This window comes from Hemicordylus capensis, chromosome 1, assembly GCF_027244095.1.
Source record: "Hemicordylus capensis ecotype Gifberg chromosome 1, rHemCap1.1.pri, whole genome shotgun sequence".
Classification (NCBI taxonomy): domain Eukaryota; kingdom Metazoa; phylum Chordata; class Lepidosauria; order Squamata; family Cordylidae; genus Hemicordylus; species Hemicordylus capensis.
The window spans coordinates 124935094-125467688 of record NC_069657.1 but is presented as its reverse complement, the minus strand read 5'-3'; the positions used below and the strand labels follow the sequence as shown (position 1 = coordinate 125467688).

General features: G+C 43.4%; 4 protein-coding genes and 1 long non-coding RNA gene across 36 annotated transcripts; 3 read left to right on the top strand and 2 right to left on the bottom strand.

Moving 5' to 3' along the window:
- Positions 1-32041: 32041 nt before the first annotated feature.
- SAAL1 (serum amyloid A like 1) lies at positions 32042-53787 on the top strand. 2 transcript variants are annotated; one of them, XM_053285167.1, is made up of 13 exons: positions 32042-32266; positions 34196-34360; positions 36142-36255; positions 37016-37099; positions 37932-38011; positions 38588-38647; positions 38861-38976; positions 40023-40206; positions 41848-41933; positions 42047-42235; positions 42959-43155; positions 45352-45444; positions 48312-53787. In XM_053285167.1, the coding sequence occupies exons 2-13, from the start codon at positions 34235-34237 to the stop codon at positions 48402-48404; spliced, it is 1422 nt and encodes a 473-aa protein (XP_053141142.1). In that variant the 5' UTR covers positions 32042-32266; positions 34196-34234; the 3' UTR covers positions 48405-53787. The 2 variants fall into 2 exon arrangements, with proteins under 2 accessions (XP_053141142.1, XP_053141143.1); XM_053285168.1 differs by lacking the exon at positions 32042-32266 and adding an exon at positions 32322-32470.
- Positions 53788-84418: 30631 nt separating this feature from the next.
- Positions 84419-121405, top strand: TPH1 (tryptophan hydroxylase 1). The gene is made up of 11 exons (XM_053291793.1): positions 84419-84641; positions 103655-103792; positions 104683-104866; positions 111265-111365; positions 112624-112691; positions 113815-114011; positions 117449-117584; positions 119278-119404; positions 119614-119709; positions 120351-120484; positions 121030-121405. Exons 1-11 carry the CDS (start codon positions 84546-84548, stop codon positions 121202-121204), a joined length of 1452 nt encoding a protein of 483 aa, XP_053147768.1. The 5' UTR covers positions 84419-84545; the 3' UTR covers positions 121205-121405.
- On the bottom strand, positions 104051-131548 carry LOC128343250 (uncharacterized). Of its 2 annotated transcripts, none has more exons than XR_008315415.1 (3): positions 131262-131548; positions 119243-119402; positions 104051-104851 (listed from the first exon to the last, which is right to left on the bottom strand). It is a non-coding gene; the product is annotated as an uncharacterized LOC128343250 (long non-coding RNA). The 2 variants fall into 2 exon arrangements; XR_008315416.1 differs by lacking the exon at positions 131262-131548 and adding an exon at positions 120271-120336.
- On the top strand, positions 130617-318708 carry SERGEF (secretion regulating guanine nucleotide exchange factor). Of its 24 annotated transcripts, XM_053291869.1 has the most exons (16): positions 132384-132573; positions 134026-134164; positions 137407-137562; positions 138677-138771; positions 139294-139354; positions 141494-141607; positions 142178-142240; positions 144608-144766; positions 157468-157637; positions 164791-164940; positions 166192-166403; positions 169787-169883; positions 170635-170754; positions 182465-182552; positions 183264-183331; positions 186302-186358. In XM_053291869.1, exons 1-10 carry the CDS (start codon positions 132412-132414, stop codon positions 164902-164904), a joined length of 1233 nt encoding a protein of 410 aa, XP_053147844.1. In that variant the 5' UTR covers positions 132384-132411; the 3' UTR covers positions 164905-164940; positions 166192-166403; positions 169787-169883; positions 170635-170754; positions 182465-182552; positions 183264-183331; positions 186302-186358. The 24 variants fall into 24 exon arrangements, with proteins under 24 accessions (XP_053147872.1, XP_053147810.1, XP_053147827.1 ...); XM_053292005.1 differs by lacking the exons at positions 132384-132573; positions 164791-164940; positions 166192-166403; ... (3 more) ...; positions 183264-183331; positions 186302-186358 and adding exons at positions 130870-131104; positions 136238-136377; positions 224491-224527; ... (1 more) ...; positions 311953-311986; positions 317162-318708; XM_053291995.1 differs by lacking the exons at positions 164791-164940; positions 166192-166403; positions 169787-169883; ... (2 more) ...; positions 183264-183331; positions 186302-186358 and adding exons at positions 136238-136377; positions 224491-224527; positions 302230-302441; positions 311953-311986; positions 317162-318708.
- Positions 317711-506317, bottom strand: KCNC1 (potassium voltage-gated channel subfamily C member 1). 7 transcript variants are annotated; one of them, XR_008315365.1, is made up of 4 exons: positions 503717-506317; positions 338465-339398; positions 330636-330827; positions 317711-319014 (listed from the first exon to the last, which is right to left on the bottom strand). XR_008315365.1 is itself a non-coding variant. In XM_053291750.1 (4 exons), exons 1-4 carry the CDS (start codon positions 504284-504286, stop codon positions 319729-319731), a joined length of 1830 nt encoding a protein of 609 aa, XP_053147725.1. In that variant the 5' UTR covers positions 504287-506314; the 3' UTR covers positions 317711-319728. The 7 variants fall into 7 exon arrangements, 3 of the variants coding, with proteins under 3 accessions (XP_053147725.1, XP_053147735.1, XP_053147743.1); XR_008315372.1 differs by having other exon boundaries at positions 330636-330803; XM_053291750.1 differs by lacking the exon at positions 330636-330827 and adding an exon at positions 322276-322464 and having other exon boundaries at positions 317711-319865; positions 503717-506314.
- Between the last annotated feature and the right edge of the window lie 26278 nt (positions 506318-532595).

The window sequence follows — 532595 nt, the reverse complement described above, 5'->3', positions numbered from 1 at the left end:
TGTTTTGTAGGTGGCCCCATCTATCCTCCAAACTGCTAAGGCACTGATCAGCACCAATAATATTGAGGAAAAGGGCAATTGGGTTCATGGGGTCCCGTGGGGAAGCCTGCATTGCATTTGAGAGCTCTCAGGATGAGGGCTCATTCCGGTGTGAGGTTTTGGGAGGCTGGATGAGGGTGCTGCTACAGCGCCAGGGCTTGCAAGGCCGGTGTAGCAGTACTTTCCCCTGCCCGGTGCATCTGAGCATGCTCATAAGCATGCGAGTATGGTCAAACGAAGCTCCATTTCATTTTCTGCCCCAAACCCCTCTCAGATTTTCAATCTTGTTTAAAATGTGAATTTCTGTGAAATTCCTGGAGAACAGGCAAGAAGAGAGCATGCTCAGTCTCTCCAGTTGAAGCCAGTGCCCTTACCCTGAAGGTCAATCTAACAGAAACTCTTACATCTTGAGTGCTGGCAAGAATGCTCATTCTCTCTGAAACCTGTCAGAAGCTCTTACCCTTGTTCAGAACTTCAGAACTAGTAAAGAGACTTGTGTGCACCACAGTCTTGCAATTAGTTATCAGCATTAGTAAATAGACTTGTCCCAAGCAGAACATCTTAAACATAATTTTCAAAAATGTAATTTTTAATGTTTTGAAGATTACGTTGCTCATAAGAGGACGTGACAGATGCAGTTAGCAGAGCTCCACCATTGATTAGTCTTGCCCATGTTCCCAAAGCACCAAAATATTTTAATGCTTTGTTCAGAAAAACATTTAAAACATCTTAAACATAATTTTTAACAATCTAAAACATCAGTTTTTAAAAAGATAATGCATTGTCCCTAAGCACCAAAGTATTTTAATGTTTTGTTCAGAATCATTTAAAACATCTTAAACATTAAACATTGCTGCAAAAGTCTCTTCAAGGTATGGGCTACATATGGGGACTGAGCATGAGCAACGACACGGAAGTAGTAGCAAAATATGAGTGGCAGTGGATAAGAACGCACTAGCGTGTTATAAAACCCTGCCGGTCAGGGCTCGTTGAGGGGCAGGGGAAAGTACTGCTACACCAGCTTCGGAGGCGAGCCATGTCTGCCAATGCCGTCTACGTGCTGGACCTGAAGGAAAAGGTACTGCTGGCGGGTGGGCGGCCAAGATGTGTGTATGCGTACATTTGGGGCAGGGGATGGCAGCCGCGGGCCGCTTCCTTCCCCCTCCCCCTCCCCCTTGGTGGTGGCAGCTAGACTGGAAGGAGTGGCTGTTTCTTCATGGATCCTCCAGGTGCAGAGGCAGTCTCTCTGAAAAGCCTGTTGCTACGGGGGAGGGCTGTGGCATTTCTGCCCTGCCAGGGCCCAGCTGCCAATGATGCCCGGGGCGTGTGTCTGCCTTCATGGCACTCTTCGGAATCCTTTGCCGGGCCGGCCAGGTCTGCAGCCTCCCGTGGGCCGCCGCCGCCTGGCTGGGCTCTGGGCGTGCTTTTGGGAGGATGACGCAGTCAAAAGCTCTGGGCATCCCCGGGCAGAGCCTCCAGGCTGCTGCCGGTCCTGCCCAGGCTGCCGCCACATTTCCAGGGAGTAGGGCTGGGAAAGACACCTGGCCTGGCCTCGGGAGAGCCCTTGCTGGCCAGAGCAGCAGCAGCAGCAGGCCCTGCTGAGCGGAGAACGACGAGGAGGAGCTCAACGGTCCTCCTCCTCCTGTTGGGGGAGGTCACGGTGGTGGGCAAAGGACTGTCAGACGAGGAGGAGGCAGCAGCAGCGACTTCCCATGGGGGGTGGGGGGGACTAGTCAGTCTCTGGCTCGGCGGAGTTTGTGTGCCTAAAGTCTGCCTCCTCCACATGCACACGTGCATGAGCAAATTTATACAAACGCACACGCGCAAGCACAGATTTATACACACAAAGTGCACATGCAAGCACAAATTTATACACAAGCACTCGCATGAACACATTTATACACATGCACACGCATATGCATATGCACACATTTTAATGTACATGCACAAGTATATGCACACGCAATGTGTGCGCGCTTGCGTACGTGCGTGCCTGTGTGCGTGTGTATAAATATGTGCGGTTGCGTGTGTCTAAATGTGTGTGTGCTTGCGTACAAATGTGTGTATGCGCATGCACGTGTGCGTGTATAAATGTGTGTGAATGCGTGTATAAACGCGTGTGTGTGTAAATGTGTGCGTGCGCGTGCGTGGATATAAATTATGTGCATGCGTGTATGAATGTGTGCGTGTACGTGCACGTGTGCGTGCACATGTGCATAAAAGGTTTCGTGCGTGCCCGTGTGTGTGTGTAAATCTGTGAGTGTTCATACATGTGCATGTGTGTAAATGTGGTCATATGTATAAGTGTGCATGTGCATGTGTGTATAAATGCGTCTGTGCGCATGCGTGTGAGTGCGTGTGCTTTTTAAAAATGTGTGCATGTGTGTGCATTTGCGTCTGTATAAATTTGCGGTGCACATGTTTGTGTGTGCGTGCGTGTGCATGTGTGTATAAATGTATGTGTGTACGTGCACGTGTGTGTGCGTATGTATAAATGCATATTGTGCATGCACGTGAGCGTGTACGTGTGTATAAATGTGTGCATGCTCATGTGTTTGTGTGTGTGCATAAATGTGTGCGTGTGCATGTTTCTATAAATGTGTGTGCGCGCATGCTTTTGTGCATCTAGATAAATGTGTGCATGCATGTGTGCATGTGCGTGTATAAAAGTGTGTGTGTATAAATATGTGCGTGCGTTTGTGCGTGGGTATAAATGTCTGCGTCCATATGTGTGTGTGCCTGTGTATAAATGTGTGTGTGTGTGTAAATGTGTGCATGTGGGTGCACGTGCACATGTGTGTTTATAAATCTGTGTGTGCATGTGCACATGTGCCTGTGTATAAATGTGTGTGTGTACCTGCACATGTTCGTATATGTGTATAAATGTGTGCATGCGTGCACATTTGTGCATGGGCATAAGTGTGTGTGTCCACGTGCATGTGCAAGTGTGTATAAATGTGTGCATGTGCGTGTGTATGTGCGTGAGCATGTGTATAAATGTGTGTGCGCCTGAACGTGTGCATGCGTGTGAATTAGTATGTGCATGCACGTTCATTTGTGCTTGTGCATAAATGTTTATGTGCACATGCACCTGTGAGCATGTGCGAATAAATGTGTGTATGCTCATGCATTTGTGCGTGTGTATAAATATGTGCGTGTCTGCATGTGTTTGTGTGGGGGTATAAATGTCTGCATCCACATGCATGTGCTCCTTTGTATAAATGTGTGTGTGTAAATCTGTATGTGCATGTGCTCGTGCACCTATGTATAAATGTGTGGGTGCGTGTGCGTTTGTGTGTATTTATAAATGTGTGTGCGCACCTGCATGTGTGCGTATATTTGTATAAATGTGTGTTCGTGTGTATAGATGTGTGCATGTGTGCATGTGTGTATAAATGTGTGCATGCACGTGCGCATGCGACTGTGTATAACTATGTGCATGCGCATGCGTTTGTGCATGTGCATTAATGTGCCCGTGCCCGTGTGTTTACGTGTGGGTATAAATGTGTGTGTGCACATGCGTGTGCGCCTGTATTAAAATGTGTGCATGTATGTGTGCATGTTTGTATGAATGTGTTCATGTGCGTGTGTGTGTAAATGTGTGAGTGCGTGTGCACACGTCCGTGCATGTATTAATGTGTGTGCGCATATGCATTTGTGCATTTGTATAAATTTGTGCGTGCACAGGCGCATGCACCTATGTATGAATGTGTGCATGCACGTGCGTTTGTGCATGTGTATAAATGTGTGTGTGCATGTGCGTGTGCGCCTGTATATAAATGTGTGCATGCGCTGCATTTGTGCGTCTGTATAAATGTATATATGCGCGTGCATTTGTGCATCAATAGTTCAATAGTTCTAAAGTTTGAAGGTTCAAAGGTTCGAGCTTTCACACCTTTGACCCTGTGAGCTTTCGCACCTTTGACCCTGTGAACCTTCAAAGTATTGAACCTTCACACGCACACAAGCACAAGCACACATATAAACGTACACACAAGCGCACATATATGTGCATGCGCACACACGCTTTGATACACACACATGCACTGCACACATTTATAAACACATGCACATGTACACACACATTTATACACACACACACGCATACGCACGTGGACGCACACGCACAAACACTCACATTTATACACATGCACACTGGCATGCACAAAGAAGATTCATAATAAGAAATAAAGTATCCACAGGAGTTGAGCTGGAAGAACTGCAAAGAGCAACACAGGCTCAAGATATGGAAGAAGAATTACCACCAACTGAAGCAGTTGCTCAGGCGCAGGTGGAGGAGGTGGAGGAAATCGAGGATGCCACTGTTGCTGAACTGTTTCAAAATCAAAACCAGGCAACCTCCCCTTTGCCTTCACCTCAAAAACCCAAATGCCGTTTAACAGAAAAGCAACAAGAACTAAATCAAAAAATAAATGAGCACATGAACCAAACAACCACCAGGGTTTGACTCCCAGCTCTAAAAACAGTTGCCAAAAAACAACTTGCTCAGGCATTAAAAGATGTCAATGCTGCACTTGCAGAAATAACAACCAATAATTTGCAAGAAACAAACCAACTAATGTACAGTGCAGCAAAAACAACAACACAAGAGCTCGGATATAAGATCAATGGACCTGTAAAAATAGAAAGCAGTACATCACCTAAATGGTAGATTAGAAAATAAAATCTCCAGGCTTAGATCAGATGCTAGTAAATTGAAAGATATGAAAGACAAGAAGCTGAAGAATGAAAACACCAAACAGTATCTGATCCAAAAATACCACCTAGTAGGGGTGTGCATTTCGGGTTTTCGGTGATTCGGCTCGGGACCCGAGCTGAATCACCTTTGTTCTGTTCTGTGTCCGAATTTCGCTGACCCGAATCACCCCCGATTCGTTTCGGATTTGGATTTAATCCGAATCCGAATCCGAATCGATTCGGATCAGCAAAAAGGACCCTGGAGCCAAAAGAGTGGGGTGGGGTGGTAGTGCCTAATGGGTGTAGGCTACCACCCAAATTTCAGGGGGATGGGACAAAGGGCTGATTTTTTGAAGTTTTTGTGTCTTTGGGGCAGATGGGGGGGCAGAAAGTGGATCTGCCCCAAAAGAGTGGGGTGGAGTGGTAGTGCCTAATGGGTGTAGGCTGCCACCCCAATTTCAGGGGGATCAGACAGAGGGCTGATTTTTTGTGAATTTCTGAGGATTTTCTTGGGTGCAGCAGAGTGCTAGATTGATTCATTCATGCAACATATAGTACTCTCAACTCTAAATGACCCTAACACTCTCACTTTTCTCTCACTCTCTCCTTTATTACTATGATGAGTATGGGAATTAATCAATCTAGCACTCTGCTCTGCTGCACCCAAGAAAACCCTCAGAAATTCACAAAAAATCAGCCCTCTGTCCCACCCCCCTGAAATTGGGGTGGCAGCCTACACCCATTAGGCACCACCACCCCACCCCACTCTTTTGGGGCAGATACACTTTCTGCCCCCCCCATCTGCCCCAAAGACACAAAAACTTCAGAAATTAAAAAAAAAAATCAGCCCTCTGTCCCACCCCCCTGAAATTGGGGTGGCAGCCTACACCCATTAGGCACTACCACCCCACCCCACCCCACTCTGCTGCCCCATATCCCACTCCAAGTCCAGCAACAGTGCCCTGCCCTGAACCTCACCTCATCCAAACTTTTTTCGCCCACTACAGTAAACAGACAGGCACAGCCAGGAGGGAACACGCATAGCATGTGGAGGACGCATGCAAGACAACAACACTCCACAAGTGGAGCAGCAAGGCTTTGCATGTTGTTGTTGCCCCCTCCTCGCCCACACAGCTTTGAAGAGTAACGGATGATGATGGCAGATAAGAAGAGAATGGCAGCACGCACGTGTCTCTGGACATTTCTTTTCCTGTCTGACTCTGTGGCATGAGATCGCCGCATCTATGTATGGGCAAGCACAATCTTCAAATAAAATGCTGTCAATCAACTCGCAAACATGACCCGATCTTCACTTGGAAACATCATGCAATGATGCATCTCCCCACACACATGCACAGGCACAGTGAATTGCACCTGTCCTGTCCTTTACCGGGCCCCACACGGCCACACCACTCCACACAACAACACCACACACCATGAAGAGGTCTCTGCAACAAAGCAAGCTAGAATTTTTGCAGGCTTTTTCGGATTGCATCCCAATGCATGCCGCAGATACTGGGCAGAAAGACTGTGTGCAATCACATGATACGGCATTACCACTAGTTTGGAGTCTAGAAGATGCCTTTATTCCCCTGTGTGTGTTCACTGTGCGGGTGTGCTGCTCAAGTCACTCACTCTGCAAGAGGGTTAGGGCTGAAAAGGGCTGTGTCGCCTCAGGTTGCAATGTGTGCTCTCTCTGTCTGCGTGAGACAGACATTTGTGTGAGGGCTGCACCAGCATCAAGCTCATCATTGGCAACACAGCTTTTTGGGGGGAGGGGAGGGGAGGGGGGGTGCATGTGTGTGTGTGTGCCGCTTCAGGCACAGCAGTAGTACTACTCCCATTGTGGCCAGAAAAAGCAGGCAGCAGCAGAGCAGACCATCTCACTCAGCGGCGGCGGCGACAACCTAATAGCTCAGTAGACCAAGGCAAACCACATATTTGGATTTGAACAGAGGAGAGCATGAAGATTAAGAAAGAAGTAAAGAACATCACCTGACAAGCAAGCCAAAATCAGAAATAATTACATCACATTGAGAAACGCAGCAGACAGACCTTTTTTAGATTTCAGCTTCAATGCTATTGTTCATGGGAGGAAGAAGCAATGATGACAGTTTTAGCAGGCAAGCAGGCTAGCAATTAGCAGCAAGCCCACTCAGTGACAGTGTGTGTGCCCCCCTCGCCAGGAGGCACAGGCCCATTGCACAGAGCCACTACTCTCCCCCAGGGATGTCCCTTCCAATCCTGACTGTGCCCCCCCCCCCCCACACGCACACGCAGCAGCCTGTCTCTGAGGTTGTGGATGGATGGTGCGCTGCCCTACGGCCCAGCCTTCAGCACTGGGCAAGTGGGTGCTCCCAGCATCAGGGGGGGGGCCCACCACAGATTTCTTCTGCAGAGACAGTGACTACAGCTCCCATTGTCCCTAGTCTTGATGGTGGCCAGCCATCGGGACAGTGGGAAATGGGAGTTGTAGTCTCTCTCTGCCACATCTGTGGTAACCCCTCCCTCATGCTGGGAGCACTCACCTGGCAGTCCACCATCCCAGACTGACAGTGCAGCGGTGCCTGTGTATGCATGCGTGTCTGGATGTGCCAGCAGCACGTTGTTTTAGTGGCAGGGTGGGCTTAGAGGGATGGACTGTGACACATCTTCTGGCCGGGATGAACTGCCGTGTCGTGGGAGGCGCTGCATGGGGGGGTGATGCGAGTCACTCGCCCTCCACGGCCAGTTCAGGGTAGCCCAGCAGGGGGAGGTTGGCCTTCAAGAAGACGAGCTGCTCGACCAACTCAGCATCCAGGCGTGAGCGCAGAGGAGTCACCACGTCCCCGGCCATGGAGAACAACCTCTCGCTCGAGACGCTGGTTGGCGGGCAAGAGAGAAACCGGACAGCAACGGACGCCAAGTCCGGCCAGACTTTGCGACGCGTTGCCCAAAAGGGGAACAGCTCACTCTCCTCGTCTTCCGTCGCCTCCTCCAGGTACTGCAGAACAGTCTGCTCAGCACGGCTGGGGCGAGGGACAGGCTCCTCCCGTCTCCCCGGCATGAGACTAGCATAGCCCCTGAGCCACCGGGTGGTGGTTCGAGGTCGCACTGGCTGCTCTGCTGGTCCCACTGCTGGAGAAACCACGCCGCTGGACTGGGAAGAAGTGGGGGTGGTGGCAGTGCTGCTGCTGCTGCTGCTGGGGGTGGGATGCGAGTGCCAGCCTGCAACCAAGACCCCTCCTCCTGGTCGTCTGCTGCACCTATCCCTAGCCTCCTTTCCTCTTCACGCTTCACGTGTTCGACCAGGAGGCCCCTCCACCTGGGCAGCTCGCCAGGAGGCACAGCGCTACCCTTCATCCTTGGGTCACAAATGCATGCCAGGACATGCCATGCAGATGCGGCCCATGGTGTCTTGAGCCGCTCAACTACCCCAGTCCTCAACCGACCTGCCAGGGCAATCGCAACCCCAGTGGTCAGAGTGGTCTGGAGATCGCTCATTGCCTTCTCCAGGAGAATAGCAGTGGGCAAAGCCAGGCTCAGCGTGGCGGTCTGAGTACACAAGTCGTTCGTTGCAGAATAGAACGGCTCTAGTACTAAGACCAGCTCGCGGATCACCGGCCAGTCATCATAGAGAGACTTGCACAGATCCAAGCAACCACGCGTCCCCAGGCTGTTGAGTGCTCCCTCTTGCTCATGCATGCGCCGGAGCAAGAGAAAGGTGGAGTTCCACTGGGTAGGAACATCCTGGGGGATTTGGTGTTCGGGCAGGCCCAGCTCGATCTGTCTGGCCTTGAGCTGGCGCCTTGCCTTTTCACTCCGGTGGAAGTGGCCCGCTACCTGGCGGCAACGCTCCACCAGGGCAGCCATGGGAGCAGCAGGATCCTGACCTAAACTACTAGAAGAGCCCCGAACACGCTGGTGCTCCTTGGCCTTCTTCGGCGCCTCCTTGAGGCCAAGCGCACCCTTCACTACGAGGTTCAAGGTGTGCGCAGCGCAAGCGATGTTCACACCGTAAACCCGCCTAGCAGCCTTGGTGATGTTGGCTGCGTTGTCCGTCACCATGAAGCCCCGGCGGAGGGTTGGCTCCCCGGCCAGCCACGCCCCCACCTGCCGCTCCATGACGGCAGCCAACTCATCTGAAGTGTGGTCTGTGTCCATCGCCTCCACATGCAACACTGCCCAAGAAGGCGTGCATGCATGGGAGGAGCTGGATACAGCACCAGCAGCGCCAGATGTCCCCTCACCCCCATGCCCCCACCAATGGGCTGTCAGGGACATGAAGGCAGTGTGCAGCCCACTGCGGCTAGTCCAGATATCCGCAGTGAAATGCACACTGGTGTTTGGCCCAGCTGCACGCAGCTTGGCCAACACGGCCCCCCTGCACGCACGGTACAGGGAGGGGACCACCCTCCTGCTGAAAGTGGTCCTTGAGGGGATCTTGTACTCCGGAGAAAGCAGCTGGAGCAGACGCCGGAAGCCGACATTGTCGACAATGGAGAACGGTTGGTCATCAAGAGCGATCATCTCACCAATGGCCCGAGTCACGAGATGAGGCTTTGGACGATCAGACTGCTTCCCAAGAGATTGCACCCACTGATGATCGGTCAGCTTTTCCTGCCTGTGGGCAGGAGCCGCTGGCCGCTTGCTACTGCTGCCACTACTACTGCTTCTGCTACCAGGTGAGGCACCGGGCCTACTGCCAGTGCCAGCAGAGGTCTCCACACCTGGGTGCCGCCGACGCATGTGCGACCACAGCCCCGAGGTTGTGAAGTGCATAGGGTCCTTGCCTCTGCTGACCAGTGCCTTGCAGTGGGTGCACACAGCATGGGTGGGATCACCAGGGCTAAGCTCAAAGTGATCCCAGACCACACTGCCAGACTCCCCAGCAACACGAGGTCACTTTGTTGGTGGAACTTTTGCTGGTTCCTTCTCGGGCATACCACCACCGATGCCCTCAGCGCTGGCATGGGAAGGCCCAGGGGCAGGAGAAGATCTTCCCTCCTCCTGAGCCCCCTCAGATGCCAGACTGAGCCCCCCACCAACCCCCATAGTGACCGTTTGGGGGGTCTGCAAGGTGGATCTGGCTGGACTGCCAACCTCCTCCACCAGCACCACCTCCTCAGCTGCCACAGGAAGATCTTCTTCCCTGGCAATCTGGGAGGCCCCCCCCCCTAAATCCTGCCTGGCCGCAGGCCCTGGCATAGGGCCAGGCTGACCCGAGAAGAAGTCAAGCCTGCGCGCCGAAGCAGGGCCGGGGGTGACTTGGGGAGTAGGCCCATCTTGCCGCCCCCTGCCACGACCAGCTGTAGGGAAGACAAGCCTCCCACTTACTTGCGCCCTTCCTTTTCCTGCTGTCCTCCCAACCATTGCTTTTTAAAACTTTTTAAAAAATTTCAAAATGTGAAGAAGGGGTAGTTGTCTCAGGGGGCAGCAGGTACTAGAGGGCCAGAAAAACAGTGGATGTGCTGCGGTGCCGGTGACTGCCTCCTTGCTTAGGGCTTGTTGTTGTTGGCACAAATGCTGCTGCTGCAAGATCCCAGTCAGAAGTTGCTTACGCCGTGCAATAAATGTGTATCACATGACACAGTCAGTCAGTCACAGAGGGACTGGGAGACAGTGGGAGTTACTTGATGCGCGATACAACAGAAGCAGGCTGTGCAACAAAAAAATATAAAAATTAAAAATTAAGATACTAGCTCAGCTGCTGTGCTGTGCACAGGTGCAGGAGGAGTTATTTAAGGCTGGAGCCTTGCGCACACAGTGTGCAGTGCACTTAGTCAGTAGAAGTGAAAGTAAGTTTAGTTATATTATCTTTCTCTGACTGTTGGTCACTTTGAATGGAATAGACTGGAGAATTTATTTGTTGCAAGTAACTTGTGTTGTTGTTACTAATGTATTGAACGCACTCCACCACAGGGGAAAGTTACTCTCTCTGTGGTCTGAAAGTAGCACACAGTTACAAAAATGTTTCAAAAAATTATCTCTGTGTCAATTACACAGGCAAACAAGATGGAAAAGTAACTGTGGGCAGACTAGGCCCTTAAAAGATATTTCTGCAAAATACACAAAAGCAGCAACAGAAATATAAAGTTGCAGCACTACTAGGCCAGGCTACTCTTACAGTCTACTCTACAGTTGAACCTCCTAAAATTGCTAGCTACCGGGGAAGGTTACACACAAACCCTAGTTATTTAGAACCCTATTTATTCAAAACACTATTTAAAACCCAATCTTACAACTATCACAACACTTTAAAACCCTATTTATTTAAAACACTATTTATTTAAAACCCAATCCTACAACTATCACACAACACTTATAGAGAAAAGTGAAAACCCCAAAAACCTAAAAACAGGGAAAAATTAATAAACCCCAAACGCACAGTTAAAGAATGGAACACTACAGATTAGAACGCCGTGTGTGACGTGCGTGTGTCTGTGTGTTGTGTGCGTGTGTAAAATATAAAATGGCTGGGCCAATCTCACTCAGGTGTAGGCTTCTCCAACGCCGGGTCTCTGGCGTCCACCTCTGAGGGTCTGGTCTGGTGGCTGGTCACACAGGCGGGCCTGGAGTGCAGGCAGGCAGGCAGGCAGGCACAGGCGCAGTGACTCTCCGCAGAAAAAAATTGCCCAAAAAAGTGGTTTGGCAAAAAATAGGGTGGGGGGATTCAAAAGGAGAAAAAAAACCCTCCTTTCCCACCAAGGGCTGCAGGCTGGCAATGCTTGCAGGCAGTCAGTTGTTTAAAAAAAAAATCTAAAATCTATTCCTCTTCTCTTCACAAAAAAGGATTTTAAAAAATGGGAAGAGGAGGTTTGCTCTGCAAGGAAGAGGTTTCCAATCCTTTCCTTAAAAAAAATCTCCCCCTCTTCTAGCCCCAACAAGGATTAAAAAATGAGCAGAGGGTTTGCCTCTGCAAGGCAGAGGTTTCTTAAAAAAAAAATTCTCACCCTCTTTTAATCCAAAAATGGATTAAAAATTGAAAAGTGGTTTGCCCCTGAAAGGAAGAGGTTTCCTTAACAAAAAAAATTCTTCCCCTCTTCTAGCCCCAACAAGGATTTAAAAATGAGCAGTGGGAAACCTCTGCAAGGCAGAGGTTTCTTTAAAAAAAATTTCCACCCTCTTCTTTCTTTATTTTAAAAATTGCTTAAATAAAGCAGAAAACCGACCAACAAGGCAGAGCACTGGCGTAAATGCAGAAAAACAGCACCCACAAAAATCCAAAATCAAAATGGAGGCAAGACGTACTAAGCAAGGCAGCAGATCTCTCTCGTGTTTCTTCTCCCACGCAAGGCAGCAGAAAGGAAGAAAATGGCTACTGGTGGCCCCTTAAATACCCTCCTGCAAAGCCCTCCAAAAATCACCCCCACCCTTGACCCTACCTCCACCTGTACCTGGCCAATGGGAGGGTGTGATTTACTATCCAAACCTTATTTGGTCATTTTCCTCTGCAGGTAGGAACTTTTATTTTCAGTGGAGGTGAATGGGAAAATTTTTCTGCATTGAAGTCAATGGAGAAAAAAAGGCGGGAAATTCAAAGAGCTGTCAGAATTAAAATGGAGGAGGAAGAAGAAGGCAATTCTGCAGCCACAAAATGGAGACTGCAGACATGCCCACGGAGGTCTGAATCACCCGAATTTTTTTCCACGAAATCGGGGTGATTCGGATCGGGCACAGAAATTTTCGGAGGTCCGCAGGGGTGATTTGGATCAGCTCCGAATCACCCGAAATTCATTGTTTCGGGCACAGAACGATCTGTGCCCGAAACGAAATGCACATCCCTACCACCTAGATTCAAGGAAAATTAGAGAAGTCCTGGAAATAATAAAGCAGCAAATAACAGCAGTGTCAAAGAAGATTAGCAGATATGAAGCCAGAATTACACAACACAGGCAGAATCTCCAATTCCAGTCGAATCAGAGACCTTTCTACCAAAGCATAGAAGGAGAAACTGCAAGAAACGTAGAAACAACAAATAAAGAAGAAACAGTGCAATTCTGGGGGAAATTATGGGACAATCCAATAGATTATAATAAAAAGCAGGCTGGATGAAAGAGGTAAAAAAATGTAACCAACAAATGCAAGATCTAATAACACCACCAGAATTAATAAGTGAAAGAGCAAAGAAAATTAAAAATTGGACTGCTCCAGGCCACGATGAACTGCATGGCTTTTGGCTTAAACACCTAACAAGCCTTCATAAACAACTATCAAAACAGTTCAATCATATTTTGCAAGGCGGTTATGTTGAACAATGGCTAACAACTGGGAAAACCCATCTCATCATGAAAGACCCAGCAAAAGGTGCAGTTCCAAGTAATTATAGACCGATCTCCTGCCTGCCAACCATGTTCAAATTATTAACTGGAATAATGGCAGATGAAGTGATGCAACACTTATTAACTAACAAACAGCTTCCAGTTGAACAGAAAGGAAATTGCCTGAACACTAGAGGCACAAAAGACCAGCTGCTGATTGACAAAATGATTTTAGAAAATTGCAAGAGAAGAAAAACAAATCTAAGTGTTGCATGGATTGACTACAAGAAAGCCTTCGATTCATTGCCTCACACATGGATACTAAAATGTTTAGAAAAAACTGGTGTCAGCAAAAACATTCAGATATTTATTAAAAAAGCAATGAGCTTGTGGAGTACACAGTTAACAATCAATGGCGAGACACTTGGACAGGTTAGCATTAGAAGAGGCATTTTCCAAGGGGACTCACTATCCCCTCTGTTGTTTGTAATCGCCATGACCCCACTTTGACAAATACTAAACAAAACAGGCCTCGGATACCAAACATCTAAAACATCAAGTCAAATCAACCATCTGCTGTACATGGATGATCTGAAGTTGTATGGAAAGTCCCAGTCAGAAATTGAATCACTGCTAAACACTGTCCGTATATTCAGTAGCGGTATAGCAATGGAGTTTGGACTAGACAAGTGTGCTGCATTAATAATGAACAGAGGGAAAATAAGAAAAACAGAAGGAATATAACTGCCCAATGGAAACAAGATCAAGAACCTGGAAGAGAAAGAACATTACAAATACTTGGGCATTCTCCAGGCTGATAACATTGCACACACTGAAGTTAAAAGAAAAATTGGAAGTGAATACATCAGGAGAGTTAGAAAAATCCTCAGGTCCAAACTCAATGGCGGGAACACCATACAAGCCATAAACACCTGGGCTATACCTGTTATCAGATACACTGCAGGAATAAAAGACTGGACCCAGGCTGAGCTAGAGACGCTGGATCGTAAGTCCAGGAAAATCATGACCATCAATCATGCTCTGCACCCCCGCAGTGATGTACATAGGCTATACCTCCCTCGCAGCTCAGGTGGAAGAGGAATGCTACAAGTCCATCAAATAGTAGAGGAGGAGAAAAGAGGCCTTGAAGAATATATCAAGGACAGTGAAGAAGATGCACTTAAAATGGTCAATAACACAAAACTATTCAACATCAATGAAAGAAAGCAGGCCTACAAGAAAGAACAAGTCAAGAACCGATCAGAAAAATGGAAAAATTAGCCCCTGCATGGTCAATACTTGCACAATATAAGTGGAAAATCAGACATCACCAAGACCTGGCAATGGCTTAAGAATGGTTACTTGAAGAATGAAACAGAGGGTTTAATACTGGCTGCGCAAGAACAGGCACTAAGAACAAATACAATACGAGCAAAAGTCGAAAAATCCACAACAAACAGCAAGTGCCGCCTTTGTAAAGAAGCAGATGAAACAGTGGATCACCTAATCAGCTGTTGTAAAAAGATTGCACAGACTGACTACAAACAAAGGCATGACAAGGTAGCAGGGATGATACACTGGAACATCTGCAAAAAATACAAGCTACCTGTAGCCAAAAATTGGTGGGACCATAAAACTGAAAAAGTTGAAGAAAATGAAGATGTAAAAATATTATGGGACTTCCGACTCCAAACAGACAAACATCTGCCACACAATACACCAGATATAACTGTAGTCGAGAAGAAAGAAAAACAAGTCAAAATAATCGACATAGCAATACCAGGGGATAGCAGAATAGAAGAAAAAGAAATAGAAAAAATCACCAAATACAAAGATCTACAAATTGAAATTGAAAGGCTGTGGCAGAAAAAGACCAAAATAATCCCAGTGGTAACTGGCGCTCTGGGTGCAGTTCCAAAAGACCTTGAAGAGCACCTCAACACCATAGGGGCCACAGAAATCACCACCAGCCAATTACAAAAAGCAGCTTTACTGGGAACAGCCTATATTCTGCGACGATATCTATAATAACCAACAGTATTGATGATAAAATTCAGCCATTCCAGGTCCTTGGGAAGGACTCGATGTCTGGATAAAACAAACCAGTCAATAACACCTGTCTGACTGTGTAAACAAGAAATTAATAAATAATAAATAATAATAATAATAATAATTAATTTGGTGCTTTGGGAACATTGGCAGGAATGTAATTCATTATCTTCAAAACATTAAAAATTACATTTTTGAAAATTATGTTTAAGATGTTTTATCCCGGGTACAGATTCAGCTATTAGAGGTTTGGTTATTAAATGAGAAATTAAACTACATTTTTAAAAATTATGTACCAGATTTTTGCAAATTTTTTTGGTATAAGGTCATTCGTTATCTTCAAAACATTAAAATCATCTTGTGCTTTGGGAGCATGGGCAAGCCTAATGAATTGTGCAATTTTGATAGCTGCATCTGTCACATCCCCTATGAGCACGTGAGAAGCTCTCATTGCGTGGGGTTGCAGCAGAGTCACTGCTGTTTGCATGCACAGGTCCTGAGTTCCAGTCCTGAACACGAGTACGGATTGCACTGCCCCCAACATATTTTTTGGGGACACAGGTTTAGCTATTAAAGGTGTGGTTCCACCTACCCCACAGATTTCAACAGGCAGGCTTTTCTGACGAGTTCACATTTCTGATGCACTAGGCTGTCAGTTTTCCCTGTCAGATTGCACGAAACAGGCAGGCATTTGTGATGAGTTCACATTTCTGATGCAGTAGCCTGTGAGTTTTCCCTGTCCCTGTCAGATTGCCCCAACCGGGCAGGCTTTTCTGATGGGTTCCCATTTCTGATGCACTAGGCTGTCAGTTTTCCCTGTCCCGGTCAGATTGCCCCAACCGGGCAGGCTTTTCTGATGGGTCCGCATCTCTGATGCACTAGGCTGTCTTGAGTTTTAGTCCTCCACTGGGATCAAGTCAGTTTCCAAGGACCATGCTTCCACTCCAGGGCTGGGACCCACTAGATCCCACTATCCCTGTCCCTGTCAGATTGTACCACCCAGGTGCGCTTTTTAAAGGGGTCCACATCTCTGATGCACTAGGCTGTCAGTTTTCCCTGTACCTGTCAGTTTGCCCCAACCGGGCAAGCTTTTCTGATGGGTTCCCATTTCTGATGACGAGGCTGTCAGTTTTCCAGACAGGTTTTTCTGATGGGTCTGCATTTCTGATGCAGAAGGCCGTCAGTTTTCCCTGTCCCTGTCAGATTGCACCAACCAGGTGGGCTCTTCTGATGGGTCCACATCTCTGATGCAGTAGGCTGTCCTGAGTTCCAGTCCTCCACCGGGCTCCAATCAATTTCCAGGGACCATCCTTCCTCTCCTGGGCTGGGACCCAGCAGATCCCACTTCTCCTGTCCCTGTCAGATAGTACCACCCAGGCACGCTTTTTAAAGGGGTCCAGATCTCTGATGCACTAGCCTGTCAGTTTTCCCTGTCCCTGTGAGATTGCTCAAACTGGGCAGGCTTTTCTGATGGGTTCACATTTCTGATGCACTAGGCTGGCAGTTTTCCCTGTCCCTGTCAGATTGCCCCAACCAGGCAGGTTTTTTTGATGGGTCTGCATTTCTGATGCACTAGGTTGTCAGTTTTCCCTGTCCCAACCGGGCAGGCTTGCCCCAACCGGGCAGGCTTTTCTGATGGGTTCCCATTTCTGATGCACTAGGCTGTCAGTTTTCCATGTCCCTCTCAGATTGCACTCCCCCCCCCATCCCCTTTGGTACCAGGATGAGCATTAAGGAATGCATCACAAGAAAGATGGGTGAGAAGGTATGCATTGATGCCTTTTGATTTGAAAGTATGTCTCCTACCGCAGCAGCAGCATCTAGTGTATTTTTAACATGCATTATATGTGCTACATAAATAGATTTTGAGATCATATGCTAATGGAAATGTAACCAGTTTTGAACAGGGATGCACCATCATGCCCTGCCGAATTACACCTCTATAATATGACTGATACATCTCAAGAGTGATGATTGCAATGGTATGCTGTCTTCGACAGGTCTTGGCAGTGAATGCTTTGGCAGCAACAGCATGCCTGAATGGAGAAATCAGAAAATTCATTTTGGAGAAGGTAGTATCAGAAGATAAGGTAGTAACAGTTGATCTATCTCGCTTTCCCAATGTAACAATTCCGCAGCTGCTTTGAAGGAACAGTGTGCACAACATTCTGCCCATGCATCCAGCTGTGTTCATGGATCGATCAAATTATCCACTGTCGTAAATTTAAAGATGGACTACTTTGCTGCTCCATGTGGTCCACACAGGAACATAGGAAGCTGCCATATACCAAGTTAGACATACGTTCTGAACTTAGCAAAATGGGAAGCTGCCATATACTATGTTCCTATGGACCTGTCCTGCAGGGTGCCTAGAGAGTACGCTGTTGTTCCACTGGAGAACTTTATCTGGATGTTCCAGTTTTCTGATTGCTACTTATTTATGTATTTTAAGATTGGACTTCTAGAACGTGATAAGGTCGTGACGCCATATAACAGTGGAGGGCACTGGATCGTTTTGGTAAGAGGTGGATTATTCTCGGCAAGCTAACCCTAACCCTAACCCTAACCAGGTGCAAAGTGGCATTGGTTGCCATCCATGAGCAATGTGTTCATGAAGCTGCTGAACTCTTCTGTCTCATGACCATGTGTATATCAAGCCATTTTGTATGTATTCTTAGGTGGATTACGCAATTCTCATTCCTAAGGAGTTTTCTTTTCTGTTTTACTTGCAGATTATTCATTCTTGTCTTGGCAAAACAGTCATAACAGACCCACTTGGAAATGAAAAGAAATATGAGAAAAAAATTCTGAAGAATTGGAGGTGAGGATAAAGTTAAGCTTGCCAGATTACCGGTGAATATAAGTGGGATTTAGTCACAGAAACTCAACCTAATGCTTCTAAATCACCACTTTTTATCCATAGCCCTTCCACCAAACACTTCTTTAGCCCAAGAGCTTATCAAATGCTGCACAGATCCCCCCAAAATGCATTTTATTTATTTATTTAACATATATTCATACCGCCACAGACCTACGTCTCTAGGCAGTTGTATTCTGAATCACAGGCTGCATCCTTCCTCCAAGACCCCAATACCGCATCCTAGCTATGTGCAAGTAACTGACAAAGGCCAGATTGAAATACTACGTCCTAGGTATGTGCAAGGAACTGCCCTGGCCAGATGCTTTCAAATCAAAACAAGATCCAAACCAACATATCCTGGTTGGGGACCAAGCACAGCAGTCTGTGGAAGATTCAGGAGGGGTTTGAACACTTGATCACTCTTTATTTTTAATCTCCCATTAATCTCACAATAATTCCAGCTATGAATGGAAAAATGAAGCGGTGGGTGCGTTTGCCTAAATATGTTGACATCCACCCAAATGATAACTGGACAGTGCAAACTCTTGATCAGCAATGAGGGGGTGGGATGCCTTAAAAATGGTATCAATATCTCTAGACTTTTTTATGTGCAGAATCATCCTGAGGGCTGAGCAGATTGAAGAAACAGTAGGGTGGCAAACCACTTATTTTAGTCACACTGTTCAGAAGGATGATCACAACTGTGGTCCCTTGCTTCTAAAGGTAAACAAAACATGGCAGGAGAAATAGTATCCAAAGGACCCATAGTGAGTGTGCAAGACACTAACTTTTTCTCTGTCTAGAATATTTGCTTAGTTTGCAGAATCTTACCTGCAGAGTGAGGAAATATCATCTGTACAAACCGGTGTGGACAGCATGGTGCAGTTCAGGAAGGAAATAGCAATGAGGTTACTTCAAGATGCAGGTAAAAAGCATTTTTGAAGGAACATGCTATGGTCTCAAAGTGAACTACTATTTGCAACCTTGGAAATATATCTGAGTAAAATTGTTCACTGCTCCTGTTACCACAACGACTACTTCAACACTTCTCTTCAACCTGAGATCTGAAAGCAGACTGCACAGAAAAACAAATTATACATGAATAATAGAATCCACTGTTGCCAAAGGTCTCACAAGGATTTCGCAAAAGTTCTTCCACTGAGCAATTGCAAAAAACCCTCATACACATCCCAAGGAGGTCACACACACTAGAGAAAGTTCTGTGGTAGAGTTGGGACATTAAGGTGGTAGTATGAGGATGAGGAGAACAGCTCCAACACCAGAGCTGTACGCTTGCCCCGTAGGCAGCAATCTTGACCAGGCAGGTGTGGGCAGTGTCACAACTATCTAAGCACAGGGCAGATCTATGTGCACTGGAACCATGTCATTGTTATTAATGGGAGCAATCATTGCACCAGAGTTACTTAGACCACTTTTTCATGCAGATGATATGAGGAAATACTGCCACAAAAGCAATGAGGATGGCTCAAAGAAAAGAAGCACCTTGGTAAGACCAATGAACAGCAGTGTTATCAGAGCTCCTGAATGTAAATGCTGGCTGGCAGGGGCAGTTGTGTTATTGTCCTTGAAAACACAGGATACCAGCATTAGAGATATTAACTGACTTTCCTCCCCAAGGCAATACAATTCTTGCTAGCATTTAATAAAGGTCACTAGTGAATATAGGAATGGGCAGCACTACATCAGGGCCTCCAGTCATGCCCTCCTATGGACTTTCTATTGAGTGCATAGAAAGAAGGACTTCATAATCCAGTTTAAGACATTCAGGAGTGCAGGTCTGGTATGGTTTTGGACGATTATTTTGTGCAGACAATGTAGACTGTCCCACAATGAAAAATTCCTCTCCAAACTTGTCTGTTCATGAATCACATCTGAGGACTGTATCCTGGAGGCCTTATGCTTGCATGAGTGCAACAGATTAGAAGTGCTTGTAATCACGTCCCCTCGCCTTCACACCTTCTTTGCTCCAAGCATCGGCAATAGCACACACTACACAGAAAATATGAAACATTGAAGCATAGGTGCAGATAATACATATGCTATATCTTCTGTTTTGTAGCTGGAATGTCCATCGTGCAACCGCTATACACACAGTGGATGTGTGCCTGCAGGAGTGGCAGTCAATTTGAAAGATAAGAAGGCTGAGTGTGGAACATGCAGGTGACCCAGCTAATCTGCAAGCAGCTTCTGCACTGCTGATGCCTTGTTTCTGTGCTCTCTCTACCTAGTGCAATGGTGATGACAATCAAGAATAAAGAACTATGTGATTATTAAAAAACGTGATTGTGCATGTAACAAAAATTACTTGATTGCGTAGGCTGTATAACGGAAGAGTGGGACACAGGTGTCATCATCAATTTTATTACAGCCATTGGCCAGCAGAAATAGAAACAACATATCCAGTACAACAATACTAAAACACAATAAAACAAAATGCAGACATTCATAAAAATTAGTTTAAAAAGCATAAACAGCTCCCACAGTTAAGCACTTAATTGAGACCTTAAGCTAATGGCAATATAAAAAATTTTTGCTACAATTTTTGTAATCTCAGAGTTTACATCCGCGAGACAGTAATATGTCTAAAAACGCTCACACCTCCCAGGAAATTTGAGCAACTAAGGGGAAATAAGTTCTTCTCTAGCATCCCGATACAAAGAACAATATAGCAGAACATGGGTGACATTTCCAGGAGGCCAGCACCACAAGGGCAAAAAACTGTAGCAGATTGGTCTTTAGCAAACCTCTGTTCCAAAAGAGAAGAGGGCAACACGTTTAACCAAGCCCGAGCAAATGAGACCCGAAATTTAGAAAAGTGCAACATTGTTAAGTAATTGGCACCTCTATCTCCCCTAGGTGGCAAAATCCCAAAATGCAGAGGGGAGCAAGTCCTGTTGGCCAAAGACATTAGTTCCTGACATTCAGTGTCATGCAACCAGAAAAATAGTATTTCCTTCACCTTATTGCATTCCCAAGCGAGAAGTTCAAAAGGAGAAAGGCCCAGTTGCATTATTTTGTTATTTACATATGTTAGCCAAGGGTTGGGATAAGAATCCACCCATAAATATTGAAAAAAAGAAAATTCCTGAATCTCTGAGCAGAGTTTACACCATGTGGCAAAAGTAAGCTCCCAGGCTTTACAAGCTATGGAGAAAGACCCAGATTCCAAGCACAGAACAGAGTATGACACGCACCTAGGCACTGCGAGGATTGCTATTAAAAAAAATAGACTGTACTCTCTCCAGTTCAGATGACACTCCCTGGATCCATAGTGCGACTCCAAAAAGTAACTGGCCCACAATCTTAGCACGGAATACCTGAAGAGCCATGGGAACAAACTGACCCCCTTTAGAATAATAAAAACGCAAAAACGCACTGAGAGTATTATGGGCTATATGAATTGAAGACAGCCTATGGGTGTTCCAATTAAGATTATATTTAAATGTTATACCTTGATATTTATAGCTGTATACCTGCTCAATGCGATTCTGATTTATTACCCATTCGTATAATTTCCTTGATTTTGAAAAAACCAGGACCTTTGTTTTTTTATAATTAACTGTTAGTTTGTTATTATTACAGCAGCCGGCAAAAGCGTGCAACAGTCTTTGCAGACCTAATCTGGACTGAGATAGCACAGCTACATCATCGGCGTAGAGTAAGACGGGCACTCGTATATTAGCCAGTTTCGGAGCATGGGAATCCACGCTCTCCAGCAATGGTGCCAAATAATTAATAAAGAGATTAAACAGAGTCAGGGCCAAGTGTGGCCCCTCGAGTAGAGGGAATTGGCTCAGTTAGGTCCCCATTGGTAGCATATCTGACCCGCAATGAGGAATTAGAATATAGCTGCATCATCAAAAATAGCAATCTCTTATCTATGGTTGTTTTTGCAAGTTTGGACCACAATAAATATCTGGAGATAGAATCAAACGCAGATTTTAAGCCACAAAAAATTTGCAATTAGGGCCGCTAGAGTATTTCTTTGTTAGATGGTACAAGATCATGCAGTGATTGAGGGTAGAGCGACCTGCTCTAAAGCCCACTTGTTCAATCCTGAGAATTTGATTTTCTGAAATCCATGCCTCGAACTTATCCAAAAGGTACAATGCATATAATTTGCCAACCACTGACAGTAAACTAATGGGTTGATAATTAGATGGATCTAAATGGGAAACATTTTTAATATAGGAACAACTATTGCTGTTTTCCATTGTTCTAATACAACTCCTGTACTATTAATAGATGTAAATAAATTGGCTAGAACTAAGGCCCACCATTCTATATTAGCCTTTAATTGTTCAGGGAGAAGAAGGTCAGGGCCAGGGGCTTTTCCAATTTTAAGATGACCAACTAGGTCAATTATTTCTACAGGAGTAACTGGAGGCCAATGGGGCAACTCCTCAATCAAAGGTGGAACAAAGACCAGGCTAGGCTGCGCATCATTATAGACTGCAAAGAAATGGGTTTCCCATGAGCTAGAAGGAATTCTTCAGGGCATGGAAGCCCGGCCCGTTGCCGAACCCAGGGACACAGGTTTAATTGTCCCTGTGTATAAGAATGGTCAGCACTCCAATAAATCAGATTATCATCCAAAAAGATTGTTGAGCATAGTTAGCAAAGTGTATGCTAGGGCAGAGGAAGATAACATCCTTCAAGACTAACATGCTGTCCTTCGTGACTCAGCCTTCGCAGCTCACAAAGGTAAGGAGTTCAAAATGCTTAATTGACCGTGGTAGTGAAATCAGACACCACTGTCAGTGAAAACTGCAAGGCCTAGTGCATCCATCAGAAAAGGCCGCCTGGGTGGCACAATCTAAGAGGGACTGGGGGGGGGCAGGTAGTGGGGTCTGCTGGGTCCCAGCCCAGGAGTGCAATTCCAGGACTGAAACTCAGGACCTGTGCATTCAAACAGGAGTGACTCTGCCGCAACAGCACACAACAATAGCTCCTCACGTGCTCAGAGGAGGACATGACAAATGCAGCTAGCAAAGCTGCACAGGTAATTAGACTTGTGCATGTTCCCGCAGCACGAAAGATTTTCTGCCCCTGTCCATGTTAATAAACACCTGTACTGTGAGTAACCACACCTCTAATACCTGAACCTGTGTCCATGAAGTATGTTGGGGGTAGTGCAATCTGACAGGGACAGGGGAAACTGACAGCCTCGTGCATCAGAGATGTGGGCCCCTTTAAAAAGCGTGCCTGGGTGGTACAATTTGACCGGGACAGGAGTAGTGGGATCTGCTGGGTCACAGCCCAGAAGTGCAAGCATGGTCCCCGGAAACTGATTGGAGCCTAGTGGAGGACTGGAACTCAGAACAGCCTACTGCATCAGAGATGCGGACCCATCAGAAGAGCCCACCTGGTTGGTGCAATCTGACAGGGATAGGGAAAATCGACAAGCTAGTGCATCAGAAATGTGAACCCATTAGAAAAGCCTGCCCGGTTGCGGCAAACTCACAGCCTAGTGCATTAGAAATGCAGACCCATCAGAAAAGCCTGCTCGGTTGATGAAATCTGAAAGGGACAGGGACAACTGACAGTCAAGTGCATCAGAAATGTGAACCCATCAGAAAAGACTGCCGGGTTGGGGCAAACTGACAGGGAAAACTGACAGCCTAGTGCATCAGAGATGTGGACCCCTTTAAAAAGCACACCTGGGTGGTACTATCTGAAAGAGGCAGGGGTAGTGGGATCTGATTGGTCCCAGCCCAGGAGTGGAAGGATTGTCCCTGGAAACTGATTGGAGCCCAGTGGAGCACTGGAACTCAAGACAGCCTACTTCAGCAGAGATGCAGACACATCATCAGAGCCCACCTGGTTGGTGCAATCTGACTGGGAAAACTGACAGCCTAGTGCATCAGAAATGGGAACCCATCAGAAAAGCCTGCCCGGTTAGGGCAATCTGACAGGGACAGGGAAAACTGACAAACTAGTGCATCAGAAATGGGAACCAATCAGAAAAGCCTGCCCAGTTGGGGCAATCTGACGGGGACAGGAAAAACTGACAGCCTTCTGCATCAGAAATTCAGACCCATCAGAAAAGCATGCGCGCAGAGGCATATCTAGGGAAAATAGCGCCTAGGGCAAGCACTGAAATTGCGCCCCCCCCCCCCAATATCTGACACCCATCTTTCAGATAACTTCACCATAATATCAGCTCAAAAATAAAAGTCAAGCTTGTTAATCTTTTAATTAACCAATTATGGCACTAACTGAAAATTATAACTGCACCTTACGTGCTTTCACTGATGTAAGTTGCAGAGGCAGCACAGATACAGCCTTCTTCAGAAAGCAGGAATTACACCTATCAGCTATTCAGAGAGGTACTGGAGACTGGATGGAGTCCTTACATTCCCTGATCAGCATGTTCATTGCATTCCAAATCCAGCAGTGTGTATTAGCAACCCCCCTGCCCGCCCCCCGCCCCCACGCCAGCTGCTATCTGCCAGCAAGCAGCAGCATTCACATTTTTTCTATCCCGCTTTTCCTCCAAGGAGCCCAGAGCAGTGTACATACTTAAGTTTCTCCTCACAGCAACCCTGTGGAGTAGGTTAGGCTGAGAGAGAAGTGACTGGCCCAGAGTCACCCAGCAAGTCTCATGGCTGAATGGGGATTTGAACTCAGGTCTCCCCAGTCCTGGTCCAGCACTCTAACCACTATCAAGGCAGTGTGTGCACACCTGCATTCAGAGTGGGGCCTTACAGCCTCAGTGCCTCCTCCAAAACACGTCAGCCTACATGCACATACAGCTACAACATGCAGCAAAAACAAACAAAAAACCCACTCCATCTTAAGAGTAAGATACACAAAATGAGCAGGCAGGGCTATTGCTGGGGAATCTCAAGGTTAGGGCAAGGAAGAGAGAGAATCTAATAAATTAATTCATAAGGGATACACTTATGAACAATTCTGGAAGGTTAATCAAACTGTTCCCTCCTTTCCCCTTCCAATAAACAAACAGCATAGGAAGAGAGATTTTGTTTATCCATGTGCCCAATTTTTTAATTTATATTTACGCTTATATCCTGCTCTTCTTCCAAGGAGCTCAGAGTGGTGTACATGGGGTTTTTTATCCTTACAACAACCCGATGAGGTAGGTTAGGCTGAGAGATACACAACTGACCCAAAGTCACTCAGTGAGATTCATGGTTGAATGAGGATTCAAACTCAGGTCTTCCCGGTCCTAGTCCAACACTCTAACCACTACACTATGCTTGCTCTCAGGAAAAGTCACAAAGAAATCCACCAATTACACCTGTATTCATCTGCCTCATAGAAGAGGTCTCTGCATATTAAGCTTTTTAAGGTTTCTTTTGGTGACTGCATTGTTTATGCACATTAACATGTCTATTTCTACATTTGTGTGCATGCGTGGCAGTAAATGAAAAACTTATTGCAAATTCTAGAAAGTGTCTTCAACTTTCAGATGTAAAACAACCTTCTTCACTTACATTTACAACTACAACCCTTTTTCAGTTACACATGATTTACTGCACATTTTAATAGTCAACTCTTTTAAAAGACAAAACTTAAATCACAAAATCAATTTTTAACAAACTAAAAATGCTAACGTTAGCTTCCAGCATATTTCTTTTTTATGACCTTTATATTTCAATATATTTATTCTTCTCAGCTTAACCATATTTTGATTTTGCATTTATTTTCATAAACATGCACCACCACAGGCTATTGCCAATTACTGAATAAGCCTCCCCTCCTTGATGGAATGGGGACTACCTTAATGAAGCACATAAAGAAATGAAGTTGCTGACAAGGTGCAGAACCCCAGAAAGCCACCCGTAGTCCATATGCCCCCCTCATGATTTTACCTTGTAGGAGCCCTTTCTAATTGCCTCATAGATCTGGTGGAGTGGTAAACTACCCACTCAACACCCCCTGGAAGAAGCAGAACACAGTACTACAATCCAAAAGGAAAAAAGAAAGCACTGCAGAGCATCTGTAAGTGTCAAAAGTTGCACGCTGAGAACGGTTAGTTGCACTAACAGCACTGCAGTGAAACAGTGAGCCAAATCAACATTATGCAATAGATGCAGGTACCAGTCACCTCAACTGTTTTTCTTTTTTAATTAAAATCAGCTACTGAAAAACTATACGTCTGAGCAAAGGGACAAAAAGCAAAGGATCATGATATTTCCCCCCAGCAGTTATTTTTTTCCTCCTTAGTTTTGCCCTCTCAAGGCTCCTTTTCCATCCATGTGAGAAAAAAGCAGCCAGAGGTAAAAACACTCCACCCATTTCTCTGCTGAAATTCGCAACTTCCAGTGGCCATGTGTAATTCAAATCACAACCACCCACACCCAAGAGAGTATTACATGTGTCTGCTGTATAAGGCACATCTTAGCCCTGAGACTGCTTCTACAGCTAATATGTGGAATGAAGAAGAAAAAAAGCCCTCTAGCATTTCACCATCAACTGTTGACTGTCTGGACACACACAGCATACAACCCAGTGCAAACAACTAAATACAGTTTTATAATACATCAGCAAAGATGAACCATGACCACTACTCTCATAAGAGTTATATCTTCTACAAAATAATTAGAAGCAATTTCTTTTTGCAAATCCCTATTCCACGAAAGCAAACAGCAAAGCTATTACCCACCAGCTGCTGGAAGGGCAAATCAGCACAGCTAAGTACCTACTCTCTTCTCCACCACTCCCCTCTAACCCTCTCCAACAACAGAGCGCAGAAAAAAGCCCACCCAAAGAAATGAAGTTCGGATTTGAGCTGGATGGGGAGAGGGGCTGCCTGCAAAATTTTGTTTACTGAATGAACACACCTTGGAGTGAAAAGATACTTTCACATAGCAAGCCTGCCCTAAAATGAGACTGAAGAGCTGCTCTGGCTCTTTAGAGCTTGAGGCCACGCCCCCTCTACATGTGATGTCACCATGTGATATATCTCATGCAAGGGGGCGTGGCCTCAAGCTCTAAAGAGCCAGAGCGAGCTCTTCAGTTTCATTTCAGGGCAGGCTTGCTGTGTGAAAGCATCTATTTTCCCTTTCTCTTCCTCTCTGTTACCTGAGGGGCAACAAATTCCCCCTGAACCATAAACCAGATGGCAGAGATGGCTGAAAGAAGTAAAATCACCATTTATTTTAACCCAGTGCTGGTGGCTTCTCTCAGTACCTCACGGTAAACCTGAGAGTTGCGCGCAGCTGCCTTTGTTCTGGGTAATTATACTTTGGCATAATTACATAGCTGGGCGTCAACATTCAGCCCTGAGAGACCAATCGTTTCATTGGTTAACATCATTGTCCATCATATTACAAATATTATAATCATTGCTAATTTAGATGAACATTCTTCTTAGTACAATGAAGCATTTTATTCTATGTCTCTCTCTTCTCTAGCCAGATGTCCTTGAGGTGTTATTTTTTTGCTGGCTCTTGCTTTTCAGGAGATACAAGGAAAGGGGGGCTCTTCCCCCTCTAGCTTGTCAGCAAATTTATGGCTTTACAGCTCACAATTTGGCAAGGCAACTTGCAGATTCTATTAACCATTTCTTGACCAATGCAAACCTGCGTTCTGTCTCATACTTTTTGCAAAGACACTTTCCCATTCCATGAGAACAAAGTGATTACAAAGCAGCTTTCAGAAAAGGCATTTTCCCCTCATTCCACATTTCCCCCCTTAGAAACCATTTTATGGCTTCTCTTCCTGAGGTCCGCTCTGGGGGCCATTCATTGTCCTTAACTTTGCCTTGTTCACTAAAATTGAACTCACCAGCCACAGTCTTTAACACTTGCTGAGACTGATTCTGACTACTACATCAGTCAGGATTTAAGGACTAAATAGTACATAGTTGCTATGAAAGAAAAGTGGATCAAATCAACTCTCACCCCCCTTTTGTGTCCTTTTGTGTCCTTTAGGCAAATTGACAGGGACAAGGAAAACTGAAAGCCTCGTGCATCAGAGATGTGGACCCCTTTAAAAAGCACAGCTGGGTGGTACTATCTGACAGGGGCAGGGGTAGTGGAATCTAGTGGGTCCCAGCAAAGGAATGGAAGGATGGTCCCTGGAAACTGATTGGAGCCCAGTGGAGGACTGGAACTCAGGACAGCCTAATGCATCAGAGGTGCAGACACATCAGAAGACCCCACCTGGTTGGTGCAATCTGCCAGGGACAGGGAAAACTGAGAGCCTAGTGCATCATAAATGCAGACCCATCATAAAAGCCTGCCTGGTTGGGGCAATCTGCCAGGGACAGGAAAACTGAAAGCCTAGTGCGTAAGAAATGTGAACCCATCAGAAAAGCCTAGTGCATCAGAGATGTGGACCCCTTTAAAAAGCAGACAGAGGCAGGGGTAGTGGGATCTGCGGGGTCCCTGCCCAGGAGAAGAACGATGTTCCCTGGAAACTGATTGGAGTCCGGTGGTGGACTGGAACTCAGGACATTCTACTGCATCAGAGATGCAGACCCATCAGAAGAGCCCACCTGGTTGGTGCAATCTGACAGGGACAGGGAAAACTGACAGCCTAGTGCATCAGAAATGTGAACCCATCAGAAAAGCCTGCCCGGTTGGGCCAAACCTACAGGGAAAACTGACAGCCTAGTGCATCAGAGATGTGGACCCCTTTAAAAAGCGCACCTGGGTGGTACTATCTGACAGGGACAGGGGTAGTGGGATCTGCTGGGTCCCAGCCCAGCAGTGGAAGAATGGTCTCTGGAAAATGATTGGAGCCTGGTGGAGGACTGGAACTCAGGACAGCCTACTGCATCAGAGATGCAAATACATCAGAAGAGCCCACCTGGTTGGTGTAATCTGACAGGGACAGGGAAAACTGACAGCCTAGTGCATCAGAGATGTGGACCCCTTTAAAAAGCAGACAGAGGCAGGGGTAGTGGGATCTGCGGGGTCCCAGCCCAGGATTAGAACGATGTTCCCTGGAAACTGATTGGAGCCCGGTGGTGGACTGGAACTCAGGACAGCCCACTGCATCAGAGATGCAAACACATCAGAAGAGCCCACCTGGCTGGGGCAATCTGACAGGGACAGGGAAAATTGACCACCTAGTTAATCAGAAATGTGAACCCATCAGAAGAGCCTGCTTCGTTGGGGCAAACTGACAGGGACAGGGAAAATTGACAGCCTAGTGCATCAGAAATGTGAACCCATCAGAAAAGCCTGCCCGGTTGGGGTAAACCTACAGGGAAAACTGACAGCATAATGCATCAGAGATGTGGACCCCTTTAAAAAGCATGGCTGGGTGGTACTATCTGACAGGGGCAGGGGTAGTGGGATCTGCGGGGTCCCGGCCCAGGAGTGGAAGGATGGTCCCTGGAAACTGATTGGAGCCTGGTGGTGGACTGGAACTCAGGACAGCCTACTGCATCAGAGATGCAAACACATCAGAAGAGCCCACCTGGTTGGTGCAATCTCACAGGGACAGGGAAAACTTCCAGCCTAGTGCATCAGAAATGTGAACCCATCAGAAAAGCCTGCCCGGTTGGGGCAAACTTACAGGGAAAACTGCCAGCATAATGCATCACAGATGTGAACCCATCAGAAAAGCCTGCCCAGTTGTGGCAATCTCAATGGGACAGGGAAAACTGACAGCCTAGTGCATCAGAAATGCAGACCCATCAGAAAAGCATGCCTGGTTGGGGCAATCTCACAGGGACAGGGAAAACTGACAGCCTAGACGGGGTCACACTTCCCCAAAAGGAACAGGTTCGCAGTCTGGGAGTACTTCCGGATCAACGTCTCTCCTTGGTTTCTCAGGTTGAGGCGGTGGCCAGGGGTGCTTTCTATCAGCTCCGGCTGATACGCCAGCTGTGCCCGTTTCTCGAGATCAATGACCTCAAAACAGTGGTACATTTGTTGGTAACCTCCAGACTGGACTTCTGTAATGCGCTCTATGTGGGGCTGCCTTTGTACGTAGTCTGGAAGCTTCAGTTGGTTCAGAATGCGGCAGCCAGGTTGGTCTCTGGGTCATCTCGGAGAGACCACATTACTCCTTTGTTGATGGAGTTACACTGGCTGCCAATAGGTTTCCGGGCAAAATACAAAGTGCTAGTTATAACTTATAAAGCTCTAAACGGCTTAGGCCCTGGGTATTTAAGAAAGCGTCTTCTTCGCTATGAGCCCCGCCGGCCGTTGAGGTAACTTGAGGAGGTCCGTCTCCAGTTGCCACCAACTCGTTTGGTGGCTACACAGAGACAGGCCTTCTCGGCTGCTGCCCCGAGATTGTGGAATGCGCTCCCTGCTGAGATACGATCCTCCCCATCTCTTGCAATTATCAGAAAACACCTGAAAACACACCTCTTCAACCAGGCTTTTTCAGCTTTTAAAAACTTGTTTTTAAATAGTTCTGAATATTTAATGATGTTTAATGATGTTTTTAATTGCTAATTATTGTTTTATGTTTTATAATTTTTGTTTTAATGATTAATTGATTTTAATGGTGTTTTAATGTAAACCGCCCTGAGCCTTTTGGAAGGTGAGTATAAAAGTTTTAATAATAAATAAATAAATAATAAAAATAGTGCATCAGAAATGGGAACCGATCAGAAAAGCCTGCCTGGTTGGGGCAAACTGACAGGGACAGGGAAAACTGACAGCCTAGTGCATCAGAAATGCAGACCCATGAGAAAAGCCTCCCCGGTTGGGGCAATCTCACAGGGACAGGGAAAACTGACAGCCTAGTGCATCAGAAATGCAGACCCATCAGAAAAGCCTGCCCGGTTGGGCCAAACCTACAGGGAAAACTTACAGCCTAGTGCATCAGAGATGTGGACCCCTTTAAAAAGCACGCCTGGGTGGTACTCTCTGACAGGGACAGGGGTAGTGGGATCTGCTGGGTCCCAGTCCAGGAGTGGAAGGATGGTCCCTGGAAAATGATTGGAGCCCGGTGGAGGACTGGAACTCAGGACTGCATCAGAGGTGCAGAAACATCAGAAGAACCCACCCGGTTGTTGCAATCTGACAGGGACAGGGGAAACTGACAGCCTCGTGCATAAGAAATAGGAACTCATAAGAAAAGCCTGCCTGGTTGGGTAAACTGACAGGCGGAGTTAAAACTGACAGCCTAGTGCATCAGAAATACAGACCCATGACAAAAGCCTCCCCGGTTGGGGCAATCTCACAGGGACAGGGAAAACTGACAGCCTAGTGCATCAGAAATGGGAACCCATCAGAAAAGCCTGCCCGGTTGGGGCAAAGTGACAGGGACAGGGAAAACTGACAGCATAATGCATCAGAGATGCAGATCCATCAGAAAAGCCCACCTGGTTGAAATCTGTGGTGTAGTTAGAACTACACATCTAATAGCTAAACCTGTGTCCAAAAAATCTGTTGGGGTCAGTGCAATCTGCTGCAATCTGTGGTGTTGGTGGAATATGAGAGTGTGCTGGACACTGACAGTCCTTCAGAAAAGAACAACCATCGGAGATGTAAAGGGACGGGGAGAGTGCAATTTGAGAGGGACAAGGAAAACTGACAGCCCTGTGGATCAGAGATGTGGGCCCATCAGAAAAGCACGTTCCTGAAGCACGAAACGTTCTCAGATAATGTCCAGATTACTAAATGTTACCAGTGTTAATAACAAAACCTCCAATAGCTCAAAATGTGTCCAAGAAGTTCTGCTTGGTTCACAGGCAATCACTTGCAAGCTTGTGGAATATACAAGTCTATTTACTAATGCTGATGTTAACTAATTGCAAGACTGAGGTGCACACAAGTCTCTTTACTAGTTCTGAAGTTCTGAACAAGGGTAAGAGCTTCTGACAGGTTTCAGAGAGAATGAGCATTCTTGCCAGCACGCAAGATGTAAGAGTTTCCATTACATTGACCTACAGGGTAAGGGCACTGGCTTCAACTGGAGAGACTGAGCATGCTCTCTTCTTGCCAGTTCTCCAGGAATTTCACAGAAATTCACATTTGTCCTTTGGATGCACTCTTGGAGTCATTCTTTTTTAATGTTTCAGAACAATTTGTTACAAAATTACACATACAACCACATCTGATGTTTTCTGTAGAACCTGGGTTGCCTTTCTTTCATATTTTAAGCAGGATTGAAAATCTGAGAGGGGTTTGGGCCAGAAAATGAAAGGAGCTTCGTTTGGCCGTACTGAGCATGCTCGCGTGCTTATGAGCATGCTCAGATGCACCGGGCAGGGCTCGTCGAGGGGCAGGGCAAAGTGCTGCTACACCGGCCCCGTTCAGGGGCGGCTGCGCAGGAGGGGCGCTTTGCTTGCAGGGTGGATGGCTGAGGCAGGCGAAGCTGCTCTCGGCTCTGAGCGGAGAAAGGACTTTGTCGTGGAAGCGGGGCACGTCTGAGGCGCCTCATGGCATACGCTGAAGCTGCTTCCGCTCCCCGGCTGCTTAAGGTTTGTGCCCGCTTCCTCTCCCTCTTGTAACCGCGGCCCGACCGTGTGTATCGGCCGTTTTTGTTCCTGGGAACGGATTAGAAGCTGGAGACCGCCTGCAGTGTTGGGAAGCAAGAAACAAAACCCCCAGCGCCCCCGCCCCGCATCCCCGGGACTGCCGAGACTGAGATGGGGCGAGGACGCGTTAAGTCACGAGGGAAGGGGGTGTGTGTCTCTCTCGAGATCCTCCTCCTATGCTGAGTAGAAGCGAGGGATGCGAGTCTGTGTGGATGTTTGAGCCTGGGTGAATGCGGGTGGGGCACCTTTCTGACTGGCGGGGGTGTTGCCTGGGCTTAATTCGATCTAAGGCAAAAGTTGGTGTCCGTACTAGAGAGCTCAGGCATGGAAGCACCTGAAGAGCGCTTTCCTTTTGAGCACACGGAATGAGTTCATTTCGCTTGCTCTGGTTAGAAAGAAGGGCTCCTAAGGCAAAGAGAAAGGCATGATTTCGAGCATAACATAACAACAGCCCAGCTGGATCAGGCCCAAGGCCCATCTAGTCCAACATCCTGTTTCACTCAGTGACCCACATGTTGGACTAGATGGGCCTTGGGCCTGATCCAGCTGGGCTGTTGTTATGTTATGCTCGAAATCATGCCTTTCTCTTTGCCCTAGGAGCCCTTCTTTCTAACCAGAGCAAGTGAAATGAACTCATTCTGTGTGCTCAAAAGGAAAGCGCTCTTCAGGTGCTTCCATGCCTGAGCTGTCTAGTACTGACACCAACTTTTGCCTTAGATCGAATTATTTTATTTTATTTTTATTTTATACTGCCCTGTAAATGCACCTCTGGGAGGTCTACATAATACAAGCATTTAAAACAATTGAAACATTACAATAATAGTTTTAAGTGACTAAAGATATAAACTTTAAAACTGTTTAGCTAAAAGTCTGGTTGAACAGGTATGTCTTCAGCTGCTTCTTAAAAACATCCAGAGATGGGGAAGTTCTAATTCTATTTGGGAGAGCATTCCAAAGTCCCGAGGACAGCCCTAGAGAAGGCCTGGTTTGGGGTCACCATCAAATGAGCCAGTGGCAGCCACAACCAGACCTCTCCTGATGATCTTAATAGGCATTGGGGTTCATGCAGGAGGAGGTGCTCTTTTAAATACCCTTGATCCAAGGTGTTCAGGGCTTTATAGGTAATAACCAGCACTTTGGCCCGGAAGCTTATTGGAGGCCAGTGTAGTTCTTTTAAAATAAGAGTCATGTAGTCTCTTTGGCTAGTGCCTGAACCCCACAATGGGTTCTTACCAGGCTTATCAATGTCTGCACTGGCCCTACGTGCTGTTTTTAAATCAAGAGATTGATTGGTTTGGATGAAGGGTATGAGTACATACTGTTTAAGAGGACAGTATTACAAGTCTTTATAGATCTCTAAATCAAATCAAAGTCTTTGCTGTTAGGTTGAAAAGAAGCACAAATGGCATGTAGCTGTATGGTCCAATTTATCAGATGATATTTTGTCAACTGATTCAACCACAGGCAATTAAAATGTGAGCAAACCCATATTTCCCCCTTCCCATCGTGTCATGGCACCATTATTTAGTTGCACAGGGGACCAGTTTGTCTGAACCACTCGTTTACACATGTTACGGATACTAGTTTAAAATCGTATTTGTAGTGCATGTAGAGGAGTGGTTTGGATGGACTCCTCCCCCCCATTAGAGAGTGACACCCTGGAACACCAGGAGAGGGGAAAGATGGGTGTATTCACATCTTAATTCTATGTGGTCCAGTTGGTTGGCAAAGATTGTTGAAATTGGTCCTGTTGTGTTGACAAATGAAGTTTAATAATCTCGGTCATATTCATGGGCTTGGTGGAGGAAGAAGTAGAGATAGGACAAATCTTCTCTTCTAAAGTCTCTTGCTATTGTGTGTGTTTCTTTTTAGTGAACTTTTAGTCTGGCAACTGGATTGGGTTATTCCAGTATGGACCGGAATCCATCACCCCCCTCCAGTGATGCAGAGGAGGAGGCAGCAGTTGCTGGGGATTCTATTGGAAATACAGTTTATAGCAAGCACTGGCTCTTCAGCATCCTTACAAAGCTAATTGAGGTACACTACATGTGCTGGTTGTCTGTCTTATTTGAGCAAGTGAGCATTTCTTGACATGAAAACACTGAGGGACAAACCATATGTGAGGTTAGCACATGAAAGGAATGTCGCAATTGTTGGGAATTCTCTCTGGTAAGAGATACCCTTCTATTACAGCAGAGTGCACAGAGGCAAAACACAGCGGAGTCTGACCAGGCATGCATGTCAGCTAAGAGCAAAAGAAACTTGAAGCCAGTTCATAATTTCAAATCAATATAAGGAGTCTTTATTGGAGAACTCCATTTTAGATAGGAAAGTGGAGAGATAGTATCTCTAATCTAGCTAGCTAGCTGGATGCAGAGAGATGCTGTCTGCATCTCTGCACACATAGTGCAGAGAGAGATGCGAGCGTGTGTGATAGGGAGAAGAAGGGAGGCAGGCAGGCAGCCAGGCAGGAAGTCCCTGAGAGTAGCAATCTACATATCAAAGGGTTAGTGTCAGAGCAGTAGAGAGGAGGCATGACCAATGTCTTGACCCCTCTAGCCCTCTGACTCACTGGTCTGTCCCCCTCTGTCATTGAGGCATGAGGCAGCGGAGAGTCCTTCACTTCCAACAACAATTGGGTCCCAGCTGAATTCTAGCCCTACAAAGAGGGAAAAAGAGGAGAGCAAGTCTGGGAAGAGGAATTAAAGTGCAAGGTGAATTAGAGAATGATTTAGTTCTCCTTGTCTGTGCCCTCTCTGTTTTGCCATTTTTCTTTGGCCTCCATGACTGAAACTTACTCCTATCGGGGGTGGGGGGAATAAAGGTACAATCCTTCGTGATGATAGTGCTTGCGTTGGTGATAGAGCTTGTGTTCCCCAGAGCCCCATTTCTTCCTTTCATCCCTTGGCACCCAGTTTATGAAGCTTAACATTTCTTTTTCTTCAGTTGGTCTTTGACACAGTCTGAAGCCACCTACTCCTTCTTTTCACTATCAAATGAAGCCTGTGGTGTAGGGTGAGGGATAAAATGAACATGGAACTAAACATAAGTGGCAGAATCCAGACTTAAGTTAGTCATGACTAAGGCCCATTTCAATTAATGGGACTTAAGTTAGTCGTGTCTCATTAATGTCAATGGTGAAATAAATGAGACATGACTAACCTGCGTTCCATTAATTTCAACGGGTCTTGGTCATAACTAACAGTCCAAACCACCCTTACATGAAAGAAAGCGGTAATAATTATCAATCCAATTGCATGTTTTAGGTACATTTTAAATACAGTTTGAAAATAATAGATTCTTGCTTCTTGTATGTTACTTCTTTAGTTCAGGATATATTTTAAATGATAATACTAAGAATGGTATCTGAATTTTATGCATCCGTATATTGACTTAAAGACCATGGTAGCTCAAGACCTCATTTGCGCCTGAGGCAAGGTGTCCCCGCCCGCCATGAGCACCCTTCTTCCCAGCAGCGGGTAGAAGGTCATCTTGCTGGTTCTCCAACAGTCTGTCACCTGAGGCAACTTCCTCACCTCACCTCACGGAAGGGTCACCCCGCTTAAAGAGCAGCATTGATTGGAGCAGGAATTTGATTTTAAAATTGCACATAGTTATGACGTTGACTGGCAGCACCCAGCATTGAAGCATTGTAGTAGGCTTACAACCCAATCCTAGCAATGTCAGCTTGGTCCACTGAGTTCATATGAACTTGCTTCCTCATGAGTGCACATAAAATTGCAACTTTAGAGTCACTTCTGAAAATACTCTTTTTCGTGCTTCTTTGGTTCCTTTATCAGTATTTTCCCTTTTGAAAGGTTATTAGTTCTAAGAAGGATGGCTCTGAGTTGAATGATGTGGAAGAACAAATGGAGCTAGATGAAGATATGGAGAATGACATTTGCAAAGTATGGGACATGTCAATGGATAAGGTAGTAGTAATTTTGCTGTCTTGTGAAGAGTACTGAAATTATCTGAGAAGCTGAAAGTTTTTCTTACTCTGATAATTTAAGCCTTCTTTATATTTTTCTCAAAGAGAAGACTTGCTTGTAGTTAGTGTTAGTTTGGAAAAGAGTCAGAACCAAGATGTTTCAGCTGTGGCATTTTGCTTTTGTTTTGTGCTACTTGCTAGCACTATTTGGCTGCAAGTGATATTTTTTTCATGCCCTAAAGGCCAGGTAAAAAAAAGTATGGGCACCTTCTAAAAACATACATTCAATGTAAGAAGGCCTCAACTGAAACAGTTTGAAGGTAGGTTTGAAGGGCTGTTGGAATTATTTTTCAGAAATGCCAGGTTATATACCACTTGATAAAAGTATGTGAAAAACTACTGTCCATTGCAGCGTGGAATGTATGTAAGAGTATATGGAGTCATTGTTACTTTCTTGTTGACCTTTTTAATATCTTGTAACAATTTACTTTAATGAAGATGGAGTCCAATGTTTTGTATAATTATTAAAACTTGATAGGTTTAAAAGATATGTATCTTATACTCAAGGAATAAAGTTTTAGTGAACAAAGTTGGACAACGTGCTTTCAACTGTATTAGACAAATGAGAAGAACTGAGAAAATAGCAGAGTTTAAATAATGGACATTGAATTTGAACAAGAGAAGAACTTAATTTTCAAAGATATGTGATGTTTTTATTTCTCATGTCACCATTTTTAACATGTAATTTATCTTGTTTTCAGGATGTTGCTTTATTTCTGCAAGAGTTTAATGCCCCAGATATATTTATGGGTGTGTTTGCTAAGTCTAAGTGTCCTCGGCTTACTGTAAGTCCACTTATTATTTGGTATCATGATTATTAATGCTTCACATTTTGATCTTTTCCCTATGCTTTAGTCATTAGATTTTAAAGAAATAGAGTTTGCTCTTACCACACCATAGAAATGCAGGCATTAAATCTTAATATGCTTGGTTTCTATTAGCTTTTGTTAATAACCATAGTTTTTCGCAGGTTAGTTGTAAAATTTATTCCTTCTAACTAGCAGTCAGTCTAAATAAGCTCCTTCTAAAAGTATAACTTCTTAGTGTACTTAAATGTTTTTGAACTTTAGTAACTGGCAGAATAAGTCTTGGTTTTTTAAAAGTGTTTTCTTTAATTAGGAAACCACATCCTTGAAAAACCACAATAATTAGAACTTGTCTTCTGTCATACAAACATAGAGTTGTAAGAGTCCCAATGGATCATCTCGTCTAGTTTCCCCTCTCCACTCCTTAATGGGCTGTTTGTTTCAAGCAGCCTTGCCTCCCCAATTAAAAAAGACAAGACAACTTTTAAGGAAGTTTGACAGGATCCTTTGAAACTTATTTAAGTGCCAGACTGCCCAAATAGATCAGAAGTTGGGGGAAAAACCACAGCCAAATGTCTCTTTGATATGACCCTTATGGCTGTTGAAAGCCAACTAAGGTGTGTTCATTTCTGGTCAGAGATGGACAGTGAAGAGTGAGCTGTCTTTGAATAACACATCTTAGTTTTAGAATAACACTACCCCAGCAGAAATGGAGACTGTTGGACATCCGTTTCTTCTTTATCACGTAGTTGTATCCTAACTGGGTGAGCCCTACTGTATGTATTTAACCCTATGGTATTTGACATTTCAGGAAATCTGTGTGGGAATACTGGGTAATATGGCCTGTTGCCAAGACATAAGCATGGCCATTAGTAAAGATGAGAACCTTGGGTAAGTGGTATGTTTTGTGTTTGCTTTCTCAGTTCTAATGATCACACATGGATTAAACATTCTAGCTTCCTCAGATTCCAGTTTTAACTGTTATTGCTTTTACAGCATTATTGATGCATATGACCTCTTTATAGAGTGAAAGGGAACTTTCTGAAGTTTACATTCTAGAGCCAGCAAGAGGAAGAGTAATAGCAAGGGCAAGGGACATAAAGATTACTTCAGAAATGTAGTTTCCATGTGGAAGCCTGGAATAGAGGAGATCTTCCAAACAAGTTGTAATGTAAGCTAACAAATCATACTTGTTTTCAAATCCCAATGGAGTAAGTTTGTCCATCACTATTCCTCTGTCTACAACTTCTTCCTAAGTAGTTTGTAGATTCCAGCCTGATTGTGCTTGCTGAAGTTAACACAGGAAATTTGTGCAGAACCAAGATCTTGGATCCAGGATTATCGGCTGGGTGCTCTTAATAGTGGTGCTATCCCTGCTTTAAGGTTTTGTGGTAATGTGTTCCCACAGTACTGTACCAGCTTTTATAAGAAATGTTTAGCTGACATTTGCAATTGTTACTTTTTCAGACAGATGGTTCTGCAACGTTTATGTGATTCTGATTCTCCTACTCTGCTTGAAACAAGCAGGTAAGATATTTAACTAAAATATCTCACCATAAAGTATTGCTGCTGCGGAGTTCTAGCATGTGTAAAGAAGAGATTGTAGCTACTCGGAGTACAGTCTTTTTAATTTGAATTGTATTTTAACTATATGAGATTTATTCATCATTTAGACGTGTATAACTAAAATGAAATCTAGTTTAAAATTGCATGCTAATTAAGCTTGCATTTTCTCTTCAGGTTGTTGCTGACTTGCCTCTGCCAATCTGAGGTGGCCAATATTTGGGTGGAAAGAATCCGAGAAAGTCCATCTGTGTATGACTGCATCTGTTTTATCATGTCAAGCTCTACAAATGGTATGGGGATTTTTCTTGTCAGGCCAAAGGGTATAACTGCAAATGTATGCATCGGAGAGGGAGACTGAATACAGTCCTCCTTCACTGGGGCATAGAGCCTGCCTGTGGAGAGATTTCCATAATGCTTCCCAGAGCTCTGAGTCTTCCTTTCCATCCCTTGACGCCCAGCTTATGGGGCTCCCTTTGCATGCAACTGTTGTGCACATGTACGGAAGAATTATACCCTAAGTAAATTTCATAGTACAAAACATGCTTGGGATAACCTACTGTTATTTTTGAAGGGTTTACCTGCACTGTAGAAAATTACAAAAATAAAAAAATGCAGACCTGCTTTCACTTTGCGGCTTGACCAGATCAATTTTTTCCCCAATTAAAAAAAAGTGCATGCAGTTTCCAAGAACACTTAAGTCTTTTTTCAAAAATAGACTTTAAGTGTCCATGTCTTAATCATTTTCACTAAGACTTAGGGTGTAGGCCTCAGCTACCTTATGACAAAGTTAAGCAGAACTTCCGAATACCTAAATTTACCTAGGCCACATCCCACTGTACTTAGATAATGTGTTAAACCTCCCATTCTGGTCTCAATAGAATGCAGTGGGTCTGCTTCTGAAAATTATGGTCACAGTCTTGTTCTTGACCCTATTCTAAGTGTTTTGTGGTAAGCCCCCCTTCCTTTATCCTTTGCAAACCAGGAGGAAACCAGAAAAAGAAATACATGTTGTTTGGGGAGAAAGAGAAAGAGGCAGGCAGGCAGGCAGGCATGAACATTGTTTTTGGGAAATGTTCTTAGGGGCTAGGCTAGTGGCTGCCACTAGCAATTGAGCAGGGCTGTACAAAAGGTGTTGCTATATAAATAGGACAAAACTGGGAGATGCCACCTCCGTGCCGCTTCATCCAACTTGTTTTGTTACTTTCTTGGTCCCTGTGGTTAGAGTGATAAATATTGAACCTGTATCCTAGTTTCTAAGAAGTGAGTGAGCAGGGGTGAATTCTGTGTGGTATTTAACAGTATTTCAATTGTGGCATTTAACCTTCTTTTGGTACAGTGGAGTTGCTGGTGAAAGTAGGTGAGGTGGTTGATAAATTATTTGACTTGGATGAAGAATTAATGTTAAACTGGATTAAAAATGGTTCTCGACAATCAGTGGGACAAGCTACAGATGATTCTCCAGAAGAGCTTCCAGATTATAAGATTGTACCCTGTCTGCTTGAAGCTGCGAAACAAGTCTGGTATGTATATGTATCTGTTTGCACTCATGTTGCTCCTTCACTGTGCAGTCATTTTGAATAAAGTACATAGGAACATAGGAAACTGCCATATACTGAGTCAGACCATTGGTCTATCTACAGGTAGCTCAGTATTGTCTTCACAGACTGGCAGTGGCTTCTCCAAGGTTGCAGGCAGGAATCTCTCTCAGCCCTATCTTGGAGAAGTCAGGGAGGGAACTTGAAACCTTCTGCTCTTCCCAGAGCAGCTTCATCCCCTGAGGGGCATATCTTACAGTGCTCACACATCAAGTCTCCCATTCATATGCAACCAGGGCAGACCCTGCTTAGCTATGGGGACAAGTCATGCTTGCTACCACAAGACCAGCTCTCCTCAGTAAAAGTAAAACATTTAAAAACCATTTTAAAACAGTGTTTGAAAAATGACCCAGATACATCTAACTAATCCCTCCGTTTCTGTCCTACCCTTTATCCAAAGAGATCAGGGCAGTGTTACCCGATAGCACCCTCTAGGGTTGCTGTGAGGATAAAATGGAGAGAACCACATATACTGTCTGAATCCCTTGGAGAAGGGCTAGGATAAAAACTGGAGGATTGAACAGATGTAGCTGGGTCAGTTTTTAACATTATTGTGAAGGAGCTATGATTATTAATGTAATATAATGGAGGAGCTCCAATATAACCTCAAATGCATGCATACAGCAATCTCATAGATTAGGCTGAGACACAATAAACCACAACATCCTGTTGACTTTCATCTTTTGAGGTTTGAGAAGCTGATCTTTTGAAGCCACGGTAATGGATTAGTGCCTGTAATTAAGAAGGTACTTAATAAGAAAAAGTACCTGTAATTAAGCAAGCAGTTAATACTTTTTATGAAAAGAATTGTTTTGGTGTGCTTGTATCAACAAGGTATGGGTGTCCAAAGAACTCATGAAACCATGAATGAACCTTAAAAAAGGTTCATTGAAGGATCAGTCTTTGGAAACAGCTGACCCAGGCAGTTTGATACAAAAGACCCATCATCTTGCCTCTTTACATCTTTATTAACAAAGTAGCTGTCTTCTGTCTAGATAACTAGAGCAGTTGCAATGTGTGCCTGTCCATTTCAGGAACCAGTCACAGTCGAGCTTTCTTTTTGAAGGCAAATATGTGCTGATGCTTTGCTTGCTAGCTTGCCTCTTTCCTCTTCTGCTTACAACAAGGCTACTGATGTGTCAGACAGTACTCAAACTATAGTGCTCTTTTCCCCAGGCATAGAGGCTGGCATCTTATGTATGGCACAGTATGGCCTAGATGCCCCTGTGCCATAAAATACATGCTTCACCTACATACCCACCTGGCATAGAAATACTACTACTAGGTAGCATGGAAACTTGCATCTATAGTAGAAGTGTCCCTTCATTTGTCCTTAGACTTATACTCAGTGGGAGAAGAGGAGGTTTGTTCAGCTAAGAGGAAAACAAGGGTGCATGCCCAATAGCTCATTTCATTCTTTTATTACCAGAAAGAACTAAAAATTTAAGATTAGCTGCCTCAGGAGTCATTGACTGAGAGGTGGGGTAGAAATGTTTTAATTTCTCAAAGGCTACAGGCTTATTAGTGGCAGCAGTCCTAAACAGAATCTGTAATTATTTACTGCAGCTCAGATAACAATCCAGAAGGACTTGATGTTTATATGCATATCCTTCAGCTGCTCACCACAGTGGATGAAGGCATTCAAGCGATTGGTAAGACATTTGAATTGCACCATTGGGTCAATACAGTATATCTGTAAAGGCAAGTCATCATTTGGTAAAGACTTTCCTCCTGTCAAGTGAATGCTTTTTCTTTCTTTCTTAAGTGCAGTCTCCCGATGGAGGAAAAGAAACTTGGAGTTTGCTGTATGATCTCTTTTGCCATGAACTTTGCCAGCCAGATGATCCACCAATTATTGTGCAAGAGCAGAAGACAGTACTGGCTTCTATTTTGTCTGTGCTGTCGGCCATCTTTGCTTCACAGACTGAACAGGAATATGTCAAAATAGGAAAAAGCAAGTGCTGTTCTTATTTATATCACAGGAGCTAAACTTTTAGGGGATCTCATGCAAGGGTTTTAGAGGGTAAACCCCTAGTAAACCTAAAGGTTTGGGAGTTGGAAGGAGGCACCTCATTATTAAGTAGTGAGGAACTTTGGGGGCAGTTATGAGGGAAATTGCTCTTTAGGGGTGGGGAATAAGAAAAGCTATAGCTATATGTTCTTCTAGGCATAGCCAAGTTTCCACATGATTTCCCAGTGTGTGTGAACTTCTTGTAGCAGCTGATGTTCCTTTGTTGGGTACATAATTCTTTCAGTCCTGAGTATTCATTATTATTATTATTATCAGTTACAAAGACACTGGGCAGCATCCAAACTAGTGCAGTAGTTGCACTAACAGAAGATGTTCTGCTGGAGCAAAGGGGTTGGAATTCTGCTGGAGCAAAGGAGTTGGAATTTTTGCCAATCCCCCCTTCCCTCTTCAGCCACCTAAAAATATTCCCCTAAGGCTTAGGGGACTTTCAGGGACATTGTTTTGGGAGTGCAAGGGGCTGCAGAGGGAAGGGTGGGGTCAGCAAAAATTGCCCCTCCCTCATGTGAGCAGAATGCCTTCTGTTTAGATATACATTTGGATACTGGCCATTTAATTTTCTGTCAAAGTCTTATGATGTCAAATGATGTTAAATTGCCCCGAATATATCAATTAGTAGTTCATAAAATTTATTTTTTAATATGCCAGATATGCCACTGATCGATAGCTTGATTAGAGTCTTACAAAACATGGGTGAAAGTGGGAAGAGATCTGTAGACTGCTCAAAAGAATCCAAGTCAGAGGAAGCTCAGAAGTTTGGAGATGCTGAGGAAGACTTCCATTTGAAAATCTTAAAGGATATCTGTCGCGAGTTGTTGTCCAATATGCTTCAAAAATTGTCAAAGGTAAGAATAATACAATTTTAAGGAATTGCCTAAGGTAAAAATAATATAAGCTTGTGGGGATACAAACAACAAGCTGTTTGTTTCAATCCTGGTTTTGTCATTATAGTGCAGTGATCCTCATGATTGTTATTTGACATGGAAAATAAGTTTTGAAATATTTTCTGTGATAAATACATCTCATCATATGGAGTTGTCACATGTCTCATCACTTGGATTCATCACATGTTCTTGTTGAAGCAAACATGAATTGCCCCTTCTGCTAAGCAGTGTCCACCCTGGTTTGCATTTGAATGGGAGACTCCTTAGGGGAAGGGGCCACTTTGGGAAGAGCACCTGCATGCAGAAGATTCCAAGTTTCCTCCCTGGCAACTCCAAGTTAGGGCTGAAAGAGACTCCTGCCTGCTACCTTGGAGAAGCCGCTGCCACTCTGTATAAACAATATTGAGCTAGATGGACCAATCGTCTGACTTGGTAGAAGGCAGCTTCCTATATTTTCCTATTCTATGTGGTTTGCATTTAAAAGCAGTTGTGTGAGTTGAGCTTTTTCATTTGTGCAAAGGTCTGATTAGAAGATTATGTAATAGCAATTAGTAGAGATAAAGGAATTTTTAATATCTTTGAGATACATTCTTTGGTTCAGGTACTTTATTGTAGTGAAATGGTGCCATATGCCACCTCTCTACCATGTTATTCAAGGCAGCTTACAACCAAGTTAAAAAAACAAAACACAAAAACCAAACCAAAACACACAGCAGACTAAAACAATATGTGAAAATAGCAAATTATAAGCAGCCGCAAAGTTCTCATTTAAAATCAAAATTCTGGAAATGGCCACCTAAATAAAATAGTTATCACCTAAACAGAGGGAGTGATATGGGCCAGGTTTACCTCTCACAAGTCCATTCCAGATTCTGAGGACCACCACCAAAATGGCCGCCTCCTTCCTGTGCGTCCTGCTCACTGTGCCTCAAGCAGTGGGGGAACCCAAAGGAGGGCCTCTGAAGTGGATGGAGTTCTTAGGCATGTACAGGTGAAACTCGGAAAATTAGAATATCGTGCAAAAGTCCATTAATTTCAGTAATGCAAATTAAAAGGTGAAAATGATATATGAGACAGACGCATTACATGCAAAGCGAGATAAGTCAAGCCTTAATTTGTTATAATTGTGATGATCATGGCGTACAGCTCATGAAAACTCCAAATCCACAATCCCAGAAAATTAGAATATTACATGGAACCAAGAAGACAAGGATTGTAGAATAGAACAATATCGGACCTCTGAAAAGTATAAGCATGCATATGTATTCAGTACTTGGTTTGGGCCCCTTTTGCAGCAATTACTGCCTCAATGCGGCGTGGCATGGATGCTATCAGCCTGTGGCACTGATGAGGTGTTATGGAAGACCAGGATGCTTCATTAGCAGCCTTCAGCTCTTCTGCATTGTTTGGTCTCATGTCTCTCATCCTTCTCTTGGCAGTGCCCCATAGATTCTCTATGGGGTCAGGTCAGGCGAGTTTGCTGGCCAATCAAGCACAGTACACTGTATACTTTTCAGAGGTCCGATATTGTTCTATTCTTCAATCCTTGTCTTCTTGGTTCCATGTAATATTCTAATTTTCTGGGATTGTGGATTTGGGGTTTTCATGAGCTGTACGCCATGATCATCACAATTATAACAAATTAAGGCTTGACTTATCTCGCTTTGCATGTAATGCGTCTGTCTCATATATCAGTTTCACCTTTTTAATTTGCATTACTGAAATTAATGGACTTTTGCACGATATTCTAATTTTCCGAGTTTCAACTGTATGTTGGGAAGCAGTATGCTGGTTTTATGGGGACTCACTGCTGTTTGGCGACTCCTCTCTCAAAACTGTCTCTCATGCAGCTGCTGCATCGGAAGGAGAGACCCATTCCATTGGCTTGGCTGGAACCAACTGCCATTTGTTTCCTTTAGGGGCCATTGCATCTGTTCATGAGAACATTTCTGTAACTTTTGTGAAGAATTGGTCCCTAAATTGGCATCTTGCCTCTTGCCCCACCATCCCTTTTGTATCCTGTGTATTAGACTGTAAGTCTTCAGGCACAGTTTGTGCTGTGTATTTAATTTTTATAGAAAGGCTAGAAAATGTGTTTAATGTTTTGTACAGGACCTTGAAAATGTTCTAATAATAATCGTGATTTGGTCTTTTCAGGAAAACATACTGGAAGGACTCAAGCAAGGCCATCTAAGTGAACAGAAATGTTCCTGCATTTTTCAAAACCTTCTCCCTTTGTATTCATCTTCGGTATGTATGGTTTCTGAAATAGGCAAAGAACAGTATATTGCTGGTCAGAGACTGAAATAAAACTGAACTGTATTTTGCTTTGACTGTGTCAGGATAGGTTGAGGAGTATGTATGACTAGAAGCCCGCAGCCAAAGATTTGACTGGCAAATTACAATCAGTATGTGAAACCCAGCCACTCTACAACCTGCTCCTTTAGGCTCTCTGTCCAGTATCTCCCAGTTTCCAAAAATGTCTTCATGTGCCAAAGCTTTGGAATGCTACCGCCAACATGAGCGAATTTATTATTGGTGAAACAGTAAGTCCTATTGCAACAGACAGACTTTCCAGAACAAGCAAGGCAGGAATTGTGGGTCACTCCCCTACAGCCCCACCAGTGAACAGGCTGATCATATGCACATATTCTAGGAAGCAAGTTCCATTAAGTTCAAAGGAACTTACCATCCCATTAGTGACATAGTATTGTAGCTTAGTGGTGACCTCGTGGGTACAGTTAGGCTGCAATCCTGTGTCACTAACTGGACAATAAGTTCCTTTGAACTTCCGTTAAGTAACACAGATGGGTACAGTAGCTCCTTTGAATCTGAAAGGCAGGCAGAAGGGACTAAGGCAGTCTGGTGGTGGTGTTTGTGAGTATTGCATCTAACCCAAGGGGCTATCCAGCTCAGTTCTGCTGTGTCTGGAGCAAGTACTGCCCCAGGCTGCCTGAAATCCAGAAGTTCCCAAGTTCCAGAAAAACAGCAGTAAAAAACAGAGAGTAAGGCTTCTCTGCTCAGCTGTCCTGCAGTGCTTCTCGGGGAAGGGATAGGTCATGTACCAAGCACTCCCAAGCCCTGGCTATCATCACATATGTACTGTTCTAGGCAAGGCTTTACTCCAGCCAGATTCAGCTCCAATAAAATTTATTTATTTTAATACATTTGTATACCACTTACTACAAGTCTCAAGGTGGTTAACAAACAAGTCAGAACAGCCAATTTAAAAAAATCAAAATGTATGCAGAATCCACTTAAACCATTCAAAACAAATAAGCAGTAAACCTTCAACTAAAAGCCCGTTGAACAGGTGTGTCTTTTAGATCCCTAAATGCATTCAGAGATGGAGCAACTCTAATTTCAACATTAGAGCAACTCTAATGTTCCACAGCCTTGGGGCAACTAAGGTTCACTCCTGAGTTGCCACCAGACAGCTCCCTCAGACAAAGCTCCTTTGGCAATCTTGATAGGTAGTGGGGTTCATAACTAAGAAGGCATTATCTTAAATACCCTGGGCCCAAGGTGTTAAGGGCTTTATAGGTCATAACCAGCACTTTGTATTTTGCATGGAAACCTTTTGTTGCCAGTATAGTTCTTTTCAGTACAGGAATAATATGGTCTCTTTTGAGATATTCTAGGAACCAACCTGGCAGCAGCCTTCTGCACCAATTGCAGTTTCCAGATTACATATAAAGGCAACCTCACGTAGAGCGCATTGCAGTAGTCAAGCATGGAGGTGCACCATTGTTTTAAGCTCACGTTCTTCCAGAAAAGGGTGCAGTTGGTGTATCAGCCAAAGATGATAGAAGCACTCCTGGCCACCACCTCCACCTGGTAGAGGTATCAGAGAGAGGATTGGATCTAGTGTATCTGTCCTCTCACCACCCTAGACAATTCCTCTGGATTTGAGCTTGTGTACACAATATATGCAGCGAAGAACTGCTTCTTTGCTGCATGTATTGCCAGAGCATAGATCTCCATTTGTGCTCTCTGTTCTAATCTGTCGGATTCAAGTAGAGTCCTTCTCCACTTGCGTTCCAGTCATCTACTTAGCCACTTCAGCTTCCACAGTTCTTCTGTGTATCATTGAGCTAATTTAGAAGTGGGTTGGAGGGGATGCTTAGGAGTGATCCTATCTACTGCCCTAGTGAGTTTTTTAAAATTCCAACTCTCCACTCGCGTATTGACAGAATCACTGGCAGAGCCAACTCTAAAATTCTCCAAGTTTTCTTGAAATCCTATTGGATCCAATAGTCTTCTCAAGTGGACCATCCTAATAGGCCCTTCACCCCTGCAGAGGTTATTAGTGTCTGCAAATTGAACCTTAACCAGGTGATGGTCCATCCATGACAATGGGAAAATCATAGGAATCCCCACCCATGGAACACCTCCCTGTTCAGAATAAAAAACCAAATTGAGCGTGTGACTAGCAGCCTGTGTCTGTCCCGAGACCAGTTGGGAAAAGCCCATAGTTGTCATGGTCACCATGAACGCTGGATGGTTTACATTTCACCAATGAAGTGTGGTTACAGAAAACTTGTAGATTTTATGAATAGCGTCTGAAGTCATGTGGAGAGAGAGCAAATTAGACAGCTAGTATTCGGGTGAGCTTTATCAGGCTCCCAGTACCTGATATTTCAATTGTAGAGATATGGGAAACTCCTGTCACACCTGCCCTTCATGAGGTTGCTGACATCATAATGCGTGAATGCTATCATTCAAAGAGTTATTAGCACTGAAAACCCTTTATATCTGTCTTTTAATCCAAATATTTTATAATCATTTTACACTTTCTAATCCAAAGCAGTAATACTGTATCCTTTAACAACATGTTTTTAATTTTATGACCATTGCTCACAAGTTGTATTCACTGATACCAAATGAAGTCAGAAACCTAGGTAATTTTTACTTCGTAAGTAATTAGACATTTAAAGGGTATTAAACATAGTCTAACTGTAATACTGTTAACTAGTGCAAAACTAGAATTTTGGGAAGGATTTAAATAAACCATTTGGGTGGTTCATAAGTATTATTCAGAAAGCCCATCTGATCCTGCCTGGCAATTCCTGCATCTCATCTGATCTGGTTCAGTGACACTTGCATTTTATTTCCAGGTAGAGAGTTTTCTTGAAGTGCTACGTGAAGCTGATAAGGCACTAGCTGACAGCCTAGGCAAAAACTTCCCAAGTCTGATTCTCCAGACATAGGACCACACATACTGTATTGCCTTGCAGGAAGATTTTGATTCTTTCATTAAGAAAGTGATGTGTAAAGAATTCAGAAGTTGTTCAGCTCTCATTCCTTAAACATCTCTGCAAGGAAGGTCATACAGGCAACTTCATTAAATAAGGATGGATGTGATGGAGGATGACATGGAAGATCAGCTTTCTTCAAGTTTTTGTATTCATAACGTTACATTTTTAAGTGCTGTGTATGAGGTGGGAATACAAACATAGTTTTATATATTAGCAACTATTGAGGTTGTGTATTATGATCAACTTTGTTGATGAAACAACGCAATGGACTTCACCTGTTTTCGAAACAGATGAACACATTTTTAAAGCTAGCCATTAATTGTAATGTTAAGAAATCTTTAAATATAGAATGGTTAGATGGTTGCCGTGCTCTGCCCTCGGCTTGTTCCGATACAGTAGCTTTGATGCCTCTTTAAGGCATAATTCAATTTTCTTGTCATTAGGGTGCTAAAGCAATGTGTTGCTTTGAAAAAATTAGCACAACTAATTAGATGTTAGCATTGCTCCCAGTGTACATCATGTGCATGATCCAGCCCATCAAGAATTTATTTTCCTGCCACTAAGTACTGCTTATGGTGCCCCTCTGGGGAAGAAAAATAGTAGAGCAGCTCCAGGGAGCAGGAACCAAATGAAAATATGTGATCACCATCTTGAATTGTGACACTTTTGCTGGAGTCACATCCAGAAATGACATCCAGGTGATATTTTAGTGTCTGGAGTTACGTATAGGTATCCTAATTACAGTTTTCTGAAGAGGTAGAATTGTCTCTTGTCATAGTTGTTGCTTGCATCTTTTTGGAATTTTGAACAAGAAAAAGGTTGAATTAAATAGGACCGAATGAATGGTACTTTGTTTCTGGCATTATTTTTATACTAGTAACTCTCAATGAGACTGGTTTTTATATTTGTATTGGAAATTACAGCTTTATATAATAAATGTATTTTTATTAAATATTCGTACTAGAATAATCTTGTATAATTAGGGTGTGTGTGCACAAACATGTTTCTAGATGGCCCCTTGTTGAACAGCATTCTAGTGTTATGTATAGACTTTCAGTAGGTGCTCTTGTCAGCATAACATGAGTGCTTAGGGATGTGCACGAAATGTATTTTGCGTTTTTTTTCGAGCTCAAAACAAAATGTTTGCCCTATGAGGGTTTGGGGGAACGGTTAAAAACTTGTGTAAAATCTCCTGCTTGCCCATTTCTTTTGTAGGTTGGGTGGTAGGTAGCACTCATCATGTCCTACCACACAACCCACTTTGGTGTCTCTGACCTTTCCATGGGGAACAATGGGGTCTAGTTTCCCCATTGCTCCCTATGGCCAGAACAAGCTGCACTCAGTGTGCACACACAAGTTCTGCATTGCAATTTGCAATGCATTTTGCAACCTTGCCTTGAGAAACACTGCAGAACTGCCCACTAAAATTTCAAACACAGTCCAATTGGCCAAAAAAGAATAACTGATCCAGAATCCACTGCCAGCCACAGTGCCTGAGCTGCAGTAACATCATGGGCACAAGTTGCTATCTCTCACATAATTATGACTCCTTACTTCCTAGAATTACAACAGCTGCCACAGCAGCAACCTTAGCAGCAAGCATAGCCATAAAATTATTATTATTATTAATAATAATAATTTGATTTCTATATATATATAAAATCAGCTAGAGCAACTTCAAGATATACATTTTGACTAGTATATCTTGCAATGCAGATTGCAAAGCAGACCAGAAGAGTGAGTAAAGCACTTTAGTCTTAAGGCCAGACATGGAGCTCATCAAAGCAACCACCAAGAAGTATTACACACACAACTGCCACTGTCCATTTCTTGCCACAACACTATCTCACAAACAAACCAAATCACAATTCAAGGAAGGCAGGCACCCAAGTTCTGCCTTTGTCAGTCTGAGATCCAGTTAAACTAGATGGTTATAGCAGCAATAGCACTGCATTTTATTTATTTATTTAAAATATTTCTGTACCTCCCAAAACTTGTGCCTCAGTGTTCATTATACTCAGTGCTGAGAAAAGAAAAACACAGAATCAAACCTTCCTTGATTCCTTCCTCCTCTCCTGATGTATCCTCTTTAAGAGAGGTACAGGATAAGGGCCCTCTCTCCCTCCCAATCCCTTTGAATACATTTTTAAACTCCATCCTTTTTGAGCTCCCACCTCCCAACCACAGAGGGGCACCGTTGCCCATGACAACACTTGATTTATTTTATTTTATTTTCTTCATTCATTCGATTTATATACCGCCCTTCCAAAATGGCTTGGCGGTTTCCAACAGAATAAAACCAATTAAAACCAAAACTATAAAAATGGAATAAAACTAATTAAACATTCAAACAGTTACAAACCCTGGAAAGCCAAGCCAAACGGATAAGTTTTAAGGGCTCTCCTGAAAGACTCAAATTAACTCAAATTATGGATTTCTGCCCAGAGTACATTCCATAGCCCACAGAGCAATTATTTGAATAACAAGACAAGCAAGGAGATTACAATCCAATCGAAAGCCAGTGCCAGAAAACCAATCAGCAAGGGGAAAGCAGGCCTCCAAAATGGCACTCTACATGTCAAAACGTTTCAAATTACAGCTTGAAACAGCCCATTTTGAGTCAAAATGTTGACACCAAAACATTTGCGCATCCCTACTACTTAACATCTGAGCATATCATCCGAATGGGTGTGTAGACAATAGTTTTAGGAGGTGCAGGTGAATATTGTAGTGTTAGGTGGAGCTATAGCTATGCCAAACGACTTGGTATATAAAAAAGGTGCACTTGGGATACCCAAATGTTCACTCCCACTCACAGCAGCTGCTCTCTTTTTAAAGAGAGAGAGAAAGAGAGAGACATACACACCTTGCCCCGCTCTGTTGGCTGCATAATCCAGGCCAGAGACCATATAACTAGATTATTTTTCCTTTTCCTCTTATGACATGAATTGTGATAGGGGTTTTGTTTTTTAAAATGAGAAAATCAGTCAGATTTGACTATGTCGTTAACATCACTGAGGGCAAATGAAGCCTTTTGTTGCTGGATTGTGCTCGCTCTGGAGAGGGAAAGAGGAAACAGGTTGACCAATGCTGAGGCAACCAGCCAGATGTTCCCTGTCTTGCTGCCTAGTTCTGCAGGCATTGTGAGTGGGCAATATACATTTCCAAACACTTCCCACAGAGAGCAATGCAGCATGGATGCTCTTTTAATGTAAGTTGCAATTTCTAACCCTGGGTGTGTGACCTGTACTTCGAAGCTTCGTTCTGCATCTGCTTGGTTGGATTTGGGGTGCTTGTTCTGTCAGAGGAACATAGGAAGCTGCCATATACTGAGTCAGATCACTGGTCTATCTACCTCAGTACTGTCTATACAGACTGGCAGTGTCTTCTCCAAGGTTGCGGGCAGGAATCTCTCTCAGCCCTATTTTGGAGAAGCCGGGGAGGGAACTTGAAACCTTCTGCTCTTCCCAGAGTGGCTCCATCCCCTGAGGGGAATATCTTACAGAGCTCACACATCAAGTCTCCCATTCATATGCAACCAGGGCAGACCCTGCTTAGCTAAGGGACCAAGTCATGCTTGCTACCACAAGTGTGGCAAGCTTAAAGAGGCTCAGTCCCGAAGGAGTCCTAAATAGGCCTGCTCCAGGAACAGGAGTCCCTGCCTCTTCTAGGGGCGGCAGCTGGGCCCTGTTCCTTATATGCAGGTTTCTCTGGTGCGGTGTTGATTCCTTTTCTGTTTATTGTGGTTCCAAGGAATCCTCAGAGTCAGAAGACAGAGGCAAGGGAGTGTCTTCTGAGCAAGGTGGGGGTGGTGGTTTTTCTGGATCGAGGGTCTCTGGTGGCACCAGCTCTCCTGCATTCCAGTCCTCATACTATTACAAACATTACAAATATTTATATACTGCTTTTCAACAAAAGTTTCCAAAGTGGTTTACATAGAGAAATAATAAATAAATAAAGATGGATCCCTGACCCCAAAGGGCTCACAATCAAAGAAGCACAAGGCAAGTTTACCAGGCTGATAGCTCTGACTCACTGGGTGGGCCCTTGGGATTGTGGTGCAAGGGTACAGCAATTGTGTGTGTGGGGGGTGGTGGTGGTGTTGGCTTCCTCATCCCTTGCGCTCTCGTTGCCCAGGCCTGGTGGGTGGTCCAGGTGGCTTCAATTCATGACACTTGCGCTCTAGTCTACCTTGCCACTTCAGCTCCCTCAGTTCTTCCATATACCATGGAACTAGCAGGTCAGAGAGGATGCTTAGGTGTGATTGTGTCTACTGCCCTATTGGTAGCCTAGGTCTCAACCAGAGCATAAACAGAATCTCTGGTGGACCAACTATAAACCCAAAGCTTCTTGGAATCCAATTGCATCCAGTAGCCAATATGGGATCCTATTGGAATCCTATTGAATCCTATTTGATCTTGGGTGGGCCATCTTAATAGATCCTTCACCCCTGTAGAGGTGGATTGTGGTGGCAAGCCAGACCATAACCAGGTGGTGGTCCATCCATGACAATGGAGAGGTGACAGGAGTCCCCACCCACGGAACACCACCCTAATATTTTGTGATGGGGGGGACGGTCAGTTATGCACATTTTACTTAACTGCAGTAGAGCAGTACGTGAGCTGTTGTTTCGATCTCACCAGAACCTCGGGGACAAACACATTCTTCATATAGAATTCCATACTTCCAATTTTATCGAGACATCTGACGTAAACTTATTTTTCCTGATACAGTGGTCCCTTGACTTACGTAATTAATCCATTCCGAACGCACGTTCGGAGGTCGAAATTTTCGTATGTCGAAGAGCGCACCACGGAAGTCTGGAAACATTCGTAAGTCGAGGAAACCGCATCTAAAAATTCGTAGGTCGAGTAAGCTGAATCTAAACCGGCAACTACTTCCGGTCTTTTTTGTCGCTCCTAACTCGAAAACATCGGATGTCGAGTAGTTCTTAGGTCGAGGGATTACTGTATTAACTTACATCCAGGGTCTACTGACACTTTTTATTTGACCTTCCTTTTAGCAGATCAGAATGATGTTAGGTCCTACAATGTCACTAAGTTTTGTCTCATTGCTAATAAAATTCGGCTAGAGCTTGTCAATTAGTTGGTTACTTGAGAGTTCTGCCTTGTTGCAAATATCTTAGCTGTTTGTTATAGTTTATCTCATTCTGCTTCTATTTCTTTTAGTTTCTGTTATATTTAGTCTTATCTAATAAGTTTTAAATTTTAGTAGTTTTACTTACCTAATTATGCAAATCTAATTGTATCTGTTTGAATCTATTCATTGCTATACTGGTCAAAGACCAAAATAAAGATTGATTGATTGTTTGATACTTAATTGCATGTACACTGTGACGGCATACTGCATAGGTTCACGACTAATCACAGAATTCTACCATGTGCGTTTGAAGTGGGAGGAGAGCTGGTCTTGAGATAGCAAGCATGAATTGTCCCCTTTGCTAAGCAGAGTCCACCCTGATTTGCATTTGAATGGAAGACTAAATGTGAATACTATATGAAATTCCTCTTAGGGGATGGGGCTGCTTTGGGAAGAGCATCTGCATGTTTGCCTGCAGAAGGTTCCAACTTCCCTCCCTGGCATCTCCAGATAGGTCTGAGAGAGACTTTGGCCTGTAACCTTGGAGAAGCCACTGCCAGTCTGCATAGAAGACAATACTGAGCTAGATGGACCAGTGGTCTGACTAAGTAGAAGGCAGCTTCCCATGTTGCTATGTAAGTGTATACATGGTGTGAAAAACATGTTCCTCCCTCACATGTTGTGGGGTTCATGTGGGTTTGTTTGTTTATTACATTTCTAGACCGCCCCATCCAAAAGCTCTGGGCGGTGCACAACAGGTTTAAAAACATAAAAACAAACACCATTTAAAACACACAGCATAAAACATAACAACATAAAAACAATTTAAAAACAATTCAGAACCATTAAAAACCAATTAAAATACTTTAACACAACTTAAAATCCTTAGAAGGGCAAGCCAAACAAGTAAGTTTTTAGGGCTCTCTTTAAGGCTAATGAGCCTAAATTATGGATATCTGCTGGGAGCGTATTTCATAGGCCAGGAGCAGCTACAGAGAAGGCCCGGTTCTGAGTCGCCACCAGACGTACCAATGGTTACTGGAGATGGACCTCTCCAGATTACCTCAACATGCGATGGGGATCATACAGAAGAAGGCACTCTCTAAGGTAGGCCGGACCAAGGCATTCAGGGCTTTAAAGGTAATCACCACCACTTTATATTTTGCCTAAAAACATATTGGTAGCCAGTACAACTGTTTTAAAGCAGGCATAATATGGACCCTCTGGGTTACCCCAGGGACCAGTCTGGCTGCCGCATTTTGAACGAATGGAAGTTTCCAAACTACATACAAAGGTAGCCCCATGTAGTGCGCATTGCAGTAATCAAGCGTGGAGGTTACCAGCTGATGCACCTCTGTTTTGAGATCGTTCTCTTCAAGGAATGGATGCAGTTGTCGAATCATCCACAGTTGACAGAAAGCCATAGCCTCCACCTGAGATACCAGGGTGAGGCCTGGATCCAAGAGTACTTCCAAGCTGCATAACTGTTCCTTCTGGGGGGAGTGTAACCCCATCCAGCAGAGGAAGATCCCCCACAATGAACACCTCTGTCTTGCTTAGATTCAGCTTCAATTTGTTATCCCTCATCCAGTCCATTACTGCCAGTAGACACGCATTTAGGAAATGAATGCCATTTCCTGATGATGATGATGATGTCAAGGAGAATTAGATTTGAGTCTCATCAGCATACTGATAATAACCTGCACCAAATCTGATGAGAAGAGAGTTGGTCTTGTGGTAGCAAGCATGACTTGTCCCCTTAGCTAAGCAGGGTCTGCCCTGTTAGATGTGTGAACACTGTAAGCTATTCCCCTTAGGGGATGGGGCCACTGGGAAGAGCAGAAGGTTCCAAGTTCTCTTCCTGGCATCTCCAAGATAGGGCTGAGAGAGATTCCTGCCTGAAACCTTGGAGAAGCTGCTGCCAATCTGTGTAGAAAATATTGAGCTAGATGGACCTATGGTCTGACTCAGTATATGGCAGCTTCCTATGTTTCTGTGACCTCCCCCGGAGGTTTCATGTAGATACTAGCCAACCCTGCACAGAGCATCCGTGCCTGCCGCCGCCACCGCAACCAATCCTCCTGGGTGCGTCTCAGCCAATCTGGCGCGTCTACTGCCCAGCCAATCAGCTGGGCTCTTGGACACACATTCCAAGGCACACCCAGGAGAATTATATATAGAGAATTAAAAAGTTTTGGTGACAGAATGGAGCCCTGAGGGACTCCATATAACAGCTCCTGTTTTGAGGAGCAACTGTCACCAAGCTCCCTCATCTGGAATCTACCCAAGAGATAGGAGCAGAACCACTACAAAATAGTGCCTCCTATCCCCAGCTTCCCCAATCCAGAAGGATACCATGGTTGATGGTATCGAATGCCGCCAAGAGATCCAAAAGAACCAACAGAGTCACATTGCCTCCATCGATTCCCTGGTAAAGGACATCCATCTGGCCGACCAGTGCTGTCTCAACCCCATAGCCAGCTCTAAAGCCAGTTTGAAATGGGTCTAGATCATCAGTTTCCTCCAAAACTGCCTGGAGCTGGTCGACTATCAGTCTCTCAATCACCTTGCCCAACCATGGGAGATTGGAGACTGGTCTGTAACTATTCATCACCAAGGGAATCCAGGGAAGGCTTCTTAAGAAGTGGTCTACCCATTGCCTCCTTCCAACAAGGAGGCACCCTACTCTCCCTTAGTGATGCATTTATGATATTAACTAGGCCACCCCCAACAATCTCTCTGCTAGACAGAAGCAGCCAAGCTGGCCAAGGATCCAGAGAACATGTGGTAGGCCACACTGCCCCAAGCAGCTTGTCCACATCCTCAGGAATCACAGATTGAAACAGATCCAATCTAATACTGCAAGAGGGATTGCTGGTCACTCCCTCCATAGACTTTGCAGAAATAGTGGAGTCCAAGTTGGCCAGAATACAACATGTAATTTTGAAAGTCCAGACTTAACTGAGAGAGAAGGTTGCTTCCTTTACCTGAGGTCAGAATCATCCCTCAATGAACTGATACAATTTCTCAGAGAACATTTGACATACCAGAGAAGCAAGAGAAAGAGAAAAATCCTTTGCATCACAGATTACAACTATGCATACTAGTCATGTCAGGTAGAATTTTTGCTGGATCTGAACTAACAGGGTGTATGCTAAGTAAACCTGACATTGTATGATGATTGTATTTAGAAGGACGTTCTTCTCCTGTGAAGGGGATGCCTCTTGGGAAATCTGAGTTACTTTGCTCTTCTTATAAGGATGGTAGACTATCTATCTATCTATCTATCTATCTATCTATCTATCTATCTATCTATCTATCTATCTATCTATCTATCTATCATCTTATTTATATACCACCTGCTATGTGTTTATAATTTATAAGAGGAATGCATCCACTATTTGTATGCTTGCTTGCTTGCTTGCCTGCTTGCTTGCTTGCTTGCTTATGTTCTGGCTTCCCAAAATGCTCAAAACAGCATGCAATAATCACTAAAGCCAATTTGTCCCCCTCAAACCCAACAAAATGTGTGTGTTTGTTTTTAACATGTGAGCACTCAAATGTAAACCTAGACTCTGTTCTCAGGCTTTCTGTGATTTGTTGAGGAGCCTAGGGGGTGTGCTTTCTGTGGAGGGAGCACATTTGGGGGTGCACACTTTTAATGATGCCGCTCCAAGCAGTTGCCTAGTTTGCCTTTATAGCTGAGCTGAGCCTAGCTAATGCAGACACAGATGATGGTTTAGTGACGCAATACACTAAACATCACTAAATGGCTTCTGGATATGCATGACATCCAGAAGTCACAGAGCTGTTTTCAAGTATGACATTTCATCTTGCTGTGCTTCAAGTCATAGGAACATTTTTTATTTGGGATGGTTTCAAACAAGAACTAAGCTGAGCAGATTGCTCTTTGTTGTAGTAAAACTGACCTCGACAGGATGAAGGCAGCCCTTTAATTGAATACTGAGCTTGTATCAATATTATTTTTGTTGCCATGCAGGGCATTTTTAATGGCATGTGTAGAGAAGTTTAACAGGCCATCTGCTCCCCACTCCTTGAAGAGGGAAATGGTTTTTGTCAATTAATTAATTCACAAAAGCTATTTCCTGCTTTGCCATCCTAGCAAAATTTCCCTCCTTATTGTCAATAGAGTGGTTAACGATAGGCACAAGGAAGTGCACATATATGTTATCCTGCCCTACAACATAGATGCAGCCATGAAATCTTTAATAGCTGGTGATGTCAAAGAGATGGTGATGATAACCATCACGGCCGTCTCTTCAACATTTCTGTTTTCTTTCTTTCTTTTTTTCTTTTTAAAAAGAAAAGAACCTCCCACTCTACGGTTTGTTCAACGTCATGGGAGTGTTTAGGAATAATTGTATCAGTTATGATCCCTGGAGTCGTGGTCTCTGACGACAGGGAGGAAGTACGGCCAGCAACTTGAGAGTCACCCATTTCTAAGGAAGGGTGCACATACACAATGGATATCAACGTCATTTCTCATCCTTTGATTACTTTACAGTGGGTGATTTGCAACTGGATGTGTCAACTGAATCTATTGAATGAAAAGCGCGGTGCTTCAGTTGGCGTGAAATAATACCAATGTTCCATTTGGTGTGATCATGGTTCTATAATGGCTCATTCACACATGCAGATCACTACTTGGTGCTGCTGCAGTCACCACGGACTGGACATGTATGTGTAAACTAGCCCAGTGTACCACAAGAACAAAGCATGGTGCTGAAGCAAAGTACACAGTGTTGCCCGCTCTTCAGTTTGCATTGAAAGGCTTTGTTATCTCCTGGCCTCATGCTGAAGAGAAATAAAAGGAAGGCACTGCAGTATACATTGTTTGGGAGTTGCTAACTTCTGTATGTATTTGGCAGTCTCCAATAAAATCTGTTACCTTGAGAAACGAACAGTAAAAAAACAAACAAACTTCAGGTACACAAAATCCAGAAATATGATCGGGTTAGTATTCTCACGCTCTTAACTTATTTTCCACCAAATAGGTTTTTCATATGATATTTATTTACAACCTACACTGGTAATTTCCAAACGGTGTGCTATGAGATGACTGCTTATATAGTGATGAATAGGTGAATAAAACAACTGAGGGCTTCAATGAGCTCAGCATACTCACCGCCAGAGGAGGCTGGCAGCTTCATTTCTGCGTGGTTTCCTGCTCTGGACTTTTGTGAGCAGGTGTGTAATTCTCCGTCTCTGCATCATATGTGATTGGATCATCCAGTCACTCCCAATGTAGATATGTGACAGAATGAGTGGCTCTGATAATACCAGGCATGCACCTGTCTTCTTCTTGCTTTAGCTCCTGGGACATTAAAAGATCTCTAGCCCCAGGAGGAAGGGAGTAGAGAGTGAACTACTGAAGCAATTTCCGTTCCATACCAGTTCATAGATTACACCTCAAGCAGAACATCTCCTAGCTCCTCCCTGCCTTGGCACTTATAAGGTTATCTGGAGTTGGTGGGGGGGAGGGGGGAGGTCAAGGGACAGGCACTACAGGGGCCTCGTGCTGCAGCTCAGTGGCAGAGCCAGAACAATATGGATTCAGCACAGGGTGCCCACAAACTGGTTTTGCCCTAGGCCCTGCACAAGCTAGAGACAGCTTTTCATTGGGTGCTCAGTGGATGTCATGTCATGCAACTGTGGTTGTGCAACTTTCCGTTGGAGCGGAACTGCTCTGTTCCGCAACAGCCTCAATGGAGCATGGGCAAATGCATTTCACTGTGTGTCATGTAAGCCAGTGCTTTGGAAGTAGAGAGGATCATGATATGGGCTTTTTCTTTAATTGGTTACAAAATGGGGAACCATAGTGAGGACTAAGGTATTGGGAATAGGAAAGGGAAATATGTAAAAAGTGGCGAATATTGTATTTTACATTGTTGTAAGTTTCTTTGATTATTTGATAGCAGGCTATAAACAACATACACATGACATATATGCATATTCACTCTCTCTGAAGAAACTCAATATGTCTCCACCTGAGCTTCTGCTATGGGATATCTTCCTCCTAATAATGGGCATGCCCAGCTCAATAACTCATTCAGAAACACAGGGGTGAAAGTTACTCTGAGGAGAGGTAATCCATTCCTCACCCTTACAATTGAAAAATAGACCCATTCAGGCATGTTTCAATTATAATTTAGCAAAGTGTGCCTCAGAAATTTGGGAAACAATGAACAACAATGATTGCTGGGACTCTTTCTATAAATATGTGGAATCAACTTGAATTGGTCATTCATGTAAATGCCTATTTAAATTTAGGAAGCCAGCCTTAGACCATGAGGAAACATGTATGTAACTAGGAGTCTTCTACTGCTAGATGATATACTAGAACCAACCCATTATATGGGGAAAAGTCATGTAATAGCTATCATGCTGGATTGAGCTGTAGGAAACCCAGGCTCAAATTACTGCTCAGAGCAAAATGGCAGATTACATTACAGCAGATGTAAGGCTGCCACTGAAAACAGCATCCCTGTATCATGGTCTCCTCCCTCTTTCCCTATAATGTGTAGATTCATTTACATGGTGAAGCTACGGGGGGTGGGGCGGGGCGATCAGACAATGTGACAGCATCACATGCTACATGAAATTGTATGCGATGGGTAAAGGGGAAAGGATACAAGAAGGGAATGCCATTTTAGGAGGTATGTGCCAAAGTCCATGCCCCGACTGAAAATTGTCCCAGAGTTTGCATTGCTGTGAGGTAGATGTACTGGGGAGCTGCTTCTGTAGCAGCAGTAGGAGAATGTGGTCACTAGATTTATTTTCCCTACATTTCTTGGCTTTGCCACCTCTTTTGGGATCAATATAGACACCCATGATGTGCAAAACAATCAAAAGCTGATGCCAATGACAGAAGGAACTTTAATGTCACATATAGAACCATCTTGAAACAATGACCAAGTTATGGACACTATGCTGTGCTTTGGGGGTAACCCTTGAAGTGATGACACATTTGCTTTAGCTCAGAATGTAGACAGCTACCTCTCACCTTAGGAGAAACATATCAGGTGCTGCATAGCCCACTGTTAATTTCTCTATGGTTGCAGTGGGGAGGAAAGAGTGCTTTCATAATGTCATTAGCTCGGCTGCTCTGGCTCTGAGGTTTACTCAGATTTGAAAGAAGTAGAGTTAATTAAAATTAAACAAAGCCCTTCTGTCCCCTGCATGGCTGAGTCCCTTTCCTGCTTCTTTGAGATGACAAGCTATTAATAACAGGAACCCTGCTTTTTGTTGTCCTGTCAGACAAGAGTAATGATGGAAATATGACATCCAGGTGCAGCATGCTCAAAGGTTTAGGAGCTGGATGGCGGGGGAGAGGACTGAGGCAGAGGAACATGGTAACATGAGTGAAGTAAATCTCCAACCATACATGCCACAGAAGGAGGATACTGTATAAAGCTCAGGGAGGTGTACTAGTTTGTAAATATACACAGTTCACTTGATAACATTTTCCTATTGTAGAGGGTAAAGACAGCTAACTGGAGGTAGGCTGACAGGAACAAGTCAGGGTGGATTCATGTTTGTTACAGCAAAATCAATGAAGAGTCATGTGATACCTTGAACACTAACACATTTAGTTTAACCTCCTTCCAAAGGCCATACATGCACTGGAGTTCATTTCCTCAGATGCATGAAGTATTATATTCAGTTGGCAGGTCCACACATGAGCACAAAGAGAGAGACAGAGAGAGAGAACAAGAATTTAAATAGTGGGGTTAGAGGGCTGTGAAATGCAAGTGGTATAGTCTTCTCTCTCTCTCTCTCTCTCTCTCTCTCAAAATAAATGGGGACCTGGCAAAAGCTGGAATGGAATAGAATGGAATGGGCTGGAACAACCCCTTAAAAATCTAACTGGATACCCAAACCAGTGGGTTGTGTTAGAGACACTGAAGAATAATATTTTAGCACAAAAATATTTCAGATATTACACTTTTATTAACCCTTTAAAGGGCAAAAATGGAATGGAACACTTTTATTAACCCCTCCACAGCCGGACTGGTGTGAAAAAACCAGGGACAGTCCCCTAACAGTCAAACTGCATCCTAAAAACTGCAATGGCTACAGATACTGGAGAAGAGTATTGTAATACTGAAATAGTTCCAGTTTTACAGTTACAATAATTACAGTTTTATTAACCACTTCCATGCCAAAACCGTACTGCAATGGTGCAACCTGAAACAGTCCGGAACAGCCCCCATACTGTCACAATGCATCCCAAAAACAGTGGAACAGTGGCAGACACTGGACAAGAATATGGTAGCACTGAAATATTTCCAGTCTTGCACTTTTATGAACCCCTTCAGTGCCAAAAATGGACTGGAATGGTGCAACAGCCTGAAGCAGCCCGGAATGGCCACCTAACAGTCAAGTTGCATTTCAATATCAGTGGAATGGGTTGCAGACACTGGAGAAGAATAATGCAGCACTGAAATAGCTCCAATATTTCACTCTTATGAATCCCTTCAGTGCCAAAAATGGACCGGAAAGGCACCACAGACTAAAAGATCCCAGAACGGCCCCTAACCTCCAAGCTACATCCCCAAAACAGTGGAATGGACTTCAGACACTGGAGAAGACTATTGCAGTGCTGAAATATGTCCAAAATTGGAAATATTTTGGAAAATATTTAACGAATCCCATCAGCGCCAAATATAGACCAGAGCCGCACAATGGCCTGAAACAGCTAGGAACGGTCCCCAAAGTGTCAGGCTATATCAGCAAAACAGTGTAATAGGCTGCAGAAACTGGAAGAGAATATTGTAGCACTGAAATATTTCCAGTGATGCACTTTTATGAAGCCTTTCAGTGCCAAAAATTGACCGGAATGGTGCAACAGCATGAAGCAGCCCAGAATGGCCCCCTAACAGCCAAGTTGCATTTTGAATCCATATCAGTGGAATGGGCTCCAGATATTGGAGAAGAATTTGGTAGCTCCAATCTTGCATTTGAATGAAACCCTACCCTTCCATTCTAAAAAATGGACTAGAACTGCACAACTGCTTGAAACAGCCTTGAACGGTCCCCAAACTGTTTCCATCCATTCCGCTATTCCAGCTGTGAAGGGGTTAATAAATGTCCAATAGCCCAGGCTTTTGCAGGGTGTGCCAGGCTTTTCCAGTCCATTTTTAGCACTGAAGGGATTTCTGGTCCATTTTTAGCGCTGAAAAGGTTAATAAAAGTGTAATTTTGGAAATATTTCAGTGCTAAAATATTGTTACCCAGTGTCTCTAACACATCCCTCTGGTTTTGGGATCCAGTTTGATTTTTAAGGGGTCCCTGCAGCTTGTCCTGCCTCATTCTGGTGTATTCCAGATTTTACCCAGACCCAAAAAAATGATCCTTCCCTTCAAGGGATTGTCCCAGCAAACACCAGGGGCTCATGATATTTTCCTGCATGAAACCTGTATTTCAGAAATGTCTTGGGGAGTCAGAGTGGTATATGCTAGGAGAAATCTACTAAATGGTAAGTGAGGGAGGAAGCAAGCAAGCAAGCAACCAACCAACCAACCAACCACAGAAAAGGTGTGAATCCCTAGGGATTCTTACATAAATTGAAGGTGGTGGTATAGTCCTGGATGGAGCAGGTAGCTGGACAAAATGATGAAGCCCAAAATGATGAAGCCCTTTTCCTAGGGAGATGACTGCAGAGCAATTGCCTAAAGATGGAATCCCATGAAGACCTCCCCTACTTCCTATGAACCATGCATCTCATTCCTACATCCCCATGTGCTCTGCAAGCCTCAATGCCAAGCTTTGCCAGGCGCAGGGGATGGGATGGTCTTAAGCTCGTTTTTTTGGTAGCGATATAGATATGGGTGTTGCTTAAAGGAAGTAGAATCCAGAAGGGGGCTCCATGCATGCAGTGTTCCTACCCCATCTGGAAGAGGATCACTGGCTCAGTCAGGTTGAGTTAAAGAAGGCATAGGCCATGACTGAAATGAGTGTGCATTGAGAAATTCTGCAGAATTTCCTGTTCAACATTTACCTTCTATGCAAATCAGCTCTGTAAAACCCTCCCAAGTCTGAGGTTTGAGGATGTAGCACTAGTTTGACCCACAGGGTCCTCTTTGATCTCTAGTTTTCTGAGGCTGCCTCTATTGTTTGTCTTTTCAGAACAACACACAGGCTCTCTCTGACATCATATTTCCCCCATGCTCAAAGAAAAAGCAGAATCCCTCTAATTAGCTGCATGGATTATATTATGTGTCACAGTTGAGAAAGCTTTGCTTTGATGCTGACTAATTGTTTGTCCCTTTGCAAAGCTTGCCTGACTCTTATGACAAGTTAAATAAAACACAAAGAAATTAAAATCTGTTACTGGGAAGACTGTAAGGAGAACAGAACAAAACTAATGAGTTTTGCAAAATGGAAGGTTTGTAATAAAACTCTGCTTTGTCATTGTAGTGTAGGAATCTAGCTTCTTTTTTGTAGCATGATTATATTTAAAGCGGCATCTTAATATTGGCAGTAGGATCATTTTTTGGAGAAGCAGTCTTTGGTTTTCCATATCAACTGAATAGTTTATTGATATTACAGTGCATTGAGTAATATGAGCTAATTCGCACATGATGGCATTTCATAGGCTCTTATGAACTTGATTTCCCCCTAGTTTTATTTTGGATGTGTTCACTTGTGAAACATGGGAGTCTCTCTCATACTCTTTATGTTAACAGAGGATTGTTCGTTCTGGCGGGGGGCGGGAGTAGAAGAGATGCTTTTGTAATGAAAATGGCCTTTTTGGTCAATAGAGGATCTATCTATCTATCTATCTATCTATCTATCTATCTATCTATCTATCTATCTGTCTGGCTCAAGGCTACCCTAGGTTGCACATTATAGAGAGTTTTGTGTGGTTTTTCTTCTCTTTTTAAATTTAAAGGCAAATGCTTGTAGTTGCAATGAGGAGGAGGGAAAGAGGAAGAGGAGATGTATGATCTATTTGTACACCAGGAACATATCTCTCTGCAGGGGAAATGTTTGTGTTTCTCTTTATATTGTTACACTCCTCATCTCTGAGCTGTGAGAAGTCCCTCCCAGGGATGTAGCTCTGCCTGGGTACTGCCTTCTTTTGAGGTGATCACTGGAGGCTTACGGTGTTTTTAAAATATTTATTTATACGTAGTCTTCGATGGAGGTGGAATAGCACACCACTCTCCTACCAGTCAACAGCGGGCTACATCGGATCCCCAGAGAAAAAGCCTTGCACCCTAAGGTGCATTCGTTCTTTGCCCAGCTTCTCCATTCCAGCCTCTCTAAAACTCCATCTGTGCTTCTACCTCACACCTAGTCTGCCTGCTGTCCCCTTTCACTGCCTGTTCACAAGCCTCTGGCTGTGAGGGGAAGGAGGCTGAGTCAACTCTTACACCAACTCCCCCATGGACATGACTACTTGCCACCTTGCAACGCTCTTTAGCACTTAAGAGCTGTTTAAACCACTCAGAAACATCAAATGGCCGGTGATCTTTATAAGAAAAGATTTGGCCAGCTAGTATTCATAAACAAAGGCTCACTTCTTGATGATATATTTTTTATGAAAGTGCAGCTTGCTCATTCTCTATAGAAATGATGGGATACTTGATAGCATCCCACCATTTCACTATTTGAAACATAAACACAGTATTATCTTTATGCAGGTATAAGTACAATCAATCATATTATTGTACACATATAAGAATGAGTATTATACTCTATGATGGTGTTTGATTTATAATTTTCATATGGTATATATGGAAAAGAAAGGCAAAATAAGAATGTACTGTATGGCAGATTATGATCAATAAAAATCCATTACAATATGCTACTTCGGAAGCAACAAAAATAAATAAAAGGGAAAAGGGAAGAATGATTCACATGCAACAAATCCTTAAGTAAGAGTAACTTGTGAGAATGGATAAAATTTACAAATTATATATTCCAAATTAATCAATGTTTCTTTCATCATTTATTTATCCCTTTCTTTTTATATCTTGCCTTTTAACAGGCACCACAGATGCTTCAATTAAAGTAAAATTATTTTTAACATTTCACAGTTCTTTCCATTTGTTAGTGAATGTTCATTTAAGAAAACCTAGGTCTTTAACAATGTAATCCTATGCATATTTATTTAAAATCAGTCTCAAATGTGTTCAGTGGGACTGATTTGTGGGGTTTTTAAAAAGATATTCCAAGATCCTTTGAAATCTGTAGTTCAATTTTAATCCAGAATAATGATCATTAGATTGCAGCCTAAGTATTCTTAATATTCCCATCCTAAGCACACTGATTGTCCTTACTCATGAGTAGTCCCATTGAAATTAATGAGACAAGTTGATTGAGTGATTAAGTGCCATCAAGTCGGTGTCGACTCTTAGCGACCACATAGATAGATTCTCTTCAGGATGATCTATCTTCAACTTGACCTCTCAGGTTGAAGGTCTCTCAGTGGTGTATTCATTGCTGTTGTAATCAAGCCCATCCACTTTGCTGCTGGTCGTCCTCTTCTTCCCTTTCCTTCAACCTTTCCTAGCATTATGGACTTCTCAAGGGAGCTGGGTTTTTGCATAATGTGTCTGAAGTTTGATAGTCTGAGCCTGGTCATTTGTGCCTCAAGTGAAAATTCTGGATTGATTTGTTCTATGATAGAACAAATATACAGAACAAAGTATAGAACAAATATAGAACAAAGTATACAGCCTTGTCTTACTCCTTTGCTGATCCAGAACATGGTGAAACAGACTGGTTCCAGATCGGCAAAGGAGTAAGACAAGGCTGTATACTTTCTCCTTATGTGTTCAACTTATATGATAAACATATACTAAGGGAAGCTGGATTGGAAGAAGATGAGTGCAGTTTAAAAGTTGGAGGAAGAAACATCAATGCTGATGGCAAACATTATGCTGATGACACCGCTCTGATAGCTGAGAATGCAGATGATCTGCAAGCTCTAGTAGTGAAAGTCAATGAGCACAGTGGAAAAATGGGACTACAACTAAATGTAAAGAAGACTGAACTAATGATAACAGGTACAGCAACCAGCCTCCGAATTGATCATGAAGACATTGAAGTGGTGGATAGCTTCTGCCTCTTAAGATCGAAAATCAACAGTAAAGGATCCAGTAGTCAAGAAATGTGCTGCAGACTAGCACTTGGTAGGGCTGCAATGAAGGTCTTGGAAAGGATATTTAGATGCCATGACATGTCTATACCTACAAAGATTAGAATCGGCCTACAACTCCCATAATTCCTGGCTATTGGCTGCTATGGCTAGGGATTATGGGAGTTGTAGTCCAAAAACAGCTGGGGGGCCAAAGTTGAGCAGGCCTGGTCTAGACTGTGGCTTCCTGTCCTGTGTATGGGACAAGTTACTCCTGAGTAATTTAGACTGGCTGTAAGCCACTTTCTTGGGAGTAAGTGCAACTGGTTTCAAATGGTGGTAGTGATGATAGGAACATAGGAAACTGCCATATACTGAGTCTATCTAGCTCAGTATTGTCTTCACAGACTGGCAGTGGCTTCTCCAAGCTTGCAGGCAGGAATCTCTCTCAGCCCTATCTTGGAGAAGCCAGGGAGGGAACTTGAAACCTTCTGCTCTTCCCAGAGCAGCTTCATCTCCTGAGGGGAATATCTTGCAGTGCTCACACATCAAGTCTCCCATTCATATGCAACCAGGGCAGACCCTGCTTAGCTATGGGGACAAATAATGCTTGCTATCACAAGACCAGCTCTCCTCTCCATAGCAGCAGCAGTAGCAGCAGCAGCAGCAAAATACTTAGTATTTATATAGAACATTTGAGAGACAGTGACTTGCCTAAGTCTACACAAAGTTCATGTCCAAAGTAAGATTTGAATTGGACTCAGCTCAGAACTCATTCTTTTTAGAACTATGCTACATCGGTGTTAATTGGCCTCATTTAGATTGATGCTTCCACAGAAGGCAGTTTATTTTTCTTTCACGTTCTTGGAGCCGACTGTATCTTCAAGGTGTGCAAATGCACAGGAGACATGGACCTCTTTTCTAAATTTGCTCAAGACAAGGTGAATGCCAACAATCATTTTAACAGTCATTTTATCACACATTTGTAATTGATGGGTGATAAAATTCTTCTTACCGCCTGGCACAAGAGCTACCTTGGACGAAGGACTTCACCTTGGGGTCACTTGTTCATCTGTATGGGCAAAAATAGCAAGAAAAAACTTCCTGCTTCATTAAAATTCATTGAAGAGCTCTCACCTGCATTGCTGTTCAAACGTCAAACCTTCAAACTGTGCTCACTCATATCATTTAATGTACAAAGCCTGGTCAGTCACAATGGCTTAATATCTTTCCCTTGATGTTAAAATGTTGCTTTAAAGCTCTGCATTTTCTGCTTGGTTATTGCGTGAAACACTCAGCAGCACCTGTTATTTACTGTGTCTATGAATCTGATTGTTGAGCCCATGCAGAAGAGCTGAATAAATCACTGGCATGCTTAGTGGGACCTACAGGCACAATCCCAGGTCTTATGGAGTCAATCAATCAATCAGTCTTTATTACGGTCCCGGACCAGGACAAGGTCTTATGGAGTCTCTCTAGCCTTCTTCTCAAGCTACACTTCTGGTACAGTGATATTTTCTTTTTTTAAAGAAATGCAGGCACAAGGTTGGTGGGGCCTGCCATTTTCATAAAAGTAGCAGCAGTGCTTAACAACAGCAGCAACAACAATGTATATACCGCTTTTTGACAAAAGTTTCCAAAGCGGTTTACATAGCGAAACAAAGAGACGATTCTCACAATCGGCCAAAATTGGGCTAAGGGAACCTAACTCGATTTCAGCAGAGCATGAGAACCACCAGGCTCGCAGGTGAGCCCGGCTCCTCCAAAGCAGCCCTCTCCTTAAACGGGGTTAGTGGAGCGAGCGCTCCTCTAACCCCGTTTTTGTGATCGTGTGTTGCCACGGTGTGGCTCCACATTGCGGCAACACATGAGGAGACCCCCGCCGGGAGGCTGAAACAAGCCTCCCGGCCCTGGGGGTCTCTCCAGGATGACCTGCATGCTCCCATGGGGCATCCAGGATCTTCCGGGGGCCACGTGGCCCCCAATCTCCACAGCCCCCGCCGGCTCAGTGACAGAGCCAGCAGCCGTGTGGGCGGCCGATTCGGCTGCTCAGGGCAGACTGAATGATTGTCTGTGGGGAGAGCAGGCTAAGCCCGCTCTCCCCACAAACCCCCTTCCGGCGAGTCTCACTGATCATGAGACACCTCAATAACGGACTAACTAACCCTCCCCCATGCTGATTTCCCTCCAGCAAATACAAATTACACCCCAGGCCACTGCTACTTGTTCTAGGTGGGAAAATGCAGGTAATCTTGGTGCTCTAGTCTAGAGATTTTCAACGTAGGGTCCACAGATTTATTAGACTATCAGTCTATCACAATCCCCAACCAAATCATAACCCCCAACCAAAGTGCTGGGGATTATGGGAGATGAAGTCCAATAACATCTGGGGACCCAGTGTCTAGCCCACACTCTCCTCTCCTCCTTACTTCCTCTTTCACTTCCTTGGTCTCTCTTTACAATAGCAGGAAGAATAGAAGGAGTGGTGGTGGTGCTGCTTGCACACTGAGAGAGGAGGAAAGAAGAAGAGTGGTGGTGAGTAACAGAGGCAGTAAGAGGGGGCAGGAGGAGCAGAGGTGAGTAAGGGGGGGCATGCATATTGCTGGGTGGGGGCTAGTTGCCAGATTGGCTTTTTTAAAGCCAAATTTTGGGTTACGGCCCATTTGACTCACGAGTATACCCCTTAGGCTCTGGCCATGCACTGCAAGGGTGGAAGCACCTTGCTGCACTACCCCAAGCACGTGCCACTGGGAGGCTTGGACTGTCTCTCGCCATATGCTTCTAGCAGCACCTTGTGGCTCTCTCCTTCCTGTTTCCCTACCTGCACTGCTGCAGATAGTAGTGCTTGAAAGACCAGTGCTGGACATATAGTTCATATGACTGCCATCATGATTTGAACCTACTAAAAGTAAATGATGTGGTATTTTTTGACCTATTCCTTAATCGAGGCCAGCTTTTGTATGGGGCTTTAGTACTTGTATTCCAGTCCTGGAGTAGAGGTGGGGGCGGCAAACAGCCAGCAGCAAGAGCACTGAAGGCAGTGCCATTCTCTAAATCTATCTATCTATATAGAATTCGCTTATGGACAACCAAGTTGAGGACTAGCGCCGGAGGCCTCCGGAGCCGTGCGGATGCCTGAAGCCATTGCCTTGGGAAGGGAGGGGCAGCGAGCTGGGGAGGCAGGTGGAATCGGCAGACTCAGGAGACAGAAGAAGAAAGGAGGAAAGGCAGAGGGGAGAGGAGGAACCATTGCCTGGGGAGGGAGCAGCAGCGAGGGAGGTGGGAATCGGCAGACTCGGGATGGAACAGAAAAGAAAGGGAAAGGAAAGGAAGGGCAGAGGAAACCGACCACAGAGAGGGGGGCAGCTGGTGGGTAAATGACACAACGGACAGAACGTAGAACCAAATGAAGCCCAAAATCGCTGAGAGGTAAGGGGCCGTTAAAACCATTGGGACTGTGAGGACGCGCTGCTGACCTTCCTGCCCCAAAAGAAAAAACCCAAACCCATGCCATTTTTCCTCCCCCACAAAAAAAAAAAAAAAAAAAAAAACACCAGCCAGTCTTCCACACCCCACACCACCAAAAAACAAGAAAACAAAAACCCTTCAGCTCCCAGTCACCCCTTCAAAAACAAACAAACCAACAAACCATGAAGGGACAGCACGGGACAGCTGCTGGCAGCCCCCTCCAAACCCCATACAGACTTCCTGACCCCCCCATGCAAAAAAAAGGGAACTGTGAGGGGAGACAGAGCGAGCGAGAGGCATGGGAGGGGGAGAGACAGAGAGAGCGAGAGGGTGGTGAGGGGAGAGAGAGAGAGAGAGAGAGAGAGAGCAAGAGAGGCACGGAGGGAGAGACAGAGAGAGCGTGAGAGGCGCGGGGGGGAGAGCGAGAGAGGCACGGGGAGAGAGCAAGTGAGCGAGAGAGGCATGGGGGAGAGAGCAAGCGAACGAAAGAGGCATGAGGGGGAGAGACAGACAGAGCGAGAGAGGTGTGGGGGGAGAGACAGAGAGAGCGACAGAGGCCGGGAGGGGAGAGGCAGAGAGAGCGAGAGACAGAGAGAGAGAGGCACCGGGGGGAGAGACAGAGTGAGAGTGCTGTGGGGTGGCAGCAAGAGAGAGAGAGCTGTGGGGGGGGGGGAAACAGAGTGAGCGAGAGAGCGGTTGTGGGGGGGACAGAGCAAGTGAGAGAACTGTGGGAGGGAGAGCGGGGAACAGAGTGCAATGCACGGCTACAAAGGGAGGACGAGCCAAACGAATTCTCCCAACTAAGCCCAAAAAGGAAGTAAACTAATGCACAGATGCTCTGTGGGGGTTCAGCTAGTAAGATATATTTCATTAAACTGTCAATATTCCTGATTCTACTCCACTGCCTTGTCCTTGCATACCACAACTCTTTTTCTTGGATTCTATAAAAAGGTTGCCTGCTTTGTCTGGCTCCCTGTTGTTCCGACTTAGACTCAGCACAAACAACACCAAGCTAAGGACAAAGGAACTTCACAATCTGGATGAGCCCCAAGTTGCCTGTGGATGCAGGTGAAGTCTACCCAAATCCCGTTGCCATCAGTGGGACTTAAACTCCGCCCTGCTGGTCACCTTTTCAACTCCAGTCCTATGACCAGGAATGGAGGGACTAATAATGGTCCCAGCTGAGCTGCTGGAGTGGACTTTGCTGCCTCACCTCTCCGTCAATGCAGCCAGGTGGAATGAAAAAACCAAAACGAAAGTCTGTCTTTTGGATACTTGCTCTTTATGTTCACAGCACATACTTATTGTAAAGAGTGACATAAGACACTTTTGACAACATCCCTCATAGCAAGACTTACAATCAAAGTGCATTCATATGTTTGGTGCAAGAAATGTGCTCTTTTATGGCACTATTTGCAGTTAAATAGCAGATTTGGGGCGGCGAGGTGGGGGAGTCAGAACAGGCAAACCTGCTGTGTACAAATAAAATGTTTACAATAAATCAGATGACTAAGAACCATTATAAGCATGGCACAGAACGAGGAGGTAGAATTTTAGATTGTGTGAATCCAAATATGTGTAAATAATACTTTGAAATGCTCCCAAGGTAAAAAAGCTGCCTGCGTGTACTGTAGTAAATTAGCACACCACAGAGGGGGCTGTTTTAAACATTTCTCCTGTATTTTCTGTTTAGAAGCAGCTTTTCATGGTAGTGGTGGGGAAGCATCCAGAAATATGATTCCCTCCTTACAATCTGAAATGACACAGTTCAGGATGTACCACACCAGTCTATCATCCCATTCTGTGTACTGTGCAGAACAGCTTTCATTCAGCATGGCTATGATTCAGCTCTTCTTCCAGTGTGCAAGTATGGTGTGGCTAGCTTCCTTGCTGGCAGTGCTCTTATGGACATTTCACTTTCCCAGGCAATTAACAGAAATGCAGAGATTGTGGTTTAGACCTGGAGCACCACATTTTGGAGAATGTAATCAGGTCCTAAGTGGATGGAGGTATTAGGCTTGCTTAAATCTGTTTTGAGAAAGAGATTTAGCCCATCATGCCTTTCTCCCTAAAAGTGTCAAGTCGCCTGATTTAGTCCTCAATTATCCATGTGCCACTTCTCTAACTTAAAAAGGACAGGCATGTGAGGAGCTGGGAACTGAGACTTGAGCTCTGCTAAAGGAAATGGTGCCATGAATTTGCTCAGACCTTAAGAGCACTTTTTCTTAATAAAATGGAATAAAGCTTACTCAGCATGGTTGACCTTGAAAGGTTTGGAAAGGTTTTATCGCTGCCTGATAATCTTTCTTCATTACTGTAGCCCTCGGGTAATTAGCCTCACCTGCCAGTAAATAAAAGATAAATTCCTAGGTACTCTCAGGGACAGTGCTTTCTGGGGAATGCAGTACTGCACTGCATACACACTCTTGGAGAAACCTTAAGGCATCCCTGTTAGGTTGAGAGGCTGTAAGGTGCTGTCAACAAAATGTGTGGCTATGTAGACAGGCAGGTCCTTATCACAAATCAACATACACTGTTTGCAACCCAGCCACAGTTAAGCATTTTTAAATCTCACTGAAATCAATGAGAGAGCTAAGCATATACTTAGCAACCCACCTGAAACTAACAGGACTGTAGAGGGCTAAACTTGTGCATTGACACAATCAAAAACTGTGTTCTACCTGGGTTTGGGAGCTGTGTGTGCTCCCAATTGTGTGGAAGCAAGGTAGGAGGTACCCAGGTTTTCCTCCTATCTTGTTTCCACACAATCACTTTTACCCAGGTTTTCTTCCTACCTTGCTTCCATAGAACTGAAAATTGGGAGCACACACAGCTCCCAAACCTGGATAGAACACAGTTTTTGATTGTGTGAATGATCTCATTCTGACCAATATTATTGCCATAGAAATAAAAGGCAAATCTGGAAGGCATAGGGAGCAGCGCTGCCCGACCTGGCATCCCACATGGCAGAGTCCCCGCCTAAGGCACTCACCTGGCCTTCACATATGTGTGATGGCCAGGTGAGTGCTGTAGGTGGGGACTCCACTCCATGGGATGCCAGGTGGGGGCACTGCTGCTCCTAGCATCTTCCAGGTGCCAGCGGTATCATCGGTAATGACTTTTAAAGATACCTCTCACTGCCCCTTCCACTGCCTCACTGGCTGCCACTGCTAGATTGTATTGGCCGCCTTTGGATGTAATGCAGAACCATGGGTCCATTGGTTTCATGTCCCCCCCCCTCCACTTGCTCTCCCATCTGCATTTGGATGTACTGGAGAGTGCCTTCTCTGCAGTCAGCAAGACTGCAGAGAGGTGGGGGAGCTGGCTGTGCAGGATTCCTTCTTTCATGAAGCACAGCCCATGCAGCCAATAGCAGCTGGAGTGAGGGAGGAGCTTCCTCCCTCAATTCCAGTTTGGGAGAAAGCTAACAGCGGTGCCAGTGTTCAGATGTAACGCTGGCACTGCTAAACCAGAGGTAGGGGTGGCAAAACCAAAAGATAACCAAAGGTACAAAATAGAGTTTGTGGAGGGAAGGTCCATTTTTTTTACTGTAACTGTGATTGCCTGCATTCAGACATGCAGGTTGTGAAACCACGGTTTTGTGTTACATGTGAATGCGGCCAGAGTTTAATTCACATTCTGTGCTACTCCTGCAGTATTTTTGGTTTTTAAAAAAACAAAACAAAACAGTTTTTTCAACTCTATCTCAATTCCAAATCATTTTGTTGTTGTTTTACTTTCTGCTACGCTTCTTTTCCAGATTAGTTTGGCTCTGATGGGGTAGGCTTTTGCCTAGATTATGACAATAAATTATTAAATAAATTATTGGTGCTATAGGACTTACCACAGCTATAGGAGTCCTAACAAACAAGTGTGTGTGTGTATGCTATTTAGAACAATCACTGTCCAAGGTAGTGTAATATGTTGTCCTTCCTCAGAAGATTGGCAATCTACAGTGGGCATACATGATATATATGCACAGGGAGACTAAAAATACAGCCTTTTCCTTCATGCCTTGAAAAGAACCCACATAGACTGTTCCCATAAACATGCTGAGTACTAGGTTACAGGAACCTCTTGAACCAAAATAAAAAACAGTCCTTCTAGTGCTGATTCTTGCAGCTGCTATTGCAGAAATGAGGGGATTTTAATATACTCTTTCTATAGCTAAGCCATTTATCCTCTTCACATTGCTGTTAGCAATTTCAGCGAATTTCTTAGGCTGAAGTTCCATTCTCCCATGACCTGTATTCCGCTACTAAGGAGATGTAACATTCATTTTAGCAAGGAAAAAGGCAAGTGGTTTTGTAAGCTCCTTAGCCTCGCTCTAAGCAGAAGCAGCACTGGTGGGCTCTCGAAGTACAGAGCAATAAAACAGCCAGTGTTTACTACCAAATGGCACTAGGATCCCAAACAGTTTAGGAAATGCCTAAAAGGTGAGGCCAGATGAGAAAGCAGAACATTTCCCCTCATAAAAACAGCACTATGCTTTTAGTCATGTGATTCTCTTTGTCAACAGTACAAAGCTAGAAATGTTACTTCACTTTTGAGTCAAGCCCCCATTATTCACAGAGGCAAGAGGAAGGTGATCTGCCCGAAACTTGATTTGTTTTATTTTGCTGTGACGTCTGTTCTGCATTCAGATCATGCTCCCTTTTAATAGCTCCTGGTAAAAGGCTCTTCAGATACACAGGACCTTGAATTCCAGTGAGGGGAGTAAAGAATAGGGTAGACAGCAGTAAGCATCCACTGAATCAAAAACCCAAGCTTGATCAAATTTAGTTAATTCACGCTTTATGACTTCCCAAACCAGACTATGGGTCACTGGCTGCCATCTGTCTTTTTTATGAAACCAGTCAGTCAGGATGTTCAGTGACCAGTTAGTTCAGGTAATTAAATTTATTTTTGCTCTTTCTTTCTTCCCTAGAAACCAATGCTCAGTTTTAATTTGTTGTGGGGGTTTAATGTGTATGTGAAATGAAGATATACAGAAGCAAACCAAGTTTTTTCCCCCTTCCAAAAAGCCCACTGTCCTGTACACAATCTATGTATCTGATAATAGACAGTTCATGGTACAAAGAACTATCAAGAACTCAGTGGATTCTCAACTCTGACCACTTGCCCTAAAACAGGATAGGTCTGTTCACATGACCATTTGGTGGGTAGGTTGGAGGGTCAAGGTGCTCCTACTGTAGTTGTAGCAGATGATCCGAACCTCTGCTTGGGTCTGCAAACCCAAGGAACATACGAGTAAGCCAAGTGAGGCCTCCATTGTTGAAATTGGGAGCTGGAAGTATAGAAGAACCTTTGAGGGCCTTGCAGGCCTTCCTGGCATGCTATTTGCTGCCAGTAGCTTTATAAAAGCTTTATGACAGCAGCAGTTACCCTCTGAATGGCCACAAAGAGCAGAAGGTGGACCCAGTCCTGTTGAAGCCACTACATAGACTGGATCATAGAGTGTGCTTGGCAGAGTGGCACATCTATGGTTGGCAGCCATGAGTAACAGCTCTCTATTGTTTCCAGGGTAGAAAAGGTGAGTGAGTTTACATGATTAGAACAGCAAAGTGGGAGGGCTCTCTTTTTCTGCTACTTTGGTTAAGAGCAGGGTAGAGAATCTAGGTTACCCTGGTTTGAGAAACCTGAGATGGAGGGATTCTGGTGACTTCACACAAGCATCAAAATGTGGTTAACCCAGTTTTTAACCTGCTTTTGATACCTGTGTGAACCAGCCTGATATCTTTTACCTCAGACATTCCCAAAATGTCCTTTTGAACTTTTCTACTACCAGATACCCAGAGATGCCATTTCTGTTTTTTGGGTGAGAGGAAAGATTTTGAGTAAGACTGAAAGGTCTACCATTGAAGATAAAATAGCACAAAGCAGTGTATTTTAAGAATATGTGTAGCAATTCCTTTCTTATTCCTCATAATAACGGTGGACAGTTAAACAATCCTTACCACTACCACCTTTAAGTAGCAGACTTGCACCTTTGGCATGCACATTCAGTGTGTAGGCCATTCTAGTGGTATCTTTGCAACGATAGTTACCCAGTGAGTAGAATCAGTGAGCCAACCAGAAATACAGGTGCTTCTAAAGAATAATCACATGTGGTCTTAAATAGTACCTTTGAACTTACTCCAAGATCCCTTGAATTCTGTAGTTCAGTTTTAATCCAGAATAACGATCACCTTCCTAGTTACATGCATGCCATCACCGATGCCATTCAGAATACACACTCTACACCAAAGCAGACTGGAATGGTGGATATTAACAGAAATATTTGGCTATAGCCTAAGACCTATAAAATAGTGTTTTGGCTACTGCAATTCTGCATGTTGGCTGTGATTAGGGAAAGAAGCTGAGCCAAGGGTACCTTCATGGTGAAGCTGACAGTCGCCTCGTGCAGCCAAATCAATGGGACTACATGGTGAGAATTTTGCAAGAGCATCAGAAATGGAAGGCTGCCTTTTTAAAACAACAGCAAAGCTCACCAAGATAAATCAGGCATATGCCACACTTCTGTGAGATTTATATCTGAGAAATCCAGAAGGTGCTGCAGGAGTGAAAGAGCACCACAGGAGACATCACCTTTCAGAAGTGGATTGAACCATGTATATCAATCCGCTAACTGTGGCATATCTATCAAACGTGTGTATATACGTAAATGGATGCACGCACTCACGCATGCACACCCACACGCCCATGGAATAACTACTCCACAGAATGCAACGTTAATTGAATGAGTTCATTATCTTCACTACACTGGGCTTGAAAGCAAGTCAGCTTCCTGGAAAATTCTGCAGTAGTAGTAATAATACACCCTGTTCCTCAGACACTGTACTAATAAAGGAGTATGGGATTAGAAATAAACCAGTTAGGGTTTAAATATGTTTTAGTTGTATTTTGATTTTCTTTTAACTGTTTACTGTGTGTGCATGTATTTAACTCCTAGCTTTGTCTAGCGTGGGGGGGAAGCAGCTAACCCTAGCCTACAAAAACATTATTTTCATTACTATAAGTGCAAAGTATTTAAATGGGTTCATGCTGTCTAAAAGTGGTTTGCCTTATTACTGAGCTAATGTGAGTGAAGCATTTTGAACACTCTAAAAGCTCTAAATAGACAGAAAGTATTATTATCTAGGATCATATGCAGAGATGCAAAACGACCATGATTGTTGTAGATAACAGGAATGTCAGAAAGAAAGAAAAAGGTATTTAAATACACCTCATCCAATCATTTATTACAGCTACTATGTATCTTCCAGAAACCTTATTTTCTTAGAAAGTATGTTTATCAAAAACCAAGCAAGCACACACAATGACAACACAAAGAGGGGGCATTGCTCAGTGGCGGAGCACTTGCTTTGCATGCAGGTGGGCCCCAATTAATCTCCAGGTAAAGGGGCAGGTAGAAGGTGCCCCCAAGACCAACAGAAACCTGCTGCTAGTCAGAGAAGGCAGAGTAGAAAGTCTTGGCTTAACTGGACCAAGGTATAAGACAGCTTCATATCTATAACATCCCCCATTCTATCAGCTTCCGCTCACATCCATGGCCAAGATCTAAATAGTTAATAGTTAAGCGGATGGAGCCGCTCTGGGAAGAGCATCTAGGTTCCAAATTCCCTCCCTGGCTTCTCCAAGATAGGATAATTTTTTTTTAATAGGACAAGATTTTTTAATTGAACCAACAAACTACCAAAGCATACAGTTTGTTACAAAGCATACAGTATGTTACAATTATATACAAAGTGGTTGTTTGTACATCATATATCTACAAAGTTTTACAAACAAGGATTTGGTAACCCACAGCGTTATAAAGTATATGCAGGCAGTACTGTAACTCGGGGGGTAAGGGTGGATTTCAAGGCACATCAGGTAATCGGTGGGGGGGGGGCGGTGTGGGTTGTTGCGTCCAACATCCATTTCCACAATTTGTCCCATTACTGTTTAGAAGAGATACACTTCTCTTTTTACACATAACCATACAAACTTTTCCAGAAGAAATTTACTGTCTCATCCACGTGAACCTCTTGTCAGTCTGGGTAGACAATACTGAGCTAGATGGCCCTATGGTCTGACTCAGTATATGGCAGCAGCTTCCTGTGTTCCTTTGTTCTCCCAATGGCTTGCATGCACTCAACCTAATGTTTACCCACCCAACCCCTCCCACCCCTGAACTGATGTATTAGAATGAAATAAAGCTCTGCATATTTTACTGAGTCAGTAAATGTCTTCAAAGTGAATAAGTATTCATAAAAGATTTAGGTGGGTGATTCAGAGGTTAGATAATGTCTGGAAAAGTGTCTCCTATGATTTTGCAGTCCTGCAGTGAAACTGAGATAAAATGTGCGCCAGACAAGTGTTAATGTCTTGATAGGAAACAAAAGCCCCTCCTGATAGAAGCACAAAGATTTTTTTTTTTCTACCACAGATAGTGGCCAACTGGAAGAAGTAATCTTAATGTATACAAAGAGGTTCACACTCTCTTCTTCTAGTTCAAAAGATACAGAATAAATAGCAGTATTTCTCCCTTCTGTTCTCAGAAATTAGAATAACTGCAACACATTTGGGAAGCATCCCTCCCCTCACACACACACACATACATTTGATAGATAGATAGATAGATAGATAGATAGATAGATAGATAGATAGATAGATAGATAGATAGATATAAAAAATAATTCAGCACATGTATTACAGGTAGGTATGTGCTGGCACAACTATTTTTGCTTCATAATCAAATGTATTTGTCATATTCTGATAACACTTGTGATTGTTGTGAGGTAATAAAAGGGCACAGTCACATCCTGCTCTTAAAATATACCACCTTTGTGCAATTTATGCTTGAAGATGTCCTATGGAAGACCAGATATGCTAGTAAACACTCTTTGCCAGGAAAGCCCCTAAAAATGAATGTATTCATCTTTTGTAGATGGCATAAGACTTTTCTTCAGTTTAAACTGATGTTTAATGCTTGGAGATTAAGAAATCATAGGCTTTGAGTTTACTTTTTATATTATGTTTTTATATAAAATTTTGTGTTATTCTAGTTGTAAGTATGCTAGCAACCCTGAACCCTCTGGATGAGATGGGTCCAAATGTAAATAAAGAAATGTTTTCAGAACGTCTGAATTAACTTATTTTACTTAACTTTTGATTTTCATAATTACATATGCTGTGTGTTACATAAAGAACACAAGAAGGTCCTGCTGGTTCAGACCAAAGGTCCATCAAGTCCAACAGTCTGTCTTCCACCGTGGCCAACCAGACGCTTCTGGAAAGCTCACAAGCAGTCAGGGCAATAGTTCCCTCCTGTTGCCCCCAACAATTGCCATTCAGGGCTATGCTGCCCCTGAACATGAAAAATCCACATAGTCACCATGGCTAATACCATAGTCTGTGCTGTAGCTCTCCTCCATGCATTTGTCTAATACTTTAAAAACAATTTAAGCCAATAATGGCTATCACTATGTTTCCTGGCAGTGGATTCTTCTTTACATTAATTATGCATTGTGGGAAGAAGTATTTCCCCTTGCCTGTGATAATCTGAGTCTGGGCTTAAGTATGGCTCCCCATGAACATGCACCTTTAAGGTATTTGTTGCAAGGCTTGGGATGAATGATGGGGAAAGGTGTCCCACTTCATTTTCTACAACAGACTAGCCAAGACATCTGAGACTGCAGATGATGGCAAATAAACTGGAGGAGCTCTCTGTGCAGGATTTGACCATCAGCATTACTCTTGTTTGCTGTAATGTGTAACTATTGTACTTCATTTTCCTATCAATGTGCAAACATTGCATCTGACGGAGCTCTATTTGACAACAATTTGATGAAGCTCACTGTTGACAGTAGCATATATAAGGGAAAGGCCAGCAAAATTAATATTGAAAAGAAAAGCATATAAATTAAACAAGGGGAAAGCAGAACTAGAAATCTACAGTAATGATTTGCATGCACAGGAGACACCTAGTGATAACAATATTATTTTCCATACGTTTATTACCCTATATTCATGCTATGATCTCATAAATACATAAACTTTAGACTGAACAGCAGCCTTGATTATACTGGTAGCAACTAGTGACAACCAAGAATACATTTCAGAACCAAAAAGAAGGAACAGCTCCTGCCAGCCTATGTTGTTATAAAGAGTGCTTGCAGTTTCTCACAACCATGTACCTGAATAAAATTCAGATTATAAAAATAGTATTATAAAGCAGTGTCTTCAAACAAACAATGGAAACATCCTTTCATCTTTCCTCAGTCTTTTCTTTGTATACCATGCTGTGGTAGGAAACGTTTTGGAACAATCATTCTAAGACAATGTTCATAATTATGGACACTATAAAGTAAAGTTGTGCCATCGAGTCGGTGTCAACTCCTGGCAACCACAGAGCCCTGTGGTTTTCTTTGGAAGAATACAGGAGGGGCTTACCATTGCCATATCCCATGCAGTATGAGATAATGCCTCTCAGCATCTTCCTAAACCACTGCTGCCCAATATAGGTGTTTCCCATAGTCTGGGAAACGTACCAGTGGGGATTCAAACCAGCAATCTCTTGCTCCCTAGGCAAGTTAATTCCCCGCTGTGCCATTAGGTGGCTATGGACACAATAGAAGGTGCTAAACTTTGCTTGTAGATTTAATTTCCAAATAGCCAGCTGGTAGAGAATTGCTTTTATGGATATGATGTGTCAACCAAAACCATGTGGGATTTTTCTGGTTTAGACCATTTGAAGTCTGTTGTGAATCAGAGATGACAAAACAGTGCAAGTGCAATGAGAAAGGAGTTCTTGTTCTTCCAATCAACCCTAACCACACCTTAAACAAATCTCCCGTCAGAAAGCTTTATCCAAGGCCACTGGATAAATGCTTTCATGACCAGAAGTAGTGGGTGCCCCATGGCACTTTCTGCTTTGATAATGGTATTCTAATTCCCACAGTCAGCCATTCTAATTATTATTTTATTCAGTGCTGGTATTGTATTGGCCAGGGTCTACAAAGGCCTCCAAGTTTTTCCACATTCATGGCACTCAACTCTGCTCTTCTCAGTGATAGCTTTGGAGGAAGGACATTGTCACAGATCCTTTCCCCCTCAGCCTAATTTCTTCCACTTGTAAAATAATATAATGATGGTGATCTCCTTTTCATATGTGTGACATTTATTTAGAGGCAGAAAACAGCTGCCATTTTAGCAGGTATTGGCAAGGGGTGTCAAGGGGTGACAGAGTGGCAGGTTGGTAGGGGGCACCTACTTCAGCTGGCTGTCTTGCCTGTCTCAGCTCCCTCCCTCTGCCTCTACCCTACCTGGTGGCAGCCCTGCACTTTTCAAAAGGCAGAGGTGGAGGACAGAGCAGAAGTCTGGAGGAATAGCACGGTGGGCTAGATAACCACCATGCTGCTGTACTGGAAAAGGACGGGGGCAGGATGGGGTAAGCAGCAGCAGCAGCACCACCACCACCACCACCACCACTAGGCAGGAGAGGAGCAGGTGGTGAGGCAGCCAGCAGAGGCAGGTCAGTGCCAGGCACCCGCTACCAACCTGCCACCCGAGGCCAGCCCATGTATCTCATGGGGATAGAGTGGTAGTTCAGTGGAAGAGCATCTGATCCCCATGCAGAAACTCCTCGGTTCACTTGCTAGCATCTCCAGGTAGACTGAGCAAGACTCCTATCCAAAAGCTTGGAGAGCTGCTGCCAGTCATTGTAGACAATACTGAGCTAAATGGAGCCTGACTCAGTGTTAGGCAGCTTCCTATGTTCCGTTAGCAGGCCAACCTTGATCAGTTGTTTGTTTTAGGAAAGCACAATTCTTCACATCCTTACCTTCAAATAATGGTCTGTACTTGTTTGCAATTACAATGTGGTGTTTGTTTTTTTAATTCCTTCTCCACTATGTTTACTGAGATGCTCTGCACTTAGCATCTTATTTGCTCTCTTGCATTTCTGTGCAGGTGTCCACATATGTTTTTGCACATTATATCACTCCTTTTCTGTTGCATCTCTTCTCTTTGAACAAGTTAGATCCTTTGGTTGCTACATTCTGCATGTCTAAGCCATATGACATATGACCAAGTCTAAGCCATATGACATATGAAGCCATATATACCTTCCTATAAATATGACTCGAAAAGAAACAAGATGCATTAAAGTTCAGCTTGTTTATTTCCCACATGCTGTGAATTAGTCTATAGAGATCAGTGGCATCGCATCATAAGCCTTGAATATGATACAGTTTGCTGCTATTTTATTGTGGTGGAGTTTGCAAAGCAACATGGCAGCCCCCCCCCCCCAGTTTCTTAACTAAATGTCAATCTGTAGTACTTATCTTTGGGCTTTTTGTCTCTGTCTCGCAGAATTTAATTTAAAGGCCTCTTGATCAGGTTGACCAAACTTCTGCCACACACATTCATCCTAATCTTCATGATATTCTGTCAATAATCTTTTATTCAGGAAATGTATTCCATGGCCCCAGAAAGGATAATGCCAACACCTCTGGGAAGCCAGTTATTGACCTGATGTATTCTTCTCTCTCTGTGTGGTCCTCTCCCTGTCTTATAAAAATGTCTGCATCTCTGACTTTTCATTTTTCATTTTTCTGAAGATGCAAATTTTGCTCAGGGTCTTGTTGTGTTCCATTAAGCCCAGGGTCTTCCTGGTCCAAGATAGGGAGACATCTTCCCCAAAAACGTAGGCCAGACTTACATCCTTGCCTCTTAGTTTTTGGTGTGTGACCTCCTGTTCACTGTCAGGAAAAAAGAGAGGGAGAAAAGGTGGCCAAGAGTGACTGAGAAATAGACCTCATTGAGTGGAGGTTTAAGAGAGCTCACTCTGATACACATTCTGCCTTGATTTTACTGCAGGTACACTTTCAGACCTGGTATGTATTGGCAATTTGATAGCAAACAATTCTTGACAGATCAAAGAGGGGATGAAACAGGAAATATCTTATAGGGTTGCCGGGAATTCTGCACTTATAATAGCTGCATGCAAGGGAAAGATTCAAACATAAGAATAGCCCTGCTGAATCAGGCCCAAGGCCTATCTGGTCCAGCTTCCTGTTTCATACAGTGGCCCACCAGATGCCTTGGAAGCCCACAGGCAGGAGCTGAGGGCATGCCCTCTCTCCTGCTGTTACTCCCCTGCAACTGGTATCATCCCCTGCAACATTTCTGAGTTTCCTCAATACTGCATCTAATGTTACATTGTCACACCTGTCTCTACCTGTCATATATCTGCCCCCCCCACCAATACACACCCTTCATACAACCTCTCCAGTCGAAGATACGCAACAAGGAAATTCAACAGGCACCTTAGGGCGGAGTGGAAGAGAAAGGAGGACCACCGTTGGAAATGGCCTGGCTGGGTTGCAAGGGGAGAGAGATGTCTTCACAGGCTGGATATAATTTTAGGGACACACTCCCGATCCATTTCTGGAAAACCCCTCAGGCATAGTGATGATGGACCTGTCCACTTCTTTTGGATGGAGCGGGTGGGTTTATCTGTTCCTCGGAGGTGGAGAAAATGGGGAAATGCGGGTTCCTGCTGGAAAGCCTGATATAGCTGCGGTGTGGTCGTGACAAAGCTCTTTCTGGGGCATTCTTGTCAATGCTGCAATGCAGAGTGCTGACTTTGAGCATCTCCGGAAGGCTTTCTGTGCCCTAAATGGTAAAACCGTCATGCAGAGAGAGAGAGAGCTGGTCTTGTGGTAACAAGCATGACTTGTCCCCTTAGCTAAGCAGGGTCCTCCCTGGTTGCATATGAAAGTGAGACTAGACATGTGAGCACTGGAAGATATTCCCCTCAAGGGGTGGAGCTGCTCTGGGAAGAGCAGAAGGTTTCAAGTTCCTTCCCTGGTTTCTCCAAGATAGGGCTGAGAGAGATTCCTGCCTGCGACCTTGGAGAAGGCGCTGCCAGTCTGTGAAGACAATACTGAGCGAGATAGACCAATGGTCTGACTCAGTATATGGCAGTTTCCTAACGTTCCGAGAGAGAGTGCTTCCGGGCGTGCAGAGAGTTCTTCAAGTAAATTGCAAGTCAGCTTCCACTGGGCTCGCAGTCAATGGGGCTTCCTTGCAGCCGCAGGCATTTTAGAAAGGGGCTAACTAAGGACAGATCTGACCCTGACCCTGACCCTGACCCCTCACCTGCCTTGCTGGAGGGAAGGCTCTGCTGCCCCTGCAGTCGAATTAAGGCTGCCGGCCCTTTCCTTGAGCCTCCCCCTCCCTCTGCATTCACGTGAAGCGCGGGCGGGGCTCGCCTCCCGATTCGCTTCTTGGCAGGAGAGATTAGGCGAGCCCTCCGCCCTCCCCGCGCTCCACCTGCCCATAAATAGGCCAGGCGCAGGGGGCGCGCAGCCAGAGCGTCTCCAGAAGGCAGCACCGGGCAGATCTCTCGCTCCTGCGGCCGAGGCACCATGACCATGTACTCCAGCAGAATCGAGCTTCCCAGGAGGGGGCGATCCTTCGACTCCATGAACACCAGCTTCGACGAGAACCAGCTCAACAACGAGGTAGGGAAACTCACCTCTCGCCTCTGTCCGCCCTGGCAGCGGCTCCCTTTCCCTCCCTTCATTTCACGTGTCTGTATTGGAAGCATCAGATCCACGAGAGGCGGTGCGGGAAGGTTTTGAAAAGAAACATTTTCTTTTTAAACTTTCGGAGCATCACCCCTGCAGAGTCGCCAAAGGGGTTCTTTTTTTCCGTTTTTGGAAGTGGGAGCTTGATGATAGTGGTTGGTCCAGAGCCAGAGAGGCACACAACTCATGGTTCTGTTGCGTTCTTCATCTGTCCTGCAATGTAAGGTCAAGGCCACTTTGACTCCGATGCGCGAGTTCCGCTTACAAGTGGCAGCAAGCTTGTAACTTGCACAACCATCTGGGTTGACCTGGACACGAACTAAAGGGACAGCCAACTACCACCTTCCCAGACGACGCTAGAGCACCTAGCCAGGAGCATGATGGGGAGATATCCTGTGGGAAACCAGTGAGCGTTTCTTTTGTGAGGTCTCCCCGCAGAAAGTGAGCTGTACTAACCGATCTCATGGACATGTGGACTGTCAGAGAATTACAATCAGCGGAGGTTCTTTGTCCATGTCCACTTAGCAATCTAGGCATATAGGTATCTTTGCAGGGTGACACAGGTGGACTCTCTCACCTCAGAGTCCCTAAAAGATGCCTCACATTCCAATCCTACCCATGCTTACCTGCATTTTCATGGCCACCTGACTCTCCTTCACTAGCAATATTTATTTGTCGGCACCATGAGTCGATTTCCTGCGAATCGCTACCTTGTCCGTCTAACATAAACTGAGGGCTCTGAGCAGGGACTCTGTGCTTTTACATCATGCCATAAAGTAGATAGCCCATTGCTGGTGCTAGGCAGTATTCTGGGCCATAAGGATTTCTGGGGTGTTGGTTCACCAGATTACATTCTGTCAGTGCCTACCCCAAACAGGGAGACACATGAGCAAGGCATGTGTGTGGTACCTGTCCTCTCCTGGCAATGTCTTTGGCATCTGGTGACAAGAACTATTACATCTCTGAAAATGGAGGCTGCACTGTTGGGGACTATTATAGCTTGCAGCTCCCAATAGACACATCCTATGAGGATGTGTTTTCTGTTTGGAAAATGATTGTGCCAGTGCCCATTAATACTCTAGTAGCAACAAGTTTAATACATTAATAGTACACTGCATGGAGGAGGCATTCATTTTCTTTACCTTACATTCACTGCCTACCAGTTTCAGATTACCCAGTGTATGTATGAATTTATTTATTTATTCGATTTCTATACCACCCTTCCAAAAATGGCTCAGGGCGGTGTACACAGAGAAATAATAAATAGATAGGATGGATCCCTGTCCCCAAAGGGCTCACAGTCTAAAAATAAACATAAGATAGACGCCAGCAACAGTCACTGAAGGTACTGTGCTGGGGGTGGATAGGGCCAGTGACTCTCCCTCTGCTAAATAAAGAGAATCACCACGTTAAAAGGTGCCTCTTTGCCAAATTAGCAGGGTTTGTTCCAAGAGAGTATGAATAATCTCTCCCTCTCCACCCTCTCCACATCACTCATGATGTTACAAACCTCTGTTTTAAACCTGGCTTAGCTTAAATCCCAATAGTTCAAGCCTTTCTTCATCTGGAAGATGATCTCACATTCTTGAGCATTTTAGTTGACCTGTTTTTATCCAGCTTTGCTCTGTCACTGCCCTCTTGCCCCTGCTCCACCCCATCCAGAGAGCCCCCTGGGCTGGCTCTGCATACAAGGTCAAAACCACATTAGGTTGGCCAATTGGAGGAGAGAGAAAGAGGTGGTAGGCCAAATACCATAAGAATGGGAAGCTTCAAGCTCTAGGCCATCAAGTGGCCAGCCAGCACGTTTTGTAGCCACAAATGCCACTTTCTCCATCCCTGTTTTGTTTCTGCCTTGGCACCTGTGGCGTCAGCGCCTTTCTGAGGGCTATATGGAAAATGGCCCTTGAGCATCCTGTTACTGATCCCTGATGTTTGTTTCTGCTGCTTCTCCTGCATTCAGAGCAGCTCACAATGAAAAGACAACAATATAACATCGAAGTACACTAAAAACTGCTATCCAAAGCAGCAACTTTGAAACTCCCTGTCTAATTAAAAGTGGTAGCACTATTTATATGTCCATCCCCTGCTAGTAGTTGTCCTGGGAGTACCTCGAGTACCTGGGGTTGCTAAGATCTAACAGTGCCAGGGAGACTTGTAGGAGATCGTACTGGGGAGGCTGGCTTAGGAGGTAAGAGGAGATTTGCCTTTGCTGACCTTGCTGTTGATGTCAGCAGTTTGAATATCCCCTCCTTGAGATCTGGAGCAGATTAGGAGAGGTTGTGTCTACAGATTAGGCAATCCACTCTGTGCTTATAAGGTGTGAATTGTCTGTTGGTGACTTGTGTTGGGCATGTGTTACCTGCCAGGTACAGGAGCACTCCCTGATCCATTCAGGTCAATGGGAGTATTATCTTAAGTGCTAAGTAGGTGCAGCCCAATATGATATAACTGCCAAGACTGCTTGGAGATGATAAAACCAGCCTATATTTGCTTTCTTCCTTGCTTAAAACAAAATTATGCTTTCCTAGATTTACACAGAGCCAACTCAGTGGTGATCAAGGAGCAACAGGCATCCTGAAAGAGGAAGGGAGAAGCTGACTCTGTCATCTGAAAAAGTCTGACTTAGAGCATTCACACACACACACACACACACACACGACTTAAATTTATTTTTGCTTGGGTAGTCTGTAATGAAAACATAAATCTGGCATAGGCTAGAACACATGCTTGATTTAAAAATTAGTCTTGTGGCATCCTACCGACTAACAGATTTATTATGAATATACTGTGGTGGATTAATGCCATAAAGGAGTCCAGGGGTGCACCAAGGTTGGAGTGGGCCCAGAGACAAGATTTTAAAATGGGCCCCCTTCACTGAAGCTCAGCTCATGAAGTAAAGAAATCTTAAATGAGGCTGAATGGTGGTAACAAAAAGCAGAGTAAAATACATCTCTCTCTCTCTCTCTCTCTCCTATGTGCCACAATAGAACATCATCCTAAATTATTTTTTAAATGATTTTGTAAATTGTGGACAATGCAAGTCATTTAATGGTACTAGAGAAAGACATGCTGTTCTGGTAGCTCCAGGTCTTAACACTCACATCAATTTCGGAGGATGAATTCGGAGGAAGCTCGGGCAGGTGCGCAGCTGGGGGAGTCAGTCATATGACTTGCCTCTGCCCCCCCAAGGCAGTATGCCCCCAGACAACTGTCTCCCCTTGCCCTATTATAGTTACACCCCTGAAGGAGTCCTATTCACATGTTCAATGCTCATGATACATAGCCAGTCATAGTATACATGGCCAGTCATTCACACATTATGTTCAATGCATGTGCAGCAGTACCTTTCCTATCTGTTCTCTGCATTTGAGGGGGCCTATTCCCAAATTCACTTTTAAGATGAACGCATGTACACTCATTCACACATAAAAAATGTACATGTATAAGATGCATGTATAATATAATGTCTGAACAGGGCTTGAATCTGTTGGTCTTTAAGGTGTCACACAAGACCCTTTTCTGTGTTTGTTAACACAGTCTAACAAGGCTACCTCTCAGGAACTGATTTTAAATGGCTCTCTTCTGTGTTCTGTCCCTATTAACAACATTCTCAGCTGGCTCAAACAACCCATGAACAGGTTCTTTTTAGTACTGTATGTGGAAACAATAAGTGTTTATCTTATTGTAACTGCAATCAATCAACCAGTCTTTATTACAGGCATGGACCAGCATAAAATGTAGGGCATAAGAGGCATAAAAGTACACAAAAAGGCATACGTGATAGGAAGGTATAAAAGGCATAAAAAGGTATAAAAGGGCATATTATAAGGGATAAAAGGTGCAGAGAGGGATGCAGGGCATAAATGCATGAAAAGCCTAGGAACTAAAACTGTGATACAGCAGGATTCTAAAACTATATCAGGCAGTAAAACTATGGTGCTAAAGGGCTGGAGGAGCACAAGTCTATCAGATGGTGCGCTAAGTTGGATGAGAATTGTAACTGCAAGCTGATTGTCCCTAAGTTGATGGTTAGTTAAACTATAGGATCTATATATAGTTAAAGGTAATTTGTTTTTCTTGACCAAATAAAATGAATAAATGTTTTTGGGTGTGTGTGTGCCTGTGTATGTGTTGCAAATTGCCTTAAGTTCTGATTCTGTGAGCAGCTGAAATGAGAGAACAGCTAACATAATCTGCTATGAAACCCTAATGGTGATGCAAGGGGAGAATCGACTCCTTGCACTGTTTCTAGAAGTTAATCCTGGATGCTTTTCAGATAGCAGGCTTTACTGTGGGTTTACTGTGAGCCTTTCCTGCAAGTTTGGGGCATAATGGATACTCAGATGCAAAAAGAGGAATTTTTTTTTTTTTTTTAACCCCAGACATAAATCGGGCTAGGCTCCAATACAGAGGGAAAACCTCGAATTGTGTGTTTAGTGTTCTCTGAAATATAGCACAGACTTTGGGGTAAATCTGGCTGATATGTGAACACCCCCCCCTCCAAAAGTAAAGTAGAGTCACCATCTGAAAAAGCTCCTGGTGTAGCAGGGAGCAGGAGAAAAGCTCAGATACTCTTCAGATGCATTTGAAGCAAGTGTAAAGCCATGCCACCGTAAGTAAACATGGCTGGCTGTGGATATGCAGGAGAGATGCTATCCCTCTATGCTATATTCCCTTTAAGATGCCATATTCCCTTTAAGAGGGAAACTCTGAATAAGGTGTGCCACAGTGGTTCATCATACAGATTGGGTGCTTGTCTCTCTGCTACAACAAACATCCAAAAAGAAAATTGTACAATGGGATACACAGGAACATAGGAAGCTGCCATATACTGAGTCAGACCATTGGTCTATCTAGCTCAGTATTGTCTTCACAGACTGGCAGCGGCTTCTCCAAGGTTGCAGGAAGGAATCTCTCTCAGCCCTGTCCACTCAGAACCGCACTCTGAGTTTAGGGTAAAATTTGTAGCTCATGCCGATGATGTTACATTACTGTTATCGAATGAAAATGAAATCTCTGTAATACTAGACCTCTTCTGGGAATATGGCAAGATCTCGGGCTCAGAATTAAATGCTGACAAAAGTGTATTTGTTAAAATGGACCCTGGACGCCAGTAATTCTTGTGCCTACCCATCTCTGAATGTAAAAGCGAAGGGGCCCCAGAGTCCAAACTGAAGTGGGTAGATACAGTAAACATTTTGGAGATTGAATATGGGATTAAGGAAAAAGTATGGGGGGGAAATTGGACCGATTGGGAAGAAAAAGTAATGCTTAAAATCACCATGTGGAAAAAATGGAGCCTCGCCATGTACCAGAAAGCGGTTTACATCCGGACTTACCTGATACCCCCGGTGCATAACCTGGCGGTAGTCTATCCTCCCCCGCTCGATCTCCTTCGGAGAGTTGAAAGCCAGATCTTCCGTCTAGTATGGCACACAGCGTCCTTCCCTTTGGCCCGTGCAGTAGCATTTAAGGAGGTTGAGCGGGGAGGCCTAGCCCTACCTGCCCTGCAATCCTATTTTGTAACTGAATTCATGTCCTACAATTTTGGAAACTGGATTTTCGTGAATGTCCATAATATGTCCAACCTCTTGCAAAAAATCTGGGTCTCGCTTTTCGCTCTGCGTTGGCGCAAGTCAGCATGGGGCATAGCAGGGTGGGGGAAAGGATCTTTCAATGGTAATATCACACAAGTATTAAAAAGAGAACACCTGGACTACTTGAGAGATTTGTTATTCACACTTAAAAAATGGAAGGTTGAACCGGATCTATTTAAAAGATCCTCCTTAGTTAAGCAGCTAAGGAAAACAATTTATGGAGAGATTCTAGAAGTGGGTTTCTTAAAACCTGATTTAGAACGTAAACGCTACAAACACTGCACTTCACAGTACTTGTTGCAACCCGATCACCCTATCGCTCTCTTTAAGGAGAAAAAAAGTCCCTTTCCATTTATGGGAAACAAGGTGGCGCTTATACCATCAAGTACTACCACTTAATGTGGCTAAGCCATGGCTCCCAGAGGACCAGCAAGAGTGCCCTAAAATCACCTGCAAACAGAAAGCTAGTGAGCTAGGTAAAACATTCAGGGAAACCCACTCACATTTCTTAAAAGTGTGTGGTAGCCAAAAGAGTGTGGCAGGGTGTAAGCAAGCTGTTAGAGTGGCCTGATTTGGAAAAACAGACTTGGGAAGAACTAACCTCGGGTTTGAGCAATAGAACCTCCTTTCTAAGAGGTTCACGCAGATGAGACAGTAAATCTCTTCTGGAAAAGTTTGTATGGTTATGTGTAAAAAGACAAGAGTATCTCTTCTAAACAGTAATGGGACAAATTGTGGAAATGGACGTCGGACGTAACCACCCTGATTACCTGATGTGCCTTGAAATCCCCCACCCCTGAGTTCCAGTACTACCAGCATATACTTCATAACCTTGTGGGTTTCCAAATCCTTGTGTGTAAATCTTTGTAGATATATCATGTACAAACAACCACTTTGTATATAATTGTGCTTTGGCAACGTACTGTATGCTTTGGTAGTTTGTTGGTTCAATAAAAAAATCTTGTCCTATAAAAAAATAAAATCTTGTCCTATCTTGGAGAAGCCAGGGAGGGAACTTTAAACCTTCTGCTCTTCTCAGAGTGGCTGCATCCCCTGAGGGGAATATCTTCCAGTGCTGACACTTCTAGTCTCCCATTCATATGCAACCAGGGTGGCGCCTGCTTAGCTAATGGGACAAGTCCATGCTTGCTACCACAAGACCAGCTCTCCTCTCGTACAAATCCTCTCGGATTTACACTCTCCTCTTGGATAAAGTGTCTGGTGACTATGCTACAGTTCCAGCCAGCTTCCAAGTGATGTGATTTAAAATGGCCACCATGTAGCAGCAACAACAACATGTACATGGTTCTTCAGTCAGTTATACAGAAACTCTCAGTCAGGACTTCAAGTTCTACTTAAACAGAACATTCATTATCCCAATTCAGCAAGACCAAGCAAGATTCTAGTACTCTCCTGCCCTGAAACTTGCTTAAGATCTTGGAATTGGGGACACAGAGGGATAAAACAGTGTAAGGACAAGTTTCCATTCCCATGTACTCTAAAATGCACTCTCATTTATTCAAGTTGCCAGTGGTTGATTTCGGGGGCGGGGGGGGGAAGTGCCAGAGTTTGTGCCTTACTGGAGGCTGTGTTTTGTGACATGGATGTCCTGATCCCAGACATCTTGAGAGAGCCTATAGTTACTTAGTAGTGAGGGAGGTACACTGAGGGCTAAGATGGGCAAGATGTTGAAAATCCAAGATCCCCGTCTTAAACCTGCCGTGAAAGCATTTCAAACTGAAGTGGGACAATGGTAATGATGGAGTAGGAAGAAGTTAACCCTTTCCTCTCAAGCTATCTTTGCCTTTTAAATTGGCTTCCCCATGCAACAACTATTTGCTTTTTAAGGATCTTTTTAGGGCAATACTTCAATCCATTATTCGTGTTCATTTCACATGTTCCACAGCTGTCTTAAGTGATTTTGGTCTGTTTGCCAGGCTTTGAAAACAGGTTATTGGAATTAACCCTGGCTGGAGTTAATATAAATATAGAAGAAGGGATTTTTATTTTATTTTTTAAACCCAACTTTTCAATAGATGAGAACTATTCAGGCCTAATTTAAAGGCAGACAAATGATGCATTCGCAGAGAGCCTGCATTTGCATGGATTCCTGTGAAGTCTGGTGCTTATATTATAATGTGAAAGAAACAAAAAAGACCACAGAAGAAGTCAATTGCTCTTGCCAATTCACAGGGACTGTCTTGGTCAATATACATGGTAGGTGTGGTTGATCATTTACTTGTCAAATTTAAATAGAAAGAAAAAGACGCTCGATTCTTCTTACCCCAGGATTAAGAGGGGTGAAGTACTGCAAGTTATGGATATTTTGAATTTGCCTAACAAACCTATGCAAAATCTGGATTTTTTAAAAAAATCCTGGACGTAAATCGGGCTAAGCTCAAACAAGCAATGAAAACCCAAATCGTGTATGGAGTGCTCCCCGATTGCTTGCAGGGACTTTGACTTAAAGCTGGACGATATGTGAACGTGCACACTTGCTCTTCCATGGTTAATCAAAATAATTGCCATCTGGGAATGCTCCAGGCTTGCTCTCAGCAAGAATAGCTGCAGCTAGATACAGTTACTATCTACAGGTGAAACTCAGAAAATTAGAATATTGTGCAAAAGTCCATTAATTTCAGTAATGCAAATTAAAAGGTGAAACTGATATATGAGACAGATGCATTACATGCAAAGCGAGATAAGTCAAGCCTTAATTTGTTATAATTGTGATGATCATGGCGTACAGCTCATGAAAACCCCAAATCCACAATCTCAGAAAATTAGAATATTACATGGAACCAAGAAGACAAGGATTGAAGAATAGAACAATATTGGACCTCTGAAAAGTATAAGCATGCATATGTATCCAGTACTTGGTTTGGGCCCCTTTTGCAGCAATTACTGCCTCAATGCGGCGTGGCATGGATGCTATCAGCCTGTGGCACTGATGAGGTGTTATGGAAGACCAGGATGCTTCATTAGCGGCCTTCAGCAATTCTGCATTGTTTGGTCTCATGTCTCTCATCCTTCTCTTGGCAATGCCCCATAGATTCTCTATGGGGTCAGGTCAGGCGAGTTTGCTGGCCAATCAAGCACAGTGCACTGTATACTTTTCAGAGGTCCGATATTGTTCTATTCTTCAATCCTTGTCTTCTTGGTTCCATGTAATATTCTAACTTTCTGAGATTGTGGATTTGGGGTTTTCATGAGCTGTACACCATGATCATCACAATTATAACAAATTAAGGCTTGACTTATCTCGCTTTGCATGTAATGCGTCTGTCTCATATATCAGTTTCACCTTTTAATTTGCATTACTGAAATTAATGGACTTTTGCACGATATTCTAATTTTCTGAGTTTCACCTGTAAGTTTCTTGTAAGAAGTCATTTCCCCCGTAACTTTCTCTTGCCCATGCCATATCAGATTTAAGAGCATTCAATGTATGACTCTCTGTTAGACAGGTGGAAGATGACCCCAGAAGAAAACAATCAGATAAAGCATATGTTTAGATTCAGTTCAAGTCAGATGGCGTATTTGCTGCCGCACATCCATTTGCATGCACCAAGGGACCTAAAAAATGTGTGACGGTTTACAAGCTACAGTCTTCATCCCTATCCTGGGTGTGGGGGGTGCAGCCTGACTTGGAGACAATACCACAGCAGCTTAGCCCTACCGCAGCACCCCCAGTCTGACAAAGGAGCAGCTCACAGCTGGTGTGGAGGGAGGAGGAAGCACAGAATGAAGCCCCAAGCATCATAGCAGGGGTGGAGCCACCATCGCGTGGGGGTAGGTTCAAAGAACCTGGGCCACTGTGCTCAGGGGCCATGCCTGATACCCCAGTCACACACCCCTGCATCTGATGTCAGATGCAGGGGGTGTGGCCTCCTTAGCAAATGGGGCCATGTCCCCTGTTTCCAAGTAAACTTTAGCCAGTGTGCATCTGCAATACGGCCAGTAGCAACTCTCCCTGCTTACAGAAGCAGAGAGACCCATTCCCGGCTAGACTGGGAGTAGGGGTATGCATGGAACCGGCTGGACTGGTTCGGTTCGAGTCCAAACTGGACCCGAATCGGGCCAGTTCAGTCTCACACCCCCTCAAACACCACCGGCTTGGTAAGGTCCAGGCCCCCCCCCCCATTTTCAGCAGACCACGCAGAGGTCCATTGCGCAGGCGTGGCAGCCTCCAAAATGACCATCGTGCTGGAGGGGGAAGGCCCGAACAGGCCAAAGAGCCAGCCAAAAAGCCAGTTAGAGTGGCAAGGAGGCTGATGTGGGGAGGCGAAACCTCAACAGACACCCCCCCGCCACCTAGAGGAAGTTCCCTGAAGGGGTTAAGTGATAAAATATATATACTTTTTTTGAGGGGGGGGATCGCAAACCCCCAGTGGGGTTTGGCCTGAAGTTGGACCAAACAGGGGGTGGTTCAGTTCAAGCCCAAATGGTCAAACCGGACTGGTTCAATGTTGAACACGTTCGACATCGAACCTGTTTGCATACCACTAGCTGGGAAACCAGTGCTGGCTGAAGCTTTTCAAAAACAGATCCATTGAAAAGCTTCAGCCAGCACTGGGCTCCCAGCCTGGCTGGGAACACGGCTCTCTGCTTTGGCAAGTGGGGAGAGGTGCTACCAGCCGTGCTGCAAATGTGGCACCAGTCAAAGTTTACTTGCAAATGGGGTGCATGGCCCCATTTGCTAATGTGGCCACACACCCTGTGCCTGACATCATAGGCAGGAGGTATGGCTTGGGCCGCAGGGGCCGCTGGCAGCAGGCTGGACAGGGGCCGCTGGCATCCTCACTCTGTCACTGCATCATAGTAAGTGAGGAAGTTTATGAATTTACTCACTCTCCTTTTTCTCTCCTCATATTTTTCACCTGGTGTAGTGGTTAAATCAGGGCTGCACAACTTTGGCCCTCCAGCTATGTTTGGACTACAACTTCCATCATCTCCAGCCACAGTGGCCAGTAGTCAGGGGTGATGGCAGTTGTAGTACTCTTGCAGATGTCAGATTACAAATTGTAGTCCAACATCCGCAGGAAAGCTGAAGTTGTGCAGCCCTGGGTTGAAGTGTTGGACTAGAACTGGGCAGACCAGAGTTCAAATCCCTCTCCAGGCATAAAATTCACTTGGTGACTGTGCCAGTCTCTGATCTGTCAGGCTGGCTGAGAGAGAGACAGCCTAACAGGGCTGTTGTGAGAATAAGCATAACCATGGGCTCCTTGAAAGAAGAGCCTTCCTTCAGTGAGTACCTTCTGATCCTTGAGGCTTTTGATGTAATCTACCTGCGTCTCTTATTTTTATTAGGCAGCATTGTCCAGTCATGAGTGTTTGGGCTTTTGTAGGTATAATTTGACATCTATGATTTCTAATCTATGTAGTTTTTTTGAGAAACATGACAAGAGATAATTTCTATAAGATTTCCAGTTGTTGGAGTCCTTTATGATGTGCTGTGAAAAGGTACTTCTATTTCTTAATTTAGAATAATAAATAAGTAATAAATAATAATACATTTAACAAAGATGTGTGTTGACATGAATTTGACATTTCTGTTGACTCTGGTTAAAAGAAACTCAGGGGGCAAGGGTGGGAAAGGTCTAGTCTGGGTCTGAGATCGTAAGGGTGGAGCTTCATTTCCTGCTTGTGGTCTTCCCAGAGGTATTGTTGAATGAATCAGTGAGTGAGTGGAAGAAGGTGAATGAATGGACACCAGATTGTAGAGTGTTGACCATAATGTGTGAAGAGGGCATACATTTTTTTCTGGGCAGGGGGCAGCTGACTTTTGCTTGCAGTGGAATAAAACATCCACCTAGTTCCACTCTTTGCAAAGAGTTGCAGACTGCAATGCTGAAAATTAAACATCCCAAACTGCACCCCCATCCCCGTCTCACCCAAAAGACATGATTTTTTTGGTCTGATCTTATACTTGCATCAAAATAAGATTTTACAAAATGGATCATAGGGAATTGTTTTAAAACCTGCTCCCCCCACCCCCGGACCCAGTGGAAGAGCATCTGCATGCTTGCTTGCAGAAGGTCCCAGGTGTACTCCCTGGCAGCACCTGCAGGGAGGGGAGGGGAGGGAACCACTTCTGTCTGAAAAATCCTAGAGCAGTGGTTCTTAATGTGGGTTCATGTTAGCCAGATGTTGCTGAACTACAATTTCAGCAACATCTGACAGACACCACGATAAGAACCACAGCCCTAGAGAGTTGCTGCCAGTCAGAGTAGACACTACTGAGCTAGATGGACGAATGGTCTGACTCAGCATAAGGCAGCTTACTGTGTGTCTGTGGGGCAATGCTGTCAGGGTGAGTGTGGCTAGTGGGGCTAACGGCTGTCCCTGACTTTTTCTACAACCGTCCCAAGTTGTGGGGGGGGGAGAGAAAAGCCCCCTCCCTTTGCAGCAGTGTCTATGGTGCCACATACATTTCAGGAGGCCTCGAGCCTCACTTTGCATTAGGCCCCCAAATCCTTTTGTCAATCCCCAGAACTGCCTGTCCTGCTCAAAACATAAAAGTTTCTCTCCAAAATAACCCAGTTCTGCCCACTAACTCAATTACATGCCTTAAACATGCTTATACAGATTTATTTTTCTTTATACAGATTTGTTTTTCTTTATTCAGTTTAGTGTGTATTGCTATTAAAATGTAGGTTGTCAAAGAACTTGGAGACAGATAACAATGACTGAAGGGGCAGAGGACAAGGAAGGAGAAAAGGGATATAAAGATTAGGGATAGGAAGAGAAAATAGGGAATAGGGGCAGGAAGCTGAGTAAGTCACATAAAGCTTTGCCTACTGACCACTTCCTGGCCAGGTCTCTAGTTTCTCAACCTATAGACATTATATTGGCTGAGATGATGAGGAAAATTACTCAAAGTAGTCCCACTGAAATTAAAAGGACAGATTAGGCAATGCCTAATTTACTCGTTTAATTTCAATGGGACGACTTTGAATAATTTCCCTCATGTTCGCCATTTTTAAAAAGGTATTTGTTTAAAGATGTGGCTGTCTCAGGAGCATATAAACAATATAAACAACATTCAGCGTGGGATTCACTGTAAACAACTTTCAACGTAGGATGGGATGCACAATTTCTTTCAAAGATTAACTTCTTTTCTGCAAAATATCTCAAACTAGGAAAACTAAAGTGTGTGGCTCCAAAAAGGATACACAATATGTACAGATGACTCTGAGTCATCAGGAGGTTTGTTCTAATGAATTATCTAATAAAACGCAACATGCCATCTCAGTCCGTGCTTCAGAGAAAACAGTAGGGCATTGGGTTTTAATGTTCACAGCCAAACACCTTGTTGTATATCAAAATCCATCACCTTTTAAAAACAATTTCTTAGCTGTGTCCTTTGCTTTAAATGGCACCTGAAGCAGTGTCCAAACAAGTGAAAAATCCAAAACCCACCAAACCATAAAGGCATAAATCAGAAAAGCAATCATTAGAGATGTGCACAAAACCGGTTTGAGTTAGAATCAGACTCAAACTGGGTGCCCGAGCTTGAGTATCAGTTTGGTCGCGCTGACCTGTGATTCGGTTGAAACTCGAATCATGCTCAAACCGGTTCTAAAGCGTTTGCTATAAGGAATAATGGAGAGTTGAATTGCCCTATAATTCCCTGTAGGTAGCACCTAGGGGCACCAAAACACGTTGGGCAGAGTCTGTTCAATCTGGTTTGCATTTGAATGGGAGATGTGGGAGCACTGCAAGATATGCCGCTCTGGGAACCTTATGCATGCAGAAGGTTCCAAGTTCCCTCACTGGCATTTTCCAAGATTAGGAATGTGCATGGAACCGGCTGGCCCGGTTTGGTTCGAGTCCGGACTTGACTCAAACCAGACTGGGCCAGTTTGGTCTGGCACCCTTCCGAACCCACCCACCCCCAGTTTTTTGGGGGGTTCATGGACCACTTTTTCAAAAAAAAAAAAAAAAAAAAAAAGAGAGAGAGAGAGGCCATGCATTATGCAGAGGACATGTGCGCAGGCCTTTCGGGGGTGTTTGGTCCGGGGTCGGACCGAACAGGGGGTGGTTCGGTTTGACCCTGAACAGTCGAACCAAGCAGGTTTGACGTCAAACCTGTTTGACATCAAACCTGTTCACACACCCCTATCCAAGATAGGGCTGAGAGAGCCCTGACTGCAACCTTGGAGAAGCCGCTGCCAGTCTGTGCAGACAATACTGAGCTAGATGGAGAGGAGAGCTGGTCTTGTGGTAGCAAACATGACTTGTCCCCTTAGCTAAGCAGGGTCTGCCCTGGTTGCAGATGAAAGGGAGACTTGATGTGTGAGCACTGCAAGATATTCCCCCCAGGGGATGAAGCCACTCTGGGAAGAGCAGAAGGTTTCAAGTTTCCTCCCTGGCTTCTCCAAGATAGGGCTGAGAGAGATTCCTGCCTGCAACCTTGGAGAAGCCGCTGCCAGTCTGTGAAGACAATACTGAGCGAGATAGACCAATGGTCTGACTCAGTATATGGCAGCTTCCCATGTTCCTACATTTTTTCTGCTATTGGGAATAATGTGGATTTGATGTGGCCCCATTATTCCCCGTGGGCAGTACCTAGATGCTCCAAAGCGGGTTGGGGGGGTAGGGTGCCATGGGTGCCAACTACCACCCAGCCCACAAGGCAGTGGGGCACTCAGGTGTTAAGGAATATTTTAAAATGTATTTTAGATTCTATGTTGTTAACTAATTTTTTCTCATAGGGAATCCCTATGCAGAAGTTATGTAACATCCAAGAATCTATACACAGTGTAGCTTCTCAGTTGCTACAAAACTTCTTCATATGAAGAACTTACGTAGCAACCAAGAATCTATATTGTGTTTAGAATCTACCTTCTCCTTTCCCTCCCTTTCCTTTCTGACTCCCACATAGGATCCCCACAGAGAAAAACGTCTAATTAACAAAAGAATTTTTTTTTTGCTAGATCGACTACAACACTGGCTTCTATTGTTGTGGGTGCAGATACTGATGTTGGGTTGCATCAAGTGCTACTGAGACAAAGTGCTACTGTTTGTTCTTTTTGCAAACAGAAAATCTGTCAATTATTTGGTTCTGCCTCTAATGCGAAGTAGAACACCCAGGTCCCGAATGCAGAGGGAACAGTGTCTTCCCTCCTATCATACAGCTGTTAAAGACCTAGGAGCTATGTCAGAAAGAAAGGGGGGGGGGAGACATTATATGATGGCGGTTAATGTTCTTTCTATATCCTCTTTGAAGGTTGCTAATATTAATTATTTAGCATTAATTAAAAACATTCAAAGTGCTCTGGATACTCTAGTAATCCTTAGGGCATATCAGTGGGGTCTGTGTATTTGTTTTTTAAACTGTAAATAGCAACTGTGCGGGGCCTTGATCTAGACTGGGAGCATGCAGGGAAGATGGCTTTGCTCCAGATCCAGGTTGGGCCCCTCCCATGGCTGTAGAGAGAACACAGTGGAGAAAAGGGGCCGTTTAAACATCTGAACCACCAGCCTTTTCCCCCCTTCATAGCCCGTACACATGGTGCATATTTCAGATACTGGATGTGCTCATGATGTATGCACGTTCCTTGTGCATCTATCTCCATCCCAGATCGCTTTTAAAAGGATCCTCAAGATGCACATGTTTTCTCAGGATTTTAGTTAAAATTAATTGTAAACTGTCTAATTGTTTTTATTCTGTGGAATTGTTTACATTGTTTTTAATTATGTTTTTACATTAGTTATATTTTAAGTTATGAACACCGCCTAGGGATACACATATCAGGTGGTATACAAATATGATAAATAAGCCATGAGTGAATAAATGAATAAATGTGCTGGGTGACTCAGCATGTGCTGGTGTTCTGTCTGCCCACATGGCTGAGCGAGCAGATTACAGAATCATTGTGGACTGGGCAGTTTGCATGGCTGGTTTTCCACTATTGCCTGTGGCAGGAAGATGTCCTGGGGGCGGGTGTGGGGAGAGAAGCTTGCTGTTTTCAAAGCCACTTCCTGTGCTTCCATTTATGCAGTATAATGCTGAAACCACAACTGAAGGCAGCTGCGATATAAATGTATCATTGGTAGAGAAACCCATATATATCCAGGGTTAGGAACATAGGAAGCTGCCATATACTGAGTCAGACCATTGGTCTATCTAGCTCAGTATTACAGACTGGCAGCGACTTCTCCAAGGTTGTCAATTACCCAGAAAAAACAGCTTTGCCTGATCTTGTGTCGTTAACAGCAGTTTCATCTGCAGAAAACAGAAAGTGCAGATTTTCTCAATATTGTAATGAGCATTATTAGTGGCTGCTGGCTGCAGATCTAGTGCCTGTTAAAGGCTCAGGAGCACAGACTAGTGAAAAGCTGGCAGTCCTGTCTGTATTACATTTTACCTTGTATTTCTTTGTTTCTTTCTTTTTGTCTCTTTTGCCTCTTCTGTATACAAGGTATATTATATACAAGGTATTATCTGGCTTTTTAAATGGAAAAGATGCAGTATATGCAGGAACCTATATGCCTCAAGAACTGGATTTTTCGTGCATATTTGTAAATGATTAAAAACATATTAAATCTTTGACCTCAGCGAGTGCAGGATATTTATTTATTTAACATATTTGTATACCACCCAAAACACAAGTCTCTGGGTGGTTTACAACAATACAATAAAAACAACAAATAAGAAGGTTAAAACATTACAACAATTTAAAATTTAAAACAATGTTAAAACTATTAAAAACCATGAAACTATTAGAACATAGAGGGTAGTATAGGAGTTTCTATTTCTTCAAGTGCAAAAGAGACATCTCGGAGAGACCATATTACTCCTGTATTGAAAGAGCTACACTGGCTGCCAATAATTTTCTGGGCAAAATACAAGGTGTTATATATAACCCATTTAGGATTGGGCCCTGGGTATTTAAGACAACGTCTTCGTCATGAACCCCAGCACCAATTGAGATAATCAGGAGAGGTCTGTCTGCAGTTGCCACCAGCTCGTCTGGTGGCTACTTGGGGACAGGCCTTCTCCGCTGCTGTCCCGAAGCTTTGGAATGCATTCCCTGCTGAAATAAGAGCCTCCCCATCTCTGACATTTTAAAAAAATATTTAGACACACATCTGTTCACCCATGCTTTTAATTAAATACTATTTTAATAGTGTTAACATTGTTTTAAAATATTGTTTTAAGGTTTTAAATTGTTGTAATGTTTTAACTTTTTGTTGTGCCTTTAAGTCTTTGTCACAGAAGTCTTAACAGAAGAGTCTTTAAGTCTTCTTCACAGAATATGCAGCACATTTGTATAAATATCGCCAATGTGCCATTTATAAATCACATGTCTATAGCCAATGGAGAAATTCAAAAGCTGATTTAAGACATGTGCAAAATGATACAGAGTTTAAATGTAGCACAATTAGCATGATTCAGTCAGAGTGAAGTACTATTACATCCTGTTTATTTCATTGAGAGAGCTATGTGTGTGGTTAAATTATAGTGAACTAGATTAGCCATAGGCTGGTTTGGACAATACTTTTTGCCCCTAGGTCTGATTCATGAGATAAGTACATACGTGCACCATGAGAGGGGTGCAGTTCATGGCGGGGACAGGATGGGAGGTAGTCTGTCCAAACTTCTCCTCTGTATGCACTTCATGGATAACCACTTCTAATGTCATGTGATGTTTCATTTTTAAAAAGTCGAAACTTTTAAAAACTTTGCACTTTTAAAAAGTCATATGGGCCAGTTCAGGTGATACTTTGACATCCCCATCAAATGTGATTAAGACATATGTGCACCGCCAGTATGTACAGAATTCTCTCCTCTCACAGCAGGGCATCTTTCCCTTATCATATGTGGAGGGTGGTTCATCCAAACCACTCCTCTACTACTAAATACTAGTTGAACTCCCCCCATGTGATTATGGAAAGGTGCCTCTGCATGCCAGGAGTGGGAGAAGGACGTGTGTACATCGTGGTATGCACACATCCTTCTCATGTATGGTGGGACCAGCAGATAAAGTTTTGTTCAAATCAGCAATGTCAGAACCTGTCATAAGGTTGGGATCTTAAGCCTACATAACAATGATTGATTGAAAGCAAAAGTAAAGATTATATTTTGTATATTTATTTATTTATCATATTTGTATACCGACTGATTTGTGTATCTCTAGGTGGTATACAAAATTTATTTATTTATTTATTATTATTAATTACAAGTTATTAAAACAAATTATTTAAAATAAATTCCAGTTACAAGCCTGAGAGAACAGGTGTTTTTTGAGGGTCTTCCTAAAAGTAAATAGGGAAGGAGAAGCTTTTATTTTGACAAGGAGCATATTCCAAAACCCTGGGGCAGCCACAGAGAAAGCCTGGTCCTGAGTTGCCACCAAACAAGTTGGCGGCAACCATAACCGGACCTCTCCAGAAGATTGTAACAAGTAGCAGGGTACATGACAAAGGAGATGCTCTCTCAAATACCCTGGACTCAAGCTGTTAAGGGCTTTATAGGTAATAACCAGCACTTTGTATTTCACTCAGAAACATACTGGCAGCCAGTGCAGTTATTTTAAAATATGTGTTATGTGGTCCCTTTGTGTTGTCCCAGAGACCAATCTGACTGCTGCGTTCTGTACCAGTTGTAGATTCCGGCAGGCTTGGACTAGCCCACAGGGCAACAGGGCGTGATGCCAGTGTACCCTATCCACGAGGCACCCCTGCGCCCCAGCACACTCGGCACAAATGAATACCCCCACCCTTAAGTACCCATTCTGCTCAAAACCTGGCACCCTCCCCACGTACATTCCACTGCCCTCTCAGTGCCCCCAGTCCGGCCCTGGATTCTGGACTACATACAAAGGCAGCCCCACATAGAGTGTGTTACAGTAGTCAAGCCTAGAAGTTACCAGCATATGTACCACTGTTTTAAGGCCATTTACCTCCAGAAATGGACGTAGCTGATGTATGAGCCAAAGCTGATAAAAAGCACTCCTGGCCACTGCCTCAACCTGAGAAACCAGGGAGAGTTTGGGATCCAGGAGCACTGGACTTTGCTAAATGACTTTGATATTGAGATGCCAGGAAATCAAAGACAAATACTGTTGGGCACAGTCGACAGGGAAGTTCTCGAGTGCAGATAATTTTGATTGGAATGGAAGTTGCATAAGCTTGACATTATTCTGTTTAAAAACCATGGGTAACATCCAGACTCAAGACTAAATCCCATTGAAATTAATGCATCTTAAATTAGTCATGATTAACTTGTCTCATTGATTTCAGTGGTCCTTAGTCATGACAAACAAGGCTGGATATTGCCCAATTTCTTTTATAATTTTGACTTATTGAACAGTCATTGTCACACTTTCTAATTATGTTTAGCTCCACAAGTCAAACTATACCATGAATGAAGACAACAAAGAGAACAAAGACAATTCGTCTGAAAGGGGTCAAGCTGCTGTCATTTTTTCCTTAAAGAATGAAGTTGGAGGACTTGTCAAAGCCCTTAAACTCTTTCAGGTATGCAGTCTCTACTATGTATAGCAGGTACAGTACTGTCTATAGCTTGGTAACAGCAGAATGCATTTTGCTACTGTATTAAGACGTTATTAAAAAAAAAAATACTTCAGCCAATTAAGCATATGAAGATAAAACTATGTCCAAAAGATGCAAAACCAGAATCTAATCTGAATGACCAGACTTCAAGCAGAGACCCAGTTTTAGACATTTATTTATTTATTTATTTATTTATTTATTTATTTGAGATTTGGATCCATCAAGACTTTTAACTCAGGGCAACTTTGTACATTACGAAGTACTGAAGAAGGAAGCACAATTTCAGTGGTACTTTTTCTTTCCACATTTCCAGTGTAACATGTAAGGCTGAAATTGTATATTTCCCTCTCAGGAAGATGAATCAATAGTCTTTTCAGATGCTCCTGAAAAGAATGCACATAGAAAAAATGGCAATGGTAGCAAATGAATTATCTTATTGACTAGTAAATTAACCATCAGTATGATTGGCTTAATTTTACTCAAAGGGCATTGTTCAGTTCTTTACAGGAAAGTAAAGAAGCAGTGCATATGTACATCTAGAAGACAGGAGAGGGTATTACACATGAAGCATAATGTAAGCCATAGATGAACCATTCTAAGCCAATTGATATAAACAAATATTTGTTTATATCAATTGGCTTAGAATGATCATACTGGACAAGAGTAGCATTAACATAAAATGACAATTACTATGCTAGGAAGTGAATTCAATGACAGGCATTTCAAAAATCTAAATTCTTTTGTGTTGATTAGCAAACTCGTATAACTAAACGCTCTTCAGGAAATAACTGAATGGCAGATATTTTAGCTCTCAGAACTATTGACAATCTAACGAAAATGGTCTTATCCATCAGGAGAAACATGTGAACCTGGTACACATAGAATCTCGAAAATCCAGAAGAAGAAATTCTGAGTTTGAGATTTTTGTTGACTGTGACAGTAACAGGGAACAGCTCGATGAGATCTTCCATCTCTTGAAATCTCATGCCAATGTTGTATCTGTGAATCCAACGGATAATTTAACTGTACAGGAAGATGGTAAGTAGAAAAGAATAGGATTAATTAGATATGCCTGTGTATTACAAAGAAATGACCAAAGATATAATTTGGTGTGGGATACTAAAACACTGTGCTTTTCTCCCTTTTCTTTAAAGAAGCTTCAATTTCTCTCTCCCAGAGAGAACACTCTGGAGTTTGAATGTGAAGGGGAAATTATTGTTGGAGTTTTAGGCAAATAGAGTGATTGTTCAACATGATCTCCTTTGTTTTGAGATTATATTTTTGTTGGCAAACAGTATCATGCTTTGTGTTTCTTCAAGAAATTTGACTTCTGCAAGTCCTTGTTCTACCCCCAGACCTAAGTCACAATCCATCAGGAAGTTCTCCAACACAAACAGGAAATGACTGGAACCTGCTTTTCATTCTTTCCAATGGGATTTGTTCAGGAGAGCACCCTAGTGCAGGGAGGTAGCCAAGCAGAGACTCTTCAGCTTTGTTGGACTACAACTCCATCATCTCCAGATGCAACTGCAGCTGGGGTTGATGAGTGTTGTAATCCAACAACAACAGGAGAACCTTAGGTTGGCCTCCAATGTGCCTGATGAATTGATCTTAGGCAAAGATCTTACCCTCCCTCCCCCGATTGCTTAACTTGTAAACATAGAGCTCCTTCCTTTACATTTTTAATTAATTTCTGTGCCTTCATTTCCTCCACGTAAAACAAAACCAGGTGATACGGAAGTGAATTTAGATAAGGGCTTGTCTCTCAGGGAAACATGTACGGTTGCTAAAATTGGCAAAGGATATTCCTGGAGGTTTGTTTTCCTGATATTCCCCCAATATCTTTCACAATATCAAGCCATTAAAATGTTTAGGATTGCTTTCAATAGTCACCTGGAGATTGATGCCAGTTCCTGAAGACTTCAAGCCAACCTTGGACATTTGGCAACCTTAGAAACATGGATAGTGAGTCTCTTCTCATGTTTCATATATAGAGCCCTTTCTCGTGATCAGTGAGAAAGGACTCGAGGGAAAACCGGAAGGAAGGCTGCTAGCACTTACTTCTCCGCAGACAATCCCTCCTCTCTTCCTGGGCGGGCGGATTGCCTGCCCACACAGTTGCCAGTAGCTGCCGGCAGTGCAGACAGTTGGGGGATGGGAAGTGGTACCCCGACACCCAAAACTCCCAGAATGCACAGTGCAATTGTGGGGTGTGTTGTGGGGATTGCCCTGGTGCCGGCTGGGGACCCCACAGTCTCCCAGCCCCGGCTGCAGATGACCAAAAAAATGAGGTTAGGAGACCACTTGCTCTCTTAACCTCATTTTGCAGGAGGGCTCTTCAGGTGGGTTTGCTGCAGTGGTGGCGGCAGCTACTTGCCTCCCGCTGCTTCTCATGAGCAGCTAGGAGTGGGCTTGACTGCCTTAGCCCCCTCTTGGTTGCTCGTGAGAATAACCGTATTGACCAACTAAAACATCCTTGTGACTTAGAATCATGAACCAAAAGCATATCTAAAACAGTCCTTACAGTCCCTAGTAAAACACAACTGAAATCTGATGCATGCTTACTTGGAAATAAGCCCCATTAAATTCAGTGGGACTTACATCTGCACTGTAGTTTCTACCCATTCTCCGATTGCGGACATGTCAAACTGTCTATGCTCCTCCTGATCTGGCTCAGTGGCCCCTGCAGTGCAATGGCTGTTTGGCCAGGGAGAAATGCTCTCATCGGTACCAGTAGTCAAACATGAGAGTAAGAGCCCAGCTTAAATCTTCTACTCTAAATTCATGCAAGCTATAAGAGCCATAACAGTCCCACTTTACAGAGGTGTATCTAGGGAAAATAGCGCCTAGGGCAAACACTGAAATTGCGCCCCCTGTCCAAGCATCTGGCACCCATCTTTGAGATAACTTTACCATAATATCAGCTGAAAAATACAAGTCAGGCTCGTTAATCTTTTAATCTTTCAAAAACTATTTTAGCAGTTGACTTAGCCAGACCAAAAAATGCTGGAAAACTACAAATTTCAGTATGCTGGGGCTCATGAAATACCCAAATACTATGTGGAGGTGTACTTGGAAAACTAAACAGAAGTGCCTGTCTAATTCTCTACTTTGTATTGTAGCATCACCATTACATAAGTTTTAAAAATAAATGGAGAATTTGACTTTTCCCAGATACTCTGTAAATAATTAAAGGATATGCTGAGTAAACTGTGTCACTGCTTGGAATATATTCTAGTATTTCAGAAAGACAGCTAAAATGAGAGCAAGAGAGCAAGAAACTCCCAGTGGGCCTTAATATTAAGGATTTCACACTGATTCAAAGACAAATTCACCATTAATAGCCATATTATTAAGACATCACATTTAACTCACTTATCACAAGAAGCAAAGTAAGAGCAAATGAATACAATCCTAGCTCATAAGCTTCAGCTCAGTATTCACAAGCCCTGATTCTCTGTACATAGTGCCAATCTGAATATGTGTACAGTGACTTATATATTACTAGTTTTTTCAGGCCCGTTATAATAATGGGCGCTAGGGGAGTTGTGCGCTCCGGGCCCCGCGCCGCCATTCCCCCTCCCGCCGCCATCAGCCTCCATGCCGCGGCCAGTCTCCCCGGCCGGGCAAAGGCCCCCCACCACCGCCGGCCTCCCCTTTTCTGCTTCCCCTGCCGCCTCCTCTCCACGTCCGGCGGCGGCCGCCTCAACTGGCTTCTTCCTCTCCCTTCTTTTTTCGGCGGCCGGGCAGGACCCGCCGCCGCCTCTCCTCTCCCCGTGGCTGTTTCTGTGGCAGGGACGGTCCTGCCGCCACCCCCCCCCCGCAGTCAGGCCGGTCCGCCGTCCCCCCACCGCGGTCAGGCCGGTCCTGCCGCCACGGTCTTTCCCTGCCCCATCTTTCCCTGCTCCCTTCTCCCTTTTCCCTGCTCCCTCCGGGAGCCAACATGGCCGCCAGTGTCCCTGCGGCTGTATCTTTCTCGGGCGCTCTGAGCATGCGCTCCGCGCATGCCCAGAACGCCTGAGAAAGACATGGTCGCACACTTTAGCTCTTTATTATAATTTTTTTACCTGTAGCCCCTTCGGGAGGCTTCCTAAAGGCTGTTTTTTTTTTTGCAAAGGTTCCTCCTCCCCCCACTGGCCTCTAGGGCCTTGCAGGGACCATTTGAGCATGTGCAGTGGCCATTTTAAAAAATCTTTTTTAAAAAAATGGCTACTGAAAAAAAAATGGCCACCGCGCATGCTCAAATGGCCTCTGCAAGGCCTGACAAGACCTAGGGCCTCACAGAAGCCATTTGAGCATGTATGGTGGCCATTTTGTTTTTGGCAGCCATTTTTTTTTTAATTTTTACAAAATGGTGCCCCCCTTCAAGTGGCGCCCAGGGCACGTGCCCTGCCTGCCCTACCCCTAGATACGCCCCTGCCACTTTAACTAGAGATGCTGAGTTAAGTATCTCCCTCTCCTATTTGTAACAGCCCGAGATTCTTTTGTGCTATATGTACAGGGGCGGATCTAGGGGAAATAGAGCTTAGGGCACGCACTGAAATTGTGCCCCTGTCCAAACACCTGACACTCATCTTTCAGATAACTCTACCATAATATCAGCTCAAAAACACAAGTCAAGCTCGTTAATCTTTTAATTAACAAACTATGGCACTACATGAAAATTTATATAAGAGCATTTGTTTATTGTTACGTCAACATCCTGCTATCCCTCCAAGGAGCCCAGAACAGTGTGTTATGTTTATCCTCACCACAACCCTGTAGGGTAGGCTGAGAGGGAAGCGACTGGCCCAGAGTCACCGAGTTTCGTGGCTGAATGGGGATACGAACTCGGCTCTCCCCAGTCCTAGTCCAACACTCAAACCACTACACTATGCTCATGAAAGCGGGGAGGGGTGTTACTTCTTATGCAGGACCTTCAGTGAATTATGATAAGAACTGATTGTTGCAGTCATGCTCAAGACAATATCCTCTTGAAGTGACATAGATCAACTGCTTTAAAAAGACAAAAGCAGGAAATATATACAACCGATGATTTATAGAAATATTGGGCTTTCCCCCTCAAACAGTAAGCACAGCATTATAGAAATGCTATGCTGAACATGACCTGCTTCTAGCAGACATGACCATTTCTTTTTGTCATCGCCTCACCTACTTGCATGAAATGATCACATCATGGAGTGATGTGGACAAGAGAACTGCTAAGCCCTCATGATGCAATCTCAGGGACCTTCTGCTCCCACTTCATTGGTATCTTATGTTACTTGAGGATACAGAGAGGGAAAACTAAATTTCTCAAAAAATGAGAGAATATATTAAACAAAAACATTTTGTAGAGATGGTCAGCAACAGAACCATCCTTCTACAAGTACAATATTGATGAGACAAAAATACGGGCTTAAGCATGCACATATGCAACTTACATGCTGTGACAGAACTTTTGTGTTCACATGCCATGAAGTGTTAGTGAAGCTCATTACACATCTGAAAAAGGCTAAACTAATTTTAACAAGACAGAATCATGACTTCAAATTTTACACTGAACATTAAACAATAGCATTTACTCTTACATATTACATACTATGTAAGTGTTTTTGTTTAATGTTGAGTGATGTGATAAAATTTGAAGTCATGATTCTATCTTGTTAAAACTCAGGGGCGTTAACTATAATAGGGCAAGGGGAGACAGTTGTCTGGGGGCCCACTGCCTTGGGGGGCCCCCCAGAGGCAAGTCACATGACTGACTCCCCTAGCCACGCACCCGCCCGGGCTTCCTTCAGTTGTTTTCATCCTCTGAAATTGATGTGAGTGTTAAGACCTGGAGCTATCAGAACAGCATGTCTTTCTATAGTACCATTAAATGACTTGCATCATCCACAATTTACAAAACCTTAAAAAAAATAATTTAGGATGATGTTCTATTGTGGCACATATGTTTATATATATGCTTTATACGATGCTTTTTGTTACCACTATTCAGCCTCATTTAAGATTTCTTTATTTCATGAGCTAAGCTTCAGTGAGGGGGCCCCCATTTTAAAATCTTGTCTCTGGTCCCACTCCAACCTTGCTACGCCCCTATGCCTGTCCCTTTAAGGTTTCTGCTGCACTGAGAGAATTGCAGAGATAAAACTCTCTGCAGGATCACTTACTTCTGAGTTCCAAAGCCTGGAGGAGTTGGCTAGAGATTATTGCCCTTTGATAAGGTCCTGGCAGCTTAGTAGCAACTCAAGAAGTAAAAAAAAATCATCTAAAAGCTTCAGTGTTGTTTTTTAAACATCTATAAAGTGGTGGCGGGGGATAATTAAACCCTCCAACCCATGCTTTATGCCTGCATGTAATGCTGGCGCCTCGGCTAGGTTTGCAATACTAATAACGGGGCCTTTTAATTTTATTATTAAAGGAGGAAGGTGTTGCAGAAAAGAAGCTTATCTCCCTTACAGGACCATTCTCTCAGTTGTTCACTTTGTGCACAGTTAAACCCACAGCTCAGTGTTTGTTGGAATAGACCAGTGGGGGACATGCAAACACAGCCAGCCTCATCAGGATTGTTTACCTATTTCTCCTCCAGATGGCAAGGCAAGGCACGGCAGTTAAGGAGTCCTTCTTCCACCACCCCCTCCTGGCAGAAGCACGGGAGTCCTTCTTACTCCCCCTACCCCTGTCAGTGGCACGGGAGTCCTCCTTTCTTTCTCTCCCTCCCCGCAGCAGCACGAGAGTCCTCCTTTCTCCCCCCACCCTCACAGCATGGGATATCTCCTTTCTTTCTCCCCCCCCCCCCCGTGACACGGGAGTCCTCCTTTGACCCCTGCACATGACAATCACACACCCAGAGCAGGCAGGACCTGCCCTGCTGTTAGGCCACGGCCACGTCTTTTCCCAACTGCAAGGCACGCACCTGCACACCCCACCCACCGGCAATGGTGATCTCACTCCCAGAGCAGACCCTGCCCTGCCGTTTGGCCCCAGCCGTGTCTTTGCCCAACTGTGAGGCGTGCGCCTGCACAGTGGAAAGAGTGTCACAGTGACGCTCTTTCCACTGCGCAGGCGCATGCTTCGCATTTGGGAAGAGACATGGTGGCCGGGGCCAAATGGCAGGGCGAGCTCTGCTTTGAACCCCACCCCCACCCCCCAAAACCAGACTAAGTGGATGGGTGGCGGCAGCACCGTGGCACTGGCGTGGCTCCCCTCTCCAGATGGCGCCCAGGGCATGTGCCCTGGCTGCCCTACCCCAGATATGCCACTGCATATGTACCACAGAAGGAAGTGTTCAGTGTGCACATATGTCAGATAGGAAGATATCTGCTTGTCCTCTGCCACTAACTCCTTTGATTTCATTTATAGCTGTCATGTGTAGCTGGTCTTGTGTGCAGTGTTTCCTTTTCCTAACCAGCTTAATGTTATTAATAACCTTGTGAGTTTTCTCCATTCCCTAGATATGGAAAATATCCCCTGGTTCCCTAAGAAGATCTCAGATTTGGATAAATGTGCAAACCGTGTTTTGATGTACGGATCTGACCTGGATGCTGACCATCCAGTGAGTAGATTTTTATTACCATTTAATTCACAATATATATTAAACTTTTTGAAAGAGTTGCTTGAAGAATTTACTTTTGGAATTTTAACTCTGAATGTCTATTACTTTAGATTTCATTATCTAAGTAAGTTATACATCAAGCATACTGGCTTACATACTGTGTGGATATCTATGCATATAAGAGAGAGGGATGGGTGCTGCTTCAGAGCCACTATAAAGCATACCCACATTGCTTCCAAAGGCAGCTGGGTGCCTGCTAAGCATTGTGAAAATGCAATTCCAGTGCCGCTCTAATTGGGAATGATATTTAAATGGTGCATTTGCATTCTAAGTATGCTCACTTGAAACAAACATAAGATTGGGAGGGGGGAAGATGCTAGAGAATGGCAGTTGGGAAGGGAATTGATATTCTTTCCTGCACCATGGATTAACCGACACAATCCAAATCATAAACTGTGTGTGAGCAAAAAAGATGCCCCATTCTCTCCAAGGCACATAACAGTGGGTTATTCTAAGAGGGCTAAAGCAAGGAAGCTACGGGCAGCAGGCCCTACCTTGCTCATCGTGGAAGCTCCAGTTCATTTTCTGTAGGGCTTAAGCAGTTTTTGTAGGATTTGAAAATGGAGTCTACATGCACTAACTGTTCTCCCTGCTTTGAACTGGAGGAATGTATTTAGTGTCTTTCTTTCTCTTTTGATTTCCACGATATCTCCTTTCTTTCCTCACTTCCCCTCACCTGATGTTGGGGGAAGGCATGCTTGGGGAGTGGAGGGCTGGCTCAGGGTGGGCAGGGAGGATATTATTATTATTATCATTATTTATTTATTCGATTTCTATACCGCCCTTCCAAAAATGGCTCAGGGCGGTTTACACAGAGAAATAACAAACAAATAAGATGGAACCCTGTCCCCAAAGGGCTCACAATCTAAAAATAAACCTAAGATAGACACCAGCAACAGTCACTGGAGGTACTGTGCTGGGGGTGGATAGGGCCAGTTACTCTCCCCCCGCTAAATAAAGAGAATCACCACGTTAAAAGGTGCCTCTTTGCCAAGTTAGCAGGGGTGATATGGGGAGGGAAGGGGGAATACTGGGGGGAAATGTCTGTAAACCATATATTGATGCCAATAAAAGTTTATGCTTTTAGAAGCCCCTCTCTCCCATACCTCCTTTAACAGAACTAGGACATTTCATCTTTGGCACAAGCATGTTAATCACAAAGACCGACCTGGGCTTTATTTTTTTATTCCACTATTAGGGTTTCAAAGACAATGTCTATCGCAACAGACGGAAGTATTTTGCAGACCTGGCTATGAATTACAAACAGTATGTATCAATGTTTGTTCAAAAAGACTGCTTTCGTTATGAAAAGACAGGGCAGATCAGTTGAATTATGCCTCCCCCTTCTCTTAGGGATGGGCAGTTCAAGGCAACCTTTGGGGGTTCTCAGTAATTTGGAGGATTCCAGGGGACTTCTGATGTTATTTTTGTAATAATCAGTTGATTGTCCAATACAGAGGTTGAGAAGGCAGTAAGGAATGCAGGCCAGTTCCACAGCAAGATCAGTTTAGCATCCCAAGTTCAAGTCAGCATTTAGAATAGGAAATCTGAAACTGTTTCCCTCAAAATAAATCTTAGGAGGCCTGCCTGACTAGCAAAATTAGCCACCACTGACAGGTGGGTACTAGGGGTGTGCAGGAATGAGCTCAGAATGTTCTCACTCAAAATGGGCCGCTGTGAGGGTTTCATTCAGGAACAGAATACCCTTCAAATGAAGGGCTCATTCCATCAGAACAACCAACTCAGCAGAATGTTTCTGTTCTGTAGAATGCAAATGCCCAGAATGTTCCATGGGAACAAATTGGAACTGGTCAAGCTGGTTGTTCTAAGGGAATAAGCGCTTCATTTGAAGGGCATTCCATTTCGAGTAAGAACGTTTTGAGCTCAGAAAGTTCTGCACATCCCTAGTGGGTGCAACTCAAAGTACATTCTGTGTACCTTGTGACTATCAAAATAAATTGGGTTGATTCTGCTGTACTGATTAGCTTGTCCAAATTCAACTTGTGGAGCATGGAGCAGAATTCAGGACGTAGAAAATTTGGGTAACTGAATGTAGGATAGCTGGGTCCAGTGTTCCTGCTAATTTTTCCCATCTGTATGCAGAATGAGTTTTGTTCTGGGTGGAAGTATCAAGCCAGTGTGCATACATGTGCATTCAGAGTGAAGCTTTCCTGATTCAGCTTGAGTGGAATCTAAAATTAACTGAGCAAGTGGACATTAAAACAACTTGTGAGCATGCACACACAGGCATGCCTTAGAGGGAACACTGGTTGGGGCCCCTGTGCAGTATCTATATAAGTTGCTTTTTAAATAAGTTGTTCATTTCTGATTACGTTTAATTAATTAATTGTGTTAACTGTTTTAATCCTTTGCTCTGTTTTCTCATTAGTGGTGACCCAATTCCAAAAGTTGAATTTACCGAGGAGGAGATCAGGACTTGGGGCACTGTATTCCGAGAGCTCAATAAGCTCTACCCAACCCATGCTTGCAGAGAATATCTTAAAAACCTGCCTTTGCTAACCAAATACTGTGGGTACCGTGAAGACAACATACCCCAGCTGGAAGATGTATCACTGTTCCTAAAAGGTAATGTGGAGATGTCTGTCTGGTAAGATGTTATTGCTGAAGCAGTGCTACAGTATGAACAAGAGATGAGAGATATTCAATACATCTCTCCTGCTGCAACCTGCGTATCTTGTGAGGGAAATTGTCAGGATGCTACTGTCTAAATTGACCAATATCTGATAATAAAATGAAGACTCTGCCCTTGGCTCTAAAGATTTGTAACCAGCAGTTGACCATCAGATACCATTGGTTGTATTTACACAACACTCAACATGGTAGAGGTGTGCATGAATCAGATTCTGCAATTCAGTCTTGAATTGAACAGCAGAATCAACTGATTCATCGAAAACAGCCGGCTTAGCTGGCTGTCTCGATGAATCACCCTCGAATCACCCAAATCAATTTGTGTGATTCGAGTGCCATTTTGAGGCCCGTTTTGCTGGAAAAATTGCCCGTCTTCCTGGGGAGAGCAATTGGGGACGGCAGGTAGACCAGCCCTCCACTCCAGACTTAGCATGTCAGTCCACCTTGGAAACCCGATCTACTGGGGTAGAGACCTGAGGGCTATAGCTCTATGGTACAGAACATACTTCATTCTATAAAGCTGTAACTCCTAGCATCTCTGGTGATTTTAGGTCTGAGAAAGACTTTGTGAGATCTTGAAGCTGTTCTGACGATCACCAGAAAGCGGGCTAAGGGAGCCTAGCCCGCTTCCTGGTGATTGTTGGAACCACTGGGCTTGTGGGTGAGCCCAGTGGTTCCAAGGCGGCTAGCCCATCTAATTCCCCCTCCCCTTAAACGAGGTTAACAGAACCTCCACTGGCTCTGTGGGTGATCATCTGCGATCCACCTTGAGGTGCTTTACACTAATTGTGTGAAACGCCTCCTTGAAGGGCTGCTGTCAGTCAGAGCAGGCAGTACTGGGTTGGGCCAATACTGATGGACTCTGTATATTTATTTATTTATATTGTTAAATTTGTATACTGCCCTTCATTAAGACCACCTCAAGGCGATTCACACAGAAAAATTAAAACAAGTCTATAAAAATTACACAATTAAAATATTAAGCTAGAATATAAAAACATATATTTGACTAAAAAGATTTAAAATACAAGCACAATATAACCATACAAAATACAAAGCAGCAGCAGCAATAGAGACAATCATATGAAAGCCTGGGTAAAAAGCCAAGATTCTACATGCTTTCTAAAAACTGTGATGGAGACCGAGGAGCGAATATTTATTTATTATTTATTTAATTTATTTATTTGATTTGTATACCGCCCTTCCAAAATAGCCACCAGGAGAGCATCCCAGAGTCTAGGGGCAGCAGCAGAGAAGGCCCTGTCCCATGTGCACGACAGCTGAGCCTCCCTCATTGTCGGCACCCAGAGCAGAGCCCCCTCAGATGACTCATCAAGCGGGCAGCAACCCTTGGGAGCAGGCAGTCCCTCAAGTATCCAGGACCCAAACCGTCAAGGGCTTTAAAGGTCAAAACCAGCACCTTGAATTGGACTCAGAAACAAATTGGCAGCCAGTGCAGCTCTTTCAAAATGGGTGTGATGTGATTCCAGCGGGGAGCGCCAGATAAAATCATAGCTGCTGCATTTTGCACTAGCTGCAGTTTCCGAATAGTCTTCAAGGGCAGCCCCACGTAGAGCACATTACAGTAATCCAGCCATGACTTGACTAAGGCATGGGTAACTGTGGCCAAATCTGCCCTCTTGAGAAAGGGATGCAGCTGGAGCACTAGCCATGCAAAGGCACCCCTGGCCACCGCCTCCACCTGAGCTTCCAAAAGCAGAGCTAGGTCCAGCAATACCCCCAAGTTGCATACTTGCTCTTTCAAGGAGAGTGCAACCCCATCCAGAACTGGTAGACTCTCCTCATCCTGAATTGGTCTCCTACTGACCAACATAACTTCCATCAATCTCAGATGGTTAGCCCACATCCAACACATCGCTGCCTCCAGCCCCCGATTCAGAGCATCCACTGCCTCCCTAGGATCAAGTGACAAGGAGAGATAGAGTGGAGTGTAATCTGCATTTTGCTTACAACTCTGTTCAAGTCCCCAGATGACCGCTCCCAGCGGTTTCATGTAGATGTTAAACAGCATGAGGGACAAAACTGAACCCTGCAGTGGGATCCCACAGGCCAATGGCCACGGAGCCAAGCAGTAGTTCCCCAGCTCCACCTTCTGGACCCTTCCACTGAAAGGACCAGAGCCACTCCAAAGCAGTACCTCCAATTCCTATACTCATGTGGAAGTCCAGAAGGATGCAATGGTTGATGGTACTGAATGCCACTGAGAGGTCCAGCAGAACCAACAGGGACACACTCTCTCTGTCCAGTTCCCGGTGTAGGTTATTTTCTAGAGCGACCAGGGCAGTTTCATATGGTGGCTTGTAGGACTGTGCTTTGGCACAGCTGAAGCTGAATACTCTGCATCACCCTCTTGGAAGCATGCAGAGGCAGCTGCTTGCTGTGCATCTCTCTTTGAGCAGTACTGCATGCTTCCAGTGTGTGTGAGGGCTCCTTTTGGGAAGCAGAATCCTACTGCCCCAGAGATGCCTGGGCTGGAATGCTATGTGGAACATAGCAGGAGGTGTGTGTGGGAAATACTGGGAGACAGAGTCCTTTCAGAGCCCTCTCTTTACCTCTATAAAGCTCTACCTCTTTTGGATGCTTGCATGGTGGCATGTGTGTCTTTTGCTGTGATTCAGCCTTCCCCTGAGCAATCTTGCAAAGAGCCTGCAAGTCTTTTTCACTTTAGCAGTCTCAACTTTTTCCAGCAGGACCCTAGAAAGGATTCCTGCCCTGGCGTCCATGAAAACATCTGATACCTTGCACTTCTAGCCTTTTGTGTAGTTCCTCTGTGTGTTTGCTCAGAAATAGGCCCTACTAAGTTCAATGGGGCTCACTAGCAGAAGGAGACCAGCGGCGACCCGTGTACGGCCACAATGACCACCTTGCCCCATCCCTACATCTGACATCAGACGTGGGTGGTTAGCCATGCCACCCGCATCTGACCTCAAACGTGGGGGCATGATCTAGCTCCCAAACAGGGCTGTGCGGCCCCATTCTGGAGCTAGATCGAGGCCAGTGCTGCATTTGTAGCATGGCCAGGAGTGGCTCTTAAGGCAGGGAGAGCTGGTCCGAACTCCTGAATGGGGTTGCTTGGCCCTGTTCAGGAGCTAAACCACACCCACTTCATCTGACGCCAGCTGCGCGGGGCATGTCGGGGCCATGAGGCGCGGCGGGTTCTTTAAACCCAGTCACCCAATAGTAGCTACGCCCCTGATGGTGCTCACCCCCTAAGCAAATGTGCTTGGAAGGATTGCAGTCTTAGTGTCACCTCTATTGTTATATTCTTTACTGCCAAGTTCTATCTGGGATTTTGTTATCATAAAAACATCAATTAAGGTATACATCTTTGGTCTATTTTCTTTCTTTTCCAGAGCGCACTGGATTTACCATCCGCCCAGTTGCTGGATATCTATCACCCAGAGATTTCTTGGCAGGCTTAGCATTCAGAGTATTTCACTGCACTCAGTATGTTAGGCACAGCTCAGATCCCCTTTACACACCAGAACCGTAAGCAATGATTACTATGCTTATTCTAACTAATTTACACCACTTTATATGTTTGTAGGTAACTTTTAAAAACCTGGATATCTAAAGTTAGATTTAATAATCATACTGCAATAAGTATGGTAGTGTCCTGATTTCTAAAGGTGCAAATCAAATCCAGTTTCTCTTAACTCCCATGAAGAAAAAAAGGCTGGGGGTGGTGAGGATTGAGTATTCAGTACTTCTTCTAATTGAAGATTTTCATAAACTTAGTAGTGGCCTGGCTCTTATAATACTGATTATTCACACTTATTTCAGTGTGACTGAAGAAACTAAATGAGCCTATAGCTTTTCTGAGCTCTTTAATCTGAATAGAAGAGTATAAGTCTAAGCACTAGTGTATGAACATTTGGGCTCAAGATTAAAAAAAAAACACCATTGCCATAAACTCACTGAATTAAATAAAGTAGTGCCAGCTGCTTACAGATCCATTAGCTCATCTGTAGTTTGTATATAACAAGCAGGGGTACCTCTTTTAACATATTCATTGTTTTCATTTGCATTTTTTGGTCTTTTGACCACTCTATGGACCAGCTCACCTGCTTATCCAACCTGATAATTCTCTTCCTGTGATGTGCTGCGTCATGCACATAAAGAAACGTGTATTGTGAGCAATCCATATGGGGGTCCAATTCAGGCTGCCATGAGGACGACCCATGCTACTGTAAATCTATGAGACACCAGTCTAACCATAGGAAGAGGATTGTCAGGATGTGCAAGCATGTAAACCAACCCTCTGTAATACTGTGTCCCTTCTTCACATCTGCACTCAGCTATTTACATATACCTATCAACTTTCTAGATCATTTAATGCATGTGACAAAGTGGCATATATTTGATTTCACAAAACCTGTGCATACCTTCTGACATGCCACAGATGAAAATATGGACACATCTGTGAATGTGTTGAGGGTGTGGCCAATAATCTGGGAGGCATGGTGTACAGTGTGTAGGGGGCGTGGCCAAGCAACCTGGGAGGTGAGGCATACAATTCAGACTACAACCATGCCACAGATGGAAAGTATATGCGGAACGTATTCCAGCTTACCAAATCAGAGGAACCAAGTCCATACCTTCCAATGCTCCACAGATACAAATAGGAATACACTTGTAGCAACCAATTCCCATACCAATGATTACTGACTGCTCCCACCCGCAACACACACATTACACATTGCTGAAGACTGGATTCCACCCACTATATACTGTGTGCTGCTTAATGCCTTGGTGTGGTGTGCACCCATTTACGTGCAGGTGCACTAGAGATGTGATGCATTCACCTGTCCACTTGACGATGTATTTTTAAAGACTCTGACTGGGCAGCAGGGTGGCGGGGGAGGTGGAGATGAATCCTAAAGAATGACAACTCTAGCAACTCACATGAAAAAAATTGAAGGCGTCCCGGAGAGACAATCAATAGGAACAAAATAGGAATGGTGATTTATCAGGCACAAATTTTAGAAAATAGGGACAACTGGAGTCCAGGCATGTGTTAGTCTTTAAGATGCCACTGCATGCTTGGTGTTTATTTTATCATTTTCATGTTTCATACTATAGGCAGTTATTATGTAATTAGATTAGAGGGCATTGCTTTTACACACTAGCTGAAAGAGGCCAACTACCTGATTCAGCATCAGTTCTTCTTCCTCTTTTCCAGTGATACCTGTCATGAGCTTTTGGGCCATGTCCCTCTCCTGGCTGAACCCAGCTTTGCTCAATTCTCTCAGGAAATTGGCTTGGTGTCACTTGGAGCATCTGATGAAGCCGTTCAAAAGCTGGCAACTGTAAGTAGAAGATACAGCACTGAGCAGCCTGACCCTCCTCAGTTCCTATAAAATGAATGCATTTCCATGTTACATGTCTAAGCAACCTTAGACATTAAGAAAGATTGATGATACACAGCTTTAAATGTGTGAACATCATTGCTAATAAGCAAGGCTCTAGACTGTGCTGAGAGCACCGTTTCATTTCATTTTACTTTTCTTCTTTCCAGTGCTACTTTTTCACTGTGGAGTTTGGGTTGTGTAAACAGGAAGGCCGACTAAGAGCTTATGGAGCTGGCTTACTCTCTTCTATCAGTGAACTGAAGGTAAATCTTCTGATTGCAATCAGTGGCTTTAGGGGAATGGTTTGAAAATGTTCTGCATACAGGGAAAACTCTCAGTTCCAGTCGTCTGCTGGGGATTCCTTGAGCATTTGCCAGAGAAACTGATATACTTTACAGGGGATTCTGGAGCATATCCCAGAATGCACACTCGATTCACACAGGGCCCTTTACCAGGCCTGTTTACGAAGACCCTATTTAAGAGCAAATCCTGCTTAGGGTCTACTTGAAGAAACGATAGTTACCTCTGATTCAAAGGTATAGCCTTTCTTCAAGTAGTCCCTAGTTGGATTTGTTCTTAAACAGGATCTTCTCATCAGATCATTGCAGGTCTAGTTAGTTTATCATTACCCCAATCCTAAACACAATTACAATTTCATGAGACTCGAAAGTGACATTTGACATAATAAAGTATTACTTAGTTTGATTAAGAATGGCAGAAGGTGGCTCTTATAAGAGTATAGGACTTAACATAACTTGCAGAAATAATTCTTTACAGTTAGGGTGTAACTACAGCAGAATTCAGCCCTCTCAGCCACTTGTCACCTGTGAACATCCTTTGATGTTAATGTCCCTAAAATGTGCAAATATTAATCACTGCAATGTTGCTTTCATCTGTTGACCAGCATGCTCTTTCTGGAAATTCCAAAGTCAAGTCCTTTGATCCCAGTGTCACCTGCAAGCAAGAATGCATGATTACAACATTCCAGGAAGTTTATTTTGTTTCTGAAAGCTTTGAAGATGCAAAAGAAAAGATGAGGTAATTTGTTCAGTGCAGCTAGGGACAATGAAAGAGCTCTCCATTTAGTCCCACCCACTCTCTTCTTCTTCAAAAAAAGCCCAATTTTATAATTATTTTCCTCCCCACCTCCATGTAAGAAGTGGAGACTCAGTTTGATTATCACCTACGTTGTGAACTTCCTCGGTGGCTTTAAGCAAGCTGGCCTTTGGATCTCAGCCCTGTATTTGCCATATGGGGATAATGATATTTATTTATCTACCTTACTTATCCCCTTATACTCTATGTGAAGTGCTTCGAATACTTAAAAGCTAAGTATTATAAATGTGAAGTATTATTATTAAATAGATGTCGGGGTTGCCAATGGCCTTGCTTTTTCACCCTCCCCCCATCCTGAATAAGGTACACTCAGAGAGTTTGCAGAGTTTCTGGCTGAGTTGTAATACTTCTTGTGAGATATGGCGACAAACATATCCAAGAAATAGTCATTGGTTGCAAGATTCATTTAGGAAGGTTTAACCTGACTTTCATCAGAAATGTTTTTTTCTTTTTTTGCATCTGAACAGAGAGTTTGCCAAAACAATCAAGCGTCCCTTTGGAGTGAGTTATAACCCATATACACAAAGTGTCCATATCTTGAAAGACACAAGAAGCATTGCTAGTGTGGTGAATGACTTGCGCCATGAACTGGACATTGTCAGTGAAGCTCTCAACAAGATGGGCAAGCAGCTGGGAATTTAATCTCTCCAAATCATCAGCCACTTTCAACTCAGCAGTTATGGATTTTATCCCCACCAAGGCACAGAGAAGATACGCTTTTGTGCTTATGCAGAATGCCATTTTCTAAAACCAAAGGACAGACAAAGGAAAAATATTTTGTTTGTTTTAATTTATGGTGTCCTGAAAGCATTTTTAATCCATTTTAAAGCATTTTAAATTATACATGCCTTTCTCTTTTTCAGTCCCTCCCATCACTGATTTGAAAGAAAAGCACTTAATTTACTCTAGAGAAGTTGACAGAGGATTTAAGGAAGAATTGTGGCACTGAAAGGGGCTAGTGGTCCATGGGGTGCATTAATCTGTCACCAGTGAAGGCAAATACCAGCAGCTACAGAAGTAAAACCCTGACTGACGTATGTGTTGTGCTGTCTCTCAAGACAGCATCCTGCTTTATTTGCAATAATTTAAAGTTTTATTTGAAACACAAAGTGCCACTTCTAACATTGCATTGCCCCTAAATATGAATATATTTGCAAGCAGGGGAACAGAGTGCTCACACTGTAGGAAAGCTTAAGCATTAGGGATGGAAACAATGTTTAATAGAATAACCAGTTGAAATCCTTTCATTTAACTGTTTAACCATTAGTGCCTAATGTGCATGTTAAAAATATATATACATGTCAGGATTTGAATCCTGCCATAGGGGTTTGCCTCAGCAGAAATTCAGACCCCACCAATCACTTGGAATGCTTTTGTGGGAAAGAAGAAACTAGTTCTCTTGCAAGATTGGAAAGAATGCAAGAGGCTGTTGAAGGGAGGAAGATTGTTACCAAATATGTTACCATCCAGGCCTGATTTATATACCAAACATGCTCATTAGCTAGCATACAAAATTAGGCCTGTCCCATAGTGTCACCAAGTGACCAAGTTCTTTTATTTAGTGACCATGTAGGATCTGGGCGCAAGGAAGAAAGGAGATCAAACCATTCCTAAAAGGATTCAATGGGCTTTATTGAGTATAAAAGAATAACAACATCAATCAAGCTGAGCAGAAAGCAGAACACTCTATCAATATATTACTAAAAGCATTTAAACAGAACATCCTAGCCAGCACCAATATTTAACGTGTTCCTAACTAACGTGTGTGTGCATTAAATCTTCCTAGAGCCTAATACAATTCAGTTACAGACGGAAAAGGGGGGGGGGTAAGAAAGGCTGAGGGCTGGCATGGTTTGGAGAGGTCAGGAATTAGTAGAGGAAAAGGGGGGGGGGAGGAGAAGGAGGGGAAAAGATGAAGGGACCCAAGGCTTGTAAGGAGCAGCATATTACCAGGACCAGAGACTTGAGAGCGGTGGATCTCTTCCGCTGAAGGAGCAAGGTTCTTGGCTGGAGACAGGAATTTTTGCAGTTGCTCAGATCACGGCTGAGAGTCAGAGCGCCATGGCTGGGGAAGTCTTGGCTTCTCACTGCGCAGTAGAAGTCACAGACAGCCCCTGTCCATGGACAGAGTTCCTGCTTGTTGCCCCGTGGCTTAGCAGCAAACTCTGGGATGGCGTGTGAGCAGATCTTGCTTGGAGGCACAAGATTGCTAGTCTGCCATGTCCAGAGATGACTCCTTATAGTGGTTCCATCCTTTGATGTTCATCTGAGTCTTCTGGATCACAAAAGGCGTCTATTCCTGCTATCCTCTGAATATTGTCTTTTAATTACCAAAATTAGCTCAGGATATTTGGTCAGTCCAGAGAGATCTCAATCTCATCTTCTGTTAGCTGCTATCTTGAGGAGGGGACATTGCCCATAGCAAATCTGCATCTCTGAGTTGCTAGCCTGGTCCCAAAAGGTGTTAAAAGTCAGGAGTTAGTGAGAGAGTTAGTTCTATTTGTGTGAGACAGCAATTACATTATTTCTTGTGTACCTCTATCTAGTATGTAATTATAACAAGAGAATATATAAAGTAACATAAAAAGGGGTACATGTGTGAGACGAGTTAATCAACACATTTGACTAAGGCAGAAGCATCCTTGCTTCTGTGAGGTAAGTGGATTACTGGTCAGTGAAGTAAGGGGATTACTGGACAGCAGGTTAATCTCAGCAGTGTGAGACTGGTAATTAAGCCTGACCCATTGTGTCTCAGTGAGTTTCTACAAACACTGATAAACAATGCTAGATTACCCCTGCCTCTACAAATCATTTACCAGGCATTACCCAGGCAGACCTGGGTGTCATGTTCACCTCAAGTTCAGGCCTTTAATTGAACTCTTAATATAAAATGAAATCAGACATAGGCCTCAATTCCACATACTTCTGAGCTGGTACCTTTAAGTCTAAGGTTGGGGTACATAACAAGATGCCAGTTGAGGAGGAGAAAGCAACAGTTGAGAAGGAGAAAGCAAGTCTCTCCAGATCCCCGGGAGAGTGAAGGACCAGGGACATTCCAGCTGCAAACTTATTTTCCAGATATTTTAAAAATGTTTACAGCAATATCTTACTGGTAAGACTAATCTTAATAGTTAAACGGTGAACCATTCAGTCTTTCACATCCCTAGTAAGTGTTGGCCCATCCCATTATACTTTAATTTGGTTACCTGACCTGGCTGCATGCAATTATTATGGGGAAAGGTGGAGAGCTGACATGGACATGGCATCCTATAACATAGTGCACAATTTGTGTTTCTTACCAGCAGTTACATTTTTGGCGGCTTCACACACATGGATATTCTTCACTTGTAGCATCAAGTGATGACTTGCACGAGTGAATGAGCCATCACAGTATAATCACTACAGGTAGATCTTCCATATCACCTCCCGAGATCAATTTAAAAATCATGAGGGAAGCCCAGCCTGGCTTAGGTTGCATATGAGAACCACTGGGATTGAGCCCGATCTCAGCAGGGCAGCACCGCTTAGCCCAGCTCCTAGTCGGGTTTAAGAGAGCGAGCCTTCCCTTAACCTGGGCTTCCTGCTTGTGTGTTTCCTTGGGCTGCATTCAGCTCAAGGAGACACAGAGACGAGGGCCTAGAACACCCGTCCCCTGGGGAATCCCCCAATGCACCATGTGTGGTGCATTGTGGGATACCCAGAGGCTGGGGCATGTTGTTTCAGCTCTCTGGAGATGTGAGAGTGTGGATGGCGCTCCCAGCAACATTTTGGCAATTGTCTGGGGAACGGTGAGTGAAGTGAAAAAGCTTTCCCCCTGCCCGCCTGTGTGAATGACCACTATATTTTTCATTTGAGACAATTCACACATTTGCTTGAGAACTATCTAGAATTGCATAATTATGTAACGGGCACTCAAGTGATGTATTTGTGTTTGAGAACCAATCTTTAGGTGCAATGCTTTATGAGAATCATCCTAGAATTTTGAAAATCTGAGCTCAAGGTCAATACTAAACCTAGGTGCCTCAAATAACTGGAATGCTGAAACACTGCACCCAATCCCTTCAGATAAAACCTATCTAGATTTTCTTGTAGGTTTTTTATTCAATTTCTATACCACCCTTCCAAAAATGGCTCAGGACAGTTTACACAGATAAATAACAAATAAATAAGATGGATCCCTATCCCCAAAGGGTTCACAATCTAAAAAGAAACATGAGATAGACACCAGCAACAGTCACTGGAGGTACTGTGCTGGGGGTGGATAGGGCCAGTTACTCTCCCCCTGCTAAATAAAGAGAATCGCCACGTTAAAAGGTGCCTCTTTGCCCAGTTAGCAGTTTGCTGTTGAATTCATTGGTACTGCAGTTCTCAGATTTCACCACAGTGAGCCCTGTTCGATTTTGAAAACTGTTGAGACCTGCTCAAGGATAATTAAGAAGAAAGAGGATAGTGGGCTGGCAGCTCTCACGCTTGTTGAAGGTATAAGCATGCAGGCTCATGACTTCAGTTGAGTGTTGACTCCAGGAAATTACAATACGTATGACAAATAGGATGTTGATTCTATCCCTCTTGAAAACCTTTCCCAGTATAGGTATGTGAGCAAATAGCACTAGTTCAGAAGAGTTGCTTGGTTCTTCACATTATGGACACTCAAAACAACAAAACTTGGGGTGGGCAGAAAACAATTTGAACCTCCCCAAGCACTTTAGCATGAGAGTTATGGTATCTTGCGCTCAATACATTTTTAATACTGTATTAATAATAGCAGAAGTAGTAACAAAAGTTAATATTTCTGCACTGGAAAAACCCCCACTATGAACATTGTACACAGGAAAAAAGATAGTTCATAATTAGCAGCACACCAGAAATTTAATTCCACTTTCATTAGTGGATGAACATTTCCTGCCAACTGTTGGTGTAAAGGCGGATAATTTGCACTATTGATTAATGAAGTCATAGCTGCAATAAACAGAATAAAGTGCACAAATCAGAATACACCGTGAAAGATTCTAAGCCCTATTCATCAGATATCCAACTCCAAAATTAATTTACAAAAGAGGTTCCATTACTCTCATCTGAAAACATCCAGCACCACTATTCTCTTATTTTAATCAGCTGGACAGAGTCAGTGAAAAGACAAGGCCCCATAAAATTGTGAGGAGTTACAGCAGGGTACAGGGTAGAATAAGCTGTGTGAAGGTGATTGGGGATTGAGGTTTTGGTAGAGAAGTGTCTATACTCCTTGTCTGGCCCAAGATCCAAAACTGTTCTCAAGATGCCAGGAGATTGACTTCATTTTATCCCCTTGAAATTGCTTCTATAACTGACTTATCTTTCTTAAACAAACCTTATTCTTGGTCACAGTAGTTTTGTGTCTTAAATTACACTTTGAATTAGTATTTAGGAAGCTAAAAGTTTTAAAAAATCTCTGTTGAAACAAGTGGAAACCATGGATCTGATTTTTCCATGCTTCTACAGATAAATGCATTATTATGTTTCTTTTGTGGGCAAACTGGATTCTATTGTGTGTGTTTTCAAATTAGATATTATACTCGTCATTTTGGTCTGTATTGTGCATGTAATCCAAGAGAAAACATACTGTTAAATTAATATCTTAACATCTAGTTCTTTTAATTTTAATTTTATATTTTATGATGCCAATGAGATTTTGGCAATTGACCTTGATGGATCTAGGAATTCATTTGCAATATGAGATGTATTTTCAGGGTACTTAAAAACATTTTTATTCAGTTTTTAGGATGTGTAAACTTTACTATTCGGATTAATGATTTCATAGAGGCTGACATCCAGACTAGTCTTGTACATGTCCCTCTTCCTTCCTGAAAATATGTCCCTGAATGTAGTGGGACCCTCAGGGGCATATTTTCAGAAGGCACGGCTGCAGGAGGAAGGGAGGATTGCTCCTCCATGTTGTACATGTGGAGTGCTAGTCTGGAAGGCAGTCGGTGATTAACTATTATACTAGAATTTTTAATTGCTGGATGCTTAGACAATAACATTACCCAGTTTTTAGTGTCAATGCTATTTTGAAATACAAAATACAGAAAGTCAAACAATAAACTATGCTTTGTTTACTTTATTTGTGGCTGAAGTCTGGAAAAAACACAAGACCCAAGAACATATAGCCTTGGGGATGAGGTTATTCTACAGTGATCTTCACTATTTTTCAAGTTGGGACCACTTTGGCAAAAAAAACAACCCTTCAATGTGAGAACCATTTCCCACTGTGCTGACCTCCACACAGTAATGCACTTTTCTTAGTGCTGGGAGGGCCCTTTAAGAGAGATGCAGCCCTTTTTAACCTGTTCTATGGGGAAAGCACTGGGAAGGGTACAGTTCCCAGCATTCCATGCATAGCCTTCCAAAATGGTGCAGGGGCTCAAGAGGGCTTGGTTTCCTTTAAAGGCAGACCCCACCCCCCCGCCCCGGCAAAGTGCAGCACTACATAGTGGGAACAATCACTTCTACATGGTGCCAGAGGAATCTGTGGAGTACTCAGCTTCAGGCAAAGCTTCACACAGGCCCAATAAACAATTAGGGCACCACTAGGGGCCCTATCTCCAGATAGGGGCCGTCACTGCCCCCTGAGCCTTACAATGAAGAACACTGCTGTGGTAGCTCAGTGGCAGAGCATTTGCCTTACATGAGGAAGGTCCCAGGTAACTCCTGGCATCTCCAGCTAGGGCTGAAAAAGACTCCTGCCTGAAACCTTAGAGAGCTGCTGCCAGCTAGTGTAGACAATATTGAGTGAAATGGACCAATGATCTGACTCAGTATATGGCAGCCTATTATGTTGTGAACCCAGGCCCAAATAACTACAGGGCATGCGTAGTTGGAAAAAACTAGGGCCACTTTATTGAATATTTACAAAACCTGCAACGAGGAATCATAACTAAAGTGCAGGTATCCCCTATGTGGGTCAATTTCATAGGAGCTTTGCCCACAGGAGGGTAAAGGACTAGGCTTTGATTCAGCTCGCTACCAGTCTGAACCTTCTCTACCACAAGGTTACCCCATCCAGGGGATTCATGCCAGCCAAGCTCAACCCAGGTTGTGAGGCGTTCGCTGGCATGCATCTGAGCAGGAGCAGATCCAGCCCAAGAGTCGCGAGATCACCAAGCCTTTCTCCATATTCCCACTCACTGTAATGGCCCTCCAGCCCAACACCAATGCAAATTAACTTACCTCGACCTGCACTCACATGCAAAGTGTCCAATTAACCCCAGTGACTACCTCAACGAAATCAGTGAGAAGCAGGCAAAAATAACCCCCAACGCAAGTCAATCAGTTGAGACCCAAAAAATTCCTACTTGACCACAATGGCACCCAGAATATCCCTCACTGAGTCTAGGGACGGGCGGGAGTGTGTCTGCTTGCAGAGCAACTGAGAGAGAGAGCGAAGGAGCTGGCTGTTTATGCAACTGCTCCCTGCTCTTGATTGGTCCGCTGGCATCACATGCCGGGGGACCAAAAATGGTGGCCTGCATGCCTATTTCTTGGGCTGGGCCTGCAACTCCGTTCCCTGCTCACCCGATATCACCGCTAATGTGGCAAAAGGGGCAGGGAGCGGCATTCCCATGACATTAAAATTGTGAGAGATGGGAATAATGATATTGCCTGTTTTTGAAACATTTCTCAAGCTTGCCCTCTTACATAGCACTGTGGTCAACTTCAGCTTCCTGCCCCTGCTGGCTTGCAAACACAGGCCCCAATTGATGTTTTTGTACAGCAGAGGTTTTCATACCCACAGTGACATACAGTATGAGTGTCCCCATTCTCTTTTAATGAAAGCCTGCTAATTACAGTACAGTCATCCCATGCCAACCCCAGTTTTACAAACTGTGGTTTTGAGTATATGCAAATAGGAAACTGAGACAGGTCTTGCCAACTGCAACCTGAGTATCTGCTGTTGGTGAGGATTTTTTTAGTGATGGGGGTGGGTGGTGGGTTTCAGCGATTTTTTTGGGGGGGGTTCAGAGGTTTAATCTGCTCATTCCTCTTGGTGACCCTTGCCAATTTAAAATGCCTTTGAGTGATGGGGATGGGGTTTCAAAAAATTTCCAGAGGTTTGATCTGCTCATTCTTCTTGGTAACTCTTGGCGGTATTGCAGGATTGGGGTGGTGGTATTTTCCCCTTTATTTTTAGGTCTTTTTGTGGTCATGGTTCCCCTAAACCTGTTTCCCTTTAATGTCTTGCCAAGCACGGATTTGCCAACAGTGAGATTTTGCCAGAATGGAACCCTAGTGGTTGGCGAGGGATGACTGTACCTATTGGTGAGGGAGGCAGGAAGGAATGGGGAGTCTGAATGTATCCCTTCCCCAACTCATGATTAGAGCAGGCCACTCTTGGTCTACTACTAAAATAATAGCCTAATAAAACAAAACAATAGTAACTATTAATAGTACAGAAACTGTGGTCATAAAACCAGTAAACTCAAAAAAGGCACAAAAACATGAAAATCAGTTAAACACACATCAATTCACATTGAACAAGAAATTCACAGTACATTTAATTCATAGATGAACTAGCCAAATAAACAAGCTACTTTTAGAGTGGGATAGAATTTATTTATTTATTTAGCCAGCAAAGTTATTGACCGCCTGACTTCCTTAGACTCGAGGCAGTTTTCATAAATTAAAATGATGAAGACTAGGGGAAAAAAAACCCCAAACCCTAAAAACTAAATGCCCCGCAAAACAGATAATTAATAGATAAAATACAATCAATCACTGTAGCAAGCCAGCAGATTAACAAATGTCAAGCAATACCACAGATTTCTTTTTTGATAATGCTGATATTCTACATTTCACTTCAATTTAGGCTCAAATTTAAAAGTGACTCAATCAAAGCTGGAATAGAAGGCAACAGGTCAGAACTGGCCCTTTTAAATAAAACGGAAGTAAAAATCCTATGGGTTAGGAAACAATACTTGAGAATATTTTAGACCTAAAACCTTCCTGTTATTAAACTATTAGTACCCACTTCCCAGCCAGTACCCATTTGGAGTAGAAAGGGCTGGAAAGGATATTTAATAAATAAGTACTGTGTAAAAGCTAATTAGAGAACAATATTTTGGAAATGAAACCCAAATATTAACATTTTATTGAATGTTTCCCAGCCATTTTTAACAAAAAAGAAATTGTGACAATTGCTTCTACAGTAGGATTGTGTAGCGACACACACCCCACCTGTGTGGAGGTGGCTGCTCCCAACATGTCCATCTCCATGCAAAAGAACAGCCCTGCTGGATCAGGCCACTAATGAAAGGGATTACACATTTTATTGGAATTTTGGCGGTACAGAGATGAAAGGAGGTGAAGTGCTTGGCTTGTACTTTAAAAGATCGGGGGGCGGGGGGCATAAAAAAGCAGTCTAAACAGCTACTGGGAGCGCGTGAAAAGGGTCTATTCAGATAAAGAACCTCCTCACATGATTAAGGGCCGGGGCATCTCCCCAGAGTGCACTGTTAACCCATCCTAATCGCGTGTGCGAAGGTCGTCTTGGAAGGGCTGTATAGAAATCGAATAACGTCTCTTCTGAAGCAGTAGTCCGAAACAAGCAACAACCGAACCAGGGGGACTTGTCACACTTAACACGAGAGACAGATAAAATAATTATAATACACTTAGTAGAATACGGTCCGAAGAACCTGACCATCTTTTACTTTTACTCAGAAATAAATTCAATTGAGTTATCTCCTAGTAAGCATACTTTGTACAGAGAGCACATAGTGCAGGTTAGCCTTTTCTCGTACAAACAGCTGCTCCCGCACTACCCACACCACCTGTCCCTACACGGAGAACAGGGCGAGAAACTGCCCAAAACGTGCCAAGCTGAACTTTAGAATAAATCATGATATAGTGTAAAATATTGTGGACATAAATGCAGCAAAACGGTCCATAGTGCTGCTGACCGCGGGGAAAGAGCAGAGCGAGCAAAAGGCGTGCAGATCCCCGCCTAAAGAGCTGCATCCTCCCTTTCTCAGGTCAGCGTTTGAGTGGCATGCACCCGCTCGCTCACACCGGCTTCAGGCGCGCGAGGAAGGGAAGACACCTTCTTAGACCCGGATTCCGGAAGTGACTTCTCTATGGTTCTGCTCGGCCATGGACGTTGCGCGCCAGGACTGCTGTACAGAAGCGCTGTTCGCTTGGGTAGGTTCCTGTAGTGGCGCTAGAAAGGGCGGAAGCGGCTGTCATGTGGGCCAGGGCGAGGGCAGAAGAGAGGAGCGGGGCTATGTGCCGTGAGGGGACGCGCTTGTTCTTTGTAAATACATTTTTCTGCAGTGTTCTCCATGGCACTCCCTCGCCTTTCAAATTAGGATTTGTTGCATTATTTTCACAAACACAGTCCAGTATTGGAGACTGGAAATCGATAGCTTATTCCCCATCTCCCAGGCTAACTGGAATAAGCAGATAGGTGCTATTGTTGACAAACACCTACCTCTATAAGGATCATTTTCCTTGGTACTAATTTGTGGGCACAGATTCTACAGCTGTATGAGATAGGCAGAAAGTCAGTAGGTAAAGCTTTCCCTATTATTTCATTGCTGCGCTGGAGAAGACAGAATTTCATATTCTTTTGAAAAACAAAAACCTATTGACTTTCTATCTGTCGTGCTGTTCAAAGCGCCTGTAGAAAAGATGGCAACACTATTCAGAAGCGGGGACTACTACTCACCTAGTTTATATTGATTTAGATACTCCCGAGAAAGCTTCGAGTGTGGGGTAGGGCTTGTCCAAATACTATAGCTTCAATCTGGTCTGCAAAGCATTTCAACACTCTAAAAGTCGATTCTTTTTTAAAACTGTGCTGCTCTCTGCTGGCAACTAATGAAAGTGGTTATTGGAACTTCCGTCGTGGTGTGTTTGCCAGTACAGAGATGTGAATAGAAGAGAAGTGTTTGTACTTTTTACAAACTCGTAGCCAGCCAAAACGTTCAGAAGGGCGGGGGTCACCAAAAAAGTAGCAGGCCAGTTTATCTAGTATTTTTAAAATAACTTGTGGCTTGGGGCACTTATTCATTTGTAGCACTCAAGGGTTGACTGTGTGTTTATAGAAGTTCATTTTAGTAATTTCCAAAGTATTTCATTGTCTCTGTGCTGTGGTTACGTGAGGAAACAGTTAGGTCTGGCAGACTGTTTCATTTACACCACATCAGATGTGCATATTTTGAAGTAGTGCAAAAGGTTGCAGTTCTTTAAAACAATGTCTTTCATGAATTCAGTAAACATTCCCATTGTTAAAATTATTAACTCCTTTTATTTAGAATAGTTTACAATTTATGTACATTCAAAAATTGTTATTAAGCAACTTTAACAATAGTTACTTTACTTGCCACCAATTAAAAAAAGGTAAAATATATTTTTAAAAAGTAGAGAATAACCTACTAGTAGAAAATTAAGAATAAGCCACAACAGGAATATTCCTAGTTTAAAACAAAAGTGTTATTGTCTTAGATACTGCAAAATATAGAACAAGTGCATCCAAGTCCAGTGCTCTAGTAATCTAGTAGTCCATATTATAACTTAAAATAACAAGATCAAGTTTACATTCATTGACAATCTCTGTGGACATAAAAGTTGTGCTGTTGAGTCAGTGTCCACTCCTGGTGCCCACAGAGCCCTGTGGTTTTCTTTGGTAGTATAGAGGAGGGGTTTACCATTGCCATCTCCCGCACAGTATGAGATGATGCCTTTCAGCATCTTCCTATATCACTGCTGCCCGATATAGGTGTTTTGGAAACATACCAGCAGGAATTTGAACCAGCAACCTCTTGCTCCCTAGGCAAGTTACTTCCCCACTGCGCAATTAGGTGGACATAAAGCTGATGTTAAATGAGAGAGGTAAAAGCTTTCAGCTGTTGCAGTACTACTCAGAATGGTCAATGCAGCCTCAGCCATGTTGTTCCTATGTTCCTGGATGGGGTCACACCTCCCCAGAAGGAACAGGTATGCAGTCTGGTATGCGGTTCTGGATCCAGAAGGAACAGGTATGTAGTTCTGGATCCAAACCTCTCCCTGGTATTTCAGGTTGGAGTGATGGTCAGAGATGCTTCAGGAGAGTCATCAGGAGAGGTTTGTCTGCAGTTGCCACCAGCTCGTCTGGTGGCTACGTAGGGACAGGCCATCTCTGTTGCTGCCCTGAGACTCTGGAATGCTCTCTCTGCTGAAATAGCCTCCCCATCTCTGACAACTTTTTAAAAGTCCCTAAAGACTCATTTTTTCACCCAAGCTTTTTAATTTGACTGTGGTTTTAAATTGTTTTAAGGTTTTCATTTTTAATGTGTTTTATGTTGTTGTAAACTGCCCAGGTATAGAAGTTTTTTTTTTGGGGGGGGGTGTCTATAAATTTGACAGACAAACAAAAAACACACAAATGCATTTCTTAGGGTCAAATGTGATGCCCCGAGGTACTGGGATTTGTTTTGCTGGATAAAACATGATGACATTTTATTGTAAAAATAATGGATGTTTTCAAGTAGATATATCAATAAAAGTGATGTTCTTGGAAGAAGTGTGTTTTTAGGACCTCTTTACAAGTTCTGAAACTACTCAGCTTGATTTAGGTCCTAATCCTGAACTAATTTTGCAACAGTACATTTAATGAAGGTCAGTGACCCAGTTCAGACATCATATGGAGCCAGGACTGAATCCTGGTTTATTGCAATATCCTTTAGCAATATCCCTTAGTATCCCAGTTTATTTGCAAGCTTCTGGTTTATTTGCAAGATCCTGGTTTATTTGCAAGCTTTGGCTAGAATAAGTCAGGACCTCCTGATTCAGACATCACAACCATTTTTTACTTTTCTAAGCCGAGATTGGACATAGAATCTTTCCTCCCCTCACACATGAAGGGCTTTTAGAGTGCTTGGGTATCAGTACTTTCACTATTAATGTCATTAAGTTCTAAGGAGCTCCCTATGAGTGGCATCAGGATTCAAACCAAAGGGGTCCCAATTCCCAGTTAAAGGTCCATCTCATCGTAATGCATACATGGATTAAAAATCTGTTCCGCAATGACCTAGCCAACAAACTCAAAAAGAGCACCAGTGTGGTGTGTCTAATGGACAGATTGTTGTACTTGGAGTGGGAAGACTCCAAGCTTGGAGTCTGAACCCCTGCTCTTTGATGAAGCTCATGGGGTGACTTTGGGTCAGTCAGCCTAATCTTTTTTACAGGATCATTATAAGCAACAGCATGAGCGAGCTACCATGTATGCTATCCTGAGTTCTGCGGAGAAACTTATTGCGGAGAAATAAGTTTCGGGGAAATTTATGTTGATCATAAATGTGATAAATAATTTTAAGGGCCTAAGCAATATGGAATTCAAAATACCATTTGTCTGGTTGCTAAGTGTCACAGAATACACTCAAATGAAGACTTAAACATTTTGGAATTAATCAGGGGTTAAATCACTCACTGTGTTTCTCTTTCTGTATCAGGGAGCAAACAGCTATGGACAGCTTGGTCTTGGTCATAAGGAAGATGTGCTCCTCCCCCAGGTTTTGAAGGAGTTTCCTTATAATCAGAAGACCATCAGAAGCATTGTTGGAGGAGGGGGACATTCTGCTGTTGTCACTGGTAGTGTGAATGTTTTCTGTGTATTGCAAAGTCTAACATATGTGCAGATTTAATTTTGGTGTCTCATGGCCACCTATGTATGTCTTAATGGTTTCTTAACAATTGCAGACTTCAGTTTTCTTCAAAAGAAGTTGATGGAATGCTGTTTGCTCAATTAAGTAGTAGATAAGTTCTGAAGACCTATCTACACATTGTATTAAATGTGTAGTTTGCCCTTGTGTTTCTGTTTTTTTGGTGAGTGTGTATGTATGGTGGGAGGCTATCAGGACTGGATTTTGAGGTTGGGTGAGGGGCGGGTTCCTTGTAAATTCTTTGTTGCTGTGCTGTGGTTCTGACAAAAATCACCTCCTCTCAAAGCTATTTGCACTGAGAGAGAAGCTGCCATTGGTGCATGATGTAAGAGCTTTGGGAGGGAGGAGATTTTAATCAAGGCCACAGTGCAGGGGGGAAATGTTAACCTTCTATCCCCCCCCCCTGCAGTCTGGAATCTGGACAAGCCTCGCATGGATGCTATTTATGTCTCCCCAAAATGCAAGGGTAAACTGCAAGTTTACTATAATGTGTAGCTTGGCTGAGTAGGCAATGTAGCTGGAACATAAAAATAATCATAATTTATCTCATAAACAGTCCATTTAGTTTAATGTTCTGTTTCTGATATAACCAGATCTGAATGGCAGGGGAAGGTTGTCACAGCACAGGACACTAAGAGAGCGCTTTCCCATTATCCATTCCCAGCATTTAGCCATTTAATGTGTATTAAAAGCCTTTTTGAACTGTTTTTAAGTGCCTTAATTTAATCAGGAGCTCTCTAGTTTTAGTCTTATGTAAATGTATAAGCATTTTCCCATTGTAAATCCACTTTTACAACTCGCTTCTGTCTATGTCCTGCTGAATTTAATATGGCTTACTTCCTAATAAGTCTGTTCAGGATTGCGGCTTTAATTGTATATATTTTGGTATTAGGCCCTCTTTTTCTGAGCCTCTGCACAAATAGGAGTGAATTCCACTGAGTTCAGAGGAATTAGCTTACTAAGAAGTATGTTTAGGATTGTAGCAATAATTGGTGTTCTTCCCATGTAGACCTATTCACATGTTATGAGTGCCTGCCACGCTCACACTTACAACCGCGAAAGCAGAGAGGAAGTCCTGCCCTGCGCTGTTACTCCCTCCCTCCAGCCAGCCCATTCATACAGCCCCATTTGTCTGAAGGGGGAGGCACCGTAGGTGTGATGGCTGGCGCTTCCATGAGCTGCACTGGCCATCACGCGTACAGTGCTTCCCAGGCCATCACACTTACAACATTTGCCCCTTCAGACAAATGGGGCCATAAACTTGAATGGGCCGGTTGGAGGGGGTGAGTTGCAGCACGGGACAGGACTTCCTCCCCACTTTTGCAGTTGTGGGCGAGAGTGTGGCTGACGCTCATAATGTGTGAATAGGACTCGTATCTTTTCAAGACCTGTTTCACCAGTTGTTTATATTAGGGTGACAGGAGTTGCTGTAATAGTACTCTGATGCTCTAATGGCGTATACAGGGACTGTCTATGTCAGTGCATTCTCCAACAACAATTTAGCCTTTGCATAATATTCATGGTAAAGGGCCCTCCCCCCATCCCCCAAAGAAAATACTGGAACAATATATAGTTTACAAATAGGTGTAGAAGCTGTGTTGCTGTTCTCCACTTTTAAACCAACTTGATGAGGTGTGCATTCCTTCGCGGAGCAAGGGGAAATGGCTATCGCGTGTACATAGCCTAAGGGAAAAAAGTCTAAACAAAATAGTTCATAAAATAGAGGAGCATAGCTATGGTGGATATAATTGCTACTGTTTTTCACTTAAAATAAAACTAGGTGAGGAGTCATGCTCTGGTGTTGTGTGGGGCAAGAGGCAAAGGGAACAGAAAACAGATATTTTTAAAAGTCCTAAAATAATGTAGGCATGCAAAAAAAGATTCAGTTAACTTGTCATTAATTGCATCCAGTATGCGCCCTTGATAGCAGTGCAACCGTATTTTGCACAGCAATTCCAATAGTGTATTTCCATAAATAGGAAAAGGTTTTACATTTTTCCAGATACAAAATATGGAATGCTCAGAATTGGAATAGTGATGTCCTGGCAAGAGGAGCACAGTCTTGAAGGAGGATGTGGCAGCTGTGCATAACAAATAAGATCTCATGGAAAGGCTCAGAGAGATCAGAGAAGAGACTGCTGGGTTAGCATCTTCATTGTTATCTATCCCCTTCGTGTGCAACTCCTTCTGCCCCCTCCCTCAGTTAGGGAGCCTGGGTCATGGACTATATAACCAGCTGCTAGAGGCCAGAAGAGATTTCTACTCTACCACACAACAGCATAGCCCTAATTGTATATTTTAATTTTAAACTGCTTTGGGAGCCAATCTTGCTGAAAAGCAGGGTGTATATAAATGGAGAGGCATACTACTGCTGAGCTGATTGTTCCAAGCCTATTTTTGTTACTCCATTCTCAGGTGGTGAAAATGGGAGCCACTATGTCAGTCTTTGTGGGGTGTGGAGGGTGAAAGGGAGGGCCTTCTATGCATTGATGCTTTTCCAGGCACCTGCCATTTTTATTTTCCATAAATCTCCTGGGAATGGTTTTATGTCATCAACTGAGACTTCCAGTTCAACCTTAATTGTGGTATTCATTGTATTGCTCTTATGTTCCTCATCATTTCCTTCATCATTTTAAAATATGTCTGTCCTGAGCTGATGAATATGTCCTGAGCTGGTGAGCTATTCAGTGACACATAATACACCCGCTTATATTTATTTATTTATTTATTTATTTAACGTATTTTTATACCACCCAAAACTTACGTCTCTGGGAGGTTAAGATACATTCCCATGAGAGTTATTCTGGGATCATTTGTATGTATGTGGCACATACAGTCTCCATAGCTCACATGTCCTGGGATTTCACCCTGTGATAGTCCCCTTTAGATGTACAATGCAGTGCGAAAGTGGAGCTCAGATAGCTGAGGTATATGGTGTGTATGCATGATTGAAGCTTTCTCAATGTGCTTTATTTGGGCTTCAGGAGTTTCTGTAGTGTAATTTAATTTAAATGCTAGTGACAGAGAGAGGACTTTTCCATTATTAGTTGGAAAATTCTTCTAAATATTTTGGACAAATAGTAATTATTGGATCTGTGCAAGCATATATTGTATATGAATATATTTCATATATGTGGAATGTCTGCCTGATAGTTTTTGTTCATTTTGCAGACATTGGAGAAGTCTTTTTATGTGGCCAAAATAAAGATGGACAGCTGGGACTTAATCATACTGAAGATGTGACACATTTTATGTTATGCAGTTCTCTGTCTGGTTGCCCTGTTGTACAAGTTGCTTGTGGTTGGGATTTTACAATCATACTTGCAGGTAAATCCATTTTACTGGGGCTAAAATAAATATCCTATGCAGTGAAAGCATCCATGTCAAGACCTTTACAACACTATATGTAAAACCACAAGGATCTATATTGTTGGCTGTATTGAAATGGGAAACTCAATGGATTGATTTAGATGCACATGGAACCAGAGTTAACTCTTGGTTTCATATGATGGTCTTGAGCCTTGGAAACATGTGCTCCCCACTCCCTTGCTTGTGTGAGCCTCAAAAGAATTAAACTTCTGATTATGGCTGAAAACAAACCAAGATCAGCTGTGATATCCAAATAACCTGATTGAGGATGTGCAGAACCAGTTCGATCGCGAACTGGACTGCTGCAAACCAGACCAGGTTGAGTGAATTGATCACAAACCACTTTGAACTGATTTGAGCTGGTTTGTAGACCCAACTGGCTCAGCCAGTTGGTTTGACTGAACCAGTTTGTGTAGCTGCAGTTTGGTCTGAATTTGATTCGAATTCTAACCGAACTGTGGCAACCGGTCTATGCATACCTCTACACCTGATCTTGGTTTATTCTAACCAACCTCCCTGAAATACATTTTAGAGCTAAACCCAAGGTTTGAAGTGAGTCTCATATCTAAGTCTATCCTTATTTCAGATGGATGTTGCAAGTTTGGATGTTGCAAGTGATCTTGGCTTGCTTTTAATGGAAGTAGAATTCTTCCAAGGCTTGCATGGGCAGGGAAGTGGGGAGCTCATGCTTCTGAGTCTTTTGGAAATCATGCGGAATCAAGATTTAACCATGGCTTCATGTGATAGCTGAACTGGGATATGTGCGTGCATTTGAGGGCTGGTGTAGGTTTAGAAAATGAACTGAGAGCCAGGATTATCCTTATCATGGGGCATAATTTAACAAATGTTAGAAGTGATAAAGTCCTGACAAAAATTAGGATTTGAATTAATAGTTGTTCCATTCAGCAGCTTTTGATGGGATGTAGAAATAACTAATGTTTGTTGGGCTTTACCTACTGTTTATAATAGGGAAATGAATTACAATGTCCCGGATATCTGCTCAGAGTAGTCAGTAACGTTTCTAATTGGTGTATCCTGACATCACTCTTACAATGCACTGCTCCATTTACAGGAAATGGCCAAGTTTTATCTTGTGGATCAAATTCTTTTGGACAATTGGGAGTTCCTCATGCTTCAGGAGGATGTCCTATCCCACAGAAGATTGAGGTAAGGTGTTTGGAAAATTAGAAACATTAGCTATTAGAAAGTCAGTCAGTCTTGGGGTCTAGTTCAGATGTCATCCTGGTTTGATAGCCTGGTTTGTTAACTAACTTTGTACAAAGGAGGTGGCCAAATGTGGTTGTTTAAACTACGGTTTCCCATATTTGGACAAAACAAAAATTGCACTAGAAAGAGAAGGGAAGGTGAGGGGGCAGCATTCAAGCTTAAGGCTTGTGGCTGCTTATACACATAATGACAAACTATGGCTTTTATTATTGTTGAATTGAACCTTCACATTTAAAAATAAGATGGTTTCTTCCCCAAGCTGCATCACTGTAGATCAGTGCTGCAGATTTCTGTGTTGTATTCTATAATATTATATTTGTGCTATGTATTTATTAATCAATTTTGGAAATTATAGTATGGATTGAGGTACTTAAAAATACTATTCTGTTTCATAGTACTCATTTATCTAATGGTTAAATTATTATTAGATTTAAATATGGTATCTTTTTTCCTTGCCAATAGTCTTTAAAGGACAAAGTGGTGAATGTTGCTGCTGGACTCAGGCATGCACTTGCTGCCACTGGTGAGTTATGCCACTGTCCTCTCCCTCTCCCTCTCCCCACTTCCTTATTAAAATGAGGATTTAGTAGTAATAAATACTTTACAGGATCAAAGTATGGGCCTGTTTCCACAGCAGTCATTGCTACATGATTTAGAAGAAGCCACAACACAATTAAACAATAATTCATTCTCATCTGTTCATTATTTATTGCCAGGCTTCATTCTAATTCTTTTAAAAATTCACATATTATCCTTGATGAAAAGTGGTAAAGTGTTCCACATGTGGGTATGTGGACATTAAAGAGAATTTGTTTATTAATGTTATTTATATCAGCCTCTTATATTATACTTTTAAAATGCCAAAAGTAAATAACAATCTCCCTGCTCTCTGACATACATTCAGGGGGGAAAGTGTTCCAGTACTCTCTAAATCTGCTAACTGAGCAAAGAGACACCTGTTAAAGTGGTGATTCTCTTATATTTAGCACGGGGCGAGCAACTGGCCGTATCCAACCCCAGCACAGCATCCCTCCAGTAGCTGTCGCTGGTGTTTACCTAATGTTTCTTTTTAGATTGTGAGACCTTTGGGGTCAGGGGACTATCTTATTTAAGTGTTTGTTTTTTCTATGTAAACCGCTTGGAGAACTTTGGTTGAAGAGCGGTATATAAATAGCTGTCGTTGTAGTAGTAGTAGTGGTAGTAAATGGTGAATCAGATATGTCAGAATAATATATATAAAGTTGTGTCAACTATAGCTGCAGCTCTATCATGGCAGGGGATGGATAGAATAGTTGAAGTACATTTTATTTAAAATGACTTAAATTAGTGTCAAAGGGTCTGATGCCATGCGATTACTGATAGAGTGACTGAGCCAGTGTGCATATCTGACTACTCAGACACATAACTGATAAAAATTTATATTTGGTATTTTTTGCCTGTACAGAAACAGCTTGGTAGTTAATAGTGGGGCCTTTCCAGATCTGTGTTTTTGTTTTAAATTAGTAGTTGTACAGTTGCTCAGTTTTTCTGCACGTTTGAGACTTCTTTCTTCAAAGGTGTATGCCTGTTATGGGGATATCATATTTTACTAGAACTTAAACCACAATATTTTATCACTAGAAAATACAGTTTCCCACCCTCTACTTTTGTGCCCCAGATAGCATGATGATTACAATTGTGAGTGCTGTTTGGAATGTAATTGTATATCATTAGCATCTCTTGCCAAGTGGTTGTATGATCACAAGTGAAGAGAAGAGCAACGCAAAGTACTCAAGTATGGAACAGCAGGGAAAGTTTTTGTTTTTAAAGCAAGCTTACTTTCTCCCCCCTGCTGTAATAGCCCACCATTTTGTGAACCTTCTTGCTTTTTGAAGGCTGTGTATTTGAAGGCTGCGTATTCCCCATTTCTAGTGCTGGCATGCGCTACCCTAGTTTTTATTTTGTTTTAAAGAGCAACTAATTTTAGTATCATGCAGCAAGGCCACTTCCCCATTATTATCTGTATAGAAGGGATACTGTGTCAACAGCATACAGTGGATTTGGGTCTGCATGAATATATAACTAAAAGAAAATATCTGGGTCTTTTGATTGTCTGAGAGGCCTTTCTCAATTTTGTCCTCTGTCTCAAAGAAAGAAAAATATAAACGTGTTCTAAGAATTCAATCATGTTTACAGTTTGTAATGTATTGTATACCAGGGCTAGATTGCAAAAAGCAACATATTAGGAGAACCTGTGGTAGTTGCAGCCCATCTTGGTGCACAAAGCCTCTGTAAAATGTAAATTAGGCCCTACATTGTAGGGAATAATATGTATTTAAAATAAATAAATATTGGGATTGTATTAAGTGAGGAGCACTCATTTGCTGGGAACTGGCAGTTGATGGAATCTTCCTTGCTGCCCATAACATGTGAACCCGCCCATCTATGTATGGCTGCAAAATGTAATGTGGGATGTTGCCCTGAACTAGATGCAGGTGTACTATCTTTTAGATCTTTTACAACCACTTTTACAGTAGTTGAATCTTATAATTCTTGTGTTAACATCTCCAAATTTATGCTGGTGTTTAATGAAAATACAAGCATAGTCTGCTAGTCTATTAAGCAAGTGAATGGTCCCTAACATTAATATTTCAATTTTCTTTTACATGTACATGCTGAAAAGAAAATGGCTCAGTATTTCAGTGGGGAATTGGTATGGTATCTCTGGCAAAACGGGCATGCCAAGGAAAAATTATTCCATCTTTCCTGACTGCAAAAGAACCTTGCAAAGTAACAGGTATGTCTTCTAAAATATATTTTGCATTTGTGCATGTGGCGTTTTAGGTAGTGACATATTTAACTTATGAATGGATCTTGTATATATGCAGGTATCCACAGGTTTTTGCTTGGCTTAGTAGTCAGCCATTATTTGTGGCCTGCAACCTAGCTTGGGCTCATGCCAAGCTTAGTCAATTCACCACTGTGGGCCCTAAGCTGGGTAGGATATTAGCTCATTTCTCTATCTGTGCACTTCAGTATGTTCATCTCCTCACCTTGTGGCTATTTACTCTACTCTTGGAAGCTTTATTAGCCAACCCACAGTTATTAAAAGTTCCTCCATTTGTTAATGATTTTTGAAAATGGCTCAGCTGTACGTAGGTGACCTCTGAGCTTTAAAATTAGCTGATAAGATAGCAACCTAGCAGAACCCCCCCAATACTTCTTTTTATACATATCCTGCATTTGTGCCTCTTGATGGCTCTTTCTTATACAGCCTTGTATTGTGGTATTCTATACTGCAAAAGGCCTTTGTGAAAGGAAATATCGTCTTCTCAAAATGAAATATGATGATGGATTATTTTCCTAGGCCTAGAAAGCATCAAAGTGAAGAGTGTCACTTCCGGCTCGTACCATGCGGCATCACTCACAGGTAGGTTCCTACTATGTATTGTCACATTTTAAAAAGTTGGTTGTAGCAGGAGTACAAGTGATTAATAGCTGTTGAACTGAATAAAGCATTTTGTCTTTGAGACTAGCTCAGTTTTCCTATGAAAACCATGTGCATTTCAGTGTTCATATTTAATTCATGTGCCCTTTCCTTCCAAAAACAAAACAAGCAAAACCATAACAAGTTGGATATTCTTTTAATCTTGCCAAATCAAACATTAGAATATAAAGGAACTTCCACTGCCAACCCCCCAAATCTTGTTCCAAATCTGGGTGCATTATTTGAGCTCCGGGGGAGGGGGTGGGGTGACGTGTCCCGATGTATCCTGGCATCCCATCCCCCAGAGCTACCGGCAGGAGCCGGTGCTCATCTGGGAGAGCAATCCGCACGCCCAAGGAAGACAGCCTGCTCATGTGCAGGGAGGTAAGCGTTTTTGGGTTTCCTCCCTGCAGATCTCACTGGTTGTGAGAAAGGGCTCACTAAAGACTTACTGGCTTTGGTTTCTCTTTAAATTCTTTTTGCAATAATTTCCAAACTGCTTATTACACTAAGAGACATTTAAAACGCAGTTTGGGGATTCTGGGAAGGACAGGGAACTTCTGGAAACCCCTGAGTGGGATTCAGAAATATTAGGGTGTTACATACCCACTCATTTGGAATTTGACAATAATCTCTTTCAGTAATAGAAATCACCTAGACTTTTGTTACAGTATTTGTTAGCAGTATCTCCTTTCTCAAGGTTCATGTCTGCATTCAGAGACATGAGAGAGGCAAAATTTTCAGAAGTTGTAATGTGGTTTTGTAGGGTTTAGAGTTTGTGACTAGGATTGGAGAGACCCAGGTTCAAATGCTTTCTCAGCCTTAGAGCTCACTGAGTTACTTTGAGCAATTCATTGAGGTCATTCACACAATCACTGAAGCTATTCACACGCACGTGCAAAGCTGGGCTAAGGAAGCCCAACCCGGTTTTGCACGAGCATGTGTACTGCTGGGATCAGGACCAATCCTGGCAGCACTGTGGCGGCAAACCCACCTACGGAGCTCTCCTAACAGGGTTAGGAGAGCAACACAAACGCTCTCCTAATCCAGTTTTTTCGATTGTCTGCCAGCCGTGGTTCCTTCCAGCCATGCCTGGCTGACTGCAGGGCTCCCAATCAGTTCTGGGGAGGGGAGGGGGATCCCCATAATGCACTGCACACTTGCACTGTGCATTATGGGAGCTCCAGGAGGTCGGGCTGATGCGGTGCGACGCTTCCAGCACCTTGACCCTTGGAGCAACTGGCAGCAGCTGGTAATCATCTGGGCAGGCAATCCGCCCGCCCAGAGGGAAGGACCTGCTCATCTGTGGGGAGGTAAGCTTTTTGAGTACTGATGTGCACGAACCGGTTCGCAAGTAGCCCGGTCCGGCAGTCAGATGCCGGGGGGGGGGTCGGGTCGCTTTAAGGGCGGGGGTGTTGTACTTACCCCTCCCGCCGCTTTCCCCCCTCCAGCGCTCTAGTTTTGAGTAAAAATTTTGGGGCGGCAGCGGTCCTCCCTGCCGCCCCTGCCCCCTTGTTGTCTGCCCAAACTGGAAGTAACTGCTGCGCATGCGCGTGCCACCAACAGTGGTGTGCGCAGCGCGCGTGAGCGCATTGGTGACACGCGCCTGCACGTCGGCGGCATGCGCATGCGTGGCAGTTACTTCTGGTTTGAGCAGACAACAAGGGGGCAGGGGCGGCAGGGAGGACCGCTGCCGCCTTGAAATTATTACTCAAAACTGGAGTGCTGGAGGGGGAAAAGTGGCGGGAGGGGTAAGTACACCCTCCCGCCCTTAAAGTGACCCCCCTGGCGTTGGACTGTGCGTCCGCGGTCCATGCACATCACTATTTTTGATGTTTCCTCCCTGATAAACCTCTTGCCTTTATCACTGGTTTTGAGAAAGGGTCAAAAACTGTGTTCTACCTGGGTTTGGGAGCTGTGTGTGCTCCCAGTTTTCGGTTGTGTGGAAGCAAGATAAGAGGAAAACTTGGGTAAAAGTAATTGTGGAAGCAAAATAGAGGGGCAAAAAAGCTACCCAGGTTTTCCTCCTACCTTGCTTCCACACAATTGCTTCTTCCTTGGTTTTCCTCCTAACTTGCTTTCACACAACCAAAACCTGGGATCATACATAGCTCCCAAACCCAGGTAAAACACAGTTTTTGATTGTGCGAATGACCTCTTTCAGCCTCACTTACCTCACAGGGTTATTACCTCACAGTAAACTCGGAAAGGGAAGAACTCTGAGAAAGGGTGGGATAAAAATGTAATTAATAAAATATACACTTTTGGCTGCCTTCTATTTCCTTTCTTAAACTCTTTTTCTTTTTAAAGATGAAGGAGAGTTATATGTTTGGGGAAGCAACAAACACAAGCAGCTAGTGAGCAATGATGATTTTCTTTTGCAACCCCATAAGATAGAAAATCACTATTTCTTGGGTGAAAAGGTCAGAAGAGTATGGAGTGGATGGACACACCTGGTGGCGCAAACAGGTAGGATGTAATAAAGTAGACATATGTAAGTAAGTAAGTCATATGCAACATCTAGCTTTTTAAGAGGATTGCCTGGATGGCTGAGTTGTGTGGCAAATTGCTATATCACATTATATATTCCAACAGATCCTGCCCAAATTCTGTTTCTACCAATCTATAATCAACTAGTTCTTTTTTTCAACGAAACCTGGCTTCAGAGCCCTGACTGGTTGGCCTCTGTGATAACCACTAAGCCACCTTCTCCCTTGTGTTTTGTGTTTGGATTGTGCTCCCCATATCAAGTTTTACAATTTTGTCAGTGAATTAGTAGCAATCAGTTTGTCCAGCAATAGGGACAAATGAAGTCTCTATATGAAGATTGGGTGTACAGATTCGTTTAGCAATACTGATACAATGCTGGCATTGTATCACCATTCTAGCAATGCTGATACAAGGCAATAATAGTCCAGCTTTGTTTTTAAAGCAACAGAATACTGTTCAAGTTAGTCTTAAAGATGCAATAAGACTCCTTAGGCTATTGCAGGAAAACTACCTCTTTGTTGGAATATGTAGCCTCTTTCAGTGGTATCCCTGTCGGTTACATTATCGGAGGAACTACAGAATCCAAGCTGAAATTTGCTGCTTATGTTCGATATTTCTCGTGATGATGGAATTAGGTTTTGTAATGCTCCAGATGTAAATTAGGTTACATAAGGATAGCATAGAGCCTGTTTGACTGAAGGCATTCCTAAATATAGCAGAAGGGTGGTAAGGAAGAAATAGATTGTCTTAAGCTTTACAAAAGGTGAGTCATTCTTGATTCAGAGCAAGTGCCTTTCTTCTTTAACAAGTATGGCTGATAACAAAAGCAATCTTAATTAAGGAAGTTTGTTTATCTTGGTGTTCTTCTGAATAAATCTGCTAATCTGTTTGTCATATCAAATTACCATAAAATTAGCTAAATAAGTTCTCAGTAATACCAGAGATGCATAAGCTTCTTCCCCTGAAAAGCTGACAAACCGTTTTTTAAGCAAAACCAAAAAAATGCCATTCCTATCACCTTAAAATATCAATCTGCAGCTGTAATAAGTCTCAGAGCACCCATCTAGTCCCCGGGGGAGTCAGCGTTGCATAGAATTGTGTCCCCCAAATATGTTAGTAAATTTGAACTGACTTTCAAGTTCCTTAGCAGCAGTTCTTTGAGTGCCTCTTTTAAGTCTTCCCTTAGCAAAAAAATATTTTTTTTTAATATATAGCAGAATGACAGTGACAGGAAACTCTATGCTATGTGTTAAATAATAATAATAAGCAAGGAAGGGTTTTTCTTTTTAGGAATCACACATTTTGGTCTTTGTTGTTTTGTTTTTGTATGTAACTATCTTGGAGTACCTAAGTACCCCATTCAGGAACCAGAGCCCTGCTGCCTAGGCAATGTATGCAGGAAATAAATAGCAATAGTATGCTGGAGAACTTGAAATTAGGGATGTACGAATCAATTCAGGTACAAATCAATTTATACCTGAATCTAGCTGATTCAAGTGATTTCGAGACAGAACAAATCGCCCCTGTGGTCCATTGGCTAGATTCGGGTCCAAATGAATTGTGCCAGATTCTACTTGAATTGAATCGAAATTCAGATTCCTCCTATTAATTTCCCCAGATTCCCAGCTTTCATAAAAAAAAAAGAAAAGGAAAGCTAAGCTCTAGCCCTTGGAGAAGTGGAGTTATGGAGCATTTCATTGTGACTGTCTTTGGACAGTGCCAACTGTCAACTGCCGTGTGCCAACTACCCCTCCCTGCCACCTGCAAGCTGGGGATCCATGTTAGGGTTAGGATAGGGTGACTTTGAATCCTCATTATTTCCTTTGGCAGAAATATACAAAATCAGTAAAAACTAAAAAAAATCATTAAAAAACCAATCAAGTGCTCCATTGCCTTGAAACCTGGTGGTAGGTGGCACCAGTGGGGACCTACCCACAATCCAAGTGTGGTGCACCTATGACTTTTATAAGTGGTCCGAATAGATCCGAATCAAATCAAATCCCAATCAAATCTGGGGTGATTCAGAGGGACAGATTCGGACACAAAACAAATCAGGGGTGATTCGATTTGGGCACAAATCAAATTGAAAAAAATCAATTCGTGCACATCCCTACTTAACATATTTGAAAAGACTGCCAGTGAGCAAACCAAATATATTGAGGGGATGCAAGAGCTTACGAAGGTTTAATCAGGTATTCCGTGTTTAACATGTTAGAAATATTCCAGCAACGTACGTTATCCATATAGAGAACTAGTGTAGCATCATAATTAAGAGTGCAAATCAGGCAGATCTTATCTCAACTATAAATTAATTTGGTGGCCATTACTCTCTTGGCCTCAGCTGCAATATGAGGATAATAACATGTTTGTAAAGATTACCGAGGTACTATATAAGAAGTCATTTGAGCAATGAAAAAGGATGAAATAAATGCTAAGTATTATTATTAGTTCATTAAATGTAATGATATTTACACATTAATATGACGAAGTACCTTAATTTGCTGCCAGACTACAGCACAGCGATCTCCTGAGGAAGTAGAGCTTTTTCTTTTCTTTTATGGAACTTGCTGTGAGAGGGCAAGGGAGCAGTACAGATACCTTTGGGAGGTTTTCTTTTCTTTTCCTTGCCCTTGCTGAACGTCATACGTTTTATGCAGCAACAAGACTTCATTGTTGTTTTCAAGCTTAGCATTCTAAGATTTTCAACATCATTTTAATTTAATCCTGCCTCCTATGTGTGGTTCATCTTTCTCCACCTTCTGAAAATCATGGTATGCTCTCCACTCCCTTGTTCAACCGATGTACCAAGACCAGATCTCTGTGGGGGTCTTTGTAGGGAGATGCTGTTTGCTGACACCATACTTATTGACAATAAACCATAAATTACTATTCTTGAGTGTGGATGTTCAGCCAACTGAGTACTGATGTTAAGGTAACCATCTGTTTTAAAACTTTATATCTAAAAATGCCATTTAGAGCTAATGTAAAAGTCTAAGTTAAGATAGAATCACTAAAATTTAGACTCTGGAAGCCTAACAGGCACATTGCCTATCTTTATCAAACGTCTCATTGGTTGCCAATTGTTCTGCAATGGACACAAGAAGATAAACTACGGGGTGGACTACTCTTATGCTTTTTTCTGCAGTGACTTGGTGCTTAATTTCTTTCTGTTAATCTATCTACAAATTGATACTCTTAATACTGTCCTGTAGACTTGTACACCACCTGGAGATTTCTATATCAGGCGGTATAGAAGTTCAATAAATAAATAAATAGAATGAATACCATCTGGTCTAAGTCATCCATGTTCTTGTTGACTACTTATTTTAAGAATGTATAGCCTTTCAAATGGATTCAAAAAAGGATTTCAAAAGGTGGCTGACAATTAAAAACAACAACATGTGCCACATTTTGTCTTCCTTCATTTTTCTGAACTATGGACCATCTTCTCTGTGATTAACCTTAGTGGACTGGAGATTTCTTCTGTTCATTTCTCAAGCTTCTGAGGGACAATGTGGTATAGTGATCAGTACTGGAGGTTGCACATGTGACATCTAGATTCAAATTCCAGCTAATCTTTGAAGCTACTTGGGTGGTCTTGGGCAAATCATATTCTCTCAGGTCAACCTATTTTGCAAGCAAGTTTGCTGACAAAAAAGAGAGCATAAAGCAATTGGTTAACTTCCAAAGTAATATTCAGAAGTCATAATTTTTTGTTAGTTTCTGCTGACTTTGCTTAGACAAATGGATGACTTGAGAGAACAGGATGGTGTTGAGTAGCTGAGGCAGAAAAAGATGGGCAGCAAGACTCTTTCCCATCCTTTAGCTTTTGTGGTGCAGTCAGAAGATTGTACCACAATAGCAAGCATACTCTGTGCAAACCAACTGGACAAAGCTAGAGAAGTCTGGAAATGAGATGAAATGGAAATGGCCACTCCCCCCCCCCCCGAAATCTTTAGTAAATCATAGCCAGAAAGTTTATTTAATTGATAATTAATTGATACCAGTATACAGAGAAATATTAAGTATCAAAACGTCGGTGTTGCCACATGAGCATCCATTAAGTATGATTCATCCAAAGTGCAGTATAAGACAGCATACATTTCTTCTTGTGGTTTTAACACACTCAGCTTTCATTAGCCTCCTAAGAATATGAAAGGCTCCTTATATTTGTTTTACATACTCTTTTTCTAGTTTGCCTTGCCCTGTCAAAAACGTTGGAGCAACTTGGAGATTCATGTACTATTTCCACATGAATTTCTAGTGAATCATGCTATAGAGATATATATTGTAGAAAAGGGGCCTTAGTTGAAGGTATAAAGATGTCCTATTTAGAAGTGTTCTTTAGCTAATGATATTCTAATAGTTGTGAATGCATATGTACCATTATTCAGGTGTTTGACTTTTGGAATCCACTAGAAACTAATATTGCTAATCTAATAGATAGTATCCTATATTTGGAAATGTTCTTTGCCATGGATAGGTTAAACCCTGGTGCTAAATACATTCATTTAGGAGCCAATCCACTTAAATAAATAATTCTCAAGATGTTAGGGCTGCTTCAAATGATCAAATGCTCTGCATTTGTGTTTTTACAGAAGCTTTTAGACAGTTTTAGACAGAGCTGGTCTAATGTGTCACAATGGCATCCCCATTGTGAGTTCTCCAGTCTGCATGTATCATTAAGCACAGCTTGCAGTATGAGTTGGAGCTTGGGTTGTCAACTGATTTGGCGGACAAAATGGTCGAGACATTTTTTCCTTTCAGATACGCCAGCCAAGAAGCAAGGGCGAAAGCCATTTCCCCTCCATCTACTAGTTCTCCACACCCAGTAATTTTATTGTATTTATCATCTCTGTATTCCTTATCTGTCTATTTTTTGAGTATTTGAAAACATACCGTGCATGTAGACTAGGGCCCAGCTGTTTTGTGTGAGTGCAGGCCACTGGTGTGCAAAATTTAAAATAGTTGCTGTGTACTGCTGGAGACAGCAAGGAGGAGCTTGCTTGCTGGCTGGCTGGCTTGGGACCATTGGCAAACAGTGGCAAGGAGGAGGCGGCTCAGTTTCTGGGTCACGATGAGTGACTGAAGTGGCAGAATTGGCACAGGGTATCTTTAAAGATTCCTCCTAATCCACTCAGACAAGCCCAGTACCCACCTCCTTGCTTGTGGCACCTGTCCAGAGAAGAGGTCATGATGGGGATTGCTGCCCAATAGCAGTCTGCAGCCAGCACTAACCACTTCTGTCAAGGCCAATGTCCCCTGTCTTTGTGTGTCGAAGGAAGGAAGGAACTAACAGTGTGGATCTGGGTCTCTACAGTATAGGTCTCGGCCAGTCCTGTCCTGTGTGTGCATGCATCATGAGAAAGTTAGACCATTTGTGCTACTTACATGTTTAATTCTATACGCTTAACAGCTTCTGTACTGTTTTCAGTATGCTTAATTACTTTGATAATATGTGTGGATGGTATTGCTTGGTGGTGGGGGACTTGTAATTACAGGCAATAGCTGTACTCTGGATGAAGAGTATTTTCTGTAGGCTACAACTCTGGGTGCACCAAGCTCGACCCTAGGCCATATCCAGGTACCAGAATTTGTGTATTTTAAGTTGATAGCTCCGCTTGGAGCGATGGCAATGTGAATTTCCCCAGTCCCAAACCATGTGAATGGTGGTGAGACTGGGGGAACTCATTGCATGATGACTCTCATGAGGTGAGTTGTTCTAAATAATATGGCTAGGGATATGTCTGTGACAAACTCACTAGAGGAGTTTGAGTCCTGTGGGGAGATTAGTGCATAGTTTTCACACTCTATCTTGCCTAGAAATGTCATTTAGGAAATCCATCTAATTTGAGGGAGCCCTTAATTTCCCATGTTGCTGCTGTTTCTACATGACTTAGGTCACACTCTTAAAGTTGTTTCAGCAGATTAGGTCATGCTGAGTGGATGGAGTCTGATTTGTACAGGTACCCTCCATTTATTTTAAAAGCTTTCGTTAAGTATTTTGGAGTTGTCCATGCAGAGAGCTTTTTACCGTGGTGTGCTAACAACAGATGCAGTTTAATCCAGGTCAGTTTTATGGAACAGCTTTGTGGTGATTTATTATTTTAGGGGCACCTTTGAAAATGGCATGGCATTTCTATTTTAAATATAGGACAGAAAAGGTGTATGTGTAAATAGTTCTTTATTTCCAGCTTTTGCCACACACCCTAAATAGCTTTACCTGTCTGAGAAGTACCCATAAAATATACATTTTTAGTTATTAACGGGTCTATGACTGTAATAAACTTTATCTATCTACATTTTTAGTCAGTGACAGTAAGAAGGCTGTGACATATGACAGCACTTTTAGTTTGAAAAGAATTCCAGCATCTTCTGTATTTTGTCAGACTAGAAAATGATATTTGGCTTTAAAATAGAAGCTTTGAATAGATGTCTTAACTGATATTTAGTGTGTATTTTTAGCAAGTAATGCAACATAAGAGTTTTTGAATAATGGGTAGCATCCAGACTGACTCAAATGCCGTTAGGCTAGTGTAAGAATGTAGCACAGTCATTGCATGAAGGAATTCATCTCTGCTTTAAACTTTTCATGCAACCCATTGCCCAAGTCAGTATAAGGACAGATGGGGAATTCCTTGTGCAACATGCATTTGGGCAGTTGGTGGTGATGGCACAATTTTGCAGAGCAGCTGTGTCAGGATGCCATGTTACCTGGTCACTTGGTTAGCCCTGTGGAGGTTGGAGAAGGGCGTGGCATCCCTCCTCTGAGGCTTTCGTTCCATTTAGGGGAAGTGGGGATGAGAAGGGCCCAGTCTGGTTGGATCCCAGTGGGGTTGAGAGAGCAAGGCAGCAGGGAGAGCTGCAGGAAACAACTCTAGGGAGACAGCTAGGTTGGGTGTGGCAGGAAACAGGAAGCAAGGTCAGGATGGAGGCGGGGCTGTAAGTAGGCTTTAAGCCCTGTCAGCTCTGCACTGGGGTATTTAAAGACAAGGCTGCTGATGATGAGGGGCTGCTTCTGAGTATGGGAGCCAGGAGTTCTCCAGGAGAGGGAACTGGCTGAATGCAGCAAGGCAGGAGGAGGATTCGGGTGACAAGCTAACCACCTCCCCTGGCTGTTCCTGGGGCTGACCTTTTTGGGGTTGCTTCAGTCATTCTGGGGTTCAAGAAGGGCTAGAAGCCCACCTCATCTATCTCCTGGGAGTCTGACAAGCTGCAGAAGTCCTTCCTTGAGTGCTGCTTTGGATGGTACCCATTATTTTCGCATAGATATTTCTGTAGATGTTACTGTCTGAAATATAGTATTTGCATGCTTTCTTCCTTTCATAAGGAGTTCGGTTTTCTCTTGGCTATTTTCATTATAACTGAAGCAAAATACTTCCCTTGATTAAGCAATCATTTATTGTAAATTTGGACAAGGTTACTGCTGGTTAGGGATGTGCACAAAACACAAGCCAACCTGGCCTGGTTCAGTTTTGTGCCCGGATGAACCGGACCTGGCCCAAATTCGAACCGAGCCAGTTTGACCGGCTCAGAGTTTTACTGGTAAAGAGGTATCCAGTGAGGATTCCTCTTTACCAGTAAAGGGGCAGGGGGGCTTGCCTAAGCGTAGAGCAGGTGGGAGGGGAGTAAGTAAATACTTAGAAGTGCCAGTGAGGGCAGCGGGGCACCAAATCACCCCCATCCCTGCCAGCCTCCCCCTTCTCACCATATTCCCCTTTACCAGTAGAGCTCCGAGCTGGCTCAGTTCATAGGAACATAGGAAACTGCCATATACTGAATCAGACGATTGGTCTATCTACCTCAGTATTGTCTTCACAGACTGGCAGTGGCTTTTCCAAGGTTGCAGGCAGGAATCTCTCTCAGCTCTATCTTGGAGGTGCCAGGGAGGGAACTTGAAACCTTCTGCTCTTCCCAGAGTGGCTCCGTCCCCTGAGGGGAATATCTTACAGAGCTCACACTTCTAGTCTCCCATTGATATGCAACCAGGGCAGACCCTGCTTAGCTAAGTCATGCTTGTTACCACAAGACAGCTCTCCTCTTGGGCCTGGTTTGGTTCGATCCAGAACCTGTTGAGCTGAGGTGGGTTTGATACCCTTACTGCAAGTAAGCTGAATGTTCAGTGAAGTGCAGCACACTGTAATGTACAAGCCACTGCTCAGATTGTTGAGCTAGCTGAAGCTCAGCAGAGGGCTTCTGACAGAAAAGACATACTCCAGAGCAGTGTTCCCTCTAAGGCGTGCGCATGTGCACACTCACATGGTTTTTGATGTTTGCGCAGTTAATTTTAGATCCCGCTCAGGTTGAATCAGGAAGGTCCCACTCTGAATGCACGTGCGCACACACTGCCTTGATATTGCTGCCCAGAACAAAATGCATCCCTCACACAGATGAAAAAAATTAGAACACTGCTCCAGAGACTGAAATATATCAAGATTTGGCTCCTTATTTTTCAAGTTAATATTTAATCATTTCTGTAGAACTTTTTGATGTGCTTTTACCAGCTGTAGTAATCTTCACAACAGCCCTCTAAAGCAGGTCACTTGTATTGCATGTTATGGATGGTGAGCCAAACAAGAATGACTTGCTTAAAGCAACCCTGTGAATGTTCACTTCAGAGCAGTAATTTGAATCTTGACCTCCCTGATTCAAGTCTAGGACTCTCAACAGTGCACAACACATGGACAAGATATCTCCTTGTCTTATTCCTTGTTTGGGTTTTGGGGTGGATTTTTTTGTGCTTAGTTGGTAAACAGTTGCATTGGGAAACAAGTGGCCAGGATGACAGAACATAACGTTTGCATCTCATCCCAAAGTTTATCTCACATTGTGGCTGAGAGGTTGCTGCAGCAATACTGAAAGCAACGAGTTCTGAGGAAAGATCACTTGGCTTTCTGGACCCTGAAAATGTATTGTCCAAAAAACTGAGAGAGTACATTGCTGCTCTGCGTTTATGACAGTTGCTGCAGACCCAATAGGTCTTGTCAAACTTTGTTAACTTGAATAAGAATGTGTAGTGCATTATTCATCTTGATTTTCATTTGGCTCCCCCAGGATAAAACCTAGAAATTTAAATTGTAAATGTGACATCCCATTACATCACATTAAACCTTTGTGCATACATGAGGTACCGTGAGATTTGTTAACAAATTATTACTGTGGAAAACTTCAGCTGTGGGGAAGTACTGATCTTAAACAGCCCGAAGGAAAGGTTTTGTTATTGATTTGAAATATTTACAGCCTGCCTATCCGTTAATTGATCCTCAAGGTAGCTGCTGCGTTGTTGACAAAGGTAAAATTTGAATTGGGGACTTCTGGTTCATAGCTCAGTTTTTTAGCCACCACACTATTCACTATTATTCTTTAGAAATAGTTATAAAATACTACAATAAAGGTGTGTTTAATAAACAGCAGCAGCAGCAGCAACAGCAGAAAGCACAATTAATGTGCAAGGTACTTTATAGAGCAACAAAGAACTCTGCCCCAGGAGCTTACCATCTAAAATTTTCCCTCCCTATGTCAATAGTGGAAAGAGAGGAAGATGGAGGCAAGGATATACAGGGGAAGAATATTCATTCTGCTCAGTTACATGCACAAAATTATAGTTTCAGTAGGGGATGATTTAAGCCAGGGGTTCCCAACCTTGAGTCCCCACATGTTGCTGGACCACAACTTCTATCATCCCCAGACACAGTGGACATTGTAGCAGGGAATGATGGGAGCTGTAGTCCAAAATGATCTTTTAACCTTGTTTTCAGTCATCCAAAAGTTCATTTGATGGAACACAGGAGTGGGGAGTGGCATCATAATGGCAGACTCCATCCCCAGCCTAGATGTGTTAATTGAAAACTTGAACTGAGCCCCCATTCTTTCAGCTATATGTGCAAGGACTCTATTCAGGCATTCAATGAATGCATGTAGATTGGGAGGTGGAACCTGCCCCACATGCGTGTTCACTGAACACGTTTTTGAACAGCTGAACAGGACTATTGACTAATCTGTGTGTGTGTTTGTGTGTGTGTCTGGTGGGAGGAACCCCACAGGAATGAGAGCAAGGCAAAGGCCTAAAGGTATAAATAAATAAATATAGGATGTCTGGGAAAGTGCATGAGTCATCCTGCTCTAGTAGCTGTGTGCTGAATATATCTCCAGAAGCAGACTGTGAACAGTAAACCTTTGATCAGCCTGTGATGCATTTGCAGAAACAGCTAGCTGTAGCTGTTAATGTTTTTGGCATCCTTTCTTTCTAGAGATGTCACAGAGCAGCATGATCATTTGTTTCCTCCTTCACATGAACTGCTGAAGATAAGTCAAGTTTTTTCTTGAGCCTTGATAGCAACAGTTTTGTTTGCAAAGATGGCAATGAATTAGATTTGTTTTTAATTACATACCTACATTAGACCTCACTCTGCATTTAGATATTGCTAAGAAAAGTTGAAAGTGAGAGGTATCTCATAGCTTGAATTTTAAGCAAGGCAGAGTTGCAGCTGGTAAGTTAGGCTCATGACTTCCTGATGGAATAGGTAAAAATGTTACCAAATGTTTTTCAGATGTGCAAGTTCCCTGTTCAAATAACAACAGGATCTCCTGATCTGAACACTCACCTCTTCTTGTGGTGGAGAAATCAGGGGAAAGACAGAGGAAGGACTGTTCCTGATCTTTCTCGGGGGAACCCTTAGGAAGGGGAGAAAAACTGTGTTTGAATTCTAGAGAGTTAGATGGTGGTCTGGCCCCTCTATCTTTTGGGTCAGACCCCATAGCTATAGCTTTAGAGGGTTGTTGGGGGGGATCAAGGTGGTGGGGCTGATGGAGTTCATTAAGGCCCTCTTTCTTTTTTCCTCCATGATCTGAGCACTGGAAGGCTCAGTAACAGCTAGACATGTTCAGTGTACAGTAGTACTGAGTGTTTCTGAGGTGTACTGGAAAATATTTGTTTATACATGGCTCCACAAGTCTTTGGGTTGTGGTTTTTGTTTATAGAATTTGGAACTTTATTTTTTATTGGACAGGGGTGACCCAATTTTTTAATTTACTGTATATACAATTTTTCCACACAAGTATTCTCAGAGTGCTTTATGCAGAATTGCACAGAATGCTTTACATGTATTAAAACATCATTAGAAATGAAAACTCATACATGAATAAATAAAAAGCAGCAACAGTTTAAGGCTTAGTAGAATAAAGACTTTATCTGTTTCCAGTGAGGTATACCTCTGGTGGGAGGGCATTCCACAGCACTGGGGCTAACAGTGAGATAGCCTTGCTCCTTGTTGATGATAATCTAGCGCCCAGAAATATGGTGCTTGGAGCAGGGATTCACTGACTTAAATCTCAGGGTTGGTGTGAGGAGGAATCACATGGGAAAAGGTGCTCCCTGAGATATTTAGGATCCAGGCTAACAGGGTTAGGCAATCTTTGGCATGCCAGCTGTTGAACTACTACTAAATTGTGGCTGGGGATGATGGGGATTGTAGTTCAGCAACAGTTGGAGTGGCAAAGCTGGTTTAGGGCTTTAAAGGTCAAAACCAGCACCTTGAACTGTTTCCAGAAACACAATGAAATACAATGAAGTTGCTTCAAACTGGGTGCTATATTTCCACTTACACTTGTCAACAATTGGCAGCCTCATTCTGAACACACTGAGGTTTTCAAACTTTCAAACACAAAGTGAGCCTTTGGTCTGCTGGATCAGACCAAAGCTCTGAATTCTTCAGCATTTTGTTTGCATCAGTGGCCAACCAGATGCCTCCAAGAATTCCACCAGCAGGGCTTGAAGCCCTCTCCTAGCCATTCTTGCCAGCAGCTGGTATTCAAAAGCCCGTGAACTTGGAGGTTCCATATAAGCCCTCATGACGAATAGTTGTTGCTAGGCCTGTATTCCATGCATTTGTCTAACATGTGTTAAAGCCATCTAAACTAGTCACCATCACCCAGTCCAGTGAATTCAGTAGATTAATTGTGAATTGTGTGAAGATGTATTTCCTTTTGTCCTGTCTTCAAGGTCAGCCCACCAAAGAGCACATCGTAGTAATCCTACATTAGATTACAAGTCACCAAGTTAATAGCCAGGTTTCTCGTTTCCAGAAGCAGGCATAACTGGTGAACCAATCAAAATTGGTCAAAGGCACTCCAAGCCATGGCTGCTGTGTGGTCATCCAGGAACATTGCTGGGTTAGAGAGTACTCCCCAGACTATGAACCTGCCCTCACGTTCCTTGATAATGTGACTTCATCCAGGACCGGTATTTTCTCAGCTAGCCAGTCTCTAAGTCTTCCTCAGATCATTTCTGTCATACTTGGATTATGTTGTTCACCCTCATCCAGTCCACTTGTGATCTCAGATGCTCATTCAGGAAGCCACTACCACATCTGGAGATGGATTGCAGCAGAGAGAGAGAGAGAAAAGAAGGATGGAAGGGGAAGTATCTAAATGTAGAGAAATTTAAATTGGGGACTAAGTAGAAAGGCTGACAACCAAACTGAGTGAACTCCTCCGTCCCTTTAACACAGACATCAGAAGGGGAAGAAAAAGAAAGATAACAAAGCTGAGAGATTTTAAGGATTCTTCCCATATTGCTGATGCGATCACCATTGACAGAGGTTTCTAGAACCTCTGGCTGTAATTGTACACTTTTATACGGATAGAAGAACTAACACTGTATAACTATGTTTTATATTTAGATTTGGGAAAGATCTTTACATGGGGTAGAGGAGAGTATGGTCAACTTGGAAGGAATGCAATGCTTCTACATGATGGACTGGATCAGGATTTAAAGAGATCAACTGCACACTGTTTGCAAGAGCTGCTTAATGTTCCTGTTGCAGTGCCCAACCTCACTGGAGCATCCGAGGTAAGCAAATGCCATGCATTTTGTTTAGCTTTAGATCTCCAAATATTGTTTTGCTGTGTGTGGTTTAGTTTCTAACAAAACTGTATGCCAGATTTTGGAGACCAGATTTTGGAGACCAGATCTAGGGACATTGTTACCTTCAGGCTTTACACACTGGAAGTTGATGGTAGCAGCAGATTGGCATCTTGCACCTCTAATTTCCATTGTGGTGGTGTCCACAGAAACCATGTATTTATTACCTGGTAAAGAGCAATTATAGCAATGCAACGATGAAGAAAACAGAGTGCAAGTGCTCTGGGTATTTGAATGTTGTTTGAAGCAACCTAGTTATTCCTGGTTATGTCTGTGATGGTCTTTCTACTTAGTAACAGTACTATCAACGTCAAATCTAGCTTTCCTTCTTTAACTCCAAGTTTTATCATCATCTGCAGAAAGTCTGTGCTTTTTCTGGAGTTGATAGTTCGTTAAGACAGTTCAGTTGGTGGTGGTGGTAGTGGGGAACTTCCTTGAATGTAAACTTAAAATATATTGCCAAGAATTTGGCCAGTTAGAAAGGTTAGCTTTAGAAACGTTGCCTAGTTAAACTCATGGGCAGGAGGTGAATGTTTATTTTATTAAGCTCAGCAGTCCTTAAGCAGAACTGAGTTTCTGCTGATATGGATAGGAAGAGCTTACAGGGCTGAATTAGATAACGAAAGCCCTGAGATGCCAAATATAATCAGATCATGAAGAATCTAAGTGGTACAGTTAGTTTTAACCATTTTGACAGCTTGACATTAGCTAGTGGCCACAATCCAGGAATGTAACTAAAAATGGGACTCTCCCTTGCTGAAAATGCCCGACAAAAGTACCATCTGAATGCATGGATGTCAGAATCATCCATCCGCTACTGGCTCAAACTGTGACAAGCACCTTTCATGGCACAGAGACCTGTTCCTTGATTACAGGGAACATGAACTGCATCTGCAGCTATAAATTAAAAAGGGGCTTCTGTACATCAAAGCTGCTTTTAGATTGGTGCTTACTGTTACAAGTTATGACATGGCAGAAAATACTAAAAAGTCTACCCCCCCCCCCAATAGAAGCCCTCCTTCCTTCCCTACCCTCTGCAAATTGTGAATTTAAATATGTTTTTGGATAAATCCTATAAGAGTACCGTCCAATCTGCATGTAGCCTTTGAACGATGGTTGCTGCAAAACTGGTTTAATTTCTTACTATTCATAATGATTAGCTTTTGTATAGTGCTTTCGAGGATTCAAAGTGCTTGTTTTCCTTTCCACATTCCTGTGTGGTAAGTATTGTTATCACCATATCACAGATAGAGGTCTGAGAGGGTGTGGCTTTCCTAAGGCTCCCTAGAGAGTTTGTGGCAGAGGTGTGATTCGAACTGGGGAGTTTTTGATTCATAGCTCAGTTTCTTAGCTACTATGTTACATCAGCTCTTGTGGTCTATCCCTTTTGACATACACTTTGCATGGCTAGAATGCAAAACCATCAATGAGATGCGTAACCTGAATCAAGTGTGTACTTTTCTCTTCAGTAGAGGTGCAGCACTGATGTGGAAGTTACCTGTGCCATGCATGTGACTGGCACTTTTTATGTTATTCATATGGCATGGGAGCTGATAATGGGTAAGGAGATTTTGGACAGTAGCCACAGCACAAAAGTGACATGTATGTTGGGCCTTCACTTTCTGCATCAAAAAGACTTTAAAAGCAAGTTGTTCTAGTAAGCAATAATCAGCCTACTTTCCTTTCACTGCCTCTATAACTGGACTATATTTAGTTCAAATCGAGGTCCACAAGTTAGATCTCCTGCATCTCAAATGTTCATGCATCTGCCATCTTGGATTGGGGTGGATGACATCATTACAAACTACACCATTGAGGTGTCCCTGTGTGTCACTCACTACAACTGTACCAAATCTGGCTCAGCACAGTTAGACAATCCACAAGTTAGTGCACTTGTGCCTCAAAAGTTTACGTGTCCGCCATCTTGAACTGGAGTGGATCCCTATGTGTCCCTACAACTGTAGCCAATTTGGTTCACATTATTTCAGGTGTTGCATGTGGCTGCCATCTTGAAACAAAGTGGAAAACTGGCAATTGGGATCGCCTAGGACTGCCTCCCCATGTGCTGTGAATTTGAATTTAGAACATCACATAAGAATAGCCCTGCTGGATCCTATCTAGTCCAGCATTCTGTTTCACACAATGGCCCACCAGATGCCATTTGGAAGCCCACAGGCAGGAGCTAAGGGCATGCCCTCTCTTCTGCTGTTACTCCCCGGCAATAGGTATTCAGAGGCATCCTGCTTCTGAGGCTGGAGGTGGCCTATAGCCCTCAAAGTAGTAGCCATTGATAGACCTCTCCTCCACGAAGTTATCCAAACTCCTCTTAAAGCCATCCAGGTTGTTGTCTGTCACCACATCTTGTGGCAGAGAATTCCACAAGTTGATTGTGTGTTGTGTAAAATAGTACTTCCTTTTGTTGGTCTTAAATTTCTTGGCAATCAATTTCATGGGATGACCTCTGCAGTGTTCTTGTAACAGGAATTCCCAGATGTTGTAGACTGCAACTCCCATAATCCTCAGTCAAAGGCCATTGTAGCTGTGAATGCTGGAAGTTGTAGTCAGTGACATCTGGGAATCTCAGTTACAGGGAACAATGGATCTCTGGTTCTAGTGTTCTGTGAAAGGGAGAAGAATTTCTCTCTGTCCACTTTCTCCACACCATGCATGATTTTATAGACCTCTATCATGTTTCCCCGCAGTTGCCTTTTTTCCAGTCTAAGAAGCCCCAGGTGTTGTAGCCTTGCTTCATAAGGAAGGTGCTCTAGGCCCCTGATCATCTTGCTTTCCCTCTTCTGCACCTTTCCCAGTTCTACAATGTCCTCCTTTAGTTATGGTGACCAGAATTGTACGCAATACAAGTGTGGCCACACCACAAGTGTGGCCACACCATAGTTTTGTATAAGGGGCATTATAATATTTGCAGTTTTATTTTCAGTCCCCTTCCTAATGATCCCTAGCACGGAATTGGCCTTTTACACATCTGCTGCTCATTGAGTAGACACTTTCAACGAGTTGTCCACCACAACCCCAAGATCCCTCTCCTGGTCAATCACTGACAGCTCTGATCCCATCTGAATTTGCAAAGGTTATTATAGAGGAGTGTGCATACCTCCGCCCTCCTCTGCCCACACAGCTAAAAATGCTAGTTTGTTGTGGGATGAACTTTTGTAGGCCAGAATATTTTTCAGGTGCGTATCCTTCATGTTATTTTGTAAGGAAGAATTTTCCTGTTTCTCCTCTGTACTTCTACACAATGCTCCTATCTGCCAGTTATCTTGACAGACAGAAGTAGGAGGAGGTTAGAAAGAAAATACTGTAGAGAGAATTCTGAGCTCTTGAGCAGTTTATCAAATCTTTTAGCAACATGATCGTGACCACACGGCAGCTTTACGACTTAATCTTCTTTTACTGAAGGGCAGACAAAATAGAGTTGATACTAGGCTTGTCAATATTTGCAATTTCTACACTTCATGAAGCTATATTATTGTTCTGCAACCAAGCTGGTTCTTGGAAAGGAGTTTTCAGGCAAAGGCACTTGTTTGTTCGTGAAGTATGTTTTAAATGTGAGGTGTCCACAATTAGGTTAGTACCAATGTAAAGAGGTTATAACAGCTTCAAATGCTGGCTAAGAATCCTGTTTAAACAGGAAGGTTAACCTTAACTGCAGTGACAGTGAGAGGGTTGACCTGAGGAGGAAATATAGGGTTGGGAAGGGCCTGCAGCTCATTCCCACTCTTTTTAATTGCAGTTCAATGATCGACACTATTATCGCTGCATTTAAATTTAAATGCTGCTTTGAGCAATTACACTTTAAAAGTGTTAGAATCCCACTGTTGCTTCTGTTTACAAAGAATTAAAAGTATCTTGTTGGATTACCATGCTTCTAAGAGAGCGTGCCAATCTTATTGTGTGAGAGTGGATTTTTGAAAATTCACAGATATTCTTTTACTTAGCACATTGCGAAAACCTCCCCAGTGGGCAATATGCTGATTTGTCTAGGCCTGTGCTAGCAGAAGTCTGAACGTAGGTTTTATACTGGAAACTAGGGATGTGCACGAACCTGTTCGGCGCTCCTTTTCTGGAGTGCCGAACCGGTTTGGAATGCTGGCGTTCGAGCAGGTTCAGAGGCGGGGAGTTGTCCTTTAAGGGGCAGGGAGGATGCCCTTACCTGCCCCACCGCTTCCCCCCTGCCGGTGCTCTTCCCAAAAGCATTGGTGCGGGGCTAGAGTGTACCTCCCTGCAGTCCCGGTCAGCATCATACCAGAAGTGGTTGGGGTGTGTGTGTGTGTGTGCTGGCCACTTCTGGTATGATGCTGACCGGGACTGCAGGGAGGTACGCTCTAGCCCCGTCCGTGCCAATGCTTTTGGGGAGAGCGCCGGCGGGGGGAAAGCAGCGGGGCAGGTAAGGGCACCCTCCCTGCTCCCTTAAGGTCCCAGCCGCCTCCCAGGAGTGCATGAACTAGTTCATGCACATCCCTACTGGAAGCATATGAATGCATAGCTGGTGAGCACAATAATCCAGTTCAGGCATTACCAAAACCCGATGTTGTACCTGCATACAGTGTCCCTGAGAGTGTGCTTGCAAGCCTCACTTCCCCATTGACATGCTCAGAAGCCCCGCCCTCATGCTGTGCATGATTATAGCATTTGCCAGCAGAGACAAATGTACTCACGGAGAGATTCTTCCCATGATGTAGAACACAGGTGTTTTAGTCACAGGAAGAATATCTCCTTGTGCACAGTGTTTGTCTCTGCAGACAAATACTGTAACTGTGGACAGACACCAGGAGGTGGGGTTTCTGAGTGCAGAAGTGAGGCTAGGGCTTGTATACTAGTTTTGCTAACACTTGAACAGGACTAGTCTAGGACTAAATAACAGATGCTGTAATCATCGCTGTGTCCAGAGTGCATCACAAACTGGGTCAATGTTACTCCATGTTTCACAGTATGATGGGTGGTAAGGTCTGTATTGCAACTGGATCAGGGCCTGGGATAGTGAAATACAGAATTCCTGATAGTGATAGTCAGAGACATTCATCTCGTTTTCTTTTTTTTAAAGTCTCAGAATGGAGGCAGAGGGTGAAAGCCAGTTGAGCAGTCTACAAGGATAATAAGGATGAGAACAGAGGGCAGACAGACATCCATATACACTTAAAGAGAGAGTAGTAGCATAATTCTCACTAGAGGAGACAGGGTAATAATAATTTGTAGAGACTTCAAAGGCCTCTTAGTGAATTTGTGGCTAATGTGAAATTTGAACCAGGGACTTCATGGTGCCTAACCTAAAACTCTTTCACTACACCATACCCATTACTCAGAAGCAGCAACAGTTTATAGTATACAGTGAACAGTCAGTTCTCTGGAATGGATCATCCAGCAGGATTCTGGTTCAGCAGGATTAAATCTGGACATGGCAGACAGAAATTTACTATGGCCTATAAACCGAGGGTTTATAACAGTTGTCTCTATACAACTCCAACACAGCATCCATACAATCAGTGTTTGTTGCTGGTGTTTATCTTTTTTGTTTCTTTTTAGAATGTGAACCCTTTGGGGACAGAGAACCATCTTATTCATTCATTTATTTTTCTATGTAAAATGAACACTTTGAGAACATTTGTTAATAAGCGGTATATAAATATTTGTAGTAGTAGCAGGAACATAGGAAACTGCCATATACTGAGTCAGACCATTGGTCTTTCTAGCTCAGTATTGTCTTACATACTGGCAGCGTCTTCTCCAAGGTTGCAGGCAGGAATCTCTCTCAGCCCTATCTTGGAGAAGCCAAGGAGGGAACTTGAAACCTAGATGCTCTTCCCAGGGTGGCTTCACCCCCTGAGGGGAATATCTTCCAGTGCTCACACTTCTAGTCTCCCATTCATATGAAACCAGGGTGGACCCTGCTTAGCTAAGGGGACAAGTCATACTTGCTACCACAAGACCTGCTTGACTATGGTTTGCCTGATTCTGACCTAAGTGGAAAACTATATTCCCATAAAACAGGACTTGAGAAAGGAAAATAGATTTTGTGTTGGGTCAGGGGGAAGGGGAGAGCATGCAAGCCCAAGGCATAGCCTTGACATCTGAACTGGATCTATGTCTGTAGTTTCTTCAGCCAGCCAGATGCCTCCGTTGTGCTCTGGACTCACACTGGAAATCATTAAAGAGCTATCATTGTGCTGGAAGAGTTCCCATTCTCTCTTGGCAAACATGACTGCTTTGAAGTGGAGCTCCAATAGTCTAATCTTAGAAGAAGAAAATGTAGCTCTATAATAATGGAAATGTGTGAAGTCGAAGTTGGGTGCATTAAACCATGTGTTTGGTGAGAGGGATGACAAATCTAATGAATTGTGTCATGAATCTTCAGCCCACGTTCAAGTCTAGACAACAAATGGAATTCTGCACAATGGAATGTCAATGTTAGGGACCTGCCGGGGCTGCTGTGCAATGTAAGAAGCAGCCCTGATGGTGTAGCATGATGAGTCAGCTGCGGAACAACTTAAAACAATTCTGGGCAGTTTGAGCAGCACTACATACATCCTCTCCAATGGAAGTAGCAGTGCTCAACAGCCCAGAAGCTGATTCAAGTCATTCTGCAGCTGCCCTGTTGCTGTATCATCAAAGCTGCCTTTCATGTTCCACAGCAGTCCCAGCAGGTTCCTAACGCCAATGTTCTACTGTGCGGAATGTTGACTAGTTTTATCAGACTTGTTGCTGTTTGTCTACATAGAGTCATGAGTTTATTGGAACATGACTATTAGGAAGCAACGAAAATTTTATTTATTTATTTTAAATGTTTGTACACCGTACCTCCATTACGCTACTACTCGGGGTGGCTCACAGCATTAATAAGATAGATACAATATAAATTACATCTATCTTATATTATCTTAATATATATGGCGGTGGTGGGTGGTGGAGAAAAGCCAATATGGTGTCAGGTTTGGAAGTGTTTTCTTACTGCTCCTCCATTTAGTCAGTAATTATCCTTGTTTTTATGTTTGTTTATAGTTTCTATCAGGCCTTAGTTTGTGTATGTTTTGACTAATGTTTTAAAGGTGATTTCCCTTTGCATGAGGGGAATATTCATATTTTGTCTAGGGATATTAGAGGAAAACCTCCGACTAAGATGACTAAGAGAAACAAAAGGACATGTTCCAGCCCTGGAATTTCATCAGCAAAGGGGAAATAACTTAAAATGGATAGTTTTACTTCCTCCAAGGAGGCTGTGAGTACTTTGGACCCTATTAGAACTGAAAATAGATTTGATGTCTTAGAGGCTGAGTCTCTTTTATCTTTGGACATTGATAACATTGTGGCACTGAATCAGAAAGAACTCGGTTTGCCGAAGTCTGTAATAACTTAGGAAGAGAACTCTCAGGCACTGGGACTCAACAGAATGCATTACCCCCAGTGGAATCCCCCTTCAAATTATTATCAAAACAATGTTTACTATCAGCAAAAACAGTTATAAGTATTTATGAAAGATTACCTGAAATTTTTGTCAAAATAGATAAACTGAAGTCCTCAATCAGAGCTCTCACTGTAAAGTACTCAGAATTATCTCCCCAGGAATTGATTTTATCCCAGTTGAGAAGATCAAGGTTAATCTCGAGTGGTGGGCACAAGTGTTCGCAGTTTTATTTACCCATATAAACAATTTGGCCTGCATACCAGAAGACAGTGTGGCAGTTGTGGTACCTATCTTCAAAAAGGATAACAAAAATGTTCCATCCAATTACAGACCCATAAGCCTAATTAATATTAGTAGCAGAATGTATGCTAAGCTATTAAATCAGAAACTCATGGACTGGTTGGAGCTGGAGCAATTCCTGGAATATGAGCAGACAGGTTTCAGACCAGGGCATTCTATGATTGTCCATTGTCCATTGTACAACATTTAGTTGAGAAATACACAAGATCTTCCAAATCTACCTTATTTGCTGCATTCGTAGACTTTAAAGCTGTGTTTGATTCAGTTTCTAGAGTATGTCTGTGGTCCAGGCTCCGTAGCACCTCGATTGATAAGAGACTCTTGCTGCTACTGATCAAACTGTATGACAACACAAGTCTTAGAGTGAGATGCAACTGGCAGGGCCAGTTATCTAGGCCTATTAGGACATCTAGGGGGTCAAATAGGGGTGCATTCTGGCCTCTTCATTGTTTAATATCTATGTTAACTCTTTAATCAAGTGCCTGCAGGGCTTAGATATACACGCCCTGAAGTTGGCGGGCAGACAGCTTCCTGTTCTTTTATATGCAGATGACATGGTCATTTTGTCCCAATCACAAGTGGGGATGAGAAGAGCTCTTAAGGCCTTAGCCCTCTATTGAAAGGAAGAGCAATTGGACATTAATTATCAGAAAACTAAAATCTTGGCCTTCTCCAATAGGAGAAGAAAATATATAAATGGAGGATTGACAATCATGATATATAGAGCAGGTTAAATGTTTTAAGTATTTGTGGGTTGTATTTCAGGATTCTGGGAGGAAGACCACCCAAATTAGATATGCTGCTCCTCAGACATAGAGAAGTGCATCAGCAACTCTCAGCTTCCACAGGCAGCAAGGAGGGATGTTCATTCCAGCTGTCATCAACTTATTCAAGGCAAAGTAGATGGCTCAAATGTTATATGAGGCACATCTGGGACCCTATGTTAACTATCCCCACCTGGAGCGGGTACAAGCCAGGTGCTTAAGAATATTATTTCTGGCCTCCAAATCTATTTCTAATTCCACTCTGAGACTGGAAGCGGGTGTTATCTTAATAGAGGCCAGAGCTTGGTATCGAATACTAATAAACTGGTCAAGAATCAACTTAATGGTCTCTGGTCTCCTTCCCTTGTTGTTATTGGATAAGCACTGCTCGAGTTGGTGGGAGAACTGTGTTAGGAAACTCTGTACCTATGGTCTTTTGCCTGAGCAATCCTCTCTGTGGGATTTGTCAGGGCCAATGAACTTATTAAACAAAGGATCTGGGATATTGAGTTTCAGAATGACCTGTTGAGGACATCTAGGCCACCCACGGAACACCCCCCTGATCTGAACAGAAGACCAAATTGAGTGTGTGGCTGGCAACATGAGTTGGTTCAGATACTAGTTAGGATAGACCCATAGTTGTCATGGCCGCTATGAACTCCTGAGCCGCACCAGACAAGCCAGCTCCAAAGTGGATATTGAAATCCCCCAGAACCAAAAGCCTGGGACCCTCCAACACCAACTCCATGACCAGCTCGGACAGCTCAGTTAGGGAGTCAGTTGGGCAGCAGGGTGATCGGTACACCAACAGAATCCCCAATCTATCCCTAGTTGTCAGCTTCAAAAATACACACTCAATATAAGTCAGCTGCCTCACAGGGGCCCTGGTAAGGGAAATTGTATTCTAATGGACCACAGCCACTCCACCCCCCCATCTCCCCTAATCTGTTCCACAACAGAATAACCTGGAGGGAGACGCTGAGCCCACACTGGACGACTCGCCTCCCCCAACCAGGTCTCAGTTATACATGCCAGTTCAGCTCCCTTGTCCATGATCAAGTCATGGACAATTTCGATCTTTGCTGAACTGACCCGGCATTACACAGGAGCAAGGCCAGGATGGGAGAAACTCACCACAAATCTTAGGTTCAAATTGGAGTTTGGCGAGGCAAACCTCAGGTTGCTTTTGCCACCAAACCATGGTTGCACGCATTTGAACATTTACGAATTCCAACCTCTGCTCCATTTAATCAGTTTAACATTATGTGTGAATGTGGCCATAAGTAAATTTAGAGTTCAGAGTTTTAGAGTCTGTATTTTTGATTTTTATCTGCTCAGGACACCCATGTCTATGGTGCAGGGGCTTTGAGAGGCAGATCAAGAGCTATAAGCATGGTTTGTTAATTCAGACATCTGGCTAAGCATTAGAGAACAAAAGTCATAGTTTGTAAACCCATTTACAAACCATAAGCCATTAGCCACCTAATGGTGCAGCGGAGAAGTAACTTGCCTAGGGATCAAGAGGTTGCTGATTTGAATCCCTGCTGGTATGTTTCCCAGACTATGGGAAGCACCTATATTGGGCAGCAGTGATATAGGAAGATGCCGAAGGGCATCATCTCATACTGCATGGGAGACAGCAATGGGAAACTCCTCCTGTATTCTATCAAAGAAAACCACATGGCTCTGTGGTCGCCAGGAGTTGACACCAACTCAACAGCACACTTTACTTAAACCCATTTCGAACCATGGTTTCTGATTCTGGTTTGCTGGCTGTTCAGAAATCATAGTTTGTTAATTCAGACGTCATTCCAAACCATAGCAAAGCTTCCTTAACTTTCCTCAGTTTCTTTTCTCCTTAAGATGTTTTGAAGGTCACCATCCAATTCTGGGACCAGTGTACTGAATGACTTTTAGCTCTACAATAATGTGATTTGTCCAAAACACAAACGGGTTATCGCATAGCTGTCTTCTATATTTTCAAACAAGCGTTTAAAACCCACAATTAAGAGAAGTGTAGGGACTGAAAAGGTTATGTCTATGTGGTCTACATTGCAGTGTAAGTTGCTAACTAAAATTCTAAAAGCAAACCTTCAAAGTCTGTCTTTGTTTTGCTTTATGCTATTAAAAAGATGCCATTTCAGCTTCTCCCTATCTCTAGGAAGGAGCTCATAAAGGTGCCTTTAAAGGTGATAAATTATTTAAGCAGCAAGTCAAAAACTGCCCTAGGAACAGCTTTTTTGGAACACTGAGTCCCTGGAAATTAGGATAGCATTTAAAAAACCCAACAGCATAACCCTAGCCATTTAAAAGGGATAGCATATCTGCAGGTTGGTTCTGGTTTCTGTTTTTTGGTGACATGCTGTACCTGGGCATTTGAGTACCATGCTGAATCAGTATAAAATATCAATATTAACCAGATATCAGTTCATTAAATATTTATTTCCAGAAATCACTATAGATGTTTCTTTTTTTAACATGACATTGGCTAATTGCACAAAATACCTTATATCTCTGCATATTTCAAACAATGTCTTCTGGTATCATAGAGACACTGTTGAGGATTTACTTTGCTCATAACTAGAAGGCGAGCAAGGATGGCTACTTTCTATATTCTAAGATGCTGCTCAGTTCTCCAGGCAGAGAGTCACAATTTGTCGAGAGTCACAATTTGACTCTGTACCTAGGTTCTATAATAAAAGGCCTTCACTGGTGTGGCACATATGGAAGTTATTCTCACGGTCAGGTTTATGGAGAGAGCAGGCTTAGCCTGCTCTCCCTGCAGATGAGCATGCCTGCAATCCTGGGCAGCCGAATCGGCCTCCCACACAACTACTAGCTCCATCATGGAGCCGCTGGGGGCTGCAGGGATCAGGGGCCACGTGGCCCCCGGAAGTTCTAGGTTACGCTGCGCAAGTGTGCAGGGCATTCCGGAGAGACCCCTGAGGCCAGGAGGCTGGCTGCAGCCTCCCGGTCAGGGATCTACTCGTGTGTCATCGCATGCCATGGCGACGGCACATGAGCAAAAAAATGAGGTTAACAGAGTGCTTGTTCCATTAACTTCATTTAAAGGGAGGGGGAATTAGGTGGGCTAGCCGCCTTGGAACCACCAAGATAACTCACAAGCCCGGTGGTTCCCATGATCAGTAGAAAGCAGGCTAGGCTCCCTTAGCCTGCTTTCTACTGATCGTTGGAATAGCTTCATGCACTTGAGCATGGCCAGGGCGTTATATGCAAAACCCAAAGGTAGTTAAGTGACAACCATAATTTTTGGCAAAACCCCAAGCAAATTGCAGCTTTTGGGGGGCATTGCTTGACAGCTGGGGATGGACTGAGCATGGTAGGGCACTTTCCCATTGATTTTCAGACAGTTTAAACATTTTTGGCACCTTTTTTGACCTCTGGGAACCTAACACCCCCCCTCCCCGATCCAAATTTCAGAGAACGGAATCCTCATGAATACTGAGGTTCTCTTGTAAATTATATGTGAAGAGATCTATAGTTTGAGGAAAGCATGTTGTAGAAAGCACTCTAGAAGATGCAACTGTTCTCTCTTAGTGATGACGATGATGAGATTAACAAATCAATTGTCACAGCTTCTCAGGTGGCACAGGATGTGGAGTGGAGTCTTTAGGAGCACTGGTGGGAACTGAAGCAAGGTGCTGGGAATGAGCCAGGTCAAAGGAACTGCAGGTAAGATAGTCCATGAAGGGAACTGTAAGTTCAGGGAGTCTCAGAAAACAGATTTCTGGGGCCAGAGGCAGCAGCTGTAGTAATCTGTTGTTCTAGCAAGGTGTGAATGGCAGAAGGAACCTTATACAGACTGCTGCTATGGCACTGTGAGTCCCTTGATTAGCCCCAACAGCTGTGCATGGCCCCTCCTTTGATTATGATGAGCTTCTTCTCACAAGCAGACTTGCGATAGCCCTGGCCTGGCTGCAAGACGCATGCTCCTCCACCATTGTTGCAGTTCTGTCCAGGCTTTTCAGCACTGGCAGATGCTGGGCCCCTCTTTGGGATCAGAGTTTGGGGTCAGCCTCTCGGGGTCCTTCACTGGTAATGGTTGGGCTTCAGAGCCTCTGCTTTCATCCTGGGGTTCTTTGTGGGGTGTTGGGGCTGGGGATCCCACCCACCCCGGTCCTGGAGATACCACCCCCCCGGTCCTGGCGATACCAGATCTGCCTCTGGCAACATATTTTCCTGTTTGTCCAATGACATGTGCCCTTCGGGGGACTCTTTGGGCTTCCCTCATGGAGGGTAGCCAGGTCCTCTTCCAAGTCTGTCTTGGGTATGCCTGGGTGGATCATGACATCAATTCAGACTAAAATAAGACAAGTTCAACATAAAATAGCTTGGAACAAACTTTGAACTGTGAAAATAGCTCATGTAGGCTTTCTCCCCCCATTATTAATATTTATAGCGCTACATATTTTATTGCGTACAGCCAAAGGCCACCACAAAATAAAATCAAAGAAAAAAAGCAGAGCGTCTGTTATGAGGACAAGGGAACTCCAGTGACAAAGCATGAAGGAAAACAGGAAGCAGCCTGTTGCATTAAGCACTGGTAGGAGAAGGTTTTAGTACATTATTGTGTGGTTGCTTTTTAGGGAGAGGAGGTGTAATCCCAGCCCCTTAAACACATTTTAGGGGAAGTAATACTCCCCTTTTATTGCAAAGGAACTTTTTTCACCAATGTCTGTTTAGGATTGTTATATTCTTTCTTCATCTCATCTCGTGCAGTTATATGAGAGCCAAACTAGATGCAACAGGGCAGCCACGTTTGTTCATATGCCTTACCATTCAGGAGTGGGTCAGGGGTATGCGTATTAATTTTCATAACAAATATGTGCATGAATGAAGGAAACTGAGTCTTGCCTTTTCCTTTATCTCCTGGCACTCCATTGCTACAGGCACTTTTCTTTTCCTCAGTTCAATATTCTCACCCTTGCTTCAATGGAGCAGACTTGTGGACAAACAAATGTAGCTGCTCCTGTTCCATGGCTCTAAGGAAAGGACCTTCTTCCCCTTCTTAATGCCTGCCACTTACAACTTAGGCTTGTTCTCAGATTGAAGGAGTAGGGATGTGTAAATCGGCTTAAAATCGAGCCAACCAGCACTAGAACCAGTTTGGTTCGAAGGCTCGACCTCAGACTGAACCAGATCTGGTTTGGTCCGAGGTCAGCCCGAGCTGCTCGGCCCTGTTTGGGCCCGGTTCGGGGTGTGTGTGTGCTTCCCAAAGCTATAGATTAGAAAAATTGAAGTACTTATTCCTGCCTGTGGCTGTCGTGGCCATGGGGAGGGAGTTGGTGGGCTGCGGTGGCTCCTATCCTCGCCAGCCTCCCCCTGAGTCTCCTGGGCCTGTTTTGGCCCTCTGTGCATGCGTGGTGGCCGTGTTTTCGGCCTCCGTGCATGTGCATGGGCCATTTGCGTGACCACTATGAAGAACTCCTATGAAGGAGTGCTGCATCTGTAGAGGTGTCCTTTGTTTTGTGTGAAGTGTCAATGCAGAGCAAGCCAGCAAGGAAACAGACTCTTTACTCACGCTGTTTTCATGCTTATAGTATCATCCCAGGAGTCATTAGAATAAAGTAACTTTAGATGAAGACATTCTGACATATTTCATAATTATTCATGGCTTAAACTTTTAAGATTCTTTGATGTACATAAATATAGCGTGACTTTCAGCTCTTTGACTTAAGATTGTGACATAGATATTTCGTCTTTGTTCATTTCAGTCTTTCATCACTAACTTTGTCCATTGTTTATGCTCACTAGAAAGACAACCACTATACAAGAAAATTTAGAGCAAAGTAGATAATATAGAGTGAAAGCAGTTTGCTCCCGAACCCCCAATACTGCTTTGGAATTAATTAGAGCATAACAAGCAATTTAGATTTAACCCCATGTAATGTACATTTAAAAAAACAAAACTAAGTTCTGTTTTAAACTAATGGTCTTTGTTTAGTTTAGGAATAGGCTTAACATTTTGGAAAATCTGGCTAGTGTAATAGCTATGTAAAATCACAAATGTTTGTACTGTCAATGCAAATTTCTCAGAATCGATTGTGTGCACACACAAGACAGCACAGCCTGGTGGCTGTACCCATGTTGCAAATTGCTTACATGCGCACTCAGTATCACCACAACACTTTTAGGTGAAAGGTTTTTACAGTGGTAAGAAAAGAAATGTTCTAATTCACACAGTGGCTCAGTTATTTGCCATGTGGAAATAAGAAAACAATTTAAAGCAGCTTCTATATGGTGGCTCTTTTGAATGCATCAGCCTTAGAGCAAACTGCTCTCTTGAAAAGATTCCTATCTGACAAACAGTTCATTTTAATCACTCTTTCCAATCTAAAGCCTTGACTTCCTATTTGGCTATCTATTAAGATTTCAGAAACTGTTTATCGTTGTGACAATTAGCAAGTAAAACTAACTGTAGTTTAACAAGCATTACGAATCAGCCTTCAGAGTAAGTTCTGAAGAAATATGTAAGATCAAATGATAAGTATCTTTAAAATCAGTACAGGAAATCTTTAATGTTCTTTGTATAAAATCTTTGTAATTAAAACAAAATTATAAACAGTAAAAACAAGGTTTCACATCCAGAAGGAAAAAAATCCACAGTACAGAAGTTTGCATATAAATGATGAACAGGTTAATACTGAACACCGTAAATACTATATTGCAGAATGTTGACCAATAAGAAGCTATTTTAGGTGGTTGCATAACGTGAGATTAATTCTCACTTAAATGGACAAAAGAATACCAGTTAAGGTACTTGATGTTTAGCCGGTCCTTTTGAGAGTTACATTTGATAGGTGCATTTCCCCAAAGATCTGGCTAAATCTTTATTTAATAAACGTTGTAGTAAATCAGGAAAGAGATCTTCTATTTCAGGTATAGGATCAATAGAATAAATGGTGATTTTTCCTGCTTTCTGAAAAGCAATATCCCAGAAAACAGAGCACAAATCTTTATATTATCTGGCACTGTAATAAGAGTTGTGTTCTCTAGGTTTTACAACATGTTCTTCTCCTGGAGGAGGCCTATGAAGGTGCTTTTAAGAGCAGTGAATTATTTAAATAGTCAAAACAGTCAGCCCCGGGAGCAGTGTTTTGGAACAGTGATGTACCTGGAAATTAGGACAGTTTACAGTCCCCATCATTACTCATTCTGAAGAAAAGGTATAACATTAGAGCAGGCTCGGACTGGCCCACAGGGCAACAGGGCATATTCCCGGTGCACCCTACCTGTGCGGCGCCCCTGCACCCCAACTCCCACCTTTAAGTACCTATTCTGCTCAAAACCTGGCGCCCTCCCCACATACATTCCAGCGCCCTCTCAGTGCCCCCAGTCCGGCCCTGCATTAGAGGTTGTTTTGTTTTCTGGTTGTCGCATATAAAATGTGTGGGAACAATCCATCAGGAAGTCGTCCTGCAGGAACACTAACTCTCACTGATTTCCATGGACTTACAGAAAAGGAACTTCCCAATGGACCATGCTCTGTCTATTGAGATAGTTATTCAGTCCTATCCTGAATGCTGATGAAAGGTTAAAGCTAGAACTATAACATATCCAACCCACAGACAACTTAATAGAATGTAAACCTCACTCTTAGTTTAGCAGCTAGATTGAAGCCAAAAGTCAGCCCCTATATGATGATTTTAAAAGGATATTGAAAGATTCTCTGGTTTGGGGTGACTGGAGGGATTCTACTTGGAAGTATCCACTGGGTCATGCCTCTGTTGTTGGTCCAGGCCTGGAGTTCAGAGGCGATGCTCCAAAGGCTGCTCTTGTTCAGTTTTAGAGACTGTGATGTCATGATGTAAAAGGTTATCTTTATTTATAGCTGCTCTAACAATACTTGGGTGCAGTAATAAAAAGACAATGAAATAGCATTTTTTAGTGATGTGCACAACAAAAACAAAAACTATCAATAAACAACTTTGTTAGCCGTCCCATAACAAATTGTGGGCAGCTCTCAACACGGCATTAAAACATCAAATAAAAACACATAACACATTAAATCACAACAGACCAAAAGGGGAAAAATACAAAATACAATACAAAGCAATTTAAAAAATCAGTTTTAAAAAGCAAAATTTAAAAGGCTTGAGTGAACAAAAAGTTATTTACCTGGCATCTAAAATAACAAAGTGATGAAGCCAGGCATACTTCACTGGGGAGGCTATTCCATAAATGGGGTGCAACCCCTGAAAAGGCCCTCTCCCTAGTAGCCACCCGCCTCACCTCGTTTGGCAGGGGCACTCAGAGCAGGGCCTCCAAAGAAGATCTTAAGGTCTGAGTCGGGACATATGGGGCAAGGCGCTCTGCCAGGTAACCCAGTCCTAAGCAATTGAGGTTAAAATCAGCCCTTTGAATTGGGTCTGGAAGCAGACTGTGAGCCAGTGTAGCTGACGAAGCACTGGCGTAATAGGACCCCACCTGGGTGTGTCGATACATTTATTTATTATTTATTTTAAAAACATATTTCTATACCCCCAAACTCATGTCTCTGGGTGGTTTACAACATGGGTCCCTGGGTTCAGAGAGCGGAGGGAGGAAAAGCTTAGTTATCTGGTAGCCATGGGGAGGGGAATGGCAAGCAAGCATCCCTGGGCCCCCACCCAGTGTTCCCTCTAATTTTTATCGACAGTGAGCAGAAAGAATTTTGTTCTCGGCAGCAGTATGAAGGCAGCGTGTGCACATAACTCTCTCTCTCTCTCTCTCTCTCTCTCTCACACACACACACTCACACACTGTCTTAATGCTTTTTAATTTCCCCAGGCCCCTAGAAATAATTAATGTGCTGAGCAAAGTGCGGCGTGCAATTTTTTTTTACCTTTTCTTAATTATTATTATTTTAAACAAAATTTCCCAGACATTATTAACTCTGTCCAGGGCCTGCAAAATCCAATTCTATCTTGAACTGTGACTGGAGGCTTGGAGTCCTTGCTTATTTGCCAAAAATCCAGCCTCTGCTTACCCCAACCATGTTCACATACAAAAACAAAAGCCAAAATATCAGGGGAGCCTGGAGAGGATTTGGTTCCGTTTGTTCTCCGTGATGAATATATTAAAAAGCATGAATTGTCTCCTTTGCTAAGCAGGGTCTGCCCTGGTTGCATTTGAATGGGAGACTACACGTGAGCACTGTAAGATATTCCCCGCAGGGGATGGAGCCGCTCTGGGAAGAGCAGAAGGTTCCAAGCTCCCTCCCTGACATCTCCAAGATAGGGCTGAGAGAGACTCCTGTCTGCAACCTTGGAAAAGCCACTGCCAGTCTGTGTAGACAACTGTGAGTGAGATGGACCAATGGTTTGACTCAGTATATGGCAGCTGCCTATGTTCCATGTTATTCATTAGTTCATTGAAACTGGTGTCTAAAGAACTGTCAAGACACATAAGATCAGAGGAAGCTGCCTTATACCAAATCAGAGCCTTGGTCCTTCTAGCTCAGCATTGTCTACTCTGACTGGCAGCGTTTTTCCAGGGTTTCAGGCAATGTCTTTCCTTTGCTCTTTCTGAAGATTGAACCTGGGACCTTCTGCATGCAAAGCAGATGCTCTACCACTGAGCTGTCCCATCCCAAATTATCAGCATATGAAATTTCTGTCTACTGAGTCTGACAATTGGAATGAAGGAAGTTAGTTTACTTTAGGTTTAGGGTTAGTTTAGTGGGTGGCAGCATCACCAGGTAGGGCTGAAAGAGACTCCAGCCTGGAACCTGGGAGATCTGCTGCCAGTCAGTGTCCAGCGCTAGATGGATCAGTGGCCAGACTCCAAAGCAGCACTCTGTTTTCCCACTTTCAGTGTGGACATGCTTTGAGACACAAATATCTTCACTGTGATTTTACAGGAGGCAGGTCCAAAACTAATGAAAACAGCCAAACGAAAAATCATGACACTGAGGAGAGTTTCAGAGAGAAGATTTGGCAGAAAATGAAGCCTTGCCGATCCATCAGCTTTGGTGTGAGCTCTTTTGGGCTATGGGTGGCTTCAAAGTAGGTCCGTATCGCTGGGAAAGCCACTGGACTTGCGTCCAAGAGAACTGTGATGGGAAGCTGGGCACTAAAAGCCGCAGAGGCCTCGGCTGCTGGGAGCTCCCAGGCATTTCTCTTGAACTTGGTGGGGCCCACCCAGATGATCAGCATCTGCCAGCAGAGGACCCAGAGAGGGCCGGACAGGAGCTGAAATACTCAGCCTTGAGTGCCTGTTTCCTCCCGGGTCGGGTGTCTTGGTGTCCTTCCTTTGTAAGTTTCAGAGCAAAGACTGGGGGCCAGCGGGGAGGGGAGACTTAAAACGCCTTCCTAGTGCTGGCTTTGCCTCTGTCGCTCTTCTTTGGCACACAGGATGACTGGCACTGGGCTGGCCACCAGTTCCAACAGTGAGGAGTGTGTAGATTTGAAAAAGAAATGATGTGCGATGTGGCTGTGTGTTTGCTTTAAGAGACTTTCAGATCAGTGTCTCACAAGGGCGCCATGGAGCCATCAGATTAAAAGCTCCTTCTCCGGCACCCACTCCTAGCTATTACTTGGAAGCAGGACTCACTAGGGTTTGCCCAGAAAAATCGGAAGATTGCAGGCCTGGATTGTGGGGAGAGTCATCGCCAAGCAAAGGGCTTGGAATGCCTTAAGTGGAGCTCCATTGCATCCGGTTTCCCCTCCCGCTGTTACGCAGTTACTTAGAGTAAAAGGTCGTGGGATTTTTTGCAGTGGACTCGATTTCCACACCACGTGCTCCAGTGTTGAGGAGAAGTATAGGGAAGATTTTGATTTTGATTTCTGTTGTGAATACAATTTTTAAAACTCTTTTTAAACCCCACCTACAGTCTTTCTGGGCTGCTGGGGGGAGCCTGTGTGTGTGGGGAGAGCCGCCACCTGTCCTCCTCCCCAAGTCGTCCTCTGGCTTCCATTTTTCTCCCCCGCCCCCAGGCCCCCATCTCTAGTCTCTCTGGGCTGTCAGGGGGAGCTGTGGGGGAAAATGCCTCCCTCCCTCCCTCTGTCATCCTCTGCTGCAGCCGGACCTGGATGAGGCCTGGCTGGGGAGGGAGGAGGCGGTAGCAATGTGGCCGTGGCAGTGGTGGCCCGGCTGGGCAGTGCTTCCCCTCCTGGCCAGGGAAATGGGCAGCGATGGCGGGCACAGCAGAGACTGGCTGCTGTGGGGGCCTGGGGGTTGGTGCATGCACATGTGCACACCTTAGAGGGAAGCCTGTCCCCACCCCAACACCACATGCATTTAGTCGGATAACTAGGTGGTTAAAAAAATTAAGTGCCTTCTCCTTGATGAGTGGCTCCCTCAAGTCCCCCACATGTGGATGTGCCCCTGGGTAGTCCTGCTTATCAAGGAACTAGCTCACAATGCCATGTTCTGCTGCAGTTTTATTGGGAGCAGATAGCTTGGAGTACAGTGAGGGAGGGGTTAAACTGTCATTGGCACATGAGTCGAGCGTGATCAATTCCCCCCCCCCCCCGGGGATTGTGGCCTGATATACCATAGAGGCTTCATGTACTACCTGCAAATCACAGCAGCCACACAAGCAAACAGTGGTGTACAACTTTGTATTCCTGAAAAGCGTTCAGAGGCTTGTGTGCACACATGCTAAGTAAGATGCTTCGCCAAACCTCTTCACTTAAACGCCCCAGTTAGCTGAAGCTCTGAAACAGAATCTCAGAAAAAAGCAATCTGTTCTTATGTATGACAGTAGGTTGAGTTCAAAAACAAATAAAAATGTATTAAGAAACTAAACATCATCTACGGAGAGAGTGCCGTTGAACAACGCACTCAAGCAGGTACTAGCCTTCAACAAGAACTGAACAGTTCTGTATCTTAACTGACCAAGAGAGACCTATCAACATAACTTCTTATGTCTCTAGTGGCCAGAAGAAGTTATTGTGGGGCTAAGAGCAATGCTTTAGAATTCTCACTTCTAACAGCTATCTATATCATTCTCCTAAACTTATCTGTCGCTAATTCCATGTGTGGCAGCTCTTGTGAGAGTTTGTGAGCAGCTGCCTGGGGGATAGTGAGGGGAATGGGGAGACAATGGCAGTGGCAGCCGGTTGGCCGGAGGAAGTGGTGGCGGGCTAGCCCGACCGGTGGGAGGCGGTGGGGGGCCAGCCCAGCAGAAGCAGTAGGCAGCAGCGGGCCAGCCTGGCTACTGGGAGTGGGTGGGAGGAGGTGGCAGGCCGGCTTTCCGGCCGGCCTGTCAGCCAGAAAGCATGGGAGTGGGGCGGAGCGGCCCGCCAGCCAGCAATGGCCGGGGAGGGGGGAGAAGTGGGTGGAGGGGGAAAGCGACCAGTTGGCCAGAAAGCCAGGCACGGGGTGGGGGTGGGGCAGTAGTGGTGGGTGGTCGGCTGGAGGAGCAGATGCTCTGTGCCCGGCCCAGCTAGTTGTCTCCTGTCTCAGCTGGGCAATTTGTAACCATATTTAAGGATCACTGAAGGCTGAGAAAAATATCTCTGGAGGGGATTTTTTAAAAAAATCTAATGTTTATGTATATGACATCTTTAAATCCAAAAGTATTTTTTCACTTCATTTAGTTCTGACATGCTTACACTAAAAAAACTAAATATCCGTGTCCATATTTATCTCTCTTTTTTTAAAAAAGTAAATAAATCTTTTTCAGAGTCATCTTTTTATTTGAGGATAGGATAGTTAGTATTCCACATGTATTCTGATCTGCCAACCTGATATATCTGCAATTATTATTTTTTGAGTGCATCTAGTCCTGTAGTTCTCAATATACTTAAGTGGTTGAAATTTGTGTTCTACAGTTCAGTGGACATTAAATAAATCTTTATCACCAGTAGTAATAGTAATTATTTGGAATGGGTTGTATGCGTCTGAAAGCAAGTGTTAAGATACATAAGTAATTGAAATTGCACCACTATTGCAAGATGACTCTGCTTTCCTGTTCTGCACTTTTCATTATAAAAGAAGAAATAAAGTGAGAAAACTAGTCACTAAAGCTTCCCCTCCACCCTGGAACAGAAGCTGACTGAGTAGGAAGCATCCAACCATGTTGAACAGAAACTATAACATGGGTGGTAGCTGCAAATTAGGCAGCTTTTAATTAAAGGCACAGTACCCCTTTGTCTCAATAGTGTTTTGCCTGTCCATACCTAATAGTCTTGTGCTGCAATTTTGGTTGATTGAAAAAAAAAAAGTGTTTTTATTGCAAAAAAAGGGCCCTCTCAAATCCACCCCAGATCAAGTTTGAAAAAACATGGGAAGGCAACAAAGTGCAATCATTTGGCAATGGTATAGATCTGATTTTCTGTAATAAAAATGAGCAAGTGGAGAACAATTTTGAAAGCAACTTTGAGAGCTCATATGGTGCTGAAAAACATTCTGCTTCTAATGCAACATTCTGTGCTCATGGATAGACTTTTAAAGGCAGTTGTACAGTCTACAATTGCGATAGCTAGTCCTGGCCTTTCCCCCCTCTTGCTGCCCATAATGGTTTCATCAGACTAGACATCTTTGGTAAGTGAAAGTACAGATCAACCACTCTTAGGTTTGCATCACACTTTATAATTGTTATTTTTGAAAGCATGTCAAGAAGCAGCTGGATAATAGCTACAGACTGAGCTTTTGTAATATATAACTGCTCAGATTTGATTCTAACATGAGAATAATTGACAAGGTTATTTGTCCAAGTGTATGTCTTAGATTTACATCTGATCACACATCATAGAGATGTGTTATGTTTCTGGTCCCCTCCGCCCCGCTAATACTTTTAAAACATCATTAGGGAATGTGAAAGTAATATGGGAATTGGCTTCTATCTGCTCCATTTGAGATTATTTTATCTCTTGAGCACAATTATGAAGGCTTCTTGCCTGAAGTCAGAACTGTTTTGGAACATGGTATTGATGATGATAATAATAATATATGATATTATTATGATGTTAAGGACTTCGTACCCTGCCTTTCAGGTGCAATGTCCTACAATAGAATGATAGAATATATGTTTACATGGCATTTTAAAAAAATCCCTCGTGACAATTCTAATAAGTTAATTTTAAGAGCTACAATTATTCCTTATATGGAATAGTTGCTCTTGTGGATTTTTTTTTTTTAAATCCACATTCTCTTGTGGATAAGAAAAAAATGCTTCTACAAAGCATGTTCAAAAACATATTTACATAATACTTTACTGTATGTAGGAAGGTATTATTAATTCAAACCCCTCCTGTATCCTACCAAAGAAAACCACCGGGTTCTGTGGGTGCCAGGAGTCAAAATTGACTTGATAGCACACTTTACCTTTACCTTTAATGAATAACTGGATTCTCTGGTTATTGCATAGTCTGCTATGGAGATGTCTAGCTGCTCCCCTTGTATGGTTAAACTGAATCAGTTTCCATTTGTGATTCCTGAGGACTTGGACACATTGTTTGGGACAGTTGGCCAGACCACCTGTCCTCTTGATCCTTGCCTGACATTACTTATTTAATCTAGCAGGGAGATTATTGGAGAGAGTCTTGTTAATATCATTAATGCCTCTCTGAGGAGGCCTCTTTGTCTCAAGGAGGCAATTATTAGTCCACTTTTATTATTTTATTTAATTAATTTATTTATTTATTTAATCATAATTTTATACCGCCTGATATGTATATCTCCGGGTGGTGTGAAGAAAACTGCATTAAAGAAAACTGCATTGGATTCCTCAGAGTTAGGCAATTATAGGCCTGATTTCAACCTCCCATGGTTGGGCAAGGTGATTGTGAGGGTGGTGGCTTTTCAGCTCCAGGAAGTCTTGAAAGAAGCAGATTATCTGGTCCCATTTCAAACCGGTTTTTGGACAGGCTATGAGACTGAGATGGCCTTGGCTGGCCTGTTGAATGATCTCCAATTAAGATTTGAGGGGGGGAATGTGACTCTTTTTTAATCTCTTGGCGCTTTCAATACCATCAGCCGTGGTATCTTCTGGAGTGCTTGAAGCACTGCTTTGCAGTGGTTCCGCTCCCACCTCTCTGTTAGATTCCAGATGGCATTGCTTGGAGGTTACTGTTCTTCAAAACAAGAACTACTGTATGGGGTCCCACAGAGCTCCTTTCCATCTCCAATGCTTTTTAACATTTACTTGAAACTGCTGAGAGAGATCCTGAGAAGATTTGGTGCAGGGTTTTATCAATATGCTGATTACTACTACTACTGCTGCTATTACTGATATTTATATATCGCTTTTAATCAAAAGTTCCCAAAGCAGTTTACATAAAGAAATAAGAATAAATAAATAAAGATGGCTCCCTAACCTCACAATGTAAAAAGAAATATAAGATAGACACTAGCAACAGCCACTCTTATAATATAAATCTGGACAATACGCCAGGATGCACTTAAATAGGAAAGGAACATCCACTAAAATGCTAATGATAATAGTGTATTTTACACAAACAAAAGGAAAATGTAATATTTATTTTGGAAAGTATTTAATTGTCTCTGTGAGCTGTAGTGGTTATAATAGTATAGATATAATAATTGTATAAGGAAAATGTAATATTTATTTTGGAAAGCTTGTCTATGAGCTGTAGTGGCTATAATAGTATAGATATAATAATTGTATAATAGTATAGATACAATAATTGTTATATATCTCCCCTAAATGTACCCGCTGCTAATCCCATGTGTGGCAGCTATCGCGAGAGTTTGTGAGCAGCTGCCTGGATAGCAACAGGGAAAGAAACAGCGATGGTGGCTGGGTGGGTGGCCGGCGGCCGGGAGGAAGGGCGGTGGTGGGCTAGAAGAGGTGGTGGGCCAGCTGGCCACCATGAGGGAGCATGGTGGCGGGCCAGAGGAAGCGGCCGGCTGGTGAGAAAAAGTGGCAGCTGGCAGGAGGTGCCGGGCTGGACTGTGGGCCTGAGAAGGTGGTGGGCTAAGTAGGAGTGTGCATGGAACTGGTCCGGGGCCATGTAAGATGCCTCCCGCTGCTTTTCCTCCTCTGGCGCTCGACTAATTGGCAAAGTTTTGGGGGCGGCAGAGTTCCTTCCTGCTGCCCCTGCCCCCATCGTTGTCTTGAAGAAGAAGTTGGCACCATGCATTCGCCCATCACGCGCCGCGGGTGAATGCATGGCGCCAACTTCTCCTTCAAGACAATGATGCCAGGGGTAGGAGGGCCGGTTTGGGGGGAGGAAATGGGACAGGTGAGGGGGAGAACTAGAGGTTTAGCTGCTCTGCGCCTGGCTCAGCTAGTTGACTGTTGTTGCTCTTTTTCAAAATTTTAGTTGTTTCCCAGTCCAACAAATATCTTTGTTTTAAATTAGGAATGGCCAGTTGGTGGCCTATGGATCAGATCTAGGTCTTGAAGCAATTTTATTTGGCCACTGGTAACGCTCTTCAATTTTGATCAAGGTATGAAATGATTTGTTCAGTTTCACTTGTAATGAAAAGAAGCAACTTTTATCTCTGTTTAATAAACTTTGAGGCTATTGACAAGCAGCCAAGTCTGGGCTAAGCCTGGGCTTGGCTGCCAGTGAGAATCAGCGGGAGCAGAGAGGCCCCCACTGGTGTTGCAGCGGCAAACCAGCCTATGGAGCCCACTGGTTAACTGAGGTTAAGATTGCGAGTGTGGGCTTAATTTGGGCTAACTGCTTGTGTGTGAGCACTGGCTCCTCCCAGCCAATGTTGGCACAGGAGCGGGCTCCCAGCTGTCACTGGTGGGATCTGCAAAATGCACCTTGCGCTTGTGCAGTGCATTGCGGGATTTCCGGGGACCAGAACAAGTTATGGCCCTGGATCCCTCCACCCTGCTCTGTGCTTTATGGAGAAGGGCTGCTCCTGTGGGAGTGCGGAGCCTGTTTTTACCACCAAACCTTGGATCATCTGCAGGGAAGGTAAGCTCTTTGTAAGCTCTTCACCCCTCCCCACCCACTATCCTCTGCAATCACGAGAATCACCCCATTGTATTTTACAACTGTCCTATATACTTTCCATTATTCTGCTGCTTGAGGGAACCTTTCAGGAAGCAGATTCATTCCTCAGCTCCCATTCCATTTAATGACCACATACCACCAAAGTGAAGCTGAATCAATTTCTGCCATGTGAAGCCAATTTTTATTATAGACCCTGATGTCAGATACTTTCATCCACAAGACTGGTGGAGAATAGACTGGTCTTCTACATACAAAAAGGTTAGTTTTCCATTTCTTGAATACCTGTAATTTTGGGTAGAAATGCCACATCAGCATAAACACTATTGTAAGGGGAAAACACTGAAAAAATGCAGAAAGCCAGCAGAAATGCCGCATCGGTGTAAATGCCACAGTTAGAGGGGGACATCATGCTCCCCCCCCCCCAGTTGTGTTAAACGCTTAAAATTTTACTACAGCTAAGTTTTAATCTTATTACAGTTAAGCATTGCAATGTAAATCACTGGTAATCCATATCCTCGTCAGTCTTAACACAATGAAAGGAAATGTATGCAATGAAAGGAAATTAACACATAAATGCTCTCTCTCTCTCTCTCTCTCTCTCTCTCTCTCTCTCTCTCTCTCTATATATATATATATATATATAATTTTAACACGTCACGTTGCAGAAGTAATTTCCCATTACACTTCATAGGAAACCTTCTTTTATTTATTTTTAAGCACATCACATTATAAACTTGAAATTACAGTTCAAAGGCAACATTGGTTGGGTTTTTTGCACATCACATTCCAAAAATTATACACTTTAAATTGCACTTCAAAGGAAACCTTCAAAGTCTGAATGATCACAATTCAAAATAAAAAGGTTTAACAAGTTCTCATCTAATTTTTCAGGATTGTCTGCATCCTCGTCTTTTTCACCCTCTTGTGAAATGTTAATTGCATTGTTTTCAGCATTTCCAGATCGTATAATTCCAGCTTTGGTGAAACTAGAAATCACTGAAGAGCTTTTAATAGCTTTCCATGCTTCTGAAACCCTTTTTGTACATTTCCCCACCCTTTGTGAAGGTATGCAGGCTTTTCCTCATCTAGTTTTCCCAATGCTTTCGCATTTCACATTTAAATGCCTTGTACACGGATAAATCTAAGGGCTGCAAGATTTGGTCAAACCACCAGGAATCACAGCTAGTGTTGCTGATACCTTTTTGCATTCATTTTTAATTGAAACCAGTAAATGTGCATGCATTGAGTCCATTATTAAAATGCCACATGGCTGGAAGAAAAGCTCATTTTCTTTTTGCCAAATTTCATTTAGCCATTCAAACATTATGTCATCGCACATCCACCCTTCTCATTAGCACGAACAACATCTGAAAGAAAATCACTTTTTGGGGTAGATTTCCATTTAGAAATTAGCATTGGTTTTAGTTTGTTGCCATTTGCGGTGCAGGCTAATATGCATGTGAAAGATGTCTTCTCATTTTCAGTTGTAACTATGGAAACTGTTATTTCTCTTTTTTCATTCACAGTTCTATTCGGAGGACAGTCAAACGTCTGGAACGTCATATTTATTATTTGTGATTGCACAAATTTCCCCCGCACAATAGCATTTGGAAAAAACTTTTAAAATGCAGATTTCCACCACCCCCCGTCCACCAGCCCTTCTGCAGCTGCTGTCCCATTGTTTTAGTGTGCCCAGATAAATTATTTCACCTCATAAATTTGCTGCACCAACATGGGCTATCTTTTAAAGTCAGTTATCCGCATTTGTTGTGCCATTAATTTTGCCAGTAGGCAGATTTTCATAGTAGAGATTGGGGCTATTCTCATGGTCTGCAAAAATTGGGCTAGGAGAGCCTAGCCCAATTTTGGCAGATCATGAGAACCACCGGGCTTGGCTGCGAGCCCGGTGGTTCTAGAGCGGGTAACCCACTTCTGTAGCCCTCCCCATAGCCCGGGTTTGCAGAGCGAGCGCTCCGCAAAGTCGCGCTATCTCATCGTTTGTAGCCACAGCGCAGTTCTGCACTGTGGTTACTCATGAGTAGACCCCCGGAGGGGAGGCGAAAAGCCACCTCCCGGCTCCGTGGGTCTCCCCAGTATGCCCTGTGCACTCGTGCAGGGCATATTGGAGCTTCTGGGGGCCACACGGACTCCGGGCTCCCCAGCCCCCGCCGTCTCCATCACAGAGCTTGCAATCGTGTGGGCGGCTGATCCGGCCGCCCAAGGCTCCCACCCCTCTCATGTGTGGGGAGAGCCAACTTAGCCCGCTCTTCCTTCACACTCGAAGAAGTCGGGTCTCACTGATCATGAGACCTGGTCCATTGTCAGTCCTTTCCCCCCCTCTGCTCTTCAATCCGCTCCTCGAGGTTATTCTCCAAATCAGGCCAGGCTGCAACACCACTTCTCCTTGCACATTTTAATTTCGGCATTCTTGCCCGGTCATCTTTTTCTGATTTCGACCTACAAATGCAGCGTCCATCCACTTTAAATTCATGGACTGCAGCTCTGTTTCTGATCTGCTCTGCTCTTAGCACAACTCTTAGCTTGAAACTAGCAGTGTAGCTTTTATGCCGTTTGGGGCCATTCCCCCCCCATGAAATCAGTGGCAGAAATCCCGACCGGAAATCTCACATTAACACCGCATCGATGGAAGCTCTTTTCCAGCTTGCCCCCTGAATTTGCATGTAAACACTGCAGGCAGCTATAAACAACTTTTAAAAATATGGCATTTCTACCCACTGTGGCATTTCTACCCAGAATTATGGTAAATACATTCAGATAATAAAACCTTTCCAAAGTTAACTGTTAGTCCCAAATCTTCTGTTGCCGAGAGTTTTCAGAAACAATCCACTCTGCACATGAGCTGGTGCTGCCCAGTTTTGAACTCTCCACTGGTTGAATAGCACTGGCATAGTGGATATGCTAGTATATCTGTGACATAATGCCAGTGTCAAGATGGGGACATATCTCTGAGATATGCCAGCAGAAGGCAGCTTCACCAAATTCTACGCTGCTCAGACTGGTGTAGTTGGAGCATTGAATTGCACTCTTATAAGTCCTAAACTTTGGGTGGATTGTGCCCTATATTGTTAACTGCTCATTTAATCTGTTCATTATATCTATCTATCAAGTTTTAAAAATTATTAAAATTAATAATTCTAATTAAATGCCTGAGAGAACAGGAGACTTGAGGTTCTTCCTGAAAACAAACAGATGCTCTTATTTCAGCAGGAAGCTTATTCCAAAGCCCTGGGGCAGCCACAGAGAAAGCCCGGTCCTGGGTCACCACCAAACGAGCCGGAGGCAACCGTAACCACACCTCTCCAGATTTTTGTCCTCAAAAGCTGATTTTATAATAGACTGTTCCTCCTGTGATTTTATATGCAGTAGAACTCTAATCAGGATTTCAGTTTTACCGGAGTACTCTTCATTATTCAGGTTTACTATTTCTCCAGGTTTGGGAGTGTGATAACCTAGTGTGATAACCACTTATATTTTTCTGCATAACTGATTATCCAGATGTCTTATGTTTCTTAAGGCATATGGACATGCAAAACTGTACTCTGCTGTTGCTTTGCATGTCCGTAATATTTCTTTGCATACATACTTGTTGGATTTTAAAGTCATTGCCTCCTTTTGTCCTCCTTGTTTGTAGAAAGGTATTTGGCTGACACTTGATTCTACATATTCATCATGTCTGCATGTCTGCTTGGCCCTAGTCCGATATCCTCATCATAGTTCCTGTAGTGACTGTGTTTAGCAAAGCATGATGAAAGGAGAGAGCGAGAATAAGCTCTAGAGTTATATATTTACCCAAGTATGCTAGGCAAAACTCTGCCCTGAGTTGTACATGTAAGTTTTAGTAGTGTATTTATTGCTTGCTGTACATAATTTATGTTTTTGCTACCACTGTATTATAGTACTTGATTTTACAAGCTTCAAAGGGAATTAGAGTTCCAGACTTTATGTGGCAGGTTGTTTGAGTTTGTTTGTGGTGTCAAATAAATGAAAGAAAGAGAAATTGAATAAGATCTCTTTTGTAGAGTGTTATATACCTCATTAACTAAGAATGCCAAGACGTGCTTAGGTGTATAGATTTATTAGCTTTCTTTCCATGGTCAACGAGCAGAAGAGAATAATTTGAATTTTTTCCAGACACCCTAACAGAGAGGTTAGGGGGGAAAATGTAACTTTCTGCTTGCTGAGGATGTTATAGACAAGCACATACACATTTAATGTGCATAACTGTATCCAACAGATACATGAAAGTGGCTTCAGTTTAATTAGGCTTAGCTGGTATGGTACTCCACTGATTTTTTTTTTAAACTATGAATGTATTGTAATGAACTGCACTGCAGGGTGCAGTATCTGATTGGCATGCCAGGAGCATCACTAGCATACAGTTAAGTAGAGACTGGCGAGTAAACTGGGTCAGAAAACATGCCTCCTGTACCTGCAGAGACTGCAGAGTGTAACAGCAAAGAAACAGCACTGTCCACAGCATGGCACTGTCTTACAAAGTATAGATGAAGAAGGCTGCTGAGAGTGTGTCTTTAATGTACATCTTAGAGCTAATGATGTTTCATATTTTGCCAGGTGATTGTAAGAGGGGCTGTTTTTACCCCCTTTGAATCTAATGAAACCATACCATATTTGCCTGTGGCCTCAAAGGCTAGCAGAGGTTGATACACGTGTACCTTTATACATTTTGATAGGATAATGTTTTAAATTGGCATATTATTATTGGTAATGTATTTGTTTGAGAATGTAGAACAAATATAGGAACCCATCAAACCCATCTATGCTCCCATTTGCTGTATCCAGATATATTATGTAAATCTTTATCCAAATGGTCAACTAAGGAAATTCAAATTATGGTGAGAATGCATCATATATAGACATATATTCTTTTGGAATCCTAAGAAAATCTAAATAAAGTTATTAGTTGAGATTAGGTGGGGAGGAGCAAACATTAATTCAAGGTCCCTGATTAGGCACCAGCTTGCCATGAACTGTCATAGGGAGAAGACATATCATGGGAGCATGAATGTCAGAGTCAAACTGGCAAAAGCCAGAAAGCGGAGTCAGGGTCAAAAGCCAGAAAGCAGGCCTTTGGGGCAGGCAAGGCAAAGTCAATCAAGTAGGAGGTCAGCAACCAAAGATCAGTCCTTTAGGAGCAGGCAGGGACAAGGTCCAAAATCAAGCAAGGGGTCAAAAGTCATCAATCCAAGAACAAGGAGCAGGAGCAGAAACAAGGTAGTACATGTCCACAACGAAGTTGCTTCAGCAAACATTGGTGGCAAACTGAAGTCTTAAATTCAGAACCCGCACTGCAGCCCCGCCTAAGCCTCAAATTTCTTAAAGGGACTGCACCCTATTTCTTAAGCGCTGGCTGTGGCATAGCAGGGGGGATGCTGGTGGAGATTGGGGTGCTTCTGGATCACCTTCTGACTCAAATGTCACAGGTAAGTGTGTGTTGAGGGGGTCAGCAAGTGCTGGTGTAGGTGAGAGCCCCTCGAACCTTGCCTCATCTTGTGAGTCGGGCTCAGGGCTCACGGGCACTTCACCTTGAGAGCTTCTGGTGTCCAGCTCAGGGGTCCTGATCCCTTCATTGTGGGACTCCTCTGTGTCAGATCCAGGGTTCATGACAACACCAGAGCCAGACGATGGATGGACCTCCAACATGGGGGCAAGATGATCCCTCCTCCTCCTCCTCCTCCTGCTCTTGTTCCTGTTGGTCCACTGCTTGCCTGAGCCAGGTGACAAGCTTGCCTCGGACATCACAAGACATCACCAGTGACAAGCCTGTCCTCCGATGGAGCAGAGGCCCCTACATTTTGGGTCTGGTCTAGAGATGTAAAGGCCTGTGTGGGGGGAATGTAAAAAAAATTGGGGGGAGCCCCTCTTTTTTTCAAAGGACTTCTTTCCCCCCAAAAAAATTAAAAGAAAAAAGGTATTATGAAATATTTTCTTTCTGAATTTTGAATAAAATATTTAAGAAAAGATGTTCAAATATATTCATATAAGGAAAAGTGTTCTGCCCTTTACTATCTCAAGCTTCTTGCTTGCTTCAGTCTCTTCCATCTTCTACAGCATGTGAAAGAAATTGGTGTATGTTTGGAAATAGACCAGATCAATTAAAAACAAACATGTGAAAAATAGAGAGGCTTGTCTCAATCCAGGCAATTCAATTTTCATAGGTTATTAAGATGATAAAAATAAAGGATCAGAAGAAGATAAAACTGCTAATAGAGATAGCTCAGAAAATGAGATGGATTAGACAAAATATCTCGTGGACAAATTGTATTTAATAAGTCTCCCCACTGTCTCTTTCTGAAAGTGACGGGAAGCTCATCACTGCAGCAATGACACAATCATTAATAGTGATGGAGCCTCTGCAGGCTTGGTAGAAGCAAAGATGTGGCTTGGGGATGCACGGAATGAATGTGTCCACCTCACTCTTCAATGGCCAAGGTGCTGCACTGTATGTCCACTGCTAACTGAGCAAAGAGGCACCTTTTAAAAAGTGGTGATTCTCATATATTTAGCAAGGAGAGAGCAAGTGCCCCTATCTAACCCCAGCACAACACCCCCCGCCCCCAGTGGCTGTTGCTGATGTCTACCTTATGTTTCTTTTTAGGTTGTGAGCCTGTTGGAGACAGGGAACCATCTTATTTATTTACTTTATTTTCTATATGAAGTGCTTTGAGAACTCATGTTGAAAAGCAGTATATCAATAGTAGTAGTAGTAGTAGTAGTAAGCCAGGTTCCCCCCCCCCCCCCCCAGTTTTCAGTTTGCCTGCTCCTCTTATACAGTTTTTGACAGTTTCTGAGAAGCAGGCAAAAAGTTGATGTTGAAAATAGAAGATTCTGGCTTACAGAGATGCTGGATTCCTTGGAGTTCAGCAGATTGCAGTCCATCTGTCCAAATTAAATGGCATTTAAGAGTAAGTTACTACATCTGTATATTTATTTCTCTAAGACGTGTCCATGGCTAATCCCATGTGTGGCAGCTCTTGCTAGAGTTTGCGAGCAGCTGCCAATTAGCCACAGGGACAGGGGAGAAAGTGGCGGCAGTGCCAGCTGGCTGGGGAAAAAAAATGGTGGTGGAGGACGGCTGGCAGAGAAAACGGCAGCAGGCAGAAGGAGGAGGCAGAGGAGGGCAAGCAGCAGCCTGCCACGGAGGACAAGTGCCGGCCGCGCCGGCCGGCCCTGGAGGGAGAATGACCTTGTGGGGGAGAAGAACAAAATGGGGCGGGAGGGGAAGACAGGGAGATCTAGGGGAAGAGATGCTCTGCACCAGGTCAGCTAGTTTGGAATAATAGTATGACTAAACTATACCTCTAAATGTAATATACCAAACATGATCAATGTTATGAGCAAAGCAGGTTATACATCATAAATGTTCCTAAAGAAACAATGTGACTTTAGAACTGTGAAAAGTGCGGAAAAAAAGTATTTCATATATTTCAATTTCCCCCAATATTTCAATTTTTCTGAAAAAACTGTAGGGAACAGTTTTTTCCTGTAACTTCAAAATTTCTTGAAATTTTACACCTCTAGTCTGGCTTTTAGAAAATTGTACATCTCTATTCTATGTATCCTTCTGTCTCATTGGAAGAAATATATTGCCTACAGAATCTCTATATTTGTAGTGGCAGAATATAAAATTAGACACAAGTATGTGCAATCCAGTGTAGTTTCTTGTATTTGAAATATTTTTTTTGTAATTGTAGTATTGTACTTGTTTTCTTTTACTTAAATTAATAACACATTTTACCACTCATAAGACTAAATGCTGTTTGTTTAATTTGCTGTGCGATTGATTACCAATAGTTTTAAGCAACAGAATGTCCTTATAACTTTGCTATGTAAATCGCTTTGAGAATTTCTGAAAATTTTTGTTGAAAAGTAGTATATATTGTATTTTAAGATGTCAAGAAACTACTGTCTTCCCTGTCCCTAATATTTCTTCATCTCCCTCAGAACAATCCTGGGTGGCAGACCACTGTTATCACAATTTTACAGAAGGAACTCAAAAGCTAATAAACAACATTGTCCAACATTAACCAATTTGAGTTTAGCACTCTCCATTTGAACACACTGGCCATATATTTAACATAAGAGTGGAGGAAATTTAAGCAACATCTAAATTGGACACAAGAATCACATTGTAGTTTTTGCTCCATTTTTTGGAATAATTTACATTTCCCCTGAATGTTTCAGATGTTTTAAAATATCTGAGATGAATTCCCAGGCCAATTTGTTACAGAATGATCGACATCTACAAGTAATACCTTACTTGCCTTACTACTCCTACAATTTGCTCTGCATGAGAATGTTATACATAAACTATTTTTTCTTGAACCTATGAAGCTGCTTTGCACCAGATCTTTGGTACATCTTGCCCAGTACCATCTGCTCTGACATGCTATGGCCAGAGTTTCAGGCACAGGTCTTTCTTTAACTCTCTAACCCGTTAGCTAGAGATGCCACCTTCTTCATGTAAAGCATGTGGTCTATTACTGAGCTGTGACACCTTCCCTTCTCTTTTTATTACACAACAGAAGTCATTTCATTAAAGGCATAAGATAAAATAAGACAAGAAGTTCTGGTAAGAACTAATCTGCCTGCCTTCCTTTCATTATAATCTTAATTGATAATAACATCTTCAAAGGTTAGCCCACTTCTGTCTCAAATGTTCACACATTCACTATCTGGAATTGGGATGGATGACATCATCACAAATTATGCCATTGAGATGTCCATATGTGTTCCTACAGCTGATCAAATTTGGTTCAAATTGGTTCGGCAGTTCACAAGTTAGCCCACTTGCAGCTCAAATGTTCCTGTGTCCACCATCTTGAATTTGGGTGGATGACGTCATCACAAACTGAACCATTGAGGTGTCTCTGCAACTGCACCAAATGTCCAACACACACACACACACACACACACACAGAGCCCTGGGTGATCTTGTAAGCTTACTTTCCTTAAGGAAAGTAGGCTACCTTTTGCAAAAAGACCTAACAAAAATCCTATACAGAACACATGTTCGGGTGTATGGCCATATTTATTACTCTACATCAGTATACTCATATATATCACTCTACATCAGTATAGCTCTTCTTTTTCTAGAGTGTAGTCAATTTTTGTTGTATCCTGCAATTTTATGCCGCTTTACGTTTAATTTTTCTCCTGATAGTACTGTTCTTGGATTTAAAATTCTGTATAATCATCTCTCTCTCCCTCTCTCCTTCTCTTGTAAATGAAAACCTTGGAGCTATTACTATTTCCTTAACAAAACAAAACACCTCTCTGGAAATTATGGTAACTTTTGTATTTAATTTAAGCTGAAAGCTATAAAGTTTTGGGGTCTGATATGCTGTGTCAGTGCTTAGCTTTCCCCCTATTATCTGCTCTCGTCCCCCTCCTAGGGAGAAATGCTTATTTCATGCTTTTCTGCATTAATCTTGAGTGTATTGAACCACCATTCTTTCTTATCCTCTCCAGCTCCTCCATGTGCATAGCATCCTACAGTGCAGACTGAGGTCATTGAAGTCTCCTGTCTTGTACTGTTTCAAGCACAAAAGTTAGATATGAAATGACATGCCCGTGACAGATGATAGTAAATGTTCTTCCCAACTGTTTCTCTATTTCTCTATTTATCTTGTTCACGTACTGATTTTTATATAGGGGAGTGTTAAAAATTCATTGGCTTTTTGTTGCTGTTTTTTTCATTGCTACGCCAATATCTTTCTTTCTTTCTTTCTTTCTTTCTTTCTTTCTTTCTTTCTTTCTAATTCTCTAAGGCGTACCCATGGGTATTTTTTAAATTTTATTTTATTTATTGCTACATTTATATACCGCCTTTCATTAAAACAATCCCAAGGCAGTAGATCCTGTGTGTGGCAGATCTTGTGAGAGTTCATGAGCAGAATTTGTGTAGTGGAGATTCCATATGCAAATAGAGAGGAGGAACCTGTGAGAGCAGAAGCACCATAGTGAGTGGGCAGTGGGGATTCCATATGCAGATAGGGAGGAGGAGGAGCCTGTGATGGTTAAGGTGATTGGCATGCAACTGTTACTGGTTGGAAGATGTTCTTGATTGTAGAGGAGAGGAGGGAAAGATAGACAGATAGAGGGAAGGGGTCGGCAAAGAGAGGGGTTGTGAGGGAGGAAAGAGCCCCTTCAGGAGAAGGAGGTTGCTGTTCTGTAAATTAAATGAGGAAACAAGATGAACAAGACCTGTTAACTCAGGAAGTGTGTGTGTGAGAGAGAGTGAGAGAGAGAGAGAAAAGAGAGAGAGAAAAAAGAGAAAGAAGAAGCAGGGAGGGGAGAGAGAAAGAAGAAAGGGCGAGGGATGGGCCTGAGCCTGTCAGCGGCCTGAGGAGAATGAGTGGACATGGCAGCACCTATTGGCAGCAAGGAAGGGCCCGGTCAACCACTGCTGCTGTTTGGGGCTACTGAGACCATTGGCGGAGGAAGGCAGGCAGGCAAGGGACAGGCCCGGGCCTGTCAGTGGCCTGAGGGGAACAAGCAGCAAGGAAGGGCCTAGTTAACCATTACTGCTGCAGCTTCTGTGGGGAGGAGCAGGACTTGGGTGAGGGTGGGGAGGTCTCTGGGGGTAGGGGGCTGCAGCTTGGCCAATAGGCACCAGTAACTCTGCAGCCGCGACCAAGAGGGGTGAGGGGGGTGGAGTAAAGAGACGAAGAAATGACCAAGAGGGGTGAGGGGGATGGAAGCAACTGGATGGAACAGGAGGAGCAGGAGGGTGACGGTGGAGAAATCTCTGAGATGAGGTTGGAGAAATCTCTGAAATGAATGTGACCGTGGCAGGATAAATGCATGGGTTAAGCTAGTTCTTCATATTCCTTTTGGCTAGGGATGTGCATGGAAGTGTCTGGCCCGGTTCGGTTCGAGGCCAGACTGGCCTCGAATGGAACCGGGCCAGTTTGGTCCGGCCCCTTTCAAACCCACCCCTCTGGTCCGGTCTGCAAATTTTTTGATTTCTTTAAAAAAATTAAATTTGATAATAAGTACCTTTGGCCCTTTCGGGGGGCTTGCTGAGGCTGTGGGGGGGCGGGTTCCCTCTCCCCCCGCCGGCCTTCCTGATCACCACCTCGGCCAGGTAACTTGAGAATTTTTGGCCCTTTCAGACCTCCGTAAGAGTGCGAAGCCTCGCAGAGGTCACTGGCGCATGCACGGCGGCCGCCAAAATGGTGGCCGTGCACTCTTACGGAGGCCCGAAAGGGCCAAACATTCTCAAGTTACCTGGCCGTGGCAGGCTGCGGCGGTGATCAGGAAGGCTGGCAGGGGGAGAGGGAACCCGCGTGGACGCCCTCCCCCCCGCGGCCTCAGCAAGCCCCCTAAGGAGCTAAAGGTATTTATTATCAAATTTAATTTACAAAAAAAAACCCAAAAATTGTGCACCAGCCGGACCAGACCCAGCGGTCCGGTTCCAGCCATGTTACTGTGGGACAGTTCAAACGTCATGTGGAAATATGGTTAAACCGTGGTCCTACACAATGTTATTCACCCCCAGCACAGTACCTCCAGTGACTGTTGCTGGTGTCTAATGTTTCTTTCTAGATTGTGATCCCTTTGGGAACAGGGAGCCATCTTTCTTCCTTCCTTCCTTCCTTCCTTCCTTCCTTCCTTCCTTCCTTCCTTCCTTCCTTCCTTTCTTTCTTTCTTTCTTTCTTTCTTTCTTTCTTATTTATTTATTAATTATTTCTCTCTTTAAAACTGTATATAAATATTTTGTTGTTGTTGTCCTTGAGCCTCAGGAGTGTGTACTTCCTCTTACTGTGTCCACAAGAGTTAGAATAAACCAGGATAATTCGTGACATCCAATTAATCATGAATTGGTTTTTTTTTCTAACCTAGTTACTTGAAATAAATTGTAACCTGCAACAGTGAATTACAGATTAGGGTTTATTTCAAGGCGGTTAGAATAAACCAAGATGGGTTAGTTTGGACATCATGACTGATCTTGTTTATTCTAACCTAAGCCAGAAGTACATGCTCACATAGATAGGGGAACGGGGAGTGCTCCTGAAGCTCGGGGATGCCACGTCAGGGATGCTTAACTGTGATTCCACGTGATGCCTGAATTATTCCAGTCTCTGAGAACTGAATTCAGGTTGGCTAGGATTCAAGTTAGTACCTTTTATTTATTTTTATTGTTAGAGTTCTATATCACCTTTCATTAAAACAATCTCAAGGTGGTTAACTATAACCTTGCATTATTGCATTCTTTCTCCAGATTTTGATTGATTCCTTAACTCATGGATCATGATGTCTTACACTTTTTGTGTTCTAAGCTGAATATCATCCTGTATCTGCTGTTTCCAGCCCTTTGAACTGTAGCATCTCTATAACTACTCTTGGTACCTGTACTGCCTCCTGACTCATCATTCGGATTGCAACACTTTCATGATCTGCATACATAAAAGCTGGGTTTGTTTTGTCACTGTCAGAAATTCAGTGGGATATACAGATGCTTGCAGTCTTGTACCTTGCCTGAACTTCTGCTTATATTTATTTATTTATTTATTTACACAGTCAGACAGGTGTTATTGACTGGTTTGTTTTATCCAGACATCGAGTATGTCCAAAGGACCTGGGATGGCTGAATTTTATTATCAATGTTGTTGCTGTTATTATAGATATCGTCGCAAAATATAGGCTGTTCCCAGTAAAGTTGCCTTTTGTAATTGGCTGATGGTGATTTCTGTGGCCCCTATAGTGTTGAGGTGCTCTTCAAGGTCTTTTGGAACTGCACCTAGGGTGCCAGTTACTGCTGGGATTATTTGGGTCTTTTTCTGCCACAGCCTTTCAATTTCAGTTTGTAGATCTTTGTATTTTGTGATTTTTTCTGTTTCTTTTTCTTCTATTCTGCTATCCCCTGGTATTGCTATGTCGATTATTTTGACTTGTTTTTCTTTCTTCTCGACTACAGTTATATCTGGTGTATTGTGTGGCAGATGTTTGTCTGTTTGTAGTCGGAAGTCCCATAATATTTTTGCATATTCATTTTCTACCACTTTTTCAATTTTATGGTCCCACCAATTTTTGGCTACAGGTAGCTTGTATTTTTTGCAGATGTTCCAGTGTATCATCCCTGCTACCTTGTCATGCCTTTGTTTGTAGCCAGTCTGTGCGATCTTTTTGCAACAGCTGATTAGGTAGTCCACTGTTTCATCTGCTTCTTTACAAAGGCGACACTTGCTGTTTGTGGTGGATTTTTCGACTTTTGTTCTTATTGCATTTGTTCTTAGTGCCTGTTCTTGCGCAGCCAGTATTAAACCCTCTGTTTCTTTCCTCAAGTTGCCATTCTTAAGCCATTGCCAGGTCTTGGTGATGTTTGATTTTCCATTTATATTGTGCAAATATTGACCATGCAGTGGCTTATTTCTCCATTTTTCTGCTCGGTACTTGACTTGTTCTTTCTTGTAGGCCTGCTTTGTTTCATTGGTGTTGAATAGTTTCGCATTATTGACCATTGTAAGTGTATCTTCTTCACTGCCCTTGATATATTCTTCAAGGCCTCTTTTCTCCTCCTCTACTGTTTGTTGGACTTGAAGCATTCCTCTTCTACCTGAGCTGCGAGGGAGGTATAGCCTATCTACATCACTGCGGGGTGCAGAAAATGATTGATGGTCATTATTTTCCTGGTCTTATGATCTAGCATCTCTAGCTCTGCCTGGGTCCAGTCTATTATTCCTGCAGTGTATCTGATAACAGGTATAGCCCAGGCGTTTATGGCTTGTATGATGATGTTGTTGTTATTATTCATATTTTTATATTGCCCAAAACTTACATCTCTTGGCAGTTTACAACAAAATAAAAAACAGAAAGTAAAACATTAGTTAAAACAAAAACAAAAAGTTTAAAACATTACAACAATTTAATTTTTAAAAAACAATATTGTAAAGCAGCATTAAAACCATTAAAACAATATTAATTAAAAGCCTTATAGAGCCCCCCCCCGATTAATAGCAGGAACTTTTCCTTAAACCGAATTACCATAATTTTGGATAGAAAGGCCGTGGTGGGCATGTTATTAAAAGTTGTTTATTGCTACCTGCGTTGTTTATGCTAGAATCAGGATCAAGCTGTAGTAAAATTTTAACCATTCAACTCAGCTGAAAAAATAATGCATGATCTAGAAAGTGGGGACTCTATAGTTTGTCATATTCAATTAAAGCAAAAAATCCTTTATCTGTAGTTATGGGTATGGCAGCTCCAAAAAGTGAGGAAATTTGATGCCTCATGATGTTTACACCATGGGTTATGAGACCTGATGTCCAGTCTGAGATATAGTACTGGCCTACAAAATCATAACTGAGGAATTAGTGTTACAGCAATGGTTAAGAAGAATTTGGTAACAGGTGTCTCTGAACATATGGTGAGTATTGTTATCTTGGCAGCCAACAACTACGATCAGCACAATAAGTAAAAAAGGGGACACCACATCATATACTCAGAGGCACAAGCTATCAAATGATCCTGCACTTGCTGTTACCACTAGCCTACATAGGTAGTGGATTGGAGCATGGAGGACCTAGCCAAATTGTCTATTCATGGATATCACGGAAAGTGATACCTGTACACATACTGGTACAATACCTCAGACTGGAATGGACATCAGAACTCATGCTTCCATGGCATGAACATCATGGGCCATTGAATTTCCTTGCTTTTTGCAGTTCAGTCAAATCTGTCACACCCATAACTATTCCTGTAAACCAAAGCTGTTTGTTTTTTGTTGCTTTAATTGCATTTCCTCACTTTTAAAAATGAATGATTCCCTATGTGCCACACTTAATATAAGTGTGTTTAGTTCCGGGAAAGTGAAAATACTGCTTTAGCATTGCTAGGTGTAATAAAGAGGTATGCATGAGTGCTTGGATATTAAATAAGTCACAACTTTATTTGACAGACAAAGTTGTGGCTTCTTTTAAATAGGGTGTTAGGTTACAATGGTTGGCGCAGTTTGGTCTGAATTTGAACCAAATTCAGACTGAACAGTGAGTCTCCGAACTGGTTCGATTGAATCCATCGGTTGAGCTGGTTGGGTTAGGTTGACAAACTGCCTTGATCTGGTTCAAAGTGGTTCATGATTGAGCTGCTTGAACCAGCCCGGCTCATGGAGGACTGGTTCACCATCGAACCGGTTATGCACATCCCTTGTGTAAGATTACAATAACTATCGTTCTGTTTCATTGCATAACAAAAGTGACATATGCTTATACGTTTCTTATTGTATGGAGAATGTCCACTTGCTGCATTGTGTTCTGCTGTGTTCTGTGTTCTGCTTGTGTTCTTATTAAATATTTTTTATTGTCATCTTATTAAATATTACTGTGATAGCACTATAAGGACCTTAGGCAAATATTATGTTTCATTCCCTCCCCAATAAGCACAACTTCTTGCGAACACTTAAGCTATCACACACACCCGCAAAAACTATAACATATTCCCAATAATCCTCTGCACTAGCTTAGTCTGAGAGAGAAAATGCACTGCTTATGTGATTCCCTTCCACTTCCTGCTTTTCTACAACAACAACCCTGTGAGGTAGCTTAGGTGGTTCTTTATACTGCTGAGTCAAGAGACTTGTCCGCCATTCTCCACCTACCAAAAGGAAGTACTTTTTCACACAGTGCGTAATTAATGTATGGATTTCTCTGCCATGGGATGTGGTGATGTTCACTAGCTTGGATGGCTTTAAAAGGGGCTTTACAAATCCATGGAGGTCAGGTCTATCAATGGCCACCTCCAGCCTCAGAGACAAGATGCCTCTGAAAACCAGTTTCAGGAGAGCAACAGCGAGAGGGCATGCCCTCAGTTCTTGCTTGTGGGCTTCTCAGAGGCATCTGGTGGGCCACTGTGGGAAACAGGATGCTGGACTAGATAAGCCTTGGGCCTGATCCAGCAGGGCTGTTCTTGACTTTCCAATCGCCAACCCTGAGAGTTTCCTAAACTCTGAGAAAGTGTCATTCATCCATTTCCAGTTCATTAAACTAATAAAATTGGATGCCAGTGGCATATATAGTCATACACATACATAATAGCTTATATGTATCAGGGCTGAATGATTTGCCAGAGGTTTTAGAAGTCAGTGCTCCCTTTTCTCTAAGTGGAAAAGGTTTTACCTGCCCTTCTATAGTGTGCTCAGGAAATGATTGTATACAGGAGCATTCAGACCAGACACTAGGTGTCAGCTGATCCATGCAATCTTAGCCAGTAATTGGTAGAGGGTGAGGAGCTGTACTGATAAATTTCACTGCAGCTTGGTTGCTAGGGAAACTGCTTCTTTGGTGCATGTACTGTGTGTGCAGAGCCCCCCCTCCCCCTGTGTGTATCATATGGGTTCTGCTTCATAGGCACTGCAGCACTGCAGCCTCTGGAAAAGTGCTGCTGTAACTGCAGATGATCTATCTTTTTTTAACAGGAGGCCAGTGGGCATTGTAGATGCTTAAGTTAAGAAGGATCTTCTTTTATGATGCTGTCAGTTCTTCTGCTTTTGTTGTATTTGGGCAAATCACAGTGCTGAGAAATGAACTAGTCTTAAAAGCTTGTACCCTGGCTCAGTGGATAAATCCTGACTGACAAGCATGATTATTGTCAGAAGGCCCACAGTTTTATATGAAAAAGCAGATACTGTAGTTTTTGTTTTCTTTGAAAATTGGGGTGGTGGTGGGGAGAAGTATTTCTTGCAGCAGGTTCCCTTTGAAGGTGTATATGCTAAGAATTTGAGAAGACTTCAGTAGCAGCCTGCACTGTAGCTCAGTTCTCTTGGGTACAGTGGGGTATTTAAGCATGAAGTGTGTGCTTGAACATTTTTGTTACCCACATTTGTAATCTTCAAGCATAATATAGGGAATTGACCACAGAATTGACATTTGTAATTTTCAAACATTATGTAGGGAATTGACTATAGAAATATTGGCATGCATCTGTAAGAGAAGTCCTTCTATTTGAGCTCTTTTAAAGGTTCTGTGAATCACCTGATGTTGAAGAAAAAATCCTCTATTTTTGTTTGGGAGGAATTCTGAGTAATGTGATCAGTTCACGCTTTCTAAATGTTTGTCAGTAGTCCAGTATATGGGATCGTATACTAAGAAAGCTTTTTCCTCTGAGTAAGCTCCTTCTTCTGGAGGAAAGAAAACTCAGCACACAACCTATGAACTTTGTCTCCTTTACTGTGCCTGTAACAGTAAGGAGCCCTGTTTAAACTAAGAATAACTTTGTCTTCTTCAAAGCCACTAGATTTTGGCATAAATATTAGTTAATTTTAATATGTTACACCCCACCTTTTGATATTAAAATAAAGTCAAAATGGTTTATAACATTTGAAATAATAATACTCAACACAGATACTCAGTTTAAAATAGCAAATAATTACCTACACAGAAAATACAAAACACAACAGAGTAAAAAAAGCTCACTTGTCTCCAGTGCTCACCTAAAAGTGAGCAATGAGAGGGTCAGGCATAGGGCATTCCACATCTGAGGTGCCACAGCCAAAAAGGACTTGTCTTCCACGCCCATGTGCCACACATCCAATGGCAGAGGGATAGAGAGAAGCGCTTCAGAGTGAAGTTCTCAGGCAGGCATTTCCAAAGATACTTCTAGTTCTAGACCATTTTGGTGAAATTCATGCATGTTGTGTGTAGCAGGTTCTGTCTGCTAGTTATGGACAAAACCCTAGTGTCCATGTTTTGGGCCAATGGAAATTTTTTTACTGTTTGCAGGGCCAGTCCATGTAAAGCAATCCAACCTATAAGTGATTGCAGCATGCATGAGTGTGGCTATGTCTGATTTTTCTAGAAGGGATGCAGCTGGCATACTAGATGAAGTTGGTAAAAGGCACTCCTGTTATCAGTGTGGGGAGAAAGGAACCAATTTGTTTAAATCTGAAGACAAGCAAAAGAAACATTTATACAGTGGTGTAGTGAAGGGATTGGGTGTCTGTGTTCACCCTTGTCCCTAGTGGTGCTGTTGGGTGCATGCAGCACGTGCCCTTGTGCTTGATGTCACGTGCGAGGTGGGGGACATGGCCAGAGCCCTGGAGAGCACACACATGAGCCCTCTGGAGCTTATTCCCAGCTGTGTTAGTTGCTGGGTGCACTTTTTGTTCATTTTCTTCCCTGCATAGGGAATGAACACGATGTGCACCGAACAATGAACATGGCTAGGAAATTAGTACCGGCTGAAGCTCAGGGAGTGGGCTGATTCAGGCAGCCCCCAGGAGCTGGGCAGCCCGGATTCTCTGAATCCATCCGCCTCTCACAGCTCCTCCCCTGCATTTATACCACAAATCTAGAATGAGATTCATTTTCTTCTCAAAGAATGTAGCCATAGTTACATGCCTACTCAAATCTAAGGATACTGTCCATAAGGTAAATACGATTCATACTTCTCTTTTTTGTGATCAGCAAACACATTTCTGAACATTTACAGGCTATGAAATGAAGCAACACTAATTCTCTTCTCCTATCACATATAATCTATCTATCTATCTATCTATCTATCTAGTGAGAACAAACCCTGGTGGCCTTTCAGTTCCAGGCCGTCATGGAGGAAAAAGATTATCTATCTATCTAGACCCATTTTAAACTGACTTTTGGGCAGGCTATGGAGTTGAGACTGCCTTGGTCAGCCTGATGGATGATTTCCATTTGGGTATTGACAGAGGGAGTGTGACTCTATTGATCCTTTTGGATCTCTTGGTGGCTTTCAATACCATCGACCATGGTATCCTTCTGGGTTGCCTGAGATGGTTGGGATTGGGTGGCACTGTTTTACAGTGGTTCCGTTCCTACGTCTCTGGCAGATTCCAGATGGTGTCACTCCCCATTCAGCCATGATATTAGCTGGGTGACTCTGGGCCAGTCACTTCTCTCAGCCTAACTTACTTCACAGGGTTGTGGTGAGGAGAAACTTAAGTATGTAGTACACCGCTCTGGGCCAGTGTGGCCAGAACCTAAGGGGTATACTCGTGGTCAAATGGGCCGTAACCCAAAATTTGGCTTTTAAAAAGCCAAATCTGGCAACAGAGCTCTGGGATCCTTGGAGGAAGAACAGGATAGAAAATGTAAACAACACCACCAACAACAACACCAGAATTAATAAGTGAAAGAGCAAAGAAAATTAAAAATTGGACTGCTCCAGGCGACGATGAACTGCATGGCTTTTGGCTTAAACACCTAACAAGCCTTCATAAACAACTATCAAAACAGTTCAATCACATTTTTCAAGGAGGTGATATTGAACAATGGCTAACAACTGGGAAAACTCATCTCATCATGAAAGACCCAGCAAAAGGTGCAGTTCCAAGTAATTATAGACCGATAACCTGCCTGCCAACCATGTTCAAATTATTAACTGGAATAATAGCAGATGAAGTGATGCAACACTTATTAACTAACAAACAGCTTCCAGTTGAACAGAAAGGAAATTGCCCGAACACCAGAGGCACAAAAGACCAGCTGCTGATTGACAAAATGATTTTAGAAAATTGCAAGAGAAGAAAAACCAATCTAAGTGTTGCATGGATTGACTACAAGAAAGCCTTCAATTCATTGCCTCACACATGGATACTAAAATGTTTAGAAACAACTGGTGTCAGCAAAAACATTCAGATATTTATTAAAAAAGCAATGAGCATGTGGAGTACACAGTTAACAATCAATGGCGAGACACTTGGACAGGTTAGCATTAGAAGAGGCATTTTCCAAGGGGACTCACTGTCCCCTCTGTTGTTTGTAATCGCCATGACCCCACTTTCACAAATACTAAACAAAACAGGCCTCGGATACCAAACATCTAAAACATCCAGTAAAATCAACCATCTGCTGTACATGGACGATCTGAAGTTGTATGGAAAGTCCCAGTCAGAAATCGAATCACTGCTAAACACTGTCAGTATATTCAGTAGCAATATAGCAATGGAGTTTGGACTAGACAAGTGTGCTGCATTAATAATGAACAGAGGGGAAATAAGAAAAACAGAAGGAATAGAACTGCCCAATGGAAGCAAGATCAAGAACCTGGAAGAGAAAGAACATTACAAATACTTGGGCATTCTCCAGGTTGATAACATCGCACACACTGAAGTTAAAAGAAAAATGGGAAGTGAATACATCAGGAGAGTTAGAAAAATCCTAAAGTCCAAACTCAATGGCGGGAACACCATACAATAGCAATAGCAATAGCACTTACATTTATATACCGCTCTATAGCCGGAGCTCCCTAAGCGGTTTACAATGATGTAGCATATTGCCCCCAACATTCTGGGTACTCATTTTACCGACCTCGGAAGGATGGAAGGCTGAGTCAACCTTGAGCCCCTGGTCAGGATCGAACTTGTAACCTTCTGGTTACAGGGCGGCAGTTTTACCACTGCGCCACCAGGGGCTTATACAAGCCATAAACAGCTGGGCTATACCTGTTATCAGATACACTGCAGGAATAATAGACTGGACCCAAGCAGAGGTAGATCGTAAGACCAGGAAAATCATGACCATCAATCATGCTCTGCACCCCCGCAGTGATGTCAATAGGCTATACCTCCCTCGCAGCTCAGGTGGAAGAGGAATGCTGCAAGTCTATCAAACAGTAGAGGAGGAGAAAAGAGGCCTTGAAGAATATATCAAGGACAGTGAAGAAGATGCACTTCAAATGGTCAATAACGCGAAACTATTCAACACCAATGAAACAAAGCAGGTCTACAAGAAAGAACAAGTCAAGAACCGAGCAGAAAAATGGAAAAAAAAGCCCCTGCATGGTCAATATTTGCACAATATAACTGGAAAATCAGACATCACCAAGACCTGGCAATGGCTTAAGAATGGCAACTTGAAGAAAGAAACAGAGGGTTTAATACTGGCTGCGCAAGAACAGGCACTAAGAACAAATGCAATAAGAGCAAAAGTCAAAAAATCCACAACAAACAGCAAGTGCCGCCTTTGTAAAGAAGCAGATGAAACAGTGGACTACCTAATCAGCTGTTGTAAAAAGATCGCACAGACTGACTACAAACAAAGGCATAACAAGGTAGCAGGGATGATACACTGGAACATCTGCAAAAAAAAATACAAGCTACCTGTAGCCAAAAATTGGTGGGATCATAAAATTGAAAAAGTTGAAGAAAATGAAGATGTAAAAATATTATGGGACTTCTGACTACAAACAGACAAACATCTGCCACACAACACACCAGATATAACTGTAGTCGAGAAGAAAGAAAAACAAGTCAAAATAATCGACATAGCAATATCAGGGGATAGCAGAATAGAAGAAAAAGACATAGAAAAAAATCACCAAATACAAAGATCTACAAATTGAAATTGAAAGGCTGTGACAGAAAAAGACCAAAATAATCCCAGTGGTAATTGGCGCCCTAGGTGCAGTTCCAAAAGACCTTGAAGAGTACCTCAACACCATAGGGGTCCCAGAAATCACCATCAGCCAATTACAAAAAGCAGCTTTACTGGGAACAGCCTATATTCTGTGACGATATCTATAACAATTGACAATAAAATTCAGCCATCCCAGGTCCTTGGGAAGGACTCGATGTCTGGATAAAACAAACCAGTCAATAACACCTGTCTGACTGTGTAAACAAGATAATAATAATAATACATGAAACCGCTGGGAGAGATCATCAGGAGATTTGGTACAGAGTGTTATCACTATGCTGATGACCACAAAATCTATTTCTTCATATCAACTTCATCAGGTAATGGCATAACTTCCCTAAATGCCTGCCTGAAGGCGGTAATGGGCTGGATGTGAGATAAAAAACTGAAATTGAATCCAAATAAGATGGAAGTATTGACATTTGTGGTTAAGAACTTGAGAGATGGTTTAGATCTGCCTGTTCTGGATGGGGCTACACTACCCCAGAAAGAACAAGTAGGTAGCTTGGGAGAGCTCCTGGATCGAAAACTCTCTCTGATCTCTAAGGTTGAAGCAACGGCCAGGGCTGCTTTTTATCAGCTTTGGCTGATATATCAACTACACCCCTTTCTAATGGAAAATGACCTTAAAACAGTGGTACATATGCTGGTAACCCCCAGGCTTGACAACTGAAATGCTCTCTATGTGGGGCTGCCTTTGTATGTAGTTTGGAAACTACAATTGGTGCAGAATGCTACACTCAAACTGGTCTCTGGGATAATTTGAAGGGGCCATATAACACCAATCATAAAAGAACTGCACTGGCTGCCAATGTGTTTCCAAACGAAATAGAAATTATTGGTTATTACCTATAAAGCCCTTAACGGCTTGGGTCCAGGGTATTTAAGGGAGCACCTCCTTTGTCATGAATCCTCCCACCTATTAGGATAATCTAGGGAGGTCCGGTTATGGCTACCACTGGCTTGTTTGGTGGCTACTTGGGACCAGGCCTTCTCTGTGGCTGCTCCAGGGCTCTGGAATGCACTCCCTGTTAAAATCAGAAGTTAAGTTGCTTTATCTTACAAAATAATTATTAATGACAAACTGGGCTTCAAAACTCATTTTAAATTTCGCCTAGTGAATTGGCTGATTAGCTTTTAACTATTTTCATGAGAAAAAGGTTAACTAGTTTTTACTAACAAAAGTATGATCTGTCTGCCTGTAGACTTGACTAAGAGCCTAGCAATGGCTTTTTTCTCCAAAATGTTCTAATGTGTGAGTAGTGTATGCCTAGGATTGCATTTTTTGTAGACAAATTTGAGAAGATTGTCAGCCTCTACTATAAATTACTGGTTGAATGCCAACTACCTAAACAGCCTGTTAAAAAGCACATCTTTGTAACCCAGCATAGCAACCATGTATTACACTTTCCCAACTTCTCTTGTTTCACAGAAATGGGGAGAGACCACACCTTAGGGATAGAGTGCATGCTTTGCAAGCAGAAGGTCCCAGGTTCAATCCCTGGCATCTCCAGGTAGGGCTAAGAAATACTCCTGTCTAAAATGTTGGAGAACCACTGCCCTTAATGTAGACAATACTGAGCTAGATGGACCAGTGGTCTGGCTCAGTTTAAGGCAGCTTCCGGTGTACCTAAACCAGAACATTGTGCATGGCCACTGATACAAAATTGCCCAAAGTAACATTTGGATAATCCCTTGAATGGTGTTCAACCCTGTGAGTGAGCTATGCACTTCATGTTGAACACACTTAGTGATATTGGATTGCACCTTAAATTTTGATTTCTACTGGGGTTTTTTAAATGTCAGAATTATGTGTTGTATATTTTATGTGCAAAAGTCACTAGTGCTCAAGAATGTTGGAAAGGTTCGAGTTACTTGAGGACATTCTTTGTGTAACAATCAGTTTTAATCTAAATGAATTGCATTAGACTCTTTTTTTTTTCACTCTGAAAGAGCCTTTTTTGTTATCTATTTTAGTCCACATTGCATTTGTTCATTTGTGGGGGGCGGTTGCCACAAGTTCAGAATTTCTTGAGTGCACAGGACTAGTTATATAGTTTTTTGGAGACAGGGACTGGGGATCGGAAAAGCTTTGAGAGACACATTTTGGCAGAAGAGTGCTAGGTGCTTGCAAAGGAGAAGCAGGCAGTTATTACAACTGTAAATCCTACTCACCCACCATTCCTCCAGCCCCTTAGAAAACTGCCATATACTGAGTCAGACCATTGGTCTATCTAGCTCAGTATTGTCTTCACAGACTGGCAGCGGCTTCTCCAAGGTTGCAGCCAGGAATCTCTCTCAGCCCTATCTTGGAGAAGCCAGGGAGGGAACTTGAAACCTTCTGCTCTTCCCAGAGCGGCTTCATCCCCTGAGGGGAATATCTTGCAGTGCTCACACATCAAGTCTCCCATTCAGATGCAACCAGGGCAGACCCTTGGACAAGTCATGCTTGTTACCACAAGACCAGCTCTTCCCTTCCTTGTGCTGTCTTTTACAAAAACAAAAAAAGTCATAGGATTTGGCAGTATTGTCCCTCTTCTGCTCCTCTCTGTACCCTCAATCTCCTTCCATTATAATAAAGATTGTGCATGAATAGGAGCATTAAAAACTGCACCTTATGTTATGTTACTGAGGACCTTCCAAGAAATAAGAATATTGTGCATGGCAATGGAGATATGATTGCTCGCTTGTCTGGAGAACCTCTAGTATTTTGCTCCACCTGGTGCCAGTTCAGTATGTTCAGTGTTCTTCAGGCTGAACAGGGTTCGTTTGGACAGCTGGTTTATACAATGGGAGAAAAATCCTGGTTATTGTTGTGTTTGTGGGTCCAGCAGAATAGGAACAACCGAGGTAAATACAGCCACCTGCTATTTCATCTTTACTTCTTTAAAGAGATAGCCAGGAAATGGTAAATAGAATTCCGCAAAAGTAAAAGCAAAGTGTTAAAGATACATAGGCAGCAATGAATAAAGTTACTGCTTATATCATATTTCATATTTAAAGACAAATACCTGATTCAAAGGCAATAGATATTATTAACTGCCATTGACTCCCAGGTGAAATGAGTGTGTTTGGACATGCCCTGTATAAAAGATGTCATATCACTATCACAAGCTTGAAAATATTAGATTTTTTCTTCTTCTAATGATGTCTCTGTAATCTGACAGAAACAAACCATATGTTATTAGGATAGGCCATCATGTTATATAGAGAATGCAAAAGTACTTTTAATATTGATAGTGTGTGTGTGTGAATTGCACATATAGAACTTGAATTTATTTTCTTTCATCATCAGTTTTTCATAAACTCTCAGTGATTATGATTTTTAAAAAATCATTCATGCTTAATATAATTAGCATTGCTTCCTGCATAATAGTGTACACCTTACATTTTTAAGTGTTTACTTTAAGAATCTTATGTGAGAATGAGACTAGCATATATTTGGAAAAACATGTATGGAAAAACTTGGAGAAGATTGCTGGTCTTGTGTTAGCAAGCATGCGTTGTCCCCTTTACTAAGCAGGGTCCACCCTGGTTTGCATTTGAATGGGATGCTACATGTGAGCATTGTAAGATATTCCACTTAGGAGATGTGGCTGCTCTGGGAAGAGAAGGTTCCAAGTTCCCTCCTTGGCTCTACTGACTACTGATTCTAAGGGCTATCTAACACGTTCTTTTTTTGTACTACTTCCAAAGATTTGACTCTTCTCCCTGTGAAATCTTGCTTTTAATCTCACTTGCTGTTTGTTTTGGCACCCCAAGGATTGTAAAACTCAAATGTGTGGCAGGAGTGGTGTGCTGTTTTTTGGGGAAGGGCCACTTCCCTGATGCCCAGTCGCACCTTGCTCTTGTGCTCCCCAACTCAGAAATGAGTATGTGCATACTCCGTTGGGTTGCCTGACCACATCTGTGGATCTCATTAGGCTGGTGCTAACAATGCTGTTCTAATAGGTGCTTGAAACAATTGTGCAGATTTATAGCAAACTGCGACTGCTATTTTCCAGCAATATTCTGTATTATCATTAGAATATTGGGAAAATTTGAGATACCCCCAATGGGAGTAACAACTGTGCATTTGGTGCATTTTAAGTGGGTTAACCATAGAAGTTCAGAGGCACTTTTCTCCTCTCCTATTCAGAATACCAGGATCTTTAATGCTGAAGGATAAGACTTGCCATTGAATCAGAGCTGCTAGGCAGACAGGACAAAGACAAATATAGCTGTGCTCACAAGTGCATTTGAAGGGCAAAATAAGAAAAAAGAATGATAAGCAGTGACTAGAGGCAAGACTGAAGACCTGGCACAGGACTGAATGTCCACATGTAAGAGGGTGGGGGCCTGGAATACGGTTTCCAATTAAATGATGAAAATCATTTGTAAGGCTGAAACATAGCAGGCCGCAGACTGAGGTGTAGCTGAAAAGATAAAATCCAGAGGTTGAAGCATAGCTGACAGGTAAAATGGAGCAAAGCAAAGTAGACAGATACGGTTCCCATGGCAGAATCAAGGGCAGAAACCCATTCCATGTCTTTGCAAATGTGAGGGATATAGGACTAGAGTGCAGTTATACAATACTGTGTTTCCTTAAGAAATATATTTAATTGGGATCAGGAGTGTAACAAGGTTGGAGTGAGGCCTAGGACAAAAAGAGCAGATGGCCCTTGCCCCCTACCCTGCCTTCAGAGAGGAGTGAAAGGGAGAGAGCAAAGAGCAAGCTGCCACCCAGCCAATGAGCCCTCCTCCTTCAGGGGCCCAGGGACATTTGTTCAATTGTAGCTGCATCCCTGACTGGGGAATTTATTTATTTGATTTATATACTGCCCCTCCAAAAATGGCTCAGGGCGGTTTACAACAAATAAAAACAATTAAAATCAATTAACAGTTGGAATCAAAACTAAATCAATTAAACAATTAAAATCATTTAAACATTAAAAGCATTAACATTAAAATCATTTTAAACCAGCATTAAAAATTTAAACCATAAATCTAATTAAAAGCCTGGGTGAATAAATGCATCTTCAGTGCCTTTTTAAAAGTTGCCAGAGATGGGGAGGCTCTTATTTCAACTGGTAAATTAGGTAGTTATTGTAAAGTACTTTATTCACATAAATTTGCTATATAAATTTTCAAGCAATCATTCTACCTGGATTCATGGTCCTGGCTAAGTGTGCCATGTCTGTGCCGCTTACCAGCCATCTGGTAATAATAAGAGGCATCTTATTGCTAATTCATCTCTGTATATTGTATCAGAGGATGCTTCTAATTCCTGTGTGTTTAGCCCAAATTGCAGCATGCCCTCCTGCTGATTTTCCCCAATCAGCTTTGGACTTCAGATGTGTTTTAATTGGCCATGCTGAAAAAGCTTTCACAGAAGCATTGCTGTGTGGGATGAACAACACATATTTAGCCAACTGTGAAAGTAACCTAGACTGTTGTTGCCCACTGTCTGGTTCTCTCGACTGTGATAAATAGTGCCAAAACTGCTCTCTGAAAGGAGAAAAGGAGGGGAGAATATACCAGTAGACCTTCATATTGCAGGAACTCTGTGCACAGTGTGGTCACCATCTGTTCTGCTCTCTCTGTGGAATGACTCGTGAGAATTTCTCCAGCAGAGTTTCAATCACAGAGAAGCTGAATTTGTTCTTCACCCAGTGTCAAGCACAACAGCAACCTTTTTTAACTGATTCTTTTAGAGAAACTTTCCCTTCATGAATTCCACATGCTTCTGAGAAAAATCCATTCTGCACAGTGTGGAACTTGAAAGCCTCAGGTGATATTTCAAGGTTATTTTTATTAATCAGCTGGGATGCAGCAAAGTAAGCCCAGTAAATGAATTAACCCTGGGATCCCTGAAAAATATGCTGTAGTGCAATCTGTAGCAAGTAGATTGTCATTACTCTTGCATTTCTGGAGGTTTAATGAAGCACCCTTGCATGATGTAATTTCATCACAGTTGGTTGCAGCTATAAGTTCTCCATAATGAAGAAGCAAGTTGAACATTTAACTTCTAAAAATGATTTAAATGTTTAAATAACAATTAAAATTATTATGATTAGAGGCAATTATTAGACCTCAATTATTAGACCTAATTATTATTAGAGGCAATTATTAGACCTCTTCTAAAGAAGCCTGCGTTAGATCCCTTAGAGCTGAGCAATTATAGGCCTGTTTCCAATCTCCCATGGCTGGGCAAGGTAATTGAGAGGGTGGTGGCCTCTTGGCTCCAGGCGGTCTTGGAGGAAACTGATTATCTGGACCCATTTCAAACTGGCTTTCGAGCGGGCTATGGGGTGGAGACTGCCTTGGTCGGCCTGATGAATGATCTCCAGTTGGCAGTGGACAGAGGAAGTGTGACTCTATTGGTCCTCTTGGATCTCACAGCGGCTTTCGATACTATCGACCATAGTATCCTTCTGGAACATCTGAGGGAGTTGGGGGGTGGGAGGCACTGTTTTACAGTGGTTCCGCTCCTACCTCTCGGACAGATTCCAGATGGTGTCGATTGGAGATTGTTGCTTTTCAAAATCTGAGCTTAAGTATGGTGTCGCTCAAGGCTCCATACTTTCTCCAATGCTTTTTAACATCTACATGAAACCACTGGGAGAGATCATCAGGGGATTTGGAGCTGGGTGTTACCAGTATGCTGATGACACCCAGATCTATTTCTCTATGTCAACTTCTTCAGGAGTTGGCATATCCTCCCTAAATGCCTGCCTGGAAGCAGTAATGGGCTGGATGAGGGAGAATAAACTGAAGCTGAATCCAGATAAGACGGAGGTACTTATTGTGCAGGGTCGGAACTCTAGAGACGATTTTGATCTGCCTGTTCTAGATGGGGTCACACTTCCCCAAAAGGAACAGGTTCTTAGTCTGAAAGTACTTCTGGATCAATGTCTCTCCTTGGTTTCTCAGGTTGAGGCGGTGGCCAGGGGTGCTTTTTATCAGTTCCGGCTGATACGCCAGCTGCGCCCGTTTCTCAAGATCAATGACCTCAAAACAGTGGTACATTTGTTGGTAACCTCCAGACTTGACTTCTGTAATGCGCTCTACGTGGGGCTGCCTTTGTACATAGTCCGGAAACTTCAGTTGGTTCAGAATGCGGCAGCCAGGTTGGTCTCTGGGTCATCTGGGTCATCTCGGAGAGACCACATTACTCCTTGGTTGATGGAATTACACTGGCTGCCAATAGTTTTCCGGGCAAAATACAAAGTGCTAGTTAAAGCCCTAAACGGCTTAGGCCCTGGGTATTTAAGAGAGCGTCTTCTCCACTTTGAGCCTCACCGCCCATTGAGGTCACTTGAGGAGGTCCGTCTCCAGTTGTTGCCAACTCATTTGGTGGCTACACAGAGACGGGCCTTCTCGGCTGCTGCCCCAAGATTGTGGAATGCGCTCTCTGATGAGATACGATCCTCTCCATCTCTGGCGTTTTTCAAAAAACACCTGAAAACACATCTCTTCAACCAGGCTTTCTCAGCTTTTTAAAACTTGTTTTTAAATTCTTCTGATTATTTAATTGTTGTTTTACGATGTTTTTAATTGTTGTTTTTTTATGCTTTATAATTTTTGTTTTAATGATTAATTGATTTTAATGGTGTTTTAATGTAAACCGCCCTGAGCCTTTTGGAAGGGCAGTATAAAAGTTTTAATAATAAATAAATAATAATTAAATAAAATATGGAAATAGCACATACCAGGCCTTGACAATTTTTCTTTGAATCTAGGAGCCAGACAATGAACACTTGACAAAATTACAGGACTTTGTGATGGACATTGTGGGAGAAGAATGTAAATGGGCTTCTCTTTATCCCCTTTACAAGAAACATACTTAGAACAGAAACAGGGCTGCCTGGGATAAATACATATTTTATTTAATAACTCTGTCTCTCAATATCCTCGTCTAGATGCCATGGTTAAATTTCTATCTGCCATGGCTCCCTGGCATCTGGGATTTGTCAGGCCCCGGCATATACAGCTTATTGATGGGTTCCTTGAACATTGACAGTATTTTCATTCTGGTTCAATATATGTTGATGGAGCCATAACTTGGTGGTGGAACATCTTCTTTGCATTCAGAAGGTCCCAGGTTCAATCCCATCCTCTGGTGAGGCTGGGAAGGACTTCAGTCCAAAACCTGGAGAACTGCTACCAGTCAGAGTAGACAATACAGAGCTAGATAAACCAATGGTCCGACTGAATATAAGGCACTTCCTGTGTACTTATATCATCTCCTACACCGTATATTTTATGACATTCGAGTAATCAGTGAACACTGTCCAATACGTAAGCCACTTTGAAAATCTTTTTTGTTGAAAAGTTATATAAACATAATATATAAAGGTGGACTATCTAGACCCATTCCAAACTGGCTTTCGGGTCGGCTGTGGGGTTGAGACTGCCTTGTCAGCTTGATAGATGATCTCCAATTGGCTATTGACAGAGGGAGTGTGATTCTGCTGATCCTTTTGGATCTCTCGGTGGCTTTCTATACCATCGACCATGGTATCCTGCTGGGTTGCTTGAAGGAGGTGGGTTTGGGTGGCACTGTTCTACATTGGTTCCGTTCCTACCTCTCTGACAGATTCCAGATGGTGTTGCTTGGAGACTGTTATTCTGCAAAGCGAGAGCTAATGTGTGGAGTTCCACAAGGCTCCATACTATCTCCAGTGCTTTTTAACATCTACATGAAACCACTGGGAGAGATCATCAGGAGGTTTGGTCTGGGATGTTATCAATATGCTGATGACACCGAGATCTACTTCTCCATACCAACTTCATCAGGAAATAGCATGACCCCACTAAATGCCTCCCTGGAGGTGATAATGGGCTCAATGAGGGATAACAAGCTGAAGTTTAATCCAAATAAGACAGAGGTACTGTCTGTAGGGGGTTGGGACCCAAGAGATGGTTTATATCTGCCTGTTCTGGATGGGATTACACTCCCCCTAAAATATCAGGTCTGTAGTCTGGGAGTGCCGCTGGATACGAAAACCTCTCTGGTTTCTCAGGTTGAGGCAGTGGCCAGGAGTGATAAGCCAGATATGTCTATTTCTGGAGACAAATGACCTTGAAATAGGGATGCGCAAACAGGTTCGACGTTGAACCTGTTCGGTTCAACTGTTTGGGGTCGAACTGAACCATCCCCTGTTTGGTCTGGCCCCAGACTGAACACCCCCCCGACTGTTCAGAGGGTTCGTGGATTTTTTTTAAAAAAAAATATTTAACTTACCCTCTTTGGGGGAGTTGTTCGAGCCGGAGTGGGGGTGGGTGTATGTGGAGTTTTCTCCTCCCCCCACCAGCCTCCCTTTATGCTGCCGCAGAGTGTCGTGCAGTGTCACACAGAGGCCAATTGTGCAAGCGTGACAGTCTCCAAAATGGCCACCATGCTGGAGGGGGAAGGCCTGAATGGGCCAAAGAACCAGCCAAACGGCCAGTGGCGGCATAAAGGGAGCCCAGCGGGGGGAGGGAGAATCTCCGTGGACCCCCCTCTGCCTCCAACAACTCCCCCAAAGGGGGTAAATTAAAAAAACGTTCGCAAATGCCCCCAGAACGAACCAAACTAGGGGGTTCGAGGGGGTGCCGGAATGAACTGGTCTAGTTCGGGTCCGGTCCGGACTCGTACCAAACCAGACCAGCCATTTCCGTGCACACCCCTACCTTAAAACAGTGGTACATATGCTGGTAACCTCTAGGCTTGACTACTGTAATGCACTCCACATAGTTTTGTACATAGTTTGGAAACTACAAGTGGTATAGAATGCGGCAGCCAGATTGGTCTCTGGGTTTACCCAAAGGAACCATATAGCACCAATTTTGAAAGAACTGCACTGGCTGCCAATATATTTCTGAAAGAAATACAAAGGGCTGATGATTGCCTATAAAGCCCTTAATAGCTTGGGTCCAGGGTACTTAAGAGAGTGCCTTCTCTTTTGCTATTTAGATCACCTGGAGAGGTCTGGTTATGGCTGTCACTGACTTGTTTGGTGGAGATTCAGGACTTGGCCTTCTTCGTGGCTGCCCTGGGGCTTCGAGCTCCCTGCTGAAATAAGAGCATCTCCTTCTTTGTTTGCTTTTAGGAGGACCCTGAAGATCTACCTGTTTTCTGAGGCTTTTACTTGAAATCTAAATTTTAATGTTTTTATTTATTGAGATTTTATCTGTTTTATGAATCTTAGGAACATGGGAAACTGCCATATACTGGATCAGACCACTGGTCTATCTAGCTCAGTATTGTCTTCACAGACTGGCAGCGGCTTCTCCAAGGTTGCAGGCAGGAATCTCTCTCAGCCCTATCTTGGAGAAGCCAGGGAGGGAACTTGAAACCTTCTGCTCTTCCCACAGCGTCTTCATCCCCTGAGGGGAATATCTTGCAGTGCTCACACATGAAGTCTCCCATTCATATGCAACCAGGGCAGACCCTGCTTAGCTAAGGGGACAAGTCATGCTTGCTACCACAAGACCAGCTCTCCTCTCCTTTTAACTGTTTTATATTGTTTTATGTTTTAATTTATACACCACTTGGAGATTTCTATATCAGGCAGTAACGAAATGAAATGAATGAATAAATAAATAAATAAAAGTATATATAAAGGTGGTATACTATACTATACTATACTATACTATACTATACTATACTATACTATACTATACTATACTATACTGACAACAACAGTAATAAAATATATTGACATGGGTGGTTCTTGATGGCTGCTTTTCTAGAGCAAGAAGTAAAGGGGGGAACCCACTCCCTGAAGTTCCTTAATTCTCTGTTAGTTCTATTAGTACTTTTTAACTCTCTTTTAAACATTTCTATAGGTACCCACTAAAAGATCAGATGAGAGAACAGTAGCCACCTTTTTTATAGATGACAAGCACAGACTACTCTATACATTTCTCCACATCTTCACTTTTCCTGGAGAAGTGCAAGAACTTTCCTAAGATTGCTAGTCATTACTGATGCTTTGATATATACAAAAGTACAGCTGCTAAACCTTGGCCTTGAACTAGAAAAGCATTTTTGTACAGTTTCTGCAGCATATTAGTCCATTAATTATCTCCAGCAGAGTCACATATGTGACTCATGATTAAGTTGCAATTCTGAAATGGCTGAATGGAGTGGCCTGCTATAGACTAGAGGAACTATGGCATGTGAAGAGAAGGAGTGCAACATATCCACAAGCAGCTATCATTCAGGCTCTTTAATAACCAAACATAAGGATTTTGGATTATTGGTGGTGTTGATTATCTGGTAACATGTAACTATTTTTATATGCATCGAATATGTTTGGTATGCCTTACAAATGTCAAGTTGGTTTTGCTGATTCTGTACACGTTACCGGTGGACCTTTTTTTGGAACAGAGTGAAGGGTGCAGATTGTAGGGCTTAACTCTAGAAGAAATTAATGCCACAAGGTGCAGTGATGGCAGGTAGCCTGGATGGCTATCTAGGGGATTAGACAAATCCATGGAAGATAGATCTACCAGTTAACCTTATGGAGCCTCCATGTTCAGAAGCAGTACGTCACTAAATAGCACTGAATTGCTTTTCAGGCTAGCTTGTGGACTTCCTGCAAAGAGGCACCTGGTTGACCATTGTGGGAAGCAGGTTGCTGGACTACATGAACCTTTGGTCTGATCCTCCAGAGCTCTTCTGTTTGTGCAGCATCCACAAATCACAATTGAATCCTTCTTATTTTTTAGTATTGGAATAAGTATATTTATAATCATATTCATTAATTCCTCACAGACAATATATATTGGCCTCAAGGTGATACTATACACTGTCCTATAAACAACAGTCTTCTGAGCTAGTAACTGGCCCAAGCTCACCCAGTGAGCTTTATGGCCTAATTAGGATTCAAACCCAGGTCTCTCTAGTCCAAGTCCAACACTCTAACCACGAGGCCACATTAATTTTCTTATCAGACCTTCTGTGGGTGTTAAAAAAATCTCATTCTTCACGCCTCTCAAATCTTACAACAGAAAAAAAAATCCCATTGATTTATTTTTGAGCACATTAAATAAATATTAGCCTTTGTGTGACCACATGCATACCTTTTAAATATCCTATTGCCTTGAAATATCTTATGCCAGCTTATTGGTTGATACATCTTGACTGAGTAAAGTATTTGCGTACATAATTAAAAGCATGCATATGATAAAGTGAATTTGGCTTGATACTAACAATAGAGGATTAGGTATTTATGAGTGCCTTCTACTTGTCAATCAAGACTAATCCAAAAGGTTTCAAACCTTATATTTTTTGACGCTGACAGTTTTTCTAATTAAACTTGTGCTTCTTTTTCTATATCTGTGGAATTATGCACACCAAATGTAGCTTGGATATGTCACACAGTACAAATCAGTGGCACAATAGATTAATCAAGTGCATGTAGGAGCAGCCAGAGAAAAGAATGATTATGCGGTGTTACATAAGCGTTGATCTTGACTGATTTAGAGCCTTTGCTACTACTACTTACCATTCCTGTTTGACTTCTAATCCTTGAGAGAATAAAATTATATTTGTTCCCTGGCTTGTCTGGTTATGTTGACAAGAAAATAATTGCCAGTGGGATTGTTAAGAATCGTGTGATTAAATGTAAATCTCAAATGTTGATAAAAGAGTTCAGTCTAAGTAGTTTTTGGACAATCTTTTATCTCCCCTGTTACAGGTACTCTCTTTGCTATAGCCATGCATTAAAAAAAGAGTGGTTGCTCATCTTCAGGTCTTTGACACCAGGAGCTTGATGGTGTCATATCTACTCATCAAACAGTGGGGTTTTTTGGGTGTTTTTTAAGCATATGCTCCAGAGCAGGGGCGTAACTACCATTAGGCAAGGAGAGGCGGCTGCCTGGGGGCCCCCACGCCCCAAGGACCCCCCCAGAGGCAAGTCACATGTGAAGTGAGTGTGTGTGTATCAGCGAGGGGCCCATTTTAAAATTTTGTCTCTGGGCCCATTCCAGCCTCGTTATGCCCCTGCTCCAGAGGAGAGTGGAGTGGGTAAGACTGCTTTCCTTTCCAGCTGAAGAGCTGTGATTTGGTTTATGAAAGTGTTTAGGGATGCTTTTGGTGCATATATACCTTCAGGCAAAATTATTCATTTTATGTAACTTGGTTTATATCTCTGTATAAAACTCAATTCCCATTATACTCTTAGAATGACCAAGAAACAGTACCAAAGCTACAGGGATAAAAGTTGACTTGATTTTTCACTTGACCTTTCCTTGGGTATGTCTCCATACACAGAGTGAACAGACATAAACTGTGCCCTCAGTTTGTCCTAACAATATATAATCATGCCTGCCATTTTTATTCCCATTGTGCTTCCCAACAATTGCCTTATCTCTGGTTCTTGGGGCTTTGCCCATCTAAAGTGGGGCCTGTTTAATAAAATGTTGAAAGATACTTATCTAGGCTGGTTGATAACACACCCCATTAAACATCAATTTCTTTTCACCATTGTATTAATAATACAAGAAGTTGAAACATTATGGTCCAATCCATATGTTACCTGAATGGCATGGCTGCCATTGCCCTGTGGCTGAATTTCACACTCTCCGATAACATGTAAATGATGGAGGTAACTAGAATCATGTGGGTTTTACCCATGCTAGCACCAGCAGCTGACTTAATGAGGAACCAGGCATGGAATTACCTATGTGTTCCATGTAATTTTAGTAATACTACCCAAAGGATAATGGAACAGCCTGGAATTCATCCAGCTGCAAGAAAATAGTAGTAACCACACCATTCTAGTAACTCACAAATTGGATCTGTGTTCTCTTGAGACTGGAATAGTGATATTCTCTATTTCTTTTGTTCCTGAAGCATTGTTAGTTCTGAACTGTGAATTTCCTTTCCAGAACTGTCTGTGGTTCCCCCCCCTAAAATAGGGAACAAGATGAATTCCAGATTCCTCTTGCCCTGTCTGATTATGGTACTAGGACAGGAAGCTTCATTAGCTGGTGTTTGTGAATTACTTTGAGTCTTTGTTGGGAGAGTGCACAAAAATGGAAATTGTAATTCTAAAATATCAATTTATGTTGAGTATATGATCATCAATTACTACGATGCCTTAAATACTGTTTCTTCACTGTTGCCTTCACTGTTTCTGGAAGTGTCCTGTGCTTTCTGAAAATATGTCCCTGAGGGTTGCCCCCAGCGACATATTTTTGGAAGGCACAGAGCACTTCCCAAGGAAGTGAAGACTGCTCAAAATAACCCACCCACCCCTGTAATTTTAAAAATAACTTTAAAGAAGGAAATTTGCATCACTAAATATTCCAGAGAATGTATAAATTGTGGATGCTATGTGAACTACTGTTAAAATGAAATGGAAATGAAATTGGTCATTTATATAACATAATTTGCATGCTAAGGCAGGGATTCTCAACCTTGGGTCCCCAGATGTTACTGGACTTCAATTCCCATAATCCCCAACCCCAATGGCCTTTGGGTGGGGATTATGGGAGTTGAAGTCCAACAACATCTGGGGACCCAAGGTTGAGAACCCATGCGCTAAGGCTACAATCATGTGCAACATACTTGAGGAGCAAGCACTGATTATTCCTTGGGTCTGACTTCCAGTAACCATGCATTTGAAGCAGAGTTGTCATCAGGGGTGAAGATCCCCCCCACCCCAAGCATATGAGGATTCCCCCTGCCAGTCTCTCCTTGCCCCCAGTGTCTTTTCAAGGTGTTACAACTTAAAACACCCTATCCCTGGTCATTCACTCATTTTACTTCAGATGGTGGGGGAACCCAGAGGAGACACTCAAATTATGAGTGCAGTGTCTGGACAGGCCTGCATAATAGAGGGTGACTGACATTCAGAGCAATGCAGCCTGGATGCTCCAGGAAAATGTGTCCACTCTGTGAAAAGCTTCCTCACTACTGCTGCACTGTAGGGCGGGGATAATTTTGGTGACCTTCACTGTTTCTGGAAGTGTCCTGTGCTTTCTGAAAATATGTCCCTAGGGGTTGCCCCCAGGGACATATTTTTGGAAGGCACAGAGCACTTCCCGAGGAAGTGAAGACTGCTCAAAATAACTCCCCCCTGTGTGCCTGTTGGTGCAGTGGTATCAGAGAACCTCTCCGGCTGCATTATAGCAGCCTCTAGCTGTGAGGTTGCAGCACCCATTGTGTCCTTCCTAAGTTGCTCTGGGTGTTAGCTGTGGTATTCCTTTTCAAAGAACAACTAGAACTGGATTGAAGTGATCAACCTTAAAAAACCCAATGGGTTATCATCTGGATTCCACCCCCCCACCCCCAACTCCTTCTGCTAGATAGGAAGGAGGTATAGAGGATAGAAAACCAGGACTAAAGATGTGGATGGAGATGGAGGAAAAATGCTAGAATGGCAATGGAAATGACCAGTGAGGAAATTCCTTCCTCCTTCCTGGGATCAGCTGGGAGCATTATAGTTGCAGAGGAAGCTCTGTAGGTGTGAGTGACAAATAGGGTGGACCCGAGGCAGGGAGGAGGAAGCAGACATTTCCCCTGTTGGAAATCCTTTCCTTTTCCAGTGTTCTCCCTCATCGCCTCGGCCAAACCTTTGCTCTCAGCTTTCTGTCTGCTGTATGAATGGGCTGCCTTATAGAGAGTCTTTCTGTCTCTCAAATTGCAAGCAGTGTATAAGGCCAAGGAAGGGAGGAGGGGGAGAAGAGAGAATGAAAAGAGAAAAGAAAAGGCACCCTGTGACCAGAAGTTATGCCTCTGTGGTATACTTTAGTATGTACATTGCAAAATGGAGTTTGCCGTGGTTGTACAACCATGAGGACTTTAAAAAAACCAAACCTGAGATCTTCAGCATCCCCAGTGCTACTCTGCAGTTACTCTATGGCTGAAGTTGTAGATCCCTGATATAAAGCACTCATTGTGAATAGAGCAGTGCAAGTGGCCAGCACAAACACCAGAATAAATAAATATAAATAAGTGTATTGAAGAGGTTTTTTTTTACAAACAAAATACAACCACATTAAAAAACAAACAAGAAAATAAAGCACCTCATTGTTAACATCAGAGGTTAGACAGGTGGTGACAGGAGAGGGTTTTTTTTAAATAATGCAGATACCTCATATTTTGAATGCTAATCTTAGAGCAGCTAATGTGGTATCAAATTTGATATTTTTCTGGCACCAAGTCAAGATATTTTTTTAAAAAAATTGCCCAGGCATCCTGTCATCTTGTGTAGCTGCTTGTAATGGTTGTTATAGTATATCTGGTGTTTTTTTAAAAAAATTAGTGCTGGGTAAAAAGTTTGAAATTGTGAACTTCATGCAATCCTTTCCCTGAATGCCATCTCATCTGCTTCATAGTTGGTGGTGACAGCAGTCCTCTTCTCAGCCATCTTGCATTCCTCCCAGCACCTTCCAGCGAGTAACTGCCATTTTGTTTTCTCCAAAAGTGAGGGGAAGGAGTGGTCATTTTAGGGACAGCTCTGGTTTTTATTGATTGGTGTTACTGTCTCTCCATACTGTGGTTTTAATTATCTGTTTAATTCTTTTAATTGTATGCTGCCCTTCCTTCAGCTTATACTGAAGGAAAGTTTATAATTCTGTTGTTTCCTGCACATGGTAAAGTCAGAAGGAATTTTTAAAACCCACACTCTGATGTCTTTCCACATGAAAAGTTTGCTGCTGTTGCTTCAAATCTTAATCCCCGATTCTGTTATTGTAAGTCTTTATCCTTGGAAATCCATCTGAAAAATCTCAGGTTCGATCATGTAGGATGCTGTCATATGATGAGTATTGTATAGTTCTGCTTTGACATGGTCTACAAGTTTTAAAAATCCAGATTTTTGAAAATTGGGTAGATGGTTAAATTATGAACATTATAGTTTAATCCACAGGTAAAAATAATTGCATCTTTTAATTGTTTCCCTTTTACGATGTTGACAGCTTGCTCCAGATGCTTCCATTTTTTGTTTCCATGTAGTTGAACCAGAGGTGTTTCTTATCCATTAGAAATATCAGCATTGGACTGTATAAAAAGAGATTTCATCTCCTAGTTTTGGTATTTATGTCGTCAATAGTCTTGATTGCAGCACTTATTGCTTGATTGCTTGGGGCAATTATTGCTTATCAATACCCTTGATTGTGGCACTCCAGCTAGTTACAGGACCACTTTTTCAAATCATAGATTACAATTTGATTGCACTTATTTTTGATTAGCTCAGGTTTTCCATCTCAGTAACTAGCAGTAGGTTGCTGGCATTCTTCTGAGATGGACAGCCTTATGAGCATCATTTCCTAATGTTGACTTTTTGAAACTTCTCTGGCCTTGCAAAATTGATGCACAAGTTATTTATATGTGAATGCTTTTCATATGTGTGTGTAACATGCAAATACAAAGCTGCACATGATCTGTCTCATGGTAGGATGTAGGTGTTTCACATACATTTGAAACTCACACCTTATCATGGAAGAGTTGCCGAAGCTAGAGCCTTTCCCAGATGCACTTGGTTGGCCATTGTGTGAGGCAGGATGCTGGACTGGATGGACCTTTGGCCTGATCCAGAAGGGCTTTTTAATGTCCTTAAGTCCCCCCTATGCATTTTACTAGGAAGTGAGAGTCATTTTTTATAATAATAATAATAGTAGTAATAATAATAATAGTAGTAGTAGTAGTAATAATAATAATAATAATAATAATAATATTTTGATTTCTATACCGCCCTTCCAAAAATGGCTCAGGCTTTATTATAAATGGCTTTATTATAAATAAATAAGATGACTCCCTGTCCCCAAAGGGCTCACATTCTAAAAACTAAAAACAAGATAGACACCAGCAACAGTCACTGGAGGTACTGTGCTGGGGATGGATAGGGCCAGTTACTCTCCCCCTGCAAAATAAAGAAAATCACCATTTAACTGTTGTATAAATCACCATCATTTATACAACAGTTTCCCATTTTTTCCTCTGAAAGTAGAAAACAGCTCGTACAGAAAGAGTTTACATATGCAAAAGAGGAAACTAGCTTCTTGGCATTAGCTAGCTAGTTTCAGTACTTCTTGGAGTCTGTGTTTGAGAGGACTCCCCTACCACCACAACCAAGTATTATGTATTAATGATAACATAACAAAGTAATGAAAATGGAAATATTCAGAATTTTAATGGATGTGAATTCTATGAATAGAAGCAATCCTCAAGTTCTTAACAAAGGGAGTCCACTCTACTTAGACTCTGTGGTGTTGCATCCCACCACCCTTCTCTCCCAGCCACAAATTAATTGAGAGGCCTTTATAATAAAGATGCTCAGTGAGTTTGTTCAAGAGCTAAAACAACAATTCCCTTAGGAGAAGAGATCAAATTCGTTTGCAGTTTGGATTTCTGTAGAGCCTTGAACTAAGCTATTCAGTTAGCAATCTACCTGTGAAAGCATGGGTGAGAAGCTGTCTCCTCTAGTGAATTCAGGTTTATAGACTAGTCATTAAAATATGAACATGCATACAGGGGTGTAGCTAGGGGAGAAGGGGCCCATGTTCTCCCCTCTCCCCAGCAGCCCCTTGGAGTGAGGGAGATAATGCAGAAAATAGGGATGGAGCTGGGGGGGCCCTCAGGGGCTGGAGGGCCCAGGTTCTTTGAACCCTTACGCTCAATTATAGTTATACCCCTGCATACAAAGCTGCCTTGTACTGCTAGCCCTTTTGTCTATCTAGCACAGTACACTGACTGGAATCAGCTTTCCAGAGTTGCAGAAAGGAATCTTTCCCATTCCTTACTGGAGATATCAGGAATTGAACCTTGGGACCTTCTGCATGCAGGGCATATGCTGAACTGAAACACACTTCTTGTTCTTGGGTTTGGGATTATATGTATTGTTTTATCACTTCCTGCTCTCAGCTCTCTCCATAAGTTTTTTCAGATGGTGACTTTACCACAACTTTACTTTGAGAGGGTGGGTGTGCATTCACATATCGGCCAGATTTAGCCCAAAGTCCGTGCAATATTTCAGAGAGCAGTTCATATATGATTCAGATTTACCCCTCCATATTGGAACCCTAGCATGATTTATGTACAGGGTAAAAAAATCCTCTTTTTGCTTCAGAGTATCCGATATGCCCTGAACTCGCAGTAAAGCCTTGCATAAACCTGCAGTAAAGCCTGCTGTCTGAAAAAGCTCAATGTAATGCAAGTCAAATTTGTACCTCTAATGTGGATTGTGTTTTCTGTTTTTCCCTGGTTGAGCCTTCTAGTTGTTTACTTATTATCTGCCAAGCAGTTGTTAATGGCAACTCTAATGGTCTCTTGAGAGAAAAGTGGCACCATATTGGTTCCAGAAAATGAGACATATAATTAAAAGTGCCATTTATAGAAGGCAGGAAGGAGATGGTTGTCTTCTCTACTGCTGTGTATTTCAAGACACAACTGGTTATTCCTCAGGAGCACCTATATATCTCATCAGTTCACTGGCTCTACACCCTGACTGGCTATTGGTCTTAAGAACTGAATGGCTCAATGTACTACATGTACATGCCAGAGGCACAAATCCCTTTTCTGAAAGAAAACCTTCCTTTTAAAAAAAATGTTTGGATTGATAAGATTTCTGTAGTTTTTATGAGGTGTGACAATGACATTTAACCACAAGTAGTGCTCTTAAAATGTCTTTTTCCATTTTAATGTTCAGTGTATACAAAGAATGAGATTTGGGATTTTGCTGAACTTGTATCTCTTTGATCTTTTTGCTCCCAGCCAAAATGGCTACCCTTTATTCAAAGAGGTGAACTGCAGCCATTTGTTAGAATAAGCACCTCCTGAACAAAATAAATAGTGTATATTAATGATAGCATTAGTTCAGTTTAATATCATTGAAATATGACAGAGTTTCTTTCATCACACAGGAAGTGTGTGGCATTTGGACTCTGAAGTGTACATTTAGGTGTACATTCACCACTATAGTTAGCTGAATATTAAAAATCACGGCAGTAAGAACCTTGGTTACCTTGTTCATTTGCTTTGTTTACATTATATTCATATTTCTTTTACAGATTGCATGTGGCTCAGAGCACAATCTAGCAATATTTGGTAAGTAGCTTTATTTTATCAAATGCTTTGAACGCTTCCTTTTTCCACTTAGAGAAGAAAAGAGGATGTATGCAAAGCTTACAATTTAGATTGCACAGAATTGCCAGCTGTGGCAGAGGAAATGAATGCTCTACATCATGTATAAAATTTGAAATGTGAAAATGGAAATTGCCGATGAAATGCTGACTCTGATGAAATTAGGGGCAAAGGTGCCATTGACTAGCAATCAAGGACTTCTCTAAGAAGAGGCTGCAGAGTCTTCTGCTGCCAATTGACCCCACACAAGAATATTGATTGCAGCTGTAACCTTCAAAAAGATGCTTTGCAAACTGAAAATGCTCTCTCTCTCTTGGTAGAAGCAAAGTGCTAAAAAAAGTTAGCAGTTTTTGGCACTTTTAAGCCAGCATAGTGTAGTGGTTGGAGTGCTGGACTAGGACTGCGGAGACCAGAGTTCAAATCCCCATTCAGCCATGATACTTGCTGGGTGACTCTGGGCCAGTCAGTTCTCTCTCAGCCTAACCTACTTCAGAGGGTTGTTGTGAGGATAAATTTAAATATATAGTACAGCGCTCTGGGCTCCATGGAGGAAGAGCAGGATATAAAATGTAAATCATCATCATCACTAAACACTGTCCGTATATTCAGTAGCGATATAGCAATGGAGTTTGGACTAGACAAGTGTGCTGCATTAATAATGAACAGAGGAAAAATAAGAAAAACAGGAGGAATAGAACTGCCCAATGGAAGCAAGATCAAGAACCTGGAAGAGAAAGAACATTACAAATACTTGGGCATTCTCCAGGCTGATAACATTGCACACACTGAAGTTAAAAGAAAAATGGGAAGTGAATACATCAAGAGAGTTAGAAAAATCCTAAAGCCCAAACTCAATGGCGGGAACACAATACAAGCCACAAACACCTGGGCTATACCTGTTATCAGATACACTGCAGGAATAATAGACTGGACCCAGGCAGAGCTAGAGACGCTAGATCGTAAGACCAGGAAAATCATGACCATCAATCATGCTCTGCACCCCCACAGTGATGTAGATAGGCTATACATCCCTTGCAGCTCAGGTGGAAGAGGAATGCTGCAAGTCCATCAAACAGCAGAGGAGGAGAAAAGAGACCTTGAAGAATATATCAAGGACAGTGAAGAAGATGCACTTAAAATGGTCAGTAATACGAAACTATTCAACACCAATCAAACAAAGCAGGCCTACAAGAAAGAACAAGCCAAGAAACGAGCAGAAAAATGGAAAAATAAACCACTGCATGGTCAATATTTGCACAATATAACTAGAAAATCAAACATCACCAAGACCTGGCAGTGGCTTAAGAATGACAACTTGAAGAAAGAAACAGAGGGTTTAATACTGGCTGCACAAGAACAGGCACTAAGAACAAATGCAATAAGAGCAAATGTAGAAAAATCAACAACAAACAGCAAGTGCCGCCTTTGTAAAGAAGCAGATGAAACAGTGGACCACCTAATCAGCTGTTGTAAAAAGATCACACAGACTGACTACAAACAAAATGCATGACAAGGTAGCAGGGATGATACACTGGAACATCTGCAAAAAATACAAGCTACCTGTAGGGATGTGCGAACCGATTCGAATTTGAACCGGTTCAAATTTGAACCAGGGTGGTTTGAAGGTTCGAATTCGAACCAAACCAGCCATCAGGTTCGAGCTGCAGGTTCGAATTTGAACCGAACCAGGGGGTGGTTCGATTCGAACCAGTTAGAACTGGTTCGGACATCCAAAAATTGGTAGGATGGTAGCTGGCACCCAGGGGTACCTGCCACCCAAACCCCAAAGCAATCGGACACACGTACGATTTTTTAATGAATTTTTGTAAATTATTTCTATTTTTTTCTCATAGGATTTAATGGGACTCATTATACCTTATTGTGGAGCACCCATGGTTGCCAACAACCACCCAAACCCTGAAGCAATCGGAGAGTACTACAATTTTTTATGAATATTTGAAATATTTTCAATTATTTTTCTCATAGAGTATAATGGGACCCGAACCAGTCCATATTCCCTATTGTGGAGCACCTAGGAGCACAAAAGTGGGGTGGGTGGTAGACAGACAGGCGTGCCTACCACCCACAAAACCCCAAGGCAATTGGACTGATTATTGGTGAATTGTTAAAGTATTTTTGAATTCCTCATAGGGAATAATTAGGATTGCAGCAAATGTATAGCTTCACGTCGGGAGGAAAGGGGTGTCCTAGAGCAGAATGTGGTGGGTGGTAGTTCCCAAGGTGGGCAAGGAAGCTATCAGAATTATTTGAAAGGAATTGGGCAAAAGGCTGATTTTTTAGTGATTTTTGAAGTTTACGCGTCTTTAAGGTTTTTCTCCATAAAGAAGCATGGAGGTGTTAGCAAATTTATAACTTCACATCGGGGGCAAAGGGGTGTCCTAGAGCAGAGTGTGGTGGGTGGTAGTGCCCAAGGGGGGCAAGGAAGCTATCAGAATTATATGAAAGGAATTGGGCAAAGGGCTGGTTTTTAAGTGATTTTTGAAGTTTACGTGTCTTTAAGGTTAGCAAATGAGAGTGGATTCATGGTTTGTCATTGAAAATCTCACATGCTACCAAAGAATCTACACTCAGAACACCTCAGAAACAACAAAACCCAGTACCCCCATGGGTTAGCAACCCATGGGGGTGGTTGGCACCCTCTGTGCACTAGACCCTCTGTGCACCACTCACTCTGGTCCACCCCAGCACCCCATAAGTGGCTTTAAGGTTTTTCTCCATAGGGAAGAATGCAGGTTTCAGCAGCCCCATAATTGCACTTGGGGGGTGCTGGGGTGGCCCAGAGCAAGGGTGCCAACCAACTCCATGGGTTACTAACCCATGGGGTACTGGGTTTTGTTGTTTCTGAAGTGTTCTGAGTGTAGATTCTTTGGTAGCATATAAGGTTTTCAATGACAAACTGAATCCACTCTCATTGCTAACCTTAAAGAAACATAAACTTCAAAAATCACTTAAAAATCAGCCCTTTGCCCAATTCCTTTCAAATAATTCTGATAGCTACCTGGCCCCCCTTGGGCACTACCACCCACCGCACTCTGCTCTTGGACACCCCTTTTCCCCTGATGTGAAGCTATACATTTTCTGACACCTCCATGCTTCTTTATGGAGAAAAACCTTAAAGTCGCGTAAACGTCAAAAATCACTTAAAAATCAGCCTTTTGCCCAATTCCTTTCAAATAATTCTGATAGCTTCCTTGACCACCTTGGGAACTACCACCCACCACACTCCACTCTAGGACACCCCTTTGTCCCCGACCTGAAGCTATACATTTGCTGCAATCCTCATTATTCTCTATGAGGAATTCCAAAATAATTTTAAAATTCACCAATAATCAGAGGAGTGTCCGATTGCCTTGGAACTTTGTGGATAGTAGGCACCCCTGGTTGTCTACCACCTACCCCACTTTTGTGCCCCTAGGTGCTCCACAATAGGGGATATGGGCTGGTTCGGATCTTATTATACCCGATGAGAAAAATAATTAAAAATATTTCAAATATTCATAAAAAATCATAGGGGTGTCTGATTGCTTCAGGGTTTGCATGGTTGTTGGCACCCATGGGTGCTCCACAAGAAGGAATAATGGGCTGGTTGGAGTCCCATTATATCCTATGAGAACAAAATAGAAATAATTTTCAAAAATTCATAAAAAAATCGTACGAGTGTCCGATTGCTTTGGGGTTTGGGTGGCAGGTACCTCTGGGTGCCAGCTATCATCCTACCAATTTTTGGGTGTCTGAATCATTTCAAACCAGTTCGTACCGGTTCGAATTCGAACCGAACCAGGGGGAGGTTCGAGCAAAACCAAAACCGAACCACCCCCTCCTGGTTCAAACCTGGTTCGAATTCGAACCAAACCGGGCAAACCGGTTTTGTGCACATCCCTAGCTACCTGTAGCCAAAAATTGGTGGGACCATAAAACTGAAAAAGTTGTCGAAAATGAAGATGCAAAAATATGATGGGACTTCCGACTACAAACAGACAAACATCTGCCACACAACACACCAGATATAACTATAGTCGAGAAGAAAGAAAAACAAGTCAAAATAACTGACATAGCAATACCAGGGGATAGCAGAATAGAAGAAAAAGAAATAGAAAAAACCACAAAATACAAAGATCTGCAAATTGAAATGGAAAAGCTATGGCAGAAGAAGACCAAAATAATCCCAGTAGTAATTGGTGCCCTAGGTGCAATTCCAAAACACCTCGAAGAGCACCTCAGCACCACAGAGGCCACAGAATTCACCATCAGCCAATTACAAAAAGCAACTTTACTGGGAACAGCCTATATTCTATAACGATATCTATAATAATAACAACAACGATATTGATCATAAAATTCAGCCATCCCAGGTCCTTTGGACGTACTCGATGTCTGGATAAAACAAACCAGTCAATAATACCTGTCTGACTGTGTCAACAACAACAACACAGGGTAATTAAGAGAGCACCTTCTTTGTCATGTACCCTAACACCTATTAAGAGTATCTGGGGAGGCCCAGCAATGGTTGACTGGCAGTTTTAAAGTCCTGCCCCTCATTCATTGTAGTAGTAGTAGTAGTAGTAGTAGTAGTAGGTACTTAATCAATCAATCAATCTCCTGAAAACTGAGACTAAATTGTCAGGGGATCCTCCAGAGCAGCTTTTTGGGGAACTGTAGAGGTAGAAGGGGTTGCAGTCTTCCCCTACATGAGCAGAAGTGATTTCTTTGCTTATAGCAAGGGTCTTTGGAGCCGGGCCGTCATGTATGATTTATTATTATAAACTGAAAAACAATTTTAAGAAGACAGGATGTATTCTAGCACAACAGAAGAAGACCATCACCATCAACCAGTTACAAAAACCTGAATTTGTAATTCATAACAGAATTTTTATTTCTCTCCTTTCTGTTAAAGAAAGTAAGGGGAATCTTTGGCTCATGTTCTCCACAGTTTCCTCTTAATAAGCTCTAGGATTCCAGCTGCATTATGGTAAAAAGCATCAGCCCAGGAACTACTCCTAACAGATTATGAAAGGCCAATTTCCATGGCAGAATGAGCACCAATCAAGAAGCAAGGCCTGGGCTGCTTGACAGACAAATCCCTCCATTATGCTGACAGTGTTATTTAGATGTTCATGGTAGCCGTATAAAGCAACAAACGGGATCATGTGTCTGACATACAAACCCTGGGGACCCGGTGAACTGTCACGAGGAGATAATAAATTCTCTGCTTTTTCATACTGCTCTAATAGTTGGAGGAGTCTTTTAGTGCTGCATAGAGCATTAGTGTACAGCAAGAAAGCGCAGCATGCTGTTCTATTACTTTTATCTATTATACATGATAAATTCTGCTTCAACTAGTTCTGCATTGTAAGGGCTTCCTGGAGGACCAGCATGGAGGCATGTTAACAGCACCCTCTCTTTTTTCATTGATGTTCTAATCACATCCATTGCTTGTTAAAGGGCATCTGGCAGGGATTCTTCTAACAACGGAATATTATTTATTCTTTCTAGCATTTATATGAGTTGGCCATTGCCATATTTCTTTGTCACTGTCTTTGTGTACTATTTCATTGTTAAAATGGGCCTCTAAACAGTGGGAGGGATAATTGTAACAGCTCAACAACATGGGTTCAGAAGGCCTTCGACAACTGCATAACGTTAAGTATAATGAAAACTGATTGAGGTGACAGTGAGGTTTAAAAACTTTAATTAATACTAGGGGTGTGCAATTCGGATTTTCGGGTGATTCGGCTCGGACCCGAGCCGAATCACCCCCGTTCTGTTTTGTGCCCGAATCTGGGTCACCCGAATCACCCTTGATTCGGTTCGGATTCGGATTTAATCCGAATCCGAATCCGAATCGATTCGGGGGGGGTAAAAAGGGGCCCAGGGGCAAAATTTTGGGATGGGGTGGTAGTGCCCAATGGGTAGAGTCTACCACCCCAATTTCAGGGGGATTGGGCAAAGTCCTGATTTTTTGTGAATTTTTAAAGTTTTAGTGACTTTGGGGCAGTTTGGGGGCATAGCATGGGATTTGGGCAAAAGGAGTGGGGTGGGGTGGTAGCGCCTAATGAGTGCAGGCTACCACCCCAATTTCAGGGGGATTGGGCAAAGGGCTGATTTTTGGTAAATTTCTGAAAATTTCATGTCTTTGGGGCAGATTGGGGCATATTGGGGCAGAAAGTGGGGCCTGGGGCAGAATAGTGGGGTGGGGTGGTAGTGCCTAATGGGTGCAGGCTACCACCCCAATTTCAGGGGGTTTGGACAAAGGGGTGATTTTTTGAGAATTTTTGAAGTTTTGGTGACTTTGGGGCAGTTTGGGGGCAGAAAGTGGATCTGCCCCAAAAGAGTGGGGTGGGGTGGTAGTGCCTAATGGGTGGAGGCTACCACACCAATTTCAGGGGGATTGGGCAGAGGGCTGATTTTTTGAGAATTTTTGAAGTTTGGGTGTCTTTGGGGCAGATTGGGGGCAGAAAGTGGATCTGCCCCAAAGGAGTGGGGTGGGCTGCTAGATAGTGCCTGATGGCTGGAGGCTACCACCCATCCCCAATTTAAGAGTGATTGGGCAGAGGGGTGAATTATGGTGAATTTATTTGTATGAGGTTTGTCTTCATAAGGTGAAGTGTGCTAAAGTGATTACTTCCTCATATTATTCATAGTAAAGGAAAGTGTGAAAAAGTGAAAGTGGGGTCATGAGAGTTGTTTAATTGAAAAAAATCTCATTTGCTATGATAGAATGAGAATTCACACCTCAGAAAAAACTTCTGAGGTGTGAATTCTCATTCTATCATAGCAAATGAGATTTTTTTCAATTAAACAACTCTCATGACCCCACTTTCACTTTTTCACACTTTCCTTTACTATGAATAATATGAGGAAGTAATCAATTTAGCACACTTCACCTTATGAAGACAAACCTCATAAAAATAAATTCACCAAAATTCACCCCCTGCCCAATCACTCTTAAATTGGGGATGGGTGGTAGCCTCCACCCATTAGACACTATCTAGCAGCCCACCCCACTCCTTTGGGGCAGATCCACTTTCTGCCCCCAATCTGCCCCAAAGACACCCAAACTTCAAAAATTCTCAAAAAATCAGCCCTCTGCCCAATCCCCCTGAAATTGGTGTGGTAGCCTCCACCCATTAGGCACTACCACCCCACCCCACTCTTTTGGGGCAGATCCACTTTCTGCCCCCAAACTGCCCCAAAGTCACCAAAACTTCAAAAATTCTCAAAAAATCACCCCTTTGTCCAAACCCCCTGAAATTGGGGTGGTAGCCTGCACCCATTAGGCACTACCACCCCACCCCACTATTCTGCCCCAGGCCCCACTTTCTGCCCCAATATGCCCCAAAGACATGAAATTTTCAGAAATTTACCAAAAATCAGCCCTTTGCCCAATCCCCCTGAAATTGGGGTGGTAGCCTGCACTCATTAGGCGCTACCACCCCACCCCACTCCTTTTGCCCAAATCCCATGCTATGCCCCCAAACTGCCCCAAAGTCACTAAAACTTTAAAAAATCGCCAAAAATCAACCATGAACCGAATCACCCGAATTTTTTTTGCCCGAAATTCGGGTGATTCGGCTCATGTCCAAAAAAATTCGGGGGACATCGGGGGTGATTCGGTTCGGCCCCGAATCACCCGAAATTGTTCGTTTCGGGCACAGATCGTTCTGTGCCCGAAATTTTTTGCACATCCCTAATTAATACATGCAGGGGGGAAAAACCTGAGCAAAATGTAAGAGTAAATGGGTAGAAAATTTAAATACGGGAGAAATAACAGATTGCAACTTGCAAACAACAACAAAGAGCAAGAATTGGTACAGATAATAAAGGATGTCATGCAGAAATGGTCATGGAACAAATGTGACAAATGTAACTATTGACATTTATACTTAATAACTTCAATGACAGGGAAAAAGTTCTTCAAGCAGAAAAAGATGAATCTCACTGACACAGATCCAATATTTCTTAACAGATGCCAAGTCAACAAACTCTTCATTTTCAGATCAGTTTTAATTTATCCTCCTCACCAGCCTGCTCCTAGATACCATTTAATTTTAATGATATCAGTACTAAATACTGAATATTTTGAATATTCTGTATATTAATTATATTAATTATAATTATATACTGTATATTCTGAAAATTATATAATAGAATCACACAATTCATTTAACTCTATTATCTCCATTTTATTTTCATGAGATCCACAGATAAGTCAGAATTATAATTGGTGTGGCTCCTAATATTTTAAGGTAGCCAATATATGGGGGTGAGGGTGGGAGAAGAAGGAAAAACCTCGTTACCTGTTGAGTCTTCAAATCAAATGTACATTCAGGAGAATTGTCACATGTGAGCTTATCATACTATGGAATACATGCATTGTATGTCTTTTCTTAAAAACAGGAATTATAGGGAATCTTTTATTTCTGAAGTGTCTCTCTTACAGTAAGCTAGATTTTTAATAACAACAGGTTCAACAGGTTCAGGAAGACTCAGTAACACAATTAAGCACAGTAGGTTTCAGCCTTTATACATGCCTGTAAGACTTGCATGTATGACAATCACCAGCAAAACAAATTTGTGCATTTCAGTGAGTCATAGAATTAGCCTGCGAGGGGACCATCATAGCAATATAGCTCATGTCAGAGAAACTAATTCAGTGATTTTTTTTCATTGGGCCTGGAAGATGTTGCCCTGTTCCCATCACATTGTTGTTTGCCTGTGTTAGAATCTGTGTTGCCATGTTTCCTCTAGGCTTGAGGAAGCATAGTGCTGTTCCTTGCAGGAGTGAGATTGGAGGGGAGAGGAGAGGAGAGGAGAGGAGAGCTGGTCTTATGGTAGCAAGCATGACTTGTCCCCTTAGCTAAGCAGGGTCTACCCTTACATATGAATGAGAAACTTGATGTGTGAGCACTGTAAGATATTCCCCTCAGGGGATGGAGCCACTCTGGGAAGAGCAGAAGGTTCCAAGTTCCCTCCCTGGCATCTCCAAGATAGGGCTAAGAGAGATTCCTGCCTGCAACCTTGGAGAAGCCGCTGCCAGTCTGTGTAGACAATACTGAGCTAGATGGACCAATGGTCTGACTCAGTATATGGCAGCTTCCTATGTTCCTATATAGCTTTAAATAATAAATTGAAGGACAGGCTTCTCTCCAGTGATTCCTGACCTGAGAATGCAATTTTCTGCAGTCTATTGTAACTTAGTAAGAAGGTAAGGTAGGCTTTCTATTCAGGGCTCCAAAGCTATTTCTTGATGAGCCATAAGTCTTTGACTAATTCTGTGGATTTTTCAGAGATGTAGGGAGATATGCTCTAAGTTTCTTCCTTTGACACACGAAGAAATCCAGCAGCTCATGTTTTCAGTGTTACCTTTCCTTTGAGGTGTTTAGAATCAAATACTATTAAGGCAGTTGGGTAAGATGTAGGCATGTGCATAGCTTACAGACAGAAATCTCTCTTCAGTTCTGTTTTCAGAGTTAGCACATTTACATGGAAAATTGGTCTGTCTTTTCAGATTTGGAATATTTCGATTAGTGCTGCCATGTATTCAAGACCATCAATTGTTCACTTCCGTTAAAGGCACTCATGTTTCATGAATGTGAAAAGGTTGCCCCTTTTCATGTTTGTTTGATATTTTTGTCTTTGTTCTGTCAATCTTGTGTGTGTGTGTGTGTGTTTTGCTTGTGTGAGGGAAGCTGGTATACCAACAAAGAATTTCACTGTTGTGAAAGTATAGACTGTTTGTGTAAAAAGCGTCAAAGGAGAGAATGCAGATATTGCAAAGGCATTTTTGGTTTGTTGAAAGCATGGAATGGTAATGACCATTTTCAGACTAAGGCTGCAATCCTATGCCTGCTTTTCTGGGGGTATATCTCGTTGAATGTAATGAAGCTTGCTTCCAAAAACCATGCAAAGGACTGGGCTGGGGGATTTGGAAATGGTGGGACCACAACATTCCATTCAAATCCCACCCCCACTCTCTGTTAATTGCTCCCCTGATAGTACTTCACTTCAGTCTTGGTCTTGGCTTCATAACAAGTAGTTCTGATTAGTCTCCTTTCTCAGTGCTCCCACCTCTTTTACTGATGGGCTATTTGCAATCTTGTAGTTCCCAGCAATTCCTCCATCTCTTTCATGACCTTGGTGTGCGAGCAGCTTTATAGTAGTGAAGGGATTATTGTGTCAGGCTCTGCAACATACCTCACTTATCTCTTATTCTATCTGAGTTCATCTAAGTACCTTGATGCAGTCTGTCTGTGCACACATATAAGCTAAAAGGAATGCAACTAATTGTGCAGTTCTTCAAATCCTGACCTATTCCATCTCATATGGACCCACAAGGCAACTAACAGCATGCTAAAACAAGCAATAAGAAAGAGGCATAAAACATTTGCATGTAGCAGTAATCAATAAACAGTAAAGCCACAAATAAGCTCTAGAAAGTTTGGCAGATTCTACTATGTTAAATATATTATTGGGGGGGGGGGGAAGCTGGTCACATTTACACAAATTCATTATATCAGGCAGGTAAGATGATGTATTACAGAAGATAAAACTGTTAAGATCATAGTAGTTCTACACTGTGGCAGGAATATGGAATTCAAGAGCGCTTCCTCTTACATTTCTATTAACTAATTAGCTCAATGAAAAATACACACTAATTTATTTGTATTTTATATGGGTAAATATTCAAATGATTAAGATCTTTATTTTCTCCTGCTCACAATATGTGATCTCTGTGAGACCCCTTCTTTGAAACACATGGGTCTATTATGCCCCAATACTATCTCTAACCTAATATGATAGCCACCCATTAGTCTTACGTTCAACAACATAGGGAGATTGTGCACATGACCTCTGGCCACTGCTCCTGGGGGCTGCAGGGAGGGCAGAAGATCGACTGCCTTCTCTGGCAGATGAGCAGCAGCCATCTGTGCTTTCACTGTAAACCCACATGAGCAGCGGCACAGTGAAGGCTGAAGCCAGGAGTGGGAGGACTTTCCCCCTCCCACATCTCAGGGTGCACTGCACTATGAGAACGGCAGCTGCTCTCATTAGAGCAGCCGCTGCACTCAGTGCCGCTGCTCCCCACCCCACCCCACCCCGGCTCACTGCCGGAAATGGCAGCAGGCTGGTGGGAAACCTTTTAACCTGGTGGCAATTCTCCTGCCAAAGTTAAATGGACCTCAAGTTCGTTTAACCTTAGTGAAAGGCTGGGGTTAAAAGTTGGGTGGGGCAGAAGGGCAACTCTGGGATCAGGATTGATCCCGGCACTGCACATGAGCAGCCCAACCCAGGCTTGGCTGCCCTAGCTTGGGTTAGGCTGCTCATGAGAACAGGCTTCATATGTTGTAATTGTTGTGATCTGTGGAGAAAAAGTCCTGTTTCTTTAAGCACTCCTGGTCTGTTGCTCCATTTTAGCCACTAACTTACTTCTGCCATTAGCTGAGTGCCTACCTGGCAGTAACATGCATTACATGTATTCCTCAAAGAGGAAACGTCCTTGTAAATTGCAATAGTCTGTCAGGATGATATAAGGCATCCTCCCAATGTCATCCAGCCTCTTATGTGGGGCAGTCTTCCCATGGTCATCTTCCCACCTTATTGTGGGATGTTTTCCTTTAAGTTGGACAGGGGTTGGATGCTCCTGCCTGCCTACCCAGAGACGTAAGTTTTGGGTAGTATAAAAATATGTTCATTACATACATACATAAGTACATACATACATACCCATCCAATTTTCAGGAGAAAGACCTGTCTTTTTATTCTAGCTTTTAATGATATTTAATTTTAATTGCAGTTTTAATCTGCTTTTAATAGGTTTCCTATTTTAATTGTTATGTATTTCTGAGCCACATTAGGAAGGGTGGTATATAAATAAAATAAATAAATAAAAATATCGATGAACCAAACTCCCCGCTCTAGTAGTAGGTTCTTCCCTATCTAAACTGCCAGCTGTTGCAACTTAAGAACATAGGAATAGCCCTGCTGGATCAGGCCCAAGGCCCATCTAGTCCAGCATCCTGTTTCACGCAGTGGCCCACCAGATGCCTCTGGAAGCCACAGGCAGGGATTATGGGCATGCCCTTCCTCCTGTGTACCAGTTGCCAGCTATTGCAACTGGTACACAGAGGCATCCTGCCTTTGAGGCTGGAGGTGGCCCACAGCCCTCTGACTAGTAGCCATTGATAGACCTCCCCTCCATGAAGTTATCCAAACCCTTCTTAAAGCCATCCAGGTTGTTGGCTGTCACCACATCTTGTGGCAGAGAATTCCACAAGTGAATGATGTGTTGTGTGAAAAAGTACTTCCGTTTGTTGGTCCTAGATTTTCCGGCAATCAATTTCATGGGATGCCCCCTGGTTCTAGTGTTATGTGAGAAGCAGAAGATTTCTCTCTATCCCCTTTCTCCACATCATGCATGACCTCTATCATGTCTCCCCGCAGTCCCCTTTTTTCTAAACTAAAGAGCCCCAGGTGTTGTAGCCTTGCCTCATAAGAAAGGTGCTCTAGGCCCCTGACCATCTTGGTTGCCCTCTTCTGCACCTTTTCCAGTTCTGCAATGTCCTTTTTTGGATGCAGTGACCAGAATTGTACGCAGTACTCCAGGTATGGCCGCAACATAGTTTTGTATAAGAGCATTATAAAATTAGCAGTTTTATTTTCAATCCCTTTCCTAATGATCCCTAGCATGGAATTGGCCTTTTTCACAGCTGCCGCACATTGAGTCAACACTTTCAATGAACTGTCCAACATGACCCCAAGATCCCTCTCCTGGTCAGTCACCGACAGCTCAGATCCCATCAGTGTATACTTGAATTTGGGGTTTTTTGTCCCAATGTGCATCACTGTACACTTGCCAGCATTGAAGCGTATTTGCCATTTTGTCGCCCGCTCACCCAGTTTGAGGAGATCCTTTTGGAGTTCCTCACAATCCGTTTTGGATTTCACTACCCGAAAGAGTTTGGTATCATCTGCAAATTTGGCCACCTCGCGGCTTACCCCTACTTCTAGATCATTTATGAATAAATTAAGAAGCACCATTCCCAGTACAGATCCCTGGGGGACCCCACTTCTTACTTCCCTCCCTTGTGAAAGCTTTCCATTTATACCTACCCTCTGTTTCCTGTCTTTCAACCAGTTAGCAATCCACACGTGTACTTGTTCCCTTATCCCATGACTGCTAAATTTCCTCAGGAGTCTTGGATGAGGAACTTTGTCAAAAGCTTTTTGGAAGTCCAGGTATACTGTGTCAACTGGATCACCTTGATCCACACACTTGTTGACACTCTCAAAGAAGTCCAAAAGGTTTGTGAGGCAAGATTCCCCTTTGCAGAAGCCATGCTGGTTCTCTCCATGCAGGGCCTGCTCTTCTGTGTTTTACAATTTTATCCTCAGGATGCTTTCCATCAGTTTGCCTGGAACGGACGTTAAGCTAACCAACCTGTAATTTCCCAGATTGCCCCTGGATCCCTTCTTGAAAATTGGTGTTACAGTTGCTACTTTCCAGACCTCCGGTACGGAGCCTGATTGCAGGGATAAGTTACATATTTTATCAAGGTGGTTGGCAATTTCACATTTGAATTCTTTGAGGACTCTTGGATGGATGCCATCTGGCCCTGGGGATTTGTTAATTTTTAGTTTTTCCAGACAGTTTAGAACATCATCTCTTGTCACTTTGATCATACTGAGTTCTTTAGCCTCCATCATTTAAAATAGCCTGGTTCAGGAACAGGTATGCTCAGTATCCTCTGCCGTGAAGATGGACGTAAAGAACTCATTTAGCTTCTCTGCAACCTCCATATCCTCCTTAATAATCCCCCCTGATTGTCTAATGGTCCAACTTCCTCCCTGGAATGTTTCCTGCTTCTGATGTATTTAAGGAAGTTTTTGTTATTCCACTTGATACTTTTAGCTAAATGTTCCTCAAACTCTCTTTTTGCCTCCCTTATTTTCACGTTGCATTTCTTTTGCCAGAGTTTGTGTTCCTTTCTGTTCTCTTCATTTGGATAGGCCTTCCAATTTCAGAAGGAAGTCTTCTTCCCTTTTATGGCTTCCTTGATGGTACCTGTTATCCATGCTGGCATCCTCCTGGACTTAGTGGTACCTTTCCTCCTTTTGGGTATACAATCTAACTGGGCTTCTAGTATTGTGGTTTTGAGTAAACTCCATGCATTCTGGAGCAAAGTGACTCTCCCAATTTCCCCTTTCAGCTTTCTTTTCACCATACTCCTCATTTGTGAGAAGTTTCCTCTTCTGAAATTCAAAATGTCTGTGTTAGACTTGGTGGTTCTCTCCCCACATGTATGCTGAACTTGATCGTACTATGGTCACTGTTCCCTAAAGGGTCGATGACACTGACATAATGCACCAAGTCCTGGGTGCCACTCAGGATTAAGTCCAAGGTCGCCTTCTCTCTGGTTGGTTCAGCTGCCCTTGCATCATGGAGAGCAAGTATGAACCTTGGACTTAAGAGATGCTGCTTGTACTTTTGTCAAAGTACAACAAAAGTACAATACTATATTTTTGTACTTTTAAAAAGTGTAAAATAAAGTACAATACTCTAACTGTATTGATTTTCTTTGTTATGCTACTTGTCTGACTTTTCCTGTTCCCTAATGTGTTTTATGGAGCCTACTAAAGTTTTTTATTTGGATCAACTGGAGTTGACTGAATGCTTTGATAACCCAAGGATTTTTTTCTAAACGTGCCATACTACTTCTCCATGCTGTATGCTTAGACCATGGATAAGGAATGGGAAAGAGGACTCAGTTTGCCTTGTGGTGACAAGGGAATTGCTTGCTGGTAGTTTCTCCCACCCTGGTGAAAAGTTAAGTTTGAAGCCCTGTGCTGTCTCCAACCCTGGAGCAAGGGTTTTATAGGAGGGTGGGGAGACACTGTCAGAAGGTCGTGGCCCTCATTCTCAATGGTATCATAGTGGAAGAGTGTATCCCATAAAGGGAAGGCGGATACTTGATAAAAGAGATGGTAAAGATGTTGATTGTATGTGTTGATAAGCATTGTATCTGAAGCCATGATACAGAGCTGACTTTTGCTTTATAGCAGAAAATACTAGAGCGAATGACTGCAGCTGCCGATTTATCATTTCTGTAACACTTTTCAATGTGAGAAGTGCATTACAGCTCTTATCTGTATCTTCAGATAACCTTTGAGACACGTTAGGCCTCCCACTGAACATCATAGCTCAGCAGAGATTTAAATCTGGTTCTCTGACAAACTATGCATTGCAGTACATGGATCTCCTTTAAGAATAGCGCAGACCAGTACAAGTTCTTCCAGCTTTGGAGAGTCTGATCAGTTAGCTGTTACAGACATCCACACAGATTCTTCCAAGAAGAAACATAAAATAAAGCAAATAACATATGTAGATGACAAACTAGCATTCTGCCCAGTGCCCTCCGGTTTCTCTTCACTACCACACCCAATTTGTCAATGTTTTGACAGTTATGATATATCATTACCAGCTAGTTATAAAAGACAGATGTACCAGTGTTCTTTTTCCTTGTAGCAAAATCTTGTGGCGCCTGTCATTCATGAGTGGTATGATGGTCTTAGTGTCACTCACATTTCAGTTCTGATTTTCTAATTTTGATGGAAATTGCCGAGGAGCTGGGCCATTCTTGATAAAGCTTTTTCTGCATTGGCCTATTGTGTAACCCTTCCCCTCATCCTGAACTGACTAGTTGGTTTGGAAGAGGTTTATAAAATAATGCATGATGTGGAGAAAGACAGTAGAAGTGTTTTCTCCCTGTGTCACAATATTGTCATCCCACTGGATTGACAGGGTTCAATTCAAATTGATCAGCAGCAGATTCAGAACAGACAAAAATGACATACATCACACAGTGCATAATTAATGTATAGAATCCCCTGATGCAAGATACGGTGATCACTTGCTTAGATGGCTTTAAAAGGGAATTAGACAAATCCATGGGGAAGGAGAGGTCTATCAATGGCTATGGTGGCTATATAGCACTTCCAGGTTCAAAGGCCGCATAATCCTGAATACCATTGGCTTGAGAGCAACAGCAAGGGACAGCTTTTGCCTTCATGTACAGCTTGAGGGCTTTTCAGAAGCATCTGGCTGGCCATAGTGAAGCAGGATGCTTCTCGAAGACCTTTGGTTTGATCCAGGTGGGCTTTTACGTTCATATGATGCTCTGTAAAACAAACAAACTCAGCACGTGCTAAACTTCAAATCAATACAGGCTTTAACTTCAGCTACCAAAACAAAAAGTCATCACAATGCTTAAATAATGCATTCAAACTCCTGTTTTGGCATTCATACAAATCTGTTTTGCCATACTTGAAATGGTTAAAATGTTGCAGTAGCTGCAGCAACACGAGCTGCAGCTTTTGTCACTGTGGCTGGATGGGTTTGGTTGTTTAGCCCCTGTGATTAGAATACTCCTATCCCATTGTTGCTTCCCAGCAGCTAGTATTCAGAAACGTATTGCCTCTGTACCTGGTGGTCAGCAATCAAAACTAGTAGCTATTGATAGACTTGTCCTCTGCCAATACAAATGTAAGGAAAGTGGTAAATACTTGATGCAAGTCATGGAAAATTACTGCTTATTTAACTGAGAAAAACCCACCCTTTTCGCTTACACATTTTCATAATGACTATGTGTATGTTCTGCAACAAACTCAGATGCCAACTGGGTTCCCATATTCATATCTGTAGACATTCTAAGGAATTGCTTGGATTGAGAGACATCATCCATATTGTGGAGACAGACTTCTAATAAAGATGGAGAAGAAATTTACTAATTATGTTTAACTTGGGCTTACAGCATCAGCTTCTCTAATGAAGGAACCAGTCCTGTGAAAATGCTGTAATTTTGGATGTTAAATGAATCATACTCACACATTTTGAAACTGGGCTTTCCTTTTAGACACATTGTCTCATCAAATCTTCAGTGTTCCTTTTTTGAGTCCTGATTATTATTTTTTTTCCAGAGGGTAACTCTGATGTTAATTAAAACTGCTTTGATTTTCCCATCAGAGAATTAGGTCTTATGAGCCTCTCCACATCCTCCTCTGGTTTCCTGTTAGCACAGAAGAGTCAGCTGGATTATAATGTTCTAAAAATAGCCAGTTTGCAGATTGCGCTAGGTTTCTCTTAGAAAGTATTTCTTTGCCAGAAAATAGGAAGATTGTCTTCTGTTGCTTGGTCGGATAGATAAAAGCTTGAGGTCTATAAAAGTCCAGAGGAGTGGAAGTATATCTGGGGTACTCTAGGCTGGTGATACATAAAAGAGCCAGTGGCCCATGGATAATGCAACGTACTTGAACCTAAAGCATGCTCCAGTTCACCATAATCTGTGCTGGTTTGTTCTGAACAAAAGTAAGTTAAATATAGAAGGAATGAAAGGTAAAACAGTTACAAAGCCTGGACTGCAGTTCATTCTTCTGTCAAACTGGAAAACTACCTGGAATGTGATAATCACAATTATGGATAGCTTGACATGGCTCTCCCAACTTCGTGTTGTTCGGTGAAAGAAAAAACAACCTTCATAACCACTGCTGATCTTACCTTCCTGATATCTAATATGGTGTTCAGTTAGACCCATCAGGACAACTCATCTGCCAGTTCATCCCACAGGAATTGTAACTGCCCACATTGTGACAACACCAAGAGGCTGTTCTCACGAGCAGCCTAGCCCAACCTAGCCTGGGCTAGGCTGCCCATGTGGAGCATTGGGAGCCATATTGATCCCAGTACTCCTGCTCAGCCTAACTCCACTTAGAAGTTAACCTCTTTGCCAAAGTTAAGGGATTGCTGGCTGCCGGGATTGTGTGTCTCTTCAGGCTCTGAAGATTGAATCTCCCGAGTCGCCATGCTTGTTGCGTGGTGCCTTGTGGCATATCCAGAGGCCGGGGAAACAAATCCCGACCTCTGTTGCTCCATGTTGCTCCCAGGTCATGTGGGAACAGTGTGGGTCATATGGGGAGACAGAATTGGTAGAAAATACCGCCCCTGGATCCACCAGGAAGTAGGGGTGTGCACAAAACTGATTGACCTCTTTCAGTTCAGATCCGAGTTGGACCCGAACTGGACTGGGCCAGTACAATTCTACACCCCCTTGAACCCCCCCGGTTCAGTTCAGGGGGGTTATATATATATATATATACACACACACACACACACACACACACACACACACACACTAATCCCTTCCGGGGGGGCTTCTCCAAGGCCACAGGGTGTGTGTGTCTCCAGAGGTTCCCCCTGCACTGGCCTCCATTATGTGGTAAATCGCCCGTTTCAGGCGGACTTCAGCCCATTCCAGGCCTCATTCCCATGCTGGTGGCCATTTTGGAGGCCGCCGCACATGCCCAATGTGGTGGCCATTTTGGAGGCACACGCCGCACATGGTGGCCTGGGTCATGACTCGACCATGCAGAGGCCCATTGAGAGAAGCCTCTAAAATGGCCATCACTATGGGGGTGGGGCTTGGAATGGCCTCACCTGAACCTGTTTGACATCAAACCTGTTCGCACATCCCTAACAGGAAGTGTATTTTTAACCTGTTTTTTAGTTACTGGAGTAGTCGATGCCAGGCTGACATCCCCTAGGAATTAGACTGGCTGGAACAGCTTGATTTTCAGGCTGTTCCAGCCAATAAGACCAAGGAAGGAAGCAAAAGGTGAGAAGGGGCTGGAGGAAGCTCTATGCTTTGGAAGATTTGCTGGCTGCCTGGACTGGTAAGGTTGAGTTTCTCTGATAGCTTGTTTGTTTGCTGGGACAGGGAGCACAGCCCCTCCTGCCCTTACTGATGAGCAACCTCTGAAATCTACCTTGACAGATTTATGCTTTTTCACAAAGGTTGGTTGAAAGCTGGTTTAACAAATCCATTCTATTTCCTTTCATTGTTTTAGGTATTATTTCCTTTTAAAGATTGGTTCCAATTTCTTATCTACCATTGCAGGTAACAGGTCTGTTGTGACATTTTAATTCTCTTTTTGAATATAGGTACAATGTTTGTGTTTCTCTAGTCACCAGGTACTACCTTCCCAGGTCTGCTACATTGTGGTCACCTCTTTCAATATTCTTGGATCACGATTATGCATCTCCCTCATTTCCTTGATTTAAAAATATTAAGAGCTGTAAGGTTCTTCACTGTCTGAGACAGATTTGCTTCTGTCATCCAACACTATCCACTTCTATTTTCCTCTTAGCAGACTAAAAATTGAGGCAAAAATGTTTAAATATTTGGTACATACCTGTGAGGGCTGCAAGCCAAAAAAGCTGCTTTTTAAACCTGAATAGCAGCCTGTTTCTTTGGGAATGGAAAATTCTCGTTGGCAGCTCTTCTGGCAGGAGAAATGCTGCAACTGCTTGAGGCAAAGCATGAGCTGAAAGATTTTGGAATGCTACACCCACCATGCATGGGCATGGAAAAATATGGTTTGTCAGTCTCCCTATTTTAATGAGCCCCAGCATGATAACATCATTTGGGGATTTAAAACAGTGTGGCTACATTACAAAGTAGCTACAGGAAGCAGTATTTTAGTTATTATTATTCGGAGTCAGGGCCATATCTCAGCTCTCATAGTGTCTGGGAATGTAGGATAGAACTAATGGAACTGGACTGAGTGATCAACATAGGGGAGGGGAATTGTTGTTCCTAAAATCTCCCATCATGAACTTTGTAAATGAATGAAGCTAAGTTTCACCTTACATGCACATAAGCAAAATACTTGGTCTTAAAACGTGCTCTCCCTACTTTCGCATGCATGTATCTGTTTTTTCCTTATAAAGGGTTCCTTTTCAATGAACTGGAAGCATATTTTGTAAATGTTGGAAAGGGCTAGGCTGTTGTGAAAAGCACTGAGGTAAATTACACATTAGTATTTATTTCAGAATGAACTGGATCTTTTTTCAAGACTGTTATCTTTTATTCAGCAAAAAATTGGTTCACATGTTGGTAAAAGGAATGATGAAATGGTCTTATTTTAGCAAGGTAGAAAGCTAATTGGGTATATAAAATAGTGAGGCTTTCACACGAGCAGCCCTACCCAGGCTTGTGAAACGCCAGGATTGAGGACAAACCCCTGCACTGCCCTCTTGAGTAGCCCGGGATTTGTACCCAACCATTTACACCTGGTTAAAAGGGTGTGAGCATGTCCTTTAGCCCAGGTACAGGGTTGTGTGAATGCTCAAGCTGCACGCAACCCAAGCAGACAAAGCTCAAGCAGACACAGACAGAGTGCCCAACTCACGGTGGGATCCCTCAATGCACCGCACTCGTCATGCAGTGCACTGCGGGATATCTGAAGGTTGGGATACATTTCCCTGGCTTCCAGAATGTCGTATGTCTCGTAAAAGCACCGGTCACGTGGGCTCACAAGCTGTGTGGCTCAGGACCACGCCAGATTGTCTCGCGGGAAGGTAGGTGCTATCCTGCCTTCCCTTCTCCTGCCCTCCCTGGTGCGCTCAAAGGTTATGTGAATGACCTCAGTATGTAATAGCTTATATTCATTCTTTCTTTTAAAAAACCAATCCTCACTTTTCTTCTAAAAGGGAATCCAAAGTGCACAACAGTAAAAGTTTAAACAATCAAAACAACTGATAAAACAGTTAAGTTAAACTAAGTAAAACAAAACAGCAGCAACTCTATATCAATAATGTATATCAAAATATCAAAAATGTAAGTGCTAAAATGTAAGTGCTAATAAAAGCAACAGCAGTCAGCAACAATAAGGAATCTCCCCTATCATCATATTATGTCACAGCAGCAGCACAGCAGCAGAAAAAATTCTCCCCCTCTCCCATGGAAGTACTGCATTGGGATTGAATGGAAGTGGCTTAATGCAAACTGCTTTGGGTAAATGCATTTTTAAGAAAAGCAGTGTGGAAATGTTTTACATAAATTACATGTTGAATGGGGGAGTGGCTTTGAGAGTATTTCAGGATGGATTGTGCTCTTCTTTTCTTTCTGACTGAAGAAGCAGTAGGGCACTCGTTAGCTCCTGAAGCCAGATCAATGCTAGAAACAAATGCAGCCTTGGAGGTGGATTCATCCTGGAAATGGCTGACCATGTATTTCTAAGCTTTGTGGGAAGGTACTTCTGAAAAGTTGTTTGAAGATGGCACAGCAGATCATTTTGTGCAATGTGTCTTGCCCCCTCCTAAAGCCTTTGAAGTGGAAGGTGAGCTGTTTGTTGGCTGGAGTTTTTGGCTTGGCCTTTGCCAAGATGTATTGCGATCCCTGATGCCAGGCAGAACACTGCACGTGCCCATTGGACTGAAGTGATGCCCGAGAAAGGCTGTCAGCACATAAAATGGTCAGAATAAGGAACTGAGCTGTAATGGGGGTTGTGAACTGTGGGCCCCAGTTTTGGACAAACTGTTACGTATGTATTTTATTTTAAAAATCCCACCTAAGTGACCCCAAATGTGACTCGCAACAAAACATTTAAAACAATCTACAATAAACGAAAACAAGCAATGAACTATGAAGTAAATATACATAAGAACCTAAGAAAAGCCCTGCTGTATCAGGTCCAGGGCCTATCTAGTCCAGCATCCTGTTTCACACAGTGGCCTACCAGATGCCTCTGGGAAGCCCACAGGCAAGAGCTGAGGGCATGCCCTCTCTCCTACTGTTACTCCCCTGCAACTGGTATTTAGAGGCATCTTGCCTAGGGGAGTAACTATAATAGGGCAAGGGGAGACAGTTGTCTGGGGGCCCACTGCCTTGGGGGGGGGCAGAGGCAAGTCACATGACTGACTCCCCCAGCCACGCACCCGCCCGGGCTTCCTTCAGTTGTTTTCATCCTCTGAAATTGATGTGAGTGTTAAGACCTGGAGCTACCAGAACAGCATGTCTTTCTCTAGTACCATTAAATGACTTGTATTGTCCACAATTTACAAAACCTTTTCAAAAATAATCTAGGATGATGTTCTATTGTGGCACATAGGAGGGGGGGGAGAGAGAGAGAGAGAGAGAGAGAGAGAGAGATTTTTACTATGCTTTTTGTTGCCACTATTCAGCCTCATTTAAGATTTCTTTACTTCATGAGCTGAGCTTCAGTGAAGGGGGGTGGCATTTTAAAATCTTGTCTCTGGGCCCACTCCAACCTTGCTACACCCCTGGGGCTGGAGGTAGCCTACTTTAGACTAGTAAGTAGTCAATGATAGACCTGTCCTCCATGAATTTTGTTGTATTTGTATTCATCTTTAAATCCCTCTTAAAGCCTTCCAGGCTGTTGGCTGCCATCACACTTTGTGGCAGAGAATTCCATAGGTTGATTATGTGTTGTGTGAAAAAGTACTTCTGTTTGTTGGTCCTACATTTCTTGGCAATCAGTTTCATGGGATGACCCCTGGTTCTAGTGTTATGTGAGAGGAAGAAAATTTTCTATCAACTTTCTCCACACCATGCATGATTTAATAGACTTCTATCATGTCTCTGCTCAGTCATCTTTTTTCTAAGCAAAAAAGCCCCAGGTTTTACAGCCTTGCCTTGTAGGGAAGGTGCTCTAGCCCCCATATCATCTTGGTTGCCCTCTTCTGCACCTTTTCCAGTTCTAAAATGTCCTCCTTAAGGTAGGGTGACCAGAACTGCATGCAGTACTCCAAATGTGGCCACATCATAGTCTTGGCATACCAACCTTGTTGTTGGTATTTTCTGTTTGTTTGTAATGCAGTATCTCTTCTCAGCAATAATCTAGTGTCAGAAGGAAGAAGGAAACGGCTTGGGCGGGGCACTGACTGTCTTTTGCTTCTGCCCCACCTCTTCTCCAGGTGTGTAACATCTCCTGGGCTGTTGTTGAGCTGGGGCTTCTGCCACTATATAGGGCAGGCTGGCCCAGGGGCTTGGGGAAGAAGGAAGAAGGGAACAGCATGGGTGGGGCACTGACTGTCTTTTGCTTCTGCCCCACCTCTTCTCCAGGTGTGTAACATCTCCTGGGCTGTTGCTGAGCTGGGGCTTCTGCCACTATATAGGGCAGGCTGGCCCAGGGGCTTGGGGAGGAAGGAAGAAGGGAACAGCTTGGGTGGGGCACTGACTGTCTTTTGCTTCTGCCCCACCTCTTCTCCAGGTGTGTAACATCTCCTGGGCTGTTGCTGAGCTGGGGCTTCTGCCACTATATAGGGCAGGCTGGCCCAAGGGCTCTCGTCCTTGTGGCTCTCAGCCGTGGGGCGAGCTGCCTGGGGGCCCAGAAGATCTCTCTCCTTCTGCCTGAAGATCCGTCTTCCCTTAATCAAGAAGCTAGCAGGAGTTTACATAAGCCTGGTTCTGGTTTTTATTAAGCCAAGAGGCTGTGGTGGGTTGGTCTGGGGAGATGTGTCTGGGAGAGCGAAAAAGTGGGGATGGAGTGGGGGCGGCAATATCACGGGTAGCGGGCAGAGGGAGGTATGGCGGTGGGAGTTGGGCAGGCCGTTACAAGGGAAATCGGTCCAGGCAATTGAGGCCTGTTCCTTTTTCCGGCCCTTCTCCCAAACCTCTGACCCTAGGGAGTTCTGAGAACACTCCTTCGAGGATTAGGGTGCTGCTGCTGAATGCCAGGTCAGTTAACGCAAAAACATCTCTCATCCACGATCTGATTGTGGATGAGCGTGCTGACCTGGTATGTGTGACGGAGACCTGGTTGGATGCGCTGGGCGGGGTTGGTCTCTCTCAGCTTTGTCCTCCAGGTTTCCAGATCGTGCAGCAGCCCCACCTCGAGGGTTGGGGAGGAGGCGTTGCAGTCATCTTTCGAGAGACTCTCCCCGTTTCCAGGTGCCCGGTCAGGCACTCTCAGAATTTCGAGTGTTTGTCCTTGAGGGTGGGCCTCCGAGATAGGCTGGGGATTCTGCTGGTGTGCCGACCACCCCGCTGCACCTCAGTCTCCCTACCTGAGCTGGCAGGGGTGGTCTCGGAGGTGGCCTTGGGTTCCCCCAGGCTTATTGTTTGGGGGGATTTCAATGTCCACGCTGAGGCCCCCCTAGTGGGTGCAGCTCAGGATTTCATGGCCTCCATGGCAACCATGGGCCTGTCTCAATTGGTATCGGGCCCTACCCACGTGGCGGGACATACTCTGGATCTGGTTTTTGCCGACCAGGAAATAAATGATCTGGAGGTGGGGGAATTTGAGACCACTTCCTTGTCATGGACAGATCATCACCTGGTGGGGTTTAGTTTGACTACTCCGTCTGCCCTCTGCAGGGGTGGTGGGCCGATTAAGATGGTCCGCCCCCGGAGGCTTATGGATCCGCTTTGATTTCAGACAGCCGTCAGGGAGTTTCCAGTGTCCAGAGCTGGTGACCCTGTTGAGGCCTTGGTTGATCTCTGGAATGGAGTGATGGCCCGGGCTGTTGACACGGTTGCTCCTAAATGCTCTCTCCGGCTTGGTGGAGCCCATTCTGCTCCTTGGTTTTCCTTGGAGCTTAGGGCGATGAAGCAACTCGGGCGATGGCTGGAGCGATGCTGGAGGAAGAGTCACCACGAATCCGACCGAACACGGGCTAGAGCCCATTTTAGGGACTATGCTGTGGCGGTGGGGGCGGCAAAGAAATGCTTTTTCTCCGCCTCCATTGAGTCTGCTCAGTGCAGACAAACAGAGCTGTTTTGTGTGGTGAAAACCTTGCTCCACACATCCCCCAGACAATGGGGGAGGAGTCATCTACAGCTCTTTGTGATCGATTTGCCTGTCACTTTGCAGATAAAGTCGCTTGCATCCGTGCTGACCTGGACTCCAGAGTTTTGGCAGTTCTGGCAGACGTGCCTTTGGTACCATCTGGTCCCATTGTGTTGGATTCTTTTCGGTTGGTGCAGCCTGAGGATGTGGACAAGATCCTGGGCAGTGTGCGGGCGACTTCGTGCGCTCTTGACCCTTGCCCTTCATGGCTAATAAAAGCTGCCAGGGAGGGGACAGGCAGATGGATGGAGGTGATCATTAATGCTTCATTAAGGGAGGGCAGGATGCCATCGTGCCTCAAGGAGGCGGTGGTAAGACCTCTATTAAAAAAGTCCTCCCTTGATTCCTCCAACCTAGACAACTATAGACCTGTGTCTAACCTTCCCTTTTTGGGCAAGGTGATGGAGCGTGTGGTGGCGTCCCAGCTGCAGAGGGTCTTGGATGATACGGATTATCTGGACCCTTTTCAATCTGGCTTCTGCCCCGGGTATGGGACTGAGACTGCCTTGGTCGCTCTAGTGGATGACCTACGCCGGGAACTAGACAGGGGGAGTGCGTCCCTGTTGGTTCTGCTGGACCTCTCGGCGGTGTTCGATACCATCGACCATGGTATCCTCCTGGGCCGCCTCTCGAGTATGGGAATCAGAGGCACTGCGTTGCAGTGGTTCTGGTCCTTTCTTGAGGGGAGGGTCCAGAAGGTGGTGCTGGGGGACTACTGCTTGGCCCCATGGCCGTTGGCCTGTAGGGTCCCGCAGGGATCGGTCTTGTCCCCCATGCTGTTTAACATCTACATGAAGCCGCTGGGAGAGGTCATCCAGGGATTTGGACTGAGTTGTCAGCAATATGCGGATGACACTCAGCTCTATCTCTCCTTGTCATCTGATCCTAGGGAGGCGGTGGATGTCCTGAATCGGGGGCTGGAGGCCATGATGGTTTGGATGTGGGCTAACAAACTGAAATTGAATCCGGATAAGACGGAGGTACTGTTGGTCAGTAGGAGAGCCAATTGGGATGAGGAGATTTTACCGGTTCTGGATGGGGTTGCACTCCCCTTGAAGGAGCAAGTACGCAGCTTGGGAGTACTACTGGACCCGGCTCTGCTTTTGGAAGCTCAGGTGGAGGTGGTGGCCAGGGGTGCCTTTGCACGGCTTCGGCTGGTGTGCCAGCTGCGTCCCTTTCTCGAGAAGGCAGATTTGGCCACGGTTACCCACGCCTTAGTCACGTCGCAGCTGGATTACTGTAACGCGCTCTACGTGGGGCTGCCCTTGAAGAGTATCCCGAAACTGCAGCTAGTGCAAAACGCGGCAGCGAGGGTGTTATCCAGAGCTGCCCGTTGGGAACATATTACCCCCATTTTGAAAGAGCTGCACTGGCTGCCGGTTCGTTTCCGGGTCCAATTCAAGGTGCTGGTTTTGACCTTTAAAGCCCTTAACGGTTTGGGCCCGGGGTATTTGAGGGACCGCCTGCTCCCAAGGGTTGCTGCCCACCTGACGAGGACATCTGAGGGGGCCCTGCTCCGGGTGCCGACAATGAGGGAGGCCCGGCTGTCGTGCACTCGGGACAGGGCCTTCTCTGTTGCTGCTCCTAGACTCTGGAATGCTCTCCCTGTGGCCATTCGTTCCTCAGACTCCATCATGGCTTTTAGAAAGCTTTTAAAGACTTGGCTTTTTACCCAGGCTTTTACATAATTTTACTGCGGCTTCTGTGTGTTTTTATCTGTTGTATTGTTTTCATGGCTGTTTTTATATGTTTTTAGCTTGATGTTTTTTATTGCTTTCTTATTGTATGTTTTAATTTTTGTAAACCGCCTTGGGGTTGTGTTTTTAACGAAAGGCGGTATAGAAATGTAAAAATAAATAAATAAATAAATAAATAAATTCAATTTGTATGGATATTCAAGGTATGCTTAATCACAGTTCAGGTTCAAAAACTGACTTGTTCTACTCACTCATTAAAAAAAGGTGCAACTATGTTAAAAAAATGCATTCAGCTGTTCTCACGAGCAGCCAAGCTTAGGCTTAGGTAGCCAGGCCTGGGCTTGGCTGCCCAGAATAACCACTGGGATCCACGCAGATCCCGGCAGTCTTGTGGTGCAAAGCCCAGTGCTGAAGCTTGTCTCTTAGCTGAGGTGAAGGGTGTAAATCAGCCCTTAACCCGCCTGCTGTGGTGCACTGTGGGATATGCAGAGGCCAGGAAAATGAGTCCTGGCCTCTGTAGCCCTGGCAGCACAGGTTGTGTAGGCATGCGGCTTGTGAGCTGAAGGGATCAAGAGCGATCATCTGGGGGAAGATAGGCTGAGCCCTGCCTTGCTGCCTGCCTGTATGGTCATGTGAATGTTATCATTTTAAAACTGTTCTGCTCACGGGGAAAAGAGAGCAAGGCAGATAATAAAGGCTGTCCAATTGGAAAAGCAGGTTGAAACACACTGAAAACCAGTCAGCATTGGTATTGGATCTCACATAACATTTAGAACTTCACAGTTATAGTTTTAGTTATCTCACTTGTTTCTCACATTATAATGTTTTAACAAAATGGGATTTCCTGCAACTGACTCCTGTGCCTAAAGTGAAAGAGCCATCTTCAGGTGCAATGGACCAGTGGTCTCAGCCCCTTTTGGTTTTCTTTCTCTCCCACAGAATTCCTCATTCTGACTGGCTGGCAGCAGCTAACCCTGCAAGGGCCAGTTACACAATCTTGCTCCCTGATTTTCTCCTTTATTTTTTAAACTCTCTACTCCTTCCAGCCCACTTGCATTGTGATGCCATATAGATTTCCTCCCCCAGACCCTCTGTACTTTCTGCAACCTTTTCTGTTCCCATCTATTGCCTTCTCCATTGTGGGCTGCCTCCCTGGGCTCACGTGGCCCCCTGGATTTTACACAGTAAACTTTCCTTGTCCCCTTACTTGTTGTTTGCCCAACCCTGAAGAGCCTCCTGCAGACCCTGATCTTGCCAAACCATCATACTCTCATTTATGTCATCGGAGGCAATAGTGACTTTCATTAAAGGAAAAAAACAAGTTTAAGGCTGCAATCCTGTACACACTTATCTGGGAGCAAGTTGCATTAAACACAGTGGGATTTCCAAGAAAACAGGTTGTTGTATGCATAAAGTAAAAGTTAAGTGTGCCGTTGAGTTGGTGTCAACTCCTGGTGACCACAGAGCCCTGTGACTGTCTTTGATAGAATACAGGAGGGGTTTACCATTGCCTCCTCCCGTGCAGTATGAGATGATGCCTTTCAGCATCTTCCTATATCACTGCTGCCTGATATAGGTGTTTCCCATAGTCTGGGAAACACACCAGTGGGGATTTGAACGGGCAACCTCTAGCTTGGTAGTCAAGCCATTTCCCCGCTGTGCCAATTAATCTCAGTTTTGGGAACAAACATGAACCTTGTAATGTATTCATGGTAGCATGTGGTTTTTTTACATCCTATGGCCAGGTTCAGAAGTAGCACGGAACTGCAGGTCTCATGGACCCGTGGTTCTGTGCCCCCTCCCCTCGCTCTCCTGTCCACGTCCAGACATTGGGGAAAGGGCCCCTCTGCAGTCAGCAAGACTTCAGAGAGGCGGGGGAGCTTGCTGTGTGAGGTTCCTTCTTGACAGAAGGACAGCCCACACAGTCAATTGGGCAGAAGTGAGGGAGGAACTTCCTCTCTCAACCACAGTCCCGTCAAGCCGAAACTGCAGTGCAAGTGTTCAGTCGTAGTGTTGTCACTGCAGAAATGGAGTTTGCGGTGGTGAAACTCCACTCTGACCTAAGGTTCAGAGTGGAGTTTGATGAGGGAATCCATTGCTTTCCCCCACAAACTCCATTTCCCCGAGTTCACACATTCAGGGAATCTGGAAGTGAAGGGACCTCTGGTTTCCTCTTTCGTCTGAACTCCGCCTAAGTGTTCCTATCAGACACAAGATATGTTGTACCAGCTTGCCAATTGAAGGATTTAGGGGGGTGGGGGTGGGTGGAAATACACAAATACATCAGTGCATCCTTTTCAAGAGACCATTTTTAACCTGGTGATAATAAATGTGCGGGGGAAAAATATAATTCTCTCCACTTCACTATTCCTGTTTTTGACTTAGAATAGCATTTGGAAATGGCAACAGTGTAGCTTTTATTTCTGACTGATAGAAAATTGCAGCCATTGAAAGACTCGAAGAGCTTTTATCTTAATTGCATTTAAAGGACAATTTAGTTATGGCTTGGGAGATTGGACAGTTTCACAAGCCAGATGGCTACACAGTTATTAAGTGCTTGTGGTTTTGGACCTGTGCTTATTTAAAAGAATGCATGAAATGGAGAAAACATATGGGGGAATTGCAAGTACCTCTAAGTTTCTAAGCTACCAGTAGCAATCCTGCCGTGTCCTTCTGTTTCCATTGTTGAGGTGCTGGTTATTTGACTATGTTAAAAAGCACAGTAACTATCTTGATTTACACAGATTGTCTAGTGGAAGGCTGAGATGATGATAACAACAACAGCTTTGTTAGCCGCCCATAATAAATTGTTCTCTTGGCGGTTCACAATAGGACAACAATCGAATAAAATAAAATATGCAATTAAAACACATAGAGCAAAGCAAAAAATTAAAATAAAATACAAACGAAAAAGACAAACATTTAAAAATCATTTTAAAAACCTATTTTAAAAGACCTGAGTGTTTCACCTGGTGTCTAAAAGAACAAAGTGATGATGCCAAGTGATCCTCACTGGGGAGGCTATTCTAAACGGAGTGCCACCACGGGAAAGGCCCCCTCCTTTGTAGCCACCCACGTCACCTCCATGTGGTGGGGGAAGTCGAAGCAGGGCCTCTGAAGAAGATCTCAAGGTTGGGACATATGAAGCAGTGCCTGATGATAACTCAAAAGCCAGAATTTCGTAGGCTGAATCCATAATACCTAATCAAAACTTCTGCTTTAAACAAACAAACAAACAAACAAAAAAGCTCACTTGCAATATTTTCCTGGGAAGGCAATACCTTCTCACAGTTGGATTCCTGTGTCCATAAACCCCAAAGCTTAATTATAAGCTGTGAAGGACAAGGTTGACACATGGTGACCTGAACTACCTTCACCATGGCATGGAACTCAGTGCTGCTGGCTTGAACTCAAGAGGAGCAGATTGCTCATTTCCCCTTAAGACAGCCACCATTGCTGCATGATAAACAGCACAGCTGACCTTATTTTTACCGTAAGCAATTTCCCCCCTTCCATATATAACTTAACTCTGCAACCCGAAGTAAACAATCTGTATAAATCAATATAGTAATCACCTGAATAATTTTTCTAAATCTGATTTTGCTGAAAGTGCCCGCTTCCCATCAGGAGACGTAGGGCCTCTCTCTGAATTTCTGAGTTTCTGGAGGATAGAAGGGGGTGAAGGCTATTGCCTTCATGACTTGATGGTGGCTTTTCCAGAGGCATGTGGTGGTTTGTTATGTGAAACAAGATGCTAGACTAGATGGTTTCTTGGTATCTTGGCCTGCAGCACACATCTTATGGTTTTAAATGTCCTTGCATTAAAATCAAACGAAAACATAATACAATAAAAATAAATTCTAATAAAACTAAAATGATATACCGTCACTGCTACTGCTAGTACCTGTTCTGTAGAACAGTATCCAGAGCCAGCACACCTGCATGTGTGCTAACCTTAGTTTAAGATATTAAAAGGCTGTTCACATGAGCAGTCCTACTGGGGTAGGGCTGTTTGTGTGAAGTGCCGGGAATGTGTCAAAGTATCACTGCCAGGTAGCCCGAGCTTCCCTCCCCCCCCCCAGGTTTTTACCCAGGTAGGAGGGCCAAGTGTGCTCTTCCCCTTGCTTGCAGCTTGAGCAGACACAGAGTCAGTCAGCTAAAGCTCCTGGCTCTGGGGAAATCCCCCAGTGCACCACAGAACTCGCACTGTGGGATTTCTGGAGGCCAGGCTGCATTTGCCCAGCCTCCAGATGGTTGAATGGCTCACAGCCACGAGGTCACAAGAAGACACCAGATAAACTGGTAGGTGGTGGAAGTAGGTGCTATCCTGCCTTCTACCTGCCCCACCTAAAGGTAGTATGAATGGCCTTATAGCAGGGGCGTAACTATAATAGGGCAAGGGGAGACAGTTGTCTGGGGGCCCACTGCCTTGGGGGACCCCCCAGAGACAATTCACATGACTGACTCCCCCAGCCGCGCACCCACCTGGGCTTCCTTCAGTTGTATTCATCCTCTGAAATTGATGTGAGTGTTCAGACTTGGAGCTACCAGAACAGCATGTCTTTCTCTAGTACCATTAAATGACTTGCATTGTCCACAATTTACAAAACCTGTAAAAAAATAATCTAGGATGATGTTCTATTGTGTCACATAGGTTTATATATATGCTTTATACTATGCTTTCTGTTACCACTATTCAGCCTCATTTAAGATTTCTTTACTTCATGAGCTGAGCTTCAGTGAAGGGTGGGCATTTTAAAAGCTTGTATCTGGGCCCACTACAACCTTGCTACGCCCCTGCCTTATAGTGTGAACTTAAGCACGTTCACTTACAAGTAAATCCCATTGAGTTCAGTGCAATTGTATTTCTGGTAAGTGTAAATGAGATTGTAACCTCAGGCCAACTCCAGTGCAGAGTTAAACAAACTTAAGAGCATAAGAACAGTCCTGCTGGATCAGGCCCAAGGCCAATCTAGCCCAGCATCCTGTTTCACACAGTGGCCCACAAGATGCCACTGGAAGCCTACAGACAGGAGTTGAGGGCATGCCCTCCCTACTGCTGTTACTGCCCTGCAACTGATACTCAGAAGCATCCTGCCTTTGAGGCTGGAGGTGGCCCACAGCCCTCCGACTAGTAGCCGTTGATAGACCTCTCCTCCATGAAGTTATCCGAACCCTTCTTAAAGCCATCCAGGTTGCTGGCTGTCACCACATCTTGTGGCAGAGAATTCCACAAGTTGATTATGTGTTGTGTGAAAAAGTACTTCTGTTTGTTGGTCCTAGATTTCCTGGCAATCAATTTCATGGGATGACCCCTGGTTCTAGTGTTATATGTGTGTGAGAGAAGAATTTCTCTATCCGCCTTCTCCACACCATGCATGATTTTATAGACCTCTTTCATGTCTCCCTGCAGTCTCCTTTTTTCTAAACTAAAGAGCCCCATAAGAAAGGTGCTCTAGGCCTCTGATCAACTTGGTTGCCCTCTTCTGCACCTTTTCCAGTTCTACAATGTCCTTTTTTAGATGATGTGACCAGAATTGTATGCAGTACTCCAGAGCTGGTTGCACCATAGCTTTGTATAAGGGTATTATAATATTAGCCATTTTATTTTCAATCCCCTTCCTAATGATCCCTAGCATGGAATTGGCCTTTTTCACAGCTGCCGCGCATTGAGTCAACACTTTCAACGAACTGTCCAACATGACCCCAAGACCCCTCTCCTGATCAGTAATCAACAGCTCAGATCCCATCAGCGTATACTTGAAGTTGTGGGTTTTTTGTCCCAATGTGCATCACTTGCCAACATTGAAGCGCATTTGCCATTTTGTCGCCTACTCACCCATTTGGGAGAGATCCTTTTGGAGCTCCTCACAATCTGTTTTGGATTTCACTACCCGAAAGAGTTTGGTATCATCTGCAAATTTGGCCACCTCGCGGCTTACCCCTACTTCTGGATCGTTTATGAATAAATTAAGAAGCACCGTTCCCAGTACAGATCCCTGGGGGACCCCACTTCTTACTTCCCTCCCTTGTGAAAGCTTTCCATTTATACCTACCCTCTGTTTCCTGTCTTTCAGCCAGTTAGCAATCCTCACACGTACTTGTCGCCTTATCCCATTTCCTCAGGAGTCTTGGATGAGGAACTTTGTCAAAAGCTTTTTGGAAGTCCAGGTATACTATATCATCTGGATCACCTTGATCCACACACTTGTTGACACTCTCAAAGAAGTCCAAAAGGTTTGTGAGGCAAGATTCCCCTTTGCAGAAGCCACGCTGGTTCTCTCCCAGCAGGGCCTGTTCTTCTATGTGCTTTACAATTTTATCCTCAGGATGCTTTCCATCAGTTTGCCTGGAACAGACATTAAGCTAACTGGCCTGTAATTTCCTAGATCACCCCTGGATCCCTTTTTGAAAATCCGTGTTACATTTGCTAGTTTCCAGTCCTCCAGTACAGAGACTGATTGCAGGGATAAGTTATATATTTTAGCAAGGAGGTCGGCAATTTCACATTTGAGTTCTTTGAGGACTCTTGGATGGATGCTATCCGGCCCTGGTGATTTGTTCATTTTCAGTTTTTCCAGACAGTTTAGAACATCATCTCATTTCACTTCTATCTGACTCAGTTCTTTAGCCTCCATCTCTGAAAAGCCTGGTACAGGAACAGGTCACTATCCTCTGCCATGAAGATGGATGCAAAGAATTCATTTAGCTTCTCTGCAACCTCCATATCTTCTTTAATAATCCTTTTCACGCCCTCATTGTCTAATGGTCCAACCGCCTCCCTGGCTTCTGATATATTTAAAGGAGTTTTTGTTATTCCCCTTGACGTTTTTAGCTAAATGTTCCTCAAACTCTCTTTTTGCCTCCCTTATTTTCACGTTGCATTTCTTTTGCCAGAGTTTGCGTTCCTTTCTCTTCTCTTCATTTGGACAGGCCCTCCAATTTCAGAAGGAAGTCTTCTTCCCTTTTATGGCTTCCTTGACAGCACCTGTTATCCATGCTGGCATCCTCCTGGACTTAGTGGTACCTTTCCTCCTTTTGGGTATACAATCTAACTGGGCTTCTAGTATTGTGGTTTTGAGTAAACTCCATGCATTCTGGAGCAAAGTGATTCTACTGATTTCCCCTTTCAGCTTTCTTTTCACCATACTTCTCATTTGTGAGAAGTTTCCTCTTCTGAAATTCAAAATGTCTGTGTTAGACTTCCTTGGTGATTCTCTCCCTGCATGTATGCTGAATTTGAACTTCAGCCCATTGATGTCAGTAACTGACATTCTGACTAAGCAGCGACAGTCTGTGGGGAAGATATATCTGTGCTGAAGGGAGCTTTCTTAGCTCCAAGTGTGGAATGCGCAGGGTGGAAGGGCTGTTTTCATCAAACCTGGTCTGACCCAGAAGTTTCCTGCACCCTACAAAAATATATCTCCCAGAGTCACACAGCTCCTGAGAACATTTTATTCCATTCGTTTGTTTGTTTGTTAGACCGACCAACTGACCACCTGTTATATACATCTCTAGGCAGTGTACACAATCCAAACTGCAATAGAAAAACACTTTCACAGAATATCAAAACAATTAAAAACAATCCACAGAGTGAAACGGTTAAAATAATTTCACAGAATAAAAACAATTAAACAGTTTAAACTTAGTTTTAATTAAAAGCCTGAGAAAACAGGTGTGTCTTAAGGGTCTTTTAAAAAGAAACGGGAGATGAGGAAGCTCTTATTTTGACAGGGAGTGCATTCCAAAGCCCCGAAGGCAGCCACAGAGAAGGCCTGGCCCAGTGTCACCTCCAGACAAGTCGGTGGCAACTGTAACCGGACTTCCCCAGATGATCTTAATAAGTTTCAGGGTTCATGACAAAGAAGGTAGTCACTTAAGTATCCTGGACCTAATCCAGGGATCAAATACCCTGGACCTAAGGTAATGACCAGCACTTTATATTTTGCTCAGAAATAAATTGGCAGCCAGTGCAATTCTTTCAGAATTGGTGTTATATGGTCCTTTCATGTTGTCCCAGACACAAACTTGGCTGCTACATTCTGTACCAGTTGTAGTTTCTGAGCTATGTACAAAGGCAGCCCCATGTGAAGTGTATTACAATAGTCAAGCATGGAGGTGGCCAGCATATCCGCCATTGTTTTAAGGTCATTTACCTCCAGAAATGGGCGTAACTTACATATCAGCCGAAGCTGATAAATAGTGCTCCTGGCCACTGCCTCAACATGAGAAACCAGAGAGAGTTTGGGATCCAGGAGCATTCCCAATCTTTCAGGGGGAGTATAGCCTCATCCAGAACAGGCAGATCTAAACTGTCTCTTGGGTCTTGAGCCCCACAACCAGTACCTCAGTCTTATTTGGCTTCAACTTTAGTTTATTATCCCTCAATCAGCCCATTACCACTTCAGGCAGGCATTTAGGGAAGTTATGACATTTCCTGATGAAGCTGATAGGGAGAAATAGATTTGGGTGTCAGCATATTGATAACATCCTGCAGCAAATCTGGATGCAATCTCTCCCAATGATTTCATGTAGATGTTAAAGAGCATTGGAGACAGTATGGAGCCTTGTGGAACTCCATACAGCAACTCTCACTTTGCAGAGCAAGTCTCCAAGTGACACCTATGAAATCTGCTTGAGAGGTAGGAACAGAATCACTGTAAAATAGTGTCACCTAATCCCACGTCCCTCAAGCAACTCAGAAGGATACCATGGTTGATAGTACTGAAAGCTGCTGAGAGATCCAAAGGATCCATAGAGTAACAATCTTTGTCGCTACCTAATTGGAGATCATCCATCAGGCTAACCAGGATAGTCTTGATCCCCTAGCCTGCCGGAAAGCCAGTTTGAAATGGGTCTAAGTAATCAGTTTTCTCCAGGGCTGTCTGGAGCTGAGAGGCCACCATCCTCTCAGACACCTTGGTCAACCATGGGAGATTAGAGACAGGCCTATAGTTGCATAACTCTGAGGGGTCCAATGTAGTTTTTTTCAAGTGTGGTTTAATGATAACCTCCTTAAGACAAGGAGGCATCCTACCCTCCCTCAGAGAAGCATTTATGATGTTTACCAGACCCTCTCCAAAAATCTGATTGTTAGATAAAATGAGCTAAGTTGGGCAAAGGTCAAGAGAGCAAGTGGTTGGACAGCAACACCTAAGAGGACACTTAGGAGCAATTGTGTCTACTGCCCTAATGAGTTTGTTATTCCAAGTTTGTACCAGAACATTGACAGAATTATTGGCAAAGCCAACTCAAAACCCTTCCAAAGCTTCTTGAAATTCCACTGGATCCAATAACCTTCTTGAGCAGACCAACCTAATGGGTCCTTCATCCCTACAGAGGTGGATTGTGGTTGAAAGTCCTACCTTAACCAGATGGTGGTCCATCCATAACAATGGGGAGATGACAGGGGTCCCCACCCGTGGAACACCACCCTGATCAGAGTAAAAGGCCAAATCTAGCGTGTGACCAACAACATGCATCAGACAGAGGACCACCTGGAATAAGTCCATAGTTATCATGGTCACTAGGGGTGTGCACAAAACTGGCTGGCCTAGTTCAGTTTGAGACCTCGGACTGGATCAGGCTAGTTTGGTTTTGCCTCCCTCAGAGCCCTCTGGTTCAGTTTGGCTCTGGGGGGGCTTCATGATTTTTTTAAAAAAATATTTTATTTTATTTTTTGTACTTACCCCCTTAGTGGACTTCTCTGAGGCTGTGTGTGTGTGTGGGGGGGGGGTCAGTGGATGTCCCCTCTCCCCCCACCGGCCCTCCTTATGTATAAAAGCACCCAGTTTGGGCAATCTTTGGCCCTTTCTGGGCCTTGTCCCCATTGTGGCAGCCATTTTGGATGCTGCCACACATGTCCAATGGGCCCCTGTGTGACCTGAGTTATGACCCGGCCACACATGGCCCATTCAGAAAGGGCTGAAGATTGGCCAAACTAGGCGCTTTTATACATAAGGCAGGCTGGCGGCGGGAGGGGAAACATCCACGGATCCCCCCGTGGCCTCAGAGAAGCCCCCTGGAGGGGTTATGAACAAAAAATTAAATCAAAAATTAAATAATTCATGACACACACACACACCCGGAGTGGCTGTGTGTGTGTGTTTCAGTCCGATGTCAAACTGAACTGGTTCAACTTCGAACAGGTTTGGAATTGAACCTGTTCGCACATCCCTAATGGTTGCTATGAATTCTTCAGCTGCTCCTGATAACCCAGTCCCATAGTGAACATCGAATTCCACCATCAGCAACCGTCTTGACGACTCCAATGCTAACCCTGCAACCAGGTCCATAAACTCAGTTAGCAACTCTGCTGAACAACAGGGTGATCTGTACACCAGCAGTAGTCCCAATCTATCTGGTTCCTAGGCTTAGATACAGACCCTCAATATGGGCCAATTCTCTGACAAGGATGCTGGTAAGGAGACAGAATACCATAGCCACACCACCGCCCTGCCCAAATCCTCTCTTCTGCTCCACCACAGAGTATCCTGTTGGGAAAAGCTGGGGCCAGACTGGACCACTAGCCTCCCACCACCAAGGCCACCGTAATGCATAACAATCAACTCCTTCATTACAAACAAATCATGGATGATCTCTGGTGTGTTTTGGACTAACCTGGTATTACAAAGTAGCAAGGTGAGACTCTGGCACAGGGAGGAGGGCACAGGGCACTTCCAGGAAGAGCAGAGATCAGTGAAAATGCAATTGGATTATTCAACTATTTACTTGGATCTTCATGTTGGTGGACACTAATATGGCTGACTTTTAAAAAAGTTATTCCTTTTATGTTTGATTAATATATTTATTTCAATTGTTTCAAGGGTCAATATTGTTTCAATTGACTATTTTGAGTTAGTATCATTCAATACATGACCACAACTTCAATCAGATCATTTTTTTGGCTTTGGGATTCCAGTTGCATTTTGGGATGGTTATTTTGTTTTTTGGTGAACCCAACAGGTCTTTTCTGGGTGGTTTTTTTTTTTGGTTTTTTTTTTGAAGATTTATTTCCCACCAACACCTCCATAAAATCAGTCTAACTGCCAAACTCTAGGAACCAGATATTCAGCTTTTTTCATGTTGTGTGAAACCACCCTGAGTTAAATTCTGGTCTGAATGTGTGAGGAAGTTATAAAGATAAATGACAGCAGTTAAGATATGAAGAAGGGGCTGCATGAATATCCAGTACTGTAAAGTACTTAAGGTGATGCCTGTTCCCTGATTAGCTTTCCCATGCAGTCAGATCATTGGGTTTGCCAGTGGTGGCTGCTGCAAACAAGCTGGGGGGAAGGTTGAAAAATGAGCTGCAAGTATAGTGCTCAATGTTCCCATTTCGCCCCACCCCGGCAACCTCTCTCTCTCTTGTTTTGCCCTGCCCTGAGCCCAGTGGACTGGTAATTCATCTTGTCATGTATAGAACTTCCCAACTGCCCTGTTGGGGAGTTCAATCCCCAAACAGGCAAATCACCAGCCTGCTGGACTCGGGGTAGGATGAGAGAGCGAAAGACATAGTCGGGGCGTGTCAGAATGGAAGCATTGAGTATCACACCTGCAGATCATTTTCCACCACCCCCAGCTTGTTTGTAGTGGCTATTGCTGGGTTTGGCCTCTGGCTTTTGAGTTCCAGAAAACACATACTTTAAGCATAGTTTCTTCAGTAGTGATCCCATTACTGCAGACTAACTCCTTGGCCAACATTTGCCAAGCTACCACTTTCCTGGTTTAGGAGGCTAGGAAACCATTTTTATTTTGTAATGGCTTGGAGAGTGGGGCAGCTAACTGCTGTGTGTCTAATTAGTTTTATAGTTTCTTGGTTCTCTTACTAGTAATATCTTATGTTGATATTCTACAAGTGTTTTAATTAACAATTTTATTGCATTTTGTTGTATTAGGCAATGTGTTTTGGGGATCCTTTAGAACCAAAGATGGAATATAAATAAAATAAAAGAAACAGCCTTCTCAGTGAAGGTTTTCTAAGAGGCAAATCAGATTTAGATGTGAACATCCCATAATTTCACAATGATTTTTTTAAACCAAAACCTACACACACTAAAAGTATTAGGCAGTTTGCTTCTAATGCCTTCTCTTTCCTGAAGACTAGTTGCATTTGTCTGGCAGCGTCTGGGTTAATCTTCTTAGTGCTAGATGTGTAGTTTGTATGCAGCTCCATGAGACTGCAGTGGGCAATGAAGCAGCAGAATTCAATTTGCAGTAGTGACCTAAGAAAGGCTATTTTTAGTAATAAAATAGGTCAGGGGATGTGCGGTAGTATAGACTGATAAATGAACAGTCTTCCCCCTCCTCTCAAAGGGCTTGTTTCCTCTTATAATAGGGCAGCTCTGGGTGGAGAAACCAGATTAAGTATCATCACATGATCATTGTTTGAATTTTTCATTGTGAAACCATCACTGGGAAAGCGCTGTGGTTTCATTCTTAGGCTTAGAGCAAAATAGAAACTAGGTAAATACTTGCCTTGGGATTTCATGAAGAATGAAAACAACAGGAGGTTGGGTGATGCTGCAGCATTTTTAAAGCCTTTTAAAGCACTCATTTATATTTTGTACAGTCCACATGGCAAGCAGATCTCATGTTCATTGCAGTGGCTGGTTTGCAATGCAATGGTTTGGTGTACTTCCTTTTTTCCCTTTAAACAATGAAGACTTTATACCTATTTTATGCATATAAGATATAAAAGATGGATTTATCAGCTTGCTTGTATGGCACTTACCCATTGATTGTGTTTTTATTACAGTATGCTGCCACCTGGTAAAATATAGTACACCTCCATCTGTATCTTGCACATTGGTTCAGACTGCTTTTGTCCATTGTAAAAGGTCAGATGGTATAAGTCAGAGACTTGGCTCACCATATTTTTTAAAAAGAACAGCTTTGAAATTGACAAAAACCAAATTAACAAAATCAAAGAGGATGCTTTAATTAATATCTGTGCAGTTTCTATCCAAAATTGGTAAAGAAAACCTGCATTCTACTATTTTGCCCTATAATGGGGTCTCAGTCAGTCAGTCAGTTCAACAAAAAACCTCCTAAAACTTGCATGTCTGGGCAGTGTACAACAAAAACAATACAAATTAAACAAAATTAAAGCCTAAGTGAACACAAGTTGCCAGAGATGGAGAGGCTCTTATTTCAACAGGGAGCATATTCCAAAGCCCAGGGGCAGCAGTGGAGAAGGTTTGTCCTCAAGTAGCCACCAGATGAGCCGGTGGCAACTGTAGACTCTCCAGACCAGGGATTCTCAACGTTGGGTCCCCAGATGTTATTGGACTTCAACTCCCATAATCCCCAGCCCCAGTGGCCTTTAGTTGGGGATTATGGGAGCTGAAGTCCAATAATATCTGAGGACCCAACGTTGAGAATCCCTGCTCCAGACGATCTCAACAGGCAATGGGGCTCATAGTGAAGGAGATTTTATGTACAAAAGGTATTCACACAGACCTGAAGTTCCGGGAATCCATTTACTTAAAATTCTAGGGTCTTGGTAAGACTATAAGACTATAAGAACAATAAAACTGTAGAAACTATAAAACTGTAGACTTTAAAACTTTTGTGTGGCGTGTTTTAAAAAGCTATAGTAGAATGCAGAGAGTATGCTGCAACTGTGCTATGAAGTTAAAATTTGTGTCTGTTTTGGTAAAAACCTGCTGCCTGTCAGGATCTGGCAGCTTTTGCATGCTGCCACATAGAATTTGCAACATTATGTGTGATAGTGGACTTAGTGTTGGAAGGCAGCAGAGAGGTGTAGAATTGGCTTAAGCATCCTGGGAACCTGAGTAGTAACGGTAGAATGAGGGCGGTACAAATGTCTCTATAGTATGGGCAGTGGAGGAGGACGTGCACTGTTGTTTCAACCTACCCAGAGACAGAGAAGCTACAAGGGTGGAGTCTTTTGTATCTGCCTTCTAGCACAGCTGAGGGGAAAGGCATAGCATCAGGCCAGGGTAAAGGCTCTGCTGTGATTTGGAACTTCCAGCTGTGATAAATATGCAACGGGGGGATGCAGAATATCTAAGCCTTCCGGTGGTGAGGAAGTTTGGGGCCCTGCCTAGATCATTTTGGCACTCTTATGTCCATTATATTTATATATATATTTCTTAATTTAACATATTTTTATACCGCCCAAAACGTACATCTCTGGGCGGTTTACAACAAGATAAAAACAAAAGTAAAACATTAATTAAAAACAAAAACAAGAAATGTAAAAACAAGAAATTTAAAACACAACAATTTAAAATTTTAAAACAATATTCTAAAAACAACATTAAGACAATCAAAACAATATCAGTTAAAAGCCTGGGTGAACAGAAATGTCTTTAAAGACTTTTTAAAAGTTGTCAGAGATGGGGAGGCTCTTATTACACTAAGGAGTGCATTCCAAAGCCTCTGGGCAGCAACAGAGAAGGCCGTCCCTGAGTAGCCACCAAATGAGCCGGTGGCTTTTTGATTAATATTTTTGCCTGATCATAGCCCATGGCAAGTGTGTGTGTATGTGGGGGGGGGGGGGGCGGGGGGAGAAACCCAGGGATGACATTTTTGTCCAGAGTGTCTGTTCCCAGTTGGATTGGAAGTTTTTCTGTAAAGTTAGGGGAGCTAGACCCAGTGGGCTAAGGGATAGTTCGAGCCAATAGTTGAGTATGGCCATCCACACTCTGGCCTCCACTTTCATCAGGCCTGTCTCCAGGCACAAAGTGGCACTGGAGATACATTGTGGGAGTTGAAGAGCTGCTCTTAGAAATTTGGACTGTATGAGCTCCAGTGGGGCGGTTGGAGAAGGGGCCCAACTGGGTGCTGTAGAAGAATTGTGTCAGCGGCTGCAGGGATACAATGGCCTCCTCTTGTTGAAGGAACGTAAGGATGGCAGAGGTGCTCCTCTGAGCATTTTGGACAACGTGAGCTCCATGAGCTTTTCTGGTGTAAACGGCATGAAGGACCATCCCCAGATATTTGAAGCTCGGAACCAGTTCGATCTTGTGGCTTTTGGAGAAGGCCATGATTTTGGTTTTATTATAGTTGATGTCATGTTTGAGGGGGAAATGGGCTAACTTGTGAAGATGGTAATAATCAGTTATCAGTTAAGATTATAGTGAAAGGAAAGTTGGCAAGTTAGTCCTTACCAGAACTTGTTTCTCTTTGCATTAGCAATATGTTTAAGCATCTAAGGGGCTTTATAAATCTTTGAGAGCCAAGGTGAAAATACTCATATCTATGGGCTTTGAGTCAGGCTGTTTTATTCCATTTATTATGGCCTGACAGTTGTACCAAAGTGAATTGTAACACTTAAAGAAGCCTTCCAACATCCTTATTTAATCAGGGGGAAACATGAGTGTTGCTATTTTCCTTAGCCTGAAGAACTTTCAACCTGGTTTGATAAAAGCAAACTGCCAGCTCAGCTAACAAAATACAGTCATTTCAGCATATAGCATAATCTGTTCATACTCTTTCTACCCAACCAGCCTGTCCCTTCTAACTCATCATATGGGCCGTGAGTTCATACAAATCACGATCAGCTCGCTGCATGCATACAGACTGAAGACTACTCTCTTGCTAACACAGCATGCTCATTGATGTAGAACTATTCATTATTCATGCAATGAAGAGCTTGAACAGGAACACTCCCTCTCTCTCCATTCTGATGAGTTATAGTGCTCTTGTGCAAAACTAAACCCACTGACGTACGTTAATATCCAGGTTGTCCTCCTTTCCCTCCAGCTGATGACTCTTGCATGGGCAAAACAGTGAGCTTTTCTATTCACAAGATTCTATTTCAAGCTATAGATGTATAAGTTATAATTGTATTGTTGGGCTGGAGTTCCTATTAAATGTATATCCTATACATTTTTGAACATTGGTGAAAGGGATAAGGATTGCTAGGCGCCTTCTCCAGATGATAGACTTTCTTTCTAACACTAGTATGAAACATTCTGGTAGCGTAGCTAGTATAACTTTTCTTCCTTTACAATATGTTATTTAATATCTTTTCAAATCCAGGCCAAGTTCTTTTTGTTGGACAAGCATTTTATAGTTCACATTCTGTCCTTTGGAAAATAAGTGGTTTCCTGCCACTACAAAGTTTTGCATATATGTATGTACATTGGACTGGATCGGAAAATGGACTGAGGCACACAACAGCTTCGATTAAGTTACTTTTGCTTCCCAGTGAATAAATTACCGTATTTACCTGAATGGAAGATGACTCTGAATTTAAGATGTCCCCCTTAAAAAAGCAGAGGTGAAATACAAGTTATACTTGCATTTGCTCAAAAGGACCAGAACTCTGAATTTAAGATGATATTAAAACATTTGGAAAAAACCTAGTCTTGAATTCAGGTAAATACAGTACCCTTGTCAAGGCCTTAGTTTTGGTAGCTCAAGTGCTCTGTGATAATTGTCCTTAGGTCTGAGGGGGACTTTGGTCCAGCACACTAGGGCAAAGTTCTGACACTTCCTGGGTCAGCAATCTACTTCATGGAGTAGAGACTGGACTTGTGCCATTCTTAACCCTAAGAATCTGGAGGGTGGTATGAAAGATTATGCAATCAGACTTACAGATGTTTGAGCTTTCTTGTGGAGAGCATGCCCCACATTTTTATGTTATGTGCATGTTGGGAGGGGAATGGCATGAATCTTTTTTAGCCCACTTTCTTTAAAGAAAGGAAGCCTATGAGATTGCCCGGGGTGTGTGTGTCTGTGTGTGGGTGTGTGGGTGTCCTTGCCCTATCAACTTCACAGTGCCTAGAGCATTATCCACCAAATTGTGTACAATCGTAGGGACACATAGGGACACCTTGACGGCGTAGTTTGTGATTATGCCATGCACCCCAGTTCAAGATGGCAGATGCGTAAACATTTGAGGTGTAAGTGGGCTAACTTGTGAACTGCCTGACTAATTCAAATCAAATTTGTTACCGATGTAGAGAGTGACAGTCTCCCATTCTATTACACGGAGGAGGGTTAGGGTTAGGAGGAGGACTTGGACATGGAGGGTATCTCCCCTGGCAGCTCTACACTCTCTCCTGTAACAGCAGGAATCTGTCTCAAGAGCATCATTATATTGGGGCAACTCTCCAAACAGGGATCTGGAGAGTGTCAGGATTCTAGTTCAAGCAAAGCTGAGGCATGGTGAAAGTTGGGCTATCGCTCTAAATAAATGGGTAAGCTATGCAGTCAAGCCCTGAATGTGTATGCAATATAGCAGTCCACAAAATATTTTGCCAAGGTGCTTGTCCCTTTTGTGTCATCTGGAGAGTTGGCCCTGGCCTAGCTTGAATTTGTCAGAATTCCCCAAAAGATAAAGAGGCTGTTCTCACGAGCAGCCAAGCCCAGGCTTAGGTATCTGAGGGCACCAGGCTTAGGTGCCCTCTGTCTCTGTGTCAGCGCAAGCTGCAAGTAACCCACGATGACACATGATCCCGGCAGCCAGGCTTCGGTGCTGGGTTTGGTGCTGGATCCTCATGAGAAGGATACACGAGGATCCAGCTTGTGCTGACACAGAGACAGAGGCCTAGAGTTCCTGTCCCCTGGGGGAATCCTCTAGTGCACTGCACTGGCGCGTGGTGCACTGCGGGATACCCAGAGGCCGGGATAACAAGTTCCAGCAATCTGCCCTGCTCCACACTGCACAGAGCAGCACGGATCATGTGAGAGCGTGCTCTGAGCTCCCACCAAGCACCGGATGATCATCTGGGGGGAAGGCAAGGTTTGCAAAGTCCTCCCCCTGCCGCCCGCCCAGTATAACGTGTGAATACCCCCCCAAAATAGTTGCTAAATGCTGAGAAGCAAAATAAAGTTTTCTGAGCAAACGTATGGGGGAAGTCTCCTAAATATTTCTTTATTTAGTGCTCTTTCAGGACTTCTCTTAGGGCATGCCTGCACCAGGCCTGAGTGATGGACTTGCTTCAAATGAATTAAAATATTGGAGCTTCCAGCATTCTGAGTTAAACTGCTCTATGCATTTATCTCATTTGCTTCTCTGCACTCAGCAGATAAAAATCTAACATGTTTAATAAGATTTCCCCCATTCAGACATGAAATAAAATTGGTTCTTTCTGGCATTAAGCACCCTTGATTTATGAAGAGCAAATTTATGTGTGTTAGGATCTCTGAATTCCCACTCATATATTTAAAGTGTCTTAATGAGAACCATGTAAATATATTCTTGTTACATATCTGCAAATCTGTTATTGCATTATTTGGAAGCCTTGTAACCTCGTCTTTTATTTATTGGAGACATGCTGATGTTTACATTTTTTTTACTTGACCACATTATGAGAATGGTCATTACTACCAACACACATCTCTGTATTCGGGATGATGTTTGTCATTAGAGGGGATGAGAGTATTCCTGTCACAAACAATGGCTTTAGATTATCCGTTGGCTAGTGTGACAGGGCCTGTAAAATTCACATTGCTGTAGTTCATCCTGTAGGCTCTGATGCATCTCAGAGTAGAATACTGCCAGAAATTAGTGTCTCTCTTGATTAGTGTCACTTTTAGGTGCATTGCCTTAAGGTTTTTGTCAGAGAATGAGGACATTTCCAAAGTACAAACAATGTGGGAATATAATCTGTCAAGACCAACCTGGGTAGCACTTCATGGTCTGTCCAATTTTTATTTCCTATATTTGTTTCCTATGGCTATATTCAAATATAAACTCTGGATTTGAATCTGGTGTTAGACTTAGTTGACTGCACAAAGCAAGGCCCATGTTAATTCGTTGGTTTGACATTTTGTTTGTTTGTAACAGGATCATTCAATTGAACACTGAGATAGCTGAATGAAACTTGATACATATGTTCAGGACACGGGTTTCTGTTTCATGTTTGTGTACGAGCTCAACCAGAGTGAGGATGGGGAGAAAATGCAAAAGAGATTTTATTGTGATATGTGCCTTGAAGACTGCAATACCAAAATGAAAGTTGGCAAATATGTTCAGGACTCAGTTGCATGTTTCCACGTTTGACAAACCACCACCCCGCCTTTTTTCAGGTGGCCAAGAAGCATATGAAACATGTTATAATGCAATATATCCTTTGTACATGGGAAGATCACAATGGAAGTTTGCAAATACAGTACATTTCTGACATTTAGTCTCCTCATGAACTTTGAGCACCAGCTGAACCTCTGCACCCATTTTCAAGAGGGAGTGCAAACAGATTGACAAATATATTGTAATGTGATATTTAATGTGATGCCTGTCAAACACTGGGCTCTATTCATATTTGAGCATGCAGGGAAGATTCTTGACTGCAATTTGATATGCATACTGTATCCCTTTCCTTTAATACTTATTCATCATATGTATCTACCTGGTTGTTGTTTTTTTTGAAAACCTGATAGTGTGCTAGAACATCAGAGTGTTTTTAAAAAATCAAAATATTCAAGTGTGCTGCATTAGTTTATGGTGGATTACATAGTGCTATTTAATTAATTAATTAATTAATTGAATTTTTATACCGCCTCTCCCAATTTGGCCCAGGGCGGTTTACAAACAAAATAATTTAATTATTTTAAGATTTAAAAATTAATTCTCAGAATATTTAATTCTCTAAGACATACCGGTGGCTAATCCCATGTGCGGCAGCTCTCACAAGAGTTTTGAGAGTTGCTTGATAGCTACAGGTGGGAGGCCGCCTGGCCAGCGGAGAAACAGTGGTGGCCTGGCTGGCGGGCCACAAAGGGAAAGCAGCTGTGGCGGCCCAGCCGGCCATGGAGGGAAAGTGGTGGCTGCCAGACCTGCTGCGGAGGAAAAGCAGCAGCGGCCGGCCACAGAGGGAAATTGCTGGTGGCCCAGCCAGCCGCGGAGGGAGTTCGGCTGCAGCCCAGCCAGCCGCAGAGGGAAAGCGGCAGCTGCAGAGGGAAAGCGGCAGAGGGAAAGCGCAGTGGCTGTCCGGCCACAATTCCAGCCGCAGAGGGAAAGCGGCAGCGGCCGTCCGGCCACGGAGGGCTCCTTGAGTTTCTCCTAGGCTGTGTCCTTCATGTGGGTAGACCCTGGTAGGCTTCCTAGGTGGCAAGTGGTAGTGATTGCTGCTGCTGTTTGGTTGCAGCATGGCAATGATGGCAGCAACAATGGCATGGCTGGAAGTGCTCTTTTAATTCCCCTACAATGTGATACTACATAATCAGGAGGTGAGGCACTGTGGGGAAATTAAAATAACGTTATCATTAAAATAGCACTGAGAAGAACATAGGTCATTGGTTTAAATATGCTAATTTAAATATGCTATTTATAGGTGAAGGTGAATATTCCAAATCAAAGCTCACGCTGAGGAGTAATGCTTAGTGCATTTTTCATCACCACTAAATCCCACAATTCATCCTACAGAACTAATGCTAGGAATTAAAGCTTTCTTGCCTGAGCTTTGTTACGGTCACCATATATATCCTGAGATAAGTACATAACATGTGAACACCAATAATTCCTTTAGATTTAGAATAGTAGTAGAGGCTGGAAAAAAGCAGGGGGCATGGAGAATTCATGGTGGAGTAAAGCAAAATTAAAAAAAACAGACAAAACCAAAATAATAAATATGGGGGGGGGGCAGGCAAGGGGGTGCGTGAATCGAACTATGTTTGAGATATTAATAGCTTTTCAGTTAAGGCTGTAATCCTATACACACTTACTTGGGAGAAAATCTGATTGAAACCAATGGTAATTACTTCTAAGCAGGCATGTACAGATTGCACTATAAAACGAAAAACTTTAAACCTTACAGTACACAGCTAGGCAGTGATTTACATCAAAACCAAGCTATCTACTCAGCTCTCCTATAAAGATACCCTGCTGACAAAAAACAAAGGCAACATTCCTCAAGGAGATTACTTATTGGCTGAGTTCAGTCGTACAGGAAAACTGCAGTTATAGCTGGTCGAGGTAGTAACTGCAGTTATGTCTGTACACTAGCGGTGTGCATGGAACCGGCTGGTCTGGTTCGGTTCGAGTCCGGACCCAAACCGGACTGGGCCAGTTCAGTCTGGCACCCCCTCGAAACCCCCCCCCCCAGTTCAGTTCATGAACATTTCGAGGGCAGGTTCATGAACATTTAAAAATAATAATATTTTCCCCCCAATTTACCCCCTTCAGGGGAGATGTTGGAGGCAGTGGGTGTGTGTTTGTGTGTGTGTCTGCGGAGGTTCCCCCTCCCCCGCCATCCTCCCTTTTTGCTGCCACCGACCATTTGGCCAGCTCTTTGGCCCATTTGGGCCTTCCTCCACTGGCGTGGCAACCATTTTGGAGGCCTTGAATTTCTCCTAGGCCTCACAGAGGCCAAATGCACAGGTGTGATGGCCTCCAAAATGGTTGCCATGCTGGTGGGGGAAGGCCCGAACAGGCCAAAGAGCTGGCTGAACCGCCGGTGGCAGCAAAAAGGGAGGCTGGCGGGGGGAAGGGGAACCTCCGTGGACCCCCCGCTGTCTCCAATAACTCCCCCGAACAGGGTAAGTAAAATTATTATTATTATTATTTTGAAAAATAAAAATAAAAATCCATGAACCCCCCGAACAGTCTGGGGATGTTCGGTCCAGGGTAGCATCCAGGGGATGGTTCAGTTCGACCTTGAACTGTCAAACTGAACAGGTTTGACATTGAACATGTTCGATGTCGAACCTGTTTGCACATCCCTACTGTACACATGAACATATTTTTGTGTGAATGACTGTCATCATTCATTTAAAAAGTGAACCAGTGTACAGGTCCTTCAGATGCATCGTATAGACAGGAAGTGTAATGCTGTACCTGCATTCAGCATAACAGGTGAATAACTATACCTATGTACAGATCTCTCTACCTGTGTACACTGTTCACAGATTGTACAAGGGGTTGGACATAACATGTGAATAGAGCTTTATTAGCTGGCATTGGTGGTGCTACACAATACTAGTGTGGCTGGAGCACCATTTTAATTTCCCAACTATGCCCTGGTCCTCAACATAGCATAAGTGGGAAGAATTTAGGAGCAGTGCAGGAGTCAATGGTAGTGGACCCTTCTGGCATAGTGGGGCCTCAGCATTTGTCCGAGAGTGTCATCTGCTGATGCTGGCCTGGAATGTAGCAGAAGGGGTCCTAAAATCATTATTTATTTCAATTTTGGGTACACTGTTTTGAAGTGGCATTATAGGTGTATTGAGGATTTGAGTTTTGGAAAATGTAGGTTCAATTCAAAAATACTTTGCATGCGAATTCTATATTGTTTACATTAATGTCTGTTTGCATTCCTTGATGTCACATCTAAAATCTCAGTGTAGGTCAGGCTGTAGAAGCTGCTGTGGAGAAAAACCAGGGTTTTTTTTGGTTAAGGGTGGGTTCATGGATTGCTGTTGCACTAGTTATAGCTGAAGGCAGGTTTATAGATTCTGAGTATCTCTGCAGGAGTCCTTCTCTAGTACTCTCTGGAGAGTGAAAAGTTTGAGGGATGATATTAAAATAATGTTATATAGTTGGCAGTGGAAGTTAACTTAATGGGGAAAACCTGGATATTTGGTCCAGTGCCTTGCTCATATTTAGTGCTCCAAACATGTATCAAAATACATTTCAAAGAGAAAAGGTCAAAAAAAAAGATAAATTAAAACCATTTTTAACATAACTTACATGCTGTTATGAAGAACCAGGGATGTTTTTTCTCAAGATTTTGTTCTTTAGTGATTGTTCCCTATAATATTTTAAGACCTTTAAAAAATTATTATTGCAAGCACTATTTTTAGAAGAGGGAGTAAACTGCAGTAACACAAATCTTTTTTGTTTGTTATTTTAGATTTCTAGAAGTTGTATTTCTCTGAATAGCCTTCTAGCTTTCTCAAGTTTGGGGGTTGCAGGGATCAATATTAATCATGGGGGTTTCTTCCCTGTGGTTCCTTTAGATAAAGTCAAAAGAATATTGCTAGCAATGCTTTTCTGTTGGCTCCCAAGAGCCCCCTCGTTTGTTTTTTGAATCTCCAGGCTTGGAGATCTCCCTCTGTATATGCTCAGGAGCCCCATAGCATCATGAGCTCTTAATTTATACACATTGGGACAGGTCACTAAGTAACAGTGGGCCAGTCACCCCTAGATTTGGCTCCTAACAAGCACGTTGTAAAAGGGAGCAGATGTGCACCCTCCCTAATAACCTAAGTAGACCCCAGAAGTTAACTACAAGCAGATTAACTCTCTTGCAAGGTCACTCTGCACTCATGGTGAACTGCCTTGTCTTTCCTTGCCCTTCACAAAAAGGATAGCAGCCAGCTAATGTGCCAATTAACTCACCAGGAAGGATACAGATAAGGCTTGCGAAGGTAAATCTCCCCCCACCCACAAAAGAGGTTGAGCAAGCGATACAAATCTAAGAGATGCACCCATTAAAAATACTGATTAGATTACTGGACTTTTCTGTCTATGCAGATTCCCCTTCTCACGTCTGTGCACTCTGTTTTCATGACAAAAGCCTTGGCATACCTTGCCAATTCTCACATGTTGGGAATTCTATCTCATAAGAGATACCCTTCTATTACAGCAGAGTGCACTGAGGCACAACACAGCGGAGTCTGCCTAGGCATGCATGTATGCTGAGAGTAAAATAAACTTGGAGCCAGTTCATAGTTTCAAATCAATAAAAGGAGTCTTTATTGGTGAACCCCGTTCTAGATAAAAAAAGTGGAGAGATAGGCTCTCTAATCTAGCTAGCTAGCTGGGTGCAGAGGGATGGTTTCTGCATCTCTGCACACATGGTGCAGGGAGAGAGGAGTGTGAGTGTTGCAAGGGAGAAGAAAAGGGAAGAGGAAGTGGCAAGGCAGGAAGAAAGGAAGTCCCTGAGAGTAGCAATCTACATATCAAAGGGATAGTGTCAGAGCAGTAGAGAACGGATTACCAATGTCTTGACCCCTCTAGCCCTCTGACTCACTAATCTGTCCCCCTCTGTCACTGAGACATGAGAAAGTGCAGAGTCCTTCACTTATTATTACACTCAAGAAGAAAGATCAGCTACAATGGGATCCCTGCCAGTCCCTCCCAACAGTTAACTTAATGGGGAAAGCCTGGATAATTGGTCCAGTGCCTTCATGTTTAGTGTTCCAAACATGTATCAGACAGACAGCAATAGTCATTTGGAATTTGCCCCTAGGATATGTATTTGGGTATAAGAACCTCCAATTACATGATCCAGTGTGCTCCCTTGTACACTTCACTTGGGACTCCATCGCATACGCCTTGTGATCTTCGAGATCCCTACGTACCAGCTCTCTTTGAGTTACCATCAGCTTTTGGGGTGATTTACTGTCCATTGGCCACCATGCATGGCAGTGTTCAGTATTTCGTGTCATTCTCCAGATTGGCTTTCTTGCTCAGCCTGATCTGCCCAGTCTTCCTCACTAATATAGGAGCTTGGTCCATGGAGGAAGCACTCTCCTGGAATCACCTCTACCAACAAATCCCTCTAACCTTCCTTCACCCATCTTGGCCTGACCTGTTCCTGAGGAATGAAGTTCATTGGTAGTCCCTGCCCTTCCTCCAGACCAGGTGATATGAGCCTCCACCCCTCCTTAGGCTCCAAACCTATCACTGTTCCCCTTTCTTAGATCCACCCCCACTTTTCTAAAAGCCTCTTTCTCTTGTGTGCCTGGGAACTTGCACAATTAGGATTCTAAGCTAAAATGCTTCAATGCAGTTCAATGTATTTTTGATTGTAATATTGTTTTAACCACACATTTCTCTCCTTTGTACCCCTCCCTACAATAAATGCCCTCTTTTTATTTTGAAACTTAAATATTGCCTCAGTCCAGTCATTTCCTGAGTCCACAACTTTACGCAAATTAAAACGAAAGTGAAACTGTTCCTTTCTGAGCTAATTTCCCCATGTGAGCCCCAAAGGTAGATTTCAGGGTGTTCGCCAATCACCCCGGAGCAGTTTCACTAACTAGAACTAGGCTAAGTAAAATTGGGGGGAGCTGAGTCAAAAGCAGTGGCAGAACCAGGAGAACGGTGGTCTGTGCTCCTCCCTGCATTGCGCATGCTGTGTGCGCAAGTGATGCCCCATGCGCATGACATCATGTACACATGACATCATGTACACATTCCAAGCCAGCGTTTGCTGGCTGGATGCATCTGTTTCCCTTTCTCTTCCTCGCTGGAGGCAGAGGAAGGGAAATAAATGCAGCCAGCCAGCAAAGGCTGTCTGGAAATGAGCTCTGGAGAGCTCGCTTGGGCTCTCCAGAGCCTGGGCCATGCTCATGTGCGGCGTGGCCCGATCACATGTGATGTGCTTGTGATGCCACATGCACATGGGCGTGCCGAGCCCTCTGAAGTTCTTTCCCAGCCAGCTTTTGCTGACTGGCTGCATTTATTTCCCTTCCTCTCCCTCTAGTGAGGACGAGAAAAGGAAATAGATGCATCCAACCAGCAAACGCTTTCTGGGAATGTGCTGCAGAAGGCTGGGATGGGCCCTCCGGTGATCAAGCCATGCCCACGTGCACGTGATGTCACATGCACAGGCCATCTCGTGTGGCCCTTTTGATTGGAGGCCTGGGTTCTTAGAGCCCTACCGCTCAATGGTGGCCCCACCTTGGTCAAAAGACAGATTATACAAGGAGCCATCTGCAGATCATGGCAGGGTTCCAAGTTCCTTGTGGGCAGATTGTGAGCCCTTTGGGGACAGAGATCCATCTTATTTATTTATTATTTCTCTGTGCAGACCACCCTGAGCCATTTTTGGAAGGGTGGTATAGAAATCGAATGAATGAATGAATGTGGGCGGGGAGAGCTGGCTAAGCCTGCTCTCCCTGCAGAACCCCGTCAGGCGCTTCGCACGTGTCGTGTGAAGCGCCTCACAGAGAAGTAATTCACACAATCAAAAACTGTGTTCTACCCAGGTTTGGGAGCTATGTGTGCTCCCAATATTCAGTTGTGTGGAAGCAAGGTAGGAGGAAAACCTGGATAGCTTTTCCTCCTACCTTGCTTCTACACAATCATTTCTATCCAGGTTTTCCTCTTACTTTGCTTCCACAGCACTGAAAATTGGGAGCACACACAGCTTGCAAACCCAGGTAGAACATGGTTTTTGATTGTGTAAATGACCTCAGTAAATACTTTGTAAGAGCAATTCAACAATAGAATGAAAACAGTATCAAGCAATAGCATCCAAAAATTCTGTGGACTGCATTCACCAGGTGATTAAATCCATGTGTGCTCATTTAAATAGAGAAGGATGAAATCATAGGACTGCCTTTGAAAAAATGAAGGAAATTGAGCAACTTCATATGCAGTTTCATTTGAGCTCTCTCCAAAAGTAATAAGAATAAAAATAATAGTGAATATTCTAGCATCTATTAATTGAGCCCCTTCTAAAGGAATTTTCTTGGGTGAAAAGTCTTATCATATGCTTTGAAATAGACAGTGCACATGAGCCTGTGTAAGCCCTAATTCTCTCCAGATCAAAGGCCAAGAGCAGTAATTACTTCATTCTGAAGATTTTAGGCCCAGAGATAGTTTTAAATTAGCCAAGAAAATGGATGCAGTTAAATGCAAAGGGCATAAGCTAATGCTCTCCTCTGATTTGAATGCAGAAATTCAGTTGAGAGGCTTGGAGTATGGTGCTCCTGCAAAAATTACATCCCTAATTATTTGATAGGCTTGTGATTATGGGTGGATTACCTGCATGTTCATAAAAACCATGAAACTGAAAAGTATGACAGAGACATTTTATTTATGAGTTAACTTGCTGAACAGTAGTGATTTGTCTATTGTCACCCTGTGAACTTCAAGGCTGAGAAGGAATTTGAAATGGGGTCTTCTGGACCACAACTCAACACCCTCTCCCCTTCTGAGTGAAATGGTATAAGACAGAGCAGCTAATCATCTTGCTTGCAGCCAACAAACATTTGCTTGACCATGGGTGACTGCTCGTTCAGAAGCAAGGGCCTATTCAGGGGCTTGTTAGTTCAAGATGGTAAGGTTCCAAAGTTCTTAGCTATAATTTTGGAACTTGTTTCCTTTTGGCTGATGATGTCTTTAAATTGCTGCTCACAGCATAGCTTGAATGCCACTCCTATGAAGAAGCCGTTGCCCTTTGCTTGTTCCTAAATTGTGAAAGGATCTTCGTCACACATTTCAGCTCTCCTGTGTTTCAGTGTGTTTGATCTATGGACAGAGACTTGCAGCTTGCTTTTTAGTAACCTTTTCTTGAACGTTTTTTGGAAAACATTTAGGATCCCTATCAAGAAAGCATACAACTGAGTTCTAGTCTGCCCTCCAAAACATATATGCTTTTTATCTCCCACTTTTTCATACGGAATTCATTCAGTCTCTGTTTAAAAGTATATAAATTATGTTAAACCTGTGTAGTCTGGAACATACTTACTCCTGCTCACATACAATGCCCATTAGAATGATATTATAAGGTGCAGGGCTGCATCCATGCACAGCAGTAGAGAGCGGGGGTGTCCATCTGCTGGACAAGAAACAAAACTGCAAAGCTTCATTGAGTACAGTTGTCCTCGCCAACCACGGGTTTGCCAATAATGGATTTAAGTATCCGCGACTGGCAAACTGTCACACACACCCCTTTGCAAACCGCGACTCGAGTATTCGTGGCTGATGCTGTTTAAAAAAAAAAAGGATGCTTTTTCGGCCATGGGGTCATGGGATCAACCTGACAGTTCTGGGGGGTCATTTACGGGGGGCAGGGGGCAATTTGGAGGTTGGGGGTGATTTGGGGGAGTTGGGGGAGTTGGGAGTCATTTACGGGGTCATGGGGTCATTTCTGGGTATCAGGGGATCTGTTCCAGGGGGGGTTTTAAAACTTTTTTTGGTGGATTTCAGGCACTTCAGCACTTGTGATCCCCCTAACCCCATTTCCCATGCATTTCTATGCCTCACCAACTGCAAATTCACCAACTGCAAAGGTTTCCAGGAATGGAAGCCTCACGGTTGGTGAGGGGCAACTGTACACAGAACTAATTGTGTGTGGGCTTTTTAATCTTAGCTTGCTGCCCATTTGCATCTGTACTCCTATGCTTCCAGCTGCTTTTGTCAAATACAGGCATGGTTTCCATTAATCCAGGAAGGTATACAAATCAAGCCAAATCTTTAGTAGGTTTCTGCTAGTCTCTTGCCTGACAGATTACTTGTTGTCATTTTTGCTTTTCATGTTTCATTTGACTTCCATTGCATGCAGCATTTCCCTTTGAGAATGAGTCTGACTCACCTTGACAATTCTAAATATAGAAATGCCTGAGTTACGAGGGCATAGAAGGCATACATTTTTACAATGCAGTTTTGGTTGCCAGGGATTCCTAATGGTTTGTGTATCTTCTGAAATGAGCTTTTTCTTATCCTGCCTCTGAGTGTGTGTCTGAGCAGAATTCCACTGGTTAACTAATTAAAGTTATCTTGAATTGCCTTCTCTGAATAATTAAGGATCATTGGCTGTGATTAAGTTCCTGTCATTTGTAGATTGCTTTATACATTAGATTAATTTATACTGGAAAAGGTAGCTTGCAAAAGTTGGTAGTGCTTGGCTTGTAGTGTCATCATTTTGCAAATATCAAGAACTCTCTCAAGTGTTGATCATACTGGATTGTTGCTGGTGACATTTGGAAATCCAGATACTACTCCTACTGATCCTGCTGCAATGGATCCCTTCTGATTTGTGTTGTAGGAATCAGAGGTAAACCTAGGTAATTTTGGAGCCTGGACCTAAAGGCCTTTAGAGGCCCCTGGAGCCCTCTCCCACCACTGCATCCTCCCCTTATTCTTATTCCATATATTTCTTTCCCCACTCCCCCCTCTGTCTCTAAAGCACCCGGCACAGGTCATAATCACACTCCACTGCCTGGCACAGTGCAGGCCAGCTGCGACCACACCACCCAGGTCAGACTAAAGAGGATTTGGCGGCCCCCAGAGGGAGTGGAGGCCCTGGACTTTGGCCCTGAAGTGCATGAGTAAGATCACCATTGGTAGTAATTGCTACTGTGCAGTTACTCCTTGTGCTGTTAGGATGGCATCAGAACCCTAGAATCATGGGGGAGGAATCCATGGTGTGACTCCTTCCCATACCAGCATAATATCCCACAGAAAAAGCAACTGTAGTATGAGAAGGAACCACATACTGATCTCTTCTCACATGGTCTAGGAGTTCGAGCATGACCTTTGGAGTGTGGGAAGGAGCTGCACTGTAGTGGCGTCCATGAGACAAAAGTGACATTCAAAGAGCCTATATGAACTACCCTGATTTTGTTTCAACTGGCCACCCATAGGACCTGACCTGGTCAGTTGCTGAGTTGCTGATTTCTTTGAAGCAATAAATAGTGTGGGCTGATGGCCTGGGCATTTCCAAGCACAGCCTATTCAGTGTGTATTTTACATTTATGAGGAATGCAAAATATGATAAAATGCAACATATATGGTAAAATTTATTATATTTTGCATTTCTGTACATTTGTATTTATTTTATTTATTTTGCATTTTTATAAACAACCTGAAAATATAGAGCACTCTGAATCACTTTGCATTATCACTCTATATGACCTTATCATTGCACTGAATTGGATCATTATTTCTGTTTGAGTTATTATGACTTACAAAGATTTAACCCACCCACCCACATCAACTTTTAAAATTTATAGTCTATGTTTCTTACATTGTTTCTGTTAATTGATATGATCTGTCATATTTCATCATGTGCTAAAGTGGATAAATCATGAAGCAGCAGGAAAATTTCAATTAACCACAGTGGTTGGAGCCAATTATAACAGCAGCAGAAATTGAAATACAATTAGTTTATAATCTTGGGCTCAGATCCTGACTCAGCAAGATTTAAGTTGCTTCAGGTGTTTGATAAAAACAGTATAGATTCAGATGGAATGATCTAGATAGGCCTTTATCAACTTCTATGTGTCATGCAGCATATTCCTCCAAATACAAATCATTCTACATTCAGATAGTAACTTGTGATGGTTGTACATATGAGTGTTTCTTTGCAAGTACAGTACATGCAAAGTACATGAGGCAGGCATTGGTGGTTCAATAATGATGCACATGGGAGAAAGTTACAGTCAATTATGGCTTTCCAATATGTTGTCATACTCTGAAAATTGCCACATGCAATAATGTGCAAGTAAACATGAAGTTAGCTTCCATGTAGGAATTGTAATGTGTGAATCAGCCATGAAACTTTAGGGGAGTAAGCATTTACTTAGTGCTTAAAGAATGAGTAATATTTTCAGGACTGAGGACACAATTGGTTCTCTTTGAGATTGTGGGAAAATTCATGCACCACAACTGGTCTGTCATATTGATCTATTTAGAAAACCCGTTAGCAGATCTGTAGGCAGTAATCATATTTCCATGGCTATAGTGTTACACTCCTAATGGCTGTAAGTGTGGTAGCTCAGGTCAAGGGTGACTTCAGTCTGTGTGTTTATCAGTATTGTAACACTCTTGTAGTTGATACATAAATAAGAGACCACCAAGGATCGGTTATCCATGGTAGGCTTGAGGTAGTTTGAAGATGTCTACTCAAAACTATGAATCTGGAAATTAGAGGCTGATAAATATTTCAAGTGATAGTTTAGCATTCTCCTCCTGTTGTGTGAATAAAATAAATGTATCACAATAGCTGTGTTGATAGATACTGAATAGTCAGCATTTATTGCTTGGTCATCAGATAACCATCAGTGTAAACTGAAGTAAATGCCTTCTCTGCCCTTTGTGTTAGCAACTTTTATAGAACTGTCAACCATTGCATTCCAATAAAGCTTGATGGCTTTATAAATAACTGCTGAATTATTTGCTCAAAATACTACACTGCTCTCAAGGAGGTGCTGGGTTCCTTGACAATTCAAAAGCTGTTTGTTATGTAAATTTTTGTAAGAATTGTATGCAAGCACCACAAACATGGTTGCCCTCTTTGGGGCTCATCATGACCTTGACAGCCATTTGAACAGTAAGACGTGGAAAACTCTTGAACTGCATCCCTATCAACATTTCACATTAGCTGTAGTAGCCACCCACAAGTTGAAATGTGAATATTCTGAAGGCTTTAAATTTGCCCTAACACTTGAGTCAAGGCTCCTCATAAGCAACATAAAGCATAACCATTCAGACAGACCAGTAATTTGAGGACTTGTTTTATGCTGAACTCTTCTGTGTTTGACTCTGATCACAAGACTTAACAAGCATCCTGCTTCTGAGTGAATGGATGGTTCTTGGAATCAATGCTTGTAAGATGGCAGGGTGGACTCATAAGGCTGAGCCACTTCAGGAGCAAATGCATTATTCCCACTACCCAGTATCTCTGGGCAAGATCAGTTTCAAGGCAAGAAATATCTAAATTAGCCTAGAGGGTATCCAAGGGCAAGGGACTTGTTTTCTACATCACAGGACAAGAGTGTGAAGGGCTGAGAGCTCTCTGGGCAAACAGTGGAGCAGTATTCCTTCTAAGGCATGTGTACATGTGCATGCTCCCAAGTTGTTTTTATGTTTGCTCAGTCAATTTTAGATCCAGCTCAGTTTGAATCAGGAAGGCCTCACTCTGAATGCATGTGCACACACACTGCCTTGATACTGCGGTCCAGAACAAAACCCTTTCCTCCCACTGATGGAAAAAATTAGAGTGAACACTGCAGTGGAGGCTTGTATTCCTGGAGAACAGGAAATAGGGATGTGGGTAAGTGGGAATTAGTCCATACCCATAAGCATTTCCTTTCAAAGGGTTTATTGGAGTTTGACCAGACTGCTAAACGATGTTTTTTGAATCTATCCTTTCATATTGCATACAAATTAAGAAACTGGTTCTTGAGAATGTTCCTGCAAACAAAGAACAGAATGTTAGAGTTGGAAGGGACCTTGAAGGTCTTCTAGTTCGGCGCCCTGCTGAGTGCAGGGATTTACTACAGCAGAAGGCCGTCCAGCCTTTGTTTAAAAACATCTAGTGAAGGAAAGCTCACCACTATGTGAGGCAGGACTGTTCCACTGTCCAACAGCTTTTCAATTAAGGACATATATTGAGGCTGTTCACATGTGCTGCCCTACCTGGGTAGGGCTGCTCGTGTGAAGTGCCAGGATTGTATTGTAGCTGACCCCGGTGCTACCTCCCCAGGCAGTCCAAGCTTGCTCTTTTACCCAGGTCCAGGGTTGTGTGTCTACACAGGCAGCAGGCAGACCAAGCAGACACAGAGCTGGGTGCCTAGACCATCAGACTTGAGGGGAAACCCCTCAAGGCACTGTGCTCCTTGCATGGTGCATTAAGGGATATCTGGAGGCCAGGCTTCATTTCCTCAACCTCCAGAAATCAGCACTGTTCAGAGCAGTGCAGATTGTGTGGGTGCATGAACCGCACACCAAACAACACAGCTATCTGGGGGGAAGGTAGGTTCGACCCTGACTCTCCCCACCATCTACCCTCCCCCCTCAGAAACAGTTGTGTGAATGATCTCAGTATCTATTTCTGAAAGAGCAGGAAATGTTATTATCTTTATGGACATGTAACCAGAGCACCTGTGGGCAATAGGGAGGGACTGGCAGATTCTGAGTAACCTGCAGATATATAATAATAATTCGATTTCTATACCACCCTTCCAAAAATGACTCAGGGCGTTTCGCAAACCCCCAAACTGGCCCAGTGTAACTCAATGGGGCAGAATGTTTGTGAACTCAGAGGGCACTTAACAGACAACCAGGTGGGTGAAGCTAATGGAACTCAGTGGTGAGTTGGGGCACGAGGAGGGCTTGAATAATAAGATTGGGACATTTCTCAGCTTGAAGATTTTTTTAAAAAAAGAATATTCCTTCAAGGCAGTCATAACCCCTTCTGCTTTTGAGGAGGAAAGATCCCCTCAGGCTCAGGTCTCACATACATTCCAGGGATATACTGTAACATATTTTGTTGCAGGTCCATATTTGCTTCTCTTAAAATCTAGCCGTCACCTCCGCCTCCTCCTCCCCCTCTTCTCTCTCTCCCCCCCCCCACACACACTTGGGAGTTTTCTGCAGCTCCTGCTCTCTAAACAAATAATGCTGTTATAAACTGAACGGCTAAAGCTTATAATAAAATAAACAGTTTGAAAAGACATTTCTTTCTCTTCAATCTTTAGTTTAAAAGCATAATATTTCTATGGAGAGCATGTAACTTTGGCTTTTTCCTGTGGATATGTAAAAAATGTGTCTTAATTGCCTCAATTTCACAATACTCTTACTCTTTGCTTGGTCATCTGTTGTCTTCCGGACCTTACTGTCTGTCAGTTCTTTTTTGCATATTTATTTTTATTTATTTAGGAAAGCTTTTTCCCTTGTTCATGTCTCTAATTTTGCTTCACCTCCTATTATATTCTTTTCCCTCACATACTCCATTGCCGTTCCCCTCCCTTTATGTTAACGAGAAATTATGTCATCTATCTCAAATTGTCCTTTAGCTCGCATGGGATAGCAGACTGTATGAGATGCATTAAGCTGCTGCTGCATTTCCTTGTTTAAAATGAAGAGTAGGTCTAATAATATACGATGTTAATGGTGATTTTTATTGGAAGATAATATGAGGCAATTAAAGCACCATCCTCCAGAGAGTTCTTGCTGTAATCTAGGAGAGTAAAGTTTCATCCATTAGAATAGTCACATTTCAAGTGGGTTTCCACAGCAGACAATGTAGAATGTTCACAACGATGAATGGTTTAGAAGTTTGCCCCTGACATGGCCCTTACCTTACTTGTCCAATGAATAACAAAAGAGCTTTGTGACACCTTCAAGATTAAGAAATGTATTGTAGCATAAACTTTCATGGGCTAGTCTTTAAAGTGCCACAAGACTTTTTGCTGCTTTTGCTGTTATACATTAACATAGCTACACCTGTGCTCAGTAAATGGTTTGGCTCTTTTTAATTTGGTGTTGGGATTTAGGTGGTGGTGATTGGTGGTACTGTAGTTACATCTTCTGCCTTCAGGATCTCCCTTATGTGTCTGTATCATGTCTCCGCTCTTGTGAACTAGACACATGAGGCTGTTGAGTAAGATGTGGAGATTTGAAATGAGGCCCCAGTAGTATATGTCTCTTTCATCTAATATTGTACTTGAATTTTCCATGTTTCTATAACCTCAGTGACTGATTGCAGGCAAATCTTCTGAAGCCTAATCATGGGTGTAACTATAATAGGACAAGGGGAGACTGTTGTCTGGGGGCCCACTGCCTTGGGGGGCCCCCCAGAGGCAAGTCACATGACTGACTCCCCCAGCCACGCACCCACCTGGGCTTCCTTCAGTTGTATTCATCCTCTGAAACTGATGTGAGTGTTAAGACCTGGAGCTACCAGAACAGCATGTCTTTCTCTAGTACCATTAAATGACTTGCATCTTCCACAGTTTACAAAACCTTTTTAAAAATAACTTAGGATGATGTTCTATTGTGGCACATAGGGTGTATGTATGTGTGTGTGTGTGTGTGTGTGTGTGTGTGTGTGTGTGTGTGTACACATATACATACACAGTTTACTTCAGTGGGTGGGGGTCATTTTAAAATCTTGTCTCTGGGCCCACTTCATTCTTGCTACGCCCCTGAGCCTAATTTATATGAAACCAATAAAAGTCGCTGACTAGCATGCAGACTAACAAAGCACCTCCTCAGGGATGTGCTTAACATGGCTGAACACGCTAACTGCTTGAGTGTTGTCCACAAGTGTTATATGTTTTGTAGGGAACGTTTGCACAAGAGTGCAATAGCACAATTCAAAAAATCTCTGTGATTTGGCACAGCATCTTTATAGCACGCCATGGCCAGGCAAATTGCAGCTAGCTGCAGCAGCTCCTGAACACAACAGAGGAGGTGGAGGCAGAGGCTTGGTGGGGGAGTGCAAAAAAGAGGCATCAGGTGAGTTGATGCAAAGGCAGCTGCAGGGCCGTGTGTGGGGTGGGTGGGGGTGGAGGGAAGGCGGTAGGTGAGTTGGGGGCCTGGCTGCGGTAGCTGCTGCCAGATTTTGAACATGGGCTGCTGCCAGTGTTGTTACACCACTGGCATTTAGAAAAGCCAGAGCTGTCTCTCCTCAGTTGTTTATGCAGTCTGCAGGTTATGTGACCTTAATCATGGATGACAGGGGACATCCATAATCTCAACACACTTCACAAAGAACTGTTGTTGGGGGATCTTGTGCCTTCCCTGGTCATTTTGTGCCAAAAAATGCAAGAATGAATTTGGATCAGACCATGGCTCCATGTAGTCAGGCATCCTGTTTCCAACAGATGCCTGCAGCTCTATACTTCTAAAAGCAAGGCCAAAAAAAAGAAACAGTCCTGCCATGTAATTTCCACCCCGCAACTGATATTCACTGAGGCATATTGCCATTGAACACAGAAGTACCATTTAGCTCTCAAGGGCAATAGCCATCAGTGTCCTTAATGAAGTTGTCTAGTCACATTTTAACGTCATCTAAGCTAAAAGCCAAATTGGAAATGATACTAAAAATGTAGCAGCTGTACAGCTAGGTTGCACCAGCCCTTCCATAACATCTACTAGACCTAACCTCATGCTGTGATGTAATGACATTCCACATTTCTCCATCCTCTCACCAGCCAATGATGTGGAGTGTGTGTAGGGAAACACATGATCTTTTGATATCACAACATGAATAAATGTCTACTCTACTTTGTTACAAGGAAAAGTTATATGCTCAGTTAAAGGTTTTTGGTAGTAGCTACATCTTGGCCACCTTCGGACATAATGCCAAACTGGAGGCAAACTTGCCAGAGGTTTGTGGTTGTCTGAATGCGTGAAACCGCGGTTTCGTCACCCAACCATGGGTTGGTTTTTTGACCCCAAGCCTGAATTTGAACCTTTGGTTTGTAGTGAGTTTTGCTGCCAAAACTCCAGTTTCCAAAAGGCCATTTTTTTGTTTGGACTCTGCTGACACCATAACTTGGATTTTGTGCTGTGGCTGCTCCCAAAACCTTAGAGAGGGCAGCTCCGAGCAGCCCAGAAACGTTTCAGCTCTATGCCAGCCATGCTTCTCGCTAGCTACAGTGAGGGAAATAAGTATTTGATCCCCTGCTGATTTTGTCCGTTTGCCCTCTGACACAGAAATGACCAGGCTATAATTGGAATGGTAGGTTTATTGTAGCTGTGAGAGACGGAATAACAACAAACAAACCCTCAAAAGCCCAGTGCCCAAAAGTCAGCGATGGATTACCATTGTAGTGAGGGAAATAAGTATTCGATCCCCTATCAACCAGCAAGATTTCAGGCTCCCAGGTGTCTTTTCACTATATGCAGGTAACGAGCTGAGATGAGGAACACCCTCTGTAAGGGAGTGCTCCTAATCCCAGCTTGTTACAGTACCTGTATAAAAGACACCTGTCCATAGAAGCAAGCAATCACTCAGCTTCCAAACTCACCACCATGCCCAAGACCAAAGAGCTGTCGAAGGATGTCAGGGACAAGGTTGTAGACCTGCACAAGGCTGGACTGGGCTACAAGACTATCGCCAAGCAGCTTGGTGAGAAGGTGACTACAGTTGGCACGATAACTGGCAAATGGAAGAAACACAAAACAACTGTCAATCTCCCTCGGTCTGGGGCTCCATGCAAGATCTCACCTCGTGGAGTTGCAATGATCATGAGAACGGTGACAAAGCAGCCCAGAACTACACGGGGGGAACTTGTCAATGATCTCAGGGCAGCTGGAACCATAGTCACCAAGAAAACAATTGGTAACACACTACGTCGTGAAGGACTGAAATCTTGGAGTGCCCGCAAGTTCCCCCTGCTCAAGGCAGCACATGTACAGGCCCGTCTGCAGTTTGCCAATGCACATCTGAATGATCCAGAGGAGAACTGGGCGAAAGTGTTGTGGTCAGATGAGACCAAAATTGAGCTCTTTGGCATCAACTCAACTCGCTGTGTGTGGAGGAGGAGGAATGCTGCCTATGAGCCCAAGAACACCATCCCCACCGTCAAACATGGAGGTGGACACATTATGCTTTGGGGGTGTTTTTCTGCTAAGGGGACAGGACACCTTCACCGCATCGAAGGGACGATGGACGGGACCATGTACCGTCAGATCTTGGGTGAGCACCTCCTTCCCTCAGCCAGGGCATTGAGAATGGGTCGTGGATGGGTATTCCAGCATGACAATGACCCAAAACACACAGCCAAGGCAACAAAGGAGTGGCTCAAGAAGAAGCACATGAAGGTCCTGGAGTGGCCCAGCCAGTCTCCAGACCTTATTCCCATAGAAAATCTGTGGAGGGAGCTGAAGGTTCGGGTTGCCAAACATCAGCCTCGAAATCTTTCTGACTTGGAGAGGATCTGCAAAGAGGAGTGGGACAACATCCCTCCTGGGTTGTGTGCAAACCTGGTGGCCAACTACAAGAAACGTCTGACCTCTGTGATTGCCAACAAGGGTTTTGCCACCAAGTACTAAGACATCTTTTGTGAAGGGATCAAATACTTATTTCCCTCACTACAATGGAAATCCATCGCTGACTTTTGGGCACTGGGCTTTTGAGGGTTTGTTTGTTGTTATTCCGTCTCTCACAGCTACAATAAACCTACCATTCCAATTATAGCCTGGTCATTTATGTGTCAGAGGGCAAACGGACAAAATCAGCAGGGGATCAAATACTTATTTCCCTCACTGTACCTCTCTGAGCAGTTGCCCCACCCTCTGCAGATTCTGCACTCCTTCTGCCATTTCCTGGCAACAGTGATGCCGCATCACCACATCCCAAGCTTTAATGCATTTAAAGGGAGAGAACCACAATGGAGAAATCTCTCTCTCCACTGCATCTTATCGTCCTCCTTTTGGCATTCTGCACTAAAAGGGAGGGATGACAAGATGGGCAGAGCAGGAGAGGTCTCCAGCAATTAAGGACTGCCCCAGACTAAGGATGTGCATGAACTATGGTTCGTGTACATTTTGGGAAGTTTGATGGGGAACTTAAGAAAAAGGAGACCATGAGGCACACACATGGCATCTGTGCATGCACAGGTGCCATTTGTATGGTCGGCAACACCATGCTGACCACACAAATTGTGCCCATGCATTCTCAGATGCCATGTGCGTGCTGATGCCACATCAGCAGGAAGGGGTTATTGGGTTGCATGCCGCCCCAACAGGAAGCTGAATGGGGTGGCGGAGAGCAGGTATGGATCTGCTCTTCTTTTTCTTAAGGTTCCCTTCAAATTTCCCAAAATGTGATCGAACCACAGTTTGTGCACATCCCTACCCCAGACTGGTGCAGAACCATGCACACTGGCAAAAGGAAGTCCACCCTCAAAGGGATAACCCAAAGTTAACCCTAGAATTCTTAAGTGGTTCTGTTCTATTTTTTGTAACAGTTTGGAGGGGAAGGGAGCCCCAGCCCCTTCACCTTGAGTGCAAGCATGCGGTCTCAACCATGAAAAGAACTGTCCTGGGTAATGTTTGGACAGGGATGAGCTCGAAAGCCCAGTGTGATGATAAAACCTGCAATAGGTGATTTTTCCCTTCTCCCAAGGACCACTCTTTCATGAGGGTGAAAGGCCATGGAGACACACATAGAAGCCACCCAGACTGGTTGCTAGATCCCTCCAAGCCTTCAGGAAGAGTACCCTAGCAACATCTTTCCTGACCTTGGCAACTGCTGTGAACCAGGAGTCCAAGTGCTCCCGCAATAGTCTGGTCTCCCACAACACATACCCATATTATTTTTATTAATATTAAATATTAATATATTAATATTAATATATTAATAACACATATTTTCTTTTGGCCACACCCGGCCGCCAGCCTTGCCAGGGATCAGTGAAAACAGCAGGTGCCCTGCCCCAGGATGCCCCTGGTGGCCAATTTACATATGTCGCAACACCGATCCAGCCCATCTGGCTGTGGACGTGGGATCCATTCTTGGTCTTTCCCAACTCTACACACCTAAAACCACTTGGACAAATGGAGCAGAGCAGACTCCTTGGAAGTCTGGAAGGGTTGTGGAGATGGGAAGGTATGGAGTATGAGTTCTATTATTAACCAGAAATATTGGGAGCCCCACATCAGTGGGGCTCCCTAAAGTTGGATGGCCTACCTCATGAGCGTACAATCCAATGGAGACTCAGATCCTCTGGTCCTCCCCAGTGGATTAACCCTCTCATGAGAAGGTTAATCCCTCGCTGGCAAGTTGACACAGGGGCAGGAGTCTGTTGGAGCTTCCTGGACTGCTTGGCCCAGGTCTGTGAGTCTAAGAGTATCATTTGTCACAGTGGACCAAATCCCAGGATCCTTTGCTTTCCTCCCAGGATCCTTTGACTTCCCAGGATCCTTTGACTTCCTCCTAAGCAGTTATCATGATCCCTTTCTGGAGTAACAAAAAACTAGTGTCCCTCTCCATCCCCCAGTACCAGTAATTGTGCTTGTGTGAAGCTGTGTAGCTGCAGGGCTCTTGAAGGATGGCAATGGAAGTGGTGTGAGGAAAGGATTAAAATGCCTTTTCTTTACCGAGGGCAGGCGATTGATGCCAAGAAGCCACGATTGCACCGGGCACGCCCCTTTGAAGATCGTAGCCAATGGTTGCTGCTCCCCTGATGTCTTGCCTGCAGTCTGGCAGTGTAAGCAGCATGGGACTTGCTGGATGCAGCCTTGGTGGGCCAGGAAGAGGGAGGGGTCCCTCTGCCCAGAAACCAGAGGTTGCAAAACCGCAGCTGGACGATCGTCTGTGGGACAATTCCCGGGTTCACAGATTAACCACAGGTCCGTCTACCTGAGGTTTCACACTATGTCTGAAGGTGCCCTTTGCCATTGTGTTCTCCTTTCTGGTCATTATTTTAAGAGGCCATGACTGCAATTTTAGGCACACTTACTTGAGAGTAAGTCCCATTGAATGCCAGGTTGGTCTCTGGGTCATCTCGGAGAGACCACATTAGTCTGTTGCTGATGGCGTTACACTGGCTGCCGATAGGTTTCCGGGCAAAATACAAAGTGCTAGTTATAACTTATAAAGCCCTAAACGGCTTAGGTCTTGGCTGTTTAAGAGAGCGTCTTCTTCGCTACAAACTCCACCGCCCATTGAGGTAATCTGAGGAGGTCCGTCTCCAGTTACCGCCAACTCGTTTGGTGGTCACACAGAGATGGGCCTTCTCAGTTACTGCCCCGAGATTGTGGAATGCGCTCCCTGCTGAGTTACGATCCTCCCTATCTCTGGCAATTTTAAAAAAAATATTTGAAAACCCATTTTTTTACCCAAGCTTTCTCAGGTTTTTAAAAAATACTGTTTGTTTAATTTTATGGTTTTGAAACTATTGTATTGTTAACTTTTATATGTGTTTTTATATGCGGAACTGTTTTAACTTTTATATGTGTTTTAATTGTTGTTAGCTGCCCAGAGACTTAAGTTTGGGTGGGGTATAAATTTGATAAATAAATAAATAAGGGGTAACATTCATAGGATCAAGTTGCACATCATGATTTGAGTACAACATGCTTTATTAATAAATAAATGTATACTTTACATGGAATTGAGACTACCTTGTATAAGTGCCTCTGCATGAATCAAAATATAATTTATTCTACTAATTACTCTGAGCACTGCAAAATTTAGCTAACTAGGACTGTCATCCTTGACTGCAAATTGTGAAATGCATCCACAATGTTATACATTTATACATTCTAAATAATTCTCTTTTGATTCCAGTCATTTTCTAATAGTGCTCAGTCATTTTCTGTTTGTTTCTCTGGCAGAACTGCAGCAATAGAACATTCTGGTGAGAGTTGAGGCAACTCCCAAACTAGCCCATCATTATGCAAGTTTATGGTGCAGAGACCTGAATGAGTGTGTATAATTGCATATGAATTCTCAACACATACATACACAGACAAAAGAAACATCTAACAGTGAGCATTCCTAAATCAGTGGAATGCAGGATTTTTAAAGGGGTAGGATATGGACAGAATTCCAATAGGCATATCACCCTTAGAAAAAGAGCAATACTGGACTATTCTCTATTCATTTAGGAGCACACTGGGTCCAAGGGGCCAAACAAACAAACAAACAAACAAAAAACTAGAAGCTGCTAGGCACTTCAAAATAATTTAAAATACTAACAGCTTTCTTTTTGCTTCTTGCACCATGTGCAGACTGTTCTTAGCCAAACCTTTTTTAAAATTTATTTAGCAAGATCTGAGAGTCTTTTTAACAGGAAGGCTGCATATCTGCTATTTCCCTCGTGCTATCTATAATCATTAAAGTGCCTTGCTAGTTCTTGAGTCTCACAAGACCTGGAAAACCATTTGGGAATAAGCCAAAATTAGGCAGAAGCCATCACTTCAGGGAAGTAATTTTGAATTTATGAAGTCAGTGGTTAGTTTTATTTTGGGACTAATTCAAGGTCCTGGTTAGTTGCTACTATCGATTCAAACTTGTACTCTTCAGTCACTAACTGATGAAATGGAAGCGAGCAATGACTGAAGAGAAGCCTGACTGTATCTTAATCTGCTTAACAATAATATTAATCAGTGCTCATACTTTAAACAGGGTAGCTGGCACCTTATGCTGAGTGAAATAATCTCTTTCAAGCAGCCCAGTTGGATGTTACTGCAGGTTGGCAGTTTTTGTTTGTATTTTAGATGATTGCAGGACATTGCCAGTGACAATGTCTGAACCGAGAGACTAGTGTCAAACAGTAATTTGAAATTCATTTTATTCTAATCATTGATTAAAATTTTATTAGTAGTCTTTAAAGATATTGACGGGGTAGCTCTTCGGGGATGAGCAATCTGAAGACTTGCCTTCTTGTTTCCATAGCAACCCCAGCATATCCATCCTTTCAAAGCAGCCTAGCCTGCATTATGTACTGCAGGGGTATTAGATTCAGCAAAATTACGTTAACAATCCAGTGGCTTTCCATTTCCTATTTTCTACTGCATGAAAATGGGCTGCACTGGCATTTCATGAAGAAAGAAAATAATATCTTTTTCTGCCTAAAAACCCCTAATCTTTTAAGCTAAAATGTTATTTTCTTCAACATATTTTGCAGTTCTTAAAGTTGTCATTAATATTATGTTCAGGGCCTCAGTGAAAGGATATGGCAGCAGAACGATGCACTGGAGTCCTACGTGTTTGCAAATCATGCTCACCAATGTGGCTATGTTTATGTGGAGAACCTTCCACATTTCTCCATAATATATTCTGCCTGTGTACATGGTCTTCTGATCCTCATATGGGTCCAGTCATAGCCCTGGAAGTAAGGTTGCTTGTGCAGCCCCATCCATCTTCCTCTCACCATGCCCATTCAACCCCTTCTTTCTATTAAATAACATTATATAATCCCTCTTTGCCTTTCCTTCACCACTGCAACAAGTCCTTTTAGAACTGAGGAGCAGGTTTTCCAGGACAGATGGCAGGGCTTCTATGAGCTTTGAACCCTGGTCTCTCTCTCATAAGAAGATTCTCACTTGACAGCATTCTAAGAACACAATACAAATTTGTTTTGAAATATTTCAAGTGTATGGTGGTCCTCATATACTCCTGCTTAAGCTCCTGCCAGTGCTCAGTACCTCACTATACCCATTCACTTTTGCCACTGCCCAGTTTAACAAATATCATAGGAGCGAGAGCAGACATTTGCCAATATGTGTAATAAAACATGGATGGCTGCTTGGGAAGAAGGCAATTTACACCAGAGAAAAGATGATGACTTTGTGTTTAACCCTTCCCCTGCCAGCAGCCAGGGATTAGGCAGCTGCCTGCTGCCTGTTCCTCGTGCCCAGCAGAGGAGCAAGCCCATCCACCAGCAAGAGGCACAGGGTGAGAGCCTGTGCTGGGTGTGGCTCCTCTGCTGTTTGCCATCTGCTGTTGCTGCTGCCTGCCTGTGGGACTTCTGCCTGCCAGCTCTGTTACAGCTGAGTGTTGGCAGGACTGGGGTCCTGGGCTTCCATCTGCCCACCCCTGGGCTACTTAGGAGACTGCCAGTGGCGGCGGGGCTGCCACCGGCGGGGCCGTCACCGAAGGGGCGGCACCAAAGGGGGTCGCCACTTTGGGGAGCCACTTTGGGGAGCAATGAGGGTGAGGGCCATCCCCCCTGCTTCAGTATTGTTTGGGTTGGGGAGGGGGGGCGGCTGAGATAAGGCTTGGGTAAGATTTGTTTTGAATATTTTGGAGCCTGTCTGGAGATGGGGAGATTGGAGAGCGTGTCCATTGGTCTCGGTGCGGCAATCCCAGTAGTGGTGGGGAATAGAAGAAGTTACGTTGGTAGGTCAGCAGGCCTTTGCAGGGGAAGGGAAATCAGAAACTTAATAGCTGTTTCCCCTTCTGGCTGCCCTGCCAGCTCTTTGACCTTGGGGAGTAGTGCCAACAACCCGCAGAACCTTGCCTTGCTCCTTTGTAACACCAGGTCAGTCCAAAACAAATCTGAAGTAATCCATGACTTAATCAGGGATGAAGGGGCTGACCTGGTGTGTATCACAGAGACTTGGTTAGGGGAGGCTGGGGGCCCAGTTTGGGCCCAGCTTCTCCCTCCAGGGTACTCTGTAGAGGAGCAGGTAAGGGAGTGTGGGCGGGGAGGTGGAGTAGCTGTGGTCTTTAAGGATAATATCTCCCTTACCAGGATCCCTATCAGAGTGTCTGATCATATTGAATGTGTGTACGTATGTTTGGGGACCAGAGATAGATTGGGACTTCTGTTGGTGTACCGATCACCCCGCTGCCCAACAGAGTCCCTAACTGAGCTCACGGACTTGGTCTCAGGTTTGGTGTTGGAGTCCCCCAGGCTTATGGTGCTAGGGACTTCAATATCCACTTTGAGACTGGGTTGTCTGGTGCAGCTCAGGAGTTCATAGCGGCCATGACAACTATGGGCCTATCCCAAGTGGTCCTGGACCGACACATGTTGCTGGTCATACTCTTGATTTGAGCTTTCATTCTGATCAGGGTGGTGTTCCGTGGGTGGGGACTCCTGTGATCTCCCCATTGTCATGGACGGACCACCACCTGGTTAAGGTCGGACTCACAGTTGCGTCCCACCTCTGCAGGGGTGAGGGACCTATTAGAATGGTCCGTCCAAAAAGGTTATTGGATCCAATAGGATTCCAAGAAGCCTTGGAAGGATTTAATGTTGGCCCTGCCGGCGATCCGGTTGATGCCCTGGTGGAGAATTGGAATAATCAGCTCACCAGGGCAGTAGACATGATCACTCCTAAGCGTCCTCTCCGTTCCGCTTCAAAAATGGCTCCTTGGTATACGGAAGATCTACGGGAGCTGAAGCGGCAAGGTAGATGACTGGAGCGCAAGTGGAAGACTCGACTCGAATCCGACAGATTACGACATAGAGCACATTTAAAGATCTATGCTCTGGCTATACGTTAAGCAAAGAAGTGTTTCTTTTCTGCCCATATTGCTTCCGCAGGCTCTCGTCCAGAGGAGCTATTCAGGGTTGTGAGGGGTCTAGTAGGGCCCCCTACTCCCCTGAATCCGAATTTGGAACCATCAGTTGCCCGCTGTGATGCTTTTAATGAATTTTTTGTGGATAAAGTTTCTCATATTTGGGTTGATTTAGACTCCACAGTTATCGCAGTGTCAGATGAAGAGGTATCCAGCAACTCCTCTTGTGTGGTTAGACTGGACCAATTTCAGTTTGTGACTCCTGAGGATGTGGACAAGCTGCTCGGAATGGTGTGTCCTACCACCTGTCTGCTTGATCCTTGCCCAACGTGGCTTATACTGTCTGGCAAGGGGGTTGTTGTGGGGAGCCTGGTGGCAATTATAAATACCTCTCTGAGGGAGGGCAGGATGCCTCCTTGTTTAAAGGAGGCAATTATTAGACCAATTCTTAAGAAGCCTGCCTTGGACCCCTCAGAGTTTAATAGCTACAGGCCTATCTCCAACCTCCCATGGTTGGGCAAGGTGATTGAGAGGGTGGTGGCCTCCCAGCTCCAGGCGGTCTTGGAGGAAACTGATTATCTAGACCCATTTCAAACTGGCTTTCGGGCGGGCTATGAGGTGGAGACTGCCTTGGTCGGCCTGATGGATGATCTCCAATTGGGAATGGACAGAGGAAGTGTGACTCTGTTGGTCCTTTTGGATCTCTCGGCGGCTTTTGATACTGTCGACCATAGTATCCTTCTGGAACGTCTGAGAGTGTTGGGGGTGGGAGGCACTGCTTTGCAGTGGTTCTGCTCCTACCTTTCTGGCAGATTCCAGATGGTGTCGCTTGGAGACTGCTGCTTTTCAAAATCTGAGCTTTTATATGGGGTCCCTCAGGGCTCCATACTGTCTCCAATGCTTTTTAATATCTATATGAAACCATTGGGAGAGATCATCCGGAGATTTGGTGCTGGGTGTTATCAGTATGCTGATGACACCCAAATCTATTTCTCTATGTCAACATCATCAGGAGAAGGCATAACCTCCCTGAATGCCTGCTTGGAAGCAGTAATGAGGGGATAACAAACTGATACTGAATCCAGACAAGACGGAGGTACTTATTGTGCGCGGTCGTCACTCGGAAAGTGATATTGATCTACCTGTTCTAGATGGGGTCACACTTCCTCAGAAGGAACAGGTACGCAGTCTGGGAGTGCTTCTGGATCCACACCTCTCCCTGGTTTCCCAGGTTGAGGCAGTGACCAGAAGCGCTTTCTATTAGCTTCGGTTGATACGCCAGCTGCGTCCGTTTCTTGAAGTTCATGATCTCAAAACAGTAGTACACTTGCTGGTAACCTCCAGACTTGATTACTGCAATGCGCTCTATGTGGGGCTGCCTTTGTACGTAGTACAAAATGTGGCAGCCAGGTTGGTCTCCAGGTCATCTCGAAGAGACCATATTACTCCTATATTACAGGAGTTGCACTGGCTGCCGATAGGTTTCCGGGCAAAATACAAAGTGCTGGTTATAACCTATAAAGCCCTAAACAGCTTAGGCTCACGGTATTTAAGAGAGCGTCTTCTTCTGCATGATCCCCATTGTCCACTACGTTCATCAGGGAGGCTCGTCTGTGGCTACTTTCATGTCGTTTGGTGGCCACCCAGGGACAGGCCTTCTCTGTTGTCACCCCGAGACTTTGGAACGCACTTCCCGTGGGCATAAGAGTCTCCCCATCTCTAGTGGCTTTAAAAGGGGTCTAAAGACTTATCTTTTTACCCAAGCTTTTTAACTTTTAGCTTTTTAACTTTTTAACTTTTTAATTTTTTAAACTTTTGATTGTTATTATTTGTTTTAAATTGTTTTTAGTATTTGTTTGTTGTGAACCGCCCTGAGACCTTGGGTAAGGGCGGTATAAAAATGTGCTAAATAAATAAATAAATAAATAGGTGTGTAGGGATTTCATCCACTTAATTGGTTTCTGGGTGGCTGGAACAAGTCTGGCCCTGCACAATCTCCCTACTCAATTCTGGACTTGCACAACAGCTTGTGCATGGGAGTCAGTTGCCCACATACCAGTGCTGATCTGTGTGCTATTGCAGCTGCAAACACCTTTTGTTTGTTGCTTACAAACAGTTCAGTGCTGCTCTGGGCCAGGGTGGTGATAAGAAAACTACCAGACAATACTGAAAATATATAAAAACCAGTTTCCATGGTTCTATCATGCTCTGGTGCGGCCTGAAAACAAAAGCAAGAGCGGGGTATGGATATGAAAAGGTGGGGCTAAATAGAAAGGACCAGGTTTGAGTCTCAGTGGCTCCCTGTGCGAGGAAGTAGTTTTTTTAAAAAAAAATCTTTAAAATTTGTATGCTGTCTTTCTGTCCAAGGGCATCCATAGCAACTCACAAAAAAATTTAAAAGTCAATGATAAAAACTTACCAATATAAAAAAATGCATTCAATAAGAACTGCTAATTCTAAAAGCAACAAAGCAACCAAAATAAAAATAGTAGCAGAACAATTCTATAAAACAGAAAATCACAGCAATGCAGAGACCCAAGAGACCACACCCCATGGAGCACTTAGCCTACACAAAGACTTGCTGGAAAAGAGTGGTCTTGACTAGACTTCTAAAACCAGAGAGAGAAGTAGCCAGGGATGTCCACAACCTGGGTACAACCACCAAGAAGTATCCACCAACTTGACTTCTGAGGGCAGTGGAACCCCAAAGCAGCACTCCCCTGATAACCTCAATATGTGAGCAGACTCCTCCAAAGTGCTGGTTATTACCTATAAAACTCCTAATGGCTTGGTCCCAGAGTATTTAAGAGAGTACCCTTCTCTGTCACGAACCCCATTACTTACTGAGATCATGTGAGGAGTTCCAGCTGCCATCGGCTTGTTTGGTCGTGATGCGGGACCGGGCCTTCTGTGTGGCTGCCCCAGGGCTTTGGAATGTGCTCCCTGTCAACATAAGAGCTGCTCCATCTCCGGCTGTCTTCAAAAAATTGCTCAAGACACACCTATTTTCTCAGGCCTTTTGTTAGATCTATTTTAAAATATTGTTTTAATTGCTTATATTGTATTGTTTTAAATTGCTGTATACCACGTTGGAATGTCTGTATGAAGAGGTTTATGAATAAGATAAGTATGGAGAAGCAGTCCTGTAGGACAGTGTTCTGAGGCACAGCTGACAGGGGCCTCTTTCTGGAGTCACCAGAGGCAGGGATCAGAGCGCTCCCCCAGCCACAAGTGCATAGTTGCCAATCAGCTCTAAGGTCAGGTGGGAAGAATAGAACATGACACTTGGGGGACACCATTGTAATAGGGTCAAAACCTGGCTTTACTTGTGACATGAGGCAATGTGTACATAAAAACATAAGAACAGACCTGCTGGATCAGGCCCAAGGCCTATCTAGTCTAACATTCTGTTTCACACAGTGGCCCACTAGATGCCTCTGGGAAGTCCACAGGCAAGAGGTAAGGGAATGCCCTCTCTCTTGCTGTTGCTCCCCTGCAACTGGTATTGAGAGGCATCTTGCCTCTGAGGTTGGAGGTAGTGTGTAGTCTAGTAGCATTGATAGACCTGTCCTCCATGAATTTGTCCAAGCACCTTTTAAAGCCATCCAAGCTAGTTGCCTTCACCCCATCCGGTGGCAGAGAATTCCATAGATTAATTAAGTCCTGTGTGAAAAAGTACTTCCTTTTGTTGGTCCTAAATTTCTAGGCCTTCAGTTTCAAGGGATGACCCGTGGTTCCAGTGCTGTGAAGGGAGCGGGATTTCTCTCTGTCCACTCTCTCTACTCCATACATAATTTTATACACCACACATAATTTTTATACACTATAAAATTATATTCTAGTATAATTTTATACTATCATGTGTCCCCATAGTTGACTCTTTTCAATGTCCTTCTTAAGATACTGGGACCAGAACTCACACAATATTCCAAATGTGGCCACACCATGGATTTGCATAAGGGCATAATAATATTAGCATTTTTATTTTCAATCCCCTTCCTAATGATCCCTAGCAAGGAAATTGCTTTTTTCACAGCTGCCACACACTGAGTTGACACTTTCAACGAGCTGTCCACCATGTCCTCAAGATCCCTCTCCTGGTCAGTCACTGACATCTCAGACTCCAGCTGTGTATATGTGGTTGGGTTTCTTTTGCCCCAATATGTATAACTTTTTGCTTACACTGAACAACATTTGCCATTTTGTCACCCACTCACCCAGTTTGGAGAGTTCCTTTTGGAGCTCCTCACCATCTGTAGTTGATGACGAGAGAGAGAAAATCAGAGCCATTAATATTTCCTTTGAATATGAATGTAGTTCTTCTGTGATGAGCAGACCAATTATTAATATTGGTATAGTGCCATTCAGATAACATTAGGTATATCTACATCCCAAGGGATGTAAGCTCTTGATTCCAATTGGACTTAGATGTCTAATGTCTTATGAAGGAAGAGTTTAGCAGTTTTGTGCTAATCATTTATAGGCTATCATATTTAATTAGAAGTATTTTAAAAAGATTTTATTTATTTCTGAAGCAATTCACATTTCAGCTTAATAAAAATGTAAAACTGATTATTATTTTTACATTAGTTCTCAATTTTATCATGCTGGTATCCAATAATGGTAAAATAAAAAATTCAGATAAGTCATCCTATGAAGGAAGGAAATGCAGCTGTAGTCCCTCAGATTAAAAATACATAAACTATGGCATGCAGCCACTATTAGGAAGTCAGAATTTCTATCAAATATTATTGTCCCATTTTACAGCTGTGGAGACTGAAACACCATTTTCTTGTTGGCGCAGAGTATAATTTATCTAATAGAAAACCAGCCATGTATTCAGATGCTAATACAGATTCTGTGCCTGTTCAAATCAGGAGAGTGAAGCTGGAAAAGCGGGGGTATGTTTTCTCAATAGATTTCTGGTGTGATTGGTCCTGTTGGAAAAGAGCACAAGAATAGCCTTTATTTTTCTATATCACTGTTTCCAGTTATGCTTTCAAATGTACAGCTGAAATTAGTTAAGCAGTTGAATCATTCTGTATCTCCAAAATAATAATAATGCTGCTGATGATGATGATGATAAGTGTTCCTTACTAATAATAGCAGCTGCATCACTGGGTGGCCCCTTTATCAGTGGCATAGGGAGGCTCCAGGAGAAAGCTGTTTTGGGGGGCTCCCTCGCACACACTTTGCATGTGTGTGCCCCAGTGCTGAATCCCCGCCCCATACTTCCAAGCCCCGCTGCTCTTCCCCCTCCATTTACCCATGGCGGTGGCTGGTGGGCAGACTTCTCAGTGGGCGGGTGGTCTGGCTTCTCAGGGGGTGGGCTGGCTGGCTGGCTCCCCATTCCCTGGCCGGCATGCCGGCTGCTCTCATGCCTGAAGAGTTTGATGACATCACGGCACGCTCTCCCTACTCAAACTGCGAAGGGGCAAGAGAAGTTGGCATGTTGGCCAGGGAGCGGGGAGCTGGGGAGGGGGGAGAAGCCCACCCGTCCCTGCCACCACCATGGGTAAATAGATGGGAAATGGTGGTGGGCGGAGCAGTGGGTGCGGTGGCAGGTGATGGCGGCGGTGGGGCGGCAGGGCACTTGTGGGCCCCATGACCCTCCAGGCCCAGAGACATTTGCACCCTCTCGTCTAATGGATGCTACACCCATGCCTTTTATGTCCTAAGCACTTTTCACATTACTACTCCAGTTCTTAAAATACATTTGAATAATACATGAATTGAGGAAGATGTCATATAGTTTTCAGTGTAATGTCTTGTAACATGTTAAGTGTTAGAGCCAATCTAGACAGGATACAGCAAATCTATGATTAGTATTGCCTGGTTTAGAATGTTTTTTTCTTTGCGTGATCTTGTATGAACACATTAAGCTGAACATTTTTATTTTTTCAGTTCAATAGGCTACTTGATACTGCACATGCATTGCATGCAAAAGGTCTCAGGTTCAATCCTTGGCATCTCCTGATAAGACTTGGAAAGTCACCTGTGTAAACCCTGGAGAGTTACTGCCAGTCATTGTAGACAATACAGAACTTGTAGACAAGAGACTTTGTTATCTACATTAACTGGCAACAACTCTCCAGAGAAGTGGTGATGATGGGCCAACGGTATGAGTCAACAGAAGGTGAATTCATGTGTTCATGAATCATTCAGTTACACTGGCATAAATTTAAAAGAGCAGAAAAAGTAGAACTCCATTTGAAATGTGGATTTTGTACGTATGTGTTATAACCCCCAAATAACACAATAATATCAGAAATAGTTCCTGAAAAATAGAGCTGCCACTTTTGGCATCAATCCCTTTTACGAATTTTGCACTGAATTTCAAAGACCTAAACATTGCTAGCAAACTTGATTCTTGATCTGGAACAGGAAAGATAAGAGATAATGGAGGAGATAACTGTAAGATAATGGAATGTTGCTTGCAAAGCAAGTTGGATCTGGGTCTTAAAGTTCATATATGTTTGGTTCCATTTTTAATAGTCCATAATGAAAACCGTGCTATCATGATTTGCATCCCTTATCTATGCTTTGGATGATGAATACAACAATACAGTATAACAAGCTTACAACCTGATTTGGTGCATGTTTCTTAGAAGTAAAACTTGTTTGCCTACGTTACATATGACTCTCCCAGTACAGCATACAGGGAGAGGGATAAGGACACAAGTTTCATTTCTTTCCCTTCCGTGCAAAAGCTGTTTTTGTTGCCAAGAATATGTCCCTGAGGGTTGCATCCTCAACCCCCTCCTTATATGCTGCTAGGCAAACCTATAGCACAGCTTGTTTTCCAGCTGAGCTTTTGCTATGTCCTCCTAAGCCTGCATAATGTGTGGCCCCCTGAAACTTACCATTTTCTTACACAGTCCTTAGCCTGGCTTTTTGCTGACTGATGATCTCGTTTTGGTTGTGGTGAGAAGAAAAAGGCTGGTGGCCCTTTATCTGCTGCTGCAATGTTCTGATTATGATATTTCTCCTTTTTTCTTAGGTTGTCAGTGTTTTTCCTGGGGATGGAATGAACATGGGATGTGCGGCAATGGAGCAGAAGCAAATGTTTGTCCTCCACAGCTCATCAAGGCTCTTAGTTCTGCAAAGCTGCTTTTAATTGGATGTGGAGCTGGACATTCCATGGCATTTTGTCATTTTCCAGGCCAAAACCTCCTGCAGTAGAAATGTCAGCACAATGTTAAGCATCAAATGGTCGGTATACTTAAACTATGTTGTGAATATTACTGGGGGGAAATGATGCTGATTCAGAAACAAACAAAAATTGCCCAGTACATCTCTCTCTCTCACTCGGGAGAGATCTCATTTTTAAAAATCAGTGCATGGAAATAAAACCTTTATTAAATATTAAATTAAATAAAACAGTGAGCACAATCTAGCCAAAGCTTGTCAAGACTCAATGACTGAATTCCATTGAAAGGCTGGACTTAGTTGCAACTAAGTGGAAATTGCTGATGTCAGTAGGAGTTCTTGTTGCCTACTTTTGCTTAGTTGCGCTCTGTTATGTGAAGCTATATAGATGTTTTTCATGGTTCATTTTTAAAATAAAAGAGAAGACATTTTTGCCTGTAGGGAAAACAGAAAAACATTTTTTGTTTGATAAAATGATGCAGGATATGCTTTCTTCTTTTAGAGAAGCAAATAGGAAAATAGCCTTCCATTTTTGTGGAAGGAAGCAAATGTATAGCATTGGTCTAGACATTGCATTGGACAAATGTACACATTTGCATTGGACAAATGTACACATTTGCATTGGACAAATGTACACATTTGCACACATCAGACAAATATATGCATTGGTCATTATTCCTAAGAGGACTACAGTGGTTCAGCATCTCTAATGGAACTCTGGATGCCCAGAAAAAATGTCTGGAACAAGCTTTCTGAAAATAAAAGTATGAGTGAGGTCAAAAGCTATCACACAGGTTTACACTGCTAAAGAGGTGATGGCTTTTAAATATAAGAATCCTACATCCACTAGGCAAATAGCATTAAGTAGCAAGGATGCCATACAACATATTAAAAAGGCTTAGCAAGCAGCAAAAATATAAATATTGGCTGACGTGAGACAAATTAGTCAAAGTAGTCTCACTGAATTTAAAAGGACAAGTAATGCATGGTCTAAATTGTCCTTTTAATTTCAATGGGACTACTTTGAGTAATTTTCCTCATGTCTGCCACACACTTTATTATTATTATTGGCCAACATCCAGCACAGAATTACATCTATGTAATGCTGGGCTGCTGTGCTCTTCCAAGGAAGCATCAAGGGTGTGCAAAAGGGGTGGTTGTGCAAGAAGTGCTCCCATTGTCCTGAATGGGAAAACTTGCAGAATTGCTGCTTGCACAACCACCCCTTTTGTACATCCCCGATGCTGCTTTTCAAGGGCACAGCAACCCAGCAGGGCAGTATTACAGAGACATAATGCTGTGCTGGATGTCAGCCTATTATTATTATTATTATTAGTAGTAGTAGTAGTAAAGGGAAACCTGATTATTTGCCAAGTGCTGATCTTGGGGCAGGGGACGGTTGTTCTAATAAAAAGGACTTCAATAAAAACAACTTTAGATGTGACCTCTAGCCCAGAGGACTTCAGGCTGTGGGGAAAAATAGAATCTGGCTTGACTGCTTTTGATGTTTCAAAATCAGATGCTCTAGGATCTTGCTGTTGCCCATGTAGACAAAGGATGTAGCAAGCTGTAGTCTGCTATCAAGATTCTTGGAATGATTTATTGAATTAAATGAAACATAGCTAGAATTTAACATCAAAGGAACTCAGGGGTTATTTATGTTATCCTCACCATAGCCCCAAAAAGTTAAATTTGGCTGCAGGATTCTGGCTTGTCCAAAACAATCCAGAAAGCTTCATTGCTGTGTAGGGATTTGAAATTGGGTTTCTCAGATAAGGACTGCACTGCTCTGGTTTTCAGAAAATAATATCACATTTCTGTACACAGCAGCATCCTGGATCCATACAGTTGGAAGAAATGCCTCTGGGTCATCCCTAAATCTATGGTCTGCCAATCAGACATTTATTTATCATCTCTGCAAACAAACTTTCAAGGAAGAACTTTCCACCATACTCCTTTGATTGCAAAGTTAGATGCTTTTATGTGGCTTAATTGAATACTTACCTTGGGTATTTGTTCTGGAAATCCCTTCTTCTTTTATACCATCTGTCTTCACCAACCCCTCTTCTGCATCAGGGAAGCACTAGTATCCATAATTGTCGATGGGGGTGGGGGAAAGAAATTAAGTGAACTGGCCTAAGTCCCAAAGTTTAGTGTTTTGCAGTGCTGTGAAAAGAACACTGATTCCTGTAGTGGCTAACCAACAAGACACTTCCTTTTGTTTTTTTGGATTAGTATGACATTAATATCAAATGCTTTTGAGATCAATTGTTGAGAAATTTGAAAATTACATTAGTTTCCCTTAGTCTGCCTGAATTCTCCCTCCCTCCCCCTGCCCAGTGGCGTGGCAGCAAGCCCGCTTATGGAGCCTGCTGCTTAACCCAGGTTTCAGGCACAAGCGCACCTGAAAAGCAGGTTAAAAGATTGTGTGCAGCGACTCACGAATAGCCTCCCCACCAGTAAGCTACAACAAGCCTCCCCATGTCGGGAGGCTCCCCACAAGGCACTGTGCACTCGCATGGTGCCTTATGGAACTCGAATCCTGCCACCCCAATCAGCTCCGTGACGGAGCCGGTAATCGTCTGGGCGGCCAATCTGGCCATCCAGGGAGTGCTGCCTGATTGCCTGCAGGGAGGGCGGGTCAAACCCACTCTCCTCACAGACTCTGTTTTGGCTCTACACATGGATCGTGTGTAGAGCCTTACAGTCTTTCATTTCTGTTAGGACAGATCCATTATATGTTTACCCATCACTTTCAATAAGACTCTCAAAATAGGCTTGATCAAGGATGCCATTTTCAAGGTAATCTTTGAAATCACAGGTAGGCCTCTTGGCACCATGTGGAGGCGACTTCAGCCCTCTTGGCACCATGTGGAGGCGACTTCCCACAGCAATAACCTTCACTTAATGTAATGCTTTCCCCGGTGCTGGTCAGGCTCCTTAAGCAAAATGGATGCCCGTGGAACCCAAGTGCCATCTTGGGAGGCTGCATGAAGCACTGGGGAACGTAGCCCTTCTCAGTGTTTTCCCTATAGAGCTCTACCCATGATCAGGTGTATGACCCCCTTCTACATAGAATCCGTGTTTAGACAACATGAATTGTTCACGGTTTTCTACATAAATACGAATGCAAATAAATACAAGAAACATGAGTCCAGATGTTTTCTAAGCAAATTTACATAAGGAAGATTGTATCCACATGAACTTTTAGGGAATTCTGTGGCCTTTATAGTGCTTCATATTACATGGATAGGTGCACTTGAAAAGTACTTAGTAACTGCAATGAACCCACCCTAAGCTCTGACCAGTATTCAGATGCCTGTGTTGTATCAAAGCAAATCTCTCTAGGGTTTTGTCTAGCCTGAAAACTACTCAATGCTTAGTGGGCACTGACAGTGAGTTGATCTAGCAATATAGGTCACACCTACCTCCTTGGGGGAGGGCAGCGTAGATGTGCTAGAAAAGCATAGCTTTGAGATTAGATTAGTTTAGAGGTTAGAAAGGGTGTTTTGTGTGTAGTTGTTTTTGTTAGTTTGCAGCTAGCTAACAAACAGCAACTTTTGGGAACTGTGAGGGTCTTAGGGTTTGCTTGGGGAGAAACTGATACATTTTTAAAAACCTGTAGTGCTGGTCTGGGTGACTGCTTGCTTTCCCCAACTTGTTGCAAAATATACTACAAAAACATCGTATTTCCAGTACTTTATCCTTACAGGGAAACTGACCCTGTAAAAGGCTGCCCCTAGAATTTGCTACTGCTTGGACAAGAAAGGACTGATAAACAACATAAATGGAACCTAAAGTAGGATGGCTTGTTTCAAATAAAAGAGAAAAACACTGCTTTATGGAGTGTTGGGGAGGAGGAGGAGAAGATAAGGGCAAACATCACATGTTGCCTTAGGGCACCCTCATTTTGTATACTTCAGTGCTCAGTTCATTTCTGAATTTTCTTGCTTTATCTCTGCTCTGTTTCCTTTGCATTCCAGCAATGCTCATTTGTCCTAACAACCATTCTTTTAAGTGATCACATTTTCTTTGTGCCTGTGAAACTTTAAAGAGAGAGAGAAAGAAGGCAATTTATGTGAAAAATCATTTTCTTCCAGATTAATGGCCATTACGTTTGACTCTTATCACAGTGTCATTAGCTAGAATCTTTTCTAGAGTGAGAGAATAATAGAACCACTTTCCTGGCTGCCTCTTGCGGAGTTATCCTGCCATATATCATGTCGTGCCGGTTCATGGAAAATACCATGGGTCTGCTCTTTGAAGATAGAAAGGGTATTACGTGCCACTCCAGTGTTCCTTTATGCATCTTTCAAAAGCCATTTACAGTCCCAGTGGTCCTGGATTGTCAGGGATATTCAAAGATGAGATTCAGGTAATCATTTATAGGGACAGAATTCTGCTAAAGAAAGGGTTTTTCTTCTCTAAATTGGTTCTCACTTCTAGAAGCCACTTCACTTAACATGGGTGCATCTCCGTTCATACAATGCAAAGGAATGAGGTGTTCTGCTATAGAACTTCAGTTGAGAGTGCTGTCATTATTCTCATCAGGGATGGGCAGAAGGAAAATTAGGTTCTACTGGCAGACCTCTGGGTGATTTGCAGGAGCTAAATTAGACTCCCAACTGGTTTACAACAACTAGTAGAATTGCATGTAAAATACTCCCTGCTGTGGCTGGCTTTTGCTAATCACTTGTCCCTCAGTCTCAGTGCTATCTGCCTGTAAAATATAAGTATTAATTGATTGCCCTTGACCAGGTTTTTGTGCAGCACTGGTGGCTAGTTACAGAGTTCTGAGTTGGAATCCTGTACCTTGATTATACAGGTTGTGCCAGTGTATGGCTCTTGGAATGCAGGAAGCCATTTGCTCCATCCATGAACCACTGCTCTGCATCTGGTTCCATTCCCTGCCCCACCCCCAGCCACTATTGTATCTGGCTACAGTTGGTTGACCTTGGGGTTCTAGTAGAATACAAAATATATCTCAGAGGCCTGAAGTCTGCTGCCCACTGCTGCTTAACACAGTTAGCTACATTGTTTTACACTGGAATCAAATTTTAGCAGCCCTTATTAATATTGCAGAATATAGGAATATTCTCCTCCTTACTGGAACCAAAGGAGGGGGAAATTAGAGCCCCCAGGAAAACTTGAGCCCTTTCTCATGATCCCTGGAGAGGATCCCTTTTGTCTCCCTGGGCGAGCGGATCACCCACCCAGATGATCGTTGGCAATGCAGAGGTTCAGGGCCTGAGACACGCCATACCAGCTCCCGGAACTCCCATAATGCACTGCATGAGTGTGTGGTGCATTATATATACCGCCCTTCCAAAATGGCTCAGGGCGGTTTCCCTGGCACCAACAGGGAGCCCCGCAGCCAATGCTGGCAGATGAGCAAAAACGGGGCTAAGGGAGTGCTCGCTCCCTTAACCTCGTTTTAGAGGCAGGCTTGGGAAGTGGGTTTGCTGCTCTGTCGCTGTGAGTCACATGGCTCCTGGTGATCAGCCAAGACCAGGCTTGGTTTTCTTAGCCCAGTTTTGGCTGATTGTAAGAACAGCCTCCTTTTCTTCTTAGGAAACTGCATGAACCTCTTGTTGCCTCAGAGCACAACTCAAGATGCTGATTTTGATATACTGCCACTTTGGAAGGGCGGTATATAAATTAAAAAAAAATTAATAATAAATAAACAAATAAATAAAGCCTTCATGACTATTAGCTTATTTCCCAAAGAGAGACCCTCTCCTACTATATCCAATCTCTTCTTTTGAAAACAGCCTCCTGACCATGCCATCTGTTCTCTAGGATCTTACAACAAAAATGTCTAGCGATTTCCTTCTCTGTCATTAACCTTTGAGTCAGATGTTACAAAGAAGCAAGCAAAGCAAGAATGCAATGACTCATGTGTTTATCTCCCCCCTCCCCCTCTGCTGCAATGTTTAAAGGGAGACTCGTGGATCACACACCCCAAGGATCATCTGGAAAGGGAGACGCTTACAGATGTCATGATGGACGAACTCATATTACAGCAGAAATTAAGGAGATGATTCAGCCATGCTTTTGTTTCCCCTCCTTCAAACATAAATGCTCAGACTGAGAGCTAATTTTGTGTATCTACAATGAAGATATGGCACAGTGGGCTGTTACAGGGAAAGGGAACTCAGAAATTTAATTGCTGATTCCCCTTCCAGCTGGCCTACCACCTCTTTGACCTTGGAGAGCAGTGCCAACAACCCACAGAATCTCCTCTTATTACTCTGTAATGTAGGGTCAGTTCAGAATAAGTCTGAGATCATCCATGACTTGATTGTGGATGAAGGAGCTGACCTGCATTACAAAGAACTGGTTGGGAGAGGCTAGTGGTCCGGTTTGGTCCCAGCTTCTCCCCATGGGTTACTCCGTGGTGGAGCAGGTAAGAGGATGTAGGCGGGCAGATGGGGTGGCTCTGGTCTATAAGAATAACATCTCTTTTTACCAGGATCCTTGTCAGGGAATTGGCCTATATTGAATATGTGTATCTAAGTCTAGGGACCGATAGACTGGGACTTCTCTTGGTGTACCAATCACCCTGCTGCCCAACGGGGTCCCTAACTGAGCTGATGGACCTAGTTGTGGAGTTGCCATTGTGGATTGCCCAGGTTGTTGTTGTTGGGGGACTTCAGTGTCCTCTTCGGAACCAGGTTGTCAGGAGCAACTCTGGAGTTCATAGTGGCCATGACGAATATGGGGCTATCCCAATTGGTTTCTGGACTGACACATGATTCTGGTCACACTCTCAATTTGATCTTTTGCTCTGATCAGAGTGACCCCTGCTAACTGAGCAAAGAGTCACCTTTCAAAGTGGTGATTCTCTTATATTTAGCAGGAGAGCAACTGGCTCTCTCCAAACTCAGCACAGCATTCCTCCAGTTGGAAATGTTGGTGTCTATCTTATGTTTGGTGTCTATTGTTGGTGTCTATCTTATGTTTCTTTTTAGATTGTAAGTCTTTGCGGAGAAGGAATCATCTTATTATTTATTTATTTATCTATCTATGTAAACCGCTTTGCAAACCTTTGTTAAAAAGCGGTATATATATATATATTAGTAGTTGTATTAGTAGTAGGGTGGTCTTCCGTGGGTGTGGACTCCTGTCATCTCCCCTTTGTCATGGATGGCTCACCACCCAGTTAAAGTAGGACTTGAAACAACAACCCACCTCTGCAGAGGTGAAAGACCTAATAGGTTGGTCTGCCCTAGAAGGTTATTGGATCCAAAAGGATTCCAAGAAGCCTTGGAAGGGTTTAGAGTTGCCCAGGTTGTTAGAGTTGCCCAGGTTGTTAGAGTTGACTCTGCTAGTCAATGCTCTGGTGCAAACATGGAATAATGAACTCACTAGAGCAGTAGACACAATTGACCCTAAGCATCCTCTCTGACCTGCTACAAGGTCAGCTTTGTGGTATTAAGAAGAACTATGGGACCTGAAGTGGTGAGGTAGACAACTAGAGCATAAACGGAGGAAGTCTCGGCACAAATCTGACAGGTCACAACACAGAGCACATTTGAAGATCTATGCTCTCGCAGTGAGGACAGCAAAGAAGCTGTTCTTTTCTGCCTGCATGGTTTCCTCAAATTCACATCCTGTGGAGCTGTCTAGGGTCGTTAGGGGGCTAGTATATTCTGCTCACCCGCAGAATTTGAACTTGGAACTATCACTCACTACTGTGATGTCTTCAATGACCTTTTTGTGGATAAAATATTTGGTCCAAACTGGATTCCACAATTACTGCAGAGTCTATTGTAGAGGTGTCCAGCAACTCTTCGTATAGGATTAGATTGGATCACTTTCAGTTTGTGAGTTCTGAGGATGTGGACAAACTACTCCGGACTGTGCGTCCTACAACCTGTTCTCTTGAACCTTGCCCAACTTGGCTTATCTCAACTGGTAATTGTATTATCAGAAAGGGGCTGGTAAATATTATAAATACTTCTTTGAGGGAGGGCAGTGTGCCTCTTTGTCTGAAGGAAGCTATTATTAGGCCTCATTTGAAGAAACCTGCATTGGATCCCTCTGAGTTAGCTAATTACAGACCATTTCTAATCTTCCATGGTTGAACACGATGATTGAGCAGGTGGTAGCCTCTCACCTCCAGGCAGTTTTGGATGATACAGATTATCTAGACCCATTGTAAACCAGCTTTCAAGTGGGCTGTGGGGTTGAGATTGCCTTGGTCGGCCTAAAATACAAGTTGCTGATTATTACCTTTAAAGCCCTAAACAGCTTAGGCCCTGGGTATTTAAGAGAACGTCTTCTTCTCCATTAGCTCCACTGCCTGTTAAGATCATCTGGAGAGGTCTCCTTGTAGTTGCTGCCAACTCATTTGGCAGCTACTTGGAAACGGGCCTTCTCCGTTGCTGCCCCTGGACTTTGGAATGTGCTCCCTGTTGAAATAAGAGCCTCCTAATCTCTGGCAACTTTTAAAAAGGCACTGAAGACACATTTATTCACCCAGGCTTTTAATTAGATCTATTTTTTAAAAATTTTAAAGTTGATTTTAAGTGATTTTATTGTTAATTATTTTAATTTTTAAATGGTTTTAATTGTTTAATTGATTCAGTGTTAATTTAAATTGTTAATTGATTTTAATTGTTTTTATTTTGATGTAAACCACCCTGAGCCATTTTTGGAAGGGCAGTATATAAATGAATGAATGAATAAATAAATAAATAAATAAATAAAATAAAATAAAGGATGAACTCCAATTGGCTATCAACAGAGGGAGTGTGATCCTGCCTATCCTTTTGGATCTCTTAGTGGCTTTCAATACCCTCAACCATGGTATCCTTCTAGATCACCTGAGGAGGGTGGGATTGAGTGGCACTGTTTTACAGTGGTTCCGTTCCTATCTCTCTGGTCGATTCCAGATTATTTCACTTGGAGAATTCTGCTCTGCAAGGCGAGAGCTAAAGTAAGGAGTTCCACAAGGCTCCACACTATCTCCCATGCTCTTTAACCTCTACATGAAAGTACTGGAAGATATCATCAGGAGGTTTGGTGCAGGGTGTTATCAATATGCTGATGACACCCAGATCTATTTCTCTGTATTGACCTCATCAGGAAATGGCATTATGTAGGGCTGCCAAATTAAAATTGGTAAAGAATGTGGCAGCCGGACTGGTCTCTGGGACAACCCAAAGGTTCACTGATACATTTCCAAGCAAAATAAAAAGTGCTTGTTATTACCAATAAAGCCCTCAACGGCTTGGGTGCAGGCTATTTAAGAGAGCACCTTCTTTGTCATGAACCCTGTTGCCTATTATGATCTTCTGAGAGGTCCAGTTACGGTTGCTATCAGTGCATTTGGTGGCAACTTGGAACCAGGCTTTCTCTGTAGCTGCCCTGGGGCTTTGGAATATGCTCTGTGTTGAAATAAGAGCATCTCCTTTGTTTGCTTTTAGTAAGACCCTCAAGATGCACCTGTTTTTTCAGGCTTTTAACTGCAATTAATTTTAGACTGTTTAATTTGTTTTTATCTTATGAGATTTTTGCTTTATTTTGTAAAATTTTAACTGTTTTAACTCTGTTTTATATTGTGTTTCAGATTTAATACACCACCTACAGATGCATATGTTGAGGTATAAAAATATGATTACATAAATGAATGAATGAATGAAAGAAATATCAGAACTGGCTTTTGATAGCACATCTGAGATAATATCACAATTTTAGCTTAAACTGTTTTAGTTTATACGTTTTGGTTGATTCTTGCACTGATATACTGCATAGTTTTCAGATCTAATTTCCTAATATTAAGGTTATGATTGTCTCCTTTCTCCGTAAGTACACTAGGCCAGGAAACAATAGCAATTCTGTCCAAATCACATGATTGCAAGATCTCCATACATTCTCAGTTCAACATTGCTAAAGCCATGGGATGCAATCCTGCTCATAGTTACGTCTACTGAAATCCTATTGAAGTGAGGTGGGATTTAAGCAGCCTTACTGTATGCAGGCTTGCCACCCCACTCCACCCCCCATATCAATACAAGACTGCCATTTTGATTTCAGTATATTTGTATGAATTCTTGCTTGTCTCTTTTAAAATAAATTATATTGACTGACATGCTGTGCATCCTTACAAGGGTACTCCCAACTTAACTAACTGCATGTGAGGCTTGCTTCGCAGCGATGGGCAGCCGGGGAGGGGGTGCAGGCAGAGTGGCCGCACAATCCCACAGGCATATTCCTGGATACAAAAAGTGCTTTTGCAGGGAAGGGAGATTAGCATGCTGTTTTTACACCAGAATATGCTCGGGGAAAGGTTTAATTTGGGGGGGGGGATATTTTAAAGAAGATATCCTGAATATAATCATATTTTGACTGTTATTATTCTCAACAGATTTTAACGATTAATAATCCCAAAATGACATAATGCCCATGTAAAAGATCTTTCTCAGATTCAGATTTACTGTGATTTAAATTTACCATATATGGTCATTATTCAGTAATTATTCAATAAAATGAATACTGTTTGAGGTTGAAATCCTACAGAATCAAACTGTTCTTTTACTTCCCTTTTGCAAGCACATTAATTAAAAGTTTATATATATATATATATATATATATATATATATATATATATATATAAAATTTCTTGAACTTTCCTATAAATGTAATCTGCGCAAAATGCCTTTGCTCTGTCAACGGTGAGACGTGTGTGTGTGTGTGTGTGTGTGTGTGTGTGTGTGTGTGTGTGTGTGTGATTGTATATTCTTCTGTGATACCTCCTTTGATGTTTTGGGTCCACAGTATTTTAAAATCATAAGAAGCTGAGAAAAGGTATTAAAGGGGATATAAACCATACACCAAATACTAAACAGATACTAATGACAGATTTACTAAACACAGGCCAAACATCCACGAAAAATGAATCTCCCCAGGAACCTGGGTTGAAGCAGATACAAATTAATCCATAGATCAGTTTGTCTCTGCCTCAGTTTATTTAGGCATTTATTCAGCTTAAATCATTGGCTGACATCCTCCCTAGCAGTACACATGTGCAGCCCCAAAACCCCACATGTTCAGTGCTAATGGCCCTGCTCCTGAAGCCCAGATGCTTGGAGAAGGGGGCATTTTTTGCTGATCCCAGGTTACATGAATTGCAACAAAACCGACAGATACGCAACACTACTTGGGTTGTGTGGGTGCGGATTGGCAAAAACTGCATCACTCCACTCAGTCACATGAACACCCATGATTCAGAAGCAAGGCTGTTAGAATTGCAATGTTTAGGCTTCACATGCACATCATTAGTGAGGATGTTAGCCATTCATTGGAAATACAAATGATCAGTTCCTATTTCCCTGGAAGATACCAGTGCTTCATGTTTTGGCAAATTTCACTTTTAATGAATCTTGCAAAATTTAACTTGATGTTTTATCAAAATATTTTATAGAGACTGGAAATTCAGTACAAAATTTGTTGGCATAAGTAACAGATTATTAAGCAAGTGTTAACTAAATTTTAATGCTCAGTTACATGTTCTTAGTTCTTTAATTGGACTGGGAATGTTAACAGCAAGCTTTTACTCAAAAGTCCACAAGGAATTAAGTGTGGGAAATTATAATACTTTCCAAATATGCCAAAATGAATTAAGGACACAGGTACAGGAATTAGGCTCTCTTTTAAAGGCTAATAAATAGTATGATGTGTTGATAGTGAAATCCTCCCCCCTCCAGTCCAGCAAATCTTTGCAATTCAGAGGGGATGAGTGAAGCAGTTATCTAATGCGTAAGTAGCCAGCAGACAGGCCAGAATAGAAATAGAGGCTCTTCACGCAAGCAGACCTACCCAGGCATGCATCCCTACCCAGGTAGGAGTGCTCGGTTGGAGCACCGTGATCATCAGGCCTGATCCCAGCACTGTCCTACTGGCTACCCAGAGTTTGTTACCTGTGCTTTTACTGGGTGCAAGGGTGTGAGCGCACCCTTCTACACCTGTCCCCGGTCATTTGCTTGCAGTCCAGGTGTGCACAAAATCAGGTGGCAAGAGCAGTGGGGGAATCCCCAATGTACCATGGTCCTGGCACAGCATTGTGGAATGCAGGTGGACTTCCTCCTCCAGCTCCTGGCTGTTCTGATTGTCTTGGCTCGGCTCATGTGCCACAACAAGCAGCAGAACTGTAAGGGAAGGGTGATCGTGTGCGGGGAGGAGCCTGCCTTGCCATCTGCCCTCCCCAACGAGGTTGTGTACACGATCTCATAGACTTCTCATCTACTGTACCAGGATAGCTTTCAAGACAATAGGAAAACTCTTCCTACTGAGAATCTAACACATCAAATGCAAAAGTCAAGACAAAAACTACTCAAACATCCAACATAAAACTAAATTTTAAGCACAGAAAGAATCTGCATATATTGAGAAGTTATTTTAGAAACCTTAAGGGGGGAGATGGCATATCTCCCCTCTTCTATTAAAGCTAAGGACACCTCAGCTGTTTTTTCCAACAATATATATTTACCCAGAAGGATAAGAATAATCCAGCTGAAAAATGAATTAATATGATCCAACAAACTGCTGAGCTTTATCAACTCAAGAAGCAAGTGAAGGATGTCAAAATGTAATTTGATAACTCTGAAAGAGTTACAGGTGATTTGCTGTTTCCCCAGGAAATTGTGGGCCAGGAACATGGAAGAAGAGGTTCATATCTGAACCTATAGAAATATTGTTCAAGTGGGGTCCATTCAAACCTGAATATCTGCATCCTCAGCCAGGATAAATCAAGAGTTATCAGCATTATTGCAGAAAGGGAGGAATCTAAGCAATCTGTTATATACAAACTTAGTTAGAATAAGACCCAAGGCCCACCTGAAACATCAACAGGGAACTTCTATATACAACGAGTGATCTTCCTCCTATATCGAGAGACTCAGTCCAGATATAGTGGCTAACAAACAGGCAGGCTGCAATAGGTAGAATGACAGCCATGAGCCAGGAAGCTACCACTAGCTCCCAGGCCTTACAATGAAGAACACTGTTCTAGATAGACCATAGGGCCCCATAGATCTTCCGTATACCAAGGGGCCAATTTTGAAGCAGGTTGGAGGGGACGCTTGGGAGCAATTGTGTCTACTGCCCTGGTGAGCAAGTTCCAATTCTCAACCAGGGCATCAACAGGGTCACTGGCAAAGCCAACATTAAATCCCTCCAAGGCTTCTTGGAATCTTAATGGATCCAATAACCAATTCAGGCGGACCTTTCTAATAGGCCCCTCACCCTTGCGGAGGTGGGAAGTGGTCGTAAGTCCAACCTTAACCAGATGGTGGTCCGTCCATGTCCACCATCAACTTTAGTTGAAGAGTGGTATATAGATATTCTTTGTAATAGTAGTTTGTAAGCATGTAATTGTAATTAAACTTCATTTGCTGACCTCTGTTTCACCAAGATATTATAACAAAATCTCAAACCATAAAAACTGACTGACCGATATGAATATTTTAAAATCATCTTTCCTTCCAGAACTCAAGGGCGTACTTTACCATGTGTGTCCTGATCATGTCCCTGTAGTCCCACATTCCTTTCGCAGAAACCAGTTTTTCTTTCTTTAGATTGTTGCTGCAATATCCCTGCAGCAGCTCCTCTCCCAAGCACTTTTTCGTCAGCTGTACTAATTTCCAGGGTTATAATCCAGCTAGGGGAAATAATCTCTGCAGGCAGATTGCAGGGAGTGGGGGAAGATTACGCCTTCCTTACCCACACACTGTTTTTTGCTTTTTAAATTGAACTCCCAAGTCAACTCCCAACTCTTCTGCTTTCTAAATTAATAGAATAGATCTGGGTTTACACACAGATCTGTATCTGTCATGTGTAGCTTGAGTTTCATTGAAGAATTGTGTGTCCATTTAGGTTATTATATTGTTAGTGATGCTGAACTATGCAGATGCCAAAGGCTTTGAGCTTTTGTAACCGGACTCCTACAAGGCAGTGAATGGAAATTAATAGTTCGTTTTAAAATAAAATAAAATAATCAAATTATGCAAAGCGCAGGCTGAAACACTTGGAAATCTGTTTGAGTGAAATGCCTATACTGGAGCTGGTAATAAAGTGCTTGGGAAAGAAAGGGGATCAAGCCACCTCTGGGCTTTGGTGGCTGAAGCTGCTAATTACCAGAAAGAAATTCCTCTGAACTCGGCATTGGGTAAGGAGAATATGTATGTAGGATTCATCAACTATGACTGTAATCAAAGCTATTAATTTTATGGCAATAAGGGACTGTGAGCAGACTTTTCTCCAGGGCTTAGAATACAGTGGTTAAAATAATAAAAGGTTATATGGCAAATATACATTTTCCTGGATCCTTAGTAGCTTTAAACCAGGGCCGAGGTCAGCTGCCTCGATAGGTAGGGCTGACATATTTCCAGGTAGGGCTTCAAAGAAATGAACAAAAAGCCAATTATTATTTCCTCAGCACTAACAGAGGAAATGTGTAACCAACCAGAGATGAAAGTTTGGGGCAGTGTTCACATTTGCTAAGAAATAAATTCATTAAAAGAAGCAGAAACCTTCATAACCCTGTCTTCTAGGCCATGTGATCCCAAATGTCCATGACTGAATCTTCCTGCGGTTTTATTTTTCCTTTAAAACAGAGGGAGGGGGGTTCTGAATTTGATCAGGGCAGGGGCACCCTTTCTCCCTCTGCCATTTGCCCCAATCTAAATCATTCTCCAAAGTCACTGTTTGCCTGGCAGCTGTAAAAATACAGATACTACTAAGCGTCTCATGTAGTTTGACCCTTATACTTTCTTTTTAAGGTAAGACGATGCAGCCTCTTAAAGTTGACATACCCATTACTCATCTTTAGGAGCAGAAAGTTTTTTGGCAGGACGAGGAGTGAATAATATCTTGTACTTTTACCTAACTGTTACCATCACTGCTGGGCCTGCTCTCTTTGGTCTTTTTGCCCTTCTTCTGAAGTTTATCCTGTGAAGTTTTCAGCTGATACTTACCAACAGTTATAGAAGCCTTGCCTTCTTCCTGGAAAGTTGCCAAGCAATTACACTCCTGATACAATGGTGAATTTGAAACTCTTGAAGATGCACTTTACCTGGTATGCTGTAACGACAACAATGCTTCTGACAAGTAATCTATATCTTTTAGTCTTCACATCTGAAATTGAATAAGATGGCTTTGCTTTCTTGAATTTCTGTTGCTATAATATCCGGCAACTTAAGACACTTAACTTACTACACGCTAGAGTTCTTTTGCTCTAGACCCCCGTAAAGGTTTATAGGAAGTGGGTTGCTGTTGCAAAGTGGAAAATTTCAGAGAACCAGAGAAGTAAGAAAAAAACTGAATGCACATTGTCAACTAAAAAGCCAAACTTTTATTATTAAGGGGGAAGAGAGAGAGAGAGAGGGAGGGAGACCTACATAAGTCTATGTTTTACCTTCAATTTGTTATATTTATTAGTGCTGTGAAGACTGAAGACACAAGTTGTTTCGTGGATTTGGGGGCTCAGTGCTCACCAATGTTGCTATTTTAGAAGCAAAGCAAAAGCAAGCTTCTTCTCTCATATTTTCACTGGGAGTATTGCATTTATTCATGATTTCAGAAGCATGTCCCTGGAAACCTCTGATCACTTCAGAAAAGAATTCTGATTTACACTATACATCAGGCATTGAAACCATGATACAAAATTTATTTCATGCTAGAGTTGTTTTGCATAACATTGTGCATGCATTTTACTCAGAAGTACTAAATTGCATACAATGTCATTGTCTTGTTTCTTAAACTTTGAGAAAAGTTTGTACTTGAGTAGTTTCCTGATTTGCGTATTTTTAAGTCCCAGATTTGTTTGCTTTTTTAAAAAAGTACACTTTTTTGTTAAATTCATTACTGATTACTTAATATGAACAATTTGTCATGAAGGGTCTTCACATTGGATCTATACACCAATAAATTACAATGTAACCAGAGCTGGAAAATAAATCTAGACCAGCTGTTACCATGAGGTCCACAAGTGGCCCCATGTTTCACAAGCATGCCAACAAAAACAGACAGGAAAAGAAGGTTGTTTGTACATTTTACACAATTGTAGTTGAATGAAGAGTTCTTGATTTCCATGTCAGTGTGATGAGTTTATGAAGGCGTGGTCAATATGACCGCCTGATTTCACTTTTAAAACCATTAATAATTTTTATCTTGTATACAAAAAGAAGCAATCCATAGCAAAGGAATGTACGGTTTTGAGAATGTTTTACATTTTGGCTACAACAATGATGTAAAAGTAAAGAGCTTTGAAAGAAAATATATCACTTTGCCTTTCCCCCCTCTCTTTAAAGTTACTCATACAATTGCAGGATTGGTTGGTTTGTTTTCATGCAATTCATGCTATGGAACAACAAAAAAGTCTACCGTCTGTTACATTTTGGCCATAGAAAAAGCCTGCGAATCTACTTATATCTCTGAAACCACATAGAATCATCCTGCAAACTTGCATGGAGTGAGATTACATTTGTCCAAAGGAGGAGGTCTTCTATGCCCGCACAGTTCCACCCAGACGTTTATAAGCCATCATTGTCCATCTCCTTCTCTCCATGTCAAGTCACTTTGACTGCCTCTGTTGGCATATATTTAGCAATGACAGGACTTTCTTTGCAAAGATCTGCATGTAAAGAATATAATCAATACTTGAACTTCTCTCCTGTGCTTTTTAAAATCAAGCTGGGCGTTTTAAAGGAAGGAGGATTAAGGTAGAAAGAGCTACATGCAGAGGCAGCCAGTTTTCTTCTCTGCCAGTACGTTTTTTCCCATGCAGTCACAGCCAGCCAGCTAGAGACCTCTCTACAGTGTATCTTATTGCTTTCAACTTAGAATAGGCGCCCATGCAAAGTTTCATCCTACTGCGCGTGTTTTGCTCAAATTCCTGCAGGGTTCCTATGGCTCAAAAATATCCTGAGAAAAGCAAAATCTTCCATCGTTGGCAAGTTTCAGCATTGGACTAAATGCCTAACCCATTCCATAAGAGCCAGTGGATCCACCATTAGCAACAAACAGCACATACTAGCATGATGCACCATTAGAGAAAACTACATAGTGCCATCCACCTTATTGTCTTATGTACCAATATCATGCAGTGTTATGGCCCACCAAAGCTGCTAACACCCACTAGCGTCATCTCAGCACTATTTATCAAGGATGTTATCTATGAAAGTATTACTAACACCAGTAGTAACACCATCCCCATGAGATGCTACCGAGAGACAAGACATCTTCAAATGTCATAATCTGCATTGTATGCGACACTGCATAGGGTAATTAGAAATAATTTTATTTTTTATTGGCTATTATTTAGACCATGTTCTGCTTCTGATCCATGCTATAAAATGGATGGGATGGGGGACCAAGAATGTCTCGTTGGGCTAGGAGAACTGTAGGGTGCAGGCTTTGAGGATAATCCTATTGCTTTTCCACTTATGCCAGCTATGCTGTTAAGGCTCCTTGACATTTCATAACCTTTGTTTAAAAGAAACAAAAATGCAAAAATACAGCATTGGATCAACAACAGAATGGTCAACAAGGTCGCCAAATCAGTAGCATCCTCATGCTTTGACATGCTGAGAGTAGTATCCCCTTGCAACAAGTCTGCATAAGAAACAAAAAGAAAATGGTAGAGAGAAAGACCCCCTCTCTCAGATGGACACCCCTTACCATAATGTAGGCAGTGCCATAAAGCAGCTGGAATAAATACAGGGGAATGGATAGTCTGCTTTTGTTTTGTATGTGATTGTACTGAACACTATTTTCACATCACATAATTTCAATATCAGCCACCCGCCCCAAAGTTGTCTTAGAACCTTAAAAAAAAAAAAAGGCAAAAGAATGTATTCTGTTGTCATAGAGATACTACTCAATGTGTGTACAGCATTTTGCATGCATTTGTTTTCCTTTCCCCTCTCTGCCAGTTTTTAGACATGCGGAAAAACAGCTCAGCAAGTTATAGACACAGTTACACAATCTATAAAATGAAATTCAGTTGGAACACTTAAGATGCTTTCTACATATATGTTTCCCCAAACAGGCCAACAATATGCTGACATTTATTATTTCTTTAGCCAGCTGGCCTTACTTTCAGTCAACAGGCAGAGCCTGGTTCCTGTTGAGGTGCATTGTGGGAACTGCACATTTTTCATCCCAAAAGAGGTACCATTTTGTAGCAGTCTCACAATACACTGAAGCAAGAACTGACAAAAGGCTCAAGTTGAATGAAAATGGCCAACGCCTATCCAATACAGAATCAAATATAAAACACTTTGCTACAAAGGTCAATTTTAGCAGAGATACTTTCACATGAAAGTACAGTGATCCTACTATATCTTATCAATAATAAGCATTGAAATTATAATTATATATGCTCTATTTCTACAACTGGCATTTATTCTATACTTTCTTTTTATACCATCATGCAATTCATCTTGCAGTTTTTGTAGAGTAATGTCCTGTGCCATGGTTTACTCCCTACAGGCTTTGAAGTATGCCCATATGCAGTCTTACAGTCCATGGCCCAATCCCCCCCCAAATGGGGAGGGCTCACCCAAAGCTCAATGCAAGCAGCGGCTATTCCCCATTCACTGTCTTGGAATATTCCCTGGAACATTCAGCTCCTGCTTACATGAAGCTCCATGGCCACTCTGGAGCTTGCCCATCTTTGTTGGAATTTCCCAGGGCATACACTGAAGTTATATGGGAATTTAAATAATACACTTTATCTAGATATGCACTTGTTAATCTTATAGGATGTATATTAAGATATCTGCAGTTTTATCATTATAAGCAATGGTCTGCTTTAAAAATATAACACTCTTGTTTTTCATTTAATAATGGGTCCAGTCAACACTGTCATAAAAGTAAAATCCGATTATTTAGGGAGATCAGTAACAGGCCCTAATAACAAAAGCTAACAATGGTAAATACAAATGAACATGGAGGGGGGGAAGGTAGCTTACTCCCTCTTCATGAATGGTGGCCATTCCATTCAGTTATGAAGCCACTTGTGCTAGAATTTTAACTTGAGTGCTGTATAAAGACCAAGGTGACCAATTAATGACTTGAATATGCCTGCTCCTTCCAAATAGCTGTTGTTCATGGGTTGTTCCAATAAATGAGGTTCCCACATGTCTTGGGAGGAAAGCTGAAATAGATTGAGGATACTGTAGACTACTCTTTACTAGTACTCACTGAAACAAGTGAACACGAGGGTCTAGGTTGCTTGATGTGGTAGTGCATGATGTAGATTAGCTCCCCCCACATAGTTCAGTGGTTCCCAAACTGTGGGACTGGTACCCTTAGCACACATAAACATTTGTCAGGGGATTTTTAAAAAAACAAAACAAAACAGATGGATAACCATTGTCCTTTGCATTCCATTTGTAAATGTTTAGGTTTTCCACAAGATTCTTAGAACTTCCAACATTCCATTGAACATGTTTGTACCTGTCCCTCTCCTTTGTCAGCCTCTCAAGGAAAGAGAATAGAGAATGAGCAGGTGGCAGAAACTAAAATAATAAAAATGCTGAAAACATTGGGGAAAGAGTTGGAAGCATTTGGGCCCAGGGATTGCGTGGACAGAGTGTAAGGAAGTTGTGATACGCAGCAACATAAAAGCAAAGATAATGGGGGCCAGTGCGTGCACATCTTGGATTTCCATGTAAGATTAAATAAATTGCCAAGGGTACACAGATTAAAGAGTTTGGGAACCACTGTTCTTACCCCAGACACACTGATTAGCAACTTAAAATGCAAGCTTCAGGCTGTTTCTTTTAATGCAAGAAGCAAATATCTAAAACAAGCCTATTACTTGCCAGTTGGTACTTTCTCTCTTAAACTAAGTTACTATCTATTTGATTACCGGACCTTATCTACATACCCTTTCTTATTCCTCCATCAGGCGGGCAGGGATATTCCCCGGTTGATAAGAGGAAGCAAGGTCCATATCTCTCCCGAGTGCCAGAACGGGTAAAGGACAGGCCCTCATCGGGTGACAAAGCCTGGTCTATGTGGGGACAGTCTTCATTTGCCAGCGCCGCCTTGGCCACCTCCCCATTCAGTTTCGGATCTTCAAACATATAAGCAGAAGGCTATTGAAACACTAAGAATGATTTTATCCAAATGAAATCTGTTGGTAGGGTTCAACAGCTAGTAGTGACACAGAAAAAAAAAGGGGGGGGGGGAGTAGTACATTTGTCCTAGGTAAGTTGATGGTGTGCAGTGCACCAAACTTAAATTAAATAATAAAAAAGGAAAAAAGTGAGAGGGGGAAATACCAGCTTGTTAGAAATAGGGTAGCATTGGCTCCTAGCTCTGTGAGCAGAAGTCTGCAATTAGAAACATGATTATATTTAGCATGACGTAAGATGGCACCGAAATGAGCTGTTTCTCATGAAACTTCCTAGAACTCACAGCATTTTGGAGACTGGCACTGATGATTATTTGTTTTGTGGTACTTGAGGATATCCTAGGTATGCTGATATACCTTTTGTGGAACGTTTCGTGGGAAATAATCCTTACACAAGTTGCTTCTGATTTATTTCCATTTTGGAATACACAAAATGGTGGCACACATTTTAGACAGACACACAGAGGACACAGTGAAAATATGATAGCAGAACATGGATTCTTCATAATAAAAATCCATTTGCTGGTGAACGACTTTTTTGTTGCCTTTTGCAACGGTAGAACAAGATGCTATGTATCTCAAGATAACCAAGCAGCTGATGAGATTTGAAAACAAATGTACATTGCAAATGATGAAAATGGGTTGTTAAATGTGTCCATTTTGATCCACCTGTTTCCATGACAACAGACAGTTTTTCTCTGTATGATTCGCTTCACAATCTCAAAGCAATTTAAAGTGCTCTTCTAACATTTTAAAGTGCAAATTAGTATATTGCAAATATACTCGAAATATGGCATAGTTCAATAGGGATGTTTTGGCCAAGGAGGAATCACCAGGCATAAAAGGAACCCCTTTGTAGGGAATTTCATATTTCTTTGAATGATACAGCACAGATACTTGTAGTATTCAAATCCTCGGTTGCACAATGCTTATTTCATAAAGATAGTTGGATGGACAAGACAGATGATCCTGCATAGTTATGGGGCAGTAGATCGAGCAGTTATAGATTTCAGTCTCATGCCACACTTAGACACTAATTCTGACTTGTTCATTGATTCGTAGTTATCTATAAAACCAATCCAGTGGGGTAAAACAGAAGACAGCAATCAAAGAGACTAGGTATAAAACAAGCAGCCAACCATTCTGGGTCTCTAGAATTTGAAGGGCACTGTATATAAACTGTATGGAAGAGGACAGACAGCTTGACCCCAAACATCAACCAGGAGAGCTGCAGGAAGCCGGCTTCCAAATCCATGCCCAAAAAGAACTCTCTTGTCCAACTGCCAGTTGCCCGGGGATGGCAGAAGCAGAGGCTTCTACAGTTAGCCAGAGGGCTATGGGATGCTGTGCCTGGGTTCATGTATGAGTTTATTATTATTATTATTATTATTATTATTATTATTGGTAGTAGTAGTAGTAGTAATTGTAGCATTAACAACAACTACTACTACTACTACAGGTAGTAGCAAATATTCCAAAATCCAGAAAAGTCCAAAATCTGGAACACGTCTAGTCCTAAGCAGTTTGGATAAGGGATACTCAACCTGTACAATAAGTTGAATGGGTCAGAAAAGGAGCTAGAACTTCGGTAGAAGTGTTTTCACTGACTGTGCAGCCATGTCAGTCAAGCAACTGCTACTGTCCATGTTGGGGGCTGAATGGACAAGGTTCGAGGACTGGTGAAGTGTTAACTGCAGACACGAATGGGGGCAGGTTGTGCATGGGATGCACAATCGAAACTACTAAACAGATGTACCACAGTGTTCTTATTTCTCATATCTATCCCCATCTTCTATTCTCCCTACAACAAATTTACTTTCCCAGAAAGAAAGAACGTTTGAAAAGCCATGGCATTAATTATCTTTAAAAATATACAAGACAACCTAACAAAATGGATAGATGTAGACATTTATTGATTACTTTTGCAAAATGCTTTTTGCATGTTTTGCACCTGGAAAATAAAGATAATATGGAGATAGACACCTTGCATTGCACTGTGTGTGCACAGTCGCACCAAGTCACACTGCTGTATAACTCTCAGTCTTATCTATAGGCCTCTGTAACAAAAACAGATTTTTTTTGCTGTTGTGCAATAACAGGCCCAAAAAACTGATCTTGTGATGACCTGCTTGCTGCTGGTCACTGCTAATTATAGAATATCAAAGAGATAGCACCAACTGTGCCTTTGGTATGAATAATGTAGACAATTAAGTTCATATTGTTGTTAATATTGTAAAAAAGAAATGTGACTCCTGGATTTTAAGAAAGTCTTAAAAGTGGGTGATGAATTAATTAGATAAATAAAAATGTCACCTGTTACATTGTAGATGTGATGGAAGTATGCAAGTATTCATACTGATGCACTGTGTCTAGAAAGAGATTGCTTAGGGAACTATATGAACCAATCATTAAGTGTGGATGTGTGTGGTAATATTTTTCTAGCCACATAGGCAGGTATGTTCTCCTGTCATAAATTGCCTCTTGATGCTGTCTTTACCTGAATCAAAAACTAGGTTTCCCCCAGGATTTTTTTAATATTAGACATCAGGAGGTTGCCATAAATTCAGAGTCCTGTTCCTTTTGAGGAAATGTAGGTATAACTTGTATTTAACCGCTGTTGGTCTCTGTGGTCTCCAGGAGTCAACACTGACTTGATGGCATCTTAAATTCAGAGTTGTCTTCAATTCGGGTAAATATGGTAAAAGGATGTCAGTATTCATTCTAGTACAGTGGGTCAACCAGAGTACCTGACAAGGTGCTTCTCTTCTCCAGAGCTAGAACTGGATGAGGAAGACCTGGATGTTGGTGCGGAGAATTTTAAAGGGAAACTAAGTTATGATCAAGGAGGTTATATTATATTTGTTTTCCCATATGCCAGATTTTCTTTAAAGAGGCCAGGAAACAACAAATTGTTTATTCAACATAAATTATACAAAGGGAACAGGGTGGTGCTATCGTCTGAGAGAACAAGTTCCAAGGATTGGATGCAGTTACTGTTGTGTGCGTACAGCACAACTGCAAAGGTCTCAGCATTGTACCAAACTTACAGGGAGACATGGTAGTGAAAGGTCTAGGACTAAGATGGTAGAATGAATCAGTCACATGAATGGGATTGTCTGTTTCACAAACTTGTTCACACTCATGAGCTTAGCCTTTAAAGCTGAGCTAAAATGGAGGACACATTACCTTCAGCAAAGGCACTGAGGCAGTTCTCACAAGTAGCCTAGCACAGGGTAGGGCAACCTAGCCTGGGCTAGGCTGCTCGTGTAGAGCCCAAGGATTTATGTGGATCCTGGCATTTCTCCCCAACCAACCTTTTTTAAAACCCAGCTTTTAGCCTAGGTTAAGGGAGTAAGGGCTCCTTTAATCTAGTTGGCGGGATCATGTGTGTCTGCTCGGGCTGCGTGCCTGAGGAGACACAGAGACAGGCATCCAGTGCACCGATCTGAAGGGGGAATCCTCAATGCACTGCACTTAACGCATGGTGCATTGTGGCATACCCAGAGGTGCTCTAAGCTGCCCCAGGCCCTGGGGACCCTGTCAGGTCCTCCAAGGTCCAAGGGGGACTCCAAACGGCCAGGGCCAAGGGCCTCCAGAGGCCACCCTGCGCCCACCCCGCGAAACCTCCTTTTAATAAAAAAAACTATTACAGGTCTAAGGCCAAGGGGTGGCTGTGGGGCGGGGAGAGCGGAGGAGTCCTTCTCCCAAATAATCCCAGTGGTAATTGGCGCCCTGGGTGCAGTTCCAAAAGACCTTGAAGAGCACCTCAACACCATAGGGGCCACAGAAATCACCATCAGCCAGTTACAAAAAGCAGCTTTACTGGGAACAGCCTATATTCTGCGACGATATCTATAACAATTGACAATAACATTCTGGCATCCCAGGTCCTTGGGAAGGACTTGATGTCTGGATAAAACAAACCAGTCAATAACACCTGTCTGACTGTGTAAACAAGAAATAATAACAACAACAAGTCAAAATAATTGACGTAGCAATACCAGGGGAAAGCAGAACAGAAGAAAAAGAAATAGAAAAAAAAATCACAAAATACAAAGAGCTACAAATTGAAATTGAAAGGCTGTGGCAGAAAAAGACCAAAATAATCCCAGTGGTTATTGGTGCCCTAGGTGCAATTCCAAAACAACTTGAAGATTACTTCAACACCATAGGGGCCACAGAAATCGCCATCAGCCAATTACAAAAAGCAGCTTTACTGGGTAGGAGTGTGCACGGTTCGGTCCGGCAACATTCCATAGAACGCCGGACCAGTCCGGAGGTCCGGCAGTCCGGCGGTCCGGCACAGGGGGGGCCTGTCGCTTTAAGCGGGGTGGTGGTAGTACTTACCCCCCCGCCGCCGCTCTTCCCCCTCCGGCGCTGTTCCCATCAAGGAATCTTCTTGGGGCGGCAGAGTTCCTCTCTGCCGCCCCTGCCTGCCCCCGTCGTTGTCTCAAAATACCTTCAATGCTGCCCCCGTCGTTGCGAAAGCCCACAGACGAGCGCTAGCGGCGCGCATGCGCCCTGCGCGCCGTGCGCCCGTCTCTGATGCTGCCGTGCGCGCCGTGACATATGCAGCGCCGCATACATCACAGCACGCGTGCGGCAGCATCAGAGACGGGCGCGCGGCGCGCAGGGCGCATGCGCGCCGCTAGCGCTCGTCTGTGGGCTTTCGCAATGACGGGGGCAGCATTGGAAGTATTTTGAGACAACGACGGGGGCAGGCAGGGGCGGCAGAGAGGAACTCTGCCGCCCCAAGAAGATTCCTTGATGGGAACAGCGCCGGAGGGGGAAGAGCGGCGGCGGGGGGGTAAGTACTACCACCCCCCCGCTTAAAGCGATAGGCCCCCCCTGTGCCCGTCCGGGGGGCCTCCGAACCTTGCACACCCCTATTACTGGGGACAGCCTATATTCTGCGATGATATCTACAATAACAGCAACAACACTGATAATAAAATTCAGCCATCCCAGGTCCTTGGTAAGGACTCGATGTCTGGATAAAACAAACCAGTCAATAAGACCTCTCTGACTGTGTAGCAATAATAATAATAAATATTTTTTAAAAAACATGGAAGTTTGGTGATGGCCCCCCCAAGGAGGTTTGGAGGGGTGCAGGGGGGGGGCTTGCAGCTAGGTGGTGAGGTCATCCAAATCACCTAGGTGCACCCCTGGGCATACCTGGAGGTCAGGATGCATTGTCCCGGCCTCCAGCGCTCTACACTGCCTGGCACAGCACTACTTGTCTGTGAGTGCAATCCACACTCCCAGCCACATTTGAAGGATCATCTGGAGGGTAAGTAAGGTTTTGCAGCCTTCCTACTCTCCCGCCCTCTCAAATGATCCTGTGAATAGCTCCCTTTATTCCCTTTTTTAAAAGTGAAAATGAATTCTGAAGTGTAACTCTTGACCTTGTTTTATCCATTCCACTGTCCATGCCATTTATTTTTTTTTGGCACACTTGATAATCTAAAAATCAATGCAGGTCCAAATGGAGCTGCATCACCATATGATGACACACAGTGGTTTATTTTGGATTAAATGGCTGAATTATGGTTTGGCTATAGGGTTTGACTCTTAGCTTGTATACGCCCTTTAAGCCCTTATCCTCCAATCCTATAGTTTGCCAATTTGGATGTAACAGCAAGCTATGTTTGGCCTGATCCAGGAAGCCAGGGAGGGAACTAGAAAGAGCAAGAAGCAAGGAGGCTCCTATCAATGGCCTAGTTACAATCTGCTAACATCCAAACTAGCCTAGCTGGTTCCAAGGCCAATGTGGTGTAGTGGTTAGAGTGCTGGACTAGGACCGGGGAGACCCGAGTTCAAATCCCCATTCAGCCATGAATGATACTTGCTGGGTGACTCTGGGCCAGTCACTTCTCTCTCAGCCTAACCTCCTTCACAGGGTTGTTGTGAGGAGAAACTTAAATATGTAGTACAGCGCTCTGGATTCCTTGGAGGAAGAGCCGGAAATAAAAGTGTAAAAATAAATAAATAAATAAATAAATAAAAGGCAGGAGCCTCGAAGTCTGTGCGATAACCCAGTATTATTAGTTTCTTTGGTTTCATAGCCTTGGAATTTTGTGAAGAACTGCAAAACTAAAATTTTATTTATCAGCTTGAGGAGTAAAATTACTTTCTTCCTATACCAAATCAAATCATTATATTATTTATTTTGTGCAGTTATCTACATTTCTATAAATTAACAGCATTGCCTTATATTTAATAATGAACACTGCATTTGTCTTCACTTACAAACATAAAAAAAAGAAGAAAACCTATGGGTTTTGTTCTCCATGCGTGTGTTGAATTGCTCTTGCTTGATCTGAAATTTGTGCCCCATACAGCTTTTCTACACTCTGGACATGCAGAATGAATCTTGGGTATCCATAGTGCTGAAAACAACACCACAGACAATAGTATATCTACCTTGGAAAGAGCAAATGTGCACAGACACAACACTGTAGCACTCTTCATATTCGACCACAGCACTGTAAATACATTCCCCATGATGCAATTCCAGTTCTTCTGGGGTATATATCAATGAACCAACCAACCATGTAGTTGGGTCCAATAGCATGGGTCCAGGATGGTAGTGAATGCATGGGTGGGAAAGATACAGTATATACAACTTTCCCCACCCACGCGATTGCTTTATTTATACACATTCCTCAATGGTGCGATATTGAACTCTGAAGAAGTGGCTCCTATGCCACGGTGGATGCATATGAACAGTGAATGGGTGTACATAATATAACTTCCTCATCTTTCTCAAAAGACATCTGAAATTTAGGTTTGTGATCGGGGATTCCATAAAATACTTTCTAGAGATTCTAGAGAGGAGCCAGAATTAGAAATAAACTAGGCCTGTGCATACTTACCTTGGACGAAGTCCCTCTGAACAGGATAGGACTTGCATCTCAGTAAGCAAGTTTAGGATTGAACTATAAAATTAAAATTTGTATCTAATAATCTCTTTAGGCATAGCAAGAAAACTTAAAATCTTTAATCTGTTTTGCAAAATGATGCAGAAGTTAAAGAAAGGCTTTCCCCTTTAAATGTATTATTTTTCAAAATAAGAAAACCATGTGTCAGGTAAGGGCAAATTGTTTCCCTTTCTATGTCAAAGGAATGATTGGACCTACTAGCTTAACTGGAAATAGAAAAAAGATTCAACCAAAGACCTGTCTGGCCATTGCAAAGTGAGATTGTAATTTCATTATTATTATGAGTTTAGGATTCAGATTTCTAATGTTTTCTTGCTGAATTATAAGTAATGTCCATGTTTTTCTGCTTATGTAGTTATGGAATTTTTTTTTTAATTTTCTTTATAAATTCAAAATTAATACTTAAAATGTATGCCATTGGAGGTTAAGAGCATTTTCTTCTGGGACTCAGACATAACTACCTGACAACTAATTGTTCCCCCAAGAATGTCAGTTCAGATGATACTGTCCCTGCCCACATGATTCCAATGGGCATGCTGTCTCCTCCTAATCACATGGATGGGGAACGAATCATCTGAACTTTCCCTCTGTAGAAAATAAAAGGAGTAATTTCAGACAGAAACTAATTCAGCAAAATAACCACTTGATTTCTGCATAGACCATGCTCAGATATGGACATTGGACATCTATGTGTGCCAGACACTTGGGTGGGATTCAAAAAGACAGAATTACAGGTTCAGTTGTTAGTTTTGGAATGGTGATGACATATTCCAACTCTAAGCACTCTTTCTTGGAAGTAAGTTCTACTGAAGTCAATGCAATTCACTTCCAAGTATACATATTTAAGGATGGGGTACCACCACACAACGGTTACATTTATCATAAATTATAACAGAGAAGAATCACAGGGAAGAGACAATAAACCACAAATGATGAAATGACAAGGTGACAGCTTGGAAAGGATATGGATGTAAGTACAGCTTGGAGAGTTAGAATTTGACAAAAGCTATGGTGTAAGTGATCTGGAAACAAGGAGCACAATTATGTTTATGCTAACATGTTTTGGACCTTATTCTGCTGGAGAGCAATGCAAATTAACTTGTTTTCCATGCAGACGGTATTAAAGAGAGCAACTTAGCCAGTTAGTGCCATGTCGCGTCAAGTACTTACTTTTTCTTTTGGCATTACTATCTTTTGCATCAGGTATTGTGTGTCACAACCTCAATGGAGTTTACCTACAGTCTGTGACTTCCCTTGTTGTTTTGGATTTAAAGAACTGTATTCTAATGTCCTCTGTTGCCCAACATGGAGCTCAGGTTGATAGGAATTGAAGAAAAACTTCAGAATATAAAATGTGACAGTCTGTAACATATATAAGTTGCAAGCAACATACAGTAATTAAAAAAAAACAAAGAGTGAGAAAGAGAAAGAGAGAAAAGAGAGAAACTTGAACATGTAAAAGAATTCATTTCTTCCTACACAACAGCTGAGTTGTCTTCTAACTATCTCAGAGCTTTACAGTTTTGAATAGAATACATTTTTTAAAAATCAGTGGTATCTTTTTTTAAAAAATCTTTATAATTGCTTTATTATATATTCTTAAATGCACTTTGATGTCATCCTCATACTGATAACTTTATGCTGGTAGAATTTACCTTAGCATGCTAAACCCAGAGGCCCTTAAACCCAACCTACCTGTGAGTATTTACTCACCAATGTGTTCGACTGGATCCCTCCAGGAAGTGTAGCTCCCAATAAAGGTACTTCAGGGAATAATCTCTCACAAACCTTACTGGCCAACGCTGTGACCTCCCTCCTAGACAATACCACCATTTAGAGGCACTGTTTCTTGGAGTGAGGTGACATGTTGGTTTACTGACATCTGAAGACAAGGGGTCAGAATGAGAGCATGTGAAGGTCAGGCAGTCTCTCTTTAAAGGTGACTCTGGTAAGGTTCGATAGTGCAATCCTGAAAAAAGGTTGTTCCCGGAAGCAATTTACTTCCAAAAAAAAAAGTACCTCAGAACTAGCGGTGGTCTTGCAGTACTTAGAGCCTCACTCACAGTGGTTACTGTACCTATGAAATCAAACTAAAATCATGGTAGTTTCATAGCAGGATGAATAGTCAAAGAGCTGGTCAGATACCTGGGGATATTGCAGAATGCTACTATGTAAAGCTAGGAGAGCTAGTCATTGCATCAGCCACCTCTCCTAGCCACCACTTACAATCTTACAGCACCACTCTCTGAGTCCAGTTCAGTTCTTAGACAATAGACCCTATAATATGAAGCTCTGTAGCTTATGGGATGTATGCCATTCATGGAGCAGGAATGAATGAGAAGGATGATGAGAGCAGGAATGGTTTTGTTTTATGAAAGCAACAAGTACAAAAAGACTTTGGCTGAAGTTCACATCATGTTCTGAAGAGTAAGGAAGAGTATACTCCTGAGATTTATGTCTATGCAAATCTCCAATGATTTTTGGAGCTGTGCTTACCAGCCATAATTTGCTCTATATTAGAAGGCCAGTGTAAAGCCAGTGTAAATTCCTAGATCCAGTCTTCAAACCCCTAGTGCGTCAGCTTCCCATCTATAAAAAGGAAGAAGGGCAAAGGTGTTGCAAGCACTGGTTTTTGTTAAGCTGCGAAAAAGTGTTCAAATCAGCACATAACTGTTTTGTAAGCAGTTTTGGTAACTTCACCCAGTGTCAGACTAAAATTAGTCCGACACTGAAATTACTACAGCTGGGTCAATTTACATCAGTGGAGAAGATGACTCAGTGAGGTTCAAAGGACACCTCACAGTTGCTTTCAACTTAACTTGCACTTGTACTACTGTCACTGAGGCAAACAGCTTGGTGTGACATCACATGTTAGAGGGCTCTTCTTAGCTCACCCTTCCAATCTCACTTTGGTGAGTGACATTCATGGTAATTCAAGAATAATATCTAGAGTGCTCTCCTTGCAACAATATGTTATAGAGCACCAAGATGCGGGTGAACAATAGTCCAGTTTTGACATTTAAGGGATCGTAATATGATATCCTCTGCTCTTTAACCATAAATGGAGTGAATCAACTAGTAGGATATACAATCTCAAAGATTTTTAATATCATTTCATGTAAACAGCAGGTTATGTTTCAACCCTGGAGGCCAAAGTCTCAAGGTCAGATGATAGCCAATATCATGGAGATTGGACTGTTTCTCTGTTAAGTACTGAAGCATGGAATATATTGAAGGAGCTCCTGAAATTTAGAATATAAAAGCTATTTGATTGATTTCAAGGAGTCAAATGAGTTCAACTGAACATAATGTTTCAAATAAGTTCAGGTTCAGTACCAGTTTGGTGAAAAACACAAGTTCAGTCAGGATTTCAATGCATGTTCATATTCAGTATATGCCCCCAATTTCAGTTATAACAAAAGCACGGAATCAACTTTAACTTGACCATGAACTGAAACGTGGACAAAACATTTGTTTTCCCCACAATGGAAAAATCCAAATTAGTATAACTCCATTGTTTTTTACATTATAAATGTACAACAAAAATGGATGAGACGCTTGTCCCTCCAGAACCACCCATATTAAAATAAGGGCAGACATGATACCCACTAAGATGCCACATTCTCCCACCTACTCCCAATTGTATGGTATCCCCATGCGGTCTACTTGTACTCTCACTTTCTGCTGCTTCCTGTTGGGTGAGCAGGAATGGAATTAGGGGCCTGAATGGCAGCCATGCGTTTCTTTATAATCTCATTACTGGCCAAAGCCATTGGCAGTGGGAAACTCAGCAATATTTAAAGTCCCGCCCCCCCTTCTCTGAAAAAGCAGCTGAAAGAAGGTGCCAGTTTGGATCAGGGCTATGGTCTGGGGGGAGAGAAGTTCTAAAATTTCCTCCACACCAGTTCCCCAATGCAAATCACAGCCTCAGCTGCTAATAGCTGTGGGAGATAGGAATATCAGGCAATAGTATTGTGCCTTCTGTTTTTGTCTCCATGGCTAACAGCAGCTTCAGGTAGGTGGTTAAATCAGGGAAATGGCATGGGGACAAAGGGTGAGCCCTCCTCCCCTCACTGTGGCCCCCACTGAAATAGCCCAACCCCTACAGTTATTTGCCAGGGTAAAGAGCCAACCTATGCTTTTTTGTAAGTGAAGAGGTCAGAATGATGCATGGTACTCATGACTCAAAGTGACCGGAAAAATTCTGAGGACCATTCTCTTGCCATCTTGAGCCTGACAGACACATCAAGGAAAAAAAAAATAGAGAGAGACTTATTTACTGACTAATATCACATGTGCACTGGAAGATTTCATACATGTGTGAGGGGGAAGGGATGATTTACACCGAACCTCCCCTTCCCTCTGCTCCCCACTGAAAATATGTCTCTAAAGATTTGCCAGTACTTAGGGACATATTTTCAGGGAAGGGAAAATTGGGCAGCAGAGGAAAGTGGGGGATGGTGTAAACCATCATCCCCTCTTGGCATGCATAAAATGTTCTTATGTGCACACAACGTTAATCAGTACATGAGCCCTGGACTCCATTCGTATTTCAGAATTCTATTTTCAGATAGCGTTTTCTGGGACAATGTTATCTATTACTCTTGACTACATGGGACATTACACCCTTCCCCACCAAGTTAGGCTTCTTTTTAAGCAAAGTGCCATGATGGTCCATGCTAATGTTTGGATTTTTGTAATTAATTCTAAGCTAAGACACCTCTGGAGGTGTTACACTTATTGGACAGTTTGCTATAAACCTGAACACTGGGTTTCATTGACTATTATTATGAATATTTATATATTATTAAAGTATGAACTTGTGAACAAAAAGTTCACAGAGCGCTTTATATAACAAAATAAATGAGAAAAATAATGATTTTGTGTTGAATTCAACAGTCAGTGTCTATGGGACTTTAAGTCTGGGGCAGAATTACCATGCAATAGTCAAGTTTCAAGGTAAAGTTTAAAAATAAAATACTGATACATTAATGTACATCTGTATAGTTACATTCATATATGCCCCATGGACTTCAACAGACTGGAGTTTTGTGAAGTTCTAGTCAGGAATCTACTCTTTCCTCAAAAGGCAAAACACTTAAAAAACAACAACAAACTAAGCATCCTCTATGAGGAAGTAGACTGCAATAGTTATAGATAGCGGTTATTAAGTCTCTAATGAGACACAAAGGCAAGAATGTCATAGATGAATCTGTGTGCTTATGGTTCACCTGTTTTTAGATTCATCAGCTCACCTTAGCAGAATCAGCATATACAAGTGAACCAAGCAACAGTTGTTATATTGATTTTGATCACTGGCCTAGGGAGCTGAATTGGGTCTTGCAAACACCTTTGAACAAGATGCAAAGGTGCACTAGATTCAGAGTCATATCATATTGCTGATCTCTAAAACATATGGTGGGACCATTTTCTTCTCTTCAGCATTCTGTGAGTTTTAATCATCGCACTGAAGTATGCCTTAGGGAATGTATCAACTTAACATGATGGCTCTTTTCTTATCATGGACTACAAAAGCTGGAAATAGCAGATACCTATGTAAGTATTTAAAATATGCCAGTGTCCTGTAATTGGACTAGGACTGGCAGTGAGGGCAGTTAGGAGGTTTTAAATAATTCAGAATTTCGCATAACGTTAAACCTGGAAGAATCCATTTTTTTAGTTCAAGAAGACTGGGAACTGCATACATCGGGTCAGAGCATTAACTAACATCATATGCACAGAACAGGGGCGTAACTACAATAGGGCAAGGGGAGACAGTTGTCTGGGGGCCCACTGCCTTGGGGGGCCTCCCCAGAGGGAAGTCACATGACTGACTCCCCCACCCATGCACCCGCCCGGGCTTCCTTCAGTTGTATTCATCCTCCGAAACTGATGTGAGTGTTAAGACCTGGAGCTACCAGAACAGCATGTCTTTCTCTAGTACCATTAAATGACTTGCATCGTCCACAATTTACAGAACCTTTTAAAAAATAATTTAGGATGATGTTCTATGGCACATAGGTATATATATATTACTATGCTTTTTGTTACCACTATTCAGCCTCATTTAAGATTTCTTTACTTCATGAGCTGAGCTTCAGTGAGTGGGGGGCCCATTTTAAAATCTTGTCTCTGGGCCCACTCCAACCTTGCTACACCCCTGGCACAGAACATTCATTAAGTTTGTGTCTCAAGCAACTTTGTGAATGCTTAGCAATTTGTTCCATAAGATACAAAGAACTAAGTAATACCTAACTGCCGAGGAAACAGTTATAAAGAAAGAAGCATGCTCCTTCATGGAAAGCGGCATTATCTTGGCCTTATTTTTTAATATTACCCAGGATAACATGGACATTTTGCAGTCCCTCCCTATTATAATCCATCCTATAGCCATTGCCCGTGTGGGCCAGATTAGTCTGCCTTTAGCCTTCTCACATCCATGATATGGGGTGCCCAACCTCTGTGACTGATGACCAGAAACCTAGGTGTGATCTGCTGATGATGGCTGCCACATACTGTCTGCTCACAGGAAGTGGGAGTGTATGATAATAAGAGTGGAGAAAGATAATCATTTGTCCTTCATTACGTTCCCTCATCCTCATCCACACCTCTCAACAAAACAAAACCACCCCGTAATATATATATAACTGCTATTTTAGAGTGTACTGAATCAATGAGCAGGTACTGTAATCCAGCTCGGTTAAAGAATGGGCTTGGAGCTGATGAAAACAAAAATGTATTGCTGGCACCAATGTTCACACATGCAAGTTGGCCACTTGTTTTCTTCAGACAAGCTTTCTCATGTACAGGACTGAGTGAAGAAACCTCAGTCTGAACTTGACTGCATGGAAGTGTCATTACAATCACAAAAATGGTTGCTAGTGTTATATCCAGTACAGTTCACATTGAAGTTTCTCCTTCAAATCCCACATACGAGATGAATCACACAGGAGGTAGTAAGTGGCCAGCAGGAAATTGTATGCACAGGTATTACATGTGTTTTTAGAGCATTCATGAGAACAAAATGGTTCTACACTGAACCATGGATACACAATCTACCATGATACTGGGCAGTTGGATGAAGGTGACACGCTGTTTCATGAGTGTGCTCTTATCCTCCCAGCGTTACAGAGCCAGAAGTGCAATTATTTACTCATGTAAAAGTTGCTTCATTGCTTGGTGATGACTTTATGATAAGCATTTGCAACCTGAGGAGAATGGACAGAGGAAACCACATAGGTGTGCGCAAAGGGTAAAATAGTAAAGAGGCAGTCGTTGCATGGATTGTGGCCAGCCTGGTGCAATGGAAGTCTTCAAATCAAATTGAAAGGTTAAACAACTTTACAGGGAAATATAGTGGAAAAAATGAAAGCTCTTTACCATCTGAATGGATTTTACAGACTTGAACAAAGAAAGGAAAGAAAAGTCAATTGTTCTCCCGTCACCTCCCCATCTCCTTGAAATCAGCATTTGGCACAGGTGAAACCACACACAAAGGAATGTTGCACTTCTTTTGTGTTTGTTCAATAGCATCCACATGCATGGTTATGAAATGGAGAGAGGAGATTTCTCACCCGTGTGGAGTGATCAATTAGATTTCTATCAAAAGTAAGTAAATAAATAAGTGATACTGCAAGACCATCATAAGGATTAACTGCTTCTTTAAACACATCCCTAATCACTAAAGTTGATCATGAAGCACTGCATAAATGACTTATCGCAATAGGTACCATGGGAAGTTCTTTTTTAAAAAAGGCTAAAGGTTGCACATAGCTGCAACCTATGCTCATTTCACTGGCCAAAACAAGTTTTACTTCAAAATTACTGGGATTTTTTCCACAGAATAGGTCAATGATATTCCATGGGTAGAGGTAGATTATGGGGTTGAACAAATCAGATCAAAGCCCTGGCAACTCTCCTGGTGTGCTCTTTGAGGAGTCTCATAAAACTGAGATAGTCCCATAACTAACCACTAGCCATGGGATATTATAATATATTCCATGATGACTAGTATTTTCGTTCCCCACCCCCATCATTGAACTAATATGAGCATAGTTTAGTCTGGGAATATTTTCTTATTGCTGTCATTTACCACTATCATTTTTTTTAAAAAAGTACCCTGTGAGATTATCACTCATGGCTCTTCAGTACAAGTTAGTCCCAAATGGCAAATATTATTCCCCTTCCAGTCAGCTTTTAATGTTAGAAGGTTGAAGAAGCTGTAGATCATGGACCTAAGCTTCCAGGAGAAGGCATTGATACTTCTTTTGTTCCAAATGCTAAGCTTCTATGAGATTATGTTGTTTAAAAAAAGAGGTTGGGTTGCCTGCTATGGATGTAGCCTTGTTCCCTTGTGAATCATGTTGTGTTTCTGTGGAGAATCTAAGCTCTCCTTCTAATGGGTGACTAGCCATCTGAAAGAGACATGGCAGTCTCATGAATCTACATGTGTTGATGCAAGTCATCCTTGAAGTGGGCACCTTGTTTCTCTAACCATGCATGGTTTTCTGCCACTTTAAAAGCAGTTTGGAACAAGTGGGAAAATATCTAGGGAAAACAATGCATTGTCTTCCCCGCACCCTTTGGATAAGATCTGTGCCCTTGGCTCCCACTATGCTAGGAAGCATTCAGCCTTCAGAAGCCATCATGATGTAGTGATGTAGTCCAGCAATGTAAGCTGTAGAACTCTTTTTTTTAAAAAAAATCTTCCATTAGGTGCATTTTTCTCTTCAGATCTTTTAAGTGTCCCTTTAAACGGGACCAGTGTTAAAGCTCCTATAGCGTGCACTTCTAAATGTTGTTTGTCAGCTTCTCCTGTACCATTTTGTCCCTGCAACCTGTATGTCCCACACATTATTCCATGTGTGGTGGCGGGACGGTAACGGTAATGGATAATGTGCTACCCATTGATCTAAGAAAGCAGTCTGACTGAATCTTTAAATCTCTAAAAAGGATAGAGGTTAGCGGTCAGATGGACATTCCTCTAAGAGGTTTCCTACCTGCTCTGTTAATTTCTAACATTTCTTCTTGGGCGAGTGGGCATGTGTCGCTCTGAGTACTGTGATGTGGAGAGTTTATGACAGATTTACAATAATTGGGGGATCCCAGCTGGGGCGGACGCGGGATATGCTTCTTTTTTTTCTTTGGTAGCTTCTGCTTAGCCATAGCTAAGGAGTAATACATTCCAAAATTGTTCACAATGACGGGTACAGGCATGGCAATGGTCAACACACCCGCAAGAGCACAGAGAGCCCCCACCAGCATGCCTGACCAAGTCTGAGGATACATGTCTCCATAGCCCAGGGTAGTCATGGTGACAACAGCCCACCAGAAGCCAATGGGGATATTTTTAAAATGTGTGTGTTCACTGGCACTAGGATCATTGGGTTTAGCACCTATTCTCTCAGCGTAGTAGATCATTGTGGCAAAGATTAACACGCCCAATGCCAAGAAGATGATGAGCAGCAAGAATTCATTTGTGCTGGCACGGAGGGTATGTCCCAAGACCCGCAACCCTACAAAGTGGCGGGTCAGCTTGAAAATTCGCAGGATTCGCACAAACCGGACGACCCGCAGGAAGCCTAAGACATCCTTAGCAGCTTTGGAAGACAGGCCACTGAGTCCAACCTCCAGATAGAAAGGAAGTATGGCCACGAAGTCAATGATGTTCAAGGTATTTTTGATAAATTCCATCTTGTTTGGACAAAAAATGACCCTCATCAGGAACTCAAAAGTAAACCAGACCACACAGACCCCTTCAATGTATGTCAGAAAGGCCTCTGTCTCTGCTTCCCGATAGATGCGCACCTGGGTGTCATTCCCAACAATTTCCGTCTCTGTCTTGTTAACAATGGGATTAAACCTCTCATGGGTCTCGAGGCAAAAAGTAGTGATGGAAACCAGAATGAAGAAGAGGGAGGCAAATGCGATATACTGCAGAAAGAAAAACAAGAGAAATTTGTTAGAGAGTAACGCTGGTTTGTGATAGAACAAAACAAGCAAACAGTTCTCTGACTGGGAGCCATTAAAGGCAATAGCTTTGGTAGAAGCAGAAATTTCTGGCTATAGACTCTCAGAAGGAACCCATTCAGGAAAGCAACAATATCCATGGCCAGGTTAATCCATGGAACAATATTATGCTTGCAGTTAAATAAACTTCTTGTGAACCTTGTTGTTCCATTGCATGGCATTTTTTTTCACTGGGCCTCAAGTCCATTTCTTTTCAGAAGAAAAGCATGCAGTTAAATGCTGCCCTAAAGAGAAGATATGATTCTCTGTTGGGGCCCCCAAATTCAAACATTGATTCAGACTATTAGATTTCAGCATGTATTGCCAAAATGTATAGGTGTACAATAGTTGCCTTGAGATGATCAGCATTTGCCAACAGTGAATATAACCTTCCATATCAGTTATGTCAGTAAGAAGCTGTTCACATGGACAGGCAAACCCAGGCTTAGGCAGCTCTGCCTGGATTTGGCTGCTCATGTGAAGCACTGGGATCAGGGCCGATCCTGATGCTGCCTGCTCTTCAAGCCTGAGTTCTTAACCTGGGTGTGAGGATGCCATTTACCCCAGATACAGGGTCATGTGTTTGAGTGCTCAGGCTGCACACAGTGATCCATGATGCTCAGAGCTGACGAGTAGATGGCTGATCATCTGCGGGGGGGGGGGAGTACGTACATCCCTACCTCCCTCTCACCCACCTGCACTCCCTGCCCCTCTCATGATCGAGTGTACGAGCTTTTAATCTCTTCCACACAGGGGAAGAACCAGAGTGTTTTTGCACTGCACAGTACAGCTATTGATACAAGTAACCTTCTTTAATGTTCAGTTACCGAGAATACAGTGAGTACTAAAGGTTCAAATTGTATTTGAACTTGTTGTATTTGTATTTGAATTTGCCACAATTTTGGGGGTAAGCGCATAGTTAGGAGGAGTGTGTGATGCTTCAGAGGTAGAATTTCATCTGAATCTAAGCAGGCTGATTGGGATAGATTCACTTCAATTTGGACCTGAAACAGCAGACCAAATTGAATTGGTTCGAATCAAAGGAGAGCTACCCGATGGAACCTGCTCAGATTCAGCTCAAATTTAGCACCTTGGAAGTGCTTTTCTAAAAACATTTTTCATGGAAATCTCAAATGTTCAGTATGAGTGCACAGAAACTCCACCTATTTCTCTATAGTGTAGCAGGCTTCATGCACAGGCTGCCCATTACTGCAGTTTTGACATTTTAGTGATTTCTCATTATAGTCCAAAATATAATCTCTGATTCAGGTTCAACTGAAGTGCAAAATGCAGCTGAAGCAGTGAATTGAATTGGGGTTCCTCTCCAAAGCAGCTCCTGATCATCCTAAAAACCAAAGCTCCTCTAATTTATAGCTATTTTAGAGTTTATTTATTACTGCAAACTTACCACAGTTCCCAACAACAATCCAGCTGGGGCTAGACGAGCATGCAGATGATCAGCCATAACACCAAAATAAATATTTACTAAGGGTTTCTTCAACTAGGAACTCATTGCTTTCTCTCTCTCTCTCTTGTACATATCAGGTGGGGGGAAACAAAGTGGGTTGGAGTCAAATTTATATAAATTAAAGGGTTTCAACAATCTAAATATGGAATGTGGTCCATTAACTTTATACTTATTACTGCATTCAGAAGTAAATTAATCTTTTTATGCTATCACATTGTTAACCCTCCTGAAGGTGATAATACTCTCCCAAGGATACCAAGATTTTAAAATACTGATCCTCTCCCACTTCTGCTTGCATCAATATAATCACTAGTGACAAAAAGCATTACATTGTACTCCACTGCTAGTATAACTTGCGTGAGAACTGCACTTTCCCTATCTAACAAATTAAAAATAGAAACAACAAAAACAGAACAATCCACATGTCTTGCAACATTGCCATAGGCATGCAGCTTTCTGGTCCCCTGGCATCTGAAATGAGAAGTAATGACCCTAGACTGTGGAATATTTGTATTTCATATTTCAAGGTGTCCTTTTGCAGGAGTACTTCTTGCAATATGAAACACAAATATATTCCAGCAAAAAACAAAACAAACAAACAAAAAACACCAACTGTCACTTCAGCTGAGAACCAGTGTGGTGCAGTAGGCAACGTTGGACCTACTTCAATGGGAGAGATTTAGTTCAAGTCTCAGAGAGTAATGAAATTAAAATTTTAAATGATATTGCATAGGAAAGAACCAGAAACACAGGCATAGGACATATCCTCACTGTTGGTCAGGTGACAACACTAGGAATTATACTGGTTTACAAACTAATCACAAGTCAACAATGTGATGCTTTGGCACAAAAGCTCATGCCATTTTATGTTTATCAGATGGAACATGGTTTCCACAACTTGGTTAATAATAGTTGAGATTTAGCCACCCACTATGGTAAGACCTCATCTCCAGTTCTTCTGGAAAACATAATAGATCTTGACAAGAGAAGGCCTATAATGATAGAAAATGTGGTGATTATTTCCTCAAAGTAGTACTTTTGTTGCAAATAAATAGCATTTCCCCAGCACTCAAGGACTGCAAAAATGCTATCACTGGGAAAATGTTGGAATATCCATTGCTAGTGTGATTGCTGTGTGGCTGTGCAGTTGTCATGGGAACCTCCTGAATAACACTTGTAACATCCCTGTGATTACTGGTATAATACTCTCCCCACAGTCACATCATTTGGAGTACAGTGGTTTTCAAAAAAATCTTATTTTACTTTCCCCCTAGTGTTTCCTAACCCTTTGAAGGGGAGTGAACCCCCCTCCATATAATGAATGGCAAACATCAGCAAAAGTGCTTCCTTCTCCTTCAGCGACAAGCATCTTTTGCTTCTCCTTTCCCAGAGCTGCATCTCACATCCCCCTTCAATGTAAGAATCATCCCTCCGTTTACTTGACTCTTATATCCTGGTTGACAACTGGATGATCAGGCACTAGGCAAGGCTTCTCAAGGCCAGGGGACTCCAGTTGTTGATCCCCAACATACGTCATTTCTGTAATCATTATGATTAGACCAATTAGTTAGGTAGGTCAGTATGATTTATCAATAGGCAGCAGATGGGAGGGGAAAGGTCTGAGACAGGTAGGCAGTGGCTTGCCTAAGGACACCTAGTGAGTTCGTGGCTGAAGTGAAATTCATATGGGGGACTTTCTGACACATTCTTATTTACGATACGATGGCAGCCAAAAGCATGCCCCCTGCGTTTGATAGCTCTGCAACAACCCATGTCCCCCTATATCCTAACCTGTTACAAGATACTTATGGGAGTCTGTTACAAAGGATAAACACGTATCTGTGAGACCTATTGCTGGATGAGTGCGATTAAAAGATAGATAATTGAAATCAACTTCTTTGTGGGAATTCCTGATCTGAGAATTCTGCTTGAGCTGGATGTATGTGTTCTCAACTTCCACATCATGTGTACCCATATATGCTCCTGGTTTCATGTCTGAATACAATCCTTACTCAGGAAATAGACATTATTAATCTCAAGGATTTGTAACATCTATTCTGCCATGGGGAAAAGGCATTCAAAAATTGAAAGAGAGCAGCATAAAGGTTTATTTTTCAATGCATTGGAAGTTTGTTTTCAAAAGGCTTTATTGAACAAAGCCCTCCTCTCACAGACCACATATGCACATTTTCATTTAACATGGATGAACAACCACTGCTGTAACTAAGACGTATGGTGCCCGACCACCTTTAGTGTGATCTCCATGTTTAGTGAACATCAGACAGTATTATTTTCTATACTGAAACATGAGGAATGAACTGGTGTTGACAGGGCATTTGGAACAGCAGCAACAACACTTGCTAGCAATGGACTGCAAAGATTCTTCATTCTGGTGGGATGAAAGGTGATGGAGTCTTGTCATTCCTCCTGCTGAGCTCCCCTGCAAAATAATCTGGCATCCCTACACCTCTTAAATTGGAGGCTGATACATACATGGATGTACATCACTTGATATTCCTGCACTTGATGACTCACAGCTAAACATATGAAAAGCCTTATGTTTGAAGTATTGCAAAATTTATGGTGGTAAATCAGTGATGGCCCATTCACACGTGGAAATCATCGCTTTGTATTGCAGTCATCAAGTGATTAGGGATGTGTGAACTGGTTCGGATCCGAACCGGGGCAGTTCGGCGGTTCGAATCCAAACCGAACCAGCCCTCAGGTTTGGGCTGCAGGTTCGAATTCGAATCGAACCGGGGGTGGTTCGATTCAGACTGGTTCGGACTGGTTCAGACACTCAGAAATTGGTAGGAGGGTAGCTGGCACCCAGGGGTACCTGTCACCCAAACCCCAAAGCAATCAGACACTCGTACGATTTTTAATGAATTTTTGAAAATTATTTTTATTTTTTCTCATAGGATATAATGGGACTCAAACCAGGCCATTATTCCTTATTGTGGAGCACCCATGGGTGCCAACAACTATGCAAACCCTGAAGCAATCAGACACCCCTATGATTTTTTATGAATATTTGAAATATTTTTAATTATTTTTCTCATTGAGTATAATGGGATCATGAAATACCCAAATACTATGGGGGGGGGGATCTGCAAAGGTTCCCCCTGCCCCCGCAGGCCTCTTAATTCACTGCTGCAGCCCATCCCGGGCTGAGGGCCTCGCAGCCATCATTTGAGCATGTGCGGTGTCCATTTAAAAAATTTGTTTTTTAAAAAATGACTGCCTTAAACAAAATGGCCACCACAAATGCTCAATTGGCCTCTGCAAGGCCTGGCATAGCCTAGGGCCTTGTAGAGGCCATTTGAGCATGCACAATGGCCATTTTGTTTTCGGTGGCCATTTAAATTTTTTTTCCATTTTAAAAAATGGCGCCCCCCTTTCAAGTGGTGCCTGCGGCGTGTGCCCTGCCTGCCCTACCCTAGATACGCTCCTGCCAATGGAGGCAGCTTCCTTTGTCTTTGGTACATGACCATGGATAGATTTCTTAAATATTTTGCCAGGTGATGTAATGGTAGCAAATGATACGACATCAGTGGGGACTGTCTACAGTTAGAGCGCCTTTCTCACTACAGCATCAAGAAGTGATTCAAGTCTTTGTATCTGCCTTTCTGTTTGGTAGAGGCAGTTGACTCCAGTAGTGCTACTTGCACTCTTCCCCTTCCCTGCTAACTGGGTAAAGAGGCGCCTTTCAGAAAGTGGCGATTCTCTTTCTGTTTAGCAGGGGCAGAGCAGCTGTCCACATTCAGCAGCAGCACAGCATCCCTCCAGTTGCGCTAGTGTCTACCTTGTGTTTCTTTTTAGATTGTGAACCTTTTGGGAACAGGGAACCATCTTTTCTTATTATGTTTCTACACAAACACTATGAGAACTTTTTTTGTTGAAAAGTGGTATAATAAATAAGAAATATCTCCTCTTTTATGCTTGTAAATAACACCCAATATCCAATTGCCAAAAGAACTGCAGTGGTTAAGCAGGGAGGAGCAGAAAAGAGACTTTCAAATGGGAATTTGCATTCCCAGATAAATAATGCAAAATGTGATGTTTTGAAAGGAGACTGGATATGCATGCATAATCTCCAATTACAGCTGGCAGCAAATTGTAATGCAGATAGTTCAATCGTGCTATTTTAAGAGAAGCGGAAAGCAAGGCTCCTGCTTTTCCTGCTAGTGAAGTATATCATTGCCTCTTTCATATCACCTTCTCATGGGAAGAACAAACTGTTAAAATCTGTCGACCTTCCCCTCAATTCACACAAAGGTTCAGATCAGTCTTAACTTTTTACAGCAGTTCATTGGCTATAGCATGTCTTGAATAGATGTAGCCCAGAGGTCCAGCAGGGGAGAATTTCTTCTGGCTGGAGGACAGAAGTAGAGTGGTCATGTATTGGCCTTGATAGGTTGAAGAGCAGTTTATTCTTTAAGCTGGGCACCTGGAGTTACAGTCATTTAATTTATGTTTTTCTTAGGTTTGACAAAGTTTGACAAAATCCACTAAGATATCTCTGTGCTTGCCTGCCTCTCTGCCTCCCCCCCCCCACGCCATTGATGCCTGCTCTTTTCCCTTCTGTCTGACATGCACTGCCATGTTTATTCACTTGGTTATGTAGTTCATCCCCACAGGTCATTCCAATGCATTCAAAGGTCATTCAAAAGCTCCTGGCCTCTGCTAACATAACCTTGAGCCTGCCTCCTAATCAGCTCAGATATGTAACCCATCTGATACTCAGGTATGGATTTTAAGGAGCCCTCATGGCAAGGGAGTTCTGTAAGTGGGAGAATGACAATGATTCTCTTCCCCTCCTATCCCTTATTCATTGTCTGTGAGGCTAAATGCAGCTTTATGTGTCTGTGCCATGCGTACATTTGGATCAAGTAAATAGTGCAGGGGGAAAGGGTTAATCCCCTTCCCCCAGTACCACTTCTACAATCAAATTTGTAGCCCCATGAGGCTGGGGGGGGGGGGTGGTTGGAGAAAGAAAAAGAGTGAAGGCATCTGTATAGAGCCCTCTGTCATGATGTCAAGTTTGGTCCTAAGTACCATAGGCTTGTGTGGAAGTTGATTCTTTTTCTCCAGGCAGAAACCATGTTGTGCTGGTTCTGCAATAAAGTCTAACACAGAGAGTTGTCTCCATTCAGCTCTAGTTCCATTGTATACTGTGGGAAGTGTTATAATATTCACAACACAATAAGTTTCAAACAACATCTAATAGCCCTGGTTAAGGAGCACATCCAGCAGGTTCAATGGGGTGCCACTGACCATCGTGATGGAGAAGAGACTACAGATCCATCTCTGCATCAGCTCTGTGTGCACAGAAGTCTGCTTCCATGTGCAGATCTTAGCTGCTGGACTGGAGTATCTGCCTTTATTTTATTCTTTTGTAGGTAAATCATGAGAGGCACACAAACCACTTGAAGCCATTGATAGTGGCAGACCTAGTACCTAGCATTGCTGTGGTTGTTTCTGGTAGCAGCCATGGCTAGAGCACATACAAAATTTTTAGGATACATTTGACTGCTGGCACCCATGGCCTCTGGGAACAGTAGAGAAAGGTACAAGGTGATGGACTTGCAGTTAGAGATGCTTGTTGGGGCTGATGAGGTCCTTGCTGCTGATTGAGGAACAGGGCCCTAGAAGGTTACCCTCCTGAGTACAACAGGGAAATGTAGGGCGGTTGTGATAAAAGATTTTGACAGTGCTGAAGAACCACAGTCATCCTACGAACATCATTACTTCTAAGAGAGACCAGTTCTGGCCGCAATCACACTCTATCAAAATTCAGAGTGACAAGAATGTCTCAGAGCTAAAGCAGAAAGTCAGGAATTGAGAGTTTCGGCACTGAAAATTCCATGCTCAGAGATACAATTATGCTCAGACTGATTGACAAAAGGCTAAAATAGCATAGCTGAGTTTCTGGACTGCCAGAGACATCTGCAGAACATTTGGAGTCAAATGGGCATAAACAGAGATCATGGCTAGGTCACACACGGACCAGTTTGTGCAGTCTCTCATCAGAAGTCCTCCAAGTACCAAGAACAGAATTCATGTGACGATGAATGTTCACTTCGGTACCGAAATGAACACTGAAGTTCCCCTCCAGAACTCACTAGAGCAGTAGACACAATCACTCCCAAGTGTCCTCTCCAACCTTCTTTGAAGTCAGCCCCATGGTATTTGGAAGAACTATGGGAGATGAAGTGGCGAGGCAGATGACTAGAGCGCAAGTGGAGGAAGACTCAGTGCAAATTTGACAGGTAGCAACACAAAGCACATTTGAAGCTCTATGCTCTGGCAGTCCAGGTGGCAGAGAAGTTCTTTTCTGCCCACATTGCTTCCACAAATTAACATCCAGTGGAGTTGTCTAGGGTAATGAGGGGGCTACTATATGCCCCCCCCCCCCCCCCGAATTTGAACTTGAAACCATCAGTTACTCTGTATTTTCTTCAATGACTTTTTTGCAGATAAAATATCTCATATTCGGGCCAAACTGGATTCCACAGCTACTGTAGACTCTGTTGTAGAGATGACCAGCAACTCCTCTTATAGGATTAGATTGGATCACTTTAAGTTTTTGACTCTTGAGGATGTGGACAAACTGCTTTGGACTGTGCATCTTACCACCTGTTCTATTGAGCCTTGCCCAACTTGGTTTATCTCATCTGGTAATCATATTATCAGAGTGGGTCTGGTAAACATTATAAATGCTTCTCTGAGGGAGGGCAGGATGCCTCCTGGTTTGAAGGAGGCTAATATTAGACCTTATTTGCAGAAACCTGCATTGAATCCCTCAGTGTTAGCTAATTACAGAGCCGTTTCTAATTTTCCATTGTTGGGCAAGGTTTTTTCTCTCCCCCTCTTCTTTGTATTGCAATGAAATTACAACAACAATGCATAAAATATGAACAAGGATAGTAATAATATATGTGAGTATAACTGAAGAGAAAAATAAAAATAAAAATCTCTTAAACACAACAAGATACAACCAATGCAGGAGAAAAAGAAGCACAGCTCTTCTAAGGATATATATCTTATATTTCAAAACATAAACAATTCATTAAAATTTGACCAAAGTGCTGAAAATTCCTCCTCTTTACCTTGCCATGGGTGGATGGGTGGGACCAGTTCAAATGCTGACAAGGAACACATGTCAGTTATCATAGCCGGGCAAGGTGATTGAGCAGGTGGAGGCCTCTCAGCTCCAGGCACTTTTGGATGATACAGATTATCTAGACCAATTTCAAACCAGCTTTCAAGTCGGCTGTGGTGTTGAGACAGCTTTGGTCAGCCTGATGGATGATCTCAAATTGGCTACCTAAAGAGGGAGTGTGACTCTACAGATCCTTTTGGCAGCTTTTGAAACCATTGACCATGGCATCCTTCTGGATTGCCTGAGGAGGATGAGATTGGGTGGCACTGTTTTACAGTGGCACCGTTCCCTTTCTTGCAGATTCTAGATAGTGTCGCTTGGCGACTGCTGCTCTGTAAAGCGAGAACTAAAACTATGGAGTTCCACAAGGCTGCGTACTGTCTCCAATGCTCTTTAACATCCACGTGAAACCGCTGGGAGAGATCATCAGGAGGTTTGGTGGAGGGTGTTATCAATATGCAATAAAATTTATTTATTTATTTATTAACTTCTATACTGCCCAAACTTTCGTCTCTTGCAGCCACAAAAGCTAGCCTGCCTTAGTTGTAATGAACAGCTTGTGGCCTGCTCTTTGTGTGCCTCAATATCTCCTTGATTTTAATCAAGATGCTGTTTGGATAATTATTTTTCCAGATGGTCCTTGTTTATTCAGTCTCTGCAGCTACGTGACCTTTATTAAGAAATAGCACAATTAGTGTTGCCAACTCTCAGGATTTCATTGGCCGCCTTATAATACAGAACAGTTTTTGTATGCCAATACTGTCTTACTATGGACAGCTGCTTACTTTGCACAAGGACTGGTTTCTGTTTGCCATGAATGCCATTGACTAGTGCTAGCACTATGCTAGCACTACTATTACTGGATTGTTGTATTATTTGGAAATGCAAGTTTGTGCCTTGCTTCCTATAATGGAGTTCCAGAATAGCGAAGCACAATTTTCAACATGTAGAAACATTGTTTATTTTCTCCTGCCACATAAACCACAATAACTAATGGGTTCCTGTTCTAGGCCAATAACAAATGGTTCCAGATAGAAAACATGTAGGCATGACCAGAACATATTTTATCGCACCAACAGGCAACCAGCAGCCTATAGGCCAAGCCTAGCCCCTGATTGATTCCTAGTTTTTCTCTCAGAAGAGAGTGGGAAGTGCTGGGGGAGTGGGGTGGATGGAAGGATGCACTATCATCATGTTTCCTGCCATCTCTCTTTCTTAGGGCATGCTGTATATTGGTAGAATTCATTGTCCCTTTGCCCCCTGCGTTCTAGTGGCTAACCTAGTTTATTATTTTATTTGTTGCATTTATATACCACCCTATATAAAATCTCAGGACGGTTTACAATCTAATCAAACCAAACCAGCTGCAGCCCTGTAGCATCAGAAGGGGTAACACCACCAAGAATCTATTTTGTTTTTAATTTCAAGATATGTTAAGACTAATTTCATGATTTTTAAAAGTCTAGCTCATAACTTTGGAACATATCAGGTTCATGATACAGTAACATGAGTGTAAAATATTCTATAGTAGCTGGCCTGGGCACAGAGCATCTGTGCCCCTAGTTCTCTCCCTCCTTCCCCCCTCCCTCTCAGCTCTCCCCTCGTCTCAGCCCCAGACCCTGAATGCCACTGCTTTCTCTCTGGTCGCCACCATTTTCTTTCCCCCTGCTACCGCCGCCACTTTCTCCCCCCACTGCTATTGCCATTTTCTCCCCCATTGCTGTTTTCTCCCCCCCCCGCTTTCTTTCCCCCGCTGCCACCATTTTCTTTCCCCCCTCTTCCTGCACGCCTGTCATCTGCCGCTTTCATCTGCCCCTCCCGGCAGCTCGTTCGCGAACTCTCACGAGAGCTGCCACGCATGGGATTAGTGATGGGTACATCTTATATAGATAGATTGCACTGATTCTATATAGATTCTATTGGTCTTTCCCCCAGGAAATATAAGCTCCTGCTTTGTTATTGATTGTGTGAGTTCTACATTCAAGAATAAATGAAGTATGAACTTGGAGCATAAAAGCTTTGCTCTCTTCTACTAAAAGATTATAAGCAAGTAGCAATCAGCCTTCTAGTTGTTTTTCCTTCTGTTGCTTCTTTCTGACGCCATGAACTGACATTAAGGCAATCAATAGAATAGTTCACTTCAGTGAACACAGTTGTTTTAGTCACGGAGCTGCTCACATTTATGTTACCCAGCTGGGAGATATAACAAAGAAGTAAGCTTGCAGAGAGGCAAAGCTTGCTCTGGCGGATAAGAGGTTGTCTACTTGTTCCCACAGAAGCTAATAGACATGATGGTTATGTAATGTTGAAAAGTAGAATGCACTGCACTCCAAGAAGTATCTAGCAGTGCCCTTGGGAAAGAGCATTCAAATGAGAAACTGTGTGTGAATGAATGTACATTCAGCTGGAGATGATGCTTACATTTCCCCCCTGAATTCCTTCAGAGGAAAAAAAGAAAACACCTAATCTTTCTCATGCTAACTTTGTGATCCAGTCAATGGGGAGACCTCCTTCTGATTAACTGTTGCTCTGTGCAAATGCTTAATTATATGGCAACACTGAGTTGCAAAGTGTTACTTAGCCCACAATCAGCATTGAGCAATGTGCTGCTTTATACTGCAGGTCAGACTCTTGAGCTATGTATTTCTCTCTTGTCTCTCCTGATTGGCAGCAGGTCTCCAGGATTGAGGACCAGGGGTCTTCCTTGGCCCTATCTGGAAATACCAGGGATTCAACCTGGGTCCATGTGCATGCAGAGAATGCACAGAGCTATGGCCCTATTCCCAAAGGCCACAACTGAAGTTTAGCTTCATACTAATCACAGGTGCTACCTTTCAAGCGTCTCAGATAAAGTTTTCAAGAAATGAAAGGACAGGAACAAAATCACATTCCTTAAACATCAAGCACTGGCCAATATTTTAAATAAATAAATAAAACAAAACACTTATGAAGCTGTAAATTTAGTAAGAACTGGGAAGATAAACATATAGCACCAGCCAGAATATCAAAGGTAGCATAGGCTAACTCTCTGTTCAAAGCATGGATCACCCAAGCCTTCCAACCTCTTTAAGAACAAAAGAACAGCCCTTCCCAAGGCCTACCTAGTCCAGCATCCTGTTTCACACAGCGGCCCACCAGATGCCTCCTGGGAGCCCACAGGCAAGAGATGTGGGTATGCCCTCTCTCCTGTTGCTCCCCTGCAACTGGTATTGAGAGGCATCGTACCTAGAGGTGGCCCACAGCCACCAGACTAGTAGCCAGTGATAGACTTGTCCTCCTCTTTCTCAGACCAATATATGCAATCCAGGCCACATTGCAGACACACTGTAGAAAGATATCTCCAGATCATGCATATAGCAAGAATGATGGATTACCGGATGAATTAGAAGAGAAAGTAGCAATGTAACTTGTTCAAATTGTAAGAAAATGCTTTCCCGTCAATAACACAGACTAGATGAGTAAGAATATCATCTACTGAGTCTTCCATAAAGAAATCCAGGAAGGGAGAACACAATTTCATGATACTATTCATCTCTCACTGGTTGTGCTAGTCCCCAATACTTCTGTTGAAGAAAACCTCACACAGAGGACCTAGGGACAGGAGGAGTTATATGCTATTGACAGGAAAGGGGTTGAATAGCGGAGGCCTGGAAAGGCGGTGGTGGTGGTGGGGAAGGAGAAGGAGAAAGCAGAGGATGAAGTTAAACAGGGAGGAGGGTTAAAAGAAGAGGAGCCAGATAAGCAGTAGGCTGTGAAACTGGGAACTAAAGAATGAGTTGACAAGGCAGTACACAAGGAAATGGGGATGGGAAACGTATGGTGATGACGAGAGGGGCTAAAGAGAAAGGGAGACTAGATGAAAACCCCATTCATGGCCTAAAGATTGGAGGTTGTCCTACAGGCAGAAAGGTTGCTCACAGGCAGGGCAGTTTTAGAGCTTAGAGAGCAGTGGTTAAGGAAGCCAAAGGATCAAGGCAGTGAGAGCCTAAATATCACATATTGGATTTCAATAAATCCTGAGGACCCAGTGTCCAGCTTTGCACTGGCAGAGGTGGCATGACTCAGTTGAGAAAGTCACTCTGTCACTGCCTTCTCCCCGCACCTACTCTGGAAATGGGAGCACCCTTCAGAGGCCCCTGAGTCATTGCAGAACCTCTGGGGAAAGTTCCCATATGTGGACAGGGGTGCCAGGAAAGGCTGGTGTTGTGCTGCGGTTTCTCTTGACACCCCCATCCACAAATGAGCTCCCACCACAGCGACCCCAGTGACGACAGGGGGTTTCTGGAGCAGGCAAATTCATAGCTGGGGAGGGGAGGGATATTTTTATTTATTTGTTTGATTTTTTAAAATAATAATAATAATAATAATAATAATAATAATAATAATTATTATTATTATTATTATTATTATTATTATTTCGATTTCTATACCGCCCTTCCAAAAATGGCTCAGGGTGGTTTACAAAGAGAGATAACAAACAAATAAGATGGCTCCCTGTCCCCAAAGGGCTCACATTCTAAAAAGAAACATAAGACACACACCAGCAACAGTAACTGGAAGTACTGTGCTGGGGGTGGATAGGGCCAGTTACTCTCCCCCTGCTAAATAAAGAGAATCACCATGGTAAAAGGTGCCTCTTTGCCCAGTTAGCAGGGGCAATGATTGATGATTTATATACCACCCTTCCAAAAATGGCTCAGACAATGGACATTGTTGTCATCTCCTCCCACCTTCCCCATTTGAAAATGAGCAGATGAGCAGGACAAGAGGAGGAGGAGGAGGAGGAGGAGGAGGAGGAGGAGGAGGAGGAGGAGGAGGAGCTGTCACCAAATAGCTCCTCTCAATCATGGATGGAGAGTGGGGAGGAAGAGGAGTCAGCAATGAATTCCCCTCATCATCTCCCATGGTCAGTCCCCATAGCTTTCATACTGAGGACCTGGAGCTGGACCTACTAGTATTTATTACTATATAATGCTATTTGATTTCCACCCCTATGGAAATAATTTTTGAAGCCTTCTTTTTTGTTTTTAAGGTGCAAATAATATGTGAGGCAATTGCAAATAACTCTGAATAAGAGGGCACTTTATGTATGTCGAGAGGTCTGTCCTAAAATTAGAAATGTCTAAAGAGATAATAAGCAGGATTGACATTTTTGATTTAGTGTGTGAGTCATGATGTTTGGTTTGTGTGCAGAATCCTTGTTCATATTCAGGTGATATTGCTGAGACTCTGTGACAAATTGAAAGAAAAAGCTTGTCACATCAGCAATCGGTTTTTAAAATATATTTTTAAAATTTGCCAATACCCATGCTGAGTGAGAAATTCACCCTTCTATTTTAATATGTCTCTGCCGTCCCTGAAAAGCTTAGCTTAGCTGGGTGTGGTCATTATTCTCTTATTGAAGATGCCTATGGAATCATCATCCAACATGAGCTGACTGAGATGGAGCCGTGCTGTGTGCTGACCATATGCAGTGCTGCTGAAAAACCTTTATCTATGTAGGAGTCCCATGCCACCAGCATCATATATGTAGCTACCTTTATGTAAACTTTCATAGCCCTTTCATGTGTACTCTATTTCTACATGTACACAAATGTACATGTGAAAGTGGTGGGCGCGTAAAAGATCTCATTAGATGAACTCCAGGGTTAGGCAGGAATGTACAGGTAGAGGTGGTTCTTTAGGTACACTGGTTGTAAGCTGTTTATGACTTTAAGGTAACACTCTATTGGAGCTAGGACCCTGGCAGCATCAGCTCTCAGCTGCAATGTCTCATAGTGACCACTGGGGTTTTTTTCAGGGTCATGGATAAAAGTGCTGGACTCCTCCCCTCTGTGTTCTTCCAGTGTTAGTCTTCATTTTGTCTCTCCAGAGATGGCTGTTTGTTTTGGTCCCACTCTTCAGCCATGAGCTACAGCTGAAATTAAGATGCAGGCTTCTTCACATCTGTTTGTAACCTTTTCTTTAAATAAATCCTTGTAGTTCTTCAATACTAAAGAACTGTCTCAAGACCTCTTGCTTTGCTGCTTTTTTGCCAAACTGGTTTTGCTCTGCTATTTGGGGACTGAACTGCCATTCTTCCCCTACACAATCACCATGCTGAATTGAGCCTAGAAATGGATTAGCAGTCAGTGTAATTGATACCATGGGATCACATAATATTACTTCTACTAACCATTACTTCTGGATGTCCATTTCAAAACATCTCTAAAGGGGCTAGGTTTAAGACAATGGTCAGCTGTGACCCTCTACACTTGTGGTTTTCGGACTGTATTCTGGAGAATCCTGGAGTTCCTCTCCCCATTAAGTTCCCCCTTGCATGCCCTATCAAGCCTTTTGGGTATGGGTGTGTGCGCTTATGCACAGGGAGCTGCTGTGGGGAGGAGGAATGGGAAAGTTTCTTTGTGTGGACTTTCTTCTGCTTATGCTAATCAGGATACAGCCATAAGGTCATCCAACTGCAAACTACTTTTGAAAATGTTTGCTTGGCTTATAAAATCAATTATGAAAATATTCCAATTCTTCTTTCTTGGCCTGGCCCTACACCAGTGGAAAGATTGCCACTCTGTGGTACTTACCAATGCCTTTGGACGTGGAAGGCAGTTGGAAATGGCAACAGGATTAAGTGATGCATGATTGATATATTTGATTTGTATTTAAAATAAAATACCAGGACATATTAATGCTGACATTAGGAACAGGAAGTGGGAGGCCATGCATTAGTATATACATACTAATGCATGGCCCCCCATCTGTGACATTGTACAGCCATCTTCTTCTGAATCAGCTAGCCCTGAGCAGAAGGATAGTAGACAGACTATTGATCTGCTCAGGCAATTTCAATACTCATTTTATGCAAGCTGCGATAAATCAAAATAATTCTCAGTAGAGAAGATGCAAAATAAATAAATAGACTTCTCAATTAAAGATCTGTACACAGAGACCACCCATTATTTTGTTTCACAGCATTAAAAAACCTAGTTGAGATTAAAGATTCATTTTTGGTACTATATGTGTAACTGTCCTTTCACAGAGCAGTGCGAACAGACCACACAAAAGTCAGTAATCTGGCATTTTCCAGATTACACACTGCAACAGTTCCGCAACGTGTCTGCTAAGTGCCCCTCCATATTGGCCATGTTTCGACATCATGGTCGCTGCACTGTCAGCAGGGTGCCGTTCATATTTCCGATGCCTTGTTTCAGATTTTATTGATGCATTGTAGGCCTATAATGTTGTATATGCTTTGCAGGAAATTAGCTGTATTTTTCCGTTGTAGAAGGCTTGCCCCGTCGTTTATGCATTGCGGTGTGGTGTAGACAGTTCATATCATGGTGCAACAATTTGTTGATTTTTACAGTCCCTTTCTGTCCCGTTCATGAAATAATCCGTGAAGTGAATTCCCCCCACCCGAGTTATTACGCAAAGGTGAAACCCGATTTTCATCTGCTTTCAGCTTTTGATTTAAATTGCATTTGCTTTTGTTTTTCATTAGACATATTTTTCGGACATGTTCATGTTTCCTCCTTTTTTGTGTGCAGTGGATTGGCTGGCTCATTTGGCAGATTGAGGATCTGTTCATATGTAAGGCCACATATATATTTTTTAATATTATCGATCCGCTTCTTCCCCAAGGACACAATCTCCTCTTGATTTCGGCCCTCTCATTTCAGCTTTTGGCCCTAGCTTTTGGTCAAATTTGTCTCTGCAATTTGATATGTATTTTCTAAAAATTTATTTCTGCTCCATTTCACTTCCGCTTTCCTTAGCTTGGAGCTGCACACACCCTTCCTGGAGAACCTGCTGCAGTGGTGGGCAATATGGACGGCCAAAACCCTGTTGATGCATCGAGAAATGCTGTACTTGCGGTTTCAAGCCACTGCTTCATACCATTGCATTTTGCAACACTTTAACCGGCACAAATCTTATAGTCCGGAAAATGCCCTGGATCTATTTGCTCTGCATGCACCTTACCGTTTGCCTGCTCTGTTGCAAATAGCACACTCTGGCCTGAACATCACAGGATTTTGTATGGAGGGGTGGTGTGGTCCTGCAATAGGTGCTGGTTGAGATATCTGCGAATGGAATGTGCAGGAAAGAGGATGAGGAACATTAGAGAACAGGTTTCTTTACTGAAGGAGACAAGCTAAAATCACTGAGGGGGAAGATGTTCATTCCCAGATTCCCCTTCCTTCATCTTCCCCGAATGAAGTGCAGAAGATCCTACCCCACATGCAGCCTCCATCTCATTCAGGAGAGCCTCTGAAGGAAGGCCTCTGCAGACGAGGTGTGTGTTCCTAAAAGCTTGTGATCCTTTAACTTGAAATGTTTGGCCACAAGCTGTTCTAGCTCTTGTTGTGCTGCCAGACTGTGGGGAGCCCATGGAGGGGAGAGGGGATCCCCATGATGCACTGCACAATGACATGGTGCATTATGGTATTTCCGGGGGCCGGGACAACATATCCTGGCCCCTGGCCCTCCCCGCTGCCTTGGCACACAGGGAATCATCTGGGAGCATGGGGAGCATGCCCAGCACTGCCAGGTGGATCGTCCATGGGGAGGGTAAGTTTAACCCGCTCTCCCTGCAGCTCGCTCTAGAGCCCTTCTCAGTAATTGTGAGAAGAGACTCTATATGTGGCATCCTGGGCACTGCATCCTATAAGAGCAGTGAGGAGTATTGGTTGGATTAGGATTGGGGTGAACTGCGTTAAATCCCCATTCAACCACAAAGCTCCCTGGATAACCTTGGACGAGTCACTCTTTCTCAGCCTAACCTGAGGGGGGCCATGTCCACTCCCCTGAACTCTTTGGAGAAAGAGTGGGATATAAACTAACAACCGCCACATTTACCAAATGCCATACAATAGGGTCTTTCCAGTGATTTCACATTTGAAGGTACAATTTACTTAGATAAATACAGCTAATACAAGAACTAGATTCACAAAGATTTGGTCCAGGACTTATGATGTATGGTTTTAGTTCAAGCTCTCATAAGTAAGCCATTGTGAAGGTTTAGAAGCTGGTGGAAAGCAATGAACAGAGGCTTGCTGATGGGTTTAACATAGCATTGTGAATGGGTTAACCAAAGGATAGCTTTTCAAAGTGATAGTCAGGAAGTGCTGGACGAAGGCCTATCACAGAAGGGACACTTCTGTATGTGGATGAAGGATTCTCTGGATATAGTCATGGCATTAGGAGATCAACCTCTGTAAAGAAGTTATCTTTTTTGGATGTAATTTTCATGATTTCTGCAGATGCATTTAATTCTGAGGGTCAGGCTACAGGCATTGTTTTCATTTTGGATGGCAATGTGAGCATTGTGGGTTTGCTGTACAAATCCATGATGACTGTCTTGTTATGCTCAATAGTGAGGAGAGCATCTGGATAACAAAGCTAGAATCCATTTATCTTCACCAGATTAATGGCTTGAAAATGTGAACTTTAAGGCTGCCCATAAGTCAACTGACATAAGAAGGAACTGCACGGGTGCTCATAGCTGCACCTTAAATTTGTTGACAGTGACCAACATCCTGACTAAGGCTGCATGTGTGCAAGCAAAAGAAGCACGTGTGCAGTGGCTATAACCCCACTTCAGCAGTGTGGATGCAGGGGTGGGGAAGACATTTTCGCTGATCACCCATTCCTCTGTAAGTGGAATTAGGAGAGGTCTTGTGGTAGCAAGCATGACTTGTCCCCTTAGCTAAGCAGGGTCTGCCCTGGTTGCATATGAATGGAAGACTTGATGCATGAGCACTGTAAGATATTCCCCTTAGGGGATGGAGCTGCTCTGGGAAGAGCAGAAGGTTCCAAGTTCCCTCCTGGCAGCTCCAAGAAAAGGCTAACAGAGACACCTGCTTGCAACCTTGGAGGAGCCATTTCCAATCTGTGTAGACAGTACTGAGCTAGATGGACCAATGGTCTGACTCAGTATATGGCAGCTTCCTATGTGTTTTGTACCACCTGAAATCTTATCTCTTAGGACTGTGTGACCCTTGGGGACATAATTTCGGGTGGCACAAAGTGCTTCTGGGGGAAGGGAAGATTGGCAAAGATGGCCCCCTTGCATGTGAGCATCCATGCTGCTGAAGTGGAACTGCAGCTGCTGCACATGTGCTTGTTTTGCTTGCATGTGTGCAGCCTCAGTCAGGATGTTGGTCACTGTTTTCTACAGTAATTGGACACAAAGCAGTTGTCCACAAGTGCCAGTGATACTCAAGGAAATGTCTGTAGAAGTTCCCTAGAACGGCTTGTGTTTTGAAATTTCTTTAGACTCAGCAGCTCCAGTGATGATAGATAACCTAAGTCCAGGTCACAGAGGTGCTGGCTCATTGATGCCAGAAGTCTGGATTGTCAACATGGGGTGTAAGATGCAGCTTCTGTCTAGCCCCTTTCAGGCCTTACATTGGTCATGCATACAAACTATGTACAGTATATGCATGTGGAGATCTGTACACCTGTACAGTTTTTTTACATGTCCCCTTTGGGGACAAGGAACCATCTTATTTCTTTTTCTTTCTGAATCACTTTGAGAATGTTTTGTTGAAAAGTGGTATATTAATATTCTTGATACACTTCCTGCCTGTACCCTGCATCTGGAGGGGGTGGTCTGTACCCAGGTTCACTTTTAAAATGAATGGATGCACAGTCATTCGCACAAAAACATGTACCTGTGTACAGATACCTACCTGTATGCACATTCAACATAATGTCTGCCTAAGGCTTCTGTCACACAGATCTGTCCAGTGGTGGCACCAGAAAAAAAATTGAGGGGGGCACAGCAGAGGCAAAGGACATTTATGGGTGGGCAAACTGAGTCCCACATATTAGATGTCTAAAACAGAAGGAGGGTGGTGGGAAGGCAAGCCATTTATCTGGGCAAGTGCTAGTCCAGCCATCCCCCGCTACCCCCGAGCTGCCCCTGTGAGACTGTGTGAGAAAAGGGAGCTGCTGATGAATACAGGTTCTGGTTTCATGCATTTAGAATAGTAACGACTAGCCAACCCTGCACAGATCATCTGCGCACTATTTGGGTCGCGCCCCCCGCCACATCAGCATGCCTGGCTTTCTGGTTGGCCCAGCATCCGGGGGGGCGTGGCCCCCCCGCTGCCTGGTTGCCCCCCCTTGCCTCCTGCGTCCTTCTCCGCTTCGCCCCACCCTTGTGCTCTTCAGGAGCCTGCAGCCTCATCACTGCGGCCGGGCCTGAAACTGCCGCCGCCTCACCACCGAAGCCGAGCATGCCACCTCCCTGTCGCTGCCCCCCTGCCCGTTCCCTCCTCTCACCACCTCCTGACTCCTTGGCGTGGCTGGGCCACTGCCGCCGCCTCCTTGCCGCCACCGCCACAATTTCCCCTGGCAGCAGCCAACGGCTCCTGTGAGCCTCTGCTGCCCAGCCAATCCGGAGAGCCTCTGATGCCCAGCCAGTCAGCTGAGTGCCAGGACGCATCCCCAAGGGCACGTCTACGAGGATTAAATATATAGATTACTCTGGTTTACCCAGCCATGGAAACCTCCAGCTTCTGCCAGTCATTTAGGAAGTTTTCTTCCTGCTTCGGTCCTCTGCGCTTGCCATTTCCAGCATCTGCAATTGCTCTGGAGGGTATATTTTCTATCTGTCTTTGTTGCCATGGGGATGCAGGTCTGCTTTGCTTGCAGTTTTAATTTCCTGTCTGTTTGTTTTCTATGCATTCTGTAGTTCCAGAGCTTTTCCTATTATACACGGCCACCCCAGTTCTTTCACAAGCTTCTCCTCTCCACTGAGGATCTCACTATATCACTTCCCATCCATTCAAGAGCAAAGATGTTCTCATCTTTCCTCCAGGACAAGTTGTACTAGTTAGTTATAAAGCAAGCAGAGTCAAGTAACAATATATGTTTTGAATAAATAGCATCAAAAATTAGGCATGCACATTTTCAATCAAGAATGTAGGTCCATTTTTTTGTTTACAAAGGAAAGGAAGGATTATATAGAAAAATATAAATATGATGAAGTTACATTTATACATCATTATTAATATTTTCAGTAGCAAAATTAAAAATGACCCACACTTCCCACATGCTAAGAAAGAGATACAGGTGCTCAGGAAGGAACTCTGGGTAGTGTTCTCTCATTAACCCATCTCTACCAGCAGCATTATGGTGGTGTATTTTATTGACTCTACACAGAATGTGGACTTCATCCCATTAGCTTTGTACTATAAAGCAATACTTAAGCTTAAAAAACCCCCATAGTTTATCAAATCTCAGTTTGAACATTCATGGCATGATCCAGCAATCTATTATGGGGTGTGTGTGTGTGCGCATATGCGGAAGGTCTGATAGATGGCTGTAACTTCAGCTTCTAGCCATTGCATATCATGCTCACATCTGCAAGAATGAAGAGCTAAATATAGCCAGGCATTATTTCCATGTGCAACACAGAGATCACAGCCTTCCCTTCTTCATTTTCTGCTTGCCACACTGAGAAGCTGCATCTAGCCAAGATCACAAGGCACTACCATTAACTTTCTTCCCTGTCCGTGACTGTCCGTGACCTTTCTTTGGACTTTAGAAGTTTTGAAATAATCAGAGATGTTCCAATGGCACAAACAAAAAATTGTCGCACCAAACAGTTCAGCGAACAATGTCCATTTCTTAGGTCATCTTAACTCTGTCGTTTTGTTGCCAAGAAAAAAAAAGGGGTGACATTTTTTAAAATGGAACTCAGGAAATTATTTTGTAAAGTTCAGCCAGCTGTTGCTAAGAATTTTATCTAGCTGTTAGGCAATGCTCTTGCAAGCTCCTCCCCTTGCTTTCTGGCTGAGCAATTATATTCTCGCAGTTTCTTCTTCCACTAAATTAATTCATAGGTACCCGACTGGACATAATCTGTAGTGTCTATTCTTATGTCCCTATCTCATTGTGACTGTTCAAGGTGTCCCTACTTCTACAGTCTTTCTTCTGCACAATCACCCTGCAAACATACTGAAAAGCAAATAACTAATGAGTCAACATTAGAATTAACCATTACAGTTGTGTTCCAGTTTCAATAGGATATTTGAGGTGTACAGCACTGTGGCTCAAAGCAATTAGCTCCTGCCCCTGAATTCCATTTTCCCGGCTTCTGTATAATTCCTGCCATCATTTCCTGTTGTAGGTAACTATTCAATAGGGCTGTTTTTGCTAGGGGACATCTCTGGGGCTAGCCCCTCTTCAGTTAGAAGAGCATTATTTGACCTTTCTTTCATTACTGGGTTTTTGCATTTATAACCACTAACATCTGAGAGCATCTGTTTATTGTTCCCCAGAGATGAGGAACAAAATGTCCCACAACTTAGGAAGATATATAAGTCATATAGACACTACCTCATGGTAGAAGCTGACCTTTTAGGGCCTTTCCAGACAATCAGTTCATGGGGGCACAGATGTGCAGGTGATCTAAACGTCTTCCCTCAAGGAAGAGCTACCATGGAAGTATCACGTTTTTCTAGCACACAAACCATGATATTTTTATTCTGGCTTGACACATTCAGGAGAGCTGGTCTTGTGACTTGTCCCCTTAGCTAAGCAGGGTCTGTCCTGGTTGCATATGAATGAGAGACTAGAAGTGTGAGCACTGTAAGATATTCCTCTCAGGGGATGGAGCCGCACTCAAGTTTCCTCCCTGGCATCTCCAAGATAGGGCTGAGAGAGATTCCTGCCTTCAACCTTGGAAAAGCCGCTGCCAGTCTGTGAAGAAAATTCTGAGCTAGATAGACCAATGGTCTGACTTCGTATATGGCAGCTTCCTGTGTTCCTAATGCACTGTTGCTGTGTCTCTTTCCCCATCTACTGGGGACACTGCAGTTTGGAATGACTTTTGGAATGTTTATACATGTGTCCTGACACTGCTTGATTGTGCCATATTGTGATCTTAAGACTATCACTTGGTACACAAAGAGAGGACTTTTCCTTCTTTTCTCTCATGGCCACTGAAACTAACTAAGCTTTAAGCAATGTCATTTTCTCTTTGGCAACAAATAAACTTTGATTTGAGCCCTTAATTGAATTTGGTCCTTCCTTTCAATGTGTCCAATAATATGATGAGTGTCAAACAGCACAGCACATTCTACGGTTCCTAAAAACCTAGGCCAGCTACACGGATGCAATACTTCCAAGAACCTTCACAGGTCTGTGTTTCTATCACGCCTTTCTAAACTTCATGCTGAGTTAGCTTCAATAGCTCACTTTCTGAAAAAAGACAAAGCTGGACAAGTTAAGAAGAAATATTAAAAATAGACAAAATACATGGCCAGTTATTCACATGCTGCAAAGGTATAACCCTGTTTTACATCCTTATTCCTCCCCACCCCACCCCCCAGCAAAAAACTATCCCTCATTCATAAAACAAAAAGGTGAGTTATCTTTTGTGTTTTGTTGTTTGGATGTTTGTCACAGTGGGGATCCTGTAGAGAGTGTGGGGGTGGAGAAAAGAAAAAGAAAAAAGAAAGAAAAAGGGAGGGAAAAGAGAAGGAGAAAATGGAGTTGTTTCTGAACAAACCTTTAATTAAATCTACTTAAGTTTTCTTTGTTTGCATGAGGAAAGCAGCTATAAAACATTTGGCAATGAGATTTTGAACCAGCTAAATATGTGAGCCTGCAAAGCTTGTGAATGTTCCAGCCATCTTATTTCCTTGCATTATTCGGCCTACATTCCTGAACTGCTCCCTACTATTGCTGCTGCTGATTGTTTTTCCAGCTTCCCGACATGCACAATCCCTGAAGGCACTTCCCCCTTATCAATCCTGAACTCTGTGCTTCACTGAATGCCAACTGCAGCATGGATAGTTCAGATCCCAGCACCACCATTTTTCTTGTCCACCCCAGGAAAACCTGCTCTTCCCTGGAGGTCCTATTTTCTTCCATTGGAGGTCCTATTTCTGCAATTGAGTTGTTGTGCTGTCAAGTCAGTGCTGACTACCTCCTCACCATACAGAGCCCTGATTTTACTCCAGTGAAGCAGAAGGCTGTATTGCTTCACTGCCTAGGTCCTGAAGGCCAGATAATATATAATCATTTGCCAATTCTCATGAAGCTGCTCTTCAAGACTTACACGATCATTTCAACCCTACTTTGAATGTGATTGCTGAATGTTACAAGTCCTATTTTAGATCCCAACTGCCTGGTGAATCTATCGGTCAGTATGTCACAGCATTGCATGCCTTAAGTGTAATCTGTGAGTTCGTCAACTTTACTGATGAAATGATCAGGGATCAGATTGTTATGAAAACAAACCGTTCCAATCTGTGTGGAAAAACTGCTATTGGGGCAGAAACCTACTTTGGAAAAAGTTACAGAGATGGCTAGGAGGGTCAGAAATGCTCTTCTCTGTGCCACATTGCTCTCTTTGGTACTCCAAACCCAACCTCCTGAAATCCAGGCTGTTCAGTCTGAATCCTTCCAGACCCAATCTTCTCATATGGCACTGCCCCAGGCAGTGCAGCACAAGGAAGGAGGAGCTACCAGTGCTAGTGATGTGGAGACTCTGCTCACAAAGCCAATTTTGCTCACTGTCCTGCACAGAAGGTCACTTGGAACATATGGGGGTGGGGAGGGAGACCCTGTACTAAGGACTGCAAGTCTGCTGCCCACTTTATCACCAATTCAGCATATGATGCAGATGAACTGCTTCCTGACAGGATTTCAAGTCTGACAGAATTAGAGCCTGCTTCTCCACATTGTCAAGTAAAACTTAATGGCCATGAAGTGCAGATGCTGGCTGATTCTGGTGCTCCGCATAGTATCATTTCCTGTATGCTTGATGAGAAACTCCTTACTACATCAGATCTGCAGCTGCAGCCTTCAGACATCCACCCTTGGGGATATAGAGGTTCCCCTATTGCCTTAAATTAATATTTCACAGCTGTCCTGGAATACAAAGGATATACTGCAAAAGGGAAAGTGTATGTGTCACAAAAAGGCGTCTCAATATTTGGGCTGGAAACACGAGAAAGCTCTATGGATAATGTTAGACCTAAATAGCACAGAACCTGTATTACAGATGATGGAGCATCTGCAAACTGATATGAGTGCTGATTTCTCAGGTGGTTTTTGCTGAATGGCACCGCCATTCATTTCAAACACAATGCAGATGCAATGCCTGTATAACACAAAAGAGGAATGTACCCACAGCATCGTGCACTTAGAAAGGAGCTCTTAAGACCAGAGCATGCTGACATCATAGAGCCTTTGATTCCTCAGAAGGGGGGTCTTCCATTTTTCTTGTGTGGAAATCAAACCGTACACTTTAAATGTGCATAGATTTAAGTGATATGAACTCCGATATGATAGTGGATTATCATCGGTTAACAAATTTCAAGGAAATGCTGCTTGCTCTGAAAGAGGCCTCAGTGTTCAGAACTTTGGACTTGTCTTTGGCCTATCATCAAATTCCTCTGCTCAAAGGTTATCATAAATGCACAGCCTTCACTACCCCAGAGGGTCTTTTTCAAAACAGAAGTCTGCCCTTTGGATTAGCTTCCAGCTTTGGTATTTCAAAGAATGATGTGTTCAATTTTGGGGGCTATGCTTTACTTTCAGGATGACATTTTAGCGTATGGCAAAACCAGTGAGGAGCATGACAGAAGTCTTAAGAAAATTCTGACAACATGGACTTAATATCTCTTCAGAAAAACGTCAGTTTTACAAACACACACACACACAGAGATATTTGGGACACACACGATCTCAGAATGTTGTACATTCCAAAACAGACTTGGTGAAAACTATTTAGGAAGCACCAGAGCCACACGACAAGGATGCACTTCACTCATTTTTAGGACCCTCTGAGTATTACTCTAAATTTTTTAGACAATTTGCCTCAAAAGTTGCTCCATTGTGTCTTCTTTTCAAAAAGAATGTAGCATTTAACTGGGATGCATCCTGCAAGGCTTGTTTTCAGACTATTAAATTGGCCACTGCTGAAAGCCCTGGTCTCACTTCTTTTGACACCATCAGGCCAACTATTGTAACCACTGATGTTTCTGAATATGGTTTGGGCATTTTCTTAACCCAGCAGAAATGGGACAGGGAAGTTACAGTTGCCTTTGATTCCTGGTACTTAGTGCATCAGAGAAGATGTATTCTGTCATTGAAAAAGAAGCTCTGGCATGTTTCGGAGAGGTGAGGGACTCCAGGACTTACTTGTGGAGCAGAAAATTCACTTTATGGTCAGACCATAAACCCCTATCTGCTTTATTTACTACTTGGGGATCACCAGACATATGGATTTTGATTTCCAGGTGGAATACCTTCCAAGCCTTCAGAATACAACTGCAGATTGTTTATTTCAGCTTCCACTTCCAGGCCAAGAGGAGATCCCAGAAGAAGAGGATGAAGGAGTAGTAATTGCGCAAATAGCTTCATCCACTCATGCAGTAATAATGCCTTCTGAATGGAAAGCGGCCCTCAGTGCTGATCAAGAGCTTACTGAACTTAAACCTTACATAACTAATGGCTGGCCTTGCAAAAACAAGGTACCTGAACATCTTCAACGATACATGCACGTAGCAAGTGAGCTGTCCCTTCTCAATGAACTGATCATGTGGTGGTGCCAACCTCCTTACAAGCAAAAGTAACCAAATTTGCCCATGAAGGTCACCTGGGCATGAGTTTGACTAAAAGATGAATCAGATAAATTTCTGGTGTCCAGGTATGGACAAACACATTGAAAATGTAATCAGGCCCTGTATGGCATGTGCCGTATCTGAGAAATCACAGAAGACTTTTACCACCCCTTGATTCAGTAGAGTACCCCAATGGTCCCTGGGGAAAATTTGCTCTGGATATAATGGGGCCTTTTGATAACCAACTCACAAAACAAAGATTTGACATAGTGATGGTGGATTACTATTCCAGGTGACCAGAAGTTTTATTTGCTGACAAAATTACCACAAACAAGGTGATCCAGTTCATGGTTACAGTTTTTCCTAAAGGTCTTTACAGATCTTCCTAAAGAACTAGTGATTGACAATGGGACATAGTTTACTTCATTTGAAATGGAGCAATATTTGTATAACCATGCAACAAACAAGACTCTTTCCTTGTATCATCCTTGAGGGAATAGCTTAGTGGAAAGAAAGAATAAACAGATTAGTGAAAGGAAGCTTACAGCTAGCTACTATGCAACAACAACCCTGGAAAGAGGCAACCTGTGAAACTATTTGCTTATCAAACTACTCCTCATTCTACTACAGGAAAATCACCTTTGAACTTTATAAAGTTAGAAAGAGATGTTCCCGATATCTGGACCAAAACAAGTAACCAAAATCTGAGGAGATTCTGTCATACTGGATGACGGAAATAAATGGAACAGTTCTGGACTTTCCAGCATGCATACTATGAGAAAAGATGGAAGGGATAGGGATGTGCGAGCTGGATGAATTGGAGCTGGGTTTGACATTGAACTGACTGTGTTAGGGCAGTCCAATTTCAAACTGGACTGGCCTCCCCAAAGGGGGTGCTGGTCTGAGTTAGAACCGGACCGTCCCCCGGTTCTAAGAACTGGTTTGTGGGATGGCTCGGGTATACTTGTAAAGGGGAATCCTTGAGGATTCCCTTTTACAAGTAAAGGGGGAATCCCTAATTTTAATGGTAAAGGCACAAGGTCGGGGTTGAGAGAAAAAGCAGCCTCCATTGGCCTCTGTATCTTTAGAGGAGGCCATGGTAGAGGCAGCAGAGAAGCACTGGAGGAAGGAGTGGCAGTGGTGGGTCTCCTCCAAGCCCATCGCTGGCTTCCCAAATTACAGCCTGGGCTGGCTGTGGCCCGGTTTGTGGAGGCCATTTTTTGTGACCTCCACACATGCACAGAGGCCATTTGCATCACCATGCGGATCATGTGGTGATGACAATGGCCTCTGTGCATGCACAAAGGTCACAAAAATGGCCTCCATACATGCCCAAAGGCCTGAACTGGGCCGCACCTGTGCCAGGCTGTCATTTGGGAGACCAGCGGGGGGCTGGGAGGAGCCCTGCCACTACCTCTGCCGCATCCTCCTCTAAAGCTACAGAGGCCAGAGGCTGCTTTTTCTCTCAACCTCTGTTCCTGCACCTTTACCATTATGATTAGGGATTCCCCCTTTACTTGGAATCCTCAAGGAGCCCCCTTTACAAGTATATCTAAGCCAGCCCGCAAACCAGTTTGGCAGACTGATGGTCAAACTGGACTTGACCTGGTTTGGCTGAGCCCAAAGCCAGACTGGGATGGGTTGGTTTAAATCTAGTCCAGATTCGAACCAAACCGGCCAAACGGCCATCTCGCACATCCTTAGGAAGGGAGTCTGATTTCAAGAGAGGAACTGAAGAGGAATTTGATCTTGCCCCTAGTTTTGACTTCACAGATGAAGCTGTTGAAAGTGATGGGCAATTCTTGTACCAGAAGAACAAATAGCTCTTGTTGTCATAAAGGGGAGAAATGTGTTGTATTCTGTCTAGTTATCTTTTGTGTTTTGCTGTTTAAATGTTTGTCCCTGTGGGGATGCTAGGGGGGATGGAGTCAAAAAGAAAAAGGGAGGGGAAGGAGAAGAAGAAAATGATGTTGTTTCTGATTAAACCTTTAGTTAAATCTACTTAAGTTTTCTTTGTATGAGGGAAGCAGCTATAAAACATCCCTTTTTATTTGAAACCATTGTCCCACCCCTTGATACTGACCACATTTGCACATAATGTGAAACCAGAGGTTGCCGGACCCGCAGTTAATTTTTCAAACCATAAATCCCATCGCAGACATCCCATCGCAGTCCAGTCGTAGTCTGGCAACCCCCATATTCAGGGCAGGGGAACCCTTCTCTCTTCTTGGTCTGCTGAGGCCACATCCTAGCAAGCTCTGTAGCACTCATGTTGCCAGACTGTGGGCAAGGCATCAGCACATCTCTAGGGCAGCAGCCATTGGCCATAATCTTCAAGGGGACATGCCAAGCATAATTGAGTCTTTTCAAAATGGCCCGTCCGCCCTCACCAGGGAAAGGACATTTAAGTCCCTTTAAATGCCATGCCACACAAGCCCTGCTCCTCACAGTGATTGTACCACCACCCTTGAAATAGCCACAAAACAAGACTGTCTCGAACAAGCACAATTTCTGTTGGAGGGGGAATCTTGGGGGACACTATTTTCCTGTTACTCAGGAAAGGGAAGGGAACATGATGACTTCCTAGGAGGGGATATGTATATGAGGGAGGGCAAAGGATCCTGGGGCCTGGCATGCTCTGACCAAGGATGCTCTTGCAAGGGCTCACCCCAGCAAAGCAGTGCATGGAGACCAAACCACACTCCTGCTCCCATGGCAGCTTGCCTCCAGGGAACTAGCACTCTCATAAAATGGCCATTCTGCTGGCGAGGACTTTAGGCTCACAAAAACCATTGGTCTTCCGTTGGACGGCACGCTCATGAATTGAGTCATCCAAAAAAATGGGGCCCCACTTGTGTGGGGCCCCAGTTCTCTCTAGTTAATAATGGAACCTTTGCATAGCAACCCCCTCATCTCAAGGGAAGCCTTTGACACACCCAAAATTTTGATGCTTCATTTGTCTGGGCATAGCAGGGTGGTAGGGATGTGCAAAAAAACCAGACTGCCCGGTTCGGTTTGAATTCGAATCAGGTTCAAACCAGGAGGGGGAGCAACCCATGGGGGTAGTGGCACTTTTGTTCTGGGCCACTCCAGCACCCCCCAAGTGCAGTTATGGGGCTGCTGAAACCGCCATTCTTCCTTATGGAGAAAAACCTTAAAGCCACTTGTGGGGTGCTGGGGTGGGCCAGAGTGAGTGGTGCACAGAGGGTCTAGTACACAGAGGGTGCCAACCACCCCCATGGGTTGCTAACCCATGGGGTACTGGGTTTTGTTGTTTCTGAGGTGTTCTGAGTGTAGATTCTTTGGCAGCATATAAGGTTTTCAATAACAAACCATGAATCCACTCTCATTTGCTAACCTTAAAGACACGTAAACTTCACAAATAACTAAAAAACCAGCCCTTTGCCCAATTCCTTTCAAATAATTCTGATAGCTTCCTTGCCCACCTTGGGAACTACCACCCACCACATTCTGCTCTAGGACACCACTTTCCCCCCAACGTGAAGCTATACATTTGCTGCAATCCTCATTATTCCCTATGAGGAATTCAAAAATACATTAAAAATTCACCAATAATTGGAGGAGTGTCCAATTGTCTTGGGGTTTTGTGGGTGGTAGGCACACCTGAGTGCTTACCACTCACCCCAGTTTTGTCCCCCCAGGTGCTCCACAATATGGGATAATGGGCTGGTTCAGGTCCCATTATACCCTATGAGAAAAATAATTAAAAATATTTCAAATATTCATAAAAAATCGTAGGAATGTCTGATTGCTTTGGGGTTTGGGTGGTTGTTGGCAACCATAGGTGCTCCACAATAGGGAATAATGGGCTGCTTCAAGTCCCATTATACCCTATGAGATAAAAATAAAAATAAATTTCAAAAATTCATAAAAAATCTTACGAGTGTCCGATTGCTTTGGGGTTTGGATGGTAGGTACCCATGGGTGCCAGCTACCACCCACCCACCTTTGGAGGTTCAAACCAGTTCAAACCAGTTCAAACTGGTTTGAATTGAACCACCCCTTGTTTGGTTCGAATTCGAACCTGCAACTCGAACCTGATGGCTGGTTTTGTTCAAATTCAAACGTTTGAACCACCCCGGTTCGAATTTGAACCAGTTCGCACATCCCTACAGGGTGGGTAGACTGGGGACAGAGCTTTACTTGCATTCAAATTTTCCAGGTTTGGATGGGCATTATGCTGTATGCAGATCTGCTGCTATGGGAAACCATGAGAGAGGGGAGCCCCAATTTCAGCATCTGTCCTCAACACAGAGGAGGAATCTCCCCTGTCATTGTTGGCAATGATGATCCTGCTGCCTGACCCTTCTCATGACTAAGCCTAGAGACTGTGCACATTCCCTCAAAGGGAATGGGCTGGGGCCCCCTTCCCCAACATTATTGTACAAAAAATAGACTTTAGCCATTCAAGAATTTCTGTAGGGGCTCACCTTTAAATCTGACCACTAGGTATTGCCGCCCCACCATATGTTGCTGTCCCAGCACTCTAGTGGGGTTGTCCTGCCAACTCAACTCAAATACATGTGTGTGTGAACCTACATCTTTATCGATTCACTTTTGGGGACCAAGGCTTGTACTGCCCATCTTGCCATCCCATCCCCTTTATCTCCTGAATGCCAAGAGAAGGGAGCAAGGGACACAGTGGTAATAAGGCATGCCCCTATGTGACTTTGCTGTTTGACAGGCTGACAAGCTTGGGATGGGATGTCATGGCATCCCTGTTGCTGGGCAACTGCTTTATTGCTGGGCAACTGCTTTGTCACGGCGTCCCTGTTGCTGAGCAACTGCTTTGTTGCTGGGCAACTGCTTTGTCACAGCGTCCCTGTTGCTGAGCAACTGCTTTGTTTGACGAGGGGGCATGAGTGCTCAGAGAGGCGGCCAGTGAGAAGCATCAGAGGCATGGAGCGGGTGTGATCCTGGGCGAGTCTGCACTGTTGTCTCTATGATTACGTCACCAGAAAGTGAATGGAACCATGGTTATGGTGCCATCTGAGTTCGGATGTAACAATGCCACTGAAAAACCTCAGGCAACAGTGGTGAAACTTACTACAAACTGAAGGTTCAAGTTGGAGTTTGGCAAGGTTGCTTTTGCTACGAAACTGCAGTTGCACACATTTGGATGTAACTGAGTACCAAACTCTGCCCCATTTAACTATGGATCAATTAATAGCAATAGCAATAGCAATAGCAATAGCAATAGCAATAGCACTTACATTTATATACCGCTCTATAGCTGGAAGCTCTCTAAGTGGTTTACAATGATTTAGCATATTGCCCCCCAACAATCTGGGTACTCATTTTACCGACCTCGGAAGGATGGAAGGCTGAGTCAACCTTGAGCCCCTGGTCAGGATCGAACTTGTAACCTTCTGGTTACAGGGCGGCAGTTTTACCATTGCGCCACCAGGGGCTCTTAAATAATTAAAACAACAACAAAAAGACCCATCATACAAAACCAGAGGAATTCAAGCCCTGTTACAATGAATATGAAAATGAATATCTATCTATCTATCTATCTATCTATCTATCTATCTATCTATCATATTTTTATACTGCCTGATAAGTACATCTCTTGGTGGTGGTTTATATAATTATTATTATTTATTATTTATTTGATTTCTATACCGCCCTTCCAAAAATGAAGACAGAAGGAACAGCTTGGGTGGGGCACTGACTGACTGTGCTGTCTTTGCCTCTGCCCCACCTTTCTTCAGGTGTGTAACATCTCCTTGGGCTGCTGCTGGGGCATTCTGCTGCTATATAGGGCAGGCTGGCCCAAGGGCTCTCGTCCTTGTGGCTCTCAACCGTGGGGCAAGTTGCCTGGGGCCCAGAAGATCTTTCTCCTTCTGCCTTGAAGATCCTTCTTCCTGCAATCAAGAAGCCACCAAGAGATTGCACAAGTCTGGTTCTGGTTTTTATTAAGCCAAGAAGCTTTGGTGGGTTAGTCTGGGGAGATGTGTCTGGGAGAGCGAAAAAGTGGGGATGGAGTGGGGGGCAGCAATATCACAAGTAGCGGGCAGAGGGAGGTATGGCGGTGGGAGTTGGGCAGGCCGTTACAGGGGGAAACGGTCCAGGCAATTGAGGCCTGTTCCTTTTTCTGGCCCTTCTCCCAACCCTCTGACCCCAGTGAGCTCTGAGAACACTCCCTCGAGGATTAGGGTGCTGCTGCTGAATGCCAGGTCAGTTAATGCAAAAACATCTCTCATCCACGATTTGATCGTGGATTAGCATGCTGACCTGGTATGTGTGACGGAGACCTGGTTGGATGTGCTGGGCGGGGTTGGTCTCTCCCAGCTCTGTCCTCCAGGTTTCCAGATCATGCAGCAGCCCTGCCTCGAGGGTCGGGGAGGAGGTGTTGCAGTCATCTTTCGAGAGACCCTCCCCGTTTCCAGGTGCCCGGTCAGGCAATCTCAGAATTCCGAGTGTCTGTTCCTTGAGGGTGGGCCTCTGAGATAGGCTGGGGATTCTGCTGGTGTGCCGACCACCCCGCTGCACCTCAGTCTCCCTACCTGAGCTGGCAGGGGTGGTCTCGGAGGTGGCCTTGGTTTCCCCCAGGCTTATTGTTTGGGGGGATTTCAATGTCCATGCTGAGGCCCCCCTAGTGGGTGCAGCTCAGGATTTCATGGCCTCCATGGCAACCATGGGCCTGTCTCAATTGGTATCGGGCCCTACCCACGTGGCGGGACACACTCTGGATCTGGTTTTTGCCGACCGGGAAATAAATGATCTGGAGGTGGGGGAATTTGAGACCACTCCCTTGTCATGGACAGATCATCATCTGGTAGGGTTTAGTTTGACTGCTCCGTCTGCCCTCTGAAGAGGTGGGGGGCCGAATAAGATGGTCCGTCCCCGGAAGCTTATGGATCCGCTTGGATTCCAGACGGCCCTCGGGGAGTTTCCAGTGTCCAGAGCTGATGACCCTGTCGAGGCCCTGGTTAATCTCTGGAATGGAGAGATGGCCCGGGCTGTTGACACGGTTGCTCCTAAACACCCTCTCCAGCTTGGTGGAGCCTGATCTGCTCCTTGGTTTTCCTCGGAGCTTAGGGCAATGAAGCAACTCGGGCGACAGCTGGAACGACACTGGAGGAAGAGTAATCACAAATCTGATCGAACACGGGCTAGAGCCCATTTTAGGGACTATGCTGTGGCGGTGGGGGCGGCGAAGAAATGCTTTTTCTCCACCTCCATTGAGTCTGCTCAGTGCAGACAAACAGAGCTGTTTCGTGTGGTAAAAACCTTGCTCCACACATCCCCCCAGACAATGGGGGAGGAGTCATCTACAGCTCTTTGTGATCAGTTTGCCTGTCACTTTGCGGATAAAGTCGCTGTTGGTACTGTTGGTCAGTAGGAGAGCCAATCGGGATGAGGGGATTTTACCGGTTCTGGATGGGGTTGCACTCCCCTTGAAGGAGCAAGTACGCAGCTTGGGGGTACTACTGGACCTGGCTCTGATTTTGGAAGCTCAGGTGGAGGCGGTGGCCAGGGGTGCCTTTGCACGGCTTTGGCTAGTGCGCCAGCTGCGTCCCTTTCTCAAGAAGGCAGATCTGGCCACGGTTACCCATGCCTTAGTCACGTCGCGGCTGGATTACTGTAACGCGCTCTACGTGGGGCTGCCCTTGAAGAATATCCGGAAACTGTAGCTAGTGCAAAATGCGGCAGCGAGGGTTTTGTCTGGAGCTGTCCGTTGGGAACACATCAGCCCCATTCTGAAAGAGTTGCACTGGCTGCCGGTTCATTTCCAGGTCCAATTCAAGGTGCTGGTTTTGACCTTTAAAGCGCTTAACGGTTTGGGCCCGGGGTATTTGAGGGACTGCCTGCTCCCAAGGGTTGCTGCCCGCTTGACGAGGATATCTGGGGGGGCCCTGCTCCGGGTGCCGACAATGAGGGAGGCCCGGCTGTCGTGCACTCGGGACAGGGCCTTCTCTGTTGCTGCTCCCAGACTTTGGAATGCTTTCCCAGTGGTCATTCGGTCCTCGGACTCCATCACAACTTTTAGAAAGCTTGTTAAAACTTGGCTTTTTACCCAGGCTTTTACATAATCGTTTTTACTGCTGCTTCTGTGTGTTTTTACTTGTATTGTTTTTATGCCTGTTTTTTATGTTTTTATATTTTTTAGCTTGATGTTTTTATTGCTTTTTTATTGTGTGTTTTTAACTTTTGTAAACCGCCTTGGGGTTGTCTTTTAACGAAAGGCAGTATAGAAATGTAACAATAAATAAAATAAATAAATAAAAATGGCTCAGGGCAGTTTACACAGAGAATTAATTAATTAATTAATTAATTAATTAAATGGCTCCCTGTCCCCAAAGGGCTCACAATCTAAAAAGAAACATAAGATAGACACCAGCAACAGTCACTGGAGGTACTGTGCTGGGGATGGATATGGCCAGTTGCTCTCTCCCTGCTAAATAAAGAGAACCACCATGTTAAAAGGTGCCTCTTTGTCAAGTTAGCAGGGATACATACTGCTTTTCAACAGAAGCTGCCCTAGGGAGGCTACCCTAAAGTGAGGACTATACAGCCATGAAGGCCCACCTCCGTATTCCAGACAACCTAATCTAAGGATAGGCTGCTTCACCATTAGATTTAATATAATGGTGAGAAATGTGATTGGCCAATAGAGCACTGCTGCTGGCATTATTTAGGAATGCAGAAATCAAGAGGGGAGCAGGTAACCACTGCAGAAGAACACCTTGATAGCGACGAGCAAAGAACACCCATCAATATAGTTCTGGAACATTGATACATGTGTCATGCCATCTGTTGGATAGCCTCCAGTACTGAGGATAGCCTCCAGAAGGCGGATACCTCAAAATGCCATCTGGCAACAAAAGGGGATGATATGTAAGAATACTGGAAACAAAGAGATACAGGGGAAAGTGCTTTTATATACCAATATTGTAAGCACAAATGTATTCATTCAAGTGAATGCTCAGTCACAAACCTCAGGCCCCTCTTTGGAGAGACAACAGTCAGCTACCACATCCCCTACCACCAACACACCCTGGGCCACCTGCAGCCCCCTCCGTCCTTGGATACAGTCTTTGTCTGTGGAGGGCAGTGCTGAACTTGAGGACAGTTTCTCCTTGTGATTTGGGATGCTGCCATGGGGAGGTGGTCCTTGAGTTCAATGCTGCTCTCCTCAGACAAATGCAGTAGCCAGGGACACAAGGGGACGTGGCCATGGTGTGCACTGGCTCCAAGGGCTGTAGCTAGCGGGCTTGGTCTTGTTAATCACCTGCCTGGCTACAGAACAACTGAAGAGGGCTCTAGTATGGCTGCTATCTAATCTGTACAAAAGATTTTAAATGGTCAGCGCTACTATGATTACACAGTATTATCATTATACAATTAACTTATATGAAAAGATCCTTGTTGGGTCTTGACACCTACATTTCATCAACATTATCCAGTAATAATATGTACAAAACACCACGGGGTTCAGATTACATACCTTCAAAAATGAGTGAGGATTTTATTGCTACTGGGTTTTATTTTGAGGTATCTTAAAGACTTCTTGTGGTATAAGATTTTGTAGATTAGGACCCACTTTGTCAGATGCATTTGCCGTAGTGGACTCTAGTCCACCAATGCTTATGCCGCAATAAGTCTTTAAGGTGCTACGAGACTCTTTGTTGGTTTTACTGCAACAGACTAACACGGCTACCCGGCTACCCCTCTGGTTTTGTTTTCTTTTTCAAAGCTGTAACCAAGGTAACACTGAGTTTTATTCTGTTACCAAGGGAACTGGAGGAGTAATACTGTTTGCTGTAAAGTCAGACAAGCCTACTCATGTTCTGTTGATTTGAGAAGGTGTCTTATATATTATTCAACTATTTTTAGCCATCCAAATCCATAAATCACAAGAGCAATTTACTGCCTATTAGAGTTTCCAATATGCAACATAATTCTTATCATACAAATTTCATTTATTTTTGGCAAAAGTAGTGTGCATCCAAGATGCCTCAATGTTCTACTAGTATTTTAAAAACAAAAATCCTAACTCTCTAATTAATATAGAATATCTTACATACAGAATCTGTCTCTTGTGAACTGTCCTTAAGAGGATCTAATGCCAAATTTCTCCTGAATTCATTTCATAGAGACCTGCATTCTCTTTCTACTATCACAAAGGAGGCTTTGCTAAAATCTGCTAATGAATTACATCAGTACAATTTGGAATGACTTCTATCTCAAACAATCAATACATGCTCAATGGTATACAACAGGCGGGCTGGTAAATTGATAAAAATAAATTTAAAATTGATTTTGTGTTTTAAAACTTAATTAGTGCATTTATAGTCCTGCTGAATAAGATCAGCCACAACATGCAAACAAGCACTTTGTTTCATTCACTCTATTTTGAGTTCATAGTTAATAGCTCCTAGATCACGACGAACACCAGAAGCTTACACATCTACTGCTGTGCTCATGTTCTCACCACATGATGGGCTCTAGGTCCAGGAAGCAGAAGCCTCTCACTGCATCTGTTGATGCTATTAATTCTCAGGTGGGATGTAAACTTCTGTCCAAGCCTCCCTCTCCTTGCTTGTATCCTGACAGCTGATCAATACCATGAATCAAACACCCTTCACACCACTGACACCCTTCACACCACTGATCTGCTATTGGAGGAGGCAGAAATATCACTGCACCTTCCTCTGGATCACTGAGCCAAGGAATAGGCTGATTATTGGATGTGGGATGTGCCCCCACCTGGCTTCTGTGTCCCGTAATCTAGTCAGAAACCAGTTCCTGTGTATGGATTATTGTTTGTGGAGAGAGGGAGCTGATTGATGATGTGTCACTTACTCACTGTAAGGCCCAGGCTCTCGCTAGTGGGTAGGAAGGTCTCTGTGGGTGGTTATGAGAATGCAGCTAACTGCAGGCATGGATGGGGGTGTCAAAAACCAGCTCTCAGACTAAAAAGAGGATGGAAACCAATTATCTTTATGAAAAAGCACGGGGAAATGTTACTTCAGAGCAAAGAAGAGCAGACACCAAGCATTTCTATGGCAACACCTGACTAGGCTCAGCCCAGAAATCTTGCAGAGCGGCTTTGATGCCGAGCCAATGGGATGTTTTCAGATGCCAATAAACAATGGGAGGAAAAGATCCTTAAAACATTTCAAGGCTCCCAAAACTTAAAGAAAATGGGGGGGGGGAGTTTTTTTCTGGATTATAGGTTTGTTGTATAAAAATGGCTGTTAAAGGCAGAATCATCCCCATTTAGCTGTGTTTTTTTTTTAAAGAATGTACCAGTAAGTATTGTTCACAGAGATATGTGTAAGTCAATCAGATCTTATGAGGATTGCAGCTTCAAGTACATTTTTGTGGGTTTGTTTTAAAAAATCTAATTAGTCTGACAGTTTGTCTGCCTTCCAAATCTCCTGGATGAGCAGCTCAAGTACAAGATGTTCCTGTTTCTAGCATTTTACGGATTCTCCACACTCCGTCATTCCCCATCAGATTTACTTCTATATGCTAGAATGGATGGCTTGGCTGCACATAAGAGATTACTTTCTTGGTAGCAGACAGTTGTGGCCATATATAAGTGATTCTGAAACTTGGCAGTGAGGTTCCCTCTTAAGTCAAGAAGACAACTGCCTGAGCCTTCCAGGTATGTGGGATCCACTGTGGCTGGCAGTGTTCACTCTTGCCTTCCCTTCAAAAGGGGGGGAAAATGGTCAGAGCTGGGCCATCGGCAGTCACCCCAGAGCCCAAAGTTGGAATGGGGAAGATGAAGCAGGGAGCAAGGAGTGTGCAGATTTGGGGGAGGGAGAACAGACTGGAAATCAGGATCAGGGAGCAAGTCAAGAGTCAGAGCTGAAGCCAGAGATCAAAGCTGAGCAGAAAACTAAGAAAGACAGGCACAAAACACATCGGAATCGAGATGACCTTGGTAGTGAGGCAAAGCCTGAATCCAAACAAGATGCTTTTATATCCCTCCTGTTCTGGAAAAATCCAGCCCAGCTAGGCAGGGCCAATCCAGAGCCGGAAAGTCCTATACTCTGGCAAAGCTGTTGTAGTTCAGTGCTCTGCTACATAGGACAGCTTTATACAGAGTCTATGGCTCTCAGCTCCAGCTCCAGATAAAAAAGAGGACTGTACAACATGCTTTATGGATCTGGTGGGAGTGGCTTCATGAAAACATGAAGGCAGTTAAAAATTAGAATGTCGTTTTTCTAGTACTCTCAATCAGAAAGAGGCCTTTTGTATCACATTGGCTGGAAATATATGGGCTAGTACTTCTCTTGTCCCATGAAGACACACACAAGAAGGTTGTTCACATGACCAAAATTCCTGGCGGCTAGGGAGGGCTGGGTGAAGGCAGGAGTATACCTGCCTTCCTCCACATGATCTTCTGTAGTCTTCTGCTGTGCCATGCTGCCGTGCACATGATTATGGTGTGGCATTCTGGAGGCTGGGGAATGCTGCCCGGCCTCCAGAAATCCCACAATTCACTGGGTGAGGAGTGTGGTGCATTGGGGCATTCCCTCTCAAGCTGGGCACTTTAGGCTCTGTGTCTGGTCAGGCTGTGGGCACACATGACAAGGATCCCCAATAGAAGGGTGCCCAGGCTACCAGGTAGCTGCTTCATGTGTATGCAAAAGATTGGACTGAAACCAATCTGCCTTCTATGGCTGGATTGAAACCAGTCTGTCATGATTGGACTGAAACCAATCTAAGTCCACAGAGACTAGCTACCCTACAGGGGCTATTCTCTAGTGTGGGTTTTCCAATGGCTGTGGAGGAAAAGGGAGACAAGGAACCAGACTAAGACCTTTCTCATGATCAGTGAGAAAGGGCTACCTGATTTGCGGGGAGGAAGTCCAAAAGCATTTACCTACTCACACACAAACAGGATGCATTCCTTGGGCAGTCGGATCACTCGCCCAGATGAACACTGGCTCCTACCAGTATCTCCAAGGGTCACCGTGCATGCACTGCCCCATGTCACCCTGCACTGCCCCATGTCACCCTGCCCCCTGGCGCTCGAATAATGCACCACGCAAATGCACAGTGCATTATGGGGATCCCCCTCCCCTCCCTGCGTCTGGCAGCCATGGCTGACACACAATCGCTCAAATGGGGTTAGGAGAGCACTTGCACTTGCTCTCCGAACCCCGTTTGGAGGAGAGGCTTCCTAGGCGGGTTTGCTGCTGTGGTGCCACTGGGATTGGGCCCGATCCCGGCAGTTCACACGTGCATGCAAAACTGGGCTGGGCTTCCTTAGCCCGGTTTTGCACGCATGTGTGAATAGCCTCCAAGAGTGTCTTTTGTTATTTTACTTGGGAGATAAGTTCAGAATTACAGCAAGAGAAAGGTCCTGGCAGGCAAAACTAAGGCTTCTCATGTGATTCTAAGCAAGCTAAACTAGCAGGAGTGGGAAAAGCAGAAGAAGCGGGGAAAGGAGAGGAAGGGAGAAGGGGAAAGTTCATTATCAAGGGGCAGGGAACCAGTAAATGGCCAGTTCACTGATCCTCCTGACGACCCAGATGCTAGAGTCCGATGGGAAGCAGGGGGCACACATTGCTGGAGTGCAATGAGCAGCTGCAGTGGTGGAGAGGGAGAAGACATGTCTTTGGACTGAATTCTCTGATTAGCTGACCCGGACCCTTAAGTCTTATACCCTTTTTCACCTTTGATGACTTTTAGGGGTGGTCAGTTCCCATGTCCGTTAGGAAACATGTCATTCTTGACACCAATCTTCAGGATCTTGGCCTCAGAAGTTGTCGTCACCCTCTGTTTCTGATATCGTGGTGTCTCTGCATTACAATCCTTTTCTCCGGCACCCCCTCTACTGATGGCGGATGTTTCTGATGGGTGTTGTCACCCTGGTCTTCAACCTTAATTGATAAGCAATAAACATCCCTAAGATTTTTTTTTTTGTTCTTTTTGAACCCTTGACAAATTTCTGTTACTATGGCCATAAATGTGAGAGGGGAAGGGAGGAGGGAGAGGGGATGGGGCAATTGCAATAATAAAGGCCTTTTCATACACAGGATGCCTGCCGTAGCCTTGCAGATTTGAAACATAAGAATACATAATGTGGTTGCCGATTTCTCCTAAGCTAGGCCCTAATACAAAGATGCAGCTTGTAGAGAGTGGAAATTCTATTCCAATCTCTTGGAAACCCACAGCTGATTTAACCCAAGGTTGCTTGTAGTTCTTTCACTACATCCTGCGTGCTGTTTTGTAGGGCCATCTTCCTCTTTCACAGCCCTTGACATAAATAATGTTGCCGTAACAAAATGGGTGAAGAAGCACACAGAGAGTTTTGGCAGTAGGAATAGTACAGGATATCATGGCAAGGATTGGAGAAGAAGAGCTATGTGGACTGGAGTTCATAACAACGTCTGGAGTAGCACAGGTTGGGAATCTCTGGATTAGGGGGTCTAAAAGGCTCCTTCAGCTCTATGCTTCAACAGAGACTTTTTGGTGTATTGGTTTCAGTCATAGCCTAACAGGGAGCTTTTTAGTCACAAGAGTGACTGAAAGGACACTTCAGCCATTTTCAGTCAGAAAGTGCACTACAGCACTTTCATGGAACAATGTAAACTGTGTAATCACCCCGCCCAAGACAGACCCAAGCAAGAAAGGACCATGTGCTAAATAAGGATGTGGAGGATGTCTTTTAAGGATTCTAACTATGGACGGTCAGAGTGGAGTTGCAATGCTCAAAGAAACTGATCATTCTGCATGTGTTTTTTATGGGACCATTGGAAGTCTTGAATTTTGGTGCCTAAGAACCATCTTTTATTTATATATACTCCTTTTCTTCTAAAATATCGAAAGCATTTCACAGAGGAAAAAATCATAACACTGTAAACAAGCATACACATGTGTGCACACACGCACACGCAAACACTCACAGCAGCAAGTTGTAATCTAAAATTAGAAAGAAAGGAGAAACACAGGAGAAAGCACACCAACAAAAGCAGCAGCCACCGTTACAAGCTTTGAAGAATATGCTTTTAACCTGACTGTCATCTAAATGATAAAAGGAGGTGGTGCCAGCAGCTGGGAACGCACTCAGCCGCTGGGGCATCATCTCTCCCCTATTGGCACCTGCCTAACCTCTGTTGTGTGGGTGGCACATCTGAAGGACAACATCAGAAGCAGGGCTTGAGTTGTGCTCATTAAAAAATACTGGGATAAGCAATGGTTGTGCAAATGTTCATTGCTGTGCAAAACAGAGATGTGCCCATATTTTTTGGTGCCTTATTAGAGAGGCACTGAAACCATTCAGGTGGCTGCATCCGGAACTTATCAGTGTGTGTGTGTGTAGTGGGGGTGGGGTGAGCAGTAGCTTTAAGAATGAGGCACACAGGTCCTTACCTGCTTCTCTAGAGCCCCACCACTGTTCCAGTCATGGTGCTGTCCTTCCCAAAAGGACATGTCTGCACCGCGGCAGCGGCGGCACACACATGACTGCTGTGCATGTACAGTTGCCATTTGTGTGGTCAGCATGGTGTTGCTGACCATGCAAATGGCCGCTGCTATGATGCAGCCTTCTGGGAAGGAAAGCACCATGAGCAAAACAGCGGTGGGGCAGTGGAGGAGCAGGTAAGGACCTGTGTGCCTCATTCTTAAAGCTATCGCTCTCCCCCCCCCCCAGTTGCCTGGAATTATTCGGGCACATCCCTAGTACAAAAGTGAGTCGATGGATGGGCAAATCTGTTGTCGTTGTTGTTAATTCGATTTCTGTACCGCCCTTCCCTTAATGGCTCAGGGTGGTTTACATAGAGAAATAATAAATAAATAAATAAGATGGATCCCTGTCCCCAAAGGGCTCACAATCTAAAAAGAAACACAAGATAGACACCAGCAACAGTCACTGGAGGTACTGTGCTGGGGGTGGATAGGGCCAGTTACTCTCCCTCTGCTAAATAAAGAAAATCACCATGTTAAAAGTTGCCTCTTTGCCAATTCAGCAGGGGTTGCTATGCAACTCCCTTCAATCTATGCTATGCAAATCTATGCTATGCAACTCCCTTCAACACTTTCTGTGACACATAGAAATGCTGTTAGTATATTGGATTCAGGGCAGGCACACCTGTACAGTGAGGCTATCCTCACGATGGGGGAAAACCAGGCAGCCCGGTTTCCTCCCATCGAGAGAACCAACGGGCTCACAGGCGAGCCCAGTGGTTCTCTGGTGGCTAGCCCGCCAAAGTAGCCCTCGCCTTAACCCAGGTTAGTGGAGCTGTTAGTGGAGCAGGTTAGGGGAGCACTCAGCTAGCCCAGGTTTTTTGATCGTGTGCTGCTGCGGCGTGGCTCTGTGCCACAGCAACACATGAGCAGACCCCCACTGGGTGGCTCAAACAAGCCTCCCGGTCCTGGGGGTCTCCCCAGGATGCCCCACGCACTCTCATGGGGCATCCTGAGACTCCCAGGGGCCAGGTGGAAGCCTAATCCGATCTCCGTGATGGAGCTTCAATCATCCTGTGGAGAGGGGTAAGTTAACCCGCTCTCCCTGCAGACCCACCGGAAGCTCTTCTCACCGATTGTGAGAAGAGCTTCAATGTCTCCTTAAGTACAACCTAACATCCAGACTTCCCCCACTCACTCTTCCCTTGGACTAGAAAAAACCCTGTCAGGGAACTGTGCACGACACTGTTAATCAGCTTGTTTAGTTACCAACACTTGTATATAGGCTGAAAGCAACCAAGTTCGGCAAATTGAAAAAAAAAAGATTTATTTTTCACAAAAGAAGAAGCTAGTGGTTCCAAAAGACAAACTATATATGACCAGCTACCCACTTGAGGCGAAAGTGACAAAATAAAGTGTAGACCTAACTGCCCATTTGATACTGCAACAGCAGCAAGGTTTGTGATGTACTGTTTGAACAGGGGCAACAAATCTGAGGGTTGGACAAAAAGTGGGGCAAATCAACAAGAATACTCTCGGCTGTTAAAGGAGCATGAATGCAAGTCTGTGCTCAAATTATGAGGGAAAATAATAAAGTCCCCAAGAGCCTCCCTTATCCTCCCCAGTTGATCATGCCCACTCTGAAAATAACAGATGAAGGGGCCAGCCCCCCATTTTACCTGCCCAGTAATTTGAGCACTGCTGAAGACTTGTTAGAAGATGCCACACTTCTTACAAGGTTCACAGACTGACATACTACAACCATCCCATTTTATGTGCATAACAACCCTGTCTGGATTAAACAAAAAACAAAAAACAGCCCTGTTCAGGCATTTCCCTCAACATATTGTATTATCTGGAGTTCACCAATACATGAAAAATCTCCCTTGTGTCAAAACTGCATTGCTACTCATCCTGTCCTCAGTGGACAGGGCAAGCAATTATTCTCCTTTTACCATCTGAAAACAGTTACCATATTTCCCCTTAATATTATTTTCCCTGAACAAAACACATGCAGTGCCGTCAGCCTTTGCATTTTACATCACTGCTATTGATTTGTGGTCCTTGATGAGTCTTAGGGTCAGAGTCAGAGTCAATGGTAGGAAGAATAAATCTATTACATCCCTTTATGAAACAAGAGCAACCTTTTCTGAATCAGAATACTATTTTGTACTCTTCATTTCCTTATCATCGGTGTGGGATGGGGAACACAACTTTGTTAATGGAAACATAAATACTAAGCCAAGGAATGCAAACTTTAGAACAAGCTTGCCATTTTAGTTCTGCTGTGCAACAGGAAATGTGAAAAACAAACTATTGTTTCAAGAAAAGAATGGGATCTTTCTCTAGTTACATCTGAATCATGTAATCAGGTTGTCTGACAGTGACGGGTCAAAGAATGTGGGTTTCACATGGTGTCAAATTTTCTTCATACCTTGTAGCAGTGGGTGGACATATGGTGGCACTTATCAACACAAACAGCATGTGTCTAATTTTAAGGGATACTTTACACATTATGGATTTTTGTTCTATGGGTGCTTAATACATATTCATCCAATAAATAGATTATGAGCATAACATAGTTGTACTTGTGTGAACATAGAACATACAGCATAACATCCATCCATCCATCCATCTATCCATCTATCTATCCATCTATCTATCACATTTATAGACCACCCCATCCAAAGGTTCTGGAACACATCATTTCACTGCATATACACATGTTCACATGCCAAAGAACAGGGGTCAATTGTAGCTTCCGACCATATGGTTATAGAGTGGACCAAACATATGTAGCCATTTCAGGCATGGAAACAGTTTGAGCAATATATGTCTGAGCCAACCCTAAACACACACCATTAGGAACATGAATGATAATGTTCCTAATGGTTTTGGGCTAGCTGCCTTGGTAGCATTGGGCTCGCCTGCGAGCCTGGTGGTTCCCATGAACACTGGAAAGCAGGATAAACTCCCCTAACCCAATATCCAGTGGTTATGGGAATAGCTTCAATATCTTTCTTCCCCTCCCAATGTGCTGTTCCTCTTCCCGCAATGATGAGGAAATATGAACCACCCCCATGTAATTAGGAAAAGGAGAATGGTGTGCTAGGGATGGGAGCGTGAATGCTCATTCATGTCCTTAATGATGCATGAGCAGACCAGCTCAGACATAACATCTGAACTGGCCCCTTATGAATTATAGTCAGTAGGGTACACTCTTATTCCACAATGAGGCTCTATATGGCCCTTACTGCAACCTGCATGGTGTAGTGGTTAGAGTGCTGGACTAGGACCGGGGAGACCCGAGTTCAAATCCCCATTCAGCCATGATACTTGCTGGGTGACTCTGGGCCAGTCACTTCTCTCTCAGCCTAACCTACTTCACAGGGTTGTTGTGAGGAGAAACTTAAGGATGTAGTACACTGCTCTGGGCTCCTTGGAGGAAGAGTGGGATATAAAGTGTAAATAATAATAAAAATAAATAATAATAACCTACATCAGAGCACCTGTGTGTCTTCCATATTCTTTTAAAGATGAATATGGGAGAATGCAGAGTATTTCTAAAGCATCTGCATCCAAACCTGAGAGCTGATTGTTTCATTTTGCATTTGTAATATTTTAAAATGAATGAAATGCAATAATATCCAATACTACTAAAAGGCCTTACCTGGCAGCATACATTGAGCAAATACATAACAGAAATGCTGCTCACTAGATACAGGAGAGCAACCAAAAGAGAGAGAAGCCGCGGGCTGATATTAGTTCAGCTAACATTCAAGTAAATAATAGTAATGGTCAGATCTAATGCATCTCTAGTATTGCCTTATGCCCATGGTTTTCAATGCGCATTGGTCACAACCCAGGCCAGTACTGTGTCGCAGGATAGTAGGCCCCAGTTCCCCTGCTAATTACAATTTTGATAACCCATTACATTAGGTGAGTGAAACCCAGCCTGATAATCTTTTAGATATTTGAAACATTTTATAAGTAGCGTCTTTGTCTAAGGCATCAGTCAAAACTCTTATGAGAATAAATCACTCTTCTGGGTTATGAGGATAAGTGATAACCTTCAGCAGGGTCTTGAGGAAAGAACTGTGGAAACCACTCTGCCCTCGTCACCCTGACATTGTGTTCACCCATCTGGATTTGTTCCAGGCTGCTGGTGTGCATTTGTCCCCTAGGAATTCAGATGGCTTCTTGGCTGATTTGAAGGGAGGATTGACTACAGTTTTGGAAGGGTGTCCGGAGGTGATGGGGCCAACCTAGGCTGACGCCTTTTTGTGGCAGGTAGAGAGCAGTTTATATGGGGTAGTGTAGGGTTAGTGAGCACCTTCAGGCACACATTTAGTGTATGGTGGAGTACTTGGCCATCCCTAGAGGCTGTGCAGCTCAAGGAGTGCTGCCTTAAGACTCACTCCAACCTGCTCTGGAATCACCAGCCTTAAAGGCTTGGTGGCTTGTGGGTGGCGATACCCAGATGCGCGCTTACCCCCAGAACTTGGGGCCACAACCCACGCCTCCAAGGTCTGGGAGGCCTCCAGATGTCCAGGGGGCCTCCAGATGTCTGGGGGGGGCGGACTCTTGCCGCCACCCTGTGCCTGCCCTGCTGCTACCCTGGCACACTGAACCTCAATATTTTTCATATTTTTAGCTGCCATGTGCGTGGCTGGGGGGTGGGGAATGATCCAAGCAGCCCCCCCTCCCGTTGCAGCAGCAGTGGTGGGTGGAGTGGCCACTGGGCCTGTCTGTCTGGCCCAGTGGCCCTTGAGAACTGTGAGGCACGCTGGAGCACCTCACAGTTTTCAAAGGCTGCTGGGCCAGACGGACAGGAGCAGTGTGGCAGCCAGGGGCAGCAGTGGCAGGAGGCCCCCCAAGACAGAGGCCCCCCCAGGCTTGCACTAAAAAAAATGGGGGGGGGCTAGGCGCGTACCTGTTTGGACTTAAGGCCGGTGCCTTGACATTAGGTTGGCTAAGAGGGCAGCACTGGCCATAGGGCTGATGCTGTCTGGAGCCAAGGTGAGCCACCCTATCCATGTAGATTTGAAACGCGCTGCAGCTTCCACACTGTAGTGGGTGGAGCACCACTCCTCTTTCCTTAATCAAAATGTCAATCAACAAAGTTGTGGCCCATTTTATTCCACAATTGCTGTCTTGTTCATTGGGTCTGGGTGCAATCAATTATTCTTCTGGGTTACGGGGATAAGGGATTGCCTTCATCTGGGTCTTGAGGAAAGAACTGTGAAAACCACTGCCCTTGTCTACTAAAACACTCAAGGACCTGCAAGAATACATTTCTGAAATACAGGAGTCCACAAAGTTTGGTCTGGCAACTAAGCTAGCTGAAGTTATTCAAAGTCATCAACAATCCCTTCCTTCAGGAGGTTTCATTTCACTTTTGTTGAGCTTTTGCAGGAGGCACCCACAGCACCTTGCTGCTGCTGCTGCCTCCACCAGGAAGGGGATCTTTGGGCTGGGTCTGTGATAGAGGGGCAGGGGTGCACACCACTAGGGAGCAGGTAAGTGGCTGTATGAAACCCTGGGTGAATGCATGCTTACATCATGAACATGAATCTTTCTGAAACCGTGGCATGATCCAACAAAAGTTAAGCCTTTTTGAGTTGCAATTATTTCACTTTGAGAGAAAGTTAAGTTCTTACTTAACTCTCCTATTAGAATCACAGAACTTTAGAGTTCGAAGGCACCTTGGAGACCTTCTAGTCCAACCGCCTGCTAGTGCGGGAGAGTGCTGCTATGGCATCCCTGAGAGATGCTGTAGCCCAGCCTCTGTTTGGAAGCCTCCAGTGGAGGAAAGGCCACTGGTGCCCACCGGTCAAACAGCTCATACAGTCAGGGAATCCTTCATAACTTCTGCCCTAAATCTGCTTCCTTTTAATTTCAACCTATTGATTCTAGTCTTATCTTCAGAAGCAAGAGAGTTCAGAAGCAACAGAGTACAAGAGTGCTTTTTCTTCCACATTACTGCTCTTCAGATATTTGAGAATAGCTATCATACAATAATAATAAAAAGAATAAAGTACAGTTCTGTTTACATGCCTACTGCAACTAGGAATTGTACAGAAAAATGTCTTTAAAGGACATGGCATGAGTCCTGAAAGCTTACAATCTAATAGATCAATTAACAGAGAAAGAAAGGCAGAGGGTGACAAAAAAAAATGGAGGCAAGGAGATTAATACAGTAAACTTTGGAAGAATCACACCCCAAAGTCTGTCTGTCTGTCTCTCTCTCTCTCTCTATATATATTTAAAATATTTATACCCTGCCCCTCCAGTCCACTACTGCTTGGGGCGGCTCACAACAATAAGATAGACACAAGATACAATAAATGTATAAACAATTAAACATAAATAAATAAATAAATAAATAAATAACAAATAAACAAAAAAGTTGTCAGATTAAAAACCACAATCATTATTAGGTTCAAATTAAAGGTTATTTTAAAAGCTAAAAACTGAAAATTATAAAAAGCTAAAGACCCTACCAGATAACCAAAAGAGAGAGAGAGAGAGAGAGAGAGAGAGAGAGAGAGAGCGAGCTTTAAAAAGCCTCCCTGAAAAGGTGCGTTTTAAGATGTTTTTTAAAAACACTGAGGGAGGGAGCATGGCAAAACTCTTCAGGGAGGGTGTTCCAAAGCCAAGGGGCCACAACTGAAAAGACCCTGTCTCTAGTCCCAGCAACTGGATCTCTGTTAGTGATGGGGTCATCAGCAGGGCCTGAGACGATGAGCGAAGGGCCCTGGCAGATTTATATAGATGAATGCGGTCCGACAGATACACTGGCCCCTATATAGTTCTAGTCATGCTCAGTCAATCACATGCAACTACTGGCCCACACTATTGTTCGGATCTAGTCCTGGTCAGTTACATGTATCAACTACGGGTTCCTAAACACATCTAGGCAGTAATGAAGGTATAATGAAAAACTAGGTGCAGATAGATCTCCTACACTGGATCAGGGCACATGTCTTTAAAAGTTTCATTGAACCAGTGGCTAGCCTCTCAACAACCTCTAGCTGAATCAGGGGTGTAGCAAGGTTGTAGTGGGCCCAGAGACAAGATTTTAAAATGGGCCCCACCTCACTGAAGCTCAGCTCATGAAGTAAAGAAATCTTAAATGAGGCTGAACAGTGGTAACAAAAAGCAGAGTAAAATTTATATATATAACCTATGTGCCACAATAGAACATCATCCTAAATTATTTTTAAAATGGTTTTGTAAATTGTGGATGATGCAAGTCATTTAATGATACTAGAGAAAGACATCCAGGTCTGAACATTCACATCAATTTCGGAGGATGAATACAACTGAAGGAAGCCCAGGTGGGTGCGCGGCTGGGGGAGTCAGTCATGTGACTTGCCTCTGGGGGGGGCCCAAGGCAGTGGGCCCCCAGACAACTGTCTCCCCTTGCCCTATTATAGTTACACCCCTGAGCTGAATTTTAGGGCAATTCCAGTTAACTTGGATGGAAACCTTGTCCAAATTTGCCTTCAGGATTTGCTCTTTCAGTGGAAAAGTGAAGCAATGCTCCTGGAAGAGGATTGTTCAGTTTTTCCTTGCTCGCAGGCTGGTAGTAAATCCTTATGATGTTTGTTAATGCTAAAGAATTGTCTTTAGAATGCATATCTACATGCCAATATGTTATTGATGTTAAGGGGAGGGAGAAGGACACACACTGAAAATATTCTCTGTACTATATTTCAATGCATGACCTAATCTCTATATATGTCTGAGGGGCCTTTAAAGTGTGATGTGATTGTGACTAAATGAATAAATGTCAGAGCTGGATTAGGTGGTTGGAACAGGTCCCTTTCTGTCGTGAGGTTTGGTTTTCTTGTTGGAAAACATATGACACAGAAAATACACTTAGGTTCCCTTTTTGCTAGGACATGAAGTTCCACTGAGGTTAAGAAGATGGCTATGATATATCAAGGCATATCAAAGTGTGAGCCTAGCTTCCCTATGGGAGCATGGGAAGTTGCCAGTGGAGATGCAAACTCCTCCCTGACCTCCTGCTTTCCAATTCGTGTCCTGATTGGGTCAGAGAACACAACATGTTCCACCCACCCACTCACTCACTGAAAAACAGAAGATTGTACGCTTTGTGTGGATTGCTATATGTCAGTGCTGAGGAGCAACTGAGCAGTTCTCAATGTTTTGAAGGCATGTTGCTTCCAAGAACCTTCGAAATCTCTCTTTTGATCTAGCCCAAGAACAAGCTGAAGTGTTGCCAGATGAATAATCTCTGCCTCACAGGTATTTTTGGTTTGTTTGGCATAGGGACTATTAAGTAATTCTGCACAGTCCAGCTGATATTTTTCCAAAAAGCACTTTTATGCAGGAGGAATTCACAGTTTCTCAGCCAACCCAAACTGAATTACTAGGGAAATTAATATCTTCTTCCAGTCAACCTATACTTTGAATGTTATTTATTATTTCTGTAGTGAGCACTCACTTCTTGGTTGTACCACTCCTCCAGGGAGCATCATTTAGACCTTAACTCCTATTCTTCTGACTAGACAAGTGATCCAAGTAGTTACCTGGGGTGCCAATGAGCAGTACACACCTGCAGAGCATCACACCAAATATTGGTTGCATTCAGTGAACCCCATTATTCTCTTTGACACTGCAAGTGAGTCCAGGAATTGCCCCTTGACTTGGGTGATACACCCGGGATGGCAAAATGTCATGGAGTGGTCCTGCTTAGTCTCCCTCCCACAGGCAAGGTTTAGGCCCCTCACCGAAGGGAACCTTGCTGTGTAGTACCTTTTATAACTGCTTCCCTTGTAAACACAAAGAAATATTATGCTGGTTTAACTAAGGCTTTATTCAGAAGCAATTCCATTTATTCTCCTTCTCCTTCCCCTCCTTTTTCTTTCTGACTCCACCTCCTAGGTAGAATACAACAGTACCTCTTTTCCTCTCTTCTCCCATCTCTCCCAACCTTAAAACAATAAAAATAAAAGACCATTGCAGCTGTCATCTCTGCAGCCAAGTCACCGCTCCATCATTCACTGCATACATAGTGGAAGTTAAACTATTGCTTCTGGGATAGGTCTAGTGTGCTTCACAGAGAGGTTTTAGCAGGTCCTCTGGAAAAGCTGTCTCTCACACTTCAGGAGACACATTTTAACAAAATTTGAAAACCTCCAAGGTATACATGGTGTTTCCTCCCCTGAGATGTAGGGGGAAACCTTCCTGTCACAACCGCCCAAGAATGAATAAAATTCACCACCAGAAAGTCTGGGTCGCAGTGTTATGAGAAACATGCAGCCCCTTCAGCTGCTGCTTGACTATCGTGATCCCATTTCCAGAAGGATCATCATAAAGCCAATAGCAAGACTGTGGCATTCTGGCAACACCAGAGCTTGTGCCTTCAATCAGTCACATAATTATCCCATGGCAGAAAAATGGGGCTGTGACAACATAAGTTGAAGCACGGCAATCCTTTTTAAAGGTCAAGCAAAAGATTTGGCACAGACTGGAGAGATGATCCTGCAGTCGCAATTCTGTTTCCCACCACAAACAAGTTTATCTATACTGTACTTAGCCAGCAAGTCAAAATAACTGTTCCCATAGCAATTTTCTTATTTCCCATGCTAAGGATAGAATATAGTCTTGAATCACGACTGTCTTGAGACACATGATTTACAAAGTGCCTCTACTTAGACATTCCTTTACATTTTTGCATATTAGCAATAGTAATGTATCTTAAAGACCCAATTCCTAATGGGTAAAAATATCCCTGCCAACTATCCCTGCCGCCTTGTAAGCCTGGTGGATGCTGGAGCAGCCACAAACTTAAATAGAATTTTCACAACTGAAGCTTGAATCAATCAATACCTTTTTACTCCTCTCAGATTCTTGTTGATACATTTGACATTGAGTTACAGTGTATGGAAAATTGATCCTTTCCACTCAATCAATTTGGCAGCACGTGTTTCAGTGGAACCAAAAATAGATAACTGAAGATATTAGAAGTCTTTAGTGCTTTTTGAGGAGGGAAATTTGAAAAGTGTTGAGCTCCAATCCAGTGATCAAGTGTAGTGAAAGGATGGAAAGCATCTTTTACGTGCTTACTCAGAAGTAAGCACTATTATGTTCTATGGGGCTTACACCCAGCTAAGCATGAATAGGATTGCAGCCTAAATCCCTTTGACTCTGGTTGGATACATATGCACTAATCCAAACTATGCAGAGATCTTTCACTTACAAAATAGAAGACACAGTAGGAATTTTCTGTTAACAACTGTAAGCACAGATGGAATTGCTAGGGAAGCTGAGAATCTTCTAATTATTATTATTTAAATTGCCACACACATGCACCCTTCAAATGCACTAGAAGGGAACTGCACTACCTCAAAATGCAAGCGAGAATAGCACATTTAAAGAGATCCTCCTGTCAACATGTCTCCAATATGCAAAGCTAGGACTGAAGCCTCCTCCCTCATTTTCTAGACTTGCAAATAGTCAGAGATTTTAACATGGCAGTACATTCAAGCAGGCGACCCTGCATCCATTATGAGGTAGCACTGTCCCAAGAGGACTACACATGCTCCAGCACTATAGTTCTGCAGATTGCAGCTGCAAGCGGGTGACAATTTAGTTGGGAGGAAAGTTCCACAGACACTCTGCAGACCCTGGACAAGCCCTGAATCAAACTGCGATCCTTAACACAGCTGGAACGGTTTAGTCACAATGCAACCAAGCTTGGATTTGGGGAACCACGTTTTTAGAAAGAAGGGTTGATTACTCAGCTTTGACATGATACTGGTCAGGAGGATTATGTTGAGATAACATAGCCATGCTAGCACTATTTCTGAGTTCAATGAATCAGATAGGCAAACCAGTGGCCTCCAGCCACCCATGTGAATGTTTGCAGTGATCTAAATTAGTAACAGAGGCTGCTGCACAGGCATAATAGATCCTAAGCCAGGGCCCATACTGGGGAATAAACAACTTGCAAATCGGGGTGCTGTAATGGTGCATTCTCCGACATCAGCCAATTTGTAATGGGCAAGCTCTCTTGGCTTGATTCAGAACTAACTCATTTAAGTTCAATCTCATTCCAAATGAGAGTATTAAGAGTTCTGGAGGACACTCCACTCCCTTTCCCTGCTGCAGGGGCAGCAAGAAGACCTCCTAGCAGCACAGGCCTTGGGGTGAAGGCTCGAGCAGGACTCCATGGCTCACAACACGGATGCATCCTTACAGATGCTTCCCAGCCCACTCCACTTTGTTATCTCAGTTACAACAGAGACTTTTGAGCATTCTCATTGTGACACCCATTGTCACCAGGATATGGGGGAAACGATGTTCCCTGTACTTCTCAATTTAATGAACTGGACCAGAAATGCAAAGAATCTTATTTACCATTCTGAATAGAATAATTTTAAGGTGGAATGCTACCCACTGTAGAATCCAAGGGAAAGAGTTGTAGTATGCAAGGACAAGGCAGTGGAGTGGAATCAAGAATATTAATAGTTTAATGAAACAGATATTATGTACAGAGAGGCAAGTGCAGGCTGCTTTTCCTTGCTCTTGCTGCTGGCTGGCTGTTAGCCCTGCCTCTACTCCAGGACTGGAATACAAGTAATTAAAGCCACATTCAAAAGCTGTCCTGGATCAAGGAATGGATTAACCAAAGCACCACATCCATCTTGTGATCATCCAAGCATTATAGCCAAGCAAGATGCAATTTATTTATTTATTTATTTATTTATTTATTTATTGTTGAATTTATATACCGCCTTTCATTAAAAACAATCTCAAGGCGGTTTACAAAATTTAAAAAACATACAATAAAATGACAATAAAAATATTAAGCTAAAAATATAAAAACAAACCAAATTAAAAACCTATAAAATACAAGCATAAAAAACTAGACTATGAACTACATAATGATTAAACTTTAGCAATATCACTTTAGCTTCAGTTTTCAGTTGTGTAACATGGTCTGAAATATAGGACACTATAGACTAAGCAACCGTTCTATTTACATGTCTTACAAACAATTCCCCATTCAGCCATGGAAGTTTGCTGATTCTGGGCCAGTCACTCTCTTTCAGTAAACTTCCATGGCTGAATGGGGAATCAAACCCAGGCCTTCTCAGTTGTAATTCGGCACCCTAATCACTATATCACACTGTCTCTCTATCAGGACTGGGCAATACCCTAGATCAGGGATTCTCAACGTGTGGGTCCCCAGATGTAATTGGACTTCAACTCCCATAATTCCTACCAAAGGCCACTGAGGCTGGGGATTATGGGAGCTGAAGTCCAATCACATCTGGGGACCCACACGTTGAGAAACCCTGCCCTAGATCAAGGTGAGCTCTGATGTATTGTTTGTTTGTGCACTCAAAAGCACACATTGAGGCTCTCCACACGAGCAGTGGGGAGAGCTCACAGGGAGGCTGTGGGGAGAGCGGGTTTGACCCATTCTCCCTGAACACAAGCAGGCAGCTCCCCCTGGGTGGCTGGATTGGCCATCCACACAATTACCAGCTCTATTACAGAGCTGGTTGGGGTGGCAGGCAGGGGCCTCCCAGCCCCCAGAAGTCCCAGAATGCCCTATGCAAGTGCATGGGGCATTCTGGGGAGCCCCCTGATGCTAGGAGGACTGTTGTAGCCTCCATGTTGGGGGTCCACCCATGAATCACCATGCTGTGGAGCCGCACTGCAGTAACACGCGACCCCAAAAACAGGGTTAGCGGAGCATGTGCTCTGTTAATCTCGTTTAACAGGGGCGGCATATAAGAGGGCTGGCCCAGGCTGCCGGGAGCCACGCAGCTCCCATTGCAGCACATAAGCAGCAGAAACTGGGCTAGGCTCCCTTAGCTCGGTTTCTGCTGCTCGTGAGAATCGCCTCATTGAGAAACAAATTACATGTGATGCTTGGACTCCCAACACATTTTTCAAAATGTAGCCACAGGGGAAGGAAGATTTGGATTGTGGGCCATATGTTTCCCCTTCCACAGTAATAGTAGTTAAAGGGGGACCTTTGGGTTAGGTCATCAGCATGAGTGTTCAGAGTCAGCCTTCCCAAACTATGACCCCAGTCCAAAAACTGGCATTACCCACAGTTTTAGTATTTAAGCCTAGCAGGAATCCCCGTTTCTCTTGAAAAGCTATTCAGAACATTCAGCAATACAGAATTTAGCAGTGTTGTGCCAGGAATGAGGACATGTAGACTGCAGAGTTTGGACATGGCTCAGGGCCAACATTTCCCAGTTGTGCCACTGCAAAATATGGAAATCAGGCTTAATTGAACTCTGAATAAAAGAAGACATATGAGCTATTCTCTTTTCACTGACATAAAGCAAAGCAGCTGTCTTCATCCATAGTTAGGTGGCACCCATATTTAGTTTCACTCTTATACCTTAAAGGTAATAATAATAAAAAAGCATATAGGCTTTGTTATGTCCAGCAGCTGCACAGGCCCAATGGTAACTTTGTACATACATCTGGCAATCAATGTTAGAGGTCTAACGTCATCCTTGGAAAATCTACAGGCTGTAAAATGCTATGGAACAGGTGATAAGGGAATGAATCTATCAAAGAAAAAGGGACTCAACTACAAATAGTGAATGATAATGTGTAGAGATGTCAAGACCTCCATAGGAATAACACAAACTCCATATGATGAGAAACAGAGTTTGTTTTTCAAGGCAACGACATACCCCCGCCCCCAACAGCTATTCACTTAAACAACCACAGCAGCCATCTTACAATCCTCTCCACAGAGCTTATTGTTCTCTGTAGGAGGCCAATAGCTCTTCCTCCAACATTAACTCTGGGACCACCATCTGGAACTGGTTCATATTCTTCAGCAAACTAACAGTGGCGGGTAGCTTGCAATAAAAGATTACCTGCATTTCTTCCTATGATTATAGTAAAATAATGGATATATATTAACAAACATTGGCTTGACCAGTTATGGGGGAAAGGTGAAACTTGCAGCAGTTCATTCCTTTTGCATTGTTACTTCACTTTGGCTTCCATGGTCAGCCTTCCAATGAGACCCAGTGAGGCAGTTACCTCAGATGTCAATTGGAGGTGATGACCGTGGGGGCACCCTGCCGCCACCACAGCCACCTCACTGGGCTTCACTCCACCCTCAGACTAATATGCCCTAACCCGGCCTCTCCTCCTGGCTGGCTGCTAATTTCCCCCCTCCCCCTTCCAGGGGGCAAGGAATAGAGGAACAAGAAGTGGAGACATGCACTTGTTGTCACTCACTCAGTTCCTCACTGTTTTGAAAAGGCGGGGAGAACAGGGAAATTAGCAGCCGCCGCCAGCCAGGAGAAAAAGATGAGGAGCCTGAGTGGCAGTCAGTGCCATCCCCAGCAGGTAAGGGAGGAGAAGAGAAAGGTCATGATTTAGCTTTCAAAAGGAGGAAGAATTGCTGCCTCGTGCACTCCACACGTCAGGCAGATTGGAGCTTGAGTTGGGGGAAGCAGAAATTGCTCCACAAGAGGAGAGGTGTTGGAGGCTGGGTTGGGATATGCTCCACTGGGATGAATGTTCTCCAAGGGGATGAGGGTCATGGTTTAGCCTGCTATCCCTGGAACCAGTTGGCCTTGGGCCAGGCCTGCCTACTCCCCTTCTTTACTGAACCGTTCAGAAAAGGAGGAAAAGGATAGCTTCAAAGTATGTGGGTTGAGTCCTTTGAAGATCCTCCCCACCTCTGCTGTAATCATTCTCAAGGTCACTGTGGGGAACATTTATTAATTGGCTTTGCAGTGTCTTCCTGGATTTGATTTATTGTTGAATTGCTCCTAGTTTTAAGGATCATTCCCCCTTCTCCATGTACTGTCTGGTGTTTGGAAGCATGCACACAGGCCCAACTAGTTCTTAGTGTGTGTGTGTGTGTGTGTGTGTGTGTGTGTTCCCCACCCCAGCTTTATTTATACCCAGAATTAAATGGAAGCAAAACTGGTTAGTGAGGGTTAGTATGACCACAGGCCACTTCTCAGGGTTGCTGACGCTATGATAAATGCTGTTTTGCAGCTCTCCCAATGAATTAAAGTGGTTTTGATTCAGACACGTGGGTGTGCAAAAGTGGGCTTCCCCCACACAGCTGCATACTTGTACATTTATCTATCTATCTATATTTTTCACATTTTATATCCCACTCTTCCTCCAAAGACCCCAGAGTGGTGTACTACATCCTTAAGTTTCTCCTCACAACAACCCTGTGAAGTAGGCTAGGCTGAGAAAGAAGAAACTGGCCCAGAGTCACCCAGTAAGTATCATGGCTCAATGGGGATTTGAACTCAGGTCTCCCCAGTCTTAGTCGAGTACTCTAACCACTACACCACGCTGGCTGTGGTGTACGTACTGCAGATAAGTATCTGGTGGCTATTATCCACTATTTGGAAGGTTGCCACTATCAACTCCGGTATTCTGACTGGGGTCCACATGGTTCCTGCTCTAGCAAAAGGGAACTGCGTACACAGACATGGTACTGGATATGATAACCCATGCCAGGCACCATACATGCAAACCTTTTGTTTGAGCGGGATCCAGCAGAAGAGGTGAGGCACAGTTGATTTATTTCATTTATATTTTGCCTCCCCCCCCCCTGAAATCTGAGTACATTGGGTTGGACTACCATGCAGGCATTGATCAGACTCAGGCCTGCTTAGCTTCAGCAAAGATGCTGTCTCTCTGCCTTGGGAACTGCTTGCATTGCTATATTTGGAATGGGGCAACCTTGAGCCTGCTATGCAGTTCACAGGTATTTTCTCAAAAGCTGAATAAATTATTCCACAATCCACCCAACCAACAGCTTGCCCACATGTGATTTTAAGTGACAGCCATTTGCTCCCACTGGTGTACTTTGGGCTATGCTGTGAGTCATGTCTGCATCAAAATTAAAACATGTATTAATCTTTTACCGAGCATTTAAAAAGGTATTTCCAAAAATACCACCATTAAAAATAGCACTGAAAAAAGTCATGACAGGAACATTCAAACATGCTGGGATAAATTTCTTTACCATATGACAAGTTTAAAAATAACGTTGCTCTCATGAATCAGCACTTTACATGCTACCCAGCTCAGGCTGAGAATTCTTCTCAGAAGGTAAATTCCGACTGGTCTCCTTTACTACTCAAGGGGAAATTACTGTTCTCAAACACATTTAAAGCTGTATTTACATGAAAACAACTAGACACCAGCCTAGATTTAAAAATAAAACACTGTTATCACAATTAAAAGACCAGGCCTCACCCAACTTCATTAATCTCCTACTGAGACAACTGACCCAGTGTTGGAGGTGTTCGGAGACTTGTATCAGCTTCAGGTGTTATAGGTGGTAGTGTCAATATTACATTAAACATTTTCAGTTTTGTATACTGGATTTAAAAAAAATTAAATAGTTCATGTCAAACTCTGAATCCCACTCTATATTAAAAACAGAGGAAGGAAAACGCTTGTTTGCGTTTGCTGTCACCCTTTATAACAATACAGGACAAAATAGAGGTGACAGGTTTTAGAGCACCATAATTCCTTCCTTTCTTTTCAGTGCTTGGAAGGAGAACCACAAATACAGAACTCATGTGGGGAAAAGGAAATGGTTATGGAAAAGTAAACATGTACTGTTGGCTCTTCACTTAATTCTGTTCATTTTCTTCAAGAGATTTACAACTTTGGGGTTCTCTTTAACAGGGGTGTAACGAGGGTGGGGCAGGCAGGGCACGTGCCCTGGGCACCATTGCAAGGAGGGCGCAAACTGCCTGCCATGCCCCGCCCCCGCCCTAACTGAAGTCCGGAGAGGCGCCCGCCACCCAGCGAGCACTTGCGTTATTCGGCCAGCGTTTGCTGGCTGCGTCTATTTTCCTTTCTCTTCCTCCGGAGAGGGAGAGAAAGGAAGAATACATGCTTTCAGCCAGCAAGCTCTGACTGAAATGACTCCAAAGAGCTTGCTCACGCTCTTCAAAACTCAAGGCCACGCCCTCTTTGCATGTGGTGTCAAAGGGGGCGTGGCCTCAAGCTCCAAAGAGCCAGAGCAAGAAATCTCCGGGGAGGAAATAAATTGCTAAAAGTATATATGAGAGGCATGCAGCAGATTCTCTTTTGCAAGTAATGGCTGGTGCACTGTGCTGTATATACAGCCAAGCACTAGCCGAGAGAGAGAGAGAGAGAGAGAGATGAAAAGGCTACATTGAGACTTGAGCCAGTTTCTTTGCTCCTGCTAACATGCACCTGTTTGTACAGGAATTGGGGGAATAGATCATGCCCCTTTCTCAAAAAATGCAATTATTAGAGAATATTTGCAATATCCAAGGGTCTCTGCATGTGTCGTCTATCCAGGTAGTGTGTATGTGTAAGTAATTTTTGTTTTGGTCCCCATCAACTTCGCTGCTGCAGGGATGGGTGAAGACAATTTTAAAGTATTTTTGCCAACACAGCCTAGCTGACAATGGCTAATATTGAGAGAACGGCACTAAATTGCTTTAAAAATCATCATCATCATCATCATCAGATGAAAATGCAGGTGTTAGTTGGAAAATAAGAAAATGAAGCCACAATGAGATGATTTAGAAATTTCAGATTCTTTTCTGCCATTGGTATCAGTTTGAATTCAGGATCTGGCACTTTCTCTCTTCTTTGCTGTGTCACAGTTCAAGGTTGGACTCCAAATGCATGGCTGTGTGGGGAATATTCCACTGACTTTTATTGGACTGTGATTAATGCTGTTTTAGCTTTAAAAACTGGCTCTTAGGGGATTCTCTGCTGTCTCAGCAGTCAGCATTATGCTGAAAAAGCGTCTCTCTCCCCTGCCACTCTCCAAGTATATGCCCATCGAGTTTTAAAATTTGACATATTTCAACCTTGCAGAGATGGTAAATGCACAGAACTGCACAGGAAATTCAAGGGCTCCCTCCTTGTCACTCTTTTATTAGGTAACATCAAGGGACAAATTGAAGCACTCCCAATGCAGCCACTGTGGTTGGGGAAAAGGGACAGCAATAAGTACCTCTGGAGCATGTGCTGAGATTCAAGCATGGCAAGCAAGCCGTTCTGTAGTCACCTACACTGCCTGCCATGCTTCCTTCAATCTTGATCAGAAATCACTATGCTGAAATTGCTGAACAGAGACTGCCTATGGTGCTAAATAACATAGTGCTTTGAAATAAGCCTCACCACCCCCACATATAAATTTAGAATCCAAGTAACTTAGCTCAACTAATAGAATCACTAGAAGCAGTGACATATTCTAAATATGTTTTTAAAAGGCCAGCTGTAGCTTTTTTGTCTTTCCGTCTATTTCAGCATCATATCATCTTCCCCATCAGGGAGCATGCAAAACTAAAAGAGACTGATATATTTTTTGATTGGTCTGACCTCCCAGTTAAAATAAAGAAAATAAATAAAACCAATGAAGACAAAGCAATTATACACATTTGATGATGGTGTTCAAATTATCAGTCCAGGTTAATTATTATTTTTTAAGCATCAAGCATCTTTAATATTTTATCTCAAATGAGTTATGACCAGAGTGCAAGTTAGCAGTCTCTCATTATATTCAGGTTTGGCATCTCTATTTTTGCCAAACCCCACCCTGCTTTAGCTGTTACTATAAATGCTTCACCACAGTTGTAAGCAGGGCCAGATGAGGGGATTAGGGGGCTTATGGCAAAATGAGGTTTGTGCCCCCCCCTTTTGGCAGCACCACGGGCACTAACACAATGGGGGTCAACTCTTCCCACCTCAGGGACAGCAAGCAGCCCCCACAATCACACTGACCCTGACAGCCATAGCGCACAGCCCACCCCAACAGCCACATCTGGGTGTCTTAGTGGATGAGCTGAAGATGAGCCAACAGTGTGATGCAGCTGCTTAAAAAGCTAATGCAGTCTTAGGCTGCATTGACAGAAGCATAGTGTCCAGATCAGGAGAGGTAATAGTTTCCACTCTGTTCTGTATTGGTCAGACCACATTTGGAATACTGTATCCATTTATAGACCCCATTTTAAGAAGGAGCATGGACAGCTCAAGAAACTTTGCTACCTGAGATAAAGAAGGGGATGACCACATTTACTTTATAAAGCAGAATTAAATGGCCAACCTTTTCCTGGACCACATGGAAATTGTCAGGGAGAAGAGTTCTGCTTGTCAGAGAGAAGAGTTCAACCTAGCATTTTTGTGACATGCTATATTTCTATGTGCAGGAAAGAAGCTTTTCTATTTGGGCTTGTGGGTGGGTGGGCTGGAGAATTTTCAAGTATGCAACCCTACCATAGCTCGAAATAGTACAATCCAGGAAAAGCATTGCAGCTCTTAACAGTGCTGGTTTGCTGGGCTTCTGATAATTTGCCCCAGCTTCAATAGCTTCCTGTGTTCAATCAATAACCTCCAGCATTGGATTGCTGAAAATAGTGACATATTTGCTTACTATTAGGGATGTGCATGAAATGATTTTTGTGATTTGATTCAAGTTCAAATTGAATCAGCCTGATTTGATTCAGACTTGAATCTGCTGCCCTCAAATTAGGGTAGATTCAAATCGAATCTGAATAAATTTGAATTTGATTTTAATGGGTTGGGGGCCAAATGGTGGGTTGGGTGGCAGGGTGTCATGGATGCTGCCTACTACCCGGGCAAACAGTTGATTTTTTAAAAAAAGGAATGTTTTAGTTTCAAGTGATTATGTATTTTTCTGCCATAGGGAATAATGGGGATTCAAAGCGGCTTCGTTTATTCCCCATGGGTAGTGCCTAGGTACTCCAAAGTGAGTATGATGTTAAGGTGGTTGGGTGCCAACTACTACACAAGCCATAAGGCAGTGGGGTACTTGGGTGATTTTTTGGAAATTTTTATGAATTTTATATTCTCTGGTGTTAACTAACTTTTTCTCATAATGAATCCCTATGTAAAAGTAATGTAACATCTGAGACTCTAAACACATTAGATTATCAGATGTTACATTGCTTCTTCATCAGGTAAACCTTTACTGGCCAATTTTCTTCCATGAAAAATAAGTAGAACATCAAGTGTCAAAGCAACCAGGATTTATACCCGTAATAGTAAACATTGTAAAAATGCCACATCTAACAGCTCATTGGATGGGATTATGAGAAATTTTTCACGTTGAAAGATAAAACTTGCACACTTGTTTCAAGAAACTAGCTAAATACCAGTCAATTTGATGAGCTGGCAGAAGGCTGAGCTGTCATCACACCCCCAGACCTCAATGAAGACAGGGCACGCTTAGTTGGAATAAAATAGGGCCACTTTCTTAATGTACATGGAATAAGACCTGCAATGAGGTACCTAACTAACCAGAGTGCGGGTATTCCTCCAGTGTGAGACCGCCTCTTAGGGAGGGCTGTCCCACATCAAGTCGAAGAACCGGATACTGATTCGGTCAGGACTCAGGTCCTGACCTCCTCTCACCACGAAGCTTTACCCCGCTGAGGGGCGGGCAACCCGACCCACCCCAACTCAAGCCGCCAAACTCTGAGTTGGTGAGTTGAGCCATCCACCGAGTGGGGGCTATTTCCAACCCTCTGAGCCGCAAAAACCCTGAAGGGCTGTTCCTTGGCACCTGGCCCTCAACCCAAATGGCCCTCCAGCCGAACACCGTTAATCAGTCTACCTTCCTCACACCTGCACTCTCCTGCCGCAAAGGGAGGCAACCCTCTGTTTAGCCCCACTTACCCCAGCCCGCTAGTGCTTCTTGAATACCTTGTTGCAAGTCCTGGAGCAACAGCACATTCCCCCGATAAGTCAGATGCACTCCATCCCCCCTGTACAGCAAAGCATCTTGAACCCGAATGTCAGGATGCGTGATCACCCTTCCTCCCTTATGGCCTCTCCTGGAGCGAGGGCCTGGCCAGTTACCCACATTGTGCACACAGAATTTGTTGGGACGCATTGATCTTCAACTGATAGGTTTAAAAGAATTGGTATGCATATATTATCAGAATTAGTAAGTATATCCTGACAGTGCTCCTGATGAAATCACAACTCTCCTAGCTTTTACATTGATTTAAACTACATGTGCCACCTAATGGCGCAGTGGGGAACTAACTAACTTTTCTAGAGAGCAAGAGGTTGCTGGTTTGAATCCCTGCTGGTATGTTTCCCAGACTGCGGGAAACACCTATATTGGGCAGCAGCGATATAGGAAGATGCTGAAAGGCTGATTGGATTTTCTCTCATACTGCATGGGAGGAGGCAATGGTCAACCCCTGATGTATTCTACCAAAGACAACCACAGGGCTCTGTGGTTGCTAGGAGTCGACACAGACTCTACGGCACAACTTTACTTACCTTACTTTTAATCAATGCTAGTAAACAGCTTACAAAAGAAACATACAGTTAAAACAACCAAAATTATTTTTGTTGAAAAACTGTATATTAATATTTGTAGTAGCAGTCATCATTTGAACAACTGGAACATTAAACTATATGGTCCTAAGATGGTGGCGGCCATATTAGAGTCCCTGCTGGTATGCATGGAAGAGCAAGTATGTTCCAGACCCCATCACCTAAGCTGTTATTAATTTTCATATTATATGGAATTTCTACTGCTTTACAGTGATCTTCTGGAGTGTAAAGAAATTGGATTTTATCCTTCTGCCTAAACCCAGACCTCAGTCATTTACGCCAAGTATAGTGCAGTAAATAGATTTCAATGCACATTCACAGCCTGCTCTCATTGACTGGAAATTCTCCTTGGTGTTCCTCCTGGAGCTTTTGGGCCAACCCCCAAGAAACTATTTGCTAATTTCCATATATTTTTAAACTCTTTTCCTCCATTGTTCACAATCATATTTATATACAGCCCATATTTGCTGCAACTGAGCACTGCTTCAAAAGGGCATCCCTGTTGTTTAATACCAGGTTCAGTTTTGTCTTTATTTTCATCCAGCTTTCAACAGCCAGCTAGCAGGCAAGTGAATTCTTCACTGTATGGAATACAAATTCAATGCTGGCAAATTTTCAAATGCCTTGCTAATTAGAACCTAGTGCTGCATTGGGTTTTGTTTTGCTTTTTTGTTAGGGGATGATAAAGCATGTCCCCTGGCTCTCCCCACCACCACCTCTTAAGCAGACAATATACAAATAAATTAGAAATTTGTTAGATGTGACAGCAGCAAAGAGGTGGGATTTTTGTTACCTGGTCTGTAATTGTCGGACCATACCATGGGCACAGTGGGCACAGATGTATTTTACAAGATTTACATAAGTTCTGTTGATAATGTCTGCAGTACATTTGATCAATAAGGGTCTCAATCTGGTACATTCATAAGAAGTTTGCCTTTAAATTCAAATCCAGATTTAGATTTTGAAGCTTTTGTGTACAATATGATGGATTTAAAATCTTGGTTTGCACCAAAGGGGTAAGTTCAGATTTTGTAGTCTCTTAAAATAACCTGCCAATGGCACCATGAACTGTCATACACCTATTCTAAATGGGTGCCTATATTCAGCAATATCTTCTAGAAATAGATAGCAAACGTTCTTGGTTTTATAGCAAGCCAGTTTGGTTCAGTAGACCTGGGCCTCAAAAATCAGCTCCGTTTTCACCATGGAATTTCTGGGCTACCTTGAGGAAGATGCTGTTTTTTCAGCTCCAGTTTATAAAAAGGAGATGAACAGCAGCCTAAACTCAGAGGATAATTGCAAGTATGTATGAAGAAAGTGAAGAATGCAAAGCATTAAGAGTGCTAAAATAAAAAGTGTTAAAATAATCAATACATAATAGTCTAGATTAGGAAATGAAGAGACACAGGCCACATTATGCAGAACTGTAGGTCCAATGGACCCGCAGTTCCTCCCCAGCTTCCGCATTTGGATGTTCAGAAGAGCGGCCTCTCTGCAGTCAGTGAGATTGCAGAGAGGCAGGGGAGCTGGCTGCGCGGACTTCCTTCTTGCTTGAACAACAGCCCACACAGCCAATAAGAGTGGGAGAGAAGGAGGCACTTCCTCCCTCAACTCCAGTTCAGCTGAATGCAGCCTCCAGTGCTTCATTCGCATGAAAAGGAGGCTTCCTGGAAGGATAAACTACAGTGAAACTCACTACAAAGGGTTCAAATTAGAGTTAGAACATAATGGTAAGGGAGCTGCCGCTCCCTCCAACTCAGCCCCCGCCCCCCGCACTTGCAAATGCAGCCAGATAGTATTTACAGCTAGCCGAGAGCCTAAAATTAGGCCAGCTCTTAGGGATGTGCACGGAATGTTTGATGTAGTTCAGTCCAAATTTAGTTCAAATTTGGACAAGCCATGCCAAAGTGAACCAGTTTGTTCAAACTGAGTGGCTGGGCCAGTCAGTTCAATGAACCAGCTTGAACTGGTTCAAAGCGGTTTGTGATCAAACCGCTTGCCTGGTTTGTGGTGGTCTAGTCTAGCTTCTAAAAATAATCTCAAGTTATTTAGATCTCTATGCCTATGACAAAACAGACCATTTGGCTGGGCATTTAGAATTAGTATTGGCTTGAAATATTTAAGGAAATTCACTGTTAGTACTTTTCAGGCCATGGTGGGGGAAAATGCAGGTCAGGGTGAAACCTTTTACTTTTGTGGAAGGAACCGATAACAATTTCAAACAATGGGGTGGCGGGGGGTGGCAGTGGTGTGCTTTCCAGAGTAGTTCTTATCAATGCAGAAAAGAATGTCCGAGATGCCTGTGCAACTCTTTCTTTCCACCTGTGATGACTGGGGCTCTTCTTCACCATGATTGCCATGGTTACTCCCATTTTAAGGTGCTCCAAACCCTTGGGAACCTGCAGAGCCAGCTTACTTGGATATTTGTGGAGGTTGCTTTTTAAAAATCCCATCTGCTACACATAGCGAGTGGTCTGTCTCACCTTTTCCATGACCAGGGCCTCCTGAGAAGTAGTTCTGTAGTGTGTCTAGTCCGCTTTTCCCTCCTGGTGGCTTCCATTTAAATATTAATAGGCTTCATTACTAGGCAGAAGTATGGCTGTTCCTTTCCAGTGTAGAATGTCATTCATGATTTGCCCTGCTTTATCTGGCCCTAGATGTATGATCTTGTTGCTCAGACAGGATGGTTTAAGTTTTAAAGAGAGATGGGATTTGTAGTTTATCCCTCTTTAAACCTGATAAGTACAAAGGAGACAGGTGGCCTGTTCCAAAGCCTGGAGAGTCTAGCAAACATATGGCTAGAATCACTGTGGATTTCTTGAAATTTTCCTGAACAAGGGACACATATTCAGGCCATTTCAATGAGTTCACAGCCATAGTCATAGTAAAGTATGCATCCTTTATAATTTCATCACAGGGAAGAACTGAGTAACCTCTATTTTGCTCTGTGTGTGTGTGTGTGTGGTCTTATCCAGAACAAACTCTAGGTTCTCTAAGGGTATGGATTCTGCATCCACATTTTGCATGAGAGTATGTTGGGTTGCTTGGCTATGTGCTTTCTTGAAGAGCACTTCATACCCAGGCGAGCAGGGAGGATCCAGAACCTTGGGTAGGATAGACAGAAGGGCCTTGGTCCTTAACATTCGACTCTAGGCATATGATTCTTTTCTTAACAACATCTTGATGGTTCTGGCTGTTGAGAAATAGTCTTTGCTGGGGCAGATCAAAACACCATATGGGCTTGGCCTTACTTCCATACAATATGTACCCCTGAATTAAAAGATACAAAAAGAAGTAAAAATCCTTTACTCCTTCCGAATAATTTCATCCATGGGTATGCAAGAGGTACTGGCAGTGGCAAAATTGTGAGGTGGCAAGAAGCAATCTTCTGAGTTTGGGGATATGTCTCTTGGAGAGACTTATTTATTTATTATTTCATTTATTTAAAATATTTATATCCTGTTCCTCCAGTGCACTACTGCTCGGGGCAGCTTATAACAATAAAATAGATACAAGACACAATAAAAGTAATAACATTAACCAAATATCTTATCCAAAATGCACTAGCCAATAAGGAACAAGTACAGAGCAGCAGCAATATCGGAAGATGCTGAAAGGTATCATCTCATACTGCACAGGAGATGGCAATGGTAAACCCCTCCTACCGAAGAAAACCACATGGCTCCGTGGTTGCTAGGAGTTGACATCGACTGGACGGCTCAACTTTAGCTTTACAGAGTGAATGGTAGTTTTAACGTCACCTGCCATATGTGCATGTATGAATAGTAGTTACAACATCAGCCAATACTGTACACTAATTCTCCTCCTCTATACTCTCCAATGTAAATGATGAAGAAACATCTAAGAGTCAGACAACAGATTGCCTGTGGCTTCCAGTGGCATCTGGTGGGCCACTGTGTGAAACAGGATGCTGGACTAGATAGGCCTTGTGTCTGATCCAGCAGGGCTGTTCTGTTCGTTATGAATCCCACCACCCATTGAGATCATCAGGAGAGGTCCGTCTGCATTTGCCACTGGCTTGTCTGGTGGCTACTCAGGGACGGGCCTCCCCAGCTGCTGCCCCGAGGCTTTGGAATGCGCTCCCTAGTGAAATAAGAGCCTCCCCATCTCTGACAGCTTTAAAAAAGTATTTAAAGACGCATCTGTTCACCCAGGCTTTTAATTAATATTGTTTTCATTCTGCTTTAAAATATTGTTTTAAAATTTTTAAATTGCTATAATGTATTAAACTTTTTGTTTTTGTTTTAACTAATGTTTTACTTTTTCTGTTTTTATTTTGTTGTAAACCGCCCAGAGACGTAAGTTTTGGGTGGTAGAAAAATAGGTTAAATAAATAATAAATAAAAAAAATGGAGGAGAGAGAGCAGGGTGTTCACGGACAAGGAAAACAAAGTTATAGAGATCCAGCTGGGAAGGGCTGGCCTGCCCACTCAGCTGCCGCCACATTGATACATAGTCCCACAATCTGTGGGCATGTCACTAGCATGGTAATCGGGATGGGCAACAGCTGTGTAGAGGACTGAAGAGGCAAGGGGCAGCAGCAGAAGAGAGATGAGGCAGAGACAAGACAAAGTCAAAATAAAAATGTAAGGGCTGGGTGGGGAGGAATGTGGGACAAAGGTAGTTGGGAAGAAAGGAGGAGGAAGGGATTCCACAACTCCTTTCAGCTACAGTGCCAGATTTTTATATACATTCCCACAATCTGGTGAACATCTTGATATCCTATAAAGAATGTCAAAATATTGCTTATACAAGGCTTTATGCTTGTGGGGTTTTTGGCTTGACAGTCTATTAATTATGAAACACATCTAAGACTGGGTTAGAAAAACTCCTTCTTAGATGGCTATCATTTTTAATTATCTCCCTTTAAAAAGGAACATGTACCACAGTACTGTGTTATACAATTCCGTTTTCTCCCAGACATCTCTCGCCCCTTTCTTTGTGTTTTGCTGCATTGACCTGTTTACAGGAGTTCTTATGGCCATGACTGACTGCTTACAAGAAAATAATGATGTACTACAAGTTTCTTTAACAAAAGAATTCTGTCAATGCAAGCTATTGATGGAATCAGTTCAACAAAGCAAGGTTCTTCTAGTTTACATCTCCTCTCTTCACCTATCCTGCCTGACAAGGCTGCATATTCAGCCGTGCACTGGGAATCTGTGTCGTCTTGCTGGCACACAAAGAGGTAGGGCAGAGATGCCGTGTAGCTTGAAATCTGGGGGGCGGGGGGGGCGGAGTTAAGGCAATGTGAGGCTACAGGGTCCCATCCCCCACTCCTTGTGTCAAAAAGGAGTTTTGGCATTTTGCTCAGACCACAAGGGAGAGGTTCTGCCCTGTGCAGTTTTACAAAACCAGCTCCACTTGTCCTTTAGGGGAGATAGGGGCTCATTCCCACAGCAATGGGCTGATGATTTCAGCATTATCCACCAAGGCCAGGCCTGCACAGTTTATGACCTAACAAGTCAAATGCATTCCACCAGTCCCCATGTATGATTGCCCACTAGGAGTTCAATAAACTTTCTGGATTTGCTGACGAATTGGGATTCCAAAAAGAAGAGATCTGTCAAGAATTCTGGGATGTGCCTGGATAGAAAGCTCTTAGACCTATACAATGGTTGCTCTTCTGCTTTCATTTTTATTCAGAATGTCAGCTGAGCACCATGATGGATGCAGTGGTTCTCTTGCTTTCCCCATGCATGTCTCACTACATTCTGTCCACACAGTGGGTATACATGAGTCCTATTCAGACATTATGAGCGCCAGCGGTGCTCATGCTCACGGACGGAAAAGGGAGGAAGTCTTGCACTGTCACTCACCCCTTCCAGCCAGCCCATTCACGCTTGTGACTTGTTTGTCAGAAGGTGGAGGCACCGTAAGGCATGATGTGCTTCCGGGAGCTGCAACCTGGATTGTATGAGGTGGTCATGCCTCTCAACATGCTGGCCATCTTGCCTATGGCACCTTCCCCTTCAGACAATTGAGGCTGTAAGCATGAACAGGCCAGCTGGAGTGGGTGAGTGACAGTGCAGGGCGAACTTTCTCCCGGCTTTTGCAGCTGGCACTCATAATGTATGAATAGGGCTAAAGTGGGTGGGCAGTGCTTGTCACCACCTCACGTCTCCTCATAAAGCAGCTGTTCAATCATTTCCTGAAATTGTTTCTTCCCTGCCCCTTCTCCAGATGATTGAAACAGCTTCTTCAATTATTCATTGCTCCCTCCCCTTCCCGCTCTGTATTTTTTTCACACACACACACACACACACACACACACACACACACACACACACACCCATGGAGCAGTAATTTAGCTCCCCATTATCCTAGAAACTGTTTCTGCCTGCTACAAAAATCTCTTAGCAAGCTCCAAATCCACACTGTTCCCCTCCCCGCTTTTCTCCCAATATTCGAAACTGCACAAACAGTCCCGACCCAGACAGGTGAGATGTGATGCAAATTCCAAGGGCTTGCAGCAGTCAAAGGCTAGCAGATAGAGCATACAGAGATCCCTTCCAATTTTTGGTCAAATGTCATGCAATTTCAGGGTGTTCCGGTGTTCAAAGGTCTCTGCCAGCACTGAAGCTATATCCGGGTTACACAAAGTGGACAGACAGTCTTTCAGACAGCATAACAATACTATCCTAATTCAGAATATGCATTACAGACTTATTACGTGCACACAGCTACTAGAGTTAAAGGAGCACAAAAGAAGCCAAGAAAGAAATGGAGTTAAAATGACCTTCTTGATACAGATCTTGATTTATATCTCCCTCTAACTCCTATTATTGTCTGCTTGCCAGATTCAGGAAATCAAAACAAGAGTCACAACTCATAAGGAAATAACTCTTAATGGGAGTGGGGAGGTAGTTTACAGATGGCTCCATAAACTCCCCCCTGTACTCCCACTGGTTGAGTATGACAATTTCAAAATGAAGATTAAAAACCCTCTGCCTTTGACTGCTGCAGAATTGTTCTTTCTCCTGCTACCCTTACAACTATTTTCAAATTTTGTAAAATCCTAGGTTTCACTATTTTTACCTTTTTGGCCAGTAGCCTCTGAAGGGCACCTCCAGTGCAGCAATTTTAAAATTTGAGGTTTGTTTTTCATGTACATGCGTATACTTTAAGTCCTATGGTTATTATGCTCACTCAAGCCACACACATCCCTTAATTATGAACCCCTCTATTTTATCCATTTTCATAGCAGAAACTGCAATATGAATAGAAACTCTGGACTGCCAAGACCTACTCTCCTGTTTTGTTTTTTTAAAAGGGAATTTCTCCCCTCTTGCTCTTGGCCTACGTCTTTCTCTGCAGCTTTTAAGACAAAAGGGGATGCATTAATATTCTAATCAATATTATTCTAAACCTCCCTCCCCCCGCTGCAACAGACCTGTAATTGGGAGCCCATGCTGATTATCAAACCGGTTGGAGGTCAGCTCTCAAACCCCAGGATAAGTTTGACCAGATGAATGAGCAGAAAAGAGAATTTTATCACGCTAGGATGGAGACAGGTCCAGCTCCAGGTTTCAGGAGACCTTTAAGAATGTGCCCGCTGAAGGGTTCCCTCTGCTTGGTGGTGGGTGTAGTGGTGGACACAGATTTTTTTCACACTCGCAACACCAGCAGCAATATCCTAGCCAGCAACTGCTATCTGCCATGGATTCTCTCAAAAGGTCATACATTGCACCACACAATGCTACATGGAGCATTGGGAGGGGAAGACATGGTGAACAGCAGCTGGTCGTTGCCAGCCAGAACACTGTTGTTGTTGCTGCTGCTGCTGGGAGCAGCAAGAAGTACAAGCTGGAGTCCATCACCACACTCACCACCAAACTAAGAGGAGGGAGCCCACCTAGCTGCTGGTTGGGCCAATCCTCCTCAGGGGGGCCAGAGCATGCAGCAGTGGGGCCCCCAGAGCTCCATAGGATGGTCTCAAATGTGCTACTGAGCAGAAACCCGATTTACACTTCCTCTTGCCATGTTTCTTCATCTCATCCCAAACCTAGAGATACATGTTCTTCCCATATATCCTGAAATGTAGGAAGAATGCACATCTCCAGTCTGTGGATGAAAAGCAAAATCATAATGGAAGGAAAGCTGGAATCACACAAGCTTTTGCTCTATGTGATATCTTAAGTCACCCATTGACCATTTCATTACTGAGGTTAAAATAACCCAAACAACAAATGAGGTCAAAGAAAATTTGAAGGTCTAGGAACCTCACTTCCAGTGGGAATTTGAAAAATCCCAGCCATATTAAATTCATTCTTCCTAGCACAACGTTTAACCATAATCCAGTATCATTTTAAAAAGCCCACAGTAACCATAATATTTGTTGGCTCAATTTAAACTTGTCCCATGCAAACCAATGGTATAAATCAGTAAACGTTTACATTTGTAAGCATTCCAATTCTTTCCAAAGATGACATTCAGAAAGATGGGATACCATTCCAAAACAATAAGGATTTATTTCAGGCTCAAACCAAGAAAGCTTATTGACTTCTTATATCAAACTTCAAAACCTGTCTTATGGAAGATCTTGTTACCTATCTCAAAGGTTGTGAAAGGACTCGCACAAAGAAGTTTCTTGATCACTGTGCGCAATAAATTTTGGTATCTATCTATGAAAGTGAATGGTAAATGGACACAGAATTCTATTTTTGGAGAGTTTTGGAAGTGAAGAAATGTATCATTAAAGTGGCCAAACATGAGATTTGTCACAGAAGGACCACCACTGGAGGTAGAGACACAGTTATGAACAGAATCCCAAGGAACTCAGGAATAGAGCTCAGAATGACATTACAAGTGGGATGCTCACAAATCCCTTAGGGCAGGTGTTCTCAAACTGTGGGTCAGGACTCCCAGGGGGTCACAAGAACTTTAAAGGAGGCCAGGAGTCAGGAGAGAACTGTCAGGAAGCAGGGGCCTTTCCCGATGTCTCTGAGGCATAGGGATCATCAGGGCAATGGAAGGCAGACATGACGAGAGGAACTGACAACCACCGGGTTCCTCCACTGCTTAACCACTAAAATAGTGGCAATATGACATTTAAATATTCATTACATGGCAGGTTCTTAAAAACAAGAGCATTAAGGGATGTATTCAAATCATTAGTGTTTGAACCCTATTGCTTTGTCTTGCAGACTATGTTTGAATCTAGAAATTTCTGTCCGTAGCTGCTGTTGTGATTTGATCTGGCTTTAGAGCTGTTTGAAGTTGTGGTCTACACAGAATTCTCTTCTAAGAGCTCTCCTAAGGTCAAGGACAGGGACAACAGTGGCACTTATTTGGCCAATGGGCCAGAAGGCAGCTCCCTCTTGGGAGACGAGCTTTAGCAAGTCTCCTGTGAGGCAAATATCTTCCAGCTTGTTGAATAAGGAAACATCACTGCTGTGCCCACCTCAGCCTTTTAAGCAGTTGAGGAGCTGGGTGATTGTCACCTTCTGTCTCCCTCTCTGCCCCAAATGCTTTGGAGATGTCATCTCTTTGGGACCACTTTAAGTTCCTGAAAATGTCTCTTCCTGAATTTTGGATAACTATGCAAGCTGAGTACAAAGAATTAAGTAAGGAAGCCTATTAAAGTACTGATTCCCTTCACAATACCCTATTTGTTTTTGGCAGCTGCCAGTACAAAGAACAAGTGCCCATCAAAACTAAGCCTGAAGCCCAAAATTAGATTGGAAGCCTCCAACATAAAGCCCAGGTCTGAAAACTGATCAGGAGCAAGGAAGCTCATTCGGAAAGGTTTATTTATCTCTACCTAATTAAATCAGCCCCGCCCCCAAGTCCTGCTATGCTGCCTCATTGCAGCCGGGGGTGGGGTGGTGTTCCTGGGAGGGATGAGCAAAGTATGCTGGGAGATATACTCCCAGTAGGGTAACCCCAAATATGAAGGTCATCCCACATGGCCAGCTAAAGCAAGCAGATGCCTATATTGGGCAGCAGCAATATAGGAAGGTGCTGGAGGCAGACGATCACTTCAGTGACAACAATAAAGGCATCACTTTATACTGCACAGGAGGAGGCAATGGTAAACCACTCCTGTATTTTACCAAGAAAACTACATGGATAGAACTTTGGTGCTGGCGAAGATGAGAATACCATGGCCAGCCAGGAAAACAAATAAATGGATCATAGAACAAATCAATCCAGAATTTTCACTCAAAGTTCAAATGACCAGGCTCAAACTATCATACTTCGAAAACATTATGCAAAAACCTAGCTCCCTTGAGAAGTCCATAACGCTTGGAAAAGTTGAAGGAAAGAGAAGAGGACAACCAGCAACAAAGTGGATGGACTCGATTACAACAACAATGAATGCACCACTGAGAGACTTTAAAGCCCAAGTTGAAGACAGTTAATCCTGGAGAGAATCTATCTATGTGGTTGCTAAGAATTGACACCGACTTGATGGCACAATCAACCAATCAATTGATCAAACAATCAAACAATCAAAATCAAATCAGTAGCTTTAATGGTTTTGGGCGGTGTCACATCACTCTATATATTATTTTAGGGGGTTACAGGATCAAAGTGTTTGAGAACTCTTGCCTTATGGCTTCTGGAAAATCAAGCACATAAAGGTGGTATGAGATCATCTGGTATATTTAAAAACCAGTGAGATAAAGGGAAAAATAAAGGGGAATTTAAAAAATAAACCATGATAAAGGGAAAAACAAAATTCTTAACATCAATGATGAAAGAACAGTCAGACTTTGCAGAGAAAGTAGCAGCACAGTTTTCAAAACTTCTCTTCAAAAATCTAATGTGGGGGGAAGAAGAGAAGAATATCAGTTCAGCAGCATGTTTTTCAGAATAACTATCATCATATAATCAAGAAAACGAGATCTGGTAATATACAGAACTTTAAGTGCACATAAATTATAATTGGTTTGATGGATTGATTATGTCTTAATTATGTTGATTATATCTATTAAAATCATTTGGCTTTTGATTATATTTCCCCCTACATATACTATAAATGGAACTCTAAAATGTAGGTTTAACCAACTGTTGTTTCTTTGCTGAAAAGCTATCTTTAAAGAGTATATAAAAACAACCTGATAGTTACTATTTCCAAGGAGGAAATTTAAAAGAAGACTCTGACATCAAGCTTAGCAAAAACATTTTCCTAATGTATAATGTCCTTAATGTGGGGTGCAGGTGGTGCAGAAAGGAAACAAAATTATCTGCTTTGGCCATTAAAATATATTTGTGTTTAATTTTATCATCTGCTTCCCCCTGTCCACTTTGTCTTTCTATTTATTACATAAACAATGTGTTTATTCCAACACTATAGCCCTTAAAACTACAGAACTACATGTCCCCAATCCCCACAAGTGGGTTGGCCCCAGAAGGATGTGTGGGCTTCATTGCCCATGTCATATAATGGGGGAAAGAGAACAGGCTAACACAAGTTTTCTGCATACTGGATCAGTTGGATAATAAGAGGCTTAAGGCCAGGCACCCACTTCCCATTACAGAGAGCTGCTCCTACCCAGGAAGCAGTTCATGCTTGCATAGTTTTATTATGTAAGTGGCCCCCTCCAAATACAGGTGACACTCGAAAAATTAGAATATCGTGCAAAAGTTCATTAATTTCAGTAATGCAAATTAAAAGGTGAAACTGATATATGAGATAGACGCATTACATGCAAAGCGAGATAAGTCAAGCCTTAATTTGTTATAATTGTGATGATCATGGCATACAGCTCATGAGTACCCCAAATCCACAATCCCAGAAAATTAGAATATTGTGAAAAGGTTCAACAGTAGGCTCCAGGTGTCCCACTCCAATCAGCTAATCAATCCATAACACCTGCAAAGGGTTCCTGAGCCTTGAAATGGTCTCTCAGTCTGGTTCATTAGGAATCACAATCATGGGAAAGACTGCTGACTTGACAGTTGTGCAGAAAACCATCATTGACACCCTCCATAAGGAGGGAAAGCCTCAAAAGGTAATTGCAAAAGAAGTTGGATGTTCCCAAAGTGCTGTATCAAAGCACATCAATAGAAAGTTATGTGGAAGGGGAAAGTGTGGAAGAAAAAGGTGCACAAGCAGCAGGGATGACCGCAGCCTGGAGAGGATTGTTAGGAAAAGGCCATTCAAAAGTGTTGGGGACTTTCACAAGGAGTGGACTGAGGCTGGAGTTAGTGCATCAAGAGCCACCACACACAGACGGATCCTGGACATGGGCTTCAAATGTCGTATTCCTCTTGTCAAGCCGCTCCTGAACAACAAACAACGTCAGAAGCGTCTTACCTGGGCTCAAGAAAAAAAGAACTGGTCTGTTGCTCAGTGGTCCAAAGTCCTCTTTTCTGATGAGAGCAACTTTTGCATCTCATTTGGAAACCAAGGACCCAGAGTCTGGAGGAAGAATGGAGAGGCACACAATGCAAGATGCTTGAAGTCCAGTGTGAAGTTTCCACAGTCTGTGTTGATTTGGGGAGCCATGGCATCTGCTGGTGTTGGTCCACTGTGCTTCATTAAGTCCAGGGTCAACGCAGCCGTCTATCAGGAGATTTTGGAGCACTTCATGCTTCCTTCCGCAGATGAGCTGTATGGGGATGCTGACTTCATTTTCCAGCAGGACTTGGCACCTGCCCACACTGCCCAAAGTACCAAAACCTGGTTCAATGACCATGGGATTACTGTGCTTGATTGGCCAGCAAACTCGCCTGACCTGAACCCCATAGAGAATCTATGGGGCATTGCCAAGAGAAGGATGAGAGACATGAGACCAAACAATGCAGAAGAGCTGAAGGCCGCTATTGAAGCATCCTGGTCTTCCATAACACCTCAGCAGTGCCACAGGCTGATAGCATCCATGCCACGCCGCATTGAGGCAGTAATTGCTGCAAAAGGGGCCCAAACCAAGTACTGAATACATATGCATGCTTATACTTTTCAGAGGTCCGATACTGTTCTATTTACAATCCTTGTTTTATTGGTTTCATGTAATATTCTAATTTTCTGGGATTGTGGATTTGGGGTTTTCATGAGCTGTACGCCATGATCATCACAATTATAACAAATTAAGGCTTGACTTATCTCGCTTTGCATGTAATGCGTCTATCATATATCAGTTTCACCTTTTAATTTGCATTACGAAATTAATGAACTTTTGCACGATATTCTAATTTTTCGAGTTTCACCTGTACACCCATGCGTGTGATGTCATGCGCATGGGGGGTTGGCTCGGGCTCCAAAGGAGCCCAGAGCAAACTCCCCTCCTCCCACGCCCGGGCAGCCAAGAGCCCGGGTGAACTCTGCTGCCAGTTATTTCAGGCAGCGTCGGCTGCCTGATACTACGTTTTCCCCTTCCTCTCCCTCTCTGGAGGAAGAGAAAGGGGGAAACGCCCTATCAGGCAGCCGATGCTGCCTGAAATGACGAGCTGAGAGCTCGTTCCGGCTCTCGGCCACCCAAGCCACGCCCCCTTTGCATGAGGGAAAGAAAGGGGGAAACGTTCTATCAGGCAGCCGATGCTGCCTGAAATGATGAGCTGAGAGCTCATTCCGGCACTCGGCCGCCCAGGCCATGCCCCTGAAATAACTGGCGCAGAGTTTGCCCGGGCTCTTGGCGGCCCGGGCATGGGTGGGTGGAGTTCGCTCTCGGCTGCTCTGGAGCCTGAGCCATAGGGCTTTGGTAGCCTTTCCCATTGGTGGCTTGGGTTCTTTGAACCCGTTGGCCCAATGGTGGCTCTGCCCCTGGGTAGGATGGGCTGCCGGCAGCCCGAACAAGGCTGCATGCAGTCCATGCTGCCACACTACTGGGGACTGAGGTAAGAGGGCATGCATACACCCTCTTACCTCAGTAAAATCCTGGATAAAAATCCTGAGTCCACACAAGCAGCCCTAACTGGGTATAGCTGCTCAAGCCCAGGTAGGGCTGTTTGTGTGAACAACCCCATTGTCTCTCTTTTAGATAACACTTGTTAAAATACCTTCTCATCTTACACATGAATCATGTTTGGGAACAAAACTTACACATCCCTTCTCTGCTTTACCCAGAGGTGCACTAATCCCCGGACCTTGGGGACCTGGTCTGGTCCTCCAAGGTCCGGAGGAGCCTCCAAATGGCCAGGGCCTGGGTCCATCGGCAGCTGAGCCACCCCGTTCCCACCCCCACCCCTCCAAAGCTCCACTTCTTTTTAAAAAGTCTTACTGTGGCCAAGGGGTGGCTGTGGGGGGTGGAGCAGAGCAGCCCTTTCCCCTTCTTCCCCACTCCCCCAGCGGTGGTGGGGTGAGAGCAGGAGAGACTCTGGCCCCATCCGTTCGGGCTAGCGTCTTTAAGCTACTGCGAGGCACACCTGAACAGTTGTGATTGTCACAAGCCCGTGATGTCATACTAATTCATATTAACTTCCTATACATTTGATTAATCTTGGTACAAAAGATACGGAACTGGCTGAATTGGCACTAGCTTAAAATATTAAAAATGTAGATTTTACCATTGAATCATGATATTTGAAGACACCTGATCAGTTGCCCACAGATGGTTCAACAGCATCTCATCAATGAACAGCTGCAAGGATGTCAGCATTCAAGCCAGCCCAGCTAATGAAAAATTAAGGACTCAAAGCCACCTCCAATAATCCCACATCTTGTAGACAAAAGATCTGACCCTCCAAGAAACTAGCCAATACTGCAAACTTCCATTATAGCTTACTTTTAAAAAACCTTTCTTTTTCACATTTAAACTCTAGCAAACAAGTCAGATATTTTTCAAGTTAAAAAAAACTTGTGCAGTGTTTTTTTAAATTAAAATGCATTATTTAAATAAGATATTATGATGTCTCCCATATCACAGGATTAGAGATGTGCAAGATATTTTTCTTTATTTTGACATTGCTTTCATCATTGCATCAATTTAGTTATTCATTTGCAAAAAAAAAAAAAAAAAATCATTTGCAAAAACCTTGTTTCATTAGTCATTTGCTCCCCACACCTGCCACCCATTCCTTCTATTTTTTCATTGCTGTCGAGTGGCAGCAGCCACCATTTCCCTGTGAGAATGCAACTGCCCCTTATGCCACAGGGCCTTAAAAAAAATTATTTAAAGGAGGGTGTTTCCAAATAGTTTGTGATGTGGCATAGGGGTCTGTCATTCAAAGAAAAAAGGCCAAAGCTTCACTGGACATGTCCAAGCTCTTGGGCACACTAATTTAATCTCTTATTATTATTATACAGGAAATCTTAATATTAGGACAGTCACATTCATTTGATTAGCCAATTAAAACATCTTGATAATCTAACTGATTTGACCAAAAAGGTGCTTCCAATTAATTAGGCAGATTTTAAAAACTCCACATTTTAATATATTTATAAAAACTGTAGATGTGGAGGGCAATATTAGAAGAGGAATTTACTCCTGTATGACAGAGAACAGGGAATGCTTCTTCTAAGATGATGCTAGTTGTGGCAGATATATGTACCATCAAAATGCAAAAAATTAATTGACTAAAATTCATATGATTGACTTAGATTTCTTTGGCAACAGGCTTTGATTATTATTATGTAATTAACAATGTGATCAACAATGAGGACTTTATTTCCTGATTGTATTTGATATTCTTTTTTGTTGTTTTAAATTGTTGTAAAATGCCCTGAACAAGGACATATAATCCTTTACATAAATAAATTATTGGTGTATTATGTGACTTTCCTGAAATTCATGTGCTGTTCCAAGGAATTGTTCATATTACTGTCAAATGAGATCTGTATTATGTGACTTTCCTGAAATTCATGTGCTGTTCCAAGGAATTGTTCATATTACTGTCAAATGAGATCTTTGCTAAGGAATCTCAACAATTAAGTGTAAATCATTTTTGCTGAAATAAGCAGTAATAATAAAATGCCACTGAAGTCAAATAACTATCAGCTGAAATAGAAGCTAATTAGCATCCTGAAATGTACTGAATATTTACAAATGCATGGTATCCTCACAAGTCCACCAATTTTACAATTACATTTGCCTCAATAGATTGGATTTTTATCCTAAACCATCTTGGCAATTAGGTGCCTTAAAAAAAATTAAAGGGTAAACAGACATGATTTTATTCACAGATTCTTAAGAGTTAGACATAAAGCAGTATTTGAGTTACCAGAATCTCTTGACAATACTCCTGTGTATATATCTCAAAGCTATAGATCACCTCTTCTTTCTTGTAATAAAAGTGTCTTATTTCTCCAAGGAAACACACAATGGTATTGGTTTGTCATTTTAAAAAGTGGGCTTTCATGGATGGAGATTTGCTTTAAGAGGCCCTCTTTCAAATCAGTCATGAAGCTTACTGGGCAAGTCACTCCCTTCACTTCGCAGAGTTGTTGCGATATAGTTGTATAATTCTTTACACACACACTTCACATCACTGTTTCCTTTCTGCATAGATTTCACTTCTGAATCGAATCAATGTCATGCTATTTTTGTCCCATCAAGATGATATTGCTTCTGCATCTTCTGCCTCCCTTGAGGAATATGCTTAAAAGTTCGCATGCATATAACCAAAAGGTCATAGCCTCCCTCCCTCCTTTTCTCCAAGAATGACATATCAGAGAAACAACAGATGATGGCTGGGTGTCCTATTGCCTTGAGATATATAGAGGGGTGTCGTCAGAATATCTCGACTACTGAAATGTGCAAGCTGTTTTACTGTCAGTGGCCAGCATCCTGACCAATAAAATGCCGGTGCAGCAGGGTTGTGTTTCAGACTAAAGCTGTGCCACCACATGTTGATCTGGGGGTAGGTGGGGAGAGAATGATCTCCCCTTCCTTCTGCTGAGCTATTTGAAAATATAACCCTGAGTGTCATAGATTTAGCTGGCACAGGAAGCTAGAGAAAGGGAGGCATTTCCTCCCCAGCTTGCATGCATTGGCACAACCTTAGACTGGAGCATAACACCAGTGCTTCATTAGTTAAGATGTCAGCCAGTGTAATGCATTGCACTGGACTCCACTTTCCCTGATTTACTGGAGCTGTAATGGAACCTCTCAAAGGCCCTAGCTCTGAATAGAGAGGTCTATTAAAACCAGAGCCTGTAATAGAATTAAGCCTTAGCCTGGGATAAAGGCTACCTTTAGGTCCACCTTTCTCTGAATGAACCTCCTCATATCTTTCAATTGGTTTGGGAGATCTTGATAACTGGTCTACCTCTTTTTCTGAAAAATGAATCATGCCCTATTCAGACACTGAGACCATTCTCACAAGTAGCCAAGCTCGATCGTGGCGATGCCACAGTGCCAAAACCAGTGCTGAAGGCTGGCTCTTGGCCTGGGTTAACAGAGCGAACACACCATTAACCAAGGCTCTGGGATCGTGTGTCAGCACAGGTTGTTGCAACCCGCGCTTACACAGCGATGAGCACCAGTCTTCCAGGGAAATCCCCCAATGCACCGTACTCATTGAACAGTGCACAGAGGGATTCCCTTGGCCTTCAGAACACAGCGCCAGTTGCTGCTGTGGCAATCATGTGCACGGCGACATGGCACAGCTGGAACCAGTCCAGATCATCTGTGGAGAAGGTAGGCTTAACCCCGCCTTCCCCCTGACCTGCCTGCCCCTGCAATCATGTGAAAGGCCCCATTATATTTTTCTGTCATGGTTAAATGCTGGTTAACTGGAGCAATTTGACTAGGATTGTCCTGAAATTCTGAGTTTTCACATGGAGTTCTGCCGGGCTTCCTAATCCTGATTAATGTTTTAACCAGGGTCTTTGTGATTGCAAGGAAGCAACCTCAGGTGTTTTTTTTAAAAAAAGAAGAAGAAAGAAAGAATCCTCTGCTTCAGGTCTAGTTCCTCCCCACCATCCCAAAAATTACAGTTCCCAGAGTTTTCTGGTCATGCCTGTTAAACTAGATTACATCTGTGTACTGTAGATATTCCCTTGGAGTTCAAACAATGAATATCATCTTTGGCCCTGAGCTTTCATCCTTCAAGTAGTTTTGAGGTGGCATAGTTACAGGGCACCTTGGTTCCAGATTGTACTGACACACTGGAAATCTCATTTTGTTTTCAGGCAAGCCAAAACATTTGTTGCAGAGATGTATTCTTGGAGATAGTCTGCTATTATGAACCGTGTTTCCTGTATGGACACCCTAATGTCCAAGACCAATCTATTTGGGTGCCTGAGGTTAAGCCAGAACTATGCTATTTTAGAAAAATACTTGAAAATTCTTACATTCTGGCATCAAATTTTGATGTACCTCAGCTAGAGAATTTGTTCAGCTCTATTTTTGTGGGTGCTCTCTGTTGTGGATAGGCTGGAATAAAAGTGTGCAGTGAAATCCTATGCATGTTTACTCAGAACTAAGTCCCATCATATTCAGTGGATAAGTGTGTGCCCGATTGCAGCCTACATCAAGTAATTTTACAAATGGTGCTGATCCTAAGTCACTTCGTAACACTATTTAATGTAAGAACAGCCCTGCTGGAACAGGCCCAAGGCTCGTGGGCCTAGTGGATCTAGTCAAGCATCCTTTTCCCCCACAGTGGCCACTTCCCCCCACTTTCTCCCAGTGCCTATGAGAAGCCCACAGGCAAGAGATAAAGGCATGCCTTCTCTCCTGATGCTACTCACCTGCAACTGGTCTAATTTTAGTTTCTAAAAACCTGTCATTATGTAAAATAGCCTCTGGAGTATAAGATACAGTAGCATTTAAACAACAATTATTTTGGAAACAAATCGAGGGAAGCTAACCTAGCAAAGCCATGAAACAAATTCATTTTGTTTGATTAAAAGTTAATAAAAAGCTACAATAACAGGCCCATAACTGAAAGCAATCTTCAGAGTGACTGTTCTCTGCCATGCTGTCAGAGTGCTTTATATTGTAGATCATGCTTGTTAAAACTTGGTAATGTAATTTGTCTGCATGATTTGCAGCAAAAGCCAGAGACTCCATTCCAGGCAGAACCAGGTGGATGAATTCCAAAAGGACAAAGGGTAGATGAGGTGGTGATAGTGAGAAGATCCCACATTCTATATCTGGAATATATCATCATGGATGGTGCTATTGCAATGCTTTCACACCACTAACACATCAGAATCCTGAACATTGTCATCTTGTGACCAATTCTGCAAGTGGTGGAGTTCTGACACAACTACACTTCCAACTGCAAAGGCTATCCAGTTCATTTAAGTGAAGGAAGAGCTGGTCTTGTGGTAGCAAGCATGAATTGTCCCCTTTTCTAAGCAGGGTCTACCCTGGTTTGCATTGGAATGGGAGACAAAATGTGAGCACTGTAAGATATTCCCATTAGGGGATGGGGCCACTCTGGGAAGAGCATCTGCATGCTTGCATGCAGAAGGTTCCAAGTTCTCTCCCTGATATCTCCAAGACAGGGCTGAGAGAGACTCCTGTCTGCAAGCTGGAGAAGCTGCTGCCAGTCTGTGTAGACAATACTGAGCTAGATGGATCAAGGGTCTGACCAAGTGTAAAACAGCTTCCTATGCCCGCTAATATATTTAAGAAATGCCCAGACCAATGTAAGATGGGCAAAGCCAGTGGGTATAGCAGGTAGCATGTTGGATTTGGATGTAGAAAATCCAGGTTCAAGTCCTTGCTCTGTGTGCCATAAGATTCTCTGGACCCTGAGCAATTCACTGTCTCTCATCCTAAGCTGCCGTTGCTTATGTACAGAGGCCCGAACGGGGCCACAGCTGGCCTGAGCCATCATTCGGGAGCAGCCCTGCCTGCTCCTCCAATGTTTATCCACCACCACCTCACTGCTTATGCCGCCGATGCTGCAGCCTCCACTAAAGGTACGATGACCATACCTTTCTTTCACCACCACCACCACCCCGGCACATTTAGGGAGGTTTAGGGATGTCCCCGTTACATCAACAACAAAGCATTAAACTAGAACAAACTAAAAAACACAGTCCATTTTTGTCAAATGTCAGTAGACTGAAGATTTTACTAATTCATGGGGTCTGTTAAAATATATATTTAAAAAATGTCTGAGAGCTGTTCACAGTCAAATATACACTAGAGGTTTCAAAGGTACTTCATTAGAGTTCAAATGCACATTATATATAGAAATGTCTGCAAGAAAACCTAGATTTTGAAGTCTGGTTCTTCACTCAAAAGGAACAGTGTGGGTTGTTCTGGGATGCAGAAGCAGCAGAAAGGAAAGGTGGATCAATCCGTTTCGCACTTGATGCTTCCCCCCGAAACTTCACCCCACAACTACTTTTCTCCTCATGGGGATGCCAGACCTACATTTTACCTTGGAAACTGAGTCTGCTTTGCAGCAAAGGCTATCAGAGTTATTTATTTATTTATTTATTTGACATGCACAAATGTAAGATGTAATTGAGTTCTAACAAAAAGTACTTGTGCAGGCTCTGGGACAGTGAGTTAGCTATCTGGATACTGTGAGAAAGCTGGACCAGAACTGGCTGCAGGTTTGAAAGTGACCTTGGCAAGTTAGTGGCGTTCCTCCTCCTCTTACTATGGTGTAGGGTTGCGTGTTTTGTATTTTATTTTTTATTTGTACCAAATCCGAATCAACCCCATTTTGTATTTTGTCCTAAATTAAGCTTTCTGAATCATCCCAGTTTTGTTTTGTATCCGAATTAATCTGAATCTGAATTAATTCAGATTTAAAAATTGGTTGCATGGTCAAAAGAGTGGGTGGGAGTTATAGTGCTTAATGAGTGGAAGCTATCACAAAAATGTCAAAGGAATTGAGCAAACTGCGATTTTTGGTGAATTTTTGAGGTTTGCACGTCTTTCAGATTTCCCCCATAGGGTATGATGGAGGTTTCAGGAAAAGTATAGCTTCACATGAGTGGGGGGAGGGGCCCCCCGAGTGGAGTGTGGTTGGTGGTAGTGCCCAGTTGGTGCAAGGAAGCTACCACAATTTTTTCAGAGGAATGTGGCAAAGGGCTGATTTTTAAAGAATTAATGAAGTTACGCATCTTTCAGATTTTCCTCATAGGGTATAATGGAGGTTTCTGCAGTCCCATAACTCCACTTGAGGGGCACTGGGGTGGCCCAGAGTATGTGGCGGTGTAGTGCACATAGGGTGCCAACCACCCACATGGGTTGCCAATCCATGAAGTACAGAGTTTTGTTGTTCTAGAGGTAGAATTCTCTAGTAGCATATGAGAGTGGATTCATAATTTTTCATTAAAAATCTCATTTGCTACCAGAGAATCTAAACTCAACACCTCAGAAACAACAAAGCCCAGTGCCCCAATGGGTTAGCAATCCAGGGGCGTGGTTGGCACCCTCTGTGCACTACACCACCACTCGCTTCGGGCCACCCCAGTGCCCCCCAGGTGGAGTTATGGGGCAGCTGAAACCTCCATTATTCCCTATGGGGAAAAAATCTTAAAGACATGTAAACCACCCACCCACCCCACTATTTTGCCCCTGAAGCCCCATATAACCAAGCTGAAAGAGTGGAGAGAATGATGAACAACAACGACACTTAATTTTTTGGCACAGTTATTTGAGAATTTTGCAGCGGGTGTGAGCCTGTCCCTGTGGCTCTAGCACAGCAGCACAACCCATTTGTGGATTCAAACAATATTTCAATAAAAATACTCCCTCCCCATGGAACAGTGACCATAGGTCATTTGAGATAGCAAGATAGACCAATGAACTGCCTTGGTACTGTGGAACAGCTTCAAATGTTCATTTAACTGAAGTGGAGTGAGCCGTAGCCCAAACAAATCAGCCTACTGTTCAGAATTGTTGAGATTGATCATCACTGCATTTCAGAAAGTGCAAAACCATGGATCATGGTTACAAGAAAGAGAGAAGCAACTAAGATTCCTGGGGATGTCAATAGATTGACAGGGGTATTCCCACCCCTCTCCTTTTGTCTCCTGTAGTCCCATGTGGATGACCTGTCCCTGCAATGGCAACAGTTGTGAACCACTGGCTTAGACATCATGTCCCACCAAATTACATTGTGGCCTAAATTACATTAGACTGTTCAACTTGGGCAACAAAACTTAGACACCACTATAACTCATAAAAATCAGAAGAAAAACAAAATAGCTCTTCAAAAGACCCCTGAACAAGTCAAGAGATTCTTTCTAAACATTTGGAAAGAAAAACCTGTGTAATTTCAGAACTTTCCTAACCAGCTTCTCGAAAAGCTTCTCCACACAATTTATACCATGGCTTTTAGCAAGAACTTTAGAATTGCATTGAGCTCCCAAAGATATTTGGGTATTTCTGTCTCAAAAGGCTGTCTTCCAAATCCCTTTGCAAGGTCAGTTTGCATTTCAATCACACTGAATACAACACATACTTAACTTAAACCATATTTAAACCATTCATGCTAAACAGATTTTTGCATATCTTCTCTTCTGCTAATCACTCAGTGTCTCAGCTGGAGTGGAGAGAGTCAGAGAAGACAATTTGAATTGCAATGCTTTTCCGAAGAACAAAGCATTCTGCCCGAAATACAGTCATTTCGATTTGGAAACAAAAATCTCTGTTTTTTAATTCTTGATTTTGTTTTGGTTACAAAACCTCTGAAATTGCCATTTTCGGACACAAAACGTTTTGTATCCAAATCGAAATGCACAAGCCTACTATGGTGGTGATGTGGCAGGTTTTTATTTTGCCATTGCAGCAGCAGAAACAACAGTGTTCTAGCCAGCTTATCCCAGTGTGGCCCCACTGTTTTTCTCTCATAATGCCCCTTGACCAACCATGGTATGTCAAGGGGTATTGTTGGGGGCATGGTGGAAATGGCAGCACCAGCCAGATTGAGGAGTGCTGGTCTTGTGGTAGCAAGCATGATTTGTCCCCTTAGCTATGCAGGGTCTGCCATGGTTGCATATGAATGGGAGACTAGATGTGTGAGCACTGTAAGATATCCCCCCTCAGGGGATGGAGCCGTGGCTCTGGGAAGAGCAGAAGGTTTCAAGTTCCCTCCCTGGCATTTCCAAGATAGGGCTGAGAGAGATTCCTGCCTGCAACCTTGAAGAACCTGCTGCCAGTCTGTGTAGACAATACTGAGCTAGATGGACCAATGGCAGCTCCCTATGTTCCTATGTAAACTCTGCTGCCACATATTTTCAAACCACATTTCCTTTTGAAGGAAGCCCCATGGAATAAACATACACAGCTCTTTTGCATCCACTCAGCTCAGGAACTTTTCTCCCCCCCCCCTCCCCCAGCCTCTATCCAATTACAGAAACAGCATACAAAAGACTGCTTGTGGGTATGTGGCTTCATGGCTGTGGCCCATTTCATGAGTATTTATGAATGTGGTCTTACGTCTTCTACCACACTGCTATTATTCAAATATTCTTCTTGCAAAACCTGGGGAATAGGCAATTTGTAACTTCCAACAGCATATTTACATTCACTTCGGCATATAGCAGTGCAAGTGATTTGCAGGTATGAATATTGAAAAATGTGTTTAAATCTGTTCTGCAAGAAGAGAAAATCCAGTCCCTAATAGATGCTGTTCCAATACACTGAAATACATGCTTAGAAGCATTTTCACTGGCCCATTTCACGCCCCCTCAGATTTCATTAGACTTTTTTGTTTTCAATTTTCTCCATCCCTGCATCACTTCAATTTTTTTCTGGCCAGTCTCAAAGAGATGGTCTTATTCGATTTCAGGTTCCCAGTTCCTGCACTTTCTGGACTTGGAGAGCCCCATTATCCAAACTTACACTGATGAATGGGGTAAGAACACATAGATCACTTTGTTACGGTTATGGGAAGATGAGATTTCCTGAAGAAAAAACTACTCTAAAGCAAAGCATAAGATGTCCATATGATGATAGATTCCTCAGTTTTTGTGATACCTAAAGATAGGTTTGTAGATCATTGGCAGAAAGGTCTTTACTTCGATTACCTGAGATTGCTGTTGGAAGTGTTAACATGTGCATACAAGTGTCCCCTGCTGCATCTCTAGGAATCAAGGTAAGCTGTGGTGATAGGCCCTTGTGCCTTCTCTAGCACATAAGTACAGTGGTCCCTCAACTTACAAACTACTCGACATAAGTATTTTTTGAGTTACAAACGGCAGTTTTAGATCCGGTTTTAGATGCGGTTTTTTCGACTTACAAATTTTTAGATGGGGTTTCCTCGACTTACAAATTTTTAGATGGGGTTTCCTCGACTTACAAATTTTACATGCGGTTTCCTTGACTTGCCTGCCTGTTTACTGCCTGTTTATTCTTGAAAAGAAATGTTCCTGTGCAGTTTGCAAGCCTTACTGGGGGTCTGGGTCTTTTTTCTAGGCTCCGGAACGCATTAATCCGTTCCCAATGCATTCCTATGGGAAACCGCTTTTCGACTTACTAATTTTTCGACTTACAAATGTGCATTCGGAACGGATTAATTTCGTAAGTAGAGGGACCACTGTACACTGATTGACCATAGGCCAATCCACCTAACTCAAGGATTCTCAATGTTGGGTCCCCAGATGTTATTGGACTTCAACTCCCATAATCCCCAACCAAAGGCCACTGGGGCAGGGGATTATGGGAGTTGAAGGCCAATAACATCTGGGGACCCAACGTTGAGAATCCCTGACCTAACTGCAGCAGAGGCAAGGCCCCCTCCAATAGCTGACCCAGACCCAACCTTGACAAAGACTTAGAATGTTCATGAACATTCCAAGAGAGATGTCACATCAGCTCAGCCATACAGATATAGTTACAGATACCCACTGTAGGAACCATGGTCTAAGCATATTTATTGATATGCTTAGACCAGTCTAAGCAAATGTACTCATTCATGAGGCTAAGGGTAACTGTGGACTTTTGCAACAGCTAAGTTAGGCAGCATTTCTAGGTATCAAGTAGTAAAATATAGTTTAGAAAATCACATGGAATTCATTAGAACTAAGACCTGATTTGAGTCCAAAGGGTAGCAAGGGGAGCAGGTACTCGTCCCAAAATGTTTTTTAGCTCCCCCTTTCACTGCCCCATCTACCAAAGCATCAGACAATACAGTCATAGTATATTACAGTCCTGTAGCTCAAATTACTGATTTTCAAAGACCTTTGTTGTTTAAGGGAATCTTCTTTCATTCACTCCTCTACCCCAGAACAAGTAGCAAAAGCCAGTGCAGCCAGGTAGGCAGGAGACTCCTCCTGCCCCCCCCCCCAGCTTTCTTCCTGGCCAGCATCTGGGCTGGGTGAGATCATGTGGCCAGGAAAATGCAGGGTCCTCTCCCCTGCAGATTTCAGCTGGCCGGGATCAAACTTCTCTCCTCAACCCAGTCTTTTCTGCCACACAGTCTTGGACAGGAAATGAAAACTAGCCTGGAAAGCAGAGTGGAAGATTTTGCTTAATCCAGAAAGATAGAGTATTTTCTAATTTGACCCATTTTCTGAATAAGTTTTAAAATGCCAAGCAAGCTTCATTAACAAGGTAAATAAACTAACAACATAAATTACCTCTATAAGTATTTAATGTATAGCAAAATCCTCACTCCCTTAACAATGTTCTTTGCCACCCCAAACTACTTGATTCAGATTACTTTATTTACAGTCAATGACCCAAAGAGACAAACTACGTGTTCTTGAGTCACTCCTGGCTGCGATTGAGCACCTAACGCTTAGTTATTGCTGGTTCCTTCCTAATGAGTGTAATACCTTTTGGGGAGCAGCTGGAAGAAGTGGTAAAGTTGAAAAACAAGTACCATACTCCATGTCCCTTAGTAACATAGGAACATAGGAAGCTGCCATATACTGAGTCAGACTATTGGTCTATCTAGCTCAGTATTGTCTACCCAGACCGGCAGCAGCTTCTCCAAGGCTGCAGGCAGGCAGGAATCTCTCTCAGCCCTATCTTGGAGAAGCCAGGGAGGGAACTTGGAACCTTCTTCTCTTCCCAGAGCAGCTCCATCCCCTGAGGGGAATATCTGACTGTGCTCACAGGTGGTCTCCCATTCAAATGCAACCAGGGCAGACCCTGCTTAGCTAAGGGGACAAGTCATGCCTGCTACCACAAGACCAGCTCTCCTAAAGTGAACAAAAGTGAACTAGCTCTATTTCATAGATGAGCAGTGGTGCACCTGGGTAATTTCAGTGCCTGGTCTGCCCCCGCCTCGAGACCCACTATGCCGAACCACCAATTTTCTGTAATTTATTTGCCATGTGCACAGCTGGGGTGGGTGAGTGGTGAACCAAGCAGGCCTCCCGTCCCCATGGTGGTTGGCGGAGCAGCCTCTGGGCCTGTCCGGCTGGCCCAGTGGCCCTTGAAGAATGCGAGGCACTCCAGCATGCCTGCACAGTTGGAATAGATAGTTGCAAGTCCGTGACAGCCTCAAACTGAGAGTCAACTTCAGACCTTCTATATACACAGCACTATTTGTCAGTCAAAGCTGAAGTTTGTATTTCTCACCGAACCATGACATTTTGCTTTTTGTCATAGCTCTTTTTTATCTCTGTTTTTTGCTGACTTTTTTGTCTTTTGCAGAAGGTCAAGCAGACCTAGGGCAATTATTGCTAATACTAGCTTTCTTTCTTTCTTATTTTGGACAAGTGTCAGATTTCTTACGGGCTGACATCCCAACGAATGAAGTGCTGGTGCCATGGGAAAAGTACTGGGGCTTCTGAGGAGTTCAAACTAACTCAGCTCCACTGTTGGTTCAGAAGTGGGGGGAAATGTCAATGACTTCGCCCTTACTCAGGAAGCTGTGCTCCCCCATATGTCCATGAGAGTTGTGCAGAGGAAGGGCAGGTAAATGAAATTTCCCCACACATGTACCAGCACTGGTGCAGCATTAGTCTGGAACTCTTCAGAATCACTGGTGCTACACAGATGCTTCTCCAGGAGGTTTCCTATACAGGACTTCAAACTCTCAGAGTATCTGATGAGGGAAGCCACTTTGAATGAAACTCACAGCATTGGGGAAGCAGCCCCTCCCCTCTCTACTGCAAGTTTCCTTTTGTGTAGGTTCACACAAAGCTTGCTTCCATGGTTTCCATGTGGCCAATAGCTTCCTAGAGGAGGTGGGACACCATGCCTCCCTCTTCCCCAAGGGTTTTGTAATTAAAGCACCCTCTGTGATCCGGCTCTGTTGAAGTCCACACACCACACTTCTGCTTAACTGGCTTGTGGATCAGACTGCCTGTTAGCCATCAGCCTTGGCTTTTTATTGCCCCCTGACCCCAGCACACACACACACACGCATACACACGGAAATCCCCAGGATGTCAGCCCTCCTGAAGCATCGCCTCTGCTTTTGCAACCCCATCCCAGCTTGGATTGCATACAAGGAAATGCTCATTTTCTGCAACAGACTGCAAATCCTCCTCCCAGATCTACCCCCTCCAAAAAGTTCCAGAAAGCAAAAAGCCTGAAAACTGGGTTTTCAGCTCTTTGCCTCAGGGTCGAAGGCAAATCAGCTAGGCAGCTTTGTTTTTGCATCCCATAGGTGTGAGTTGCTCTTATCATGTAAATATAAAGACTGATGTCAGCGCCTTGCAGTGGATTTCCCAGGAAACGTAGCTGAAAAACAACATTCTAAGAAGTTGGATATACACCGGGATGAGGTCGGATCCAGAATGAAATGCCCGATTTGTGTGGGGGGTGCTTCCACAGACATTGAACTGACCTCAGTGGGAAGAAGTGAGAAGTAGAACTCACACCCTCCCTTCCGGAGGAGATTCGGGGTAAAGTCCCTGTGTCGGAAAGCTCCTGCTGCACAAGAGCTTGATTATCAGGATGTCAGCCGCTGTGTTTGGATGTCTGCATGCACATTTTGAAAGTCAGAACTCAGACATTTTTGCTAAATTGTAACAATTGACAGTATATCTGTACCATAACTCTTCGGGGTTTCTGTAAAACAATTTTCTAAGCTCTGGTCAGAAGTGAGCCGAAATTTGCCTGAAGAGCTTCCATGTACTCAGGAGATAAAGCACACACTGCTTTGGATGTTTCCCTACAGAGGAGGGTGTGTGACCTATGAGGTTAGAGTAGTTCCATTCCTTTCTGTTCAGAGCCACCATTCTGTGACACGGAGCATATTATTTAGTCTCCATTAGTTCCACATTTGTAAGAAAGAGGACAGCAGTTTCTCTTGTTTGGATTGAACTTTTTTTTCCTGAGGTAGAGGGCATTTATTATTATCTATGTACAATGTATGAGTCACCTTAAGTGGCGCAGTGGGGAAATGCTTGACTAACAAGCAGAAGGTTGCCGGTTTGAATCCCCGCTGATACTATATCGGGCAGCAGTGATATAGGAAAATGTGCAGTATCATCTCATACGGCACAGGAGGAGGCAATGGCAAATACCTCCTGTATTCTACCGAAGAAAACCACAGGGCTCTGTGGGCACCAGGAGTTGAAATCAACTTGATGGCACACTTTACCTTTACAATATATGAGGACTGACTACTACTTGGAGTCAGCAATATAACAACTCTTGTGGTCTTTTTAGGGTGTTTACCCTGTGCTTGCTTTTAGCCTGTTTTTAATGTTGTTCTTACTGTTTTTAATCACTTGTAAAGTGGTATGTTTCAAATTGGACACCACTTTGTGGTCCAGGGACATAGCTACAATTGAAGGGGGTGGGGTGAGACAAATGTCCCTGGGCCCCGGTGGGGGAGGATGGTCTACAGCTGGGTGACAGCTTTGCTTCCACCCTTGAGCCTCTCTGAAGAAGATGATGGTGAGGGCAGGGGCTCATCTTCTCGATTTGTCCCAGGGCCCATTCCGGCCTGTTGGGGTTTTGTGCTAAAGGCAACTCAAACAAATAAACATATTTATAAACTAGGGAGTCAAATCAAACCTGAACTCAAATAGCAGTTCAGAGAGGTGTTTTCAGTACATAGGAACTGGACCTCAACTAAAAGTCTCTTGGTTGCTTTGAACCCAAACGATGCAAGTACTTTTCAAAAATAACAACTCATGTTTTTATCAAGTAACTCATAATATGCATAATATGAGTATCATTGCATTCATGTTATGAGTTACGCTGAAAGCAACGGAGCTTGATGTTATTCTGCATTATATTTATCTAAACTGGTTCAAAGTGTCCAAATCGTTTTATAAACTACTTAAAAACTGTAGTGAGACTATTCTCACAGGCACTCTAACCCAGGCTAGGGAAACCCAGCTGGGTTAAGCTGCACAGGAGAACTGCTGGGATCACCTGAGTCTGGTAGGGAAGCGCCACCGGGACCTGTTTTCAAACCTGACTCATAGATAGGGTTAAGGGATCAAGCAAGCCCTTAACTCGGGCTCCAGGATGGTGTGTTCGCTGGGGCTATGTTCAGGCCCAGTGGACACAGAGGCTGGTGCCTAGAGCTCCCGTCTCCTGCCGGAATCCCCCAATACACTGTGCATGTTGTGCAGTGCATTGAGGGATATCTGGAGGCCAGCACACATTGCCCCGGCCTCTGGAGCTCTGCAATCCTGCACACAGTGAGGATCATCTGGGATTGTGTCCAGGCTCCCAGCAACAAAAAAAGGACTCATTGGAGGGGGGGGGGAGGTGAATTTCCCCAGCCTTCCCCCTTGCCCAACTGCAACCCCACCTACCCAGTCATGTGAATGACCTCAGTGTCTGAACCAGAACTGGAGTTAAAAAGTACTGATATAAATCTGAACAGGAAGGGTTTTTAATGGTTCAGCTTCCTTTTTTTCACAGCATAACATAATGCCATGAATACATTTCGAGAATGCTGTAGCAGCAGTGGATGTGAAGGAATCACTTTGGCAAGCCTTGCTTTTGTCTGACAACCCAATGGATTGCAGGGTTGATAGGTCAGCACTAATCTGCGTTGTGTATGTATACGACCTTTTGTTAGCCTATCTTCACTGCCAATTGTATTTAGCTCTCAACTTAAAACCCTTCACGGGATTCTTATTCTTAGCCTTTTTTTAAATCTTAAGATTCACACAGTGTCTAAAATCTCATTCTAATTTCAACCTTTAGTTTCCTATGGTATTAATTACAATTGCTTTGTGCCAAGTAAGTGGGTAATGACTGCCTCTCCAAGGACCTCTCTTTTACATTTGAAACTAGCTCTTTGAGGTGTTAATGCTATATGCATATTTTACAGCCGAAGAGCAAATTTCCCTAGTTCTGAATAAGAGAGATTTGTCCTTAAGAGAATCAAAGCCCATTTCATTACAACTGGCTGAGGAAGATCAGCCTTCAGAATGTGCTCTGTCACAATTTCATTGGTAAGCAATAAATGCTTGGAAATTTTGGAGACACAGAATTTTGTGGTTGCCAGACCCTGACAAGGAATCAACCTGGAGGCTGGACTAGGGTATCAGTGCCACAGCCAGAATGGGACCTTCCACCACAAATGTTGTGGGAGGGGCACTTGTGTTGAAGAGGAAAGAGGAAGCGCATGAGGTGGACTGCACGGGTGGAGCTCACAGCTCTCCCTCCATTTTCACCCTCTCTTGCCTCTCACGGTACTTGGCTGCCTCTCATGGAATGTTCCACCTCTGTTGCATACATGATAAGATCTAGGGAGGCAAGTGGGCATCATGGAGACAGCCAGGAGAGCTCATGTGGCTGAATCGGGAACTCAAGCTCAATTTGGGGCTGCAGCAGCACCCCAAGCCCCCAGCTCTCATGCACTGCAGGCCTCTGGATCTCAGGCAGGGCAGGCAGAGGCAGCACTCCCCCGCCGCACTGGGTCCACCTTCCCATCTTGGGATCCACAGGCATGGGCAATGGACCAGCATCCACGACCACCCCACCCCTTTGGCCTCTTACAGGGCCCTATTCCTCTGGGTGTAGGAAATTCCACATGAGTTCAGGCTCCCCGTTATCCCAGGAGCCCAAGATATGGCTGAAGGGAACGAGGTGGCCCTCCAGTGGATGGAGGTTCACATATATCTTTTCAGAACCCCCAGAACCTGTGAGTGGGGTGCATGTCTTGGCCTGGAGGTTTTTGGCAGCACTGGACAAACATCAGGAGATTTGGGGCAGGTAGCATGACAATCCCCAACCACTGCACCAGGATAGGAAGCTCCCATGAAGACCTCCCACAGTGGCCTTGAGGAACTTCCTCTCTTAACTGCGGCTGCGTGAGAACAAAAATCTGCTGGGTGCCAGTGTTTGGATATAACTCTGGCTCCGCAGATCCAGAGTTGGAGATGAAGGTGAGAAGGGACCCACGTTTTTCCTCCCTGAACTCCACTCTGAACCTCCAACTCTGGTTTCCTGAATTTAGACATGCATCCAAACAAACCAGAGGTGAAGGGACCTCTGGGTCTGAATTCAGTGACTGTACTGAAACCATCTGAAAAACCAAAATTCTTCTATTACTCTGGCCTTTCTTTTCCTGTTAAGATATACTTAGATCCTATGGAGGCTATAATAAGCAGTTAGCAGATACAATTCTGTGCTCACACTGGCAACTTGTTTCCAAGAATGATAAATCATTTGTTATCACTGAAAGCAGTATGTTTGGGCGGGGGTGGGGGGCAAACAAGAGCTGGGGTTTCTTGCCTTTTTCAGTTGGATTTCTGGACATATATCTCATCTCTCTCTACACACCTGTAGACAAAATGTAGGCCTATTCATCAAAATGGATTAGTCAGAAGAAACATAATCTCTCTGCTTATACAGAGCTGGGCAACTTCATCACTATCTAGGACCAGTGACTGGAAACATGACAGAAACCAAAGAACTGAAGGTAGTTTGCATATTCGTGTTTTATGCAGTCTGGAGAGCCCCAAGCGAGATTTCCCCTGTCTTTTCCCCACCCACGAGGGAGAGAAAGAGAAATACATGCTGTCAGGCAGCAAGGGCTACCTGAAAAGGACAGGGGAGAGCTTGCTCAGGGCTCTCTGCAGCCTGGGTGTGGGAGGGGTGAGTTCACTCAGGGCTCTTCTGGAGCCCGAGCCACACACGCCAATGGGCTTTGTCGGCCCTTTTCATTGGTGGCCTGGGTTCTTTGAACCTATTTGCAAAATGGTGGCTCCACCCCTGCCACATAGCACTGACAAGAATAAGGAGTCAGTTTTCATGTGGTGGGCAGGATTTACTTATTCTTATGGACCCATAAAATATCAGGGTAAGGACAACAGCTGACATTCAAGCTAAATGATTAATGAGTAGTCTCATTGACATTCATGGAACCACTCATGAGTCATTTAGTCTGGATGTCAGTCAATATGGCTCCGCACCTCATATTGTTAAAAGTTACCTTTCATTATTCTAGCACCTGGCATCTGAACCCTGAGAGAATGTTTTAGCATGTCATTTTCAAAATATGCATCATCTATATGCATAGGGGCTAAGATCGAGAGGCAAACCCATTGTGATGTAGTGCATCAGTCTTCAGCTACAACTTGCATCGCAGTCTGATCTGAAGTGACTGTATTACCAACACCACCATATGCATGTATAGTTAAATTAAGCAGTGGGTGTCATACTGTGAGTGTTCAGGCTAAGGTCTATGGATTTAGTGGATAACGTGAGACCTGGGTTCAAATATCCTCTGGGACAGAACCAACCAAACCCTGATATCACAAAACTGACTGGAGGTGTGAAGGGAACAAGAAGATCTGGTAAGAACTAATCTGCCTATTTTCCTTTCACTATAATCTTAATTGATAATTACAGTTTCCACAAGTTAGTCCATTCTGCTTCCATGCATCCACCTTCTTGAATTGGGGTGGATGACATCGTCACAAACTATGCCATTGAGGTGTCCCTGTAACTGTACTAAATTTGGTTCAAATCGATCCAAAATCAGTACAGAAATATTAACATGCCCACACTCAGGGGCATAGCCAGCATTGCGCAACCGGGTTCAAAGAACACAGGCCGCCGCCCCTCAGGGGCTGTGCCTTGTGGCCCCAACACCCCCCACATCTGACGTGAGATGCGGGGGGGGGGGGGGCTGGTTTAGCTCCCAAGCAGGGCCGCATGTTCGCAGCGTGGCAAGGAGTGGATCTTCCCTAGCAGGAAGAGCCGCTTCTGACCACACTGCAAATGCAGCACTGGTCTTGATCTAGCTCCTGAATGGGGCCACGGGGCCCCGTCTGGGAGTTATATGGCCAGTGCTGCAATCACAGCATGGCCAGGAGAGGGTCTCCCTGCCTTTAAGGCAGGGAAGAGCTGCTCCTGGCCATGATGTGAACGCACCACTGGCCTGAATCTAAGTCCCAAACAGGGCTGCACAGCCAGTTAACCCAGTTATTGTAGGAAAATTCAGGGAGTATCAAGTGGTACAAGTTAACAGGAAATGTTTTACATATTTGGGTGCTCTTTTGAGGTTACCTATGACCCCAAATACATCTGAAGGTTAGTATGCACAAACCAATTTCTTCACTAAGATTAGTATCAAAAAGTCACAAGTACTTTTGTAAAAACCTTTGGTTTTTACTGTCTGAGCAACCAACTGGCTCAGAGATACGGCTCCTGGTGTATGGACTCATGAGTGATTCAATAGTATTTACAGTGACTCAGAAGGTCAAGGCGTGCTTGTTATTTCATTAGGATGAGACTAAGCTTACGGCCAAGTCAATAAGGGTCCCATAAATCCCTGTGTGTACTCTTGGTCCATTATATGCTAAGCTTAGCATAATCACTTTATTATTCTAAGCACAGTAAATAGGATCTGCCCTAGACCTTTCACACTACAGCAGAGCCTCCAGATAAGCTTAAACTGAATTACTCTGGGAACAAATCTGTACCATATTCCCATTGATATCTGAGGCTAATGAACGCAAATAAATCATGTTCTTCCTCTCCACAAGCACCAGTTATTTTAAAATCATGAAACATATAATTGTTAAGGAATTATATATTAAAAACGCTCATCATTCTACGCAGAACAACTCAAAATTCACCGGAGGAAGACTCCCCAAACCAAGAAAAATGATAATTACAGCGTCCATGGTAGAATTCTAATGAAATAAGCAACATGTCTGGACAGCAACATGTCTGGACAACATGTCTGGCATGGACAGCAGGTAGATCAATGGGAAAGGGGCAGAACAGATCTCATGGAGATGAGAACTTGGGCCTCAAGGGACAGAGGAGGTCTCCATGGCAGAGCCATGTGTAGAAACTGGGCCTGTGCAAATATTAAGTGATTCACAGCTGAATACACAGGCCTAGTAGAAATAGCAAAACATCTATTAAAAGCAGATGATCCTCCTCCACTGGCCGTCAGTATAATCAAATTCCAATACAACACACCCAAGTTATGTGGTGTACAGTATGTCAAGGGGAAGTATTTCTAGCTAACTTCTAGCCAATTCAAAATCTGAAAAGAATAATAGAAGTTGGAAGTGTACGTTAGGAGTTTATACTAGTATTAGCAACTACTGGCCATCACTTCATTGGGAACGTTTTGAAAACCTAGCACTATGGCACTGGGCATAAACGCCAGGATCCACCGATACAGATGCCAAGTTATCAGTATTAACCAGAAATTTAGGGCCAACCTGAATATATTGTCTACAGAGAGTCTCTCCCCCAAGCCTAGCTACCCCAAGAAAGGAAGCATTTGACCACTACATTGCTTATGGGAAGCCATCTGCCTGCACTGTGGTCTTTATTTAAACATTATGGGGCCAGTCACATGACTGGACAGCGTGGGCGAAGGCTTCTCAAACTCACCTCCCCCATAGACAAGCACAAAAATGCTGCTGGGAATGCAGACCATGCTCCCAGATGATCTGGAATGTGCCATGCTGTGTGGAGCTCAGAAGGCTGAAATACTCATCCCGGTCTCTTGATATTCCACAATGCACCACTCCAAGAGCATGGTGCATTGATGGGATCCCTCATCAGATGAGCTCTCTAGGTGTCCATCTTTATCTTTCTTTGAGCAGTGTGCAGTTCAAAGAGACACACAATCCCAGCAGCTGGGTTAACTGGAGGGATGTTGTGCTGGGGAAGGATAGGGTCAGTTGCTCTGCCCCTGTTAAATAAAGAGAATCACCACTTTTAAATGACACTTCTTTGCTCAGTTAGCAGGGGTGGTAGAACTGAACTGAAGAATTGTAGAACTGGAAAAGGTGCAGAAAAGGGCAACCAAGATGATCAGGGACCTAGAGCACCTTTCTTATGAGGCAAGGCTACAACACACGGGGCTATTGAGCTTAGAAAAAAGACAACTGCAGGGAGACATGATAGAGGTCTATAAAATCATGCATGGTGTGGAGAAAGTGGATAGAGAGAAATTCCTCTCCTTATCACATAACACTAGAACCAGGGGTCATCCCATGAAATTGATTGCTGGGAAATTTAGGACCAGCAAATGGAAGTATTTTTTCACACAATGCATAATCAACTTGTAGAATTCTCTGCCACAAGATGTGGTGACAGCCAACAACCTGGAGGGCTTTAAGAGGGACTTGGATAACTTCGTGGAGGAGAGGTCTATCAACAGCTACTAGTCGGAGGGCTATAGGCCACCCCCAGCCTCAAAGGAAGGATGCCTCTGAGTATCAGTTGCTGGGCAGTAGCAGCAGGAGAGAGGGCATGCCCTCAACTCCTGCTGTAGGCTTCTAGTGGCATCTGGTGGACCACTGTGTGAAATAGGATGCTGGACTAGATGGGCCTTGGGCCTGATCCAGCAGGGCTGTTCTTATGTTCTTATTAGTACCTTTCATGAACAGGAAGATGTCTTTCATGACTGCAACTATCCTTCTGTTCCTGGAAGGTGCTACCATGAGCAGAGCAGGAAGCTTGGATACAATCCATGTATATACCATGTTTACAAATAAGATTTTTGCAAGGTGGGACACAATTTCAAATAATCAAAATCACAAAGAAACTAAACACAGCAGCAGAGATTTTTGGTGCTCAGTCAGTTGAATCAAAGTTAAAAGTAACCATCCTGGTTAACTGTAGCCAGGTTCTTCTTAGGCACAAAACCTTTACTGGCATGAAAGGATAGGTAATAAATAAGAAAGATAAAACAGTTTAGTTACACAATACTTACAAGTATACAAACTGTCTCAAAAAGATGGCATAATGGAGCTTCTCTGTCTTAAAAAGTCCTTTCCTAATAAATCAGCTGCACTTAAATATCACCTTACGTAAGGGTAGAGACACTGGGCATTTTCCTTGGAAATAAATAAATGGTTCCTGGCTGCCCAGCAAGTCGCCTAATTTTCTTCCAGCAGTTCATAAAGCTACTACATGTTAAAAAAAAAGGGGGGGGGGGGCTCTTGGTTTATTGATTTGTTTGTCATAAAAAATTAATCACTTCCCCTTTGATGAACAGGATAAATAATGACCCTCAGAGTGTGCTGTAGCCTCAAGTGTACTTAATGTGCTCAGCTTTTGGCTATAAGAATTGGACAGGATATAGGTAGGTTATGATTTCATGTAGACATCACAGCACTCTGATGTACCTAGCATTAAAACAAGAAAAAAGAATACTAAAATCATTATGTTGTAACCTTGAGTAACCTTGGCTGTCTCAGGCCTATGCACACACAGCTCTCACAAAAATATAACTTTTCATTATTGAGAAGTTATATAGGATTTCTAGCATAAAATGTGCTTTCAAATTACTCTGAATAAGATTCATGATGGAACTATGAAGTGGATAATTTATTCCCAATTAAATACAGACCAAAGCTTCAACCACTAATTTGAATCATTCCTTTGTCTAATCTCAATGTGCTACAGTGCGCAGAGTATAGCATCTGGGCATGGAAAATCCAGATTTAATTGTTATCCATAATTCGGTCATGAAACCAGCTAGGTATCTGTCAGATTCACTTCCCATTTGTAAAATAAATAAATAAATAATTATTCACCCACACCACAGGGCCATTGTGAGGTCAAAATGGAAAGAGCTTTGCTGAAAATGTCTTGGACCATGTCATGGCAAACAATCCCAATGGCTCTCCTGATAGCGGTAAAACAATCAACTTTCCCCCCCTTTACTGTCCTTTAAAAGGTCCCCCAGAATCTTTCTCCTGAATCAGACCATCTCACCATACTTAATGATAGGGCAGCCCAGGTTCTCTGAAAACAATTAAAAGCATTGCCATGCATATTTGGGAGCGGGAATTCAGGAGCAATGGTGTCAGTAGCCAAAGTCATTTTCCCATTTCAGAGGTCAACCAGAGCTTTAGTTGTATGTATATTAATGAACATATGAAGCTAATTGCTTTATATAGAGTCAGACCACTGGTCCAGTCAGCTCACTATTGTTGCTAGACCAACACGCAGTTAACTCTCAAAGATTTCAGACTATTTTATTATTTAACGTTTTTGTATACTGCCCAAAATGCAAGTCTCTGGGCGGTTTACAACAAAGCAAAAACAAAAAAGTGAAAAAGTGAAAACAGCCTGATTTTTGCTAATCGTCAGAAAAGCCCCAGTATCTAATTAAAAGCCTGGGCGAACAAATGTGTCTTGACTGCCTTTTAAAAAGTTGTAAGAGGGGGAGGCTCTTATTTCAGCAGGGAACGCGTTCCAAAGCCTTGGGGCAGCAACGGAGAAGGCCCGTTTCCGAGTAACCGCCAGAAGAGCCAATGGCAACTGCAGACAAAACTCTCCTGGTGATCTCAATGGGCAATGGGGCTAATAGTGAAGAAGATGTTCTCCTAAATACCCAGGGCCCAAGCTGTTTAGGGCTTTATAGGTTATAACCAAGACCTTGTATTTTGCCTGGAAACTTACTGGCAGCCAATGCAGATCCTTTACGATAGGAGTGATATGGTCTGTCCGAGATGACCCAAAGACCAAGCTGGCTACTGCATTCTGGACCAACTGCAGTTTCCGGACTATGTACAAAGGCAGCCCCACATAGAGTGCATCGCAGTAGTCAAGTCTGGAGGTGACCAGCAGATGTACTACTGTTCTGAGGTCATTTACCTCAAGAAACGGATGCAGCTGGCGTTATCAGCTGATGCTGATAAAAGGCACTTCTGGCCACTGTCTCAACCTGGGACACCAGGGAGAGGTTTGTGTCCAGAAGCACTCCCAGACTGAATACCTGTTCTTTCTGAGGAAGTGTGACCTCATCCAGAACAGGCAGCTCAAAACCATCTCCTGAGTTCCAACACCATCTGGAATCTGCCCAAGAGGTAGGAGTGGAATCACTGCAAAACAGTGCCTCCCACCCCCACCCCCTCAGACACTCCAGAAGGATACTATAGTCAATATTTGGAGAGGAGAGCTGATCTTGAGGTAGCAAGCATGACATGTCCCATTAGCTAAGCAGGGTCCACCCTGGATGCATATGAATGGGAGACTAGAAGTTTGAGACACTGTAAGATATTCCCTTGAGGGCATGGAGCTGCTCTGGGAAGAGCAGAAGGTTTCAAGTTCCCTCCCTGGCTTCTCCAAGATACAGCTGAGAGAGATTCCCGTCTGCAACCTTGGAGAAGCCGCTGCCAGTCTGTGAAGACAATACTGAGCTAGATAGACCAATGGTCTGACTCAGTATATGGCAGCTTCCTATGTTCCTATAATAGTATTGAAAGTCACAGAGAGGTCCAAAAGGACCAACAGAGTCACACTTCCTGATTCTAGGGTCTTTCCCATCCCTATCTAATTGTGATGATCACTCAGTTGTTTCATTCATATTCCAACAGTCTACAGAACCATAGAAAAATAGCCTTGGAAGGGAACTGAAGAATAACCACGTCCAGCCTTCTTCCAAAAGAAGATATCCTAGCTAACCATATTCTCAAAGGAAAACAGCACCCCAGTGTCCAAATGATACTAGGTTCTAAGTGACTTAAGAAGTCCTCCAGTCAACGCATTTCCCTCTGAGATTGAATTTATCTAACTAATATGACAAAGTGATTATTTAACTTGCTGCACAAGATCACAACCACTACTCCTCAGCAATTTGTCTGTGCTCTGCACAGTGCCGGCTCAAGGGGTTGTGGTGCCCTTGGCCAAAATAGTCCTCTGCACCCAAGTATTTTTAAATATGTGCACAAAGTGCATGCACCCCCAAGCTGTACCCCCTGCATCTGAAATCAGATGCAGGGGGTGGGGGCAGTACCAGGGATGGGGCCCGCCAGCTCCATAGTGCTTCCCACTCAGTGGTTCATGGAATCATTGAATATGAGTTGCTTTTCTTGCCTCCTGAGGAGGCAGGGAGGGAAAGCAGCTCCCAGTCAGTGATTCCATGAATGACTGAATGGGAAGTGCTGAGGGGCTGGTGAGCCCTGTCCCTGGTATTGGCCCCACCCCTGCATCTTACATCAGTCCCTCCACAGTCAGCTGGAGAGAAGTGGGGCAAGCGCTCCCAGCTGGCGAACCCCCTGACTGTGGATCTGCCATGCCTCTTTTTGGTGCCCATCAATCCTTGGCACCCTTGGCCAGGGCCATTTTGCCCTCTGCCTTAACCTGGCCCTGGCTCCACAACTACATAGGAACATAGGTCCATTAGTCCTTCTGTCTCAGCATCATCTACACTTGCTGACAGAGGCTTCTCAAAGATTCCAGGCAGGAGTCTTTCAAAGTCCTACCTGGAAATGCCATGGATTTAATCCGAGACCCTTTTCATGGGAAGCAGATGCTCTACCACTGAGCTGTGGCCAGGGGCATAGCAAGGTTGGAGGGGCCCAGAGACAAGATTTTTAAATGGGCCCCTCGCTGATATACACACACAAACACACTTCACAATATATCGTGCACTCACACTCACATCCCTATTATGAATTCGGTGAATATCCAGTTCACATTGAATCTAGTTTTTTTACTCTCTGCTCCTGCCAATCTCCAAGAGACTCAACATAATTCATAGGCGGTGCAACATGGGCAGGTGGGGAGTCATGTGATGTGCCTCTGGGGGGCCCCTGGAGGCAGTGGGGCCCCAAGACGACTGACTCCCCTTGCCTAATGGTAGTTATGCCCCTGGCTGTGGCCTCATCCCCAAGGCGAAAATATTACAGCAAACAGTGCTCACATGTAGTCATCCATCCAAATGCAAACTGAGGCAGACTAACTAGACTAAGGCAAACTGAACTTGCTTAGCAAAGGTGACAATCTATGTTTGCTACCACAAGACTGGCTCTCTGCCCTCTCAGTCGGCAAGTTTGATCCCATCATTATCCTGTCCAGACAAAGACAATGATCAGGGCTGCTCAGCTTCAACCCTCCTGCAGATGTTGGCCTACAACTCCCATAATCCACTATTGGCCACTGTGGCTGAGGATTATGGGAGATGTAGTCCAAAAACAGCTGGGGGGCCTAAGCTGAGCAGGCCTATATGATGATAGAACAAGGACACAGATCCTCCATAAGACACCCAGTAATGTATCTGAAGACTATCATTAAGTCTCATCAAGTCTTCACTCAGTCTCTTCTTCTCCAAACTAAACAAATCCAGCTCCTTCAGTCTTTGCTCATAGCCAGAGGCGTAACTATAGGGGGGGCAGGGGGGGCAGGTGCCCCGGGCGCCATCTTTTCTGGTCACATGGGGGGCGCCGACATGACCAAAAAAATTTTAATTTTTTTTAAATTTTTTTGTTAATACAAATGTTTCCTGCTCAGTGCAGCAGCGCTGCAGCAGTCAAGGGAGCGCGTCGGCAGCCCATCCCCCATGAGCGGTCCCTTCCGCGCCGCCCGCGCCCCCCCCATTGCTTTGCTGGCACCTGGCGGCCAGTCAGTGGCCTGGCTTGGCGGCGGCAGCGGGCGCTTGTGAGGAAAAACCTAAGTATAATGTAGTATGTTGTGGCGCGGAGGGGGCGCCATTTCAGTGCTTGCCCCGGGCGCCATTTTCCCTAGTTACGCCTCTGCTCATAGCATAACAATGTCACTGTTTCTAATCCCCACAGAAATCTTCCCTTCTCTTGTATCCAATTATGCACACAACTCCACCATTTTTCATTTGAGAAGCAACATATGCTAGATCACTACTAGCACATGCCAAAGATCTACATTTCTCTTCTTAGGCACTCACAGTATTTTCTCTACAGTATGGTAAATCCATGCAGAGACTTCATGCAAGATGGGAAAGTAGCATATTCAAGTTATCTCTTTGTAGCATTTAAGGAAATAATTTTTAAGTTAGTACAATTATGTAGCATGCTTGGAATCTTGCACAAAGTGTGCTCTTTCACCAGTTTCCCAAGGGAAAAGATGGGTATTCAACAGCTGCAGTCACCTGCTTGACTTCATATTGCATTAGTCTCCCTGACTTGTGTGCTTTAACCTGGAATAATCCTAGCACCAGCATGGGCCAAGCAGTCCACATGGCAAGAGTTGTCTTTGGAAGAATCTTTTATTCCATTTCCACCAAAACTCAGTGGAAAGGGGCCAGAATCAAGAACACAGGCTGCTGCAGTCCGATTGTTTCTTCAGAACAAAATTAGTTCCCTTTCCACACACATCTTCTGTGGAGTGGCTACTAGGTCCTGAAAAGGAAACTGTGAGGCTGCTGTTGCACAGAAGTCAGTTGCACAAAGTAATTCCTTGTGCAATTTCCATCATGTGTTAGCTCAATTCACTTGAAAGAGTTTTCAATGCTAATTGGGTAATTCACAGGAGGAATATATATATCTCACATTTTTGGTCTTAAAACATTTGTATGGGTTTTTGGCAAAAGAAGTCAAGTTTAGTAGATGGAGGAGTGTCTCTGCAAGGCTGTTTGCACAGTTGTTGCTATAAAGGCAAGAAATTTGTACTTTTGAACACTTTCCAATCTGTATTTCTTCTCTTTTCAGCTCTGCCCTAAATATCTACTCTCTGTTCTCACTTCAGTGCCTTTTTCATGCTTTGAGAACCTGCCAACTATTCTTGGATTGTAGTTTAGGCCTTAATTTATATGGATATTAAGTTCTAGAAGACACTCACACAGTGCTTCTACAGTCTTTGGCTTGGGTAGTATATCCTGGAACATTGCCAGCGCTACTGGTTTCTCATGGTGGATGCTGGAGTCTTGCCATGCTATTGCAAGATTCTCCCTCTGGATTTTACACAGGAGTCAGGTTCTGGGTGTCAGGCCTGTTGTTTTTGTCTTTGTCTCTGTCTCTCTCACAAATCCAGCAAACTGAACTTTAAACCTATTTCAGAGATTCCCTCAGGGTCATACTGAAACCCAATTTTATAGTTGCTAGTTTTTACAGTCTTGCTCATTGTCAGCATGCTTATCTTACACCATTTTGGGGCCCCTGGTGGCGCAGTGGTAAAACTGCCGCCCTGTAACCAGAAGGTTCAGTCCTGACCAGGGACTCAAGGTTGACTCAGCCTTCCATCCTTCCGAGGTCGGTAAAATGAGTACCCAGAATGTTGGGGGCAATATGCTAAATCATTGTAAACCACTTAGAGAGCTCCGGCTATAGAGCGGTATATAAATGTAAGTGCTATTGCTTGCTATTGCTATACAATAATTTGCACTTAAATTCAACATTTTAAAAATGCTCTGATCACTAGCCAGTTGAAAATGGATAACACAGTCCAAAGCAACCGCACTCATGTTTTGCCTCCAGCAGGCCAACGGTTGCACCCACTCATGGGATATTTCTTCCATATTAACATATGCAGCTGCCATATACGGAATCAGACTATTGGACCAACTGTTCTACTACCAGAACTGCCAGCAGCTCTGCAGGGTCCCAGAGAAAGTTCTTTCACAGCACCTCTGACCTGATCTTATAACTGGTGATGCTAGGGACTGCCATGAGAGTTTTTTCTAAAATCAAGGTAAAGCGGAAGGAAGACAATAGCAAGAGCTTGGTAAGAACATAATAAAAACAAGTTGTTCTAGTAAGAACTAATCAGCCTACTTTCCTTTCACTGTCTCTACAACTGGATTAAATCTGGTGCAAATCGAGGTCCACAAGTTAGATCTCTTGCACCTCAAATGTTCATGTGTCCACCGTCTTGGATCAGGGTGGATGACATCATTACAAACTACACCACTGGGGCATCCCTGTGTGTCCATATAGCTGTAGGAAATTTGTTTCAAATCAGTTAGACTGTCCACAAGTTAGTGCACCTGTGCCTCAAAAGTTTACGTATCCACTATCTTGAACTGCGTTGGATTACATTGTCACAATCTATGCCATTGAGGGGCCTCTATGTGTTCCTACAGCTGTAGCAAATTTGGTTCAACTAAGTTAAGCGGTTTACAGGTTAGCCCACTTGTGCCTCAAAGATTTTATTTGTCCGTCATCTTGGATCAGGGTGGATGACATATTCACAAACTATGCCATTGAGGTGTCCCTGGGTGTCACTCATTGCAACTTTACCCAATTTGGTTCAAATGAATTAGGCAGTCCACAAATTAGCCCACTCATGCCTCAGATGTTCATGTGGTCACCATTTTTAATTGGAGTGGATGAAAGCATCACACACCACATCATTAGGGCATCCCTATGTGTCCCTACAGCTGTAGCAAATTTGGTTCAAATTGATTAGGTGGTTCACAAGTTAGCCCACTTGTGCCTCAAATGTTCACGCATCCGCCATCTTGGATCGGGGTGGATGACATCATCACAAACTATGCTGTTGAGGTGTCCCTATGTGTCCCTACAGCTGTACATGATTTGGTTCATATTGGTCCAGGCGTTGCAAAGTTGATAGGGAAGAAACACACAGACAGACACATAAACACACACACAGAAAGTCGGTGATCTCATAAGCCTAGTCAGGGGAAGAGCCACCATTGGGTAAACGGATTCAAAGAACCCAGGTTGCCACCAATCAGGGGCTGCGAGCGTGGCCCCAGACATACCAACCACATCTTACATCAGATGTGGGGGGGCACGTTATTTTGGTCCCAAATGGGGCCACATGGCCCTGTTTGGAACCAAAATTGGCCTGTGCTGCATTGGCAGCATGGCCGGAGTGACTCTCCCTTCCTTAAAGGCAGGGAGAGCAACCCCTGGTCTCGCTGCCAATGCAGTGGGGCTGATCAATCTCCCTTCCAAACGGGGCTGTACAACCCCATTTGGGATGGAGTCCACGCCCCCGCGTCTGAAATCAGACATGAGGGCATGACTAGCCACCCCCCTGCATTAGATATCAGACTGGGGGGGGGCTAGGGGGTCACGGCAGCCGCACACAGGCTGCCACAAGCCTCCCTATGCTTCTGAGCCTAATGGAAAGCATGCTAATGATTTGCCAACAATGGAGAATACAGTAGGGCATGATCAAGGCAAAGCTTTATGTAAAAAGGAGGCAGCCTAAAAACAAAGAGCAGTATGGCAGAAGGCAGATAAGCAAAAAGAAGAGATGGGACCTTTGTCCAAGGATTCACCCACATTGATTCAGTGGAAACAGCTATTTTGAAAGGGAAGTGCAGTTCTCTTCATGCAACTGAAAAAGAAAAGGCAAGACAGACAGACAGAGGCTTTGACATAAAGAAATAGTTAATGTTTAGTAAAAGCAGGAGGAGATGAGGTCTGGGAACAGAAGGTACAAACCACCACACAGATGAAAACTAAGGAGGCATTCCAGTCCCTCCCAGCTGATATATGGCAGATGTGTAATTGTAATTGCTTAGAGTAAACTTATCCCACAGGGGACATCTTTAGCAAGGCCTATGGGGCATAGCTGCTTTCTAGCGTTTGCCAATTCTTTGCAGGGCTGGGCAGGCTGATTGCTTCTGCTCTCTTGGCTGTCAGAGTCACCCTGGGCAATGTCATTGGAGCAGCTGCAAGTGCACGCTTCTTCTCTGCCTTCCAGGGGGTATATTCCCAGTTACAAGAAGTGACTGGCTCGCTACAATATGTTTCCAGTTCTGCAGACATTCTGGTGGCAAAGGTTTGTCATCACCCACCCCAGAGCAATACAGCCCCCAGACTGGTGGAAACAGCACTTTCCAGCTGTGAAAAATAAAGCTGCGTAAAAGAAGACCAGATCAGAGGCCAGCGGAGTGCAGTCTCTACGTATCTGAAGGCCATACTTTGATGCTGCAGCCTTCAATCAATTTACTCAGGGGGAAAGCCGCTCTCTTCTGTGACATCATTACTCCCACTCTCAAAAATTAGAGCCAGGATCACAGGCTTTGCAGTGTGAAGCTGTGCATCTTTACTCAGAGGCAAGTTCTCTGCATTCATTGGGCCTTGTTTCCAGGTCAGGATGCACAGGATGGTAGTCTTAGTGACCTTTTAACATTATAAAGGAATCCATGATTTGCATAATCACTACCACTCTATAGCTGCCATTGCCTTAAAACAGCAAGAACAGAAGCTTTTTAGACATTGCTTTGACTTTGAGCTCAAGTTCTGAGACATACTAGGAAACCATTGAGATGGAAGGATCTAGGTGTCTTACTAGACCACAAGCTGAACATGAATCAGCAGTGCGATACAGCTTAAAAACTAATGGAATCTTAGACTGCATTAACAGAGGCATAGTATCCCTATCTGTAAGGGACCAAGCCAGCTCACATGAGAGGAATTTTAGCTGAGTCACCTCTCCTGGTGCCTTGAGGGCTGACCTGGTCTTAAATTAACTAAAAGAATCCCCGGTAGGTTGAATTCACTGCCACCAACCACTCCTCAAGTAATAAGGCTTTTCTGACCGAAGGGAGTGATAATCCTCAGTTCCCTCCTTACTGTGTTGGCAGACACATATAAAAACATAGCTTCACTTATATATGTTCAAGTGGGAAGTAGCTGGCTTGGCAGTCCTTTTTGGGTGTGTGTGAAGTGGAGAGCTCTCTTCCCTCTCCTAGAGTCAGGCAAATACTCGGAGATGGAGTTTAAATGGAGAATAAACCAATTGATTATTGTTTTCCAAAAATAAGCACATACAGAATTTTAAAGCGTAACAATTTCAAATGTTGTTTTTTTCTTAATAGTTCCAAAAAAGAGTAGCTGGTTATACAACACACATACACAAGAAAAACAAACCACCACCTCTAATGCAATTCTCACTAATACTTTTCTAAATCTTATTCTAGAAGCCCCAACCTGGGCTTTCTCCCTCCTCCTGACACTCACCAGACCCTGGTGAAGCCAACCCTGCTGTCCCTGGAACAGACAGAACTCATCCTGAGAGAGCCTTACAAAACTCCATTGCCACTCTTTCCCCCAGGGCACATCCTCCTTTTCCCCCAAAGCCCCCGGGGAACACTTTAGACCCACCCATCTTTTCCACAGATAGGGTCTGGCCCAGGGTTCCCACTACACTATCACAAGAAATTCTACTCTATTCTGCAATGGTCACATATCACTTAGAGTACTCTCTCTAGTTCAGGGTACTGCATTTTAACAAGAACATCGATAAACTGGTACAGGTTCAGAGGAGGGCAACAAAGATGCTGGGCATCTGGAAATCAAAGACCTATGAGGAACAATTGAAGGAGCTGGGAGAAGAAAAGATAGGGGAGATATGATAGCAGTCTTCAAATATCCGAAGGGCTCAGGGGCGTAACTAGGTTGGAGTGGGCCCTGAGACAAGATTCTTAAATGCCCCCCTCCCCGCCGTCACCACTTACCTCTCCTTCCTCTGGCCCGATGTCTCTGCTAACTATCCCAACTAGTTGCAAGGTATAGATAACACGAAAGCAGAACCAACTAATACAACAGAACAAGAACTTTAATCATTGCACATATCCCAGTTACAAGGTGTGCATAACAGACCCAACTTAAAACAGTATCAAAGGAAGCACAGTAATCATTGCACACATCCCAACAAAAGTTTTAAAAGTTACAAAAGTGTGTAACTCCCTAGGCAAGTTACTTCCCCACTGTGCCATTATGCTGGCCTTGGGCCGAAATAAACCATACATACACACACACTGTGCCATGAAATTCATGATGAAATTAGTCATGGCTAACTTGTCTCAGTTCTAGTAGGACTAGTCATTCATAATTTAGGCTGAATGTCAGCTGGTAAATCTAAAATACAAATATCCAAAGTTTTACTCCACCTATCTTATGAAAGTAGGGAGGGATGTGTGTATGCCTTGTCCTGATCTAAACATCCTGTGCAGCACATGCATGTTTACTTAGAATCAAGTCCTAGAGTATAGTTTTCCTCAGTGCCAAGTAAAAAGAGTTTTAATCACTCAAGACTTTAGTAGCCTTTAATTGGAAATCTTACTTTTTCAGTTGGCTGAGCTATGTATTAATGTTTTTATTATTTTTTTAACATGATATTAATTTGGGCCTTATTCAACACTTGTGTATTTTAAACGCAAAGGGCGAATGCAAATGTAAAAATAATAAACAGGCATGGCTGTGAGCCGTTGTTACTGTCATTAAAACACACACAGACTTTAAAAAAAAAGCAGACTGGTGAAAGAGTGGGGTGGGAAAGGAAGGAAAGACTTGCAAATTTGTTAACAGAGAAGACATACCGTGCTTTGGTTCAATTATAGAGCAATTACAGCGAAAATCACTGATCCTCTTGTACTCTCTCCGTTTTCCTGTCTCTACATACATTCGTCCCACCGCCAAGCCCCGCCTCCTTCCTGCGGCGTCCTCACACATGGTGGGCAGCGTCTTCTTGCAGTTGGAAGTTCTGCCTTTCATAGGGGCAGGGGAGGGAAGCAGGTTAACCCCTTCGGTGCCTCCTCCACCCTTCCCTCTCCCAGCTTAGTCTCTGCCATTGCTCGCGGGTGCGCGAGGCTCGCGGGTGTGCGAGGCTCGCAGAGACAAACAACAAGGAAATAGTGGGCGGCGCCAGAACAAGGAGGAGAATTTTTTTTTAAAATGACTTCACAAGGAAGATCAGGTAGGCGCTGGGTGGGGGAGAGCCTCTGAGGGGCCCCCCCAAGGCGGGGGGCCCCGAGACAACGGCCTCCCCCTGCCTAATTGTAGTTACGCCCCTGGAAGGGCTGTAACATGGGCTTTGTTGACTGTTGCTCTTGGGAGTAGGACTAGAACCAAAGGGTTGAAATAGTAAGGAAAGGGATTAAGACTATACATTAGGAAGAATGTCCTAACTATAAGACAGTGGAACTATCAACAGTGTTCAACAGTGGAACTATCTACGTTCAGGTGGGTTCTCCTTCTTTAGAGGCTTTTAAACAGAGTCTAGATGGCCATCTGTCAGACATGCTGCAGCAGATCCCTGCACTGAATGGGGAGCTGGTCTAGAAGACCTCCAAGGTCCCTTCCCATTCTAAAATTCTAAGTCTAAAATGGTTAAGAGATATCAAGTGGAAAGAAGCCTCCTGGCAGCTGTAATGATCACTTGTCCTCAAATCAGCGACCAGCAGCTCTTCCTGAAGATTCCTGTTCTTGGCTTCTCTTCACCGTTGTGCTTCAGGCAAGGAAAGAGTGCAATCACTTTCTTTTTCATGAAGAGTACCAGGAAATTGAGCCACAACAGGTATGTCCTTGCTCCCTCTAGTTTTAAAAAATACCCACCCACCCCCGCCAAAAAACCCCAGCAAGGTATTTCTGAGTTATGAAGGTCAGTAGTTGTGGTAGCTCTCTCCTTGCCCAAAGCACGGGACAAGGAGAAACTATTATCATTATTTGACTTGACACTGTTTTTCCTCTCACCATAACCCGTGTGACCAAATGAGATAAAAAGACTACCAGATCCTCCTCATATTCGTGTAGCTACCTCATTGACACATCTACTTTTGGTTTTGGGTTTTCTTCTCGAGATAAATAGATATCACGCTTCTTCCAGTAAAAAGTAAGACATTCTCTTTTACCTATCTGTCTTTAAATTGTATTGGATGGCAATTATTTATACTACAAAGCAATTGTTAGATGAACAGTAATTTCCAGCTGATCACTATAATAAACAGCTTCTCACTAAAAGTGAGGAACTACATCCAATGTCATTGGCAGTGACTTGCTTCTAATTTTGTTTTCCAGTGCACAAGAAAGGCTGTAATAGTTGGCTCCAACAACTCTGTACTGTTAAAGAATCACAGAACTGCAAGGCTGGAAAAGCCCTTGCATTTGTCTAGGACAAACCAGCGGCCCAAAATCAATATCAACACTCCTAGAAGATTAAAACACATAATCCAATATATTATGTTGGATCCAGAGAATTGTGAGTGGAATATTGCATACAAAATGGGGATTTCCTTGAAAACAGTGTTCAACATGTTGTGGGGGGTGGGTAGTGCGAAACCGCCACACACACCCCAGAGCCACACCATCAGCACTTGTAAGCACTTACTCCCCTCTCACCCACTGTACCCTTAGGCAAGCTCCCCCTGTCCCTTTTCTGGTAAAGGGGAATTCTCACTGGATTCGCCTTTACCAGTAGAGCAGAACACCAAGCTAGCTCAGTTTGAATTGGGCCCTGTTTGGTTTGAACTCGGAGAAAGTTGTATTCCAGCACACCTTTGGCAAATTCCCGGCACATTTTCATATGTGCCCGAGTTGTACATACTATCAGCAACACTGGCTCCTGCTGTTTCTGGAATAATGGGCAACTGTCCCCAATTACTGTACTACTTGTCCCTCTCTCATGCTGCCAGTTGGCTACCACATCCTGCCTTTTGCCTGCCCAAAAATAATTTTATCAGGAAGTAATGAACTCTGGGGCCATGTCACAAAGAGAGGCACACATCTTTGTCTTTCTAACTGCAAATCGTGTATAAACTGTAAGTCCTATTCTGTCCGCAAGTTGATGACCAGCGGAATTGTTGAATCATTAGTTCATTCATTCATTCAATTTCTATACCGCCCGCCCTTCCAAAAATGGCTCAGAGCAGTTTACACAGAGAAATAACAAATAAATAAGATGGATCCCTGTCCCCAAAGGGCTCACAATCTAAAAAGAAACATAAGATAGACACCAGCAACAGTCACTGGAGGTATTGTGCTGGGGGTGGATAGGGCCAGTTACTCTCCCCCTGCTAAATTTTGAATGAGTTTTTTGTAGACAAAATCTCTTGTATTCGATCCAACCTGGATACCACTGACGGTGCAGAGTCTTTTGTGGGGGCATCTAGTAACTCCTCTAGTGTGGTTATATTGGATCAGTTTCAGTTTGTGACTCCTGAGGACCTGAATGAACAAGCTCTTTGGAACAATGCGTCCCACCACTTGCTGTCTTCTCTTGAGGCCTGCTCAACATGGCCTATACTATCTAGCAAGAAGATTATTGGAGAGGGTCTGGTTGAGATCATAAATGTTTCTCTGAGGGGAGGTAGGATACCTTCTTGTCTTAAGAAGGCAATTATTTGATTAAAGAAGCCTACATTAGATCCTTCGGAGTTAAGCAATTATAGGCCCATCTCCAACCTCCCATGGTTTGCCAAGGTGATTGAGACGGCGGTGGCCTTTAAGCTCCAGGCAGTCTTGGATGAAGCAGATTATCTAGACCCATTTCAAACTGGCTTTTGGGTGGGTTACAGGCAGGGGTGGAGACTGCCTTGGTTGGCCGGATGGATGATCCCCAATTAGGCATTGACAGAGGGAGTATGACTCTGTTAGTCCTTTTGGATCTCTTGGTGGCTTTTGATACTTTCTGGACCGCCTGAGGGGGATGGATGTAGGAAGTATTGTTTTAGATTGGTTCCGCTCATATCTCTTGGACAGATTTCAAAGGGTGTTGCTTGGAGACTGTTCTACAAAATGAGAACTTTTGTATGGTGTCTATCACAGCTCCATTTTGTCTCCAGTGCTTTTTAACCTCTACATGAAACTGTTGGGAGAGATTATCAGGGGATTTGGTGCAGGGTGCTAGCAGCTTGTTGATGACACCCAAATCTATTTCTCCATGTCAGCTTCATCAGGTAATGGCATAATTTTCCTAAAATGCTTGCCTGGAGGTGGTAATGGGCCAGATGAAGGATAACAAACTAAGGCTGAATCCAAAGAAGACGGAGGTGCTCATTGTAGGGAGCCACAATTCAGGAGATGGGATAATCTAGATGGGGTTGCACTCCCCCAGGAGGAACAGTTTAGCAGTTTGGGAGTGCTTCTGGACCCAACTCTCTCTTTGATATCTCAAATGGAGGCGGTGGCCAGGAGTGCTTTTTTATCAGTTTCGGCTGATAACACCAACTGTGCCTTTTCCTGGAAGAGTGTGATCTTAAGACAGTGGTGTTTATGCTGGTCACCTCCAGGCTTGACTTCTGCAATGAACTCTATGTGGGGTTGCCTTTGTACATAGTCCAGAAACTGCAATTGGTGCAGAATGCTGCTGCCAGGTTGGTCTACAGGTTGTCCCAAAGAAACCATATCACTCCTGTTTTGAAAGAACTCCACTGACTGCCAATAGGTTTCTGGGCAAAATACAAAGTGTTGGTTACCTATAAAGCCCTTAACAGCTTGGGCCCAAGGTATTTAAGGGAATGCCTTGTTCATTATGAAACCTGCTGCCTATTAAGATAATAAGGGAAGGTTCATTTGAGGGTGCCACCGGCTCATCTGGCGGTGACTCAGAGGCGAGACCTCTCTGTAGTTGCCGCAGGGTTGTGGAACACACTTCCTGCTGAGATTATTGCTGCTCCATCCCTGATGGCTTTTAGGAAACAACTGAAGACATCTCTTCAGCCAAGCTTTTTAGTTGAACTTTCTCAGTCTAATTTTATTAATTGTTTTAACTTCAAATTTTATATGAGTTTTAAATGTGTTAATTTTGTTGTTGTAAACTGCCTAGAAACTATATAAGAGGTATATAAATGTGTTAAATAAATAAATAAACAAGCATTTGATAGCATTCTCTCTCTCCCCACCAACAGCAGGGTTAGATGGACTGCAAGTATGGGGAATCTACTTTCCTCCCCCTGGAATATAGAAAGCTGCCTTACACCGATTCATGTACACATTCAGACCATTGGTCCATTTAGCTCTGTATTGTCTACACAGACTGGCAGAAGCTTCTTCATGGTTACAGGCAGAGCTCTCTCTCAGCCCTCTCTAAAAATGCCAGGGAGGGAACTTGGAACCTTCTGCATGCAAGCATGCAGATGCTCTTCCACTGAGCTTGGCCTCATCCCCTAAACTCTTACAGTGCTCACATGTAGTCTCTCATTCAAATGCAAACCAGGGCAGACCCTGCTCAATAAAGGGAACAATTCATGCTTGCTACCACAAGACCAGCTCTCCGCCCATAAGCTGAAGCCAAAGGTTCGCCAACCACAGCCAGGTGCAAATGTGTGGCTAGGTGAGGAGTGACATACACTAAGAATTAAAGAACAGGGTGCTTCTGAACACATTTTCATCCCAGAAATTTGTTCTCAGTAGTAGAAATGAAGTCATAGTCCTTTCGCATACACATACAAAAATATCACTCTGACTTTCCCCTCAAATGTACATTGTTTCATCAGCCAAGTAGAAACGGGGGGGGGGAGCCTTTTTTGTTGGCATTGCTGAATAACTAGAAGTCAGAGCCAAAGTACATGTGACACTAATTATATTGTTTGCCTTTGCATGTGTGTGTTTTTACCCTGTAAGGCTAAGGATGGGATCAAAGCTGCAGCAAGAGGAGAGACAGCACCACAGTTCCGATGACCACCCCCCAATCAATCTGCCATTTGCGTTGGGAGGAAAGCTGTGATTGGTACCAAGGGCAGATTGTCCTCTCCCTGATGCAAACAATAACTTTAGGGTGCAATTCTAATCAGGACCATGGCATAAGGAAGAACATCTCTCTCTTACCACTGTCTCAATCCTAACCAGTCTTCCCCTCTGGGTACAGTTGATAAAGAAACACACATGCATGCAAGGGCAAATGGCATGATTAATGCCATGTCTAGTTTGACCCTCAGAGAACCTAGTATAATCCTGGAATAAGTTCATACATTGCTGACAAGTTCAATTCATTAAAACAACGTATCTGGAGAATGTATTATTATTATTATTATTATTATTATTATTTCGATTTCTATACCGCCCTTCCAAAAATAGCTCAGGGCGGTTTACAAAGAGAAACAACAAATAAATAAGATGGCTCCCTGTCCCCAAAGGGCTCACATTCTAAAACGAAACATAAGATTGACACCAGCAACAGTCACTGGAAGTACTGTGCGGGGGGTGGATATGGCCAGTTACTCTCACCCTGCTAAATAAAGAGAATCACCACGGTAAAAGGTGCCTCTTTGCCCAGTTAGCATGGGTACCCAGTTAGCATGGGAATGTAGGTATTTTAATAATAGTTGTCTGCTTTGGTTGTATCTTCGCCACCTGATTTCCTGATACCAAATACCGTTCTAATTACTTAAAGCAAAACAGGTATTTTTATTACCTGAAAAGAAGCCAGATCAGCTGTGGTGGCACAGTGAGGAAACAGCTTGCCTAGGGTGCAAGAGGTTGTTAGTTCAAATCCCCGCCGGTGTGCTTCCCAGACTGTGCCCAGTAAAAACATTTGTAGTCACCTGTATTGGGCAGCAGCGATATAGGGAGGTGCTGAAAGGCATCATCTCACAGTGCGCAGGAGAAGGCATTGGTAAACCACTCCTGTATTCTACCAAGATAATCACATGGAATGTGATCGCTAGGAGTTGACACCGACTCAACAGCACAATCTTTCTTTTCAAAAGAGTCCAGAACAGAAAAGGAGTCAGTTATTAGAAGTATTTATCCCAGTTGTTTAAAATAAAAAATAAAGTGAAGGATGAATACATACTAAAGATTTGCCTGCTATGATTATTTCACTACATGTAAGCAACAAAAAGACAGACAACAAATAAAGCAAACCATTAAGAAAACTTTAGGGCAATGCATATGCTAAATGCAATCTTCCTTTGTGCTATTTAGATCTATACATTGTATTGAATTTTCAGCAGCTGTCAAAGGCTAATAAAGCCAGTTCATTTACTTCCTGAAATACTTTCAATAATTTAGAAACAGACAATGTCTACCAGTGCCCATCTTATTCTCTGTCAAGAGAGCAGGGATTTTATGCCTCTTTTTACACTGAGTTGCAGAACATTGACGCAATCAGGTCAGAGGTGCAGCTACGTAATTTCAGACTCTGGACTTAAAGGGAGTTCTTGACTTAAACCCTGCTCCCTAGGGATGTGTGAACTGGTTCTCTGTTGAACCAGTTTGCCATTGAACTGGGCCTGTTAGATGGCTTGCCCTCAAGCCAAACAAGGTCCGTTTCAGTTGGCTTCACTTTAAGAAGAACCCGCCGGGCTGGTTCAGGGCTTCTAAATATGAAAAAAAAAATCAGCCTAATTGCTGGGTCTAGGTCATCCAGTGGCCTCTGGGAGGTGCTGCTGTGGCCATGGGGCGTTTTCTTAAAAGGTTTGCCCTCCCTCCGCTGGCTTGGAGAGGAGAGCTGATCTTGTGGTAGCCAGCATGACTTGCCCCCATAGCTAAGCAGGGTCTGCCCTGGTTGCATATGAATGGGAGATTTGATGTGTGAGCACTGCAAGATATTCCCCTCATGGGATGAAGCCGCTCTAGGAAGAGCGGAAGGTTTCAGGTTCCCTCCCTGGCTTCTCCAAGATAGGGCTGAGAGAGATTCCTGCCTGCAACCTTGGAGAAGCCGCTGCCAGTCTGTGAAGACAATACTGAGCTAGATAGACCAATGGTCTGACTCAGTATATGGCAGTTTCCTATGTTCCTTCAATTAAGGCTGGCCCTCTTCTGGCTCGCACACTGGCCATTTGCACATTTTTAAAATATCTAAAATATGGGTGTGTCCCCCCCCCATATTTAGAACCCACGAACCGGCTCAGGGGGGTCAGCTCAAACCGAGCCTGGGGGGTGTTCAGCGGGATGCAAACCGAGCATGCCTGGCCCATTTCAAATCCCGTCTGGACTCAAACAGAACCAGGCCAACCAGTTTTGTGCGCACCCCTCCCTTGCTACAGGCACCCCTTATCAATAAAAGTTTTCAAAGCAATTTATATTAAAAAATAAATAGATAAATAAGATAAATGAATACATAAATAATGGACAAATAAGATGAGAGTTAAGAGGGGCTTGTCTGGTCAGTTAAACAAAAGGATGTGGCATAGTTTGAATCCTCCATCATGTTCAATGATGATGCTCGAGCTGCATCCTAACCTGTGTCTTGCAGGTTCTAGCCACAGATATAAGGAAGTTCTGCAGCAGCCTTTTGGGAGCCCAGCCCTTTGAAACACTAAAAGGGAGCTTTGAGTTTTAGTTCAGACAGGCTGCAGGCCCAGCCTCTGACCTGCAGCTCACCTGGTGAACTGCGGGCTGCCGCCTTTCAGCCGGAACAGGTTCTCCAGCAAGAAGAGGGAGGGAGGAAGAAAATAACCTCTGTGGCTCGGGGTGAGGAGTTTTTCAGGCACTCTTTGTGCTCCTCAAAAGATAATATGGGGGTTCCCACATACACTAGGGATGGGGCAGAGGCGTGGGGGCTCTGGAGTTATGCCCCAAAGTCCAGCCTTAACAGTACCACTGAATCAAGTATTTGAGCCCGGTTTCAAAAATCTATATCGTAGTCATCATTTTTCTAGGGAAATGATCTCACTTTTTCATTCAAAAAGAAAGTTCAAGCTGGTTTACACAAAAATAAAACAGATGCACCTAAATTCAACCAAATAAAACAAACACATGATTCTAAAAGCAGCAATCAATAATTAACCAACCCAGGCTTACCCCTGCACTCATAGAGGTATCTTCTGTTTACTGAAAGGAAGCTCTGTCGCGCAGGGATGAGCTGAGATCTAAGCTTCTGTTTTTAAATAAAATGCTCAAGTACAGAGCACTGCCCTTTATATTTGCATCATTTCTTTCTTTACTTGAATTTCTATACCGCCTAATATAGAAATCTCTAGGCAGTGTACAAAAGATTATGCTATCTTTACCGTAGAGAGACTCTACACAAAGGACAGGTATGATCTTGCCCTGGATGTACAGGGATCCCCAGAGGGCTCCAGAGAGTCTTGTTTCTCCTTTCCCACTGCACTAAATACATACTGGCACATCAGGCTACTGAGCAATGGGAGGACTGGCGTAGCCTTTGTATAGGGCTGACAACCGGGCCATTTTGAACTGCGGCTGTTTTGTTTTGCACCTGTTCACTTGTGAAAGGTCCAAATGTGCATGCATTTAAATAAATAATGAGATGGCAGCAACACTTGGTACTCATAGATGTATGATTTATTAATTAAGAAAACTGCTAGCACATCAGTTCTGCTGATTTGATCACCGCTGGAGGCAGGCAGCAACATTCATGCCATCACTCAATTTCTATGATTAATATGCCCTTTGTATCCTCATTTGAGTGGAGTAGACTGGACCGGGCATGTATGAAACCATTTATATTACCACTTGATAAATATGAACTTTTTGACCCACTGCCTCTTTTTATTATCCATATATTGTATTGTATGGAGGAGAGAATGGAGGCGGGGGGAATAGGGAGAACAGAGGGAGGAAGAGAAAAGAAAAAACGAGAGGGATGGATACAATAATGGGAAAAGATACAGAAGAAAGAATTAGTGACAGCAGAACACACACATTACATGCAGAACACACACATGGAATTTCATTTTCCTGGATCTAAGTAATACGTATTTGCAGAACATGTGAATTTCTGAACATTCCTTGTTTGATGCAGCTTGTTCAATATTGTCGATTGCAAACTTTTAACAGAAGCCCCAGATACACATCTTTCACCCAGTGACATGACATCATGAGGCTGTTTTCATGAGCAGCCACACCCAGGCTTGGCTGTCTGAGAAGCACCAGGATCCACACAGATCCTGGCGGCACCATGGCGCCAAACCCAGTGCAAACGCCTGGCTCTTAGCTGAGGTTAAGGGTGAAAATGTGGCCTTAACCCAGCTGCTGGGATTGGATGTTAGCATGAGCTGCTTGAAGCTCACGCAGAAACAGAGACAGGTGGCTAGAGTGCCCATCCCCTGGGGGAATCTCAGCGCATGGTGCACTGTGGGATACCCGGAGGCTGGGATAATGAATCCTGGCCTCAGAGTGATCCACCCTGCTCTATACTACACGGAGCAGTGCAGATTGTATGGGAGCATGCTCTGCATTTCCACCAAGCATAGGATGATTGTCTGGGGGGTGGGAAGCAAGGTCTGTGAAGCCTCTCCTCTGCTGGTAGGTCATGTGAATGGCTTCCATATATATCAGTTTGTAAGCCAAGGGCTGACAACCCATGGCACCTAGACTAGGATATCCATAGAGTTATTTGATAAAGAGGCTGTTCTGACGAGCAGCCAAGCCCAAGTTTGGCTGCCCGTGAGAACCACTTGGATCCTTGCAGATTCTGGCGGTCCCACAGTGCCAAACCCAGTGCCAAAGCTGTGCTCTTAACCAAGGTTAAGGGCACAGACACAGCTTGCAGCTCACACTGACACAGAGACAGGCACCTAGAGTGACTGTCCCCTGGGTCAATCCCCCAAAGCACTGTGGGATACCCAGAGGCCAGGATGTGTCATCCCAGCTCTCCAGGGATGGATCATATGGGAGCATGGACAGCCCTCCCAGCAACATCCTTTCAATCATGGGGGTCGGGGGGGGGAATCTGAATGAAGCAAAGCCTTCCTCAGTCCTGTGAATCCCCTCAAATTCTTTATTTGTCCTATGCAAATTTCTCTTCTAAGTATGTTACTTGTAAAGGGGATAAAGAAAAGTCTATTTATCCCTCTCCCACACTGACCATCACATAGTTCTATAATTTTATCAAGTGTCCACTGTCTAGCTCCTAAATTTGGACGTTGGCTCCTAGAGCCAAAGAAAATTGGTCAAGTCCTCTTGTAAGCATATAGTTTGTTGTTCTTGGGCATGCATGTTTTGATTGTGAGAATGACAATGATTTGGCAAGAAAGCATTCAAATATTGAGATAATACAGATGGTTTGGTACCAAAAAAGATTAAATGTCTCAAGAATGTCGATGGTTTGACACAAAGGAAACTCCTATGAAAATACAAAAATGATTTATGAATATATGGCATATGATTCTTTTAAAAGGATAAGTTATACTTCACTTCCACTTGTTTTCATTTCCTTCCCTATGGAAATATTTACAGCATATATTTTACTCTGCTAAGGATTTTGCATCAATGCAGTGGCATGTGCTGCCTGGTAACTATCTGTCCAACCAGGAGAGAGAAATCATTGTGAAATGTAGCCATGAAATGGTTAGCTGTTAGATTATCAACACACACTCATGGGTTATTCTAAGAAGAAGAGGAAAATCATTTTTCCAATTGATATTTCATAGGAATAAAGGCTAAGGAAGATGTGGCTGGTTGCCCAAATGAATCTTTGGCAAAGGTCCTGGATTTTAGCAGCCTTCTCAAAGTAACTGTGGATGAATTGTGAACTACACAGAGCATAAAAAGAATAAAGCAGTACCTTTAGGCACATTATAATGCATAAGATGTTGTGGGTTATATATAACCCCTTCCTCAGAGGCAGAGTGAAAGTCCAGACATTTGAAATGTGAAAAAGCTTATAGGAAAATTTTGTTTTAGTCTCTCTTTGACTAGAGATCATGGGGTTTATGCACATTACAGAGATACACGTAGGTAATTTCTCTCCTTTGCCACCACATGGTACTGTACATCTAAAACCATTGACATATTGTGTATCCCTTTTAAGTGTATATAGAACATTTATCACTACCTGCTTGTAACTGGCTATCGTTACTATCACCCTGCATCCAAGGAAGTGGGTTATAACCCACAAGGGCTCATGCATTAAAATATTACTTTGTCTAAAAGATGCCGCCTTTTTTTAAAAAAACCCTGTATAATTGATAACCACAGCATATCACATTTAGTTTTGCATAGTGCATGTTATATGGAGTGAACCTACAAAATTTTACAGCAGAAATTCATTTAAAATCGCTTAGGAAATAAGTAAGCATACAGATTTTTCTATCATATTTACATACCTCCTGATAGGTGCATCTCTAGGTGTTGTACACAATTTAAAACACAATAAATATAAAACAGAGTAAAAACAGTAAAAACAATATAACAGAATAAAAAACTAAAACAATCTCATGAGATAAAAACAAATTACAGGTTAAAATTAATTTCACTTAAAAGTCTGAGAAAACAGGTATGTCTTGAGGGTCTTCCTAAAAACAAACAGAGAAGGAGATGTTCTCATTTTAACAGGGAGCATATTCCAAAGCCCTGGGGCAGCCACAGAGAAGGCCTGGTCCCAAGTCACCATCAAATGAGCCGGTGGCAACTGCAACCAGACCTCTCCAGATGTTCTTAATAGGTGATAGGGTTCATGACAGATAACACGCTCTCTTAAGTACCCTGGACTCAAGTTATTGAGGGCTTTATAGGTAATAACCAGCCCTTTGTATTTCACTCTGAAACATAGCAGCAGCCAGAGCAGTTTTTAAAATTGGTGTTATATGGTCTCTTCGTGTTGTCCTAGAGACCAGTCTGGCTGCTGCATTCTACACCAATTGTGGTTTCCGGACTATGGGCAAAGATAGGCCCATGTAGAGTGCATTGCAGTAGTCAAGCCTGGAGGTTACCAGCATATGTACCATTGTTTTAAGGTCATTTACCTCCAGAAATGGGCAGAGCTGACGTATCAGCCAAAGTAGATAAAAAAGTGCTCCTGGCTACTGCCTCAACCTGAGAAACCAGAGAGAGTTTTGGATCCAGGAGCACTCCAATGCTATGTGTCTGCTTGGGGGGGGGGGGTTAACCCTCCCAGAGCAGTCACATCTAAACCTTCTCTCAGGTCCCGAACCCCTACAGTTAATACCTCTGTCTTATTTGGATTCAATTTCAGTTTGTTATCCTTTATCCAACCCATTTCAACCTCCAGGCAGGCATTTAGGGAGTTATGCCATTTCCCAACAAGGTCGATGTGGAGAAATAGATCTGGGTGTCATCATCATATTGATAACACCCTGCACCAAACCTCCTGAAAATGTAGATGTTAAAGAGCATTGGAAACAGTATGGAGCCTTGTGGAACTCCATACTTTAGTTCTCGTTTTGGAGAGCAGCAGTCTCTAAGAAACACAATATGGAAGCTACCAGAAAGATAGGAATAGAACCACTGTAAAACAGTGCCACCCAACCCCACCTCCCTCAGGTGACCCAGAAGGATACCATGGTCGATGGTATCAAAAGCCACCAAGAGATCCAAAAGGATCAGCAGAGTCACACTCCCTCTGTAGATAGCCAAATGGAGACCATCCATCAGGCTGACCTGGAGTCTCAGTTCCATAGCCCACCTGAAAGCTGGTTTGAAATAGGTCTAGATAATTTGCATAATCCAGAACTGCCTGGAGCTGAGAGGCCTCTACCCACTCAATCACCCTGCCCAATCATGGAAGATTGGGAACGGTTCTGTAATTAGCTTACTCTGAGGGACCCAATGCAGGTTTCTTCAGATAAGGTATAATAAAAGTCCCCTGAAGAGAGGAGGCATCCTGCCCTCCCTCAGAGAAGCATTTATAGTATTTACCAGACCCTCTCTGATCATATGATTACCAGAGGATATAAGCTAAACTGGGCAAAGGTCAAGAAAAGAGGTCGTAGGATGCACAGTCCAAAGCAGTTTGTCCACATCCTCAGGAGTCACAAACTAAAAGTGATCCAATCTAATCCTATACGATTAGTCCCCTAGGAGTTAATCATTTCACTCAGAGTTGAGTGAGGCCTTACATCCGTGTTTCTCTCAATGGAATTGCTCGAAAAGACACGCAGGCTTCAGCCTAACCCGCTGGGCTATGGGTTCTGGTCCAATATGAGTGGCCCGGGCCATAACAGAAACACAGGGCTGACTTTGAAGCAGGTCGAAGAGGACACTTTGGAGTGATTGTGTATATTACTCTAGTGAGTTCATTATTCCATGTTTGCACCAGAGCATTGACAAAATCACTAGCAGAGCCAACTCTAAACTCCTCAAAGTATTCTTGGAATCCTATTGAATCCAATAACCTTCTTGGGCAGATCAACCTAATAGGTCTTACACCCCTGCAGAGGCGGGTTGTGGTGGCAAATCCTACCTTAACCAGATGGTGGTCCATCCATGACAGTGGGGAGATGACAGGAGACCCCACCCATAGGACACCACCCTGATCAAAGCAAAAGACTAAATTGAGCATGTGACCATAATCATGCGTCAGTCCAGGGACCAACTGGGATAGGCCTATAGTCGTCAAGGCCGCTATGAACTCCTAAGCCGTTCCCAACAACCTGGTCCCAAAATGAGCATTGAAGTTCTCCACCACCAACAACCTGGGCAACTCCAGTGCCAACTCTGCAACCAGGTCCACAGGTCAGTTGGGGACTCAGTTATGCATTGGGGTGGTTGGTGCACCAACAGAAGTCCCAGGCTATCCTTGGTTCCTAGGCTGAAGTACACACATCAATACAGATCAATTCCCTGCCAGGAATCCTGCTAAGGGAGATGCTGTTCTCATAGACCACAGCTATCCCACTTCCCCACCCACATTCTCTCACCTGCTCCACCATAGAGTAACTCACTGGGAGAAGCTGGGCCCAAAATGGACCATTAGCCTCTACTGACCAGGTCTCCTTATGCCAAGGTCGGCTCCTTCATCCATAATCAAGTCATGGAATATCTTGAACTTATTTTGGACCAACTAGGGATATGCATGGAACTGGCGTGGTGGTGGTGGGGCTTGAGGGTGGAATGGGGATAGATTTAAGGGTGAGGAAGGTGCTCTTACCCCTCCCGCCACATTCCCCCCACTGGTGCTGCACTTTGAAAGAGTCCAGGAGGCAGCAGCATACCTCCCTGCTGCCCTGTTGCACCAGAAGTACTAGCCAAACTGCCAGTCTTTTGAACCTGTTCGGAGGCCCATAAAAGGAACTCTGAACAGGTTCGTGCACATTCCTAGGACTGACCTGGCATTATAGAGTAATAAGGTGAGGTTCTGTGTGTAAGCAGCACTGCTCTCCAAGGTCAAAGAGGTGGTAGGCCTGCTGGAACGGGAAACAGCAATTACATTTCTGAATCCCCTTCCCCTGTAATGGCCCGCTGACCTATCAATGCCATATCTTTGTTGATGCCCCATCACCACTGGAATTACTGCCCCAGAGTCCTCCCCCACCTCCCAGTCTCTGGACCACCCAAGACATATGCCTGTACCAGGGCCAACCAATTACTAGACAACAATAATACTGTAGTCCATAGATGTCCTCCTTTGAGGAGTGCAGAACATTACATTTGGCCTCAGTCCCACCACTTGGGGCGGACGGGCGGGCGGGCAGGCAGGCTGCCTGCAGACTGTCCACCCACAGGTAGGTTATGTCCCTGGTGCTGCTCCCCTTTATAAGAGGCCAAAATTTTAAAAGCCTAACAGGCATGACTCTTACCCACCCTATCAGACAAACTCATCCCAGGTGCAGGATGTTAACAGCCGTTAAAGTGAGTAAGACACCAGATAGCAGCCAGCAAGAATCAGCTATTTCAGCTGGATAAGGTCAGTCATTTCTAGATAATTCTTAACAGTGAGATTTTAAAGGAACAATTGATCCAAATACTTCGTTTGAGCCAGGTAGTATTGAAAATGTCCCTTCTCACTTTGAATTTGTGATGTGAGAGCAGCTTCACCACCACTGCTTTCTTGGAGAAGTCTGCCAGTCTGTGAAGACAATACTGAGCTAGATAAACCAATGGTCTGACTCAGTATATGGCAGTTTCCTATGTATCATTCAAATAACATGAGAAGCCCTGGACACATCAGAGGAACCCTCATGGCAGCCTCTCCCTATTCCTGCATTAGAAGAATGATACTGGCATAGAGGAACCACTATGTAGCCTCTTTTCACATGGCCTGAGATATCTCAGGTTATCCCAGCAGTACAAGAACAAGACACACAACTAAAATAATTCAAGAAATGATGCCAAACCACAGCACTCATTAGAACTTGGGTGAGCATCTTGTCTGATGTAGAGTTCTGTGTAACTGTACACCTTATTTCCTTTTTAAGCACCTCTTGGTCCAGATGAATGCTTGATTTGTTCTTACGTTTCTGGCTTGCATTTTGCTAAAGAGCCCCAAGAACAAAAAACAAACAAACAATGCAGTAAATACACAGATCAACCAGAAATAAAAACAAGTTTTAAAACCTCAGGAGTCTCACCCAAACACACAGCAGAACAAAGAGGCTTTCAATAGATACAGCAGCTCAAAAGGAATAGGGCAGCATAGGCTCCCCCAGGGAGAGGTAAACCCAGAGCCTGGATGGGACTACTGACATTACCTTGTCTCACATGCTTGCTATTTTAAACAGTCCCAGCAAGAACAGCTGTGGAACCTGTTAATCCTTTTGTGCTACACTCAACTCCTTATCAGCCTACTCATCCCTTAGCCACCAAATTATTTCCTCCAGTTTCACAATGCCTCACCTTTTCTCCCCTAGCTTCTGTACACACACACACACACCCCTCTTTCAATTGCTGACAAGGAACCACCCTGCCCTTGGTGGTTGGTTCCTCCTTAGGTTTCTCATCATGGAGTTCTGGTCTCCTGGCTTAGAAGGTGGGAGAGGAAAAGAAGTAGTTACCCTCCCTACAATGTGACCAAGGGAGCTGCAACATAAAAGGCAGCACCCTCTGGTACACATAAAACTTCCAGGCTTGTATAAGCTACTGAGTATGCTCTGGATGTGGGAAATCATCATGGATTATACCAAACAACAAAAGGGGAGTAAGAAAGAAGAAGGGGGACAAATTGCTAGGGATGTGCACGAACCTGTTCCTCCCTTTTATGGGCCTTCAGACAGGTTCGAATGACCGGGGGTTTGGCCGGTTCAAAGGTGGAGAAGATACCTTTAAGGGAGGGGGAGAGTTCTCTTACCCCTTCTGCTGCATTTCCCCTGCCAGCGCTGCACTTTAAAAGGGTCCAGCAGGGCAGCAGCATACCTCCCTGCCACCCCATTGCCTTGTTGGACCAGAAGTGACCGGAAGTACCCGATGCATGTATGCATGTCAGGCAAATGCACATGTTGGGCTCGCTCGTGCGCACATCGAGCACACGTCAAGTGCATGTGCAACTTGTGCGTGCACGCACCTGACATACACACGCACATAGAGTACCACCCCACCAGACCCTTTTAAAGTGCAGCGCCAGCAGGGGAAAGGTGGCAAGAGGGGTAAGAGCACCCCCCACACACACCCGTAAAGGTCTCCCCCCACCTTTGAGCTGCCCCTCGCCAGTTCTGCGCACATCCCTAGAAATTGCTGCACCATTTATTTGTGCCTGACAGCCCAATCCTATGCTTGTCTACTCAGAAATAAGTATCATTGCATTCGGTAGGACTAACTCCCAAGAAAATGTGTATTGAATTGTAGCTGTAAGGCCTATAAATATATGAACAGTTTTTGCAGAGTGGTGGCTACATGCTAGGTGGTAGTAATAGAACTGCAGGAGTAACAGATTGGGGATTTTTCAGTCTTACATGTTGCAAGAAAATAAATGAAAAGCACTCTTTGCCCCATGTGGAGACTATAGATGAGCCATGGCTATGCAAATCTTCTGTAATCTGAAAGTTAGGCAGAGAACAGGTAACTGTCAAAAGTGTCAATGCTCTCTAAACTGTATATTTATCAACAGTGCAAACCTTATTCTGTACAATTATTACTATAAAGAGCTTCCCGCCTGAATGCAAAGCAAATCTTGGATTATGAAGCAAGAACCAATAAAGCATGAGGAAGAGTATTTACTCTTCAGCCTCCAGGTGTATTTACATTGTCTTTATCCATGACACGCAACACGTCTCTATTGTCCCAAAGAAAGTTTTCTCTTCCAAGCCATCTTCTCAAATTTGCTGCTTCTGTACCTGCAGATTTACATGGATTGAACAGCAGTGTTTATGCGGTGTGTTGGGTTTGGATGTGATATGACCCAAAATCTCCACCTCCAGGCCCACCCTGGTACTAGAGGTTTTTGTTTAAAAAAGAAAGAAAAAAAGAATTGGAGACCCTGTTTATGCCATGCAATTCTCTTTTTTGCCCTAGGCCACAGAGCTTCTGGAAAACCATTCATTCTGTGCTAATGCTCTCTGGCTGAATCAGCCACTTATTCGAAGCAGATGATAAGGCCATGCACACAAGCAGCCCTACTCAGGTTAGGCAAGCCCTATCTTGGCAGCTCCAGGATCAATCCCGATCCCAGCGCTGCCTCCCCTGCAAGGTCAGGTTTTGTACCCAGGCTTTTACCTGGGTTAAAGGGCGCGAGCAAGTATGGGGTTGTATGGGGACACGAGTGAGTATGGGGTCATATGTATGCATGCACAGATATGGGTGCTTAGAGCGCCCATTTCAGAGTGCCCATTTCAGAGAACGCATTTTACGGGGGTCTCTCCCACTGAGGGGGTATCTCCCAATGATATACCGTGTGGTGTATCCAGAGTCCAGGATGCATCGTTCTCAGCCTCCGGAGATCCACGCTGTTTGGAGCAGTGTGGACCATCTGGGAGCACCAGCCATGCTCCAAGCAGCATTTTCTTGCTCATCTGGGGGAAGGTGAGTTGGACTCTGCCTTCCCAGCCACCCGACTACCTGGTCATGTGAATAGCCTTAAGGTATTATTTAATTATTTTTATTTATTTATTTAATTTTTATTCCGCCCTTCCAAAATGGCTCAGGGTGGTTTACAATTAAAAACAAAACCATTAAAACCAATAACTGTTAAAACAGAAATAGAAACAATATAAAACATCAATTAACAATTAAACAATCAGAACAATTAAAAAACCCTGAAAAGCAGATTACAGCATTAAAACAATTAAAACGAATTAAAAACCCAGGAAGGCCAGGCCAAACATAGTTCAGGGGTTCCCAACCTGTGGCACTCCAGACGTTGCTGAATGACAACTCCCATCATCCCAGCCACAAAAACTGTAGCTGGGGATGATGGGAGTTGTAGTTCAGCAACGTCTGGAGTGCCACAGGTTGGGAACCCCTGCTCTAGTTGAAGGGCTTCCCAAATGAAGGGCAAAGAAATAAGCTTCGAAGCCCATTTGAACCCCTACAGGCCTTGTTTTACATGTTAGGAACTGTGGACGCCCTTCCTGTTGCTGCATATCAGAGGGACCACTGAAGTATACAATCCTTTTAAAAGGGAAGAAGGAGACTTTTAGTTCACTAAAAGCTGGGAAGGGCCAAGAACTGTGCATGTGTCTTGCACTCATGCTGCCTTTGAACACTGATCCCAGTCTCCTAGAATGCTTTATAAGCACTTGAAACCAACTAAGCAATTTTTTTCATACATCAGACTTGAAGCAACGTGGGGGAAGCGGGGGACAAACACACACACACACACACACACACACACACACACACACACTCTCTCTCTCTCTCTCTCTCTCTCAACACACACACACAGGGCTAAGGAAGGAGTGCAACCCCAAGGAAAGCACCTGGGAAAAGCAGCATGGGGGAAGGGGGGGAGCACACACGCACACACGCACGCACGCGCGGGGCTAAGGAAGAAGCGCAACCCTCATCCAATAATAAATAATAATAAAATAAATAAGGAAAGGGATGGGGAAGCAGTGTGGAGGAAGGGGAGGAAACAAACACACTCTCTCACACACACAGGGCTACGGAAGGAGCACTTCTTTAAGTAAGGTGCCCAGGGAAGCAGCTTGGGGGAAGTGGGGGGGGGGGCAAACAAACACACACAAATACCCAGGGCTAAGGAAGGAGCCCCTCTCTAAGGAAGGCGCCCTGGGAAAATAGCGTAGGGAAAGCGGGGGGAAACAAACACACACACACACATACACACACACGGCTAAGGAAGGAGCACAGGGGGAAGTGGGGGGTAGGGGGGAACAAACAAACAAACAAACAAAAACACTCATACAGAGCTAAGGAGAAGGAGCACCTCTCTAAGGAAGGTGCCTGGCCCAGGAAGCAGCGTGGGGGAAGCCGGGGTGGTGGTGGGGACAAACAAACACACAGGGCTAAGGAAGGCAGAACGCCCAGCAGGCAGCTGCTTAGTCTCCCCGGCCACGTGGTTGTGCAGGGAGTCATGCGCTGGATTCAGCCAGCTCGGGGGGGGGGGCGCTTTGCTGACCAATGGGAGTGCCCACCCACTGCTTGGAGATCTAGCGAGTGCACTGTTCAGCTGCTGCGCCTGCGCAAGTGGGGGGTGCACTGGTGTCAGGTCCGAGCGCCCGACGCTGGCCAGCCGCAGCGGTGAGCAGTGCCGGCACCCACCCGCTGGGGCTTGTGATTTTTGTGGTGGTGGGCAGTCATTTTGCGCCCCCCTTCATGTAGCACCCAGGGCATGTGCCCTGGCTGACACCCCCACCCCGTAGTTACATGTCTGGCCTGGGTCCAGGAATACTCCCAAGATGCGCACCTGCTCCTTCTGGGGGAATGTAACCCCATCCAGAACAGGAAGATCTAACACACCCCTCAGATTCTGAGCCTCCACAATGAGCACCTCCATCTTGCTTGGATTCAGTTTCAATTTATTATCCCTCATCCAGCCCATTACTGCCTCTAGGCAGGCATTTAGAGAATGAGTGCTGTTTCCTGAAGATGAAAAGGAGAAGTAGATTTGGGTGTCATCAGCATACTGATAACACCCAGCACCAAATCTCCTGATGACCTCACCCAGAGGTTTCATGTAGATATTAAAAAGCATGGGTGACAGAATGGAGCCCTGAGGGACTCCATATAACAGCTCCCATTTTGAGGAGCAACTGTCACCAAGCTCAACCATCTGGAATCTACCCGAGAGATAGGAGCAGAACCACTGCAAAGCAGTGCCCCCTATCCCCAACTCCCCCAGGTGATCCAGAAGAATACCATGGTTGATGGTATCGAACGCCACTGAGAGATCCAGAAGAACCAGCAGAGACAGAGTTATGTCGTTTTAAAAAGCAACTAAGCAGGGTCTGCCCTGGTTGCGTATGAATGGGAGACTTGATGTGTGAGCACTGCAAGATATTCGCCTCAGGGGATGAAGCCACTCTGGGAAGAGCAGAAGGTTTCAAGTTCCCTCCCTGGCTTCTCCAAGATAGGGCTGAGGGAGATTCCTGCCTGCCACCTTGGAGAAGCCTCTGCCAGTCTGTGAAGACAATACTGAGCTAGATAGACCAATGGTCTGACTCAGTATATGGCACTTTCCTATGTTCTTATGTTCCTATGAAGCTATTGACGGAGTGTCACGAAATGGACCCAACAGTTGGTTTTGTAGTATGCGAACAGCAGATTGGTGGTAGTAAGTGGGAAAGGAAGGAAGGAGGCAAGGAAGGAAGGAAACTATTTTGTCACCTATCACCACTTTGACCTACATTTGCTGACTTTACATGTTGTGAATGAATCTGATATCAGGATTCCTAGGGCTGCGCCATCCTGGGTATCAGCTTTGGCTCTTAAAGAGGCAATAAACAAACCACGCTAAATGTTGCCCCCTCCCCCCGTCCCCTGCCATGGACATTGTCTCAGTTCTTCTTATAGGGCATGTTTGTATATATTTGAATGTGTCTGTGCACTGGATTGTGGCTGGAGTCACAGTGTATGCCTGCTATCCTGAATTCCAACTGAGAGGTTCTCCCTCTCTCTGCATAAGAGACTGTTAGACTGTTTACTGGTTTCTTAGCCTATGTTTTAGTTAGTAATAAGTATCAAATTCTTGTTTGTCATTTAAAGTTGGCTTCCTGTGTAATCACTTATACAAGATAAGTAATTACTCTTTAACACTAAATTCATAATTTTGTAATATGTGGAAGTACTTTAACTCTGTTGTTGACTGTGCATATCCACTGGTAACAGCTTTGATTTTTTGCACACACCCACACACCTTGGTACCCCCTTTCCCATTAACTTTGAACATCTAGTGGGAAATTGAACTATGTTTGGGTTAGAATTCCCTTGACTTCAGGAATTCTATATGGCTTCTAGTGCAACCACAGCTCTGTAAACAGATGACACACCACAAGATTAAAGTCTTGTGGCTATTCCTTAGTTTATCTGCCTGGGCTTTAAATATCCAGCAATAGTGGCAGAAAGTCTCTCTTTATTTCATTATGTGGAGATAAGTGGATCTCCTTCTATTATTCCATCAGCCTCTCCTCTCCTTCCGGCCTTCCTGCCCTATCCCACATTTCCCTCTGTCAAATATTAAAAGACTGAAAAGAGATCTTATTATATCTGGTTTTCTCTTCATCAGCGGATATATTTAGGGTCACTCTGGATCTGTTATGTGGTAGTGGATCTGCTGTCTGGCTGGAGAGCACATGTTGCTCACCTCCCTATAAAGCTCCAACAGTATTTATGAGTTATGAACATAAAATAGTGGCTGCTTGGTGGTCATATCATTTGTCAAGTGTGATTTAATATAGCATTCAATAAAATATTTGTAACAACAAAAATGACTTACTTCCTGCATGCAATGGTTGCATTTCTGGTTTTTCAACATGATCCTACACAGAATTCTGGTTTTTCAGCCTGATCCTACACTGAAAACAAGAGGTTTAAAATGCACCAAACTCCACACAGGTTTCCATGACTTCATGGACTTATCCTAAAAATTGCTTATGTTCAGGGGCGTAACGAGGCTGGAGTGGGCCCAAAGACAAAATTTTTAAATGGGCCCCTCGCTGATACACACACACTCACTTCACATGTGACTTGCCTCTGGGGGGCCCCTCGAGGCGTGGGGGCCCCCAGGCAGCAGCCTCCCCTTGCCTAATGGTAGTTACACCCCTGCCTACAGTGTTGCCTGAAGGGGGGGGGAGTTAAAGAGATGCCTGGCTAGCTGGCTACCTGCCCAGGTAAAAGGTCAGGAATTTTAAAAATTATTAGAAGAAAAATGAAACAATTTAGAAAAGCACAATAGATCAGATGAGCCAGATGTTCTGGTAAGAGGTAGAGACTGTAAATAATGGAAAGTGAAGACCCTAAGTTGGAGGCAGATGGAGAATTGGGGGGATTTAAAGCCAGGAACAGAAGCCTCCTCCCTTCCTGAGCATGTGTGTGAAAGTACAGATCACCCCCCTTCAGGTATGTACAGGTATGTGTACCCCCCATACATCGTCCCATATCCTGACCACAGGACAGCAAGCAACGTCTCCCCCTCGGAGCTAGCCTCGGCTGTACTGTGGGACAAGTTAAATCCCATGTAATGAGGCTTAACCCCCGTGCTGAGCCTCAGAGAATCTGGGCAGGTAGCCAGCCAGCCAGCTAGGCCCCTATCCCAGGGGGAGTGAGCGGGGAGTAGGATTAGCGCAAGCACCGGTCCCCTCCGCCACCGCCCTCAAGCAGCAGCTGTTGCAGCCAGAATGGCTGGAAAGCATCCCACTCCCCAGGCGATCTCCCTCCCTCCCTTCTACACACACAACTTGCCAACTCCCCAGGCAGGGGTGTAGCAAGGTTGGAGTGGGCCCAGAGACAAGATTTTAAAATGCCCCCCCCCCCCCAAAGTCCAGGGCCTCCGCACACCCCAGGCCCCCAAGGATTTAAGTCTGATATTCCAAAATAAGTATGCTGCCTGCAAATACATTTCACTGAATACACACACACACGTCACAATATATAGTGATATACATTGAGTACTATACATTTGTATTACTTTTAATGCCTAGAACACACTAGAAAGATGAATGATTAAAATGGCCCCCTCGCTGCAGATTAGCAAAGGAGACTTTCAACCATGCAGGGTGAACCTATGTTTGTTTTCTCAGAATTCTGAACAAATTCAGTCAAGTTTGATTGCAGGAGGTTTTTCACAGGAGGCTTTTAAAGCCCTTTAAGACACATCTCCTCTGGAATGGAGGTGCTGCATTCACATGTTGGCCAGATTGACCCTGAAGTCCCTGCAAGTTATTGGGGAGCAGTTCACACACAAGAAAAATAAAATAAAAGCACCACACATGCTTCACAGTTCTCACTCAGACCTTCTGGGTTGCAAAACAACTTGAACATAAGTGCATTTATAAATGAATGAATGAATAAATAAAATTAATAAAATACTGTTCCAGAAGTTTTTGCAATTTTCTGCCATGAAACAAGCCACTTATAGGACTTTTTAGATAGTTTTTTTTTAAGTCAGCAAATTTTCCAAGCTGTTTCAAAATAAATATTCAGAGACTTCTCGGTCCCTCCCCACCCCCCCATATCCAAGTCCTATGGCAAGCAGATCCCTATATATGGGGGGGGGGGGCGGGAAAGGTAACCACAAAAAGGAGTTCACACTCTACCTGGCAATTGCTGGTCTGGGTTAAGCAGGGCAGCAAGGGGTCTTCTGCTGCAGAAAACACTCTGATTGCCTCCTCCTTCCTGGCTTGCTTGGGCCCTACTCGAGTTCAGGCTTCACTGCGGCCTACACGGAGGCCTCCGTGGAAGCCCCGCCCACCCGCCGATCAGCTGAGAGGCGGGAGAAAAGGAGCTCTTTGCAGCTTGCCTGCTGCTTCGATTGCGGGCCAGCAGAACAAGCAGGAGAGACAGCGAAGAGGGCAAGTGGCTGAGAGGCTATGGGGCTGGGCAGGGGGCAATGGGGAGTCACATGAGGTGCATCTGGGGTGCCCCTCCAGGCAGTGGGGCCCCCAGACAACTGTCTCCCCTTGCCCTATCATTGTTACGCGCCTGCTTATGTTAGTAGTCATCACAGCATTTTAAGTAACCAAACACCTGTCTTTGTATAGTCAATAATATCTTACCATACATAAAGTTTTGGGAGTCTGGACAGTGATTTCAGTGGATTATAATTTGCACTCAGAATGGCAAGGTTAGTTTGGATGATTTAAGCTCCTTCACCTTGGACAGAGAAAAAGAGTCCAGTTCTTCTAGCTTTGGATCCTTTTAGCTAATTCGCTGGTTCCAATGACTGGAGACAGAGGTGCTCTTACCCCTGGATTTTGAGGCCAAGGTCTAGTGCCTCCACAGCCCCTGCCCCCCTCCATCCTATTTAGTCTATCCCAGGTGGTGTGGTCGCCCAGCGGAGCATAATGATGCTCTATTTGCAGGGGAGGGGGGCCTCCAAAGGCCTTTAGGTTCAGGCTCCAAAATTACCTAGGTGCACCTCTGACTGGAGAGAGGTTCCAGGGCTTTTGAGACCATTTAGTTAATTTTCTTAAGCCCCTGATCCATTAATAGCTTAGTCAAGCCCATAGTGATATGATTCAGCACCAAATTCATGCTACGATGTATTATTTAATAATTTGTTTTGTTCCGAACACTGTGTACAGCGTAAATAAAATGTGGGATTGATGTACTGGTGAATCAGTCAGTTATTCAGATAGTTGACTAGTCAGAAGAGATCTGCCCCCCTTTTAAATGAATTCTTCATGTCAAGTCTGCTGATGAGTCTCCAGGTCCTCAAACTACGCTGCCAGGGTAATTTGCAGCAATTTGATGTTCATGTAGAACATTTTGAGGATGAGAATGCTAATGGGTCATCTCATGAAGATTAAAGCAATAAATGACAACAGATCATCTGAAAATCTTGCCTGGGAAACAGGAATACTGAATAATTCATCAAGTGCATGATTCAGTTCAAATTAGTCAACCAACACTAGAGCCCAGGTTTTGAAAGCTAAGTTACAATTGAATTCACGTTTTAATTTGGACATGTGTAGGATACTGTGCAATTTACTGGTGAGAATGCATTTGCAGTAATGTGACCACTTTGCAGAACGAAATTTCAAAAAATTATTCATTCATTCATTCAATTTTTATACCGCCATTCCAGAAAGGCTCAGGGTGGTTTGCCCTGATATTGACAAACTGGAAAAGATTCGGAAGACACTGCAAATACTGATAAAGCACATGGAATGGAAGTCATGTGACAGTGGCCAGTGTTATGCTACATAAAATGTTAACAACCTGTGGGGAACATATAGGGCAAACAATGTGGTCAGCCAGAGAACGACTTAGGCATACGGTGCAGTTCCACCACTGAAATTAAGCAGATTTGGTTCTGTAATCTGTCTTGATGGAGGCCTCCTAGGAAACACATGTAAGCCATACTAAGCTCTTGAAGGGAGAGCAGAATAGAAGTATAATTTATTAATGTTAATTGTGATCACTTTGTGCATGCATTCAAAAGGAAACAACTCTTGAGGCCTGATCCTATGGAAGTCTCTGCAAGGCAGTAGTAGATTGCGTGCAATTGGTGTTGCTTCAGAGCAATGTTACAAGTTAGGGTGGTCTACCAGCACAGCTAAATACCCTTAGAGCTATATGTTAAAGCCCAGCATTTTTCAGATCCTAAAACTCTTCTTCAGGAGGCATTTACTTAATTTATTTGAAGTATAGCTAGAACAATCTTAAAGGCTATCACAAAGTAACTAGAACAGGATGGTTCTAGCCGTCTTTTATAGTTATTAAGTCAGTTCCTCTGAAGAAAAGTCTTATGACCTTGAAATGTGTTTTCATGCTAGTGCCTTCCCTTATTTACTTCCTAAATGCTCCTCATTCATCTCCCACCTGCGTGAATACTCATCCATAACATATCCACATTAATCTAAAAATGAGTGTGCTGGTGTCCCAAGGCCCATAGCTCATCTGGTCTGTCAGTCCCCACTGCCTTCACATAACATGCCAGATGCCACCTATCTTACACTAGTGGCAGCAACAGCTCTCCACTGGCTCTGATGGGGTCCAGCAGCTGGAATTGCTGGGTTGAACGGGATCAGACATTCACCAAGCCCTGTCTCTAGGGCAAGTTCATCGCTAAAGTCATCTACACAGAGATAAACATACAGCAACAGTATGCCACAAGCAAATGGCGGGGCATACAAAGTGCCTTGCACCAAAGGGTCCCACAGAACAGCTGATTCAAGCAAGGCAGCCAAGCCTCAGAAGGAAGGGAAAGGCTGCAGATTTAAACTGCAGCAGCACCAGATTTAGGGTTAATAGTGGGGGAAATGTCTTATTGCTAAAATGGAAAGTATCCTTCTCTGAATGTTTTTAAGAGGATAAACAAGTACCTGTCACACTTCAGGTGTAGCACTGGACAGGACCCCTGCAATACCTTCCAATGTTGTATTTTTATGATTTGGCATAAATGTATTTAAATAATCTAGTAAGGTTGTAGACAGTGTAAAAGGCTCACTTCTAGGTGTGCGCATGGACCATTTGGCACGGTTCAGTCCGAATTTGAACTGAATTTGGACTGAATCACAGGTATGTGAACCAGTTTGGTTGAACCAATCGGTGGGCCAGCTGGTTCAATGAACCAGCTTGAACTGGTTCGAATGATTGAACCGCTTGAACCAGCCCGGTTCACAACAGTCCAGTTAGCATTTGAACCAGTTCTACACATCCCTACTCCATTCAGTACGAAAAACACTCCACTAAAAGAAAAAAATCTTGTTTAAATGTTAAGCATGTAATGAATATTTTGAAAAAACTTGCATTTATATGTGGCAGCTATGAAAACTGGCAAACCAAATGCACTAGAAAAAGAAATTTTCTCATGTAACAGGTCATCTTTGTTTTATATATGTACAATATTATAAATTCCTAATGTGTTATTTTTTCTGATTTCTGGTAACTTTGATTGCATTTGCATCCATTTTGGCGGGCCTTCTGGTCATAATAAGCTTGATTGATTTGTTTTTGAATTGACTCACAACCCATATTTCTTGGAAAAAGAACAGATTAAAATGATCATTTAAATAAGAATTGCCTTATCTCTGCAGCCTCTTTTTATCTTCCCACTACTCACTCCTTTAAACCAAATAGCGGAAGATTTAGACAGCTGCACCACAGGGAGGCAATCTGAGAGGGTGAAGCTCTCCCAGCAGGGGTGTCCTCAGCTGGGACGGAATGGTTTTGCAGCTGGGACTCCAGTAAACCCTAGTTGCAAAGTAGCCAGCCCTGTCAAGCCAAGGTCATCCCTGCAGCAAGTTTCTTCAGCTGAGCTAGTGGCTGCCTTTTGCAGCCCGAGTTTGGGGCACTTGCTAGCCTTGTTGCAGCGAGCACAGCACAGCACCAGATAATGCCTTTGCAGCTCTTCTGAGCCATGCAAGGTCATGGCCCCCAAACTCAGGCTGCCTAGGGCAGCCCCAAGCCCATCTGAGGTAGGTTTCTGCCAGGGTCCCCCTAGGCTTGGCTAGCTGCTTTTGTAGCCAGGGATTGTGTGCAGTTCTGTCGGTGCATGTGGCTGCAAGGTCAAGGGAGTCTCCTTGGTAGTTCTGGGCTGGATGGTTTTGCAGCTGGAGATTGAGTGTGCGGTCAGTGCATGCAATCCCCAGCTGCAGGGCACTCACAGGCAGTTTTTTCCAGCTGGGATGGGCCAACTTCTTTTGCACCTTACACGCTCAGGGGAATCCCATTAGGATGCCCTGTGTTGGCTGAACGGCTGCCTCTCAGCTTCCTCCAGCTCCGCAAAGTTGTCAAAAGGCAGTCAGTCTTGTGTAACATGGGGATTCCCACAGGGACAATCCGGAACCATGCAGTGTGGCTGCCAGCAGCTCTCTAAACTCCAGCTGCAAAAAGCAGCCACTAAGCATTGTCTGCCAGAGATCATGGTATGTGTGTCCCCGTCCCACCGCCCCCCCCTCCAAGCTTCTGCCGATCTATTGCTACAAAGAATTGGCTCTGCCAAGAGAAATCTCTCTCCTGGGTACCAAGCCTTTGACAGCTAGTGAAGCTAGGAATTCATCTCCAGCCTGGAAGTTAATCGAGCTCTCAAGCTTTTATGAGCTCTTGACGTTCATCTCTGAGCCCAGCTTGGGAGAGGTTTGCTCTATGCAACGTCTCTGCAGCATCATCCAGGGGTGTAGCTAGGGGAGAGGGGGCCTTTGTTCTCTCCTCTCCCCTATGGCCCCTCAGAGTGAGGGAGATCATGAAGGAAATAGGGAGGGGTGGATCTGGGAGGCCTTCAGAAGCTGGGAGTGGGGGTGGTTTCTTTGAACCCATCTGCTCAATTATAGCGACACCCCTGGCATTATCTTTGCAGTTCCCCCAGTTTATCCTGCTGACTGAGCAAAGAGGCGCCTTTCAAAGCGGTGATTCTCCTTCTCTTAAGCAGGAGGACAGCAACTGTCCCTACTCAGTCCCAGCACAGCATCCTTCTGGAGGCTACTGCTGGTGTCCACCTTGTGTTTCTTTTTAGAGTGTGAGCCCTTTGGGGACTTGTAACCTACTCCTTCTCCTTAAATACACCTTGCAGTTGAGCCTTTTCCCCTTCCCTCATATTTCATTTTTTAAAACAAGACATTCAGCAACTATGACAGGCTTGAAAACAAGGCCAGGCTTTATTCCAGAGCGATGAGGTTGCTGCACTTACTACTCTGCCGCAGCCTCACCTGACCGCACCCCACCCCTACAAAGATGTAAAAGCTTTGCGAGGGCCAATGCAAATGGCTCATTTCCTCATGTGTGTTCAGGAATCCTACCAAATTAATCTGCCACCATTGGATACATTTCCTCACTGCAGGGTACTGTGGAAGGAAGCACACATCTCTTTCTTGGTCCACACAGTTTATCTCCCATGTTCACTGTACATGCAGACTGCAGCTCTCACAAGCTTTCAGTAGTAAAATCTAGGGTGTGTGCACCTGCAACGAGAAAAGGACTCTGCTTGCCAAAGTGAGCACTATGCAGACAACTCTTACAGTTTATGTCCTCTGGCATCGAATTTTAGAGATCAAGCATTTGTGATGCATGAGTATGGTAATCTCAAGGTCAAAGTTTTATTAAGCATTTATTAAGCAGAAAACTGATTTGCAAATGATGGGTTTCTAGCTAGTAGCATAATCTGGTGATCTCCATTTGATTTCGTTTAGGGAATCAATACTATTATTGTTGTTGTTGTTGTTTACACAGTCAGACAAGTGTTATTGACTGGTTGGTTTTTATCACCAATACTGTTGGTTATTATAGATATCATCGCAAAATATAGGCTGGTCCCAATAAAGTTGCTTTTTGTAATTGACTGATGGTGATTTCTGTGGCCCCTATGGTGTTGAGGTGCTCTTCAAGGTCTTTTGGAATTGCACTTAGGGCGCCAATTACTACTGGGATTATTTTGATCTTTTTCTGCCACAGCCTTTCAATTTCAATTTGTAGATCTTTGTATTTTGTGGTTTTTTTCCTATTTCTTCTGTTCTGCTTTCCCCTGGTATTGCTACGTCAATTATTTTGACTTGTTATTATTTCTTGTTTACACAGTCAGACAGGTGTTATTGACTGGTTTGTTTTATCCAGACATCGAGTCCTTCCCAAGGACCTGGGATGCCAGAATTTTATTGTTAATGGTTATAGATATTGTTGCAGAATATAGGCTGTTCCCAGTAAAGCTGCTTTTTGTAATTGGCTGATGGTGATTTCTGTGGCCCCTATGGTGTTGAGGTGCTCTTCAAGGTCTTTTGGAACTGCACCCAGGGCGCCAATTACCACTGGGATTATTTTGGTCTTCTTCTGCCACAGCCTTTCAATTTCAATTTGTAGATCTTTGTATTTGGTGATTTTTTCTATTTCTTTTTCTTCTTTTCTGCTATCCCCTGGTATTGCTATGTCGATTATTTTGACTTGTTTTTCTTTCTTCTCGACTACAGTTATATCTGGTGTATTGTGTGGCAGATGTTTGTTTGTTTGTAGTCGGAAGTCCCATAATATTTTTGCATCTTCATTTTCTCCCACTTTTTCAATTGTATGGTCCCACTAATTTTTGGCTACAGGTAGCTTGTATTTTTTGCAGATCTTCCAGTGTATCATCCCTGCTACCTTGTCATGCCTTTGTTTGTAGTCAGTCCATGCGATCTTCTTACAACAGCTGATTAGGTGGTCCACTGTTTCATCTGCTTCTTTACAAAGGCGGCACTTGCTGTTTGTTGTGGATTTTTCGACTTTTGCTCTTATTGCATTTTTTCTTAATGCCTGTTCTTGTGCAGCCAGTATTAAACCCTCTGTTTCTTTCTTCAAGTTGCCATTCTTAAGCCATTTCCAGGTCTTGGTGATGTTTGATTTTCAACAATTTTCAGTTTGTAGATCTTTGTATTTTGTTATTTTTTCTATTTCTTTTTTGCTATCATGTGGTATTGCTATGTTGATTATTTTGACTTGTTTTTCTTTCTTCTTCTTCTTCTTCTTATTGTTATATTGTATAATAATATGATGATGATGATGATACGCTATCTTTAATTTTTCTTTAGTTATCCTTGACCCTTGAGAAAGGGCCCGATAATTAAAGTACCAAATCCAGTCAATAACATCTGGTAGACTGTGTATAAATAGCATAATAATAATGTACACTGTTATTGTTTAACACAAGCTGATTTAGCATAAGATTTTGTACACAAACATTCAAAGAAATTCACCCATACAAAGAACTATGTGAAGAGAGCAGGAAATCCTCTGCTAGTATACAGTATGCACAAGGCTATGGGTGAGTAGTGCCCATCTCCTTTTTGCCATTCTGGAAGGGGAATGCATGGTGTACTGTCCTGTTTTCAGCAGGAATGCAGCTCATCACACCTTTAGAAAAAAACCCTGTAAGCCTCATAAGCGTTAAAAAGCTTCTCATATTCTTGATGACCTCCCTCCTAAGGCTTTTTGAAAAGAACAAAGCATCTCAACATCCTTTGGATCTCACTGAGCTCCATTAAAAAGCCACCTGTTCCATTTTGAGCAACACTGAGTTTAGCTGAGTCATTGACATGCAATGAGTCAGCAATATCAGCCTTATTGTTAGTTGACAAGTGGCAGGCAGACATTGGAACAGCATAATGTGTACTGTTGTCCTAACATTATCATCTCTCTGAAGACATCTTTCCATGTTTTCAGTGGATTGTGCAGCCTTGATAAAGCTACATGTTAGTGCTGGCATGTACATACACATCTGCATCCTCGAAGAATAGATTAGAAAGAAGCATGACACATTTGCACAGAACTAAATGTGAATGGTCTTTCCAAATGACCTTCTATCAGGAAGGTGCACTTCTTGTGCAATATTCAGTGCACTTCTGAATATTGATTGATTGCTGCCTAGATGTAGCTAACATTTCAAGTAATCTATACAGGTTTAAATTTACATTAGGTCTTTTAATAAAACGACTCACACCCTGGGGATTTTTCAAAGGGATAAACACCTAAGACTAATCAGCCCAGCCACAGTCGTATTTACTGCTTAAGCACAGTTCAATGCATTAATTTGTTTCTGAAAAAAGAAAATGAACACAACTCTTTGGTTTCCCTAATCAAATAGCCATTAAACATATGCTTCATTTGGAATCAGTTTTCAATGTGTGTGCCATTATAATAAGCATCCAGTGAAGGCTTATGAAACCAGAGACTTGCCAGCAAAGCTTTACATCAAATAATCTGAGGGGGTGTAGGGAAATCCCTGCGGTGGAGCCAATCGCCATGGGTAAACACAGCAAGCTTCATGCTGGGGCTTCCCCTGCCCAGTTCTTACGGGAGGACCTTATCGGGTGGGGGAAGAAGTAGATATCAATATGCCCACCTGGAGGTGTTTACAGTGGCCCTGGTAGGAAGATTTTACCTAGCCCTCAACAGATGGCATAACTTTGCAGGATTGGGAGTAGCTCTCACGAGATCTCAAGGAAAGATCCATTGGTCAGGAGCTATATAAGGGAGAACTGGCCAGTGATGAGGGGCCAGTCCAGGAGGAGAGCTCAGCCTGGAAGGCACCCTGGGACTCTAGTTGAGCCTTGGGTTTAGCAACACTAGGGTGCAGCTGGTGATTGGAACAAGCCCGGCCTGTAAGTAGGGATGTGCATGGAACTGGTTTGGAGACCTTTTATGGGCCTCCGAACCGGTTTGAAGAACTGGCAGTTCTGCCGGTTCAAAGGTGGTGGGGGTCTCCCTTTAAGAGTGGGTGGAGGATGCACTTACCCTTCCCTCCGCTTCCCCCCCACCCGCATCGGTATTTTTAACAGCCCATTGGGGCAGCAGTGTTCCTCCCTGCCGCTCTGTTGCCCTCCTCTTCTGGATATGACTGGAAGTTGCTGATGTCCCTGCGTGCACCCACGTGCCTGTGCCGGCGCACGCAGACACGTCAGCAACTTCCGGTCATATCCAGAAGAGGAGGGCAACGGGGTGGCAGGGAGGTACACTGCCACCCTGATGGGATGTTTAAAATACCGACATTGGTGGGGGGAAAGTGGCGGGAGAGGTAAGTGAACCCTCCCCCCGCTCTTAAAGGGAGACCCCCGCTGCCTTCGAAACGCCCTGCCGCGGTTCTGTGCACATCCCTACCTGTAAGCCTTAAAGCTCCTCCAGCTGAGAACTCTGAGGTCACCTCAGCCTCCTTTGGCAGTGAAAGGTGGATGGCTGTACTGAGAGCCTGACAGGGAGGAAAGCTGGAGTGCAATTACAATATAGTTTTGCAGTATTGACTTATGGTGCTGGGTGCTTATCATCTTCATGAAAACCAGCTGCATTTGTCCAAGGTCCAGCTAGTCCAGCCAACATTCTGTTTACTGCCAGATGCCTCTGGGAGCTTACAAACAAAACATGGAGCTGTTGTTTGCTCTCAACATTTCAAGAGCCATATTACGCCTACGACGATGAATATTTATATACTAGTTTTCAACAAAAGTTCTCAGAGTGGTTTACAGAGGAAAAAACAAGACTCTTCCCTGTTCCAAAAGGGCTCCTAAAAAAACAAACACCACCATAAGGTAGACACCAGCAACAGCCACTGGATGCTGTGCTGTGGATAGATAGGGCTAGTTGCTCCCACCCCCCTCCCGCTAAATATAAGAGAATTGCCACTTTACTTCACAATATATTTTTTATCTGACCCTTCCTCCAGCTTATCACACTAGGCAGTATTATGAAATGAGTGGCCTTCCCCTATAGAATTATTCTTTGGCTTGGACTGTAAAACAAGATTGAGCTGCTCTTTATGTACTCTCAGAGCCGGTGGCCAAAGTCAGAGGCTGTGAAGGCCCATGTCTAAATGCAAAAACTTCTTGCTGCAACTCTCTTTGATTGATGTGAAGTCATGTGACTTACAAAGCCATATGCTTTATAAGCAGATGGGAATAATTAATTTACTATTAACTCATTAGTATTAACAGTAAGTCTTGCTGAAACTCTCCTTGATTGCTGTGATTTGCCTGATCTTGACTAGCAAGCCAGAGGTTGCCAGTTCGAATCCCTGCTGGTATGTTTCCCAGACTATAAGATGCTGAAAAGCATCATCTCATACTGCACGGGAGGAAGAGGTGGTAAACCCCTTCTGTATTCTGCCAAAGACAACCACAGGGCTCTGTGGATGCCAGGAGTCAACACCAACTAGACGGCACACTTTACCTTTATCACCCAACTAAGCAGCCTTTTATTTGGTGAGTATAGTTTCTATTTGGGCCAATTATTATGGTTGTGCAAACATTTTATGTGGCTTCCACATCTTGTTCCTGGGTCTAGTTTTTTGGTAGGGGTGGGGAGGAAGGTTAATTTATCAAGTGACTTCCCATCATGGCTGATGTTGGAAACTAGAGTTTCCAAAGGGCAATATAATGAACCACATGTATACTATCAGCACAGGCAGCAACGTAATGAGCTGGGGAACATTTGGAGAACAGATGAGTTTTCTAAACTGCTTGCTGAGAAAGCTTGTAATTGCCATGCTGATTTCAAGTCAAACTGAAGGGAATTCCTCTATCACTACTCCAAATACTGAACAAAGGCTTTGAACCTTGATGATGAAGGTTTTGTTGTGATGTTGGTGCACTATTATGATTGTTTTACAAAGCTATTCCTGTTGAAGAACATAATAGCCTAAAAAAACCCTATTACCTCATAGACTTCAGAACTACAAGGAAAACTTTCATTTGCCATCCATCCATATAAGTGAACCAATGTGGCAGACTGAAAAAAGATAGCAAGTCTGGATTCAAGTTGCTCCATGTTCACAAAGTATGTGACCTTGGTAAACCACTAACTTAAGTCCAGCCTAGGTCACAGTCTGTTTGTGAAGATAAACATTGCAGCCTTGTCTACCTTGGGACAGTGCAGCAAAGCAATCTGACAAAGGATTGATCCAACATCTCTAAAACAAAGCATATTGAAGTTTATCTTTTAAATTTAGCTTCTACACTGGGCCTTTTCCAAAAACCTAGCAACACCCTTCCACAATGCTCTGCCAGAATGAGATCCTTATCTGAGAGAACCTTTATGTTAACACCGAACCAGTTCGTGCACATCCATACCTTGGGGTACTACAGACTTTAGTTAGGACAAAATGGATTCCTCTGCTGTTTATAAGGAAAATGACAAGCTAAGCATCATTGCCCTCATTTGCATTTTTAAGAAGGAAAAAATCCACCCTTTTGTGTTTCTCAAGTAAAAAGATGTTTAAAATTGTCAGTCTTTATCATAAAATCACAATCTTGGCCTACCATTTCTCTAGGCACATCTGACCATTCACATTAGTGTGATATCTATGCTAAATATCAAAATAATTACATAACAAAATGCCAATGGTGTCTCTGCGCTTTAGGAATATCCACAGCAAGTACATAACTGCCTTTTGTGCAGCTCACTGAAATCCGAGATTTATTGCTTTTTTTTTTTAAACAAAGGGCCATTACCATGTAATTTTAACTTACGTTATTAAAAGGCTTATATCATAAGCAATTACTGCAGAAAACCTTGGAGCATAAATTTATTCATAATTTTATAACATGATGAATTTGAGCCGCACTGGCATGCATAAATCATATCTGAAGGAAATGAGATCCATTAGGGTCTGATCCTGCCACCCTTTGTATTGTAGCAAGTAGGGTGAAATCCTGGGATCATTTGTGGAGATACCGCCACTTATCAGGGAGTGGTCATAGATCTTTCTGATGATGTTGTCACAGCAATTATAATTGGACCCTTGCTCGACTCTCCAAAAGATTGTTACAAAGACTGTTACAACTCTCCAATCTAAGTCTGTCAAACTGCAACAAACTGCAAAATAAAATAAAATAAAATAAAATAAAATAAAAAATAAAAAAAAACTTAAAAGTGCTCTCCCAGCTATTCATGAACCACTGGACTTGCATGCCTTACATATTGCTGAGCAGAAGCACCCAAAACTAAGGAGCAGGGGCATCTCTCCCAAACAGGAACCTCAACAGCCACTCTATCAAAACAAGCAGGATAAGACCCAATGTAGGAGATGTGGTAGAACTCCTACACATGCATATACTGCATGTCCAGTTAGGGAAGCATCATGTCAAAGATGCAAAAAGAAGGGTCACTTTGCTGTGGTGTGTAGATTTCTCCTAATTGTTCCTAAAGTCACTGACCAAACTACAGTTGAGGAAGAAACTGTATTTCTGGATGAAGTAGTATCCGGAAACTCTGACAATATGGCTGTCTGGCTGACAGAGCTAGATCTTAATGATCAGCCAATTTCCTTTTAAGATTGACATAGGTGCTGCTGATGTTGCAGCCATCCAAGATTCCTACTATGATACACACAACCATGGCACCCTCACTTCTCCAGCCAAATGTCTGAGGGGACCAGGTAACATTGCACTCAAAATGCTGGGATCCTTCTGGCCAAGATGACAAAACAACCGAGAAGCATAGTACAAGATAATTATATGATCCAGGATCTAGCTGTGCCACTTCTTGGATTGTCAGTGGTGAAGGCACTGCAGCTTGTCCAGAGAGCTGATGAAATAGCAGCTCAGACTTCCTTTGCATAACATGATGCTCATCTGAACAACATCCTTAAAAAACATCTAGAAGCAGGAATTACACTAAAGGAGAAATGCATTTTTGCCAAATCTCAACTAGGGGTGTGAATGGAACCACTCCAAGTGGAGGTTCTGCCGAAATGGCAGGCAGTTTGGTTCATGCCTAGAACCGGTGCTGAACCAGATCGAACTGGTTTGATCCTGATTCTAGTGCTTATAAAGGGGAATCCAGTAAGGATTTCACTTTACAAATACCAGGGCAATCCTATGGGGTTTCGGAGTGGGGTGGGGAGGGAGGTTACTTTACCCGCTGCCAGGGTGGCACAACTCCTCGGGGGCTGCGGTGGGGTGGTGGCAGCTCCCCTAAGCCCCACTGGTGCTCCCCCACATCATCTTGGGCTGACAAGGGCCTGCTTGGTTTATGGTGGGTAAGGTAACTCCCATCTGCCCCCACCTGCCCTCTTTACAAGCGGGTTCCTCTTTACAAGCACTAGAACTGGGATCAAACCGGTTCAACACCGGTGCTAGACATGAACCAAACAGCCAGTTGGTTTGACAGAACCAGTACACAGACTAGGCAGCTCAGTTCGAATCCAGTTCGGACTCAAACCAACATAGGAACATAGGAAGCTGCCATAGACTGAGTCAGACCATTGGTCTATCTAGCTCAGTATTGTCTTCACAGACTAGCAGCGGCTTCTCCAAGGTTGCAGGCAGGAATCCCTCTCAGCCCTATTTTGGAGAAACCAGGGAGGGAACTTGAAGCCTAGATGCTCTTCCCAGAGCAGCTCCATCCCCTGAGGGAATATCTTACAGTGCTCACACATCAAGTCTCCCATTCATATGCAACCAGGGCAGACCCTGCTTAGCTAAGGGGACAAGTCATGCTTGCTACCACAAGACCAGCTCTCCTCTCCATAACCAAACTGGCCAGAGTGGTTCCATGAACACCCCTAACTGAGATTTGGCAGAACTGCATTTCTCATTTAATGACCTTAAGGAATCCTTACTGGAATCCCCTTTACAAGCAATAGAACCTGGGCTGAACTGGTCTGACCCCAGTTCTAGGCATGAACTGAACCGTCGGCCGGTTTGATAGAACCAGTATGCAGACTGGGCAGCTCAGTTCAAGTCCAGTTTGGAGTTGAACCAAACTGCCCAGAGCAGTTCTGTGCACACCCCAGTAGAGATTTGGCAAAACTGCATTTCTCATTTAATGTAACTGGATTCCCCTTTACAAGCACTAGAAACACGGTTGAACTGGTCCAATCCTGGTTCTAGACATGACCTGAACTGCTGGCTGGTTCAGCAGAACAGGTATGCGGACTGGGCAGCTCAGTTAGAGTTCAGTTTGGAGTTGAACCAAACTGCCCAGAGCAGTTCTGTGCACACCCCAGTAGAGATTTGGCAAAACTGCATTTCTCATTTAATGTAACTGGATTCCCCTTTACAAGCACTAGAAACACGGTTGAACTGGTCCAATCCTGGTTCTAGACATGACCTGAACTGCTGGCTGGTTCAGCAGAACAGGTATGCGGACTGGGCAGCTCAGTTAGAGTTCAGTTTGGAGTTGAACCAAACTGCCCAGAGCAGTTCTGTGCACACCCCAGTAGAGATTTGGCAAAACTGCATTTCTCATTTAATGTAACTGGATTCCCCTTTACAAGCACTAGAAACACGGTTGAACTGGTCCAATCCTGGTTCTAGACATGACCTGAACTGCTGGCTGGTTCAGCAGAACAGGTATGCGGACTGGGCAGCTCAGTTAGAGTTCAGTTTGGAGTTGAACCAAACTGTCCAGAGCAGTTCTGTGCATAGTAGAGATTTGGCAAAACTGCATTTCTCATGTAACGGATTCCCCTTTATAAGCACTAGAACTGGTCAAACCAGGCTGAATTGGTTCAATCTGAACTGGGCCTGGTTCGGCTTAAGCTTGGACCGGCCTGCTGTTTGTAAAGCTGGTTCGGTTTGAGCTCAAACTGGTCAAATCAGGCCGGTTCAACTCAAAAACTGGTTCAAGTTTAACTGGTTTGCATTAGGGATGTGCAAACCAGGTCAAACTCAAACTGGTTAGAATTCAAACCGGGTTGGTTTGATGGTTCGAATTCGAACCAAACCAGCCATCAGGTTCAAGCTGCAGGTTTGAATTCGAACCAAACTGGGGGGTGGTTCGATTTGAACCTCTTCGAACTGGTTTGAACCTCCAAAAGTGTGTGGGGTGGTAGCTGGCACCCATGGGTACCTACCACACAAACCCCAAAGCAATCAGAAACAAACACCTCAGAAACAACAAAACCCAGTACCCCATGGGTTAGCAACCCATAAGGGTGGTTGGCTCCCTCACTCTGGGCCACCCCAGCACCCCCCAAGTGCAGTTATGGGGCTGCTGAAACCTCCATTCTTATCTATGGAGAAAAACCGTAAAGACACTTCGGGGGTGCTGGGGTAGCCAAGAGTGAGTGGTGGTGTAGTGCACAGAGGGTGCCAACCACCTCCATGGGTTGCTAACCCATGGGGTACTGGGTTTTGTTGTTTCTGAGGTGTTCTGAGTGTAGATTCTTTGGTAGCATATGAGATTTTCAATGACAAAACATGAATCCACTCTCATTTACTAACCTTAAAGACACGTAAACTTCAAAAATCACTTAAAAACCAGCCCTTTCTTTGCCCAATTCCTTTCAAATAATTCTGGTAGCTTCCTTGCCACCATTGGGCACTATCACCCACCACACTCTTCTCTAGGCCACCCCTTTGCCCCCGACATGAAGCTATACATTTGCTGCAATCCTCATTATTCCCTATGAGGAATTCAAAAATACTTTAAAAATTCACCAATAATTGGAGGAGTGTACGATTGCCATGGGGTTTTGTGGGTGGTAGGCACCCCTGGGTGCCTACTACCCACCCCACTTTTGTGTCCCTAGGTGTTCCATAATAGGAGATAATGGGCTGGTTCAGGTCCCATTATACCCAATGAGAAAAATAATTAAAAATAATTCAAATATTCATAAAAAATCACAGGTGTGTCCGATTGCTTCGGGGTTTGGGTGGTTGTTGGTGCCCATGGGTGCTCCACAAATGGGAATAATGGGCTGGTTCAAGTCCCATTATACCCTATGAGAAAATATATATATATATATATTTCAAAAATTCATAAAAAATCGTACGAGTGTCTGATTGCTGAGGGGGTTGGGTGATAGGTACCCATGGGTGCCAGCTACCAGCCCACCCACTTTGGGAGGTTTGAACCAGTTTTAAACAGTTTGAAACAGTTCAAATTTGAACCAAACAAGGGGGGTTCGAGCAAAACCAAAACTGAACCTCCCCCTCCTGGTTTGAACTCGGTTTGAATTCGAACCGAACTGGGCAAACCAGTTTTGTGCACATCCCTAGTTTGCATACCCCTAACCTCAACTCATATTTTTGGGACAATGGATCACTCAGAGAGTATTCAGCCACACCCCACCAAGATAGCTGCAATCAAAAGTTTACCAACTCCCAAGGATTTGTGCCGCCATGCACAGGATGATGGGGCAGGGGGAGGCCGCTACAGTAGGAAACTGCATGGAACAGTGGTGGAGCAGGTAAGGACCTGCTCTCCTCACTTTTAAAGGTGCTGCTTGTTGCTACCTCTGGTGCTCTGTTCCACCAGTAGAATCAGTTTGGTGGCCCCACAAACCAGTTTGGCTTTGAATCAGTGCTCAAACCTCGATTTGTACACATCCCTACTCGCAAGAGTCATAAAGCTGTTGAGAGATCTGCTGAGTGAAAAGAACTCATGGGTATGGGCATCACCACAACAATCTGCTTTCAATGAGATCAGACAGATCCTTGGTTCACCACTAGTGCTTACCCAATATGTTTGTACTTGGAGACAGCAATGTCAAGATCAAGGGCACTGGGCTCCTATTGCTTTTGTCTCAAGAGCACACGCCAGCAGAAGAACTATATAGCAATAGCAATAGCACTTACATTTATATACCGCTCTATAGCTGGAAGCTCTATAAGCGGTTTACAATGATTTAGCATATTGCCCCCAACATTCTGGGTACTCATTTTACCGACCTCGGAAGGATGGAAGGCTGAGTCAACCTTGAGCCCCTGGTCAGGATCGAACTTGTAACCTTCTGGTTACAAACAGACTGAAAAGCAAGCTTTGGCTCTAACGTGGACATGTGAACGCCTCAGGACATACCTTGTTGGCTTGCCATTCACTCTACAAACAGATCATAGGCCTCTTGTATCACTATTAGGGGATAGTCCTCTTTCCCCAAGGATCCAAAGATTTCATTTCCAGATGACAAAGTTCACATATAAGATAGTACATGTCCCAGGTAGAGAATTACTGACAGCAGACACTCTCTCCTGTGTACCATTACAAACACTGCTGCAAGGATTTGATGCTGTCATTGGGAAGGGCTTGATGATGTCATCAGAAAGGCTCTAGGCCTGTTATGGGGTTGAAATAAAGCTCTTTGGAAAAACAGGCTTGACTTTGCTCTCTCAGTATAATACAAAAACTTACTCTAGAGATAGATCTAACAGTTTCTCACAGATGCCCCTTCTTATGTTCATATAATCAACAGTGGTTTGTTCATAGGATTATATTAGCATAAGTTATCTAGAGGAAGGGAAAGATCAATGAATTTTAAATAAGCAAAGGAACTGTTCTGTAGAAGCAAGTTTCTATTGCCAAAATTTGATCTGTGATAAGCAGAGAAAAAGAGTCTAAAATCATTCTAAAATTGATAAGATTCAGATGTCTGATCTTTTCTTTTCTATTTTTTATCTCATGTGCTCTAATTTTAAAATACGTTCTAATTTTTAAAATACATTCTAACTACCATTCTAACATATACATCCCATTATCTGCATTTGAATGAATCACCTACTTATGTAATGCAATGTTCAACAGAAGAAACCAACTTAGTCTTGTGATACTGTTCTCCTTGTCTTTTTCAGTATATAGAAACTAAGAAGCAGCTAATTGTAAAATCCTCAAAATGGCTGCTCTATAACTGTTTTCCTCTGATTACTTTATAGATGCAGTGGAGAAGTTGAAAACAAAATCTGAAAGTCTGATTTGTTTTGGCTGACAGGATGAGGAAAATGATTCAAAGTAGTCCCATTGAACTTAAAAAGACAAGTTAGGCAATGCCTAACTTGTCCTAATTTTAGTGTAACTATTCTGAGTAATTTCCCTCATCCTGTCAGCTATTGAGTACAACTTTTCAGGTTGAAAGGCCATTTATTAATCTTTCTTAACTGGGCTCAGCATTAGGAAGCAGGGGGCCTGGAGGCCAAGGCCAGTGCTGGGCCTCCTGATTGTATGTTGACCTCCTATCCCCCAGTTGCATGAGCTGCCCCCTTGGTGCCAGGTTAGCTTTCCCAGCCAGTTACCATGGGGGGCGGGTGCAGGAGACCAGCAGGCATTCCGCAACATATCAGATGATTCCCAACGTCCACTCCCAAAGGTGCCCAGTGCCAGGAAAGCTAACTGGGCTGGTGAGGCAGTAGACGGCTGTCCTCTTTCAGTGCTGCCACTAGAGTGCTGCTTCTGCCAGTGCTGTCCACTACCACCCAACAAGCATCCCCATTGGGTCCTGTCCTGGCAAGTTTACATAGTGATGGCAGGCAGCAGTGAACATCTTTGCCCTTCAGCACATGGGGCACTTTTTATTTCCTGTTCTGGACCCCTGATGTTGTGTCAGGGTGCTGAAGCATCTGAGAAACCTAAAATGTCCTCATGTGCTGAAAGAGGAGGATGTTTGCTGCTGCTGCTACCCATCATCACCTAAGAAGCTTGTCCAAGGCCCAAAGGGAAGACTTAAGAGGTGATGGCAGACAGCGGCAGACACTGGATCTGCTTCGGCCTGGCCAGTTCCTGTCACTGTCCCTGTTCTTAACAGTCTTCTGTACTTGAACACATACAGCACTCACACGTGTTGTGGCCACAAATTTCCTAAACAATAACATGAAGCAGAACATAAACAAAGACGCTAATTGAGTTCCAGCAGACAGCCACTGGAAAGCATCATGATATGCTGGGATAAATACCAGTTTTTAATGTTGTTTTAGAATATTGTTTTAAAAATTTTAATTGCTGTGTTTTAAATTTCTTGTTTTTGTTTTTAACTAATGTTTTAATGTTGTTTTTATCTTGTTGTAAACCGCCCAGAGACATAAGTTTTGGGCGGTATAAAAATGTTAAATAAATAAATAAATAAATAAAAATAGGGACAATTGCTACCCTCCTGCTAGATTCACCAGTTAAAGAGTTGCCTCTTTGACCAGTTAACAGGATCAGAGGGTTTTTTGTGTTGTTTTTTTAATGGAATGTTCTGAAAATGTTTACAGAACCTCTGATTTTTACTGTGACATATATACAGAATAGCTTAGTGAGATCTTATTACACTAAGCTCTATCTTTTTTTAAAAAACTATTTTCAAAGACAGATCTCCTTGCAGATATTTTCTCACATTTCCCACTTGCCATGTAAAATATTAGCAATTGCCAATAAATGCCAACATTCACCATACCTGTTAATATATTGCTGACTGCTGAATGGAGCATGTGAATAGGCACAGAACCTCCACAAGCTTCTGTTAAGGGTGGGAAGGCATATGGGAGTGTTGGGAGGGACCACAGAGCATACCCCAAAAGGTACGTTTTGGGAAGAAGCCTGGACATCACCTCAGAACCAAAAGCCATCCCCCCAAAGAGCAGAGAGCACATATACTTGGCAGCCATGGAATGCTGAAGCCAAGGTTCCAAAAGGAGAGTCTTCCTCTCCTGTCAATCAACAGAGCACAGGAAATCATATTGGAAGTTTTGGGGGCAAGAGGGTAAAGGAAGAACTGGGAGGAAGGGGGGAGGGAGCCAGGAATGCTATCGTCATTTGGTGGTGACAGTTATACAAGACACAGGCTATATAAAGAAAAAGGAGAAAATGCAAAATACAAAACCAAAAAGAAACAAACCTTAACAGAAAGAAAAGAATCAGGAAAGCAACAAAATATACTGCACCAAACAAACAAACAACAAAAGAAAACTATTCTGACAAGGCACTCCCAATGCTACATTTTACCTTCTGCTGTCCCTCAGTGTCCTAGTAGTAGTCTGTTCCTTCCTGACCAATATAACACATGGGACTTCAGATCTGATGCAGTATTTTTGTTGTGGGTTCCACTTGTATTTATAAAATGTACACATTTTAAAAGAGCAAATAAAGTAGCTTAACTTTTACACTCGATAACTACCGCAGACAGCTTTATTTTTTACAATAAATAGAGAATACATAGTGGCATCTGTCTAAGAACAATTTTATTACACTAGATCTATTCTCTCCCCACCCACCACCCACCCACAATACACTCTGAGACACATTCTCTTCTCACACTGGCATTAATGGGAATGTTGGCAGCAAATTTAATGACACCCTAGGACTGGGCCCATTACTCTCGTGTTGCAGAAAAACAAGACAATACATATACTTTTTATGATTATGTATTGCTTGTTTCCTAGTACCATCGATATAAGCTGTTGAGTAATTAATTGCCATTTTAAACTAAGGTTGGTACAGAAGTATATTCCCTCAATTAGAGGAAAGGAAGGTAGTAAGAATGGAGTTTATTACTAGGTAACAAGTACTTACAATAAATCAATGTAATGTCCAACTATTTACAAGATAAGTAAAATATATATACATGAAATAAAAATGACTGACTTACCCAATGCACAGAAAGGAAGGAATGTAGAGTTAGAAAGTGTGAGAAAGAAAAAGATTTCTACCAGTTAGTTGAGCCTTATTGTTTACTCATCTCCTGTCTTGACTTTTGCAGCTATCTTATCTTGGTCCCCTCACCTCTGTCCAGAACTCTGCCGCCCAATGCTGTGTTGTTCACCGCTCTTGTTGCTTTGAGCACATGGTTTCCATAGCAAGATAGGAAGCTGCCTTCTGCCAAGTCAAACCACTGATCCATCTAACTACACTGACTGGCAGCAGTTCTTCAAGATTTCAGGCAGGATTCTTTCTCAGCTCTACCTCGAGAGACCAGAAATTGAACCTGGAATCTTCCACATGTAGAGCAGATGCTCTACCATAAGCTACAGCTCCATCCCACCTACCCACCCCAAAATTCCTACCCTGACTTCCTCACTGCTCCTGGGTCCAGCACAAGCTCTTTCTTTACCCTTGCCTTAAAACCCTCCATAGCCTTGTCCTCTCCATGCCTGAAACTGCCTCTCTGAACACCTGCTGGATGTCCTCTCTCTTGTTTCCTTAAAATCCCTCCTTTAAACCTATTCTTTGAACCCTAGTCTCTGCACCCCATTGTAAACAAGGATAAGTTTGTATAACTAAAATAAAAGTATGTTCTTGCCCTGTTCACCACTGTCTCCATCATCCTTCCCTTCCTCTGTTGTCTCACCTGTAGGAAATTTTAAGAAGTCAGCTCCTCATCCTCCTATACTTTGTAGAGTACCATTCACATTGATCATCATTATGGCGGCATCACCATCTTCATACTCATAAGGTCAAATAGCAAAGATCAGGAAATGGGAAAGAGCTGTTTCCAAATTTTGTTGGTCTGCTTGGGCCCGTGCATTATTCTGTGCCATAGCAGCTAAAGAAGCATCTCATACTTGTTTGGCAAGTGATGTGCCTTTTTTGCTTAGTTGCCTTTGAACTCCACCATCATTCCTCTCTCTTGGCTTACGGAAAAGCCTACAGTATATAAAACTTAAGTAGCTTTCACAAATAATCTAGTTCCAATGGCTGCTGTTGCACTGGGTGGGGCTGATTCTCATTCTGGGTGGGGCTGATTCTCATTCTTATCATTAAAGGGAGGAAATCTCCACACCCCCAGGAATTGTCACTTCACAGAAGTGGTTTGTGGATTCAATCCGTTATGGAGAAAATTTGAAGTTCCAAAGCTCCCTACTAAACAGCTTTATTCCCAAAGGGTTTTACTAACTAAATAATAAGCTTGTGTTTTAAGGTTGTCTCATATTTCAAGATGTTGTAAAACTGGATATCAGATTTTTGAGGGGGGCGGTTTGTATTAGGTAGAGTTTAATTAATTTACCCACAAACCACCTTTTCTATTATTTTCTGCCTCCTGGCCTACTGTTCCTTGCCCCTGCCACTCGAATGAGGAGAGAAGCCATAGAACCCTTTACCACTGCATAATTGGCTACAAAATGCAGAGTGCATATGCGCCTGGATTAGTCATCAGGGCTCATGCACACTTTTCATTAATTAGCTGGTTTATGCAGTGTTGCGAGATTATATGGCTTCTCTCCTCAACTGAGTGAGGGGAGAAGCCATGGAATCCCCCCCCCCACACACACACAGAGCACAAACCAGCTACCAAGCAGCAGGGGTGTGGAGCAGCAGTGTGGTAAGGAGCAGCAGGGCAGGAGGTAGATGGTGGGATCAAGGGGAAGCAGGGCAGGAGATAAGCCACAGGAGAGTAGCTTGCAGGAGAGTCAGGGAGGGGCAGATATCAGGGCCCATGGGGGCTTGTGTTCTTTGGATGCCTTTGAACACTGGTAGGGATGCCCTTGGTTTCTGAGTGCTTTACAATCTTTATGGCATTTGCTTTCACCCTGGGGGCCACGTCACATATTACACATCCCAGAAACCGGGCTTTCCAGTATACATTTCGCAGGGAGCTGCAACCAAATAAGACAGAGAGTAGATTTAACATTCCACCGATATAAGCCCTGAACATCCTACTGCTTATAAAATCAAAACCATTTGTCTGATCTGGCTGGCCATCAGCACAAAGTCACTAGGTGACAAAAGACACCTCCCCTGCATATTTGGTGAAGATCCATTTAAAAATGGCTTAGATAGAGCAGCTTAAAGTTTTTCTCTTTTGATCAGGAGTTTTAAAGGTTGGCGATGTTCTTTCGGACTGAAGAAGAGGTATTTAAATGATGTTGTAGTCCATTTAGATTGCATGCCCGAAAAGTGCATTTTCTATATCCCTCTGGGACCCGGTCGGTGTGTCCTCAACTGGTCCTCAAAGTTGCATTTTAAGAGGCTGGAAAATGCATCTTCATTGCTAAAAGAGTATGTGAAATTAGACATTAGAAGCTGCAGTGGAATTTGTGTGAATGGCTGCAGGGTGTGTGTATGGCTACGTCACTTGTGTACTTCTACACTATTTTGCTGATAACACCATCCTGAAGGAAATTAAATCAAGCAGGAGAACTGTGAGGTTTATGGGAAATTCTTGGGAAGATAATCTGTAATTTTGGACAAGGTTGTTAAAGCATTTGTTTTTTTGTTTTTAATCATCATTGTTTGTGTGTATTTAAGAAAAAGAAAAAAATGAAGTACAGATTTAAAGTGAACACAAATTATCTGCTTCTTGTGTCATTCACTGTCGAATAATCATGAGGTAGGATCACACTGTCACTATTACTGAAGCCAGTAATTTCATTTAATTGCATTTTGTCAGGAAGGCAGTAGTGGGGAGTGTGACTTTATCTTTGCTGAAGGTGTTCAGCACCAGAAAGTTCTACTTTGTGGTTTGGGTAAGCTCTTCCCCATAGTGTCTAATCAGATTTTCCTTTTTAAAATGCTTGGAAATTCAATTTAAGATGAGAGTTAGGATGCTTTACATTTTCATTCATGCTCTAAAAAGAATGGCAATTGCAAGTTAAGGTGCTCATCTTAACTTCCGCACTATATAAGCTGTACAGACTGGTATATTATTTAATTTATTTATTTATTTACTTACTTACTTATTTAATATGGCACCTGACTTCAAAGGCTTTAGGTGGTTCACACAAAAAAACAACCACAAGAAACACAAAATAAAACCAACTGTTAAAAACAGCAATTTAAAAATTTAAAACATTCAGAGATTACTAAAAGCCTGGCTGAAGAAATGTGTCTTAAGGGCACACATGATTATGGCTTTGGAAATTAGGCTTCATGAACCCATACTTTTGCCTTAGTCTTTCAGTTGGACATTGGGCTGGGTTGGGATGCATCCAGGCAGACATTTAACAGGTGCAGTTTCCCTAATCACTTCCTAGAGATGCCTCTGATGAATTTCTGCCTGATGTATCTCTGATTAAGGCAAAGTGTGGGTGCATGGAGCCTCACTTCTAAAACTGTCATCATACACCAGACTGTACAAAGTCTTTACAGCTTATATGGCACCAAATTTAAGATGGGCACCTTAACTTGCAATTTCCTTTCATTTTAGAACACGAGTGAAGATGTAAAGCATCTTAACTCTCATCTTAAACCCAAGGTTTACAAGTGAGGTAGCCATAAATCAACACTTGTGACGTACACTAGACTATTTGCAAAGCAGTCTTTATAGGGCTGATCTTGAAGATGATAGACCCCTCTTCTGTTGGAAGGGACCTACACACTCCATTTTGCACTTGGCAGGCCCACTCATATTCATTTAGGTCCAGAGGATAGACTTGGATCCGCAGTCCTCAGCTTGGTTGTCACTTCTGTCACAGATTTACGGATGGTGTGTCCTGTGCAAATCACTGTCTCAACTCCCAACTTAATTCCTCAGTTTGTAAACATGGAAATAATGCTGACTTATCTCACAAGAGTTACTTCACTGACTACATTTTTGCACCCATACATTAATTCAGTAATCCAAAAACCTAAGGATTATTAGGCTGCTCTCACAAGCAGCCAAGCCTTAGCTTAGGTAGCCAAGCCTGGGCTTGGCTGCCCATGAGAACTACCAGGATTTGCTCAGATCCTGGCAGTATTGCGGTGCCAAACCTGGCACATAGTCAAGGATGATGAGAGTTGTAGTCCAGTCTCTGCAGAAGGGCTGAGGTTGTGCAGCACTGCACTAGAGCAATCAAGTTTGTCTTTGTGCAACATGGTGCTCCACCTGCGGTACACATCATATGTTTTGCAAGGAACTTCTACGCAAGAGTACAGTTCCGAAAATTCCTGTGATTTAGCACAGCTAATTTTCTTGCACTAGCACCACTTTTTTCATTGTGCAAATGGAAAATTAGTCAGGACGGTGGCCAAAGTTTATGAAGAAAAATAGTTCATCTAGTTTAAGTGCAAATTCAGACATGTCTTCCAAAGAAGAGTAACTACTGGAAATAATGGAGTCAGGGAAACTTTCAAATAGGTTCTTCTGGTGGTATTTCCAAGGATTGGGTAAAGGGGAAATCACATTTCCTTCCTTTTTACCCTTTAAATTGTCTTAGTCTGAAGCTTTAAATATGCACTATAGGAGTGTGTAATAAAACAAATGGTTTCCTTTCTCTACCCATTTAACAGTTCATGTCTGCATTAATTCATTGGAAACATATTCATATTGTCATGACAAAGTTCAACTCCTTTCATTTGCTTGTTCATCTGTTCATTTCCCTCTCATTCCAATGGGGATCCCAGCTCCACCACTTCTGGTTTTCCAGCCAATCTGCATGAAATTTGCAGGTATTCTGGGGGACACCCCTACCCCAGAAATCACATATATGCAAGTTTTGGTCCTTCTTCATAAGCTTTCTGTATGTAGGAGTTATTGGATCTGAACAGATTGCTAGGCTTCAGACTACTGTACTGTCTAGATTAGGATTCAGTTATTAGCTATAAAATGTATAACCCTCTGAATTTCAATAAGTAATTTTTAAGAGGTTATTAATTACTATCCATTCTGTTTATAACCTCATGATACAGCACAGAGTAAAGGCCATTATGTGCAGGAATTACATTTCTTTATTTTTCAGGGTATTTAAATTGTCTTTAATACATTAACTGTACCTGCTGTAAATTGTAACTGTAAAAGCAGAACCTTTTGCCATCAACTTCATTTGCATTTTTAAGCATACAAATGATACAAATATTGTCCTGCCCTAGGACCTGCTGTCAGTTGAGGTATTTTCCCCTTTCATCCCCTCCTACTACTTCCACAGGGGTTTCCTTCCTTCTTATATTTTTGTCCCTTGCCACTGACATTCTTTTTTCAGCACTGCCCACCAGGAAACTCCCTTTACAATTATCCTTTAGAGGGAATTCTCTTGTAGACACCTCTCCCACACCTGTTTCCTCAGCCAGCTGACAGTGACAGCATGCACAGTCCCTTGCCTATCTAAATGGAACATTGACTCCTTAAGAAACACACATTATAAAGGAAAAGGTAGATGCATACATTTACTTCAAAGAGCATCTTACAGTAAAAATAAATAGTTTAAAGTTACAGCTGGTACCTTGTACTACAAGATCACTACAAGTAAAGTCAACAATCACTTTTCTAACTTTCCACCATCTCCCACTGAAGCTGCCAGTTGATCAGAAAAGCCTTGGCCAGGGGCGTAACTATAATAGGGCAAGGGGAGACAGTTGTCTGGGGGCCCACTGCCTTGGGGGCCCCCCCAGAGGCAAGTCACATAACTGACTCCCCCAGCTGCACAACCACCCGGGCTTCCTTGAGTTGTATTCATCCTCTGAAATTGATGTGAGTGTTAAGAACTGAAGCTACCAGAATTGCATGTCTTTCTCTAGAACCATTAAATGACTTGCATCTTCCACAATTTACAAAACTTTTTTAAAAAATATTTTAGGCTGATGTTATATGTGTGTGTGTGTGTAACTATGCTTTTTGTTACCACTATTCAGCCTCATTTAAGGTTTCTTTACTTCATGAGCTGAGCTTCAGTGAGGGGGGGGCATTTAAAATCTTGTCTCTGGGCCCACTCCAACCTTGCTACACCCCTGGCCTTGGCAGAAGGAATTTACAGAATTCAGCACAAATGTTGTGTCTGGCCTTAAGTCGTCAGTGGCTACTACCACTGTGTAAGTTACTTTGTGATCTACTCACTCCTGTTTTGTTTTATCAGTTGTTAATTTAAGCCCTGTTTGAAAGCTTTGAAGAAACCATCATTGGGTCATGTTAATCAAAAACATCTAGTGAAAGCTTGCATTACTATACCCAGGCGCTTTCCAGAGTACACACTTACAAAGGTGTCACTACTGTCCATTAAGTGTGCTTCCGTACTGTCTGTGTTTCAACATCACAGTCCCTGCACTGTTGCCATTCACATTTCCAATGCCTTCTTTCAGATTTTATCCTTTCCATTTTAGTCCTACAAAGTTGCATGTGCGTTGCACATTCTGACACACATTCCAACACAGGAGGGTTGTGCAAGCTATTTAGATTTTCAAAATGATCCTGCCAAGTCGAAGCATTTTACTGCTGAACAGAGTGTAATCTGGAAAACACCCCAGAGACTAAAGAAATTTGGATGTTTCCACACTGTCTACTGTCCCTAGGCAGCAACTAATTTTAAGGGATGACTCCTTTGAGAAAGAGAATCCCCACACATATCACAAGCACAATAGCATCACTCCCCCCTGCTGCAAAACAGACCACTTTAGCTTTTGCATTGCCAACTCAGGGGTGGAGAGCTGATCCTATCCAGGAGCAGAATAGTCTCTGGTGGTTTTCAGTTGCTTTTCTTTAATCTATACAATTTTAGTACCAGGAGCTGAGTTTTGTTTAACATTTGTGCAAAAGAGAGTCACACGGTGATAAGGCAACTATGACCCCAGAAAAGAAACCAGTGGTGCCTCTTGTGATATGATGACTGTAGGGCATGTTGCAATATAGTAAAAACTAGAGCGAGGTATAGATATTGCTGAATTTCATAGAAGCCTTGTTCTGTAGATCTGAGCATATGGTTGCCTGACCTTATATTGATTTTGCTTGATTTTGATTTTGATTTTACTAGGTTTCTGCACACAACATCCCTAGCAGGTATAAAGTACAGTATTCCTACTGGCTAGTATCTGATTGATACCAGGGAAAGATCAGGCCTTATTACAATTCTAAGGAGCAGTCCTTCTGCTTTTGTTTCTAGTATAATTGTCCTCAATCACAGGATTTGCCTTTACTCATTAAATTACAGACAATGGCTTATGTCCCTAGATATTATTGAATATGTACCATGTGAAAACTATTGCTTTAAACAAATATTTCATTCAAAGCATGGACCTCTGCTATCTGAGGCTTTAACATTAAATTCCATGCATCCACTCTGTTAGTAAACATATTAGACAGCAAGTTTTTTTTCCCCAGTGCAAGTGTATCCACTCCACAGCACTGTGTTTTAATCTCACTCTCCCCACACCCTCACTTTTTGGTCATCCAACGTGAGAAGGAAAACATGCCCATATGGATGAATCGGTCATAAAAAGCAAATTCCAAATATTGAAATATGTTCTATTCACCAAGACATATCAATGTTGGCATATTAATATGTGGCAATGATTGAACAAGTAATTAATGTAATATAGGCCCAAGTATTCCATTCAATATCAAATAATAAATACCTTCCTGCACAGTTTAGTGTCTCTTTATTAGAAAATCTAAAGCATAAGAAAAAATCCAAACATTGCTCTTAATTGTAGCCTAGAGAAACTGTTTTTCAGTACAGGCTATCGGAAAGGGCTTCAGAACCTCCAAACTTTGTGAATAAGAGACTCATTTCAGTCACACAATCACATGTGTGACAATTGGTTATTGGCAATTGGTTATTGCTAAATATAAAGTTTTTAATGTAATGCATGTATTTAAGAATGTACACAGAGAGAGACAGTGCTGTATTCATGTATCTTTGCTAAATGAACACTTCATTCTTTGTCACTAACATATGACAAATGTTAATGAATCTATTTGTTAATGAATCTAATTCTTTTTCATGGCTAACTAGATAACGCAAATTTGGGATCTTATATGATGTTTGCCATTGTATTATCACAACATAGATAGAAGGGCTCTTTTATATCCACGTCTATTAATTTACTTTTTAATTGTAAGATGTTATGTGTCTGTTAATGTATCTTTAATAGGAAGCCTGTGAACATATTAACCAGAATTTTTTAAATTAAATGTTTGCATGTTCATGTCTTATTTGAACACTATACAAAACCAATACATGTCATGCATTCAGGAGAATTCTCCAATTTCACAACAGTTTTGGATGGAATGGATTGTGGTTGAAGAAATCCAAAGGTTTAATATAATACATATACACAAACTGAATTATGAACAGTAAACTATACTAATTAGAGAAAAAGCAAACATTCAAGTTATAGAAAACTATTGGGTTTGACTTATGGTCAGATGAAGCGACCCTATACTGAGTCCACCTTCTTGTCCTCCTCTTGTCCTAGCTCCTCATTGTCTTACTGTGACTGGAAGGATCTCAGACAGAGGTCTGTCTGGCAATGATTCTCCATGATATTAGGCTGTTACCTGAAATCCTATTCACTGGCGATGACAAGGATTCAACCTTCTGCATGCAAAGTTCTCTACCACTGAAGTACAACCTCTCCTAAACTATAGTCTGTCTTGACTGAGAACCATAGCACCAAACACTGCTAATAGGGACAGGAAGTTGTTGGCTGTAGTCTGCAAGATACAAGACAGTGGGGAGATGCTCTTAAGAATCCAGTGCATGTTCACAACTCTGTTCACTACAGAAAGTCAGCAAGCTATCAAACAATCCTCTAGCCTTCTCTCTGTGCTTCCATGTTTCCTTGGCAAAGATCACTGGAATCTGAAAGTTGCTGTTCAGGAACACTGTTTATTGTGTTGCAGTAAATAGTGAACCAATTCCTTTCTACTACACACAATGTAAAGACTCACAACTTTAAATATTGACTTGCTAATTCAGTAGGACATATCAGAAGAGTATTCAATGGTGGTGGTGGTGGTGGGAACCTTGAAAAGAGAGGGTGTAGAATTTATGAGCTCTCCTCCAGCACATTTCATTCATTCCTTTGCCAACCTGGCACCATTTCTCCTCCTAAGATATTTGCTGAGCTTGATGCTTCTCATAAGTAACTGCTATTATTTTATGGATGTAATAATTCACTCACTTGATCTTCATCTTCATGCATACAACTGTTTCCCAGATGTCCACATGTCCTTTAGCCTCCCATCTGTACAGGGAAACAATTTGTTCTCTCTCTTTCTCTCTCTCTCCCTCTCTCTCCCCACTCCTCCCCCCGACACACCCCATTCCTTAGCATGGCAGGAAAACATTTGTTGAGATACACATCCAGTGTAAGACCCACACAAAAGTGGACCATTTTTCCCATCCATTAATTCACCTATCCTCTCCATTTCTCCCACTTTAGACAAACAGCAGTAGCAGGATATTCATCCAACCCACACTGACGTCAGTATATGTTTTGCTGGTGACATCAGAGGGAGCAGAATCTGCCCCTAGATTAACACAAGGGTCTCTTCCTTCACAGCACCAAAGATCATTTTTAGAGAACTATTGGCTATGTTGATCACATTCACAGTGATATGGTCAACTCATTATCAGTTTTCTGTTCCTTCCACTTGCTGGCATGAAGAGGAAGGAATTGTCCTCCTGACCTGCAATAAGATACACGTCACATTGCATGCATGTCTCAGTATTAGTCACCTTAGTTAATAAAAAATACAGTTGCTAAAGTCAAAACACAATCCATAGCATAATATCTGGCATTAGGAAGGATTGGAAATCTTTTTTTAAAAAATGTCATTCCAGCACAATCAACAAATTAAAATACAAGCTTTCAGTCAAGTGGCCTTAGCAAAGAATATCTCTTGACCTTCCTGAGAAATAGTTAACAAGGAAGCTTGACAACAAACCATTTTGCTAGAAGGACACCCTTATGACTATTGAAAGATGTTTATTTAAATGGATTAGAATATTTGTTCTTTGCTGCCATGCTTTGTCTCCTCATGGAGAAAAGTATGTTTTGCCCTTGCATCTGCCCTTGCTCCAGACTGCTGACCTCCAAATATTCATGTGGTACCTTCCTTAGAAGGTGCATGCCCCTCTCTCTGCTCTTAAGTGTAGGAGTCCATGCATGAATGTCCAGGGCATTAGAAAGAAACATTGCTAGGACTAGCACGAACAATGGAATTAAGAACTCTCCTAGAGGGTGTGCACATAAGATATTCTGAGTGCTGGTTGCATGCCTTACCCTTGCATATCTGGAGGAATAGGGATCCTCAAATAGTGCCCAGATACGGGGCTGCCACCTCTTCCAAAAGCCCCCAGGCCTTCCATCTGGGGAATCACTGAGTGCCAGGCGTTTAGTCATCTCCAGCTCCTCCTCACCATCACCTGAGTCTCCAGTGCCATCTGCATCTCCATCATCAGCACTGCAATCCAGAGGTGCTCCACCAAAACTGTCAAGGGCCTCTTCAGCATCACGGTGCTGCCTATAGGTCATCCAACAACAGGGCTCCACATCGGTTTCATCAATGCCCCAGAAGGCCAGCTCCTCCTCATACAGAGGTCCACATACATCTGCTGGGCAGTGCAGCTTACCTGTGCGGTAGTAGTTCAGGATATGGGCAAAGACACCTGGATGCCGGTCAAAGAAGAACTCATCCGTACGGGGATCATAGTCAAAGTGACTGTGGGCATCTGGCTCAGCGATCCAGGCCAGCCGAGTGCCCGGCAAGGTGCGCAAGGTGCTGCGGTAAGTCTGATGCCTGGTCCCTCCCACATTGATCACAATGCGATCGCTCTCATCGCCCTGGCCCATCTCGTCTCTTATTAGGCATGTCGCGGACTCATCCAAACAAGCACAACACACAACAAGCACATAAGGGGGTGTCTGCTTATCTGCACTCAGTAACTAACTTGATATCTTACCCATGTGACCAAGTGTCACCCAGGTCAAGGGTGTCTACTAGTCTTAGCCCCTTGTGCCCTTCAATGCCAGTGATGCAAAGTCAAGATTATCAGTAAAAGTTAATAATGACAGATCCACATTTTTACTGGAAAATTAAACTCTTATGCAAGTATCATTTAAAGGAAGGTTTGGGAGCCCACAAAAAAATAATAATATAGCCACACACTCCCTACAAGGACAGTGGCTGTGGGGGATGTTAGTCTAGGTAAGTATGAGTGTTAGAAAGGGAGATTGCGTCGTTGGTTAGATGTGGCAATTAATGAATCTAGTGGCACACAACTGACCTACAAAGGGTCGGGATGCAAAGGAGAACCCTGGCGGAAGCAAGGGGTTCACAGACACAGAGACACACACACAAACACGCTGGGAGACAGAGAAGGGGGCAGATACCAGTGCCCAGCTGTAGCAAGCAGACCAAATCTCTTGAAGATGCTGATGCTTTTAAAACAAAATTGTTCGGTTCTTCAGTCCTAGAGCCGGAGGCAGAAGCAAGAGGTGGCTGCTGGGAAGAGCTCAACACGTAGCAATCCTAATATTTAAGAAGATTTTTTAAAATAAAAAAATAAAAAGCATGAAAATCAATGCAACTAAAGGAGTGGTCATGACGATGAAGCAAGAAGAAATCAGCAGGGGGAAAAAAATCTAATAATTCTCCAGGCGCAGCTCTCCGATTCAGACAAAAGACCACGGAATCCAGCAGCGGAGCCTTCCTTCTTCTTGTCTTCTTTGGCTTCCTCCTTGTTGATGCAGAGCACACTTTGCAGCAGCCCTGAAGGCGCCCTTGGTACCTGCAGCTTTTGCCCGAAGGCCCCCTCCTGGGATTGATCAAAGAGCAGTGATTTAGGCACGGGCTTAGGTTTGCTCTGAGTAGCGTGGTGCTGAAATGGACAGCGCTCCAGCCCTCACACGTAAAGCTTCCCTTGATGAGAGACAGAGCGACAGAGCTTAGCTAATTTATTTGTCTTTAAGAAGAGGTGGGAAGGGACGCAAAGGGGGGATGCGGGGAGGGGAGGGGATCAGTCAGGAGTAGGGTATCTTTATTCCTCCTAGTCCTTCCCTGCGTGTCAGGCTGAGGACAGCAGGCGATCCAGGCAGGTTGAGTAACACTGAAGCCTCAGGTGGGTTGTGCTGAGGAGATGAAGATCAGCGCGTCTCTCTCTGCTCCCCCCCTCCCACGCGCCCGCCGCCCAAGATCTCGCAGGTGGTGCTGAAGGGCTGGGTGCCAGAGAACTTGCTGCTGCCGCTGCCGCTGCCGCTGCCGCCGCCGCTGTATCTTGCCGTTCGTTGCTGCTCAGTCCAGCCAGCCCGGTCTCCGGACACTTCAGTGTAGCGCAGGCGCACTGGGCTCTGAATAGAGCAGTTCTCCCCGGGTCCTAATGCAGCGTGGGGTGGCATCTCCTTGACGCCAAGCGCGCACCAGAGCCACCTGGAAATGCAACGTCGTGGCAGAGAGGGGCAATTTTCTCAGCCCTTTCGACGTTAGGCGCAGGAATCGGGGAGAAGGGGGCGATTCAGACAGCTGGATGAGATGACACGCCTGGAGAAGGTCTCGATTCTCTATAGCAGCATTCCGTCTTGTTTTAGATCTTCCTGCCGTGTGTGTGTTTGTGTGTGTGAGAGAGAGACCTCTGAATGAACAGCTAAAACGACTGGACCGGGCTTCTGGCTTTTGGAATATCTTCCTGTTGTTCCATCGAATCTGCTGCGGCTCTCCGGAAGCCTGTGCTAACAAAGAACGAGCGCGAGAGACCCTCTGGAATTCCTATTGTCTAGAATCTACATATCAGCCTGTACTTAATTACCGAAGAGAGGGAAGGGTGAGGAAGGGGTAGTTCCTCATTTCAGTGCAAGACATAGAAGCTAAGGTCTCTGCTGGAGGAATAAAGGAGACGAGGTCATATTTTGACTCTCCGTTATTCGATATAAAAGCGCAGACTGAACCGGGGGAGATCAGCTCCCGCTTTTGTCACAAATAGCAGATTTCGAAATAAGCTTCGTAATCTTTTCATTCTGCCTATAAAAATTGTGGGGCTCCCTTCCATTACTGCAGGAATTTGGAGAGAATATGAGGGAACATAATCAGACGTGGTGATTTGGGATGAAGAAGGAAGACAGAAATGGCTGTTCCGCGATTGGGCAACAGAGATCATTCCTCTCTAACAGGCACATTTTTACTGCTTTAAAACACAGTTATTGACTGCTGAAAGAAAAAAATAAATGTTCATGGGCTACTTAATTTTTCCATCTTACAGAAATGTTCACTCAGTAACTCAGAATGAAAGGATTTTTTGCAAGTAACTTTTAAGGGGGGAAAACCCAAATAGAACCAGAAACTTTCACCTTTTTCCCTTGATATTTTCTGGTTTCTCTTCCTAGGTCTTGTGCTCAGGTTTCTTACCCCTCTTTAGCTGCTAAATTTCAACATTTTACATCATTTAGAGCAGGGTTTCTTAATCTTGGGCCCCCAGATGTTGTTGGACTACAACTCCCAGAATCCCCAGCCACAAAGGCCATGTCTGGGGATTCTGGGAGTTGTAGTCCAACAACATCTGGGGGCCAAGGTTAATAAACCCTGGTTTGGAGGAAAAATTGATGAAGAGCAAGAAAAAGATGCTAAGGGTCCAAATGTCCCTTAGTCCAAGCACCCAGTCCAAGCACCCAGAAATACCCAGGGAAAAGCACCCCGGAATGGAAGTTCCAGCCTTGACCTAAGGGGGCTTAGGTCAAGGTTGCATACAAGTCCATGGTCTAACCAACCTGGGGGACCAAGGTATTAATTTTACTAGCTTCAACATCTTTCTGTCCTATCCAGAAATTTCTGATGGATGCTTAAAAAAACAACCCAGTAAAAAAAAATCTTACAAATGAAGTAGATCCAGCCACACTGCTGTTCATCATGAGGCATATTGTTATCTATTTATTTGTTTAAAAGATTGTATACGCTGCCATTCTTCATAAGAGAATTCATAGCAGCTTTTAAAGCACAGTAAAACACAATAAAAGCAACAGCATACAAAATCATAAAAAAGCATAGAGATAAAGGAAGATCACTAAAACAGGGCAGACATAGTCATTATATATATAGTTAGGGGAAGGCCTGCTGAAAAAATATGTCTTCAAATTCTGTTGGAATTTAACAATTGGAGTTTAATATCAGTCTTCAGCTCCTGTTAAACTCCAAGTTGAACATGAAGGGAGCAAGCTTAAGATCAGGAGGTTAAGCGAAGTGTGCTGTCAAGTTGGTGTCTTCTGGCAGGGAGTTCCAAAGAGTTGCGGCCACCACCACCAAGAAGGCTTGTCCATGGGTCATTAATGCTTCAGAAGGTGGCAGGATGCACAGGAGAATCTCTCTACATGATCTCCTGGGTCAGGCAGAACTATATGGAATTGGCAGTCCTCCGGGTAATTTGGTCCAAGCCATTAAGGCATTTAAAGTCAAGACCAGCACCTTGAATTGTGCTTGGAAAAATCCTGATAACCAGGGTAGCTAGTGCAGTAGCAGAGTGATATGGGCCAAGTGTCTAGCCCCTGTATCAGCTGTAATTTCCACAGGATCTTATCAGTTCTTATAATCTTAGAACCCACCCTAAGCAGATAATACTTATTTGTTTGTTTGTGGAATGTATATACTGCTTTCCAATAAATTTCTCAAGTTGATTTACAAATCCAATAAAATCACTTAAAAGCACAATAAAATCAATAAAAGCACTTATATTTATGTACCTGTGATGCCAACATCACCTCATGGAGGCAACGTGACATTCAAGGGACCTGGACCTCCAGATGGAAGCATAGAGCAGCAATAACAATACAGGAGCCTAGGCTTGCTCTTTCTGTAAATCAACTTTATTTTAGGGCCACAGGCCAACATACAGCTTTATGGATGGTGGGAGTGGGGGATAACTTCCTTTACCTTCAGGGCAAGTCCCAGCTTCCATTGTCTTTATGAGAGATTCCTCTTCACAGCTGTTGAGGTATGCCAAAACCCCTTCTCCTGTGCAGTCAGACACTTTCCTCACAGGGACTGTTTTTGGCCCACAACTTGGTCCCCTTGGGATGATTGACCACCACTGGCCCAGAAGCTGACCCCAGTCTCTCTCTGGAGCTCCCAGTGCAGTTCCTGGGAGCTGGTCTTGTGGTAGCAAGCATGGCTTGTCCCCTTAGCTAAGTAGAGTCCACCTTGGTTGCATATGAATGGGAGACTTGATGTGTGAGCACTGTAGGATATTCCCCTCAGGGGATGGACCCGCTCTGGGAAGAGCAGAAGGTTGCAAGTTCCCTCCCTGGCAGTATCTCCAAGACAGGGCTGAGAGAGATTCCTGCTTGCAACCTTGGAGAAGCCACTGCCAGTCTGTGTAGACAATACTGAGCTAGATGGACCTATGGTCTGACTCAGTATATATGGCAGCTTCCTATGTTCCTGCTCTGGGACTGGCCAGTGAGGTAGCTATGCCCCCACCCACAAAGGTCACACCTCTTAAGGTAGCACCTCCACCTCTGTTGTCTGCCTGGCCTATAGGGCACCACTTAGCCCTCTCTTCCTCCAGTTGCACACTTGCAAAATAGATTAGCTCAGTTGTGGCTGGTCCTAGAATGATGCCCCAACTAGGCCTTTGCAGGCCATGAATATTCCATGCCCTTGACATCTTTGGGGGTCTCATAGCCCTTCCTCCAAGGAAGCCTCCATAGCCCAAGGCACCACACTACCATTGCAATAACTACAACTGCATGCACACAACACATTTCTGCACAGAAGAAATGTGTATAGAAGGGTTATCAGCATAACTCCTTGATTCTACCTCTTCACACTCTATCTATCTATCTATCTATCTATCTATCTATCTATCTATCTATCTATCATATTTGTATACTGCCCACTACTGACATCTCCAGGAGAATTACATCAATTTAAAAAACCCAGGAAATTTTAACAATTAAATTTTTTTTAAAAAATCAAATTAAAATACCCATAAAAACTACCAAATGTCTAAAAAAAGCTTGGCTGAGAGGCGTGTCATCTCTTAAAATCCAACAGGGATGAAGCAGCTCTAATCTCAGTAGAAAGAGCATTCTACAGCTCTGGGGCAACTACGAGAAGGCTCCCTGTCGTAACCAGACGAGCTGATGGCACCTCAGATGAACCTCCCTGAAGAGCTTAATAGGTAGCGGGGTTCATAATGAAGAAGACTATGAGGCAAGTCTCACAATCAGTGAGACTCGCCAGATGGAGTTAGGCGGAGAGAGCGGGCTCAGTCCACTCTTCCCGCAGACAAGCAAGCCTGCAGCCCTGGGAGGAGCCAGCTCTGTCACGGAGCTGGCGGGGGCTGCGAGGATTGGGGGCCGCGCATGCTGGAAGTTCCAGGATGCCCTGCACAAGCACGGGGGGCATCCTGGAGAGAACCCTGAGCCTCCTGGTCAGGGGTCTACTCGCCACACTCCATGGTGACACACAAGCAGAATGCCGAGGTTAACGGAGTGCTTGCTCTATTAACCTCGGCTAAGGGGAGGGGTATTTTTGGCGGTTTGCTGCTCGGAGCCACACGGCTCCCATGGCAGCACACAATCGCCAAAAAGCGGGCCAGGCTCCTTTAGCCCGCTTTTTGGTGATCGTGAGAATTGCCTCATTCTCTTAAATTCCTTCGGCCCAAGCTGTTAAGGGCTTTATAGGTAATAACCAGCACCTTGTATTTTGCTCAAAACCCTATTGGTAGCCAATGTAGCTCTTTTAAAACTGGAGCAATATGGTCTCTTCAGGAAATCCTAAAGACCAATCCGGCAGCAGCATCCGGCACCAATTGCAGTTTCTAGACTATGTACAAAGGCAGCCCCACATAGAGTGCATTGCAGTACTCAAGCCTGGAGGATACCGGCATGTGCAGCACTGTATTAAGGTCACTCACTTTCAGGAAAGGGTGCAGTTGGTGGATCAGCAGAAGCTGATGGAAAGCACTCCTGGCCACCTCCTCTACCAGAGGGTTGGGTCCAGAAGTACTCCCAAACTGCAAACCTGTTCCTTCTAGTGGAGTGTAACCCCATCCAGATCTGGCAGATCTATCCCATTTTCCAATGGGCTTCAATGAGCACCTCCATCTTGTTTGGATTAAGTCTTAGTGTTGTATCCCTCATCCAGCCCATTACTGCATCAAGGCAGGCATTTAGGGAAGTTATGCCATTGCCTGATGAAGCTGACATGTAGAAATAGATTTGGATGGCATTAGTGTACTGATAACACCCTGCACCAAATCCCCTGGTGATCTCTCCCAGCAGTTTCATGTAGATGTTATAAAGCATTGGAGACAAGATGGAGCCCTGAGGGACATCATACAAAAGATCTCACTTTGTAGAGTAGTAATCTCCAGGTAACACCTTTTGAAATCTACCCAAGAGGTATGAGTGGAACCACTGCAAAGCAGTGCCCCTTACGCCCAGACCCCCCAGCGATCCAGAAGGATACCATGGTTGATGATATCAAAAACATCTGAGAGATCCAAAAGGACCGACAGAGTCACACTCCCTCTGTCAATTCCCCTTTGGCGATAATCTTTCAGGTTGATCAAAGCAGTCTCCACCACAAACCTGCCCAAAATCCAGTTTGAAATGGGTCTAGATATTCTGTTTCATCTAGGACTGCCTGGAATTGAGAGGCCACCACCCTATCAATCACCTTGGTCAACCACGGGAGATTTATAATAGAGGCAATTGCCTAAAAGAAGTCAATAGTGGCCTAAAAGAGGTATAAAAATAATATAAAACGGTTCTAATGTTCAACAGTGCTCTGGTATATACACTGTTCTTTCACAGTTTTCAAGGGAGTGGGAATCCCAGTCTGATATCTTGATAGCTAGAGCAGAAGTTGTCTCTATCTGCCAGGGTGGATCAAACGTTTCAAAACAATGGCTGATACGATGAGGAACATTACTTAAAGTACAATAAATTGAAATTAAAAGGACAAGTTATTATGGATGTGCATGAACCTGTTCGGTGTTCCATTCAAGGAATGCCAAACAGGTCAGAACCCCCACATTCAAACCGGTTTGAACACGGGGGCAGGGGTGACTTTAAGGTGCGGGGAGTGTGCTCTGACCTCCCCCGCTGCATTTTACCCTCCAGTGCTGCTTTAAAAAATGCTGGCACCGGGTGGTTGTATACCCTCTTGCCGCCCTGGTCAGTGTAAAACCGGAAGTGGTGGGCACATGTGCGCCCACCATACACGTGCACATGCACAGTGCATGTGCACCCACCACTTCTGGTTTTACGCTGACCAGGGCAGTAAGAAATGTGGCGGGGGAGGTAAGAGCACCCTCCCCACATCTTAAGGTCACCCCCCCAGTCTCTCGGGTGTGCACGGAACCAGTTCCGTGCATACCCCTACAAGTTAGGCATGCCCCTAATACCCAAAAGGACAAATCAGGCATGCCCCTAATCCCCAGGTAGAGAACCTGTCCAGAAGAACCACGTAGTCAGTGATGTTGGTGGCCACCGAGGTCCAGAGAATAAGAAGGGTCACACTCCCTCTGTCCTTCTCCCAGCTACTGTAGATAATCCATTAGGGAGTTTCTGTGTGAAAATTGGATCTGAAGCCAGATACTCACTGCAGATCTAGTGCTGAAAACAGAAGGTTCACATCCACTGCAATTTGCTGGACACTTTCTCTCTCGGAGGGAATCTAGAACTAAATTGTGACTGCAGTCATTATCTCCACATAAAACCGCTGGGAGAGATCATCAGGAGATTTGGTGCAGGGTGTTATCAGTATCTGTTTCTGCATGTCAATATAATCAGGAGAAGGCATAGCCTCCCTAAATGCCTGCCTGGAGACAATGATGTGTTGGATAAGGGATAACAAACGGAGACTGAATCCCAGATATAAGATGGAGGTATTTATTGGGTAGGGTTGGAATTCAGGAGATGATTTTGATCTGCAAGTTCTGGATTGGGTCACACTTCCCAAGAAGGAACAGGTACACAGTCTGGGGGTGCTTCTAGATCCAAGCCTTTCCCTGGTGTCCCAGGCTGAGGTGGTCAGAAGTTTTTATTGTATGCATTAACCCTCTGTTGTGAGCCACCCAGAGAACAATTTGTTATTGGGCAGCTAACAAATAAAATTGTTTATTATTATTATGCTATTTACACACAGTCTACCAGATATTATTGACTGGATTTGGTACTTTAATTATTGGGCTTTTTCCAAGAGTCTAGGATAACTAAAGAAAAATTAAAGATAGTGTTGTAGTATTCGTGATGTCCCGAGTAGTGTGGCCTTCTGTAGTCAATTATTATTATTATTATTTCTTGTTTACACAGTCAGACAGGTGTTATTGACTGGTTTGTTTTATCCAGACATTGAGTCCTTCCCAAGGACCTGGGATGGCTGAATTTTATTATCAATATTATTATTATTATTATTATTATTATTATTATTATTATTAAAGATATCATCACAAAATATAGGCTGTTCCCAATAAAGTTGCTTTTTTAAATTGACTGATGGTGATTTCTCTGGCACCTATGGTGTTGAGGTGCTCATCAAGGTGTTTTGGAGAGCACCTCAACACCATAGGGGCCACAGAAATCACCACCACCACCACCTTCTTCTTCCTCTTGCTTCCAATCAGCTTCATTTGATACGCCAGCTGTGTCTGTTTCTTGAGATAAACGACCTCAAAATGGTGGTACATCTTCTGGTAACCTCCAGACTTACAACTGAAATGCACTCTATGTGGGGCTGCCCCAAGGCTTTTGAATGTGCTCCCTGCTGAAATAAAAGCCTCTCCATTTCTGACAACTTTTAAGAAGGCAGTTAAGACACATTTGTTCACCGAGGCATTTAATTTGATTTACAGCTTTTAATCATTTTTATATTGTGTTAAATTTTAAAATGGGTTTAATATTTTAACATTTTAATTTTGTTTTACTTTGTATTAATTTTATTGTAAACCACCCAGAGACTTGAGTTTTGGGCGGTATACAAATGTGTTAAACAAACAAACAAATAAATGCGAGGCTGACAGCTGTCATTTCACAACAGTGGATGTGAAAGGGCATTGCAATGCTTGACCAACACCTGAAGTGTTCACAAAGGTCTTGCATGGATTATGACAATTGAAAATAACACTGTGTACTCTGGCCTATTTGGGGTAAACAGCTGTCACACCAATAGGACTAACTGAATGGATTCTTGCTTATGAAAGCTCATACCATAATAACAATCACAAGGATCCTGGTTAAAAAGTTAATCAGAATCAGTGAGACCCATGGAGCTGATTGTGGGAATGCAGAATTTCAGGAAAATCCTTGTCAAACCGCTCTTTATAACCAGCATGTATCCAAGATAGATAATTAAGATCAAATCCTTGTAAGAATGTCACTTGTGCACTCTGGCCTCCCATGGATGTACTGTTGAGACACCATATGCCTGGGAAAATATCTTGATGCTACAAGTAAATTTGAATAAAATCTACTTTTTCAACCCATAGCAGTGATGTGGATATATAGCACAAAACTGCCTCTTATGATTTTTTTTTGTCATTTTACTTTTATATTTGCTATATGGATTCTAATTGACAGAAATTTAGGTGTTGGACTAGCTGAGGAGAAAGAAGCACCCTTTAGAGGAGAAAATAAGGGTGCTGTCAAGCACCCTTTATAGGTGAAGAGAAAGAGCTATAGAAATAGCTCTATATTGAGGGGAAAGAAGCACCCTTCCCATCTGCATGCAGCTTTAGCATCAGTCAATAAAATAAATATACATATTTGCTTATTAAATATACTGCTCAGCCGACCAGTGTCCCCAAAGCGATTCACAAAAAGAACATTAAAAACAAACTCTAAAATAATAAACACAAAAATAAACAGACAACTGTAAAACAATTAAAACTGCCAGTAAGCCAAGACAAAGCCAGCAGGAGCCAAGAGAAGCAGCAATTACAATGAAAAGCTTGTCAGGAGATGAAGGTTTTTGCCTGGTGCCTCAATCAACATAAAGAAGTCATCACCAGGTGGGCCTCTCCTGGCAGGGCATTCCATAGACAGGAGATCAGTCAATACTTTATCCCTGGTAGCCACCCATTGCACCACTGTGGGCATTGGCACTCAGAGGAGAGTCTCCAAAGATGATCGTAAAGAAATAATATTAGGGGATTGTGTTACCTTTCACATTATGGCAGAGGTGCTCAGATTCAAGTGTCTTGCACAAGTCTTTCCTGCTAAAACAGAAAAGGCATATTCAGTGGATGAAAGGCACTTAGATTTACAAAACACATTTGACAATAGTCTACATCAAAAATTAATGACTATGGTGTAGAGTTGTGGAATCTTAGGAAAAATTGCTTACTGGACAGAAAGCTGTCTTAAGAGCAATAGAAAAATGATAGTTATAAACGGAAAAACAATATCCCTCTCTCCTTGCCTCCCTTCCACCCTACTCAGAGAAGTGTTGAGAAGAGGGATATCCTTAAATGTGCTCCATACTTCCCTTTTTAATTCCCCCCCCCCTGAATCCAGAGACATCCATCTTGTCCAAATTCCACAAATGATATTCATCATAGTAAATGGCAGTTTATGACACTCTGTTTTAAACATTCCCATGTTGTCTTTCATTCCAGACCATATTTACTTACTTACTTACTTACATTTTATATCCTGCTCTTCCTCCAAGGAGCCCAGAGCGGTGCACTACATACTTAAGTTTCTCCTCACAACAACCCTGTGAAGTAGGTTAGGCTGAGAGAGAAGTGACTGGCCTGGAGTCACCTAGCAAGTATCATGGCTGAATGGGGATTTGAACCCGGGTCTCCCCGACTCAAGCTACTGCTCTGTCTCCGTAGCTCCATAGTGGCTACATTGACTGGCAGGTGCCAGGGATCAAACCTGGGACCTTCTGCATATGAAGCATGTGCTCTGTAATTGGAGTATGACGCATTCCCCCTATGGGCCACATTCACAGATCACTTTCCATTCATCTGATTAGTTATTTGACTACCATTTCCTTAGCCTATAGCTCTGACTACTTCGTGACAGCACAGACTGTTTAGTTCTGTGCACCTGGAGAGCTGTTTGGTTACTTTTTGTTTTTTTTAAGGGATCAACACACTGGGGTGCTCTTGTTCCATTCAGAACAAATAAGGGATAGCCAAAGAGAAATTTCAAGGAGAAAACCTTGTTGCGTATCGCAACAAGAAAAATGACAAGAAGTTAGCTGGCACAAACAATCCTTATAAACTAGCTTGCATTGCATCCATACAGTAAATCGTTCATTCCAGCAAGAAAGCAAATCTGTTGTCTCAGAATCTATTTTAGTACCAAACTAAGCATTCTCATCACTACAGATCACTGCTTGTGATTCATCTCCAACTGTTAGTGTGAGAGAGATGTGGGTTATATTAAGAAAAAGTCCAGACTGTTGCCTCCTTTTTGTGTGCGGTCTGCTTTAAAATGACACTGGCTATTGTTCCCTTTATGGCATGCCCCAATGCTTTTTATTTGCAATCTTGGACGTGGTATAGCATGTGAAGGCCAGGGTGGGGTAGAGAGGCTGTTCACATGAGCAGTCAAGCCCAGGTTTGGGCAGCCCAGTCTGGGCTAGGCTGCCTCAGCCACAAACTCAGGCATTTACCCCAGACTTTAAACTAGGTTTAACGGCGGTGTGGTTCATGTGCTGTGCGAGCGGCAGAGCTGTTCGGGGTGATCAGCCCATGTGCAGGGGGAGGCAGGTAGGAGCCTGCCTCCCCGCCAGCCCTCCCCCTGCCAGCAGTTTTGGTCATGTGCATGACCTCAGAGTCTTGGACTTGGATTCAAATCCCAGTTCTGCTCTCATTGTTCTCTGTTAGCCAGCCACAGGAAAAAATGGGGTTGCCACATGAAGCTGGAGGAAGATTTTACTACAGATGTGATTAATACATATACTAATACTACTCTGGATTGACCTTGCACTTGCCCATGTCTCCATGCCTATTGTTTTCTTGCATTGTACTGCATTTTATTGCATTTTACTACATTTGATTGTTTTCCTTTTTTTAAAAATTGCTTTTTATAATTTTAAATCTGGACTTTTACAGTTTTATACCCCCCTTTTTATTTTTTCTGGGCACTTCTATAACAGAAACTGTATCATTATATTTTATCTCTTTTAGCTGTAGTAATTTTAGGTTTTTAGCTTATTTAGTTTTAACGAGTATATTCTATCTAGTTCACTTTTTAAACTGCAATCATTCTTAGTTTTAGCCTTTTGATGATATGTACTAATATATATTTTAACTTGCCTTTTAAAATTGCAATGATCCTAAATTTTAGATTTGTCAAGATATGTATCATCATAACAACATCACATAACATGTAATTTTTAACTTGTATCAATTTTATGCTGGTCTCTGACATTAATAAAGGATGGATTGATTGATACTAATACTATTTCTGCCACCCTGTGTGGCCTACTTCAGCTTGTGTCTGTTTCTCACCGGTCCACAGGATGTGTGCAGTTTGCCCTTTTGGCTTCTTCTGACAAGCACAGGAACCTTTCAGGAGGAAAGGTTCTTGGTATGGCTCAGGAGGTCATCTGTGCCATGATGTTGAATGCAGCAGGGGGCAAGAACCAATCTAAGTTAGTCATGACTCAGCCCTGTTGAAATTGATGGGACTTAAGGTAGTCAAGACTACCTTGTCTCATTTAGTTCAATGGTACTTAGTCAGGGCTAACCTTCAGGTTTGGATCCTGCCCATAGCACAGGGAAATGGAAGCCAAAAAGTGAATGAGTGTTGAATGCATACTCAATAAAGTTGGTTCTTGTGAACCTCAGGAATCCAGATCTGTAGGTGTTTCTGCAGAGAAAATAACATGCCCTGATATTTTGTGATTCCCCAAAATAGGGAGAGGGCAGTTGTTCTCACGCTCATGGAAGGTGACTGTATACTGTTAACACTTGTTATTGAAGTCCTGGTTTATCTCTTTCAATGCAATTCATCTCAGCTTGCTCTTTCTTCTCTACAATAATTCTAACGAAAGTTGTTAATAAAACTTAATGCCTTGCCTTGTTTCCTGTGGGATCAATTCTGGCACTTATCCCTGTGTTTGGCCCTGCATTAGACTACTCTTTCCAAGATTATCAATGAGACATCCAGGAGAATCTTGCAAGACTTGCTTTTTTGGTTTAATTGCAGAAACCTTCATTTTCCTATATCTGTGGATGCAGCACCTATCATTTCAGACCAAATTGCTATTAAGTGGTCAAGGAGTAAATTCAGGGAAATAATCAATGCACTAATTCAAAAGTTTACAGAAGTCAAAATAAAACTAAACAAGGACATAACTAAGACCAGGGAAAGGTGCTGGATGGAACTAAGGACAATATGCTAAGCAATCCAATGTGCTTAACAGGAGAATTATTCCAGGCCATTGCAGAAAATCATTGAATCTCAAGGCAGTGCTTAATTATGTCTAATAATTAAAAGACATACCTCTGTGCAAAAGAGGCTGAAGAGTCTATAAAGGCTGTTTTTCTATACAGTCATTTTAGATTCCAGTCAAGCATTTGGGCTATGTACCACAGCAAGGATATAATTACTCTCTGGTGATACTGATATATAGAAGGCTAAAGGTGTCTTTTACAAAAGTTAGTGCTGATACTTCCTGCATCATTTGAATATTGAAGACTTCAAGGTGACTTAATGAAGATATTTACTTTCTGGAAAAGGATGGGTTAGGGTTAGGGTCCTGCTGCTAATGGAAGGATGAACTAGATGCTGCAGTTGTACAGACATATGGCACTTTGGTGGAATTCTCAGCATGGAACGCCTAGGTGAAATCTGTGATAGTCTGCAGTGTCTGAAGCATACTTGATCATGAGGTAGGAGGATAACCAGGAACCTGTTCCTGGAACCTCTTTTAACACCATGGCCCAGTACAGGAGCATGGGAAGGAACAGAGAACCTTTGAGACCTGTTTCACACAGGTGTGTTCAGTACTTTATGACAACAGCATCCAGTGGTATCTTGCATGTATCCATAACAGAGCCATCACCACAAACTAAGCTTTTGTATAACCTGATATGACGCCAAACACAGACCTTTTCAATGGGCAGAGTTCATACATTTGATTGAGAGTCATCGTGTGCTGAATAATCAAGTAATGAGAAACCAAAATGTTGTGCAGGCATGTGTTAGCTGGCCCTGCGCATTTACTTTGCCCTCTCCACAGAGAAGCTATATTCAGTCCCAGATTGGGAGGCAAATCTTCTGGACTAGAGGATGTGATTTCCTAGCAGTCAATGAGGAAGCCAGAGGGGACCTCATCTATTTGTCTCTTCTGTTGACCTCCATAAACTATTGATGTTAGAAGGCTACAGGGGCATAATTTGACTAAAATTGGAGAGAGTTCAGGACAGGAGTGGCTTTGTGTATTTGTTTGTTTGTTTGTTTGCATTTATATCCCCCTCTTCCTCCAAGGAGCCCAGAGTAGGGATGTGCACGGAACCGCGGCAGGGAGGCTCGAAGGCAGCCGGGGTCTATCTTTAAGAGTGGGGGAGGGTGCCCTTACCCCTCCCGCTGCTTCCCCCCCGCGTTATTCATAGCCCATCAGGGCGGCAGCGTACCTCCCTGCCGCCCCGTTGCCCCCGTCTTCCGGATATGACCGGAAGTCACTGACATGCCTGTGCGCGCCAGCATGGGTGCACACACATCACGCATACACGCCTGTGCTGGCATGCGCAGGCATGCAGGTGACTTCCAATCATATCTGGAAGATGGGGGCAACAGGGTGGCCGGGAGGTATGCTGCCACCCCGATGTGCTTTGAAAACCACAGACACAGGCAGGGAGGAAGCGGCGGGAGGGGTAAGTACACCCTCTCCCACTCTTAAAGATAGACCCCTGCAACCTTCAAACTGGTGGATCCGCCAGTTCTGTGTACATCCCTAGCCCAGAGTGGTATACATGATTATGTTTATCCTCACAACAATCCTGTGCAGTAGGTTAGGCTGAGAGATACATGACTGGCCCACTGAGTTTCATGGCTGAATGGGGATTTGAACTCAGGCCTCCCTAGTCCTCCTAGTGCAAGGAGGCCCCAGATCCCATCATTTCCAATCACAATGATTTGTTGTGGGTGAAGAATATGGGATCTTTAGCCAACAACATCTGGGGGCCCAAGGCTGAGAACCCCAGCATTCATCCTATCCTTTCCTTCATAATTTGTGCACTGGCTGGAGTCATGCCCCCTCTTTCAATCCCTCCCCAATAAATTTTTGTGTTACTTCTTAAATAATATTTAAATCCACAGTGAACATCTATGCAGTAATAAAGGGCATTCACTCACCTCTGAAGGTATTTCTATTGCCTGTGTAATAACCATTGCAGTGGATGTGATCCATTATGCATGGCCTTTTATAGGGCCACTGTGACACAATGTGTGTATTTGGGCTCTGCCCAGTTATGACATTTGCTGAGTGGCCTTGACAGATTACTATCTCCCTGGATAACCCACTTGACAAGGGTGTTGTGAAGAGAGATGAGATGAGAGAATCAGAACACAGCTACTTCAGGCACACTATAGGAGTTATAAGTGCTAATAAAACATATTTTTCAGTTGTGATATATAACTTTTAAACAATATCTTAGACAGGAAAAGAAAGAAGCATTGAGGCTTGAGGAGAGAGCTAACCTAGCACTAATAAGGAAGGAAGTTGAATGTATGTATTTATTTTTACGTTTATATCCCGCTCTTCCTCCAAGGAGCCCAGAGCAGTGTACATGGTTATGTTTATCCTCACAACAACCCTATGGGGTAGTTTAGGCTGAGAAATACTTGACTGGCCTAGAGCTTCGTGTGTGTGTGTGTGTGTGTGTGTGTGTGTGTGTGTTTAAATGCTATATTATCATAGGAACCTCAAAGTAATTGTGCCAAGATGAAAAGGACTGTTTAAAAAAAAAAATCCTAGCCAGGCACTTTGGCACAGGGCAGGCAGCTCCATCTTGCATCTGCTCACAAGGCTGGGTTGTACAATGACCTCTAAGCTGCAAAAAATATGATTGTGAGAAACCACCTAGTGTGTTCCAGCAGAAACAGTTTATCACCAAGTCTTCTTCTTGGTGTTATTGCAATACATTTGAAAGTCTGCACAAATTCAACTTATTGCAAATTCATCTTATTGCAAACCCTCCTCAGGAGTGATGAAGCAGGTCAGAGAGAAAGTGACGGAATAAGCTATCAACTGTGACTATGCTACCAGGCACTAGGGATGTGCATGAAACTGGTTTGCCCGGTTTGGCTCAAATGTCCGTATTGGATTTGAGTCACCCTGGGCAGCTCAGGCTCAGGCTTAATTGAGCCCATCTGGTTCTGGCCCAGCCTGCAAAGAATACTTATAAAGGGGAATCTGGCTAGGATTCCTCTTTACAAGTACAGCTAGCCCAGAGTGTCAGTTGGGAGGCCGGCGAGAGGTGGGAGGCCCATGCCACTGCCTCTCAAGCCTCTGCTGCCACCGTCGCCAGCCCGGACTGTCAGTTGGGAGGCCGGCAGAGTAGTGAGAGAAGCTGCCACCACTGCCACCTCCTGAGCCTTCACTGCCACAGCGGCCACCTCTGCTACCCCCGCTTCATTTTCAAAGGTAAAAGAGAACATTTTACCGCCACCCCAATGCATTAAAGGGTTAGAGAAGTCTTTTTAGCTTAGGGAATCCCCTGTAGTTGTAAAGGGGAATCCTAGCCAGATTCCCCTTTACAAATATATCCCCCCTCCCTGAGCCAGTTCTGAGAACCGGGGGCAGTCCAGTTTGAACCCGGATCAGCAGTTCCCTTTGGTGGGTGGGTCCGGTTCGACCTCAGACTGCCTGAATCGGGTTGGCTTGATGTTGAGCTTGGCTCAATGCAAGCCAGCTTAAACATCCCTACCAGGCACCTCGATGAAGCAAGGGAAAGAGAGGACTAGGTGGGTTCGTTATCCAACATAACTGAGCCAGGAAGGCCGAGGGTAGCAAAGGCCGACTAACTATCCAGAATGTAGAAGGAGGCAGCAGGAATCTGAGCAGCAATGAGGATTCTATGGCCTATGATCAGAAATGAATCAAGGAACTGAGCTGGACAGGAACAGTGGGAAATCTTTCACCTCCTTCCTTACCCCTGTTACAAACAGATCACTGGAGAAGGGATTGGGGTAAGATAATGTTTCCTCGGAGCCCAGTCTCCCTCCTGCTGCAATCATTTCAGCAGCAGTCAGCCTCCCTTCACCTGCAAAGTAATTTGTGGAGAGAGACTTGTCCTCAGGAAATCATGCCTTTCCTTGCCAGTTCACCAGCTCCCTTACCCCCTTGGAGTTTCAGCAGTGGAAGGAGGTAGCTTCTCTCCGTCCCCAGTGTTAAGGGGAAGGGAACTGGGAATCTGACCAGAAAGGGGAACCAAAGGGAGACTTTATTCCCAGTTCAGCCCACCCTCCCTCCATGGTCATTTGATTGGTGGAGGGAAGATGAGTATGTTTGTATTCGTATTAATGATCTGCTCTAGTGGGTTAAAGGCTAATGCAGCGGTTCTCCAACTTGGGTCTCCAGATGTTGTTGGATCAACTCCCATCATCCCCAGCCACAATGTGCATGTGGATTAGTGAAGTACCATAAATTGGCCTTGTGGCTGGGGATGATGGGAATTTAGTACAAGAACTTACTGGGGGGGGGGGGGACAAGAGAGAGGGGACATGCCCTCACCTCTTGCCTGTGGGCTTCTCAGAGGCATCCGGTAGGCCACTGTATTGGATGGGCCTTGGGCCTGATCCAAAAGAGCTGCTCTTTTGTTCTAATGTTGTCCCAAGTTTTAGAACCTCAGACAAATGCCTAAGTGCTGCTGTTTGTGACTGAGGGTATCCCCAGCAGCATGAAATACGCATGTGCAATCCTTCCTTTCACACAGAAGTTGGAGGGAGACTTCTGACCACCTTTTGCAGAAAATGTAGGGGTTTCTTACCTTTCCCAGCTCCCACTTTTGTGCCTTGGACATCCACACTCAGATAATGAAGTTTAGAGCCCATATTACATAAACATAAAGCTTTATGTTTGTAGCTTCTGTTGTACTGAATAATCTTGTGTGATTCATTCCACTTGTTTTGCAAATTCATTTTTATATTATGCATTTCTTCTAATTAGTTTCCTTCCTTAAAGGGCTTCTGGGCATAGGGGGCTCTGCCACTATGCATATTTGTTTGTCCTAGAACCATGACCTTTCTAGAGATACTTAGAGCCTTAGAGAGTTTCACATTTTAAAAAAGCAAAATCCAAACAAGTTGTATTTTTTTAAGTGACAATTATGACTCCTTTATATGTTTTCAGTTTGATCTATACCCGTCTCCCACCACAGATGTAGGTATTACATTTGGGCTGAAAATGAAAACAATAAAACCCTTTATTCAGCAAGGTTCTTAACTGAAGCAGGTGAGAAGGCAGGTTGATCTTAATGAAATTCCATCTTAAGGTCAAACATCTCCATAACTGTTCTGCTAGGAAAGGGGCTCAATAACAAATGGAATGGAGAAGTGCCATAAATTGATAGCTTGGCAGCTCTCCGTTGTCCTAACATTTTTATCAACTCATCTGATTTTTGAGTTAAATGGGGAAAGAACTAAACTTGTGCCCACAACACAATCTCTCCTGAAGTGAGACATTTGACTCTGTTCTGTGAAATCAAATCTCTTCCAAGGTTAATTTATTTGTTCCAAGCGGACTTGGTGATGCAACCTGGTGCTGAGTTATAAGCCCTCTTGCAAACAGATCATGAACTCGATTTAGTTCAGGGGGCGGGGCAGGATAAAGTGACAGTTCTACAAGGACCTGGAAATCAAGATGAGAGAACATGGTTGGGTGACGGGCAGCGAGTCCTATCAACCTTAATCTAACTCCTGGTGACTCTGGGCAGGCCTTGCAATTGCTCTCATGCCTCCCTTTTACTGCTCCGCATAACCCTCAATCGGGCTGTTTTCTAGTTTTATTTATCAGGATTTTACGTATTTTATATATTTCTGGTTTTTTAATGCCTTTTAACCTTATTACAGCTTTATGAGGGCCCCCCTTTATGTTTTTTATGCTTTTTATGCATTTTTATGACTTTTACTATTTCTCAGGTGTGATTCTGTTTCTACTATTTTTTGTATTTTCAGTCCTTTTAGTATTAATACGTACCATTTTATATGTAATCACTTTTATCTGCTCTCACTTTAACTTGCAATCACCCTTATTATATGGCTTCATTTTACATCATTGTATTGCATTCTTGCTACTCTCTTATATGCTTTTTAAATGATGCCTTTATTATGTTATATGCCCCTAGGTTTACTCATGTAACTTTTTAACCCACTCTGTTATGCCTTTACCCATTGTCATTTTTGCTCGTTCATAGAAATGTTACTTTTATTCCTGATTTATGCTTGTAGTATGTATTAGGCTTTTAATATCTACTGTCATTTTGGTTTTAACATGTAATCTGTAATCACCCCTCTTACTTTATGCTGGTCTATGACGGTAATGAAGATTGATGATGATGAGAACATGGTTTTTGTTGCTGGCTTCATCCATTGCTAATGCACCTCATCTACATGTTACATGGAAGAGCAAGGAAAGCAGAAGTTCAAGGAAGTTGACCTTTGTTTTCCCTGCTTCTGCTACAGCATCCGAGGTGGGACTTTTGGATCTCATGCATGGCCTATCAGACACAGGCTTGGTTCAAACATGCATGTACATTACTAAGTCTCTCTGCCCTTGATTAGGATATTCTTGATGACTGGCAGAAGAATGTGTGACTGATTCCACTGACAAGCATTGCATTTTAGGTAGTGTTTGGAGATATGACTCTGTAGAATTATAAACTAGAACAACCCATTTAAGTCACTGCAAGTCATTGATCAAAGCTGCATTAGTGAACCAGCCCAGATAACTGGATATGTGCTACCTAGGTTAGCACATTGAAAGGCCACACTCTCTCTTCTTTTAGTACTGTATTTTCTGAGTCCCACCAACACCAGATTAGAGTTAATGCAGCTGTTCTCATGTGCAGTCTAACTCAGGCTAAGGACGACCAGCCTGGGTTAGGCTGTGCATGAGGACCATCAGGTGTGGGTGCAATCCCAGTAGGCCAGCGCAGCCTAGCCCAGCTTTTTAGCCCAGCTGCTAGCCAAGGTTAAGGGAGTGACAGGAGTGGAGGGAGGCTGGTGGCGGCCTGTGTTCGGCTGCTGCCCCTTGGCCCCGCCCACCACGTCTGATGTCAAATGCAGGGAGCTGGCTAGCCATGCCCCCGTGTCTGACATCAGGCATGGAGGCGTGGTCTCCCTCCCAAACGAGGCTGCACAGCCCCATTTGGAAGGAAGATAGGCATGCGCTGCATTGGGCAGTGTGGGCCGGAGCGACTCTCCCTGTCTTTTAAGGCAGGGAGAGCCATTCCGGCCATGCTGCCAACGCAGCACGAGTCGATCTCCCTCCCAATTGGGGCCATGTGGCCCCATTTGGGAGGGAGATAAGCCCCGTTGCGTTGGCAGCGAGGCCAGGAGTGGTTCTCCCAGCCTATTAGTGACTGTAGGCAGGCATTTAGGGAATGAATGCCATTTCAAGGAGGAGGTGGAGGAAAAAACTGATCAGCATACTGATAACACCCTGCATCAAAACTCCTGATGACCTCAACCAGTGGTTTCATGTAGATATTAAAAAGCATTGGTGACAAATAGCAACATTCACCAAGCTCCACCACCTGGAATCTACCCAAGAGATAGGAGTAGAACTACTGCAAGGCAGTGCCTACTATCCCCAACTCCCCCAGGCGATCTGGAAGGAGACCATGGTTGATGGTATCAAACACCACCAAGAGATCCAAAAGAACCAGCCAAGTCGCACTCCCTCTGTTGATTCACTGGTAAAGATCATCCATCAGGCTGACCAAAGCTGTTTCAACCCCATAGCCTGTTCTAAAGCCAGTTTGAGATGGGTCTAGATCAGGGCTGCTCAACTTAGGTCCTCCAGCTGTTTTTGGACTACAACCCCCATAATCCCCAGCCACAGTGGCCCATAGCCAGGGATTATGGGAGTTGTAGGCAAACATCTGCAGGATGGCCGAAGCTGAGCAGCCCTGGTCTAGACCAGGCTTCCCCAACCTGCGGCCCTCCAGATGTTGCTGAACTACAACTCCCAGCATCCCTAGCCACAAGTTGGCTAGGGATGCTGGGAGTTGTAGTTCAGCAACATCTGGAGGGCCACAGGTTGGGGAAGGCTGGTCTAGATAATCAGTTTCCTCCCAAAACTGATTATGGTGAAAAGAAACCACTGTTCCTTACCACTGATGCTTCACGTTATGGTGCTGGAACTGTGCTTAGCCACAGGTTGCCAGATGGCACAAAGGCAACAGTTGCTTACTATTCTAGGACTATGAATGAAAGGAACTGTGCACAAATTGACAGAGAAGCCCTTGCTTTTGCCACATGAATCAAGAAGTTCCACAACTAACTTTATGGTTGTGGCTTTGAAATTCATACTTATCACAAGCTTTTTTGGGGAATCTTATCTAATTACAAGCCTGTAACCCTAATGCTGCCATCTCCTATGCAGCACTGGAGTCTTTTGCTTAATGCTTGTGAATATGCACTTGTCTACAAGCCAGGAAGAACAATAGCTAATGCTGATGCTCTGAGTCAGCTGCCACTTCAAACTCCAGATTTTGCTGTGGAACCACCAAAGGAAGTTTTGATGTTGGATGCCCTCCCAGACACACCCCTTTAGGCTGATCAAATTGAGCAATAAACCACATAGACTCCCAGACTGGCTTGTGTTTTGAACTAGGAATGGAAGGGTTAGCCAGTTGAGGAACTGCCAGAAGAATTTAAGCCATTCAAAAGCTGCCAACATGAGATGTCTGTCCATAAAGGATGTCTTTATGGGGAAACCGTGTTGTTGCTCCAGAAGGAGGTCATTGGGCCATTTTAGCCATGCTATATGCAGCACATCCCAGAGCTGTTCACATGAAAGCCATGGCTAGAAGTTATGTCTGGTAGGCATGTGTATGGGCCTGTTCAGTGTTCTATTGCTAGAACACCAAAAAGGTTCGGAACCCCTGCGCTTGTACCAGTTCGAATGCAGGGGTGGGGGCTCCTTTAAGGTGTAGGGGGGGGTGCTCTTACCTTCCTCATTACACTTCCACCTCAGGCACAGCTGTAAAAACCACTGGCACGGGGCAGCTGTATTCCCTCTTGCCGCCCCGGTCAGCGTAATACCGGAAGCGGTGGGCACTTGGGAGCCCAGCCTGGTTTTGCACGTGCTTGTGAACCACCGGGATTGGGCCAGTCCCGGCAGCTACATGGCGGCAAACCCACCTAAGTAGCCACCCTTTAAAATGAAGTGGAGGGAGCAAACGCTCCCTTAACCTCATTCTTTTGCTCATGTGTCAGCCGCGGCTGGCACACTTGGGGAGGGGAGGGGGGGTTCCCATAATATACTGCACACTTGTGTACATAAGATTTATTCTTTCGTAAACAAGACAGCCTGAAGCATACCTACCATAAACAGTTCCAGTTCCATGTATGGAATCAAGCTGAGTTATGCCAAGACTGGAGACAAACATGTGGGAGTAGCTCAAGGCCTAAAACATTCATTCAGAATTGGTGAAGTAGCATTTCTTTATTTGTCTTCTTAAACTGCTTAATACTTTTCTAGTGTAGCGTTCTCTAGTGAATAGTTCTTTAGGAAATTATTCAAACTGACAGAGCTAGTTGCTTCTTTAGTGGTGTTAATTAGCTGCACGATTTTGTTAGCTGTAGCAGTGCCAAAGTAATTGCAATTTTACAGTTTTGGAAGAGCCTGTAGTGTAGTGTCTGTGAGAGGGTTTGGAACTTTACCTCTGCATTGTTAAGAGCTAAATATAGGCAGCACATGTGAAGCAGGCATGTAAAGAAATTATTTTTTCACTTTAAGTAGTTTTTGTTTTTGTTTTGTTTTGTTTTATTGTTTTCATTTATTTCATTTTTGCTGGTTCTGCGCTGTTCTTAGTTTCAGCCATTGTCATTTTTGTTGTTATTGTTATTTATTAAATCAAATAGTGGCTGACATCCTGACTAGTGCAAGGGGAGAAACAGTAGTGCTCCTGAAGGTGTTAGCATGTGTGTGCAGGGATTTCAGTAAGCTCCCCCTCCTCTGAAAGTTGCCTGTGTCACCTGAAAATATGTCCCCAAAGGCTGTGCAACTCTCACAGACATATTTTTTGGGAGCCCAGAATACTTCCGGAGAAAGAGGAGGTTGTCAAAATTTGCCGGCACCACTCTGCCAGCAGCGGAGCTGAGTTACTTGAATGTTTTTAAAGGATTGGTGCTTCTTGGGTTGCATCAGTGCTTCATTCATCAGGATGTCAGTCAATGCTTCTTACTTTTCAAGAAGCAGTGCCCTGCAGAAGCTTCACTGTGCAGCTGTCTCCTGATGGCAGCTGTTTTAATTACCCATAGTCACAGTGACATAGCATTGTTGCAAAGCAGTGTAGGTACAAAAATGGCTGTGGCCGCAAAAAAGAAATCACTCATTTTTGTGTGGTAATGACTAATTTTGTTTATATATGCTTATAATGGCAATGACACTGCTTTTGTTTATCTACATTTATATACACAATGACATTGCATCGATTCAGAGGGAATATGAGTAATGAAAATGGCTGCTGCAAGAGACAGCTTTGTGGTGGAACTCCAGCCAGGAGCTGCTTGCTAAAGATAAGAAATGCTATGACCACCACCACCTATGAATGGCAATGAATGGGCATTCTGAAATGAAAATATTCATTCATTCCATGTTGCATTTGTTTCCACATAAGTGGAAATGGATATGAATGGAGCTCATTGGTATCTACAATTTCCATTCATTCTTTAAATTAATGCGTGTATGTAATGCTAAGAACCATTTGCTGTTAATGAAGTCCTGCATCTAGATACCTTAGCCCTCAACATAGCTGTGTAAGGCTGTGATCTCATAGGAAACCAGCTTTTTTCACAAGATCTATTGTAAATGTTTACAGATGAGGGGAGGGTGCAGTCTGTAAGGCCTCCCATTTTTTCGTCCCTGTTGCACACTTTGTTCTTGTTGTTTCATCTACTTATTACAGAGAACATGGTTTGCATTGAATGCTTCAAAATCCAGTATCTTTTCCTGAGGAAGAGCCATGGGAGAAGGAGAGGATTTTGTGCCATTGCACCTCTTTGCCATGACGCTTTAGCCCCTTTCAGGTGTTTTTTAAAAAAAGCATTATTAATGCATTTGGCAGCATTTCAGTGGCAGGCTCCACCTGGAGTGCATATTCACTAGGATGTCTGTAGAAGGCCCCCTTTTGTACATCTGTAAGCACAGGGGCCCTCAACAGATGCTCTAATGCTCATACACTGAGAATGGTGCCTACTGCCCCCAATGTGTGTTCATTATCCACACTTGGCATGCTTAAAAAGGGTTCTTGCAGCTGTCAGCAATGCTAAAAATATGGCTATGTTATTAACCTCAAATGTGACTACTTTACAATCACTCTCAGGGCCTTCCTTGGGGGGAGGTAAGTATTGATGTAGCAGCACAAATTTCACATGTATGAAGGAAAACATTCTGAAAAGGCATTTCAAGAGGAGGAATGCATGTGTGTGTAGAAAAAATAGGACTGTTATTTCCAGGAGTGCTGGGAAAAGTGAAGTGAAATGGGTGTTACTGGAGACAGAGCCTAAGGCTGCAGTGCTATGCACTTACTTTGGGGAGGAGAGCTAGTCTTTTGGTAGCAAGTGTGAATTGTCACCTTTGCTATGCAGGGTATACCTTGGTTTGCATTTGGATGGAAGTCGACGTGTGAGCATCGTATGGGACCATACAGTGGGAGAACATGGAGATGGGACCATAGCTCAGTGGAAGAACATCTGAGGTCTCAGATTCACTGCATCTCCAGGTAAGAGTGGGAGAGAAACCTGCCTGTAACCTTAGAGATCTGCTGCCAGTCAGTGTAGACAATACTGAGCTAAGATAGACCCATGGTCTGAATCAGTATAAGGCAACTTTCTGTGGAGTTAAGTCCCATCATATGAATTTGGATTTACTTCCAAGTAAACACATTTAGGATTGGAATTTGTTATATTATGATTTTTTTAAAAGTAGTAGGTTCATATGCATCGCCAAGAAAGTATTTGTTCTATTGTACTATGTGTACTATTTAAATTTGTTTAGTTATGTTATTTTCTGTAAACTGCTTTGAGCATATTTGCATATGGAAAAGGAATATATAAATAATGTTGCTTCTGTCTATAATGATTCTTACAAAACAAACTATTTGCATAGGACAAACAATTGCATTGACAAAAGCAATCTAGCATAATGTGCATATCTAAGAAAACTGATTTCTCCCTCCCCACAGTGGGAAATTAACAAGCAAGTAGGTTCATCATTATAAGCCCCATTCATCTGATTTCACAGAACTCACCTCTGAGGGCTCATTCATTTGCAAACTACCTTTAATTTGAGGCACATGTAACTTTTTCACATTTGTCAAGAAGGAAATTGTGCCTACAAGGGTGGATGATAACTTTGGGCAAATATAGTTAACACATGTGCCCTTTCTATCATTCCTTAATAATCTGTTTTTAAAAATCAAATTCAGAAGTAGAATCTGACTTGCTAATGCTGAGGGGAAAGGTATTTATATGTATGATGTATTATATAATGTTTTTAAAACAAAAAATTCGATCTCAAATTTTGTGCAAAGGCTGCCATCTAGTGTTTGTTCTTAAAATAATATAATAATGTACCCTAGTCAATGAACATTTCAAGTCTGTTGTTCAGTTTCTAGTTATTTTACGATTTGTTATACCAATAGGCAAGCAAGTGTAGATCCGTATGGGCTCACTTCCATTTATGTTCAGGGTAGGAGTATTAATGGGAAGCACACCATTATTTTTCTTCCAGAAATCTCACAATTGGGACAAAGTTCACACACACGATTCATGTTGCCCCTTCTGTGCCCTAACCCTCATTTTTTCTGGTTCTGGCCTGCCATTGTTCTTACAGACTCTCTCTCTGAAGAGCTTAGAGCAAGTGAATGCCCATCCAATCAGTTTGTAGGTACAGCTCTACTCAAATTCAGGAGTGGAACACTGTCCTGTGCCTTCAGACCAGATTGGTATAATACAGCTGGAGTGCCACTGCATCCATATAAAGATTCCTTTGCTTCTCCAGATTTCTGATCAGCCAAAGAAGTAAAGTAAAATTCTATGTACTATTTGGAAGGATGACTGACCGACTTGGTATTTATCTTAGTCATGCACACTTGGTAAGTGGTGAATGGTCACCTGCATGCATGTTGTGTTATATCACCAAAACATCCAGTGATACTGAATTCTGCAAGAACATTATGTGATGCAAAACATCCTAAATGGATGGATGGATGGATGGATGGATGAATCTTTATTTCCAGTCAATGGCCAGAACAAACAATTACAAATTACAGGCAAGCCTTGCTATCCATGGATCCAACATCTGTGGTTTCATGTATCCGTGGTCAGGTAATTGACAGCTGACCCTGGCATACGTGGCAAAAATGGATTTAAAGGGGTTAATTTTGTGTATCTGTGGTGTTGGTGTCAGGGTGGCCAGAGATGTCCTCCGATGACATTTCCAGCCACCATTTTCAGAAAAGGAGCCATTCTGTGGCTCGTTTTTAAATAAAAACAGCCTCCCTCCAATATTTTCCATGGGAAAATGGGGGAATTGGGACTCTGGGGCATGCCTGAACAGCTTGAGATCTGTGGAACATGGTAGGGCATTTTTTTCCTTTGAGGGGAGCATTTTCCACCTATTTTTGCCCTTTTTCCAGCCTCCAGGAACCTAGCCCTCCCCCATTCCCATTGCCTTAATGCCCTGTTATCTGTGGTTCCATTGTCCACAGTTATAGCAGAGAATGGAACCCACATGGATAACAGGGTTCACCTGTATCACCAATTAATTAATAACCCCTCAGATAATTAAATCTAAATACAAGAGAAATTACCCAAGGTACAACAAACAAAAAAACCCCTATGCCTACATAAAACTATCACACACAATGCTTGTTAATCATCTTGTGGCGCACTGTGCTTGCCATTGTACAAAACTTAGCAGCATTTAAAGATATTAAATCATTTTCATCTGATAAAAGAAAGTTCACATAAGAACTGTCCAACGGTCCTGGATAATCTTTCAAAAAAGGAAGGAGAAAATAATTGTGAATATCTCTATAATAGTTGCAATAGAGAAATACATGAGCAGTTGCCTCAATGCTTTCTGTGTTACACGGGCAAAGATGCTCCGCATATGGCACTTTCTTATATCTTTCCTTGAGCACTGCTGTATGTAGTGTGTCAAGATGAGCTAGTGATAATGCTCTATGATATTGCGGCACAGTTATCATGCTGAGATACCTGGCAGGTTTGATATTTGTAGTTTGATTTCCTAGGATAACAGTTCTTGGTACATGACTTAAATTTGTTTGCTGTTCCATATTGTGCAACCGTTGTCTAATGACTAATCTGGTTTTTATGTATCCCAATGAAACTTAAAAAATAAGGAGACAACCCAGAACAACATAATTTCTTCTCCAGAATACATCTGCAACAAGAGGAAAATTTATCCAAAAGGACCAATGGCGCCAGGCCAGAATTTATTTTTTTTTAAACATAGCTCAAAGATGCTAAGCTATTTCCTTGTTTCGACCTTTAATAATCTTGCCTCTAGTTGCAGCACTTGGTACACAACATGGGATTTGGAATAAACTCCTTAGGAATTTTGTTTGATGGGCTCCTAGTTTTGCAAGTTTAGTGTAAGGCTTGATTTGCACCCCATACAAAAGTTGCATACAAGACTTAGCTGAATATAGCTTTATCACAGCTGGGATAATTTGAGCTCCCCACCCTTGGCCCGATAAAAAGAAAGAATGGCTGTTGAAGACCTCTGAGCATTCAAAAGCATATCACTTAAGCGGGCTGTCCTACTACTACTTGATGCCTGAAAAACTATACTGAGGTACGTAAAACATGTCATCTGCTCTGACCATTTAACCACTATTGTCTTAGTTCACTTCTCAAACACCATTACTTCTGTTTCAGTGCCTGTTTTTTACAATAAGCGCACGCAAGGCTCTCTTCAAGCCAACTGAAATTTGATAGAGCAGAACGA

What these genes read in the sequence shown, in the direction of transcription:
- TPH1 (XM_053291793.1), top strand. Translation starts at nt 84,546, where the DNA reads ATGACCATGTACTCCAGCAGAATCGAGCTTCCCAGGAGGGGGCGATCC. An exon ending in TTTAACTGTACAGGAAGATG is followed by an intron (nt 104,867 to 111,264) that starts GTAAGTAGAAAA and finishes TCCATTCCCTAG; the next exon opens with ATATGGAAAATATCCCCTGG. An exon ending in CCCCTTTACACACCAGAACC is followed by an intron (nt 117,585 to 119,277) that starts GTAAGCAATGAT and finishes CCTCTTTTCCAG; the next exon opens with TGATACCTGTCATGAGCTTT.
- KCNC1 (XM_053291750.1), bottom strand. Translation starts at nt 504,286, where the DNA reads ATGGGCCAGGGCGATGAGAGCGATCGCATTGTGATCAATGTGGGAGGG. An exon ending in ATTCCTCCAGATATGCAAGG is followed by an intron (nt 339,399 to 503,716) that starts GTAAGGCATGCA and finishes TTCTTTCTGCAG; the next exon opens with TATATCGCATTTGCCTCCCT. An exon ending in TGATGGAGGAATAAGAAAGG is followed by an intron (nt 319,866 to 322,275) that starts GTATGTAGATAA and finishes TTTTAAACAAAG; the next exon opens with GTTATGAAATGTCAAGGAGC.
- SERGEF (XM_053291805.1), top strand. Translation starts at nt 132,412, where the DNA reads ATGTTAAATGAGAGAGGTAAAAGCTTTCAGCTGTTGCAGTACTACTCA. An exon ending in ACATTCTGCTGTTGTCACTG is followed by an intron (nt 134,165 to 137,406) that starts GTAGTGTGAATG and finishes TTCATTTTGCAG; the next exon opens with ACATTGGAGAAGTCTTTTTA. An exon ending in CTATCCCACAGAAGATTGAG is followed by an intron (nt 138,772 to 139,293) that starts GTAAGGTGTTTG and finishes CCTTGCCAATAG; the next exon opens with TCTTTAAAGGACAAAGTGGT.
- SAAL1 (XM_053285167.1), top strand. Translation starts at nt 34,235, where the DNA reads ATGGACCGGAATCCATCACCCCCCTCCAGTGATGCAGAGGAGGAGGCA. An exon ending in CTAAGTGTCCTCGGCTTACT is followed by an intron (nt 37,100 to 37,931) that starts GTAAGTCCACTT and finishes TTGACATTTCAG; the next exon opens with GAAATCTGTGTGGGAATACT. An exon ending in GAAGCTGCGAAACAAGTCTG is followed by an intron (nt 40,207 to 41,847) that starts GTATGTATATGT and finishes TATTTACTGCAG; the next exon opens with CTCAGATAACAATCCAGAAG.